Source organism: Mauremys mutica, chromosome 21 (assembly GCF_020497125.1).
Source record: "Mauremys mutica isolate MM-2020 ecotype Southern chromosome 21, ASM2049712v1, whole genome shotgun sequence".
Taxonomy (NCBI): Eukaryota; Metazoa; Chordata; order Testudines; family Geoemydidae; genus Mauremys; species Mauremys mutica.
In genome coordinates, this window is record NC_059092.1 from 14,735,121 (window position 1) to 15,311,836 (window position 576,716).

Sequence of the window (576,716 nt, forward strand, 5' to 3'; positions counted from 1 at the left end):
AAGGAGGCGCACCTGAACTCAGTGGTGAGCGGCAAGCTGCAGGGCGTCTGAAAAGGGAGCCCAGGGAAGAGCGGCTATAAGTCGCAGAGAAGAAGGGCGGCTATAAGTCGCAGAGATAAGCGGCGGCTATAAGTCGCGGAGAAGAAAGGCGGCTATAAGTCGCGAAAGAAGGGCAGAGCAGTTAAAAGGGAGGCTGAGCCCAGGGAAGAGCGGCTATAAGTCGCAGAAAGGGCAGAGCAGTTGCCATGGAAACCGCTGTGGAAGCGGAAGATATGCATCGCGGAGCGGGGCAGGCTGCAGGAGGGAGACCAGGTCTTACCAGTTAATGATGTTGATTTCCAGGACATTGAGCACAGCAAGTGTTGAGATCCTTAAGACTGCCCGGGAGATCATCATGTGGGATTGTTACTTCCCCTACAATTACCAGAGTCCTCTAGACTCCATGCTGTGAAACAAGGAGGAGCTTGGAACTTTGAAATCAAGCTGGAGGTGGGGGTGGAGAAGATCAAGGTCTCTCAGGCAGCTGCAGAACTTTAGTAGGAGTTCTCTTCAAGCATGAACAGCTGCCTTTCCTTCTAAAGAAAACACTATCTCTGTGCCATTGAGTGCATGTTAAAATATATAAGAACTCAGTTTTAATAAGAGAACAGTGTTGCTAAATGGAAAGGTTTTTTGTTTTGTTTTTAAATTTTTAAGACTTGGGAGTTAACTCAGACTGCTTTGCAGCTGCCTTTAAATCAGTATGTGATGTTTTTTATAGAAATTGCCTTACAGATTTGATTCTTATGACACACTCACTACAGAATGTCCAACTTGTTTACTGTTTTTATTTGTGCTTCTCAAGATATTGTTTTGAAAATTGTGCTAGAGAAGCTATATTGGAGAGTCAAAGCTACAATTGCCTTTTAGTTTTTACAATTCTATCACTTGCTTAAGAAATTTTGTGTTGACTGCATAACATTTAGTGTACCATGCAATTATTATTAAGAGTTATGTTTTGTGTTTTTTGTTTTGTCTTGTGATGTCTTCTGGCCAGAATTGTTGTTGTTGTTGTTAAGTGATGTGTTTTTAACAGAGAAGGGGGAATACCCCCCCCCATCCTCAGTGTCAGTTTGATCGCCTGACATCTGAGGAATGCTTTGGTAAAACAGAGAGGGGGGAATCCTGTAAAATTCATATCACTTGTTTGTTGTATTTTGTCTTTGTTTGTTTGGTGTTTTTGTGGTTATATGTTAATGATTGCATGGTTATATAGGTTTTAATTTTTGGCTTGTGAACAGATTATTTAGTGGTCGTGTATTGTGATTTTATTTGAAGGCTCTGAGGCAGATCCTCAGCTGGTGTTATTTTACACCAGCTGAGGACCTGCACTTATTTGTTTTAAACATTATTGTTCTTTAGTTTTTCACCATAATATTTATTATGATAATTTAAACTTCTTGGACAAGACTAAGATAGATTGTGGTGTTATGTTGTTATAAGTTGGAAATGTTTTGTGAATGTTTTTTATCCTCTTTTCCTTTCCCTCTTCTTTATTTTGAATAGAGGGGGGAGATGTGGGATTAGAATGTGAGATACTGAGCTGATTATGCTGGGAGTTGTGTGTGAAGGACTGGCCTTGGGCTTGTTCTCATTGGCCAGCTAATTGTAAATAGGATACAGGTGTGTAGGATAATTACCCTATGGGTTACAGCTGCAGCTGTGTTGATTTGATTAATCAATTAGCCACCATCTTGTATATAAGAGCATGCTGGGGAATGAATAAAGAAGCATATGCATACACACACACGCTGTCTCTCTCTCTCTCTCTCTGCTTGGGCTCTGTTCCTGCTCGAGTGCGATGCAACACTCCCGTGCCCCAATTCTCTACCCCAGCCCTGATCCCCCTCCTGCCCTCCAAACCCCTTGGTCCCAGCCCACAGCACCCTCCCCCACCCTGAACTCATTTCAGGCCCCACCCCAGAGCCCGCACCTCCAGCCAGAGCCCTCACCGCCTCCCACACCCCAACCCCCAATTTCATGAGCATTCATGACCCCTCATACAGTTTCCATACCGAGATGTGGCCCTCAGGCCGAAAAGTTTGCCCACCCCTGCCTTACCTTGATGCAATATGAACTCGTGAAATTACTACTACCACCACCTCCTCCAATGCTTACCCATTTTTGGAGGTCTCCCACTCACAAATTGATCCAGCTGAGCCTTATTTAACTGATAGGATCTCAGCAAATCACAGCAGAAGGTGGGATGCCTGCAACTATAGTTACATGCACAAAACTTTCTCCTTATTAAGATATCACCCACATTGCAAATTACAATTTACCAGAAAGATTCTGGTCCCACATCTTAATAAACAAACAAAAAAAAGTTCCTTTAAGCATGTCCTGCCATAAACAAGCAGAGCAAGCATCTGGTCCTCATTTAAAGAGATGTTCCATCAATCTGAGTAAGAATTTGCAGATCATCCTAATGCAAATATTTCTGGGAAAACAGAAAGCAGCTGTTTATTCTTCTTTATACCTACTAGCAGGAAAATAAAGTCCAGGATGCTTGTATTTCTGCCACAAAGAAAAACATCCTCTTAGCCTCAAAGTTCATTTGGACTTTGGAAATTGTTTAAAATAAACCAGGCTGCAATTTCCCCCTCCGGCTGTATGTTCCTTCGCTCAACAGCAAGGTGCAATTATAGCCTATAAGCAAGGAGACTGGGCCTGAGCCCAGCTAAATATACAGCCTGATAATCCTGGCCTACCTATGGAGGCAAAAGTCATAGGTTCAGTCATTGCCTGGTGTAAATGGACATACTACTACTGTCCTCAATGAAGCTATACTTATTTACACTGGCTGAGGATCTGGTCCATGGAACACAGAGCTAGAAAAATGGTATTAGGTCCATAACCCGCCTACAAAATAGTGCAAGATTGTTCCCTACTGTACATGTGATAATGTTTTGCTCAGTCTAGTTTTAAATGCCCCAAGTGATACCCCTTCCAGCATTTTCCTAATGCTACAGCCTAATAACTCTTCACTTTCCAGGGGCCACCTGTTCACTGAGCTAAAAGGGGCATGATTTTCAAAATAGCAGCACAGAAATACACGGGGCAAGGGGAAGACCAGAAGGGCACAAGTTGACTTAGAAAAAAGGTAGTATCAGATTGTCAGGCAAATTCAAAATGTGCACAACTGCATATCTAATTTGCAAGTGCAGTGAGAGCTATGAAATGAGCAATTTGGATAACTTTTAATGAAAAGTCACCTACTTATCACATTGTAGGTATTGTTATCCAGTTCACCTGTTAGCTGTGGTAAGGGTGCACTAAAACTTGTCTGAAAACCTATCCATTTTCAAAACTGAAATTTGCAGCTGCTTAGTCTGTGCTATGTTACATTAAATACAAATTAACAATGGCAGAGCTCTTTCCCTTTGGAAAAATACTGTAACATATCTATTTAATGACATTTAGGTTCAAGCAATGGACAATGGTGTTAACCTAGTAGAGTCAAATCAGAGCTGTTCCCTCGTCATCTCCAGCCAGAAGGGTATATAGGCAAGATATTATATCCATGGAAAATTTGAAGCAATTCCCCAAAGAATGCAGAATTTCTGTTACAATCTTAATACAAGTGTTGCACTCACACAACATATCGGAGAATTTCATACCAGCTCCAATGACATTACATCAGACGAGGAAGCATTTTGTGACTCCTCGTCAGCATTTCCAGTTTCCACAGCAAGCGCCTCCAGGCTAAGAAAAGTAAATGGAGCGACAAAAGGTTTTTTGGTTTATGCTAGGGCCAAGTCTGCAATTCGGATGCCAAAAAGCACTAACAGAGGGTCCTCAGGAACCTGGCACTCCAACTCTTGTGAAACACAGGCCAAACACTTGTTCCAAAAAGGCTATAGAGCAATCAGCCAGATTCTCCCTTGGTGTTATTCTCCTGACTTCAGTGGAGTTATATTTGTTGTACAGTTGAACTGGGGTTTGAGTTGCAGAAGTGCTGAGCACTCACAGCTACAACTGAAGTCAATGGAAGCTGTGCTTTGAACATAAGAACTTCTTTATAATACTCAGTATTCTGAAAAATCAGGACTTAAGCACCTCAAACTGGGCATCTAAAAATAGTAGACACTTCTGACCTTAATATAGCACAGTTCTCCATCTGTAAAATGGAAATAACACCACTCCTTCGCTTCACAGAGGTGTTGTGGAAGTAAATTCATTAATGTTTGTGAAGTGCTCAGATATATGGGGATAAGCCCCCCAAAAAAGCCCATGTGGAAATTAATATTTCTGTTTTCAGAGCAGGTTTTGAATAGTGTTAACTAAATAAAGCCTGGGGCCACACATCAAACAATAAGACTAAAACAAACTATTGAATATCTGCTTACTCAATGACCACTGTCCCTCCCATGCATTGACTGAGCCAGAGGTCCTGTGGAAAAACAGTATGCAATAATGTAATTAAAGATAATATCATAATGCATATGCACAAAGGGACTAAATACCAGTTGCATGAGCAACCTTTAGTCTCACAGGATTCAGCGTAGCAGCCCTGTTAGTCTGGATCTGCAAAAAGAACAGGAGTACTTGTGGCACCTTAGAGACTAACAAATTTAACTGAGCATAAGCTTTCATGGGCTACAGCCCACTTCTTCGGGCAAGTTTTGAGGGCTTGACTTTGTAACATTGTTTTAGCATTTTTTTCCAGCTTATATCTACACCTTGCCCTTACTGCTGTGAAAAGCCTTCCCAACCTGACCCCAAGTTTAAACACACGCAGTGACGCCTGTCTGAGCCTGAAACAGCAGCTGCCAGAGAGATGACTGGCCGCCCGCTTATCTCCAAGGAACAAGATGAATTCTGAAGCCCAAGGAGTAACGTTGACACGGTGAAACTCCCCACACCTTTCTCCCAGCCCCGCTCTGCCAACACACGCCTTTGCCTTTGGGTTGGGTCTCTCACTTCCCCATCGGCCTCTCCTCCTCCTGCCCCGATTGGTCCCTCCCCTTGCACTCGCCTCCCTTCTGGCTCCCCCACTCTCCCTGCAGTTGGTTGCTCCCGCCTGCCCTCTGGCTCCTCCCGGCTCTCTCGCCTCCACGTTTGTTCCCCTCGCCCCATCTCACCCCTCGGGATGTTCTTTCGCCCCGCCATCCCTCGGGTTTGCCTCTCCCTTCCCCCTCATTCTGTCTTGGTTGAGCTCGTCTTTCCCTCCAGGGGGAGAGAATGGTCTCTCCCACTCCTAGCTCCTCCCTTCCCCCCGCAGGACGCGTGCTGCGCTCCATACTTGGCGATACCTAGCGAACCGCCTTCTGATTGGTTAGGAGGCGGCGCTGGGCGGGGCCCAACGGCAGTGACCCGGATGTGCACTCCTAGGCAACGGGCACGGCGGAAGTGGCAGGGCCGCGGCCTGGCTCAGAGAGAAACCGGACGGGACCGGGAGCCGCCGCCAGCGCCACCACCCCTAGAGCCCAGCCCAGCGGAGCCATCATGGTAAGAGGGGCTCGGAGCTGAGGGCCGCCGGAGCGGGGCTGTGCCCCCACGCTTGCCCTGGGACCCAGCTCCCCGTGCTCCCTTCCCCTGGGGACTCGGGGGCTGTCGCCCTTCGCTCGGCTCTGTCCCCCGGCCCCCGGGGGCATGTCCCTCCCCTGGTTGTCGCATGGTCCCCTCGCTCCCCGTGCAGCTGGGGCTCCTTCCTTCTCCCCGGCGGCCTGGGCCCGTTGCGCTTCCCGCTCCCGGGCGGAGCGGGTATGGCTTCCCTGGGCCCCGCAGCACCTCCTGGGCTCTTGGCAGGAGGTGCTGCGGGGTGGGAAGTGAGGGCGGATTTCGTGGCTGGAGAGTAGCGTGGGAAGGGTTGGGACAGGGTTGGATAGTGACTTGGGGAGGGTCTGGGAACGGGGGGCTCCAGGGCCTGCATGATGTAGAGAGAGGCAGGATGGCTCCAAGGGGAGGAGGGTGGAAGCAGGGAGGTCTGATTTCAGGGCTGGAGAGTGCTGAGGGGAGGGAAGGGGTGTTCTGCTAGTGTGATTTGGTGGTGAGGGAAAGATGCGTTAGCAGGTGCCTTGAGGGCTGCCTGGTGCTGCAAGGGGAGAGGCTTGGAGGAGGAAGGAAAGGCTCCATGAGCTGAATGGTGCGTGACAGATGATGGACTGGGGACTGTGCACTCATGGTGGTATGTGGTGTCTGATACAGGGAGTGATTCTCCTCTGTAAACCCTTGACCTGAACTCCAGAAAGTTAGAAGGGTGATGTCAGCTACAATGGTGAGAATGAGAGTCTTGTTGATGTTTGTAACAGACGAATGAGCTACTGGAGCTCTTTACAGCTGTTGTGAACTACTGCACAGCTTAATTTCTGAATGCAAAGATTTCAGAAGTCAACAGGGCATGTGTTTCTTAAAATATTTACTTAGCTTGTTTTACAACTCACTGTCCATTTCTGTTATCACATTTTCAAATGAATGTATACTGTTTAGTTCTTTACAGCTTTTCAGGACTGGTACTCTGATCCTGTGTTTTAAATGTGTCTTTTTACAGAAGAACAAATGTAACTATGCAGCTGTAACTTTTAAAATTAGCTATTGTGATTATATAGTAGCAACCCTTAACAAAGGTGGCTGGCTAAATTGTTACTGCTACTTACAAAACTCAAATTGTCATTTTAAGGCTTGGGCTTCTCAGCAAAACATGCAGACTTCTTTATGAAATTTCAGTCCACTTTAATAATTTTAATACCCGATACTGCGAAAACATATTCAAGGATAAGCTGATCTTTCCTCCTAGGAAAATCTGTACTTAGCACTAAGAATGTGCTAAATACAGGAAAAGTCATCTCACTTGCAAGACCGTATCATGACTGAGAGTTTTGTTTTTTTACATGGATATATAGGTTTGCTCAGTCTTGTATAAGGAGATCTGAGGACTGTTTAGTGAATGGAATAACCTGTTTCTTCAATATCCCAATTTTTGTGATTAAAATGGACAGCAATTTTTACTCTTCGTAGATTCCATTTGCTACTTCAGATATAAACAAACACAAGACTGGCAACAGTGACCAAGCTTCTGATGCAGTAGTCAGATTTGCCTGGACAGTCTCATTTCTGTGTAACACCCCACTTAAAGCAATGCAGCTTATGTCTGAGGGAAGTCCCTGCATTCAGCAGATTGTAAGACTGAGGCACCAAAGTGGTGGTAGAATAGTTTGGATCTTACAGTTGAAGGTGTAAAGAGAATTAATATAGCTGTATGAAGACGGGTTGAGAAGACACCATTGATGTGCCATCCTAAATGTTGTAGAATAATACTTTGTTTTGGGGACTACTTGGATGCAGCATCAGTATCTGAAACCTTCATTGTTGCTTTCAAGAACTTTAAGGAACAATCCTTTATTTTTCTCCAAAGCAGCTGATAAGGACCCTGCACCTGCTGTAAAATTTAAATATTTATTTTGTGTATTACAGTAGTTTTTAGAGGCCCCAACCAAGACTCAGACCACATTGTAAGTCCTCAGTGGATGGAATCCAGTCATGGCTTGCATAATTAAAAGCTTACTTGCCAGACTACATAAATTCCAATGGTAGCATGTGCAAGGTACTTGATAAATTATTCTGATTGTGCTCACAAACATCCTGTTTTTTGTTATCTATACCTAATGCAAAGAAGAGTAAACAAAAAATCTGAGTAACCCCCTCCCCCCAGTTAAGTAAATATCAATTTAAATTGTCTGATGAATCATTGCCTGCACTTGATCTATTATAATTTGTGAGGTAGCTAAAAAGCATGGCCAATGATGCATAGGTATAACGCTGATACCAGGGTACATGTTCTTGGTGTGCTCTTCTAAGTGGCTTAAGATTTTTCAGGGAAAGGACTGTTGTGCAGGCACATTGGTGCTTGACAAATAAATAAGTCTTGGTTTTTAAGTGAGAAAAGAAAATTAAGCCACCGAAGACATTGTTTCCCAAACATTTGAAAGCCGATCTCCAGCCCAATAAGAAAATCAAACCAAGTGACCCCCCCTCTATCAACCCCATCATGTAAGATTGAAGGCCTACTGTTGTAGGCTATGTCTTCCATGTCCTTTGTACCCCATCCTTTGGGAAATATTGACTTATGATTTCGAAAGCACATGAGATCTTCGTAGTCAAATGAAGTGTGTAAATTAACTTATCTTAAATGTATTGAAAATTTGCCTTTGATCAGATTGAGACATTCAGTTTGAAAATCAACTTTTAGTGTTAACAACCCAAGTAAACGTATGGCAAATACTATGTCTTCATAATTCCAATGACATTATGTCCTCTTAAGGAATGCCTTCTTGTTTAGCTTATTCTACAGATCAAACAGCAGAACAATTCATTCTCTAAACTAGGGTAATTCAGGCATAACTTCCTCATATTTGGTATAGACGTACTATGGCATTACACTATTCAGCATCCAGCTGTAAAAGTAAATATACAATGTAATAAGTTTAGGCTCTATTTTTAGAGCATTTAGTACTGTACTTGCACAGAGAAATGCCTCTTTTGGAGGAGGGAGGCATTGCTGTCCTATTAAATTTCTACTTGTACTGTTGTCACCCATGCTTTCTGTCAGTCTGTTTTGCTCTGCAATGAACAGCTGATGAGAGCTGTGAGGACACAGAACTACTGTAGTGGCATCTGGATCTGTTACAAGGTTTGAGCATGCAACATACCAGTCCAATTCAGGTTTGACAGATGCTTGCTTCTGAATATGGTCTAAGCATCTGCAGCTATAGTCTCCTTTTACTCTAGTGCTGTTCTATGTACATAAACCGTAAAACAAAAATAACCTCCTATTCTCCCTTGAATTAGGTTCCATGGGGACCTGAATTTTTCTACCATAGTTACATATGATGATCAGATCATATAAATTTAATTTTAAAGTGATGTGAGTGGAATTTGGTGGTTCTTTAGATCTCTCACTTGCTAGAGAATTAGCACTTTTACTGGACATCTACCACTGTGGAGTATTTTTACAGCATTAATTTTGGGATGCTTAGGCAAATGTCTTGGGGAGTTATGAAAGGCGTTGGTTTTGACCTCATGGTTAAAATGGGCTTCAGACTAATGTGCTAAGCTCTGTTTTCACTTCGATACTTGTTCAAATTGGAGTGCTTAAAAAAATGCATCTTTTTCAGAGAATTTGGGGCAATAGAATTAAAGATGTCTATGCAACTTAATCAAAACTTGCCTGTCACTTCCCCTATCATCTCATGGTTTTGTTGTGTGCATGTGCTCAACTGTGGTAGGTTATCAAACCCAAATATCATATTATACTTGCACCTTTTCAGGTGGCAGGAATGGGTAAGTTTTAAACCAAGGAGCATTCTGATGGGAGAAAGATTTAGGACTCCTCATTGACTGGAGCTAGAGAGTACACAAGCAAGTTTATTAGAAATCTTCTATGTTGAAAGAGAGGAGAACTGGAGGAGGAATGTGATGTGAAGACTCAAGAGGGGAACTTAACCTTATCAGGTAGTGTGGGGAGGAGTAACTAGGAGTGAAAAAGCAGCTTCCTTTTCCCATGTCCCCCGCCAAGGATACTGGGCAGTGAAAAACCCTGTATTTCTGCATTGTGCATAGGGTCCAGGGAGCACAAACGTTTCCAGGCAAAAAGCTTAGTTGTGTAGAAGTTTGAGTGCGCACAATTATAAAAATGTTGCATACTTTATAAAAATAAATGGTAAAACCCTAGAATTTTAATCTGAATTTTTTTAAACACCTAAATGTTTGAAAACACATAAATGCAGTTAATATACCCAAACAACCTAACCTCTGCCCCAGTCATCTAGACAGACTTCTCAAGCTTAACTCTACCTCAGAGTTGGCTGCCTGGAAATTCTCTTGAACATCATTAAACTGAATCCCCGCTATAATAATCTAAAAATGAAGAATCCATGCTAGTGAACTTCCAAAGGTATGATGAAGTCTGAACTATGGTTGGGTTCTCTTTTAATGATGGTAACTGTAACAGGTGAAATATAACTGGTAATAGGTAGTGCTGCTTCTGGTAATTTGGATATTGTGTTAAATCTCAGTTGTAGACTTTGGGTTGCTACTTCATTGAAATGTTTCAGAGTGGAGGCATTCCAGTTCTTGATGTAAGGATTTTTAAAGCCTTTCCTTAGATTTATAGAGGCTCTGGGCCTGGCACAGCTCCCTGCTCAGCTAAGGCCCTAGTCCAGTGAAGTGCGGGCACCGTGACTTTTGTGGGGGCATATGAAATTTTGTTACAACAAACTTTTAAAAAAATAACTTATTAATAGTAAATATTCTTTACATTGAAAAGATTTATTGTATTTACATGATGCTTCCAAATAACTCTGTGACTAGACTGTCACTAGTATAATATTTTTGACCGTCCAAATTGTGGCCAGAACAAAAATTAACTTGAGAATCAGTCACACCACCATATAAGGGTTCCTATGGCCATGCCCTTTTTCTGTGGCTCTAGCCAACCATGGACCTGTCTCCAACTTGAACTAGTAGTGGCACGTGCCACACACACATGATCTCACTTCTGGACTTGTGGAGGGGAGTGAGGGGCCTGCCACCATTCCTTTTTGAACAGGTTGGGGCATTTCTCTTCATGTGCATTGCAGTTTGTATGAAAGGAAGAAGGTCTCTGACTCCACCCATCCCAGCAGAAGATGCTACATGGGCAACACTACTTCAGCAAAGGCCTTTCCAACTCAGACCTTTGGAGGGGTTGTGTGTGTGTGTGTGTGTGTGTGTGTGTGTGTGTGTGTCTTCACTGCAAAGTTGACTAGTTACCAGCCTGTGTGAAAACAAACTACACCACCTCCTGTGCTTGCTAGTCCTGGTTGAAAACACCATTTAAGTGAAAGACTTTTGTATGATGACAAAAAGGGGTTGGGGCAACACCCGAGTAAGAGCTGAGGTTAACTCCGCAGTGGAAATATATCCTTAGTAATCCAGAGCCCACCATTACATTTTTTTTCCCCTCCTGTAAGGATATAATCTTGTTTGTTTAGCTGGTACTTGGCTGTCTTTTCAGCTGACAGAGGTACTCAGTTTGAAACTGATATCCTTCTACGAACTTCCCCAGTTATTTTTGTATTGGTGCATACTAGAATTAAGTGTCCTGTCGTTACTGCAGATGACTGGTGGCTGCAATTTGCTACTCTCCTCTTGCTGTGTTTATGTGGCACAGGCAATAAAAATATTATCTAGACCACTGGCTCTCAACCTTTCCAGACAACTGTATCCCTTTCAGGAGTCAGATTTGTCTTACATACCCCCAAATTTCACCTCACTTAAAAACTACTTGCTTACAAAACCAGACGTAAAAATACAAAAGTGTCATAGCACATTACTACTGAAAAATTGCTTATTTTATTATTTTACCATATAATTATAAAATCAATTGGAATATAAATATTGTACTTACATTTCAGTGTATATAGGGCAGTATAAACAAGTCGTGTGACATTTTAGTTTGTACTGACTTCACTAGTGCTTTTTCTGTGATCTGATGTAAAACTAGGCAGATAACTAGATGAGTTGGAAGACCTCTGTCTAGTACCACTTAGGCAGAGGTGAAACTAAAACAGCTGCTGGCTGTTCTCCTAACAGTGGAGTCAGGGCTTATTCTAAATTTCATTCTTCCACTTCTTTGTGGCATGAATCTCATGGTATGTCAATCTGTGAAGGGCTAGATAAAGCAATTGCTCATTATGAGTTGCAAAGAAGGTTAGGTTGGTAGTCTAGAAACTTGGTTGCCAGTCAGATTATTCTGCTGATTTGTGGGGGTTTTTTTGAGGTGTACGATATTGAGGTCTATCACTGTGGTAAGAAGAGCCAGCAGCCTCCAGAAGTAACTTCTTAAAAAAACAAAACAAAAAAAACCACACCTAGATATAAGGGTAGGTTTTTCTTAGAAATAAAGCATTCTGTGGAGCACTAAAAGCTCTTTACATTTAAATTTGGCAGTTGAACAAGAATACTACTCAAGGTATTGTTTCTAGTTTAGCCTTCAGTTTTGTCCAGTTCTTTCTAGCGTTTGTGTCTTTGGATACCTCTATAGAAGGTCATAACTGAAGTCATGCAAGCATAACAGTGCTTCAGCTAAAGTCCTCTAAAACAGCAGGTTAGTGGGAAATAGTGACACAGCTTGTTTTTAGTTTCTTCTCTTTGAATTGCAAACCCAAGTTGACCTTTGTTCCTACAGCCTGCAATGGAAAACAGGTTCCAAATATGAAATGCAGATGAGATCATTGCCATTCTATTTCTTGTAAAAGCAGCAGATTGACCCTATTCTGTCAGATCGCTTAGCACAGACTTCTGTAGAAATGGAAGCTTTTTCTCGTGGTTCATTAGTATCAAATAACAAGGCCTAAAACTGAAGGATTTTAATGAGAAGCTCCAAGCAGGTATAAAGTAGTGGGTTCTCTCTGGGTATGTCTACCTTGCAGTTAGACTCCCGTGGTTGGCCTATGGCAGCTGACTTGGGCTCACGGGGCTTGGGCTGCAGGTTGCAATGTATACTTTTGGGCTCAGGTTTGAGCTTGGGCTTTAAGACTCTCTGAGTTTGGAGGGTCCCAGAGCTTGGGCTGCAGCCTGAGCTTGGAAGTCAGGGCTGTTTAATTGTAGCACAATGCCCTGCAAGCCTGAGTTAACTGGCATGGGCCAGCCTTGGGATTTTAGTTGTGGTGTAGACATACCCTAAAAGGTCTCATGTCTTCTCAAAGTGCTGTCACTCAGTGTTTGGGCACATGCCTTGTATTCAAGCTTCTCGCAAACTGAGTTGCACAGGAACTGAGTTGCAGAATTGTAAGTTCACACTTACAGACAAGTTTTTGATCTCTTGCATTGAGAGAAGAAAAAGCATAAACTATTTTTCATATACTTAAGCTTTAGGATCAATATTCTGTACTGTTGCAGTAAGATTAAATTGCCTAAAACCCCAGAATACTTTGTTTAGAAAGCATTTACTTCTAAAGGTTTTTTCTTCACTGCAAAAGTGTGTGTGTTACATCAAGAGAGCCACCTCAAGTCAGAAAACATAGCCAGAGGGACATCATCTTCAAACATAATCAGCTTGAAATTTGTGAAAAGTACTTAGGGGAATTTGTGTGCACATAAAGCACCTAGACAATTTGTTTGGTTTTACAATCACTGTATGTAGAAGTTTCCCTTCTTTGCTGCTGTGCGAAAGACCCTCCCCCCCCCCCCCAAAAAAAACAGGAAATGGACTAAACAGGGTGGATGGTGAAGTGTTATTAAATGCACAGGGTACACTTCCTCTAATCTTTGTTTGTAGCGTTAGCAATTGACCAACTTTCACACAAGTGACTGAATACTTACCAAAATATCTTGCAGGATAACTGTTCAAAACCCATGTAGTTAAAGGCAGTCCTTCTAGGTCACATCCTATCGTTAACCTTAAGGCACTACCGAGATCAAATTGTACATCAAGTAGCTGTTTGAAAATTAATGGAAAATCTGTTTTAATTAGAGAGGTAATCCCTCCTAGTTAAACTTGCCAAAAGATGAAATTATGCGAAAAAACCCACAAACTTCCAGTGTTAAGCATGTGGCTCAAAATAATATCTGAAAAATACTTCATGAGTAAGGTTAAGATTTTTGTCATGGTTATTTTTAGTAAAAGTCAGACAGGTTGCAGGCAATAAACAAAAATTCATGAAAGCCTGTGACCTGTTTAGGGGGCGGGCTGGCAGCCTGGAGCCTCCCCCTTCTCGCCACCCATGGGAGAGGGGCAGGCTGACAGCCCAGAGCTCCATGATAACATATCCTTACTCATGAACAGTTTTACAGAGTAAATGCTGGGCCTTCCAGAAGTGCACTTCAGTTCCGTTCTGTTAATGAGAGTTTTGAACAAGAACCTGTTTTGCTTTTAGAGTTTGGGGTAGGAGAAAGCTTGTACTCTGCCTACAATAGCTGAGCCAAACTAGCTAATATAAGCTAATGTCTTCAGAGCCATCAGTACGTTTACAGGCATCTTCAAGATTAGGAATATGAGGCTGTTTGTTGTTTTATGAGGCAGTTTTTGTTTTGTTTAAAATTTTGTGGGAACTTCAGAGTTTATTACAAAAATTAAAGGGTGAAAATAGGTGCAAAAAATTAACTTTGCAGTTTTCTAGGTAAGTGTTGGAGTAAATCACTCTTGCCTCCTGTTTGTTTCGTAAACTTTCTAAAAAACCCAAACCCTTATGTTCTGAAAGGTAGCTGGATAGCATGTTTCATTTTCAACCCATTTTAGCAAGAAAGTAGCTCCCTGGTGGGTGGTCTTTTTTCCCCCCCCCCCAATTGCTGATAGCATGGATAGTTATCTTTTTAAAGCTGATAATATGTATGTGGGCATAGGATTGACAAACAGTATGAGCACCTGTGTTGAATACTTCTGAGCTGATTCCCTACGCTGGAAGAGATGGTGGCTTGGTAACCAGGGCCACATTGATTATCAAGCTGCCCTATCTCCTTTCAGAGTGTATAGCTGGGGCTATGGGTGCCTCCCACCCCCAGAGTCCAGATTAGCTCCCCATTCTGCAAGGAGAGATGACTGTTACTGAGCTGCCATCTCTTTCTGGATCCCAGAGTTGGGTCCTGGGAGTTGTGGCACTCCCAAAATTCAGATGAAAATCAGTAAAACCAAATAATGGCTTTTATAACATCTGAGTTTTTTGGTAAAAACTTCAATAGTTAGAAGTATTGTAGAAGTCATAAATCTGATAAGTATTTCATTACTAAGTCAAAACCAAGCAGTTGGAGAGATTAACTTCCTTTATCAGGAGATGGAAGGAAGTAGTGGGAGGAATCCATGTCTTTGCAACTTATTAAACTCCCCTATTACTGCTCAGGTCAGTTCTTACATTTCCATTGCTTTGATAAAGTTAAGGCTGGTAAGATTTTGTGACACCACTCTAATTTTCAAAGTTTTTGTGTAGTTGTAGTCAGCCACGTCATCAGGTTTTCTAAGCTGTTACAATGAGTGGCAGTAAACTAATATCTAGTGATGCTTTTTGAGCAGACTTTAAGAATAGGGGAGAAGAAAAGAGAAATTCAGTACAATGTACTACTAGAGCTATTTGTCCGAATGCTTCACAAATTCTAATTTGGCAGATACCTTCCAGAACTAATAGGGGGAAAAACATTCTTATTAGCTCTGTTAGTCACACTCCTTGTTTGCAGTAAGAACAGGAGTACTTGTGGCACCTTAAAGACTAACAAATTTATTTTAGCATGAGCTTTCGTGAGCTACAGCTCACTTCTTCGGATGGTCCCAGACAATTGGAAAGACAAAGTGAGAGAAGTAATTTTTCATTGGAGCAACTTCTGTTGGTTAAGGAGAGAAACTTTTGAGCTACACAGAACTCTTCGTTACATCAAGAAGACATAAGGTCTCAACTGGAGCTCTAATACTTAAAGATTAGCTTAAGCCGTGGAACAAGAGGCTTAATATCCCTTCCAGAATTTGTTAGCATTTGCTCTTATAACTCGGTGTTCTTGTTATCCATATAAATGTCCGGACTCTCTGAATTTTGAAGACGAGCTTACCAATGACTTACTGTGGCAATGAGTTCCACAGTCTAATTACCCATGAGTGTCCTTATCAGTGTTGAATTTGCTACCTTTTAATTTCATTGTCCCTTTGTTTTTGTGTTATGAGACAGGGAAAACAGGTGCTCCTGTTTTCCGCCCCCCCCCCACATATTCATCTTACATATTTGTGTTTTGTTAGTGTTCTTGCTAAAGTAAACTATCCCAACCTCTTCATATGAGTTTTTCCAGACCATTCTGAGCCCCATTTAGTTCTGCAATGTCCCTTTTAAATTGGAATGACTAGTACCGTATGCTGTATTCCAGATGAGGTTACACTGTTGATTTATATAAAGGCATTATAGTTTTCCATATTCTTGATCCCATTCCTTATGCATCCTTAACATGTTTGCTTTTTTGGCTGCAGACGTTTTCATTGAGCTGTCTGTAATGACTCCCAGGTTACAAACCAATCTCGTAACACTACCCTCCCCCCCCCCCCCCCAAAAAAAAAGTGTATAAGCTGAAAGTTTGAAAATCCCTGATCTAGATTACACCTCTTTACAACTACTACTTTGCCCCAATAATGGCATGAGGTCAGTCCTATGCATCTGCACACAGCATGTGGGACATCTTCAACAATAGTGGCGTTAAACTGTTTTAGGATATTTTTGGTTTTGATCTAATGCTCTTGCTGGTCAGCCATTCTATACAGAGGCAGCACCAGAAATCTCATTCTGGGGGAGAGACATAAAGGGGTTAGGGATTGTCCGTATTTGAAATGCTACAGCGCTTCAGTGTAGATGCTATTTACGCTGATGGGAGTGGTTCTCCTGTTGGCTTAGGTAATCCACCTCCGTGAGAGGTGATTGTGATGGTTTTCCCCTGTGGGTTGCCACCTGGAACTGGGCTACCACTGAGCCCCCTGGCCCACCAGCCTGGGTTCCCTCTCCCACTATATTGCTGTGACAAGCTGCAAAGCCCTCCAAGCTTGCACTTTCACCAGCATTCACACAGACCACTGAGAGCCTGCATGTAACTGCAGCTAGGTAACCATCAGCCTCCCAGCCTAGGACCCCAGAGCAGTACTGTCCTGCTCCGATCAAATCTGGCCAGTATGTGGGTTTAACACCTTGTCCACCTCTCCCTCAATGGGAAGAGGACCATGCATGCTTGTGGTAACCAAGCTGAGATTTTCTCCAGACACCTTAGTCAAATGCACACTGGTTTGGATTAAAACATAAAGTAAGTTTAACTACAAAAAGATGGATTATAAATGATAGCAAACAGATCAAAGCAGATTACCTGGTAAATAAACACAAATGCAAACTGATCTTAACATACTAGAAAGGTAGGATATGCATTATCACATTCTCACCCTAGGTGATAAACAGGCTGGCAGATTCTCAAGGCACAAACTGCCTTTGCTTTGCAACTTGGGTTTCTCAGGGAAATCCCTTTAGCCTGGGACCATCACTTTCCCCCAGTTTAGTCTTTGTTCCTCAGGTGTTTCCAGGTGTGGTGGTGGTGGGAGAGTGAGGTACTATCATGATGTCCTTTCCCCCTTTTATATCTCCTCCCCCGTTGTTGGAAAGCTCTTTTGCTTTGACCTAGGTCAAACAGTTCCCATTGTGTAGTGCTGTCTTTGAGAGATTTCTGTTGTACACAGTTCTGGGGTAATCCTTGTGTTTGTGTGCATTTCCTCAATAAGACATTAACATTGTTTGGCCTTTTTACTCTTGTACCTGAAAGGCTGCTTGTGCGTGTTTTCAACCTCCCAACATGTTTCAGTAACACATACGTAGCCAAACTTCATAACTTCACATATGATAGAACATAGAATCCAATGAGATATTAATGTCTAGCACAGGGGTCGGCAACCTTTCAGAAGTGGTGTGCCAAGTCTTCATTTATTCATGGTAATTAAGGTTTCGTGTGCCAGTAATACATTTTACAGTTACAGGGGCTGGCGGCAGGGACCCCAGACCAGCAGCGGGCTGAGCCACTCAGCTCACTGCTGGACTAGGGTTCCGTCCACCGTCCCTTGCTAGCCCACGTCCTGGCTGCGAGCCCCTCTCAGCCCGCTGTCTGCCTGGGGTTCCGTCCATCCAGGCCAGCAGCGGGCTGAGCGGGGCTGGCGGCTGGGACCCCAGGCTGCAGCAGCGTGTCACAGTAAATCAGCTAGCGTGCTGCAGGTTGCCGACCCTTGGTCTAGCAGATCATGACTTTTTAGACTACCTCACGTTTTGCACAAAGTATGCCTTATCCTAATGACATGACAGTGTTCAATAAGGGGGTGTTCAATAAGGGTAGCTAGGTAGATGGAAGAATTCTGTCAACATAGCTCTGACTACAGTGGGGGTTAGGTCAGCTTAACTGCGTCATTCAGGGGTGTGAAAAGTTCACACCCCCGAGTGACGTAATGTAGCTGGGTTGATCTAATGTTTAGTGTAGACCAGGCCTTAGAAAGAATGGAGAGAAATACAATAGAGAGAGAGGTGTAATATGAAAATACTATGTTAAGAGGATACTGTTAGGCTTGTGAAGTCAAACCCTCAAAAGTTAGGAAATTAAGGTTGCCTAAATTCGTCCCTCTTGAGCATATGCATTGTGATAGTATGTGATCATGTAAATAAAGACTATATTTCCACATGTGGACTGCACTCATTGAATGAGGAGCAATTCAGTGTTTGTTTTCTTTGTTCAGCATGTGTCTGTCTTATTTACTGTTCACTATTTAAACCCTGCTTCAAAGACGGAACTTCTGATTACTTCATGGGTTTTTCTGTGTTGCTCATCAGTATAGTATCTGAGTGTATCACAAACATTAATTCACTTATCTCACAGGGATCTTGTGAAAATGAGTGGATTTTATCCCCATTTATAGACTGGGCATTCAAATTTTATGTATCTTTTACCTTAATCTGAGGTTTATATAGTCTGACTTTTTTCCAGAATACATTATATTCTGCTGTATAGTGAAGCTCAAACTTAATTATGGCATTACCTAACTCTCGCAATCTATTCTCCCACCCCTTCCGTAGCTGTGGTTCTTGTCCCCTCTACAGTCGAATTAGGTAGCTTTTGAGTATCTCTTGAGACTCTGCAGTTCTAGGGCCCAGCTTTCAGCAGACCAGAGCTGTAATTGCAGTCAAAGTCCTGCTCAGGCTGGAGTCTGCCTAGTGCAAGTAGAATCTTCAGGGAATTCAGTTGTAAAGCTCTCACTAGTACTGAACATGTGCCAATTGCTATTTTTCAGAGGTGTATAACTTAGCCAGATTTGATTGGATTTTCATGGGTATGGCAAAAGGAACCTTCCTGCCACATATCAATTCCCTGCTCCAAAGCACAGAGGCACAAGAGACTCTCAAAGCAAAGGTCACCAGAATTTAACATCGGCAAAACATATTTTCCTCTAATCTTGTTGTCAAATAGCTGAACTACTCTGGCTATAACTTTCATTAAAAAAAAATTCAGCCTGAGGAAGGCAACCACTATGGAGAACTTCAGCCCAACTGGTTAGTTTGGCAAAATTTTATAAACAACTGAAAATGGGGTCTTATAATGGAAAAGTGTCAGGCAGCCTTAATATTGGTGATGCTGCCAGCCCTGGCTATAGTAACTTAAAGCATCTGACAAGTGGTAACAATTTTGTGGTTCCTAGAAGGCAACACTCTAAAAGATAGCTTTGTCAGGAGACTTCCTAAAGCCCACTCTCTTGCAGCCTTTGGTTTCTTTTTATAGATGACAGCTGCTCCGTACCAAAATACTCATAACTAAAACAACTTGTTCTTTTGATAGATACACACCTCATCAGATCTCTCCTAGTTCATACCAAAGCCTAACAAATGTATGACGCATTTGCAGGTGTTCTAAATACCGCTTTTCAAAAAGAACTGTCTCAAGATGGCATTCTGGTCTACATTTGTCTTAAGCTCAGTGTGGCTAATGTCTCTGTTTGAGATTTGGAGAACATATTCTTTAGCAGTTAGCAAAATATTCCATCTTCTGTACAGAAGATACTTCTTTTGTGATCTCCATTTGTTCTCTAGTTGAGTCAAAAGGAGTAACAGATTTAATTTCCAAGGGCTATTGTCCTGGACTGCTGTTAAGGTCTCACAGATGCTGGTAGAGTACTGCACAGTGGAGTAATGTTGGACTGTAAATGGAGTTCTGGCAAACATATCCAGTATTAATTTATATAGCGCTACATTGGTTAAAGTGTGTAGCCAATTGATTGACTACACTTGCAGTTTGATATTAATGTTCAAGAGACTAAATAACCAAGCTCAGCCAAATTTGTCTGAAGACAAAGCAGTACAGGAAAGAAAGTTAATACAGTTAACCCATCCCAGGAAGCAGATTATTTTGCACAGAAGTTGTGCTCCCTGGGTTATGCTCCTAAAACCACTTACATATAGGGTGCCTGTTTGCAAGTTAGATATCACTTTTTACATCATACAAGATTATTTCCCAATGGCCTTGTTTTTCTGGTACCTGATGTACACCTTCTATCTCTTGTTTTCAAACATAGTTCCACACTGGAAGGCACTTCATACATATAGCTAGGGAAAGGATTAATGAACCTTGCCTTACAGGTTTCCTATCCACCTAGGCCAAATACTGAGTTGTACTGTCACAAGGTATTGTGGGATACTTAGCATAAATAAGCAAGAGTAAAGCATAATACAATTTAGCATGATTACCCAATACACACTTCATATCTTGCACATAATACCTATGAATGCGGTGTGTGTGAGATCTAGATGCATTGGGTAACAGCCATATTTTTTCATTATTTGCAGTGTTATTGTAACCATGTTGTCCCAGGATATTAGAAGTTGGTCCAGTGAGAGATACCACCTCACCCACCTTGTTTCTTAAACTTTCATGGCCGCTTAGATATGTTCCCTACCCAAAGAGCTTGCAACTGATAATACATAGGCCAACAACTAAGTGAGAGTGCAAAGGGTTCCTAGAAGAAGTGGGTTTTAATCAGAGATTTGAAGAGATGAGGAGGAGTGCTTGATGGACAGGAAATGAGCAATTGTTCAGTGCACATGGGGCAGCATGAAAAGCAAAAAAGAGTGGGCGAGAGGATTAGGAGGTATAGTGGCCTGTTTATCTTAACTTCTGCCCCCACCCCTACAGATCTACTCCTAGAGAGTGAGATTAAATCACCAATTTTTTAGAAAGTCAATGGGACTGCTTTATGAATACAGTTATTTATCTGGTTAAGTGTGTGGTGGATCAGGGCCTTAACTTTTTTTTTAGTCTTGTTGTTTTTGACTTTACTTATAGCAGTCTTGACTTCATACTAGTAGAAGCATCTAACAAAATCAGCACTTTGTTGCAACTTTAGATTAAACTTTGATTTAGTATAATTTTTTCAAATTTAGTTTTACAAAGCTTTGGCCTGTTTTTAAATCAGTGCATTTAATTAAAAACCCTTAAATCATGCTTTAAAATCAGTAATTCACATTGTTCCATCCTGGGCGAAATCAACACATAACAGTTTATTAAAAGTTCTTAATTTACCTCTTTTGAAAATTGCTGGAACTGTTTGGAAAGGTGTCAGACTGAAGTGTAAGTAGCTAAAAGAATAAAATAGGAAAAGCGGCAATGGAGGGAAGTCGGGGAGAGGACAGGTGGCCAGCCATTTCTCAATATTAATTGATTGCATACAAGCATTAATCTTAATGCTGTATTTATTGGTCAATGAATACTTTTTGCAAAATCTTTCCTGTTTAGAGGACTCTTCTTGGCACCAGATGACAGCAATTAAATTACATTGTCATGTTTAATGGCAAGCTTTATAAATAAACATCCCTTCTGTTATTCCAAAGATAAACATTGGTGCAGAAATCATAGTGATTATGACAAGTCAAGGGAAATAACTCCCCCCCCTCCAAAAAAAAAAAAAAAACCATACTCCCTGTCCATCTGTGACTGTACTGCAGGAATTTAGGTTTGCTTTTCTCCTCTTCCTTTCTGGGTGCTCCTCAGCTCTGACTGGACAGGCAATTGAGACCTCCCATTGAACTTGTATAAATTAAAATATTGGCGAAGATTAGACTGAAGTATTCCCACTCTGAAGTTCATTCCTTAAAGTAGTAGTAAAGAGGCACCAAACACATAATATGCAGTAGATATTGAATACATGTAATCTCTAGGCCTGTTAATAATACTGCTTAAATAGGCAATGTGTCAAGTTAAATAAATGACACTAAAAGAGCCACACACACAGATTTAGCCCCTCACTTCTTAACCTACCTCAGAAAAAGCCTTGGATTCTTAGTGTCCAGGGAATTCCAGAGTCAAATGCCCTCAGACTTTCAAATGTAGGGATTTAGTTTATCCCCAATGAGTTACACTACAAGGAAAGTGGTATCTCCAGATATGTGACTCAAACCACTTATCAAATCAATACAAACAGCTTGAATTTCACCAGGAAATTAATTGGAAGCTGATGCTTTTTCCATACTTGGGACTCCACCAACTGCCTTAGCTGCATTTTTACAAGTGGCTGCTGATGCTGCATATAGAGTGCATTGGAGTAATCCAATCTGAAATTAACCAGATCTGAATAACTGGTGGGAGACACATCTCTTAAAGACTAATCCCTACCTAGCAAAGGTTTGCTTGCTGCACTTAACCTTGAAGAAACCATCAAGGATCCAGTAGAATCCCTAGATAGCAAACTCCAGTGTACCACTGTGAGCATATTTTACTGAGGTTAAATGAAGAAATGGTTATCTTTGGTTGCTGCATTAGACTCTGCCATTATTACTTCTGTTTTATCTGGACTGAACTAGCTCAGACAGCACTGTCAATCTGAAATGGTGAGAGTGAGTGTCATCAGCACACTGATGGCAGTGAAATCTGAACCACCTCCTCTCTTCTTAACAGGAGGGTTAGCAGACTAGTCTCTCACATGAGGGACCTTGGAGCAGGCATGGAATTTACCAATCCTATTCCCTATAGCTCTTCTGAGAAGAATAGGAACTACTTCAGCACCTGGCTTCTCATTGTTCGTATCAATGTGTGTTGCATTTTATGGTGGGTGTGTGTGTGGAATCAAAAGCAACAACCCTCCTAAAAATAACATGAGTACCTGATCTTTATCTGACTGGCTAACACCACTTGTACAATCTATCTCTTTGCCTTCAGCCATTTCATCAGGATATAGATATGGAAATCTCAGTGCTCTAGGTAATGTCAGAACTACTTTTCCATAATCCCATCTTCCTTGAGTGATCAGAGCAGAACAATAATGGAGATTGCTTCTTTAGCAGAGGCCCTTCTGAAGGGAAACATTGACAATCTATCAATAATGGATCGTTTCTCCCAACAAGAGTTTATCAGCCCAGTGGGACACTCACTGGACAGCAGCATGACTTGGACCCAGTGCCCCAAAGTATTTCCTTTATCCTTGGTTCAGTTGAATCCAAAAATTGTACATCAGTTCCACACTTGAAAACAAGCTTCTGCTTGGAACTTGCAGTCCAACAATTTTATTTTTTATCTGAGATCCTTCAAGTGGACATCCAAGATTTGCTCTTTCATCTAGGTTGAGGTCCTACCTATAATATCAATATAGTAGCATATTGCTCTAAATACATACTTGTGACCATGCTCAATAATGTGTCTCTGAGCTGATAATGAAAACCACCTGGGCTATTTTCTCAGGTTGTACAACACCTAGATGAAAAGTCAAGAGCCAGCAGTCTAGTCTGGAGCACTTTCAATTTGGCTTGTCATCTTTCACCTTCCTTCCTATCTAATCAGCCTGAAAACTAGCTGCAACCAAGAATATCCTGAATCCTCATTACTTAATTGTACTTTCAATCCAGAATATACAAGAAAATGTAGATAGATGGGCTGGTGAGAGGAGTTGGGATATGGATAGCACACTTGTAAGTGGTGGTTAAAAATGGCCCTAGATAGTATCTGGCAGAATACTGAATAGATGCCATTAGAGGTAGGGAACAGACTACTGGGGATATGGTAAAGTTAATGGAATTTTAATTCAATGCAGTGCTCTGGTTGAGTACCTTCCCTCCCTAATTGTCTGAAAAGCTTACCTCCATGACATCTTGTTGCCATAGAGCGGACGGAAGCAGGTGGAGAAACTGGGAGTTCTATAGTTTAACAGAAACCACTGAATATTATTGTACAGAGATGGCAGTAAACATTCCTTTGGCTGAAATTCTCTTAACAGCAGTTCTGCTCCAATATGTCATTTTAAAAAGGGAGCAGCAAAGGTGTCTTCTACCTGTGGGCCCTGAGAGTTGGCTAGGATTAAAAAGACAGGCTAGTTGAGATGTAGAGTGTGTTGTTCAACTTTATAAGAACAAAAACAAAACAACAACAAAAACTTCAGTGTTGGCACAACAAAGCTGGAAAATATTAATCAAGAACTCAGATGGGGTGAACAGACTTGAAATCACTTGACTTGCAACTAGAGAACAGGTCTGCAACTTTAAAATAAATAAACCACCTGTTAGTTGAGTGTTCCTGGTCTTTGAAGATAAGTAGAGTTGTCTAACACCTTGTCTTTTTTTCAGAAATGTTGCTTTGGGAACTGATTTATCTACATTGGGGATTAAATGGTGTTGGCTTTTAAAATTGCCTAGGCAGTGTTAGACAAGTCTATGTGGAGAGAGCACTGTAGTCCTTAAAACGATCTTCTGGGCTACTCTTAAATTTGTGAATGGTGAATTGATATTCCATTTAAACCAATTTACTGACATACCAGGTGTATCCAGCTGGAGGGAGACTGTGCAGCCAGATAGTTAACCAGTTTCAATACAGAATGCAGCTGAGTTTGAGTGAAATTCAAGCTATTTCTGTCACTTTCAGATCACCCAAAGATCTCCTAAAGCAGTATTACTCTGTCCCTCAGTTGCTATCATGCCTATACTAGGAGTGTCATATCACAGACACTGTAGGCTGGTTTGGAAAATTTAGTGCAGTGTAAGAAGCCTGTTTTCTAGAAGGGGTTAAATTAGGGAAAGGCTACTACTTAACACTGGTAATAAAATGGTATATCTCCAATTATTACTTATCTCCTAAAACTGGAAGGGACCTCAAAAGGTCATCTAGTCCAGCCCCCTGCCTTCACTAGCAGGACCAATTTTTGCCCCAGATCCCTAAGTGGCCCCCTCAAGGATTGAACTCACAACCCTGGGTTTAGCAGGCCAATGCTCAAACCACTGAGCTATCCCTTATAGCCCAAATAATTGCTTCTCTGATAGCTAGATTGGAGGCTTTTACATGGACAATAGAGGACTGAAACTACTCTGGTTTTGTTTTTGTTTGAATAGACTACGTTATTGTTGAGCATGAACAGAATTAGTCTAACTGGCAGGAGCCATGAATGCAGCATTAAGCAAACCAATGCTGTGCATCCTGTGGAGGTAGCTTTCTTTTTGCCTCTCCACAGGTGGCATGTCAGTGTCTGCAGACCTTAAGCCTTTCAGCTTCTTCAGAAGCATAAGGGCTAGGGTTCCAAGTTTTGTCTGTAAACCTACTTTCTGCATCCGAAGAGGCACAGACCAAAGCTCAACTAATTTGACTTGCAGTAGGCTAGTCTCCAAATCTTGTGAATGCACCTTTTGACTTTCTATACCTGCAGGTAATGGCTTTCACTTGTGGAAGATATAGTAGAACCTCAGAGTTATAAACACCTGAGTTATGAACTGACCAACCACACACCTCATGTGGAACCAGATATATGCAATCTGGCAGCAAAAGACACCCCATAACCCCCCCCCCCAAAAAAGGTACAGAACTATTAAACATAAACTACTGAAGGGGAAATTTTATTTATATATATATATATATATATATATATATATATATATATATATATATATATATATATATATATATTTGACAAGGTAAAGAAACTGTTTCTGTGCTTGTTTCATTTAAATTAAGATGGTTACAAGCACCATTTTCTTCTGCATAATAAAGTTTCAAAGCTGTATTAAGCCAATGTCCAGTTGTAAACTTTTGAAAGAACAGCCATAACATTTTGTTCAGAATTACGAACACCTCTGGAATGGAAGTTGTTTGTAACTCTGAGGTTCTACTGTAGCCATTTGTGCAATTTTCTTTGGAAACATTTGAACAGTCTTCTGCAACTGAAATACTTTCATTTCTTAATGGAACCCACTGAAGTCTACATTCCATACTGCGTGACCACCTAAAAGCTAAACCAGACAATTCATTAAGCTGATTTCTGAGAAGTGCTAAGTTTTGCCATTGATACTCAGGCTTTGAGGGCTGCAGGTGCATGTCTTGGCTCTACAAATATTGGCATTTTTCTCTGATTTAAAACCGTATGTAAATTATAATGCAAATTTGGTATAGTGCTCATGCTTGGCAGGCTGCCAGTGCACATCTTGCTGCAAAGCTTGAACAGCTGTATTAGAGCTGAAGTTTACTCAGGCAGGGTGGTTTGATCTTAGGTAACTCTTGCTGATTCTAGGATACTAGCAACTATTGTATCCTTGCCAAATATCATTAACTGTTGGTCAAATTGCTGTTGAGGGCAAAATCTCTTTGAAAAGAATCAGGGAAACCTATAATGCTTTTTGTGCAGTGTGATCTATGCAATCTGCATCCTCTCTTATGACTGCAGTGTGACTTATTTTTCTGACCCTGTTTTTATATGCACAGGGTCCTAATGGTAGAGTAAATACCAATAAAGACAGGGTGAAGGGTATTTCTGAATGTAGCAATAGGATTTAGCAGGCATTGCAATGAAGTCGCTATCAAAAATGTAACTTCTAATATTGTGAGTCTTGGCAGAGGGCTTCTATTCTGGAAATAAGCCAGGTGAAAGGGGAAGACTGAAAAGAATACCAGATACAGGAGAAGGAAACTAAACAAACATTAAAATAATTCTATAGAAGTCATTAAATTTATTGTTGGCTTTCTCTTCTATAAGATGGCACTTAAAACAGATGCTCAAGAGAAGAGCCTAGATAGCAAAACATCTTTACAGGAAACTTATTAAAGGAGCTTTAATCTAAGCTAATGTTCTCAGTAATGTATTTGAAGTTCCTATGATCGCTAAATCCTTCAGTGATTTGAGTTGTAATAAAACTTCATTTAGAATTTTCCTCAGCACCCCTACTCCTCCACTGGAGTCATTACTTGACATGAGGCAGTTTTCTACTATTTGTACTTCATCCAGGAAATACTTGACTCATTAAGTCCTGCAACCCCGAAGAGATTGGCTCAACCACCGTGAGAGGAGGAGGGGTAGTGACTAATCAACACTCAGGCTATGTCTACACTATGAAATTACTCCGATTTTACAGAAGTCAATTTTTGGGAACAGATTTATATAAAAGTCGAATGCATGCGTCCACACTAAGCACATTAATTTGGCGGTGTGCATCCATATTACCGTGGCAAGTGTCAACATTCCGAGCGGTGCACTGTGGGTAGCTATCCCACAGTTCCCACAGTCCCTGCTGCCCATTGGAATTCTGAATTGAGCTCCCAATGCCTGATGGGGCCAAAAATTTGTCGCAGGTGGTTATGGGTAAATGTCATCAGTCAACTCTCCCTCCATGAAAGCAAGGGTAGACAATCATTTTGCGCCCTTTACCCTGGATTGCCCGAGCAGATGCCGTAGCATGGCAAGCATGGAGCCCATTCAGCTCACCGCAGCAGTTAGGAGCATTGTAAACACCTCGCGCATTATTATGCAGTTTATGCAGAACCAGAACCTGAAAAACCAGGCGAGGAGGCAACGGCAGCGCAGTGATGAGGACATGGACACAGACTTCTCTACCAGGGCCCGCGCTTTGAATGTGGACATCATGGTGTTAATGGGGCAGGTTCATGCTGTGGAACACCGATTCTGGGCCTGGGAAACAACCACAAACTGGTGGGACCGCATAGTGTTGCATGGTTGGGATGATTCCCAGTGGCTCTGAAACTTTTTACTTGTTTTCCCCTGCCCTGAACCGCAAGAATACCAAGATGAGAGCAGCCCTCACAGTTGAGAAGCGAGTGGCAATAGCCCTGTGGAAGCTTGCAATGCCAGACAGCTACCGGTCAGTCGGGAATCAATTTGGAGTGGGCAAATCTACTGTGGGGGTTGCTGTGCTGCAAGTAGCCAATGCAATCACTGAGCTGCTACTATCAAAGGTAGTGACTCTGGGAAATGTGCAGGTCATAGTAGATGGCTTTGTTGCAATGGGATTCCCTAACTGTGGTGGGGCTATAGACAGAACGCATATCCCTGTCTTGGGACCGGACCACCAGGGCAGCCAGTACATAAACCACAAGGAGTACTTTTTCAGTGGTGCTGCAAGCACTGGTGGATCACAAGGGACGTTTCACCAACATCCACGGGGGATGGCCGGGAAAGGTTCATGACGCTCGCGTCTTCAGGAACTCTGGTCTGTTTAAACGGCCTTTGGGATGGAGGAGGGAGGCTTGAAACATTTGCAGCTGCAGGAGGGGGGGAAAAAAAGGGAGAGAAGTATTTAAAAAGACCCATTTTACAGAACAATGGGTATACTATGCCACAGTGAACAACACTATTCACATTTCATAGCACATGTGATTTCGGTACAAGGTCACTTTTTGCATCTTGTATTGAGTGCCTGTGGCTTTGGTGTTGAAGATCAAACACGCTGGGCAACAGAATTTGGCTTGCAGGCGGCCATGGTAAGCCATAGTCTTTTTCAGCTTCTGCAGCCTTCATAACAGCAGCGCCCTCCTTTCCCATACCAAGCAAAGCCTGTTGAGTTTTCCATTTAGGGCTGCAGTTTTTGTGTTAGTTTGGTTGCTGCTGCTGCAAGTTAATTCCCCCCCCTCCAACCATCCTTTTCTCTGGGATGATCGCTTTAACCCGCACCCCGTGGCTGGTATCGGGGAAGATCCCTGCTAGCCAAACGTGAACAGCTCAGCGCCAATGTCCCCTCCCCTTCCCCACTCCCCCCCCCACACACACTTGGCTAACTGCGGGGAGGATTTCTTTTTAGCCACAGGCAAACAGCCCAGTAGGCATGGCCACCTGTGAATGTCCCCTTAATTAAATTCCCATATTTCAACCAGGTTACCATGAACGATATCACTCTCCTGAGGATAACACAGCGAGATAAAGAATGGATGTTGCTTGAATGCCAGCAAACACTGGGACCATACACTGCCAGGGTTTGTCATGCAATTATACCAGATTACTTGCTACTAGCATGGCGTGGTAAAGTGACCTACCATGGAGGATGAAATAAGGCTGCTCTCTCCAGAAACATTCTGCAAAGGCTTTTAGGGTACCTCCAGGAGAGCTTCATGGAGATGTCCCTGGAGGATTTCCGCTCCATCCCCAGACACGTTAACAGACTCTTTCCCAGTAGCTGTACTGGCCACGAATGCATCCCAAGTCCTTAGGGCAAGTTAATCATTAAGAAATGCTTGCTTTTAAACCATGCTTTTATTTACAAAGGTACACTCACCAGAGGTCCCTTCTACGGCCTCATGGTCCAGGATAACACCTTGGGAGGGTATTTCAGTCAGGGTGAGAAGAAAATCCTGGCTGTCAGGGAGAACGGTGTGCTGTGTGCTCTCCTCCTCCTCCTCCTCATCTTCCCCGTCCGCAAAATCCTCGGGCACGGTAACTGAGAATACCCCATCATCTGAGTCCACGGACATGGGTGCGGTAGTAGTGGTGGCCCCCCTTAAAATTGCATGCAGCTCAGCGTAGAAGCGGCATGTCTGCAGCTCTGTCCCGGAGCTTCCGTTTGATTCTTTGGTTTTCTGGTATGCTTGTCTCAGCTCCTTAAGTTTCATGCAGCATTGTGTTGAGTCCCTGTTGTGGCCTCTATCCATCATGGCCTTGGAAATTTTTTCAAATGTTTTGGCATTCTGTCTTTTGGAACGTAGTTCTGATTGCTCTATGGGGAGATGAATCCATGCTGTCAGATCCAGTACTTCCTGTACAGTCCAAGGCAAATTTTAAGAGGAGATGTGACGTTGCAGATTTGGATCAGAAACCATAATTAACATGAATCCTTTCTCTCCACCTGCACTCTACATGTGTCCTGTTTGAAGCTTTTTTCTTCAGACTTCAAAAGGATCAAAGCTTTTCTGTGATAGAAATGCTATTACTTCTCCATAGGAATGTGCATAAATGTAAGACACTTCGACAGCAGGATGTCAATATGTGTAACTATCACTCAGAAACCCTTTGTTTCTAAAGCGGTGACATTAAGAAGGCCAAGCCATTTTCTCTGTGCCTAAGAGGGGAAATGCCATGACAGCATAGGAAACACTGAAAGAAACATTTGCAACAAGCCTGTAACTTTTACAAAGTCTGCTGGTAAAGCATCTAAACTTACGGGGGAATGAACCTTAAATGGTGCATTTTTGGATATATATCTTAGGTAAACAGGTGGACCAACTACAACAGGATTCCTTAACTGCCTTGCTGGGTTACTTTCACTCTTTTTAATCTGGAAAATCAGATCTGTCTACTGAACACATTGTATTCTAATAGTCAGCATTGGGTAACTGATACCATTATGCCTTTGCCCATAACCATTTTTGCTAGCCTGCGCGCGTGCGGGCTGTCTCTCCCTTGAGAAGCCCTGCGCTAAATAAACAACTTGCACATGTCTGTTACAACATAACTTCATTAAAATTCGCTATCAAACAGATGAGTCCAGACCCTTATTTCCAATCCACAAATTGCATGTAGTATTGATGTTACTTTACTCACTATACTCTTATTCCAAAATCCGATCACACTGTAAAATGCTTACTTTAGGCATCACTTCTTTAGTGATGATATTTAGTGTGGCCTCTCCCTAGTTTTCCAGCCTCCTATTAAACAATTCCAGCTGGCAGAGCTGGAACAAGCACTTTCCGTAAGCATTCCCACGATCCTTAAGTAAGGAGCATGACCTTGCAACCATGTGCCACTTTCCTCCCTTGACATGAGAGAGTGGGAGGTAAAGACAATACTTGGTTAGAAGGATCCCCTGCCTGGAGTTGGCTGCTGGAGCTGGGCATTTGTAGGCCATCTAAACAGTATCTTCCTCTAGGGACTGAGAGGTTAGGAGGGGGAAGCAAATTGATTTCTTTAAATGTGAAGAATGGAAGAGAACCAAAGCAGACAACTCTCAACTTGTCAGCTACAGTAGATTCCACTGTTGGGTTGTGAACTTGGACCCATTCGTTACAAAATCTCAATTTAAACTAGAGAAAAGGTGCCCTTTAGCTCAGGGGTTCCCAAACTGTGGGCTACATCCCAAAGGTGAGCTGGGACAGTCCCGGGTAGGCCATCCATGTGCAGAGTTGGGGGAGGGGGCATTGCTTCCCCCACCCCAACCATATACCTTGGCAGAGTGGCGGCCAGTGTTGGCCCCAGCCCAGGACTGTAGGAGCCCAGCACCCTGGTGGGCAGCAGAGGGTGAAGCGCAGAGCCATCAGGCAGTAGGCAGAGAGCAAGGAAAAGGGGCCAGCCCTGAGAGGTGGCAGCTCCCAGGGTGTCTGAAGAGTTCATGGCTGTTCCCGCTCAAAGCCACTGCACTCTGTAATCTGAGGCTGTTGGGCCCACTGGCGTATCAGCCCATGGCCCTCCCAGGGACCAGGGCTCGACAGTGCTGCTGTGTTTCTGCCTGGACAGTGCCGTGATGTCTGGGCTGGCCCACGCACCTGCCTCTGCCCAGCAGCGGTGGTCCCCAAGCCCTTCCCTTGTTCTCGGGCAGGGGGTGCCTGTGATGCACTCCAGGGTGCTGGGTGGGTGACTGGGGCAGGGCTGCCAGATGACGAGCTCAAGGCACTCAGCGGGCTGCTGAGGTGGAGGGTGTCAGTGCAGGCTAGCCGTGGCACCTGCTTGGCCTCTCTTGCTGGCCCTGGTCCCTGCTGAGGCAAGGGGCTGCCCGTGTCCTGTGGGGCCCCACTCCCTGACAGACTCGCATTAATAGTGGGGCACAGCTATTGCAGCTGTACAGGTCGGCCTTGTGGAAATAGTTTGGGACCCTCTTAGCTGCTGATCTTAAGCATCTAGCTTGCTTGGTGAAAGAGTTTACTTTTACCATGGAGAAGTGAATTCTAGGGCTGTAATGTCACAGCAAGACACCTTTTAACAGTGTTTGGAATGGATGTCACTTCCTATTGTGTATAGTTAGATTTTGTAATCTGTGCGACTGTAGAGAAGAGAATTTCTTCGCAAGGCTTTCCTCTGTGTATGGCTTGGATACACTTGCATAATGGAGATGTGAAATGTATATTGTTTCCCTGTTTCTCTGATTCCTTGCTGGAGGGCATTATTGGAAGTTTATCTATTTAGAGACAAATGAAGCTCTCATGTAGTCTTGGGAAAAACATCTTGTGCCTGTGGTGAAGCAGTGACGTGTGGTTGTTGGGTTGTTTTTTTTCTTCCTCTTGTGTGAAGTGTGGATTTGTAAACCACAAAGCCAAAGAACTTTTTCTGCAAAGCAACAAGAACACACACTGCACCATTATTCAACCTTTTGTTTTTCTTCTTTGAAAGATAGTGGGCTGCTCTAGATTACTGGATTTTTCTTGCTATGCTTGCCATCTGAAGAGCAGGGACATGCTCTTTAATACTGAACGGATGGGCAGTGACCACTGTCCATGTGCTTCCCTTCTGTGTGATGTGAGTTCTGTCAACAAATCCTCTTGAAACAGACAAGCATAATGGCTGGAGTTCACAATAAATATCTAACTTATCTCTTACTTGCATAGTTTACAGGCATACCTAATATCAATAACATTTAATGGTCTAGCATTCCAGTCTAGTTACCATATTCTCATTACTCAAAGTGGAAATCAGGCTTTCTGTAGGAAGTACGTGTGTTCAACTCAAATCCCAGAGTTGCTATTTAAAATAAGTAATTTTGTTTGGTTTAACTGATGGTAGGGCCACATTTGCAACTTGTAGACCTAAAGCTGGATACCTGTAACTTAAATAATGGCAGATGAAATCTGAAAATCCCAGCAATAAGAAATAGGAGCATCCTTGGGTCTTCTGCGAGTTTCTGAATCCTTGTCTAGAAATCTGACTTGTCCAGTTAACCCCATAGCAGCCTAGTTTGACTAGACTTGTAGTGCCCTAGCCTTAAGTTCATAATGGAAAGCAAATCTGTTTTATCAGTCTCCCACTTGTCAACTAAGATGGCATAATTCCTCTAATTGGTTAGCTTGGAAACATTCCCTCTTCTCGCAAACTGTACTCGCCATTGGCTTTTAGTGGAACTTGCACACATCAGTTGCTTTTGAAAATGGGACTTAGATTTTTAAGGTAAAATTTTAAAAAGTGCTGATTAGCCTAACGCTGATGTGATGAAATGCTCTTTAGAAGTTAAATTTGCACCTTGCAAAACAATCTGTAACCAGCTTTAATGTCGGCTAAAGAACAGTCATACGCAGCAGGATTGTTGGAGGTTTCTAAACGCGGCACTAAATAGCTAGCTCTTTTTTGATAGTGAATGCTATGGACGGAAGTTTTTGTTGTTTTTTTTATTTGCTGTGCATAGTAACTGTCTGTCAAATTTGGAGCTCCCTTCCTTCCTAGTTGCTAGGGTGCAACTGTAGCAGAGAGGAAAAACTCCTTGGTTCCCTCTAAGGTAGTGCAGGTACTCTAGTACTGTTAACTCAGTTACTTAAATAGTCAAAAGAACAGGAGTACTTGTGGCACCTTTAGAGACTAACAAATTTATTTGAGCATAAGCTTTCATGGGCTACGTAAATAGTCAAGATGCTCTTTGAAAATGGGAACTCTGAGGGTTTGGGGAAAGCATTAGAGAGAACTAAAACTAATAGCAATGTAAGTGACACTGGAAATTATTGGTAAAAATGAAGAACCAGCCTGTTCTACAGTTCAGTGGAATTATGACCTGCTGAACCAAACTATGAGCAAAAGTGGTGTTGCGATTACCTCTGATGCCACTGGATATAGCTTGTACAGTGCTGCAACTTCTACTGATGGGTGCCTGCTAATAAGAAGTGTATCTTTGAGGATATGGTAGGAACAAGGTACAGCTGGTAAACCTACTGTTGCAGAAATGTTCTGAAATAAAGGGCACACTTGAGTGTGGCTGCAGATAAATTATTAATCAAATTAATATTTGGCATTAGTTAAATACAGGAATTGGATAAATTGGAAGGGTCATTTTAATGATGTGGTATTTGGTCGCTTTTGCATTGCACGAGAAAGGGATGATAGTAACCACTTAAAAAAAAAACATTGGAAGTTGCTGGTTTCTTGTAATGAATTGTGCCTCCACTTACACTAAAGAGTAAACACTTCACAGTACAGTATGTGTTTTCATGATTAATCTCCAAGGAAGGGCAGAGGGGAAACACTACAGAGAGAGCTCTGATTTCCGTAACTTGTATATCTAAGAATCCAATCTTAAACCCTATGCTTGGCTTGCATTTCAGTCTAGTACAAATGATGAAATGCTGATCCGACTTGAGACCTAATTTAGGCCATTGGTTTTCTATGTAACTGATGTGTAAGGTGCAATAAACACAACTAGATAATATGGAGGAAAATCATTGATTAACTGTAGAAGATGGACGTTCTGAGAACAAGAGATGTGTTTTTGTGCTGCTGCCTGAAAAAGAATGCCTGGTTGCATCTAGTGTCATTCTGCCCTTATATAAGGAGCAGCCTATGTATTTCTTGTTTGTATTTTTTATTTAGATATTTTGTGAATCCACAGTTTAAATACTGTATATTATGGTGTTACCCAATAAGTCACACAAAGCAGTGTTGGAACACATAAGGCTAACACATCTACTGAAGGAGAGCCACAACCCTGTCAGGGCAGTTAAATTGCAGACCCAACAACAGGAGGTGGGCCTCAAAGTATGCATGTGTATCTGGACTGATGAAGAACCCCTGTGTTTTCATTAGTGAAAGGTGGTAATGAAGGGCTCTAACAAGGCTTTAATCCATTACCTCAAGATGCAGAGGTGTCATAGTATGTTTGTTCTTAATTTGTGCAATGTCTTCTGTATTATCATGCACAGGGGTCAGGGCAAGGCCAATTATTTCCACAGATCACTTCCATATATATGATCTGGGCAACTTTTAGGCTGTTTGGCCTATTTTGACTTAGAATAATATCAAGCAGGCCTTCTTATCTTTTCTGCTTCACCTTCTTGGTCAGTTTTGGTACATTCATGTCTTCTAAAAGAGTAAAAAAACTGGTGTACTAGATGTATTGATGGAACCCTGATAAGTGTCTGCTACACGTGGATCGGAAGCTGTTAGTGAATGGTGGTCAGCTGCGGTTAGCTCGAAGCTTGAACTTATCCCTGATAGGCATTTTAAGCCCTGGCCTAATGTGGTGGCTGAAGTCTTGTTAACTCGCAGTAGCATTAGCTGCCACTTGGAGAAAACCCACGATTAAAAGATCTGAACAGGAAATATCAAAAATAGGCTGGTTTGCATCCTCTTTTGTTTTATGCCATATTCAATAATGCAGAAGTAAGTTCTTATACTGTGGGGAACTCATGCAGTGTAATATGAATTGTTAGTTGTCCGGTATAGCCAGGGATTACTAAAGTCCATTTTAAGTGTGTGTGTGTGTATATATATGTCGTTAAAAGGTGACACACTTTGAAACTGGAGCCAAAGCCTCTAGCCATATGTAGAACAGTATTGTGATGCAAAGCAATTAAAGTGCTTCTCTTTTTTGTTTAGCTGTGATGCATTGTCTGCATTCATAGTCTGAACAAACACTGCTTTTCTGCACTAGTTTGCAAGTGACGAATTTTCTTCTTTCCCCAGAGTGACCAGCAGCTGGATTGTGCCTTGGATTTAATGAGGCGTCTGCCTCCCCAGCAGATAGAGAAAAACCTCAGTGACCTGATTGATTTGGTAAGTGGCATTAATGGGTTAAAACACTACAGAGCATCAATAGGTGGGGCAGGAGAGATGTGGTTTATTATGTCACCATTCGGAAGTGTGGTGGCTTTGTTTGTAGTTCCTTCTCTGCAATCAACTGAATGTATGGCTTTGGCAGTGCATAAGAGGTAGGTCCCAGACCTTGTTGGGAAAGCCACTTCTCGCTCTCTCAGGCCAGTTGGCTTTCCTTAATTTCTTATCAGAAGTGGGTGTTCCTCCTTGAAATTTTTTTTATCATTAGAGAACTTTCTGAAGGGGGCACTAGTTGTGTGCATGCATGTTTAATTCTGGGTGAGTAGGCATTAGCAACACAGAATGCAGCGTCATCACAATTTTAAAGACCATATTCAACCATGTAACTTCTTTGCTATAGTTCATCAAAACTTCATATGATGCACTTCCCATCACTACTTACCAGGATATTTGTATAATGAAGGCAGTCTGAGTAGCATCCGTGCTAGTCCCAAAAGTGTTTTGTGCTGCCACAATTTACAGTGTGACACAAGTGCCTCTTCTGTAGTTAGAGCAGTGATTCTCAAACTTGTGTACTGGTGAATCCTTTCACACAGAAAGCCTCTGAGTGTGAGCGCCCGCCCCCTCCCCCCCCAATAAATTAAAAAGACAATTTTTATATTAAATGCTATTATAAATGCTGGAGGCAAAGTGGAGTTTGGGTGTGGAGGCTGACAGCTTGTGCCCCCCGTGTAATAACCTCATGACCTGAGGGGTGTCAACCCCCAATTTGAGAACCCCTGAGTTAGTGTTGTCAGGTATTCAAATGTCAGTGAATTAATTGGATTACTGGAGGCTGGGTATTCAGCATATGTTGCTGTGAGGACTCCAGTTTTAAACTTCAGAAGAGCATCCCATTCTTTAGGTGGTCTATTTCTGCTGCTGACAAATGCATGCTCAAATGGCTTGAGGGTGAATGTGAGTACTTAGTGGGAATATTCTTCTAACAAACTTGCATGAGTGTTGGGAAGCTTAACTTTTCTAGAGAAAGACTTTAGATCTACTTATGTGTTAGAAATGCAAGTTGTTGATGTGCTGGTATGGTGCATGCTCCAAGGGAATTGCTATAACGCTAGTATATGAAGACTTGGAAACATGGGATTTCTGAAGAGTATCAAAAACTTCAAATGGAAAATGACTCCACACCATGTGGTCTGCAATCCAGTGAATGTTTTAAAACTAGTTTAAACTTTGTGCAAGTGGTCAGGTTTCCCTTCGTCCCCCAAAGTATGTTTCACTTTCCTGGTGAATTACTGTGGATGGAAACACATTCCTTGTGGGGGTGGAAGAAAACATAATTAATCCCTCCCAGACTGTACAGCTACTTGTCCGGTCACTTTCTTTTATCTTGGACTCTACTAGTACAGTCCTTTGTACTTGAAGTAGTAAATCTCCCTGAAAATTCTGGATTTGTGCCCCTCACACACAATCTAATTTGTGGAAAAAGAAATAGATTCAGATTCCCAGACTATGGGTGTATTTCACACATCCTATTTTACTATGATAGCTGGCAAAACGGTTTGTACTTTCTTGAAACATGTAGAACAATCCAAAGATGTTTTCTTTGAGTTTGATATTTTGACCTAGGCTTGCTTGTACTGCAAGCTTTGGGGGGCAGGGCTGTGTAACTCTTGAGACAGCATCTTGCAGACCAAGGCCATGTTACTGTAATATAACATTCAGGTTAAGAGGGGGCGCTTAACATAATCTGTTGGCAAGAAGAGTCCAATCCGAGTACATGTTGACACTGGCACACTTTGAGCCCTGCACCAAGGAGTTCACTTCTCAAAGCTAACATTTCTGCAGATAGTCACAACTTAACTTAAGCCAGTGTTTCTTGCTTTAAAAATCAAGTGTCTGAGCTGCTTCTCATGTCTATGACAGAATAGTTGCTGCTTAAGGTCAGTTGAACCTATTACTTATGTTTGGAGGGCTGCTCCTATGTAGCTGGACAGGTCTGTTATAAAGTATTATCATGACTGGCCCCCAGGTCCTCTTGGATAAGGTAGTATGTCACAGGAACTGTTCAGATTTGTAGTGTCTAAGCAAGTCTTGTAAGTTAGTGCAATTGTATGTGTTCGGGAACTAGGGGTGGTGCAGAAAGGGAAAAGCCCTTGCGACTTGACCAGGATTTTGATATTTGATCTGGTATGTTTTCAGCATATTCCTCCTTCAGCAACCGGAGGTGCCCTCCGGAAATAGAAACTGCAAGAGGGGCTGCAAGCTGTTGAAATGTATATGCTGATCTGGCTTAGACTGAGAACTAGATTGCGGGTCGAGATTGGTCACAGACTAGCTGTGTGCACGACTAGCAAATTCAAGGCTATTTTTAAATATTAAATCTGTCCGAACTGATCACCATCCTAGCCATTATCAGTTTTCTGTTTCCTACCATGAAGCCAATAGTAAGTTTTAATGTGGGCAAGGGTGTTTACTCTAACAGGCTAAATGGAAGAAGGTTCTTGTGGGAGAAACAACTCAGCAGATGAAGGCTGACCCAGATAGGAGAACAGAAAGGAAAAGGTAGGAGTGCAATGTGAAAAGTTCAATGGGACTCGTAGTGTAAATTGTTCAGAATAGCTGTAGTTGAGGCTGCAGAAGTTGGAAAGAAGTTGTGGGTTTAGGGCCTAGACAAGTGATCACATAATGTGGATGTGAAAGTAAAGGACAGATCTTGAAATGCTGGAAGAAGAAATGGCAAGATCTGGATGGACCTAGATGTGTACTGCCAGGTTGTGGACCTGAGCTATTAAGAGGTGATATTGGGGAGGAAGAGAGAAGACTCTTTGGAAGGGAAGTTTAGTAGCTCAGTTTTGATCCAGTTGATGGCAAAGGTTCTTGAGCCAGCTGTCAGACATGGAATGGGATGGAAGGGAATAGCTCAAGAATAGAAATGCTGACTTCAGAGTCATTGGGATTAAAATGGAGGATACAGTCATTTAGTGATGGAGACACCATGGACTGATCCCTGTAGGATCCTTACCAAAAGTGGAAGAGCAGAGGAAGACCCATCAAATGAGAAAAGAAGAATTGAAGATTGGAGACCCAGAAGATGGAGTGCTGCCAGCCACATCTAGACACCAAGATTTTAAGAGGAGATGGTATATTAATTGGTATCAAACTGTAGGGAGATACAGGAGAAGGCCCTGTGTACCTTTTTTGTGCCCCAGAGGTACCTAGAGTTGAGGTTCCTCGCAACCACCTGCGCTTACTGTGAGGGAGTCTTGTCTGCCTGCTGCGGATCACCTCCCTGACTCCACTAGCCTGTGACAATGCAAGCATGCAGGCTTCACTCTGTATAAGTTAGTGATAGGCACATACCAACCCACAAGTCTTCCAAGTGTCCCTCTGGAGTGCCTAGCCCCTGTTTCACTGAACTATGTTCTTCTACTCCCAAAGGAATAGTACACACAAGTTATACAAGATTCAATTCAGGATCACCGCTCCACATAATGTATGACATCTAAATGTATTTATTGTTTTAAAAAAAAAAACAAAAAACAAAACCACATTCTACCAATTGGTTTCCAATATTCTTTCTTCTTATCGGTTACCTATAAAATAATCATAATGTGCTTTGTAGAACCTAAAGTTAACTCTAAGACATTCCCCTGTTTCCTACAGATAGTTTACCCCAAATACTTTGTCAGCACTTTCAGCCAGCATGGCTGAGATCCCCCTTTCCTAAGATCAAGACCACTGCAGCTTGTTTTCACAGAATGAAGGATGCCAAGGCATCTCTCTGCATCCCTGATGTAGGATCATAGAATCATAGAATCTCAGGGTTGGAAGGGACCTCAGGAGGTCATCTAGTCCAACCCCCTGCTCAAAGCAGGACCAAACCCAACTAAATCATCCCAGCCAGGGCTTTGTCAAGCCTGACCTTAAAAACCTCTAAGGAAGGAGATTCCACCACCTCCCTAGGTAACTCATTCCAGTTCTTCACCACCCTACTAGTGAAAAAGTTTTTCCTAATGTCCAACCTAAACCTCCCCCTCTGCAACTTGAGACCATTACTCCTTGTTCTGTCATCTTCTACCACTGAGAACAGTCTAGATCCATCCTCTTTGGAACCCCCTTTCAGGTAGTTGAAAGCAGCTATCAAATCCCCCCCTCATTCTTCTCTTCTGCAGGCTAAACAATCTGTTCCCTCAGCCTCTCCTCATAAGTCATGTGCTCCAGTCCCTAATCATTTTTGTTGCCCTCTGCTGGACTCTCTCCTATTTATCCACATCCTTCTTGTAGTGTGGGGCCCAAAACTGGACACAGTACTCCAAATGAGGCCTCACCAGTGCTGAATAGAGGGGAATGATCACGTCCCTCGATCTGCTGGAAATGCCCCTACTTCTACAACCCAAAATGCCATTAACCTTCTTGGCAACAAGGGCACACTGTTGACTCATATTCGGCTTTTCGTCCACCGTAACCCCTAGGTCCTTTTCTGCAGAACTGCTGCCCAGCCATTCGGTCCCTAGTCTATAGCAGTGCATGGGATTCTTCCGTCCTAAGTGCAGGACTCTGCACTTGTCCTTGTTGAACCTCATCATATTTCTTTTGGCTCAATCCTCTAATTTGTCTAGGTCCCTCTGTATCCTATCCCTACCCTCCAGCGTATCAACCACTCCTCCCAGTTTAGTGTCATCTGCAAACTTGCTAAGGGTGCAGTCCACACCATCCTCCAGATCGTTAATGAAGATATTGAACAAAACCGGCCCCAGCACCGACCCTTGGGGCACTCCACTTGATACCGGCTGCCAACTAGACATGGAACCATTGATCACTACCCGTTGAGCCCAACCATCTAACCAGTTTTCTATCCACCTTACCGTCCATTCATCCAGCCCATACTTCTTTAACTTGCTGGCAAGAATACTGTGGGAGACTGTATGAAAGGCTTTGCTAAAGTCCAGAAATAGCACATTCACTGCTTTCCCCTCATCCACAGAGCCGGTTATCTCATCATAGAAGGCAATTAGGTTAGTCAGGCATGACTTGCCCTTGGTGAATCCATGCTGACTGTTCCTGATCACTTTCTCCTCCTTTAAGTGGTTCAGAATTGATTCCTTGAGGACCTGTTCCATGATTTTTTCCAGGGACTGAGGTGAGACTGACTGGCCTGTAGTTCCCTGGATCTTCCTTCTTCCCTTTTTTAAAGATGGGCACTACATTAGCTTTTTTCCAGTCATCCGGGACCTCCCCCGATCGCCATGATTTTTCAAAGATAATGGCCAATGGCTCTGCAATCTCATCGGCCAACTCCTTTAGCACCCTCGGACGCAGCGCATCCGGCCCCATGGACTTGTGCTCGTCCAGCTTTTCTAAATAGTCCCGAACTACTTCTTTCTCCACAGAGAGCTGGTCACCTCCTCCCCATACCGTGCTGCAGAGTGCAGCTGTCTGGGAGCTGACCTTCTCTGTGAAGACAGAGGCAAAAAAAGCATTGAGTACACTAGCTTTCTCCACATCCTCTGTCACTAGGTTCCCTCCCTCATTCAGCAAGGGGCCCACACTTTCCTTGACTTTCTTCTTGTTGCTAACATACCTGAAGAAACCCTTCTTGTTACTCCTAACATCTCCGGCTAGCTGCAACTCCAAGTGTGATTTGGCCTTCCTAATTTCACTCCTGCATGCCTGAGCAATACTTTTATACTCCTCCCTGGTTATTTGTCCAATCTTCCACTTCTTGTAAGCTGTTTCTTTGTGTTTAAGACGAGCAAGGATTTCACTGTTAAGCCAAGCTGGTCGCCTGCCATATTTACTTTTCTTCCTACACATCGGGATGGTTTGTTCATGCAACCTCAAGGGAATAACAGACCTCTGATCTTCACCTGAAAACAGCTACCCTATCGTAACCGCCTCCTTTTAAATTTCCTTCTGAAGTCTCCAAAAGCTCTTCATTAGCATTTGATTCAGTATCCTAACACTTTTGTTGGAAGATACACAATGATCCACCAGGAAGCTAAACATTGTCCACATCCTGTCTGGAGAAGTTTGTCTTGGGAAACACTACCTATGAGTGACCTGCCTTTAACTACAGGGCTTAGGGAACATAACTTTCAGCATATATTTCCTTGCATATTTTCGATGCATCTTGCAACGATTATGGTGACCATTGTGACATGTGCTTTCAGTAGAGACCTTACATGATCCCCTTTGGTGAATCCAGGGAATCCCTATGCCCCTATGAACCTCCTGCCTTCCTTCTGCCAGTAGGCGTCAAAAGTAAAGATCCTTAAAATCAAACTAAGTTCTTAAGCAGCGTTTTTCTTTGCCTATCTGTAAGTTTCAGTTATTCATGGAAATATTTTTTGTCATTTTATGTGTGTACAGTGAAATTGACATTAACCAGTACTTACAGATAAAAATCTAAACCTTTCAAGTCTTGCTATAAGATTTTAAGAGCAGTTTCAGCAGAGAAGGTTCTTGTGACCTCCAAGACATTGCTTTCCAGAAGTTTCCTAAAGCTAATGCTGAAATGTACTGAATCAAAACTCAAGCACTGTCTTATTAGTAAAGATAAAATAATTCTTGATCTTGCTGCTGCCTCAGACTCAGTATGTTGAATCTAAAGTATAATTGTGAGTTCAGTCTCATTTTAATCTCACAATGAGTAACAGGTCACTAATAGCTGGTAAATTCAGGAAAAAATAGACTACGCCTTCACTTAAGGTTTCCTGAACCTGTGGAATTCAGTCACATTAATTCACTCGTATAGCATGGCTGGCTTTAAAAAAGACTGGATAAATTTCCTGGTGGTAGTTAAATAAGCTAAGATCAAGGTAGTCAAATTGTGTGTCAGGATGTAAGCTATTTATTGCAGGGGTCAGGAGGAATTTTTTTCCCCTGCCCACTCACAGGTATAGCCCTTTGTAATTGGCTGGATTTGCATCACCTGGGTTTTTGGTCATCTCCTGAAGTCTCTTGTCCCTGCTGGAGGCCAAGGGTAGGATATAGACTCATTGGTCTCAATGATCTGACTGCTTTAAATCTTCTTGTGAAGCTTTGAAGAATAAACAGTTAGTAAAACTTGAGCCAGTACAAGAAATATCCAGAACAAGTTGTCTAGGAAACTCCATGGGAAGTCTTGATTTAAATAATTGGTGTGAGACTCTTAATAGCACTGAAAATTGTTGGTTACCTCTAAATGTTTGAATTGCTTTTTGGAAAGTGCTTATTAGTGCTCTACATGCTTTCCATCAGCAACACTCTCTATGGGCTTCTTGTTCATACTGAAAAGGTAATATGAAACAGAGTAGTTTGGACCTTTCCTGTTTAGAATACGAGCTCATGTGATGTGATGTAATATTCCCCCACTAGTGATAGTGCGGTCTCTGCTGGAGACTAAACATGAAGCTGTCTCTGAAATTCATTAGAACACCTCCTCGTCAGGCTAGCAGTGTCAGAGATTGCCATAGGGTAAGGGATCAGCAGAGTGTCACTTGGTCACCACTCCAAAATCCAGAGGTCTGCACTGAAAGTGGATAAAAATCAGTTAAGTATCAGAGGGGGTAGCCGTGTTAGTCTGGATCCGTAAAAAGCAACAAAGAGTCCTGTGGCACCTTAAAGACTAACAGACGTATTGGAGCATATGGGTGAATACCCACTTCGTCAGACGCATGTAATGGGAAATTTCCATTACATGCGTCTGATGAAGTGGGTAATGGGAAATTTCCATTACATGCGTCTGATGAAGTGGGTATTAACCCACGAAAGCTTATGCTCCAATATGTCTGTTAGCCTTTAAGGTGCCACAGGACTCATTGTTGCTTTTTAACAATCAGAAAATTCTTTTTTAAAGGACTGTTTTTAATACCTATATTCTTAAATAATCCTCTTTACATTTTATTTGAAATTATGACACTGTTAAGACTTTAGTTTATTATGTACTAATTTAAATAGGCGGCATCATTGTACCTTCAAATTTTAATGAGTTAAAAGATGCTGTTTAGATACTGAATTGAAGGAAAACATCTTTAACTTTTGAGATCTGGTCAAGTTCTATAATTCAGTAAATGGTTGTGACTTCTAATATCTATTTTAATTCTTTACAGTGGAGTGCTGGTATTTACATTTTTCCTAATGTAATTACTTTCAGTTTTCCTTCAGAAAAGATTTTGCCTTAAATACTGTTTTTCAGTTTAGTTAGTAGGTGCAGAGAGTATTTTCTCTTGACTAGTTGATTCAAATTTCAGAAACTGAATAGGAATTGGAAAAGCAGGAAAGCTTGTTTTTCCTCTTCCAATCTATCAATAAAAGCCAGGTGGGAGAGGATGAGTGCCTTTGAAGTCAAGGGACTGAAACATCAATTCACTAACTACAGTTAGTGCTTCCTTAGTTTAATCATTTTAAAATGCAAAACACATTTTGATGGTTTTTAATGTGTCCAATATATTTAAGGTAATTTTTATTTAATAAACAAAGTGCTATTTGTGCATTTTTAATTGAATTCCAGTTTCCACCCCAATGTGGCCTGCCTCAAATCACCAGTGTAAAAAACAAAACTCCTCTTCCTCTTCCCTCCCCCTGACTTTTCTAACATAAGAAAAAATGTAGAAATGGATTATCTGAATAAATGTATGTTGACTTATATAATTGCTTAAATATAGATAGTGTTGCCTCCTGGCTAGCAAAAAGCACCAAACTTAGTGGCAAGGCAATATTTAGTTGCTAATCAAGATGCTTTAATGGTTATACCAACCAATTTGAATCTTTCTTTAGGAAGATGGATTTTAAGTACAAATGCAAAACAAAATTAAAATTTATTTTAAATCAAGGTTTCCTGCTTGGTGAATTTAACTCTCAGATTTTAATCCTCCCCCTACCCTTGCCTGCACTTAACTTGCATTTATTTCCATATATTTACATTAATTTTGGCCATTTGTACTCCCATGATGCACTTTAATACCAAAATATGCTTCTCCCCAGAAGTGTGGGATTAACAGTGCTACTCATTTCAAAATCATGTCAGGACCCCTCAAAATTGAGACTGTTAGTCTCAATTTATGGTGAGGGGGTGGGTTTTTTTTTTTGCTGCTTTAGATTCTTTAGAGTGCATGTCTTCAACTTTTTCACTGTAACGTTGTAGGGATAGGAACTTCATTTAGTTTTAAATGAAAGCTCAGATTCTCAATCACATGACTCCATGAGTTGGAGCTTTTTTTAAAAAAAATTAAGCTTATGATTAAATGGAAAGAGATGCTGCTGCTGACATGTAATATTATAGCTGTCTCCTTCTGTTTCCATCCTTTTTCTGTCATCTTTCCTATGTTCCCTGCTAAAACCACTTCTGTCCTTCCTGTTCCTACCCAAACTTCTTTTCTGGCCTTTCTTCAGCTCTTTTCCAGTTATCCCAGGTTACTCACAATCTAGAGAGCTCTTCTTTTCCCTCTTCAAGGTCCTGACAATAAAGGGGCTGTGCTCCCCTTTAGCCCAGCTGATACTTATTACTTAGTTCTATTAGCAACTCTTAGGCACCTGCCTGAACAGCCAAGTCACTTCCAGTCTATTTGCCATGGACTGTATGCTTGTATTAATTGTGGATCTCTCTCTCTTTTTAGGACTCTCATACTGAAGCAAACTTGCAAAGCATTGTGCAAACACAAAGCATTTACTATGTTTTTTAAATTGATATTGCATTTTCAGAAAGCTTGCTCACAGCCCACCTTCTCCTGTGATGCCTATGAAAAATTTTCAAAAGGGCCTAAATGATTTGTTGTCCCAAAGCATTCTGAAAAATTTACCCATGATCCTGTGTGCCATCTTGCAGTTGGATTTTGTACAGATCAGTGTCATAGCCAACATACTGCTAACAATATTACAAAACTAAACAGAAGAGAAGGGTCTTACATGCATGCAAAAGTTTCAGTAACCAATGTGGCAAAAACTGACATCTGTAGGTTTATGCTTTGTCTAACTGTTCAGAAATACACCAGTATTAAATTCCCTCATTTCAAATTCTGTCACCTTGACAGAGAGAATCTGTATGCTGCTCATGAAGTATATTAAAAAAAATTAAACAACTCATTGCCAACATGAGCTTGCATAGCCCCTCAAAACTAACTGTATATTACTGCCATCAAGTGTTGTGTTGACTGGGGAAAAGGGTCAGACTTGAACATGAAATAATAAGGTAGGAAGAAGAGTGAAACTTCTTTGGGTCACTGGCCCTCATCAGACCAAATGCTTTTCATTCATTAGCAAAACTGTTTGTGGTTTGCCCTTTTGCCACATCTGTTGTTGCTTTCTCCCACTGCAGAGACTACAATTAGAGTTCATTAAAGACCTTGTCAATCATGAGACTCAAGAAGTCCTGCCTGAAAGAAGCTGTGTATGGTGCTGGTAATGCGCCTTGGCATGGAACACTCTGCTTAGCATTTAATTAGTAATTGTTTGTAAACAGACTACTCGCAGGCTGTCAGAATGCACAAGATAACTTTAAAATCACTTTGAAAAAAGACTAGGGTAGGAAGCTGCTACTTTTTAAGGATCATTAGCTTAAATTAGAACAGTTTTCAAGCAGGCTTAAGCAGGAAGTTAGTGTAACTGAAGCCTTGAAATGTGTACCTGACAGCAATCCATGGGGTATGTTGGTGTTATATTTGTCATTAAACTGTTCAGTGTACACTTAAACTGAAATGGGATGATGATGGACCAAGTGGGACGACCTGAAAACATTAATACAATTCTTATAACAGTATCTGCAATGTATTTACTTTAACTCATAACCTATATTGCCTCAATTCTTTATTCCGGTAGGTTGGTGTTTTTGTTGTTTGTGAGAAAATAACTTGTGCTGTCAACAATTCTTTTCACCTCAATAATAATAATAATAATAATTAGTAAATCCTTAAAGCAAGCATGCCTCTACTTTCTTCCCTCACACCAAATTGGCAGGCAGATTTCTCTAGAAAGGAAAGTAGTAAATGAAACACCTTCTGGATGATAGTTGATTTGTAGCATGAGTATGTTGGATCAAATTATTTGACCTAAAACAGGGTGTTAGATTTGGGTGGGGAAGGGGAAAGAAGCTGGTGATCTTCATGCTTGGTACAGTTTTAGAGTAGCTGGATGGTTATCTTAACATGCTCAGAGTAATAGCTAAAAATATGACAGGGAAGCCTTATGAGGCCTGTCTAAAAGTTGATGATACCCACTGAAATTAAAAGGAGCAGTTGTCACCTTATGAAAAACTATTTCTGAATTATTGTGCTTATGGCAGGAGAACATTCCATGGATACAAACTTGTTTTAAAGTTTCTGTCCTTGCAGGCTGACTATCTGCAGGAGCTTAGTTTCTGCAGACTGCTCATCAGAAGAGTGCTGACATGGTATACTACCTAGTACAGAGTTAATGTACTCTTCCCATAAGGAGGGAAACATGATAAAAGGAAAAATGCGGATCAAGAAGCAGCTTAAATGCTTCATGTATGTTCCAAGATATTTAAAAGATGACGTGTGTTCTGGAATAGCTTAAGCAATTCCAGTGTTGACGAAGAATGCGTGGCTACTTCCATTCTTCAGATCTTGGGTGAACGTGCTCTTAAGGACCCAGGTTATAATTGCAGTGTAAAAATGGGAATCTGATGGAAATGAGGTGCCCCTCTTTAGTCTGGGAGGATTGTTTTTTGACTCGGGTACTTCAGCTCTGTAGATCTTCCAGTCTCTACCAGTTTAAAAGACATCAGAAATGGGTATTAACCTTGATTGCCCCCTTAGCACTGTTACTAGGTTATCTCTGCTTGCTTTAGTGGGGTAACTGACTAGACTTTTGTGGGCTTGCTTTGTCAGGAAGCTAGAGCATTAACCTTCACTACTTCTCAGTATGCTGTCTAATCAGGCTTTCCACTAGTGTCCCCGTGCCTGAAGGATTTTCCTGTTAAATACTTAATCTGGATGTTAACCTGGCTGGATTCTTTACTCTAAGTTGTACATGTATAGACTGAGAAAATTTGGATCCAGGGAAACAAGGATACTACTTGCCTTGTAAAATAGAGGATTTTAATTAAAAGCAATACACTTCTTGGCTGCAGTGGACAAGCAGATTGGCCAAGGGAATTAGTTTTGCTTACAGCCACAACTTCATCAATCTTCCAGGTATGATTACTTTGTCCGTGATCTACCAAAATGAAAAAAATGCTGCTTAAATTCTTTTTTGCTTTGGTTTATAAGAAGGCTTTGCAAGCTGTTTAGACTTTTTTTTTACAGTAGAAAATCAGTCATCCGTCAGTCCCCCCCCCACACCCCCCCCACACCCCCCGCTGTAGAAGAATCTTTAAAATGATGAGGGAAATGACCTAAACAGTGAAAGTTGAGCCTCTGAGGGATTGTCGTGGTGGTGGTGGGGAGCTATATACCACTACAGTTATGTCTGTCTGGACACTCAAGTATGCATGGGGAGTGAGAGGAATACGATTATGCTGGTAAAGTCCCCATGCAGACGAGCCTTCAGATTAGTATGAAATTTTAGTCCATTTAAAACTGTTTTTAAACACCTATAACATCAATTATTCTCCTTTTTAGAGAAGGAAGATCTTTGTTCATCTTCCATCCTTTCAATTAAGATATTGAAAATAACCAAGATGCTCTGAAACATCAGTGAAAGCTTGTGAAAGTGCAAGACCAAAGTTGATATTCCTAATATTTCCAAGGTGGAAAACAGGCAAACTTGACAATTTCGGGTCTTTGATGTATAAAGTAAAAAGGTACAAGCTCAACTGTAAAAAAAAAAAAAAAAAAAAACAACAAAAAAAAAACACCAAGCTAGCTTACTGTAAAGGAGGATGGGTAACAGTCTTTGCCTTGATTTGAAGTAATTGAGTTACCTGCATGATGGAACACCTTTTGAACCGATGGAGATGTATCAGAGATGTGTTTTGAATAGATGGTCCTGCTTGGTTTTAACTAGTCATCTTCTAAAGTTGAAGGCTCGATATCAAGTAGAGGGCATTACCCAAATCTCTACGTTAGCATTCACAGTACTTCAGGCTTTCTCTTCTCCTTAAATGTGAGCCCTGGCAAGCTGTTGCTGCCTCTCAGCCATTCATGTTCCAATGCAGTGGAGCAACAAATTCAACTATATATGCTTAACTCCTATTAGAATAGGGCAGTGGTGGGCACTCGAATACACCGATGTCAAGGTACTTTTTAAAAATACATTGAGCCTCAGGGCAGGTCTACACTAGAAGTGCTACCTCAGCACATCTATGCCGGTGATGGGAGAGCACTCTCCCATCAGCATGACGACTCCACCTCTGTGAGAAGCGGAAGCTACATAGCGCCAGTGTGGACAGCACTTAGGTCGCTGTAACTTGTCACTCTGGGGGGGTCTTTTTCACACCGCTGAGTGATGCAAGTCAGATCAACTTAAGCGGTAGTATAGACCTGCCCATAGTGGCCTGTGGCTCTGTTCTGATTCTCCAGAGATGGCTGGGGAAGCCAAATGGATCCTTATTGACAATAGTGTCCTCAGAAACCAGAGCATATTTAAACCACTTATTTAGGTATTCCCTCACCCCAGCAAGGAAGGGGAAAATAGACTGCTCCATAGGCTCTATAGGCAGTTCCCTAATTTAAACGGCCCCTGAACAGTGTTCACAGTGCTTCTACCACGAATCTTTTTATTCTTTTCAGGGGTAAGCAAGTCTCCTAGTAGACTGAAAGCAGTCTCTGTACAGAGTACTCAGGTAGTATCCAAGAAGGTGGTTTGAAGTCAGAACACTGGCAAATGTTTGGGCTTGTATTCAACTGTAATGTAAGCCTTTCTCCAACCATGAGTGATTCTTTTAGTTTCCAGATTGTCCTTGCCAAATACAAATCAAACAATTGTTGTCGTATTTATGTTGGAACTCTCTGCACTACACGAAGGTTTTATGGATGCCTAAAGTCTCAATAAAACACATTATGGATAGTCACTTGAGATTTTTCATTTATGCTGCAAGATGGATAAGAATTTGAAAAATAGCCTGGACAGAGCACTACTTATTTAATAAGTCTATGGACAACTGATAAATTTTAATAGCTCTAGGGCAAATTAATCTTAACTCACTAAATTAGTGCACATGATCCAGGCTTCAGTTATTTTGAATTGAATCCTTTTTTTTAGGTCTATGGGTGACTTGCTTAAAATAACTTACTTTAAGTGGTGATTTCTTCTATATATGAAAAATTGAGTTCTGACATTGGTCTGTGAAACTTCAAATTGTACACTGCAGAAGGACATTTAATGGCAGTGTTGTGGGGTTGTTTCCCCAGAGCCTATCTTACATAGAGGTAAAAATTAATATTGTAATTCCTCTTAAAAGAGTACTTTTTAGATCCCTTTCAATCAAATAGGCTTCTCCAAAATTGTTTTCTTTGAGATGACTAGTTTGTTCTGAGCCCGAAAACTAAAAGCTTGTCCATGCAAGAAGTTTTTGCAGCTTTCAATGTCAACATAGCTAATGGGGATGCAGCAAAGATGTCTGTGACTGGTGTCACTTATTTCAGTTCCTATGCCAGTATAAGCACACTTACAGCAGTGTAACTTTACATATTCTAGGGCTCTTACTAGCATCTCTGTCAGCGCAAAAAAGCCTTTTCCTGATTCTTAAATTTTACCAGCAGAACAGTATAGACCAACCCTAACTCTCTTGGAAAGATGGTTTTCCAAAAATTTCTTCCAGCTATTAATAATCCAGACAGAAGAAAACTTACTGCTAGCTGTTAAGTTGTTGCAGAGTGAACCAATTTAAGTTAAACTCAAATTTAGCATGTACATAGTCATGAATATTATTTGGCTCAACACCACTTACCTGGAATGCACTTGAAGCAGCTTATCTAAACTTAATTGAACTTCAAAACACCTCTCTGCAATAAAGGGGTTTTAAAATCCACTTAATAGGTGAACTGAGTCACAAATTAAAATTGAGAGAGAGTGCACCAAGATAGCCGCTGGAAAGACTGTCTTGTGCTTTAGCCTCTATACTCTCGCCTATCACTGGCATACATCATCTTTTTAAAGATGTTCAGCCCTGATCTGCTAAATACCTGAAAACAGAACAGTAAATGTGCACAACACGAGTTCCTTTTGTCTTCATAAAGCTAGTCAAAGGTACAATGCTCCATCTTCACAAGTGCACTTTTTATTTTATTTTGACTTTTTTGGCCAGCTGCACAGAAAAAAACGTGAATTCTAGGAGGAGTTTGAATAGTTCTCAAATTCACGTTACAGGAGAAGAGTGAAGAATTTTTAATTTTGGGTAGGACTTGCATAAACTAGGAAAGCAAATTAAAAGGTACTAATGACAGAAGAAAAATGCAGAAAAAGAAGCTAGCACTTGCACTAAAATATCTTTTCATGAGCATTATTATAGACTTGCCAACAGTATGTATCAAAAAGTGTAGAATATTAGTCAGCTACTTAATTGGGCATTTCTCTGGTCTATCTGGTCTAAAGGTTTGGAAATAGATGTACTTTTAAAACTCTTCCATAGCCTCATGCCAGGAAAGCTCTAAAAAAGGGTCCCTTTTAGTAGAGACGCTGTGGTGCTTCCTGGAGATACCTAGGATTGTAAGGATCTCCCTACCATCTGCCCTTAGTGAGATGAAGCCTTGTCTGTGCCTACTGTAGATCAATTCCCCAAATCCACCAGCCTCTAGCAACACAAGCACTGCCTTCCAGGCCTCTGCAGGCCCTGCTCTTTCTTTTCAGGTTAATGATAGGCACACTCCAACCCCCCAGCACTCCAAGCATCCCCCTGGGGTGTCTAGCCTTTGTTTCACTGGATGCTCAGAGAATTCTGATGCACTACTCTCAAAGGAATAGTACATGCTAGTTTACTGGTTACACCTCAGGATTACTACTTTGCTCAACACGCAGCACTTAGATATGTTTATGGTAAAAACAAGTTGTTTATTTAACAGATTTGAGAAGAAGCAGGTAGAATTAATGGAAACAAATGGTTATATACAAAATTAAATCTTAATATGCTTTCTGGACCAAACTGGCTTAGATCCTCAATTCATAAGAGGACAAGCTGTCAGCTGGCTTCTATCTGTGAAGGATGCAGAGTCTGTCCGTCCCTGTCCCTACAGTTAGATTTTTTTTGGACTTTATTATCTTCACTTACAAATAGTACCCTCTGTTGTCAGACGCTACCGGGGTGGTGCTCTGCTCTGTTCAATGTTGATATCAATCGGCTGCGTGCGTGTGTTCCCTCTCTGCCCCAGCTCTGCGCAGATAGCTGACACAGCAGACCCCGAGAGAACCCCCAATGACCACGGACTCTAGTAAGGTACGAAGGCACGTTGGCCAGGTTTATTGTCGAAGAGAAACACAGTCTCCAGCTCCCCGGCATAGAAGTCCAAGGTGCTGCTGAGGTGCAGCTAGCTAGTACTTATGTGCTCCCTGACAATGGACTTGCCTCAGTCAGTGGCGGGACTTTCCACTGCCCCCTAGGCCGGAGAAAGACACTACCCCAGGGATGCATTCTTATACACAGGTACAAACAAGTTACACATCACTTCTGACATATTGAGGTGCAACCCCACTACGTAGCACGGTGCCGCCTCTCACCTTGTACATGTTGGTTCAAACAAAACAACTCTATCCATCATATTATCCTTTTGGCCCTGTCATTGGGATGGGTCAGCCTGTTCCTTGTTATCTGTGTGGAGTGTACAAGTATGCGAATGTTCTGGTATCTGGTGTCCAGTACCTTTTTAGGTATGTCTCTTTTTGCAGCATCAGCCCTTTCCTTGCCAGCTTCTGTGAGCAGGGCCTGCCTCTGGCTCACAGCTTCACTTTGCTTTATGTTAGCAAGGTCTTGACCATTACTTCAGTTCAGGCCTCATACTGGGCCTTTGATAAGGGTTTGTTTCAGGGCCTCATCTTACTACACCCTCTCATAGTTTTTCTTCCTGTAAATTTCCCTCCTTGAAGACTTCACAATCCCTTCATTAGCATCCAGCTCAAACTGTAAGTAGGCATTGATTCTGAAGTATACAACTCAGTCTATATGTAGCAAGACAGGTAAGCAAGCATCTCCTGGCTGAAATAAATGTTTTATCACCTTCTGGTCACTATCCCCAACCCAGACCTTAAGAACATAAGTGTCAGTATATAAATGACTCCTTATATGTTACACATCATGATTCTGATGATCAGTGTGACACAAGCTTTCAGTAGAGAACTCACATGACACCTGTTGAACTATATGAAGATACCAAACCCAGTGGATCCCTGTAAGCTTGGTGCACCCCTGTGGTCTCTGTCAGTTGGCACCAAGAGGGCCCATAGAAGCCCAATACATTAAATCACTCTTCTTTTTATATATAAAGTCACTAACTGCTCCATAAAAACATATCCATTAAATTTGCAAGTTCAGGTATTTGGAAGATCACACCAATGCAGCTCAAAAAGTGCACTCAGACAAATGAAGCACCTCATAGCTGCTTGTGCTTTTGATGCTTTTTTTTTTTTTTAGCGGTATAAAAAAGGTACAGAAATCACCTCTAGAGGACTCCTGTTTTCTAGGCTGCACAGGTTGCAAAGAACATGAGGCCATAGGTGAAGCCTTTTGAGACTCCTTTTAGAAGCCTGGAGTCCTGAACACTAGACAACATGAAACATAATTCAGACAAGCAAGTGAATAGATGGTTACCTGAATGTCTGGAGAGGGCAGAATGTTAAACATTCTGAGACACCTGATGAACCCTTTGAAAAACAGAACTGCATTGCTGACAGCAGAGTGGATTCAAAAGTGAGATCTCTAATGTGGTGCTTTTTCAAAAACTGTTGGCTAGTATGATAAGCAGTGGGCAGTCAACAGCTAGATGTTTCAGTTTAGAACCTCAGCAAATACTTAGTGTTTTGCCTAAAATAAGGGGCTCAGGTACATTGAATAAAATTCTCCTCAGCTGAGAGCCATTTTTTTTTCCTTTCAAGTGGCTGTAAAAGGAAACTCATCTAGTTAGGAGAGATTACTTTGATGGTAATTCAAAACCTGATTTAATATATGTAAATAGTTAAAGGGACACTCTGCTTAAATTAACAGGAGTACTTGTGTACAAATTTATTTGAGCATAAGCTTTCATGGGCTACAGCCCACGTCATGGGATGCATGCAGTGGAAAATACAGTAGGAAGATATAACACAGAGAACATGAAACAATGGGTGTTACCATACACACTATAAGGATGGCTGCTACTCTGAAACTCAGCTTAAATTGTATTGTAACTTTGTTTGCTAATCTTAGATTTAAGTTGTCATTTTAATAATCTAATTTTCTTCAGTCCATTTTCTGTACTCTGTATTTTAAGCTTCAGTAAAAATGAAACCACTTTCACTATTGAATTTCTTAGTACTACAGAGCTTGGGTTGCAAATACTTGAAGGTGTGTGTATATGTTTTTTTTTTTTTTTTAAATAACCTTCACTGGAACTTTAAAGAAACCCATACCTTTTATTTGTTGGGCTTTTATAAAAACCACAATTTTTCATCCAAAATTGAGTTTGTTCCCTTTTTGAAAACTGGAATAGCTGGGGAATAGGTACATCACAATAATGCACTTCAGATTAGTGTGCTTCTGTAAATTATAGTTGTTTTTGTCACTTGTTACTGGTGACGTCAGCCTGATTTGTGACACAAGTAGTTAAGACTTCCTGGAATTCATAGATTCTCATACCTGAAGGGACACCATTGTGGTGATCTAGTCTGACCTTCTGTCTACAGCAGGCCATAAACTTCCCTAAAATTTCTAGGGCATATTTTTTAGAAAAAAATCCAATCTCGATTTAAAAATTGTCAGTGATGGAGACTCGACCATGACCCTGGGCAAGTTGTTCCAAGTAATTACGCTCGCTTAAAAAATCACGCCTTGTTTTCACTCCTAATTTGCCTACCTTCAACTTCCAGCCATTGTATAGTGTTGTACCTTTGTCTGCTATATTGAAGAGCCATTATTAAATATTTGTTTCCCATGAAGATACTTATAGCCTGTAATCATCCCCCCTTACTCTTGTCTTTTTCAGGCTCAAGCGAAATACACCGAGCTCCTTATCACTATAAGGCATGTTTTAAAATCATTCTTAGGGCCCTACCAAATTCACGGCCATGAAAAACACATCACAGACCATGAAATCTGGTCTCTTTGTGTGCTTTTTACCCTATGCTAAACAGATTTCACGGGGGGAGAACAGCGTTTCTCAAATTAGGGGTCCTGACCCAAAAGGGAGTTGCAGGGGGTCACAAAGTTATTTTAGGGCGGTCACAGTATTACCACCCTTACTGCTGCACTGCCTTCAAAGCTGGGTTGCTGGAGACCAGACCTGGGCTCCTGGCCAGCAGCTGCCAAAGGCAGAGCCACCGCCAGCAGCAGCGCAAAAGTAAGGGCCGCAACACCATACCATGCCGACCGTATTTCTGCGCTGCTGCCTTCAGAGCTGGGCGGCCGGAGAGCGGCAGCTGCTGATGAATGGCTTTGCTCTGCAGGTAGCAGCACAGCAGTAAGGGTGGCAATGCCATACTGTGCCATCCTTCCTTCTGCATTGCTGCTGGCAGCAGCTCTGCCTTTAGAGCTGGGCTCCCAGCCAACAGCTGCTGCTCTCCAGCTTGCCCAGCTGTGAAGGCAGCGCTGCCCTCAGCAGCAGCGCAGAAATAAGGATAGCAGTACCACAACTCCCCCTACAATAACCCTGCCACACCTCCCCACACAACTCCTTTTTGAGTCAGGACCCCTACAGTTACAACACCGTGAAATTTCAGATTTAAATATCTGAAATCATGACACTTAGGATTTTTAAAATCCTTTGACCGTGAAATTGACAAAAATGGACTGTGAGGCCATTGGTCAAAATCTAGGTCTGGTTGGGGCCTGCCAGGTGCCAGTCTTCAGCTATTCAGTGGGTTACATGGAATGAGGTGGTGCTTCAACAACTAGCACTATGTTGCCAGTCACAGGAAAAAGGCCAAGGATTTTATGGGTATGAAGGAAAACCTACCATAACTCTTTAAATGTGGTCCCTAAAGATTAGAATTGAGGTCTATTTCCAGTGCTCTGCAAATAACCTAAGTGTGACACTGCCTATGATGAGTCCTTGTGGCACCTTAGAGGCTAACAAATTTATTTGGGCATAAGCTTTCGTGGGCTAGAACCCACTTCATTGGATGCATGAAGTGAAAAATACAGGAGCGGGTAGAAATACATGAAAGGATGGGGGTTGCTGTACCAAGTGTGAGGTCAGTCTAACGAGATAAATCAATTAACAGCAGGATATCAAGGGAGGAAAAATAACTTTTGAAGTGGTAAGAGTGGCATATTACAGACAGTTTATGTACGATGTGCTATGATGTACCTCTTATGGACTGAGCAGTGTTTAATCAGGTCTGTAGGGTTGTCAGACAAGCACCTTTCTATGGTAGTAAATTCATTTTTAGCTATATAGCAGTTTTAAATTTAAAACACAGACCCTTCCAACCCACCTCATATGTATAAAGGTGGGCTGTTGCAAATATAATTTACATCCGAGTCTTCAGCCTCAAAGTCCGTTTGAGTCTCACTTAATAAACAAAGCTTGTGTCGAATTTGTGAGCACAGACATATGATGGATCAAATTAAGGTTTAGCAGCATATGTGGATTTGGGGGAGTGACTTCAGTGGTGGTTTGTAAGCACAAGATGAGTGGAGCCAGGCTTCCTTTTTAAGTTTCCGCAACATCCGTTAAGCTGTGTCTGTGTTCTGCTGGAACAGGAAATTCTAAGGCTGCGGAATGACTCAGTAGAATTATAATGAAATTTTATTAGATGCTGGCCCAAAATGGAAGGAATCCAGTCTGAACTGGGTGGCATGCCAAGCTGATCACTGTTATGAAAGTGCCGGCTAAGTGTTGGCTGTTTTTTGCATTCAAGTGGTTTTCTGATTGATGTTGACAATCTTTTTTCACTTCCATACAGTGACATCAGTCTTATAAGAATTCAAATAAAAATAAGAGCCGTAAAGACTTAAGTGCAATTAAAATGTTCTGTTTTTAAATTTGGGGTTTTTGCTTTTTATTTAAAAAGCTGCATGCATCTTGCATCTCAGCAGACACCTGCATCTTGTAGAGTCTAATTCAAAGGGCAGACAGGTCCAAGTGCATAGTTTACTGGTTTTTTTTTTTTGAAACTCAATCAAGCTGGAGCTATTAGTACTTTTAATGAGCCTTCCTTTCCAGCTCTTGTCCTTGGGCAAAATTAATCAGCCCTTTAACACCACCAAATTTTGCACATACTTTCCAAAATGAGGTTACGGGAGGGTTGGCGCACATTGTAATTTGGTCTTTAAGCATGGACAGGCATGCTATTTATATGCAAATTAACAAAGCATAGCATTAGGATTAGAGTTGTAAACACTGAAATCGGTAAAGACACAAATTAAGGCTCTTGTAGCAACCTAGCCCACCGAGATTGCTAACTTAATATTTTAGATTAATATCTGTTGCTAAATATATCCGTAATACACAAGGGGCAGAATTCTACTGTCACGCAAATCCAACTCTACTAGAAATTGCCTGGGCATATCACAGGACAAACTTGGGGCCCATATATGTAATGTAGGAGTTGGATTATTATTCACTTTAACTCTTGTCTTTCCATCAATTCACAAGCATTCTCTCTTTTTTTTTTTTTAAGTTAGATCATATCTAGATGTAAAATCTGCTCTTGACCTTTTAATCTAGATTATGCAGTTGATTCTGTTGGTCAAGCAGTATATCAGGAAGGAACAATTATTAGGCTGACTGGCTGCTATAGAAGGTATACAATTTCAGCCTGGACACAGGTGATCGCTTGTATTGCTGATATGAAAATGGTTAACTTAATTAAAACTTTGTCCAAATACCTGGCTCACTAACTCAGTGAAGAATACTGTTACACAGAAGACAACAGAATCCTTGTTCAACCAACATGCACTATAATACGGTGGTCTCATTTTCATTCAGTTTCTTTCCTTTATACTACTCATTCATTGTATATCTAATTTAAAAAAAAAAAAAGTAGAGTACCATCACCTCATTCCATGGTACATGCCTGTGAATAGCAATGCCATTTAAGCCCAGTTTGAACAACTAATTTTGGGCCCTGGAGACTTGCCTTTTTGTGGGGTTTTATTATTTACTTTGGGGGTGGTCTCCATACACTAACATGTGAAGGGGCAGTCAGACCTATTTGTAATGCCCATCTGCAGAAGTGAAGATACCTTGGGAGTCTCAAACAGTGCAGAGGAAGCCAAACTTAAATTTGAATAGTGATGATTGGGTCCAGTGTAGGAAGTTAGGATTACATACTCAATTTAGTCCTTGGCAGAACTTCTTTGGTTGTAAATGGGGAAGTTTGCAAAAGATAAAAGGTAAAGTACGACCTGTATGTAGAAACTAAATTTAGTTATTTCATACACTGAAGGGGACAAAGTAACTAATTGGGGAAAATAAGATCACCTTTTGGAAACAGCCACTATTTTTGCCTTTTGATTCTCTGCCTTTTCCCTTTCTCTTGCTCCTACCTCTTCCTTGTGAGCGTCCCATTTTCTTCAGCATCTCCTTCCTTATAGCAATACCAGTTCCCTCCATGTGTGTTTTGATCCCACCTGCTTTCCCATCTATTTAAATGATACTTAGTATAATCAGGTTTTCCTGTTAATAACACAGTAAAATGAATGGAGGGTATAGGTAAGGGGTTCTCATAGCACAGAACCAATGATTCAGGTTGTCTGTAAATTCCAGATGACAGAGTGGTTAACCTTACAGTGCAAGCTGAGTTTCTTTGCAACCATGAGGCTTGGAAACTTTCTATTTAAATGAAAACTTATTCTACACACTCTGAATATGCTCTGTCATGTAAGTGCATGGGGCAGGCTGGGCTGGGTATTTGACCATCTTAAAGTGGGAGGGGAGGAGGAAGAGATTTAATGAAAGGTGCTTTTTTGATATAAAATACTAACCCAAAGATTAAATTATTGCTGTATTTAGGGTGAGCGTGTTACATTTAGCATCTTGTATTGTTAAAGGTACTGCTAGTCTGAACTCTGCAGAAGACTTGTGCCTGTTGAAATACTCCATTCCTGGTACATGTGTTGCTGAAGCATTTAGAGCTACAAATAACTTGTACAGACAGCTTTGGAACACCACTTTCACAATATAAGCAGCTCCACAACATGGAATGTGAAGGCCAATGTGTTAAGTATGCCTGTAACCCAGTCTGAGAAAAGTAGTATAGCAGCTGTTACATAGTTGATGTAATAAATACTATAAAATTACTGCCCCGTTGCGTGACTGGGCCACACTTTAGTCTTGTTAATTGAACAAGAATAATACATTTCCCTTATATAACCCCTTCAGTGAAGTATCTCAGATTTTCTTTAAACATCACTGTATTAAATCTCTCAACTTTCTTCTGGAGGTGAAAAGTGTCATTTTATTCCTAGGGAAACTGAGGCATAAGTTTCCTTGCCTTCTGAAGTCTGTGCCAAAACAAGGGATAGAATCCAGTAAATGCATCATTGCAATTGATTACCCATTACAGCTTGCAGAATAACTCCTACCACAATGCATCTAAGGAAGATGAAAAGATTGCAATTCTTATAAACACTTAAGATATTGTGATTATCTTTAGATGACACAAGCTTGGGTCAGACAATGCAACCTCACGGAAGTCCAGAAATGGTTTGATTTCAACCAGAAAGATGGGAAATGCTGACTAAAAATTGAGCCTCCCTGTCCAGTAGTGCAGGTAGTACTGCCCATAGTCTCCAAAGAGTGGATGACTCTGCCCATGTAGCTCTTAAGTGAAATGCTATCCATAACACTTGACGACTGAATTTTTCTGCCTTTTTCAGGATTTAAATTAGCTTCTTAATATTGCTTAATATTATAAACTTTTTTAAGCCCCCTCAAAGGTCTTTAGGCACTAAAGTAAACCTGACAACATCATTGTGAGGTCGTCATTATCTTATTTGACGTGTGGGTAAACTGAGGGACTTAAAGGAATGCCACCTTTTATCAGTTTATTTGGAGTGAAAAGTAGTTGATTTTGCTGCAATTGTCCCTGAAAGCGCTGCCTTTTTTACAGTTAATAGTTCTATTCAGGTTCTTACACCATGCTCATCGCCATAGTATCTGAGCGCTAACTGAGTGCTTTAGGTGACATGACTAATATCTGTCATGTGTTGGTTTGTTCTTTCATCCTCTATCTGGAGGGAGAAGGGTGTGCAGTGGAGTATCTTGTTTTGGTTAGGGTTTTATTTATATAGTAATTGCTATGTATCTATTAGAGAAAGCAATGTCAAAGAATGCACCTTGCACTTCAGAGTGGAAGGTGGTGGTGTTTGTGATGGCCCTTAATTCCTGGCAAAATTATTTTCCCTTCTTGGTCTGGCCCCAGAGAAAGTTCTGTCTTCTGTACAGTTGAGCTCTAGACCCTTATTGTAGAGCAGCAGTCACCAACCCATCGATCGCCATCTCCACACGTGTAGCAGGACTCCTGCTAAGGCAGACTTCCTGCCTGCCGCGGCCCCACACCACTTCTGGAAGCGGCCAGCATGCCCCCAGGGCAGGGGTCTCTGTGCGCTGCTCCTGCCTGCAAGTACCATCTCCGCAGCTCCCATTGGCTGGGAACAGGGAGTTTTGGGGGTGGTGCCTGCTAAGAGGGGCAGTGTGCAGAGCCACGTGCCCCCCACCCCTCTCCCAGGGGCCGCAGAGGTGCATTGGCCTCTTCCGGGAGTGGTGTGGGGCTGGGGCAGGCAGGAAGCCTGCCTTAGCCTCGCTGTGCCGCTGAGTGGGAGCCGTACGCGGTGAGTGCTGCCTGGCGGGAGCCCTCGCCCTAAGCCTCCTCCTGCACCCCAACCCCCTGCCCTGAGCCTCCTCCCAGAGCCTGCATCCCTGCCCCAGCCCCCCTCCCAGAGCCTGCACCCTGTACCCCCTGCATCTGGAGCTCCCTTCTGCACCCCAACACCCTCCCACAGCTTGCACCCGTCACCCCCTCTTGCCCCAGGCTCAGCCCAGAGCCTCTGCCCGCACCCCTTCACAATCCCTTCCCCCAGCCCGGTGAAAGTGAGTGAGGATGGGGGAGGGGGGGAAGAGAGCAGGGGATGGAGTGGGTGGGACCTTGGGGAAGGGGCGGGGTAGATCCTGGGTTGCCCTTCCATTTAAAAAGTGATCTGGGGCGTAAAAAGGTTGGGGACCACTGTTGTAGAGCATTCCATTGAGCCAGAGGAGAAAAGTTTTTGACCATTGTATTCATCCCAGAGCTTTGGTTAAGGTTGTGCCCTTACGTGGATACAGTTGCACTGCTGTGTTTGTGGTGGTGGTTTCTGGCAGAGGTAAGCCAGATTGCTAAACAGTCTCATGAATACAGAGAAATTGCAGTTACATCTTCTCTTATCCTGATTTTAGCAAGGGGAATCCAGGTGGCTACATAGCAACTATTTTGCAGTGGAATTGACTCAATCTGCTGTGTCCTTTTAAAACTAAGTTCAGTTTTGCCTGTTTGAAGAATAGTAAAGAGACCTCTGCTGGTCTCCTGCTGCACTTGCATTGTAGGGCTTTTTCCAACCCAAAGTGATAGGAACAGAAGTGGATTGGAATTGGAGTTTGGGAAGAATGCCACTCGTTTCCCAATCATGTTTTCATCACTATTACTCATCTAAATGGGCAACAAAATGAACAGTGTGTTTCTAGATTCTTATCTCTAGGGGCTGGGCACTTGGCCATAAAGCAAATCAGAAGATGGAATGTATTCAGCTGGCTAGTTTTAGGAGGTGGAGGGAGTATAGTTCCTGAAGACAAAGGCACTTTGGATCGTATTGTACATGTGTCTGAAATTACTGTGTATTTCACTGAAGAGTTCATCTCGAGTTGCTCTCTGCCTGAATAACCATTGTAAAACTAATAGCTAATGGAGAAGAGGAGGAAGAGACAAAGTAGAACCAGATGGGCGTATGTACACACACACATCATTTCACGTAGTTTGTGGTATGACACTTCTGATTTGTATCTCCTTTGTATGACCAATTCCTTAGAGTATTGGATTGTCCAATTTTGGAAAAATGAAACAGTTTCTTCTAGAAAATGCTCACTTCTTTTTTACTCCTGCGTTTAAACACTTCCTCTTACATTGCAATTTTGAGCCGCTTGTCCCCTAGAAGCAGCTGAGCCTCCTAGCGTGAACCTTTGTATATCCCACATCGCAGGACTTGACCAAGGCACATGACTGCTGAGATTAAATAATCTGCTTGTTTATGGGGTGAGGTGATATAGTGCCATTGAGAGCATGGCAATTTCATAACCTCTAGGTAATTTGTACATGGTGCCCAGTAGAGCTTGTTGGATTTCCTTCCTCCCCTGAATTTCTACAGGCAATTTATTTAAAAAGAAAAATTGAATCCATTTTATGTTTAACTTGGCAAGCTAGATAGATAAATCACCTAACTAAGGCCCCTACACCAAGCGGGCTTACAGCCGATCTTCTGTATCCTACAGTAGCAAGCAGCTGCCGACACTCAGATCTAAAATTTAAGGAAATATCCTTTAAGCCATTTAAATTCATTGGGAAACATTCTCTAATATAATGCTGCTATTCGAACCCTTGACTCAAATGTCAAATATCAAAAGCTAATAGGCAATAATATAGCTAAATAGCTCCCACAACTTTCATACATTAGCTATGTCAAACCACAGATTCTTCGAAGGAGGAAAACAGGTGTTTATTACAGCTGGGATTTTCAAAGCAGCTAGGTTCCCAACTCCCTTGGGTTCCTTTACAAATCCCAGCCTCCTTTTTTACGTGCATCTTTCAAAACTTTTTGAATCCTGTGGTTAACGGTTTGAAAGACATGTAGGTCAGCTAACTTTTACTGAAGTTTTGAGCTAACTGTGTAAAATTCTAGTACCTCTACAAATGGAAAAGCCAAGGTGATATCACATTATACGGGCAATATATCATGATACTGCTAGAGCAAGTCATTCTTATATTATTTTATTTGATTGCACTGCTGTTTTGTTATTCTTAAGGGCATGGAAAGCGTATACTGACACATTAATTTCATTATTTTCCCGTCAGTGCAGCAGCAGCAATGATACTTCCATTTACAATTTCATTTTCTATAGATATCAACATGAGGTTTTTAAGACTTGCTAATATCTTCCCTTCTAATGATTATAATACAGTACTATCATAGCATACTAAAACATTGCAATCTTGGTTTAAAACCACTTTATGAATTTAATGTAGGTGAACCTAACTCCCTATCCCACATATTTATATATGTTTTATATGACAGCCAAGATGGATCTGATTTTTAACCTGTATAATCTCCTGTTACTAATGTGCCTGTCAGCTTTATTTTTTTTAAAGCCATTTGTTTGATAAATGTTTTAAATTTATCCTGTCTGGGATACTTTCAGAAAATTACATGCATTATCAGTTTACATAGTGATTTCATGCCAGCATGAAATTGCATATTTATATTTTAACATTAATGTTCATTTAAGTGTATACATAAGGGAGAAGAAACAATAGCAGAATCTGAAAAAAACAAACACACACTTCAGATCTCTCCAAGCAACCAAAATCTAGTCTATTTTAATTATATATGTGATATCAAACAGTATTTACATCTAAATGTTATACTTTTGTCTGTCTCTTAAACAAATTCTAGAACTCCTTTTTCCCCAGGTGAAATGCAAGATACACCAGTTGTGTTTAATAGTGGCCCTAGGAAGTATTTTGATGATTAGCCATCAGACTGAACATGGCACACTCTAGCATGACAAATAGCTATTCTAAACTGTGTACAGGGGAAATGGAGTTGGTGCACTGAGGAAACTACTCGAGTGGGCAGATACTATTCTAAGTTTGGCAAAGCCTGCAGCAGAGGGAAGGTTGATAGTGCTGGTGTGGCTCGTGTTGCTGCTTTATGGCTAGAGACCAGGGGAAAGAACTTGCTCGCTTACTTGTGCTGAGGCTTACACCAGCTTTGTGCTGCAAAATGTCATTACATCTTCCCTGCGGTATGTCAAAAATTCTTTGCCATGTTCTATTCAGATGAGGATTTGTTCCTTTCTCCAGATAAAGCACAGGGTGGCAGCTGGGATTATGGATCTATTTAAAAGCTACCAGTGTAGCAGATATACCGGTATTTTGATATTTTTATTTTTTTTTAGCATACTAATGTTTGGCAGGCTGCCTGGAAAATATTCTAAACTCAACCCAGAGCTGCATGGACAGCTTATTCTCTTAGCAGCTCTCTGGTTTCCACTCCATTATAAATATTTACCTTTATTCATCAGTTCTCAACAGTCTCTTCACTGGTCTTTGTTGGCAAGAAACTAACACTGAGAATCTATGTATTTAAATTTAGTAGACCGTACTGGTGGCTGGATAATGAAGTCTGAAATTAGGGGGCGGGAGGAGGAGGGGATAGGGTAGAAAAAATCCTAAATGCAACTTTTTGGGGGCAGGTTCAGAATAAATAAATAGATTTTAGAAAACAATTTAGGCTTTTTTTTTTTTTTTTTTAACAGTGTGGAGGTGGGATATTAAGTGGTAAAGTTTAAAACTCTGTCCACAAATCACACAATCTGTAATTAGTAGAGAAACTGGCTCTTTTTAATCTTAATGTTTGCCCCCCTCCTCTTCTTTTATTATTAGGTCCCAAGCCTCTGTGAAGATCTCCTGTCTTCTGTTGACCAGCCGTTGAAGATTGCTCGGGATAAGGTGGTGGGAAAGGACTATCTATTGTGCGACTACAACAGAGATGGAGACTCGTATAGGTGAGCTCATATCCCAAGAATGCAGCTGATCTCATGGAAGGATTGCAGTGCAAATCATTACTAAAAGACAGCGTCACTTTCCCTTCTTCCTCTTGTTTTTGAGCAAAGCTGAGCTGAGATTGACCTCAACTTGCTAATGAAGAGCTTGATTCTGCCACCTTTGTTAGACAATACCTTACTATATAAGTAGCCCCAACAGAACCAGTGGAGTCCTGTAAGGTGGTGGTCAACACAAGTAAGAGTGTCAGAATCAACCCCTAACATCTCCTGCCTCTTTACTCGGCACTAGAAGACCACTGAGTTAATCTTCCAAGAACCTGGAAATATTGCCATTAGTCCGATATCTTGGGGAGGAGTGGGAGAGCCACTACAGACTGTGGTAGGAATGAGACGCATTTTAGCACAGATGATGCACTAGGTTGGTTGCTCCTGAGTCACTGGAATCTATACTATGGCCTTAGTTGATTCACTGAAGTTCATGGGGGCTGGTCACATGTTCAGATATTTTGCTAAATTGGGGTGGATGCAAAGTGGATTCCTCTGGGCTCTGTACTTTTTATCATCCAGTTCTATTTTAGAGGATTAACACCAGAGCTGGCCATCTAAAGGGACACTACTTATGCTGTCTGTAAGTGATATATTGTGGTTTCCAGGGTGGAAAATCTCCAGAGTAGAGGACAGTGGGAAAAATTGATGATGGCATTCAAAACAAAATCTTCTATTTGTACAGCTCTAGGTGAGCCTCCATACTAGAAAGGAAACATTGACTGGCATTTTCAAAGGGGACAAATGTGATTTGGGCACCTAACATTAATAGCTCACTTTGAAAATCCCATCCTAAGTTTTTAGTAGGGGCATACTGCTAAAAAATATCTCTTCCCCATAGCTAATGTGCATTGTGGACTAACTACTTAGATATTCATAATATGCAGAAGAGGGATTTCTTTGAATGATTGTGCAGAAAGCTGTCTTGTTTAGGAGGGTTTGTGATTATGACTTATACCCAGTCCTGTGAACCCATACTGATCCAGGTTCTCCCCTTCAGTTTTTTGATCTTTTTACAGTTGTTCTTTAAATTTTGGCTTAATGCGTTCAGATGAAGATCCTCTACTCTAAAATTCAACCAAGAGTAATGGTGCCAGCACTACAAACCGGTGACTGCAGGGTCACAATGGAAATATTTGCAGAGCCTTAAATTGAAATAGTTTCCTTTTATCCAGTACCTACTTCCTTCTAATGATTGTAATAATAGTGGCGTAGTCCCAAAGATTTCATTAAGAGACTCAGCCTGTGCTCCAGAAAGTTTTGTGAATGTTAAATTGCCTACTGTTTACTCCTCTCTTACATGGGAGTACTAAACCACTATAATGGCCATCATTAATCTTTCTGTCCCAGGTTAGCAAAACAAAGCCCTCTTACCTCTGTCACTGAGTATGTATATATTCCGGGTTGTGATTAGAAAGGTTCCATTCCAAGGTTCTGGCTTCCATTGTTACTTTAAAGTAACAGCTAACATTCTTTAGTAGTGACAACTGAAAATGTTTTCAGTGGTTCAGGCATGCCTTGCTTAAAAAGTAACATGGAGTGGTGGCTTCCACTTACTTGCTTAGAATGGTCCAAGAATTCCATTCCAAGATGAACTTTCGGAAAACAGCCTTTTTTTGATTGGGTGGGGAGGGAAGGGGAATTGACCTTTCCCAAGAATGGACAGTGTATTTAGTGATGGTAAGAGACTTGGAATCACAGGTTTTCTTCCAGTTTTGAGATTGACCTACTTTGAATACATTAATTTGTCTGTTTATATGAGTGGATAAAAAGGTTATGGGATTATAAAAGGATTAAAAAGAATTATAATCAGAGCCATCCCTGGGGTATGGCAAATTGGTGCTTTGGGGGGCCCAGCGGGCCAGTGTGATTGGCTGGTGCGGTCGGTCCTGGAAGTGACAGGTGGGTCCCGGAAGTGACGGATTCATCACTTCTACCCTGGGCCCTGCGCCCCCCTATGGATGGCCCTGATTATAATACTAGGTCTTTCAAAAGCACTTCAAGAGCCATGAAAGATGTGACATACATGCAAAGTATTGTCCTTACTACAGATGATGGACATAGAGAAAATATTGAGGTCATTTTATTCTGGGGGCTGAGGGGTGGAAGTGGGGTTGGGAAATTGCTGAGATGCAAAGTTGTGAAAGTAGCCTTGTCTGAGTTGCAGAGGCTGCATAAATTGTAGTGAATTCTTTAGATGTTCTGTATGACAAGGAGCCAAGAAAGAAAGAATCTTCTAAGGTGAAGTGTTCATTAGAGTTCTACGAGATATTGCTCCAACAGAGATGATTCGCTCAGGCCCACAAAGAGGGTCTAGAAACTTTTTTTGAAAAACTCCAGGATGTTAATTGGTTTCTGTATCCAAGTTGGTCAGTACCCAGAGTATGTTTGCATTTCCTTTGCCCAACAGCTACCCTAAGGAAGCTGGATCAGAAATCCATTTGCTGGATCAGAAAAAAGGCCTTGAGTCAGTTTAAACTTTAGCTATTTATCTAAAAGTCCTTTGTCTGTTGGTCTCTGGAGAATCCACTTTGAACTAATACACTTCCACCCGGATATAATGCGGTCCTCGGGAGCCAAAAATCCCTACCGCATTATAGGTGAAACCCCGTTATATCGGGGTAGCAGTGGCAGGGCTACAGTGGTGATTTAAAGAGCCCGGGGCTTCGGCCACAGGGAGCCTCAGGCCCTTTAAAGCACTGCCCGAGCCCCGCTGCCAGAGCCCCAGGGTTACCGCACTATATACAAACCCATGTTAAATCGGTGGTGGTACATCTGTGGAGGTGTTGCAACCTAAGTGAATTCGCCTAATCACCACCCACTGTTCTTAGCATCTGGAGGAGCTGTGGTCAACCTCTCCATGGAATTACATGCAATCTCTGGCCCACAATGGTGTATAAAATCAGTAAAGTAAAATCTCCCAAAGATGTTGCAGGAAATTGCTACATCTGTCATATGCCACATTTGGCATCTTCTCTGGCAGCCTCAAAGTAAAAAGAGATTAGATCATGGAGACTGCATTTCCCTATTCCCTCCAAGAGGTCCTTCCTCATCAGAGCTGATCCATTTTGGCAGGGCATATGGAAAGCTGGCAATGCGTCTTGTGCTGCATCTGTGCCATGGGTAGAGAACTTCAGTCTTCAAGATGCAGCCAAGCATCTTTCACTAGCCCTAAAATTAAAGGGGCACAGTTCACTTGAAAATGACACTTGTGTGACAATATTGTACCTGCTCCAATTACTTGAAAGACCTGAGATTTTGGTAACTGAAAGGCAATAGAGAAAAGCATTTTTCTCTCTATTATTTTGTGTGTGTTTAATTTGTGCATTTGGCAGTCCTTTCTGCAAGGTCAACTTCATTATTTTCTCTGTATAATTACTCAGCTTCTCTCCCTTGCTGAAAAGATCCCTTTATAAATAACTAAAGTGGAGTAGAAAAGGAATTAAAAATTTATAAATGGATTTTTAGAAAAAACTTGAGACTTTAAAAGTAATTTTAACTAATCAATATTCTACATGAATAAAATTTTAATTAAATATGAAGAGAGAAATTAGAGTCTCTTCTCCTTTTGGTAGCGATAGGGTTAGTGATTTTCTTTTTGGTTTGCTTATACTATTGTGCGTCTACTCTGATAGCAGCTGCACATTCACATAGTCTTGTAGGCACTGATTTGCGTTCTCCTGCAATGACAAAGGTGTCTGGGGGGATATCAACTGGCAGTGGAATCTAGAGCGTGAAGGCAGAGCTTTTTTTGATATAAAACTTCACGGTCTCTGACTTTCTCCACACACTTCCATCCTAAGTATGTTTGATCGTTTTCTTAAATGGAATCCTTATGGGGAGGCTGGTGCCAACAGCACAGTTTGAAACCTGTTAGCTGAAACAAAAAGCATTCTCTCTTAAGGAAATTGGAAGCCTGATTTTTGAAATCTAAGTGCTTTTGTCCATCTGTCTTTCTTCAAATAGCCTCCATTTAAGCTTTTAAAAGTGTTCTGAGTGCTCTTCCACCAAAAACATTTTGGGTAGGGTTATGAATTTTTTTAGATAAAATTACTGCTGGCTCCAGCTGTAATGGGTTGAAAATGCCACGATCTACTAGCCAGAAAAAATGTAAGTTATAGGCTTCTCTTAAAATTCCATCCCTGCAGTCTGCAAAAGAAATCTAATACTTGCATACCCACCTGAAGGAAAACTGGAACACTTGCACAGAGATTACCTGCTTCAGAGGCAAAATGAAGAGAATGTTGAAAGGCAGAACATTAATTTTGTCCTGTCTTTTAAAATTTAAATGAAGCAGAGATGCATGCTGCTTTTTCTTGCTCATATTTATTTGTGAAGTCTGTCAATCCTAGCATATCTTTGTGTAGTTATTTTATCTTTTTTCATCTGGGAAGGTGAGTGAAATTAATAACTTCCACTGCTACTTAGTGATGGTTACTGTTTTGCAAGGGGCTTTGGTCACACACAAATCCTTACTGGGCTGTGTGTAGCACAGGGGTCTGAAAAGGTGAAGCCTCTTTTGAAGAGTGGGACCTTAATATCTATGAAGAATAAACAGAATATTTAGGAATCGGGAAGGAAGGGTTAATGGCCATGAAATAGCTATTCCATTATGTACAAGATTTCATGTTACAGGCTATCATCTGGAGAAAGAAGGTATAATTGATCTATAATAGATTGGGGTGCTTCTCCGTTCTAGGGCTATATTTTATAATCAGGTATAAAGGTGAATACAAGACAGTCCTCATTCTGTGGAATGTGTTGATCCGGTTTAGTCCTTAAGGCTGAGAGTAATGTTACATAGAAATTCCAGGTGCCAAAATCTTGTTTTGCATCAGAGATCTACAAATGTATGATAAACAGTTTTGCTGTCAGCGAAAATGTTATCAGTTTGACATCCACTAATATCTTTGGTGTTACCCAACAAACAGCTGGGATGAAATGCACTGGGGAGTTTGCCATTCCTACAAAACAATTTTCAACCGTGACCCAGAAATGTGGAATACAATGGGTTATTCTGACACAGTGATGGTAGGTGATTTACAATTTGGACAGTTAGTTCTGATCATATTTTGTTTGCAGGGAAATAGACTATGGGCAAATTAATACTGCAGCATAGGAATCTATTGAATATAGACCTTATGAATGATAGCAAGTCAGCCTCTAATATTTCTGTGCTGATGCCTTTTCTTCCTGTTCGTTCCTATTTTTACATAGCCTGTCTCTCTTGTCCATAGGCTTATGTAACATTTGGAAATAAAATGCTTTAGGACTTCTTGTGTATTGGCACTGCTTCTGTTTCTTGGATGAGATGAAAGAGCTGGCACTGGCCTTAGTCAAATTTTTAATTATGAGTATATATAAAATTATGTTGTTGCAGTTGATTGAAGGGGATAAAGAAGTAGAAACATCCATTCAGAGTTATAATCCCTTTATGGGGAAAGGTTTTGAAACATTTTCTTGTATTGGATGACATTGAACAAATCCTGTAGTAGGTGTGGGAGTAAATAATTCTTTAGATTTAGGAGCTTTCTGACCCTCAGCTCTGCAAGAGGAGAGTTAAATTCAGATTATTTTTTAGCAGCATTGGGTAACTCGTGTTTTAGGCAGGTTAAAGAACTCCGTCTAACTGGAGAAATTGTATCTTGTTCAATCATTTGCCATGCTGATACTTTTTGTAGATTAGAACTGAAGTGATACTGTTTCCATATTACAACATAATTAGGTTCAAAGGGAGCAGGTAACAAAAGCCCACCTGTAAGTATGAAAAAGGTGACCTTAAAAGAGGGTTAGATGTTTGGGGGCTGGAAGGGAACATGGAAAAGTAGTAATGGGTCATTGGAGCAACAAGAGGGAAATCAGTGGGGGAATGTGCTCAACATCGTAGATATCTACGCATGCACAAGTGCTGGGTGTATGGGGAATAAACAGAAAACTGGATGTATTAGTACATAAACTATATTATGACTTAATTGGCATCACAGAGACTTGGTGGGATAAGTCTCATGGCTGGAATATTGATATAATGGGGTATAGCTTGTTCAGGAAGGACAGGCAGGGTAAAGGGAGAAGGTGTTTGTGTTTTTACATAAATATATACATTTGTTCTGAGGTTCAGAAGGAGATGGGAGGCAGATGAGTTGAGTCTCTCTCTAAGTAAGGATAAATGGGGTAAGAAATAGGGATGATGTCTATAGTAGACTGCTACCATCACCACCAAATCGGAAGTGAAGGTGGATGAGGCATTTCTAGAATAAATAACAGAAATATCCAAAACACAAGACCTGGCAGTGATGGGGGACTTTACTTTTCTAACAGCTGTCTGGGTAGTTAATAATATGTCAAAACACAAAATTTCCAGTAAGTTCTTGGAATGTATTAGGGACAATTTTTTTGGAGTAAGTAACCAGGGGGGCAGCCATTTTAGACTTGACTCTGACCAACAGGGAGGGCCTGGGAACTAATTGTCCCACTCTACTCAACATGGGTGAGGCTCAACTGGAATAGTGTGTCCAGTTCTGGCCACCAAACTTTGAGAAAGATATAGACAAATTGAAGAGAGTCCAGGGAAGAGCAACAAAAATGATAAAAGGTTTAGAAAACCTGACCGATAAGGATTTAAAAAACTAGGCATGTTTAGTCTTGAGAAAAGACTACTGAGCAGGGGGATTTGGTAAGGGCTGTTAGAGAAGATGGTGATCAGATGTTCTCCATGTCCGATGAAGATAGGGCAAGAAGCAGTGAGTTTATTTGCAGCAAGGGGGATCTTAGATTAAGTATTAGGAAAGACTTTCTAACTCTAAGGGTAGTTAAACTTTGGAATAGGCTTCCAAGGAAGGGTGTGGAATCCCCGTCAATAGAGGTTTTAAAAAAAACATGTTGGACCTACACTTGCCAAGGATGGTTTAGGTTTCTTGGTTCTGACACAGCACAGAGTGCTGGACTTGATGGCTTCTCAAGGTCCCTTCTAGCCCTAAATTTCATAGAATCATAGAATCTCAGGGTTGGAAGGGACCTCAGGAGGTCATCCAGTCCAACCCCCTGCTCAAAGCAGGACCAAACCCAACTTCTATGATTCATAGCTTCCATTTGGATGGACAAGACTCCTTACTTCCTTGGATAATTATAACTTACTAAGGTTAATCCTAGGTTGGTTGGTTCACCACAAAAATTGTTTGATAACTTGATCCAGGAATTTTTATAATGGGGAAGGTTTGTAAGTAGCAGTTTTGCTGATATGTTCATTTTAACTAAATGAACATTGCCCCATAATGAAGGCTGGAGACGCTGGTTGTTTATCAGATCAGTCTGAATTTTGTTCAGTAGTAGTGGAGTGTTTAAAGATATTGTTTAGATTTACTGATATTATCCCTAGACATAAAAAGTCTATAGGTGCCCGTCATAACTGAAAATATTTTATTAGTGTCTGTTTTTGTAAGGGTGCAGTTTTCAGTTAATTTTAAGACCACCCAGCTTCCCAAAAGAAAGGAGTTTGATCTCTTCTCCAAGGTGGAGAGGTTGAGTATGTTAGCAAGTTGTCCAGCAAAAGTAAAACTTCACGTTTCCAATTTTGACTCCTGCAATAGATTAGGTGATGGAAATGGGGATGGCCATGGGTTCAGAGGCCAGTGTTTATAATAGGAGATAGGCAGCCTTGTGTGTTTCCTCTTGCCAGCTTAAAGGGCTCTGAATATATTAGACAATATGGTTGCAGTTGGCATTTGATAAAATTAGATTGATTCATGCACAAAATTTGGATCCCAAACTGAGCACTTCTAAGATTACAAAGAAAAAGACCAAGGAAATGCTTCAGATGGCACATTACAGCAAGAGTTGGAATGGGTGCATCACTTCTGTGCCATTGTATATTGTTGCTACATTAAAGCTAGATTAATCTGTATGTTTAATAAATGTTGGGAATACGGAAGTCAAAATGCTGGGAGACACCACAGTAAGAACATTCTGTATGTGAATGAAGGAGGTGGTATGTTAAGTACATAGTTCCAGGTTTTGTAGCCTGAAGATTAGATGGTTGGGTTTTCGTTTGGAATAACTGTACATTTTGCGTAAATAGTTGGTGTGCTAAGGAAACTTCTTATAAAAACTGAAGGAATAGCCATCAGAACCAGCTTGGATAGGTCAATTGCATATTATATTTTGTTCAGAGCATGGTTGTCCTTTACACTTTGATACTTTCTGCTGATTTGAGGAATGTTTCACTTCCGTTGGAACTTCTGGATGTCAGAACTATGCTTCTCTTCAGAAGTATATAGCAGACAAACTCAGAAATGCTATCTTGTTCAGTAGTTTTACTCAGTATATTTGAGTTTTTAGCAAAGCGTTTGAAGAATGCACACCTACTTCTTTGGATGCCTTTGATAATCCTTTGTAAATAAAGACCCATCAGTTATCCCAGATCAAATCAAATAACCCAGTAATGACTTAAGAAAAATTGATCAACCTCCTCACAAAGTCACCACCAGAGACCCATTTCAATAACCTTCCTTGTTTGAGTCTATAAATGTGTTGGGTTTAAGATTGAGTCAGCCAGCATTTTACCATGTTCACTTCTGCAATAGCTGCTTTCTACATGTTCCTAGGGCTCTGAGGACCTAATTCTCACAGCTGATCTTAGTAAAACATTTGTCTACCTCACAGGTCACCTGACCTCTTTTTCACTCAATAAACAATTGACTTGGAAGCTGGAATATTTGATCCAGTCTGTTATGAAGGGCAAAACAACTGTTGATGGGAAAAGGTGTTCAGTGTCCCTGTTAAGTAATGCATAATTGATTGTTGGAGAGGAGGGGGCTGCAAGGGTACTTCTGGTCAACACAGGTTTTCTGGCCACTGGTTCCCTTTCACCTGGAGGAGTAGCAAAATGTCATATGGAATTGCAGAAACACAACTTAGTTTTCAGGACTTATGTGCTTAAAAAAAGATTGGTGTGGGGAGAGCAGCATTTAGGAACAGAGGCTGCAACTATGAACATAAACAGTATGAATACTGCAGACTGTATGGGATACTTGCAGTTTGCACAGGGTGCAGGTTCTATTTTATTCATTCCTCAGAGGATGCGTGATAGAGGCTGATGTCCTGTCTGCAGCTCTCTGATGCTGTCTGGTTTGAGATTTTAGATCTATATTTGTACTGTCTTATGTGTGCGTCTGTTTCACTTATGAATGCCACAAAAGCCTGCACTTTCAGGGGTGGGAACCCTTGTTTTGTGTTTTAATCTTTCTGACGTGACAGAATTCTCTGTTAAACAAGTAGTACAGTCTTGTAACATTCACTAAAGCATTTGAGTTTTCTTTTTTTAAATGGGAAATTGCTGCCTGAAAAGTCTTCCTGTGGCTGGATATGACACAGTGACTTGACGCTTCCTAGTGTCTCACCTGTTGAGCCAAATCCACAGAGAGGAGTAGGAGGGGAATGAAATGTGGTGGAAGCGAGGCCAGACAGAAACAGACTATTCTTTGTGCTTTGCATTAAAGAGATGTCAAGCTAGACACCTCTTAGAGAAATTAATAACAAATGGTGCTTACGGAAGGAAAAGGCCCTTCTGTATGGACTACACTAAACCTGATGTGTGTTAGCACACTGGAGCATTTTAAAAAGCACCTTTGCAAAGGCTAAGGATACCTTTTTAAACTAGCAATGATTATATGCAGGTTGGTTGTTCACAGGGGAAATGCAAAGGAGAATGTGGGTTTATAAAATGAGAATACTAAAATTCTCAGAGGCAGGCACAAGGCTCCATCAACCCTTAAATACCAAGCATTTCACGAGAGCACACAATCTCTGCCACCTGCAGAAATTCATTAAAAAACCTGCAGTTTTACAAATCCTGTTAATTCTTGCATACTGTTTAAATCAGGGGTCCCCAACCCCCGGTCCGCGGCCCGATACCGGTCCGCGGCCTCTTAGAAACTGGGCCGCGAACCGACCCAGTGGACCTCCCGCAGGCGTGCCTGCGGGAGGTCTACCCGAGCCGCGGGACGAGCGCTCCCTCCGCAGTCATGCCTGCGGGAGGTCCGCTGCTCCCGGGGCTCCGGTAGACCTCCCGCAGGCATGACTGGGGCCGGTCCGCGGGGCGCGCGGCTCCGCTGGCCCCCCCGCCGCCACGCCGGGGGGAGGTCCACCGGCTCCGGTTGAGCTGCCGCAGCCATGCCTGCGGGCGGTCCAGCTGAGCCGCGCGACCAGCGAACCGTCCGCAGTCATGCCTGCGGCAGCTCAACCAGAGCCGGTAGACCTCCCGCAGGCACGCCTGCGGGCGGTCCGGCTGAGCCGCGGGACGAGCGCTCCCGACCGGTCCCTGGTCCTGAAAAGGTTGGGGACCCCTGGTTTAAATGTTTTCCTGATGGTTGCACAAAAGTAGTAGTGTGTTTTATAAAACCAGTTAGTGGAAGAGAATGTGAATTTTATTTGTAGCCTATATAGTATTGGCTCAAATCCTGACAAAGCTCATGGTGTACAAAAACTCCCAGATAAACTACGCAGTCTAACTGGATATCAAATCTTTCAGGTAAGCAGTTTTAATGGCTAAGGCTTCAGTGGCTTCCAGCATTAAGACCCCTCCACCCCTAATTCCAAAGAGCCACTACTGAAAATTACTTATACTTGGGGAAAAAAACCAAAACAAACCAAGCACCAAATATGACTGCACATATACCGGTAACACAAAGATCAGAGGTGATCTATAGGGAAAGTTAGAAGCTATAAACAAGTTTTAGGAATGTGAGGTCCCCTTTCTATCAATGTTCAGAAATGGCTGTTTATGATCCAGTTTTGACAGATTAATAGTTCTTGTTGCAAGTTCAGACATCTGTGGTTTGAGCCTACACTTCTCAAAGCCTTTCAGAGTTGCCTTGATTGTCTAAGTTTCTTTTTTCTCCTCCCCCCCCCCCTTTTTCTTCCTCACAGATCACCATGGAGTAACAAATACGATCCTCCTCTAGAAGACGGTGCCATGCCATCTGCTCGCCTGCGCAAGCTGGAGGTGGAAGCCAACAATGCCTTTGACCAGTACAGAGACTTGTAGGTCAATTCTACCATGTAGAACCCTCTGCTTTCTTTGCTTCGTCATTCACATATCTTGAGTCTAGGAAACACATTCATTAGCAGCCTTTGAGAGTGGCTTGCAGTGTGCATTGGAGGCAGAAGGACACACAAAGGCTTATTGACTGTTGATCTACTTTATCCATTTGTAACATTAGTAAAGTAAGGAGTGATCAAATGTGTCAACTGATACCGAAGCCAAGCTCTGAAGGGGATACAGGGGCAGAATTCTTTCCTGGCACACCTGCATTTCTTTTTCTAACTGCAGTCCTGCCCTGGAATGACCTGTGTTCTTATTTGTCTTGACCAGCTCAGTCTTAAGCCATCTGTTCTTCCTCTTTCTCCCAGCCCTCCAAAACTGAGTCCTCTGGAAAAAAAACAATCCCAACAGCAGAGAGTAAATTTTAAAGAGACTTGAAGTGACTTGTACATCCTCTTGTAAAACAGTATTTGCAGGCATACTGAAATATATTCAGTTGTGTGGGGTTTTTTAACTTCACTGTTAGTGCAATGATCATTCAGTAAGACTTGTATCTTTCCAAACAGTCAGGTGCTACTTTTTCACACCAGTAGAGACAGAATTCCATTAAAAACTTTGAAACCAAGGAGAATACCCTGTTTTCTGGACTCCAGCAGGCTAGACTGGCTAATTCTCCATTACTTTCCATTCCACATGCCTAGAAAGTGGGAATTAACAGATCATATGTAGAAAAACTATTGTCGGGGGACAGTTTAGCACTAGCAAATTGACAGTCTCTCTTTAAGATTTTAGTGGCAACATTTCTAAATCGCTTTCCTTACTGAATAACTTTTTTGAAAGCTGAGGCTGGACTGGGTTTTAACTCCCCTTTCATCATAGGGCTTGATTTATTATCAGATTTAGCAAGGGGTTTGTATAGTCCTTGGTCTCTTAGTCACTGCTGGGATGTAAATAGTAATTCTATTAATTTCACAGTTCACACATATATAGTAGACTGAAATGTAAATGCTGTATTACTGGAGATTTCTAACTGCTATAAAAAGCATGTGAGCAAATCTCAATGGCTTATGCATGTGTTACCAGAAGCTAGTGATAAAAACACAGCCTTAGATGTAGTTTACTTAGACTACTCAGGCACTAACAAATGCAGGCAAAAGGTAAAGATTTTTAGTTCTTGACCACTTCCTTTCTTTTGTTCATCTGACCTGCTATAAATGTTTCTCTAGCAAGATATTAATTCTTGGTGCTTTTTTAAAAGGGTAACCTTCTGTAGAATACCACTGAGATTCTTGTGTGTGTGTTTTGACTTCATGTTTTGTAACATTTTTATCTCTCTCTCTCTTTCACACACACACACAGACACTCCCCCCCCAAAAAAAAGAATGTTAAAGTTGCAAAGTTAAGCACTCAAAAGTTAGGAAATTCCAGAGTTAAGATTGAGCGTGCAACTTAAATTCAGTCCCCATGTGCATTATGACACAATCTTTAATTACGTGATCACAAACTATTTTCCTTTCCCTGTGTCCTTGTCTGATCTCCGTTGTCCCTTCCCCACATTGGCTCTCAGTCCGGTTTTCCCTCACTTTTTGCCCAGCCAGTCCTAGTCTACATCCCTGTCTCCTAAACTCCTGGTCCTAGTCTACTCCCTCTGTTGCTGCCCCACCTTGGTCAAATTCTTGTCCCCTCTGCATTCCAGTCTTCCTGGGTGGCAGCAGGGGAAGCATTGAGAGCACACTCATTGCTCTCATTTCTATTACCCAGGCACCAAAGCGGCCCTCATTGCTACTTGTGCTTCCTGTAATACACTACGTAGGCCAAGACTGTACTCAATTAAAATGCAAGATCATAAAAGTCTGCACTTATGCTGTATCTGGTACCAATGTGGGTACAGTGCTGTTTAGGTAAGTGTGACCTATCGAGCTCTCTCTAGTCATCAAGAGGACTCTGAGAGCAATTTGTGATACCAAAGTCTTTGAATTAATTTTCTGTTGGAATGACATTACACAGAAAATGTATCTCTGCCCCCTGTAGTTTAAGTTTGAAGGGAGGAGAATGTTTTTAGTTATTTTAAACATAGATTATCAAGTCTGAACAGCTCTCATTATTGGATGCTTGCGATTATCCCCACTGATTAGCTGAATCATTTTAGTTAGCTAGTTCCATTGCATATTGCAGTGCTGCTGGTTAAATGCAGTGATACCCAATCATATTCACACTCGGAAAATAATATGATATAACACAGCTGTTACATTTTGACTAGCTAGTACTGGATTTAAGTATACATCAGTGTGTTATGCCAATCATTCATATGGAGAAACTGAGGCCACTCATGCTCTTTAACAGGGAGTATTCAGTATGCTCATGAAATTGGGAATAACTAACCACATTTCTCTTCTTGTATATTTAATATAAAAAAAAAAACTTCAAGAATTTTACTGGACCAGTGTGGTTATAATTTCCCAGTAAAAGCCAGACACCTCCCAGTGCTGTAAAATGTCTTAAACCAGGTTTGGAATTATTGTGTGTGAACCTAGAAAACTGAGTAGGCTGCTAACTGTCCTAGTGCAGTCTTATACTGAAGTGACACAGCCTCTCTTGGAGGGGAGGAAATTCATGCTCTAAAGGAACCACATCTTAGTAACCCTTTTCACTTTGCAGGAAATACACAAAAACACTTCTGAATGATGCTCTAGAAACTCATTTTCACCACTTCAGAATGTCAGTCACATTGAACAGACAGGTTCTTTGTTTAAGTGATACAACTTTTAGCCACGCTGTGTGTGGCAAACTTAAAAAAACCCACACCTCTGAAGGCACCTTGCTGTTGCTTCCATTGTTATGCCTGTCTTCTGCATTGCAGATGGAGAAGGGACCCCCAGAACTTCCTTGATGATAGTGGTGCCTCTGGGGTGGTTAGAGCAGATGCTGAGTGTATTGCAACAGTCATTCAACAGGCTAAGTGTAAACATCTCCCTCTTCCTCCAGTTTAGAGGATGTTTTATATGCAGTACTTGAAAGTGCAGCCTGAAACAGTTGTGCTGTTATGTTTATGCCGGGGGTAACAGACATGTTACCAACAGCTAATATAAAATTTAAACATCAAGTATAATTTCTGCTGTTTAAAATTCTTCTCTCAATTTTTTTTTAATGAGAACTCCAGGCTCTAGTAGATATTCTCTAGGCAGTTAAATGTCTTCCATAGTGAGGGTTCATCTTGGGGTTTGCACAAGCACTTTGCGGCTTTGTTGCTTTATCTTAACTCCAGCACTTTCCTTTGCTGATTAGTTGTAGGTACCTCTTGCTCACAGTTCTCAAGGTAACAAAAGTTGTTTGGTCATTTGCCAGAGCCCCCAATGACAGTAAGATGCTGCAATGCACTTCATCATGGCAGCATAGATCAATTGTGTAGATGACTTAAAACAGCAAAACAATTTATATTGCAAATCCCAGCAGAGATGCTGCTAGCATACCAGGAAGCTGAGGTTAGAACAGGGATCGGCAACCTTTGGCACGCAGCCCCCAGGCCAGTGGTGGCTGCGGGAAGCGGCATGGGCTGAGATGTGCTGGCTGCTGCTTCCCGCAGCTCCCATTGGCCTGGAGTGGCAAACCGTGGCCAGTGGGAGCCGCGATTGGCCGAACCTGCGGACGCGACAGGTAAACAAACCAGCCCGGCCTGCCAGGATGCTTACCCCGGCGAGCCGCGTGCCAAAGGTTGCCGATCCCTGGGTTAGAAGAATCTTGTAGAGCTATTTCTCTGATATTGAATGATATTTTAAAATTGGGAATCACATTGTCTTCTCTTAGGGCTTTCTGAATTTGAATTCTCAATTAGATCGGTCATCTTTAAATAATCTGACTTTGAAGTTGTCTCATTAATAAGCAGTTGTCTGGAATTATTGCTGTCAGACAATGTAATAGGCTTGACTACGGACCAGTCAATCTGGGAAACTGCAGGCAAGAATAATAGGTTGGATAAAAGCAAAGCTCTTCTTGACCAGGCCCAAAGTAATGCTAAGCCCTTGGTTCTCAGAGTTCATTCCATAGGGCAAATGCTTCATTTCCTGGTTTTAAAAGATTTTTGGACAGATTATTCCAATGTCATTTCTTGGGGTGTAAGAGAAATATATCCAGCTCTTGAAGAATTGGGTGCTTTTGTGAGCGGGTTCTATTCCCAACCTGTTTTTTCAAATACAGGCAACATAATGGGGAGAGTCTGAACTCTACTTTCCTGGGGTTTGGTTTTTATTAATTTAAAGTAACAATAATACTGCCTGAAGTTCAGCTCAGACTTTGTTCAGAGAATTGGCTGCTCCCAGGGTTCTCTGCACCAGCACTGCTCAGCCTACACCTTAGACCCTCTAGAATACTGTTCCCACCCCTTATCTGCAGGTGGGGAACAAGTCACCTACATCAATGAACCATCAGAACCTATGTAGCAAGTGGTGATCCTGTTTGGGAATGACTAAGAGGGGGTGCTTCAGGAAAACAGTGTTAGAGCTTTTTATAAATAATCTGTTAGATAATCTATTCATATTTGTTCACTAGTGTCAGAGTCTTAAATTTTGGTCTTCCCTAGACTACTTATTGGCAATTCATTTGATGTCGGCACTTTAATCTGAAAACATGTTGGGTGAAGCTTGTATTACAAAATCATATAGAATTGCTTAGAATAGTAGAATCTTGAGCATTAAGATACTAGTAGGCTACTGAATATTCAGTCTATGTAGCCACTGCAGAATTGTTCATTACCATGTATACCTGGCACCCTGTCCAATCTAGTTTTAAATAATTCCACGGATTGCCCCAAATCACTTGTTGTGAAACAGTCTCCCGGTTTTTCTGTCAGCAAGCCTTCTTATTCCTGTTTAATCCTTCGTAACTGCATATCATTACTTCATTCAGCCATGCTAAACTCTTCTCTCCTTGCCAATTATGACCTTACCCCGTTCCTTCCATTTGATTTTAATTTAAATTCTCACAGGAATCTTCAGACAGTTGGTGGTGGACCTTAATTTCACAAATCTATAAAATCTGGGAGAAACTAAGAGGATGAGGGGGAGAGAACACTTTGCCGGGCAGGTTGGGTTGGGTTAACACTTGTGGAGACCAGAAGTGAATTCAACTTGAGTCTGAAGAAGTAAATTTGGTATTAATTCAATCCCTAGCAGACGCATATCATATATGGTTTTAAGATTATTAGTTGTATTTCACAGAAATGCAGACCTTTTGCCGAAATGGTAACTTTAATTTTGATCTCTTGCTGCCAGATAGAACACTTATACTGCCTAAAGCTAATGCCCCAATATCCTTTTGTTCATTAGTTTATTATTCCCATATGCAATCTAACATTTTACCCAATTCGGTTAAATCCTTGCCTCTCCACTTCCCACACTGAGAAGAATATTCCTTCAAACACGTGGTTGTAATTTATTGCCCTTAACTTAACGGGCATATGTGCAATTGATTGAAATCAAAGCATAATGAGGACCAGTGAGTCTGGATAAATGTAACTATTTTACATTCCATGTTCTTTTGTTTAGGGTTGGAGATAATCAGTGCTTTAAGTAATCTAATCATCCCTTATTGTTAAGAAGAGGCTTCTGAAGTGAATTAAAATAGACTTCCCTGTGGAAAGATGCCTCTTGTCTGGATTTTTTTTAGAAAATGATTTCAGGAAGATGAGTCTTGGCAGCCTGTGGCTAGTTCAGTAACATGGGTAGGGTACCAGATGTCCCGTTTTTAAAGGGACAGTCCTGTTTTGGGGGACTTTTTCTTATATAGGCGCCTATTACCCCACACCCCTGTTCCATTTTTTCACAGTTGCTATCTAGTCACCCTAAACATGGGAGAAGTTTAAACGTTGACATTCCATTTTAGGGAACCTCTTTGGTCTTTCTTGGGTTAAATAGGATTTATTAAGTCCTTGTCTGTGACAACTTGAAAGATCACAAAGTGTTCTCGTAGTCTTAATCATCTCATTTCTGAAAATGAACTGGCTGAGCTAACACTTCATAGCGCCCACGATCCTGTTAAATTGCAGACTTGGTTAGTATCCAAAATTGAGTAAGTTATTCAAGCATTCAGTTTGTATTAACTGTGCTGCTGATGGTACTGCTGCCATAGAGATCTTAGTTCATGGATTTACAGAGGCTCTCAGTATAGTAGACGTGGCCTAAGTGAAGCGTCCATCACTCTTGTCCTTCCAGCTTGAGGAAGAAATGTTACAGCCAAGTTCCCCTATGCATATGACTATACGTAGATATAAGACTTCTAGTAGATGGATTGAGGTGATTGTTGGTCAGAAACAGCAATAAAATCCCATTGACCTAGGTAAACTGATATCTTACCCGAGTCAACAGTGTCAATGTCTCTTTGCCTATAGTTTTTAATCACTTTGTATTGTACAGACTTCATTTGCTGAAGTCAAATAATAGTTCTCCTTGTTGTTTGACCTTGTGCATCAGCTCCTCTCTCTCAATCTCTACACTGGCTTCTCCATCACTGTCACATCATGTTCAAGTTTCTTGTAAACATCTTCAAAACTCTTCCCATTGTTTCTCATACACATTTATCTTATCCCGCATCTCTACACCCACTTTGTTCTACTGTTGGTGCCAGCCTAAATTCCCTCTAAGCTGCGTGGCCTCATGGCTGTGCAGCAGGCTATGAAGGGCCGCGTAGGTGGGGAGAGGCCCTTCTTCCCCGGCCCTAGGTTGTTGCGGCGAGAGAGGGCTGGGGGGAGTCCTTTCTCCCCGCCACAGCCTCGGGGAAGCCTGCACCCCAAATCCCTCATCCCCGGCCCCACCCCAGAGCCATCAGACAGAGCCCTCAACTCCCTCCCTCCTCCACACCTCAACCCTCTGCCCCAGCCCTGAGCCTCCTCCTGCACCCCAAACCCCTCATCCCTGGCTCCACCCCAGAGCCTGCACCCCGAGCCAGAGCCCTCACCCACCCACCCTGAACCTTTTGCCCCAGCGCTGAGCCCCCTCCCATGTTCCGAGCCCTTTGGCCACACATCGCCTCCATATTGGCGCACATAACAAAATTCATTCTGCACATGAATGTAAAAAACTAGAGGGAACATTGCCAGCCCCTGTGAATCTACTTGGTCAGCTTTTCACACATACATGGCTGTGCCTTCTTCCATGTTATCCCTCTATATGAGCTCATTTGCAGTGCCACTACTAAGTTAGTGCTTCCTAAAGGCACTGCTCTGTTGTAAAGCCTATGGGGAGACTTGTTGAATGAAAATACTTAGTGCATTCTGGGTGCTACCAGAAAGAAATACTAATATGCCACCACTTGCAACATTTTTACATGTGTGCTTAACCAGCTGAGTTTCCTATGTAAGTAACAATCCTGATTCCACTAAGGAAATAGAGGATACCATGTGTGTGTTTAGTTTTTACATCAGCCACCAGTACCGTGCATTGGAGGTGGGGGGTACAATCACTGAAGCTCAGATTTCTCCAGCCTGCAGTGTAATTTTCAGCTCTTGAAGTGATTAGGCAGCTGTGAGCTCTTTATGTAAGAGTTCTGTCTGTGTTTAGATGTAAACCTAGTTTGCCCAAACTAAAAACCATGGGAAGCTTTGAAGTAACTTTATTACCATTAGCTCACTGTTCCTCATTAATGGTTACTAGACCTTTGTGATGGCTTTCTCTTCAGGCATGATAGTTACTGTGGCTTTCACAGTGAGGGCTCTGCAGATTGAATCCAGATGGGTTTGTTATGCATCCCAGCACTAAGGAAACCTGAGATTTTCTATCCCACTGCTGGCTGGAGCTTTGCACAATAGGGTGTGACATCAGGATTATGTCACCCATGAGTCTTGCCTCTGGGTTCGACTGATAAGTACAAGATGACATCTCATAAGATGGGCTTAAATCACCAAAATGCTAGTCACTTTAATGTTCAGATGCTTACAGAATTAAAAACAGGACGGTTATGCCAGCAAACTCTTCAGATGTAAGAGAATACAGTTAGGGCTGAATCAGGGTCCCTTCCTTAGCCAGCTCAAAGCCTAATAAGAGACAGCTTTGCACTATTCTATGTAATTATGCAGGCTGGGATGAGTTTTTAAAAGGGGTGAGAGAGGAAAGCAAGATGAGCATATTGGGAAACATCATTCAGTTGCTCTTGATCTGATTCTCTCTTCTGCAGTGCTTCATTTTTGGTGCATCTATATGCAGAATTCCATCTAAAGCCCCTTTGAGCCTTCTGATGCTCATCAGAGTTGTTCTCTGCCTTGGCTTCCCTTGCTGCTGTGTCCTTAGTGTCTTAAAATCTGAACACAAGAACTGGAAGAAACCTATTAGGTCATCCCTGCTGATGCAGCGTTATCCTCACAGCACACGTTCCTAGCATAGGTTTCAATGTCCCAAGCAATGAAAGGAGTTCTGCTACTTCCTCGGGAAACCATTTCATCGTCTCCTACTTCACTATCAGGAAGTCTTTTTTGTAATATTCACACTAAATTTTCTATTTAACTTTCTCCAGTTCTTTCTGGCTATGCTCATTATTGCGCTGAAATCCTTTCTCTGGTATTTCAATCTTCAGTTATTTATGGATTATTTTATATCCTCTTCCCCTCATGCCCCGCCAGTCACCCTTTTAATCAAGATGTGTGCATTTACCTTTAAAGTAAATGAATGCTTCCAGCCTCTCATCACTCTTGGGTTATTTCTCTGAATTGTATCAGTTTCTCTAACAATAGGCTTATTTCTGGTTGGTGTTCAGAACTCCGCTGTTCAGCAGAATCTGTGTACATATTAATGTGTTGATTCTTAATAAGACACTAATGCTGCCTAAGAAGTGACCTAATACCTGTCTGTGCATATGCCATTAGATACTTTCTTAAATCACGGTTATCTGTACTGTATATGCTCTTTGTGAATTCTTGAGCCGCGTGTTCCTGTCCAAACCAATCTGAAATGATTTTTGAAGTAAGAATTTGTAGCACACAATCAAATGCTTTACTGAAATCCACCTAAAATGGCACATACGTTGTCCCTTTTCTAATTTTATGATTGTTACAAAAATTTTGATTCCTCAAGACAAACTTAATTTGCATAAGACCATGCTGCCTGTTAAACATTACAGCTTTACCCTCTGTGGCTGGGATTTAAAAAAGAGCCTCAGGGAGTCTGGGTGCCTGACGTCCATCAGAATTCCAGACTCCTAGGCTCCTTTGAAAAGCCAAGCCTAGATGTTTAGTGACTTACCCCTTAATAATGCTAGGTCGCAACTTTACCATGCTCATCGCCATACATTTGTAGGTGCAGCTGGTTGTTTGATAATTCCAAAGCTCTTGACTACCCCTTCAAGACAATGTTTGGCCAGACAGATGCATCAGAACAAGAGAGTGAGACTGATTAAGGATAAACTTTCTAGCTCATGTAGCTGTTTGTCTTATTGCTGAACATCTGAATCTCAGTTAGAGAATATACATGTATACTCAGAATAGAGCAGTTTATTCTTAAAAGTACAAGGGGAGATTTTCAAAGGCACAGATGTCAGTTAGGTTCCTAACTCCATTTGAAAGTCAAGGTACACTGAGCTACAGGTCTGTACGCAGTAATAAGGAACTAGATGTGAAAGTGGCCCTTGGACTATCTGACAGTTACGATCCAGACTGGGGAGCTCAAGAGCATCACCATCCACATCTACTGACTGGCATGAACCTAGAAAGTGGTGGAGGATACAGTACTTTCAGTTGAGGTTGAGTACTACAATGCCATTTGCATCTCTGAAAACTCTCTCTCTGTCTTAAAAGTGTGCTATGTTTTAATGAATAAGTTGGTATCAGACTGTGAAGTAGGGTTTCGAGGTGCCCGGTTTTCAAACAGAAAGTCTGCTCGGAAAGGGGACCCCTAGCAGTGCCCAACCAGACACCAAAAGTTCGGTTACCATGGGGGAGAGGGGAAGAGATGGCACCGGGCCATCAACCCACATCAGCCCCTGCTCAGCTAGGGCCGCCTCCTATCTGCATCTCGTGCAGGAGTTTGGCTTTCAGCAATTAGAAAGTTGGCAACCCTAGTCAGAAGGCTTAACTCATCAGTGAATAATAGTTCTTCTTATAACCTGACTGGCTAGAGTAAACTTGATGTATGAATTAATATGCCACACAATATCTGTGCCAAGCATGATTTCAGTACATTTAATGCTGCATGCACAAGAAATGGTTTATTTTAGGCCTCCCATCTTTTCTGCCAAATATATTTTAATATTCAGTTTTATGCTTCAAATAAAAATAACATGTTCCCGAGTGGTAAGTGCAAATACAGAGGTGGTTCTGTGTAGATCAGTAAAGGTGAATGACTAGTGGATTTAATGAGGCTCAACTCTAGGTTTATTGCATCTTTCCTTAGAGCAGCAAGGTGACTTGTCCTGCACTTCCTAGAGTCACACCCAGACAGCAGGTGCAGTAGACAGTAGTGCGTCAGAGTTCTGCAGCCTAGTTTGTAAGGGTGTAAATCGTTTGAGAGCCTTCAAGATCTAATTCCTGACAATGTATTGCAGACCTGTAATGCAGGGTATCTTGCTGTAGTTTGTCTGCTGTCTGAAGCTGTTTACCCCTGTACTGTATTTGTGTTAATTTCCCTGAAAGAAGGGAAGCAGGCCCTTACCTGTATTTAGATTTTGGGGCTTCTACCCAAAGCCGTAATTAGACATTTTAGCGCCTGAGGCGAACAAGCATATTTGTGCTCCTTAACGGTTTTTCCATCCTCCCGGCTTTGCGCCTGGACAGCTGCCCTGCTCGCCCCGTCTTGATTACGGCACTGCCTCCACTTGGACCCTTTCTGTAACTATGTACGTCGAGGTGCTGAACTACTTGTTTAAACAAGTCTGGGACTCTACCGTGTACCTCTGCAGTTTGCCTCTTAAGAGACTGACATAATTCTAGTTTATTTTGGAACCGCATGTGTGAGCAATTGTAGTTTGCAGAATGTAAAACTTGTCTGCAACTTCATTATATATGCAGCGGGCTCTCTACAGAATGGCCTGCTGTTGGTCAAGCTGATGGGTATAGGTGAGAGACTTGCAAGCAAGTCTCTGCCTCCTGTGGTTTAATGAGCCTGTTCCGAAACGGGAGATAAACCATGGTGTTAAAAGATGACTCAGTCTTTTGTGTTGGAGGCTAATGGAAGTTTGCTGGTGACTTCTCAAAGTGGTTTTGGTCATGACATTTCAAGCACTAAGTACGGTTGAATGCTTGGGAAAACTAAATGAGGAATGTCACTTTTGACAATCGTAATGTATTGAAAGCCGCAAACTCCAGGATTCTAGGCAGCTTCGGACTTTTAGCTGTTCCATTGTTTTGAATGCTGTTCTCCTAACGTGCAGGCAGCATTATTACTCTTTATAGCTCTCCTTGCAGTTTGTCATCGAGCCGCAGTCCAGATGTGCAGTTAAGTGTAACTGGCATTGAAGTTACACATACCTAATTTTATTGGTATGCTTGCTCATAGGACTGTTGCACCTGTGTGTGCTGGAAAAAATTTCTGTTAAATACCTGTACAGAATCCACAGGCATATTTTGGGATGTGTTCATTAACCTGGACCGAGGACACAAACATCTTTCTTTTTCTAGTATTCAGGGAGCATCCTTAAAGAACTTCATATGGCCACATTCCTGATTGTGTGAGAGATGAGGGAAAAGGAATAAAAGAACTTTGAATTGTCTCTAATTGAGCCAGTAAAACCCATTATTTCCTGCTCACTTCCCCCCATATCAAACTGTCCTGTGCATTCTTATGCCTGTTGTTTTATTGAACAGTATTCTGTATTTTCTTGCTGCTGTAAATGTGGGATGGGGAGAAGGTCAATGGTGAAATTACCTGATGACAAAACTGAACTCTTTCTGTAGCCTTAAAATCTTTTTCCATCCATGAACTAGTAATGTGTAGTCAGTTTGAATAAATGGCTTGACAACACCTCTTTCCTTGCTGAAACTAGCCATTTTCTTTATACTTCTAAAGGAAAAATGCAAGTCAACGTTTGGTTTTGGGTGGGGGAGGTACATGATGAAAATTGTTCTGTTGTGTGTCCTACCAGTCAGTCAAACTTCTACCATCAAATAGGCTCCCCTCCATTGACCTCCCTGTGATATTCAGTCACCCATTAGAACTGCCAGAAAACAGCAGCCCTTTTGGTGGTGATTTTAATGCTTGTAGACGAATGCTCAAAAGCATTTTTGGAAGACAATAGGACTTTTTCCTCTATCAATATCAAGAGACTTAGACTCACTTCTAGGTGCGCTGACCGGCTGTTCCTGTTACACTCTGCAATTGCAAGAAGCGTCTATATAATTATCTAGAAAAAATCAAAGTGAACAGTGTCACTTTACCAAATCCAGTCTAAAGCACCACTTAACATTTTAAAATGGTTTTCATAAACAAATGGTATTGGTACTTGGCATTGGGTTTTGTGGCTTAATGCTGTGCTGCAAGAGTCATGAGCCAGATACAAAAACCCACCCGCTGTCTTTGGCACTAGATTACCCACTGGAAAATGCCCAAGTGTTTTTATGGATGTGACTTGGTTCTAGTGAAATTGAGAGGCATAGCTTGTTTTCATTGCAATGTGATGGAAACTCACTTTCCCAGTGTATAGTCCAAAATTCATACCAAGCCTTGTGGAAAGAGCTTTCCAATGGCACCAAACAACATCATTAATAATCTGGTCTTTAATGGTAAAATAAAAGTGATCAATCTGTCCCTTTTTTTTTAAGGGTGTGCTATTTGGAGAGAATGGAAACTTCCTCCCCAACCCAACTCTCTTGAAGTTATAGCTTTGTTCTGGCCAAGCTTTTACTCTCTAGAGTTCCTTAAACAAGTTTCCATCCTATGTGTCCACCCACCTAAACTTCAAACACTTCATAAAGCTTTGGATCTCTCTTAACTTAAATATTTTTTTATTCTCACATTCATAAAGTAGGTCATTTAAAAAAAAAATTTAGTGTGACATTTTTTGTGTAAAAAGACTTTTTTCCAGGAGTTCTGTGGTTGAAGAGTAATGGACATAAAATCTGTGTACCTGACCATGACATTCAAACTATAAAGGGGTTCCAATGAAAAATGGCATGCTACTCTGAACTTCAGATGGCGAGAGTTATTGATCTAGTGGATCTAATGCCTTTTCAGTAACTCTTGTGCACAGTAAATATTTCCTGAAACATAACTTTAAGTCTCTGAAACAGTTGCAGCAGTCTTTATTGAAGGATGGTTACCCCTTGAAGCCTCCATAACATAGGAGTGTGTCAACCAGCAGTGCAGCGTTCTGATAAAGGGTGGTGGGTGGTTAGCACAACCAAAATGTTTTGTTTTTTGAATTCTCTTACTGCAAAATCTTGCCCTCTCCTCCATGCCAAAGAATAATCTGGAGATATCCAGTCCTTAAACTGAAGAAGACTTGAGTTCCCAGCTATTCTTATTAGCTTTGGAAAAATGTATTCACATTTGGGAAGCCTTGCAAAGCACCAGAAGTTGCGCAGGAAGATAGGAATTGCCATATTGAATCAGACCTGTGGTTCATCTAATCAGTATGCTCTCTCTGACAGTGGCTAGCAACCAGATGCTTCTGAGGAAAATGTACAATAATCTGCCCAACACTGCAGTTACACGTACAACAATCCAGAAAGCTCAGAGGGGCATACGTCAAGAGTAGAAATTAATGTAGACTGTCACCTCGAAGAGGGTTCTAACAGTTCTAGGAGCCTCTTGGTAGATTCCAGTTCTTCACTGTGTTTAGTTCCCTTGAGCTGGTCCTGATTTCCAGTTGACCCATGCATTTCCTTTCTTCATTATAGACGGCATCAGTTTATGCCATACAGCAGAATTTTCCAAGTCAGTTGCCCACCTTTCTGCTTAGTTTTTTATTAAGTGCCTCTGTCTTTTCTGTGTCTGACGAAGCTTTCTTGGACATAGTACTTACAAATGTAGATTTCAATTCCTGCCAATCTGTCCAATTTTCTGTTATTAACCTGTAGCATCATCTTTTTTGGGGGGAGGGCGGGGGGGCGTAAGCTTAAAGAAAAGTTCCCTAAACATGATGTCCAGGGTTTATGTATTTATCAGACATGTCCCACATCAGTATGGGTTATAAAAACTGATTAGGGAGAAATAAAACCTGAAACCTAAAATGTACTCTCCATGTGACTCTGGCTGAAATCTAGTGCTTCTGATCAGTGATATAGACTTTCTTTTCAGGAAAACCAGTGAATTTTTGGAATAATCAAATATTGGTGAAGCATACCGCTAACATTTATCCCTTGAACATGACTGCATTCAATTGTTTGCATTATCATTTGGGTCTCAAGATACCTAAGCTGGCTATGGCAAAGTAACTTTATTGAAATAGCATGTTAGTATTTAAAACAATATTAATACTATATTTGATTCATTAAATATACAAAGACTAGTTAAAGTGTTTCCATGTGTGTGCTGTTAGTTCTGGCGGGAGGTTCTTCAGATGGTTTTATGTGGTTTCAAACAACATTTTAGCACATTCTTAAAATACCCACAAAAGCCTTTATGTAAAATCTCATAAATGTGAGCCACATATAAATTATTTTTTTCTGTTTCATGTCATTAGGATCAAAGTACAGTAGGTAAGAATAAATTTCCAAAAAAACCTTGTTGTAGTCCCTTTCTTAATTAATGTTTCAGGCTCATAGCAAACTCATAAAATGTATACCCTGTCTGTATACCTTTCAGTAATCTCACTGACTGCCAGTTCACCCGCAGTGATTTTTAGTACACGTGCTAAAGGCAGATGTAGTTTCTATTCTCTAGCCAGGGTTGGCTCCAGGCAACAGTGCACCAAGTGCGTGCCTGGGGCGGCAAGCAGTCGTGTGCGGCCTGCTGGTCGTTGTGGGGGCGGCAGTCAGGGAGCCTTCGGCGGTATGCCTGCGGGAGGTCCGCTGGTCCAGCGGATTCAGTGGCAATTTGGTGGCAGCTATGCCAAAGCCGCGGGACCGGCGGACCTCCCGCAGGCGCGTTTCTGAAAGCCGCCTGGCTGCCGTGCTTGGGGCAGCAAAATACATACAGCCGTCCCTGTCTTTAGCCTTTCAGCTCTTCTGCCCTCTTCTCCAAGGAAGCATCGGTCAGGCTGGAACTTCAGTTTTCTGAGGAACTGCAAGGCACACTGATCAATGCAGAAGTTACAATTCATTCCCAGATGCTTCAGGAGAGTGTGAGGGCTTTTTTTTTTGGTAACCCAACAGAGTTCTGGCTTCAGCATGTCTGCTCAGTTGAAAGGCTTTCCCTTTTTAATTTGTGGTAATGTCTCTGGGAGGGATAGCTCAGTGGTTTGAGCATTGGCCTGCTAAACCCAGGGTTGTGAGTTCAATCCTTGAGGGGGCCACTTAGGGATCTGGGGCAAAAATTGGTCCTGCTAGTGAAGGCAGGGGGCTGGACTCAATGACCTTTCAAGGTCCCTTCCAGTTCTAGGAGATTGGTATATCTCCAATTATTACCTATTACTTCTTAGGACAGTACTATATGCTGCTTTGTTACTAAATGCCAAATCTGTGCTTGCTGATCCATAGTGAACGTCCCTCACTGGATTCTAATTGCTGTAGTATTGAATTAACTGTTTATACCTGTCTCCCAGTCTTCAGCATTCTTTGATATGATGGTACATATGTGCAATAAGGAAGAATTTGGGCAGCACTGGTGTCTTTGTGTATGGTGTGGTGGGTTTTTTTTTTGTTTGTTTTTAAGCTTTGATTTGTGTCCTACAGATGCAGAGAGAATCTTTGAGTAGAGTAGGCCACGTTCCTTTACAATAATCTTTGTCTGTTCACACTATTCTGTGGGCACTGACTGGGGAGGACACATTTTACTTCTGGAACTGTCTGTAGCATATCTGGAGATCCAAAATGAACAGCACGTGGAATCAAACCTTAAATGCAGTTGTTAAAACAGGCTTGTGTAAAAGAAAATAGATTTTTGTCATGTTAATAATGGAGTGGGATTTTCCTTTCTTGCTGAAGGGAAACATGAAATCGCTTGTTCATTTAAATTTACATGCTCCTCAAAAGGCAGTTAAAGTTAGGGCTGCAAAACGGTTTAACCTGGATGACATTTTCCTTCCCTTGGCTGCTGAGCCACTATTCCAGTGGGCAGGGCTACCGCTCAAGCAGCCTTCTCAGTTGCGTGATCTGCTCTTGCATTCCTCGAAACATGGATTCTCTGATATTGTGTACACCCATAAGTGTACATGGTGAGCATATGAATGAAGAGCACTCACAAAATGAACTAGATGTCTGTAGCTATATGAGCACTTGTCTCTTGGCTTTTTCAGTTTCCTATACGTGCACCAGATGGACTGAACAGCAGACAATGCATTAGAACCACACTATTATGAACAGTCAGCTTGGTAGTTCACACATTAGGTCCAGTCGTGACTAATAGCTAGCAGTATGAGAGACTAGTTAAACACTAAAGCAGAAACAAAAGCCAAATTAAAACCCTGCTATTAAATGGTGTGACAAATCTTAAGCCTTATGACATGAGAGTTGAATTCTTATAGCTGTGTGCGCCATGGAAACTCCTATAAGTACAAAGTTAAGAGAAGCAGGGACTGAAATTCTTTGCTGTAGTAGTTAAATTACTAATATCTCAGTTTTCTGCATGCTGTGGGAGAATATCCATGCTTTACGTCTCTTCCATAAGGAGAGCTTGAGATTCACTGTAGACACTTGCTAAGTTGGGAAGAAGGAACTGTAATTGTGCTAAAATGCTATAGGATTACAGTTGCAGTCTGCTAAAAGCAAAAAGTAAACCATATGCTCCCCAATCCCTACTATCTCTGTTTACTTTACAGTAGATGTTTCATCCAGCACATGTATAATGTGGTATGAAAGGTGTAAAGCAATTAGATCAGCAAAAGAGCAGGTGTGGGGTTTTACAGAGTTCATAGTTCTCACATTTTTGCAAGAATGTACTTTTTGGCCACTAAAGAAGAGAGATTCAATGTTTTAGGTTTATTCCCTGGGTTATACCAGCTCCCAAGCAGGATACCAGGTGGATTAATATTTAAACCTAGCCAGTGGCCCTCAGTGTATTCTCGGACAATGTGGAGACTGCCTGGAGTGGTATACATAATGCTATATTACACGTCCACCAATGGGACAATTAGCATGAGATGGTCATGTAAGTAACCTAGGCTTTCTGAAAAGGTCTCTGATACCTTAGCGAAAAAGGCAGAAACACACAAGCAAGATGTACAAGTACATAAACAGCTGCAAAGCATTTTCTGGGGCACGACAAAATGTGACCGTGGGCTGTACATCAACTCTCTGGGAGATAGCAGAGGACAGCTTAAAGTACGACAATCTGCATCAGCCTGTGGAGCCATCACATGCCAGACTGGCAGCCATAAACAGCCTTCTAATATTCCCATCAAGAAATCAGATCTCTCCCTTTTCATCGATGGACAAGGTCCGGACAGAAGGAAAATAACAAACACATTATGAAAATGTGCTGAACCAGGCATTTCCGATGACTGACTGTCTGGAGCTATGAGACCTGGCAAAGCACATGGCTGCAGATCCAGGGACAAACACTTCATCCTTCATCACTCAACTTTTGGATGGATCTTTTACATTTTATGGCAGGGGTGTGCTGTGGGACCTGATGGTATTCCACCTGAGCTGCTCCCCAGTGATTATCAGCCGTTAAGTGTGGGCATCAGGCAAAGTACCAGCCTCCTGCGTGAAATCCATGCCTTGCTTAGGGATGCAAAAATGTGTTTTGTGCTGAAATAAGTTCAGGATCTGTCAAGTCTGTGTACTATCTGTGTTGCTGTATGGGTCACAAACCTCTTACAAGCAGACTTGGAGTGGCTAGACACATTCTGTATGCGCTGTCAGGCCCAAATCCTGAACATAAACTGGTTTGACTTGGTGTAAAATGTCATCTCAGAGATCTGGCCTTCCTTCAGTCACTTGTGTTCAAAAGCAGAGGTGCATTCTTTTCAGCCATGTGCTGGGATGTTTTTGTCCATCCCAGCAACACCATACGCTCAGACTGTCCATGGATACCTGGTACAGCCTGCCGGGCCACCCCAGAGATTTGTATTCAGAGAATTGAGCCAGATCTGGAAACTTCACTACACCATGCCTGGTGTGGTGCTATCAATGGCGGTCACTCTGGCTGGCCCAACGGTCCTCTGTAGACTGTTTGACTGGCCCTTCGTTTCTAAGAACTTCGGTTTCAGTCTAACTCTGATAGCAATAAATCAAAATGTCACCTTTCTTCGCACAAACTTCAGACTGTAGCATAAAGTGACCTATCTGTTCCCTTTTGTCTTAATTAGCAGACTTTGCTATAAAAAACTCCCAGACACTCTCACTATAAAATACAGCCCTTACTTTCAGCTTGGTTTGTAGCTTGCTCTGTAACAGCTGTTGCAGTTAATTGGAATCGGAGGATTAGTTTGCTCAAGTTGGATAGATATCCATAAATAGCTGTTTCTCACTAACCCATGTAAGGCTTTTATTTTCCTTAAGAGAAAAGTACAATCGTTTTTATTAAAATGAATTATGTAAAATTACGAAAACTTAAGTTCTTGGGTATCTAGTAGGCGCTCAACAGCAGTCTAAAAATGTTCTGGAATCTGGGAACTTTTGCTTATCTGGGATCTTTTACTGGCTCTCTTCTTGCAGGTATTTTGAAGGTGGAGTCTCCTCTGTCTACCTCTGGGATCTGGATCATGGCTTTGCTGGTGTGATCCTTATTAAGAAAGCTGGAGATGGATCAAAGAAGATTAAGGGATGCTGGGATTCCATTCATGTGGTGGAAGTTCAGGTACATCCTGTGGGGCAGCTGATATTCCTAAATGAAAACAAAAGCCAGTTAATTCCAGACAATAAAGGCGTACAGGTGCTCTGCTGAACAATGCAATGTGATGTTGGGGCTGTGTAAACCTTTCCTCTATTCATTTTTGAAAAGTCCCTGAAGCAATTTGGATGAAGATAAGTCAGGGCTGTAATCAAAAGGATCCCAGAAAGACTGAAAATATGTTCTTTTCTGTGCATGTAACCATGAGCTTTTTAAATTTAAAGGTCTGCAGATAAATATCACTAATTAAGTAATAAAAGTGGGGCATTGGGGAGTAAATTTCTTGAACTAGATTTGCCTTTAGAAAAGTGTTTTGTGAGCGAGCATTTTAAAATATAAAACATTGGCTTCAGTCTGGCCATTCAGCTATGCTTTTCAGTCCTGTGGCTGCTGATGTGACCTCCCCCATGCTTTGCCAGCTTTTAGGTTTTATGTTTTAACTTGTCTCTCCATCTTCTTTTCCTCTTCTTCCCTTTCAGGAAAAGTCCAGTGGTCGCACTGCCCATTACAAGTTGACCTCCACGGTGATGCTGTGGCTGCAAACTAACAAAACTGGTTCCGGTACCATGAACCTCGGAGGAAGCCTTACCAGACAGGTACTACAATATACTAGCATTTGAGGATATGTCTGCGAAGGGATAAAAGACGCACAGCATGGCCACAGCTGACTCAGGCTCATGGGACTTGGGCTGAGGGGCTAGAAATTGCTGTTAGACGGTCAAGTTCAGGCTGGAGCCTGAGCTCTGGGACTCTCCATCCTCATAGGGTCCCCGGCCCAAATGTCTCTACAGCTATTTTTCTTCGGCCCTGGAACCCAAGCCTGGTGAGAAGAGTCAGCTGACCCAGGCCAGCCACAGCTTTTTTTTTTTATCCCTCTGTAGACACACCCAGAGTCTTACAAGCTCAAGGCATGGCCTTTATTATTTGTATTGCAATAGCACCCAAAAGCCCCAATCAGGATGAGAGGCCCCATTGTCCTGGGAATTCTCCTGCCATCGCAATTCATTAAGACAAGTAACACTTTTCAATACTTATCCTGTTACCATATGAAGCTTCTCTTGATGGTGGTAACGTTCTTAACAAAAATCATAAATTCAGTAGGAATTTGGGTTTCCTTGTCAGTCTTTTAATGTTGTGTTTGAAGTGGCCTTGCTGAATTTTCACAGCTTCTACTTGCATGCTTTTCTGATTAATATTCTTTAGGTTAGATCTTGCATAATTACAGATGGACTTGTTCATTTTGTTCATGCCTGCCCTTACAAGATCAGGCGCATTATAAAAATGTCTCTATCTAAAGCCAACCTGGCCCGTGAGATTAATCCTGTATCTTGCATGTTCTGTAGGATTATTTTGTTTGTTGATTATAATAATTTTCTTTGCATTTTTCCTAAGACTTCAAACATGCAGTACTTACAGAAGTATTTGGCTGCTGCTGTACCTGAATGTTGTAAAACAAATCCTGTTGATCCCTCCCTTTAATTGTTGGTTCCTCACACCAGCATTTTAATTGCATTGCCTTTGCAGAAAAAGGTCAATCTTTTGAGAGTAGGGTGCCCAATTTATCTCCATAGTCATAGTCGAAGGCACATTTTATGGGCAGTAGTGGTTAATTGAAATACTGGTGGTAGTCAGCAATTCAGCTCCACAATGAGAATTTCTAAAACACACATTGCCTGTGATAAGGCAGACAATGCATACTCTGAAATGAACAGAACAATTCATATTGCAGTGAGTGTCTGTGCCAGGTGTAAAGGGGGGAAGGGGCATGTATCCACATAGCAGAACTGAAGCACTGTGTTGCTATTGGAAGCACCAAAAATTTGCCATAGACCTGCATTATTTTTCTCTGTTGATGTTGCAGAAGAAACCGATGGGAAAGCAAAACTATGCATCTGGAGACAGTTGTGCATTACGTACTGTATAAAATGTTTATAGTGATTATACCTGGGTTTTGGTGACTGGGATAAATAATTATCACTAGGCCTTCCTAATACTTTCAATCTTAGCTGTGAAATGGAGACCAAGGATTTGACTGTGGCCATGGCCTTGCACTGCATGATAACTCATGCCAAGGAAAACAGTAGCCTGTTGAGTGCTTGTCCTCAGTACACCTTGGCCTGCACTTACTAGGCTTTGTTTGGTTGGACTTTCACTCTCTGAGCTTTAATGAGGAAATTCATGCTTCTGTCGTCATTTTAACAGCAGATCATGTAATTCATATGTGATGCATTAAAGCAGAGGCCTGCTTCCAATGTAAGTAACTATAAAAAAGCCACTAGGGAAATGATGCACTACCTCTGCACAAACAATGGAAAACTCTGAAACTCAAATTAGCTTCAGGTCTGAGATTTTTTACTCTACAAATGCCATAGTGGCTTTATATATGTAAAATAGCGCTGTCAGAATCCAGTGCAAATGGATAATCAGCAAATATTTAGGCTCTTCTGAAGAGCTACCATGCTGTGTGTGCAGGAGTTCTGAGGTAGTCGTATGTCTGTCTGTCTACAGTATCGTGCGTAAGCAGTTTGCTTTAAGGTGGCTGGAATTGTCAGCTAGAGTACTTTTTTCTCTTCATGCTTTAAACCCTGTGTATCCCATCACCTAAGGGGGTATCTTATGCCTAGCAACAGCACTATATATTTTTCCTTGGTAGGCTTTTTATGCAGTCTACCATAAAGTTCAACATGTAAAATCATGTTTTTAATCAAATCAGGTCCTTAATGTCAATGGAAAGATCCAATTTTCAAGACCCTGTATTTTAGGGTCACCAGTATAGTTTTAAAATAACTTTAGCTATTTAGTTGTTTTGGTTAACTCTCCATTTAAATTAGTACTATATTGACCACCTTGAGGCCTGAAACAAGAATAGCAGATCTGTCCTTGTTCCACTGCAACCTTCTAAGTGTTCACTAGCTCCAAAATACACTGTCTTGTGATTTGATGCCAGAGAAGTTTTTGATGCCTCAAAAGGGAATTCTGCCGAGAGTCATAGTTTGAAACCAGTTTGGTCTCCTTGTCACAAATTGTGTACTTTCCACCAGTGACTAACTTGGAGGAAGAAGCGAGTGCAAAGGAACAGCTAATGTAATGCCTCCAAATTTACCCGCTCTGTCAGCTACAAATAGCTGGGCAAGTCTCACATTGAAATGTTATGGTGCTGTGCTATGGGAACCATGTGCAGTTTGGAATGGAAACACTTGCTCCTCACTAATTCCCATTCCTGTTGTCTGTACTGTGCCTGAGGTTACTCCTTGATGTAGCCAATTCAGCATTACTGTTATGTGCCTCGACAGTGGGGTCAGGGAGTTTTCTTTCTCGAGTCTCACATGGTACTCTCTTCTGCAGTCATTTCCCATTGGCAGAGTATTGTTGCCCAGCATAAGAACTATATAAATCCTGCTCTGGACTTCTTCCTTGCTTTTGTTGTTGTTATTGCCTTCATCTAGACACTCTCTTGTGTTTCTTTAGAATAGTGGTTCTCTGTGTTTCTGCTATAGAATCCTATTGCTATCCAGACAGCTTATGTATTTGAAGGGTCACAGTTAGGTTATTCCTGAAAAATGTATATTCTAGTTTGAGAATAACTTTATTTTTCAAATTCTTTTATTATGAGTGACTCTACCCAAGTCATTTCCTGAGTGCCCTAATCCAACGTTTAGAATAATCTGGATGTTATACTCTGGCAAAATTATTTTGGCGATAAATATGTGACCCATTGTGAATTTAGTGGCACTGTAACTTCACTGTGAAATGTATTTGCATGCCATTCACTGCGAGGCATACCTGTTCTTATCCATTCAAACAAGAATCCTTGACAGCTCTAAAGGTTTTGCTGTTTAAGTACATGTTGCAATTCTGCACCTTTCCATATGCCACAACAGTACTTTTTTGCATTTATGAACTGTCTGGTTTTTCTTTAAAGTTGGTTTGATGCTTCTCAAACCAAAAAATGAAATATTTTGTTTCAAACAACTTTTGTTCTGAAATTTAAATTATTATTATTTTTTTTTACTGTAAGAAGATTGAAATTGAAACAATGTTTTGATTGACTTGATCAGAAACTTTTTGGGCTTTTCCGGTTTGTGATATTTTTTTGAGATTTTTACTTTTTTCCTGATTCAAGATGGGAAAAATTATTGAAATAATAAGTTACTATAGGAATAAGAAGACAATTTCCTGCATAGCTCTATACTGTTCCATGATCCACTGATTATAATTTTCAGGTGGAAGGTTAGAAGGGAATTAAAAGTATACACGACTTCTTATCAGATGCTTCATAAAGAAATCTGTGCAGAACAGCCCTTCTACTTATGTATCTGCTTATGCAAGGGAAGTATAGACACCCTCTGATTCATTGCAGAACTAGACTTCTGTTGGACTGAAAGGAGAAAAGATAAACTTTTGTCACCAGAGTTCTCCCACAAATGGCATGAAATGTCAGCATGAAAACTTTATTTTTGCAGTTGCCTAAACCAGGATGCAGTCCCAGGCACTTTATGTTCTGAAGACAAGCTTGGACGCAGTTCAAGAGAACTCCAAATTGAGGCAGTGCAGGCCAGGACGGAGGAAGTAACTTCCAGCTTCACATCCGACATTGGCAGGCTTCAGTAAATATGAGGGCTGAGGTTGCAACTCAGAAAGGGACAGAGTGAATCGGTCTCTTATATGCAGTCTGCATTGACTGGGAACAACAGAAGGAAGTAGTGCGCAGCTGAAAGTGAAACAGGCCATCTTTAACTTACAGATAAAGGTGCAGCTCCTACAGGGAACAGAAAAAATACCAGCTGTATTTAGGTCAAATGCTGTCCTCCAGTGGATACAAGTAAACCCCAGACATGTTCAGGTCTGATGCTGGGTAGATGGTGTGTGTTATATCAGTTTCTGACAGACATGATGGCTTTGCCTTTTTTTACACATTGGAAATGCTTGCAGAGTATGATAGGCAATTTTTTGGGGGGTGGGGGGAACTGAGGTGTGATTTCAGTGGTCTCCACTTTTATTCAAGATAAGAGCAACTTGCTCAAACCTGCTCCAGTTTATGCAAAGTAGGTGTAGCCTTCAGGCTCCTGGCAAATAGTCAAAATAGCCTTTGGTTGGGCAAAGCTTTGATGCTCCCAGCTTAGAGGTAAGACTAACAGGTGCCTTTCTGAGACTCTTATTATGCACAAAGAACCTGTGTGTGTTTTGTTAAGTGAGGTTGAACATTGCAAGGAAGTGCTAGTTTGCTGAGAAGGAAGCTGGCTCACAAGCTATAGTTTATCCACATCTGGAGGTGTGGGAAGGGAAGAATATAAATCTGTGGGGGAAATGTAGCCTGGGATTTCAGATTAAAGCACTGCAGATGTGTGTGTTGATTTTCAGATTTGAAATACGTAAATAGCGAAGGTGGAACACTTGCACTGCTGGATGAAAGCTGGTCTGTTGCAAGCTGAGCTTTCCCTGTGTTCAGGAATAAGTGCCCTGTGATATATCGCTGTGCAATAAAACACCAGCACAGACGTTCTGCCATTTATCATAATAGGAAAATCCTCCCAAGCTTGGGCTTTGCAATTAGGCAAGCCATATATTTTAATCAAATAGAGCTTTCATGTAAAGGCCTATCCCACTGATTTCCAGATGTTGTAGAACGAAGTGAGAAGTAGGGGAATGTATTTCCACCAGAGAGATCTTAAAACTTGTGGTAGTCACAGACCTTGTGCTCCCCGTTAGCAGATGCCCGGTTTCCTAAATGTGCTGTCTCTGGAGCAGGGAATCGAACCGGTATTTATTTTGGTTCAGTTCAGGTTTGAGTTCAGTTGCATTCTGTGTATTTGGGTTTAATTTCAATTCAAGCCACCCAAAAAACCAATTCAGTAACCGGTTTGAACTGGTTCAAAACCTATTTCAGTCTTCTTGGAAGTAAATTTAAAAAAAGAGAGAGTTGAAACTTAAAGTTGAAACTATTTTGATTTTTGGCCATTTGTTTATTTTTATCTTTAACTTTACATGAGTTTTCCTAGTATTTTTCTGTTGTCAAATAAACACGATTATTTTTCTATGAGGGATTTATTTGAGCGAACTAGACAGCTTCCAGTGTTCGCTCTTTCATATTGGATGTTTGCAGTGAATGGATAAATTTGAGTTTGGGGAATGGGCCCTGCCTCAAGTGGAACATCTGGAGGGAGAAGCTGCCTGGGGATGGGTGGGAGAAGGGTTGTGGACCCATTTCCTTGGGCTTGGAGAGGTATTCCGGGACCAGGGAGCATTCCATCTCTTCTCTCTCTGTGAGGCGCCTCAGAGCTTTCTTCTATCCAGCAATAAAAGACCCACAGCACAAAGTTTCAGAGCCCAGGTCATCTGGCTTAGGCTTGCGGGGCTAAAAATAGCTGTGTAGACATGCAGGCTCCACTGGAGCCTCCCACCTCCTCAGGTTTCAGAGCCCAGGCTCCAGCCTGGACCCAAATGTCCACACTCCTGTTTTTAGCCCTGCAATCTGAGCCAGCTGACTTGGGCTCTGGGACTCACTGTGGGTTTTTCATTGCTGTATGGACGTACCAAGAGGTGATGGTTCAACTGCTGTACCCTCTGGCTGCCTCATGTGGTGTGCAGGCAGCTCCTAAGCTTCCCCTCTCCCTATTCATGGGCTGGTCTCCTTCTGTTCTTCTTTGAGTGTTTGTTCATGTCGATTCCAATCAGGTGTGCGCACGTGCACAGTAGCCGGAAGATTTTTCCCATAGCAGCATCCATCGGGTCGGTCCAGGCGCCCCCTGGAGTTGTGCCTTCATGGCGCTCAATATAGAGCCCTGCTGACCTTCCACCCCCTCTGTTCCTTCGTATGCCAGTGACGGTGTCTGGAACTTCCCACAGCCCTTGTGTTAGCAAGCGCATTCAACTCCAGTTGTTTGTATATCGTTAGTTTATCTTAGCATTTAATAGTTAGTAGTTAGAGTTGTTGGGGGTTTCTACCCTTCTTCTGACTCCCTGAAGCCATGGTATGTTGCGGTCCCCGGGGTTTAACAACTGTGTGGTCTGCATGAAGCGCATGCCAAAGAGCGATCCACACTCCTCCTGTTTACAGTGCCTAGGGGAGGGTCACCAAAAGTATTGCTGTAAGATCTGCTGCGAGTTCCACCCTAGAACCCTTAAAGAGAGGGAGCAGCTGCTTAAAGTGATCCTCGTGGAGGCAGCTCTACGTCCCCGTTCGGACCCTGGCTCGGGACCTGGCTCCTAGCACTCGTTCATCAAGGCGGAGCGCTGCGGTGTTGTCATCGAGTTTGGTGCCAAGAAGGGACTCGTCCTGGGACGCTCGGCACCAGGACGGTGCCGCAGAAGAAATAGAAGCTTGCCAGTCGGTCACCCCAGGCTAAATCTAAGGAAGTGAGACCCCAGGCGGGCCACAGCTCGAGATCCCCCATTAGGGTCACGTCGACTCCTGCCCAGGCGAAGCAGTTGAGTCCGGGCCGCTCATGTTCACTGGTCCCTACCGGCCAGCAGCTACCACTTCCTTTGATGCTGGAAGCTTTTGAAGCTGCTCGGGATCTGCTGCACCTTACAGCGCCCCCCTAGTAGGGAGCGACCTCTGACGGTCCCACCCCACCCCCAGGTGCAGTCAGGAGGGAAGCTGGCAATGATGTCCAGGCATTCCCCTTCTCCATGTCCTTTGGCACCGGCCCACTTGGACAGAGAGCTTAGTCACTCCAGGCATGGCCACCTCAGTGGCAGAATCCATCACATTGGCCATTCTGGACCCCCTGGGCCTTTTACAAGAGCCAGGGAGGGATCCAAGGGCACTGCTTCGCAGAGTCTTCGGTGACCTCAGCCACATTAGTCCCACCGTCACCTGCGCAGCTCACCTCGGCGCCTGCCCACACGCCAACGCCATCGGCTGCGGCACCATTGCCGGCACCAGCGACTCTTTTGATCTCGGCGCCGACAGCAATTTCAGGTCATGACAGACAATACAACAGCAGTGTTCTATGTCAACAAATGGCGGGGTATACATTCCTCTCCCCTGTGCCAGGAAGCCCTCATGCCGTGGGACTTCTGTGTAGAACATTCAATACACCTGCACACGTCGTACCTTCCTGGGTTCCAGAACGAGCTGGCAGATCACCTCAGCAGGTCGTTTCACAGCCACGAGTGGTCCCTTCGCCCAGACGTCGCGATTTCAATCTTCCAGAGCTGGGGCTTTCCCCAGATAGACCTATTCGCCACATGACGCAACAGGAAGTGCCAGCAGTTCTGATCCTTCCAAAATCACAGTCCAGGCTCCAGCGCAGATGTGTTCCTCTTCCCGTGGGGAGGTTGTCTCCTAGACACCTGTCCGCCCATACCGCTCGTTCATGAGGTACTCGTCAAGATCCGGAGAGAACAAGCTCATGTCATATTGATAGCACCAGCCTGGCCCCATCAGCACAAGTACACCTCTCTCCTAGACATGGAACCCCCAATTACCCTTCCGCTCTTCCTGGACCTTCTGACACAAGATCACAGTCGTCTTGAGCATCCGAACCTTGAGTCACTTCACCTCACGGCTTCTCCATGGTTGGACCTGATGGAGCTTTCCTGTTCAGACCAAGTAAGACAGGTCCTCCTTGACAGCAGAAAACCCTCTACGAGAGCCACATACCTTGCAAAGGGGAAGAGATTTTCAGTCTGGTTGGCTCAGCACCATTTGTCCCCGATGCTAGCCTCAGTGTCACTTATTCTGAATTACCTCCTCCTTCTGAAGCAGCATGGGCTTTGGTTGTCATCAATGAGGGTGCACTTAGCCACCATCTCGGCCTTCCACCTGGGCACAGAGGGTCACTCTGTGTTTGATAACCCTATGGTCAGCAGGTTCTTAAAAGGGCTCGACAGGCTATACCCTAGCGTCCGTCAGCCTGTCCCTGCTTGGGACCTCAACCGGGTTCTCTGTAGGCTCATGGGCCCCCCTTTGAACCATTAGTCATATGCTCCCTACTCTTCCTCTCTTACAAGGTGGTGTTCCTGGTAGTGATAACCTCGGCCAGGAGGGATCTGAGCTCAGGGCCCTAAAATCAGAGCTTCCCTACACCGTGTTCTGTAAGGACAAAGTTCAGCTCAGGCCTCAACCTGCTTTTCTCCCGAAGATTGTGTCGCAGTTCCGCATCAACCAGGACATCTTTCTCCCGGTGTTCTACCCTAAGCCGCATTCCAGCAGCAGGGAGCAGAGGCTCCACTCTCTGGATGTCCGCAGGGTGCTGGCCTTTTACATCAAGAGAACAAAACTGTCCAGAAAATCGGTCCAGTTATTCGTGTCAGTGGTGGACAGAATGGAAGGTCAGCCTGTGTTGTCACAACGCATCTCGTCACGGATCGCATCCTGTATTCATGAGTGCTACAACCTGGCAGGTGTTCCCGCACCCCCAATCGCTGCGCAGTCCACCAGGGCGCAGGCTTCATCAACAGTGTTCCTGGCTCAGGTTCCCACTCAGGAAATCTGCAGGGCGGTGATGTGGTCCTCCATCCATACTTTCGCCCTGCACTATGCGACTACCCAGCAGGCCAGAGACGATGCAGCCTTCGGATGAGCAGTGCTCCAATCAGTGGAAGACTCCGACCCCCACCTCCTGAATTTGGGCTTGAGTCACCCGATTGGAATCGACATGAACAAGCACTTAAAGAAGTAAAAACGGTTATTCACCTTCTTGTAACTGTTGTTCTTCGAGATGTATTGTTCATGTCCGTTCCAATACCCACCGGTCTACCCCTCTGTCGGAGTAGCCAGCAAGGAGGAACTGATGGGGTGGCGAGTCAACAGGGCTCTATACTAAGAGCCATGAAGCCGCGACTCCAGGGAGCGTCCGGACCAACCCAACGGATGCTGCTAGGAAAAAATCTTCTGGCTACCCTGCACGTGCACACACCTGATTGGAATGGACATGAACAACATGTCTTGAAGAACAACAGTTTCGAGAAGGTGAATAACCATTTTTTCTCCTTGTACAGAGGCAGGCCTTGCTGGTAGCAATCTCATGCATGTTGTTTTATAATGAAAATAAGATCACAGTAGTGTGTGGTGTTTGTTTTTTGTTTTTTATAAATGTTCAACTTAAAAAATGCTGAACCTTTATTCTAACAAGTAACACATGTGTAGACGAGTGTGGTGCAGAACTGGTTTACCATCACAAGATGGGTAGTTTAAGGCTTTGAATATACAATTCTGGGAAAGAGGAAGGGCATATTTAGGCTGCACTGCTTGAATAGGTACTTTGAAGGCCAGGCACAAACAGAAATCTTCAGTGGAGTTCTGCAAAACTGGCAGTATTGGGATAGGTGAAGTTTACACCCTCAATTTTACTTTGGGGCATCTGCTTTGAATTTAGAATCAAACTTAGTGGAAACTGCCAAGTTTTCCCTCACTTGGTGTCCAAACATTTTGACATTTTTCCCACCTCAATCTCATTCTCTGCCTGCTGGCCCCGGCTTGTGAACCTTTGGGCAAAACTGGTCATTTTCAATTCCCTTAGAGAAATTTGCATCGCTCCATTCCACAACAGCTGTATGCATTGATTGGGCTTCTTCAGAGTGACATGGATTAATTTTCTTCAAATCTTTTCTACTATTCTCAGGGACGCTCATGATGGACCAAAATACTTATCCAACTTACATTTCTCTTTCATCTTATCTTCTTTTCCTGCAAATAACCTTGCAAAAAGTCCAGACAGCTGCTGTATTCTGCATGTGAGACGTCCCAAGTCTCCAACTAGCTATCCAGAGCTTAATCTACCCAGAAGACCGAACTTCCCTCAGAGTTGGACTTGCAGCAGATGGCTCGGGAAATGAGGCAAGGAAGCTAGTGTGCATCTCAGATGGGAGAGGAGTGACTGAGACATGTAGATGGGACTTGGCTCATTCTGGAATATTAACTTTTTTTGACTGAGCTCATTGGCAGATGGGGAGTGACAGTGGGAAGATGAGCTGCTTGTTAACATCAACTTACAGAATGGAATTTCCCCTCCAAAGTAAATTAACCCCCATTTGTAGCAGCTGTAGGCTTTCTGCTTGAAATCTTACATTAACAGCCCACTGAAGGAGCCTTTAAAAGAAAAAAAAGCTGCTGTTTGTATAACAAGGCTGCGGACTGACTCCGAACTCCCTTAAAACAGCCTCTCATAACATCTGGGCTTCTACAGCACATAAAAATGTTTTCCTTCTGGCAGCAGATTTTATGGAGACGTAATAAAATACGTTTTACAAAAATAATTCTATTTTCAGATTGTGTTTTGCCAGTGAGCGGGGCCTGTCCAGGTGGGGAGGAGATGCAGTGGGGAGCCTGTGGAAGTAAATCAACCATTGCCAGTGCCCCCAGTGTCCCAGATTTGGTCAATTTACTGATGGCTCCCCCAGCCTCACCATAGTGTGTGCTTGTATAGTTCAGATTTATGTTCATCCTCTCCGCGGTCAGATCCTTTTTCTAGGCAACATGTCTCTATGGTATGTAAACAATCTGACTGTGTAATCTAAGGGGAAAATGAAACTTTCTTCTTCCCCCTCTCTCCCGCCTCACCTCTCAGGTTATTTTTTGCCTTCAAGGCTCAAACTTAATTAAATGCACCTCCAGGCTTGTTAGACACTTAACTTGAAAGAAGAAATCTGTCGCTGCTCTAGATTTCCAGACTAGACCTCGAGGAAGGGACAGGAACAGATGGATAAGAGAATTCAGTGGGTTACTGAAACTCTGTGATGAATCCCCTGTCTACAACAACATCTTTGTTTTTATGCCTTCTTGGCACATCTGTATCAGTTGCCTGTCCTAGGATTGATATTCACGGGTTGGCAGCATATCTGCATGTAGCGAGAAGAATTTTCACCTAAGGCAGCAGAGGAGCCAATCTCTTCACTAGCACCACAGGTTTACAGATTACATGGGGCTCGCTGTGGTCTCCAGAGGAATGCTGCCTTAGGCTGCTCTAAGTAGAGGCAGAGCTTGTAAAGGGAACATGGCATTCTAGTGTCAGCTCTAACTTACTCTCAAAGTAAGGGGTTCAAAGTCTGAGTTGGCTCATTGCTGTCCCCTGTTCAGACTTCCCTAAGCAGGTGTTCTACAGTGCATAACTGGGGATTTTACTCATTAAAACAATAGCATCAGTAATGGGGCTGAACTTTGTCTTAGTTGCAGAAACTTCATGTTAAATGGTCAAAGCGTTAACTATATGTGCCTTGCAAAGTAGAACCCTCCATGCCAAGCACTTAGTGTCTAAAACACCTTGGCTCTTTCTAATAAGAGATGAATTTTGGTGGAACTTCCTATTTCTGTGTGCGCCTGCAGTTTGGTAGCAGCTGAAGGCTGGCAGTAACCTAAATTATCACTAATTTTAGCAGACTGCTGTGGTCTTTCCTTCCCAAACCATAGCAGCTTGGGACATCCACAGTATTCCTCCCACTTCTGTTGGAAGATAAATAATTTCCAAAGTGCAGATAACTGGGAAGATCTGAAAATACTGAATTTGCTCCTTATGTGGTTAGAAATAGGGCTGAGATGAAGGAAAAAAAACAGCTTTTTTTACAGGGACAGACCCCAGATGTTAGACTCACAGCTCCATGCAATGTGCATCTCATCAGTAGCTCCATTGTTCTATGAATCCAGACAGCTTCTGTGTTCCCATCAAAGAATAATTGCATGCATTGTGTATCTACTGCAGCCACATCATGGCCAACTCTGCAGTATACATTTATCCCCTTTAGAGATGGTAGGTGAGTGCTGGTGCAAACAGAAAGGGTCTCTCATGGTACTGTACGGTTACTGAGGGTGAAATGGGATTACTGAGAAATGTTTAAAGGAAGCACCAACATGACCCTGTCTCCAGCCTGGGGACGACTTGTTCTTCGTGTGAGATGGTTGCTTGATTGGCTGGTGTACTGGTCACTAATGAGATTTGTACTTTTGGAGTTTCCCATTTGGCTAACAAACCATATGCATTTTATACCTGACCTTATTCTGAAAAAGGCTGCATTTACTCTACAACTCTGGCATTTAACCACATTCTCCCATCCCTGCTGTTAGTATGTGGAACTATCGTGTATCCCTTCCCACCTTGTTTCTCCATTACAACTGGTTCTGTTTCTTTTCTCTCCAGATGGAGAAAGATGAAACTGTGAGCGATTCCTCTCCACACATAGCCAATATTGGACGCTTGGTAGAGGTAAGTACACTGGGACCATCGCAGCTCTAGTAACTTACGTTGTACCAAGGCTAAATTTCCCAGCCATCTTTGCTATCTAATGAGTTAAGGCCGTTTGTGTGCTTCACAATAATTCTTAGCTGTGAAAAGTCTTTCCTGCACAATTCTAGTCACTCCTTCCTTACCGCTCTCCCCCACTCAATACAATAATAACCTTTCTGGAAATGAAATGGCCGTGTCCTTAGTATTAGTAAACACTTTCCCACCTGGAGTCACTTACAGTCATTGGTTTTGACAGAATTACTTAAAGCCATGCCATAGTATACCGAGCTGCTTTTCAGCTGACATGTCAGCACGTAGGAAGTGCTCATTAAGCGCGGCGCTGCAGTTGTTTTTCACAGCACTTGACTTCATTGCACTTGTCAGTCTTATCCTCCTTGTACTAAGAGTCAAGGATAAGATTGCATTAGTTGCTGGAAAAGGGGTGTGGAGCAACACTTGGTGGCTGTTTTACCACACCATATTCTAGAAAGAAACTCTTATCCGCGTTGATTTCAGGCTTCATAGTCACTTACTTTGGAAGGAGGGGAGAAAATCCTTAGTTAAATTAGTGTGCGCATAATACTGTTGCTAAAGACAGCCAGACACTCAAAGCATCAAGGATAAAACACACTTGATTTTGGGCCTTTTGTCAGAGGAGGGGTGGCCCGTGATTCAGGCCAGATTGAAGTATCACTTCCAAACATATTGCAGTTGTACCATTAGCTACCAACTCGGAGAATTCAACTTTTGTTCTATAGAACCTTTGACCTCTTGGGTTCCTTAAATGGCTGACTCAGAACCTGGGAGTTTGTTCTGTTCGGGATTGGAACTAATAAGAGGGGGTGAATGGGCTGTCCTCTTTGCAGTGGGATATAAGCAAGGAGTTGGATCCCTGAACAAAAACTGCCCTCTTGTGGTCCTGGACAGGTATTTTGTGTATATAGCCTTCCACAGTAACCAGGAGCAAAGCGAATCCTCAGACACTAATGTGAGCTGAATCTCCAGCTGTTAGGAGAAGTGGGGCACACAGGCTGACATGCAAACGTAAATAACAGGCTACAGTGGGCCAGCATTGTATCTCAATACAGTCAGCTGAGCCGGTGAAAGGGTACTCATAGGAGAGTTTAGTAACTTCTAATAACCATAGAAACAACGGCAGTGATTAATAGGCTGGCTTCTCCCTTTCTTCTAGGACATGGAAAACAAAATCAGAAGTACGCTGAATGAGATTTATTTTGGAAAAACAAAGGACATCGTTAATGGGCTGAGGTAATGGACCATCCACAGCTGGCTCTTAGAGCTCACTTAGCCCCTCTCCTTCCCCCAGCAGCCCCTGCAGTATTGTCCCACAGTCAAACAGGGTCTGGCATTCCTTTGCTAGAACTTCCCCTTTCCATATCTCCAGTTAGTCACCTCATTGTGTTTTGGAAACATTCACTAGTAGTGGTGTATTTGGAGAACACGTCTCTTACACCTTTTGACTACAGGAATTTGCAGCACTTTAACCCCTTGTTCCCAGTTCAGGAAGAGCATAGCACAATTAGGTACTATAGCTTGATGAGATTATTTTTAATGGGCAGCTTAATCATTCAGATGGGAGAAGGTTGTATGTGCTGGGTAACTCAATTTTGACTCGTAGAGCTAAACTTATTCTTACAAATAATTCTCAAATGCCAAACAATCATAAGGAACTGGCGATTCTATGAAAACAGAGCTTGTAGGTTTTTTTTAAAATGTGCCACCACTTTTCTTCCCCGCTCCCTCAGGCTGGAATGTAGCTTACTAGAGCAGACCAAGTGAATGAGCCGAGTCTGCTGTGTATTTCTGCAGGGAAGTTGTGTGAGGCTTTGAATCTTGATCATGTCCAATCAGGAACTTGGCAACTGGGTGGGTGTTTTTTAACTCTTGAGGGGGGAAAGTGCAGAACGGAGAGGGTGTTGGATGCTAATTAAACTCTTCTACCCCGTAAATTGGACTTCCCAGCATAGTGCAATAATGCAAAAAACACAATAGACGAATATGCAAACCCTGCAGTTCCCATGCATACTGATGTATGAAAGCACCAGCAGGTCTGCCCTGCAATGGTAGAATTATGGTGCTGATAAAACACTTCTGCTGCCTTCCTAATGGCAGTTTGGCTGAAGTGAGACCTGGTACTTGACAGACCTGGTTGAAAATTGTCCCTCACTTTTATTGCGGTGTGTGAGGAATTGGCCAGGCAGCTGCCATTAACATCACATGGAAATATGTAATTGATTATTTTTTCCTATGTGAACCTTGTTGAGAATACCTGTAGTTGAATCTATGTTCTCCAGTACCACAGTCTAAAAGAGCTACTATTTTGTGTGTCAATGAGGTAATCTGGAACCGTTATCACCCAGAGTATCTGGGTCTGTCTTTTCCTTCTCACCTTCCCTGTTTCCTCTGACTTGTGTATTTACACTTGTTCTTCCTGAACTCGTTCCTAGTGGCTTCCGGGATGCCAGCTGTCTGTTACTAGGTTCTTCTGACTGTTCTTTTCCCTACTCTGCTTCACTCATTTCTGAACTACTCTCTGTAGATCTATTGATGCTATCCCCGACAACCAAAAGTATAAGCAGTTGCAGAGGGAGCTTTCTCAAGTGTTGACCCAGCGTCAGATCTACATCCAGCCTGATAACTAAACCAATCCAGGTACCCCTGCCTGTGAGGTGTGACAATCAGCACTAAACTAGGACTCACCCTGCCGAGAACAGGCTGTCTTACCTATGCATGACAACCGAAACCAGAACTAACCCCTAACTCCTGCAGACTGATGACCAACTTTTAATGGGTTTCACCCTAGGGCTATTTCTTCATAGAACCAATGAATGCCTTGATCTTTATTTCCACTGTGTGGCGTTCTGTGCACTGTAATGTGGGGGGATTTGCCAGTTTTGTTTTGCACTCTGTCTTGGGTGGGGGCAATTATACAGTAGATGGCCATGTACCCAAAAGTGGTGTTAGTTTGTATTCGTTGTTTTTACCCAAAACCGTTTGGCTCCATTACAATTGCACCATCACTTTTTTTTTTGTTACAGCAGCTGTACAGATCTTATAGAATACTCATTCCCTGTAATTTTACAGTACTCCTTTCCCTCTTAATAGAAGGAAGGTTTTGGAAGTAAATAGCTGTCCTTTCAATTGTAAATGATGAAATATAAAGGGCCCTTTGGTCTTGGTACTTCCAAGGCCAGTAGCAACCATGCTGATTCCCCCTTCCCTCCAAATCCTCTTTTTGCCTTGTATATCTGAGTCTTTCTTGGAGCTTGAAAATTCAGCTCCATTCACCCTACTGAAATGTTTCTAGTCTCCATTTCCCTGGTCCATGCCCAGCCTGTTATAAAGGGGTTTGCTCATATACTGTAGGTTGCTCTTGGAGTTTTGATTGCTTAGGATGCATGACAGTGACTAACCTTGGGCCAGTTTAACCTTCCACTCCAATTCCTAATGAGTTACAGATGCCTTCTTAAACATGTTAAGCTGACGGAGGGGAAAATGAGCACTGTTTGTTGATGATGGCCCAGAACCATTACTTTAACCTGTGACAAATGCAAATATAAAATGTATATATTAAAGCAACTGAATTCTCCAGAGACGAGAGGATGGAAATACTTTCTAACAACATTAGAAAAATAACTCTCTGATACAAAAAATGGACTTCATTTTCAGAAATGAGCGCCCAGGAATAACGTAGCCCTGACCACAGGAGAGGATGTAAAATATAGAATATATGGAGAGGAGTCTACTAAATTGGATTCTAATGGCTTCCCTAAGGTGTTAGCATCTCTTTAAAAGGCCAATGTCATTGTTCTGTTATCTGATCAGTTATAAGATCCCTTTTTAACTAGGGATCTTTATTGTACCTTGCTGAAACAGCTGAAAGATTCTTTAGCCATGAAAATATTAATAAGCAAAATCAAGATTCTTTAAATGTGTGGCTTTTTTCTATAACCATTTACTAAGAAAGCCCGGGGTATATTTTGCCTGCAATACCCTTATCACATCTATTCTACTTCAGCTGCTTTGGTTACAGTTGACGATGACTGTAGATAAAGAATAAACTGGAGATGCAAATAAGTGCCTGAACAGAAATCTCTGGACATACAGCACCCCTAGTAAAGAACTGGGATAAAGGAATAGTGTGTGTAAAGCAGAATTGTCTCATCATGTAGCACTTTCTCATGAAGTGCTAGCAGATATTGGAAATACCTCATCGGTTACAGATCTATAGCTTCAGCTCAAAAATAAAGATTTTTAAAAGCTAAACTGCTGTAATACCAGTGGCTCTCAACCTCTCCCATACAGCAAGCCCTTGAGATCTGCTCACCATCCTCTTGGAGTTCGCAATTCCATGTTGACAACTGCTCTAGTGGTCTGCTTTGTTGCAGCTGCTAACTCCTTAAGAAGGAAAATACTCTGCTCTTCCCCCAATCCCCAGAGCAGCAGCAGAGATGCCATTAAACATTCCTGCTTAGGGCACCAGTGACAACATAAGCCCCAAGAATTCCTTGATGGAATTTTTTTTATATGATGTGTTCTGCTAGACGCCCATGATGGGGGTTTGTAGCTAGTGGGCCTCCATTCGATAATGAAAGAGTACTTTCCTTCCAACAGCTACATTTTTATCTGTTTAAACTTAAAGCAAAAGCTGCCTGAATGCCTAGGTGAACCTAAAGCTTTGTGTCTCGAAGCACATGGACATACATAAGATATTCATTATCTTGGTAATTTTATTCCATAAAGCAGCTTTTGCAAGCCAGAGTTAAAACAACTCTTATTTGAACTCTGCTCTAAGAAAGAAATAAACTTTTTGGTCTTTCTGTAAAGCAGCTTCTGCTCTTCCCATGACTAAATACATTGGTAAGGACGGTATGACTTGGCTGCTGCCACATACTGAGATATTCATTACCTGGACTACTTGTTAAGTCCTGCAAACAGGTCCATTGCAGAGTTGGCATAGAATAACTGCTGGATTATCTACCTTAACATCATGATCACTTTGAGATTGAACACACTGTCTGAGGGACAACTAGCTGTTCCCAAGCTCTAGTGTAAAGAATTGGGATTCTTCCCCTCCCCCCAAGAATTGGAGGTAGTGGAACATCAGAGGAAGTATATCTGTGGTGACTCCATGTTAGTGAATTTTGCTATACTTGTGGAAAAGTGTTCACTTTACCTTCTGTCCTCCGTATTTGCAACCGGCAAATAGAGGTTGTTTCCTCTAAGCCTGAATCATTGTGCTGCTATTGCCTCAAATCCCAGAAGAATACCTGTTAAAAATCACTGCTTTCAAATGTCCCACTTTAATTTGTTTCCTTCCTCCCAACAGGTCTGTGCAGACTTTTGCAGACAAATCAAAACAAGATGCTCTTAAAAATGACCTGGTGGAGGCTTTGAAGAAAAAGCAGCAAAGTTAAAATACTCTTCTTGCTAACAAGACATGCCATGCACTCATTAGATTCCTTTCTTAGAAAATTCATTTTCTCCCCAGCCCCCCCTTTTTGGTTACGTCACATCACAGTTTGCATCCAGTACTATCCATACATCGCCATCTCCCCATGAATAAAGCTGTACAAACTTTTTCAGTCTCTGAAGCTTACTTTGCACCACATTTTACTATCGAGACCTTAGGATATATTTCTGTAGAAGTCATGCATTTCCCCCCCCCCTCTTTTCCCATTTATATGCATCAACACCAATCATTCTGTTTCTTTTCCTCCCCTCCCCCTGCCTTTTGTTACATTGGTGTAAAAAATGTAAAACAAAATTTATTAAATACTGTGGTGTGTGAAAGAGGAAAAACTGGAAAAACGTATTCCACGTATGTGTGGGGATTGGGCATGGGGGACGGCTGGTGGGAGGGAGGGAAGAGAGGGTGTTCCTCAGTGTTGTACTATACTGATTAACCAGACTTGCAAGGAAACATTGATTTGGTGACCTGCTGAAAGTTCTGCTCTTCTATAGCCTCTTTCCAAGGCACCTTTCTGTCAATTTTTATGGAATGCAAAAGGGGTTTTTGTTTTGATTTTGTTTTTTGTAAAGCTTAAATTGAATCTACATCTTATACTTGAGCCTCCATACTAAAAACAAAAAAACCCACAAAATAAAAAAAAAAAATCCTGGGAAAGCAGCGTGCATCCAGTGTCCTTTTTATTTCTTATTCCTTCCTTTCTCATTGCTTAGCATTTATGCTCATGATGCATTCTTCTATGGGAGTAGGGAGCAGCTGTCCCATCTACACACAGATGTTTGTAATTCAAACAGCCACTATACTGTATGGCCACAGAAAGCAAGTGAGCTCTCCTTGTCTCACACCACGATCAGCTGAAACTTATTTGGTTGAAGGGAGACTATTTGATGTACTTTGCTAGTCACAGCATTAGCTTGCCATACTTTCAAGATGTTGGCATGAGGCTGTTGTCACCCTGCTGCATTCTGGGATTGGAGCTTCAGGCATATAGCAAATGTGGAACAGATGTATTCTGAGAAGAATTAGAATATCTGGCATCATTGTGTATGTTGAACATAGTTGAGGTAAAACCTGTTTGTTAAAGCACTCGGGGAGAAGAGAGGTCTAACCAACACATGGCAATGTTAAATGGGGCCAATTCTAAGCAATGGTACTAGTGAAAAGCTGTTGTTTGGCCACTTCGTTTCCACCTAGACACCTTTTTAACTTATGTAAGTGAATTTAGTGTTTGTGGAAGGAGAAAGACGTACCTCTGTGACCAAAAATCTACTGATTCACACCAAGAATGTCTTTCAAGTGGCAGAAGGAAGGCTTTTCTCTTGGAGGAACCACGTCCAGAAGACCGTCAGCTTCCATGTCCCTTCAGTCTATGCCTGTCTGCTGAGAAAACCAGCAAGGGTTCATAGTGGACAGAGAGCCACCCACTACACCACAAAATGACTGAGCCTAATTCTTCTCAGAATACATCTGTTCCACATTTGCTATATGCCTGAAGCTCCAATCCCAGAATGCCCACCAACATGTCTCATCACTGGTTTCTCACAATATTTACTTGCTACTAGGTTGAAGGAGGGACATGAAAGGCCAGGATGTCAGATACCAGGTTGTTTGGTAGGAATAGGGAAGTGCATCTCACCCTCATGGTCAGCTCAGGCTTTGACTAACCGTCATTTGGGAAATCTGATCCAGAGGACTGCTCATGGAAGAAAGTAAAAGGCTTTAATTTTTTGTAAAGAAAAGTGACATTTGTCCCATGTTTCAGTTTTCCCCCAGAAAGCACCACTCCTAGGAAGATGGTGGCATGACTGCCCTTCATAACTCAGCTCCTAATAGCTATCAACAGAAGCTGGGAGTGGACAACAAGCGGATCACTTTGATTGCCTGTTCTGTTCATTCCTTCTGAAGCATCTTGCATTGGCCACTGTTGAAGACAGGATGCTGGGCTAGATGGACCATTGGTCTGACCCAGTGTGGCTGTCCTCATGTTATCACACTTTACTTCTAGTAGCTTAAGTTAATGCTGTAAGGGAGCTGCCAGTGTTTCCCTTTACTAGGTTGATTATGAACACGTTAGAAATTTGTTCAACTGTCTGCCAAGTGAATGAGAGAAATCTTAGACTTCATCTGTCTCACCCCAGAACTGAGAACAATCTGGCCTGACCTACATATACTCTCCATATCCTCAGCTGGCAACCAGCTTTCATTGGTGACCCATGATGGTGGGTAACACCTGCCAATCCCCCACCCTATCATCTGCTCACCCTTGCTCTGGGCTATATTAGCTAGCCTATCTCCTTCACCTTCCTTTCTTCCTGCAGTGCCAATATTATACTGGAGAGCACCTCTTACTTTAATACTGACCTCAGTCCAACTCTGGTTTTGTGCTTGACATTGGATTAGGACAGCTGGATTCAGTTCTCAACTCTGCCATGGACTCCATGTGTGATATTAGGCAAGTCACTTGATCTTTGCCTCTTGTTCCTCACCTGTAAAGCAAGGATACTTCTCTACCTCACTGGGGATGGTGTAAGGAGAAACTCATTTATATGTGCAAGGTGCTCAGATACACCCGTAGTGGGAGAGATTTGAAGTCATTATAAGTAGCCAATAATCTGTCCAACTCTCTCCTGTGGTCATTAACTCGCAGAGGTGACCTATAAGGTGGTATTCTTCTTGGGAATGTAAACTGTCTTCTCAGTGGGAGAACACTTCAACCTCTCTTACCACTCAGTGACAGACTTGAAGGAAGGTGGCAATTTTGCAACAAAAAAACCCATCCAAAACAGACTCCAAAGAGAGACTGCTGAACTCAAATTAATATGCAAATTAGATAGTTAACTTAGGTTTAAACAGACTGGGAATGGTTGGGTCATTACACTAATTGAATCTATTTCCCTATGTTAAGTTCTCCTCACACCTTCTATGGGTCATCTCAATTATCACTTCAAAGGTTTTTTTTTCTCCTGCTGATGATAGCTCATCTCAATTGATTGGACTCTTCCAGTTGGTATGGGTACTTCCACCTTTTCATGTTCTCTGTATGTATAAATATCTCCTGTCTGTGTGTTCCATTCTATGCATCCGAAGAAGTGAGATGTAGCTCATGAAATCTTATGCTGAAATAAATTTGTTAGTCTCTAAGGTGCCACAAGTACTCCTGTTCTTTTTGCGGATACAGACTAACATGGCTGTTACTCTGAAACCTGTCTTCTCAGTCTCTTTGGTTCAGAGGAATATAGAGTTGAAGCAGCTGGCTGGCCATAGTCAATCTTCAGTTTAAGCTTTAGTGCAACTATGGCAAGGTGCTGGAGTTTAGACAAGCTTTCCCACCAGTCTGAGTTGAAAAGGGGCCTGATCTGAGTTTTTAGTTAGCATGTTCAAAGCTGCTTAAAATGTGTCTCCATAGGTTATCTGCTCTTGTGCTTACTCTTTGTTTATAGTAGATGCTGATTAATTCCCATAAAATACAATGAGAGGGAGAAGGGAGCAACTGCCTGATGGGCTGTCAGCATCTGGCCTACAGAATTATCCTCTGGATGAACCTATGTGAATGTGAAATGAAAATGTAGGCATTAATATTGACTGAAGTACTTTTTTTACTCTAATTATGCTGTTCCAATGTGACTTATTTAACATTCAGACATCTGCATGTGATTAAAGCCCCGTGCCTGAGTGTTTACCCATGGGGCCATCTGATGTCTCTAATTCAGGTCATATGAAAGGACTGGAGCCAAGGAGTAAATGTACATACTCTCTCTTTAAAGTCTGCAACCTCAAGGGCAACATTTGAGTTTGTTGTTGCCATTTGGTTCTGTAATATGGAACTTCTGAGGTTAGAGCTAAGTTTGTAATAACTCCTAAAGTTTGAAAATAATATGTCAACTTAGGCTGGGGAGCAGCATTGTTCCTCATTGATTCTAATTCTACCTGTTCTAAAGCTTCTCTCACAAGCCCTCTATACCTGTTTAACTACAGGTGAGACTATTATACAGTAGAGGGATTATACTGCTAACAATACAAGCCTGCTCTCCACCTAGACTTAACAGAACTATGTTAGTGAGGGATATAATTTTTTTTAAATCAGTTGTTAGTGATACATCACCTACTGTGAATGTAGTTAATGGTACAGCTTATTCTCCTACAGGAAAATAAGCTGTAGTCTTATAAGCACTTTTCTACTGCCATAAGTGTATCCACACTAGGGTGGCTGCACTGCTTTAACTGTACCTGTGTAGTTACATAAATCCTACTAGTGTAGACTAAGGCATTGTCTACATACAGTCAAATGAGAGATACACACTACCTCAGGGGTCAGCAACCTTTCAGAAGGGGTGTGTCGAGACTTCATTTATTCACTCTAATTTAAGGTTTTGTGTGCTGATAATACATTAATGTTTTTAGAAGGTCTCTTTCTATAAGTCTATAATATATAACTAAACTATTGTTGTATGTAAAGTAAATAAGGTTTTTAAAATGTTTAAGAAGCTTCGTTTAAAATTAAATTAAAATGCAGAGCTCCTCGGACCAATGGCCAGGACCTGGGCAGTGTGAGTGCCACTGAAAATCAGCTCGCATGCTGCCTTTGGCGCACACATGCCAGAGGTTGCCTACCCCTGCACTACCTATTCAGAAGCAGCATTGTCTAATGGGTAATGTAGGGGACTGGAAACTTAAGTTCCATTCCTAGCTTGCTCTCTGACAGTAAATCTAAATCCATCCTTGTTTAAAAGGCAAACCCATAAATTAGTAATTACTAGGGTGAAAAATCTTAATCTCTCTCTTCAGGAAAGTAGTTGGAGAGAATACCTGGACAAATCAGGTTAGTAGAAGCCAGTATGGAATCAAGCAGGGGAGAGTAATTTAACTACTCCTTGTTCTCTGAAAAACATTCCTACGAGGGCATTTCCCTTAAATTGGGGCTTTGAGAGACATGTAATTTCTTTCTCTCAGAGCCCTGGCCCAAGTTCAATAATCATGCACTACAATTAAGTTATCCTCCTGGCCTCTTCCATATTTTAAGAGCAGCAGTTAAACACTGCCAAAGGGATTAGTATGTAGGTACAGGCTGTGTTCTTTCCTTAGGTTAGAAAGAACTTTTCTGTGAGCTGCTTCTCCGCATGTGAGGGGAAGGTTTGTAGCAGCTGTAGAATCCTGATTACCAAGAGTTACTTGGTGACTAGATGAGGGAGCTGTGTGGGGTTATACAGCCCTCATGGCTGCACCAGTGCTACTGATTACATAGAGCAATGGCCCCAAATACAAAGCTAGATGGTGGAAAGCTTGACTATCCTGCTGTCAAGTAGCTGTTAATATAAAAAAAAACAAAACCAAGCTGTCCTCCCTCCCTTTAGTAGCAAAGGACTAATAATTTAGTGCTACTGTAAGCCAGTATGTTAATTCCTTGGTACATTTTATAATGAAAAGTACAGGACTATGAACCAGGTTAAGCCAAATGGAGGAGGAGGATGGAAAAACTGAACTCTTGTTGCATTCACCTGCTTGCTGGAGCCTGTGCTTGAGCTGTACTGTGAACAGAATCACTACAGCCTGATTTCCTGCTCTAGGAACTGTGCCTGCTGTGCACCAGCCAGCAGTTTAAAAAACAACAACACACAAACCTTACCTTCCCCCCTCTTCCTACAAAAGTTAGGATTTGAAGATCCCCTCACCTTCTCTGGCAGGGAAGCTTTAAAAGGTAGGTGCTCCCTTTCCCCTTCTTCCATCAAATCCAGGAATACAGTGCCCATTTCCTATAGCAGCTCAATAACAGTTTCACAGGCTTATTGAACTATTTATACAAGCAAGGGCTGGTTGCTATAACACTAGCAAACAGACTCACTCCCTCTGCAGCTTTACAACAGATGTGGACAATATACAGTGAGACTAGTCTGCCTCTTGTACACTAAAGCACACTTGGCCTTTAGTGGCAGTCAGTGCTGGCCTCAGGGCAAGAGGCATCAATAGCCACCAACCGGCCCATTGTTGCACCCATGTGGAGTGCAATGAGCTAGGCTGGTTTGAAGTAGTAGGGATCTAAGGTATGGCTACACTGCAGCTGGAGCATACCTCCTAGTCTGGGTGAACAGACATGCTAACACTGGTCAAGCTAGCACACCAAAGAATGTGGACAGTGGGGCAAGGGCTAGCCACCCAAGCTTGGGCCTACAGTATTGAGGAGGCAGATCATAGCCCAACATCCCCCCTGCTTTTAAAAATAAAACAAAAAACCTAGCTCAAGAGGCAGTAGGGCCTCTAGCAAGGCTGGGAGGCAAACTCCCACCTCTAATGGAAGCAGCTGCAACAGCTCTCTGACTCCATAGACAACACTTGCCTCTGTTTTTACAAGGCTTCTGCAGTGTGGCGTAAGATGGAATTGGGGTACAAGCTCTTTCGCTCACAAGCACAGACCAGCTACTTTGACACAGATGTAGGGCTAGGTTGGGATGTTCTGCTTGGATTTTGGCCACTGCTGCCTGGAGCAAAGCTCTTATCTCTAAGCTGTAGAAAAGTCCAGGGTAAGTAAATATTCACATTTTACAAATGCCTAAGGCACAAAGAAGGTCACAGTAAGAGCTAGAATAGAATACAGGAGGCCTAGCTCCTCATCACTTGTGCTTGTCACACTGCCAGTCAGTACCCCATCCTGCCCCTTAAGTTCTGCATTTAACAAAAACCAGCAAGGGAGGTTAATCATGGCTGTAGCTTCCCCCTTCCCATTCTGGTTCTGTCAGACAGCTACTTGAACTGTTTCTAGAACACTTGTTGCTGCATCTTGGGAAGGGCACAGCTCCTCCTGCGGTGGTGTCTGACTCCACTGCAAAGGGAGCTCTCCATATAGCTTTTATGGAATTATAACAGCACAAAAAGCTTTTTATCTCCTGTCTCCACCTTTACAAATCAGTTTTCCTATGGGACAGGAGCACCCTTTGCAACTCAGGAAGCATAAAACCCAGTGAAGGATTATTACAGCAGCACTGTCTGTGTCTGGCCTCAGACCGAGAATATTTGCAAGTGCTTTCACCAACAATTCCGCTTTCAAGGGGGTGTGAAATGAAAAGAGGTAGTGTCTTGTTTAGACCAAAGTAGAAGGTTAAGTCTCTCTCTCAGCCACACAACACGCTAGAATGGGGGAAAAGAGTAGCTTCCTCCTAGAGATCGAGTTTGAGAATCACCTCTGACTTAGTCTCATTGCCTGGAGAGCTGCCACAGCCCACTCAGCTACATGATGGTTCAGTAGGGATATATAGTCTAGGCCAGGGGCTTTCACAACAAATTTTTTGGTGGCCTCAGAATATGGCCACCAACTCTTGCTGATGGCTGCGCTGACAATTTTTCCTAAAATAATTAGCTTTAGGAAAAGCAAATATGCACATATACTTGTCCATAGTGTAATTTATGTAGTTTTTTTCCCCCCAAACTCAGTAATAAAAATGTACATTTGTCTATTCTTTACTGGACCTAAACAGAATAGAAACAAATACAGTGCTTTGCATGTTGGGTTGTTTTTTTTTTATTTTTAAAGACTTGCTAGCCATAAGTCTGCTGCTGTGAAAAGTGGTATTTGTACATTTGTTAATATCACTTTTCACAGCAGACTTACTCAGCCCCAGCAAGCCCTAGGACAAATTAAACCCTTGAAGGGGGAGATGGGCAGGGAGGCAATGGGACCCAGGGCCAAGGATGAAGGAGGTGAGCCTGGGGTTGGAGCCTGGAATCAGAGCCTGCCACTGCATGGATGAAGTCTGAAGCCTGCTCCCTGGAAAAAAAAAAAGTGGGAAATACACCAGCTGCCTGCATGACCAGTGTTTTCTTTGGGGGGGAACCCAGCCCCTATTGGCAGCCCTGGGAGATGGGCCACTGTTCCCCCCCCACCCCAGGAGACTGTGGCCACAAGAAAAGCCGCTGGTGGCCATATGTGAGAAATACTGGTGTAGGCCCATCCTGCTCGAAGGCATCTGCTGCCTAGAGCAGTTCTCAGTGGACAGCTAATACTGAAAACGGGTAGGTGGGGGATATATGGTCCATCTTACTTGGCAGACAGCTGCCAGCATATCTGGTTTAGAAATGAAGGGAAAAAAAGCTTACCTCTAGAGCAAGAATGGATGTGAAATAAACTTACAGCCAGGACCCAATGAAAGTTCACAAGGGGGAAGTGAATGGCCCTGGGTAGGGGGTAGTCACACCGCAAGACCATTTAAAAGAGTAATTGTACAAATGGGAGAGAATGGAGACAAGCCAAAACTGAAGTGTCTTTGGGAGTCAAGAAAATAAAAACCAAGGGAGGCGTGTTGGACCAAGATTTATTTTTCTAGAAAGTTGGCTGCCAAAATATTTAGATAAAATATTTATACACACGTGTATTAAAATGCTTCTCCCCAACCCCACCACTGGCTTCACTCCCAGCCTCAGCTGCCAGAAGAAAAATGTGCAACGTTATTCACATAGGCAAAGGGAGCCACTGTGGATAAACCGTTAAAGGTGAAGTGAAATGGCAGCCGCTCACAGCATCTGTGTTCATTGGCTTAAAACAGGAAGGGAGACAGCCTCATCTCCCCTCCATCCCCTAGAGATCTTTCATTCTTGCTAGTAATGTCTGATGCAGAGTGACTCAGGGCAGCCTTCTGGAGGGGAGGAAGGAAAGTAGAATCAAATTCAGCTAGTTTTTAGAACTGACTATGATCCAGGTACCGAAGTGTCACAGTATTTCATCCCTTTTGAGTCATCACTACAAGCAGGTGAGATCTACCAGGAAAGTCCTCTGCCAGGTGGCCAAGCACTTTCTGCAGGAAGCATCATACCACACGCTGGCTTACATCCTCTTTGGGCAACTCCTGTTAACAGAAAACAGGTCTAGGAACCTGATGGCAACTGGCTGTGCCCTCATTTGAAGCCAGAGTTCTCACTAGTATCCCATTCTTGCTTGGGCACAGTTCCTTTGTCAGCTGTCAAGGGGTTCATCTTGCTTGCCAAGCAAGGCCTCTCTCTCATCAGAAGTGCGAGGTCTTCTCTTCCGATAGGCAAGGAACTGGAAGGAGATCTGAGGAGGTGTTAAGTCTTATTTCCTTTATAGCCAGGGTTAGATAGGAGAAATGAGGTCGCTCTGCCTAGGGAGAAAGCCTTTAGTGCCGGGGGGGAAATAGAGGCCGGTTGGTACTTACAATGGTAACCATAGAAAGATGGAGATAATCATGGTTACCTCATTTGTAAAGCTCTTTGAGATCTACAGATAAGGACTATGTATTATTTTATTGCATTAGGGTAGTGACCAGAGGCCCCAAATGAGGATCAGGGACCCTTCATGCTAGGAACTATACTAAGCATGTATTGTTCCAACATTATTGTAAGAGATCACTGTAACACAGGGGGAAAGACTGGAGCTGCAAAGCACAGGTTGGCTGTGTAACAGCATCAGCAAAAATCTGCCTCTGAACAGCCCTGCCCACCCACCATCCCAGAAGAGACCAGCTTTTTAATGTTTTTTTGTGCAGAGCATTAGAAATAACACCACAGAAGCTTGGCGGGGTAGGCCAGAGAGCATTACCCGAAGAGGATACAATCACATCAAGAGACAGGACCCCCAGGCTGCCAATCAGCCAGGGGAGGTGATGAATGATGTAGTTGCCTTCAGCTTGCCCTGGATCTGGGTTCTTCAGAAGCACACTTATTCCATACAGCGAGTTCCCCAGCATCACCAAAGCGAAAAGATAGTATGACACCCCTTCGGTAGATTTCCTCTTGAACTGGAAAAGGAAGCCATATTAGAAGGGGCTGGAGAATAAAGACTTCCCTGCTAGCAGAAATACGCTAGATATTCCAGGCATGGATTCCCAGGGGATATGCAAAGGGAGGAGGATCTAGAAGATGACTAAGCCTATTGAGTGCTGGTATCCACTGTCTGAAGGACAAGCTTCTTAGACAGTGTTGGCATGCGTAGGGTCACTTGACCATGCTCTGCTGTGTCCCTAGTAGATGCTTCAAGAAGAGCAGGGAAAATTAAAGTGGGAATTGTATCCCAAAGAATTGGCCAGCAGCTGCATCCCTTGTTCATCACCTCTCCCCACAAAGATACCCACCAGAACAGGAGACCTAAAAGATAGAGTGGGCTCAATACCAGTAGTCTTCCAGCTCCAGTTGTAAAAATATTAAGCAAAATTAGAGTCCCACCTTCACCATGGGATATTTACATTTTAATCAGAAGGGGAGAAACAGCTGCTGCATGGAAGTCAAGAGGTTTAGTCAATCAGGACCCAATGTGAAAAATACAGAGACATGGCCCCTGGGAAGGTTCTATAAACAGCTGGTTAGTAGTCTGGAACCCTCTGCCTCTTGCATCAGCAGCCCTTCGGGATAAAGGACACTCCCCTACTCCCAGCTCTGGAATCTCAGCAGGAAGGGCGCTCCTTTCACCTTCCTCAGGGGAAGAGAGCCCCAGCGGCGGGTTGGATCCCATCCCCACCTCCAGTGGGGCACTTACATTAGTGTAGATCTGGGGCACTCGGGAGAACAGATACAACAAGGAGGAGATAGCGCCCACAGTGAAGCCAATGATTTCCTTCTTGGTGAAAGGCTGCAGGGCAAGACATAAAACACCGAACGGTTATGCATTGTACAAGGCACAGGCAGAACTGTACCCTGGGATTTACAGGCATCTGGTAGCAAAGTGAGGTCACGTGACTGACCAAACCCAGTATGCCTTGTTGTCTTTCCACCTGGTCAATAGTTCTTTTGAGTTGCCTGGCTAGCTATTGGCTGAAACTGTCACATGACAAGGTTGCCAGCTCTCCCTCTCTGTGGGACATTCCCATTTCAAACTGATTATTCATCTTTCCCACAAGTCCTCATCCTCCTCCCTGCCCCATATATCGAGAGGGGCTCACCTCACATCCAGCTGCATCCACTGTGGCAGACAGAAGAGTCCTCCCTTTAAATGTCACTGTTTCAACTGTGGAGCCAGCTCTGCCCAGCAAGGATGTTGCTGACACCGTTCCCAGAAAAATGAAGGCAAAGGCTGCGTTAATTGGAGCAGAGTCTGGAAAGAGAAAGCAGAGGTAAGTTACAAAGTGCCACCAAAGAACAGGAGCAAGTGTGTCCATGACACTACGCAACGCAACCTGGATTCCAGTTAAATCTGCATCCCATCACCTCCAGAAAAACCAGGGCCATCCCACAGAAGAGGGAGGCATCAGTTCCACAGTGGCAGGTTCAGATGTCTCTTGAAGGCAAGCCTTCCATAACCAAGTTCCATTCCTCACATGTTGAGGCTGGGGAAGGGCTAGGCAATGCACATGGCAGATATTTAAACACATCACAGGTTAGCAGCGCCTGACTTCAGTGCAGATATTTGATTAATCAAAAGTTAAAGAGTAAATGTCCCTCCTTTTGCCATTACAAGACCTCCTGGTGAGGAAAAAAAAATTGTAGAATAAAAAGGAATTAAAAAAAAAATCTACATTGTTTCATTGTGGGTATGTCTGCAGTGGAGCCAGAAGACGTAGCTTCCAGCTTGATGAGAGAGACCCTCACGCTAGCTCTGATTGAGCCAGCATGCTAGAAACTACAGTGCAGTCCTGGCAGCAGAACAGGCTAGCCACCCCAACTATGATCCTGTCTGAAAGCCTAGGCAAACAGCGCATAGCCCCTCCTGCCTCTCCTACAGCTCCATTTAATAGTGTGCCAGTGTGGGATACGTCTGTCTAAGCAGGAAGTCAGGCCTCCAGCTCCACTGTAGGCACTCTGTTTCAAGCCTGTGGTTGTATAGTTAGTGCCAAGTAACTTCAGAGAGATTAAAAAACCACATTTGCTATCTCATGGCGATAAGTCCAATTCATTAACTATGAAAAAGGAAATCATTCTGGGCTTAAGAGTCTTAAAAGGAACATTGCCAAGACTAAAAAAACCCTTTAAGGTTTTTCTGTCTTCATACCACTCGAGCACATACTTAAGGCACCGATTCTGCACAGCTCTTGTGAAACAGACAAGTCTAGCAGCACTTTTCTTTCTGCCTCTCCTGCTTTATCACAGTGCTGTCACGTTAGGTTCACAGCTTTTCAGGAGAAGATTTTAAAAGGAGACAAGATTTGAGCAAACTGGAGAGAGTCTAAAGCATGGTACCCTGAACGGGACACAGTACTCCAGCTGAGGCCTCACCACTGCCAAGCAGAGTGGTACATTACCTCCCCCGTCTTACATACAACACCTGTTAATACACCCCAGAATGATAGCAGCCTTTTTTGCAGTTGCACCACATATTGACTCAAATTCAATTTGAGATCCAGTATAACTCCAGATCCTTTTCAGCAGCAGTACTACTACCTAGCCAGTTATTCCCCATTTTGCAGTAATACGTTATGATTTTTTCTTCCTAAATGAAGTACATCTTGTTGATTTCAGACCAAAATTTGTCAAGGTCATTTTGAATTCTAAACTTGTCCTCCGAAGTGCTTGCAACTCCTCCCAGCGTTGTGTCATGTGCACATTTTATAGCACAGTCTCCACTCCATTATCCAAGTCATTCATGACAATATTGACTAATGCCAGACCTAGGACTGTCCCTCGCAGGACCCCACGAGATTCACCCTCCCAGTTTGACACCAAACCATGGATAAGTGGCACCTTTCAACCAGCTCTGCACCCACCTTCTAGTAATTTCATCTAGACCACGTTTCCCTAGTTTTCTTAGGAGAACATCATGTGGGACTATCAAAAGCCTTACTAGACATCAAGATAGCTCACATCCACTGCTCCTCCCGCCACCATCCACTAGGCCAATAACCTTGTCAAAGAAGGAAGTTAGGTTAGTGTGGCATATTTGTTCTTGACAAATCTGTGCTGGCTATTCCTTACAATTCCATTATCCTCTAGGTGCTTACAAACGGATTGTTTATTGGTTCCACTATCCTTCCAGTTATTGACGTTCGGCTGACTGGTCTACAATTCCCCAGGTTCTCTTTGTTCCCCTTTTAAAAAGGCAGATGCCATGTTTGCCCTTCGAGCTCTTTTGAGAGCTCATGGATGGGTAAGGGTCCAAAGAGAAGGGACACCAATGCTTCAGCTAGTTCCTTAAGTACCTAGGATGAATTTCATCAGGCCCTGCAGACTTGAATGCATCTAACTTACCTTAATATTATTCTTTAGCCTGTTCTTTCCCTATTTTGGCTTGTGTTCCTTCCCCTTTGTTGTTAATATTAATTGCGTTGAGTATCTAAATCACCATTAATCTTTTTAGCGAAGACAAACAAAATAGGCATTAGACTCTTCAGCCTTCCTGAGGTCATTAGTTATTAGCTCTCCTTCCACACTAAATAGAAGGCCTACAGTTTCCTGCGTCTTCCTCCTGCTCCTACTGTATTTATAGAACCTCTTCTTGCCTTTTCCGTCCTTTGCTAGGTGTAACTCATTTTGTGCCGTAGCCTGATTTTTGTCCCTGCTTGCTTGTGCAGTGGTTCTCAAACTTTTGTATTGGTGACCCCTTTCACACAGCAAGCCCCTGAGTGTGACCCACTTTATAAAGTAAAACACTTTTATATTTAAACGCTATTATAAATGCTGGAGGCAAAGTGGGGCTTGGGGTGGAGGCGGACAGCTTGTGACCCCCCATGATATAACTCACGACTCGCTGAGGGGTCCCGACCCCCAGTTTGAGAACCCCATGTCTAGTTCTATTGTAAACAAGTCCTATGGAGAAGTTCTACTTGTGCTCAAACACTGAGAATACTTATCAAAACACAGGGTAGTGTTTGGGGATTAGCGGAGGACCCAAAGCACAGCTGATGGCCATTAATACTGCAGGAAATGCCCTAGGCCAGTGGTTCTCAAGTAGGGGGCCTGGGGCCTCCTGTGGAGCCACGAGCATGTTTCAGGGGGTCCGCCAAGCAGGGCCAGCATTAGACTCCCTGGGTCCCAGGGCAGAAAGACGAGGTCCCACTGTATGGGGCTGAAGCCCAGGGTCCTGAGCCCTGCCACCTGCAGTGGAAGCCAAAGCCTGAGCAATGTAGCTTTGAGGGGCCCCTGTGGCATGGGGCCATGGACAGTTTCCCTGCTTGGTACCCCCTAATGCCGGCCCTGGCTTTTATATGCAGAAAAACAGTTGTTGTGACACAGGTGGACTGTGGAGTTTCTATAGCATGTTGGGAGGGGCCTGAGAAAGAAAACGGTTGAGAACCCCTGCCCTAGGCCAGGGGTTCTCAGCCTATTTACCACTGTGGGTTGCATGGGCAGCTCTCTGTGTGTTAAGTGGGATGGGCGCACGCGCACACACAATGGCCCTGATGATATCACATGGGCCACAGCTGTGTGCTGACTGGGCCACAAGCGGCCTGCGGGCATCCAGTTGAGAACTACTGCCCTAGGCCAGTAGAGCTTTTGTTTATGCTTAGAGGCAGATTAAGGAAGCTCCAGGATGCCACGAGATCAGACTCTTTACCAGGATAAACAGCAGCTCAGAAACAGCCAGAGCTCCAGCTCCACGGGGATTTCCAGGTTTACAGGCTAGGCTGCAAGCCTTGAACCCAGTAAACGGTTTCACTTGCTAGTCTAGTTGCCAGTCATTTTTTTTTTTTTTTACTAGTTTACAGTATTCCTGTCTCAATACATTAGTGTTTAGGGGATTTTAATCTGGCTCCAGCCTGGAGCCCTTTGGGAATGTTTTGGCTTCTTAATCTCATGAGAGAAAAGTCAGATGCTTGCCCCAGCGAGAAAGAGGGCCCTCCTATTGCTAACAGTTGTAATAGTGTAGCTTCATGGTACTGCTACCCTGAGGTGTCCTTCGGCCACCGTACCCCTGCTGTGCTCTCATGGCTGAACAGGAAAGATGTTTGAGCCCAGCAGGCTGCTGCCCGAGCTCCTCCCACCGCCATCATTATTCCTGCCGCTGCAGGAGGAAGCAGCTTTCAAAAGTTAAATTTTGCAAATGCAAGTGTTGCCGGATTGCGTTGGTAACCATCAACTCACAGCCTCTGCTCTGGTTCCTGACTTTGTAGTAGAGGTAGAGAGACAACATGACCAGGTCTGCCAGCACGTAGTAAATGGCAGTGTAGACCTGCAGGAGGAAACACAATCGTCAGTCATATGACAGAACTGTCTCTCTTAGCGCATCACAGATGGATCCCCGGACTATTCAGCTGAGCAGCTTTCCTCAGTCTGATTCTAGAGGACCAGCTAACGGCAGCTGCAAGGCCCTCCCTTGATCCAGCCAGAGGCATTGCACAGTAGCTCGTATCGTCTCCACAGGCCACATCCAGACTGAGGGAAGCTACAACATAATAGGTATAATCCTGGTCTCTTACACAGCACTTGTCATCAGTAGAACTCAAAGCACTTTATAAAGGAGGTCAGTATCACTATCCCCCTCTGTAAAATGGGGATAATGTAGATCTCTGGGGCTGCACTTTCACCACCCTGATCTAGCAGGAGAAAAGATGCCCTGCCCTGGATTTTCTCCAACTAGCTTTGCCTCCTGTAAGAAAATGAGTCAGAGACACAGACTATGCATGACACTGGGACATCTCTTGGTCTTACAGAGCAAAACCTCCTTCCTTCAGGCCAGAACCATGACCTAGACAACCTCTAGAAACTCAGGGGCTTCTCCTTGGTTCAGTGCATCCTTCGGAAAGTCCATAGGGCAAGAGACATTTCTTGCCCATGTGCTCAAGAAATTAATTTGAAAGTAAGTCAGTTGATCTTAGCTGCCTGTAACGCTGGATAGAGGAAGATGCTGGCAGAGCTTAGACCCAGAGTCCCAGACTGCACACCAGCCTCTATGCTGGGTCAAATCTGCTCTATCAATCAGAAGGCAATCTTTACTGATCAGCCAGGGAGAAGGGTACAATGCAAAAGCCCTTAGCCAGACACGCCGGCATGTTGGAGAGTTTTGGCTCCAGATCCCAACTGCATGGCTCAGGCCCATCTCTAGTTACTGTAACAATCTTGCCCTATAAAAACGGGGTAGAACAGCAAGCAAAATCATGGTCATTCTTTTAATAAGTGTCCTAACTCCACTCCACAGAGACCTGGCTAGGGAGACACTGTCATACCACTGAGCCACCCACACAGAGAATCCGGACACTAATCCTCCCCTCCACTCCCACAGAGAATCCGGACACTAATCCTTGCCAGCCAGACTCAAATCACAGAGGAAAAACCTAAATCATTACCTGTAGTGGCAACTGATTGGCCAGGATAGAGCCTATTAGATTTAAGGAATCTCCTCCTAGCCACCCCAGCAGGAAGTATATGGAGAGAGCCTGGTCCATATTACCTGTTTTACAGGCCTGGTAATATTGGCTGTAGAAAAAAAGAAAGAGAGAGAGAGAGAGAGAGAGTGTCAGATCTACACAATCAATTCATCAGTACCCCTGTGAAGTAGAGGCCAGAGGTTCCTTAAACACGGGACCCCCCGATGACCTGGATGCTATGTTAGTTTTTAAACTCAGCAGAGGAGTACAAACCAGCACCAGGCTAAGGGCTTATCCACCCAGGGAAATTTATCAGCAAAACTATTGCAGTACAGCTTTACGGTACAGTTCTGCTGGTAAGTTTCCTTATGTAAACAAGCCCGAAGGCACTGACCCACCTGTGGGTTGACCAGGAAGAGGAGCTGCAAGGAGACCTTTCAGTGGGTTCCCTCCCCCCACTGCCACAGCCCACATTACAGGAAGTCACATACATCAAGAATGAAACCCCACATCGTTGGAGGTACTAGTACTGCTATTTTTTTTCTCTTGTGCCCCTAATCAGGACCTTGTCGAGGCTGTGGAAAGCTGGCTCTGCTGATCTCCCAACCAGAGGCATGTCAATGAGAGCTACTCTAACCCCAGAGGGCACAACTATTAATGAGGGCTGACACGGGAAGGGAAGGAGGGTATGGAGAGTCTCTTAGATCAACTGGCTTAATCCAAAAGTTCACTCTTTCCACTCCAAGTTAAATACCATCACCTTTGTGCTGTGGGAAATCCAGAGCAGAACCACCTTAGTCACATAGGCCATGACTGCTGCCTGCCACCCTGCTGTCTACCAGGCAGCAACAGCAGCGCTCTCAGAGCTCAGGCTTATCTGGGGTGGTGCAAGTCACACAGGAGAAGGATTGGCAGAGTTGTGTGTGGGGATGCTTGCAAACCACCTGCCTGCACTGTGCATAGTGTTATCCACCTCTCACTTTCACGAGGGAAATGTTCGGTCTAATGGTTAGAACAGCAGCCTGACAGCTAGGACTCTGCTTCTATTCTTGGTTTTGCCACCAGTTCGTTGTACGATCTTGAACAAGTCTCGGTGCCTCAGTTTACCAAGCCAGGCACAACACTGCGACTCTGGGTCTGATCGAATTTCAAAGCCAGCATGTAGAGAAGGGACCGGGGGCTACACCTCCATGGCCACTCCCCCTTTGAGTCAGCATGGGGAGCAGGTTTACCATACTTTGCAGTAGGAGGAAGTACAAGGTGCCACAGCTTCCCATCACAGGCAACCTTGTCAAAAAGCAGGTTGCCCTGCATTAGCCTATTGTGAGATGAAGAGCTATTGTTCACTGCCAGCAAAAAGACTGTTCAGCCTGACTCTCAGTATCTGGCACTTCACCGCAGAGGATAAGACTGCATCAGCTGATGATCCCAATCCCCTACCTCCAGCAGCAGCCACAGCTGATTTGCAGTTCAAACCCCCTGCTGGAACCCTCCTGGGCTGGCCCTGAGGATACACTGGTTCCTATTAAGCTGCCCCACAGCACGTAGGAAAGGCTTCTATCAGAATCCCCAAGGAGGAGGAGCCGGGCAATGCACATCAGACAAGAGTATGGTTCCTGCTCACTCTTCTCTAGGTAACAGATCAGCTCAGTAGGTCTGGCTGACAATCTGCTGATTCAGCCAAATCCCCATGGGTTGAAGAGTTCATTTGGCAATGGGAACTGGAAGTCACTCAAGGCAGGCATCCCAGGTTGTGTGGCTGCAAGGGGGTGCGGAAAGGGGAAGTGAAAGAAACCCCAATGTGCAAAAGGCAGGTTTTCAGGCCCACCTTAGAAGACAGCCTGTCCCCACCCCCTCCTTAAATCTACCCAGACAGGAATATTAAAGTCAGATAACAGGCTCTACTGTGAAAGTGTCAGCAAGAACTTTCCCCTCCACTAGGCAGCCCCAGGTGTTAAGCAGCCCTGCTAGTTTCCAGTGCAGCTTTGTTCACCCTTTAGCTGGGTTGATGGGCTGTTCACCTCTAACAAGAAATCCCTGCCCTGCCCCCGTTCCCCAAAAGCCCCTCAATGGGCTGAACCTCTATTTTTAAAATGGGATCCACAAGCCAATGCCAGAAGTGCCTTCTTCTGGCTGACTCTGGAGCAGCAGGTAACTTAACATTCCCTGAGCTGGGCTAATATAGCCCCTGTCACCCCAAACTTCCTACAACCCCTGTGAAATGCAGCTAGGTACGTATGCAGCACACTGGGCAACAAGGGGAAAGGGGCGGGACACTGGGGCAAACTCCCACTTATACGAGAAGAGCCCTGAGCTCTTCAATGTCTAGTTGGTTTGTTTAGAAGCAGCAGGGATCATTAGGATAGAGGCATCCCAGTTTCTGTCTCCCACCCCCTCAAAACAGGTTGTCACCCTCTATTTGTGCAAAGGGCTTTAGAGATGGAAAATGCTAGATCACTTTATTGTGAGTCTAAGCTGTGGTGTGTTATGCACAGATCCCTGCTTCGCCCAGTAGTTTATTCTGATTGAAGTTATTGATTTGAAGTAACATGCTAGGCACTTTCCAAACATTGCCGAGAGCTAAGTTCCTTATAAGCTGCGTGACCGCACAGCAGCCTATTTAGTGCTATGCAGGGACTCAGGGAACCTGCCCGGGCAGGACCTGCCGCAGCCAGGGGAGGGGTGACCCAGCCCCAGCCTGGACCTGTTGCAGCCGGGGGAGGGGCGCCTATCCCACGGCCCCAGCCCAAGAGCTGCTGCTTCAAGGATAGGTGCTTCTCCCCATCCCCCAGGTGCTGATGTGGGGAGAGTGAGCTGGGGGGAGGGGGGAGAAGGTGGGGAGTCCTCACTCCCTGCCATAGCCCCAGAGCACCCTCTTGCACCCCAAACCCCTCATCCCTGGCTCCACCCCAGAGCCTGCACCCCCAGCCGGACCCCCCCGGAACCATCTGCCCCAGTCCTGAGTCCCTCATCCCCGGCCCCACCCTGGAGCCCTCACCCCCAACTCTGAGCCCCTCATCCCAAGCCCCACCCCAGAGTCTGCACCCCCACCTGGAGTCCTCACACCTCTGCCCCAGCCCTGAGCCACCTCCCACACTCCAAACCCCTTGGCCCCACCCCCAGCACATGAATTTGGTCCCACCTCGCCTCCATACTGGTGCACATAACAAAATTCATTCTGCACATGTGCAGGAAAAATTAGAAGGAACACTGACCAAGGGTGCTCCCTGCTCTGAATCCGCTCACTATCGGAGGTTGGGGGAAAAGGAAATAAGCAATGTATATAGCAGTGAACTTGATTCACTATATGCAGTCTGACCAAAGCAGATCTTTAATAGAGACTTGGATGTTGGCATGGCAGAGCCTAGATGGGATTCCCTGCAGGTCGTCCAATAGCTTCGCTGTCACTGTCCAAACAACTCACTTCTCTCTGTGCCACGCTGTCTCTATTGGTCTGGAGCAGACACCAGTGCTCCTGGGAGGGTTATGCCCTGTTGACTCATGGCTCAGTTCATGCTTTGAGGAGCATCTATCACTTTCTGAGTCTCCACACTTCATTCCACTGTGTAACAGCAATGGAAAGACTTGGGCTAAGTTGCCCTATGCCAAGTCTAACTGCTGCTGCCTCCCTAGGCAGCTTTTGTCCTGAATAAGATGTTAGGTGTCCTGCTCACAGAGTGCGGATTGGCACCCACCCACTGGGTCAGGTTTTGCAGCCAAAGAACAGGCCTTGGGCAGGGAGAGTACAACTTTAAAATGGTTTGGGAGGTGAATGGATTCCACTGAGGGCAGTTTTTAGCCCAGGATGCTGGCACCACCCCAAGATCTGACCTGACCTCCTCCAAGCCCCTGAAAGAGTGACAGATGGCCTGGGACAGGGCTGCACCAGTGCTATAGGGGCCAGGAACAACGTCGTCTCTCTAAGACAGGGGGACCTACATTTGGAGAAGAGGGGATGAAGTCTACATGCTGGGACAGAGTGATCAGATACCATTGTGCTGGGTTTTCTCCAAGGTGCCGATGGCATTTCCCCCACGTCCCAGCTTTTGAGGGGATGGGAGGGGAGGCTTAGGAGGTGAAAATGGATAGGGGGTGTTGATAGTCCCTGATGTATTAATTGGCAACAGTAGCATCTCACCCATTATGGATTTGGGTTTTGTAAGCCGGTTCATTGTCCAGGTGCCTAGCACACATGGGGAGATATTTGGCTGGATCTTCAAAACATAAGTGCATGCTAGCTCTGCCCTACCTAGCACCTGCCACAGACTCTTCAGAGAAAGGCTAGAATGGACGGGAGAAAACACAAAGCACACTACATGTGAAAGCAGTGAGAAGAGTTTCTCCTGCAAGTGGGCAGAAAACTCCCCCCTGAAAAACAGGAACTAAACTATTGTGGGAGACAGAACCATCAACTCCTTCCTGGAAATCCTGCCTTACGTGGGCAGAGAATGAGAGCTTGCTTTCTATGAGCCACTAGCTATTATTTAGCTTAGTCAATCACTACCCACCCTGGTCCATTAGGGCTAAGCAGGTAGTTTATCATGGACATTGTAGCTGGGAGCTGATGGCCAGAGACTGGGTTTAACCAGCTAGCAAGGTAGTGACACATGCCTTCTAGTTACAGCGAGCACCCAGCCTTGACCCACTTCCAAATCTGACTGTTGTATCTTTTATAGGGGTGTCTAGGACAGCAGGAGTGATACAGACATGCTCAATTGTATGCAGATGGATTGCATTCCTAAGCTTAAGGATGAGTCACTTCCTGGTTTAGGAACAGTCATCATGGGTTAGCGCTAATATGGCAGTCCAGCCATACCCACACCCACACCTTCCCATTCCATGTGGGCTGTGGCCAAAACTCATCTTCCAACTGCTGAGCTCAGCCTCTCCAGACTGCTTTCCTCAGAGGTTCTTGTGTACAGGTGATCTGCATGTCAATCTGATGTGTGGGGGTGTGGGGAACGACCCTGCTGATCTGCTATATGCTAACTTGCTAACCACAATTTATGCATAAGCAGAACTACCTCTAATTGTGAAACAACCTTACTGTATATTTAGAAATGGAAAAAGCTCTCAGAGCATCTACATTTTCCTTGCGTCATCCAATCTACAGTCTGTCCTTTTAATGATTTTGCATAACACTTTGGGCGCCTTCAGGATCAAGCTATACACATAAAGAAATCACTTCAACCACCGAGATGCACCTACCTTGGGGATTGAATGCTACAGCTGTTTAACAGCACACAGCAGCACTAGCAACGAACAATGCCTTGTTTTGTGTGGATGACGAGGCTGAAGCTGAACACTGAACTACTATTCCTTCTCCACTAGCCCTCTCCCCATTTTAAACCCAGCCCTTTAAAGCCAAGGCCAGTCAAGTCCTTCACTAGGGCAAGTGAAGTCGCTGTGCTCAAGATCTCCAGTGAAGGCTCTTGGCTTTATGTTTTGGAAGCCATCACAAATGGAGAAGGAAAACCACCAGCCAGATCTAGAATTCCCTCCACTGGGCATCCAGCATAAGAGTTTTACTTACGGGAAGGAAGCTCCTGCAAAGCAGCAGATGGAAACCAGACCCAACGCAATACTGGTCAAGTCCCGGATATCCTGGGCACACTCACTGAACACATCCCACACCCATTGGGAGCCATTGGGACAGTCTGAGAAATTCCCTCCTAGGGAACCTTGCCAAAGCTGAGAGTCCATAGCAACGTCAACAAGGGGCCAGCCCTGGAGGGAGGAGGCTGCAGCAGTCAGACAGCAGGAGAGAGATCTTTATCCAGAGCCAGACACTGAACCTGTTGGAATAAATGGGGAGAAGGAAAGAGCCTGTATTATTATCAAAAACAAGGGACCAGATGGCTCCTTTGAGCTCTAGTTCGTTGGTTTAAAGCTGGCTCACCTTGCAATTAAACAGTTACTATCTAATGGGCCTTTAGTGGTTAGGTAATCACAGACTGAATTCCTTTATCAGCAGACCAGTCTCCAGAACTGTCAAGCCAGCACTAAGTTCACTATAAACAAACGTAAGGGCTACGTGGCATGTCTTTCCAGTAGCACACGGGATTATGACACACATCCCCTCGCTCAGCTTGTGCTTCTCACCAAAGCAAATGCTCAAGAGTGGGCCTTTAAGACAGATTTTTAGGAGAGTCAGGTGACTGTAGGAAGTAGATCTGGCCCCGGTCACCTGGATTCATCAGTAATGACTGATTAAGAGATGCAGCAAGAGGGCCCCTTTGCAGCTACAGAATATTTATTTCTTCCTCCTACTCCCTATGACCTCATTTATTTTCCTTCCAAAGGAAGGAGTCAGTGCAGAGAAAAGAAAAAGCAAAGGGCTGGGTTTGGGGGTTTTTTTGTTTTTGTTTTTAAGAAAAACTGAATCAGATACCTGCTCATCTGTCAGGCTGGCCTGGCTGACTGGCTGTGCAGAAACTCATGCTAGAGAGTCATCATCAAACTCCCACAAATCAGATCACCTGAACTGCCTTCTCTTTATTGAAATATTAGCTCTGATCCTCTTCTCACTGTGGGCTCTGAAAGGAGTAACCCCACTGAAGCCAGCTGAGTTAGAGCAGGATAAGCAAGAAGAGAATTGGGCCCACCGTTTGGACATCCACTGGCTCTGCAGAGACACAGTGCTGGCATTGGCGTGACACCAGCAATGGTATGGACAGGGGCAAGATCTGCCTATGGAAAACTCAGGCCGTTTGTCAGTAAAGAGGAAGCCTCCAGTCACGCTGTGTTTTGGGAACAGACAAGTGGATAATGGAGAGTTTGAACTAGAACCAGAGATGTTTCCCTCTTCTCCCCTACCCTCCCATGCCAGTTTGTTCCCTCTGAAAGGCCCCGTCTCCCCCTGCATCTCTTCACTGCACTGTAAGAGGGAGAAGACCCCAGACAGAATGCCACCACAGTGCCAGGCCAGATGGAAGGGTGAGAACCTCCAACTTGATTAAAATTCCCCACTGAGGTCCACTGATTTAGCCATGGCTGGGAGAAAACTACTGGCTGTTCAATAAGTCACATCATTCCAGCCTTGGCTGAGGTATATGCCTCAACAGGAAGAGAGTGTTGCATAGCATGGAGCAGGAGCACCTGTAGTTCTGAACTGAAGTTCAAATTCACTGCTGGCCATAGCATCCCCTGAGAGCAGCATATGCAAGAAGTCACCCAGAGGACATGTGTAACCAAACTGGGGACAATTCACAAGCTAGGGACAACAGGAAAAGCTATAGCTCAGTGGTTTGAGCATTGGCTGGCTAAACTCAGAGTTGTGAGTTCAATCCTTGAAGAGGCGATTTGGGGCAAAAATCTGTCTGGGGATTTGTCCTGATTTGAGCAGGGGGTTGGACTAGATGAACTCCTCAGGTCCCTTCCAACCCTGATATTCTATGATGTTGGGAGGAATGGGGGGCAGGGGTGCTGGTAAGTGAACGTCAGTTAGCTAAGAGGGAGGGAGTTTGGGTGCGGGAGGGGACGCGGCAGCAGGTTGGGGTGCAGGGTGCCAGATCCATGGGGTGCTCACCTCGAGCAGCTCCCCGCAAGCAGCTATCTGTCCTGGCTGCTCCTAGGTGGAGGCATGGCAGGCGGCTCGGCCCACTGCCTCTACCTGCAGGTGATGCCCCTGCAGCTCCCATTGGCTGTGGTTCCCAGCCAATAGGAGCCACAGAGCTAGCACTCGGGGCAGCGCATGGAGCCACTTACTGTGCCTCTGCCTAGGAGCAGCTGGGACAGGTGGGGCTTGCGGGGAGCTGCCCAAGATGAGCGCCCCCTTTTACACTCCAACCTGCTGCCCCAAATCCCCTCCTGCACCCAAACTCCCTCCCTAGAGCCTACAGTCCACACCCCGTCCCGTGTGTCAACCTGCTGGCCCCACACCAACCGGACGATAAACCGGAATGTCAATGACAATCAGAAATGCTGGTTTATAGAGCTTTCCGGTTGGTGAAGTGCTGGATAAAACAGCTTTTACTGTATATTGGTACCACATACTCTGTGGAGAGCTGGTTCCTACTGTGCATCAGATATCACAGAAATTGCTCCTGCACCCCAAAAGCAACAGGGGAAGGTGAAAATTTCACAACTAGGGATTCGGAGACATTTCCGTTGGAACGCTTTTCTTCCACTAACTCCCCAGCATCTTAGTGCATGTAGCTAGCCTACATGAATAAGCGCCGATCTCCACCGACTAGAGGGGATAGCAGGTTCTGACAATGGAGAGAGCTAGGCTTATTCTCTCCCTCCAGGTTTATGCCAGAAGCAGGGCTCTCCCCTTCCTCTTCTGAGAGAGAACTGAAATGTTTTCAGTCTTTTGAGAGCAATCTACAGCCGTGCGAGCTACTGAGATGCCCCTGAAGCTTTAGCTACACATCACTCAAGGAGGACAGAGACAATGATTTCTCTAGCCAAAATACCTGCGTGAAAGGATCTTTGTTCAGAGTGTAGAAATTTAACTCATGTCCAGACATGAGGTCAGGTGAAGTTGGTGCCAATACATTTGTGCATCGTCAACTCTACTCAGCGGCAGATGCTGGTCAGAAGAGTTTCCATTTCTTATTACCACTACGCCCAAGCCAAGTGGGGCTCTGTTACAGACCCGCAAAGTTGTTCCTTGAAGTACAGCAGCTGAAACTTGCACTTTGGCTACCCTTTGTAAGCCTGGATGACTAACCACAAGGTCTCCATTTCATACACAGCTGAGGTACCTCACCAGCTCATTTAGCGTGGTGTTTGTAATGCTATACAAAAAACACACACACACACAAAAGTCTTAATTATACCCCATGAGCAGGAGATCGCATAACAGCTGATCATTATGTGCCAACAGTGACCCACTTAATAATGATACCTTACTCTGCTTCCATCAGAAGAGCTCAAAGCACTTTACAAAAATAAATTAAACCTAAAAAATACCTCTGAGACTGGTATTCCCATTTTACAGATGGGAAAACTGAAACAAAGTCTCAGGGGCTTGTTCAAAGCCGGTCAGTCACAGAAGCCAGATCTCTTAGGTCCCAGGCCTACACTTGATCTATCAAGCTGACATTCGGTTGTAAGAGGAAAAAAAAATAGTAACTGCGAAGGGAAGGTATCAACTGGTACTGACAGAAGTATGCTGCCTACACTGCCACAGTTCAATCACTTCTCCATTTGAGCATAGCTCTTTGGGGTCTAATCAGACTCGGATCTCATCTAGACTGCAAGGGCAGCCTCTGCACTGGCACAATACTTCCCCTCCCAACATACAATCATACCTGAAGCTTCAACAGCATCACGTCTCTGATGAATCAGAACCACCCAATAAGCTCCCAAACCACAAGCACCTCGCAGTGACAGGAAAAAGTAGCCTTAAAGCAAAATGAAACATAGCAATTGATTGTATTTCTAGGTTAATCTTTCGTTAAATAAAATTCTGGTGTAGATGAAGGAGCAGGGAAGGGCAAAGAGGGGTTATGAAATACTAATACATTGGGAAAGGAGGTTCAAATCATTCTGGCCTTCCCATAATGGTGGAAATCTCTTCTCCTGTTCCTTCTGAGCTGTCTTCTCCCATCTACAATTGTGCCATGTGCTTCCAGGAACACTAGGTATTTCCTAGTAAAGCAGGTCCAGGGCAGAAATACCAGTGCAAGAGAGTCTGCAGATAGGCAAAATGTGCCCAACTGGAGTTTTGCACAAAGGGACGGAGGGCTCATCACCCATCCCATTTCCCAGTCACCACAGGCCCACAAATGTCAGTTTAGGGGCCTATGAGAAACAGCATTATGTTGGGATATGGGTTGATAGCAGCTCAGTTCTCTCCACAGGAGATTGTTCCCCCATCACGGGTGAGAAGGAGACACTTTTCCCGTGTTAACAGTAGTTTCTATTTATTTGGTTTTCCAGGACTTTCCATTGAATTAAACATTTCAGGATCAGCTTTCTGAGCTAAAGCCCAGTACAGGACATTTGAAAACAACCCACAACACCAATTTTAACTGGACTTGAGGGCAGCTGGATATCACATGATGTCCAGGGGTTAAAGTATGGAGGAGCGGGGTGGGAGATCGGCTCAAACAGTGCAGTCTCTCCCTGGCTTGGGATAGCAATGCTCCCTCACAGCTGCTTCTCCTTCTCTCTGCCTAGTGTGGTGAAAGCTCTCCCTCCCTCCCTCACTTCAATCTACTGTGACTCCGCATTGCCAGGTGCCAATGCCAACTCGACCCTGTCACAGGGGATGAGACCATCCAGTGAACCCTGGAAAGGGGGTGAAGAGAGACAAAGGGGCTCCTCACTGGGAAACGTCTGATTGTCCTTTTGAGTTTCCTCCTGATCAGTATGTAACAGGCAGCACAGTCCAGCAGACAAGGCATCTTGTCCCTGTGCACGGTCAATGACTGACCTTGAGCCAACCACGTCCCGTGCCTCAGTTTCCCCCATATGTAGCATGGGGATAATGACACTGCCACTGCCCCCCAAAGCAGTCGGAGGCAGAAGCGGGCAGGGTTATTACCGGAACTTGTGCTCGCTGAGGTCGGGAGCCGGGCGGGGAAGGAAAGGGAGAAATGCAAACTACAGCTTCCCTGGGGCTGCGGCGGGGACCGGAGCGCGGGCGCCACAGGGAGCCGGACGCCGCCGCGGGGGCAGGGCCGTTGTGGGGCAAGATTTAGGGGCTGCGCAGCGTCTCCCACCGCCCCCGAGACCCCAGCGTCGCCCCCCCCCAGCCTCCGACCTCATCCCTAGGCACCCCGGGCCCCCGTACGGCTGCAGTGCCCCCCCCGCCGCTCTCCTGGGCCCCCCGGGCCCCCCTTCGGCCCCCCCGGGGGCCCTCGGAAATACACCCCCCGCCGCCGCTCTCCAGCCGCACCCCGAGCCCCCCTCCATGCCCCCCGGGGGCCCTCGGAAATACCCCCCCCTCGCCTCGATCTTCTCACCGCTACGGCTCCGGGCTTCTCCGGCGGCTGGAGGCCGGGGCCAGAGGCGCTGCCGGCCCGCACACGCCTGTCCCGGGCCGCGGCTCCCGTCCCGCGCCGGCCCCAGGCGCTTTGTCGGGCTCGGTCACGTGACCCGCCGGCTTCCCTTCCCGCAATCCCGGGCCGGCGCCCAGCGCCCCCGCCCGCCGGCCGGCCCCTCCCCGCCCGGCCCGGCCCCGCCCCGCAGGGATCCCCGGCACACGGGGCCCGTCCGGGGCAGTAATTGGGCCACCCCCCTGGGCAGGGCCCCCATGTGCAATTACCCCCCAAAATACCTGTGCCCCCCGGAGCAATAACCCGCACCCCCAGGGCACGTAGATCCCCTCCTGGGACAATAGCGTCCATCCTCCAAGCCACGTTTAGTCCCCCCTTTAGACCCACGTAAAAAAAAAACTGGCAGATTTAATTATTTTTCTGGCAACTGGCAAATCCATAAAACAAAACAAACCAGTGAGGCTGGTCAGTTGCGGCCAGGTGGTAACCTGCCTCCAGGGGGCAATAACCCACATCCCCACCAGGGCACATATCCCTGCCCCTAGGGCGAGAGCTCCACCATTGCCAGCACACAATGCACCCGGGGGCAGGTGCAGGGCCGGGTTTAGGAAGTGCGGGGCCCAATTCGAACAGTTTTGACGGGGCCCCGGCAGGGATGACTTAAAAAAAAAAAATACCTTAAAAAAAACCACCTTTCATTTCTTACATGTATTATTTACATGTATTATTTACTTTCCATGACTAGATACATAATAACAAAATTATATATTACATACATTACATAATATTGTATATGGCTCTTTTCTTACTCCCACTTGGGTACTTTCTACAAATATCTCTTGATCTCTTGCCCATATTGATAGAAGTCATCACATTCTAAAAGAATATTAATTATAGATTTTCACTTTCATATTAGGAAAATAATTTATGTTTTGATAGTTGTACAACTGATTTTCTTCAATAATGTTTATTTTATGCCCCCTTCTTCCCCCCAGCACCGCCCGGCCCCATGGAAACACTGCCCCCACCAGCGCCGCTCACCTCGCAGAAAAACCCTCCTTCCTCAGCGCCACCCCATCAAAACAGCTGTGGGCCAAAGAGGAAGGTTTGAGGGGGAGGTGGGAGAAACAGCACACATAGGCAAAAAGAAGTATTCCATTCTATGCATCCGAAGAAGTAGGCTGTAGCCCATGAAAGCTCATGCTGAAATAAATTTTTCAGGTGAAAGGTGCCACAATTACTCCTGTTCTTTTTGCGGATACAGACTAACACGGCTGCTACTCTGAAACCTGGCACACATAGGGTGACCAGATCACAGCAGTAAAATAGGACCCGCCTCCTCCCAGCTCGGCCCCACCATCACACCCCTCCTCACCCCTTAGTCCCCCACTGACTTGCTGCGTCCCTCCTAGTCCGTCCCCCACCCACCAATCGCCTCCTTTCACTTTCTCCCTCCCCTGCCAGAAACCTCCATACCCGCCCCTAAACCCTCTGCTGGCTCACTGCTCACCTCTGTGCCCACCTGCCACTTGCCCACCCACTCACCCCCGACTCGCCGCTGCACCCCGCCCCCCCCAGTATATAGCCTTATTCAAAGACCCAGGGGTCACTATATTACCGCACACAGCAGTCAATCAATGCAGTTGTAGATAAATCTCTGCATTATGCATTTTTGTATAACTTTTACATGACTTTGTATTGAACCTTAGTAATATGTTATAGCAGGCCCCAAAGGTAGTATAATTAAGGTAAAAGAAAAATGTCTTTTTGCTAGAAGTAGAATAAGATCTTCCTCCCCCCCTTGGTAATCAGTCGCCCTGTGGAGTGAATGAGGTGGGACTGAGGAAGGCAGCACCTCCAGACAGCTGCAATCCTTGGAGAGGGGCTGGGAGCCAGACCAAGGAGCTTTGCCCAGGGCTGAGTGGGACGGAGTTTGGGTGCTGGGTGCAGGCTCCGGACTGGGGTGCAGGAAGGGTGGAGGGGTGCAGGCTCTGGGAGGGCATGCGGAGGGGTGGGTGCAGGCTTTGGGACAGAGTTTGGGGGCTGGAGGGTGGTGTTGGGGGGAGCGGACTGCCATGTAGCTTCCTTCCTCCCCTGTTGTCCCTCACCATAGCCTCAGTGGGCGATGGAGCTGCCCCTTGCCCAGTGTTTGCAGGAGTAGTGGCTGGGGGGAAACCCAGTCAAACTCTGGTTTTACTCTTTCACTGATGGGTCACTTAAACCCCTTACAAACTCCTTCCCGCCTCTCTCACTCCCCTTTTCTACTGGGCTTGTTTGATCTTTTTGGTGGAGCCAGATGAAAACCACAAACCCCAGTGAGAGCAACAGGCTGGAAGACTAGACTGAACCCACCACCCAGCCTAGTCCATCCCAGAGCCCAGGACTGAGGGCAAATGTCCCCTCACCCCCAGGCCACCGGCTTCCACTCCTGGCCTCTCCCAGCGCTGCCAATGATTCTGTGTGGCTGCATCGGGTGGGATTTCAAGCAGACCCCTCAACCCCCCGCTAAATTCACCCCTGTTTTGCGACCACTCTGCACCAAGAGCACCTACCTTCCCTGCCCTAAAGCTGCTGGATGGCTAGAAAGCTGAGCTGGGCATTTGATTGATCTAGAATATTATCATGCCCCCCCCCCAAACCTTAATATCCACAAAGCTTTGGGGGGGGCTATTCCACCCCAAGCTGATCTATTTCATTGTTGCAGGGCAAATGAAGGAGCCATGGTTTAATGGAAATATTCAGCCCCTACAGCGGTCTTGCAGCAGGGAAAGCAGAGTTGATGGGAAGGGAACTGGTTTGGATAGGAGCCTCCGTCCTCCTCCTTTGCAAATAATTTGGAGAGGGGAATCTGATCACTCAGTGCCTCAGTTTCCCCTCCTGCGGGGGAAGGGGGGAAAGGGAGTTAAAAGTCTCAGCCTGCCGTGTTGCAGACCTTTTGCATTCTCCCCTCTTGATGTATTTGGTTTCCTCCTCCAAACCTGCCTCGCTCTCACCTGGAGTTCACAGCACTAAGTACCGGCTCGGGGCTTTTTTCCTGGGTTACATGATCCCAACTTTAGTTTTGAAACAGACACAGGCAGGCACAAGCTCACCCTCAAACAGCAACACCACATAAACCACAAAACCAGCCCAATATTACAAACCTCTGGGGAATCGCAGGGTCAAACACTCACCGCTGGAAGCCCCAGCAGCTGCTCAGGTGAGTGAGGTCCACTGCAGAGATTCCTGTCTCCCACCGGGCCAGAAGCTCCCTCCTGGTCTCCTCCAGGTGAGTGCTGGGGGTGGGAGAGGGGGAGGGGAAGTAAGGCTGAAAAGCACATGTGCCTTCTCCCCCGTCCCGACCTGCAAGTACAGCCAGGGGCCGCCTCTGCCTCAGCCGGCCAGCGTCTCTAGTTGCCTAGCAACAGCTGCTGCTTCCGGGAGATGCAGAGCTTTGCTTCCGGGAGAGACGCTGCACCGCGGGGCCCTCTCAGGGGCGGGGCCCAATTCGGGGGAATCGGGCAAATCGGCTTAAGGCCGGCCCTGCGCAGGTGTAATACACTCCCCGTCCCCAGGCCTAGGCCCACAAACCTGCCGGAGAACAGTAACAGCCCAGGAACTCATCCCTTTTCCCTCCCCCCTGCTACCTGGGGAAAGCCTAGTTCTCTTCTCTCCCCCCCCCCCGCCCCCAGTGTCCTAAAAGGGTTCCCTTTGGGGCTGAAAGGATTTTAATTGCACACCCTGGGGGCCTTGTCTGCGTGCATGGAGGTTTTTCTTTAATTCTTGCCCATTTGCTCTAGCACAGGGGTTCTCAAACTGGGGGTCGGGACCCTTCAGGAGGTCACGAGGGTCTTACATGGGGAGTTGCGAGCTGTCAGCCTCCACCCCAAACCCGCTTTGCCTCCAGCATTTATAATGGTGTTAAATATATAAAGAGTGGTTTTAATTTATTGGGAGGGGGGTGTATCACACTCAGGGGCTTGCTATGTGAAAGGAGTCACTGACACAAAAGTTGGAGGACCACTGCTCTAGCAGCAGTGCAGCTCTACCAACGATAGGAGCAGTGAGAGCACTAGGCCCTTATGCTTTTTACCATGTGTCATCTAGACCTGCTCTGAGCAGGGGGACCAAACCTATTAACTAGCCATAAATATGAAACGTGATAGGGGTGGGGGTCATCAGACAGGTCCAAGGACAACACCCTGGCGAGGAGCCCTGCCCCACCACCTCTAAGTGCTGGGAGGGGAAAGGTGCACGGTTTACTACCAGGGTGCTGTCCCTGGACCCAGCTGGGGCTCTTTTTGTTGTATCAGCCACTGGCTTACAGGTGTCTGAAAAATGTGAAGTGCCATCCCCTGGCAGCTGACAGAGAAAAAACTTTTGGTTTCCTCATCCCAGCCCCCATTGAGGTGCTTGCAGCGGTTCACGCCTCTCTCCTTTGTTTCAGGCTGCCTGCAGACTCAGGCAAACATCACAGCATGTGTTCACACTCACTTTATATTGGGGACGTTTCCTTTGCAACCACCAGGGACAGAGACTTTTTAAGAAACGGAGCTATTGGGAACACAAGATAGAAGCCACTGACCAGGGGAACGTGTCGGTTCACAGTGAGCCGGCCCCGCTCCTTTCTGTCGCTCGGGTGGGAATTTGGAGACGGTCCCTAGCGCCCGCCGGCGCAGTGAGACCTTTCCCCTCGTTCCCTAGGGCGGGCCCAGAGGCGCATGCGCAGTAGGATGCTCCTGGCGCTGCGGCGGTTTGAGGGCGCAGTCCGGCCGCTCCGCCGCCTTCGCTCCGCCATGGCCCAGTCGGCGCGGTCCCCGGGCGGCCCGGCCCAGCGCCCCGCCTCGGTGCTGGGCACCATGGAGTTCGGGCGCCGCACGGACCAGGAGGCGAGCGGGGCGCTGCTGCGGGCCTTCCTGGAGCGCGGGCACCGGGAGCTGGACACGGCCCATATGTACGGGGGGGGCGCGTCCGAGCGCATCCTGGGGGCGCTGCTGGCGGGCGGCGGCGGGCCCGCAGGTACGGGGGGGCGGGGCGCGGGGCAGAGGGCGGGGGGAGCTGGGGGCCCGGGGGGCGGGGCGCGGGGGAGGGGGGGCAGAGGGCGTCAGAGGGCGGGGGGAGCTGGGGGCCCGGGGGAGGGGGTCAGAGGGCGGGGGGAGCTGGGGGCACGGGGGGCGGGGCCCGGGGAGGGGGTCAGAGGGCGGGGGGAGCTGGGGGCCCGGGGGGGCGGGGCCCGGGGGAGGGGGTCAGAGGGCGGGGGGAGCTGGGGGCACGGGGGGGGGTGGGGCCCGGGGGAGGGGATCAGAGGGCGGGGGGAGCTGGGGCCCGGGGGAGGGGGGAGCTGGGGGCACAGGGGGCGGGGCACGGGGGAGGGGGTCAGAGGAAAGTTTATGCCCAAATAAATCTGTTAGTCTTTAAGGTGCCCCCGGACTCCTTGTTGTTTTAGTCAGAGCATTGGGAACTGCCAAATGCCTAGGCCTGTCTCTGTGCACATACCATCTCCCTCCTTCATCCCACTCCTTGGCCCCTCCGCCAGAGGGCACAGCACTGACTGGCGTTTATGCAGCTGCACACCTGGGGGAACCCCAAAGCACTCAGTGTTGTCAGGCTCCCCAGACTGGAGCCAGGTGTCACTCTCCTGGTTACTTGTTTGATTCCCCTTTCCCTTATGTGTGGGTGTTATTTTGCCCTTTGCACTCAGGAGTCTCGTGCTCGGTGTGCTCTGCGTGAGGTAGTGACAGAGTTCACTTTGAAGGTCTTATAAAAACTCTCTCTCTCCAAGCAACTGCTCATCTGTGTTACTGGAACACGTCCATGTTTGCAGGGAAAAATCTCTTTAAAATCTAATCACCACTGATGCTGTTTACTTTATGCATTTGTCTTGGACAAGATTTAGGTGCCTAACTTTGCGCAGCCATATTGGGGTACAGAATAGTGGTCGTTATTATACAGTATCTGTATTCCAGTAGTACGGAGGGGCCACATTTAGAATCATTGTACTAGATGCTGTACATATACACATGAAGACATAGTCCCTATTCTGGAGAGTGTACAATCTAAAACTACAGATTAATTTTGTGCTCCATTGTGGAGAAGCAGGGATCCATTGAACTGACTCTGAAATAAATGAGCTATGCCCTATACATCAAGTGAACAGGGGTAAGGGGAAAACAATTGTTACAGCCACTGTGACCACCCAGCCCTTCGAAGAAGAATAATGAGAGAACTTGTGCAGATTGCTGGATTGGGCTTCTAGGATTTTACCCTTTCCCTTATGTAGCTATTTAGATAAACATTAGCAATTCTGTAACCCTATTAATTTGGCTTTCCCTTTGTGTACTGCAGTTTGCAGATGTTACCAGTCTTGCCTGGGGCTTCTGTAAGCTTGTACCATGTTATGCATGAATTTTAAGTGGTTTGTGCCTGCTCCTTATCCCCATCCTTCCTTCACCCAGGTTACTAAAGATAAAATACAAAATTGGTTATTTTCAATCTGGTTCTGTCTCTGTTTTAGTGAAGATAGCAACCAAAGCCAATCCATTGGAGGGGAAGACTCTGAAGCCTGAGAGTGTCAGGTCTCAGCTGGAGACATCCCTTGAGAGGTTACAGATGAAGAGTGTAGACTTGTTCTATCTCCATTTACCTGACCACGACACTCCTGTGGAACAGACACTACATGCCTGCAATGAGCTATACAAGGAGGTAAAGGCAGAGGCCCAAACCTGTGACTTTGTTCACTTGCCTTTTGTTTTGTGTTATCTAGGTTTACTTGTGTCTTCTCCTGCTTTCCATTGCAGGGGGGTAGTGTGAGTACAGTGGTGAGGGGGCAGAATCGCACAAGGCAGGGAGGAGAAAAAGCAGTGGCCTGTGTAAGGTCTAAACAGCTGGTACCATATAGTATCTCCAGGTGATTCATTTAGTACTATAAATAAGATCTCATACGTTCTAACAAGCTTTAGGATTTCTGATCTCTGCCTCCTGCTGTAAATTGGTCCTGTGCTATGTTTTGCATTAACAGGTAAGGAAATGAGTTTTTAAAGGGTGTAAATCCAACTCTTCTAATTCAAACAAAACAAGGGAAACATTTTTATTCTTTTTGGGTCTTGTAACTCATCCCCATTTGGAGAAGGGAGTGATCAAAAAAGGAATCTAATTTGGGGACTAAAACCAGTTGACACTCCGTTTCACTATGTTAATCTTAACTGTGTGTAAATACACTCTGCAAGAGACTGGGATTAAATACTCTCTGTATTCCTCTACAGGGAAAGTTTAAGGAGCTTGGTCTGTCGAACTATGCAGCTTGGGAGGTGGCAGAAATCTATACCATCTGCAAGTACAACAGCTGGGTGCTTCCAACTGTGTATCAGGTGAGGGTGGCAGATTTAATATGGTCTAGCAGACTTCTGCAGCTCTAGTCCCTCTTTACCCAACCTGGAGCTAGAGGGGCCTGTTCAGGTGGGGACTACTCCTCCAGGATGATGTCGTGAAGCTTCACCCACTGAGGGCAGTTCCTGGGAAAATTGGAGTTGTAGAGTCCCACTGAGTAGTTTGGAAAGCCCAAGCAAGTCAAAATTCACAAACTTTAACTTTTATTCGTGTTGCAAGAGTCCTGGGAACCTGTCGCTTTATTGTGGTAGGTTCTAGGAGTCCCTGTCTCAGACCGGGACCATATTGTGCTAGTTACTGTACAAACACTGAACAAAAAGATGTTTCATTTAGTCTGGTAAGACCTTTTTGGACAAGTGCAATTAGAAAGCAAAGTGAGGTCACTGCTCAGACGTAGTTAAGAGTATACGTGTCTGTCATTTGTTCCAGCAATTTCCTGGATGTGAAACTGACAATAATGTAATGTTTATCAGTACCATACACTGATCCAGGAAATCTGTTCTTTAGCAGGCACCAATCTATTGTGACCTGGGGACTGTCTGTTCTGACTCCTTCCATATGACACAAAATGTATCCATGGAGTGGGAGGAAAAGGGCTATTCTAGCTCCACTGGAATTTTGCACTTTTGATTTGAATGCAATGCAACTACATCATTGACTCCCATTTAGTTCCATCAGTGCATATGCAATGATGGTTAAATAACTGCTGCAAAGGAACTTGCTGCTGGGCCACACATTTCTTCAGGATGTTTGGAAGGGGTTAACATGGGCAGATGCCTGTCTAACAGCCCTGTTAATGCCATGAGCACAGATCCAGAGCACTTGGTTTCATCTCTGAATAGTTGTAGACAAGGCAAAGTAAAAGGAAAAGCAGAACCACATTTTTCTGAATGTTAGTTAATTTGCCTTGCAGACATGTGGCTTTGAAGTTGTCACTACTAAATCAGGTCCAGTTGGTTGTGGGAAGTTAAAATCTGCGTGTAGCTTTGATGCCGCAGTTCACTCAGGCACCCATGGTGATCAGTGGCAGGGCAGGGCAGTGACGGGCACGTCAGGAGTGTAGGTAAATGGTGCCAACGGTGTTGACAATCCACTAGGAACGGGACTGAGCCACTTCATATAGGTGGCCAAATATCCATCAGATGGCAACACGTCTTGATCGTTATTAGCCTTCTGGATTCTCACCATCGGATAGGGAGCTCTTCCTCTTGCATTAGCACCCCATAAGCTAGCCAGGCCCTACTCTGAAGTTCTAAGTGCTCTTTTTTGTTATAGGGCATGTACAATGCAACCACTCGCCAAGTGGAAACCGAGCTGTTGCCGTGCCTTAGACACTATGGAATGCGGTTCTATGCCTACAATCCTTTGGCTGGTATGAGCTGGGCAAGGCTGAGGAGGAAGGGTCTGCTAAAGGGGGAGGGGCAGGGCAGGGAACTGAACCAAACAGAACAAAAATAGGTTGGATATTGGCCTGCCTCCCTCCACTTCAGCCAAACTGCCACCACTAACAGTGGGCTTAGACATGAATAACAATGGTGGTGTTGGGGTGAGTGGGTGGCTTAGGGGACAAATAATGAGCTCTAGAGCCCTCCACCTGTAAGTGAGTTGCTCTCCATCCATTTCCTAGTTTACCTGTAGGTCTGTGTCCCTGTATGCCACTCTTACAAACAGTCCCTGTGTCAGCAGAGATGAAGGATTGAATGGGGCCATGAAAACTGATCCTTTGCAGGCCAAGGCAGAGGCTACCCATGCTGTGTTCATCAGTTTTCAGGGCTGCCAAGCTGACACCGTTCCCCAACACTAGAGTCACAAGAGATATTTACATGTAGTAAAATGACAGCTGTAATGACTCAAGCGTCTTGATGCCCTCTTGTCTTACTAGGGCAGAGGGCCCCTTCTCTACAAAGGGCTCATTCTGCTGGTCAGAGCTGAATAGGTGGAGTGTTTACACCCTACATTTCACTTCTTGCCCTGTACCATCCTGGGGTTTATGCCTGGGCTGCAGGAGAGGCCTTGCATTCAGAGCTGTCGGAGGTCATGGGGTATACAAAGCTACAGTACTTTTTGCAGGCTGTACAATTCCATCCACCACAAAATCCCGACCACTAACAATAGCATGTCATTGAACCCCTGCAGGAGGGCTGCTGACAGGGAAGTACAAGTATGAAGATAAAGACATGGGCCAACCGACTGGCAGGTTTTTTGGAAATGATTGGGCCCAGGCGTACAGGGACAGGTAAGTTTCCAGATGGTAGAATGGCAGAGAGACGGAGCTCTCCTGAGGGTAGAACAGTGGTTCTCAACCCGGGGCCCACTGAGGGGCTGCGAGCTGGTTTCAGGCGGTCCGCCAAGCAGGGCTGGCATTAGACTTGTTGGGGCCCAGGGCAGAAAGATGAAGACCTGCCATATGGGGCTGAAGCCTGGGGGCCTAAGCCCTGCCATCTGGGGCTGACGCCGAAGCCTGAGCAACTAAGCTTTGCATGGCTCCCTGTGGCATGGGGCCCCCGGCAATTGCCCCGATTGCTAGCACCTAATGCCGGCCTTGGCTTTTATATGCTGAAAAACAGTTGTTGTGGCACAGGTGGGCTGTGGAGTTTTTATCGCATGTGTGTGGGGGCGCTCAAAGAAAAAGGTTGAGAATCCCTGGGCTAGAATGTTACCTTTGATTCAGCCTAGATGAATCCCCAAGCGAAGATGCAGGAGAAGATACAAATGACCAAAGTCTGTTCAGTGATTATGCCCACAGGCAGGTGATCTCCCCCAGTTATTGCTGAGCAACTCTCTCACTGTCCCTGTGCAGTGGTGCTTTGGCGCTTCCCTGCAGCGCTCGGGTGGTGGGAATTTGTTAACTAGAGGGATGGTTTAATGATCATAAAGAGAACAAGTGTGGTGGCTTTATTACAGCAGAGGACTGGGTGCGGGGGCTTTCTATAGTCTAGTTCAGGGGTTCTCAACCTTTTTCTTTGAGCCCGCCCCCCCCCAAACATGCTATAAACTCCATAGTCCACCTGTGCCACAATAACGGTTTTTCTGCATATAAAAGCCAGGGCCGGTGTCGGGGAAGAAAGCAGGGCAGCTGCCTGGGCCCCATGCTACAGGAGCCCCCATGAAGCCACATTGCTCAGGCTTCGGCCCTGGGTGGCAGGGCCCTGGGCTTCAGCCCCATGCAGCGGGGCTTTGGCTTTCTGCCGAGGGCCCCAGTGAGTCTAATGCCCCTACTTGGCGGACCCCCTGAAACCTGCTCACAGTCCTCTAGGGGGCCCCAGGTCCCTGGTTGAGAACTACTGGTCTATTTCCAGCTTTGCCACTGACTTGTTCTGTGGCCTTGCAAAAATCATTTAAATAGCTGTCTCCTCGTTTGTGAAATGGGGGATACTGACCTCCCATACAGGAGGCTGAAACTGAATGTTTGCAAAGTGCTTTCAGCTCTTGATGAAAGGCCTACAAGAAGAACAAAAGGTAGTCAGGTTTTTCTAGCTAGCCATCTAACATCTAGTGCATCCTTAGTACACTAATGGGCTGGTATCTGGAAAGGATGCAGGGGCATGAGCTGGCCGCTGTAAACTTGTTTGCTGTATCTACACAATCTATTATACTAGCTAGCTAAAAAAAAAATTTAAATTCTACACCAGTGAAATATAAGTTCTTGAGTCCGAAGCCTCAACAGGCAACATTATGCTTGTTAAACAGTGACTGCAGCATCCCTGATCTCTAGGGGAGGTTGCCTTTTGGATCACCCAAAACCCGTTTGGGTAGCATAGGCCATAAGGGCTGCATTGGGTACATGCAACAGTCCAGGCACTGGTCTTGGACCTGTTGCAGGTAGGAATGCCCCTTTGTTCTCTTGCCTGCAGTATGGATCCATGTCTGAGTCATGAGAAGCCAGAGATAGTTGAGTTAGTAAAATGAATGCTCCATTAATGTCTCCTTTGCTGCAGATACTGGAAGAAGCACCATTTCCAAGCCATTGCCCTGGTAGAGAAAGCATTAGGGGAGGCTTATGGCTCTAACCCCCCCAGCCTAACTTCAGCTGCTTTACGCTGGATGTACAATCACTCCAAGCTTCAGGTAATTGCTTGACTTTAACATAGACAGTTGGTATGTCCAAAGAACTGGAACTCTGCAACTGGATTTCTTTGGTTTTTCCAGTTGCAGTACATCCGCAGTGAAATCTGTCTTTTAATCCACTCAGACCCTACTGCTCTGTTCTTTTTGGAACATTACTTTGGTCTTTCAATGCCAAGCTGTTGCACACAGCAGAGTACAGGAGTGAATCAGCTGTACACTTCCTTTTGTATTTTGTCTCCAAGGCCTGAAGGAAAGTGGAAGATGTTAAATGCCAGTTGCTCTAGTTTTAACTTTTCTCAGCCAGCCACTTCCTCATGAGGTGATACACTGGCTTTTCATATGGCCAGGAAATTAATGGTTATGTTCTCTTCCTCTCCCAAAACATCCCTCTGGCCACCCACAGAGCATGAATTGGCAGCCTTTGAGGGGTTGGCAAGACTTGGAGGCAGTGACAGCACACTGAGTTCTGGCCTTGTTAACAGGACTGCAGTTACGACATATTTCCCCAAATATCCAGTAGTTGCCAAAGAGCAACATTCAGCTGAAAGACAAACAGAGCTGAAGTCTGATGTTTGTTACAAGATGGGAGGCAAGTTGGTTTTCCTATAAGGTAACTCCTCCCTTTCCACTGCAGGGTGCCCTTGGAGATGCAGTGATCATTGGGATGTCCAACATGGATCAGCTGCAGCAGAACCTCACATGCAGTGAAGAGGGCCCTCTGCTCCCAGCTGTGGTGGAAGCATTTGATAAAGCCTGGCATCTAGTAGCACATGACTGTCCCAACTACTTCCGGTAGAAAATGGGGGTAGCAAATTTAATGTGGGGATGGTAACCAAGTATCCTGGCATCTGAGACCTAACTCCTCCCATAGTGTTTCAGAGGAAACTTCACTCTTGGATCAGGGCTTCCAGGTAGTGAATGTATTGGGGTCACATTGGGGTTTCCTTGCACTAGAGTTGAAGCTCTTCCTACAATCACAAGCCTCACTGTTTCTATGCTGACTTAATGGTAGTTGCACATGGTGTCCAAGCCATAAGGTGTCTGGTTTTTCCTTAAACAAAACTAAAAGCCATAATTGCCATGAGAATGTCCCTTAATAGGGCAGCTCCTATTTTCACTTGAGCACACAAAATAGTGTTGTGATTTGGTGATGTAATTTGTATAAGGAACTGGCCCTGTCATAGGGCCACTTGAAGTCTCCAAGTAGGAATGTGGGTATTTGTCTTCAATCAGCTGTCAGAATAAAGCATTTTCTAACTCAGGCCCTGCCTATTTAATTGAATTTTGGGTTTTGTTTTGAATTTCTGCTTAAAGCTGTTTTAATAACAGCCAAACCCAATCACAGTAGCAGTTACAAGGACAGTTGTGCTTAAAGCGATGGAGTTCCATTAGGAAGGGTGCAGGTTCCAATTTTGCTTGTGCTGTTCACTTATGAAGGGACTTTAGCCCAGTTACTTGCTCTCTTTCTAAGGCAAGAGCTGTGAAAACAAGCCTCACTAAAGCTGTGAGAGGAACTTTGAAGTGTAAACTAGGCCTTCTGAAACTGTCTTAAGCCATCAGGATTTCAGCCCAGGTGCAGGCTTCCTAAAACAGGTTTTGTTAAATAGTAGGACTGCAGGAATAACCTTAATGTAGTTTGGCTCAAGAATGGGAACTATCCTGCCCATTATTTAACTGTTTAAATAGCAGTTTGTTTACTCCAGTCTAACTACACAACTTCCTCAATTCTGTTGAAGACAACCCACTTGAACAGTGGACATCATACACAAGACCAGTCCTAGGGTTGCTAATTTTGGTTGGGTATTCCTGGAGGTTTCATCACATGACAGTCTTTAATTGAAGATTCATCTTTAATTCCTGGAGGCTCCTGAACAATCCTGGAGGGCTGACAACCCTAGTCTTACCTCTGGTGGAATTTTCCATAGGCAGAGGGGAGGAACCTAAAATTGTGGTTCAGTCTAGACCAGTGGTGGTCAGCGGGTAGATTTTGATCAACTGGTGGATCATGGAGCCTTTGACAGTTGATCTCAGTCTAGGGTTGTCAAACCGGGAGGTTGGCTGTTAACAGTCCTGCAGTGGGGCTAATGCAGGCTCCTTGCCTGCCCTGGCCCTATGCTGCTCCTGAGAGGGGGCGGGGAGGGAGGTTTCTGCACACTGCCCTTGCCTACAGGCACTGCTGCCTGCAGCTCCCATTGGCTGGGGATGGGGAACCATGGCCAATGGGAGCAGTGGGGGTGGTGCCTGCAGACAGGGGCAGCATGCTGAGCCACCTCCCCTGAGGAGCTACTGCTGGACCTGCTGGCCAAACTTCTCCTGCACTCCAACCCCCTGCCTTTGCCCTCAGGCTCCCCCCCACCCAAACTCCCTCCCAGAGCCTGCAGCCCTGCTTGCACCCCAGGCTCCTGCCTGAGCCCCCTCCTGCACCCCAACCCCCTGCCCCAGGCTCAGTCTGGAATCCCTCCCACACTCTGAACCCCTTGGCCCCAGCCTCGTGAAAGTAAGGGTGGGGGAGAGTGAGCAACAGAAGGAGGGGGGATGGAGTGAGCAGGGAATGGTGTTTGTGCGATTACTGTTATTTCTTCATTTTCTCTGAGGTAGATCCTGGGTTGCACTTAAATTCAAAAAGTGATCTTGTGCTTAAAAAGGTTGGAGATCTAGACTCTTGCAAGTGCTGAATTACAACTGGTCATGTGACTGCTTTACCACCCCAGTGCCCCCTTCTGTCTTGGTCATGTAGTTGCAACCTCAGTTCTGCATCCTAAAGTCTTAACTACAGGATTTTGCCTGCTTCTGTAGATTGAGTATTGTACACACGTACTCCTCACTGCCACAGCAGCTCTACTTCAGAGGTTAGTTACACCAACATTTAAAGAATAACTTTTAAGACTCTTTCCCCTTTCTAAGGGAATGAGTAGTTTTTTAGCCTTGCAGGTGCTGGACCAAGAATCAGTTACAGGAAAATCACAGGTATTCTATGCTAGAAGTTGGAGTGGAGAATTCTTCTATTTCAGTGGTTTTCAACCTGTAGTCCACAGACCTCTGGAGTTTTCAGACTATATCTAGGGGTTCTGGTTGGCATTACCATAGAACAGTAGTTTTCAACCTGTAGTCCGCAGACCCCTGGGGGGCTGCAGAGTGCCTAAGATTTCAAAAGGGGTCTGCATGTGAAAAGAAGTTGAAAACTGCTGCTCTGTTACCATTCCACACTGAGAAATATGCCATGCCTGAGGGAAGCTGCAGTAGTTCTGGTGATGCACTGTTAAACAGGCTCAGTGAAGACAGAAGGAACTTACTAAAAGATGGCAGAGGCATCCTTTGGCTTCAGGGGTAATTTAGTCAGTATCTGCTCTCAAAGGAGGAGGGGTAGCTCAGTGGTTTGAGCACTGGCCTACTAAACCCAGGGTTGTAAGTTCAATCCTTGAGGGTGCCACTTAGGGATCTGGGGCAAAATCAGTACTTGGTCCTGCTAGTAAAGGCAGGGGCCTGGACTCAATGACCTTTTGAGGTCTCTTCCAGCTCTGAGAGAGGGTCTCTTAGCTGTAGAATTAAGACAAAACCCAGCATCCTAGGCCCTATTAATTAGCACCTTCTCCTTTACAGAAGAACTGTTTAAATGCAACTTGGCTCCATACAACAGTCATTTCTAATGCAAAGTGAGCAGTTCAAAAGCAATTTTCTCTAGAGAGAAAGGATGATGGGGCAGTGAAGTAGATTTGCAGAGATATGGCTCAAGTTTGAACAATAAGCACAGAGTGGAAAGGGTTACACTTCCTACATGAAACTTTAGGCTGCTCTCAGGTTCTGCACATTTTCTCCTGGCCCAGGGATGCTCAAAGAGGCAGTCAGAGGCGGCACAAGCAAGAATCCAAAATTTCTACTTAATTTTATATATAAACCATTTGCATCATCTTTGATAAATAGCAAGTCTGTAGGTTGATCAACTTTGTCCTGCTGCACCTGAGGGAGAGTACCCATGGACTTTAGTGGACTATTCTTGAAATAGAACAGACTGTCTCTAATGTCCTATAGGGGGTCTTTCAGTTAATTGCCATTGTCTTCTTCTTCGTCGTCCTCCTCCTCCATCTCTGAGGTTTCTTCTGTCTCTTTCACCAACTGCTGGAAGTCTCCTGTCTCAGAATGCCACATGCACTTGATGGTCACTTTAAACTCTGCCATCTCATAGCCAAAGAGTTTCTGAAAGGGAGACAGGAACTTGTCACTCATACTGCTAAGCCTCCACATTAAGTAACACCTTTCAACTGGATTATGACACAACTGGGGATATAAGCAAGAATCAAAGGGTGCATATTAATATAAGGATAAGTTCAACTTGAGGTAGACCAAAAGCATGAAGCTATTTTAATGCAGACTTTTCCCTTCAAGCTCGATTAGATGGATCCCTTCCTCAGTCCATGCCACTCCTGGGCAGCTATGATTTTACTGCTGGTTTCAAAATGCACAGTATAAAACTAGAACGCAAAGGCAGGATTCATATCTCAACATGCAAGACATTTAATTCTTTTAGCAATACCTGGTCTATCATTCATCATTCTAGTAATTTCTCCGTGTGATCTTGGAATTAAACAATACCTGTCTCAGCACAGGGTATTTCTCAAGTGCTCAGCTGGACTCCATCTGCATCTCGGGCTATTCTTCCAGCTGGTCATTAATCCCCAGTCAAGTATTATTGCTTAGCAGCCAAAACAGCTCTTAAGGATGCGTATTACAACCCTAATCAACAGCAGCTATGCGTTATTGTTAATAGCCAGAACTGGATTCATTTGATTTGAGTACATATGGTCTCTCACACTGAATTCAATCTACTGGCCACACTGATTTGTAATTTCATGAAAGATCCACAGGACTTGTTACTGGATGGAAATAGTGGCTGCCTGTGAACTATAGCTGCATAACTGCTGCTAATACATTACTCACCAAGACACGAGCCTGTTCAGGGGTCAGAACATCCCCTTCCTTGCAGACTTCATAATCAGAAAGCAGAGTCACGACTCCTGCAGGAACAGGGAGGAAGAAGGGGATCCAGGCAGGGGGATGAATACCACATGAGGTTAGAGCACACTGGAGCTGCTGTGGTAATCAGAGCTCCCAGCCTGGTTCTCTATTGCTGACAGCATAGAGTAATGAAGCTTCAACTCAGCAGGACAATAAATTGGTTTGATTTTTACATAGGCAGACAGTTCAGTGAGGAAATGTAATATAATGTAAGGCATGTATCAGTTGTTGAAATTAATATGCAGTGTAAACCCACTTCAGCGACTATTCTCTTAGCAGGTGTTTGCTTCATACCTGTCCTCTCCCAAATGCTGAGTCCCCACGGCTCCCCCATTTTCATGCAATTACTAGTTCAGGCTGCTTCCTTCCTCCCAATTCCTTTGACAGAAACAGGAGACTTCACACAACCGCCTGTGGCTTTACCAAGGCATATAATAAAGTAAATAAATTACATTTTCCATGAGAAATCCTTGTGACTTGCAGGTCAAGCCCAGCTGACTGATTTGAAAAACCCAGGCATGTAGGAGATGGGGCCTTCATCTGGTGCTCGGCTTCTCCTGACCAGCTCAGAGACAAGAATATTACGATATAGAATAAACAATTCCAGTGCCAACCATAGGAGGAGGAAGGGGGTTTTAATATTAGATGTTCCCTGCTGAACATATGCTCTGACTTCTGCATCCATCATCTAACATTCTCCCTGCCAGGCCTTTCTGCATATATGCTGACCAAGAGGTTACTAACGTTTATTAAATAAAAGCCAGTAAGTCTGGAATAATTTTAGTGGCAGAAAGTTAATTATGATCATATGCCCCAGCCAGCTCACATACCTTTCTTCAAAGCCGTTGGCAATCCCAGCTGCCGTAATTGAGGCTCCATGGAGTGGGGAAACTGCTCCAGGGGCCCTGTGTCCAGGCTTACCGTGAATGTTGCCTTGTTACCTGCACGGGCAAAGTCCACCTCTTTGAACTGAGAGAACCATCTGGGGGAGGGGGGGGGGGAGGAAACAAGAGTATTACTTATTTAAGAAACCTCCAGCTACAGAATAAACCTCACTTGGGATGGGTCAGCCTTAGAACTCATCTATCCTACTCCAAGAGGTGCGGACATTGTGAAATCAGCATCTGTGGCTTTTGTACTACTGCTCATCACTGCAGTATCCAAACACCTTCCATGCACAACAGATCAGCAGTAATAAGGCCCAGAGTAATTTTTTTTTTTTTGGCGGGGGAGAGTCTTGGGGAGGGTGGGGGATATGGGGGAAAAGAGCGAGTGAGGTTGTAAATGTTCTGTTGATGGTGGAAAAGATCTACGTGTAAGCAGGGTTGCAGTTTTTTCTGCTATCTCGTTAAAGAAATGCATCCTTTTCAAGCTAGGTTTACAATTCCCTCCTCCCCCCCAGCAGAATTCCTCTAGTTAGCCTGGGTCCCCAGGCCGGATGACAGGCCAGCTTCCCAAGAGATGTTCTACTGCTTCCACACGCTCTCTCCTGCACAGGCCAGCAATACCAGAAGGTGATTTGTACTTGTGTCCCTGTGTGTAGGTAACTCTTGGGGATTCTGGAAAGCTTTGCAGCTGTTTGAGCCCACGCTAATTTTACAGGTAAGTGCAAGTTATTTTAGAGCAGGGATTGGCAACCTTTGGCACACAGCCAGCCAGGGTAAGCCCCCTGGGAGGCCGGGCCGGTTTGTTTACCTGCCGCATCCACAGGTTTGGCCGATCGCGGCTCCCACCGGCCGCGGCTTTCCGCTCCAGGCCAATGGGGGCTGTGGGAAACTGCACGGGCCGAGGGATGTGTTGGCCACTGCTTCCCACAGCCCCCACTGGCCTGGAGCGGCAAACTGTGGCCAGTGGAAGCTGCGATCGGCCGAACCTACGGACGCGGCAGGTAAACAAACTGGCCTGGCCCGCCAGGAGGCTTGGCATGCAGCCTGTCAGGATAAAGCTTGATGATCCTTGTGTTAGAGCATGAGATTCAGAAAAGGAAAAGTCCAGTCGCTGTGTTTGTGGGGTGGTGGGCTGGAGATTGCTTAAGCAGTTGCTCACCCTGTGGCATTAGATTTTACTCTTATGGACACTACCCAGTTCAAATGGACAAGTGTAGTTCAACATCTCCAAGAAAGCAGCCATGTGCGTCAGAGTGTAGCACCTCCCATTCTCTTTTCAATCATGGCATAACCTGCGGTAACTTTCCCCTGCCTTTTCCACCGTGAGCCTTTCCCATCGCAACTCCAAAGGGAGGTATGCATTGAAGCATTTTAAGCTGAACATTGCCATGAGACCAGCATCAAAGAGAGCAAGAGACCTGTTGCCAATAGTGGCTTCTATTTCAGTACAGAAGAAGAGGCTCAGTCAACTTCAATTCTTTCTCAGTCAAGATGCAACACTGGTGGCCAGTGTGCCCCTTTGTTACCCCCACAGATACTTACTCGTTCACTTCTTCTTTGGTGCGATTGGTGAACAGGAGACCCACTTCACCTTTTAGGTGTTTGCTGACCTGGAAGATAAGCAATATGTGGAATTCAGCAGTGCGCTTAACCCGGGCTGTGCTGAAGCCTCCTAATAGCAAGGAGCTTACTGAGGAAGCCCAGATAATTCAGAGGACTCAACCCTCAGATTTGCAGATCTTGACTAATCAGCCCCAATGTGTCTTGCAGCCCTTTGGTGCTGTGAAGAAGACTAAATTAAGGAGGACCAGATGTAGATGGCAAGTCTATTTCAGGAGACTTTTCCTCCTGACATGAAACCTGTTCTGTGGCTGAAGGAAGCAGTGGCTTGGCAGGACATTCCAGATGTAAACTCTGGAGAAAGGAGTTTAGATTGTGGGAGGTGGGAAAGGGTATGAATCACTGGCCTAAGAAAAAATTAAGATCAAGATTCTCAGATGTTTCATGAGGAAAAGTTGGGGAAACCCCATTTGAAAAGTCACTATGATCTAGTCATAGAATTGCTGAAGAAGAAAAAGGAGTTAAACAGAATTTTTGGACTCCTGTGAGGGCTCTTAGCATCTGAGTTTAGTTTTTCAAACTGTAGTAAGAATTCCATAGGGTTGAGGCTCCAAATTATTTTTAAAGCTTGGATGGATGAATTCAGACTATTCACACACTGACTGCAGTCCTCCTTCAGTGAGAGGGTAAAAAGATTTGAAGACATCTGCTAGTGGAGGTCCTTCGAGCTCTCCCAACAATTCTGCCTCCACAGCAAGAAGATTAAGCAGCAATGGCTGAGAGATGCCACTTGTACCTGCAACCCAGACCTTCAGGACTGAGTTGCTATAGTACTAACAAGGAATGTCCCCAATTAGGTATCTTGTGAGCAAGGCACGGTGATTTTATCCCTCACCCCACAACACGCTGGAAGGAGGAGAGGTAAATGCTGCAACATCCTTGTGCACCCTTCCTTTGGTGAACTGATTAAAAAGACAAATTTCTTACTGTAGTGGAAGAACTTACGGTGAACAAAGCTACACTGATGTGACGCTAACCACCACCAGAGTCAAAAGGCTGCCCACACTGGAAATGGGACTGTTGTCAAAGGCAACTTGCCTAAAGAGCTACGTATCAGCGAAGGACCGGCTTTATCATCATCATTGTGGTAGTGCTTAGGCGCCCCAGTCGTGGACCAGGACCCCTTTGTGCTAGCAGAAAAATGGTCCCTGCCCCCAAAGAGCTGACAATTTAAGTCAGGGGTCTCAAACTCAGTTTACCTTAGGGCCAGTGCCAGTCCTCAAATCCTCCCAGCGGGCCAATAACGTCACTGAAGATGGTGTTCACGCCACCTCCCAGCCTGTTTCCCACCATTTTCCCTTGGCCGCATGCTGCCCCGACTGACTCTGCCTGGCAACTAATGATGCTGCCTCCATGGCTGACTAGTGATGGTATCTCTGTCCCTCTTCCCCACCCAATGGGAGCTGCGGGGGCGGCGCCTGCAGTGGCAGCATGGCTGTATGGGTCTCTCCTCTGCCAGCAACAGCAGGGATAGAGAATCGCTTGCAGGGAGCAGAGCTGCCCAAGGTGAATGACACGTTGCCGAGTGCAACTCCTGGGAGGGTCCCAGGAGCAGCAGGATGGAGCAACATTCGGGGGAAGGGCATGTGAATCTCTCCTGCCCGCTTCCCCGCCCCCTCTTTCCCCAAGCTGGCAGCCTTGAGGGCCAAATAAAATAACTTTTTAAAAAGTTTCCATGGGCTGCAGTGGGGAGGTTCTCGGGCCGGGACTTTGAGACCCCTGATCTAAGTATCTGAATCCCATTTACTGCAGATGGAAGAGTATTGATCCATTCTGGCTCTCCAAAGCAATTCTTTATTTTCTCTTGAGATTTACAGAAAATAAGGCTTACTTCCAAAACATGCAAAAGCTATGGAAACCAGAACATACCTGGTGTAAGTTCTCTTTGTACTCATCAGCTGGCCCCCGTCCCAGTGCCACCATCATAACTTTGTTTTTCCCAAAGAAAATCCTATTGGAAAAGAAGGAAAAGAATCCATCATGATGGGCTCAGTACATCTGCAGAGTTGAATCAGGGATGAAGATGGGTTCTCAATCGGGGAGTCGCAGCTTCTCCCTTTTTAAGGGTTGGGGAAGGGGATCCTGAAACTTCTCTCTTGTAACCTAAGAATTAGGAAAGTTACTGTTCTGCCCCAAACAGGAGAGGGAAGGAAGGTGAGAGTCACTGCATCACTTTAGCTCTGCGTGCCAGTGCCTGAAAGATGCAGCTGCCATGGAACACTGCCGTTGTTTAAATCCTAGGGTTAACCCCAGCACTACAGCCAAGAGCCCCAAGCTACTTCCTGGAAACTCTCCTCTTGAGGGGTGGAAGAGAAGAAAATTCATAGAGCTCTTCTAGCAGCTTACCTCCCCCTCCCACAGAACTACGTACAGTAATCTAAGGTATGTATACACCTATAACACAATATTCATGATCGCTAGCCCTGAGGGGAAGCCATCTCGGAGACTACTGCTCACCTGCTGTGCTTCCAGGCACTTCTGATATCCTTCAGCTTGTTGTTTCTCATGTTGACGACAGAGAAGATAAAGAGATATTTGTAGGTGTCCACACATTTCCGCAACTATAGGAGAACATGATGTTGAGCAGTTATAGCAAACATCAGAGAAATCCCCATTGCATACCAATGCGTTTCTGCAACAGCTTAAACACAGAAGATGGGATGGAAGGATTGTTCAAAAATTCTATTCATGGCAACATCTCTAGCACCCCAGCAATATCAGGCACTCCATAGAACTAACAACTATGATTTTGATGTGAGATTCTCCATTTGAACTAATCAATTGTAAAACTTTTTTTTTTACATTAAAATAAGCTATATATTATGCAACAAACAGGATTTGCTAAACTCTCTCTTTCTCCAACCCGTAGCCAGTCAGCCATAGCGATTGTTCACCATTTGGTCTGTTCCGACGCAACCGCGAAGGATTGACGGCCTGAGAGTCCAAAATCAGAACAGACTTGATGAACCCATGTAATAGGAGGTCTGCCTCTGGGCCGCCTCCACCCCTCAGTTGGTGGAATTTTATCCTGGATGTTACAAGCCACCTGGAGTACAGCGTTTGCTGGAACATCTTGTGGCATCCTTGCGACATGCCCAAAAAGCATAAGGTGCCACCTGCGGACAACGGCCCCGGTAGTCTGTAGACCCAAACGACCATAAACATCTGCATTACAGATGAAGTCATTCCACTTTATGCCCAATATATGATGTTGACATTGTGTGGAAAGCCTGCAGCTTTGCCCAGTCCGCGTGGCATAGCGTCCATGTTTCACAGCCGTACAACAGTATGGGAAGGATACAGCTCGAATAAATCCTGAACTTGGTTGTCATACTAAGATGATGTTAATTCCATATCCATTGTAAACGGCCCATGGCAGTTGCTGCGATGCCAATCTGATGGGGAACCTCGGTGTGAGAACTGGAGGAGCTGGTAAGTATAGAACCCAGATTGCAAAAGCTGGAAACTGATTTGACAGTTTCATTGTTCAAAGAGCTTGGAGTCGCAGGTGGACCTGGTCTTAGATTTTGCAGTTTTGTCTTTGACCATGAAACATGGAGACCAATCTTAGCTAACTCCTCCTCCACATGCTGGAGTGCCTCACAAAACCTGTTGGGACTCTGTATTAAAAGAACAACGTCATCAGCGTAGTCAAGGTCTGTGAGCGAGACACCACCGATCTCAATGCCTGTGGACCTGACAGAATGCTGCATTATGAAATCCATTGCCTGGCAAAAGAGAGCAGGGGCCAGAAATGAAAACCCTGCCTAACACCAGATACTGATTTAAAAGGCAGTGACATCCGGTTCCCCAGACAAACATGGGCAGTGGTTCCATTATGAAGCTCTCTAATCAAGTCCATCAAGGTGTTAGGGACACCTATACCCTTTAAGGCCTTCCATAACATGACATGGTCTACTGAATCAAATGCAGCCTTAAGATCAATATACGCTACGTGTACGTGCTTCCTGAACTCGCGATGTATTTCTGACAATAAATGAGGGGCCAAAATGGTGTCTAATGTGGACCCGTTCCTCGTAAAGCCTGACTGTTGGGGACAATGCTTCCAATGCAGCAAAGGCTCCAGGCGTGCCAGCAAAACATGCGCAGACACCTTCCCTGGAACAGAGAGCAAGGTGATCGGCTTGTAGCTCTTACATTCATCGCGTGGTCCTTGCCCTTGTGGAGTTAGATCACAATGCCGTCCTTCCAGGTGGTTGGCAAGGTTCCAGTTCTCCACACCAGACAAAAGATGGCCAGAAGTGATTCAGCTACAGGATCAATAGCCATGATTAGCTATTAGCAGCTCTGAGGGGATGCCATCTGCACTGTCTGCATGTCCATTTTTCAGTTCAGAGATGGCACACTTCACTTCATCCATTGTTCGTGCATTGGTACAAATGTCTGGATCCAGAACTGCAGTGACTGCCAGATCATCCAGCTCTGAACAAGTGGCAACACTTGTTCAGGACACTGTTCCATCCAGCGTGAGAATGTCATCATCTGATTTACATGGATGGCCTTGGCTGTTGTTCAGGATGCTGTTTGTAGTGACTACCTTGACCGCTAAAGTGCATTACGTAACTCAACCATTAAGCCCACTGTCCTGCCCCTGGTAGAAGCCAATACCTGAAGAGACCAAGATGCCTCAGTAACGTAGTTGGTCAATTGTATGACCCAGTACACAGACAGCACGACAAATTCTTTTATGACCCTTGTGGCACTCAGCTTAAGCCCTGAGGAAGTTTTACTGTATGCCCTGTAACTTTTTTTTTTATAAGAAAATTAACAGATCTTTAATGAATTCACCTGACACAACAGTTGACCATTCTCAAAGTGCGTCTTTTCTATATTTCTGGGGTGTAGTTCAATTGCCTGTGTGTGTCTCAGTTTCCCCACATCTGGAAAGCAGGTAGTGAGACTTAGTGTGTGTAAAGTATATTAAGAGCCTCACAGGAGGAGATTCTACAGAAGGGAAAGAGCATATCTGTTTTTCTCCGATATAGAATGGAAAACTAAATGCAACATCTTATGACGTATGTTCTTACTTACCTCTTCTATTAAGCTCTGTTTGACTTCTAAGCCTTTCTTTGTGGTTTTTGTTAGGGAAACTGAAAGGAAGAAGAAGAGCGTCAGCATTATTGATAACTTGGGCACTGGTTATTTAAAGTACAATTAAAAAGCACAGAAATGTGGCTGCCAAATACACTCTGGACATCAGCTTTAATGAACTCGAAGACTTTTCACTCATTTCTAGAAGACCATGTGCAACCTTCTAGCACTGCTGCTTTGCTGGGCACACCCGCATGGTTGTAGGATCACAGTTTCCTTTACTGATTAAAACCATGAGCTACAGACCATCATTTAAGTAAAACATTTCAAGGATTCATATTGCACTGACGTGCAACAGGCACATCACCAGATACTTGCATCATCCCTGGTAGGAGACAAGAAACTCATGAATAGAAAGTAAACATCTTTACTGAGGCTGCCATTTGGTTCTATAATTCCCATACCAACTAACACAGCCTATTCTGCCTAATGTCTGCACACAACTCCCCCACCCCCAAGGTCAGTAACAATGAGGAGTCTGGTGGCACCTTAAAGACTAACAGATTTATTTGGGCATACGTTTTCATGGGTAAAAAACCCACTTCTTCAGATGAATGGAGTGAAAATTGCAGATACAGGCATAAATATATACTGGCACATGAAGAGAAGAGTTACCTTACAAATGGAGAACCAGTGTTGACAAGGCCAATTCAGTCAGGGTGGATGTGGTCCACTCCCAATAATTGATGAGGTGTCGTCAATACCAAGAGAGGGAAAATTGCTTTTGTAGTGAAGGTAACTCCCTTCTCTTCATGTGCCAATATATATTTATGCCTGTATCTGCAATCTTCACTCCATCCATCTGAAGTGGGATTTTTTTTACCCATGAAAGCTTATGCCCAAATAAATGTATCTTGAAGGTGCCACCGGACTCCTCACTGGTTTTGTGGCTACGGACTAACTACCCCCTGATACTCATACCTCAGTGGGTCAGTAGCCAAATTAACAATCAACATTACCCAAAAGAGCCACAGTAGTCTGAATCCGTTGTTTTGTGTATATATATCTATATTATTCTCACAGCAAACTGACTGACCAAGTATTCTACAATGGGTTTAAAAACATAGTAAAAGCATCCTGAGTGGTTGTTAGTTAGATCGCAGTGTTTTTATATCACGTGCTGGACGGAGCCGCAGGAGACCCATTCAAGAGCCCCTTGCGGCTCCCACGCCGCAGTATCATGGTGTTACAGCAGCCAGGGACCCACTGAGGGAGGAACAGACCCCACCGGGGGCTCCACCTCAGCGGGGCACGGAAGCTGCCAGCGAAACATGAGTGGCCCTGCCCGGCCCCAGAGCCTCCCGCCTGCACAGGAGCCCCGGCGCCGGGCGGGGAGGGCAGAAAGGGCCCCCAGCCCAGTCTCAGGGAGGGGAAGGGGCAGGTGGTGAGCTGAACTGGGCAGGTAGGGCAGAAAGGGCCCCCAGGCTTGGGGGGGGCTCCCTGGGTGGCGGGGGAGAGAGTGCCCCCAGCCCAGGCTCGGGGAGGGGGCAGGCGGTGAGATGAGCTGGGGGGGTCCCAGGCTCGGGGGGGAAGGGCTGGGCGGGGAGGGCAGAGAGGGCCCCCAGCCCAGGCTCGGGGAGGGGAGGGGAGGGGGCAGGCGGTGAGATGAGCTGGGGGGGTCCCAGGCTCGGGGGGGGAAGGGCTGGGCGGGGGGGGGGGGCAGAGAGGGCCCCCAGCCCAGGTTCGGGGAGGGGGCAGGCGGTGAGCTGAGCGGGGGGGGTCCCTGGGCGGGAAAGGAGGAATGGCGGGGGGGGTCACTCACCCTTCTTGTCCCGCTTGGACTTAGGCATGGCTCGCACGTTGCGGCCCCAGCTGAGCGCGCCAAGGCCCCTACGCGCCGCGAGGGCTGCCGGGATAGGAAGCCTCTGGAGGTGCCCGAGGAGGTGCCTGACCGCAGCGGCCCTCGCTGGGGTAATCCCTCCCCCACAGCCGGCCCCGCGCGCCCCTTTCCGCGAGGAGGCTGCCCCCTACGCCGCCGTTATTCCAGCACAAACAGCCGACCCTGCCCGGGAGAGGATTTTTCCCCACTCAGGCGCTCAGAGGCAGCCCTGGGGGCGAGGCCCCGCCTCGCGGCGGGTCTGTGGGGCCGGCGCGCTGCCTGTCGGGATAGGCTCGGACCATGACGGCCGGTGCTTGGCCGCTGCTGCTGCTCCTGGCTCCCCTGGCGGCCGCGGTCTACGAGGATCAAGTGGGCAAGTTCGACTGGTGGGTGCTGGGGCCACATCCGGGTATTTAACCCCCCCCGCCCGCTGGGGTGGGGGCCTGGGCATCCCCCCCCCGCCCCCTTGGGCTGGGCAACCCCCCCCCGTCTCCTGGGGTGGGGGTCTGGGGATCTCCCTCCCACACACTATCCTCTGGGTCTGGGCATCCCCCCCCGTCCCTTGGGGTGGGGGTCTGGGGATCTTCCCCCCCCCATCACTCCGTCCCCTGGGGTGGAGTTCCCACCGTCCCCTGGGTTTGGGCATCCCCCCACTGTCCTCTGGGGTAGGGGGCTGGGAATCCCCCCCGACCCTGGGGGGGGGGGGGGCTGGGCAGCTCCCCTCCCCCTACTGTTGTCTCGGGCAACGGGGGCTGTGTCCGGGTGAGCCGGGGGAGAAGCAAGTCCTGAGCATTGCCCTATTTTAGCCTGAGTCCGACCCAGTTGCCACACTGGGTTTGACGGGTGCAGAACTGCTGCAGCTTTTGAGCTGAGCTTTGCGAGGTGAGCAGGAGCCTGCTCTGAGCTGAGCTCTGCCCCTGGCCCCGAGCTGGCTTGCCTGTGTCACTGTCATGGGCGCTGGTATCTCTGGGGGAGAATGCATCCCCCAACCTTGCCATGGCCGTGTAAGAGCCCCAGCCATAGAAACATCTGTAGGGAACAGGCCTGCGCTGGCCATCGGAAAGGTGCATTAGCTGACCAGGTATTAGTCCTCCTGTCTAGGATTTAGAGCCCTTTGCCTCAGGAAGCTGCTCCCTGTCTCCCTTTTCTCTAAAGGATAGCTGAGGATGTTGATTTCTGCTTCTCATTTCACTGGGGAGGAAGAAAATGACCTTTGCACAGCAGTGGTTTTCAACCTAAAGACAAAGGGATATAGGAATTGCCATATTGCCTCACATTCAAGGTCCATCTAGTTCAAAGTCTTGTCTCTGACGGTAGCCAGATTTGTAGGAAGGAGTAAGAACCGTGCAGCAGGCAGACATGAACCTTGAGGCTTAACATCCCTTCCAGAATGATACAAAACTACTTAAGATAGCTAAGTCCCAAGCAGACTGTGAAGAGCTACAAAAGGATCTCTGGGTGACTGGGCAACAAAATGGCAGATGAAATTCAATGTTGATAAATGCAAAGTGATGCACATTGGAAAACATAATCCCAGCTGTATATATAAAATGATGGGGTCTAAATTAGTAGTTACCACTCAAGAAAGATCTTGGAGTCGTTGTGAATAGTTATCTGAAAACATCCACTCAATGTGCAGCGGCAGTCAAAAAAGCTAACAATGTTGGGAATCAGTAAGAAAGGGGTAGATAATAAGACAGAAAATATCATATTGCCTCTGTATAAATCCCTGGCATGCCCATATGTTGAATACTGTGTGGAGATGTGGTTGCCCCATCTCAAAAAAAGATATATTGGAATTGAAAAAGTATCAGAAAAGGGGAACAAAAATGATTACGGCTATGGAATGGCTGCCATATGAGGAGAGATTAATAAGACTGGGACTTTTCAGCTTGGAATATAAGGGGGATATAATAGAGGTCTATAAAATCATGATGGGTGTGGAGAAAGTAAATAAGGAAGTGTTATTTACTCCTTCTCACAACACAAGAACTAGGGGTCACCAAATGAAATTACTAGGCAGCAGATTTAAAACAAATAAAAGGAAATATTTTTTCACATGACACACAGTCAACCTGTGGAACTTTTTGCCAGAGGATGTTGTGAAGGCCAAGACTGTAACAGGGTTAAAAAAAAAACTAGATAAGTTAACGGAGGCTAGGTCCATCAGTGGCTATTAGCCAAGATGGGCAGGGATGGTGTCCCTAGCCTCTGTTTGCCAGAAGCTGGAAATGGGTGACAGGGGATGGATCACTTGATAATCATGTGTTCTGTTCATTCCCTCTGGGGCACCTGGCATTGGCTACTGTCAGAAGACAGGATACTGGGCTAGATGGATCTTTGGTCTGACCCAGTATGGCCTTTCTTATGTTCTTAATGTTTGTTTTCATTAATTATGATGACTCTGGGTATTCTTGATATCCATATAAATACCCAGTCCCATTTTGGATATAGTAAAGATGGGCTCTTGCAGGTTGTCAGAGATATTTATTTATTTCCAGTCTCTTTCAAAGTGCTCATTTCACATCCATGGTGTCCTAAAACACGTTCTCCAGCAAAGTTATCCAATTCTGATGTGACCTACTGAGTAAAGCAATGGATGGGGATTCAGGAGACCTGGGTTTTAATTCTGGCTGTCACTGGCCTGCTGAATGATCTTGAGTAAATCATGTAATCTATCAGGTGTCTCAGTTTCCTCATCTGTAAAGTGGGGATAAGGATGTTTATGTCCTTCGGGCTTTGAGGTCTACTGATGCAAAGTGCTGTATAAAAGTTTATTATTATTATTATTATTATTAATAAACTTTTATTACATGTCTGTTCTCAGTTGCGTGTTTGTGGGTTAGATGGTAGAAATCCGTTAATGCTACCCAATATGCAGAGAGCTCAGGGAAGAATTTAATATGGCCCCAAAAGAGCTGTGAAGACCAGTGACTTCCTCTGTGCAAGGGGCCATCTTAATAGAAGCAGCACATGGCAGCTCTTTTCATTGATGATAATACATTGTTTGCTTTGGTAGTATTTACTGAAGATGCACGAATGAGACTGGTTATACTGCAGTGCAACAGTTCATCTTTTTCGTTTCTTGTCAATGAACGTAGAATATTAGACACTTTGTTTTCTTTGTGTGAATTTCCTAGAAGCAGATTTGACATTGAGCACCAAAATATCACAAAATTCCTTTCTTGCTCATTCAGACTCAATTTCTCTCTTCATTTACAGTGATCCCCCTCTCCCCCCCAAAAAAGGAGGATTATAGTAGTGTTGTGGTTGCCCTCTGTCAGTCCTTAATAGTTGCAGCTAGTGCCACCATATCGTTTGTGTTCTGTCCACCTGTGTTAATTTTAATCACCCTTTCCCTATTTTTCAGTAGGTTAAGTGGAAAGTGTTCTTTTTTCACACTTTCTTTGATTTTCCTGTTCCTTAGGAGGCAGCAGTATGTGGGAAAACTCAAGTTTTCTTCCTTGGAAGCTTCACAGGGCTCCAAGAAGCTTATTGTGGCTACTGAGAAGAATGTGATGGCTGCTTTGAATTCCAGGAATGGAGAAATCTGTGAGTGAACTGTTGTTTTATGACTCGAGATCTGCCATTTGTGTGGGAACTAATGCACACGGGACCAAAATTAAACCCTGGCATACATTAAAAGTCACTCCTGCTTACACCAAGGCTAACTTTCGGCCCATAGTCCATTTTAAGGGTTGCGGGGTGGTTAACTAGACATGACTTTATTTTCCCTGGAGACAATGAATTTTTAAAATAGACTTATCAATTTTATTTAATTTTGTTCAGGCTTAGTGGCTTCATTTCCTACTTTCAAGTATAAACTTGTTAGGTGCTGGCATGACTAGTCTGTTCTTGACCAATACAGTGGGACCAAGAACTGACTGGGGCATGAAGACTGAATTCCTCTCTCATCCCTAGAGGAGGTCCTGCTGGATAAGAGTTGAGGCACATTGGAAGGGCCGTTTTGGGGAAGCTTGCATTGGCACTATCTACTTGGCCTGTGGTTAGACAGAGGATGTCAGTCTGTGGCACTGCCAGTTGATACCTTTCTTCAGCATGAAATACCTCAGGGGAAAAAGTCATTCCCACTTTACTCCTTGTTCCTTTCAGTGTGGCGTCATGTGGACAAGGGGACTCCTGAAGGAGCAGTAGATGCCATGCTGATTCATGGACAGGGTAAGCAAAGCATTTAGCCTTTCCTGTGTGATGAGTGTTCATTCCCATTACAGACATCCAGCCAGGTTTGGACAGAGGGCTAAATTTGCTAGAGCTAATAGTCATGGTGAGCTTGTAGTGGATACAGGTGCAGTGTTAAAGATTGTGTCGTTTACTCCTTGGCCTGTCCTCTTCTAGACACATGAGGATAATTTCCTGCTTATCTGCTCTGTTTAATTTACCGCTTGGTGCTATCAGGATCACGGCTACACAAAGATTTTTTTGTGACTGTGCATGACATTAGGAATTCTGGACTCCTAGTGCTAAGAGTACAAGTGGACCATAAAACGTGAAATCCTTTGCACATTATACAAATAAAATGACCTTCCTGACTCTGAAGCAGACCAGGTGTCTTCTGGGCAGTGGTTGATATGTAATGTTCTATCCATAACAATGGAAGAGCAAATAAACTGGAGGATGAGCAGGGAATTGAATAAAGAAACCAATATAAAAATATTTGATTTGTTATTCTCTCCTCCCGGCCAGATGCCATCACATTGTCTAATGGCGGGCACATTTTGCGTTCCTGGGAGACAAACATTGGAGGGCTGAACTGGGAGACATCACTGGACACTGGCAGGTGGGAAATCTTCAGCGGGCTGTCTCTCTGTACCCTTTGGAGAGGGGAATTTGCCTTCCTTGTGTGTAGTCGTATTTTAGGGACAATGTCAATTACAGTAACTCCTCATTTAATGTAGTTATGTTCCTGAAAAATTCTACTTTAAGCGAAACGATGTTAAGCGGATCCAATTTCCCCATAAGAATTAATGTAAATAGGGGGGTTAGGTTCCAGGGAAATGTTTTTCACCAGAGAAGACTATATTTTATATATATACACACATACACAGTATAAGTTTTAAACAAACAATTGAATACTGTACACAGCTATGATGATTGTGAAGCTTGCTTGCGGTGGTGAAGTCAGAGGGTGGGATATTTCCTAGGAGCAGAATGGTAAATGATGAACTAGCACTTGGCTTAGCCCTCAAGGGTTAACACGTTGTTAATGTAGCCTCACACTCTACAAGGCAGCACGAATGGAGGGAGGGGAGATAGCGTGGCAGAGAGAGACAAAGACACACGCGGATTGCCCCTTTAAGCAGGCTGACCCCACTCTAAGTACATTGCCTTTTTAAGTAGATCAGCACGTTGAGACAGCAGCTGCTGCCAGCAAGCTCCCTCTGTCCTGAGCCCTGTCCGTGTCTCTGTGGAAAAGTCGGGGGAGGGAGGGGGGACACCCTGACATTAGCCCCTTGGCACAGCAAGCAGGAGGCTCCTGGGAGCAGCTCCGAGGCAGAGGGCAGGAGCACACATGGCAGTGGGGAGGGGCAGCTGAACTGCCCAGCAATTGGTAGCCTGCTGGGCGGCTGCCGCACTGGGAACTTAGGGGAGTGGGGAGCTGATGGGGGGGATGCCATTCCACCCTGGTTCCAAGCCCCCCACTAGCTCCAACGCTGCTCTTTCTGCAAGCAGTGGTCAAAGCAGGTGGCTGCCAAACAACATTATAAGGGAGCATTGCGCAACTTTAAAACGAGCATGTTCTCTAATTGATCAGCAACGTAACAATGAAGCAGCGTTAACCAGGGCAACTTTAAGTGAGGAGTTACTGTAGCTATGAGGGTCATAAAGTAACCCTTGTGGGAATATTGTAGAGGTGCTGAATTTTGCAGTCGTTTATCACACATAGGACTAATGCTATATCCTATAACCATGCAAAATTCTCACTTGCTTAAAGTGAATTGTGGGTTACATTTTGTATCTGGGCTGATTAATGTTCATGACTATTTTGCAATGCTGAAGTGTGTGTGTGTGGGGGTGTTGTACATAGCCTACATTTATTGGAGGTGGAAGATTGAAATCCGTTACTTATGCATAAGCTTCCCTCGTCTGTGTGCACCATTCTGGACCCGGAGATGCCACTTTGGCTTGATGGGATGGTTGGTCTTCAGTCCCATCCTTGCCCTCACCACAGAGATCAGCAGTTAGAGATCCAGTCAGTGCCAACTGTTATGGTGGTTCGGTCGCACAATATTAACTCTATCTAGGTAAGAGTAGCTATTTTTAAGAAAAATGTGTGTGTTGTGCCAGCTACCAGGGTGGAGAAGAGCAGGGCTGTTTGTCTATAATTCTAGTGTTGCTATGACTCCACAAGCTGGGTAAAGTCTCTGAAAGTATTATCATCTCACCCTCTGTCTCTGACCTGTGCTTAGTTTCCAGATGGCTAGTTTGGTGGGTTTCCAGGACACAGTGAAATATTTGGCTGTCCTGAAGAAGGCTGCCCTTTCTCTTCATTACCTCTCCAACGGCCACCAGAAATGGGTGGAGCATTTACCAGAAAGGTACAAATCCAAACCAAGGATAGATCACGGACTCTCAAACTTGTCTTAAGGGGGAGGGACCCTTTTGCTTCTGTTGTGCATAGTATCTCTTGGGGCGGGGGTTGCATCCATTTCCTGCACATATGAGAATATAGACTCCTTGGGAGGGGGACCTTGCACTGCACAGTATGAAGAGAAAATATGAGCGATAATTAGGGGGAGGGAGGGAAGAGGGTCTTCCTGTGCATAAAGACAGGAGCACATCCATTTCTGTTTACTGATTTTAGTGCAGGCAAATTACAGACCAACTGACACCATTGTGATTTATGCACTGTATGGTAGTAACATGGACTTGATCACATGGTATCTTAGGGCTTGTCTACACTTCAAAGTCAATTCAGATTAAGATAGGGTGTGAATTTAAAGAGTAGTAGCTATTCCTGAGTGAGTCCATGTGTAGACAAACCTTTAGGTTCATGGAACAAAATAGGTCAGGAGATGACATCTCTTACGGAGAAAAAGCAATCTATGAATAAACTAAGCATGTTAACCTGAACAAACCAGTTTGTGCTATTAGTAGCAGCTTCCAGTCAGAAAACAGGGGCCCACCCAGGTGTGGGAGTCCTCTTGTAATACACAAGAATGTTCTAATGTGATTGACTTCTGAAGGAAGATTAAAACTACTAAATAGTTACAACTAGGCTAAACAGTGATCGCTAAATGAGACCTGACCATGTTCCAGTGACTGAGGCCAGTGGGAGAGGGAGGATGGAACTAGGATACCTGAAGGGAGGAGGTGGAGTTGATAGGGGAAAAACTTTCTAGTGGTGAATCTGTGAAATAGCCTCCCAAGAGAAGTGGAGGAAGTCCTGTTGCCTGAGACACCTACTATCCTGCCCTGGCCTGAGAAGGCTAAAGGGAAGATGGACAAAATGACCCAATAAGTTGTCTTCATCAATACTGTCTCTGGGTTTTCAATGTGTTTAACTGCAGGAGACGATGGCTGAAGGGGAGGAGTCCCAAAAACATTTATTTGTGTTGATCGGCAAAAATTCTCCTGTTGGAGATGCACCCGGTCTTTCCTTGGGAGACCCATGATGACAGTGAATAGGCTTCTAGAGCAGGGGGCTTTAGAAGTAGCTCTGGGCAGCTATTGGAGAAGGTGATTTATTGCTACTTCTCCTCTTGCAGTGAGAGTACCCACTACCAGCTGGTGTATTCGTATGGAACCGGGGTAGTACGTGCACTTGGAGTTGCTCCTCGAAGCCATTTGAACATTGTAACCTTCAGCGTAGAAGATGGCGAAATTACAAAACAGGTAGAACTGGTACATTGATGCATGGTGTCAGCTCGTCACCAGGTTGGCTCTAGTGTGGATCCAATTTAACAAAAGCTCCCACCTGGGTAAATGTAATGTGATGTCTAGGGAAGTTAATTGCATTGCTGGCCCATAGGTCAAAATGTCATCCTGTCTCCATGGGATGTCTCATGGGCCTGGAAGGAGATTTCACAACTGCATCTCCCAGACACAGGGCTTGCAGAACACAGTAAAATTGAGATCAACCTGGGTAATCTCAGGATGGATGGCAGTTTACCCAGGGTTACAAAATCCTGGCTTTATGGGTATCCCAAGGGGAAGAGCCACTGTTCATAGATAAAGGGGATTCTCCTGCTTTTCACACAGGCCTTTGTTAGTGTGACTAAGTTTAGAAGTGAAATGTAACATTAAGCCTTTGATATCACACACTGGCTGATACAGGCCCCTGGCAAACGGACACAATCAAGCTCTTTCTGGAATTTCTTTGTGGGGCTTTCCAGCTGCCTCTCTCCCTTTATTGCCCTGCAGCTAAGAGTGGCAGCCCCCTGGATGAAGAGCCTAAGTGGTGCCTGTTGTGTGGTGGGTGAGGCAGTGCTGGTGTGTGCGGACTCTGACACACAGTCGCTCTATGCTTTATCCCTGGAGACCGAGCAGGAAATGAAGCAGATCCCACTGCAGGTAAGTGATCCTGAAATAGTCTCACATGTAACTGGACATCTGGACTAATGTGGAGGAGGGAAGGGGAGATCACATCGCTTCCATGTAATGGTTGCTTATGGGGTGATGATTTCAGCTCTTTAAATCTTGTTTTTTGTCGTATCATGGGAAGTAGTCCATCCTGCATCCCAGACCTCCGCACGATGGCTTCATGTTCAATCAGATATGGACTAACCCTTCATAAAGGTTATATTGTTAGTGAGGAAAGGGATTGTTTGATCAAATTGCATAGTAAGTTTCCATCTTGCCATGTTTGCTTGTTCCTCTTCTCAGGGCCTTGACCTAGAATTTGCTGATGGTTTCCAGCCCAGGATTTTACCCACTCAGCCCAATCCTGCCAGTGCGTCACGGGCTCAGTTCTTCCTGCAGCTGGCTCCAAGTCACTTCACACTGCTGCAGTACAGAAACGGGCTGCTAAGCCTCGTCCGGGACTTCCAGCAGGTAAACAGAATGAACACAGCTGCAGATCTCTGAAAAGAAGAGATGAACTACAGCAGAAATTCAGTGAATTGACTGTTTGGCTCTCTCCATCCACCAGTAAAACCAGAACCTTCATAAAGCATGCACTAAGCATTATGAACAAGCAGCTGAAGCTCAGGTTTCAATCATACTTTCTATAGAATTGGTTGAATCTATGTGTGGTAGCAGTTAAACTATTTAACATCAGTTCAGTAGGATCCAGTTTCTGACATTTCTCACCAAGGTGTGAGTTTACTAAAGCAGATTCTGTGCTGAGGCAAGAGTTGGTTTGCTGCTAGAAAGCACCTAAGTGACCAGTGGGTCTAGTACATTTAATACTGCTGGTGGTAGTTCTAGTGGACCCAGAAGTACATGAAATGACCATTTCAGATTCAGTGCAGTATTGTCTACAAGAGACTGGCCAATTGGGGATGGGCTCAGTGATCTAATAGGTTTCTAGAAATTAGCGATGGAAAAGATCACCTTTTCCCCATTAGGTTCTTGTCTTCCTTTCTTTGATGGTAGCTTTCCATCTCTTATGCTCCTGACTTTCATCTGTAATGTTATTACTGTTATGAGTGGGGAAACCTGTTAGTTCTCAACTCCGAAGACTCAGGCAGAGCATGCTAGTGTGAAAATCACCTCAGTGGCAATGTCTGGAATTTTGCCAGGCTTCTGACTGGTCAATGATAAAATGCTAAAGGTTACTGGACCCCAGCGTGAACATCTCTTCAGTGGTTGTACCAGAGGTTGCTTCTCTTCCTTGTAGCGAAACTTACCAGAGTCCTTCAGTCTGTCAGAATTGCTTGTCATGCTGAAAATGAACTGACCTGTTGGAATTCGGCTGAAATTGTTCTAAACCAAATGAGAATTAAGTCCTTTGCACAAACATGTTCTTATTCCCCCCCTCCACCCCCCTCTGTTTTTCAGGCAACTTTGGTGAACTTTGCAACAACTGGGGAGAAGACTGTGGCTTCTGTCCTGACCTGCAGGAATGAAGTGGTTAGTCAGTTGCACAATGGAAATTTCAGATTTGCTTCTAGTTCTAAAAACTTGTGGGGTTTTTTTAGTTAGTTAGTTTGTGTTGCTTTTTTACTGTTATAAAGATTTTGAGGGGCCACCAAAGAGCAGTGTTCTACCACTGTCAGACTGAATGTACCACCTGGACTTAAACACCTTAGGACACAAGATTCAGTCTTCATGGAAGTCAATGGTAAAACGTCTGTTGACGTCAATGGGGCTGAGATTTCATCTGTTGTGACTATCAGTATGCAAGCATCTGTAGAGCTGCTGAGTATCGAGCCGTGGTGCAATGAATATACAGAGCGAGATGACTCTTAAGGATTGTCTACACTACGCGACAAAGCACATTAGAGAGAGAGTGCGCCAAAGTGCTACACGCTAACTACCCTGTGCAGTCCTTACTGGCATGACCTAAAAGGTACCTAGGTTTGAGTTAACATAGTCACTACTACGTTAACGCAAACGAAATACTTTTTAGTTTGCACCAGCAGGGTCTACATGGGCAGTTGGAACACAGCACATTAGAGTGCTCTGCAAATCACATCCCTCTAATGCGCTTTACCACCCTGTGTAGACAAGCCCTTAGCGAAATAAATACCTTAGTGTTGGGAAGGAAAGTCTACTGACTAGCTGATACTGTGATGGGTGACTAGACGCTATCATTTTAAAAATCAAAATCCTACCTTTTGCACTGTTTTAATAACCAAATGCCCTCACCCATTTCTCACTAAGACCAGAGATTATTAAAAATGGAAGAATTAAAACAAAATCCATTTTCTTTTTGGAACCGATGCTATTTGGTCTTCATTTTTCAAGCTGAGAGGAATGAAAGATCCTAGTCAGTTTCAACTCTGTTTAGTCAATTTCCCATTCACTTTCATTTTCAGGTTCTCCTGTGCTTAGCACTAGGTGATGAGATAAAGTGGGGGAAAAGCACTCCACAGACTCTGCTGACAGCCTTACGGTAGCTGGGTATTCCTGCCAAAAGCATGGATTAAGCAATATTGATTATTGGCTTCAGAGCTAATACCCTGCTGTAATGAATATGGTCATTTCAGCCTCTCTGAGCTAGTGGAGCAGACTGCTTGTCTGCAGAGACAGTTAAACAGCACTACTTCAGGTCTCATTTGGAAAGTTATCATCACAACCCAAAGGGCTAGAAACATAAAACAAGAAAACTTCCATTCTGAAGAAACTGATAGTGGCATCAGATTGCTCCATGATACAGCTTCCCTCCATGCGTGCACCATCTCCTCCCTCCCTACCCACCATCCCTTTAGCATGGTGCAAAATCTGTGTTGCAAATGCTACAGGGGAGTTTTAAAAATCCATTGGGATAGAGAGGGGAAAAAATCATGACATATTTTAATTGGTTAGGTTTTGTATAAGGTATTTTCACACAACCTGCATTTTGGGCCATGTTTGACCTGACAGTTTCCATGTACAGGAGAACTTCAGAGTTACAAACACTAGAGTTACGAACTGACCGGCCAACCACACCCCTCATTTGGAACCGGAAATATGCAATCAGGCAGCAGCAGAAACAAACAAACAAAAAAGCAAATACAGTACAGTATTGTGTTAAATGTAAATTACTAAAACAAAGAGAAATTTTAAAAAATTGACAAGGTAAGGAAACTGCGTCTGTGCTTGTTTCATTTAAATTAAGATGGTTAATACCATCATTTTTCTTTTTGCATAGTAAAGTTTTTCAAAGTTGTATTAAGTCAATGTTCAGTTGTAAACTTTAGAAAGAACAACCATAACTTTTTGTCCAGAGTTGCATACAACCTCCATTCCCCAGGTGTTTGTAAAGTCTTGTGAGAGGAAGTACCCAGCTAACCACTTCGTTTTTCAATACCACTTATTTGCCTAAGTTTGCAGCTGCTGAGCAGGGAGGCAGAACTTGTTCCTGTTAGACACTTAATGTTCTTATGTTTTCCATGCCTTTGTCATGCTCACCGGTTCTCTTTCTATTCCCATGTTCATTGCAGAAATCTAGAACTTCTGATAAGGCAGACAGCACTTTCGGACGTTCCCATAGACAGGTATGGAAAGGAGCTTGTTGTCAGGAATTGTAGGCAGTCTTTGCAATTAACAGGCTATTCCCTTCTCTTGGGTTTGGAAGGCTGAATGGTGGAGTGGGACAGACTATTACTCCGGAGAATCATATTTTTGCATGAAACTTTATCCAAAAGCATCTTAAAACTATTCAGTTCATGAAACTGTAGGGAACTGGATGAACATGCTACCCTCTCACAGCATTACGAAGAAACAGATCTTCCATTTAGACACCCATTTCCCCACCTTAAAATGGAAAACTGCTTTTTGAACGTCAGTTTATTTCAGAAACAGTGCCTCTATGTAGTTAGGAGAGAGAGCTGCCTGGTATTTGAAACAGGGCATTGGGAGCCAGGACTCCTAATTTCTATTCCCAGATCTACCATTGACTTTCTGTGTGATCTTGTGAAAGTTGTGTAGTCTCCGTGCCTCAGTTTACCCTGCAGTTTAATGTGTGCTTATACTATCTACCCTGCAGGGGTGCTGGCACTCAAATAATTGTTTGTAAAGTGCTTTGAGATCTTCAGAAGAAAGGCATCATAGACCCCTGCTGTGTTCTGTCCAAATGGGCTCAGAATTACAGTAGTTACTCTATGGAAGTACGTGCAGATGGAAATGTCACCTAGAATTGTTTTCTGTCCCAAACTGGTGTGCTGTTTGCGTTCTGTTAAGCAGCTGTTGTGTTGTGCTTCAGAAATGCCTGCGTGTCTGTGGTGGGTGAATTGATCCTTGTAAATAGTTTATTGTATACAGCACTTTGGAATCGTTTGTGATGAAAAGCGCAGTGTAAGTAGATTGTGTCTTTGTCAGCTTGTCTTTTATAATGCTCTAGGAATTCTTAGCCTGCCCCAACAACACCTACAATATTAACCTGTATTTGGTTGAGACTGGGCAAAGACTGCTGGATACCACGATTACCTTCAGCTTAGAGCAGAGCGGTGCCAGGCCCGAGCAGGTAAGTTAGCAGCCTCTCTCCTGTCGTTGAAAGTGGTCAGAGATGGCTGCATGGAGTTTCTCTTTACATCAGGCTTGGCTGTATCTTGAGGCTTATCAAACCTTTTGCTGCAGCCAAACAGACAAGCCCCTGATTTAAGGTTGGGTAGGATACTAGTTTGGGAGTCAAGGAGATTTGGCTTCTACGTCCCTCTACCACAAAGTGCTGTTTGACCGTGGCCAAGTCGCTTCACCTTTCTGCATCTGTTTCCCCAGCTGTAAAAGGGGGTTAGTGAAATTTACCCACTTTCGTAAAACACAAGATCTATAGATGAAAAGTGCTTCACTTATGACAGCCTTTTCTGACTGGCAGGGCTGGTCAGAGCTCTTTGGGTGATCTGAAGGGGTTGCTGGTAGTGAGAAGACCACCACATGTACCCATGAGGTTTTTGATTCAGATATGGTGGCATTGTGTATCCCTGGTTTTATAGAGCTTGGCTGTAAGGGCAGGGCAAGGGTGGATTGGGCAGATGGGTGGGACCTCATATAGCAGGGGAGGGCTTGACATCATAGAATAGTGGTCCCCAACATTCTCGTCTGGCGGGTGCCAGACGAAGGACTGTGGCAGTGGTGGAGCATCCGCCGAAATGCCGCTGAATTTCTGCGGCATTTTGGCGGCGACGCTTCTTGATGATGTCACTTGTCGGGAAGCGGCGTCATCGAGAGGTGTCACTGCCGAAATGCTGCAGAAGTTTGGGGGCGCTGCCTCTTGATGACGCTGCTTGTCAGCAGCGAGAGGCGTCGCCCGTCATAGAATAATATTGCCAAGCACAAAATAGCTGCTGCATTTGCCAATGTGATCTTGGCACTGCTGATGTCTAACTCAGTGCTTTAAAATACCTGAAGTATGAGAGTTGCTGTATGAAACCAGACTCTGGTCTGCCTCTAGGTTTGTGAGAAGTGTATCCCTGAAGGTAGCACCTCATCTTTTTGTTGCTTTAGAATAGTGGTACTCAACCTATTTACCATTCTGGGCTGCATACGCAGCTCTCTGTGTTATGTGGGTCGCATCCACACAATATATATACTACCTGTCTGGCCCTGAGGATGTCACATGGGCCGTAGTGTGTGCTGATTGGGCCGCATGTGGCCTGCGTGTTGAGAACCACTGCTTTAGGAGCTTAAATGTAACAGTGATCTTAAATCCTTTCCTCTTCTCACCTTGAATTGCATCTTGCTTGTCTAGGCCAGGAGGTTATAATCCTGATCATCTCCTCTTTCCTCGTCTCCCTTTTCCAGCTCTATATCCAGGTCTTTTTGAAGAAAGATGACTCTGTGGGTTACCGAGCGCTGGTGCAAACAGAAGATCACACGCTCATGTTCCTCCAGCAACCAGGTAAATTGGAACCAGATTGACTGGTTACCCCTGTGTATAGTGTATCCTCTCTTGGCACCTTCAGTAGTGCACATTCAGGGGCAATTGTGTCCAGCCAAGCAGATTCTTTCCTGAGCTAAATCCCATAGAGAAGCGAGAAGACCAGGAATACCCTCACCCCCACAACTTGAATTTTCCTTCACTGCCAGAGCTGAGAATCTGATCCTGCAATGTGCTTTGTTGAAACAACAGCCTGTTGGCTTTAGTGAGGCTCTGCAGGGTTTCAGAGTTCTGCCCACACAGAACTTATTGCAGAACAGGGACCTGTAGCAGTTGTTCCTTGATGCCTTTTGGAAAAGAAGGGAAATTCCTCAGACAAAATATGATGTTAAACTTTAGGGTGGAGTTAAGAGTCCATTTCTGTTGCTTGAGTCTTTGAGGCCTTGCAAGAATGTTTTTTGTTTTAAACTTTTGCTTTTGATGACTCCAACCCTTTTGCAAGCCCTTCAATGCTCAAGTCATGGGTGTGTTCTTTCAACACTGTCTCTTGTTTAATAAAGTGAGGGGGGGTTGTTAGTGATTAAACACCAATGTGTTCATTATTGTAGTAGACAGTAAATATCGATATCCAAATTGCTTCAGAAATGTGGCATGTTGCGATTTATTAAGCAGCTGTTTACTTTTGTGAAGACCAGACAGAAGATCCTTCAGTCCCAAGTGTTAGGGGTATAGCTCTCAATCCATTTAAAGGGACTGGATTTGTAAGATCTTCCTGTCTCCCGATTGCTCTCAGGAACAAACGCAGCACAGATCAGGAAATTAACTTGCTCTTTTCTTTGAATCAGCCTAGGTTGCCTTTTCTTTGTATCTCTCTAGGAAAAGTTCTGTGGAGCAGGGAGGAGTCGTTGGCGGAAGTGGTAAGCTTGGAGATGGTGGATCTACCTCTGACGGGTGCCCAGGCAGAGTTGGAAGGGGAATTCGGAAAGAAAGCAGGTAATAGCCAGGACCTCACTCAGGGTTCCCTCTAATTTTTCCCACCCATGTGTGGAATGAATTTTGTTATGTGCACCAATATGGAGGTGAGGTGTGACACGTCACCTTCATATCCGTGCACATAACAAAATTTGTGTGGTGGAGGTGGGGCCGAGAGGTTCAGAGTGTGGGAGGGAGCTCGGGTTGGGGTGCAGGCTCTGGGGTGGGGCTGGAGCTCAGGGGCTCTGGGCTGGTGAAGGAGATGAAGGGTGTGGGCTCTGGGGTGGGGCCAGGGCTCAGGGCTGGTGAGGGGTGCTGCTCTGGGTTGGGGTCGGGGATAAGGGTTTTGGGGTGTAGGATGGTGCTCCAGGGCTATGGCGGGGAGAGAGGACTCCCCCAGCAGCCCACTCCTCGCAGCAGCACCTAACCAAACATTGCCTGAGTTGGTGTGAGGATTTGGACCAATTAGCACTGGCCACAGCCAGGTTTGGGCCGTCCCTTCCCTGGCCGTGGCAGGTCTGGGACTGGGGCCGGAGGAGGGGCACCCCTCTCCTGGCTGCAGCAGGTCCCAGCTGGGCGGGTTCTCTGAGTGCCTGCGCAGTGCTAAATAGGCTGCTGCGCGGCCGCGCAGCTTACAGGGAACTTAGGCCCCACTACGTATAGAGTTGAGCTTCTGCAGGGGTCTAGTTTTATGTTTATTTGTTTTTCATGCTTGTATAATTTCAGTAGCCCTCTCCCCAAAGCTGTGAGCTCTCACCCCAGATTCCTTGTGCAGACAGTATGACCAAAACGAACTAAAATAAACTTGACTCCCAGGTTCTGGGGTCGTCTCTCTAACTTTTGCATCCTCCTTCTAAAACTAGACCACACATAAAAGCTCTACTAATAGATCTTCCATATCCCTCTGGGGATAACAGACACAGAGCGATAGGGAAATTACAGCTGGCTTCCCCACTCTTACCAAAATGCTTCTGTTCGATTATCCTGTATTGTCTTACCCTGAAGACTGAAATATAATTGCCTTTATTGTCTTTCTTGCCATCCGGATCCAGCCATTCAAGGTAACCCAAAGAATCACATGCAGTTCCTTTCCTCTCTTGTGACACCCTTTGCTGGTGGATCTTTGTCCTCCCTGTTTGGTTTCTTTCTCGGAGAAAAGGTGGATTAAGCATAGGACATGGCTCCTAACAGGAATTAATTCAGACTTCAGTTGCCAAGATTTGGGTGCTTCTCCGTAATGATGGCTCCTCTGTTATGCGATACGTGAAAGCAGGAGGCGTAAGATGAAGTACACTCGTTGGTTTTAGTTGGGCACTTGCTGGAGTGATAGGGAAGAGACTCTGCACACGGTAGTGTTGCAGCTTGCAGGAAAGCTGGATGTGAGGCGAGCAGAGTGCCTGCTGAACTGAGATAGGGCACTGTGTATTTAGGGGTTTGGTAGGCAAAGGAGCTTCTATGATGGTAATGGGATATAATATGATCCAGGTGTCATGAAAGATGAGGCAGAATTTTCTTAACTAATATATACATGTGTGGCAGCACGTGACTTTTACAGACTGAGGCAGTGGTCTGATTTGCTGTGCTGTGTGTATGTTTCCCCTGCTGTGCACCACTGCTTGTTGCGCTAACCGTTGTCACTGACTTGTTTGCAGACGGCTTGCTGGGGATGTTTCTGAAGCGCCTCTCCTCCCAGCTCATCCTGCTGCAGGCCTGGACTGCCCATCTCTGGAAGATGTTCTATGACGCCAGGAAGCCACGGAGCCAGATTAAGAATGAGATCAATATCGACAACTTGGCAAGAGATGAGTTCAACCTCCAGAAAATGATGGTGATGGTCACTGCTGCAGGAAAGGTGAGGAGGGCAGGGACTAGAAGCCATTCCTGGAAATGGAGCATACCGTCCTGGCAATGGTGAGGGGGGATTCAGTGCTGAGTGCAGTGAGAAAGGTGTCAGGAGGGAGGAGGGAATCCAAAGCGGAATGCAACATGTAGATGTGAAAGACAGGCTGTTACATACATTGGCTTTTCTTTTCGTCTCTTTGCTTCAGCTCTTTGGTATTGAAAGCAGCTCTGGCACCATCCTATGGAAGCAATACCTACAGAACGTGAAGCCTGGCTCCTCCTTTAAACTGATGGTGCAGAGAACAACGGCCCACTTCCCGCACCCCCCACAGTGTACGCTGCTCGTTAAGGACAAGGTGAGTTCCTTACACACACACACCCACCACCACCACCCTCGGATTGGTTTTACCTCCCTGTAGTGAAAAATCCACAGTGTTAATAATTTTCAGATTTGCTTTTTAAATGCTTTAAACGACGACAAAAATCAAAAGATCATTCACCTAATTGCTTTGTCCACTACATGAAGTAGAAAGTCAGGGCCTGTGTATGCTAGTTAAATAGGAAAGGCTTTCCCTCTGCTGGTCACACGACAGTATATACTCCACAGAAAATAAAAACACTCTTACTTATTTTGGTGACATTCTGGACAGGTCATGGTAGGATCTCGTTAGAATTTTATACATCTTATGTGAACGCTATGGGATCAGCAGAGATGAGGTGATTTGAGTGCACAGCATATTCATCTGTAGGGTAAGGAGCACAGTGAAGGGAGAAAGGAGGTGTAGACATTAAATCCAAATACACCTCTACCCCGATATAACGCTGTCCTCGGGAGCCAAGAAATCTTACCGTGTTATAGGTGAAACTGTGTTATATTGAACTTGCTTTGATCTGCCGGAGTGTGCAGCCCCCTCCCCCTTCCCCCCCCAGCGCTGCTTTACCGCGTTGTATCCGAATTAGTGTTATATCGGGTCACGTTATATCGGGGTAGAGGTGTATAAACCAAGCCAGCAGGTAACTTCATATGCTAGAAGATCAACCACCCTTCTCTGAGTTTGCCCTAACTAGTTTCCCATCCTGTTGTCTGTTCCAGGAGACCAAAATGAGCTCTCTCTATGTCTTTAACCCCATCTTTGGGAAGTGGAGTCAGGTGGCTCCCCCTGTTCTGAAGCGTCCAGTTCTTCAGTCTTTGCTTCTGCCCATCATGGATCAAGATTATGCCAAAGTGCTACTTCTGATTGATGATGAATACAAGGTAATTTTGTTCCTAGGGCAAAACAGTCTCCATCTGCAGGATAAATATCTCCCCGTCAAGGCAAGAAATAAGAACGTTGTCAAGTCATAGTCCGCAAAGGGAATGAGACTGACTTCAAGGGACTTCATCAAGATAAAACGCACATTTAAAGCCACTTCCATCTCTTTGTCACTAATAACCCCATTAGATTAACACAGAAACTTTAAAATCTAACTTGCTCTTTGTTGTTCTTGCGCTTTGTTACCTCTTCCATTTCATTCCGCTTGTACCGTGAAACCAAAGTCGTCGCCTGCACTCTTGGCTCTAGACAGTGGAACTCTCCTGGCTCTTGTGCACTAGGCGCCATTTGTTTTATTTGGTCCCCTAATACTGCAGGCGAGAGCTGCATCCCAAACCGGACTATTTTCATTCCAATTGAAAGAGAGTCACAAGAACCTATTCAGTCTGGTTCGCATTTGAACCCCCCCATGGTTTTTAAAACAAACGCTAAATTTTCAATCCGCACTAAATTGATTCTACCCCTCTTTTTGGCCTCCCAGTGTAGAGGTAAAATATAGCAAGTCGCTGGCTTACAGACCAGGGAGCTGTGTTTCAAGCACAGGCCACAGTCCCCTCCCCAGTGCAGATTCCTATTGCACACTCCCTATGGACCTCTTTATGTGGATTGTAAATGGCTTATATTTTTGCCTGGCAAGAATATAAGTCACTTATTGAACAGGGAAGGGCAGTGTTAGCGTCCCTATTACCCAGGGTGCCTCTGCCCTTGTTTAGCCAAATTCATCCGTAATTCAAGCCATTTAAATCAGTGGAATTTACATCTCTAGTAAATTGGGCCCAGTAAGGTTAACTGGACTAGCTTACTTACAAATGTGAGACTAAAAATTGATAACTAATGTCTTTGTTTAAACTCTTCTTTATCTTCCCAGGTTACAGCTTTCCCAGCAACTAAAAACATCCTCCGCCAGTTAGAGGAAATCGCCCACTCCATCTTTTTTTATATAGTGGATGCTGAACAGGGCAAACTCTCTGGTTTCCGGCTGCTAAAGGTACAGAAGATGCTCTGTGCTATGTAAGAAGTGACACGTTCATCCCACAGAGTGTATGTATGGTGGATCTTTGCTGTCATGGTATGGGAGTTTGGTTTGATGTATAAGAAGTACAGCTGAGTATAGACTTCTGCCAGTTCTCAAAAGCTTCCTAAAATCTTTGTAAACTCATAGTTATAAGTAGTCTTTACTGAAGAATCCAGACAGGTCTCCATCCTGCAGTTTGGTGAGAATCCATCAGAGGGAGCAGTTCTCCCATATTTCCCGGTTCAGATGCACTTTGGAGCTGAGACGAGATGAGAGCACAGTAGTTCAAGTAATCCTTCCCACCCAGCTCCCCAAGACTCTATTGCCTATTCTGAGAACTAGTTTGGGTGCCCTAGACAATGGGCAGAGAAAGCATGTGCTCTTCCTCTAGTAAAAAGTGTTCCCCTGTTCCGTTGATCCTCTAAATCAGTGGTTCTCAACTGGGGGTCTGTGGCCTCCTGGGGCTCCATGAGCCCTTCCATGGGGCCCCCACCACTGAAACACTGAGCTCCGGGGCCCCCCATGGGGCTGAAGCCCTGGTGCTCCCACCCAGTGCACCACTCTGTTCTAGGGGGAATCTATCTATGTCCTGTAAATGGAGATTGTTTCTTTCAGAGGGTCAGGAAACCTTATTTTGCATCTTGACTCCGCTGTAGGATCTGACAACAGAGGAGAGCTGGCAGATGACCATCCCAACTGAAGTGCAGAGAATCGTGATTGTGAAGGGGAAGAGATCAAATGAGCATGTACACTCCCAAGGCCGTGTGATGGGTGATCGCAGTGTCCTCTATAAGGTACTGCAGACCTTGTTAGCTGAGCTTTGGTGGCTGTGAGCTGTATGCTAAGGTTTCCATGGAACTTGGCATGGAAGCATCAGGGAGCTGATACCCACCTCCTGGGCTTGTAGACACTAAGCGTGTTTTAAAAGCAACACTTAAACTGGTTGGAAAATGCTTTTGCCAGCTGTGCTGTCGTTTTGAGCTTTATAGAGCAGCCCATATATTAGCAACAAAGGTAGCAAGTCTAACTTGCTATTTATTATCTTCCTGATCCTTTTTTTTAGACCAATGCTGAGGTCAAGAGAAAGGGGGAGAAGGGGTGGGGAAAAATAATGAGTCTTAATGTCCATCCTGGGATGCATCCACACTTGTCCAGGCCTTTTACCAGAAGGAACTAATCCTGGATTTGCTATGGTCCTGTTCTCCCTCTCATGCTTCCCAATGGTCCTCCTCCATCAAACAATTCTAGCCAGGCAGTGGTGTTGTGAGCTTCCAGCTGAGAGATTGGTTTGGAAGTGGACTGGAGATTAATGACCCTAGGTAAGCAGAGACCAAGTGATTTACAGAACCATTGAGCGTGGTCTGCAGGAGGATGTCGCTGGCTGCTGCATTCTTCCAGAACTGCATCCCAGCAAGAACAGGTGGAGCATCCCAAGCTGGAGGAGCTGACTGTCCGGGTGGGCGATATTGCAAGTGAAGTATTGCATATCAATGCACCTGCCTTTGGGGACGATTTTAAAACAAGTGTCTGATAAAACTTTTGTTCTTTTCTCTTCTGATTGGGGAGCACAGCTTTGTAAGTCAAAGCCCATTTCTAGCACTGCTGGTCCTGAGTCCTGACCCAAGAGGGGACAATTGGTGCCAAGTTTCTGCATACACATCAGTCTCTCTAAACGTTACTGGAAGACAGGAGAAGCTGAATTTTGGCAGAGGAAATTTTCCTCTATAAATGTTTTCAGACAGCTATTAAAGACCAGGGGGGTATCATGACAGGTGCGACTGATTATAAATCTATCCTCATGGTTTGTGCTGTTAACAGACATCTTGTTGCCTCCATCTTTGGCTACAAAGGTCTGGGATAATCTGCACAGATTGCCCCTGGCACAATAGTATAAACTAGGGGCTTCCCCACATTTCTTTCCTTGTCCTTGTTATAGTCTTTGAACCCTAACTTGCTGGCAGTGGTAACGGAGAGCACGGATACCCACCATGAACGCACCTTCATTGGAATCTATCTGATTGATGGAGTCACAGGCCGGATCATCCACTCTTCTGTGCAGAAGAAAGCAAAGGGACCCGTCCACATTGTCCATTCAGAGAACTGGGTGGTGGTAAGGAAAAGTTATTGCTTGTAATCCTTTAGCTTTGAGATCTGGAGGCAACCGCCTACGCTGCCTAGGGAACGCTCCCCGACTCCACGCCAGTGACTGTCCAGCTACCCTCCGTGTCAATTGACTTGTGCTGTGCCCTCCTGAACAGTGTCTTCCTCTCTTGTCTCAGTACCAGTACTGGAATACTAAGGCACGCCGGAATGAGTTCACTGTGCTAGAGCTGTACGAAGGGACGGAGCAGTATAACGCCACAGCCTTCAGTTCCCTTGACCGCCCACTGTTGCCGCAGGTCCTCCAGCAGTCATATATCTTCCCATCTGCCATCAGTGCCATGGAGGCCACCATCACTGAACGTGGCATCACCAGCCGTCACTTGCTCAGTAAGAACTGGGTTAGGGCAGGGTGGAGGGATTGGGTTACATGTGTGTCAAATTTTGTATTAAAGAAAAGGTCACTACAGTATCTAGGGCAATTAGCCATGATGGTCCCTGGGGCTGCGTTAGAGAAAAGTATATTTTTAAAGTTAGCCTGTGATTTGAAGAAATAGTGCAGCTACAGCCCTTCCCTTGACGTAAATCATGGTGCATGCTACTGTCTTCTGTGTGCATTCAGACATTGCTGCTGTCTGCATGGGCGGTGCCTTCACTTGTCACTCATGAGCTGCCTTTAGAGCAGCGGTAGGCAACCTATGGCACGTGTGCCGAAGACGGCATGAGAGCTGATTTTCAGTGGCACTCACACTGCCCGGGTCCTGGCCACCGGTCTGGGGGGCTCTGCATTTTAATTTAATTTTAAATGAAGTTTCTTAAACATTTTAAAAACCTTATTTACTTTACATACAACAATAGTTTAGTTATATATTATAGATTTATAGAAAGAGACTTCTAAAAACATTAAAATGTATTACCAGCATGCGAAACCTTCAATTAGAGTGAATAAATGAAGACTCGGCACAGCACATCTGAAAGGTTGCTGACCCCTGCTTTAGAGCAACAACAGTATTCAGCCTAGCCCTCTGCTTGCTTCCACACTCCCTCCCTCATCACTGACTAGTGGACTCGGCAAGCTCTCTCTGGCATGCCTCAGGACTACTGGATTAGCCATCAGAGAGTGCGGTCAGAAATGGTCACTTCTAAGAGATGATTTTTTTTTTTTAATGTGCAGTTGGGCTTCCCTCTGGGGCAATTCTCTCCCTTCCAAAGGCTCTGCTGGATCCTCGACGCCCAGAGATCCCTACAGAACAAAGCAGGTGAGCAAAATGCTGCGGCAGTAATCCCCGTTCCCAGGCACCTGCCAAAAGGGGGAAGACTGAGTGTTTTAATGCTTTAGTCTGGAGTAGATTAATATATCAGTTCTGTCTGGCCAGATTCCAAGTAATTCTTACTCTAATTTTAGAGAGGCTGTTGTCTTCATTGCCAATTGGACTGCTTTACTGCCAGTCCAGGTGTGAATAAATTAGTCTGTAACACGGTAGTCCAGAGGGCTGTCAAAAAGCACCTGTTAGCATCATACTAGTGACTAGTATTCTACATAATTATCTATGGTTTTTAGAGTGATACTTTAACTGATTTATTCCTATGGCCTTGAACCTGGTTGGTTGGTCTCTCAGACTTTAGAAGGAGGTGGACACTACCCTAATTACAGCATGTGTCTCCCTCTTCCTAATAGCCTTTACTAAGCACTATGTGTGAATGACTACATTATCTGTATAAAGATTCTAATGTTGTATCACCAGACTTGAGTTCCAGATAACAGGCTGCTTAGGGATTTACCCACTGTGCTGTGTTTGGTTGGGTTTCAATATCTCTCTCAAATGTCTTTTAGGGAAGAAAATTTGATTCCATATTCCCCAGATGTCCAGATCCATGCTGAGAGGTTCATCAACTACAATCAAACCATATCCCGAATGAGAGGGATTTACACTGCCCCCTCTGGCTTAGAGTCCACGTGCCTGGTGAGTCTAGGTTAGGGTTTCTTTTTGTAAAGCATGATGCAGGATACAGCAGTATGCCATCACACCCCCTTTCAGGGAAGGTACGTAACTTCAAGCCTTGTTATAAGTCATTGCTTAATGGTTTCCTGAACTGTGCTTTGCTTGATCAGAACTATAGGGATGAGCCTCTTATTAGAGGGCTAAGATTTTATCATGAATGTTTTTAGTAAGAGTTAGGGACAGGTCACAGGCAATGAAGACCTGTCTCTAACTTTACTAAAAATATCCATGATAAAATGGGAAGGGATTGGGCAGCTGCGGGGTGGCTGGGAGCTCTGGGGGGCTCCCACCACTCAGGGGCTCAGAGCGCTAGGGTCCACCTGCCCCTCCTCGCGCCTGTGGAGCTGCAGGGGACCCCTGCTTCCCCACTGCGGCAGCTGGGGAGCTGTGGGGGCACACTGCCTCAGGCAGCAGGGGTACCTTACCACTCCCTGCTGCTGCGGGAGGCGGTGAGACCCTGCAGCTCCCAGCTGGTGGGGCTGAAGTCACAGAGGTCTCTGGAAGTCACGGAAAGTGGAGCCTTATCTTTTATTAACGTATTTGGATTTCTGTGTGAAGCTGCTGTAACAACTGGTGGTCTCACTTCTTTAGGTTGTTGCGTATGGCCTGGACATCTTCCAAACCAGAGTCTACCCATCCAAGCAGTTTGATGTTCTGAAAGACGACTATGACTATGTGCTGATAAGTAGTGTTCTTTTTGGACTGGTTTTTGCCACTATGATTACAAAGAGACTTGCTCAGGTGAAGCTGCTGAACCGTGCATGGCGGTAAGCACGTGGGTGAAGGGAACACTGAGGGCACCGGTGAGGCTGGAGAACAGGCTGGCTGGGATTCTGAGTAGCTGATCATCTGCTGGTGTGCACGCCACAACTGGGTTTAATTATATGTTCCAAATTGTACTGTTGTGATGGAGGCAAGTATTTATAGCACATTTCTGCTGGAAACATTGAAGGGAGGAGCTGCCAGTGGAAGAAAAATATGCTTCACCTGGGAAGAATTCTATCCAATGGCAAGGAACTAATGAGACTACAAAGGAACAGCCATCTGTCCAGGACTTCACTGAATCAGTGTGAAAAAACCTTCTACAGTTGTTTTTTTTTTTTTCCTTCAAAGTGCTAAGATCACATCACTTTCCATGAGAAACCTTCCCTACCTTTAGCTAAGATTGATATCAAAATACTAAGGATGTATTTCTCCCCCACTTCTGGGGTGCACTTTGAGACCAGTTGATGGCTTACCTCTTCCCTACCCCAACCATTCCTGAAATCTTGGAGGAGAACCCTAGATGCACCACAGCTCTGACTGGAAAGCTAGGCTTTGTAAATGCGAGCTACTGTACATGGGGGGCGTGGGAAGAGGGGATGTTCATAAGTTAGCCAAGAGAATATTAACAAAATAATGCATGCAAATTCAGGACTGATTGATCAAACCTTTTAAGTAAATTATAGCAATGGGGAAGGAGTTCAGGGAAAGATGATGCTTACTAAGGTCTCCATGTCCTTTATTTATTGTGACTGCACTGTATGTTCCTTTTCTGCTTTTTAATCTTTCAAATGGTTGCACAACACAGACCTCATCAATTGGATATTTCTGGGCAAGTTTTTCTCTGGTAAAAAAGTAAATATTTCAAAGGGTTTAGCAAACCTGAGAGATGCTGTGAAGTTGCATCTAAAAACATCCCACCTTTTATGCTATTTTGCCAAACAGCTAAGCGATAACTTAAATCACAATATTTTTTAACCTAGTTTCAGGAGTAAAGAAGCCTGCAATTTGTTTTCCCTCCATGTATCAAGGATGTTCATGCTTGGTATGTAGTAATATTCAGTATCTAATTTTAAATTGGAATATGTTTTTACAATTATTTGTAACTCGTTGGGACATTAAGTGCTAACATTGGTTCTGAACCTCCTGTGTACTGAAATGGTTGCAACTTGGCACATGGCAACAAAGCCCTTTGCTTCTTGGAAGCCTTATTGATTTATGTTTGGCCGAGATGTGATTGGATAACCAGATGCTATAACAAACTAGATCTTGTTTTTAACTGTGAAACTGGTCCACAGTTCTTTTGTGTGGAAGAGTGCAGGCAGAAAGGATGAGGAATATGAGGTCATTTCTGCGGAGAGCAGGTTATCTAAATAAAAGTAATTTGATCAGTATCTATAAGCATGTTTGAATTTTCTGTTAGATCTTTTTGATTGGTATCTGTAGTTTAGTTGTAGGTTAAGCATTTCTCCTTTTTTCCATTCAAAAAATGCAAAGACACTTGTTAAATCACTTAAATGTAAACAAGAGGTAGGTGGTGATGGCCTCTACCCCGCTGCACATAATATCAGTGTCTACCAGGTAAGTCTGGACATAGGTAGTGGGACGTAGCTCTCTTTTGAGTGCTGCATAAAGAAAAAACATGAAAACAAAAAAAATACAAATTATCCTCTAACTTTTTAAAACTTTTAAAAACTTGCAACTAATTAATATTCCAGATCTCTTACCTTTCATCTGAGAATCTCATTACTTTAAGGATTAATAAATTAGAGGTAACAGTACACCCACAAAACAGCTAATTAGCCTTACCAATTTTAAAGAAGGCAGAACTGAGGCTCAGAGACTTTGTGAATAGTGTGAGGCACCTAGCATGTTACTAGCTGTGTGAGAGTAGAATCCAGCAGTCCTGACTCAGTGGTACATGCTTAAACCAGTAGGAGTACTCTTGCCCCATGAAAACAATGTAAAAATAAATGTGCTTAGTTCTGAAGAATGCAAAAGAAACCATAATGCCTGCCACAAAGACGTTTACAGTCTAGGAGTCAGAAGAAAACTACAGTTGGTGAGGACACAGCTTATCACATATCCTCTGAATACAAACGAAAGGTTTGCTGTTATAGTTCAGATCAGTTTGTATTACTGCAATGCCTAGGAATACCATTGTATGAGGCACCGTTCAGAGAAGCATTAATGAGGACAATCCCTACCCCAGAGAGCAGGGCTATGTGGTGAAGGGCCTTAATGGCAAAGACAAGGAGCTAGTATGTCTTTACCTTTTACTCCCCTTTTGTTTGGTTTCTAATTGCTCAGAAAATAGCTTCTTTATACCTGTTTTACAAATGCTAAGTTGGAGGAACTGCCCATCCTGACTTTTGTTAACAGCACCCATCTCTGTGTGACATCACAAGTGGCAGACGCTTAACCTTTTCCCAACTGTTACACCTTAAATAACCCCATACAGAGCTGTGCTACGCCCTTTGACTAGATTGTGTGCCAAATGACAAACGCGGTAGAGTGAAAGTGAACCGGGAGGGAGTTACAGGTGCTTGGGTTGAGACGCTTGGAGGAGGGGTGCATGTGCACCAGTGCCTGGCACTGACCCGGCAGCAGTGAGCTGACAGCCCGTCCCAGGACAGTATGGGGCACTGGCTTCAATACCAAGCTCTGGCCTGGCTTCTCCTGCCCCGGCCACCTTGACCCGTTTACGGGCTGCTGCTGCTGCTGCTGTCGCCACCTCCTCCCTGTCCTTGGCACCTGGACAGCTGAGTGTGGGAGCACGAGTTTATCCACCTGCTGCACATGCGCAGTTGCGGTCACGAAAATAGTCTCCTGCGCATGTGCCCAAATGTTGCTGACTCATCTGCGCACGCGCCTCAACAAAGCGCCTCTCGCGACAAGCCGCAGCGTCTGTACACGTCATAGGGCTGAGCCGCGGTACCGTGCGTCCCGCGCAGGCCAGGGAGGGGGGCTTAGGTCACTTCCCGTCCCTGCCGAAGTGTTTCCTGTCTCTCTTCCCCTTCCCCCGCCCCTCACCCAACCGAGGAGGCGGCAACAAGATGGCGGCGTCGGGTGGCGGAGCGGAGACCCCGGGGGAGCCGGGTTGGGAGGTGGCGGTGCGGCCGCTGCTCTCCGCCTCCTACTCGGCCTTCGAGATGAGGGAGCTGCCGCAGCTGCTGGCCTCGGTCATCGAGAGGTGGGGCCGGGGCCGGGGCCGGGGCAGCGGGGGGGGGGGTCGGAGAGGGCCCCCAGCACCGCGCCTGCCCCTCCCGCCCCCGCCCTGCCTGGTGCTGACCCTCCCCGTTCTTCCCGTGCCCCCGCCGGATTGGGGGGCGGATCCGGCCGAGCCCCTCTAGCGCTGCCTGCCCAGTCTGAGCAGAGCCCCGAGCCTGCAGCCAGGCGCCGCTCCCGGGCCTCGGCGGCAGCTCCGCGCTTTCCCGAGCGGCCCCAGGCTGAAACTGACCAGGCTCGGTGTCCTGCCGCTGCGGGCAGGCGACAGCAATGGATCCTCTGGGAGACCTGGGCAGGGCTAGACTGGCGGGCGCTCGCAGCACCAGTGGGCACGGGGAAGGTGTCAGCTCTTTCCCTATTCCTGACAGGGATGGGGTGGGGCTTAAATGCATCCAACAGCCGCTAGCCCGTGGCTACTATGGAAAATGGAACCCCAAGCAGTGTCCAGGGGACAACACCCTGGTAGGATCACTAGCATCCTGCCTCTTCCCAACTTCTGAGAGTCTGGGCTCCTCAGATTGCTGCTCACAAGTGGGGATAGGGTCATATCCCTTTTCTCCATTTTCTGTAGCTATTTGGTGTCTTGTAAAAAAGATGAGCTCTGCCTTTTCCTTGGCAGTTATACCCTTCACATATTTTTAGACTGTTGTTCTGTCTTCATATTTCTCTGGTTAAAAATGTGTTATGATTTTATATGCTGCATAATGCAAACTATTGAGGTCCTTGGACAATGGCGTACTAGATCTTCATCTCATTTAGATGAAATGGGTTTGGATTTAGGTTCTGTCACTGAAACTATTTTTAACAAATACAGAGGGTGGAAGTTTTACTCAAAGGCAAGATTCTTTCTGATCTGGTCTGTCTTTCCCAGAAGCTGGAGGTGTCTCATTTTGAGTGCATAGTGTATTTGCCATGGGGAGTATTTTCTAAAGTTATTAATGCATGACTGATGGTTTATTAAATAGTTCTTGTATAGCATAAACGTTAAGTATGAATACCACCACATATATTTATCTGTAACTGAAAATAAACTCACAATTTCCTGTTTGGAAGCAAAAAAAACCCAACCAAACAAAAACAATCCCAAACTTGACACATTAGAAAAACAGTTACAATACAACATTGTTTTGCCAAATCAGACAAAATACCCCAAACAGTAGACACCTAGAGCAGGAAGGTTTTTCATGTATGTATATGATGGTTCACCTAGAAACCTGCATATGTGTTTATGCAATTCAAGAACCTTCCTGCAAATCCTGCTTTTGAAGGCTTCCCTAGCATGGCCTTTCTCTTGTGGATCTCAGCTGTCGAGTAGGCAAATTGATCACTGCCTTAATAAAATACATATTTTAATAATGTTGATCGTTGTATCGATGGCTGTCTTTGATCCTTTATGTCCTTTCTTCAATAATGAAAATATTGGCCTGATTTATGGATTCACATCATCATTATTGTGAGAACTGTTCTTGGAGGGCCTAATCTGATGTGTTGAGTGCCCTCCAGACCCACTGAAGCTTATGGGAGTTGAGGGCACTCTTTGCTTTGTAAGATTGGACCTCCTGTTTCAGACTGTGGCTCCACTGTGGTGCTGCATAAACCTATAGATTTGAGGACCCTTAACTGAGGAAGAAAACAGAAAATAATGCATATGATTATATTTTAAACCAGGCTCAACTTTTAAACATGGTAGAAGTTATTTTCAAAAAGATACTGTTGAATTTTCTAATGGGCGTATCAGCGGGTGTAATTCATGACATCCATGAGGTGCACAGTTATCATGATAAGCATAATGTAATGCAGTCCGAATAAATAAAGAGTGCATGTATTTAAACACTTTGAAATAACTTTTAAAAATAGGACATGATCTATTTTTCTGAGAACTGCGGCTTTTGGTTCTTAGGTTTAGGCATTAACAATTTAATGGAGGAGTTTTCATAATGACATATGTTTGGCAGCTAGTAAGTTTTCGCCCTCTTGCTTAAATATTGTAAAATTAACTTTGAATTATGAAATTAATGATGTGAAATTGCACCATCAACTTGGAATCCAGTGTGTGTATACAAAAAAGAGTTTCTTTGGGTCAAATGGGATGGACTTGGGGGAGATGTTCACACATTAAGACAACTTTTTTTTGCGTCAGTCTGTTCCCCTTCAAGAGGGAGGCCTTAGTGATAACTATTGTGCGTAAAGGGTCTGATCCTGAACCACTAAAGTCAACAGACACTGACTCGAATCCAAACAGCACAATGGGGCCCTGCTCATGATTAGAGTCTCTGGGTGCTACTGGAATATAAACCAAGATTACAATCTTTGTGTATATATGTTTCTCTCAGAGGGTTTTGGTTGTGTGTGAAATAAACATTCTTTAGCATGATGAAATCTTAATATTATTTAACAAACATTTGTGCCCCAACGTAAGTTACACAGTTGAATATTTTTGCTGTGCTTCATTATTTACAAAAACAGTCCTGATGATAATATCAATGACTTATTGACTATGTGACTGCTCTTTTCATAATAAAAAACCAGATCTCTCATCTTCAAATCAAAATGTGCTACATTTCATTTCCCTGCATTCTAGTTCCTCTACCCTTGGCCTCAGGTAACCCTGGGGGGATTAGTATATCACACAATTTGCTTTACACAACAGAGTAGTAATAGCTGAGAGTAGCTGCCAAATTGTTGGATCCCCAGATTGTTCTTTCTTGCTTCTCTTTAAAATACATCGCATATGGATGTTGCTGCTAATTTACGGTTGTGCACAAAGAGGTGGAAGAGCAAAACCTACTAGTGAATCGGAACACGTGAGAATATGAACGTTGAAGAGGTCTATTTTCAAGCCTCTAGATTCTTTGGATTTATGGTGAAGCAGTCTGATTCCTAAATTACAGGAACAAATTGTACTGAGAACTTCCAAATTATTAAAAACTAAGTAAAATACTGGCAAGAGGTAGGAAGGGGTGAACCTTAGAAAATCAGTGGGTTTTTTTGTTTTGTTTTTTGATAACTGAATATCATCAAATGAAGCCCCTAGAATCTTACTGGCTGCTCCTGCCTATGTAAAAGTTAAAGAAAATAGTTTTGAATTCTGAGCTACAGACCCTAAGAGAGGGAATGTAGCACAGTTTACTCTATTTCTGATAAGTTTCACAATAAGATGGCAAAATGTGACTGGAAAATAGAAAAGGGGTAAAGACTGGTCATTAACTGATCACTGCACAGGTCAGCAGGGAATTGTTCCTTGTATCCTCCTGGATGTTTAAGATTACACCAGTGTGCAGGTAACGTAAGGGCGTGATGTATTTTGCCAAACCTGGGGGTTCATTGTTTCGATCTGGTATGGCAAAGTGTTTGTTCCTAAGTGGCTAACTGACATTAAGAACTTCCTAAAAATAAATAGCTGCAGAGTACTGATAAATAATAAATGTGGTGCTGTGGAAATCACTGGAGCATATAACCAAGCATGTAGACAGGATGAAAGAGTATTAAACTTCTTCTCATGTTTCCAGGGATTTAAGACAAAGCTGTAGGAATACTTATAGATTCACTTTGGAAGTGGGGAGACTTTCTGTTTCAAATACCTAAATTCTAGGGACGCAGAAAACTAAAATAGGGATTCTTCAGCTGACTGTTGGGAGAGGCAGATCATCCAATGAGATTAGAGTCAGGAAACTGCAAAGGTATCTTCCACTTGTTTTCCATAAATTTATTGTAATAGGTTGAGAGTTTTTCCTCCACTCAGACCTTATTCCAATGTTTCCCTCACTGTCTCTATTTGATTTATTACATATCTGATATGGGGGATTAGGGAAATCGTTCTTTGTCAGTTTCTTATTGTTGCATGGTCTGCCACTGAACACCGTCATGGAACCCAACAGGGGTCCACAAACACTGTCATGAAAATGTTAGCGGAGCGCTGGGGCACTTTAACTGCTCTTGGATCTTTGTCTGCTTTCAAAGCAGTGGTAACTCGGACAGGATAAAGTCAATCACGCAGTCAGACTGCAGGCAGGCACAGAGATTGAAGAAAAACAATGTACTGAGAGGAAGGATAGTCTTGTGGTTAAGACACTGGACTGCGACTCAGGTGACCTAGGTTCAATTCTGCCTCTTCTGCAGACTCAGTATTATCATGGACAGGTCACTAGAAACTCTTCTAGCTGCTTCCCCTGCCTCTGCTGAATTTAGGTAGATTCCACCCTCTGTATTTGTTAAAAATAGATTCAGTGACAGAACCTAAATTGAACTGAAGTATCTCATTTGTTACTGCAAAGTGTCTTCTGTAGGCCGTCAAACCACATCACCACATTTTTCTATGACCAATAGGCAAGTCTTTCAGCCTAAATTACTAGTTCAGATCTAGTCGGTACTGAATGACAATTACTACCGTCTGATGGCTTGTGTGATATGATTCATTAGCTAGTGGACAGATATCCACATCACGCAGTGTCACCACAATAGGCACCACTACGTCAATCACAGGAAAAATTGAGGATTGAATTAGCTCTTAAGACACAGCTACCTTCTCATTCCAAGGGGGCCTGTCCATGCGCATCAGTGGGGCATCAGAATTCTCTTCTCAGATCCACAGTTGATTTTGACCTTGGTATTTTCCTCTTCACTGTTTATGCAGAAGTCCATATGGGTGAGGTCAGAGAGCTCCTTGGGAAGAGCAGAGATGCTGCATTGCTCAGAGAAAAACAGTTTTATTCCACACGTTTTATTTTGAATATATATGTGGAATTTAAATCCTCTTGCCTTCCATGTATTAATAAATACATCACGTTTTCAAAGCACTCAAACATTCACTATTATTTTATACATCTGACTTACTTTCCTGCTATGTGTTCTTTTTGCAGTGAATCTGAAATCCTGCACCATGACAAACAATATGAGCCCTTCTACTCCTCCTTTGTGGCGCTCTCCACTCATTACATCACTACAGTGTGTGGCCTAAGTAAGTGTTCAGCATGTCCTATTTCCTGTCTAGTGACTGGGATATAATTCTTTGGGTACTTGCTTCAAGTCCGTTTTCTGAATTGGATGTTAATGAAGAGTTTGTGGGTCTGGCACTTGCCAGCTGTCGTTCCGGCAGCCTGTTTACGAGTGTGGGGGAAGCACAGACCTAAGGATCTAGGCATTGTAAGTGAAATCTAATACAAAACTAATGGTGAACTCTTTGCTTTATGATCTTTCTCATTATTTATTGAAGCCTTTTAGTGTCATTGTAATGCAAAATGACAAATACACCTCTACCCCGTTATAACGCCACCCGATATAACACGGTTAAGCAGTGCTCCGGGGGGGTGGAGCTCCGGGCTCTGGCGGATCAAATCAAGTTCAATATAACATGGTTTCACCTATAATGTGGTAAGATGTTTGGGCTCCCGTGGTCAGCGTTCTATCGAGGTAGAGGTGTACTATTATAGTATCCCTTGTGTCTGTGGTGGCCCTTACACCAGTATAGATAATTATTCTTGCTTTACAGATGTTCCTTGTATGTTATTGTCTAATAAAGAAATAGACTAAACTTAACATACTGTATTGAGAGAAGATTACTCTGCAAGTGGTTCTGTTGAAGTTACTGGGGCTAACTGTGGAGTGAGATGCTATTTATAAGAGTGTTGGGATCAAACCCTCTCTTCTCTCTCCTGCGTACTGTTTTCTTCGGTAGCGTTAAGAATATATTGCAGTGGTTTAACTCTCAGAAGGTGGGGTTAAATGATACAAGCCTTTTACTTTTGTAGTCCCCAGGAACCAGCTGCAGTCCGTGGCAGCTGCTTGTAAAGTTCTGATCGAATTCTCACTCCTGCGACTTGAAAATCCAGATGAGGCGTGTGCAGTTTCACAGGTGAGTCAAAGGGTGGATTTTGAGACTGGAAGCAGAACTGTATCAGAGAAAGGGTACACGGCTTCTTCCTTCTTAGTGTCTGCTCCAGTGTAATTCTGGGACCTGTTGCAAGATGCAAAGTTATTCTAGAAATATTTAAGATTTAGTGCCCTAGGAGAGTAACACTTGTAACACCATCTTGTTGCCGCATCCTCAGTTGGGGAAAGGTTGTGGGGGAACAGGAAAAAGGAGAGACAGGAAACGCTTCTGCAGGGATGGAAAGTGACCTAATTCACCTTCCCTTGCCCGCCTGCCACACATGGTACTCGTAACCTACTGGATCTTCTTTGTTAATGCCTTCTTTTTCCAGAATTCCTGTGTGCAGGCATTAAGATGAGCGTTGCCTCCAGATCTGTGATTAAATAGAACTCCGAACATCCATTCTGATTTTCTTTTTTCTCTGCTTTGCTTTAATATTGTGATCTTGAGAGATGCTTCTGCATTGCCAACTCATTTGTTCTACTTGTGTAAGAAACAAACTCTTCTCTGGTCATGTGTTCCCCTCCTAGGGGGAGAGTTTCTCTTCCACAAAAAGACAACAGGTTGCCAAGTTTCACAATCAATTAAAACCCTAAAGGTAAATTGGCTTCTGAGGCTCAGACACATTGTGATCACTTACCGGTTCTGAGCCTGAGTGCACTATCAGAAAGATTTCAGAGTAGCAGCCGTGTTAGTCTGTATCCGCAAAAAAAACAGGAGTACTTGTGGCACCTTAAAGACTAACAAATTTATTTTAGCATGAGCTTTCGTGAGCTAAAGCTCACTTCTTCGGATGCATCCGAAGAAGTGAGCTTTAGCTCACGAAAGCTCATGCTAAAATAAATTGGTTGGTCTTTAAGGTGCCACAAGTACTCCTGTTTTTTTATTGGAAAGATTGCTTCTCCAAGTGCTGTTCCGTAGCAAGGAGAGGATTCAAGTCCCGGATGCTGTCTCATCTGCTCTTCATTCCCTTCCATGCCCCTAGATGAGAGATCAGCCTTGGCCTGTGAGGAGAACATAAGAACGGTCATACTGGGTCAGACCAAAGGGTCCATCTACCCCAGTGTCCTGTCTTCTGACAGGGGCCAATGCCACGTGCCCCAGAGGGAATCAGTGTTAAGGGAAAAATAGGGAACAAAAGCATTTGGATTTGATTTGGTGTCCTTCTTTTTGTAGAAACACCTGATTCTGCTGATAAAGGGGCTCTGCACTGGCTGCAGCCGCCTCGACAGAACTGAAATTATTACTTTCACAGCAATGATGAAATCAGCCAAGCTGCCTCAGACCATCAAAACCCTCTCTGATGGTAAGTGCTTCAATGTAATCTTAGCACATTCTTGTTGTTTCAATGCAGTAGTTCCCTTAGGTATACAAAGCACTGCACTCTTCCTACCCTTGACATGTGGAATGACCCTCTTCATCTGCCTCTGCAGTGGAGGATCAGAAAGAGTTGGCCTCTCCAGTGAACCCTGAACTGCGACAGAAAGAGGTGCAGATGAACTTCCTGAATCAACTGACATCAGTTTTTAACCCTAGAGTGACAGCATCACCATCTCTTGTTCCAGACACCCAGGTGAACAAACAGCCTTAGAATAGAAGTGCCACGTTCCTGATACTATTGTGTGAGCATAGGAATGGGCAGAAGGCTATAGGAGATGAACAGGGAACTTTTAATATATATACTCAGATGAAGCTCTTCTGCACTGGTTAAATCTTATTTGCATGTGGGTGAGTGGCAATGAGGTGGAGGAAAGTATGGTAAATTTGGTGGTGGTTGACTTATCACAGTATGGAAAGCTAACATCTTTGTAGGTGTGGCTCCTTGTTGAGTTGTGTTGTAGATCAGTCTCGCTCCCATAAAGAGACCTGCAGTAACAGCCCATTTTCAGATGCTGGTTGTCCTGTATTTCAGGAGTTCTCCGTGGCCCAACTGTGCCACAACTGGTTTTCTGCATATAAAAGCCAGGGCCGGTATTAGGGGGTAGCAATCATGGCAATTGCCTGGGGACCCACGCCAAAGCTACATTGCTCAGGCTTCAGCCCCAGGGGGTGGGGCTCGGGGCCCTGGACTTCAACCCCATGTGCTGGGGCTTTGGCTTCCTGCCCTGGGCCCCAGCGTGTCTAATGCTGGCCGTCCTTGGCGGACCCCCTGAAACCTGCTCACGGCCCCTCGGGGCCCTGAACCCCTGGTTGAGAACCGCTGCTGTATTTAACGTTTACTTGTTTATTAGGTGGAAGGAGAAAGTGATAATCAGACATCCACAGATCAAGCCTCTGCGGCGAAGACCAAAAGTATATTCATTGCTCAGAATGTAGCCAGCCTGCAAGAGCTTGGTAAGAATGAGCTTTTAATTTAAAAAAAAAAAAAAAAGTGTTCTTGGAAGGTCCCAGAATGTGATCCCTGGAGCCTGAAGTCCTCTACTGCAGAGATGCAACATAGGTAATGATAGTGCAAGCCTGCCCTATATCACACCCTGCCATCCCTAACCTGAAGGAACTAGCTCTATGGGCGGAGGTTGAGTTCATCCTCCATGAGTGCTTTGTATTGAGATTGCCAATAAAGATGGCGGCTGTGATGTGGATACTTGTTTGCTAGGAACAGGATGAAGATGATAATTTCACTTACATGCAAATAACAATGATACATAGAAAAAGGCAGTGTACAATGACAAGGGGTGGCAGACTGACTGGGCATGAGTGATGGGGTTGAGAGTCGCTGCTGCATAAATTAGGTCTAATGTACCGCACAAGATGAGCATGAGACCTTCCATGTAGCCACACAAACATTTTCTGTTACTTTTTTGGCTGCTATCCTGTGGTGTATTTAAACAAGATTTTAAATTGTGTGTCTATCCTAGTTACCTAATCTGTGGTGCCATCCCTATATTTCCTCACAATTGCAACTGCATTCATTTTAAAGATAATGCCACAAGTGAAATACAGGGGAAATTTTATCCCCACTGATTTAAGCCAGTGACTCATCCACTCTGTCACCTTAATTCTAGTTTTAAAGCCACCCAGTGGAACAACAAAGGTAAAACAATGGCTCATTTTTTCTCTGATTTATGTCTGATAGGTGGCTCTGAAAAGTTGCTGCGAGTGTGTCTGAACCTCCCTTACTTTTTGCGATACATAAATCGATTTCAGGATGCAGTGTCGGCCAACTCGTTTTTCATTATGCCAGCAACTGTAGCAGATGCCACTGCAGTCCGCAATGGGTAAGCGATTTCAATTTTTCTTCCTTCGTTAATATTGGGTGTGCTATATGAGAGAGTGTGAATGTACAAGGGATTCAGTATTGGCCACTGTCTCTCTTCTATTAGACATTTGATGCCAGAAAGTCCTCTCCAGAGTGTACTGTGCTTTTCTTAATTCATTTCAATGATTGTTATAGGTTTCATTCGCTAGTAATAGATGTGACCATGGCACTGGATACTTTGTCTCTCCCTGTGTTGGAGCCCCTGACTCCCACACGGCTGCAGGATGTGACTGTTCTTGCCCTCAGCTGCCTTTATGCAGGTGAGTTAATGTCCTTTAGCAGCATCACGTTTCTAGAGATCAAAAGTCTTTTCTCTCTCCTCGGAGCCCTAAGTAGCTCTGAATTTCCCCTGCTTTGTAACCTGCACCTTTGAGACCCAAACAATGACCTCTTCCCTTCATGCTGAGGGAGGACTGAACAGGACACTCTGTGAAGGCTGACCTTGATTGGATGGAGCAAGAGGTATGCTGAATTGCCAGGGGTTTGCCTCTGTAACGCAGTGCTCCCAGCCCATAGCACTAGGAACCAAGTGTGTCCTTTCCTTCTTGTAAATCTGAAGGCTGACTTGGCAGCATTGTGTTCAAGTTAAGCAGTAAATTGTTGTAATGTCACCAAAATGTCCATGGACAGCGCTAATGCAGAGTTGCTTTGACTGAGGAGGCATTGGTTAGTGTTGGCAGTCCTTGCAAACCTGACCTTGGGGATGCACAGGTTCAGTAATGAAACACTTCCTTAGTTGTCATCTTTTACCTTTTCTGCTTTGCTTTGTTATTCAGGACGTAGAATATTTCCCAGAGTTTATCCTTTAGATTTGCTAGTTATACCCAGAATTCAGCCCTGTCTCCCAAGTGTGTGTAAATACCCCAGAATTATGAAAATGTGTAATCAGTGTGTAAAGTTTTCTCTGTTAATAATTTCTGCTATATCAGATTCCCTCCTGAGTATTAGGTTGTATGTAACTTTGTTGTTTTAGGGTAACTGAAAATATTCTCTCTTCTTCCAACTGGAATGGTGAATATTCCTGGCCTAGTCAACTCCATGTGTGGTTTCTGCACTGCTGACTGTAGTGTAAGTGAACAGGAATATAGATTTCCAAGATCAGCTCTTAACTGTAATGTGGTCCTTTGCCCTTTTCTTTCATCAGGTGTGAGTGTGGCAACATGCATGGCAATCCTACACGTGGGCAGCACCCAGCAGGTACGAACTGGATCCACAAGTTCTAAAGAAGATGATTACGAAAATGATGCTGCCACCATTGTACAGAAATGTGTAAGTTGATGGTGTGGAATGCAACTGCTTAAGGGAAAGAAGTTGTCTTGTTTTCACTTTATTTTTGTCAACGACGCAAAGGACCAGGGGAAACTCCGTTTAGGTCTTTCACATGGAAGTGCCTAACAATTCTAATTGTTTGAGCTTCTCTTGGTTCCTGGCACTGGACTTGCTGACACCTGAAGAAAGATTGATACCAATATAAGCTAGTAATATCTGAGAGTTTGGAGTGGGGAGGTTTACTGCGGAGTGGAACCGAGCAAGCTTCAGAGAAGGGTGTTTGAGTAATGCGTGGAATGGTTTAGTGACTTGTCTAATAGAGCGCTACAAGATTACGAGGATTTTTGGTTTTACTTACAGCTTGAAATATATGAAATGATTGGTCAAGCCATCAGCAACTCGCGCCGTGCAGGGGGAGAGGTAATAATCCCATCCCATCGGGAACCTTTTTCTTTGTTATAACTTCGTGGTGGTGCCTTTGGTCAGTTGGATTTACATGGTTGTCTCTGGGTTTTTTTCACTGTTCGAATGCTAGCACTATCAGAATTTCCAGCTGCTTGGGGCCTGGTGTTTGCTCAACAGCCTCTTCCTCATCTCGAACCTCAACCCCACTGCCCTGGCCGATAAGGGAAAGGAGAAAGACCCATTGGCTGCTCTTCGAGTCAGAGACATTATTGCTCGTACCAAAGAGGGAGTTGGGTCTCCCAAGTTGGGACCTGGGAAAGGGTATGTGAATACCTGCTCTAAGTTAATCAGTTTAAGCACATCACTATGATATTGTTCTGTTACACTGTGGCTGTTACCTCTGAGTCTGGTTGTCTCCTTGAAGAGACTTCCTGCCCCCACCCACCCCACCTTCATAATCAACCCGTTCATATTTCTTCAGTTTTTTTCCCTTTCAGTTTAAACTGAGTGAGATGACTGAGAAATTGGTCCGTTAATTTTTCACAAATTATATTGTGCCTCTTTTTTAGATAGTACTTAGTAAGAGGAGTGGTTTGTTTTAAATCTGTAACGGAGTATGAAGATTCCACTTTAGGCTTAGCACCAGGTACTTTTGGGGGGAGGGAATATATATCTTGTGTTGGACTGGATGAGGCATTGTGAACCATGGGGTGAGCAGAGCCTAGATTTCTGTCTAGTAGGGTTTGGCACCCTTTAGTGAGCTTCCTCTCCTCCAATCAATTCATGACTCTACAGTAGCAGATGCAGTTGTGGGGTGGTAGGAATGCGTAAGCCTTGCCTTCAAATGGAAGAATATTTTCAAGTGAATTATTGTTTTCACTTGAACTAAATGCTAAAATCCCCTATTCCCCTTATTGTACAAATTTAAATTGTATACACTTGGTCTGGCTGGTATCGCAAATGAGACATAAATGTAATGGATATAAGCATCCAGCAATGTTGTTGATACTCTAACCATTCAGAATATATGATACTGTCTGGTTTAAAGACCTCAGAGGTGACAAAGTGATGTAAAATGGAGGGATTGAGTTGGTAATTCTATAGGAACTGCCAAAGAAGACAAGTCGATAGCATTAGAATAGTGATTAAAATATTAATATTAAGACCTTTTCTTTTTCTGCAGACATCAGGGGTTTGGTGTTCTGTCAGTGGTGTTAGCAAATCATGCCATCAAACTCTTAACATCCCTCTTTCAAGATCTGCAGGTGGAGGCACTACACAAGGTGAGAAGGTGGCACACTGATTTTCTTAAATAGTCTTCTTCATTGGAACATGCTTTGAACCGTCCTTTGATGCTGTCCCCTAGGGATGGGAGACTGATGGTCCCCCAGCAGTGCTGAACGTCATGGCTCAGAGCACATCAATTCAGAGGATTCAACGTCTGATTGATTCCGTACCACTCACTAATCTGCTGCTGACTTTGCTCTCCACTTCTTATAGAAAGGTAGGAGATGGCACTTTGATAGTTCTGTCGTGGAACTTCTCTCAGTTAAACAGCGAGAGCTGCGAGACAGAGTTCCTCTTGCAGGTATCAATCTACATGCTAAGTAGAAGAACTTAGAACTGTGTTAACTTGTGACATTTATAAGTAATCAACAAGGAATTGGATGTCTCCCATTTTATAGAATAGGAGAGGATGTGACTATGACAGACTCTCTTCTCAGATGGTCCCAGTGAACTAAATATTTATTCATGACCATTCTCTCCCGGGAGAGAAAATAAGGGTCCTGTGTACAGAAGGGGGAGTCTTCATGTTTAGACTGATATGTGAAATGTACCTTGGAGTCTTTGTGTGGGCACTGCGTTAGCCGCCCCAGAAAATGATGGATGTAACTTAGAAGAAAGTCTTGTTAGAAATGCCAGTATGCAATTTGAGCAGAACTATAGTAGAAGGGTATGAAAAAATAAATGCCGAGGATTTGAAAGCAAGTCTGTTCTCATCTATTGTACCTTCAAGTTTTGATCTTGTGGTTTAACTTGTTCTGCTGTTCTTTTAAGGCTTGCATCTTGCAACGTCAGAGAAAGGGTTCCGTGAGCAGTGACGCGAGTGCCTCTACTGATTCTAATACCTACTATGAGGATGACTTCAGCAGCACTGAAGAGGACAGCAGCCAGGGTAATGGTTTTCAGCAAGCATCTTAACGCTAGATCTTACGCTTTTTATTTTTCAACATCCTGGAAGCCCGTGCACGAACCTTTTATCTCCCAGGACTGGATTACACTGCGGTGCTTAAGAATTAAACTCATTTGTTAGGATCAGTGAGCAAAAAGAAATACCAGCTATGCTTTGTAGGTACTGAAGTCAGCTCCCCTCAGCGTTACGGGGTTGGCAGTATCTGCCCCAAGTGGGACTTTGGGGAAGACCGAGAATTCTCCCCCCTCATAAGTGAGTCCCTGCTGAATGAGGATAGAGCTCACTGCCTCGTGACTGAAAGGGACGGTGAAGTTGTAGGGCTCCTGGTATTGCCGTTAGTGAACTAGCTTGTAGAAGCAATATCATTTTGCATCTGTATCATTGTTTTCCATGTGCTCTTTATTAGATGATGACAGCGAACCCATCCTTGGGCAATGGTTTGAAGAAACGATTTCTCCAAGTAAAGAGAAAGTGGCCCCCCCGCCGCCACCTCCCCCACCTCCCCTGGAGAGCTCCCCTAGAGTGAAAAGCCCCAACAAACAGACTACTGGGGAGAATGGGAACATCCTGGCCAGCCGCAAGGACCCAGAATTGGTATGCTATGATCTCCGTGATTAATTATGTAATTAGTGAGATGTAGCACTGAACAGTGGCCAAAGAGGCTTGTTAGTCTGGCACTTAGCAGTTTAAATCCAGGCATTTTATTATATTGCTGATTGAGAGTCACTGGCAAGCGGGAGTAGACGGTGAATGGCCGTGGGTCTGATTGCCAAAGATCTTGGCTTCAGAAGGAGCTGTTTGCATTACTCTATCTGGAGATATGTATTAATAATTGCTATTGTCCAAGGAGAGAATAATTAAGATATCGATTTAGGTTGGAGGGGGTGAGGGAATATGAGGGCAAAATTATAAATGGAAATGTTAACAACACTTTGTCAGACAAACAATTCCTTTGGGTAATGGTGAAAATTAATGCTGCTGTTGAGAAAGATAATGGATTTGCAAGCTCTTTAGACAGCTATATGAAATGATACCAGCTGAATGAGAGAACCACTCATCCCAGTGGGCTTGTGTTGAAGACTAGAAACTGTGTAATGGCAGACAAGCAGAGCAACTGTAAAGCAGTCCAATTGAAATGAGAAGAGAGAAGTAAATCTGAACTCTAATTATTGGCTTGTAATGGAGGAAGAGTGTAGCTGGGTGGTGAATTATCTAGCATATCTAGCAATGAGTTTTTTGTTTAGTGTTTTTTTAACCCCTGTTGGGTTTTGGTGTTTCTAAGATAAATGCATATCTGTTTCTTCCTTCTAGTTTTTAAGCCTGGCTTCCAATATTCTGAACTTCATTACTTCCTCCATGCTGAACTCCAGGAACAACTTCATTCGCAACTACCTGAGTGTGTCTCTTTCAGAGCAGCACATGGCCACGCTGGCTAGCATCATCAAGGAAGTGGACAAAGATGGGCTGAAGGGTGAGTGAGCAGAACTTCTTTACTCTGGGAACGTCTAGGATGGGGGGGTTCTACTTAACATGGGTTTTCTTTGTCCAGTGTTGGGATCATGATTCTCCAAGTAGAGCTGTAGTAGTAACTGACCTAATCTCTTTTGTGTTTCAGGCACATCAGATGAGGAATTTGCTGCTGCATTGTATCACTTCAACCATTCGTTGGTGACTTCGGACCTACAGTCCCCTACCTTACAGGTTAGGATGTAAAATTAATGCATTTGTGTCTGGTGTTGAATTCACATGGACAATACGTTCTGTGTTAGTACATCAGTGCTTCTGACTACAGAGCCCCTTTCGAACACCAAGCAGTGGGATATTGTGGGGCTGGCAGAGGAGATGCTTCCTGAGGCGATGCTTTTTCTACAGAGTAGTCCCCAGAATGAAAACAGTTGGAGAGCAGCAGCCTGCCTCAAGACTCATTTGTAAGGGGCTTTGAATTAGTTTGCTGAACTCCAGAGATGTTTAAAGGGAAAACTGAATAATTCTCCATGTCTAGGATGCTGTTAGTGTTGAAGAATTGTTTCTGAATGTGCATTTTACTGTAGGAATTTCCTGCTTGGCTTGTTATGATTGATCTGTTTTGCTTTCATATACTAACCGTGTAGCCTCTAGGTTCCTTTGTCAGGACATGTACTGACCAAGCTTAATGCTATAAGAAGAGGGTTTGTAAATCTGTTTCAGTAGCGTATCAAATCCCTATGCCTTTTGTTGACTATTTTCCCTCTATAGTTTAAATACAGTAATTTTTTGAAGTCGTTACTCTTTTTTAAATCTACATTTTTGACATGTGAACAGGGAGTGAGCATAACTGCACTCAGTAGGAGTGGAGTGTTGAAGTGGGGATCACCTCTCCGGTTCTGGTTAGAATTTACTGGAGACATGGCACTTCAGAGAGTGGGGTGGAAAATAGAACTTAAACACCCTGGCAAATAAAGAGGTAGTGCATGAAGGGCCTTCCAGAGACTGTATTGCCACTAGTTAACCTCTTGCATTGGTGCTTAGCATACTTAATAGGTGCAATTAGAGTTTAAAGAGCTTCAGATCAGTGGTTTCAGGTGAAGTCTCTCCTTTCACATGTCCATATGTTCCTGTTTTTGGGGCACAATAAAAGGTATCGGTCCATTCTCCTTTGGTGATATTTTTGTTTTTTTTCCGCTCCCCACATTCCCCCCAGTCCCAAGGATACCTGAGTTTTAGCTTTTGACAATGAAATAGGATCCATGATTGTCAGGCAGAGTAACTATAGACTGCAAGTCTGTCTACCATTCTGCCAAAGCACCATCTCTTGTGCCAGTATTGGGTCTCATAAGTGAGCAGGACTCATGCTATTTTTTCCTAGACTTTTTTATGTAACAAAAGTCCCCTATGGTGTAGATGGAGGCTTTAAAAAAATAAATAAATAAATAAAAGCCCCTCAGCGTAACTTCACTTGGTACCTATGCCATATTTTACTTAGTACATGTACCAAATGTAACTTTTCAGAGGTGAAATACCATTGCATTAACCCTATATATATATACACTTAGAGCCCTACCATTTATTATCACCTTTGGTTTGTTGAAGTCTTTTAGTTACTTAAAGCAACGTGTAAGGCTTTCCTCTCAACTGTGTATCTGTTGTCTTGTGCCAGAACACTCTTCTACAGCAGCTGGGAATAGCCCCTTTCTCTGAAGGACCATGGCCTCTGTACATCCATCCTCAGAGTCTGTCTGTGCTGTCTCGGCTTCTTCTTATCTGGCAGCACAAAGCCAGTGCTCAAGGAGACCCTGATGTCCCAGAATGCCTTAAAGTTTGGGAGAGGTAAGAAAATGTTATATATATCATGACTAAAAATAAGTGACGTGCTCTCTCCCATGACCGCTAATTTCCTAGGAGATGATATTTTCTTCTGGACAGATGAATCCAATGACCAGACATTTTGTCCTAAAAAAAAAATAGGAAAATCCTACAGAGGAAGGATGTAAAGCTTGGAAGAGGGGGGAGATTCAGCTCCTGGATGAAAATAGGGAGTGGGAACACTTTGATAAAAGTATCAAGACCTGGATGAGTAGAATGGCTCCAGCAGCACTGATTTTTAAAAAGAAAAGGCAATAATCACATTATTTTGGTGCCTCATACCAAGCCCATCATTGTGGTATGTGAGCTCCTTTCTGCCAAGCCTTGACTCCTATGTACTTGTTTTTAAATGTGAAACTGTACAATAGTCTGGTGTGGTTTGGCTGACTTACAGCCTTTCCTGCTGGGGCACACGCACATCTTTCTCTTTTTTAGCTTGTTATATTTCTCTTCAAAAGTTCTTTGCTGTTTGTGTTTATATAGGGCATAAAGTCTCTTCCACAGTCTCACTTTAATGCATCCTTCAGTGGAGTTATGGTTAATTTGTGAAATCGCAATATTCGCATAGTAAGGCTGAGGTCATAAACAAGACTCTAGTTGCATTGCTTGATCAAGTAGAAAGAAATCATGATTAAAATGTGCATCTTAATCAGCTAGCTTGCTTCAGTGAAAGTCTCCTTGCAATAGTGTGATCTATGGATCACTCTTTAGAAGAACAAACTTCTTACTGACCCTCTTTCCTGTTGCTGGCAGATTTGTGGGCACACTGAAACAAAATGCTCTGCAGGGAACTCTTCCTAATAACACAGAAGATCTGAATGTTGAGCACCTCCAGCTGCTATTGCTTATTTTCCACAACTTCTCAGAGAAAGGCCGGAGGTCTGTCTTGACCCTTTGTATCCAGACCATCCTGGAACTGACTGTGAACATGGACTCCCAGCTGCGGTCTGTGCCCCTTATCCTGGCTCGCCTTCTACTGGTGTTCGACTACCTGCTTCATCAGTATTCCAAAGTTCCTGTATACCTGTTTGAGCAAGTAAGGGATTGAGGATGCATGTTTCCAATGTTTAATCAAATAATCGCTCAGCAGTGACCTAAACCAGGCAGTCTCCTTGTTGTATTCCCGTTCCTGTGTGTCTCCCTTTTGGCATTTCCAGTAACTCCTTGTTCTGATTTCACTAACAGCATGCAAGGTTACATTCAGTTAGTGACACAACTGGAGCTGTTAATTTCCAGCAGCTCATTTGGGTGGTGTGTTATGTGGCTTTGTACTCAGGCATAACTGCTGTTATAAGTGAATACACGCTGGGCAGCACCGGTTACTAGTAAGGCAAAGCCCAGAGCAGTAAACCTGCTTTCTTTCTAATAAGAATAGAGGCCTAAAAGTGCCTTTTTACTATTGCATGTATTCTCAAATACCCTTCAGGTAAAGTTCTTTGAGTTTAGCTCATCTCTATTGCTTTGTTTAAGTCTTTGACACTGGCGCCTCATTAATCTGGAACAATGTTTTGCAAACTATTCTCTGGAGTAGCTCCTTAGTATCTTGACAGTAGTCTTACTTCACTGGCTGAAAAGTATGAAACAGTCTCCAGCTGTGTGCTCAGTGCTATCTCTGACTCCTCACAAGTTGGGAAAAGTTCATGTGTTTTAGTGCAGGGGGTTGTATATTTTTCTTATAACCAGTGTGCTGTGTTTTTTACATAGGTACAGTATAACCTGCTAACCCAACCCTTTGGCTGGGTGAGTGGATCCCAGGATAGTAGTAGAAGAATCTCTGTCCCTCTCTATCATGGATTTAAAGAAGTGGAAGAAAACTGGACCAAACACTGCTCATCAGGTCAGAAGGGAAGTTGTTCAGTAAAATTTTACTCCTAGCCGTGGGGTTATAGTTGCATAATGAGTGCTCCAGCATGTGGTGCTGCAGAGCAAAGTCAAAGAAGTCCCTTTCAGCAACTTTGGAGTGTGGTTTAAGACACGTTAGACTAAATACCAGGCTTGTTATGAATAAATTACTTGTAATTTTACACAGAAGGGGAGATGGAGGAAACCTGCAGACCTCTAGCATTGCCCAGACATTGCTTATTGAACAAAACATGCCTTACTCATGTGCTGTATAGATTTAGGAATTTTATAATCTTTATTTTAAAACTGGAAACAGTACTCAATCGCTAGACATGCATCAATCACTTAATCTGTGCACCCTTTTATGGTTATATATGTAACATATAGACAGTCTTGGTTTTTAGCAGATTTTTACTTTCTAAGTGTCTTGTCTTTTGAGGGGAAAAAAATGACCAATGATGATATGCCAGCAGTATTGTTAATCTCTTCAATTGTTAAAATTTAACTTTGAATTATACCTTTGGTATCTGTGTCCCAGATGCAGTTCCACAGCCCAGATTCTACTGCATCCTGTCACCAGAAGCATCGGAAGATGACCTGAACCGCCTAGATAACATGGTACCTGGAATTTCGTTAAAGACTTTCTCTGAGCCTGAATTACATTAGGGAAACCAGCGTAGAAAATGACCAGCACTGTAACTGAGATATGAGACACAAGCTGCCCAGGGATTTAATTTAGTACTGCATTAAAACAGAACTGTGTGTGCTAGCTGAATAGATGTTAGTATAAGACAATAAACGAAGGGTTTGAGTACTTTATAGTTAAGCAGCGTACAAATCCTAACTTGAAAGCAGATATTTGGTGAAATAATCCCAGCTCACCTAGCCCATATAGTCTTGCAGTGATTTGCCCAGAGGGATATGTAAAGTCCACCTGTGCTGCATAGAAGTAAATTGTGGCTGAAAAGAGCTGAGAACTTTTCTGTCTCTGTAGTAGCTTGATTCTGTCAGATGTGCCAATACCAAGAGCTCCTTCATATTCAAGTTACCTCTCAGTGCTGCTTATAGAAATGTGTCTGGCTGTGGGGTTGTCTCCACATCAGTTTGCTCCATGTTCTTTCTGGCTCTCTTACACTCACTGTCTTTGCTCACTAGAGCTCTTATTTCTGGAGCTCAAAAGAGAAGATAACATTGTTGGATGGGGCAGTTTACCATGTACACCAAGGTTCCTGTTTGTACATCCAAAATGTGTTCCTTTCTTGCACACATTTAAAGTGTCTTTAAGACTCTGCCTGGGAAAAGCAGCAATTGACACACCTGTCCTCCGGGGTTATTTTGCTGGGAGTGCGTGTGGTATTTTTAGTATATTTGGGAGAAGATCTGAACTGGCTGTGGATGGGAAGCTGTGCAACCAAGGAGGAAACAATTCTGACTTGGCTTTTTCAATAGGTTTGTGAGGTCCTGTTCTCTAGGACAATGAAGTACGATGAGCTTTATGCAGCCCTGACCTCACTGCTTGCAGCTGGATCCCAGTTTGATACCCTCAGGAGGAAGGAAAACAAAAACGTCACTGCACTGGTAAGGGCATATGTATGTGTTGCTATAACATTCTCCCTGCTGAGAAGAGAGTTGGCTCCATGCCGCTGCATTTTATACAGAGTCTGGGCAATAGTTACTGGATTTTGGAGCTTTACATTTCCTGGTAAATAGGTGTCTTATATTTTGTCAATGTAAGCTGATAGGCCAACTCCTTACCAGACAGTGCATCAAGTAACGTAGTCCCAGTGGTGGCAGAAATTCAGTCCCTTCCTTCATGGAGGAGTTTATTCAAACCAAAACAGATTAATTAGGTCCTGCCACCTGGCTTGTCTTACAGTCTGTGCCTTGTAAAGCTTCTGCGCCTCCCCATGCGGCAGATCTCTTGCTTCATTTGTGTCAAGATTCCCCTTCCAGATCCTTTCTCCTGATTCTGGGTCGCCTGCAGTGGCCTTCCTAGTCCCTGCAGGTCTCACTCCCTTAACTGAGCTGCTTGCTGAGCTTTTATCTGAAGACCAGGTGACCTGCAGGCTATCATCTGATCCCTGACCTCAAACCCATCACCTGGATGGCAGCTAATTAGTTATAGGTAGGGTTAAGCCCACCTCCCTTTAAGGGCCATCCCATCCTGACGGTCAATAACAAGATGCACTCCTGTGTCTGGCTTATAATTTAGTGTCTGCTTCAAGCTTTTCCAGCTACTTAAAGGAATAATTTGGACCTTTTGTCTTTTGGCCTGAAGTGCATTCATTGGATTTATTGTGGACGTAGTAGAATGGGGAAGAACTTGAGTGATTTTTGTTTGTGTTGGTAAAGCAGGAAGCTAGTTGGTGACACTTGAAATGTAACGTTTTAGATGAATATTTCAGTTTTCACTTCAGCTGAAAAATATTAAATTGTGCAAAATGTCCTAGGTTTGAGAAAGTCAAGCTGCTGGCTGTGAGATGGTTCATAAAGTTGGTCCTTCCCTGGTTTTGTTTAGTGGTAAATGATAATACATAGTGCTGAGTTTCTTTTAAGACATGTAATGAGCTTCTGGATCATCATACCTCCCAAATGTATTCATAAGGTCTGGCTTGAATGTGATTAGATGAGAATTTTATGCCCCTTGACAGGGAATTAGGTCAGATAAGAAAAGTTGTGCCACACAACCAGCATGAAATGGAAGTATAGTCCACTCACTCTTGTCTCTGGGACGCTACCTCCACGTGCAGACACATTGAGGAGCCCTTGATAGGATCACAGCTGAAGCAGGTTGATTGTAAATGTTTGCTTCCTGATTTATCCTCCACTGTCTTTGTTTAGGAGGCCTGTGCGCTTCAATACTATTTCTTGATACTGTGGCGGATATTGGGGATTTTGCCTCCATCCAAAAACTACTTGAATCAGCTGGCCATGAACACACCAGAGATGAGTGAATGTGATATCCTGCACACTTTGCGCTGGTCTTCCCGCTTACGTATCAGCTCCTATGTCAGCTGGATCAAGGTACAGCCCTCTCTTTAGAATTTACAGTGTAGGGTTTTTGACACATTATTGGTATTTAACACAACAGCACGAATTCCAGAGCTGTAATGATCTGTCAGGAGTAAGAAATTAAATTGTAGCAATATGTGTCAGAGCTTGAAGAGGAGGGAAATATAAACTGTGCTAGGTGTATCAAAAGTAGTTTTCATCTCCCCAAGTGAAGCTGAGGGAATCAAAATAGTTCTTAGTCTTGTTTTATAGCTTCTTTTTATCATATTAAACAACATTAGCGGCTGTTTCTAAAATGGACAGTGCTCATTTTAATCTCTGCCTGGTTCACTGCATATGGGAATTGTAATGTTTGCATGGTGACAGGAAATGGGGTTTAAAAAAACAACCCACAAGTATCATAGCATGGTGGTGGTTCATAAATTGGTAAATTCCACAGCCCTTCTATATTCCCTTAAATGTGATGCTGAATCTTTCTCTGCAATACATACAGGATCACCTTATCAGACAGGGCATGAAAGCTGAACATGCTGCTTCTCTCATTGAATTGGCATCTACCAAGTGCAGCTCAGTGAAATATGATGTGGAAATAGCAGAGGAGTACTTTGCTAGGCAGGTAAGTTGGTATGAATACTGGATACATATAAGCAAGTGTGGAGCACTGATCTGTGTGGCGCATTGCTGTTATAAATGTTATCATTCTGTTTTAAGATTTCCTCTTTCTGTGGGATCGACTGTACCACAATTCTCCAGCTGCATGAGGTTCCCAGCTTGCAGTCCATTTATACCCTTGATGCTGCAATTTCCAAGATCCAAGTTTCTCTAGATGAGCATTTTTCCAAGCTAGCTGCAGAAACCGACCCACACAAATCATCTGAGATAACCAAGAATCTGCTGCCTGCTACGCTACAGCTTATTGACACTTATGCTACATTCACCAGGTACGCTGCTGACAGCCCCTCTAGAGGGCTATTGTTTTCTTTTCTGTACTTGGCTCTTCATTTTGTGTTAGCTCCCTATCCCTGTAGTGTTCCTTGTTTTTATAGTCCAGAATAATGGCTCTGTTTTATATCACATAGAACGTACCACGTTAAATCAGTAGACTTCTAAAATCCATAGATTTTATTATTCTATTTCAAGTAATCTAATACCTGATCTTTCAAGACTTTCTGACAAGCTGCAAAACAGCTTTCTCTCTGAAGTTGAAACCTCTCCCTAACATCCTGAAAGAGAGAGAGCGAGCGAGCAGCAATGGGTTATTTCAGTGAGTTATTCTTGTGACTGTCAGGATGACTTGGAAGTGAGGTGGTTTAATTGTTCAGTGAGAGTCCAAAGCCTTTTAAACTGCCTTTGGCTCCTGTGCAGAAGAAAGTGAAAGTAAAGCAGCTCCCCCCCGCTCCCCCTATTTCTCCCTGAGCAGCCACTTCTATTGGTAAGTAACTTAAAGGAGCTTAAAAGACCAGAACTCATGGAATGGTATTGTAGGATTTATGGGATAACAATTCAGAGGGTTGGTTCTTGAAGTTTGCCTTCCCGTCTGTCACTGTATTGGCATATTAGTTCTGAAATGCAAAGCTGCCCACTGAAATGAGTCCTTTCCACCCCCAACACAGATCTTACTTACTGCAGAGCCTCTCTGAAGAGGGGTCCACTGAGAACAAACCTTCTGAAGAGAAGCTTCGGGGATATGCTGCTGTCCTGGCTATTGGATCTAGCCGCTGCAAATCAAATACTCTGGGTAAGGCTCTTGTGGAGTTTAGCCATGTTCCAAGATTTGTTTAAGGGAGACTTTTTTGATACAATATTGTAAAGGTTCAGCTCCAAAGCTGTGCTGGCAAAAGGTTCACTCCCCCAACCATCACCTCACAGACTGGGGTATTGATTCTGTGTAGTTCAGTCAGGTACTTGCACCTGTGGATTCAAAAGCAGTAGTAGTGCAGCAGTCTGGGGGGAAATCATGAAAACAATAACTAGATTAAGTCCAGCCAGCATTAAAATGGCTTTGCAGCTGTGTTGGCACTCTGCTGGCATAGCTGTCTTTTGAATTTCCCTGGATTCTCACTGCTTGAATGTGTTCACTTATGGAATACGCGGTATACCGTGTAGCAAGTGAAACTTTCAGAATTCCTCACAGGAGGGATTGTTGTTGGTTAACCACTTGATTAAAGCATTTTGACAAGTTAATACTGTTGAAATAACATCTTTTCACTGGAGGAACTGTCTGTTGTATGACTGAGTTGCCCGAGGCTGTGGAGGGTAATGCCGGGTTTATTTTCTTAAGACCAACGTGACTTGCAGTAGAAGAATGTTAAACCGGCTTCACCACCAGAATTATAGTTCAGACAAACCTAGCTATCCAGTTTCCCATCAAAGTGAACTTACCTAATTCAGTTGGAAACATTCTGTTTTGTTTTGTTTTTATACAGGGCCTTACTGCTTTCCAGCTTCCCTGTCAGCCCCTGTGAAATTCCTTATTTTTACTGTCTCATTTGGTTGCAGGCCCAACACTTGTACAGAACTTGCCATCAGCAGTGCAGGCTTTGTGTGAATCCTGGAACAACATTCATACTAATGAGTTCCCAAACATTGGATCATGGGTGAGTCCAGTCCTGTGTAAGGGTCCTGAAATAGCCCTAACTATGTAACTTGGTGGGAAAGTTGTCTACTATATTTTTTTTTTGTTCAACTTTCATTAAACTGTAACAGCTAAACATCTGGCAGTAGGGAAATAGTCTCTCTCATGCTAGACATGAATCATCTGCTATTGCAAAGGTATCCAAATTTTGCACAACCAAGAGCTGCAAATTTTCCTACAAAGGGAGCAGGTTTACAGCATCCTTCCCTTTCAATGTAGAGATTTGGCCAGTGGAAATTAACAAGTTCCATTCACCATCAGAACAGCCCTGCTGCTTAGTTCAATATGGAGGATTGCATGTTGGTGCATGAAGTCTATCTGGGTCACACATCCATATTAAGATGATGGTGACCATAGGCTGCACTGTCAGCTTCTGCAGACTGCAGTTCTACCACCCTGCAGCTATTAGGGCAACAATGTGGAAGTTTTAAAAACCCAAAAGGTGAACTTCAGCCAGAAGACTGCATGACACACTTCGTTAATTCATATATGCTAATTTTTTAGGCACCAAATTGTGCTTTCTGTGCTATGTATTCATCCTGACTGAACATGTGTTCTGGTTCTTTTTAGCGCAATGCCTTTGCGAATGACACAATCCCAGCAGAGAGCTACATCAGTGCTGTTCAGGCTGCCCATCTGGGCACACTCTGTAGTCAGACTCTGCCCCTCGCAGCCTCCTTAAAGCATACCCTCCTCTCCTTGGTCAGACTCACTGGGGACCTCATCGTGTAAGTAAACAGTTGTGTTCCGTCTGGTTTTGCCTGTTCTTTTGAACATGACTTGCAACTGACCATTCCTGTTTATGGGAAAAAAAGTTGGGTAAAGGACACTGTCTTTCTGAATTTGAGACCAGGGACTGTATGAGTGAAAAATAACCACCCACTCAGCATTGGATCTCTAGAAGCCAGATTTCTCCCTAGAGGGAATTCTTAGCCTCTTGTTCTTGCAGAATGGGGGCACAGAATAAACACATGTCCCATGAAATGGGGAGAACAATGGAAGCAGTGTGGATTGCTTTTTAGGTTGTGATCACCAGGTGTGTCCTCTTAGAAATAATGCTAGAAAGGAAAACAGAAACAGTTCTTCTGTGGTGACTTTTATTCTCCAGGTATCCCAAAGCACAGAACAGGGTTCTGATACTGCACCAATGTCTGGGACATACTAAACGATGCAGTGACTACCTAGGAAAACATTGCAGATACCTGTATACCATAGGGCAGGGGTCGGCAACCTTTCAGAAGTGTTGTGCCGAGTCTTCATTTATTCACTCTAATTTAAGGTTTTGCGTGCCAGTAACACATTTTAACATTTTTAGAAGATCTTTCTGTAAGTCTATAATATATAACTAAACTATTGTTGTATGTAAAGTAAATAAGGTTTTAAAAATGTTTAAGAAGCTTTATTTAAAATTAAATTCAAAATGCAGAGCCCCTGGACGGGTGGCCAGGACCCGGGCAGTGTGAGTGCCACTGAAAATCAGCTTGCGTGCTGCCTTCGGCACCCGTGCCATAGGTTGCCTACCCCTGCCATAGGGGCTCAAATATAGTTTTGGCAAGGAGAACTGTTTTGTTAAGAGAGAATAGCCAGGACAACTGAATTGTACCCAACTATTTGAAAAGGGCTTTGAACCTAACATTTACCTAGTCTTCCATCTAGATCAGTCTCCCAGTTCTGTGCCTGCTAAACTATTTCATGGTGTAGATATTTTACTGGTGTACTAATGGAAATGTTTTTGCTGTTTCTCTTCTCCCTTCAAGCTGGTCAGATGAACTGAACCCACCACAGGTTATTCATACCTTGTTGCCCCTTCTGTTGGAGACCAGCATGGAGAGTGTGGCAGAGATCAGCAGCAACTCCCTAGAAAGGATCCTGGGCCCTGCGGAGTCTGATGAATTCCTGGCTCGTGTCTATGAGAAGTTGATCACAGGGTGTTATAACATACTGGCTAATCACTCCGACCCCAATAGGTATCAAATCACATACGATGTATCCCTTCATCGTGTGACCTGCCAAGCCTGATGGACAGGATTATCCTGATCCATTTGTTCATCAGTGTTTTTATTTGTGCTGTGGAAAGGCCACATACCAGCTTATTCTTTTCTGTACTATGCTGCTATAGTTAAATACAACAACCCACAGTTCCTTTAAAGATTACTGGCGCTTTGTGAATCCATGAAGTTGCACCTCTGTCTCTTTTCCAGTAACCGTCTGAATCATCCTCTTCCCAAAGAGGTGGATGGGGCGAGTGTGTCAGTGCCCTCTGCAAAGTTAACTGTTTGCTAGTTTGTTCTGATGCAGAGACCGTCACTTGGTCATGGTCTGCAGCCTATTTAGTCTGTACTTTTAACTGTTTGCAGGATTTCTTAACCCTTTCTGTGTCCTGCAGACCCAAGACCGTTACATATAATTCTTCAATACACACTTCCTTTGTATGGGAGTTCTTATATTTTTTTGTTGTTTACTACATTACTCTCAAAGGTCTCCTGAACCATGTCCCAAGGTTCTTCCTTGGCTAAGGCTTTTCTATTAAATCCTCCTCCCCAGAGGAGATTATAAACTGTTTAATGTAGTGCTCCATTCTGAGAGCCTACTTTCTTATCTGGATGTTTTCCAATGCCCTGGCTAGGGCCTCCCTACATCCATCTGTGCCTTGTTAGTACCCAGAGTCTTAGATTGCAACACCAAATGTGACAGTAAGACATCTTGGAGTTGAGCCCACCTAAGGTGGGAAACTGAGGCATGATCAGTTTAGGCTTAATCAATTTTTTACTTTATTTATAAATTTTCAAACCATTTTCACATATAGTTTCTGATCCTATATTTGACAGATAATAAACAGATAAGATTGAGCAGGGAGTGCACCTTTCTTTATACTTAATCTTTGATCCACAGTGGCCTAGATGAGTCAATTTTGGAGGAGTGTTTGCAGCATCTGGAGAAGCAGCTGGAGAGCAGCCAGGCCCGGAAAGCCATGGAGGAATTCTTCTCAGAGAGGTGAGGTGATGGAATATTGCATTCTAAGGACTTGTTTTCTCCCCTGTTAATCCTTATCTTGCCGCACTTAGCATTTGTGGAATGCTGTTGCTTCTGTACAGGAAAGTGCAAAGTTCATATAATCTGCACAAGGAACATGTTGCCCTTTGGAGAGATGAAGGGTTTTGTAAGTGTGAAAAGATTCCCATGTGAGAGAGAGAGAGCTGTTCTACTTTGACACTGCAGATAAAATGTTCAATTAGTCGTCATTTCAATGACTGGTTGTGCAAGTCTTTGGATACATCTGTTTTGTCAGAGGCAGCATAAAGAACCTCTTGAGACAGGCTGTATTAATTTGCCTGTCAGTTCTACTTGTAAAGTAGCACCTGTTCTCTCAGTGCTACCCAAGGATAGCATTGGCTTGGTCTCCTGCAGGATGCCTTTTTCCTGTCTTGGAGTATGAAGACAGGGTAGTGCGGATGTAAAACAGCAGAGCACAGCAAGCGTGTAGGAAGATATGAACCGGGGGAGAGTTAATTCCAGGAGCAAAGCTGATTGACAACCTTTACATGCTCTCTACTTCGTTTTGTTCAGCCCAAGCTAAAGTAGCATGATGGGGGAGTTGGCTTGGTTGGTGTGCACTATTGGGATGGGAGATAAATGAGAAAAAAGTAAGCAAGAAGATGATGACAAAAGATGTTGAAATCAGCTTTGGCCCTTTTGTGACAGAACCCTGGTTTGTTACCAGATGGCTCATGATCTGTGAGCTCCTGAGGTTTGCATATGCCTCTGAATTTGGAGCTGAGGCTCTGATGGCATTGCTCTTGAAAGCATTGTATATAGCCAGATTGAAAAAGCATGTTAATGTTGTGCTCCTAACCATGAGTTAGTACCTCAGAGTGGAGGAGAGGACAATATGAAAAAGATGTGATTATTTTACCAGCAGGCTGAAATTGCTTCAACCTCACAGCTGCAAGCATTTTTTTAACTAGGCTCTTCTGTTAAGTAGCCTTAATTTTAAGCTGACTGACTACAGCATGACTCCGTGTGGCTCTAATAAACATTGAAGGGAAGTAGTGTTGGCACTTGTTTGATATTTCCCTTTGGAGTGTAATTGCTTTGTTTTTTCATGGACAACCCATTAACATGGTTTTCGTTGCCATTCTTTTCTGGTGAAACTAAGAACGGAATTTTAAGAATGGAAGGTAGCTGCCTGCAGTACTCCATCCTTACTGTGCTGGGTGCAGGGTTTAGAGTTTTGTCTTGTTTAGGTGTCTGTCCATCCGTGTCTCCTCCTCCCCCTGGAAGTACTCTGCAGCATATGAACCCGTTTCTGCCCTGGCATCTAAGATTGATATAAATAACAGTGAGGAAAAGAGATGAGTGCATTTTTGAAAGGTTTGACCTGATGATTTCTTTTCTCTCGCTCAATTAGTGGAGAACTGGTCCAGATCATGATGGCAACAGCCAATGAAAATCTCTCTGCTAAATTCTGTAACAGAGTTCTGAAATTCTTCACCAAACTCTTCCAGCTGAGTAAGTGACTGTTTAATCTCCGCATCAGAACTTTGATGTCCATTTAACATTTGTCTTGTTCTGCATATATTGACCTGCAGTATGAAAATGCTTGAAAGAAAATTTTTGGGGAGATACTGAAGACTACGTGTACTCATTCCCAGTCATCTTTTGTGTTTTGTCGTCTTCTGTCTCCTCCTCCTCTCTAGCTTCAGTTTTCAGTTCTGTCGCTGTCCCTCCCCTGACAGCCGCCCACTGTGCACATTTTTCCTTAACTATTTGCCCTTTCAGTGTGTAGTAAAAGCTTATTCTGAGTTAACTAGTATTTCAGCTATCCCTCTTTTGAAGGTGAATGTTTGCTAAGCAGCCCGTTTAGCTCTCTGGAGGAGCAGGCCCGAGGGGACTGTCTGGCAATATCTTCAATATGCATATGAACAGCTAGAGATGACCACAAGCTGGAAAATTACACAATTCACTTTTATGTCATGCTTGATTTAGTTACCCCCAGTGTCTGAGAGAGAGAATAAGTGTCTGGGGGGAACGAATGGAGGAAAAGAATTAAAATGATGATGATAGTAACAGGGATAGCTGTGGGACTGCCTCCAATTGCATGCACTTTAGGGAATCCAGTGAATTTTGCTTTTAATAATAGAAGGAAAATTGTCGTCAGGCATGTTCAATTTACAGCCACAATATCAACCACTGATAATTCTGTCTCCTAGCTGAGAAGAGCCCAAACCCCAGTCTGTTGCGACTATGTGGCTCATTGGCCCAGTTGGCCTGTGTTGAGCCTGTACGCCTACAGGCCTGGTTAACCAGGATGACCATGTCACCTCCTAAAGATTCAGATCAATTGGATGTTGTTCAAGAGAACAGGCAGCTGCTGCAACTTCTGACAACATATATTGTTCGGGAAAACAGGTAGAGAACAATCTTATGTGACTTGCATTATATTTTATTGATAAAATACATATTCCATAGACACCTTCTAGTCTGTTAAATACTGCTGATCTTTCATGCTGTAAGGCCATTGTCTTGCTATTATTCTCTAGTGTATATTAATGTAGTACTATTTGAAACGGGACTACATTAACATACCCTAGGAAACTTCTAGTGTGTGCCAGCAGGGCCCATATGGGGCAGTTAATGCGCGACACACTAGTGCATGCTAGAATTTGCACCGGTCTGGTGCCGGCTAATATACTGCTTAGATAACCCTCAGAAAAGTTGAGCTTAAACTGGTGTAGATGGGTGATTTAATGCATCTCAAACTTTCTTCTTGTTGATTAGCCAAGTCGGAGAAGGTGTGTGCACTGTTCTGCTGAGTACCCTTATACCAATGGCAACGGAAATGTTGGCCAATGGTGATGGAACAGGCTTCCCTGAGCTCATGGTTGTGATGGCAACTCTGGCCAGTGCTGGGCAAGGTGCTGGACATCTCCAGCTTCACAGCGCCGCAGTTGATTGGCTGGGCAGATGGTAAGAGGAATGAGACCTGTGTTGGTGATTGATTATCTTCATGTGTTGGACTTCTTGGGAGTTTGGTAGTGGAGAGGGGAGAGCGAGTGGGTGCTGTGTGGTTGCCCCATAGTTCAGAATGCCACCTGTTGGAATATGTGGTAGTTGGGATAAGTGCCTTTATGGAGACTTGTATTGGAACTGTGGAGGTCCTTCCCTTTTCCTCTTGATGATTTAGTGGCCACTACCTAAATGATTTGCGTAATGCTGTTGTAAAACTAACAAACTAAATACTTGGGATCATCATCAGTGAGGATTAAATTGATAATTTTTAGGAGCTGGTTTCTATAACCATCTTTTTTTTAACTTTCCTTTATCCTATAGCAAGAAATACCTGTCTCAAAAGAACGTTATAGAAAAAATGAATGCTAATGTCATGCATGGGAAGGTAAGAAGCACAGGCAGTTCTCAGTCCTCAGTGTTTGGTCTGAGCCCTGGTCTGCATCAGAAAAGTTATACTGGTATATATAGTGGATAAGCGTTTGGTACCTTGTAAAATCTAAATCTTCACCTGGGAAATTCTCTGATCTTCCTTTTATACATGGTAGTGAATTTGCTTTTGCTTATAGGCATACACTGTAGATTCAGACCCAAATTAAAGCCTTACACTCTGCCCTTTTCAGACTATATATAATTTTTTTAATGTCTCCCTGAAACTGAAAATTCATACCTCTAATGCAAATACTGCAAGCGGATAAAATCCCAGTATCTTTTCTGGGCATTTTGCTAACAAAGGCAAGGTGTTGAATTTGATATGATTCACCAGTGAACTGAAGATGTCATCTACTCTCCACTGTCCATTCTGTTCTTGTCATCTGGCATGAGGTTGAGACCTACTTGTATTTGGTAGTTTTAGTATCCTACCAGCTCACAAGAACTGGATAGAGTAGCTAGTGCAATATGCATGCCCACAAATCAAAGCCTCTCAGGCCTCTCACCCTTGAGAGACCTTCTTAAACTTTTTAGAGAAAATGTCCTGTCCCCATACTGTAGCAATATGCAAACCACCTTGCAAATCCAAATCAGTTATGTGCTGTGGTAGAATTTCTGAGTGCAACACAAATCCTTACAATCTGTGTCATTAAGAATTGGAGATATTTTCACATTTGTGCTCATTTAAACATAGATGCTGGAGGATTTAATTATTCCTTCTCTTTTGTTGCAGCATGTTACTATACTGGAGTGTACGTGCCACATTGTCTCTTATCTGGCTGATGTCACTAATGCTCTGAGCCAGACCAGCGGCCAAGGACCCAGTCATCTTTCTGTTGATGGAGAGGAACGGGCTATCGAGGTGGATTCAGACTGGGTGGAAGAGCTGGCAGTGGAAGAGGAAGATTCTCAAGCTGAAGACTCAGTAAGTTCTCATAGTGTGATGTTCACAACTAGTAGCTGAAAGCCGATAATGTTGCATGGTTGTGACAGCTGGACTAAGTAATCCATCATCTCCACAGTCTCCCTTATACAACCAATTAAATTGTTGCATGCAAATGGTGAGAGTCACAATAGCCTTCTAGATTTATATGTGCAGCTTCCAGATCAAATGTAGAAAAATATTGTGTTTTGACTTATAAAGAGTATAATTTCATGTTGGACAATCTTAACCTGGGGTCTGAAAGCCCATCTGTGTCCTGTCTCTTAAATCACTGTCAGCAATAAAGATTTTGCAGTTAGAACGTAGCTACATAAGACGGAAGAGAATCCAGCTCATCCTTGTGCAGATAGATTAATTTTTCAGTGTTGACAAAGGTAAAGACTTTTTTTTATCAGTAAAACAAGCAGAGATGAGCTGAGGACAGAGCAGAAATGTTGAGTAAGATGTTGCTGGTCTGATATAGCTGGTTCTCTGACTCTGTTGCATTAATACCCAATTTAATTGGGGTAGCTTTAAGATTAAAGCTGCCATCAGTAATTCATGCCTTTAAATTTAGACCCCAATATCTTAATTTAATTATTGTCCAATATTTCTTGGATGTAAAATGAAGTGATTTTGTTTGGTGCCTGCTGTTTTAGATGATGCTGAAACTCACTGTTTTCAAATGTGATTTTATCAGCGAATGGGTTTCCTTTGTATCAAGTGACTCCAGAGTAGGTAGGTAGATAGATATGTAATACACTGACTAAATGATCTTCCTTCCTAAACAGGATGAAGATTCTCTCTGCAACAAACTGTGCACCTTCACCATCACACAGAAAGAATTCATGAACCAACACTGGTAAGAGCCCTCCAGGTCTTCCTATATACAGAATATCAGCGTGGGCTTATTGGTCATTCAGAATTGGGGAAGAGATGATGTGCTAAATCTGAGGGGCTATAGTTTCTAACCTGTCTGGTTTCTTTTGTACAGGTACCACTGTCACACTTGTAAGATGGTGGATGGGGTTGGTGTTTGCACGGTTTGTGCTAAAGTTTGTCACAAGGACCATGAGATTTCTTACGCCAAATATGGTTCATTCTTCTGTGACTGTGGAGCGAAGGAAGATGGCAGTTGCCTGGTAAAGGATCTTCATGGCTAAATTTAAACTGTCCTGCAACTATTACAGGGTGCCTAAGTTTGGCTTGCAAAGTCTTATATTGCACAATAGTTATTCTGTGATATCAATATATGGGAAGGGTCTACTTTAGAATAAGCTTCATCACTCCCCTGTAATTTGCAGCTTCCTACGTAATGATTTCACCCCCTTCACCAAAAGGATCTCTATTGGCAGATCTCTTAATACTAATTAAGACTTTGAACCTACATAACTAACTTGTGGTTTGTAGGTCAACCTCATGTTGCCCACTTACCAGATCTCTGCTCTTTTGATGTTTCCCACCAGCTGCCAACAATGTTACTTCCTGTCTAATACAACGTCTAAAAGGAAAGTGACATGTAGGGTACAGGGTTATTGCTGTCTGATCTTTCTGAAAATGTACTCTAAGGAATTAATTTTGCTCCAATTGAAATCACTGGGAGTTTTGTCATTGACTTAAATGGAAACTGGATTTGGCCCTCAATATTGCTTTGTCTTTCCCAGGCGTTGGTGAAGAGAACTCCCAGCAGTGGCATCAGCTCTACCATGAAGGAGTCTGCATTCCAGAGTGAGCCCAGAGTGCCTGAGAGTGTCATCCGCCATGCGAGCAACTCCCCTGCTGATAAATCCAAGGTCACCATCAATGATGGAAAGGGCCCTGATGAGGAGAAACCCAAGAAGAGCAGCCTGTGTCGAAATGTTGAGGGCTGTCGAGAGGAATTGCAATCCCAGGTATTGTTGTCACGTTAAAATCTCATTCAGGCATCAGGATCCCTCTGTGTAGTAGTTCTTCAGGATTCTTTGTTCTCCTAGAATAAAGCTGTCTTTACGGCAGCCCGTGCTTCTAACTTAGAGGCTTTTACCATTTTGATTTAGTGTTATGCCAGTACAGTATTAGTGTAGCGAATATGTTCTGTGTTGAGAGTTAACACTGGATTTTTGTGTCTAATGCCCGTAAGAAACAGTCAAGTTTGGTACAGAGTGGTTGTGGAATGGGCTGTACTGGTAGTTATGTTGCACTAATAAAATAATACCAACGGGATCTTATAAGAGGGATAAGGCAAAATGCTGCGTTTATTATAAATACAGAGAAGGAGAGAGAAATCAGGATATGCAGTTCAATATTATTTCACTACTATTCCTTATTCATTCACACACTCATTGATACAAGTTCTGCAAAGTTGTTATAGTTACCAGCCTAAAGGTTGCTCGTGGCAGAGTACTGGCCAGGTAGCCTGCACACAAGGGTGGAGCCGAGTCCTTGTCAAATGCATATCCGATGCTCCTGGAAGGTGGTTGCAGAACCAGATTCAAAGTTTTCAGTCTTTAGAGTCTGTTTTTATAGGATTTTATTCCTATACCAGTCTATGGGAATTGCTTCATCATGCTGTTACTGCATTTGAAGTGTTAATCACTGTTTTCACGTTTGAAATAAGTCCATCATGCAAACGGCACAGCAGTGACGGCTGTCAGGTGTTTATCTCGTTCTTTGATTCTTTCATCCTTGGGATCGTTGGGTGGATTCCGGGGGTCATCCAGTTATCTCCACTCTGCGCATTCTTCGGCCATTCGAGACTGAAGTTGTAATTCTTAGGCTGGCACTTCCCTGACGGTTCATCCTTTTTATTTTAATCAAGCATCCATTCTCTATTTTAACATACATTTATCACTATTATTACTTCACTATCTCTTAACTTCTAACAACTCTCAGGATGTCACAAATCTACTTAAACTTTAACATACATAACAAACAAGTTAAAAGCTCCAAAGAATGGGAAGCTGTGTTCTGTTTTGAAGAACAATTACATTGTTTTTGCAAAGCCTTATCACTCTTTGAGAACAGGCTTTTTGTCTTAGGATGTGATAACACAATTAGCAGTTTGGCCTTGCATGTTTCTCACAGAGAGGGAGAGAGACAGAAATGAAAAAGCAAGAGGCCTGTTCTGTTACCAATATCTTGAAATTTAAGCTGTGGGGAATTCAATCTTGCCCCTTGTCTCTCTTGGCCTCAGACTTGTTATACACACAAACTTTATGGTTCTAATACAGAAATTCCCTCATATGGTCCAACAGTTAGACAACTGAGAATCAAGTAACTTGTCTATTGGGATAACAGTGCTGTAACTGCTTTTCAAAGACTTACCTGGGCTGTGAAATGCTGCTGCTATGGAGGTTTCATGGGTATGTCTTGTGCTTTACTTGCCACATCTGTTTCTTGTAGGCCAACTTCTCCTTTGCTCCGCTGGTGTTGGATATGCTGAGCTTCCTAATGGATGCCATTCAGATCAACTTCCAGCAAGCTTCAGCCATGGGCAGCAGCAGCCGAGCGCAGCAGGCTCTGAACGAGCTGCACACTTTGGACAAGACAGTGGAAATGACAGATCAATTGATGGTATGATTACTGGCTGGTTTGCTGGTTCAAATGCTTGCTTTTGGGCCAAGGGGAGGGATCACTTTTGCCTCAGTTTTTAATAAGGGTAATGAGCAGCTTGGGGGCAGTGGGAGGGTGGCCAATGGGAACAAGGGCATGGAAGTAGAAATTACCACAACCAAGGTGGAAGTCAAACTCAATCAACTTAATAGGACCAAGCTGGGGAGCCTGGATATTCTCCATCCAAGAATATTTAAGGGACTGACACATGAAATTGTCAGCCCAGTAGCAAGGATTTTTAATGAATCTGTAAACATGGAGGTTGCACACTATGACTGGAGAATTGAAAATATAGTGCCTAGGTTTAAGAGAGGGGGAAAAAACGTGATCTGGGAGCTGACCTCAGTTGTATGCAAGGTCTTAGAACAAATTTTTAAAGAGGGAGTAGTTAAGGACATAGAGGTAAATGGTAATTGGGATAAAATACAGCATGGTTGTACAAAAGCTAGATTGTGCCAGACCAACCTGATCTCGTTCTTTGAGAAGGTAACTGATTTTCTAGACAAAGGAAATGCAGTAGATTTAATCTACATGGATTTCAGTAAAGCATTTGATACATTTTCACACAGGAAACTATTTGTTAAATTGGAGATGATGGGGATTAATATGAGTGTAGAAAGATGGATAAGAAACTAGTTCAAGGGGAGGCCAGGTCATCCTGAAAGTAAATTTTCAGGCTGGAGGGAGGTTATTAGTGAAGTAACTTCAGAGATTCCTCAGGGACCGGTCTTGCGACTGATCTTATTTAACATTTTCATTTATGACGTTGGCGCACAAAGTGGGAGTGTGCTAATAAAATTTGCGGATGTCACAAAGTTGGGAGGTATGGCCAAAACAGAGGAGGACCGGAATGTCATACAGGCAGTCACAGGATAACAGGGAAGGTCCACTCATGGATCAGTGACTGGTTAAAAGACGGAAAACAAAGGGTAGGAATAAATAGTCAGTTTTCAGAATGGAGAGAGATAAGTAGTGGAGTCCCCCAGGGGGTTTTACTGGGGCCAGTGCTGTTCAACATTCATCTGGAAAAAGGATAAACAGTGAGGTGACAAAATTTGCAGGTGATGCAAAATTACTCAAGATATTGAAGTCCAAAACAGACTCTGAAGAGTTACAAACGATCGCACAAAACTGGGTGACTGGGCAACAGACTGGTAGATGAAATTCAATATTGATAAGTGCCAAGTAATGCACATTGGAAAACATAATCCCAGCTATACATATACAACGATGGGGTCTAAATTAGCTATCATCACTCAAGAAAGAGATCTTGGAGTCATTGTGAATAGTTCTCTGAAAACATCCGCTCAATGTGCAGCGGCAGTCAAAAAAGAACAGAATGTTGGGAATCATTAAGAAAGGGATTGATAATAAGACAGAAAATATATTGCCTCTACATAAATCCATGGTACGCCCACATCTTGAATATTGCATGCAGATTTGGTTGTCACATCTCTGAAAAGATATATTAGAATTGGAAAAAGTTCAGAAAAGGGCAACAAAAATTATTGGGGGTATGGAACAGCTTCTATATGAGGAGAGAGTAATAAGACTGGGACTTTTCAGCTTGAAAAAGAGATGACTAAGAGGGGATATGATAGAGGTCAATAAAATCATGACTAGTATGGAGAAAGTGTATAAGGAAGTGTTTACCCTTTCACACAACACAAGAACCAGGGGTCACCCAATGAAATTTATAGGCAGCAGGTTTAAAACAAAAGGAAGTACTTCTTCACACAACTTGTGGAACTCATTGCCGGGGGATGTTATAAAGGGTAAAACTGTAATTGGACCCTGGGAGTGGGCGACAGGGGATGGATCACTTGATGATTGCCTGTTCTGTTCATTCCCTCTGAAGCCTCTGGTATTGGCCACTGTCAGAAGACAGGATACTGGGCTCGATAGACCATTGGTCTGACCCGGTATGGCTTCTCTTATGTTTGTAAGATTTGTACAACCTTGAAAACTGGAGTAATAGAAATGGAATGAAACTTAATAGTGCATAATGCAAGTTCATGCACTTAGACAACAAGAACTTGTGCTATAAGCTGGGGATACATCAGTTGGAAGCAACAAAGGATGAGAAAGACCTGTTTGTATTGGTCAATCAGGATGACTATGAGCTGCCAGTGTGATGAGGCCGTGAAAAAGGCTAATGCAATCCTAGGATGCATCAGGTGAGGTATTTTTAGGAGAGAGAGAGAGGGAAGTGTTATCACCATTATACAAGACACTGGTGGGACCTCATCTGGAAAACTGTTTGCAAATCTGGTCTCCCATGTTTAAAAAAAATTAATTCAGACTGGAACAGGTGCAGAGAAGGGCTGCTAGGCTGATCGGCGGAATGGAGAAGCTACCTTATGAGAGGAGACTTAAGGAGCTTGGCTTGTTTAGCCTAACAAAATGAAGAATATGAGGGGAGGAGATTGCTCTTCCTAAATACATCAGAAGGATAAATACCAGGGAAGGAAAGGAGTTATTTAAGTTTAAAGGCCAATGTTGGCTCAAGAACAAATGGATAGAAACTGACCATAGGTAAATATATACTTGAAATTTGATACGGGTTTCTAACCATCAGAGGAGTGAAGTTCTGGAACATCCTTCCAAAGGGAGTAGTGGAGGCGAAAAACCTAGCTTGTTTTAAGATTGCGCTTGGTCAGTTTTTATGGAGGAGATGATATGAGATGGCCTACGATGGCACATGTCCCATCCATGACTGCTATTAGCAAATATCTCCAGCAGCTGGAGATGGGACACTAGAGGGGGAGGGCTCTGAGTTACTATAGAGAATTCTTTCCCGGATGCCTGGCTGGTGAGTCTTATCCACAGGCTCAGGGTTTGGGAAGGAATTTTCCCTGTGTCAGATTGACAGAGACCTTGGGGGGTTTTCACCTTCCTCTGCAGCGTGGGGCATAGGTCACTTGCAGGTTTAAACTAAGGTAAATGGTGGATACTCTATAACTTGAAGTCTTTAAATCAAGATCTGAGGACTTCAGTAACTCAGCCAGCAGTACCTTCATGAAGGTACGGTCACATGGGCCTATTACAGGAGTGGGTGGGCGAGGTTCTGTGGCCTGCAGTTTGCAGTAGGTGATCATGATGGTACCTTCTGGTCTCAAATTCTGTGCATCTAAATGAAACTATTACAATTGTTCAATCTCTGCTATTTGTCTCTACTTCTGCGTGTTCTTTGTGCTCCTCAATGGCTCAGGTCCCAACTCTTGGCTCTCAAGAAGGTGCTTTTGAGAATGTCCGGATGAACTACAGTGGCGACCAGGGGCAGACAATCAGACAGCTGATCAGTGCTCACGTGCTGAGGCGAGTGGCCATGTGCGTGCTGTCCTCCCCACATGGGCGCCGCCAGCATCTAGCTGTGAGCCACGAAAAGGGCAAGGTGAGTGCTGAGAAGGGGATGTGCTCCAATGGTGCAACAACCAAACATGCATTTTAAAGTCAGATGAAAAGATTTAAAATGTTCCATAGTGACTAAAGAATCAAGCAGACTTCCTACAGTCAGACTCACGGACTCTGTAAATGACTAGACTCGTTTGGAAAAACCTCCCTGAGCGATTGTTATTTCTATTGTTTCATATTTTAGGGAACAAAAATCTTGCTTCTTGCTGCAGAGATCCTGAGACAATACATTGATAGAGTCATATAAGAAGCTAGATACTGAGAATTTCTTTTTGGGATATCTAAAAAAGCAGCAAAGATTCTTGTGGCACCTTATAGACTAACAGATGTATTGGAGCATGAGCTTTCGTGGGTGAATACCCACTTCGTCGGATGCATGTAGTGGAAATTTCCAGGGGCAGGTGTATATAAGCAAGCAAGAAGCAGGCTAGATAATGAGGTTAGTTCAATCAGGGAGGATGAGGCCCTCTTCTAGCAGCTGAGGTATGAAAACCAAGAGAGGAGAAACTGGTTTTGTAGTTGGCTAGCCATTCACATTTTTGGGATATCAACATTAGAAAATTGACTTGATTTCATTATTTTGTAGATTACAGTGTTACAACTCTCAGCATTGCTTAAACAAGCAGACTCCAGCAAAAGGAAATTAACCCTTACCCGCCTTGCATCTGCACCAGTTCCCTTTACTGTACTGAGCCTAACAGGAAATCCATGCAAGGAAGACTATCTAGCTGTGTGTGGGCTGAAGGTAAGGGTCTGACAAGCAAGAGAGTTCCTTTACGTCAAACCAAGCTGTGCTCCTCTCTCCGTAGGCGATGGGTTGTAGAGTTATGATTGGCTATCAAAGATCTACAGTCGTTGTGGATGTCACTAATTCTAGTTCTTTAATCACCTGCTACTAGTTTTAGCTCCAGCTTCATTTACTATGTCAATCCTATTTATTACTTTAAACCATTCTTGATAATGCCCAAAAAAACCACTTCCTCAGATGACACTCAGGCCGACTGTCCTTTGTGCTACAGAAACTAAAAAGAGTATTCATGTAAATAAAACTTGACTGAAATGGATGTGCTTAATCTTAATCTGCAGCCACTTCTAGTACTGAGCAATGGGTGATCATTTTGTATTTTTTCAAATCTGTGCACAATTTCTACAATTAAAGAAATATACCACCCAAGAAACCAGTAGTCTCAAATATTTGAAAAAACCCCAGAAGAGGCATAGTTCTCTTGCAAAGTCATTCACTCTAAAAACAGGGACACTTGATTTCTTCCTATATGAATCCATTATTTGTGTTTGGGCCTAGGGAAAGGTCAATGGCAGGAATGATGGCCCTTGAATCTGTTTTTGCAGAAATATATATTTAATACTTTACATCTTTTATTTTCTTGTCCTAGGACTGCCATGTGCTAACATTCAGCAGCTCCGGATCAGTTTCCGATCACTTGGTGCTCCACCCCCAACTAGCAACAGGAAACTTCATCATTAAGGCTGTGTGGCTGCCAGGATCTCAGACAGAACTTGCTATTGTGACTGCAGACTTTGTGAAGGTATGGTCACAGCTTGTGGGTGATCCCTGATTGACTTGGTGCTGTGTATTGCTTTTCATTTCCCGTGGAACTGATATGGGGTTCTGGCGGTCTCCAGAGTCACCAGTGTGTGAGAATAACACAGTGCTCTTAATTTACTAGGAAAATTTGAGTTCTAGGAAGGGCATTACTGTTATCTCTAGTTTTCTAATGTGTATTGCTATTCACCACTGTTAGTAATAGACTGTTCATTGAAACTCAAAAACAAAGGCCCACATTTTCATAAGTGACCTCTTATTTTGGGTGCCCAACTTGAAATATTTAAGATGTTATTTATTCTTTTCCACCTCCCCCCAACAGCACCAACACCTGCAGCTCCCTTTGATTTCAATTGTGAGTGCTGATACTTCTTAAAATCTGGCCTTGATTGTCTAAATTTGGACACTCAAAAGTGAAGGTCATTTTTTAAGACGGGCCAACATTTTCCCCTCTTCCTAACCTGACGAATGCAGAAGAAAGAGGTCATTCATAGATCTGAGGTTATCTTTATCTCCATATTCTGGCACCTGAATAATCTGCCCTCCGGGATCTGCACCGTTGTAGGAATAGTTTCAGTCTGTGTTTATGCTGTATTAGGAAGAGCTGTTCTGTGGGCTCACTGCTAATTCCCTCCCCTCTCCTCCCACAGATCTACGACCTTTCCGTAGATGCTTTGAGCCCAACATTCTATTTCCTTTTGCCAAGCTCCAAGATCAGGGACGTCACATTTCTGTTCAATGAGGAGGGAAAGAACATCATAGTCATCATGTCTTCTGCTGGGTACATCTATACTCAGCTCATGGAGGAGGCAAGCAGTGCCCAGCATGGACCATTCTACGTTACCAATGTGCTTGAAGTCAACCATGAAGACTTGAAGGTAATGGTGGCTTTCCCTACTAACTTTTTCTCTCCCTCTGTTCCTGACGGTAAGAAGCACTAGTTTCCTTTTCTTTCCCTGATCTAGATCAATGAGGTTGCACTTTTTTCTGCAGAGAGAGAGAAATTCTGACACTGATTCTGACACCACTTGGAGGGTGGTGGTTGAGTGGGAAGGTTGAAATTAAACCTGTTGATCCAGTCATCTAGAAAATTGAGCATGTTTTCCATGATTGGATCTGAAGTTATGCCCAGCAGGATTTCACAACAGGAAGATGGCTACGGAGCAGCATTACTGTCAGTACGATGCACTGCTAATGGTGCAGTAGCTAGAATGAATGGGATCATCACCCTTACGCAGGGTCTGCAGAGATGCAAGCCTTGGTTTCTGTTTGGTGTCTACGCTGCTGGGGGCCTGGTGTGCACCACCCAGGCTGGCTAGTTTAAAATATTTCCAACTTCCATTCAGCATCACTACCCCAGTCCACTATGAAATGGGGAAATAGAGGAACTACAAGCCAAGAAGAAAGCGCTTCTGGGAGCTGGAGATGAAGAGGGGTTGGCATGCAACATTCTCTCTCACAGGTGCTGTCTCGTGCACTACCTAGAGCCTGTGGGTGTGCAAGCTCAGTATCTTGTTCAAAGGTGCTTGGAGTATCTCACGGTGTGCAGCTTGGTGGTAATGTCATCGAAGACTGCATTCTCAAAAGCCCTTTGCTGTGTTATGTGATAGGGCGGATGTTGAAATATTGTACTTGTTCAGGAATTTAAAAGCCTGACCACTCTAGAGCTCTGAAGATGTGTGTGTTTAAATACCAGTGTTTTTCCCTTGTCCCTACAGGACAGTAATGGCCAGGTGGCAGGAGGCGGCGTGTCTGTGTATTATTCCCATGTCCTTCAGATGCTTTTCTTCAGTTACTGTCAAGGCAAATCTTTTGCAGCAACAATTAGCAGGGCTACTCTGGAGGTACAGCGGCTTTTCCCGATCAACATAAAGAGGTGGGACTGAGGGGTTGCTCCCCTCCAATTTCTGTTTCTTATTAGCTGCAGTGGCTGTTCCCAGTGAAAGAACCCAGCTCCCACTGCCCAAGGCTTTTTATGTAGAGAACCTTCCTGCAGTTTACATCTTACCATTTTATATGTCACCTCCTGTTTCTACCCTCTCTGCTTGTAGAACAGTGAGACTGAAACCAAACCCAGCTGCTTTTGCAGTGGGATGTATGTTTATTTTGCTCACTAGGATTTCACAGCACAGAGGTGCCTTCGGAGCAATCTTGCTGTCTGAGTGCAGAGCTTCCAATGGTGCAGCAACTGGAACTGATGGGATTATCCACCCTCGCAGAGGCTGAGGAGCAGGAAGCCTTTGTTTCCATTTGGCACCAGTACTGCAGTGGACCCTGAGCATTGTGCATATAAAGTCTTATTTTCAGGCTGCCTTGAGGGAAACCAATCTCTTATGCTATAAAAATGTCAAGAAGAAAGTTCTTCTATCATCTGTTCTGACAATCAGAGCTGGGCATTCAGGCTACAGAGTCTCACTAGCTTAGCATGAGGCAGATACCTTGCATTCTATTTCCATGAATATCAGGTCCCAACATCTCCCTCACTCCAATCAGACCTCGCCTGGTCATTTTGCACAGGGCCTTTCACCACTCTGAGAGTTAGATCTCAGTGAGGATTATGTTCTTGGGGAGCATTTTCCTGTGCTTGTCTGTTTCCTTTGTATTCATCACATGGCCATGGTAGAGCATGGAGCGCACTGTATCCGCTAACACAGATGCTTTGCTCTGAGACCAGTGCTCTTCCATTCTGTCTGCTAGGATGTGGTGACAAGTAATGTGGTGTTTTGCTATCACTCCCCTGCCAGCCTGATAAGAGAGCTCTCTAGTATAAAGTTAAATAGATACTTCAAATCTGGTTCAAGAGTAATTTTCCTGTTTTTATGATAGTGTCACTAGAATTTTATATACCAAATGAATGGGGAAAGATGTTAAAGAACAGGGCTGGGTGTCAGGATTTCTGGGCTCTCCAGGCTGCCACTGACTCAGCTGTGCAACTTTTTGCACTTCAGTTTCCCCATCTGTAAAATGGGAATAATATTGACCTACCTGCCAGGGATTTTCTGAGGTGGTTTAATTAACCAAGTGCTTTGAGATCCTCAGACGGTGATGTTACTTGTCTTGCTAGCTGGAATGAGAATTTTATTTATTTATCTTGATGCCCCTTGCAGCTGTTTCTTGAGGTCATGTGAGCCTGGCCTTTCTCTCTTGCAGTTCAAATGGTGGGAGCAAGACCTCCCCAGCACTGTGCCAATGGTCTGAGGTGATGAACCATCCTGGGTTGGTGTGCTGTGTTCAGCAGACCACAGGTATTCCTCTGGTGGTCATGGTGAAGCCAGATACCTTCCTCATCCAGGAGATTAAAACCTTGCCAGCTAAAGCCAAGGTGAGTGTTCCCTATCTTTTGCCCTTCAAATTGACTTTCCTGTTTCTCTGTTGCTGCCACTTCTTCCAGGTTTCCCTTGCAGTGATGTCTTACAGCAAAGTCATCCTGGTAATAGCCACCAACACTGCACTTGAAAGTATTGTTTCAATACACAAACTGACTTTCTCCAAATCCACCCATGTTTTTAAGGTATTTTCAACCTCTGTTTACTCTTCATTCTCCCCGCAAAGCCATTGAATCTCTTGCTCTATTGTAGCCTCTGTCGGCTTGAGTACCTGCTATCTCTGATGCTTGTGTGACACTTAGCCAACAAGCTTGCTCTCTGAGGCAACAGCTTCTCTGGGCCTTTCATTTGCTGGTGTGTAACCTGTTTCAGATCCAGGACATGGTGGCCATCCGTCACACGGCCTGTAACGAGCAGCAGAGGACCACCATGATCCTTCTGTGTGAGGACGGCAGCTTGAGAATATACATGGCAAATGTGGAGAATACTTCCTATTGGCTCCAGCCCTCCCTCCAGCCTAGCAGTGTCATCAGCATCATGAAGCCAGTTCGCAAACGCAAGGCAGCTGCTATCAGTAAGGCTGCTTTCCTTTCATATCCTAAATCACCAATAAAGAAATTAACAATGGAATAAATACATGGTCTGTCACCTTCTCCCCAGAAATGGGATCCTTTGCAATCCAGATGAAGTCCCAAGCAACTCCATCAAAATTTTCCATTTAACTTCCCCTTCATGAGGACCCTATCTTACATAACTTTTCAAATGTCCTTGCCCATCCTTCAGAAGTAGGATAGCTCTCTTCATAAAGAGGATAGCCAGTGGGGGTCTGGATGGCTAAGGGAGTTAGTAATGGAATAATGGAACCTTTCATTTCTAAATTGCTGGTTTGAATCTAGACTGGGTTGATACTGAGCAGAATTCATTACCACCTAGTGGTGGTTTGAGTCTGTCTTGTCCCTAGTGGACACACATCCACATCACACAGTCACTGCTACAGTGGCCGCTTTGTCGGCTTCTCAAAAAAACAAGGACTGAATGAGCATGCAGATTGGTTTACCCCTTCTTTGCTAGAGGCCAGCATTGAAGTACATTGGTAGGGTAATATGGGGAAGTGCATGCTGCCACTGCCCATGCTGTACCTGTTCTCTAAAGAGAACTTCAGTCTTCAAGACTCCTAATTCAGAACCTTTTGCCAGCACTAGATTAATATTTTTTTAAAAATTCCCTAGTGTCTAATGTGAACCTGTTGTACCAGGGTCACTACTGAAAATAGGATAGCATCACGTAGGCATTTGGCTCTGGTAATCACCTTACTAGTAAACACCGGGGTTGGGTGTTATGGGGCTAGCATGGGATGATTTTAATCTTTCAGCACTAATCTCATTTGTTTGAGCTGCAGATAAGCTGAGTAAGAGGACCTTTCCCTAGGAAAGCTCCTCTTTTCATGGCATGGCATATGCAATGCATAATTAGTTAGAAAGCTAGAGCATTCCCAAGAGATGTGCAGTCAGTTTGCAGTTGGAGCACTCTAGCTTTACCTGTGTGTGTGTGTGTGTGTCTTTTTTTAGCTATTGGTATCCTCTCTTTCAGCGACTCGCACCTCCAGTCAGGTGAACTTTCCCATTGACTTCTTTGAACACAACCAGCAGCTCACAGATGTGGAGTTTGGAGGCAATGATCTCTTGCAGGTTTATAATGCCCAGCAGATAAAGCACCGGCTCAACTCCACTGGCATGTATGTGGCCAACACCAAGGTAAATCAGACGCTTTGGGAGCAGTCTTAGGTATTTACGTAATTTTGTCATAAGGCTCCTGTGCTCTTCATCAGAGCATGAGCAGTTGTTTTATAAAAAGTGTACGTTCTCATTCGAATGACCCTCTGCCAATCCTGGAGACTGCTGAGCTAACCAACCCCATCACGACTGGAGGATGTTTGTATACAAATTTTGGTTGGTCACCCAATCTGAGTCCTCCTAAGAGCCAGCTTGGCATCAAACTTACAGCCAGTCATCTGCCACTAGGAGCTTTAGTTCTGTACCTCAACTGTTGTTCTCTTTCACTATTTTTGTTGTTTTGGGCCTTTTCTTTCCTTGACTGCTATTTTTCTCTCTGGCTCCATTCTTCTCTCCAGCAACAGAGCATCCCTCTTCCCAAATAAGTAGACCTTTGAGCCCCATTTATCTGCTGTTCCACCCAGTCCTTCCCAGCAGGTCCACGGGGTTGCTACTAAAGTTAGGTAGTGTAAGAAGACAATTCCCAGGAAACATTCTGTTCCTGTCATGGTGTAAGCAGGCCACCGGCTTTGCAGTGAGATGGTGCATGGGCCTTCCCATTCCAGGGTGCTCGTGGTTCGAAATACCCATCTTCAGCTTTCCCTTCCTCAGTAATGATTGTCTCCCGCAGCCTGGTGGCTTTACCATTGAGGTCACTAACAACAACAGCACAATGGTGATGACAGGCATGAGGATCCAGATTGGCACTCAAGCAATTGAGCGAGCTCCCTCCTACCTGGAGATCTTTGGCCGCACCATGCAGTTGAACATGACCAGGGCTCGTTGGTTTGATTTTCCTTTCACACGGGAGGAAGCCCTGCAAGCTGACAAAAAATTAACCATCTTCAGTAAGTCTTTGGTCTTGGTTGCATGCTTTAACTACCTGCAAGCAAACTGGGGGTGTCTGGGGGCTGTTGCACTTCAGCTGTTGTTGGGCAGAGGTTCCACCAGGAATTAGTTTTACAGGGACATAGCCATGGTTCTAATAATTCTGGGCTTCTGTAAAGTAGCTATTTCATAGTGGGTCCAGCACCCCCTTGCAGAGGGCACATGCAGCACCTCTAGTTAAGTTACAAGGATTCTGTGCTGAGGTAGCATGGAGGGAAAGACATTAGACAATCAGACAAAGCTACGTTTCAGAACGGATGAGTGCTGGGTAAATTGAACGTAAACTCTCTCTACTTCTTGGTATCAAAGAGAAGGAGCCTCACTTCTGGGAACCTGCAAAATCTCTCTTGCTCATTGCAGTTGGGGCCTCTGTGGATCCTGCTGGAGTCACAATGATGGATGCTGTCAAAATTTATGGCAAGACCAAAGAGCAGTTTGGCTGGCCTGATGAGCCCCCAGAGGATTTCCCAGCTGCCTCAGTGAGCAACGTTTGTCCCCCGAACCTGAATCAAGGAAATGGTACGGGAGACTTGGAGTCTGCTGCCCCTGCTGCTGCCAGTGGGACTGTCCTGGAGAGGTATCTATATATTTCTATACATTTATATATGTATATAGTTTTTATTTGCCTTTTAAAAGTTACTAGTTATACTGGTGCCCTGGATGCACTTGCATAGCATTCTTAGCTGGGAGCTTTTATACTGGTAATGAAGTGTTGCTCATTTTCATATAACGTGACAATTCTGTCATGCCACTAAAGAGTCAATGTGCAACTCTTCCAAAATGGTTTCCTGCTGCTCCTCTCTAATCTCCCATGTGGAGTTGAGGATGGAGCTCCATGCATTCTCCTTCACATTACCAATTGAGTCTGTCTGCAGCAACCTCAACCAGCCTCAGATGGCTTCTGCCTTCTTGCTACCTTTTCTTATTTAAATCTGGGATCCTTTTACAGCCACCAAAGGTCACAAAAGTTAGAGGCTATTTGAACCTAAATTCACTTCTGAAGAGCTGTTTCTTCATTCCTCTTTTTAGTTTCTGTGTGACCTTGCCCTACATATGTTCTCTCTTCTTTCTCTGTAGCAACTACTTGTGTGGCAACTTTCTCATAGGCCAGGGATCCCCAAACTTTTCAGTCTTGCAACCCAGATATTATAATACTAGCTTTTGCATGAGAGCCTGTCCTGGGACTCGTACAATATCCAGGTGCAGGACATACCATGAACAGGAGTTGGGGGTGTATTTGGTGGAGGACAGAGAATTTCTGTTGCTTTCTTTTCTTTTCTTCTACACTCCATTGTCTATCCCCGCCTCAGGGTCTTAGAGTCCACGCAGCAGAGACTATGTGTAGCCAGGGAGCTAGTGGAGACAGAAGGCGGGAAAGTAAAATAAAGATAGATCAGATGACTCAGTGCAGAGAGAAACTAGTATGACTTAAAAACTAGCCAAATTCATTGCTGGTGTAACTTGACTGACTTCACTGGAGATGCACAGGGGTTAAGTGGCTCTTTGGAGGAAATTTTCAAAGGCCATAGGCACTTACGTCCCGTTGACAGTCACCTTTGAAAATCTACCCCATTATCAGTACTTCTTTTTCTTTAGACTAGATCTTTTTCTTTCTTTCTTTTCTCTCCTCTGCTGCCCTATCTCCACCAGGTGTCTCCCTCTGTATGGAAACTTGAGCAGTGGGACTATGTTTTCGTAAAACTTAAAGCTAGACTGGTCAAATAAAGTATTTTTCTTGCATCCACTTTATGCACTATAAAATTCCCAGCTGCCTGGTGACCCCCAAAAAAGGGTTGTGGACCCCTTGTTAGGAACCACTGTTGTAGACAAAAGGCAGTTTCCGATGGAGAAGTTGGGTGTCTAGACTCTAGATCCTTAACCTAGCCTTCAGTAGTGCTTTTAACCAATGTGCTTGGCTTCTCTGTGCTAGATGGCCTCGATCTCCTTTAATTTGTTTTGCTGTTAGGGAAGTGGTGTGCTGCCCAAATAGGAGGAGTCCTGCTTGGAATTACTGTATATATCGCTCTCCCAGCTTCCTGACTCCCCATTTAATTTGCCTTTTGCTTAGAATGTGTTCTAGGTAGTTTTCTGTGAGCTTCACACATTTTTTTTTTCTTTTTCTTTGCTCCCCAAAAGTTCTGAAACTGAGTCCCTAACCATCCTGGACCGGTTAGTATGCCATCCTTTTCTCAGCACGAATGAGTGTGTGTCAGAGACAGAACACATGATGTGGCTTTTGTTGACTGTTTTATTTTTTTTAAGTGACATTGGCTTCTTTACGATCTGGTCATTGCATGGCAGAAGACTTAGCAAAACGTAAAGGCCTGGTGAATTGAGAATTTCGGCTGCATACAGCATAACTGTTGCTTGTTGACACTCCTCAGCTCACTTTGTCCCTTCTTGTGCCTCTTTTTTCCCCCTTCTATTTCCCCACTGGTTTTGTGGGTGTATGAGGAGAAATAAACTGTTCAGCTGTTTAACTGTCAGACAAGTGACCAGACAACTTGCCCAGTCCTTATATTATTTCTTCTACCCGGTTTTTAGTCTTATGTTCTGCTCTCTCTCCTTGTTCTTTATGCTGTCTCTCCTCTTCCCTTTCCCCTCCTGATCTGTGTAGCTTGGCCCCTGTTACTCTGTTCTCTGTTGCTCTCTCCTGCTGTGTGGCGGTGCTCCTTTCGATGCGTCCGTTGAGCATTTCGGGCAGTTTCATTGCGAGGCAGAGAGGAGTGCAACAAGGGAGAATTTGCACAAGTCTGCAAGTCCTGAATCAGACTTTCCCTGTGGGCAAGCATTTTACTAACATGCCTTGCCTAGGGTCAAAAGTGATTGACTGAAGGCTCTTGGATTTGGGTCTCTTTTGTAACTCATGTTTTGGACATACCTAGGTGCATACCTAGTTCAGTTAATTGTACTGCTGGAACATTTGGGATGAAACTCTGAATTGGAAAGAGTACCCTCTGTGAAAATAGCAAGCGAGTACAGATGCTCCCCGGGTTACGCAAACCCGACTTAAGGAAATCCGGACTTACAGGAAAAGTTCCGTAAGCTTTTTTCTTTTCTTTTTGCATAATTGGAGATACGTTCCCGACTTATGCAAAATTCGACTTACGCTAGGCGTTCCGGAACAGAAAGCGTGCGTAAGTCGGGGAGCTTCCGTAGAATCTTGCTCCCTTAGAAAAAGCATAACTGACTTTTCTCATGTGTCATACCAACCCTTGATCTGCAGTCATATACGTCTGTGGGCCATGGTGAATTGGTACTGTCAAGACAATCCAAGTTATCCCTGCCGCAGGCAGCATAAGGAAATGTTTTATCCTCTTTGGTAGAGAAAAGCCCCTGTCTTTCAGCTGTGGATTATTAAAGCAGTCCTAAGTTTGTCTGTGAGCGTGAGCCAGGTTTAACTCTGGTCTGTAACACAATGAAATGATATGCATGGTGCCTGTGGCAGGTTTTATCATGCTTTGATTTTGTACTTGGCATTCGTTAGCTGTTTCTGAGCTACTCGTGACTGTAGCCTGCATAAAGCAAAGTGCTAAGGAGAGAGAAGGGTTGCTGTACTCAAGCCTGCTTTCCTTTCTCCCTTCAGGCTAGTAGTGAGTTCTTTAGAAGCACTGGAAAGCTGCTTTGCTGTAGGACCAGTCAACGAGAAGGCAAGTAACTTTCTGAATACATCTTGAGCTTTCAAAGACAGGGGAGGAGGAGTGAGATCAGCAGCAGCTCCTGCAGCCCTAGGGGCCTGATACCAGAAGAGAGCCGCATCCGTTTTGCTCAGAGCAGAGATCTGAAACTTGAGTTAGTGAAAAGCATTTGAAACTAGTTTTGAATGACAATTGGCATTTGCGTTTATTGCTGGTGGGGATTTTCGTGCTGCACAGTGACCTGGTTTGTGAATACAGCAGGATGGGAGCCCAGCAAACCGAAGAGGAACTTTCTGATGTATAAACTTAAAACGCTGTCTAAATAATAAAGGTAGCCTCATGTCAAAGCAATATTGAATCAAGGAGGAAACCTGCATTCCTGGGAGGGGGAGGTAATGCAAGAAGGATGAAGCAGGAGTGATTGAGAAGTCAGACTTGCATGCCCATAGCACTTTCAGTGGTCAGTTTACTGAAGGCTTTTTGTCTGTCCCTGGGAACAGGAAAAGAGCAAGGCTGCAGCTCAGGAACTGGCTACCATGCTACTCTCAATGCCAGCTCCCTCCAGCGTCCAGCAGCAAACTAAGAGTCTCCTGGCTAGCCTTCACACCAGCCGCTCGGCATACCATAACCACAAGGTAAGCTGTTGGAGGATTTTCCAAGCCTGCTGTAATCACCCAGTGGCATGGCTGACATACGAGGTGCGCCCAAAGGGCATCTCTTCCAGGCAACATGTGCCTGCTGGCTGTCTGCCTTCAGCATCTGCTGCCTGCCTGGCCTTTCTTTCCATCAGAGAGTTTTGTATTCATGACACTTTGAAGATTTGGGTGTGAATCCATATTTTAAATAAAGAGTAACAGTTAATCTGTGGGGAAACACATGGGTATCTTGGGACATGCTGAAGTTAGTCTGCAAATTATGTCCTATAATGATGTCTGCAGGGCAACCAGGTTTGAATCAAATACTGTAGAACAATATCAGGTAAATCATGGTTAGACCTGAAAAATCTAGTCATACCATAAAAATGTAGACTACTGCATTGTCTAACCCAGTAAACTGCTGTGAATCGATACCCTGTTAAGTTATATAGAGAAATGAAAATCCATTCTCCAAGTGGAATGTGTTTGTTGCTGAGTGACTGCTGCTGCTGCTGACACATGTGACAGTGATGGTGGTGAAGAGTTAACAGGGAGTTCGCTTTTTAGTGAAGGCTAAATTGTCCCATCTACTCCCTCCCACACTGGCTCTTCAGACCTTTGCTGCTGCTGTTCCCTTGTTTGTCTTTAATAATCCTTGCTTTGCAGGATCAGGCCTTGCTGAGTAAAGCCATCCAATATTTGAGCTCCTCCAGCAAAGAAGGGAAGGACCTGGACCCTGAAGTGTTTCAGAGGTTGGTGATCACTGCTCGATCCATCGCTATTATGAGGCCAAACAACCTGGTTCATTTCACGGAGTCAAAGTTGCCACAGATGGAAACAGGTGGATAAACCATTGAATTTCTATTTTTGTCTTTCTTGAACTTTCCCTTTGGATAGTTGTATATATTTTATGTAGTTTTGCGTGTACAGCTGCTTTATACAAGGGCTGGTAGTTCCCATATGCATTTTATCCTCCGTGGTTCATGAGTGACCAAAGAGACTTCAGCTCACTGAGATGGAAAGGCTCATGTGTTGTGTATTCTCTCTCCCAGACTTTTGGGGTCTGCCGCCATCTGTTCTATATAGAAGTTGGGTAGTCATTGCGTGGGTATCTGATTCAGAAACATGCCATAGAGTGGTGCTGGTGGCAAGTGTCCCAGACTAGATCCAGCACAAAGGGTTTAAAGAGGTCAGTCGACACTGACAAAAGCCCACTGTTACTGGCCTGGGGGAGACAAAAGTCTGACCATCTCCCGCTCCTCCCCAGACCCTAGCAGCTACTGGGATTGTTGAAGATGGGAGAGTTGGGGCTTTAAATGGGGTCCCCTTAACAATTTTTTTAAAAAATCAAGTAGAAATGGTAGGCACAGGTCTATGAGAATAACCTTCATTAGTCATTTGGTAGCTCTCCTGATCAAGGCATTGGCTGCCTTTCAGCAGTAGTCAATATCAACTTAACTCAGTGGTGTCTTGCTTGCTAACAAACTCTCTTCCCCTCCCCTGCCACTAGTAAGCTTAAGGCTGAACTCTGACAGTGAGAGATGTCCAGAAGACCTTGTATCCCCTGGCAGATAGGTGGGGAGGCAGGGAAGATGCAATTTCTCAGCAAATTGGGTCTCAGGCTATTTAGAGCATTATACGTCAGTTTCGAAAAAGATAGGCACCACTTTAAGCTCATGACGTGAGTTCCAGATTTAAATTAATTTTTCACCTTTTCCCCCATTGCATAAAACAGTGGTATGAGTGTTACAATTTTCCTGACTTTCTGTGACCAAAATCCTGCTTTGTGAGTCTGCGTGGTTCTGATGGTTACTTTTCTCCCTTCACAGAGGGAGGTGAAGAAGGACAGGAAGCCCAGAAACACACTGAAGGAGATGGGTGTAGTTTTATCACCCAGCTGGTCAACCATTTCTGGAAGCTACATGCATCAAAACCCAAAAATGCCTTCCTGGCTCCTGCCTGCTTACCAGGTATATTAAAGCTGAACCTTGTCATTTGCCAAAGTGGAGCTTGTGTATTTTTGAAGCAGCCCATCTGAAATGAAGCTAGTAAAGGGGGAAAAAAAGTTTTAGTATTTGCTTGCATATTTCCCTGTTAAATTATATGAATAAATGCTGATCTAATTCTTTTATATCTTGTACAAATACAAAAGCATAAGAAGTGATGGCTTATATACCTCACCACAAGGATGGAAGTTTGTCGTGGTGGTGGAATGTTTTCCAAGTAATTATGTTTTTATACTTTTAGGGAACTTGTCTGTATAAACTTCTTTTGGTCGTCATGTTTTATTATTTTTTATAATGCCAACAGTGTGCTAGTCTGTTTACAGACAGGTAGGCCCTTCCTGAAGAGCTTAGTCTAAATAGTAATTCACAATCCTACACTCTTGTTCCTACTTAGGTCTGACGCATGTTGAAGCCACAGTCAACGCTCTGGTGGACATTATCCATGGATACTGCACATGTGAACTGGATTGTATCAACACAGCATCCAAGATCTACATGCAAATGTTACTCTGTCCTGTACGTAATCTTGCTCTCATTGTGTGCTGGTTTCTCCTGTACCACTGACAGTGTGAGGACAGTCTAACACAGGCAGGGTGGTACGAGAAGGCTAGTAGTTTGCGTGGTGGAGGCTGTATGATCAAAGCCCTGTGTACTCTGTAGCAACTTCTGCAGTTAACTTCTACAGTCAGGCCCCTAGATTCTGCACCTCTGGATATCCTTTGGCAATCTCAGATACATTATAAAATGGAGGTTCTTGTTGAACTAAATGTAACTATGCATAATGCAATCAATGCAGTATCCCTGGTTTTATTTATTTTTATATTACATTCAATTTGTTTTTATTTTGCCATTGACTTAATTTTATTGAAAACACAACTGACTTTATGGAAACGGGCAGGAAAGAAGCTGAAGTCTTTGGCAGCTGGGGCTTTTGGCTCCTGGAAAGGTGTGAGAGGTGGTTTAAGCACACTAACTGTTTTGGCTATGATCAGCAGTGAAATAGATGAGTGTTGACATTTTAATCAGCACCCGTTATATGTCATAACCAACACCTTTGAAAGGAGTGGGGCAGTTCATAGATGCTCAGAGGAGCTATTGTTTCAGACTCTCTGCAAATTCAGACAGCACTGAGTTGCTTTGATACTCCTTTGATGTTTTTAAGGTTATCTTCGCAACCTTAAGGGCTATAGATGCTTTTTTTATTAATAAATGAAACTTTTAGATGTGGGTACCTGATTTGGGATAAAACTCTAACGCTGGAATCATGAATTACTCAGGGCCCTTTTTATAATATGTCCTTGGTCAACCTGTGAATTCCCAGTTTTCTAAAAGCAGCCATCTGATATCCAACAGTATTGTCCTTTGCATAATATGGGAGAGGGTGTTGGGGCAGGAGAGGGCTGAAAGACACCTGCTAGAGATTTGATACCGGTTCAGCTGCCAGTGTAAAGTTAGTCACTCCTCACATTCCCAGTGATGAAATATAGAGATTGTAAGCTCAAAGTTGGTAGAAAAAAGTACAACGTAATATGTGCATGGGCAGAAAGAATGTTTGACCCAATGCTCAAACCACAAAACTGACTGCTGAGGAAATGTGCTTACGAGCAGGAGGCAGACATATTGTGAAAACATCCTGTGCATTTACAACAAGGAGTAGTGGGACTAGATCACTTGTACTATTGGCATCAGTTGTGCCAGAGATTGGTATTATAAAGGGGTAGAAATTAATGGTAAGGAATAGAGGTGGTAGAGAGGGAGAAAGTATATACTGTATGCTTGTCATGTGGAAGCGTGGGATAGGTGATCATAGTTCCCTTAGGGAACAGTGAAAAGTGTTATAATGGGGAAGACAATAGCTGTGCTATATGTTTGCATGATGACTAATAGAGAGTCAGCTGGGTATTTCTTAGGTGGATTCATAAGGACTGTTAATGTACAGGCAGGGGCGGCTCTAGGAATTTGGCCACCCCAAGCACGGGGGCACGCCGCGGGGGGCGCGCTGGCGGTAGCCGGTCCCGCGGCTCCGGGGGACCTCTTGCAGACGTGCCTGCGGAGGGTCCGCTGGTCCCGCAGCTCTGGTGGAGCATCCGCAGTCATGCCTGCGGGAGGTCCACCGGAGTCGCGGGACCAGCGGACCCCCCTCCGCAGTAGCCGCTCGTCCCGTGGCTCCGGTGGACCTCCCGCAGGCATGACTGCGGAAGGTCCACCGGAGTCGCTTGCCGCCCTCCCGGCAAAATGCTGCCCCAAGCGCGCGCTTGGCGCACTGGGGTCTGGAGCCGGCCCTGTGTACAGGTATAGCATGAGAAGGTTAATGACCAATCGGTTTACATTGCAGGATCCTGCAGTGAGCTTTTCCTGTAAACAAGCTTTAATTCGAGTGCTGAGGCCGAGGAACAAGCGGAGACATGTGACACTGCCATCTTCTCCTCGCAGCAACACCCCCATGGGTACGCATAAACTTCCTCTGTGCTTTTGACTAATCTGAGCCACCTTATGCACAATAGTTCATCTAAGATCATGTGATATGAGCTCACCCTTAGCAAGGGGAAAACCCAGTCCTTTAAAAACAACCCACAAACCTAGGATGACCAGACAGCAAATGTGAAAAATCGGGACGGGGTGGGGGGTAATAGGAGCCTATATAAGAAAAAGACTCAAAAATTAGGACTGTCCCTATAAAATCAGGACATCTGGTCACCCTACATAAACCTGATTTCTCAAATTGGCATCTTGGGTAATGCTGTGTGTAATGCCCCCCCTTAATATATAGTTCCACACTGTTTATCCAGTCCAGACTGCGGTAGTGCAGACTGTATCAACATTTCTGTCTGTACTTCCATTGGTTTAGAAGTTGGCCGTAAACTTTTGCTCCAGGCTCAAATTAGCCAATCAGGTCTCCATCCAAGAGAGAAATATTTTTAGAACTTAATGGCTAGTGGAAGATGCCATAGTAGAGACAGAAGTATCTGATCTATGGCTAAATGGAGGACAATGGAGGTTTCCTTCCCACCATTGTACCTCTGCCCTGTTTTGGAGTAGCCACATCTGTGTAAAGAGTGTGCATTATCTACCCATCCAGTTCTTGGTATGTCTGCTGAGACTAGAACAGTGACCATCCAGACAGCCAATTTATTTCATGCAGCTATGGGTGGGGAACCTTTTTTCTATCGGGGCCATTGACGCACATCAAAAATCAGTTGGGGGCCCACACACAGCTCTCTGCCTGCCCTGGCTCCATGCTGCTCTGCTCCCTGAGGGGCCAGGTGGCTCTGCCTGCACCTGCCGCTCTCATTCACCGTGGTTCACGGCCGATGGGAGCTGCGGAGCTGGCACTGGGGGCGGGGGCAGCATGCGGAGCTTCCCTGATTGCACCTCTGCCTAGGGGCTGCAGGGACATGCTGGCGAGCCAGCGCTCGCAGCTACAACCCCGCGGGGGTGGCACTGAGGCTCAGGGTATCCGGCCGATGTAGGCCAAGAAACAGTGATCTGAACAATTAGTCACTGCCACCTGGATGGGTTTGAACTTGGCGTAAGACTCTTTTCTCCCCTCCCCCATTACCAGTCTCCTGGCCCATCCATGTGGGTTTCCTCTGCCATATGCAAGAATAATATTTTCCCAAAATGTAGGCGGGGGAGAGGGGTGGCACAAGAGGGATTCTAAAAGTTCTCTCTTCTTCCCTCAGCTTTGTGTAGCTCAGAGGTAGGCAACCTATGGCCCGGGTGCCGAAGGCGGCACGCGAGCTGATTTTCAGTGGCACTCACACTGCCCAGGTCCTGACCACCAGTCCAGGGGGCTCTGCATTTTAATTTAATTTTAAATGAAGCTTCTTAAACATTTTTAAAACCTTATTTATTTTACATACAACAATAGTTTAGTTATATATTATAGACTTATAGAAAGAGACTTTCTAAAAAAGTTAAAATGTATGACTGGCACGCGGACCCTTAAATTAGAGTGAATAAATGAAAACTCCGCACATCATTTCTGAAAGGTTGCTGACCCCTGGTGTAGCTCATCCTCTAAAATCTGAAGTTTCCTGAGATGGATTCCTAAGGACTGTTACTATACAGTTAAAGCAGGAGAAGGTTAATGATCAACCTGTTTACAGGAAAAGCTCAGTGCAGGATCCTACAATGTAAACAATTTTTTTTTTCTTCTCTTCCTCTCCAAAAGCTCTGTATTGTGCTGATCATCCTGGCTGAGGAAAGCTGGAAATGGCTTCCTCCAGGATTGGCCAGGGAGTTGCCACAGAGCAACTTGAGTTGTTCCTTTTTAGGATACCCTGCACCTGCAATGACTTAGCTTTTTCATTTTGAGGGTGAAACAAAACCTGAGTGTCTCTAACTCCTGACTTTCTCCAAGCCAGCCTGTTAGTCACTTTATAATTGAGTGACCTAGGAACAGTGGCATGGTGAGAGGGTTTTTTTTTGTATTATAGAGCTTTCCCCTATTCTCCCTCTGTTCCTGGGGGTCCTCTGCATCCCTGAAGACGAATCTTTGCATTCCCTCACCTTGAGGCTTCATCTTTGCCTCCCCTCACAACCGAGGATGACTGTACGAAAGTCCCTATGGAGTCCCATCAGTGTGTTGGTCAGCATTGCTCACTGCTCCACACATTAGTGTGGAGAGAAAGCGATGAGGAAAGGGTGTGTTTGTGAATGGTATTTTTGTGGCCCAGGAGATAAGGACGATGACGACGACGATGACGCGGAAGACAAAATGCAGAGCTCTGGGATAGCAAATGACGAGCATATTCGACAAGAGAGCCAGGAGCAAAGCGAGGTGGATCACGGGGACTTTGAGATGGTGGTGAGCTCAGAGTTTTTTTGTTTGGAGTCTTTTATTTTAAAAAGTACTTGGGTTTAGTTTAATTGCGGTTGTTCAACCCCAAGCACTCCACTGGATGGGGGTGCTCTGGTAGAAGCTCTGTCTGTGTTCCTTCTCCTTAGTCTGAGTCAATGGTGCTGGAGACTTCTGAAAATGTGAATAATGGCAACCCTTCTCCTCTGGAGGCTCTCCTGGCTGGAGCAGAGGGATTCCCACCCATGCTGGACATTCCTCCAGATGCAGATGATGAAACAATGGTGGAGCTAGCCATTGCCCTGAGCCTGCAACAAGACCAGCAAGGTAAGATGTGCATGTTATCTGAGACAGATTGGAATCCCGGTTTCAAAGGGCCTTGGGGATTTAGAAACCAATCTTGCCTTGAATTCCCTATTTGAGAGAGGCACTTAATTCCCTAGGACCCTTTTGGAAAATGTCAGCCTACCTGACTTATTTGAGGCTGCATAAGAATTTGAGGCAAAGTTGGAATTGAACCAAGATCTCCTGACTCCCATACCAGTGCCTTAAAAACGTGATCATCCTTCCACTCCCAAATGACCATTGGGTGCAGTGGATTGGGACTGGAGCAGATGAGACCTATTAAGTCACGAGAGGCAATACTACTCTTAAGGGGTGGGGCAGATGTTGGTTATGTGTATTTTTAGCTTTTGTTCACATACATTTCTATCATTGCCAAGTTATCACAAAGAGCCTTTGTGGAGGAAGGGTTCTCAAAGGAGGGATTTGAATGAGTAGTGGGTGGCCAATTGGCATAGGAGATAGGCAGACTGCATCAAGGATAAGAGCTGGCATGAGAAAAAATACGTAGATGACTGGGGAACAGTTGGCTGAGGGGCTTGTGCAGAGCAAAGCCAGCAAGATGGAATCAAGACATGTGAGGATAAATGTAAACCAGCTTAAAGTTTGTCCATTGTGTGTTACCTTGAAGGTATTCAAAGCGGAAGGCTTAGTCATACTGAAAAATTGTCTACACGATGCCGTAGTCTGCACCAGCTGGCCTGTAAATTCTAATGAGCACCAGCATGGCATGCACTAACTGGCCCATGTGGACTCTCTTCCCTAGGGCGTGTGCCTCTAATGCTATTTCAAAACAGTATTACACTAACCTGCACTTGGGAACTTTCCATGCACACCAGCAGGGTCCACACAGCGCAGTTAGTGCGTGTCACACTAGTACTCATAATTTACACCCTAACTTGTGTGGACTAAGGGACTGTGTAGACAGTTCAGGGATTTATTGACAGTCAGTGTTGTGTGTTCACCTCTCACAGGGAGTAGCAGCAGTGCACTTGGACTACAGAGCCTGGGACTGTCTGGCCAAGCCCCCAGTTCTTCATCTCTTGATGCTGGAACTCTCTCTGACACCACAGCATCAGGTAACTGTTCACAACAAGATATTAAACTCTCTGAGGGCATCTTGAACCCTATAGCAATACTGCCTGCACTGCAGTATCTCCTGCAGGTCACTTGGTGACTGCTTGGCAAAATTACTATCATTGGGTTCTTTGCTTTAAAAATGAACAATCAGCCCCAGAAATCTGGAGTTCAGGAGGAAACTTTTCCAGCAGCCTGCTTCCCAGGTTGCACAGCTAAAATGTAGATTGTCGGTGAAACCCAAGAGATCAGTTAGATTCCATTAGCATTCTGCTTTAGAGCTCTTGTGAATTTTTCACTTCTGGAAGAGCACCTCTGCTCAGTTTGGATACTTACACTTAAAAGGTATAATGGCACAGCAGCACCTCAAATTATTAGGCTTTCCAGATTTTTTATTTTTTTTTTTAATTAGGAAGGTTTAAGGATCATCAACACAGCATATTTCTTTAACTCTTTTTGATCTGTCTCCAACCACAAGGCAACCCTTTCAAGAACCTATTCTCCATTGTTTGTGAACAAAAGCTCATGCACACCCTTTTTTGAGCACTACCACTTGTTCTAACAGATGATAGTTGATACCATTCATTAAGGGTGCAAATAATCCTCACTTGTGCATGTGGATATTGGATTTAAAGCAGTGCCCAAGCAGAGGGATGATTGTACAGTGATGGAAGCTAGTCTGTGGTCCCTGGAGAAAATTTGGCCCACAGTTTCTAACCTAAGAAGCAGAGCAGAATTTGCTTCTAAGCTCAAGTATCGAGAGCAATACTATTATAGTTGGTTTCAGATGCGTTTGATAGTGTTATGTTCCTCCCCTGTTCTGAAAGGTTTTAATCTGAGCGTAATTATAGCAAGAGATTCTTCCTTCATGTACTAGAGCTGCTGAAGTAATTTTCATTTAATAAGCAACCAGATGTAACTCTTCCCAGTGGTTGATAATTCCTTGAATTGGTGGGAACGTTTTCTTTTCTGTAGTTAGACCCCCAGACTTCTCATGACACCTGTCTAGTCAGAGCTGTCCAGCCGACTCAAGAAGTAGTGAGGGACATTTCTATATCCTCTTGATTGGTTACTGAAAATAGACACACAAACCTGGAGTCACTCTTGGCTTTTCTCTTGAGTATGCTCTTTTAGAGTTGTATAAAGACGGTGTTTTTACTTGTAACAGCTCTCGTTACTCTCTTAGCTCCAGCATCTGATGATGAAGGCAGCACAGCGGCAACAGATGGCTCTACTCTTCGGACTTCACCAGCTGACCATGGCGGCAGTGTGGGCTCTGAGAGTGGTGGCAGTGCAGTGGATTCAGTGGCTGGCGAGCACAGTGGTAATAACAGTCAGTGACTTATTTGGCCAGTGCCTACATGTTTTGGGCACTATTTAGATGATTGCACTGTAGTTATTTTATAACAGTATATATGAGAGACAAGAATATTGTTTGACAAAAAGGAGCAATTCTTTAGTGCATGGTAAGGGTATGTGGAGTATCTTAATGTTCATCTCAGTGTGCTTTACAAACTACATATGCAGGATTCATTTAATAAGTTTCCTGTATTGACTCCATGTCATTTAAGCTCTTGCTTTGGGTGAAACCTATATAATAAAAATTGACCATTCACACACACGGTTGCTATGTGGTGTTAAAATAATTTGTACAGAAATAAAGCTCTTTTTTTGGCCTTGGAAGATAGCCACAGTCACCTTTTCGCCCTTCCGGAATCCAAAGAATGATTATTCCAAATGGTCATTCAGCTTTGCAGTTTGCTCTGAGGCATAGTGGAGATGGTGTTCAGTTGTGCTCATGTCACCTTTCCTTCTTCAGTGTCTGGCCGCAGCAGCGCGTATGGTGACACTACAGCTGAGGGCCATCCAGCTGGGCCAGGCAGTGTCAGCTCAAGCACCGGTGCCATCAGTACCACCACAGGGCAGCAGGAAGGGGATGGTTCAGAAGGAGAAGGCGAAGGAGAAGCTGAAGGAGATGTCCACACCAGCAATAGGTATGAAGCTTTATTTTCCTATGGAGAAATAGATCAGAGGGGACCCACTCATGTGCCACTGAAGTTACATTTTCATGGGGGGGGAAATGGGCCTAGGAGATACTATAAATCCATAGAGAATAATGAACAGCTGTGGTAGAGATCAGAGGCCAAAAGTCCATCTCACTGGTCTCCAACAATTATTGTGCATAGAGCAGGCCGTTGTTTGCATCCACGCATGTGTCATTCTGCCTTGTCACCTGTGTGTCCCATGAGAGTTCATCTGGGGAGTTATACTTGCAGGGTTGAACAAGCTGAATGTTAGACACATACATCTAGTGAGCCACTCACTAAAACCTAAATTTTGGTAACATCTGACATTCAGTGGGGAAACATAATGTAGGCTGCCCAGGATGGTGTCTGTCAAGCATGCTCTATACTTAAAAAAAAAAACCCTCAGTCTGCAACAATCTCACTGTAGTTTTTCATTGATTTTTCCCCTTTTTCTTTGACCTGGCAACAGATGATCAACCACTTTCCCAGGGATGCCCTCTGCAGATTGGAATGGACTTGTGACGTATGTCTCTGGTCAGTTTCATTCTGCAGGTAATTGTGCTGGGAAAAGCACTCGAAAGCAGAGTACTAATTTAATTATTTCTCTGATGCCACAGTTGATTTTACCTTTGACATGACTTGCCTGTAAAAGGCCTCTCTGGCATCTGTGATTTGGCCTTTCTAATTTGATCATCTCAAACTTGTCAGGAAGTGAATTTTTGCTGACACAGGGTGTCCCATTTGTAACGCTTTTGGCTTTCACTTTTATTACAGGATGTCTGAAACTTAATTGCTTCATGTGTGATTCTTGATATCTTATTTTCTAGACTGCACATGGTCCGTTTGATGCTTTTGGAGAGGCTGTTGCAGACCTTACCCCAGCTGCGTAATGTTGGAGGAGTCCGTGCCATTCCTTACATGCAGGTAGCTTACTGAGGAAAGATCAAGAGACCCTGTTGTTTCGTGGTTAGCAAATATCTAACAATTTTTCCAACAAAATTCTGCGTACGTTTTCCATCTTCCTCACCCCCCCCCCCACCAAATCATATTACAAGGCCTTTCTCGTTAGATCTTGTTAGACCATTCTTTATACCGTTGAGTCTGATAGGCAGTGTTTTGTCCCCATGAGTTTCTGCTAGATTTACATTCTACAGATCGCTGCTCCCCTTCAGCATTCCTTTTCTCTTATCAATATGGCTAAAACCCTTTCGAGTATCCTTAGTCACTTAGCCCGATTATGGTCTTTGCTGACCATACCAAATGTTGTTAATCAGATGTGATGGTCTAAGCATGATTCATGGAAGAGAGACTATTGGAATCTGGGATTCCTCTGTGGGGTGTTTCACTCTTTCGCAGTGATAGTGGAGCCTGACTTCACTGCCTCTCCAATTTCTGTGTTTCCAGGTTATTCTGATGCTCACAACAGACCTAGATGGTGAAGATGAGAAGGACAAGGGTGCTCTAGATAACCTTCTGTCCCAACTCATCGCAGAATTGGGCATGGATAAAAAGGTAGGGTGGTGTGAGCAAACACTCGCAGCTTGCTAGAGCTTATGGGTTGGGTCCCTTCCCATTAAGGGGCATTTGAGGCAGAGGAGTTGTCCAGGGAGCAATGGGTTTGTTTTAAATAGACTTGTTCAGACATTTTATTTTACTTGCTTTACTTTGTGAGGAGGAAAATGGTATTGGAGTATAACTCTCTGCTGGTAAGGCTGGTATCAGTAAGTCAATATGAAATGTAAATAAATTGTTACCTTTTTATTCAGACTCTTAGACCTGGCTTTGGCAGTGATCAGGAGCATCCAAGTTTTATTCAGTACAAGTGTATACTTTGGGGTCTGTGCTGCCATCAGCACCAGGGGGACTTACACTAACATCCATTGTTGCCAAGGTGTCATTTATAAACAGGTTCCCAGGATCTTAGAGTTGGAATGTAGCTGTGTAAAATGACCGATCTCTCTCTGCAGGATGTGTCTAAGAAGAATGAACGTTCTGCCCTGAATGAAGTTCATTTGGTGGTAATGAGACTGCTTAGTGTGTTCATGTCCAGGACCAAGTCAGGATCCAAATCTTCCATTTGTGAGGTACAATCTGGCACCTTTAAAGTTTCTTTGCAAGGGGGCTATACCTTCAGGAGTTCCCGTCCTTCACCAGGCGAAGAGTGGCTGGGGGGGATTCTCAGGAATGGATATTCTGGAACTAAGGATGACTGGATGTGCGTTGGTGCATCCTTGTGGGGAGTGTACAGTGTTGTCGCAACTTGGCTATCATGGAAAAAGACCCCAGCTGGGATTAGAGGGGAAGCCAGCAGGACAGTGGGACTAGATAAATTTGTTCCAGTGGCAGTAGCTGAGTTAGATTCCATTGTTGATTTGGAGTAAAGGCAGCAGAGAAAGGTATTTCTTAAAATGGCCTAGCAGAGTTAAACCACCTTGGCACTGAAGGAGTTACAGGGGATTTATAATGTGATTATTGGAAAGCAATATGCTGCTGTGTCAACGTAAAAGTCGCTAAGAGGATTCCTTAGATATTTGTTGCTAAAAGGTACAGTAATAAGGCATAAAAACAGTATGTGTGGTGGGAAGGAGATTAATAAAAAAGCATAGAGGTTAAAAATTTAGTCTGAACTGCATCAAATTTTAATGAGCTTATGAGCTGTGGGGTTTGTTTGGATTTACAGGGCTGCTTTAATAGTTTTATTTACAGTAGCTTTTTCTCTAGCCTTTGTTACTGACTTGAGCTTCCCACAGAAATCAAAGCTCATCGTCTTGTAGAATGCAGGTGGAGTAATACCTGGGTGGGGCAGAGCCTCTGAGCGGCATCTGCAGCAGCGACTCTTTCTTCAGCGGCGCCCACCCCCAGCTGGCCAAATCCCAGATAAACAAATAGAAATCCCAATTAAAAAAAACAAACTAGTCTTCTAATCCACAGCTCAGTGGCCTCTGGCACATGTGTCGAGGGGAGATTAGACTTAGGAGGAGATTGTGTTTGTTTTTCTTTACTAAGCGCTTGTTCAAAAGAGTCTCTGTAAATATTTCAGTTGATGATTTTTTTTATTTTATTTTTTTAAAGAAACTCAAACCCCAAACATGAAAACTGCCCGTAAAGTTTCAGCAAAATCTGTTCTCTTACCCCCAGTGTCTGCAAATGGCTGTTTGGTGCTAATGACTTTGTCTGCTTTACTGAAACAGCTGTTTCTTAGGAGTGGAGTAACCTTTTTATTCCCCTGTCAGTCCTCTTCCCTCATTTCCAGTGCCACTGCTGCGGCTTTGCTGAGCTCTGGCGCAGTTGATTACTGTCTGCATGTTCTGAAGTCGCTGTTGGAATACTGGAAAAGCCAGCAGAACGATGAGGAGCCCGTAGCCACCAGCCAGCTGCTGAAACCCCACACTACCTCCTCTCCACCTGACATGGGCCCCTTCTTTCTCCGGCAGTACGTGAAGGTGAGTTCCGCACCATGCCAGCCTCATAACCTGTATCAACATCCAACCGCAGACACGGAGCTCTTCCTTGCCAAAGTGCTGTAGGTGTAGCTAGCATCTGGCCTGCTGTTGTCTGACTCTCCATCGATTCAAAATTTGTCCTCCTGAGTTCTAGAGTCCTTACTGACATCTGGGACTGCTTGATGCTCTCTGCCACTGGAGCCGTGTTTGTTGCGTTCCGGCGCCATGCAATTCTTTGGAGCTGCTGTCATTGTCTGTTGTTTAAACATGAATCTTTCTGAAGGGATGCTACTCTGTGGGGTGAATTCTTTTGCTTGGCAGGCAAAGATCCACAAACCACTGCTGTTTACCATGGCAAGGATGCCTTGCAGTTGTTTGCCCAATTGCAGTCATGATTTACAAACTAAATCCTAGGCTTGTTTAACCACCATGGTGTCTTTATTGTAAACTTCCACTGGGATCAAGGCTTTGATTTATGCATAGGTGCAGTACAGTGGAAGCCTAATTAAATAATCGAATGCTTTCTAGTCTGAAGGACAGAACATTAAAATTCTTAAGGGCAGGGAGACCTGTTGCACCATAACCACTGCATTTTATTACCCTCACCATAGGGGTGTGCTGGTTTTGTGTCCATCTGCCAATCAAGGGTTTTCATTTTAGCTGTAAAGGTGCAATTGAGAATAAATGGAATAGCAATAAAGATCATTCTGATTATGGGTGGGGGGGGAAAAGCAATCCCCCCCCCCAGCTTACCATGCTTGGAAGATGGGAGTGTTCTGTGCTCACGCTCCATATCCTTAGCTAACCCACTGAATTTTTCCACTTCAGGGTCATGCAGCAGATGTTTTTGAGGCCTATACTCAGCTTCTGACAGAGATGGTGCTGCGCTTACCTTATCAAATCAAGAAAATTGCTGACACAAACTCCCGGATCCCACCACCCATCTTTGATCATTCCTGGTTCTACTTCCTGTCTGAGGTAGGTGAAGAATGTACGGTGCTCCTGGAAATGGGATGTAGGATTTATGGGTGGTAAGAAAAGGAAGTAAATAATGGTCTCCTCCCTGGGAGAGCCCTAACTTTGGTGTGACTGATCTGAGATCCTTCTCCCGCTCCCCCACTTAAGAGGGTTAGCTCCTCAATTCTGTGTATGTCTATACTGAACAAGCATCTATGGGAGCGCATGCTCCACAGATAGCGTTGCAATTGCTATCCATAATTCAGCACTGTTTGCTGGTCTAGAATCAAGAGCCTTCTGCTAGATAGTGGTCTAGTGTGAAAATGTGTTGCTAGTACTTCACTGATGTTCTTTAGAACAAATTATGGGTTTGGAGTCTGCATTTATTTCAATGGGCAGCTTAGATTTGTGGGTTCCCCCCACACACGTACACACATACCTATTTCCTCAGGCAGCCACACATCCTCTTACATTTGTCGTAACCTGTAGTGCAGCTGTTAATTCAGTAAGACTTGTTCAGGCCTTTAACCAGAGCTCATAGGTTGCTTGGATAACTATGCCATGGAATGACCCTGCAGGATATCACTTCATAACCATTAGCTCCAATACTACATAGCACTGCTGTGCAACTTCTCTTCTGCCTGACACTTGTTGTGTTGATGGTCCAAGTACCTTAGAATCATAGAATATCAGTGTTGGAAGGGACCTTAGGAGGTATCTAGCCCAACCCCCTGCTCAAAGCAGGACCAATCCCCAGACACATTTTTGCCCCAGATCCCTAAATGGCCTCCTCAAGGATTGAACTTACAACTCAGGGTTTAGCAGGCCAATGCTCAAACCACTGAGCTATCCCTCCCCCCCGAACTGAGAAGCTGCTAAACGCATTTCCATTTCCTCTTTACCTGTGGAAATAATACTCATGTTAGCTTGACCCACCTTGAGATCTTGTGATTGCTGTGATGACATAGGTCAACTATTGATTTCACAGCATTCATGTTGAATGCTTTGTCTAGTACCTGATGATCCAGCAGACTCCGTTTGTACGCCGCCAAGTCCGCAAACTCCTTCTCTTCATCTGTGGATCAAAGGAGAAGTACCGGCAGCTCCGAGACCTGCACACTTTGGATTCTCATGTTCGCGGTATCAAAAAACTCCTGGAAGAACAAGGGATTTATCTGCGGGCAAGTGTGGTCACCGCAAGTTCAGGCTCTGCCCTACAGTATGATACACTGATCAGCCTGGTAAGGAGGATTGTGTTTCAGTGGATAAAATGTGTGTGCATATAGTGAGAGAGGCATGCTGCATTTCAAAATGGTGACATCGGCAGAAGAGTTGACTTGCTGCTAAATCCCATGCTACTCTGCATTTCAGATGGAACACTTGAAGGCTTGTGCAGAGATCGCCACGCAGCGAACAGTGAACTGGCAGAAATTCTGCATTAAAGATGATTGTGAGTTTTTTCCGTGACAGTATTTTAGAGAATGGTGGCAGTTCGTAGTAAGCTTAGAGTTGATCCAGGGTTTGTTCGCTCTGTGCTGAAAGAGAGTGTCTTGTTTTGACATTCAGCACAGGGGAACTGGAAGGGATAAAGAAGAGCTTGGAGTTGCCCAGGATTTGTTTCTAACACTAATTATCAGTGTTTATTGGTAGCTTCTGTTTTGTGGCTAGAGAAAGTAAAAAGAAATGAAGTGCGCTCTAGTGGAAGAGCACTGGACTGGGGAGCGAGAGACATGGCATTGCCATTTTGTGTGTGAGAGAGAGTCAAAGACAGACCGACCTGAGGTGCTGCTCAGGCTCCCCGCCCAGGGCAGGTGGAGGGTCTGCCGCGGCTCCCCACAGCTGCCCACCCGGCTCTTACTATGGCTGGGCTGCAGCTCTGAGAGCCACCCCTGCGGCCGGCTGTGGGGAGCATGGGTCCCTCCACCTGCCCTAGGCAGGGGGCCCAAGCAGCCTCCGGCCCATGTCCCTTTCCCCCAGATCCCCCACCCACTGTCCCTGCCCCACAGACCCCCACACACAGGGCAGGCGGAGGCACCCAGGCTCCCCACAGCTGCCAGCACAGATCTTCCTGACCCGCCTCTGGCCAGGGAAGCGGGGAGGGGGCGGCTGCTCTTGAAGTCGCAGCCCAGCCACGGTAAGAACTGGGTGGGGAGCTGCACTGGACCCTCCACCTGCCCCGTGAGGGAGCCCAAGCAGGGCACCCCCCCTCCATGTTCCTTTTCCTTAGGCTCCCCACCCAGTGTCCCTGCCCCCCAGACCCTCACCCAGGGCAGGAGGAGGGTCCGCGCCACATTCCTCACAGCTGCCCGCCTGGCTCTTAACAGTCAGCCCTTGCATCTATGCTAGCTGCAAAAATGGTCCCACTGATATGAAGCGGACACCCACGGATTTGCAGGGCTCTACTTCTGGGGTGATTTTAACTTACTTTATTCAGACTTAAACTTTTTCCTCTACTTACTCCACAGCTGTTCTCTATTTTCTCCTACAAGTCAGTTTTCTGGTAGACGAGGGAGTGTCACCAGTTCTTCTGCAGCTTCTGTCCTGTGCTTTGTGCGGCAGTAAAGTGCTGTCTGTGGCTTCATCCTCTGGATCATCCAGCACCTCTTCTACGTCAGCTCCAGCAGGCACTGGGCAGCCAGCAACGCAGAGCAAGTCCTCCACCAAAAAGAGCAAGAAGGAAGAAAAGGAAAAAGAGCGAGAAGGTGTGAATCATAGAATGTCAGGGTTGGAAGGGACCTCGGGAGGTATCTAGTCCAACCCCCTGCTCAAAGCAGGACCAATCCCCAGACAGATTTTTGCCCCAGATCCTTAAATCCCTCAAGGATGGAACACACAATCCTGGGTTTAGCCGGCCAACACTCAAACCACTGAGCTATGCCTCCCCCAAGCTGTGCTGCAAGCCGTTCGCCTATTTGTACCACAATCCTGTTCTGCAGGGCTCCTGGTAATAGAAATGCACTTCTCCCCGGCTCTGAGACATGCACGGCTCTTGGCAAGAGCCCCAAGTGTGCAGAGCAGAAGAAACACTTACGGACACATGGCCAATTTTGTTGTAGTTTGCATGTTTATTGGAATGGGTCAGGAATGGAGCCAAGCTTCCTTAAAATTGGTGCTGAAATAAATTTTGAAGTGCTGAGGAGCTCTCAGACCCTTCACAAATGCTTAATAAATTGGCTGGGTCTGTAATTCTAATGGGGATCATAATATATCACAGTTCTTACCATGCAAACTCCCTAAGTGGCACTGGTGAGAGTTGAAGCAGCTGCCGGGGCTGCACACTCAGCCCCTAAGCAGCAGCTGCTACGTGTCTTTGCTCAAACTTTTCCCCACTGATGGTCTACGAATGATTTGGGGGCCCTCTTAGTGCCTATCCCTCACCTCCTGGCTTGTGTGCATGGGAAAATACATTTAAAGTAAGTTCCTGTGAGTATTGAACCTGCAGCTCCAAGTCCCCCAGCTCTCCACTGTGTAACACTCCAGTGCTCTGCATCACGTCATTACCTAGGAAGCCTCCCACTCCACGGGCTCCCTTGTGGTAGGGAGAGCCCTTGGGAGATCCATTCTGGCAGCAGGGTGAGCTGCTGGTATGGACCTTCCTGGGAGTGAAGTACATTTCTAAAACTCCCTGGCAAACCTTTCAGACGTTCACTGCTTTCATTAGTCACAGATGCTAGCTTCCATTTTCTGGAATAAAGAGTGGGGAGGCACACTCAGTCAGAACTACAGTAGAACCTCAGTTACGAATGCCTGGGGAATGGAGATTGTTTGTAACTTTGAAATGTTCGTAACTCTGAACAAAACATTGTGGTTGTTCTTTCCAAAGTTTACAACTGACCATTAACTTAATACAGCTGTGAAACTTTACTCTGCAAAAGAAGAATGTTGCTTTCCCTTTATATATTGATTTTTTTTGTAGTTTACGTTTAACACAACGCTGTACTGTATTTGCAGCAAAGAGTCCTGTGGCACCTTATAGACTAACAGACATATTGGAGCATGAGCTTTCGTGGGTGAATACCCACTTCATCAGATGTATTCACCCACAAAAGCTCATGCTCCAATACGTGTTAGTCTATAAGGTGCCACAGGACTCTCTGCTGCTTTTACAGATCCAGACTAACACGGCTACCCCTCTGATACTGTACTGTATTTGTTTTTTTGTGTCTGCTGCTCCCTGATTGTGTACTTCCAGTTCCAAATGAGGTGTGTAGTTGACTGACTGTTCAGTTTGTAACTATGGTGTTTGTAACTCTTAGGTTCTACTGTAGTCTCAACCCAAAAACTTGTTTTCTGTCAACGAACACCTACAGTTCACACAGTTGTCAGCCGAAGATGTGTGTGTGTGTGTCTCCCTCTCCTTTGCCATGCCATCCATGAAACAGATACATCTGCCACACTTGTGATGCATTTGATCCATCTGGTTTCCTCTGCTCTTTTGACTTGTGCCATTTGCTATTCTCCAGGTGAGAGCGCTGGCAGCCAAGAAGACCAGCTCTGCACGGCTCTGGTGAACCAGCTGAATAAATTTGCTGATAAGGAAACCCTTATTCAGTTCCTGCGCTGCTTCTTGTTGGAGTCCAACTCCTCCTCTGTGCGGTGGCAGGCACACTGCCTGGCACTCCACATCTACAGGTGTGTGTTTAAAGGGTCTATTCAAAGCCACAGTTTTTCTCATAGATGGATCCTTTGTAGCAGATAAAATTCTGTGGTGAATTACAGTGCACAAACTCGTCAATCACTGCTTTCTAGCACTTGAGTTGTGCTCTTGAGTCTGTGTTCAACACTGTGCAAGTCACAAAATAGACTATCCAAAGGAGTTTACGGACTAAGATGGACAGACGACAAAGTTCTTATTTGTCTGAAGTCTTGGAGCTCAGTTGCCCATTCTGCAGGTGTTTTGAGGCCTTCAGGCTGACAGCGTCATCTTGAGGATCTGTTTCCACCATTTTTGCAGTTAACTGCACTTGTGGCTCATTCACTGCCATGGATTTTGATCATAACCCAAAGGGAACGTTCAGTTTCTACTGTGTGGAGTCTGGGCTGTCTGTTCCATTCTGTACAACTTGGAAATCGTGAGAGAATCACTTTCTTTCTTCTAGAGAGGTGCAGACTGTCATTGTTATCAAGTGATGCACATATTGAAATCATGAATTTAATAGGCAGCAGGTTTAAAACAAATAAAAGGAAGTATTTCTTCACACAACGCATAGTCAACCTGTGGAACTCCTTGCCAGAGGACGTTGTGAAGGCCAAGACCATAACAGGGTTCAAAAAAGAACTAGATAAATTCATGGAGGATAGTTCCATCAATGGCTATTAGCCAGGATGGGCAGGAATGCTGCCCCTAGTTCAGGGGTGGGCAAACTTTTTGGCCCGAGGGCTACATCGGGGTTGCAAAATTGTATGCAGGGCTGGGTAGTGAAGGCTGTGCCTCCCCAAACAGCCTGGCACCCGCCCCCTCCCACTTCCTACCCCCTGACTGCCCCTTCAGGACCTCCACCCCATCCAACTGCTCCCTGTCCCCTGACTGCCCCCCCGGGACCTCCTGTCCCTTATCCATCCCCGCCGCTCCCTGCCCCCTTACCATGCTGCTCAGAGCGGCAGGACTGGCTTATTGGAAAGCCTGGGAGGTGCACAGGTGCAAGATGCACTGCCTGCATGGTGGCGTGGCTGCAGGGGAGAGGGGAGAGCAGATGAGGGGCCGGGGGCTGGCTAGCCTCCCCAGCTGGGAGCTTAAGGACCAGGCAGGATGGTCCCGCAGGCCATAGTTTGCCCACCTCTGCCCTAGCCTCTGTTTTCCAGAAGCTGGGAATGAGTGACAGGGGATGTATCACTTGATGTAACACCTGTTCTGTTCATTCCCTCTGGGGCACCTGGCACTGGCCACTGTCGGAAAACAGGAAACTGGGCTAGATGGACCCTTGGTCTGACCCAGTATGGCCACTCTTATGTTCTTATTTATGCATAGGGCAAAATTCTGTGGGCTGAACTCCTTAAGCTTCCTCTATGGTTAGTTGTCACAGGACCATTCAGCAGGATGCTCGACTTAGTTCAGTGGAGAGAAGAGGAGTGATTAAACAACATAGGTGATTTTGTTGTGTGTACTTTGCAGCAGCCTGGACTGACTGACTGGTATATTTCTCGCCTGGGTAACTCCTGTGAGAGCTGGGTACGAAAAGCACATCTAAACTAATCTCCAGAAACTGATTTGATTTGTAATTTGTCCATCAGGAACTCTAACAAGTCTCAGCAAGAGCTGCTGTTAGATCTCATGTGGTCAATATGGCCAGAACTCCCAGCCTATGGACGGAAAGCTGCCCAGTTTGTGGATCTCCTGGGATACTTCTCTCTGAAAACACAACAGACTGAGAAAAAGGTATGATGTCCCTCTGGAACAGCTGAAGTGAGGGCCTCTCCCCCACTTCGTCTTTTTTTTCCTTTCTTTCTAAATGTGTGGCCCTGTCCAAGGGTTAAGAGTAACTTTAATGGTAGAGCTGATCATATTTGCCGTTGAAACATTTTTTGATGGAAAACTTCTGTGTTGAAATTTTCATCAAAACTTCATTTTAATTTCCCCCAAAATGGGTTTTCTTTAAAAAAATAAATAAAACCTGAAAAACAGTTTCTCAGTGAAATCTGAAAAACTGAAGACATTTTTTTGACAAGAGGAAAACAAAAGGTTTTTTTGTTTGTTTTTCACAGAAGAAAATCATTTCCCAACCAGCTCTAATTTACAGGTATCAATCTGCTTCAACCCTAAGAAGTACATTATAGTCATTAGTGTTGACCTAAAAGAAAGGCAAGTGGTATGGTTTCTCAGGGGCCTGTGGTGTCGTGGGCTGCTCTGATAATTGTGCATTTATATGCACAAGAGGTGAGAGCATTCCACAGACATTTGACAGTAATCTGCATCATCACTTCAGTAGAAGGCTAATTTTAGTATCAGTGAAAGTCTGCTTCTCGTGGGTATAGAGCATGCATAGGGAGGGAGGCTGTATGGCCTTTGTGCTGTTAAAAATCATAAACTTGCTTTAAATTGGAAGGTGCAGAAAAGATATTATTTCTTGCCCGAGTCACTTGTTTAACTTATCTCTTCACCAGCTGATGTTGGTCCAATAAAAGGTATTTCTTCCCCGCCTTCTCTCCTTTGTTTAACTGTATTTCAGCTGAAGGAATACTCCCAAAAGGCTGTTGAGATCCTCCGGACCCAAAACCACATCCTTACCAACCATCCTAATTCCAACATTTACAAGTGAGTTCTTCCTGTCTTTCCTCCAGCACATTACAAGAACTTTTCAGCTGCGCTCCACCAGAGAGTGTAAACTTGTTTTGTTAAAATATTGGTGGGGTTGGGCCTCAGCTGAAATCACAGACTTGTTGCAGCTGGTCTTAAGAAAACACTCGAACTAAATCTGTTCTGCTTCTCTGAATGACTTGTGTTTAAAGCAGAGTGAACGCCAAAGTACAGATATTTTTAATGTTTTCTCTATCCAGCACGCTGTCTGGCCTGGTGGAATTTGATGGCTATTATTTGGAGAGTGATCCTTGTCTTGTCTGCAACAATCCAGAAGTTCCGTTCTGTGTAAGTGATCAGTGCTGTTTGTCTTCCCTTCAGACTGTAGAGATCCCAGCCTTTATAGCCATCTAAATTGCTGTATTTCTCCATTCATTGGGATCTGGTTGTGTTGGCTGAGGATTTTAATAGCACTTTTGTTTCTCTTCCCAGTACATCAAGCTGTCTTCCATCAAGGTGGACACACGGTACACCACTACCCAGCAGGTGGTGAAGCTGATTGGCAGCCACACCATTAGCAAAGTGACAGTGAAGATAGGAGATCTGAAAAGGACCAAAATGGTCCGGACTATCAACCTCTATTACAACAACAGGACAGTGCAGGCCATAGTGGAGCTGAAAAACAAGTATGTACTTCTCGGGTTTGGCAGTGGTGTCAGGATATTTTTCTTGGCCAAAATACAAGTTTGATATGGGGCTGATTGTTTCCTGGCATAGGATACGACACTTTCCTGAATTAGAGGACTTCATTTAATCTTCCAGCTCCTCAGCTAAGGCACACGGATCAGGATGTGTACTTGATGAAACTCCCTGGTCCCTTCTGGAGGGTGGGGAGAAGAGAATCAATGACGGCCATGGCTGTAAAACTCCTGTAGCTGTAGGCCTCTGAATGTAATGCCCTCGCTTCTGCCGAGATGAACAGATTCAAGTCATGTTCCTGGCCATTCCACTACTTGGCTGATTTTGTCTGTCTGGCTGCTTGTGTTTGCATTCCCTCTGAGAGTATTATCCGCCTCCGCCTCAGTTGCGCCATTGAGTGGGACTGCAATGGGATCTTTGTTTTCTAAAGCACCAAAGAAACCATCCAAATTCTAGGTTTTTCAAAACCTAGAGTCTGATTTGTGCCTGCAAAATTTGTGCGCGCAGATACAGTTTAAGCAAATAACTTGCTTGTTTTTTGAAGATAAATATTAAAGCCACTGACATGTCATGAAAGCTTCTACTTTGAATGTCTCCATCTCCATCCCTCCAAAGACATTAAAGCCCCTTACCAACACAATGAATTAAACATAGTCACACCACTGATGAGGTAGGGTTACCTCTTTTACAGATGGGGCAACTGCAGTACGAAGAGGTTGAGTGAGTGGCCCGAGGCCACACAATAGTCATTAGTAGAGCTAAAACTAGAACCCAGATCATCTGACTCCCATACCCTGCTTTAACCACCAGACAGTGCTCCTTTTTAACATGTTAGACCGTCTATCCCATTTCTGCTTATATACTTCTTTTCTTCTTGAGACGTTCTCGCCAGAATCGGATCTTTTTGGTTTAGGAATTAATCTATCCTGCTGCTTATTTGAATTTCTAATCCTCAGTGACATCACAAGTGGCTGCCTAGGAGAGGATTATGATGTCACAAAGAGAGGATTCTAACTTCAGGTTGGGAATAAGAAGGAGGAGCAGATGAGATCTTTAGAAATAAATATCCTGTCTTCATACTGATGTCTTTACTAATAAAGAGATGAAAATCCCTAGAAAAAGGGTTTGTAAAATTAGTTTTTTCCATGAGGCATCAACAGCTCTTTAATCCTAAACAGTCTCTTGCTACGAAGAGGATAACAGCTTAAAGTTCATTTCTGGCAACATATAATATCAATATACAAGCTAAGAAAATGAATCTTAGAACTGCTCTCCATTCATGCTGATTAAAGTAGATTTTGAGTTGAGATGGTTGTTTTTGGCTTCTGTGTGTGTGAGTGGGAGGTTACTGTTCTGTTAAATGAATGTTTCTTCCTCTCCTTCCCAGGCCTGCCCGTTGGCACAAAGCCAAAAAGGTACAGCTGACCCCAGGCCAGACAGAGGTGAAGATTGATTTGCCACTGCCCATTGTGGCTTCAAACTTGATGATTGAATTTGCAGATTTCTATGAGAATTACCAGGCCTCCACAGAAACCCTGCAGTGCCCTCGGTGCAGTGCATCTGTCCCAGCCAACCCTGGGGTGTGTGGGAACTGTGGCGAGAATGTGTACCAGTGCCACAAGTGCAGGTGAGTCTATAATTCCTTCAGCCAGAACCAGTAATTGGTAGGGCCTTAGCACTGTGTACCATGTCATGCTTAGCAAACAGCCTCCTGTTGGGTAAAACTGCAGATACCACTGCCTCCCTGTTGGGTAAAACTGCACATTCATGTAGTTTAATCAGAATCATATAGTCCACAAGTATAAAACAGGCTTTCAGGGATATACTGTGAATGTATCCAAATAACAGAAACCAAATATAACATCTAAAAAGCTACGTTTAAAAAAAAAAAAAAGTTGCAAAGTCAAGCCCTCCAAAATTAGGAAATGCCAGAATTAAGGTTGCCCAGGAAATCTTAATTTGGTGCCTTTGTTGACGTGCCTTATGATATAGACTAACGATCACATACTGTTGTTTTTTTCCCCCCACATGACCTGTGTCTCAGTCATTTCGCAGGATGGATGGTGCTCACTGAATGAGCAGCTAGCTACTCAGTGTTTTGTTTTAGCCTCATTGTTCGCAGTCTGGCCACAGGGCTTATTTACTGCCACTGTTCAAACCCTGCTCTGACTATAGAATTATTAATTTCCTTCTCTTTCCCTCAACTCCTTGTCCCGTACCCTCCTCTCCCGGTGGCTTTTTGTCCCGTCTCCTTGTCCAGCCAGTCTGTCTCCCCTCCCAACTCTGAAGGGTCCAAGGTGCTTTGCAGATTCTTTAGAGGGATCCTGTTGGTGTGTATATACTGAAATGCTTCCACCTACTGTATAGAAATATGGCAGGCATATAACAGCTCACAGCCACACTGCACTACCGTACAGCAGGACATGAAGACAAAGTTTTGTTGTTGAAACGCACCCAATGTGCTTCAAGTGGTCAGGTATTTGTGAGGCTACCAACCGGTATTGTGGCAGCGTGGGTGTTTTAATGCCCATCCATCTCATTTGTGCGAGTGTGTGTGCGTGCACACAGAGAAGTTGAAGCCTTCCCCACTGTCATTCAAACACGCACCCCAATAAAACAGTTTTATTGCCCCCTTTAATTCTTCTGATTTGCTTTTCAGATCCATTAATTATGATGAGAAGGATCCTTTCCTCTGCAATGCCTGTGGGTTCTGTAAATACGCTCGCTTTGACTTCATGCTGTATGCCAAGCCTTGCTGTGCAGTGGATCCAATAGAAAATGAAGAGGATCGGAAGAAGGTGAGACTAGTACAAGTAGTTTCCTAACAAAACACAATATCCCTTAGACGTGCCAACAATCTAGTGATGTCAGAGGTGGTATCTCAGCTGGGAGCATTACGGAGGCAGTGTGCTTGGTGCCTGGAAGGGGGGGGGGTACCTTATGTCACTCCTTAGTGGCTAATGCAGGACGTGGCATTGATCATGGAGGTAAGTTTGCTTTGGCACTGAGCCTTGTACAGGATCCCCTTCCCACCTCCAACATTTCAGGGGATGTAAAGCACAGTGTCTCACTTAGAGGTGTCTTCTGCATCAGGCAGGCAACTCTTTAAAAAAGTAGTAAAATGGCTTTCCTTGGCTTGGCAAAGCCACCATCCAGTGCCGTGTATGTAGCATCCATCGGTTCCATGTATGTAGGGCTCTGTGGTGAGAGGGGTGTTTGATTACAGTATTATTATTTGTTGTTCCTATTAGGGTAGTGCCTAGGAGCTCCAGTCATGGACCAGGGCCCTGTTGTGCTAGGTGCTGTACAAGAATAGAACAAAAGAACAGTCTCTGCCCCAAAGCTCTTGCAATCTAAGTATAAGACAAGAGATAACAGAGGGGGAGTACAAGAAAGCAACGAGCCAATATTGGTCATCATGGGAGGCAGTGGTATCTGCACACCAGCATCCTAACGAATGTCAAGGTTTTTGTAGCCATCATGGCAAAGGAGAGTTTAAGGAGGTTTCTCAAGGAAGATAATGAGGTAGCTTCACAGATGTTTATGGGGAGCCCCTCCACCCCTACCCCCACCCAAGGCAGCGTGGGAGGAAGCACAAACAATCCTGGTTCTATACTGTTTTCCACATGCACAGATTAAGTTAGTCTAACTAGATGATGTGTGCTTAGGCTCTGACTTGTGGCCATGATGACTTCCAGGAGCCCATATACCCAAAGCCTTGTAGGTAGCACTGCCTCTAAGTCAGAGACGCTGAGAGGCAGAACTGATGGACGAATCAACAACTGTTTCTGCTGGCGGGTGTAACACTATTTAAAGGTGGAATAAAAATCTTCTCTGAATGTGACATCCATTTTTTTTTACTTTCTTTCTTCCAAGGCAGTAACAAATATCAACACTCTTCTGGATAAGGCTGACAGAGTGTATCATCAGCTGATGGGACACCGACCGCAGCTGGAAAACCTGCTGTGCAAAGTAAACGAGGCTGCTCCCGAAAAGCCACAGGTAATGTGGGATAGACAAATTCCAGTATAAGGCGCAACTGACCTTAGCCAAGACAAGGCTTAATAAGACACTGGCCTTAATGCTGCGTACCAGAAAGCAGCATTATTTCAATCAGGATTGTGATGGAAGGGAATGAAGTGAATGTGTTTCTGCTAGGGCTAGATCGAGTCCTGTGGATCCATAGACTTCGCTCTTAGGCTGCCTTTATCTAACCCATCCTCTTCTACAACTGAAACTGTCATCCTGGTTTCACACTCCAGGCTTACATGAAGCAGCTTGCCAAGCCAGTTGCGTGTCGGTAAACTAGCCAGTACCGTAGTGTGTGGTCTACAGGTACATGAGTCTCTCTGGTATTTTCCGGAGAGTGTCATTGTGTGTGTTTAGTCTTGCCTGTTTTGAAAAATCTTCCTCTTGCCTGATTAGATATTACAAAGTTATTGCAGAGAATGGCAAAGGGGCATCTCCTCTCCAGCAGGTTTTTGTAGTAGAAAGCTTAATGTTTGTATAGTCCTCTCGTGTGACTACTTGTTGCTGTAAACTTGCTGGTTATTTTCCCTGCTTCCTGTGTTTCAGGAGGACTCCGGTAGCAGTGGTGGGATCAGCTCCTCCTCAGCTAGTGTGAACAGGTACATACTACAGCTAGCGCAGGAGTACTGTGGTGACTGCAAGAATTCTTTTGATGAACTCTCCAAGATCATTCAGGTATGAATATTCACTTCGTTGTCAATCTGGGCAACCCAGTGTCCTAAATTGCTTCAAACAATTGATATAAAAAATGCAAAGCGAGCTGTGGCTGTTCTAAATTGACCCCCGGTAGTAACAATAAGGGCTGCACTGCAGAAGAAAGGTAGCAGATTTTCAGTAAACCCATGAGCTACCTTTCCTAAACGCTGAGACAGCTGTTAATTCTCAGGCACTGCAGACCAAACCCTTAAGCAACATAATGCTTGTCATGGGGAGAGCGTTGTCTACTGGTTAGAGGAAGTGCCTGGGAGTCAGGATTCCCCCGTTGTCTTGCTAGTTCTGCCACTGATGTGTGGTGACTTTGTCCAGGTCACCTTGCCTCTCTGCTTTCCCCTTCTGTCAGATGGAGATAAAAATTACCTACCTCATAAGTGCGGTGTGAGGTTTATAAATTACTCGTTTTAAAGTATGTTGAGATCTTTGGATAAAAATGTTTCTGTATGAAATATATTAAGTGACCATAACCTGAGACGTGGATAAATTAAAAAATGATGATCATATGCAGCTTCTCCTTTTTCTTCACCATTTTGCATTTAGTTCCATTGAAATACGACATTTAAAAGTTAGTTTAGGAGGGGTTAAATCCTGCAGTTTTAATTTCTTCTCCTTCTCTTTTGTATGTTTACAGAAGGTTTTTGCTTCTAGAAAGGAGCTCCTGGAATATGATCTCCAGCAGAGAGAGGCAGCAACCAAATCATCCCGAACCACTGTCCAGCCTACATTTACTGCCAGCCAATATCGTGCTTTGTCTGTCTTAGGCTGTGGCCACACATCTTCAACAAAATGCTATGGCTGTGCTTCAGCCGTCACTGAGCACTGCATAACGCTGCTCCGGGCCCTGGCAACCAACTCTGCCATCAGGCACATTCTTGTGTCCCAGGGCCTTATCCGAGAGCTGTTTGATTACAACTTGCGCCGGGGCGCAGCCACGATGCGGGAGGAGGTCCGTCAGCTCATGTGCCTTCTGACCAGGTTAGACTCAGCTCTGCATTTGCTTAGGGCGCTTCATACCTGTTGGTTCCAGTTTTAGTGAGGTAGATGCACTAACGGAAAATCATTTTGAAGTAGCCATATAATTAATGACACTGAGACCTGCTTTAGTTAACCCAGTTTCACCCAAAGACCAGTTGAGCTCTCCCACTGCAATGTTAACTGTGGCTCAATCACTTTGAGCGCGTATTGCCATTGTAAAGGATTTAGAGCTTTTCCATCCAGCTTTTCCGTAAGCACTCCACTTCAAACAAACAGTTCTGAGTTTAACAGCTGAGCTCTGGGAAGCTCTGTACTTGTGGTGGTGTATGAGTTCACACATACTCCTACTTGTAATAAGATTGTTCCTAGTGGTTTTAGTGGACATCCTGAACTCGATTTCTGCCATTTACACTGAATTTCTGTGGGTCAACATTTTCAAAAGTAACCACAGTTTTTGAGTGCCTCAGTTTGAGATGGCGTAAGCGTGTTTTTTAGAAGGCACTCAGTATTTCAGCAGGAGTTTTGGATGCTCAGCACTTCAGAAAATCGGGAACAGGGTCTCCCAAGTTTTGGCATCCTAAATAAATTACTTTGAGAGTTGGACATTAGTATGTCTTTGCCTCAGTTTCCTCCTCTGTAGAAGTTGATTTATAAGTTGTGGTCTTATGTCAGAAAAGTGCTGATTTGGACAGGCTTGCTATAAATTTTAGATGAACCACACTGAAATGAGAGGCGCTTTGTGTATCTGAGAAATGTCTGCAAGCAGCATTTAATAGTATTTACTTTGCTTCTGAAATCAGAGACAATCCAGAGGCCACACAACAAATGAATGACCTAATAATCGGGAAGGTTTCTGCAGCTCTGAAAGGACACTGGGCAAACCCTGATCTGGTGAGGAACTCCAGCATTTTACTATTTCTCCCCTACCCCTCTCCAATGGCCTTTTGATTCTAATAATTGATTTCAGTAAAGTGGCATTCCCAATCAATCCATAGTCGAGGGCATTTCTGTCTTGGTAGGCGCTATGACACAGGCTGGAGTCAAGCATAACATGACGTGATGGTGGGCTAGCTTCCCCGCTCAGCATTGCCAATACATCTCAGTCCTCACTTTTAGCACTCTATCCTGGGCGCCTCTCAAACAGATTACCAGTCATCTCAGATAGAGGCTTTGAGTTGAGATCGCCAAAATTAGTGTACCCCGAACCCCAGCCTCCAGATATTGAAGAAGCACCAAGGACTGTACTCTGTCCCCGAGCCTTTGTAAAGCTTTGTACCTTTTTCCATTGCAGGCTAGCAGCCTCCAGTATGAAATGTTACTGCTAACAGATTCCATCTCTAAGGAGGATAGCTGCTGGGAGCTGCGACTGCGCTGTGGTACGTTCAAACAGCTAATAAGGGAGTTTAATTTAAAAAGCATGAGTTAGGTGACTGAAAATGGGAAATTCCTGATACAGTGTAGTAATCCTAGCACAGATGAGCTGGTAACTGGGGTCAGTAGTGGGGGAGTCAGCTGTGGGCTTTATGGGGGCAGTATATACAACAGGAGAGCTGGGAGGAGAGCATGGAGAGGGTAGAACTAGAGGCAAAGGGAAGTGGGATCTCTTTCCTATCGCGGGCACGTTTCTCTCCATGAGAATGTGATGGCTCAACCCAAGGGTATGAGATCTTGTCTTCTGTTGAAGACTCTTGATTTGTGTATATGGCAGTAGTACCTCTTCCAGGGATTTTCTTAGCCTTACTGCATACTCGTTCATGGCATTAATCCCTGTGTCCTCCTTTCAGCTCTCAGCCTCTTCTTGATGGCAGTGAACATTAAAACTCCTGTAGTTGTTGAGAACATCACCCTAATGTGCCTGCGAATTCTACAGAAACTGATCAAACCGCCTGCTCCAACCAGCAAGAAAAACAAGGTACCTCCCTTGACACTTCGGACTGAGCAAAGAGACAGTTAGCTGACTGAGATCTGAGACACAGTCGTGTGTGTCAGAAAAAAAATACCATATGTACGGGTTTCCTGTTCCTGGTCACTGCTGCTCTAGAAGCACAAGACCACATGCGGTGGAATCCAGTGACGGGGTGGATATATCTAACGGTCTCTCCACTTTCTCCTGCACAGCTTTAAGATGCATAGAAAGAGGGCCCTCAAGGCAATGACTGTTACTTTATACAGGTTCTTACAGCACTTGTACTTGCTTCAAAAAAGCTAGGTAATCTATTGATTTTTATCTCAACTGAACGTTTGTACATGTAGAGCTGTAACAAGTTTAGACCAAAAATTGATCAACTTCTCTGTGTGACCCGTTCACAACTGGAGCATGTGTCACGACCCTGGTGTCTTACTTGGATTGTCCGATATCAGACGTGGGATACGGAACTCCATAGCAGTATCAGCCTTTTACATTAGAATAAAGCATCTTCATTTAAATGATAGGTCATCAGTGTCATGGGCAGAAAGCAGGGGATGTACACAGATAGCTCAGTATCATTTGCACTGAAGTAAAGTGGTCTAAACTTACATAATTGAAACTAGCGTTCTGATTACATCGAACACAAACCTTGCTGCTATAGTTGCCTCTCCTCCTGTGGAGAGCTGTGTTTTACCAATCCATTGTGCAGGCATGTCTGATTGTTCTGCCACAGGAATAGTTCGTCTCAGGAACAAAATTTGCTTTTTGAGGCTGTCACAGACTTGAGGCTTTCCCTTTGCTTCCTAGGACATCCCTGTCGATGCTCTCACCACTGTTAAACCTTACAGCAATGAGATCCATGCTCAGGCTCAGCTCTGGCTCAAGAGGGACCCCAAAGCATCATATGAGGCCTGGAAAAAGTGCCTCCCTGCTCGAGGTAGAGTCCTGTCCTTTTACTTCTCTTTTCTAAATGGAGTGAAATTGTGCAGAGAACATTTGTATGTGGCCAGGTTTGAGTGCTGACCTAGTTAGCGGGTCCTAAAACTGCTGCCTGTCTCCTTCCCTCTTGTTCACAGCTGATATAATCTCTGCTCTTCTACTTCAGCTGCAGAACGGGCAGACTCAGCGCTGCCATCTCCGAGGAGCTGCTAGGCCTGTAGCTCAACCCCTGAGCTGAGAGTGTTCTTGGAATAAAATCAGACATTGGAGGCAATATGGTGTAATGGTGGGAATACAAGGTTGGGCCCCAGGACTGAGTTCTACGTCAGGCTCTGCCACTGACTAACTTTGTGGCCTTCGGCAAGGCACTTAATCTCTCTCTGCCTCAGGCTGTCTATAGAATGGGTTGATACCACCTCCCTTATAGGGCTGTTGTGATGAATAATTGTCTGTACATCATTAATTCTGAAAACTCCATCCCTTCGTAATATAAATTACAAAATCTCAAGGCTCATGTGCTGAGCAGTTCCCAGTTTACCAATGTGATTATCAATGTACAGTATGATTATAATATGCAGGACTCACCTAGTGTAACACATTAATGCAACTTGGGTACTTAAAGGGCCAGCTCTGTGCCTTGGTATCAGCACATTGCAGTAACATGAGAGGAATTGGCGTTCCGGACTCCTTCAGACCTGACACAGGAGTGCTGCAGAGGCAGTGGGCACACTCTCTGGGAACATCGGAGGGAAGTACTACAGAAATCCTCACAGCCAACTCGAGAGCAGTACTGATGAGTTCCCAAGGAAGTCATGTGTTGCATTTCTTGGCCAGAGGGAAGGTTGGCCCAGTGGAGGATTGAAAATGGCAGCGGAAGGGAGCACAGGAGGATTCCCGGTGCTCCTAGAGGGGTTTGGAGGGTTCCAGCAGGAAAAAGAAACAGAACTACATGGAATCCTCTATTTTCTCAAAGCAGGGGGTTGTATTCACAGGGAAAGGGAACTCTTTGAGCTTCTCTGCACAAGGTGTGTTCATAGGGAGTGGGAGCTGACAGTTCCCTTAAGCTGTGTTGATATTGTAGGTACAGAAGCCAATGGGAAAGCTCCCGGCAGAACTGAGCTTCGCCAGCTCTACTTGTCAGAAAAGTATGTTTGGAAATGGAAACAGTTCATGAGCCGCCATGGGAAGAGAACCTGCCCTCTGGATCTCAAACTGGGACATAACAACTGGTTACGACAGGTAAACATCCTGGAGGCATCCAGTACACAACCCAAGAATTGTAGCATTCTTAATCATTGATGGTTTTTATCTCACAGCTCTACAACTGGTTATTGGTAGTGTCTCTTCAAGCAAGCCATGAGGTGTCAAAGGAGCTGTGGTTTGGAGACACTGTGCCCACTGCAACCTTTATGCGAGTGGGGTCGTTGTTGGATAGCTGAAAGAAAAGGGGTGTTGCCCTTTTAAGGGCTCCTTTATAGCAGATTGGGGTTAGGGGGAAAGCTTTCAAGAATGAACAGGAAGGGCAGGAAGCAGCTGGAGCTGGGACAGGACAAGGTCTCTGCATTGCCCTTCCTGCTGACTGAAAGAGTGGGATGGTATTTATACCCCTGCAGACCTGTAGAGGCCCTGCTGACTGACTGGCACACACAACCTCCCCTAGGGCTGGGTCTATGAAAGTGCCATTTAAAAACATAACTCCCAGCTTTCTGCCTTCTTTTAAAACTCTCTGGACCTTTGAGTGACCTTGTGATCACCACTGACTTTTTCCTGTCCAATCACTACATTTTGGTTACCATTTGTTTCAAGAGTCCTGAACTGAACCCATCAGCTGGCATTGAACAGTGCGAGGTAGCTTGTTTTCTGTGTTAGTTCTGTGTGGCTTAGCATTCTGCCTACAGTGATCTCACACCTCACCACATTTTGGAGCAAGAAAGATTCAAATCAAATCTAAAGGCTTGTCTGCAAAAACGCTTTGTTCCCAGCAAGCTTGGGTGTCAATCTACTCTGTACTAGCTTGCTACACAGTAAGTGTCCATGTGGATGCTGCTGCCACGCACCAAAAGTTCTCTTGTGCTCTTTGATTTACACTGCTTTGAAACAGTGTAGATTTTTACACCATAGCTTGCTGCAAAGTAAGTGTTCATGTCGACAATCCCTAGGTCTCTGGCATGGCAATACAGAGCACTACTGCTAGGCCACCAGTTGCCACCATGTTGGTCTCATTTTAGTGACTGTCACTGGTTTACCTATCCACTGCCAATGACATCATGTTTTAATTTCCCCACCTTAGGTACTGTTTACTCCTGCAACCCAAGCTGCCAGGCAGGCTGCATGCACTATTGTGGAAGCTCTGGCTACCATCCCCAGCCGGAAGCAGCAGGTCCTCGATCTCCTTACCAGGTATCTCACAAGGTGCTTAGCTTTGTAGCATCAGAGTGAATCACATAATTTGATTTTTCTGATTCCCACTAGAACTTGCACATCACTCCTTTAAGAATTCTCACCACAATCCCTAGAGTACGTCTCCCCTGGGCATTTACTGCTTTACAGGAGCAGCACTTAACCCTGGTAGAGCTGGTATTGGGGAGAAAAAGCACAAATGGGGAAAGGCAGGCTCCTTACAGCTCTTCTCCTACCTTGTTTCTCTACCATGTATCACAGTTACAAGGTGAACCATGCCTGAGATCCCTTTCAGTTCCTCTCAAGTGCTGCACCCCTTAGGTGACAGGCCCAACTTCCTGATCCTCGCTGTGGGTGGAACCACGTAGTCCAGCCACTCTCGGTCTGGATCCTCTGGGCCATTCCCCATCCATGTTAATGTGACTAGCTCAGCTGCATTGGACACCTGTAAGCCTTCAAAACAAAGCATTATTTGTTCTTTCCCCCAGAGGTACAATGTGCACAGGGCAATGGGTAAAATCAATAAGAGTCTTATGCCGTAATCGATCCTTGCCAGGTTTTATAAGTTCCCCTCAGCTAATCCCCATCTCTGGGAGAAACGGACCATCCTGCTCGCAGCATGCTCTCTCTTTGTGTTCCTTTGTCAGCCTGTCAGCTTCCACTGACACTCTCTGGCCAGCCTCTCTGTCCACTCAAGCACCAACCTTTTCTGATCCTCTAATGGTTTGGTGTGTTCCCTTTGAGCTCTCTCTTCCCAGCCTTGGCAAAACAGCTCTGTCACCAGGGTTGGAGTTGAGGAGTTGCTTCTTCACAGCTATAAACCTGGCTATTGTTTGGAGTATTTATTGGGATGCTCCTTATCTAGGCCATTATTTTACCATTCTTATTTGGTTCCTTTAACAACCCCTTTTGAGCTAAGTCCCTGACAAGTAACCCATCATAAACACACACAGGCATGCACCATATTTATAAAAAAAAAAATTATAGCTATTTCCCAGGGTGCTGCCCCATCCTTAAGTTCTGAGTGCTTCTTGTCACTAGGAAGCAGTTAACTTCTGTTTCCCTGTGTTAGCTACTTGGATGAGCTGAGCATTGCTGGAGAGTGTGCTGCCGAGTACCTGGCTTTGTATCAGAAACTCATCAAGCCCGCCCACTGGAAAGTCTACCTGGCAGCAAGAGGCGTTCTGCCCTACGTTGGCAACCTCATCACTAAGGTACGGATCTGTAAGAAGGAAGCAAAGTAAATAGTACGAGGAAGCTGGTGCCAGCCTTGCCATAGGTGCTGACTCTGTGGGTGCTCACTCTGCACCCACTGGCAGCCAAACTCCCCTCACCCCCCCAAGCGCACTGCATTCCCGCTCCTCCGCCTACCTCCCAGCGCTTCCCCCTCCAGCCGCCACCAAACAGCTGTTTGGGGGTGGGCTGTGAGGGAAGGGGAGGAACGGGGAAAGTGTCATGCTCAGGGGAGGAGGCAGGGCTGGGGTGGCGATTTGGGGAAGGAGTTGGAATGGCGATAGGACAGGGGTGAGAAGGGGCGGGGCTGCATGGAAGGGGTGGAGTGGGGGCAGGTGCAGGGGTGGTCGAGCACTCAGGAGAAAGCAGAGAAGTCAGCACCTGTGAACCTTGCAGCTCCCCTCAAGCCCCACAATGTCAGTCTCCTCACCTGGTTTCTGCGCTCTAAGAGCTGCGCCCATTTGCTTTTGTGCATGATTCCGAATTTCTCTTTCCTCCCCATGGTATCAGTTGGATAAGGTTGGTATTTCTGAGCTGATGCCTATCACTATGGGCAGAAATGGCTTATAGTAATTCTTAACCCCAGCTGCTCCATGCCTCGATGTGAGCTGGCCACGTCCCTTTATTTAAATATTCCACAGGCAACTGTGCCAAGGAGCAAAAATGTCTGGTACATTGACTTGGCAGCAGCTCTGTGCCAAAATACCATGTCCTGGCTGACGGACTGAGAGGCTCAGAGAGCAACTAGTGACCGCAGAGCAGAAGGATTAGGTCTGCTCCAGTTCCTCCAGCATGAACTATGGGCTGTTTGGAGGGAATGTTTTTACGTTACAGTTTTCAATTCGGGTTTCAGCAGCCCTTGATACTCAAGTTTATTGCAGTGAAATCCAATCCTAGACCATAGCAAACACTACTAGAAGTTGAAGAGGCTGAATAAAATGTTACAGGCACAGTTATGTACAATACCCCAGCTGTGCAATGGAACATACCAGGTGCATCCTGACATCACATCATTCGTAATGAACAATGCCAGCACAGCGTGTGCGGTGGTTGACCAACAGAGAGATGGGTAATAGAATGAGATGAGTAAGTGGAAGAGAATAGGAATACAGCTTGGGCACCAGTGGACAGATTGTCGTCTTTCTTTGTTCTGCAGTTCTGGCTTTTACATAGCCAGCCCCAGTCCTCTACTGTGTCCGTTAAAAACATGGTGTTTTTGCTTTGCGTCTGCTGAGCACAGATCAGCCGGTCATTCCTGGCACCTGTAGTTTGCTTTGCTGCTTTGTCATGTAGATGGTGTTTGTTCTTTTTAGGAAATAGCTCGTTTACTCGCCCTGGAAGAAGCCACACTCAGCACTGACCTGCAGCAGGGATATGCCTTGAAAAGCCTCACAGGTACCTAGTTGCACCCCCATATAATGGTCACATATTAAGATCTGCAGCATGGTTCACTGCATTTCAAAAGCATGTAGTGGTGTTTCAAACTGTCCCCCAATGTAGGTGTAAGTGTTAGTACAGTCATTCACCTGCATATCATCAGAGCTGGCTTAAACATAGGAGGCCAGGGGAGTAGCCAAGAGAAAAGAGCCACTGTGGAACTGCCAGTCCCTTCTCAGACACACTCCCTAGGCTGGAGAAAAGAGCCCCCAAACCCACACACAAGTGGAGTTCGGTGAGAAATTTATAAGCCCCACACTTGGGAGATTGATTGCTCCCATCGCTCTCCTCTTTTCTGATCACATTTGGTCTTGCATACAAGCCATCCCTATCCCAAAAATGGGCCCGTCTTTTCACCCTAAATCTTTTGGCTTATATAGGAGTAGGCTGGGTAAGTAACAGAGTGGACACCAGGAGTCACTGCAGGCCATTTCGTTTTCTTGTTCCCTTCGCAGGATAGTTCTAGATTTGCTGGCCATGTGTAATTCATAGCTAAAAAAGCAAATAGAGTCCCCTGGTTCCTGAATCTCTCCTGTTTTTGTAGGCCTTCTCTCTTCCTTTGTGGAAGTGGAGTCCATCAAACGACATTTCAAGAGCCGTCTCGTGGGCACAGTCCTGAATGGCTATCTCTGCCTGAGGAAGCTGGTAGTGCAGAGAACAAAGCTGATTGACGAGACCCAGGACATGCTGCTGGAGATGCTGGAGGATATGACAACAGGTAGAGACAACTGGGTTCCAGGGATCCTGACTATAGGTCACCTGAGAAGACAAGACCTGTCATGCAGCCCCACAAAGGAACAACTTCAAGGACCCCACAACAGGGATTTTCATGACTTTGGCCACCACATCATGTTGGTTTTAAAGCACATCCTACAACATTTCAAAACTATGGCATGATATATACTAGCCATGGGGTTACAAACACTAATGTAGGTCAATGGTTCCATCACCTCCCTCCCTTCATCATGTAATAAACTTAGCAAGCAGAGCCCCTTGCCATTCCTGGCCACACGGAAATTTTAAAGAAAATGCCTGTAAGAGACCTTTATTAATCCCCAGGAATTTCGTGCTTTGTTATGAAAGGATGATTTTCCTGTGGCACTAGCATGCAAAGAGGTTTTCTGGTTACCATGAACCCATAGCGATTTCCCCAGCTATGTTAAACAGATACTTTTCAGAAGAGAGGTAGCCTTGAAGTGTGCTACTTACTGCAAGAGGAGGTGGTGTATATGTTGGGCTAAAAGGAGCCCACTGAAAACTTAGATTAATATGAAACGCTCCCTTCTCTTTGCAGGCACAGAATCTGAAACAAAGGCGTTTATGGCAGTGTGTATTGAAACTGCTAAACGCTACAGCCTTGATGACTACCGGACTCCTGTCTTCATCTTTGAAAGACTTTGCAGTATTATCTATCCTGTAAGTGAGCAGATACCTGCAGTCATTTGCAGGTCTTGTATACATCCTCAGAATGAAACAAGCTTGTCAAAATAGTCAAAGTAGTTGTTTACACTTCAGCAGAACCGATCCCAAAGCTGTGCTGACTCCACTGATTTTTGGTTTGACGTTAACCAGTGTAGAATTGTACTAGTGTGCTGTCCCCATTCTGGGACCCGATACCAGTGCTGGGTTCCTGTGCCATTGCTGAGCAGGTGAGAAGCCTGAGGCTTGACCTTAGTGTGCAGTGGGGAATTTGCTTACAGAAGATGATCTGGTATTATCAGGTCTCCTCCAAAGTCTGTAGGCACAGCAGCGGGAGCTAGTGATTCTACCGTCTTAGAGAAAATCCTGGTAATGGCTATGAGGATAAGAGAGACGTGTTTAGGGAAATCTTCACCCACTCTCCCTTTGCTTTTGCTCTTAAGGAAGAAAATGAAGTGACTGAGTTCTTTGTAACACTGGAGAAAGATCCCCAGCAGGAAGATTTCTTGCAGGGAAGGATGCCAGGGAACCCCTACAGCAGTAATGAGCCGGGCATTGGGCCGCTCATGAGGGACATCAAGAACAAAATCTGTCAGGACTGCGACCTCGTGGCTCTCTTGGAGGATGACAGTGGAATGGAGGTGAGAATGCACAACTGCTGACCGCATGCTGAGAAACATGGGAGCAGGTTTCTGGTCAGGGCTGGTGATCTGCATCAGTGATGTAGTGTGAGCTTGTGCTCAGACTTTTTATTTCCCCTTTCAGCTTCTGGTGAACAATAAGATCATCAGCTTGGATCTGCCTGTGGCTGAGGTCTACAAGAAGGTCTGGTGTCCCACCAATGAGGTATGTGCTTGTGGCCCCCTGCTCTGTGTTTTAAAACAATACCAGATGGGGTCAGCTTTTCCCTCTGGTGCCTGGTTGCTCAAGATCTCTCCAGGCACTCATTTGGGAACTGGAAAGCACCTCTGTTACTCATCCCTGCAATCCTGGTGGCTTAGAAGCACATAACACTGACTCAGCTAAGAATAGTGACTATGTTGTGCTTATGCATTTGCAGAAATCTGAGCTGCCTTCTCAGACAAGGACTCTTCTGACCCTTCCTTTAAAAAACAGCTGCATTTTATGTGACTGCCTTTCAAGGTTCACTTCACACTCCATCTGCACATGGCAGCTTGATTATATGTATCGCCTGGGACACCAGATTGCTCTGTTATTCTGCATTTCAATGTCTGTGCAGAAAGAGTATCTGATATCAATAGTATTTTATACTGCTGTAGTGCCTTTCATTTAAGGATCTCCAAGAGCTTAAGACATTAATTCTCACAATGTGTCTTTGAGGTGATGGCAGGTATTGCCCCATTTTAGTTCTGCAGAAAAAAGACAATGAGTTTAAGGGACTTGCCCAAGCTGTCACAGCAGGAAGGAGTTTGTTCTCTGTTCTATTTCCACTCTGCAGTCAGCCAACTGTGACACCTTGGGCACCTGTCAAGAGGTGTCTGCCTTGTTTGTGAGAGTTTAGTTTAGTGGATAGCACTAAAAAGGAAGCTGTCGGTGTACATCTTGCATGCAGAAAATATGTGCCTTACTGCTCATGCTAATAGCACTGGAGATTATTAAGGCTAACTGAGTTTTTAAAATCTTATTTTATATTTCTTGTTTATGCACAGTTTACTCTTTGCATTTTGCTCACCTTGGACAAGAAAACTTGACTGGTCATTTTCACTTTCTGATCTCAGTGTTTTATCTCACAATACTGCTGTGGCAGATTCAAATAAATCCTGTTTTCTTTGAAATAATACCAGTGCCTAGCTCATATGCAGTATAGTGCTGTTCATTTGGGGCAGCACCTCTGATCAGGCTTGTGAGTAAAAACCTTTGTGGTGCAAAATCAAGCCTGAAGCTAGTTGATGGTCACCTTTTTCCATTAAGAAGCAGCACTGGTTGGGGAAATGAGTTCTGATCTTTATGGTGCATGTGAGCTGCCAAAAAAGCAAGGCTGAATATTCCATGTGCTCCCCTCAGACCTCTTTTATGTAGTCAGCATTTGGAAGTGCTGTTTGTGTGCGACGTTCTTCTGTAGCCAGAGTATTGCTTTCCCAGGATGCACTGCTGGATGAGAAAGGCTGAGTTTGTTCAGCATTACTGTCACTAACAGCTTTCATCTGTCTTCCTTTGTGTGCATCGCTCCACAGCACTTCTGGAGCTCCATCTTGCGTTCCCTAGGAAATAGACAGGCTCACAAGAAGCTAACCTCAGGCCTGTTTTGTTTCCCTTGTCTCTCTCACTAGCTTTTTTTTGTTCATCTGCCATTTTACCAGGGCCCCTGTGGTGTTAATTGCTGGTCTCTAGCATGGCCTTTGAGCAGATCTTCCCCCAGGGTTTTCCCTGTGCTTATGTATTTGCTATGACATTAAGCACTGCTTATTCCACATTAGGCTTAGTGCGCTCTCTGACAGGTTTTTTTTCTCAAGGTCTCCTGTTCCCAAAGCTACGGGTTTTTTCCTTCTTTGTATTCAGAGCTATAGTGTTAAAATGATAAGTTCGGTGATACACACTGAGCCAGTGTTTTCTGGCTGGAAATGCATCCTGCTACCTGACTCCCTTCCCGCAGGAAGGGGGCAGCTAGTCCTTTACGGTGTTTGCACACTTCCCAGTACCCTTTTTTACTTAAAGCTCATCAAAATGCCATTTACTCTTTTCTTCTTCATTTCCCATTGCTCGGAGACTTGTTTGTTTAAAAACACCAGTCTAATTAGCCTCTCTTTCTCCCTGATTTATTGGGCAACACCCCATCCAGTTTATTTACCAGTCTTTTCTAGGGTTGTGCTATGGAATCAGCCGAGAAGGTTGATTATAGAGCAGGTACCCTCTCTGAGGACATACATGTCTCATCACCCCCCTTCTTCTTGGCTGTGTCTTTCACTGATGTGATACCAACGTGCAGCCTGTTACTAAAGGAATCTGTCGTGAAGGCAGGTGATGTAAGGGAGAACTGTTAATTAGACATACAACTTGGTAATGGGCCTTGTTAGGAAACAGAATAGACTAAATGATGGTTTAGTGGGGTTTTATGAGGATGGGGTTTTGGAGAGAGTCTAGAAAAGATAAAAAGTGGAGAAATGAGCCATTGCAAGAATTTCCCTGCATTACCTTCTGTTTTGGGGTGAAAGGAAACTGAGGCTTAAATGTCTGTCATCCCCTCTAAAGGAAACATCATTGGACTACTGGACATTTTCAGAGACACCAGCATAGCAAACATGACACTTGTCTAATTCTTCTCCCCAGGGGGAGCCAATGAGGATCATTTACCGTATGCGAGGGTTGCTAGGAGATGCGACTGAAGAATTCATTGAGTCGCTGGACTCCACTACAGGTAAGGCATTTGTTCCTTAGAAACTGGAATTAGATTTGGAGGGTGGGGCTCACTACAGAAGTGTGGCACCATTAACCTTACAGCACTGAGCTTATTTGACTGACAAACATTTATTTTGCTATATTTACCTCCTGTGCCAGGAATAGATTAAATAATCAACACTGTCTTATAATATCAGTGTGGGTACTTATATAGCCCCCCTCATTGTAGTATCTGAGCACGTCATAAACATGAATGAATTTATCCTCTCAATCCCCGTCTGAGTTCAGAAAGTCCCATTTCCATTTGATAGAGATGCAGAGAGATTAAGCAATTTGCCCAGTATCTCACAGGAGATTTGTGGCACTGTTTGGAATCAAACTCAGTCCAGTGCTTTAATGACAAGACCATCTTTTATCTGACTTCAGACGTGCCTGATATTAGAGTAACTGTTTATATTGACCTTCAGTTCTGAAGTTAGTTGGTACACCGGAGCTTGTGGCCAGCAGCACTTTGGAGTTTTAGACTTCATCTTAGACGTGGAAGGAACTTGTGTGTCAAAATCCTTCTTTAATATTCTTGCTCATGGTAATTTTTCTCCCATTTGGCCCAACTGCTTAACTGTGACCGTAGCTGGCATTGGCAATTGTAGCTTAATCTCCATTTTTACTTCAATGCCTCTCTCCTTATGGGCAGCTGTATAGTCCTGGTGCTGTCGCTGCCTCCCTTCTGTCATAGTCTTTCTTTCCTGTAGATGAAGAGGAGGATGAGGAAGAGGTTTATAAAATGGCCGGTGTGATGGCGCAGTGTGGAGGCCTGGAGTGCATGCTGAACCGACTGACTGGAATCAAGGATTTCAAACAAGGCCGACATCTCTTGACAGTGAGTCTGAGCAACTCATGGCAAAGAGACTGTGTGTGGTAGAGTCAATCCATAAGCAGTCAGGAACGCTCCTCCTTTTAGAATAGCTGCCTACCAACTGCAGTCCTGTACAGCAGCTCACATATTGCAGCAGAGTTTAAATTCACTAATCCATGTCTAGTAAAATTATAGCAGTTTCCTCCTTTCTCCTTGTCCCCTTTTAATCCCCTCTGGTAACACTTCTTCGGAATAAGCCTTTGAAGTCTGTGGGAGTTGAGGGCACTGAGCAGTTTGCGGGATCAGGCCCCAGGTTGTTAGCATGACTGTTTTATGTTTTAGAGAATCTTACTGGAAAATCTTGGGGTTAATGTTTTTGGAGAGGTCCCATCTTGTGCTTTCCAAGGGGTTTTGGAAAGTTAACTAGAATGTTCGGAGCTTTTAAGTTCGCTTACATCCTGCCAGCCCTTTCGTGGATATCTTGTAGGTTACAGTCTCTGTTTCTTTGAAGGTGCTGCTAAAACTGTTCAGCTACTGTGTGAAAGTGAAAGTGAACCGTCAGCAGCTGGTCAAACCTGAGATGAACACTTTGAATGTCATGCTGGGAACTCTGAATCTGGTAAGGAGGAATTCTGGCCTACAGTGGATTTTGGTACCCTTGGCTCACCTTTTGCTGGATGGTAAATCATACCCAAAGCCAACAGTGTAGTTTGATGGTGGCATCAAGAACACAAATTCGGAGTTAGTATAGAGACCGTACCTTTGGGTGATTAGCGGCGTTATCTGGAGAGTAGCATTCCAGGTAACACAACTTTTTATCCACACCTTAGCTGAGATCACATTTGTGTCCTTCCTCAGTAATGAAACAGGATCCTCTTGCACAAATTTACCAGGACTTCTGAAAATTTTTCATCTGCTCAGTTGTATTTAAGATACCCAAAATTTCAGTCATACGTGCTTCATAGCAACCAAAAGAGAGCTTAAATATCCTCTCAGTGCTGGTCTAAGCTAAGGACTATCAGCCCTATTTTCCCTCTGTCATCTATTAGTGATAGCAGTTGGTGCTGTAGTGACTAATGTCATCTTCTGTGCAGGCCCTGGTAGCTGAGCAGGAGAGCAAGGACAGTGGCGGAGCAGCTGTGGCAGAGCAGGTGCTTAGTATCATGGAGATCATATTGGATGAGTCTAATGCAGAACCACTGAGTGAGGACAAGGTGAGTGTTTATTCTGGGTGCCACAGAGAGGGAAATACTGACTGGAATCCAAGGCTTTTAAATGTCTTGTTCAGTGGTTCAGACCTTCCGCGGTCTGTAAAGGAGTCTAAGCTGTGCCATCAAACACGATAATATTTGGCAGATTCCGTGTTGGTAAAGATTGTGTTGGGGACAGAAGGAGGAAGTGCAACATTGAATCAAAAGCATTGTAAGATTCCTACCAGACTCCTTTGCATTGTAAGGGTGCGTTGGGTCAGAGTGGCTGGATCAGCTGACAGGGAAAGAGGTGAATCTGCCTTGTCCTTTCGAGTGCCTTTTTATGAACTCTGAAACCACACTCAGTTTTCTGAATAACTGGCAATGTGAACTATGTGGTTACACCAGAAACACTGAGAAATGGGGCTTCTCTCCCTCCCCTGAGGGTACCATTAGCCCAGTGGATCTGGTAGAACTACTATTGCGTGAGTCAGACCTCCTTTGGGCTAGGGTTAAATTGTTTCGACATGAGAACATTTTAACAGCAGTTGCAGAAAGCCAGGTATTGATTAGATGGGTTGATACAGCTGTTCCATTAGACACCTGGAAATGTGCTAAAAATGCAGTTTCTCCGTGACCACGAGACTTCTACTTTTGCTGTCTTTGTTCTTTATCACGCTGTCTTACTGAGATCCAGAAGCTCTGATTTCCTCCGGATAGGGAACAGTCAGTAAACCACTGGAATAGGAGGATTTTCCTGAAGCCTATAGATTAATCCTGAACATAAATCGTTCTCCTTTTTGCAGGGTAACCTCCTCCTTACCGGTGACAAGGATCAGCTGGTAATGCTGCTGGATCAGATTAACAGCACTTTTGTCCGCTCCAATCCCAGTGTTTTGCAAGGCCTGTTACGCATCATCCCTTATCTGTCCTTTGGGGAAATGGAGAAAATGCAGATCCTGGTTGATCGATTCAAGCCCTACTGTAACTTTGACAAGTACGTTTTGTCATGTCAGCAAAGAGCACCAATTAAATAAAAATTCTTAATAAATCAGCATCCTTGATGCTCCCGTTAGTCTAATGGATATTTGCAGGAGAAGAGGAGTCTGGTTGGCGGGTGGGAGTTCTGAAGAGCTTATCTGGGCTGATGTGTTTTTGTTACTCTGCAGAGTGAACCATTATATCTGCTGGGTTCTTAGGGGAGAGCCCTAAATTCACTGCTGTTTCCTCTTGCCACTCAGGTATGATGAGGAACACAGTGGAGATGATAAAGTTTTCCTGGACTGTTTCTGTAAAATAGCAGCTGGCATAAAGAATAACAGCAACGGGCATCAGCTGAAAGATCTCATCCTCCAGAAAGGGATTACACAGAATGCACTCGACTACATGAAAAAGCATATCCCCAGTGCAAAGAAGTAAGGGTAACTTTGTGGTGTGTTGTGTGGTAACCATGTGTATCCTTATTTCATCATCACCAAATGGAATGGTCTTCCAAGGAGAGGGTCAGGACTTCCATCCCTGGAAAGATTTAGACTCTGAATCCCTGGTGAACGAACTCTTGAGGGGACAGAACTACAGTGGTGGCACATGTGGATTAAATGACCTAAAGTCTCTCTCAGCTCTAAGCGTGGTTACTCAGATGCACCAGTTGGCCTCATTTCCTGGCTGAATCTTATCCACCACCCTGAAACAGAGCGCTCACATTGAGGGTTATCTCATAGGCCTAAAACAAAACCTGAAGCTAACAACTGAATGAGGAGCTGGCTGATAGTGTGTGCAGTGTGGAGGAGGGAGTGTGAATGTCATTTCAGTTACCATATTAAGGTTTTATAAATAAACATCGAAAATTTAAACTAAGTATTTGAGCTCAGACAGGAGGGAACAAAGTAGCCCTTCTGGTTGTAAGTTTGTGATCTGTTTGTGTGGAGGGGATGAGGGAAGGATGGCCATCTTTCCTAGAAGCCTGTATAGTGCAAGCTGGCTGTTGGCTGGAAGCTAGATACCTTTTGGTGCTGCCGATTATCTTTCAGCGGCTGTATGTTTTTGCCTTCTCTCTGTAGTTTGGATGCAGACATATGGAAGAAGTTTTTATCTCGTCCAGCACTTCCTTTCATCCTGAGGCTCCTTCGAGGGCTCGCCACACAACACCCTGCCACACAGGTAAGGAGACAGTCTTGGAAATGGATCAGGAAGCAGGTGGCTGGCATGTATCTGAGAGCTTATATGGTGTCTGTAGCTAGATCAATCTTTTCATAGTAGTACTGTGGTTGAGTTTAGAGAGCAATGTTGTTCTCATACCCAGTTGATCCATTAGTTTAGAAAGAACTATTGGATTAACTATGCCCATTGAAGTAGAGAGAGTCTGACTAAGTACTGTCTGGTTCTCGTAAGCTCAAGATCGTTCTTTTCTGTTAAATTTTCCAGTTCCTTTGAAGTGCAAGGTAGAAGTATAGACTATGGCTGTGGTGGGTTTCCCATGGTCTAGGTATTTTATGGGCTTCACTTCAGTAGCTTATATGACAAACTCCTTTTAGCTCTTGGTTATGCAGTTTTAGGGCATGATACAGGTGCATTGTGGAAGACTGAGACACCAGGCTTGGGCGCCTGTAGCACTGCAGTGAATTACTCCCCTTAAAACGCTTGTAGTGGCCTAAAGCTCTAACTAGTCAATCAGTGACTGCTGCAGGCTGGGTTAGATGAAATAGTTCGGGTCTTGCTCACACTTTTCCTGAAGAAGCTGCTGTATTTTAATCTCTAACAGGTACTAATAGGCACAGACTCTATTACAAACCTGCACAAATTGGAGCAAGTGTCCAGTGACGAAGGTATTGGGACGTTAGCTGAGAACCTGCTGGAGGCACTAAGGGAACATCCAGAGGTGAACAAGAAGATAGATGCAGCCCGAAAGGAGACACGTGCAGAGAAGAAGCGCATGGCCATGGCAATGAGGCAAAAAGCCTTAGGCACTCTGGGAATGACGGTAATGCCTATCCACAGTAATGGATTCCAATGGTCTATGGTGGATGTCGTATTCCTGTCTTGCTAAAAATGCTAGAAGAATTTTTTTTTAGTGCAAGACAAATGTTGAGTGACCAGAGCTCCAGCCACATGGTCTTTGCATGACTTTTGGAAGAGTGAAGGTCATTTACCTGTCTCAGGGTGGGAAATCCTTTAGCCCTCTGAAGTTTGGGAGCTCCAACTATAGCAGTGTTATGCCTGCAAGAGTCCACTGACCATACTTTTGTCACCTAGTGTTCAGTATATAACAGCTTTCCATGCGCTGGTGGCTGCCTTTTGTAATATAGAACTGCAGAAATCTCTGAGGTCCGAAAATATTATAAATCTGACTTAATCTTGATTGGTAACACTCAGTAGCAAGATTATGGGAGCTTCCCAATTCTGCTCAGACGTCTGTGATAGCTGTACAGCTTGAGCAGCATTCTGTGCTCCAGTGTTCTCTGCTTCCGGTAACTAAGATGCTCTGATATTTAGCAAATATAAATTCCTCACTGGTTTTATTCTCCTAGTATGTTTGACTTGTTCTCTCTTTCAGACGAATGAAAAGGGCCAGGTGGTGACAAAGACTGCACTCCTCAAACAGATGGAAGAGCTGATAGAAGAACCAGGACTGACCTGCTGTATCTGCAGGGAAGGATATAAGTTCCAGGTACAGCAGAACCAACAGCAGGAAAGCCCTAATTTGACATGAGGAAAATGACCAGTGTGCGCCCTAGTGCCTGACAGAGACTTGATGCAGTGACACTGTAGGGCCAGGTGATCTCAGGTTTTGTTCCTGGGATCAGTAGTTCTCTGCTGAACTTTGGAAATGAGGCTGGTACTCGTTAAATCTCTTCTCTGGCTTCCCCTCACCATCTGCATGAAACTGAGCTGGTTGTCCCTGTACAGCTTAGCTCCTGTGTGTCTAATTCTGAAAGAAAAAGGGGATGAGATGTTTATTTCCAGTAAGGAGTTAGGCTCCTGAAGATCTCATGTAGGGCCCAGCTTTAGTAACAATCCCTCCTGCACAGGTGCCGTGGAGGGGAATTGTACAAAAAATGCAAATACAAAAAACTCTTTGAAACCATAGCTAACCCCTAGTGAAGGGACCCACCTAGGTCATTCATTTACCTACTTGCAAGTCTTAATAATGGATTTTAATGTTACGTATCTTCTGTGGTTTGCTTCTACTTTCAGTATAAAGTGCAGGTTAGAAGTCTCTGCTCTTAGCTGGAGAGATGTAGGCTCAGCAGAATGTAATCTGCACCCATCTCTTCTGCTAGGAGCATGGTTTGCCAAGAGGCTTCTGTCTCCAATTTATAATGTAGTCCTAACTTCTTAATTGTCTCCATGATTCCCCTTCCCAGGTGGGAAACGTGAATTGGTGAGTAGATGCTTGGGAAAAGCTTGTTTGACCCTAATACCTTCCTATAGATATGGGCCAGTTAACTCTTGAATGAGTGGCAAACCACTCAATGCTTGCAGGTGCAAATATTTCATCTCTAAGGGCCTACGTAACTTGCAATATTGCAAAAATGGCAGATTCCGCAATATTAAGCTTCCAACCACAATTTTGAAAGCAGGATCCCCACCATGGGGGGCTGACAGTTGAAATCCTGGGGCTAAGAGCAGGAGCCTCTGCTGTCAGCCCTGGGCAGTTGACAGCGGGGGCCTCTGCCCCATTCTGTCCCGGACAGCCGACAGCAGAAAATAGCAGAAAAGCAATAATGGACTTTATTACCACAAATAATAAGGTCCATTATTACTTTTCCGTAATTTTCCATGGCTTGCCCGCAACTCATCTGCAATTTTTTGACAATTCAAGTAGGACCTTATTCATCTCTAATAAAGCTTTGGTTTGTTACAGCCTACAAAGGTTCTGGGTATTTACACTTTCACCAAGCGGGTTGCACTTGAAGAGTTTGAGAACAAGCCCCGAAAGCAGCAGGGATACAGCACGGTCTCACATTTCAACATTGTCCATTACGACTGTCATCTTGCAGCTGTGAGGTAAGGTCTGATCAGTCTCTTGGGTCACTGTGCTTGAACTTACCTATCGTGGTGCTTTGTATATGCATTTAATGTCCCTTAAGCATCCAACACAATACAAAATGCAACTCAGCACGAACATGCTTATCCAGAGATCATTGTTCCATCATCCATCCAACAGCTGCTGTCCTCCAACTTTATTATGGCCTCCTTAGTACGGTAATTTCAGACATTAACTAAAATCAGTGCATGGTGCTGTGAAGTTGGAAAGCACTGTTTATAAAGTGTGTTAATGGAACTAAGCAGCTATGGAGTGCCACCCTTTTCATTTACTGCTTAGAGTAATAACAAGGAGTCCACTGGTACCGTAAAGACTAACAGATACCCCCTGATGCTTAGAGTAATGGGAGGCAGCGTGGCCAGTGCTGGATTAGAACCCTGAGGTCTGGGTTCTAGTCCCATTTTAGCCATTGGCCTGCTGGGTGATCTTGGGTGATTCATGTTCCCTTTTTGTGCCTCAGTTTCCCTATCTGTAAAGTGGGGAGAATGATACTGACCTCCTTTGTAAGGCATTTTGAGCTCTATGGATGAAGAGCACTGTATAAGATCCAGGAGAGTGGGGTGCTGGTGGTATCAGACAAAGCTTAAATAATTGTAACCCCTCTGTGCATAACCTCTTTGTCAATACAGACTGGCTCGTGGCCGGGAAGAATGGGAGAGTGCAGCTCTACAAAATGCCAACACCAAGTGCAATGGTCTTCTGCCAGTGTGGGGGCCCCGTGTACCAGAGTCTGCTTTTGCAACCTGCTTAGCAAGGTGAGCATAGAATATTACTCTTAATGGTGGTTTGTATTCAAAATAGATGAGCTGGGGAGTTACTACATGTTAACAAGTTTGACTGTCAGCCCCAAGTGGAGTTTCCAGTGCTACAAACAACTAGGAGCCATTACTGATCACCAGAGTCTACACCACCCCCTGTCTATCGGTGACATTCCAAATTAAAGTACACATGTAACACATCATGCCGTCTTGCACAGACTGGTAAGGTAGAAGCATGAAAAACAAATCCTCCACTAGCTGAGCCCAAAATTATAATCATCATCATAGCAACCCTTAGGGTTAGTAAGCCCTGACTGCTGGCATTGCAGGGTTGGTAGCTGTCTCTGCTAAGAAATGCCGCTGGAGATTTTTGTACCTCTCTCCCAAAAAGAACCCGTCTCCAAGCACTGGTGTGTTAGTGATAGCTGCAATGAAGCTGTACGCAGCTCTCTCACTGAATTACTGAGTGTTTATTGACCTTTGAGTTTTGGCTCTGTTTTTAATCACTCTAAGACTTTGTTTGAATCTCCACTCTGCATTGTATTTTTAAGGAAGTTTAGTACTTGCAATTGGGCTGAATTGCTAGCAGTGGAAAGTAAAGGGAGGATAAAGTAGTTTCATCTTCATGCTGATGAAGTTCTCATCCTCTCTACTGAGATTATTAAGAAAGGGTACCAGTTGTGGTGGTGGTTTAGAGGACAAACCTGATTGACACCAACAAGTCAGTTGCATAGATTGAAAATCATTTACCATCTGACAGCAGTTTGGCAAACACTGCTGAATTCTAACCACTGAGCTTGGCCGGAAGAAGTCCGTATCCTATTACCAATTCCCTAAGCCATCTAGTCCTGTCCTTTGTATTTGTAATGCTGTGTTAGGTATTAGAATCAGTTGTACCTCTAGTCCATGTCAGCCAAGGAACCACATCCCAGGGCCTTGCAGTAGGGAAGCAGTGCTGATGCTTATGCTCAGGAAACCCACACAGAAATGGATTTGCCCAAGAGAGATGAAAGAGCTCCCTTTTCTGTGGTGTTAATCCAAGGGGGATGGTATTTGCATTTTAATTCTGAGCTCTGACTTGTTTGCAGTTTTGGAGTCGAATTTTGACCTGCATTCCCAAATGAGTGAATATATATGCAATATAATCTATTACTGTTTTTCCCCAGACACAACACATACCTCCAGGAGTGCACAGGCCAGCGGGAACCCACCTACCAGCTCAACGTCCATGACATTAAACTACTATTTCTCCGTTTCGCTATGGAGCAGTCATTCAGTGTGGACACCGGAGGAGGAGGAAGGGAGAGCAACATACACCTCATACCATATATAATTCACACTGTGCTTTATGTCCTTAACACGTCAGTATCTCTTTGTGTGTCTTAGCTGTATTTCCTCCTGTTAGTGACAGAGTGACTCTCCAAGGGCAGGTCTCCAAATGATAAATAGATGCACAGCTACCAGTGGAGTCTCCTGCTGGGTATTGCTGTGGGAGGTGGAAGCCTTAACCAGCTTGTTCGGAACAGGGGAAGAGGGAAAGGAGATAAATCTCTTAGCAGTAGCGGTGCAGTTCTGGAGTATTAAATGCTGAACAGTTGCATTCCAAGTTGACACTGGAACAGTGAACAGGAGAAATCTTGATCCTGAACCTAACATGCAGGATGCATTAGTGCTACAGTGCATACTATCTGGTTTACAAGGGAGGTGGTGATGGGAAAGTTTGGAAACCACATAAAAGGTTTAAAAGGAAATTAAGTAAATCCTTCTGGCAGGTTGTTACAGCTGTGTTTCACAGAAAACACAGCAGCTTGTGATCATGTAATTTGGAGACTGATTTAACAAAAGCAAATTCCATTCTGTGTGCAATAATTATCTCTACGTTGGACAAAGTTAAAGGGTTTTCCATTTATTAGAGATTAAAGGGATATTGTCAGGTTGTCATATTTTTGGTGAAAACCCCCCAGCGATTCCCTCACCTGTGTTTGTGAAAAATGTAAATCTACTTAAATTTTTCACCACTTCCCCTCTTTTTACCTCTGATCTTGGATAACAAACTAGTCTGTTTTGCTTCCAAGCTAGTTCTCAAGCACTAGCACTGTGGTTTGAGTTGCTGATACTTTAGTGAAATGTTTATACGTCTACATGGTCTGCTCCATTGGAATTTAAAAACAAAATAGAAACATTTCTATTGATTTTAGTTTATATAAAAGCTTATTTTTACAAAAGTTAAATTCCAAGCCCCGTTTGCGCTGTCAGTATGTCTAACTGCAGACACATGTAGACAGCCAGCATCTAAAGTGTCTCTAAACAAATGGGCTTGAGGTAATATTACATTACAAAGTATGGTGCACAAAAGTAAGGTCCATAGTCGTCCTATTTCACTAGCAAAGAGCAAAAGAGATATTAATTGGATAAGGCATCTTAGAAAACCGGTGTTAGAATCTAAGCCCTTTATTCCAGAGTCACTCCAAATCAAATGCAATGGAATCACAGCCTGTCTATCCCTGGAGCAGTCAACGCTTGGGCAGTGACACAATTTGTGTATTGCTTTTAATATCTTTTTCTCCACACTCCAGTGTGTGGTTTTTTTTCTTCAAATTCCCTTGGGAGAAGACAAATTAAGCTAATTATGTAATCATAGCTCTGCTTGGCAGCATTTGAAAGCCCTGCTGTGTTAGTTTGTATAAGAATGTGTTATACAGCCTGCTGAAATGATTCTTTTAAAGCAGTGTTTAACAGTCCTGCAGTTGCTGACCAACTAAGATCAGCTGTAGAGCGCAGCCAATGAGAAATGGACATACCATGGACAACCTACAGACAATTCATATCTGCTGGGGATACTGATGTATCACTCATTTGATTATAGGGGTTTGTTGTTAATTTCAAAATGCTGGGTAATACCTAGCAGGCAGCCTCCTTCTCATCAAATCAGTTTATTGGGTTGTAGCATTTTATGATCACTGGGTACAGGGCCCACGAATCTCTTAGCTCGGGTTGTCTGTACAGCTGAAGGCTGTGATATAGTTATGTTTTTGATTCCCTCATGAGAGTGGAATACAAAGGAGTGTTCATAAAGTGTATCTTTGTTTCTGATGTTGGTCTGTATCTTACCCTTGATTACTATAGAGAGGGATAAATAGCACAAACTAATACAAAGATCTAGCCATGGAAAAATCTATGGTTTAAGTGGGGTTAAGTGCTGCCTGTGGGATTGGTTATTTTAGCTCTTGTGGCTGGCATCTGATTCTTCCCCCGTGCCCCCAAAAGGGAAGGGATTTTTTTAATAAACATTGCCCTCTAGCGGAGAGAGAGGGTTGCCTTGGGAACCTTTCTGCTGCTTTGTACTGCTGGAGGGAAAAGCTAGTCTGCAACCACTAAGCGTGTGTTTGGGAAATCTGAGACGAAGGAGACGTTCTGGGGGGAAACGGACTCCAGTTAGGAAATAAAATGTTGGTTGGTTGGGTAGTGCTTCTCATACACACACATCTCAAAGTGCTTTATAGAGTACTGAGTTGCACATAGCAGAACACGCTGCCTGGGCTAGTTGTTCACTCTTCCCTTGTATTCCAGAACCCGAGCAACTTCCAGAGAGGAGAAGAACCTTCAGAGTTTTATGGAGCATCCCAAGGAGAAATGGGTGGAGAGTGCCTTTGAGGTGGATGGGCCCCATTACTACACAGTTCTGGCACTACACATCTTGCCCCCAGAGAAGTGGAAAGCCATGCGGGTTGAGATCCTCAGGAGGCTGCTGGTTATTGCACATGCACGTGTGGTGTCACCAGGGGGAGCCAGCAGGTCAGTAATCATCACCGCTTTGCCGCCCTTCCATTCACTCAGACGCTGCCCAGTGAACTTACTGGTGTTACCTTCCTAGTCGTTTGAGCTGCATAGCAACATGTCTGGTGTAGGGCTGTCAATTAATCACAGTTAACTCAAGCAATTAACTCAAAACAAATTAACTTGATTAAAAAAATTAATCACAGTTTTAGCCACACTGCTAAACAGTAATAGAATGCCAATTTTAAATGTATAAATATTTTTGGATGTTTACTATATTTTCAAATATATTGATTTCAATTGCAACACAGAATACAAAGTGTGCAGTTGCTCACTTGATATTTTTTATTACAAATATTTCCACTATAAAAAAAATAAACAAAAGAGATGGTATTTTTCAATTCACCTCATACAAGTACTGTAGTGCAATCTCTTTATTGTGAAAGTGCAGTTTAAACGTAGATTTTTTTTTTTACATAACTGCACTCAAAAACAAAACAATGTAAAACTTTAGAACCTACAAGTCCACTCAGTCCTACTTCTTGTTCAGCCAATTGCTAAGACAAACAAGTTTGTTTACATTTACGGGAGATACTGCTGCCCACTACTTATTTACTGTGTCACCTGAAAGTGAGAACAAGCACTGTAGCTGGCGTTGCAAGGTATTTACAGGCCAGATATGCTAATCGTTGGTATGCCCTTTCATGCTTTGAATTTTTGTTTCTTTTTTTACTATGATTAATTGTGATTAATTTTTTTAATTGTTTGACAGCTCTAGTCTGGTGCTAAACAAAGGAATATTTATTTTTTGGAATAGTCAAGATGAACCTTTTCTAAATATCTTTGTATTTAAATCCATGTGGATGGAGGCAGGCACATATATAATTAAATGCACTCGTTATGATGCATTTATGCACATGGAGTTTCTTCTGCTGTCTTTCCTATGGTCAGAATTGGTCCTGGTATCAATAGGTTAGATTAGTACACACAGATTTTTTCCCAGGGAGATTGCTTTTAATAGTATAACCTGCTTTACATATTCAGTCCCAAAGAATGTATCTGTTTCTAGGATGATCTCAATGAGAGGAGAATCAAGTAGGTGAGAACTGGGAAGTTACAATCAATGAGACAGCATTGTTGCTTTATGCAATAGTGCTGGCTAATTAGTGGGTGGTGTTGGGTGCTGCGGTGGTAACAGTTGGCTGTTTTATCAGAGCAAATCTGCTAAGAAGGCTGTGTGAAGGAATTAAAAGAAGGTTAGAACTCCTCTTTTATTTCCTTCTCTCCTAAAGGAAGCCGTTCAGTTTAACTTGTTGAACTGCAATTTAAGAAGCTGTCATCTGTAGCTCACTTAACTGACATGGTCCAAACCTATAATAACTATAACCAGAACATGAAAGATCAGGTCAGTGAAGCATTCAAGTGATCCTGACAAGTTTAGAAGGCTCAAAAATTGATCTAACTTTTCTCCTGAAACCACACCACAAAAGCAAATTATGCTTCCTTTAACAACCCCCCTACACAACCCCCCCCCCCCCCCCGCAACACACACACACAAGATTAACAATCAAGAATTGAGCAATATTATAACAACAAACGACTGCCCTGGCTTGATGGAAGAAAAATTGTTTGTTTCCAAGGCGGGGCCGAGAGAATTCAAATTGCAATTTCCAAAGGAGTCATTCTAAATAATAATTCATAATTAAGAATAAAATGATTCTATTTTGGGAAATGTCCATTAAGATGACTTATCAATCATTCTTCCAATGGTCTGTCCCATAATCGCATGCCTGGTAAAAGTCATTTAGGTGCAGCAGCACACAACACAGCAGACATCTAAAGAGTGTGTTTGAGTCATTTGAATAGCGTTGAAGCGGTCTTCTAGCCTTGCAAGGACATTAGTCCTCAGTATTGATTTCTTTGTTTCTGTTGTTCATGCTAAACCTACCCTTGATTCATGTCCACTATCCGTTTCCACCACTTCTGCTCTGGAGTTCTTGAAAAGTAGGTTACGGGTATGTCTACACTGCCCACGTTACAGCGCGGCCGCGGCAGTGCTGTGACCCGGGCAGTGTAGACACACTTTATCGCCGGGGGAGAGCTCTCCTGGCGATTTAAAAAAACAAAATACCCGGAACGAGCAGTGGTAGCTTTATCACCGGGAGCGCGGCTCCTGGCAATAAAGCACTGTCTATACTGGCGCTTTTCAGCACTAAAACTTTTGTTGCTCTGGGGGGGGCGGGTGTTTTCACACCCCTGAACAACTACAATTTTAGCACTGAAAGTGGCAGAGTAGGCACAGCCTTAGTGTAGGAGACATTCTCTGGCAGGCTGCCTTCAGCACAACCACCTTACAACTAAGACTGTGTGAAAGCTGCAGGCTTTACAAAAGAGTCTAGAAAAAGCAAAGTCCTGCAGTGAGTTGATATGACTGTCTCATTGGTTTAATGCTGCTGAAAACCCTCGGAGAAAGTAACTTTTTTTTGTCTTTTTCCAGTGTATTTAGTGCACCTGTCAAATATTTCTGAGACTATATACAATACAAGCATCTTGAAATGGGAATAGCAAGAATTCTACATCCATCTACCCTGCCCCAAAGCCTCAGGAAAAGCCTCAATGACAGGACAGCATTCAGGGCAAGGCTTATTCGAGAGCTCTCTCTTCCCCTTAGTTTGAGAGAGAATTTCAGAGTATTCAGCTGATTACGCTCAGCCCCTCAGATAGACAAATCTAGGGACTTTTTGCTTGAGGGTCCTAGCTGACCTTAGCTGTTGGGATGGAACATGGAGATATGGTGGCCTTTAATTCACTAATGTGATTTTTAAGTTAAAACCAGCACCTTACGTTTTATGCTAAACCTAACTGGAAGCCAGTGCAGTTTCTGGAGCATAGTGCGTGTGCTCCATGTGTAGGACGAAGCACAATAAGCAGGCTGCAGCATTCTGCACTAGCTGAAGTTCCTGGGTACTTTTTTAAGAATAACACCATACGCAGCACAATTGAACAATCTAATCTGGAGGGGACAAAGGCAGGTGTAAGGGGCCAGAATGCAGTCTCCTTTCCAAGTGAAGATGGGGAGAAAAGCACTTTGCTGCTGCTGCTGCTGCTGCTGTTTGTGCATCTAGAAGCAACTGAGGATCTAGTAGGGTCCCTTGATTGCAATCCTTACTAACAAAGGTACATGCACCACCCACTCAAGTAAGAGCAAATATCACCTGTGCCGCCTCCTCTGGCTGGTTGTTTCCTCCAGCTGCTCAGGATCACTTTGTTTTGATTACGTTTCAGTCACATATAGGGAAAGCCAACTGGGATCGCTCTGTGGGGCTGATGGAATTCATCCCATTGTGTCTCACTGTTGCATATAGTGAGGGCAAAACCAGAAACCCGCCATATCCTGCATGAGAGCGTTTGCAAGCCCCTTAAGCCATTGCCCAACAATACCATCCATGTCCAGCCAGAGAACAATTAGGAACCGCTCTAACCCATTCCCATCCAGGAGCTACAAGGGTCACAATTTAATTGTCAAAGGTATCAAAGGACCTGATCCTCAGAGGTGATGAGCATGTGCATCTCCTATTGACACCCCAATTGAGGCTCAGAGGTTGCTGATAAAGCTAAAAGAATGAGTACAGACAATGAGGCACTTTTGAAAATTTTTGCCTTTAGTCCAATGCCAGGAAGAGATTCGACTGGTGGACCTCATGTGTTAGGTTATTACTGAACCAAGAGTTTTAGCAAGAAAAACCCTATAAACATATGATTCGCAGTGTGGATCTGTGTGAAATTGGGAGGGGTGGTAGTGGCAGGATCTTTTGAATTTTTTTCCGTGCTCCTGACTCTAACCTTTGTAAAATATTCATGAGAGAAGTGAGGCTTCCAAACTGCTAATGTCCAACTTGCAGCTGGAAATCCATGCGTAGCTGATGAGCCTGAACCAGCTTACGTTAATGCAAATATAGCAGCTATTGTATTGAGTAGCCATTCCAGATGGCAGCTACATAGACTTAACCCACAAGGGCCTTTTAGTTTTCAATTAAAGGAACAGAGTCCCAATTATATCAAAACCATTTAAATAAAAAGAAATTCTGTCTCAACACTATTTGGGAATCCAGAATTAGCCTCACTCTAAGTTGCTCTTCTTCCCGTGGAAATTTAGTCACCTTTACTAATTGGTTTTTCTTTAAATAATTGAGTCTAGCCGCACAAGCAGGCTCCCACCTACAAAGCACATGTTATAAGGAGAGGGAAGGTCTCTGACACACACACGGCTTATAAAACAATCTCAGCGTATGAAGCAAGACCTATACCTTTGGTAGATTTTAGCTGTGTACATAATCTGAGGATGCCTTTTGTCTCTTGCTGATCCACAGCAGTGGCAGATGAACTGGTTGTAAATCTGTACAGTACGGGGAGGGAGATGTCTCTAAACTTTAAAGTGACAAATGGGAAGCAATATGTGATGAAATAAGGCAGATGTACCTATACAAATTATGCAAGAAAATTCCAAATCCATTAGGAGTGTTGGCAATACAACCCACCTTGCCAGGGGCTATTGGTGATTAGTTTAATTTTTCCTCTTAGCTAAGACGATCCCTGTCTTTTCCCCCTTCTTCTCCAGTTACTGGAGTGTTGAAGGCAAGCTTAGGAGGACTCTTGGGACAATACTAGAGAGTCAGAGTCTGGCCAGAGATGGAAATTTCCACATTCACTGGTGGGTTTTTCTGGGGCCAGGGAGTGTGATGTAATTTGACAGAAATGGAAATACTTCTCTGGAGTTTTTCAGCAACACTTTACTACTGAGTACACCCTTGCATGGAATGTGTCTCTTTCTGAGACAGCTAAACAGACACAGTATGGATACAGCTTGAACCCTGTATTTGGCCACCTCCACAGGCTTCCAGATGGCTATCCATCAGTCAAAGTGTTGTTCTAAATGCTCAGTGTCTTTGAAGGACTCAGTTCAACTCTCACTTGTCTGAATGACTTTCTAAAAGTACCTGTAATACCTGCCAGACTACATAACTAGACATTTTTTCTGTGGTCATTTGACAGCACTTTATACACAGTCTCTCTCCCCCGCTGTATGGTAAGTCACTCCATGTGTTCTCAACATGTCTGAATCTTTCACAAGTGACAGGAGAATGCCAAAACTTGGTGGGGGACTCGGGTGCAGCTGTAGCGCTGTAAATATAATACATTGAAAACAATTCATTACAAGTTTCAAGTTAAGTGTCATTTTAACTGGCTTAAAACTGACTAGGGTCAGGCTCCTCTGGTGTTAATACACTGCTCTGAAAAAGACTTGTTTGAGTTTTAAAAAGGTGGCAGCTATTCCAGTCAAAACTACAGCTGAGTGTCAGGCTCTTTATCTGTGTAAAGGATGTGGACTGCCTGCTGATAAGGTTCAAGCACAAGTACCATAATTATTCATCGTATCAGACCACGGAATAAGAGGGGCAGCATGGTTGAGGAGACTGAGCGTTGAACTGGGGACTGGAGATTGATTAATTCTTTTTCCAGCTCTGCCACTGACTTGCTCTGTGGCTTTGGGTGAGTGTTTCTCCCTCGTGCCCGTTTTCCACTTCTGTAAAAGGGAGTGTTGTTGGCATCCCCGCCTCAGAGTTTAGTTACAGCTTGTAAAGCAGTTTACAAGTGCTAAGAATCACAGTGCACAGAGGTCTAAGCCTAGGCCGGCATGGTAATGCAAATGTTTGTTCCACATGCTAAAGCACAGAACAGTGCTTATTCACAAAACCATTTCCCATGTGTATTATTGATAGACTTTTGGCTGTTACAGCATTCATGCTATTCATCAAATGAGTTACAAAGCAGAGTAAAGTGATTAACTCAGAGCTTGATTTCATTTTCTTCCCAGACTGACTGATAAAGCAGTGAAGGAGTATTCAGCATATCGCTCTGGCCTTCTCTTCTGGGCCCTAGTAGATCTCATTTACAACATGTTCAAGGTAAGGTCCGTCTGGAATCAAGGTTGTTGGTTTGTTTGGGTTTTTTTTGTTTTTGTTTTTATGGATGCTGTTAAAATCAGTCTGCTCTGTTCCTTTTGAAGGGTAGACAGGGCTTTAAATCCCTTCTAAATTTCAATCTCTGCTTGCTCATGGGAACAGGAGGGGTGGTACAATGTCTGTCCACTTGTGATCACCCCTCTTCCCAGCTGTTGTCCATCTGAAGTAGTAAGGTCTTATGATTTACAGCCCCCCACCCCCGTTTCTCTTCCTGTTTTTTTGTCTTCTGTTCAGGCATTGTTTCCAAGAGCGTCAATTCTGCACTAGAGCAAATGGTTAGAATAGCCTGTGTTGCTGGGGTGGGAAGGAAGTCCTGGCCTTGGACACTGCTTGGGGTGTCTGACCCTGCTCAGAAGGGAGAGAGAGGGATTAATAAGACACATCTTCCTTTGGAAAGTGTAAAAGCAAAGCCCAGTTAACATGTAGCTCTCTCCCCAAAGAAAGCAGACATTCAATTAGGGTGAAGTGAAGAAGGAAAACTCTCAAGTGCTTTTTAAAACTCTATCCAAGAAGAATAGAAAATCTGAGTATTAGGCACCTTTCCTGTGTGGCATGTTTACAGGAGGCAGGAAATCTCAGCCCAAAGGCAAGGCTTCAGAATGAACTAACGTTTTTAACATGAGGCATCAGTTATTGAACTCTGTGTTTTCTAAAGGTTGTAGGCAGAGTTGTTGTAGCCATGTTGGTCCCGGATACTAGAGAGACTTGGTGGGTGAGGGATCATTTTTTATTGGAGCAGCTTCTGATGGTGAACGAGACAAGCTTTCAAGCTGCACAGAGCTCTTCAGGTCTGGGAAAGGTACTCAGAGTGTCACAGCTCTGTGTGACCATGTGTTTAGCTGTGACACTCTGAGTACCTTTCCCAGACCTGAAGAAGAGCTCTGTGCAGCTCGAAACCTTCTCGTTCACCATCAGAAGTTGGTCCAATCAGAGATGTTCCCACACCCACTTTGTCTGTCTGTTTTCTAACGGATTTATTATTCTACAGGCTAAAACAAACTGACTTGTCCTTTTTCTCCTCCTTGTAGAAGGTGCCTACCAGTAACACAGAGGGAGGCTGGTCCTACTCTCTGGCTGAATTTATCCGACACAATGATATGCCAATACATGAAGCTGCAGACAAGGCCCTGAAAACTTTCCAGGAGGAGTTTATGCCAGTTGAAACCTTTTCTGAATTTTTGGATGTGGCTGGTCAGTGTTAACTTTACCTGTTAAAGGTTGTTTTTGTGTAACTCATGACTGGAAATACGTAATTTATGTAACTTGCTTATAGAAATGTGTGTGAGGGGGGTGGGGGAAATGACGGGACCTTAGAGCACCGGGTGCCTCCTAGGTCACTTTGAAAAGCATTTTTTTTGGCGAGTCGTCTGTTTCTCTCTGCAGTCTGCATTCACCTCTGTAGGTATGTGTGGGTGAAATACACTTGTTTCCTAAACATTCATCTTCTGCCATTTTCCCCATCTGCAAACTGGAGATAAATGAGACTTGTCTTTGTAAAGGGCTTTGAGATCCACCAGTGAAGAATGTTGTAGGATATATATGCTGCTGCTGCTTCCACATCTGAATTTGTAATATGACACAATTATTACAGCAGATGATTCCAGTTTCAAAAGAGGATTGCGGAGGAATTAACAGGAACAGATGAACTTCTAAGCCACAATGTTCCTGTATTCATTTAAACATAAGGACAAATGAAATGTAAAACATAAGCTATAGGAGTGGAATTGTTTAACACAGAGTGGTCTTCCACAAGGCAGCAGCCAGGGCTTTGGACACCTATTCTATTTTAGGTCTTACCCTTCTGTATTAACAGGGGCATCTTGCTGCTGTTTAAGTTGGTTTATATTTTGTGGGATTCTCCCTAGTTTTTATAAATCTGTAAGTATTCGATAGGGTACTGCTGCCACAGGATCCATATCTCCAGGAAACCAGAGAAACTCACCCACTGAGGAGCTACTCTTAATCATTTTATCCTGCCCAACTCCTGTCCTTACTAGTTAGCAGTTGTTATTACTCATCATCCAGCCTCTTAGCAGAAGATACCACTATCCTCAAATAACTTTTTGACTGCACTATCAGTGCTACCGATGCTCCCCATTCTTCTGCATCTGCTTCTAAATGTATGTGTAGTGCCAATATTTCCTGGCATTTCTACATCACTTCTGTAGGTAGGTTGTGAAGTTAAGCATCAAACTGAAGTTGTTGCACCTAAAATGAGACTGTGACTGAAATCCCCATTTTTGATATCAGTGCCAGTCATTGGTGTAACTGCACCATTGCAAACACTTTGTATAGGCAGGATAAACAGCTGTACACTGCAATTTGCCCTGGTAAACTGCACTGTTGCAAATAGCAGCTTTGCTTGTCTACATTAGGGGTTGGCACTGACTGTTCTCTTCAGGCCTTGTGAGTCTGTTAGCCAACTTGATTGACATGGGTCTGCTATTCTCAGATCTCAGCGTGGCATATATTTGCTTTAAAACAGTATTCGGAGTGGCTGGTCTGTGATGAGTTGTAGCTTGTCTGCCTTCTGAATCCAGCGCCAGGTGTCCTGATGGTAAAAGATGCCTGGTGATTCAGAAGAGCAGGCAGCTACTGACTAACTTATCTGTGTGCTATTTTTTCAGGACTATTATCAGAAATCGACGACCCTGACAGCTTCCTCAAGGATCTTTTGAACTCCATTCCCTGAGCACAGAGAAGCAACTTGTGAAGATCAACAGTAGCTTGCCTTCCATTTCTGTGTGTCCCTCCTTGTGCAGTCTTTCCCTCCCCCAAGTAGTGCTGCATTTTTTTATTTTCTACACTTTTTTTTCTTTCTTCTTGCAGTGATTTGGCATTTAGGCTTCTTGTTTTATCTGGTACTTCAGTGCTTCTATATAGAAAGCCTTGTGTATTCCCGGCGATCGAAGGAACTTGTACAGACTGAAGAATCCCAGCCAGTGAATCTTAACACTTTTTAGTGTGCACCTCTTTGAAATTAAATAAATTAAACACAACAGGTCAAAGTGGGTTTGACTAGTAATTTAACCAGGCAGTAACAGCCTAAACACCAGGTTCCCTTTTGTCTTGTATCTCCGAGCTCCTTTGTTACTGCAGTTCACGCGGGTTCAGGGCTGTCTCTCTTTTCAGCCCGTAATGTGGATGAGTTGTAGTGCTCAAGGACTCAGTTTGTGATGCTACATTTACTGACTCATTTTTCGTACAGTATAAAACAGATTTTCTCTTTTTGGGGTGTTCGAGGTCAATGGAATGCAAGGACAGCACGTTATGCTTGATTCCCTCATCGTTATTGTGAAGAGAGGATCGCTTTCACCACTGCAATGATTTCTCTTAACGCCTTGTGTGTTTCTCCTTTCATTGAGCCTACTGGGATTTAATATTATAAATGATTGATGCATGCTTTGTGTACCGAGGTCTTTCTAGATTCCATTCACTCTAGGGCTGTCTTCAAAACAAGAATGCACAGTAGTGGGTTGGGTAATTTACCATACAGGGAGATCTCACCTATACAGGGGATAGAGTGAAGGAAATAGGACATTTTTGCAATTAAAACCTGTTCTTTAGTATCTGATAAAGTTTTGATTCCTTTGAGAACCATGTGGGAATAGACAAAGTAGGCCTGTCAAGATGGCTGCCAATCCTTTTAATGGTATCAGGCGTGCATTCTGTGGTGTGTACCCTAGCTTGAATCCAGGCATCAGTCTCTTTGAACACAGTTATGCATGCTGGTAACGTCCCTTTGCCATCATCTCTGCTGTCGTGTAACCAGCTTCAGTCTGGTTAACCTGGAATCCAATAAAGCTTTCCCCATCATTCTGTCTCTGTATGAACTTGAATTTCAACGGATCAGACTCAGTCCCATACTTTAGCTTTGGGTGACCAGTCAGCAGTAGTTCAGAGACTGAACTACTGAGCAGACCATCTGATGCCGTGATTAGCCTTGGGCATGTATTGATAAGAAGACGGGTGGTGGAACACTGCGTTCTCACCCACCTCCAGGGGAGTTGTCTCTGGGTGCTCAGTCCAGTTCCAGTTGTCGGATTAGATTCATGGGGGCAGGGTTGGAGTACAGAATAGCCAACGGAACAGTGGGGTTGTTTACTAAGAATAAATCAAGGCAAAATATCTCAAGAGAAGTGCAAGGGATAAATTAAGCTCTGTCTATCTATAGATCTTCCTTGCTCTATAATAGCAAGGGTGGAGAATGAAGTATTCTAAGGAAGTCTGTCTCAACATAGCTCCCTGTTAACAAGGCTAGTGCAATGTTCTGTGCAGTTGCGGAGATTAACCGCTGGCGAAGCACTAGACCAGAGATAAGAATCTACTCTTCTTTGCAAAGCACTTACTTGCAAGGACAGACTTCACAGTCTCAAGTCTGCTTTTACTGTCAAATGTAATACAAAATGCTTAAACCCTCAGAGATAGGAGTACAGCTCCAGCACCAGTATGGTTCAGTACTGCTTCAGATGCCCCCCCGGTTATTGCCGTCAGGAGTCGGATGCTGCTAAAGTCCAATTTCTTGCGAAAGGAAAGGACCTTTCACGCCAGCATAATTAAAGAAATTCATGAGACGGTGTTTGAGAGTAACTTGTAGAAAGCAAGACTCAGCTTGTATCAAGAACCCAAATCTGTGCTGCTGTTCACGTCAGCTTCTGCTTTCTGTGATTCTAATGTGCCAGTCGTCATGGCATCTAAGGAACCAGGTGCAAAAATACTGTCAGTGTTACTACTGCCCGCCTCACATTAAAAAGGAGCCTATTTATTAGCTGAGCTCATGGTTAAAATGTAACCGCTACAAAACATTGTTTATCATTTGACAATGCTATGAAGGAAATTAACCACTGCTTGCCATTGCCACATGTCTGGCTGTAATGTTCTCAAAAAGCCATATTTTCCATCCCATTTTTGCCCTCTAGCCATAAATAGAGCCCACCGCCTAATTTCCTGAGCTTCCCATCTGTAAATGGACTAAGGTTTTATTTGTCTGTGTCTTCATTGTATAATGTTTGGCAGACCTTGCCCTGAACAAGGTGTACTCTTCTTGTGGTTTAGCAAAGCTTGGGGGTAAATTGCCAGTGTAAACAGAGTTGGTGCTGTACCTGCTCATTATGTATTTTCACATGGCTCTGTGGTAGACGCATCACGTTTCCTTTTCATCTATGCAGAGTTAGCCCGCCGGGCACTACTGCTGCTTAGAAATAATGCGGCGATCAACAAAAAAAATAAAATCTTCGAAATGTTACCAGCTCCTACCCATTTACATGGCATTTTTCTCTTGTTTTTCCTGCCACGTAACAGTAATGCTTGGGATTAAAGGTTGGTTCTCTCAGTATTGATCTGTGATAGGCCTTGTCGACACACAAACTTGCACTGGTTTAATTAAAGGTGTGTGTTTAAGGTGATATAGTTAAACAAGACCAAAATCCTCTGTTGACCTTTATTTTGGATTATCTTGATGCAGCTTAAATAGGTTATTTTGCAATTTAAAGTAAATCGCAATAAACCACTCAACAAAAAAGTATCTATGTAGGATTTTGCACTGGTTTCATTGTATTTTATTTTTAAACCAGAGCAATTTTTGCCATGTGTATAAATCTCAGTGTCCCAGAGGCAGGATTATGACTTGACAGCAGGCGTAGAATCCAGTCTGTGATGAGACATGTCAAATTGTGGGGAAGTCTACAACTAAGATTGATAATTGGTCTGGTCTTACTTAAATATCTTAGAGGGAGTAACCAGTGTGTTGACCACATCTACAGAGCATAATAAATGGGGAGGGACTGACCACCAGTGAGGAGATAAAAGGAGCTAGAAGATTTAGAAATGTGCAAAAAAAATCAGCTTGGAAAAATTCTAGCTAACACGTGTAAAGAAAACTAATCTGAAAGACAGTGGTGCTAAAAGACTAATTTGCTTTCCACTGTCACCTAAGACATGAGTTTGCAGTGCGTTCCGGCAGCAGTAATGCCCAGTGTAATTTTAGTTACACATGCACCTGACTCAGAGGGCAGGGGCCAGAGCCACTGCTAGGCATAAGCAGACTGTTGCAACTGACTTCACCAAGCCTGTTTATTCTTGATTGATGACTTGGGACAAGACGTGACGACTGTACAAATGTTAAAGGGGGCCAGACACCAAGGAGAGAGAGGAGTTATTTAGGACAGGAAAGAAGGGCTACAGCGAGGAATAACAGGCTGGAACTAAGAGAATTTAGTCAGAATATCAGAGAGGAAATCCTGATAGTGAAATTGAAGGCTATAGAAGAGTTGTGAAGTGGTGGATGCCCCATTGCTTGGGACATCTAAAATGACTGGATAATACATGAGTCAACGTGTAACAGTGAATAATGCTTCACTGACTGACCTGGGATGAATGTGTGACCTATGAGATCTTCATTTCTGCAGCTATGAGATAAGCACTTCCCCAAAACAAAGATCTGAAATGGTTGCAATCAGACAAGCCAAGCAGATTTGCTTATTATTTAACATTCGTAAATAGTGCCTCACAGCGAGAACAAAGACAGTCCCTACTCCATTAACATCAATATTCTCTTCTTTCACACCTGTTCTACTGGGCAAGCCCCGTTCAACTGAATTCACTTGTTGCCTTTGCTGAAGTTGCAACGCTGGATTTTGCAATTGCAGCAAATGATTCTGTGACTCGTATTAAAACCAAACCATGTGAACAATCAAGAACCTGAAAGTTGCTCATTTGAAAAGACCTAGCAACTTGGTTTCCAGCTGCTAACAGAATGTGACTTTTTATTACTTTGTCTTCATTAGCAATTTTAAGTGGAGCCTCTGTTCATATGCCAGCAGTTTGAGAACTCTAAAAACTTCTTGTTTCTTTCCCTCTTGCGCACCCTTGCAGACAAGGAAACTTTAGAAGTCCTGGAGTTTATAATCAGATCATGACAACACTACACTGATGAGGCTGAAATCCATCAGCTCCTCAAAGGCTCTTCCTCCAACAAAGTTTTCAGCCCTTTTGTGAGTAATTGCTCTGGTACGTTTCTGGTAATGCTGCAGGAGATTAACACAGTGTACAGTGTGCCTAGCAATCGCTCTATCTGGATTTTAGCAGGGATCTCGTCGGCCCAAATCCCCTCCTCTCATGTTAGTGTTTGCACTCTGCATTTGCTCCAGTTGTTATAAACAGCTTTGCTACTTCTGTCATGTGATCTCTACTCCAGAATACTAACCTGATGTTTTGCAAAGAAATTGCACCCTCGACTTCTTGACCTTCCCTTAGCTTAATTGTGGCTCCTTGTGGTTCACAATAGTTTCCTTACACTTACCCTGGACAGTGGTCTGGTGTTCTCTTGTCTTCCTGGAGTCAGACGTGCAGATCTGTTCTCTAGGCTCTGCACGCTGAAATCCTCCTTTTTGTTTCTCTGTTGTGCCTACACGTTTTTTAGAAAACTCGCATTGTGGTGACTAGAAGCACACACCTTACTGCCGCTATATCCTCCCTGCCCCGTTGCACGTTAGTATTTCCTCTTAGAAATGTGCATCCTCCAGTTTCATCTCTCTGTTTTGTCTCACAGTCTAGTTGCCTAGAGTATTTTCAAACAAACACTGAAACTGCTATTGCTGAGCATAAACATATACATCGTGAACTTAAATACCTTACAAAGGTTCTGAGTTTCCAGTGCAATAAAGGCAAAGAATTCATCTTTAATGGACAACAAGTTAAGGGGACTTAGGAGATGGGGGTTTAAATCCCAGCTATGCCATACAAACTACCTGCTTGGGCAAGTGGCTGACTCTTTGTGCCTCAGTTTCCCGTCTGTAAAATGGGAAAAATAATCCTCCATTTCTGTCTTATCTGTTTAGAATGTAAGCTCTGTGTGTGCCCAATACCGAGCTCAGCGGGTCCTTTGGCTGGGGCTCTAGGCACTACCATAATACAAACAAAATCCCTTTCATCCATAACCATCATCTCTTCCTCCAGTTCCTCTAGCTAAAGCTGGGTCACTTTCAAAAAGATGCGCCACCAGCAAAAAGACAAGGAGATAAACGTGAGCCAGCACCCTCAGAGCCATGTGAACACACCTCATGTAGTTGCCTAGCATGTACATGTGTTTATATTGGCAGAAACCTCCCACCAGAGCTTTGCTGGACTGTTTGAAGCAGTTTAACAGCACACCTTGTTCACCACAAGATATACCAATTGTTATATAACAAAGCGGCCGGGAGAACAAGCGGCTCAATCGTTTAGGTTTTGGAAGAACACGCAATTATTGTAAACTTGAGGGGAGATACAGGAAGAAATATAGCAGTTGTTTGTCTCAGTTACAATATGGCTTGAAATGATGCAGTCTCCTTGCAATGGCTGATTTTTTCCTTCATTAATGAACCAGATGTTATATCTGCCTCTGTTTTTTTGTTAAGCACTTAGGGTGAGCTTTTCAAAGGAGCCTAAGGGAGTCAGCCACCCAATTTATTGAAATTCAAATTCCCTTAGGCTCCTTTGGAAAGCCCAGATGCAGTTTAGAAAGTTGTTTTGTCTCCACCAAAATAAACTGGCTGCCACCTTCCTCATCCTGAGTCAAAACGCAGTTTGCTCTTCAGTACCTCAAGCTCAGGACTTGCCTGCTCCTACTGTGCTTTGAGTTCTGTTTGTTGGCTGTAACATTGCTCCATTGCCTACACTGAATTATCTGAACCACGTCTCTGCCTTCAGCCACAAAAAAAATGAATGTTACTGTTGTTGTTTTGTGCAGAAAGTGATGTCATCCACAACTGCGGCTGCCAGAATGAACCTCTGTCCATTTTTTCCCCTACCTAGATTCATTTATCTAGATTCTTATACGGACACTTGTCACCATTTTATCTGAGCACTTCTTCCACTATTTGGTGTCTCTATATATCCTATAACATGTATGGTATCTCTACTTATGCTGATGTGTGTGTCTCCCTTCCTCCATTACAACCTGTTCATGGTTATAGCGGCTATTAGCGTTTAATGATCCAAACTGCTACCGTAAAAAGTTATGGCTCTTGTTATGTGAGTAGCTCACAGGGCCAGGGCCCTTCATAGCCAGAATAGCCTGACAGCTCTGCAATCTGTGTGCTAGCATCATCTGATCCCTTACAGAATTCCCTTCCTTTTGTCATCTATTTACTATTCCCATTGGTCTGCAGCAGATTAAAATCCTCAATTATCCCTGTTGTTCGTAATCTTTAATAGGACCTATCTCCTCTTGCACCTCCTAGAATGCTTCAACACCCTGATCTGGAAGGTAAGAGAGATTTGGCTTCTTGCCCTTCCGTTTCTATCACACTTCCTTTAAAATCATCTCTTATCCACCACTTGTGGTTTATTACTACTGTGTTTATACTGCAGTATCGCCCAAAGGCCCTAGTTGGAGCAGGGCACCAATAAGACAAGACAGCCTTTGTCATAAAGGCTTAACAACCCACCATCCTTCTCCTTTCCCTATTATAAAACAATAAAATCATTAAATTCTCTAACACAATTACAGCCACCACCACCACCAGAAGTTCTTGTTGAAATACATATATAATTAGCATCTCCTCATGGGCAAATACAGCTAGTTTCCATATTGTATTAACTAGACTACGGGCATTGATATAAAGACAATTTACACAGTTGTGGAACCTGTTCGCTGTCTTAAGGACATAAGAACAGCCCGTGCCGGGTCAGAGCAATGGTCCATCTATCCCAGTATCCTGTCTTCCAACAGTGGCCAATACCAGGTGCTTCAGAGGGAATGAACAATTATTGAGTGATCCATCTCCTGTTGTCCAGTCCCAGCTTCTGGCAATCAGAGGTGTAGGGACACCCAGAACATGGAGTTGCATCCATGACTATCTTGGCTAAGAGCCATTGATGGAGCTATTCTCCATGAACTTATCTAAATCTTTTTTTGAACTCAGTTATATTTTTGGCCTTCACAATAGTGCTTGGCAATGAGTTCAATGGGTTGACTGTGCATTGTGTGAAGAGGTACTTCCTTATATTAATTTTAAACCAGGTGCCTATTAATTTCATTGGATGACTCCTGGTTTTGTGTTATGTGAAGGGATAAATACTTCCCTATTCACTTTCTCCACGCCATTCATGATTTTATAGATCTCTATTATATCCCCACACACACACCCTTAGTCATTTCTTTTAAAAAATGAACTGTCCCAGTCTTTTTAATCTCTCCTCAATGGAAGCTGTTCCATATCCCTAATCACTTATGTTGCCCTTCTCCAGTTCTAATATAACTTTTTTGAGATGGAGCAACCAGAACTGCACACAGAATTCAAGGTGTGGGCGTGCCATGGATTTATACAGTGACTTGATATTTTTCTGTCTTATCTATCCCTTTCCTAATGGTTCTAACATTGTTTGCTTTTTTGACTGCCGCAGCACATTGAGTGAATGGTTTCAGAGAACGATCCACAATGACTCTAAGATTTAGTTCTTTCTTGAGTGGTAACAGCTAATTTAGAACCCATCATTTTGTATGCATAGTTGGGATTATATTTTCCAATATGCACTACTTTGCACTTAAACACATTTGAATTTCATCTTACTTTGTTGTCCATTCACCCAGTTTTTTTTAGATCCCTTTGTAACTCTTCACAATCAACTTTGAGCTCAACTATCTTGAGTAATTTTGTATTGTCCACAACCTTTGCCACCTCACTGTTTACCCTCCTTTCCAGATCATTTATTAATATGTTGAACAGCAGTACTGATCCTTGGTAGACCCCACTATTTACCGCTTTCCATTATGAAAACTGATCATTATACCTACCCTTTGTCTCCTATCTTTTAACCAGTTACTGATCCATGAGTCGACCTTCCCTGTTATCGTATAACTGCTTACTTTGCTTAAGAGCCTTTGGTGTGAGACCTTGTCAAAGGCTTTCTGAAAGTCCTAGGACACTGTTTTGACTTATTCACATGCTTGTTGACACTCTCAAAGATTCTAATAGATTGGTGAGGCATGATTTCCCTTCACACAAGGCAGGCATAATCCCTTTGACAAAGAACGTAGATGAACCAAATAATTCAAAATGTTTCTTGTTTATCATTTTCTGGTGTCTTCCTGCTGTTGCGTTCATGGGCTGAGGGAGTAATACAATACTTTGCAGTCCAATAGTGGCTTTCAGTGAAGGATCCCAAAGTGCTTAAAAAACAATAACTAAGTCTCATGACCCCTCAGGAGGTAAAATAGATACCTTCCCCATTTTGCAGATGGAAGACACAGTCAGCACGAAGTGAAGTGACTTCCTAAAATCAGCCCCTAAGTCAGTGTCAGAATCAGGAGCAGAACGTCTGACTCCCACTTCTGAATTATGCTCCTCTTGGCGGAAGAGAAAAAACAAACATTTTTGGGGCATCTGATCTGGTCCTCATCTAGTATGGTACAATAGAGCTACTGGCTGTGTAAACTATAGAGAGCTAATGCACCTCAGCTAAACTGCAGCACCCATTGCTACCACCAGACCAAAGTGCGGTGAGTCCAGCCTTTCAGGTTGCTTCCAACTTAGAGTTGTTTGTTTAGAACATCTATCCTAAAAGCCACCGAGTGCAGAGATGAGGTTTCCCAGTTCTTTTCAAGCAAGGTCCAGGCGTATCTGGAAAGACCCTCTCTAGAAAGCCACTGTCTCCAAAATGTATCACGTTTGATACATGCCTGAGTCTAGATTACAAAGTCACATTGGCCTGTACATGCTTCTCTGTGTTGATAGGTAGCCAAGCCTTACAGCCAAAAAGGCACACTATTGCTGTAAGCAAGGATGATTAAGAGAACATGCGGGCAAAGAGAAAACGTGATATTTGGCTTGGAAGTAAGTGTTGAATTATTTGAAAGCATCTTTTATAAATCATATTATATGAAAGTACCACTTTGTCTTACCAAGAATGTACTGGGGAGTAAAACTATTTATCCTCATCTCCTAAATCAGGCCCAACGCACACAATCTCAGTCGAGGTCAGTAGGACAATTTTAAAATGCTTCACTGGCAGATTGTTGGGCAGTATTGACTCCTTGTGCAACCGGAACGTAGCTGAAACCAATGATCCGTATAGCCCAGTATCCTGCCTCAAAGAGGGGCCAGGTTCAGATGCAAGAAACTGCATAATGGATCATTTGGAAATAGTCTTTCCCACAGGAGACGGTTCCTCTTACCTCCTCAGTCAGAGGTTGGTTTGTGTCCTGAAGGATGATGGTTTAGAATAACAAGAACCTCTTTAATAAGGTTTGGAAGAGATGAAACAGAAAATTCACAAGGTGTGTAAACAGATTCAAAGAAAAGGCAATTCATCATGATTTCCCTTTCAAGTCAAATGCCATGTTCTCCGGCTTGCCCTCATTTCTCGACACATGCTCTGTTTGCTCACCCTTGCTTCAGGCGCTAATGTGCACTGCTTGCCACAATAAATTTCAATTACCTATCTGCCCACAGCTTGCTATACCTTGTTAATGTTACCAACTGGTAGCATCTTGCTTTGAAGGCATGTATGGTAAACGTGAGGCATGTTGGAAAATGCTTACAGCTCTGATGAGTAGATAGCCATGAGATTAAACACTGGGAAACACCCAGGATCAAGATTATAAAACCCAGGCAAGCAAGAATGCTGTGTGGAGACTAGGAGCCATCTCCACCATGGATAAGGTCTGCAGAGGGTCAATATTTTGAATCAAAGAATTGGAGCTGTTAGAAGCTCTGACTCTAAGAACCTGTCGTGCTATTGCCTGCTGCTCAGGTAGAATATCAGGAACTAAAACTGCACCCTTTCTTTCATGGTGAAAAGGTCACATCCTCACCACTTGTAATAAACAAACAGCAGAACAATGTTGTTTGTTCTTGTTCAACAGAGTGAGGAAGTGCCTGCTAAATCCACTTAGCTTCCTTTCATTAACGTGTTGGGTTAAACCTAGAGTCCCTTCTTGGTTTCCTAAAGGAAATCAGGGTGTTTGTATTAGAGGCTCGTTAGCTAGATGAACATTTATCCCAAAACGTTAAAATGTGTGGAAATTTCCACACCTCTGTCTGTGAATCTGTCAGCAGATCGAGGGATGTGATCATTCCCCTCTACTCAGCACTGGTGAGGCCTCATTTGGAGTACTGTGTCCAGTTTTGGGCCCCACACTACAAGAAGGATGTGGACAAATTGGAGAGAGTCCAGCGGAGAGCAACAAAAATGATTAGGGGGCTGGAGCACATGACTTATGAGGAGAGGCTGAGGGAACTGGGATTGTTTAGTCTGCAGAAGAGAAGAATGAGGGGGGATTTGATAGCTGCTTTCAACTACCTAAAAGGGGGTTCCAAAGAGGATGGATCTAGACTGTTCTCAGTGGTAGAAGATGACAGAACAAGGAGTAATGGTCTCAAGTTGCAGAGGAGGAGGTTTAGGTTGGACATTAGGAAAAACTTTTTCACTAGTAGGGTGGTGAAGAACTGGAATGGGTTACCTAGGGAGGTAGTGGAATCTCCTTCCTTAGAGGTTTTTAAGGTCAGGCTTGAAAAAGCCCTGTCTGGGATGATTTAGTTGGGTTTGGTCCTGCTTTGAGCAGGGGGTTGGACTAGATGACCTCCTGAGGTCCCTTCCAACCCTGAGATTCTATGATTCTATGAATGGTTCTGGCTTTACCTGGTGTGTCTTTTTAGCTTGGGTTTGACCTAGGAAGGATATCCTCCCAACCCTACTACATCCCTCGCTCCTTCTTGGTCCCCAAGCCTTGTGCATGGTTCGTTTCTGAGCACTCTCTCCCTGAACCGAGTATCTAGGACTTCCTCGTGAGCTCCCTTTCCTCTGTTGTTCTAGGCAAGCATGTAGGCCCCTCTAAGGCTACGTCTACACTACCCGCCGTATCGGCGGGTAGCGATCGATTTTTCAGGGATCGATATATCGCGTCTCATCTAGACGCGATATATCGATCCCCGAACGCGCTTATATCGATTCCGGAACTCCACCACCGCGAACGGCGGTGGCGGCGTCGATATGGAGAGCCCCGGAGATCGATCCCGCGCCGTGAGGATGGGTAAGTTATCGATATAAGATACTTCGACTTCAGCTACGTTATTCACGTAGCTGAAGTTGCGTATCTTATATCGATTTTTCCCCTTAGTGTAGACCAGCCCTAACAGGCCTGGCTCTTTTCCCTATGAAAACCAACCTTCCTTCTGTTCTGAAAATTCCCTGGCTGGCTTTCACCTGACTGTGCACACCCTGGCCCTAGAGAGGGAGATTGGGAAGACAGTGTGCGTAGAAGAGTCCAGATGAAGGGGAAACAAGTGGGAGGAGGATATCTTATGTCATGGGAAATAGGTGCCTCCTTGCAGGAAGTAAGTTTTACATTTTTACATTCATGTCATTGCCAATTGTATTGGTTCTGATAAAGGCCAAGATGATGCTGAGATTTTTAAAGTGACTGGGGGAAAGGTTTGCTCTATACTACCCAGAATATATTGTTTTTTAAAAAACCTCTACTAACTTTTCTCCTATTCTCTTATGCAAAGAGCTATTAACAGCCTGCTGTTCACACAAAAGAGACGCCAAGACATTTACAAAGACAGCACCAAATCCTCAAAGGGAAATTGCTGCCAGATAAAGAATGGGTGAGAGAGAGCATGAGCTAAGGGAACTGGCTTAAGATCTAAGAACAAAATTTGGAATAATAATCCTCCCCAGAACCACAGGGTCAAATTCTGGTGGGGCTGAGTCTGTCATTGCTATTCCACAGTAGACAATCTAAATAACCTACAGGTCTGTACCTAGAGGGGCTCCCAACAGACAGACACCAAGTTCAAGTCAAAATTCAAACAAAAAAAAAATTACCTTTTGGATCCATGGGGCCAGACTCCACTTTGATAATCTACCCTCCCTCCTTCTGTGGATTTCCCTTTAATATCAGCGGGCAGCCACAACCATGGAGAGCTGGATCCTAAACCAAGTCCTGCTCTGTGCTTCTGCAAGGTGAATTTTACCATTATAATGTTGTTGTTTTTTCATATCTGAGCTACAAGAACATGATCCCAAATCAAGTCAATACAAGAGACGCTTGCAGCAGTACTCAGAGAAGCCAGCGATGGAAAAGACCTATTTGTTTGGTCTTGTGTTTTCGACAGCAAAGAGAATTATATAAACGCAAATGAATGGTATTCTATGTCAAAATGTCCTAATATATGCAATCTTCTTAGCTGTTGCCTCTGAGAAAAGGACTCTGTTTTGTTGGGTACCATACGTACACATAGTAAGAGACAGTCCCTGCCCTGCGCAGCTGCCAGTCTAAACAGACAATCCAGATGTTCTCATCTGACAGATCTGGAACTGGGGTACAGAGAGTTTGTGACTTTTACAAGGTCGCAAAGGAAGAGTATAAAAGAGCCAGACAATGAGCACAGGTTTCTTGTGGTTAAAATAATGGTTTAAAATACAATTGCCTCCCATGGGGTTGCAAAAACTGATAGCAGAATTTGGCCTATTACAGATACCCTGGTGTATTTTATTGCTAATTGACATGCAATCAAATTGCATCACAACTAATGCCTCCTTTTAACTCAAATTCCCTTTTGCCTTCCAGGCAAGTGTTTACAGATGGGATGAAAATGAAAATATATCCCTATCTGTTACAGCACTCCTAATGAGGCTTTATGTTAAGCCAGGAAAGGTTAAAATGCTATGTAAACAATAATTGAGCCTCCTGACAGTCCTAGAGATGTGGTCGTGTGAGATCCATTTTATATTGGGACAGTTTAACACCCTTTATAGGAAATGTCCAAGACACCCGAAATAACTAGGTTTCTGGAATGTTTGGTTGCTGAACTCTGCTGACGCTGTCATACCAGAGGAACAGCCGTCTCAGTACTTCAGAGGCACACTGTGCAAGCTACCCCAGCCTTCACACAGCTCCAGCAATTCATCTGACCTACAACCCTGTTCCAGACCAGGCCTTCTATGGAGCACGGACAGCTTATCGTGCCAAGTTGTGTGGTGGTCTTATGAGAGACTTGAACAAACCCACTGAACTCATTTTCAGTCATCATATAAACTACAATACGAACCACAATCTCTTGATTAAAGGTTACTGCATTAATCCAGAGCACTCCCTCGGCCCAGCAGAACTGTGACATCAGTAAAAAGAACAGGAGGACTTGTAGCACCTTAGGGACTAACAAATTTATTTCAGCATAAGCTTTCGTGGGCTACAGCTCACTTCTTCGGATGCATAGAATGGAACACACAGACTGGAGATATTTATACATACAGAGAGCATGAATAGGTGGAAATACGCATACCAACTGGAAGAGGCCAATCAATTGAGATTGGCCTCCTGTTCTTTTTGCGGATACAGACTAACACGGCTGCTACTCTGAAACCTGTGATATCAGTGTTAACTTCTGCTTCCTCAATACTACCACCAGAGGCCTACTCAGATAGCTGTGGTACTAGCAGGAGTGCGGTTACTATTGTGGCCAACCTCCATTAGTGATCTTTTGCCCCTGTACAGGGGACAGAGAAGCAAGTGCCCCTCGGGCTAGAGTGCTGCTAAGTTTGGTTCTGAATGTTGCCGGTTCAATTTTTTCCCAAAGGCAAAACATTTTTTGTATTGCTTGCATATTAATGAGGCTCCCCATCCCCCTGCTTCTGCTACTGAGCAAAGTTCGGGGCAGAAATGTCCCCCAGAGCCTGGACGCAGTGGGGAAGAGAAGGAGGTATGTTTCCCCTAGCCCAGGTGATGCGTGCTAACGTGAGTGAGAGCCAGGATCAGTAAGCTAGACACTGTCCCAGCAACACAGTTAGTACCAAGGCCAGCAGAACGAGCGTGCACAGGAGCAGGAACATAGGGCTGTGCCAGAGACAGTGTGGTCCTTTGGACAGGGGCTGGGAGTCAGGGCACCTGGAGTCTATTCCTTACTCTCCCACTGACCCGTTCCAAGGCCTTGGGAAGGCACTTCATGTCTCTGTACCTCAGTTTTCCCTCTGTCAAATGGAGATGACGATGGCTCTTCTTTGTAAGGGACTATGAAGATGCATGGACGGGAAGCACTAGGTAAGTTATCAAAATACCAAACAGCCCCAAATACTGATGTTTAAATCAACCCCGCCAGCCTCACAGTGAATGCACAAACCGTAGCCGTCACCTTTATTTGTGACATCTTAAAATGTTTCGTATTCTCCTAATGTCTTATTAACATTTTACTAGCGAGGATAATCTGCTGTTCAGCAGTTTTACGCACATGCAGCCACTGTTTCTACAGGACCCAAAGCCAAATGGAATTATAACCTCCCTCCCCCCACAAGATTCCATCATGTTTTTCCTAACACATACGCCACCCTCTCCTCCCTGCCCTTGATGTGGGTCTGAGAACTTCAAGAGACGCCAGGGTGATGTTAGCACATTAAATAAGCATCATCTACAAAAACACACAATAACCCGAAGCACAAAATCTCTTCTCTGGTAAAAGATGTTCTTCCCATTTCTTTTTCCCTAGTGAGCCCTGGGGCTGGAGGGAGGGGAAGTGAGTTATCAATCAGAAATGTTCCTTGTTTCCTAGCTTTCCACTTATACTGGGTGGGGGAGATGATAGAGAATACTTATATAAGCATGCTCCTAAGCCTCTTCCCCACCTCCCTCCGAGCATTAAGGAATTTAAGGAGGTTTCCACACTGCAAGAAAGCAGATCTTCCTTTTGGGAACACCACCACCACCTTAAACCCCATTTATGGGATCTCGGGTGTTTCCTTCCCTAGTAAAATTAAAAGTAATTTTAACTCCTAAATCAAAAGTAGTATTGAGTTTTTATTCAGTCCCTTTTGTGCAGCAGCTCGTAGCCAAAACCAACAGTCCCACATAGCAGGTTCTACCTCATCTCACCAATCCTAAATTCATGATCTGCTCACACAGAAAGCCTGGACATTTAATGCTATTGACTTCACTGCATGATGTTGGAAAAACATCCCAACTGCTAGCAACTAGGCATCAGAACTAATTTAGAATTATTGAGCCAAATTCTGCTATCATGGACACCGGTGTGAATTCAGGGTAATAGGTAATAATTGGAGATATACCAATCTCCTAGAGCTGGAAGGGACCTTGAAAGGTCATCGAGTCCAGCCCCCTGCCTTCACTAGCAGGACCAATTTTTGCCCCAGATCCCTAAGTGGCCCTCTCAAGGATTGAACTCACAACCCTGGGTTTGAGTAGTAACAAAGAGTAACTTTGTTGAGGTCAGTGGAGTTACTATAGATTTACCTCAGAATAACTGAGAGCAGAACTTGGTCCCATTGACTTTAACCTTGTAGAAGAGAATTCTGAGCGGTTTCAGTTTGAGGGAACTCTCATATCCTGCCTGGACTAGTTGTCTCAATTTAAAAAATAAGGTAAACAGATGGCATGAAAGATAAAGTTCACATAAGAAAATTGGAGAGTTCTTAGACTCTCCAAGGTTATAAAGTGGACTAATTATTAGAGAGAATCTGATATTCATGACACAAGAGCTTTACCTCACTTGGCATAACTCCTCCACAAAAAAGACGGTGGCTTTTGTTGCAACAAAGAAAGCAGTGAGAGAACTTAATGACAGCTGCAAGCAGTTTCCATATGGACTTTCAATGGTGACCTTTGTTTATGTTTTGGAGATGTAAGAACATACAAAAGGAACAATGAGGGCAAAATCTTAGATTGGAAGCAATCTGATTTCCTTTAGAAGACATTGTGGTTCCCTTTTCCTATGGCAAGTGCAAAGAGAGTAAAATGCTTCTTTATTGAGAACTGACTAGGCGCTCAGTACTATATAGAACAAAGAAGAGACATGGGCCCTCCCTACATACTGTTTATGTGCAAAAATGAAACTACAACATTAATAAGGCTACACCCAGATAATGCACCAGGAAATCGATGGGTGAGAAAAACACAGGGTGGTGCTGAGGGTTGGTGTGGGATTTACTTAGGCTGACAGGGGAAGGTATTTCCCGGAGAGGGTGCGAGCATGGTATACCAGATCAGAAATGGAGTTCCAGGCACAGGAGGGACCCTGCAGGAGGAAAGGCCAAATAGACATAGTGCTTAAACTGGTACCTGCAACCAGTGGGCTGTCTACATTTAGGACTCCCAACGCTGCTAATACCAGTGGAGCTGAACTGTTGTTAGTAACTGTTGAGAACTAGTACACACTTTCCTAGTGGAGGCCCGGCAAATTCAGCAGCAGCCAGGATCAGTGTATGTTATTCCCTGGCCTGCGGCAGCTTCTCCTCTGGAACTCTAGCCACTGGTCACACTCTCTCTGTGGCCTTGTGTTCAGGTCTCAGAAGTCTTTGTTAGCATGTTTGCACATTACCTCACTCACAGGCTAACTTCAAATCTTAATGCACAGTCCGAATGGTGTTTCCCAAATGAGATGCACTGTCCCCTGGTCTCAATATATATATATATATATATATATATATATGTATATGTGTGTCAGCTTTTCTTTTTCTTCCTAATTTGCAGATGGGTATAGCAAAAGGAACTGGCCCATTTCAAAAGATTCTTTTGATTGTGGGGAAGGAAGAATATTTTTTAAAATATAAATTGCATTAAGTTTTTCATATCAAGGCAAATAAAAATTAGAGGTTGCAACACAGGCTAAAAGGAAATTCATTAAACAAGCCCTAGCAACGTATCTATTTGTTACTGACTAGCAAACAAGAGAGGAGTATAAGCAGCTTCACGGCTGGAGTTATGTTTCTTTATTAATTCAACACAAGGTTGCGAAAATTCCAAACATTCATCCAAATTGCTCTGATCAGCAGGTTTTCCCATCACTAATTTTTTGAATGAAAGGGAGAGTTATTTAACATAAATACAGTGGAGTGATTCTGCCAGCAAAGTTGAGGGAGGAAGGAGACCCCCATAGTGCCATGAGCCCAGAGGCCCCCCCCACAAGTTATAACAATGTTTAGTTCCTACACTGCCCCCCAAAACAAGGCTCCATCCCCCTCCCCCCTCCCCAAACATTCCCTATCTCACCTCTCCTTCCAAATTCCAGTTTCTCTCCCTTTTCCAAGCAAGCTCACCTCATTTTTCCTTCCCACCCAACCACTTCCCACTGAACACCCTTCCCAACCCCCACCCCCAAACTTCCCTTCACTCTCCTCACATCCCTTCCCACCCCACTCCCTGCCCCAAATGACTCCTCTATTTTCCTTAGCCCCACTGCCTCCCTCAGCTCCCCACACACCCCACTTCCTCCCCAAATGACCCCACCTTTTCCCTTAACCCCACCCCTCCCTCAGCTCCCCACACACCCCACTCCCTGCCCCAAATGACACCTCCATTTCCCTTAACCCCACCCCTCCCTCAGCTCCCCACACACCCCGCTCCCTGCCCGAAATGACTCCTCCATTTTCCTTAACCCCACCCCTCCCTCAGCTCCCCACACACCCCGCTCCCTGCCCCAAATGACTCCTCCATTTTCCTTAACCCCACCCCTCCCTCAGCTCCCCACACACCCCACTCCCTGCCCCAAATGACTCCTCCATTTCCCTTAACCCCACCCTTCCCTCAGCTCCCCACACACCCGCCCCAAATGACTCCTTCATTTCCCTTAACCTCACCCCCTCCTGCCCCTCAGTCTCCTTTAGCCCTTCTTCACCTCCCCACGTGCCACCCCCTGCCCCATCCACCCCTCAACCTCCTTTAACCCTCCCCCTCCTCCCCGCTCCTCAATCTCCCTTACCCCTCCCCCAACACAACCTTCATTCATCGCTCCCCAAGTGCTATTTCTCCCCACTGGTGCCCAAAGTCCCCCCTCCTCATACCTGAGTCTCCAGCAGGGGATGGAGCTGCTGCTGGGCAGATCCGCCTCGCCCCGTGGGCTGGGCCCCACCGGCCCTTCACTGCCTGCCTGAGGGCTCCAGGAGCTGGCAATTGGAGCGGTCCCTTGCGGTAAGAGGCTGCATCTGCATCTGCCTCCTCGCTGGTCAGCAGGGATCCTAGAACTCCATTTGCCGTGGAAAAATGCGGAATTTGGGTTTTCACATTTTGTGGGGAAAAACCGCAACATATACAATAAAACCGTGTTTATCCGAGCCTCCATTATCCGGCTCTCCCTGTTAACCGAACAGGGGCTGACAGCCTGAGCCCGGGGCTGCAGGGCTTGGGATATCAGTCCTGCCACATGGGGCTGACAGGCCAAAGCCCCCTAAGCCCTGCCACCCAGGTCTGACAGCACCAGTCCTGCTGTCCGGGCCTGAAGCGCTTTGCCCATTCGCTGGATTATCCGAATTTTAGATGATCCGATCTGGCCCTGGTCCCAATTAGATCAGATAAACAGGGCTCCATTGTATATTGTAGTTTGGGAAATTAAAGTTCAACGTTTCATTTTTATCTTGGAAAAACGTGGATTTTTATGTATTTTTATGGGAGAATTTTGGGGGTTTATCACAGAAAACTAGGATCTCTGCTGATCATCTCCTGCACAGCTGCTGGAGGAGGAGCATGTTGAGCTGCAACCGGCCTGGTGCCTGGCTTCCCCCCAAGTGGGGGGCTGCAAGCTGTAGGGAGGAAAAGTGTTATCCCCTCTCCAAGTGAAATTTGTAGGGGAGCTATCCCCACACTCACTAAAATTACAGCCAAGCTTGTTCATGAATTGTTTGTCTGCGCACTATATACTTTGGTACCTTGCAAAGGCAGAAACCCTCCTGGGGCAGGTTGTCTCCAAGCTCACATCCCTGTTGGCGAAGTCGCTTTTAGGCTCTGAACTGACTTCTTAACTGTCTTCTTTTCTGATGAGATCTCTGAGCGATTCCCTTAAGCCCTATTAGTAAATGGCATTGTCGCTCCAGCTGAATATTTTAGAGACACAAAAATTAAACGTGCTACAACAAATCATATCGGATGGCCAGCCTTGGGCCAGCAGTAGTACACAGGGAGTGGTTTAGGTGTGTGGATTGGATTAAGCAAAGGGAAAATGGGGAGAGCAATAAGGGGTGAGAGCTGACATAAGGGCAGGGTGCAAAGAGCTTGACTATAATGCAGGAAGGAGGGAGGGCGATCGTAGAGGGATATGACATGATTGAAGTGGGAAGCCCAAAAACATTTTAGATGGACTGAAATGGGATGAAATGGGAGACCAGGAAGCGGTTTATTGTTGTATATGTTGAGCTTGAAGCATTTAGATGTTGAAATTTTTTTTATGATGATTAATAATAATTCTTAGCGCAGTCATTTTCAAAGTGCCGTGTACATTAACCAAATAACCCTTGCAACATCCCTCTGAGGTAAATATTATCCCTGCGTAGCAGATTGGGACATGGGAAGATTAAGGACCTAGTGCTGGGGCTCAATTCCTCAGAGGTTTGAAATCACTAAGTGACTTGCCCAAGGCCATGTAGCAAACGAATGGTAGAGTCAGGACTAGAACTCGGGAGCTCATAGTTCCTAGGCCTATATTCAGCCTATTAGTCTTTCACTGCTTTTATGCTTAATTTTAATTACATGTTTTCTCTTCTGGTTTGTCACTGATGGCTTCGCAACCATTGGGTCAGCCACCAAGTCTCAGCGGTTCTCAAACTGTGGGTCAGGACCCCAAAGTGGGTCACAATCCCGTTTTAATGGGGTGGCCAGGGGTGGCATTAGACTTGCTGGGGTGGAAGCCGAAGCCTGAGCCCAAGGGCTTCATCCCTGGATAGTGAGGCATAGATTACAGGCCCCACTTTGGGCTTTGGTGCCCCCGTCTGAGATGGTGGGATTCTGACTTTGGTGGCGCTCGGGTGGGCTCAGGCTTCGATCCCCTGTCCTGGGGTCGTGTAGTAATTTTTGTTGTCAGAAGGGGGTTGCGGTGCAATGAAGTTTGAAACCCCTGCCCTAGGCCATTGATGGGTCTGTGCTCCAGAGAGAGAGAGAGCCAGGGGGATTGGTTATATCTTGGTGGTTTAGTTGTTAGCACTAAACACTCAATAAAAGATAGAATCAACCTCACTATCAAAAGCTTACCTCCCCCCGAGGGTGAAAGATTGATTTGTGAACATACTTTTCCTTCCATAGTATTCCCAGAAAGTATTTGGCAATATGAGTCTAATGCTCTCATTTATTAGTGCCTTCAGATTTGATTGCTTATGTGTATTCAGGATTCCTGCAAATTCAGGACCAAACTGTGCTATCCTTTCTCCGTTTGAGTAGTCCCCTGTTGGACAAGTAATCCTGTAGATTTCAGTGGCTCTGCTCATGGAGTGAGGTATTACTGAACCTAACCAGTGGGACTTTTTGTAGAGTCAGATACTATACAACCTGTGTAAGTGTGACAGAATCCAGCTTTCAGACCTTGAGAGAGACATTTTATTACCTATCTTCTTAGATTTACTAAGATACCTATCAACTTGGTCTAGAACATAAACATCTGAATGTCTCAAGAAACTCTAGAGCAATGTTCCACATATTTAATCTCTTATGAGAAGTAACTCATAACAATCCATGTTTAATCATTTATTTTTAAATGATCATACATGATTAAATCCAACCCAATCCAACTCCTTAATACTTTCCCACATTTGCTGACAAAAACAACATTCTAAACTATTCAGATCACCTTCAAGAATTTTTCTCTAGATTTCCCTGACACACTTTGTTCCTCCCTTGGTTCAGCCTGTTGCTGTTTTGTATGTTGTAAGCAGTTCTGGTGTTATGAGCTCATTGACATAGTATCGCATGCGCTGGCACAATAGAAGAGTCTCCCTGCTATGGGCCATCACCTGTACTGCAGGTTTAGAATAATTGAAGACTGGGTGTGTATCTTTCAGAGCACTCCACCCAAAGACCTCTCCCTGCTAAGAAGCACACCAAGGTATTAGAACATACCAGAGAAGAGCCACGCCAACAGCTGCAGCTAATGGACTCAGTTTGCTGACACAACATTTCAATTCGGCTTTTCTGTGTTACGCATTCTGAGCAGCCAATTTAGCCTAAAATGGGATAAATCCCGTGAACAAGCTTCTGCTAGTTAACAAGTTTGCTGCTTTTGATGTCGAGCCCAAGCAGTCCCGTTTGGCGCAGCCACTGCTTTGTGGTGCAGGAGACAGGGACTTGCGAGTGACCGTAAGCGGGTTCACAAAGCACATCGCAGAAACAAAACATGATCTCCGGGGGTGAGAATGCTGCTATGACAGTACTTTGTACAAGTGCCTCCTGCCAGCTGGAGGAGGGAGGAATTGATTAAATAAGGATTCACAAAGTGGGGGCACGCGGGTCCCTAGAATGAAAGGGTGAGGGATACTTGGTTTCATATGGATCTACTGCAATGGAAAGACCCAAACAATCCAAGACTATCATGTATCTAGTCTAGAAAAGCAGAACTAGAGAGCAATGAATGGCTACAGTATTAGCTCCCACTTCACTTAGCCAAGCACTGGAAGCAAGCGTTCAGAAATCTTGACTGGTGTGGCAGTTCCCAAGAAAGACTTTGACCTATCAGGTCTCTCCAGATTCTTCTGATTATGTCTGAATTAATCACAGGCCTGGTCTACACTACAGAGTTAGGTCAACATAAGCTGCCTTACGTCGACCTAACTCTGTAAGCATCTCCACGACAACACAGCTGCACCAATGTAACTCTCCCACTACACCGACTTAATAACGCCACCTCTGCAAGAGGCGTGGCGCTTAGGTCGAGGTCGTTAGGCTGATGCAGTGTCAGTGTAGACACTGAATTGCTTATATCAACTGCTCCCGCCATTCAGAAGCTGTCCCACAATGCCCCACACTCAGTTGAATTGGTGCAAGTGCTCCTGGTGAGGACATGCACCACCGACACAAGGAGCATAGTGTGGACATGCAAAAGTGATTTCATTACTGTGGTGGCTGTACATTGATGCAGACTTGCCCAGAGAGTGACTTGCCCAAGGTCACACGGGAAGTCTGTGTCAGAACAGGCATTTGAATTTTGGTCTATGTCTCAGGCTAATGCCCAAGCAACTGGACATTTTTTCCTCTCACCAGGATGACCCTCATTCATCATGGGCCATGGAGTTCTGTCAGAGTAAAAGCCAAATGAGAAACTCAGGATTTGGCTCCTTTAAATCAAATCCAGCTTCAAATCAGCTGAAAAATCTGCAAAATAACCCCCCCCCAAACAAAATGCCCAGCTAACGATTGCTGAAATAGGGACCTAAAAGGGAGCTAAAAATACATCTGATCAGCCCACTGAGCTCAAGGATCACCTAGTTCTGGGTTTCAACTGCAGCTGAATGCGTCTCCAAGCTCAACTTTAGTTAAAAAAAATAGTAGGAAAGACAAGGAAGAAATCTGTTGAACTCAGATCAGCCCCAAGACATTAATTATCCAATGGTTACCTGCTCAGCCCTCACATTCATCAGACCAATAGTTTACTTTATTTAGGGTAAGAGAAAAACTTAACAGTGATGAGACTCAAATGATAGAGACATGTGCTCAATTAGAGATCTAACTTCCCACCATTATAAATGAGAAATTGCTCAAGTAATTGCCTGTGTCCCAAACACATACCTGTGCAGTGACCTATATAGCCTCATTGTAACTAATATTGCTGGGGTATTCATCTGTATCCACTCTCTATAAACATAAATAATTGGTTACTAAAGAAACAATTAATATTAAGGAAGACTCTAAGGAAATATTATTGCACAGAAATGTGTCTCAACCACTATAATTAGTGCTGTTGCACACTCAATAACACCTTCTATCTTACCTGCAGAATCCTTTCCTACTGAAGTCACTCAATCATCTGCTTGGGTCTATTCCAGGTGCTTCTGTTTCCAGACTGTTTATCATCGCTTCACACATCTCCAAGGATATAGAGATACCACTGAAATCTAAAGTGCACCAGGAATAAGATTGACCCAGTCTGAGATCAATGCTCTTAGGAATACAGAATCATTTAACAGTTGAAGAGTCACTGATGTATGGCAACATTCTTTTGTTGGGTTTCAGAGTGGCAGCCGTGTTAGTCTGTATCCGCAAAAAGAACAGGAGAACTTGTGGCACCTTAGAGACTAACACATTTATTTGAGCATAAGCTTTCGTGGGTTACAGCCCACTTCATCAGATGCATAGAATGGAACATATAGTAAGAAGATATGTGTGTGTATATATATATATACACACACACAGCGAACATGAAAAGGTGGACGTTGCCCTACCAACTCTAAGAGGCTAATTAATTAAGATGAGCAATTATCAGCAGGAGAAAAAAAATTGTAGTGATAATCAAGATGGCCCATTTCAGACAGTTGACAAAAAGGTGAGAGGATACTTAACATGGAGACCCCCTCACACCTTTTTCCAACTATCTGAAATGGGCCATCTTGATTATCACTACAAAAGTCTTTTTTTCTCCTGCTGATAATTGCTCATCTTAATTAATTAGCCTCTTAGAGTTGGTAGGGCAACTTTCACCTTTTCATGTTCTCTGTATGTATATATATCTTCTTCCTATATGTTCCTTTCTATGCATCTGATGAAGTGGGCTGTAGCACACGAAAGCTTATGCTCAAATAAATTTGTTAGTCTCTAAAGTGCCACAAGTACTCCTGTTATTTTGTTAGACATCTTCTAACTTCATTTTAAATGTGTGGTACCTTCTCTAGTATACTAAGCGAAATGCACAAGGATTTGAAGACTTGTGAGCTGAGGTCTGCATTTCATCCACAGGTCAGTAGTGTATATTCCCTGTGCCCCTATCTGGGTCAGTATTTCCCAAGAGGAAACCAGAGTTAATGGGTGCTCAGCACTTCTTAGGATCAGGTATTCAAAAAGGAATTCAAAAGGAGGAAGAAATCATGTTGGACCCCTCTAAAGAAGCACTTACCTCTTGCTAGATGACTCACTTTTATTAAAGCACCAGCCAAATCTATGATACAGTCATGATCAAATTAATTCTAGAATATTGTTCAAGTTGAAACACAAGCTGGGTTTTGAAAGCCAAGCTGTGTTCTGTCCAGAAGTGCTGGATCCAGGGGTGCAGGGGGGTGCTGCAGCACCCCCTGGCATGGAGTGATTTCCATTCTATACAGGGTTTACAGTTTTGTTCAATGGCTCTCAGCAATCCCACTATACAAATTGTTCCAGTGCCCCTGGTTCTGTCTGGCTTGTGTATTAGAGATTCTGCACATCAAATTCTGCACTCCTTAGGGCCCAATACAGCTCCCGTTAAATTCAGTGGAGCGGCTCTCGTTTAATTCAGTGGGGCTTGATCTGTCCTTTCCATCTGTATAAGCCCTTCATCATCACTAAGAAGGTGGAGGTGTAACTGAGGGCAGAATTCTGAGCACAGAGTTGAATCTTGAGACTGCATGAGCCAGAATCGAATCCTGCTCATGCGCTTCCATAGCTGTGTTTGGTTCTGCAGTGCTAACGTGAGCGAAAACCAAATACTTCCCAAAACAACTTTCCCCCCAGAAAACTGAGCTGATCACGCACTGAACACTCACAGGGAAGGTCTCTGTTAAGTAAGAAGCTGACATTTTTAACACAATAACGTTACCTGTGTAAATTTCACACCTAGACACAATTTGTATTTAATCAGTGGAAAATATAAGGGCAAACCCACTTAAAAATTCATATTTTTGGTGGGAGAAATATCATATATGGGCAAAAAGGAAACCGTAGGAACAAACAAACTAGTCGTACCTGCATACTCCCCATACCACATCCTCCTGGAGATAGTTACCAACACAAAAAACAATTGAGAAATAACCTATTGATGATGGAATTCATTCTTTCTGAATTATCAATAGTAATAGCTTGGCTAAAGGTGCCAAGTATTTTTTTAGTGTGATGATGTGATCTCCACAGGAATTTTTGAGACAGCCTGACTGTATCCCTTATATGGCAAGGAGTGATTATCTTTGTGACTAATCTGCCCTTTCCTTTCCCCACTGAAGCACACCTTGCCTGTTAAATTGTCCTGTAAAGAACACAGAAGCAACCCACTTGTCCTAGTGAAATAACACATTGCTGCTGCAGAGTCTGAGTCACTCATGAAGTCACCATGGCCGTGTTCTGTAACAAGCATATTCTTGTCCATTTTCCCACATGCCCATCAATTTCTTTCCTCATTCTTTGCTCCTTAGTGCCTCCTGCTTTGCATCAGGGGGCAGGTGAAGGCAAGATCCTCGGAGCTATAGGGTCAGGCTGCTGGGATTGGAGGAGGCCTGGATTTAGCAGAATGGCAAGCCACTATGTAGCTTTGGACAAAACATGTCACCTCTGTTTCCTCTTCCACCATTTTTCTGTCTTGCCTATTTAGATTGTAAACCGTTCAAGACCTGCAGGGACTGTCTCTCACTGTCTTTGACCAGTGGCTAGCTCAATGGAGTCCCTGATCTCAGCTGGTACCTCTAGTTGTTACTATATGCAAATAATAATGATACGGCCTGTTCCTGAGAGAGGTGCTGACCACCCTATGGGCAGATGGCGTATGTGTGGATTCAGTGCAAGGAGCCCTCAGAGACCATGTACGGGCTCTGGAGACCAGAGTGGCTGAGCTGGAGGAGCTAAGGGAGGCAGAGAGGGACATAGATGAGACTTTCCGGGACACAGTGGAATGGTCCCACGCCCGGTCTGACAGCCTCTGTGCTGCTGAAGAGGATGAAAGTCTCAGGGAAGGAGAACATCCAACTGAAGCCGAGGAAAACGATCCTATCGTTGGGACCCTTCTACCAGATGATGTCGTGGTATCCTCTCGCACTGAGGGTACCTCTCCTGGGGAGGGAACTCCAGTCATTGGGAAGAGACAGGTAATAGTTATAGGGGATTTGATCATTAGAAACACAGATAACTGGGTTTGCAATGACCGGGAGAACCGCATGGTGACTTGCCAGCCTGGTGCGAAGGTTGTGGATCTCTCAAGACATCTAGATAGACTTATGTGTAGTGCTGGGGAGGAGCTGGTGGTTGTGGTACATGTAGGTACCAATGACAAAGGGAAGGACAGGAGAGAGGTCCTGGAGGCCAAATTTAGGCTGCTAGGTAAGAGATTGAAGTCCAGGACTTCAATGGTAGCATTCTCTGAAACGCTTCCAGTTCCACGCACAGGGCCAGGTAGACAGGCAGAACTGCAGGGTCTCAATGCGTGGATGATATGATGGTGTAGGGAGGAGGGGTTTAGATTTATTAGGAACTGGGGAAACGTTTGAGAAAGGGGAAGGATGGGCTCCACCTAAACTAAAATGGAACCAGATTGCTGGCACTTAAAATTAAAAAGGTCATAGAGCAGTTTTTAAACTAAAGGCCGAGGGAAAGCCAACAGGTGTGGAGGAGCATGTGGTTCAGACAGAGACATCCTAGTAAGGAGGAGAGGACAGATAATGATAAAATACAGGTAAGATCTGATAAGAAACAGTCAAATGAATAAGAGTTCCATTCAATTACATCATGTAATGTCAGAGAGGTAAAAAGTGACAAGTTTTTAAAGTGCTTATATACAAATTCTAGAAGTCTAAATAATAAGATGGGTGAACTAGTGCCTAGTATTAAATGAGGATAGTGATATAATAAGCATCACAGAAACTTGGTGGAATGAGGATAATCAATGGGACACAGTAATTCCAGGGTACAAAATATATTGGAAGGACAGAACAGGTCGTGCTGGTGGGGGAGTGGCAATAGATGTGAAAGAAAGCGGAGAATCAAATGAAGTGAAAATCTTAAATGAACCCAACTGTACCATAGAATCTCTGTGGATAGTAATTCCATGCTCGAATAATAAGACTATAGCAGGAGGGATATATTACTGACTACCAGACCGGGATGGTGATAGTGACTGTGAAATGCTCAGGGAGATTACAGAGGCTATAAAAATAAAAACCCCAATAATAATAGGGGATTTCAACTATCCCCATATTGACCCAGTCATGCCACCTCAGGATGGGATGCAGAGATAAAGCTTCTTGATACCTTAACTGACTGCTTCTTGGAGCAGCTAGTCCTGGAACCCACCAGAGGAGAGGCAACTCTCGATTTAGTCCTAAGTGGAGCACAGGATCTGGTCCAAGAGTTGAATATAGCTGGACCGCTTGGTAATAGTGACCATAATATAATTACATTTAATATCCCTGTGGTGGGGGAAACGCCACAGCAGCCCAACACTGTAGCATTTAATTTCAGAAAGGGGAACTACACAAAAATGAGGAAGTTAGATAAACAGACATTAAAAGGTACAGCACCAAAAGTGAAGACCCTTCAAGCTGCATGGAAACTTTTAAAAGACACCATAATAGAGGTTCAACTTAAAGGTAGACCCCCAAATTAAAAAACATAGTAAGAGAACCAAAAAAGAGCCACCGTGGCTAAACAACAAAGTAAAAGAAGCAGTGAGAGGTAAAAAGGCATCCTGTAAAAAGTGGAAGTTAAATCCTAGTGAGGAAAAAAGAAAGGAGCATAAATGCTGGCAAATGAAGTTTTAAAATATAATTAAGAAGGCCAAAAAAGAATTTGAAGAACAGCTAGCCAAAGACTCAAAAAGTAATTGCAAATTTTTTTTTACATACACTAGAAGCAGGAAGTCTGCTAAACAACCAGTGGGGCCACTGGACGAACGAAATGCTAAAGCAGCACTCAAGGACGATAAGGCCATTGCGGAGAAAGGAAATGAATTATTTGCATAGGTCTTCACAGCTGAGGATCTGAGGGAGATTCCTAAACCTGAGCCATTCTTTTTAGCTGACAAATCCGAGGAATTGTCCTAGATTGAGGTGTCATTAGAGGGAGGTTTTGGAACAAATTGATAAACTAAACAGTAATAAGTCACCAGGACTAGATGGTATCACCCAAGAATTCTGAAGGAACTCAAATGTGAAATTGCAGAATTGCTAACTGTGGTATGTAACCTATAATTTAAATCAGCTTCTGCACCAAACAACTGGAGGATAGCTAATATGATGCCAATTTTTAAAAAGGGATCCAATTATAGGCCGGTAAGCCTGACTCCAGTACCAGGCATTTGTCAGACACATAGATTAACATAATTTGTTGGAAAAACAATGAGGAGTCCGGTGGAAGTTTATGCCCAAATAAATCTGTTAGTCTTTAAGGTGCCACCGGACTCCTTGTTGTTTTTGTGGGTACAGACTAACACAGCTACCCCTCTTATAATTTGTTGGGGAAGAGTCAACATGGTTTTTGTAAAGGGAAATCATGCCTCACCAATCTACTAGAATTCTTTGAGGGGGTCGACAAGCGTGTGGACAAGGGAGATCCAGTGGATATAGTGTAGTTAGATTTTCACAAAGCCTTTGACAAAGTCCCTCACCAAAGGCTCTTAAGCAAAGTAAGCTGTCATAGGATAAGAGGAAAGGTCCTCTCGTGGATCAGCAACTGGTTAAAAGATAGGAAACAAAGGGTAGGAATAAATGGTCAGTTTTCAGAATGGAGTGAGGTAAATAGGTGTCCCCCAGGGGTCTGTACTGGGGCCAGTCCTATTCAACATATTCATAGATGATCTGGAAAAATGGGTAAACAGTGAGGTGGCAAAATTTGCAGATGATACAAAACTACTCAAGATAGTTAAGTGCCAAGCAGATTGTGAAGAGCTAGAAAAGGATCTCACAAAACTGGATAACAGGGCAACAAAATGGCAGATGAAATTCTGTGTTGATAAATGCAAAGTAATGCACATTGGAAAACATCATCCCAACTATACATATAAAATAATGGGGTCTAAATTAGCTATTACCACTCAAGAAAGAGATCTTGGAGTCACTGTGGATAGTTCTCTGAAAACATCCACACAATGTGCAGTGCCAGTCAAAAAAGCTAACAGAATGCTGTGAATAATTAAGAAAGGGATAGATAATAAGACAGAAAATATCATGTTGCCTCTATATAAATCCATGGTACATCCACAGCTTGAATACTGTGTGCAGATGTGGTCGCCCCATCTCAAAAAAGATACATTGTAATTGGAAAAGGTTCAGAAAAGGGCAACAAAAATGATTAGGGGTATGGAATGGCTGCCATATGAGGAGAGATTAATAAAACTGGGACTTTTCAATTTGGGAAAAAAGACGACTAAGGGAGATATGATGGAGGTCTATAAAATCATGACTGGCGTGGAGAAAGTAAATAAGGAAGTGTTATTTACTCCTTCTCATAACACAAGAACTAGGGGGTCACCAAATGAAGTTTATAGGCAGCAGGTTTAAAACAAACCAAAGGGAGTATTTGTTCACACAACGCACAGTCAACCTGTGGCACTCTTTGCCAGAGGATGTTGTGAAGGCCAATACTATAACAGGGTTCAAAAAAGAACTCGATATGTTCATTTAAGATAGGTCCATCAATGGCTATTAGCCAGGATGGACAGGGATAGTGTCCCTAGCCTCTGTTTGCCAGAAGCTGGGGATGGCGACTGGGGATGGATCACTTGATGATTGCCTGTTCTGTTCATTCCCTGTCGGTCACCTGGCATTGGCCACTGTCAGAAGACGGGACACTGGACTAGACGGGCCTTTAGTCTGACCCAGTATGGCCGTTCTTATGAAAGGAAGAGGGAACAAAAAGAAAAGTTGCCATAAGAGGGTTTTTTTTTTAATTAGTCCATGACATCACCCCACAAGCAGTGAAATGATTAGTTAACACCACTGGGAACCAAAAGGACAGAAGAGGAGCATGACTCACTGAGTCTTTGTTTCTAGAGGGGCAACACTCTTCTAAGCCTCAGACGTCTTTTGTGAGTTCCTATATCCAGTGCGATTGTCAGAATTTCCTGGATGCAATTGAGGCACCCAGGAAAGTGAACCATGCCCATTGGCAGGTTCTGATAGACCAGACTCTCATTTTTAGGAGCTGATTTTTATGCTAACTTCCAGATGCATGTACAGTACACAGAATATCACAGGCAGGTTTGAGTTGTGATTTCTTCGGAGGCCGCTTCTTCATGGTATTACACTACATGTAATACCATGACAGTTGTGATCAGTTGAGACACCCAAACTGCTGGGCTCAGGGTTAAATGGGAGGAACTTTTCAGTGCACTGGCATTTATTTCTACCACATTCCCTTGATCTGGCAGAGCCTGGACTTGTTGCCTTTCAAGGCCTGTGTTCTCTCCCAGGCTTTCTCTTGAGAGGGTGAGATGACTGATCTACGGACTGGATTTGGGAGGGAGAACCTAATTTGTGGTGGAGGTGACATATTTGCAGCTGTGGGATGGAGCAGTGGGGGAACATTTCTGAGAGGGTGAACCGGAGAGTTTTATGGATGTTAATCCAATGGGATTTTTGTCTGTGTCTTTAGCACCTAGAGCTTTAGGAATTGAAATAAATAAATATGCTGCAGTACTGTGATATATAATTACATACACTTAAAGGAGTGTCCATTAGTAATTACTACAGGACTCCTGGGCTCTGTTTCCAGCTCGGCCACTTTGTAATTTTAAGCAAGTCACTTTCCTCACTGGGTGCCTCAGTTTCCTCAGCTGTATAATTAGTGTAATTATCTCCTGTTCCCTACAGAGGGTGACAAGAGCTTTGATTATCATTTCTAAAGTGTTTCTGGTGTGCTGGATAAACATGAAGTATTATATGTCATTATTAGTGGCCTGCAAAGCTGTTTGAAAGAACCCTCACGATGTCCTGTGAAGTAGGTAAAGATTAGCTCCATTTTACAGCTGGAGAAACTGAGGTACAGAAAGGGAAAGTGGCCCACTAAAGATAAAGCAGCAAGCCAGTGGCAACATCAGATATAGGACGGGGGGGATCTGATTGTCCATTGCACTGCACCTTGTGCCGCCACGACCAGGGCAAAGTGAGTTAAAATATCATCACTCTGTGGTGTAGGGTGAGTCCTGAGCGACAGTCCCTGTTGGAACCACTGGACAACTTCCTTCTTTGGACAAAACAACTGTAGTATGACTGGCTTTGTATTAATTCTTATTATTTTATTTTTATTTACTTTTTAGATAAGCACAGGTACAGCTAGATAGTTATTTAAAAGCAAAACTCTTTCCTATTTATTTTCCTCTCGCTCCAGTTAAATAAATGCTACTCCGAACACCATTATTTAAATCTGCTATTGTCAGGGAGTGGAGATCCTTATAACTGAAAGAATTAATGGAATCCCTATAGGAATGTCCTCGGCAGTAATGGGGTATTCCGTGAGCTGCTAATTCTGCACTGCAAAGAGCTTTTAGAGAATAGCCCCTTGCTAACTGTGGCTGCTTGACAGAAATTCTGTGGCAGCGAGTTAGGTCTGTGGTTGCGCAAATCCTTATGGAACAAAGCTTTCTGTTTCTCGGAAGAATCTGAACCTAATCCTAATGAATTGTTCCTAGGGTCATTAATTCAAAATGATTCACTTTCAGGAGACAAAATGAAACAGTAGCCCAGTTAGCAGCCGCTTAATACTACCCTCTTACTGAATGGGCTTAATTGTCTCTCTGCCTCCAAGACCCTTTGAATTGAACTTGCCAGATAAAGAGCGGTTTGGGAACCGAGTCCAATTTGTGAGCCGCATCTTACATGAACACTGTTACTGTTTGGGGAAGGCATCCCACCCTCCTGCTGAATGGTTCTACGGTACATCCTGTGATTGTCCACGTACTGGGCTGTCGTCTGTTACAAGACGTGACATTATGCAGGAAGAACGGCCTGAGCGAAAGTCCACTAAAGTCAATGGAAAGATATTGAGCGACTCAATGGGCTTAGGATCCAGCCCCAGTCCATCTGTTCACCCGGATTCTACAGTGATGGTTGCTTCATAAATGTGCCTAATAAACAGTAATAGCGCACGAAATCTCACAGGACAGGTACCAAAGATCACCATTAATTACATTGATTACATACATTTTGCCACCCTCCCAAACATGGGGACATTCTTGCTGTCTAACGGTTTCCTGACTCCTTGAAAAAAATGCCAATTTTCAATAGGAATTTCCTAGGTTGTTCATAGGGGTGTTTTGCTGACTACATTTTCTTCTGAGATCACTCCTCTCTCTCTAGTACCGTGTACACCACAGTCTCCACAGATAGCATAGAGGAGACCTGGGAGGAAGTTGGGAGGTAGCTATGTATTTCTCAAAGGGTCAAATTCAGCCCTTAGATATGCAGAAAGGCTAAAACTCCTTCTTCTGTAATGAAAGCTTAGATTCTGGGGAATTACCCAGATCATGAGAAAAGCCTCAATCTTCCAAATTAATGGGTTTTGATTGTCCCTGCTAATAACCCGAAACTTATCACTTGCAGCTTTACTAAAGCCTCACATTTTGTAACAATTGTAGCAAATTTACAGTGCAATATATGCTGAGGATGGAAAATTTCCCTGGTGAGCTATTCCCTTTGCTTGTTGTCCCCTAACATGTATTCTCATCCTGAAATACCTCAGAGGCATGACGACAAGAAGCTCCCATGGTGTCTCCTGCATTCACACAAATTGGCAACTGAAGAGCACCCGGAAGTACTAGATATTAGAGCCCAGATCATGGGGAAAATGCACAGGCCACAAGTCAGTCAGAAGCTTTGGAGATTTTGCTACCCCGTGGTGGTGGTGTTGCCTCCCCATCGAACGGAGAGGAACCTCTGAACCTGCAAATCTTCTAATATTTATTTCCTGATCTTTGAATGTCTATGGAGGACCAAGACATTAATGAGGAAGCCTCATATGTCTGTGCTATCCCTTAGGACCTCAGTATGGTTTCTTCAGACTTCCCACTTATGCCTGGGACAATCATCCCCGATTTCACATCACAGCGTGGAAGTTCACTAACATAATGCCAACAGGGTCAGCATGATCTTACAGGGGCAAAATCCCCACAAGTTTGATGTTGCTATGGAGAGTGGCTCTTCTCCAGCTTCATTCACACAGCCATGTCCTCCGGCAACCACAGGGCCGCGAACTCCTGGAATTTGCATCAACTGACTTCAATGAGTTTAGAGAGCAGAGCTGGGGGCTGTCACATTGGCTCAACCCTCCTCCCTCCAACAAAATGTTGACTGTAGCAATGGATTTTTGGCTCCTTTCAACCCCCCTATGGAGGAGATCATCAGCCCTAGATTATAACACAGAAAATAACCATATGCATAAAAAAATCAAATACAAAGGTAATTTAGTTTGATGGGTTCACTGCTACTCAACATCATTAGTTCTAGGTAAGGGTAGTTTAAATATCAAATGGTGAAAGGTGTTTTATTGTAGCCTCAAAAATGAACAAGACTTCAACATACATCAACTGGGTTTTATGTTTGATGAGAGATAATCATGTGAAAGTGTGTCTTTGAGCCATCTCTTTAACACAGCGCCTCCACCCAGCGCAATTAGATCCACAAAATGTCACATTTTTTTTCCAGAGCATGAGACCAGCTGCAGAGAAAACATGGAATAATAACAATAACAACGCTGCACTCCTAGAACGCCTTCCTGTTGAGGATCTGAAAGTGCTTTACAAACAGTCATTGGTTGAGCCACAGAATTTAAATAACTTCCACTGTAATAAATAAAGAAGCCGTCTCAAATTTTGGTTTGTAAAACAACCTGTTTGCAAATCCTAGCCCCACTGAAATCAATGGGAACACTCCCATTGATTTCATTAGGGCCAGGATTTCTTATGAATCCCACTTCAGTGTTCGATGCACTAAGCCATGCTGCCTTCCCTGTGTATTGTGAGGTTGTGCACTGTGAGAGCTGTATGAGTTTGGAAGGGACTCGAATCCTTCTCCCCACTTGCAAGGTCATAGAGCAGCCATGGAGCCCTTCCCCAATGTTGCAGCAACCCCTCAATTCTACAGCTGCTGTGCCCCTACCATTTCTGCAAGGGCTGGATAGCAGATCTGTTTAGAGGTGACCTAGTGTTGGCCCCAGCTGCGGTGTGTTAAAATTGTAGGCTGTCACTTTAAATTCCTGGGGGGTTGCCTGGTCCTGCTTGCCAGTTAGGGGCTCTGTATGGAAGCTGTGATCCGGTCCTTGCAGCAGTCAGTCAGAGTAAGGTGGGGTGAGTTGTGGCTCTGATCTAAGGGCCAATCTTCTCTCTCTGTTCTTGTGTGTTGTCATTCTGAATTCTAAGAAATAAAGTAGTGTTAGGGCACAACTTTCCAGCAAGAGCATTTTATAGTTTTATCTAACTTCTTGCTGCATATGCTGTGAAACATACCACCACTTGCCTCTGTGCCCCCTCCATGCTAAATGCAAGAGAGCTGCAAGGAGTGCTAGTCTGCAGTACATCAGGAAGGAGGAAACTGATGCATTTGAGCAGGTTCCCCACATGCTGTACTACTTCTCATGCAGCAGAATCACAGCAATCAGTGCCTTCAATGAGCTACAGGATTTAGTCGTTTAGTGGCAAATTCTGCACTTGCTCATGCAATCCCAGTGATTTCTGTGGGGTCCTGATTTCACTGGGAGCTTTCCCTGCGTGAGAGTTGCAGGAATGGGCTTTAGTGTGTAAATACTGCTTTGTGTAGGGTCCATTGTCATGTCACTATGTGGCAGACAGCACTAGGCTTACTGAAAAATCAGTAAAATGCTTGTGAAATAAGGGGACAAGAAAGAAAAAAATATTTTAAGATGATAAACTTATCCCATCTAATGCTCTTTTACATTACACATAAGAGAACTCATGTGACTACTAATGCCTATACAGCACTATGTAATTTTTGCCTATTAGGCAGATTTAGCATATCCACCCTAAATCATTATTTACGCAAACAGACAGAACAAGTCTTATTTTATGACAAATGTTTGCACGCCTAAGGTGCATTGTGAGGCATGAGGCAAAACTGCATGTGTGTGAGTGTGTCTGTCCACCTGAGAGGATGTGTTCTATTTTGAAACCTCTCACCCAGCATGTCTTCTTGTCAACATGATACGTGGTTTGATTTCTCAAAAAAGTATTTTGTTTAAGAGTTTTTGAAAGTGTAATATTTGAAACATACCTCTCCTATCACATAAAGAAACTATATTTTATATACGTAGTTCTTTAGTGCAATATTTTTCATAAACAGGAAGCTGAATAAAAATATTAATATTGCCACCAAATTTTTCTTAAATGAAGTAAAAATAAATAGGTAAACCAAGCTAAAAATCTGCTTTTATTTACAATGGAGTAAATCTGGATTAAGATTGCAACTCTGTTAAAGTTAATGAAGTAAATCCAAATTGACACCCGTGAGAGATCAAAACCTGGCTCCCAAGGTTTTTATTTTCCTGTAAAGTGTCATGCACACCTATGGTACTACATGTATAATACAATTAAACAATATCCCTCTGATTTTTGAGCAGCTCAGATGATCATGTGGAAATAACAGATCTGCAGCAGTAGGGAATGTTTATTTAATAATAACATAATTGTAACAGTATAATATCAATATTAGTTTGCAAATAAGGCTTCACTCTCAAAGTATTATACAAATATTAACTAAATATGTAATTATATAATCTAATCTTAATTAAATAATTGTAATAAGTCTAACACTTAAATAGAGCAGTATGATAAAGCTTTCATAGACCACAGTCCTATTATGTGACTTATGTAAACCAACCCTTCCCGGGTGAAATGCTGAATGCCTTCTGACCACTGGCAACTCCCAATGTGGCCTATTTGCAGCATGAAGCATTTTTTCTGGCCTCAGAGGCAAAAGGTCCCATTAACTTTATTGGGAACAGGATCATGTCAATGGCCTATTTGAAAGCAAACATGCCGTTCCTATTGTTAATCTAGGCAGGTGTGCCCTAATGTCTACTCCAAAATTGGATCCGGAAGGCAATGCCACAAACCAGCAAATACTAAATTAAAGCAATAAATAGCAATTCAGTGTGTATTATTAGAATATATTGGTGTCTGATAATTCCAAACACTCCTCCTATTTCAAAATTGTAACAATGAAGTACCGTAAAAAAATTAATGTCCTGTTAAGCATTCTTATAGCATAAGACCAAGCACAAGGGAACTGTAAAGGAGACAATTACTAATACAACTGCATGTTGGCACTGCAGAAGGCAAATAATGGGGGAAATGTTTATTTCATAAGCAAGGCCAGTTTTTGCAGCTAGAAGAATAGGCTGCCTGGATTTTAATTATGCACTAGGCAGAATCAAAGCCTAGTTCTTGAAGCTCTGTTTACATCTGCCAGGGAAACTCTAGCTGTTTCTAGTGAACCTTACAAGCAGGGCAGGAAAACACAAGGAAAACAAGAGGCTTTTCATGGCCCTGAATCCCATGCAGGCTTCACAATACCTAGGTTGCTCAACCCCCTCTCTCATATTTAATTGGTGACTGAGGCAGTTTGGTTCAATGGCTCTCAGCATCCCCACTGTACAAATTGTTCCAGCATCCCTGATCCCCCTAGGATTCACATCAGCAACCTTTTAGTGGGAGGAACTTAGTGGCCTGATCCCCACTTCCACATGGGGTGGAGATGTACCCCTAGCCAACTCTAAGGGCAGGCCCGGTAGGTAGGTAGGGAAACCCTAGTAACACCTTTCTGGCCAGGAGTGGCAGTTGTCCTCAGCATGCTAGATGTCTCCTGGGGCAGGGGTGTTTGATGGTTCCTCACACATGGCTTGGATGGCTTCCTCAATGGATCTCGGGCTTTACTGGGATCAAGGACGTGGCCGGTGTTGCCCGCAGCTGTTCAGAAGCAGAACCAATGGGCATGCCACGCTCTAGACCCTCCTCTTTAAAGCAGGTGCTGGTTGCCCCTTGTGAACCCCAACCAGCTGTGTACCCTGGCCAGGGGCAGCCTAGGCTGCGGGTTACAGGGCAGATTCCCCCCACGATCACGGGGGGAACCCGGCTCAGGGCATCACGCTGCAGGAAGCACCAGCTGGGACTTCCCGCCGCAGGCAGCGCTGGGCCGCGCCCCCGGGGAAGGGAAGTGGGAGGGAGTTAGCGCGTGCACATGAAAAGGCACGGGGAGGGGAGGAGCCATGACGGGTGGGCGGCGCGCCCCCGGGGAAGGGAAGTGGGAGGGAGTTAGCGCGTGCACATGAAAAGGCACGGGGAGGGGAGGAGCCATGACGGGTGGGCGGGGCTACAACTCTAGGGGCGGGGCCGTTTCGGAAACGATGGCGTTGGCCGGGGCGCGCGGCGGCTCGGGGTGGGCGGGGCCAGTTGGGCGTTGCGTACTTGGCGGAAAGGGGGCGGGGCCGAGCCTGCAGCCCGTCGCCGGGAGGGGAGGGGGCGTGTCTCGCGCGGGTGCCGATGCCGAGTCCCGCCCCGCGTCGCCGGCCTCAGTCAGTCAGTCAGGGGCCGGGCAGCGGCGCTGGATGCGGCAGTGGCGGCTGGCGCAGGAGCGAGCAGCCGAGGCCGGGCGCCCCCCTCGCTCGGAGGCAGCCGGACTGCGGGAGGGAACCGACCCTGGGCGGGTTTTTACCTCAGACACAGCCCCCCTCCCCCCCCGCCTCACCGCCACTTCCGGTTGAATTCCCCCCTCGAGCCGCCCCCCGCTGCTGACCGGCTCCCAGCCCCCGGCTCCCCCCCGCCGCCGCTGCGAGGCCGCCCGGCCGGGAGCAGGATGATGAACTCGCTCCTCTTCGGGGAGATGGCGCGAGCCTTCTCCGCCGGCCCGGCCCCCGGCGCCTTGGGCCCCGGCAGCCCCGCGGCGGCGGCGGCCTCCCCGCCGGTGACCGCGGCGCTGCGGAACGACCTGGGCTCCAACATCCACCTGCTGAAGGGGCTGAACGTGCGGTTCCGCTGCTTCCTGGCCAAGGTGCACGAGCTGGAGCGGCGCAACCGGCTGCTGGAGAAGCAGCTGCAGGCGCAGCAGAGCGAGCGCGACCGCCGCTTCCGCTACAAGACCTTCTCCCGGGACCAGGCCGTGCAGACGGACGCGGGGCCCCCGGCTGCCGGCCCGGGCGCCCTGCCGCCCGGCCCCGCCGCCGCCGCCCCCCCGCCGCCGCAGCACTACGGCCGCCTGCCGGGCACCATCTGGAGCTACACCCAGGTGCGCCGCACCGGCGGCGGCGGCCTGGAGACCCTGCAGGGGCCCGGCGTCTCCTGGGTCCACCCGGACGGCGTCGGGGTGCAGATCGACACCATCACCCCCGAGATCCGGGCCCTCTACAACGTGCTGGCCAAAGTCAAGCGGGAGAGGGACGAGTACAAGAGAAAGTGAGTCGGGGGGCGAGGCCTGAGAGGAGCATGGGAGGGAGGAGATGAAATCGGGAAATGTCTGGCTCCCCCCTGTCCAACTCGCTTGTTTTTTTGCATGGGGGAGTTGATGGAAGGAGAAGGTTTGGGGACCCCTCCGGGCAGCCGTCCCAGGGTGAGGAGGGGGTAGCCAGGCTGAGGCATCTGAGACCCATGCGGGAGCGTGGCTTCCCTTCCCCCAGACTTCCTGTCCATGGAGAGGCGGCCGATGGATTTGGAAAACTCGGGGGATCCTCCTCGAGAGAATCTGTCCCTCCCACCAACCTGGTTGACCCTCCTGGGGGAGGGAGGGAGGTGGGTGATATTCGGAAAACCTGGTGGCCCTTTGCAGGTTGAGGGCCCACTTTCAAGCATTCTGTACATTCCTGTCTCAAAAGGAGCATTGCAAGCTTAACAGATTATTTTTTTTAAAACCGTCCTCGGAGAGGGAAGCGATCTACTATTAATGTTTGTTTACAGAATTAGCCCTAAATTTAGCTTGGGAGATGAGAACCGGTTAATCATTTTCACAGTCAGTTTCACTTTCTGGCTCTTGTGAATGAGCTCAGTGCTGCAATACTTGGGTTGCAAACACTGCAGGGAAAGGTTTGCATCCAAACAAAAGCTGTTTCATTGAAATGTTTAAAAAAAAACCACCAGACACATACAGCTTGAAACATTTACATTCATCTTAAATTTTTGTTAAGCCGTGGGAGATTTTTATGCAAAATTAAACCTGTCTAAATACACTAGACATACAGAGACCAGTCTATGTGCGCTGAGGGTGGGAGGCCAGTAAAAGCTAGGATCCTGGAGACAGATTTCTATATGCAGTGAGTGCCCAGGGAATCCTGGAAGAGAGACCTGGGCAACAGCTGCTAAATTCTGTTGCCTTTTTGGTTTAAATGGGGTCTGCCTCTGGCAGTTTGATTTTGTAGGAGGGCAAATTCAGACAACCCTTTTGTGAAACAGTCTGGGCCATGTGGCATACAGCACATTCTGATTGCAATGCTCTGCATGGATGAGAACATTGTGTTCCTTATAAGCTGTTAGTTTGTCACATTTATGGTTATGTACTTGCGAATTACTTGTCTAAAAACACCTTTACATTTGGAAGGTGAATGATACATGAATGTATCTTTTGGGGTTGCTCTAGTTTGTCCCTATGTGTCATGTTGAAGCTGGAAAATGGCTAAAATATATTTTCCTCTATTTTAAATGTGTTGGCTTAAATTGGAAATGACACAGTAAAATCACTTGTAGATGTGTGATAGATGCAATCTTTCTTTGACTACTTTTAAAAATACCCTTCCACTCCTGATATTTCCTTGTATCTAGCTGTGTGAACCATGAAAATAAGTTAATCTGGGAAATCATAGTTCCAACTGGTTTCTATTAAGTGGCTTTCAGTAGTATGACTACTGTGGGGTGGGAACACAAATACAATGCTGAAAAGTAGTTGATGGCTTTTATTCCAGGGACATCTCTCATTTGGCAAAGCAACTTTTTTTTCCCTTAAGGGCTCATATCTGAGTAACCCAGTCTTATCTATTCGATTCTCAACTCCCAATAAATCGTACCAGTTATACTGGTTATGTGATGTGGATGTCTGTACACTATGAAACTACCCTCCTGTTTGATAACATTTTTAAACCGGGCCTGGTAATAGGCTTTTAGAAATGTCAATGGAAGCTTAGTGCTGTGACAAGAGTTGATGTCAAAATTTGATTTGATTAAAGGGAAGTTGGGCTGTATTTTTTGTCTGCAGTAGTTGTCACGTTATGCCATGGGCTTGTTTTGTTTTCATTCTCTGTACTAAGAAGCTGGATAAGAAAGTTATCCCTGGTGTGTAGGTTGTGTCATCAGTGTCTAGTGCTATTTTCCTTTTTTTTAAATAGAATCATAGAATATCAGGGTTGAAAGGGACCTCAGGAGGTATCTAGTCCAACCTCTGGATGAACGGTGATTTCTTCTGGAGGAAAAGGCTAAGGTATAGTCTGCGCATAGTTTTGCACTGCTTTAACTTTGTGTTTAGAAATTGATGAAGTTAAAGTGTGGATGTAGTTATACTTGTATAAAAGTGCTTATACCAATACAGCTGCTTGTGATCTAATCACCTTTATACCAGCATAACTGCATCCACACTAGCGGGTCTTACTGCTTTAACTAGATCTGTTTCTAAACTGAGGAAGTCAAAGCAGTACAAAAATTGTGTAGATAAGTGCTAAGTGTGTACGATTGTGTTAACATCCTGTGTCCCCTTGGAAAGGCTTTTTTTGTAACATGTCAGAATGAAAAGCTTAAAAAGGCAACAATCTGGCTGAAAGTAATAAAATATCAAACTTGCATTTTTAATGTTTTGTTCAAAATGTGTATGTCCATTACTAAGTAACTGATTATTACAATTCTTGTTTGCCTTTCTCGCCCCCCCCCCCGCTGCCCACTGTCCTTGTCTGTTTATGCCCTGCACTAGTCAGACTTAGATTTTATGTGACCTGCTCTTTGGTGGTGGTTGCCTTTTTCTTGTGAGACATCAAGCCAATTTTGTGTGATTTAGAAAAATATTTATACTGTTTACTCTTTCACTCAGCTCTAGCAGTAATAATAGATTTCAGTTTTTTTTTTTACTTTTCCATGCACTACCACAGTATGGAAATGCTTGCATTGCAAACACCATAGGGACTTCTTACTTCCCAAACTATCTTTTTTTTTTTTTTTAAATGAAAACACTTAGAATCATAGAAGTGTAGTACAGGAAGGGACCTCAAGAGGTCATTTGGTCCAGTCTTCTGCACTCAGGGCAGGACTATTTTTAATAAAAAGTTGGCTGCCCAGATGGGTTAGAATCTTGTCCTCTCAGATTAAGAGCCTGATGCTCTGCCTGCTGAGCTAGCTGTCGTTGCCAAGACTTCTGTTGTGTGGTTTTTCTTTTTTGTTTTGTTTTTTTGGTGTGTAAAATCACATTTTGGTTTTAAAGTGCCTGATAGTGCCCCCTGATGACTGAATTACTCCTAGCACAGTGGAGAACAAATAAAGAAGCCAGTGATTTTTGTTTCTATCACTTTTGGAAAAAACATCGTCAGAAAAGAGTTAAACATGTGCATAAGTCTCTGTGCCTCTAGATCTTACTCTGCAAAGATATAAGAGGAATCTGGCTAGCTTGCTTACTGTTAACTTGGAAAACAGACCTGTGTGCAATACTTTTTCTCTTTTGAAAGGCTACTATCTTGAGGTGGCAAGATGGAGAATCATTACATGGGTGCTCTAAACTACTGTTAGCAAACTTCAGTTTCCTTGGAGGAAGAGAACTCATATTATAGTTACCAGATGTGTTACAGTGCTCTTAGATGCTTTCCTCTTAGGTCAAGATGGTAAATATCTTGAAAAGGGGTGTCTTGCACCAATGACAATGGTTGATTCTAAGCTTTTTTGAAGGGATCTGTTGTCTTACAGGCTGTAAGATACTGCTTTCCTATGCAGAATGTGATTCTGAAAGTAGGATTCAGTGTGTTAATACATTTTTATCCAAAGCAGTATATTTATGCTCTGGTGGCTGTGACCATCTAATCAGTCTGGGCACAATTGTCAAACACTTCTTACTTTGCAGAAGAACTGAATAGGTGGTGAATATGAATTCTGAGATTCAGAAATAAATTCACCTGCAGTTTCTTATAGCATATTTGCCTTTCCCGTAGGGAGTACTTTGGAAAATCTCTTTTGAAGTGACTTACTATTCATGTTGTTGGTAAGATATTTAAATTTTGGTCTATGCTCTTTTTAACTTGGAGAGCTAAATGCACTGGCGGATTTGTGATTAACATGCTAATATTCCAGGAGCGAGCTTAACCATAAGAACATCAGAATGGTCATACGTGGTCAGACCAATGGTCCCTCTGGTCCGGTATCCTGTCTTCCAACAGTGGCCAATGCCAGATGCTTTAAAAGAAATTAACAGAACAGGGTAATCATTGAGTGATTCATCCCCTGTTGTCCACTCCCAGCATCTGAAAGCATGGAGTTGCCACTGACCATCTTGGCTAATAGCCATTGATGGACATATCTTCCATGAGTTAATCTAATTCTTTTTTGAATCTTGTTATAGTTTTGGACTTCTTAGCATCCCCCTGGCAATGATTCCACAGGTTGACTGTGTTGTGTGAAGAAGTACTTCCTTATGTTTGTTTTTAAACCTGCTGCCTGTTCATTTCACTGGGTGACTCCTGCTTCTTGAGTTCTGTGAAGGGGTAAATAACACTTCCCAAGTTCACTTTCTCTACACCATTCATGATTTTATAGTCCTCTACCATATCCTCCCATGTTCTAAGATGAACAATCCCAGTCTTTTTAATTCCTCCTCAGATGGAAGCTGTTCCATATCCCTAATAATTTTAGTTACCCTTCTCTGCATCTTTTCCAGTTCTAATATATCTTGTTTGAGATGGGGTGACCAGAATTTCACCCGGTATTCAAGGTGTGAGCATACCAGAGATTTATATAGTAACATTATATTTGCAGTCTTATTTGTCCCTTTCCTAGCAGTTCCTAACATTGTTACCTTTTTGACTGTCGCTGCACATTGAGTGGATGTTTTCAGAGAACTATCCACGATGATTCCAAAAACTTTCTTGAGTGGTAACAGCTAATTTAGACCCTATCATTTTGTAAATATAGCTGGGATTATGGTTTCCAGTGTGCATTACTTCATGCTTATCAAAGTTCTGCCATTTTGTTGCCCAGTCACCTTGCTTCTGAAAATTCTCAAGGAGATATTGTGAAGGAACAATAAGTTTGTAAAGCATATTTGCTGGTGATCTTCCTTTTTTTAACTACAAAACAAGTAAAATTAATCCTACTGATAACAAATACACATTTCAAAGTAGCAATTGTAAAAAAGTATCAGCCCTTAAGTATACATCTTATAGGAAAACACACTGATACCAAGATGAGTGACAGATGACTACATTACTGAGTTGTGCAAATACCATTGCTAGTAGTCATGTTTTGTTTGTTTTTGTTATGCAATGGTTATACAGTCTCTGTACCAAGCAACCAATTCACATAAGGCTTCTGAGTTTTGGTGACAAAAATATTGTCCCCTGTTGAAATAGTTGACTGTTTGCAATAAGCTCCATGACTGGATTGCAAGGTGTTGCTAGCACAATTTCCTCTTGAACGGCAATGTCTTGTAGTTCATGTGTAGCCTGTTTAATGCTATTAGGAAAAAAAATCATGTTCAAAATATTTTTTTTAAATTTAAACTTCCTTCTGCACAAATATGAAAATCATGCCATAGTCACAAGCTGAAAAACACAGCAGTCAGATTGAGAGCAGCTTTTGGTAAAGAGGAGGTAAAACTGTCTTAAAAAATCTGAAGGTCATCAAAGATTCTTTATCAGATGAGGCTCCACAAGCAATTTTTGAAATTACAAATGGCTTCCCTCTAAAAACAGACTACATAATTCCCCACGCCTTTTTTCCACCCACGAAAGTCTAGATTTTCTTGGAAGTGCAGCAGCAGCTTATTGTGATATAACGTTGAAACATATATAACCTTTAGCTAATATTTTATGGTCAGTAGAATGTTGTGATTTGTTTTAAAATAACAAATGTGAGTAAAATCTGGAGCAGAAATGAGCAAAAGTTCCCATGAGGAATCAGCTGACTAAGAAATAGGCTGTGTAGAACTAATTATTTTTTCCCTGCTACTATTTTATTCAAGGATACATGAAAACAGCCACTTCACTAAACCTTTTTCTGTTTATCACTCTGAATTATTAATTTCTGGATAATCAATAAAAGTAGATTCTAGATCTGCTCAGAAGTCCTTTGGTCAGTTTTTGACATCTGATAACAACACTTTAACTCCTTTTCTGTTGCTATTTGAAAGACCTATATGCAAGGAGGAGAAACTAGCCCTAGGGTAACTTAGATTGACTGTATACAAAGTATCACTTTTCCAGTCTTTCATTAGGTGTTATCTTAAATGTTACTTAACATTAGAAATAAAACTGTTCATGCATGTGTCCTTTATCATAGGAAGAAAAACTTAGGAGACACGAGAAGAAAAACATCTTCAACATTTTCTTTGAGAGACAGTGGATCTATAGATGTTATATAAATGTGATTTTAAAGAATATATATGTATTGGATCAATACAGCCATTTTGCATATGTATAACCATTTGCCTGGTTACACAAAGGATGATCAGCAGGTTTAATTGCAGTGATAAGATTGCTGTAGAGCTGCAAGGGAGCTCTGGCTGCTCTGATCAGCATAGCTTGTTATAAGAAGAATCCTGTTTCAGAAGAATGGTTAATGATGCAAAACTGTAAACAATGTTGTCATAGTTTAGTCTAGTTATTGTGTTACATAATTGCCGCCTTAGTATGTTAACACTCTAGGATTCTTGTTAGGTTTTAGAAAGTGAAGTAGTATAGCTGGGATCTAATCAATGCGATTCAAAGAGATGAGCTTAACCACATACCCACACATTGAAATGTATTCTCCTGGACGTAGGAGAACTTTTCTTGACTGTTTGAAGAGGCAGTGTTATAAATCAAGGCTAAACATAGGAGGGTGACACCCCAGTTTATGAAATATACCAAAATGTACTCTGCACGGAATTTAGTTTCTAATATGGTATAAAAGGCAAAAATGCACACGTTGAGATTTGTTTTTTTTATTTTGAACTAGGTAACAGTTCAGCTTCTCACCTTCTTAAGCTCTGAGGTGGGTGTGGGTGTGTGTGGGCAGATCTCCCATTAAGATCTGGGTGGATTGCTGTGTATTGTGACTGTCCAAATATTCCTGTATGTGGCCAACAAGTCTGCTGAGTTTGTGAAAACCCTCCTGCAGTCATTCCATATTCTTCTGTTCGAATAGCTTGGGGACCACTGGTATTAGACCTTAAAGGGGAGCCAACTTATGATCGCATTATATGCGATTTTGCGTTATGGCGGGGCGTGTTATTGCGAGGTTTGACTGTACTTGTTTTTCCTCAGAATGGTCTTTTCATTTTAAAGATTAATAATCTCTTGTTCTTCAACTGGACTTTATCTCAAATTTGCTGCAGCTGGACAGAGTTTTCCATTGTCAAAGGCAAAGTATGTCAGAACAAACCTAGATCTGTGGGTTTTTTTGTTTTGTTTTTAACTTAATAAAATCATGCTTAGGACAAACTCTGTAGGAATGTCTAAGTAAACTTTAACTTGAAAATCAATGGTAATATGATGCAAATATTTTTATTGGGTCTCCATGTATTATAACATGGCTTCTGAGGTGAACAGAAGAATTTCTTTAAGGTACTAGATTTTTCTCCCCTCCATGTTTCAGTTTGTTACAGAGCTAGTAATGCTTTCTACCTGTAAATTAATGTTCTTCCCTCTAATTTGTAATTCCAGTATATTTCTGCTCTCCTTTATACAGTTTAAAAGGGCCAGTTGGCTTTTCAGTAAAAGTGCTTAGTAGAGATTTTATTACCAGTGGGACAAACCAAATTCAGGTACACCTCTACCTCACTATAACACTGTCCTCGGGAGCCAAAAAACCTTACTGCGTTACAGGTGAAACCGCGTTATGTCGAACTTGCTTTGATCCTCCAGAGTGCGCAGCCCCCCCCGCCCCCTGGAGCGCTGCTTTACCGTGTTATATCAGCATTCGTGTTATATCGAGTCGTGTTATATTGGGGTAGAGGTGTACTTCTTACCCACCCTTGTTGAAGGAAAATTCTGAAGTAAAAGCTCATGCTTCTGAAACTGAATGTTAGTGTTAAAGGAATTCTAGTTGTTAGCAGCAAGGGATAATTTCTGCTTGAGGAAGGGAGAAAATTATCTGATTAATGCTAAAAACAATAGCTGTGCTATAGACTACATTAATGATTATTACTAGAAATTAGAGAAGCAGGTTTTTTTTGGTTCCATAACTCTTTTCAGCCTTTTTTCATTTGTGGACCCCTAAACAAATTTAAATGGACCCTCAAGAGTCTGTGGGTTGAAACACTCAGACTACAAAAGTCAGTGGTTAAGAAATGTATTTCTCTGAATTGTGCTACTGTGCTATCCTTAATGTTGATGTTGTATCATAGTCCCGTGTTTGTGATTAATTTGATTTTTTTTTTTGGAAAAATCTGTATCAAATCTTTCAGATTCTGGATTCTAATACAAGTAGAAATTAGGGTAATTGGCCAAGGAGTGAGGGTGCTCATGCTTTTGGGAAGAAGGCAAGGTACTGTTCCCCTTCAGTTCTTCCTTATTTATATTGCAGTAGAGCCACAAAGACCCAGTCGGGGTTGGGTCCCTTGCCCTGAAGAGTTTACTCATGTGTCTTGTTTAAATTTGATTGTCCTCCCTCAAATTTGACCTAGTTTATTACAAGGGTGACAGTAACAATACTATATAGTTACATAGGCGAACAGTGTGAACTCTGAATCACACTACTTAAAATTCCCTATTGCATTACAACTTCTCTATGCCCCTTGAATGTTTGCCCCCTTGAAAAAGTCAGGCTGGGTTTGCAGTTTATTGTCCCCAACTACCCCTTTATCTATTACTATTGGTTCTTTTTAAATTATTGTTTAAGTGTAAGCTAGCTTTACAACTCAGATAACTGTCCCTTCTCTGGGGTGTCTATCCCATAAAGGGATAGGAGGGGATAGGGGGTTCGAGTTCTCCACTCTTTGTTGCTATTGAGTAGGTCCCTGCAGCTGTCAGGTACAAAAAAGAAAAGTAAATTGATGAATTATGGAGATATGCTTGGCCACTGTGGTCTGGGGTTATGGAGGTGCTCTCTGGAGTCCTTGTTATATCGTGCCTCTGGGAGATGAAAGGGGTACCGCTCTCCAACACAGCTGGCTGTGTGAGGTGTGGCAGCTGGGATATTGTTCCATAGAAGGGGTTCATCTTCCCTCACCATGATGCCCCCCTCTGAGGAAGTGGACAAAGAAAGTTCTAGCTGGGCTCTGCACTGGTGCCTGGCTTCCATTCTCCCTGTTAATGAGGTGCTTTGAGCTTTTCGGAGCTGTGCTTTCCCTGTCACCCCATGAGGCTAGGACAGGGGTGGACTTCTGGGGCTCTGAAATATTCCGGTTAGGGTGGTTGAGGGAGACTTCCATGCCTTTCAAAGGATGGCTACATCCATGGAAAATACTGCCGTACTTGCCCTCTAATTTATAGCTTTTAATACACCTTTTCAATATTTTGTGAGTCCATATGAAAGTAAGCTCAGGTCTTCCAAAGGCTGAAAAAACAGATTCTGAAGTACACTTGATAGAGCAAAAAGAAGCTCTTTTAAAAATCTTAAATCCAAATTGTCTCTGAAGACGTGCAATTTAGGAGTCAAGCAAAAACAAAACCTAGGAACAAGCTATTTCTAGCTATTCATTATATGTAATCATAGGTTTAAATTGCTGTATAGTAATGCATTTCAAGTGCTTGGCTCTCTGTAGCTAAGGAAAGAATGGGACTGGTGCAGAGCTCAGCAGCTGCTTTTTTGTGGTTCAGATTTTTGTGGTGATACTCTGCCAGGATTTTGCATTGGCTTCCTGCATATATATATATATATATATATATATATATATAATTTTTTTTTTTGTCCTGTTGACTGCTTGCTGAAATCTTCTCAGGGTTCTGTTTTAAAGCTTTTGTGTGTCTAGACAACACTAAATTCAAAGGGGTGGAGAAACCAATTTTTTCTATTAATACAATAATTGGAGATGTTTATTACCCATTGGGTTAAAATCTAAATTGTGTGTGCTAAAATTGGGGCCATTAACTGAAGCCATTTTGCAGCTTGGAATTCCATTAAAGTGTTCCCCCAGACTTGCCTCCTTTGCTTAGTAAAAGATTATCTAACACTGTTCTGTGAACTTAGTTTGTGGTAACAAACAGATCAGCCAGCTTCAAATGGGATTTGGCTCAGTAAGCAGGGCAAAGAACCAGCATATCCCAAGGCTGTGCTTGTAACAGTCGGTTCTCAGACGAACTTGGTTCTTCCCTCAAACAACTGCTCTGATATGAGAGGGAGAAAAGGATCTGTCACTCAGAATCCCCACTCTCACATGCGCTATATATAATATTCTTAAGATTTTAGCATCAATTAAGTCTCATCCTCTTCTGTGTATCTGACAATTTGTATAGAAGCCTCTTTATTTGTGACTTGTGAAGTTTAAGGAAAAAACCTCTTCTTTTTAACCTCAGTTTGACTAGCAGAACAATGTAAGATTATTATTATTATTATAATGTATGGTGGCATGTCAGATGAGCACATGACAGTTTCACAATATATCTGAACTCTACTGCCTTGTTTGGGATCCATGGGTGAAAGTGATTGGCTAGTGACCCAGAAATCAGTATTCATGTCCGCTCTGGAGAAGTGCTATAGGAAGGAGTGTGGGGTTTCTTCCCAAAATGAAGGGAGGGATAATGCTTGGGCCGCTTTTCAGGCTGAACTTTATACTGGTTTTCTTGTTGCACCTGGCTCTGTCATCAAATGCCAGTGTCTAGAAATCCAGTGGTTTATCAGATTTTCAGCTTGTTTACGCATGCACATATTCAGATTTTGTGTGCAAGCAGATAGAATCTTCTGGAATGTTGTGTTGGAGGACTAGGTGTGCTATTTTCTGCTATGGAGAGTAGTCTCTTCAGAAGCAAGATCCTCCAATTTGTAACTGCAGCAGAGTCCTGTGGCACCTTATAGACTAACAGACGTTTTGGAGCATGAGCTTTCGTGGGTGAATACCCACTTCGTCGGAAGCATGTGCATGTGGGTATTCACCCACGAAAGCTCATGCTCCAAAATGTCTGTTAGTCTATAAGGTGCCACAGGACTCTTTGCTGCTTTTACAGATCCAGACTAACACGGCAACCTCTCTGATACTTGACAATTTGTAACTGTGTGTTTTCACAATCATGACATTAATATGGCATCTGGTTAAAATAATTTTTGATAAAATTACTCTTATATCTGGCTGTAATATTGAAAATGTGTTTAAGTCTCTCTATTTGCCTTGTATGTATTCATTGAGTTGTTGATCCATATACAAAACATTACATCAATCCTGCCCCTGGGTCTACTTCTCTAATAAGAACATAAAAAGGCCCGAAAGAATGGTGCTCTGTGCCCATTAATGATGTGTCCTGCTTGTTAGTGACCACAGAACTCCAATCTAGTTGAATTGTTACTGTGTGAAGTTGAATCACAGATGATGCATGTCTTGAGTCTTTTTGTTTGGGCACTTCCACCCCTGCATAATTCATAACCATGTGACTGACAATGACTGGACACAGAACTCTAAATCTGAAACATCCTGCTGGAGTTCACGTATCCAACGCGCACCAGCGATTACTGCTTGGAAAAGGGTTCAAATTAACACAGTCTAGTGAAGGAAAAATTAGTTGCATCTGTTAGGGTGGATGTTTCTATTTAAAGTTTTATGAACTAGAGCTTGAAAATAAGCATTTGGGTTTGAATCAAACTTCTGGTTAGATTGATGAAACCCAGTACTCTTTTGTGGATTAGAGTTCTCTCCAAAAGCAGTCTTTCCAGCCTTGGCTTCTATCATCCTGGAAATTTCCAAGGTATATTGTCTTAATAAAGGGGCCAGATACATGGGATCTAACACAGTTTGCATCATTACTGTTCGTAATGTGGTTCCAAATTTAGTTAGTCTTTAATCTGATGGAACATCAGTGGAGTTGCTTTGGATATGTATTAAAATTATAACTGAAAGTAAAGCTTGGCATTATGGACAGTCTGAAAAATGTAATTTCATTTTCTCTTTGGATGTTACACAGACAAGATAAATAATTTTTGGATCCCCAATTTAAATTTTCTCAGATAGGAGTTCAACGTGCAGAGTTATTGTAAACTATCAAACATAACTTGGGATGCAGCTAGTCCCAGTATTTTGTAAAATGCAAGTTGTATGTTGATGCTTGTTGTATTAGCATAGAATAGTTTTCATTAAGGTTTTTAATGTACATTGTTTATAGTCATAACTGAAGGTTAACACTGTTTCTCACACCTAAAGTATCATTAAACAGAGAAGTTGGATCCAAGACAATTTCATCCCACTCAGGCCTTATGTTAAACTCAAAACAGATGTCTCTCTATTACAAATGGGGCATAATTGTTAAAATAGTCTTTTAAAATATTCAAGATCTCGCGTTTCTTTTCTTTTTAAAAAGAGAGGAAATAATTGTCTTCTCCATAACAGGTGTTAAATCACCTGCTCAATTTTGTTCTCAACTGTAGATGCCAAATCTTGGGAAATCAAATTGTCAGTGCTTAGTATTTTTACTGATTGGCAGCGTAGTGCAATTTCAGTGAATCATATCTGTACATGATATTGAGCAGCTGTTGGCATACTTGGTTGGTTTCAAAAACTAACTACTGGCACAAATGCAATCACAGAGAGCTACTCATATACGCAGAACCTCTTAATTTTTTTTATTTGGGTGGAGGGAAAGGAAGTATTGGCCTGTTGACAGTATCCTGGAGGAGTCAGGCAACCTGGGCTTTATTCTTGGCTCTGCTGCTGCATCTGTGTGATAATGGGTAAATCACTTAACTTCTCTGTTTCCTCATTTGTAGAATGGGGATAATACTTAAAAGCACTTCTTATAAAAGAAGGTGAGATTCTTAAATGAAAAGCAGTTAAGTACAAGTATACCTTTACCCCGATATAATGCTGTCCTTGGGAGTCAAAAAATCTTACCGTGTTATAGGTGAAACCGCATTATATCGAACTTGCTTTGATCCTCTGGAGTGCGCAGCCCCCCCCCGCCCCGGAGCACTACTTTACCGTGTTATATCTGAACTTGTGTTATATCGGGCTGCGTTATATCAGGATAGAGGTGTATTATAATACACAGTAAAACATCCTTTCTGCTAATCTGTATTCTTATCCACCGTGCAACAGCTGCTAGTTGTCAGTGACTGTTGAGCTCTTATTAGAGGGGCACAGGTACACTGGAAGTTAAATCCCATTTTCAGGGATGCTGCTTGGGATTTGTCCTTTTAAAGAGGTATGTTTTGTGGCTGAAATAAGCTAGTTGTCTCCCTAATTAGTACTGAAATGTAACAAACTCCCAATGGTCCTATCTTAATATGCAGATACAAAAATTCTGCTCCATAAGCTCCTCTGCTTCTCTTTCCTCTTTCTTGGTTCTGGATTAGTCTATCCCTTTGTACAGCGTATTGTGGGAAGTTTTTAGTTAATAAATTCCATGTAGTTATTAAAACTTGATACAGCCTCTTCCACCTTTTGTTTTATTTAGTTAACACATACAAGATTATTTCCCTGAGATTCCAAGATCACCACAAGATATTGTAAGGGTAGGCTCCTGCTGCTATAAAATAAGTGCACATGTGCAGAATTAGCTGTATATTGGTGCAACTGCTGTAGAGAGATTCACCTTTTCAGTTCTGGTTTCAAATACAGAAGTTGGCTTTATTTCCAAGAAAAGCATGAAGCATTTATTGTGTTACTCTCTCCCCCATTGCCCCAAACTGACTAGCAGCTTTAGCTGATTGGATAGGATGTATTCCCTGTGCCATGCTTCTGTGGCTTTCCTGCTCACTGGACTCTGATTTTGTATGGGTTTTGGACACATGACTCAAAGCATAGGATGCTTGTAACTGTGTGTTATTCTAAAGACAAGGAAGGAAGTGAGGTGATTTTTCTCAGTCACTGTTCTCCTTGTCTGTCTGTGCATTAAAACAAAAAGAATCCCAGATTGTAACCCTTGCAGTGTTGCATTTGTCTTCCTTAGGGTTGGAGCTTTAGTTGAACTCAGTTAATATCACACTAATATCTGGGTGTTCTTGATAACTTTAGTAATAGAAATGCATAATTCTTGCACATGTACTTCACACACTTGTTCCTCTCAACAGATTACATTTATTGATGAGCACTTTTGGCTTTAGTCAGTGTGTGCATGGAACAGCATAATGGGGTTAATATAATTTAGGTCAGTGGTTCTCAGACTTTTGTATTGGTGACCCATTTCACATAGCAATCCTCTGTGTGTGAATCCCCCTCCCCTTACAAATTAAAAACACTTTTTAATATATTTAACACCGTTATAAATGCTGGAGGCAAAGCGGGGTTCGGAGTGGAGGCTGACAGCTTGCGACCCCCTGTGTAATAACCTCGTGGCCCCCTGAGGGGTCCCGACCCCCAGTTTGAGAACCCCAATTTAGGTATTTGGTACTGGAAAAGAGCAGACTATACAAACATTTTCCAGTGTAAGAGGCTTTTGCAAGCCTAACTGTCTTAAATGTGTTTGTTTCTGGTAGGGGTGACCTGTCCCCTTCATCAGTATGTTTAGTGCAGAGATGTGGAAAACTTGTCTGGAATCTGTGATTTGCAGTATTTCTGGCTGCCATAGAATTAGAGATACTGTATTTGTTAAACTTGCTTTCACCATGTTGGAAACTTGAAAAATCAGCAATGTTTATTTGCAGCTACAATTTCTAGCAACAAGCAAACTGCAGCTCTCCCCACCAGAGAATAGTCAGGACCGCTCATGTAACCTAATGTTGCTAGCTTCTTTAACAGGAAGATATCTCTATGCAGTATTCCAGTTGTGAGACATTGATTACTTGCTCCTAATTCTGCTGTTGTATCTTCAATTAGTAGATACTGGATGTTTGTAAATGAAGTGTTGTGAGGTTAATCTGGAATTTATAAAATTGCGGCAGAAAAAACAACCACGAGGATAGACATGTTCATTGGGACTGACTTGCATCTGTACAAATATGCTGAAATCCTAAACCTTGATTTGGGGGCTCAAAGACCTAATTTTCCTGTCTCTCTCCTTGTATTTCCCAACTGTTTACACTTCAGTAGTCTTATTATGGTTTTAAGTCTCTTCTGCAATCATTGTCTCGTCAGCAGCCAAACTTCAGTGCAAAGTACCCTTATTTTCCCAAGAGCTCCTTGCAGCAATCAGGTGGTGAGGAATTGGTAAGATTCAGTGTTGAAATGATCTATTGAGATCGTGATAAATGGAGTGTTTTTAAATGAGTGCTGTAAAAATGCAGGAAATATTAATTAATTGGATATAAACTGGACACTAGGAAGTTTAGACTTGAAATTAGACGAAGGTTTCTAACCATTAGAGGAGTGAAATTCTGGAACAGCCTTCCAAGGGGAGTAGTGTGGGCAAAAGACATATCTGGCTTTAAGACTAAGCTTGATAAGTTTATGGAGGGGATGGTATGATGGAGTAGCCTAATTTTGGCAATTAATTTGGCAACTGATCTTTGATTATCAGCAGATAAGTATGCCCGGTAGTCTGTGATGGGATGTTAGATGGGGTGGGATCTGAGTTACTACAGAGAATTCTTTCCTGGGTGTTGGCTGGTGAGTCTTCCCACATGCTCAGGGTTTAACTGATTGCCATATTTGGGGTCGGGAAGGAATTTTCCTTCAGGGCAGATTGGCAGAGGCCCTGGAAGTTTTTTGCCTTCCTCTGCAGCATGGGGCATGGGTCACTTGCTGGAGGATTCTCTGCAGCTTGAGGTCTTCAAACCACAATTTGAGGACTTCAGTAACTCAGACATAGGTTAGGGGTTTGTTACAGGAGTGGGTGGGTGAGATTCCGTGGCCTGCATTGTGCAGAAGGTCAGACTAGATGATCATAATGGTCCCTTCTTACCTTAAAGTCTGAGTCTAATTGCATTTTAAAAATTGCAGAATACCTTTATCATGCAAAACAAAACAAAAAATTAGTATTTATTATTTCCTTACCTCAACCTGGAAGCCTACCAGCTTTACTGGCTATTCATGAGTCTCCTATATTGTTAGTGACACACAGTTGCAATGAGAAAACTGAGTGATTCCTTAGGATATCTTGAAAAATGATAGATTGGTGAGGAGGTAATTTATCATGTGAAAGAGATTTAGGCCCTTATTGTTCTCCAGGAAGTGTCAGGTTAGTATCCTGCTTCCCTGCGCGGTCTCTGTTGCTTATTTCCTTTTCAGATACCTCCGTTGTAGTCCTCCAATTAGATTTCATATTGGAATGGGAACTTTCTCCCTGCGCTATAGAAAAACCACCTCCACAAGGGTCTCCCAGCGCTGCTGCAGTATCTACACTGGCACTTTACAGTGCTGAAACTTGCAGCGCTGGGGCGGGGGGATTCACACCCCTGAGCGAGAAAGTTGCAGCGCTTGTAAAGTGCCAGTGTAGACAAGCCCTTGCTGTTCCTTGCAAAAAAATTTGAGTCCACATGCGGGAATGTTGTCTGTCAGTCATTTTTGGTGCATCCTTGCCCAAGCACTTTACAACAGTGGTGGTACCAGCTTATTTTGAGATCCTAAAGGAACTCTGCTACATAGTACCTAGCATTGTTGTGAGCAGGGTCTTTTAGATAACTTCAAATGCAGGGCACTCAATTGAGGGAGAGTTAGGGGAACTGAATTATTGAAACTGCACTCTTAACCAAGATGTGGATAAACCTTTGTAAGATCCAGCAAAACAGATATAGTGAAGCTAAACAACATCATCCCCGGTGGAACAACTAATGCTTTTGTAAAATAGCTGGAGTTGGCATTGATGAGAATGCAAGGTGTTATAAGAGATTGTAACAAAGTTTTATAGTGCTTTTCATCGTAGTATAACAGGGCCCGGGTGTCTTGGTATCTCAGTTTGAGTTATTGTCCATCAGAACTCCATACCTCAAGACTAGCTGTCACAGAAACAATGACCTTTAGGATATCTCAGACTTGTGTGTGGGAAATGTTGAATTGGAATCAAATAAGATGTCACTTAGCTTTTGTACATTCTTAAATAAAGGAAGTGAGATAGCAAAGCATATTTAAAAACACAATATTTGTAGTGAAAGCAAAACCCTCTTATTTGGAGGTGAATGGATGATAAAGCACTATCTATCTTAATGGCTGTGAAGACTCTCTTCTCAGTTTTTATTCCTATAGTAAAAAAATTTAACCCTAAATCAGACTCTTTAAACTACTATGCTTCCCTTTGGTATTTGAGGAAAAGCCACGATCTTTGAAAGTTAACTCCCATGGACAAGTTGAGAGCTTAGAATGATTTTCCTTGAAATTCAACAAACTTTTAAGCAAAAGTGTTCTTAGGGCAGGTCATTAGTTTAGTTTAGTTTTTAATTCTAGTCTAGGCTGATAAGATTTTCAGCTCCTATCTGATTGTGGCCTACTTAAGAGGACTGCTGAAAGACTCTTTCCTAGTGGGTATCTGCATAATGATGGAATTGTAGATATTCAAGTCACAACTGGCATTGTTTGTTAATCTTACTACCCCTAAGGTAGTACTTGAGTCACAGAAGCTCATGCGATCTCTTATTTCTGAACAGTTCCTGGAGCACCATGGTGACCCTCCCCCTGGAGTTGCATACAGTCCCTAGCCTACATTGATACATAAACCATTCATAAACTTAATACAGTATGGTCCCCAAAGATATTGAATGGGATTGGAATATCTGTCACAATTGCATCTTCTGTTTGTTGTTTTGTCACTGATAAACTGAGCATGGAAATATTCACTGTTTAACTCATGTAAGCATCTTAATTTTTATTCACTTCTAATTTGTTTAAATATTTCAGAAAATTTAAAAATGTGCTGTTTTTTTCTGCTCTATTCTATTAAGCTGTAGCCCATAGTTTTCCCAGCAATGATGAGGGTACCAGAGATGAGCTGTCAAAGTGAATCACGTGGCATTACCAGGGCACTATGATAATAGCCTACTGTATTCCACAGTACATACTAATCAAGCAAAAACAGCGAGGAGTCCTTGTAGCACCTTAGAGACTAACAAATTTATTTGGGCGTAAGCTTTTGTGGGTTAAAACCCACTTCATCAGATGCATGGAGTGGAAAATACAGTAGCAGCTTCCTTTCTGCCTATGCTGGGCCTCTAAAAGCTTGTTTCAAGTGACCTTTCAGTGTAGGAGGTCTTAATTCAGAAATTCTCACACATTAACACTTGCAGGCAGATCATTTCCATATGTTGGATGCTCCAAGGGATTTCAGATGTCGGGTGTTCATCTGCACAAATACTAATGGCGAAATAGTTTAGAAACACTGGGCTAAGTTTCTCATCTTTGAATAATATTAGAGGCCTGGAAATTGACTGAGCAATATGCATGTGTTCCAAAACACTTCACTTGTGCTCCTCGGTTTCTCCAAATACATAATGTTTGTACATGCACAGTGTGATATCTATCAAAATATTTAAATTTGATATTAAAGCTATTTATTTAGGATTCTGAAGCACTTAGAGGAGAGGAAAGTGATCAGGAACAGTCAGCATGGATTCACCAAGGGCAAGTCATGCCTGACTAACCTAATTGCCTTCCATGAGGAGATAACTGGGTCTGTGGATGAGGGGAAAGCAGTGGACGTAATATTCCTTGACTTTAGCAAAGCTTTTGATACGGTCTCCCACAATATTCTTGCCAGCAATTTAAAGAAGTATGGGCTGGATGAATGGACTATAAGGTGGATAGAAAGCTGGCTAGATCGTCGGGCTCAATGGGTAGTGATCAATGGCTCCATGTCTAGTTGGCAGCCAGTTTCAAGCGGAATGCCAAAAGGGTCGGTCCTGGGGCTGGTTTTCTTCAATATCTTTATTAATGATCTGGAGGATGGCATGGACTGCACTCTCAGCAAGCTTGCAGATGACACTAAACTGGGAGAAGAGGATACGCTGGAGGGTAGGGATGGGATAGGATACAGAAGGACCTAGACAAATTAGACGATTGGGCCAAAAGAAACCTGATGAGGTTCAACAAGGACAAGTGCATAGTCCTGCACTTAGGACGGAAGAATCCCATGCACTGCTACAGACTAGGGACCGAATGGCTAGGCAGCAGTTCTGCAGAAAAGTACCTAGGGGTTACAGTGGACAAGAAGTTGGATATGAGTTGACAGTGTGCCTTCGTTGCCAAGAAGGCTAACGGCATTTTGGGCTGTATAAGTAGGGGCATTGCCAGCAGATCGAGGAACGTGATCATTCCCCTCTATTCGACATTGGTGAGGCTTCATCTGGAGTATTGTGTCTAGTTTTGGGCCCCACACTACAAGAAAGATGTGGAAAAATTGGAGAGAGTCCAGTGGAGGGCAACAAAAATGATTAGGGGGCTGGAGCATATGACTATGAGGAGAGGCTGAGGGAACTGGGATTGTTTAGTCTGCAGAAGAGAAGACTGAGGGAGGATTGGTTTCAACTACCTGAAAAGGGGTTCCAAAGAAGATGGATCTAGACTGTTCTCAGTGGTACCAGATGACAGAACAGGGAGTAATGGTCTCAAGTTGCAGTGGGGGAGGTTTAGGTTGGATTTTAGGAAAAACTGTTTCACTAGGAAGGTGTTGAAGCATTGGAATGGGTTACCTAGGGAGGTGGTGGAATCTCCTTCCTTAGGGGGCTTTTAAGGTCTGGCTTGACAAAGCCCTGGCTGGGATGATTTAGTTGGGAATTGGTCCTGCTTTGAGCAGGGGGTTGGACTAGATGACCTCCTGAGGTCTCTTCCAACCCTGATATTCTATGATTCTATTTTCCTAAGAAGGTTAACAAACCCATCTGGATCGATGGCCTGCTCTGTCTGAAAGAATCCAGCCAACAGGTCACTATTCATTCAAACTTGAGAGACTTCAGTACTATTAGTACTGCTAATAATTCCAGCATGTCCCTTAATGTCCAGGCTGGCAGCGTTACTATTTTGTGCTGAGAAGTAAATACAGCATCTTACAGAAAGTAATATCAAGCTATATTACAGAAAAAGGTTTTGGGTGCACAGATCTGCAATGTCTTGCATTGCATTAGGAGGTGGGGTGGAGGAAATCACATGTAGCTAATAATTTATGACTACTGTACTTAAACGTTTATAGTTATCAGTAAAAGCAGCAAAGAATCCTGTGGCACCTTATAGACTAACAGACGTTTTGCAGCATGAGCTTTCGTGGGTGAATACCCACTTCTTCGGATGCAAGTGGTGGAAATTTCCTGGGGCAGGTATATATAAGCAAGCAAGAAACAAGCTAGAGATAACGAGGTTAGATCAATCAGGGAGGATGAGGCCCTGTTCTAGCAGTTGAAGTGTGAAAACCAAGGGAGGAGAAACTGGTTCTGTAATTGGCAAGCCATTCACAGTCTTTGTTTGTTCTCCTACAGGTTTTTGTATATTGCCATTCCTAATGTCTGAGAATATGCCCAGCAACCTCCCAACCTGAAGCATATTCTCACCAGCAACTGCACACCGCACCATAGTAACTCTAGCTCAGGAACCAATCCATGCAACAAACCTCGATGCCAACTCTGCCCACATATCTACACCAGCAACACCATCACAGGACCTAACCAGATCAGCCACACCATCACCGGTTCATTCACCTGCACTTCCACCAATGTAATATATGCCATCATATGCCAGCAATGCCCCTCTGCTATGTACATTGGCCAAACTGGACAGTCTCTAAGGAAAAGGATAAATGGACACAAATCAGACATTAGGAATGGCAATATACAAAAACCTGTAGGAGAACACTTCAACCTCCCTGGCCACACAATAGCAGATCTTAAGGTGGCCATCCTACAGCAAAAAAACTTTAGGACCAGACTTCAAAGAGAAACTGCTGAGCTCCAGTTCATCTGCAAATTTGACACCATCAGCTCAGGACTAAACAAAGACTGTGAATGGCTTGCCAATTACAGAACCAGTTTCTCCTCCCTTGGTTTTCACAGTTCAACTGCTAGAACAGGGCCTCATCCTCCCTGATTGATCTAACCTCGTTATCTCTAGCTTGTTTCTTGCTTGCTTATATATACCTGCCCCAGGAAATTTCCACCACTTGCATCCGAAGAAGTGGGTATTCACCCACGAAAGCTCATGCTGCAAAACGTCTGTTAGTCTATAAGGTGCCACAGGATTCTTTGCTGCTTTTACAGAACCAGACTAACACGGCTACCCCTCTGATAGTTATCAGTGATATAGTTTCAGTACCCACAGTTGGACAGTGTCTTATCACCAGGATTTACACTTTATTAATCAAAACTCTTATTTTACTGACATGAAACAAATAATTTTCATATGAACAGCACAATTGTTTAGGTGTGGAGAGGAATTACTTTAGAAAAAATTGCCATAGATCTCTTTAAAATAGAGGCCCTCCTCCTTCATATTCCGCTGCACTAGTTGATCTCAGACATAACTATATTGAAATGAACAGATGTCACAGCATTACATATAACATTTGGTTAAGTGCTATATACAGAGAACTCTTGCCATCTGGTCTACTCAAAACAACGGTTGGTGTCTTGGCTTCCCACTGATTTGAGACATGTACATATATTCCTTAGCATACCGTACTTAAAATGAACTCACCTAGCTTTGTCTCTGTTTTGCTACAGAGAATCCTGTGAAGTGGTAGGAAGAGGGGGACAGGAAAGAAATTCAATACACTCTGAGTAGCTTTCCCAGACCTGAAGAACTCTGTGTAAGCTCAAAAGCTTATCTCTTTTTTTACCAACAGAAGTAGATTCGATAAAAGATAATACTTCACATACCTTCTTTCTCTAATACACCAGTAAATGAGTCTAGTAAAATCTGTTTGCAGAGGTTCTGTGTTCTTTTATAAGAATAATTAAGAACAATTATTCCCAATACATACGTTATAAAATTTTGAGAAAATAAAAGCTTTCCCGGAGAACAAGACTTTGCTTTAAGTCAGTTGGTAGTTGAGGCATTTACAGTCATGATCTGAATGCAAGTTGACATAGAATCCCTGAACTAAGTAGCTGTTAAAAAATAAAGGAGACTAGGATCTGTGAATTTGGTCTCTTGCTAAAACTAGAGGCCAGCAATATAGACTGCTTGACGGCTTCATAAGTTACCCATTACTACAGTATGGTCCTCAGCCAACATAAGGGATTGATTTCATGACCTTCATTCTAGAAAGCACTATTGTTTCAAATTAAATTGCTATTGCTTTTGTCTCCTGCTGTGAGAATCTATCATAGATGCTAACAATCATGAATTTGTTGGTAAATTAAGACTTTTCAGTTTTCTCAGCTGACTTTGTCACAAAGCTGAATATAACTTGACTTATTTCAGATATCAGTCTTAAACTTGAACAGTGCAAACTCCTTTTCAGCAAGTTCTCTCTCCACTTCTTTTTTTCTTTAAAAAATTGTCAAAAATATTGCTGAGACCCTGTAGCACATACAACAAACCGGCTGTCCTACGTTGTACCAAAAAGCCTTCTTGAGTAAGCAGTTACATCTTAAATGACTGGATTCACTTCCCTCTTGTGCTGGAAGAATCCAGGTTCCTTTCTGTATGGAAAGGGACAGATCATCCCTGATGTTACTTCATTGGATTACCATAAAGATCCTTTGTTTTCATACCTGAATATCTGTTACACCTATTAAAGCTATTGGAAAGAGCATATCATGCATGAGACATTCATGTAGTTTAAAATAGCTTGAAATAATTTAATTAGTTATGAACCTTACCCATAAGCCATTGATGGGTGTTTTTTGCTTGTTAAAAGCATCAATATTTTATTTTAAAGAATGCACCCAAGACTTTTACTTCTATGTGACATTAAAGCTCTGATAACCTTTGACATTGCTCTCCATATGCTTTATGGAAGTATGCTTATGAATATGATGTAACTGGAATATGCTTTATGCAAAAAGTCTCTTGTAAGGTGGTATAACAAAGGTTATAAACTACTGAATATGTTCCTCTTATTTGTATGCATGTATCATTCTTGTATCTGAAGCTAGAAATATGAAGTATAACGCTGAGGTCCTACTGTAATTATGGAAAAAGTGGGCCATTAATAGTGGTTTAGAATCTTGACGGCTCCCATTGACTAGGACAAGGTGGTTGTCAATGGTTTATTTACCTGCAAGCCTTCCTGTGTATGTGTGGGCCAACCCAGGAAGAACAGAGTCTAGGGGTTCTTACATTGACGTGACCATGTCACATGACACTGGAATCTATCTTAAATCTGGTACTTTTCCATTCAGAAGGAGGGGTGGGGACCCAGAGAGACAAAAGATTCCCACCTTGTGCCAAAGCTATAAAAGGAGGTGGAGCAGGACAAAGGGGGCTGCCAGTCATAAGAACTCCCCTGCTTACCACCTGAGATGTCAACTAGACTTAACAAGTACTGTACCGGGGAGAGGATTGGGCCCAGACTAGGAAGGAGTCTAGTCTGTGAAAGAAACTTATTGAAACATCTGAGGGTGAGATTATCTGTAATCAGTTTCTTAATGTATTAGGCTTAGACTTGCGTGTTTTGCTTTATTTTGCTTGGTGACTTTGTTCTGTCTGTTACTTGAAACCACTTAAATCCTACTTTTTATACTTAATAAAATCACTTTTGATTATTGATAAACCCAGAGTAAGGGATTAATACCTGGGAGAGCAAACAGCTGTGCATCTCTCTCTCTGTGTTATAGAGGGTGGACAATTTACGAATTTGCCCTGTATAAGCTTTATACAGAGTAAAGCTGTTTTGTTTTGGGGTTTGGAACCCATTGGGAACTGGGTGTCTGGGTGCTGAAGATTGAAAACAGCTCAGCAGGTTACCTGTTAAGTCTGCAGCTTTGGGGGCATGGACCAGACCCTGGGTCTGTGTTACAGCAGGCTAGTGTGCCTATCTGAACAAGAGAGTGTTCTAGAGTCCCAAGCTGGCAGGGAAAACGGCTCTGAGGTAATTTTCAGCATATCAGGTGACAGTCCCAAGGGAGTCTCTGTGACTGAACCCGTCACAACCTTATGCTAGGGTTCTTCTCAGGAACAAGCTGTTGGCAGAAGCAAAACCTGATAGCTTCACTGGAAGAGATTTTTATTGTTCCAGTGACAAGGTTTGGAAGCATTTTTCCACGTAAATTTAATCACAATACATATTTGCCCAATGTTTTACAAAGTGGTAAGTTTATATTTAACAGCTCATGCCCAAGGAATTCCTGGTGTTCAAAGGTCTGCATTGTAGTATAAACAGAGCACGTGTCTCAAACATGCTTTTATATTGGTCTTTAGTAGGTGGTTTTTGTTTGCTTTTTTACACCACAGTAAACTCCTTACCACACAACATCCTGTGTCTTATCTACTGAGCATACTCCACAACAGCCCTCTGGACTCATTATGTGTTAAAACAAGGCCAGATGATTTCTAAAACCTGATAGACTGAGAAATTGCATGGTTTAAGTATGGAGAAAGCCCTTATTGCCAGTACTTGTTAACATTTCCACCAAAAATAGGATGTCCTTTCTTCGCTCACATGGGAACAAAATGCAGAGGGTTCTGCTCTGTTCTGAGTTGCTATAATTTGCTACAACCTCCTGTTCAGTCTTTCAATGGAGAGCACCAATGCGTGTTTAGTGCTGCATGTCCAAACTGAATATGGACTAGTAAAATTGACTTAAAAAAGAAGTATCAACAGATACTGGTGAATCTGAGCAAAGGGAAATGGGTCCTGAATGAGCAAAAGAATCTCTTAATGATTGCTTCCCATTTAGAAAAGGTATATCTGCATTTGTACCAAAACACATTTACTGGGTTTTAGCTCTGAGGATATAAATTAATCTGTCTCTTTTTAACACAGAAACCAATTACACATGAATGCTGGCCACAATAGTCTGATGTTTTGGGAATATGTTGTTGAGATGACCAATTCCTTGGCTAACAGGTTTGTTGTTTGGGTGGGAAAGATGCAGTTGAGAAGTTGTAAGCCACAGATAACAGCACAGCATTCTTGAATGAAGTTATGTTAGAGCCCAGGCTTCATGGAATCAGACATTCAAATATGGGTCAGTTTCCTGTCCTGCGGATCTTGCAATATAAGTAGGGGTGTAATAACAGAGACAGCACTCTGAGGTGTAATATTACACTTCAATCTTATTTTAACAAAATACATAACAAAAGACTTAGTGTGGCTTTGTAAACAACAAATACTTGTGGTGTTTTGACAAAATGCATCTTTTGTTGCAATATCCTTGAGTCCTCCATATTGTTTGCTAATTGCTAATTCAGACTTACCTGCGATGTATGTCCCTAGTCACTGCAATGAGTTGGTGGGATTCTGGTGTTCATCTTATACACAGGTTCTTCCCCTGACCTGCCTACAAATATGGGGTTCAGTATGGGGCAGGATTTGTGTTACAAGGGAACTAGGATGCTGCAAACTCTTAAAGGGGCGGGGGGAAGAATGTATACACTTCCATGTTAGAAAATTTGACCAAGAGATCTTGATCTTTCCACCTGCTGAAGTACATTCTCCTCATAAGCAGGGGCATCCTCTATCTTTCTCTGACCAAACATGAGATTTGAAACTGGATTCTTTGTATGGCAGCATGGATGCTACTCCTGGGGCAATATGCCAATTAGAATGAAATCAGTGCATCATAACCACAATTATAAACCATGATGGCAATATCTAGATATCACTGGATAGATGTGGGGAGACTAGATTAATGGGCATGTTACTACAGACCCAAACATGAGATTACTATGAGTAATCTCAAACAATTAAATTGGTTGGGCTTGAGCATGCAAAAACATCAAATCTCATGCCAACATTAGTGAATGGTGGGGCACGCCCTGCCTGTCAGAATACACCTAAACAAAATATGGGCGTCAAACCACAAAAGAACAAGTGATGTTGCCACGAGAGCAAAAAAAAGTGTCTCTAACCCGTGATTGCAGAACATCTAAGGTATAATTAACTGAGCCTGGCATAGAATGCACATATTTTCCCATCTTTGTCCTTACAGGTAGGGCACATCACAGAGGACGCATCTTAGATGCTTCACATACAAAGGATGAGCAGTACTAGGTGTGTCTCACATACCCAAATGAAATATTGACATCTTTGAGTTTTAGTTTTTTTGTGTGTCTTTGTATGCTTCCTGTCCTGTGAAATGGTTTGACACTTAAACACTTAAGTTAGGGTTAACCGGCTTTTGCAGCCAGTATTTCCATTGGTAGCATATTGATAGTGTTCAGGTGAATTCTCGTGCTTCGAAGAGATGTTCTTTTGTGTGTTCCCATGTACCATGACAACAAGAAAGCATAGCAATAATCAAGCTCAAGCAAGCCTCCTGTGTGGTACCCGATAGAGATGGAAAGATGGAGGGAAAACCTCAAGAGTACCATAGGAAGAGTTTCTTTTGTCTTCACAACATCTACAGCAGTATTTCTTTGCTACATTTTTTCATATCTAAGAAATATTTTTTCTTTGAAATTCTTTTGATAAAATAGGAATCCTCATTTAATGGTGTATAAAGAGTACTTTATTATCTTTTTTGGCAGTTAAGGAGTTGCTAATGTGGTTCAGACATAAGCCAGAAGTTATCAACATGCTGAGCTCTTTTGACAGTCTGGCTCTAAATGGCAATTTCCCCCACCACTCAGAATCATACCTAAACTTTAAATGCTCACACTGGTAAAGAGATGGTGCAAGATCATGTTGCTTAGCCTTGGTGATGGAGCGGGAAGCTGGTTTAGTTGTGAATTGTCTGTCAATAAGAATTCAGGATAGATGTCTCAGTTGAGTTCCAATGACTGTTATGAGTAGTGGAAGCTTAAAGAAATTTAAACCTGGGTACTATCAAATTTCCTTGTAATCTCCACTCATTTTCTTTTGAATAGCAACTCATCTAAGTGTTGATGATCTCCTGTGTACTGTTCCATTTTCTAAGGAAACATGGGAGTTTGAAATGTGATTCAGCTGTACTACAAAAGCAGTGTTAGTCCTTGCAAGGCTATTCAGCATCCTTCTATCTTGTTAGTTCAAGGTCTCATACGCTAGCTACTTTCTCTCTTTAAAAGGTACACAGTTCTTCCCTTTGTGCCAAGCTATGTAAAATACGTAATCACATGATTGCAGAGGCAGTTTGAGGCCTGAAACTGCAGTGATTGAATACAGTTGGAATGTAATGTTGCATCTGGAAAAATGGAAATGTATCCTGAGTTTTATCTTGACTGGCCTTTCATGTTCTAATAACTATAATATAAGCCTGTAAATCTGTGAACCTAGAAGGTAGTCATAACATTTAAATAGTCAGTGCTGAAATTGCCCTTTCTGAATTTTATTTTTAAAAACAATCCTAGTAACCTTGGTGTAGGCTAGCAAAAGCCTTTTCTTAGTCTGTACATTCAGGCTGGCAATATCTGCCTCTCCAGCTCTGAAAGCTACTTTGGCTGCATCTGGAAATTGTAGGAGTTGATGTTTGAGCCCAGAAATAGCTATATCAGAGACTAGTAGAAGCAGCTGTCTAGTTAATATCCTGCAGCACAAATATGAGGACTGCTGTTTTCAGCCTGGTAGCCTGTACAGTCACTTTCCTTCTGTGCATTATTGTTCTGGTAATTCCTGTCACCTCTATTTCTTCAGAGCGGCAAACATCACTGCTCCAATGGGAAGAGCTGATCTGGTTTCCCATTATAGTCCTGCCAGGAAACTACAGGCCTTCATTTATGCTGCAGGGGTGATGCTGATTAAGCAGGCTGGCTTCCTCTCTCCTTGGAGGAGAGGGAAGGAAGCAACATATGTGTTGAAGTGCTACAGAAGCATCTTCATAGGTCTCTAACAGCAGCACCACTTACATGCAGAGCTTATCAGAGGTTGCTTAGAAGCAGAGGATTTTTAAGGGCATCTGAAACCTGCTGTGGTTGACTTGCAGGTCAGCTCCTGGAAGAAAAATTGAGTGGGCAGAAATTGGCTAGCCTAAAATTCTGTAGTCTTGCTTAGTACATGTTTCATATGTCTGTGCCAATGCACAGTAGTTAGCATCTTCCCAAGGGTATGCTGTCTTTTTCTTTGTTTATTGCAATACTCGAATGTACAGTAGCAGCAATTGCCTTTAAAATACTTGTGTTACTGCAAATACAGGATGATAGTGTCAAAAAACAATCTATTTAATTTGCTTGGAAGCATTAAGGGAAGATTGAGTCTTCAATTCAATCCTCATTCTTCTCTCCCCACTCCTTCCGTTTTTCTCCCTCTTCCCCCAAAAAACAAGTCTCCAGAGGTTTGTGTTAAGCGTGGTGGGGAAAATGAAGACTGATTTTTTTTTGTTTTGTTTTTTCTCCAGATGTCAACCTGGTGACTTCATTTTTCCAGGTGTTACATGAGACAAGTCAGCCTGGCAGTAGGGAATGCATTCTGAAACTGAGAACAAGTTGACTTTATTGATCAGTGATTTATGATGGGGACCCTGATTTATTATCAGTCTAATGTAATTCCTGGCTTACTTTCAGAAGAAAACTTAATTTTAGATTAAAATTACCACCATATTTAAAAGGCCCAGTTTCTTTTTCCATTGGAGAAATGAAGAAATATATGCTGAGAACATAATTTAAATCTATTATTTAAAAGATGGCACCCTTCTTCCACTCTCCACAAAAATTATCTTTGCTTTCTACTTAAAGGAACTGGGGCTTTATGCTTCTTTTCTATGAAATGCAGTTAAATTATGGCATAAGGATGGAAAAACTAAACCAGTGGAACTGAATGGAATGATGGAAGTTAATGCTATTACCACATAGGCTGTGCATAGATTCCAAATGATAATTTTGACAGTTTTCCAGAGTGACTGAAGTGTTTGGGATGGAAGCTGAAACATTTTGCTTGCTTTTTACTTACAACTAGTAAAAATATATGGATGTAATATTTACTAAAATTTTTCCCACAGAGCTGTGTTGTGTGTTTGGGCATGGATGCAAATAATGGGTTAAATCTCTTCACCTAAATAGAATTAGTATTCAACATTTCAGCATTTAAGTAATAAATTTCAGAGCTCTCTTGAGATGGCGCACTGCAGTTTTCCTAATATCTAGTTACACTATCTTGCATTCACAACTGACAGCGTGCTGGCAGCAATGCAGTATGAATGACTAAAACCATATGACACATCCTCAATGTAGCAGAAGGGGACCATATTGTATGTAGTGAATTTAATATTAAGCAGTCAGTTACAGTCCAGAAGGTGAGATGGCCAAATGAGGTGTGAAAAATAAGGATGCTACTTGTACATGTGACTAGCAGCCTAAATGCAGATAGGACATTGGAAATGAAAGCTAAAATATTTGTGGCAAATACAGATTTCAGCCTAAATATTTCAGGTTGTTTGGCAGTAAATAATTGGCAGAGAAAAGACACTGGTAATATTTTTCCGTACCACTTTAGCATTCAGTTACATATTGGAGAGTTGACGTAATGCTACCATGCCAAGTATCTCTGCCCTGCAGTGGCAGGGGAATAGTAAATGCGGTCAGCCTGTCATATTGTAATGCACTAGTGCAGGGCCTAGTCAATGCTGCTGCTACTGTATTAGGATATGATAAATTCAGGTGCCGCTGGTCATGGATTAAGACCGAGAATTGCAGCACACCCACAGCTGCCTTTGTTCTTCCCTGCTGAAATGATCCTTTGGCATTCAACTGCATTTGAAATGCAAACTTATTGCAGTCTGTGAGGGGTGGGGTATTGGGACTTATGATACACTCTGTGAATTTAGAATTGTTTAATGTCACAATCGTCCCATAAAATCCAGTCACTTTACTAGGTTTCTTTTATAAACTTGAAAATATGGTGAAATTATTCCTATTGGAAGATTTAACACTGTGCTGGCAAGATTATGAAATTGACCCAGAAAATGCACTCTTTCCTCTCCTTTCAACATTCTTAATCCTATCATATTTGGATTAAAATAAATATTTTTGGGGGGTAGACCTCCGTATCTGTGACTTGCATCTTCTAATTTAGCTGTAAAACTATTTGAGTGTGAACAAAAATAACATGCCTTGTTATAATTAGAGATTATAGGAGTGCTTTTAATTGTCATTTGGTAGACTGTATTTACTGGATTAGTGCAGGCAAATTTCTTAATGGCAGTGATCAGTCATACTCTGTAACTAGCCTTTCAAATTCCCAGGCTCTGTCAGGGTATTTGTTGAGTGAAAGGTCTGCGCAGATTTTGTGACCTGCTGCATTCCAAAAGTTTACATAACGGAAACTTTCTGTTGGCTGTTTAGCTGACTGAGTCAGTGGACCCTGGTTCCTTTTAAGTGCTGGTACCAGAAGCCAAGCTTCTGTTAAACTATAAAAAGAAGCTTTATTCTAAATTGGAGAATCCCTTGTTGCCTGATGAAGCTACTGTTTCTTGGGGTTCAATTGGCTTTAGTGAGCTGGGAATGCGTCAGTTTTTTCCCCCAGAGATAAAGCTTTGGCTTTTATTAAACTTCAGTGAATGAGTGTCTGTAGGAATGTTTCTCTTCGAGAATAGTTGCACAAGCTTGGCCTAAGAAAGGTGATGGACAACAATCTTGTACATGTTAAAATCCACTGAAGAAACCTTGTTGCCATCCTCTTTAGAATTTACCTTGCATAATTCTACAATACTTTGTTCACCACATATAGCTTTCCATGTGTGAAGGGAAGATGATTGCCAGATATTTTCACACTAATCCAATGATGGATTCATAACTCAACAATGTTAAACTAAAGTGTCAATTATAAATTGCAAGGATTAAATCTATTACCATACTTTGGCATATATTCTTAAAGAGGCACGGTCTTTAATAATTTTTTTAAATGCCTTAATGTTTATAAATAGCACATCAAAATAGGATGTATCATAGAGCATTTGAAAGTTTAGTAGGTACTCCTGTTTAAAAATAAATTCTTAATTTAAAAAGACTGTTCAAAGAGCATAACGTAATAACATTTAATAAAACTGATCACAAATTTTTTTTAACTCATTTCTCGTTGATAGATGGAAATATAATCAGTGTTTAGTTAATTTCAATTCCTGGTTCTTCTAGTTAGTCCAGTGTTAGAGTAAGGGTTGCATATATTGCAAGGAAGGTATAGCAAATCATGTAATGCTGCAGATATGCATTATGGGTTTTTTGGAGAAGATGGGATTCTATTTCTGGACTGATGGGTATTGGTCACTGATGGAGCAACTGTTTCTCCTGGCCTGTGTTCCTGTCAGTATTGGACCAGACTTGTTTGCTGGTAACCTGGAAGAAAGAACATAAAACCATGAACCTTAAGACTTAAGAAAATTGAGGAGGATAATTCAGAGTGATTTGAATAGAATAGGAACACAATGTAGATGAGTGGCAAGGATAAATGAGAGAACCTGGAAATTCTGATGGTAATCCTGTTGGTGGAGTACTTACCACCAATACCATACTTCTGCTATATGATAAATATGGGAAATCTATTGGTGGCCATCAAGAATGATACAGGGGCTTAAAGGAGAATAATCTTAATCAAAAGAGATGGAAGATGAGGGGAAATCTTGGAAAAGAAATGAGGGGAACATTGAAGTCCAGAACACTCAAATGGGAGACAGGTGCTAAAAAGCTATCTAACTCCGTTCATACCTCCTTTTGGTTTATGGTGGACATCAGCTCAAAGGACAGTGAATATTAAGCTAGCACCAATAAACCTTTTAAAAAGAAGTGAAACAGCCCCACAAGATTTTCTTCAAAAATCTGCTAATGGAAAGGGTTGGATCTGGGCCTGATGACAGACTTCTTGGCATCCTTCCTTTCTTCTATTTCAGTGGTTCTGCTCTATTTTTTCTTGCTGACCTCCCTCGCGTCTCATGTTCAATTATTTTTGTCAGACATGTCGGCAAACAGCAGTATTTTCAGACTTATGAACTGCTGCTTTTATTGAACAGGCCTGAAGTTTCACAGATTAGATCTATAAATGTACATGTAGAAATATTCATTTTGTATATATTTACGCTCAATGTCACTCATCCTAAATTGGTCCTATTCACTGGCATTAATGCCTATTTAAAATATTAGCTGGTAAGAGGTAGCTTAAGCAGCTTAGTCTATTTTTGCCTAAGTTGGTCCATGATTTTAGCATTTTCCACATGTGGTAATGTTGTTAAACAATCTTCATCTCCTCTTCTCTCCTGGTGGACCAAATGCTCTGTTGTTGCTTACCAGCTCCCCATTTCCTGTGCTTGGGGACTAGAGTTTTGAGTCATAAGCATGAGGTGCACTGATGAGATGGAATGTGTAAAAATCATTCGGGACTGTCCCTCCTTAAGGGCTGGTCCACACTAAGAAGGGGGGGGTCGAATTAGGGTACGCAAATTCAGCTACGTGAATAACGTAGCTGAATTCGAAGTACCCTAGTTCGACCTACTCACCCGTCCAGACGCGGCGGGGTCGAACTCCGCGGCGTCGACTCCACCACCCCCGTTTGCAGTGGTGGAGTACCGGAGTCGACCGCGGCACTTCCGGAGTTCGAACTATCGCGTCTAGATCAGACGCGATAGTTCGAACTCCGTGAAGTCGAACTCACCGCGTCGACGGGGAAGGTAAGTGTAAACCTACCCTAAGATAGTGTTTTTAGAAATAGTGTGTGCCCTGCAGTCTGAGACTGAGGGAAAGTTTTACCCTCCCTTAATGCCATCCTGGTTCCCACTATGGTTGTGCCTTTTGCATGTATGTGCCAGTAACAAGGCATATATGTCATGCATTCATACAGCATTCAAGGACACCCGTGCAGGATAGATACTCTGCTTGGAACTGTGCTTCTATGATACAACCGGAATAAATATAGGCATTTGAAGATATTGTCATGAAGAAGGCTTATAATTAGTCCCTGGAGTTTATAGAGCTAAATACCAGAAGTAGCAAATTTGCTAACTTGTCTAGATTTTCAACCTATTGCCGCTTCAGTGGAAGTTTCCCATTTTTATATGTGTCGACATGCTACAGTCAAAGAATGAAAATAGTGTTAGCAGGTAAACTAATTTAAACTCTAATTGGCAGTTTGAGTATGTGTGCGCACATGTGGCTGAGACTAAAGGAAACTTTCCACTTGACACCTACAATAACTATCTAATCTTTTTATTACAAATGGTAAGGTAAGATCTTTGTGGCTGGAATAAACTCAATCAGAAATGTTGATCTAATCTCTGTCTGCAAATCTTTTTTCTTTCAGATGGGAGGAGGAACTGGCAAAGCGAATGAGTCTGGAGTCTATGGTGGAAACCCTGCAAGAGGTGGGTTTTGAGTGGCATCTGGACTTTCTTAGTACTGACCACCATTCGTCCAACTCTTGAGCTAGAATACGTCATAGTATAGGTTTTCCACCTTTAATCTGGTAATTTAAAATTAATATTTTGTTTGGATTAATTACTCTTTGATCCTAAGAGTCTTGAGCCCTTGTAGTTATGGCAGCTGAATTACCTCCTGCTGGATAGAGCTGTTAAATATTTGAAACCTTAGGCTGCTTGATGTTGAATTTTAGGACTGAAGCAGGAGGAGTGCCTTGATTCACCTAGTTCAGTCTTCAAGCAATGCATCTTTATTCTTCAGTGTATGCAATAAATGGGATGTTAATCCTGTATCAGTTCTTTTGCAGAAGGCAATCTCTTAATTTAATGAAGGTAAAGAGTTGCTTCTTTGGAGCGTTCAGCTACAGTAGTTCAAGCTGTTAGCCTCTCATCATCATGAGAACCCTTCTTAATAGAACAAAACCAATCCCTGAATTGGGGTTCTCTTAACATCAGAAGTTCCTAGTGTTCAGATTGAAGTAGGGGAAAATATGCTGATATGATGCAACCCCTGGACCACACTCCATCTAAATATTCTCCTCTCCTTCACTCCCACTATGCTCTTGGTTGAGCAGCAAGGTAGGCCAGTGCTGAAACTCACCCATGCTCCCTCCACCACTTGCATTTGTAGCAGAGTAGCAGTGGGGCTATTGAGGTTGGTACAGGGCAGGTTTTCAAGGCTACCAGCTATTTTCCACCTTTGTGAAGCTTAGCAGTTAAGTAAATACTTGCAGATATTTAGCTCTTTCCTTATTTTCTCTCTCATAGGAGGCTCAAGAAGCTGAAGCTGTCCAGGAAGAGTTAAATGAAAAGATTGAGCGGCTGAAAGCAGAGCTTGTTGTCTTTAAGGGTCTGATGAGTGATGTAAGTACCCTGGGAAGTAGAGTGGCCCATCCCCACCTGCTTTTGTGAAATCTATCTGTCATGCAAATGGCTTCATTCATAAAAAGGTTATGGTTTTAATGAGTGCTGCTTTGTAGTTAGTATTATGGCTGCCTTTATGATCTAATGCATCAGACAGATCACCCCCTCCCCCCCGCCCCTGCTTCCTGTCTGGTCTGTGTAGAGATGCATTAAACTTGCTGCTTAGCCCATAACCCTGACTTCCCATTCCCTTCTCACCAGCTAGCAACGAACTCATTCAAATTTGCAGCCTTTGAAATGATGCATTGGAGAATCCACATGCTATTAGGGTAAAAGTTCAATCATTATGCAGCCATTGGTACTCTTCTAATACAGGGTGATTTTGTTTTGAGTCCTACAAGCCGTTATTGTCAGAAAGGAAATCTAAAATGGCAGTCCCAATTCTACCTTTGTGAAAGGCTCTTATCGAGACTATCCTAGTTTCTGTGTCATTGGTTCCAGGATATGGCTTTGTCTGCAGTGCTGCTGTCTCATTTAGAAAACTTATAAACTGTGTATATCTCTGGAGTTCTACCATTGTCCTCTTTGAGTCTACAATTTCCCCCAAAGCTGTGGGATCTGGTATTGTCATGACTGGCAGTTTTGAGAACTTTATCTTACAGTCTGGCTATAGTCATAGCATATTGTCTGACTGTCAATGCATAGGGTGTGTAGGGCTAGTGTGCAAATATAGGTGAGAGGAAAATGCGTAAGTAAGATGAAAGAGCAGGATTTTAAGGTTCACCTGGCTTCTCTTTTACTGAAGAGTTGCTGATGCCAGCAGTGTAGCTAAGATCATTCATGATGCATATCTAGTCTGTCATTTTATAAGAATTTTATCTCTTCCCCCCCTCCATCCCCTCCCCAGTCTGATGCAAACTTGCAGAACCTGCTCCCTGAAGTTGCATCCATTCTCTCAGGGCTGCTAGGCCTACTCCTCCTAAAAAAATTCAGCCGTTCACTGGCCCCCTCTTTGGGTGGTTTATCAAAAATAGAAATACTTGCTGGGTTAAATACAGTCTGAAGGAGAGCAATTTAGAGAGACAAGGTAGGTGAGGTAATATATTTTATTGGCCCAACATCTGTTGGTGAAAGACAAGCTTACGCCAGAGCTCTTCTTCATGTCTGGGGAAGTTACTTGGAATGTGAGCTATTTGTTACAGCTGCATCCTTCCACTGTAATTTTCTACTGTGCATGCTGAGGGAGGTAGTGAATACAACATCCTGTCGTATTTGAAGTACAAGTGCTTCCTCCAGGCTTTCTGAACTCTGCAAAGTGGAGCTAAACAGAGTGGTAGAGAAGGCCACAAAGCTGTGTGGAAAGCCATAACTGTTTTTGCATAGTTACCCAATGATATTCAGGGGGTTTATTAACTAAATGACTTGGAGGTTACGTTTTTTTGTCCTGTTGACAAACTGCACAGATATAAATACTCCTTTATCAAAACTTCTGTCAAATGTTTTCATGTTTGTGTAGACTTTTTTCTGAATACAAACACTTTGTTTTTAATCAATCTTCTCTAGTCTACTTACTTTTCGTGTGGAGAAAGATAACCCCGGATGGAGGAAATTAAAAACAAAACAAACCTTTCTGATTTAGTTAGCGAAAGTAGTGCTTACAGAGTAATACACGTCTCTGACTGGTGTTTTCCCAAATAGCCTGCTTTCGCATAGTATCACTTGCATTCAGGCCAGTCCTTCCCAACACAGCATAGTTTTTTCTAGCACAGAAACTCTACAGTTGTAAATGGAGAAAATCTCCTCAGTCATGCAGCAACATTGCCAATGGGGAAGGAGGAGTAGCTACTTACAAATATATATAACTTCTGTCTAATGTGCAGCACGATATGATGCAGTGGCACACAGTTCTCTGCTGGGACAGAAGACAGATTAATGTGGGTATTACTTTTACTCTGTACTACACTCACATGGACTTCTATAGACCTAGCCCTGTTTTAACTTTTTTGATGATATATATGAAGTTGGTGCACAATTTTTTCAGAGCAGAATCTGACTAACTTTTCTTTACAATGAAGTGCTAACTTCCTATCTGAAGTGGGCAAAAGTGATGAAGTATCAAATCCCCCATCTTGTTCTTTGCTTGCTTAACAGGTTTAAGTCTTTTTCCCTCCATTTCATAGCTTCACAGAGTCCATAAGGGTTGACTTTTGCTGGGTCTAGGAGTCTCTCTGCTGTGGGAATGAGTATCTTAGTAGCTAGTGTTCATTCTCAAACACTTGTATTTATTGGAATCAGATTTGAAAGTGTTAATTCCAGTAGTTGTCTAATCTAGACTATCCTTGTGCTGCCTTTCCCTGGAGAACAGGCTCAATGTGATGTAAGAATGGTGTGCTCTGGGTTTATAGAGATACAGTGGGTATCTCTTCTCTCCTGAACTGTAACGCTAGAAGATAATCCACTACTGTCCTTCCTGCAGCCCATGACAGACCTGGACACAAAGATCCAAGAAAAGGCCATGAAGGTGGACATGGACATCTGCCGTCGAATCGATATTACAGCTAAGCTGTGCGATGTAGCACAGCAGCGCAACTCTGAAGACGTTTCCAAGATATTCCAGGTGATTAGGCCCTGAATTTTCTGTAGGGCAGGACAAGATGGCAGTATGAGGGGAGGGGAAAGCAAGGGAATATTGGGGGGTTTAGTTCAGGTTCAAACTTCATCTAACATTCTCAACTTCTTTTGAAATTTCTCCCCAGTAGACTTCTTTTCTTCCTGAATCTATCTCCAGTTGTAGTAATGATCCACATATTAAGACTTGAGAGTTTATAGAAAACCTTCCAAAGAGAGCTCAGAATGTCCTCTGAAAAATACTCTTAAAGTTTGGGGTAGTTTACAAGTAACTGTACAAAAAAGCATCCTGGGATTCCATGTTCGTCTAAATGGTTCCATCAGATTTGCTCTCTTCAAGTAAGAGGATTTTAACTTCATGCAGTATACTTGCATCCTGTGATCTCCAAGTTGAGCTCTTATTTTTGGCTCATACGCCATGATGAGAAATAAATAAATTCTGTGACTGATGGTTAGTTAACTACAATTACTCTGATATGTGAGGATGAATAGAATACAGTTTACTTTCCCATAGCTATATTGGCTGTGTAATACTAACAGTGGAAAAAGAGTAATTTATTTTGCTCCAAAAGTAGGCAGTTATAGCTCAAAAAACAGAGCTACTGAGTGATCGAGTGCCTTTAGCACAGTCTTTTTTTATCATAACTGCATTTTAAATTGATGACTGGCCCTTCCAACTTACCTCAACTTCCCTTTCTGCCTTCAAATAAATAGGTCTGACTTTTTTAATCTTTCTAGTTCAGTAGCTAGTTAGGGCTGCACTGTACAAACTTTTTTTTTTTAAAAAAAAAGAAAAGTCCTTGCCCTTTTCTTGAGCCTTTCACATGGATATGTCTTAAATGTGACGAACAATAAACTCTCCTCTATTCCGAATCAACTTTTTAATATGTCTTATAAAATGCTTAGCTAAGGTAAATGTGAGTTTTCATTAGCTTGTTTTTTTTTTTTTTGGGTGGGGGGTAATCTGGACAGAAATTGATTCAAATTTCCTACTTGATAGGGGGAGAGAATTGCAGCTCCCTTGTGTTCATCACTATTCCATTTTTCTAAAGAAATCTTGTCTTTTAACTTTGATAAGTGGTAAAATTGTGCTACTGCTCTAAATTGAGTACACAGTTTTGATCAAGTATGCAGTGGTTAAAATCATCAGCACAAAGAGCAACACCGGCAAATTAGTGAAAATTAAAGAGGAGATTTGGCATTTATTTTGTGCTTTAAATGTGTTAGAGACTATATCACACCATCTGTAAATACTCATGAATATTTGTGCTGAAGTCCCACGGGACAAAAGAATGATCCTTCACTTTGCAGGGTTAGCTTTTGGGTCTCTTTGCACATCTATCAACTGCATTTATTTCAGTTTGTTCAAATATTTTCACAGTTCAGTTCCCACATATCTCTTGTACTGTCAAAGTGATGACTAGCAATCTGTGCTTGTGATAGTGGGGTGGGAATAGCAAAGGAATCAAGATTACCTTTGAGTGTTGTGTACTTTCTGTGAGTGTTCAGCTCTGAAAACACCAGGCTTGTGATGGTAGTGGCAAGAAAGGGAGAGACTGTCATTGCTCTCAAGCCTGCTGCCTGGGCATTCTTGCCAGCTTATGCTTGGTCCCTGTATCGTTCTAGCCTTCGCATGCTCTTCTGTAGCCCATATAATGTTGCCAGCGAGTACATCCTGTACGTAGAGCTCTGGCAGTCTGCAGCTTGCTTTGCTCTGTGCCATTTTGAACTGCTTCCTTTTGCTCTACGTTCACCACTTCTTAACAGATGCGATTCCTGTCCTTAATGCGTTCAGTCACTCGTGCACCTGAATCACTGGGTACTAATGAACCATTATCTTCCACCCAACCTAACACCTCTCCTTTCTTATCTCTGCACCCTTCGGTGCAGCACCTCAGTTGAACCTTCCAGTCACTGCCCTTCTCTCCGATTAAGGTGGCTTCCAAAAAGAGAGAACGCAAGCTAACATCTGACGAAGACCTCTCTGAGCAGGATGGAGACAACAGCAGATTATCAGATGACGAAGTCAGCTGTTCTCTGAACATTACAGATGAAATGAAGCGAATGTTTAATCAGCTGTGAGTATTCTGTAGAGTATGATGTCTTTATTGTGGGACTTTCAGGTCAACTGAAATGCCAAATTCAGATTTTTGTTGTTGCAATCCAAGACCACAGTGTGTTTCCACAAACTTTCTAAACCTCCAGTAGAAATAGTTTTTCACCAAATATTCAGCATTAGTTGAACTCAAACTGCAGAATTTTGGTAGTGCATAAGACTCAGTGAAATTTAGATATAAACAAAAGTGTAGCTGAACAGTTTATTTTCACTGTCCCCACCGAGTAGAATGCAGAAAGCAAGTAGCAATAAATGGTGAAATTAGACTTCTAAACTTTTATTTAATAATCACCCTGCTTGTAGCTAATGTGTAGCATGCTCAAGAATGAAACTCTGCCCTTATTTATATGGTCTGGCATAAATGTTAAGGATTTCCAGAGTTGTGAGATTTTTTTTTTCCTGCATCTTTGTCTGAGTGGAGTGTGAGAATGTGAGATTTGAATAGATGTAATTGTTTTTCCATAACTTGTTTGCTAAATGCACAGTTCATGCTATGAATACAGAATTTCTGCAGGAAGGTTTGGAATTAACTTTAGCCAACAGTCATGGTGATCCTGTCTAGGAACTCCAACATCAGAATACCTAGTTATGGATGTTAAGGACACTAATGCTGGAACAATTTTGCTCATGACTGGTGTGTTCTTGTGGATTAGAATTAGTAGGGCAAATTCCTGCTTTAAACACTCCCTCTCCTCCCCCCCCCCCCCAAAAAAAAGTTGGGATGGTGGTAGCAGAGCTCTCTGCTACCACCATCAAAAACTCCAGAACGATCTTGCTGCTGCAGGACAAGGTAGTTCAGGAAGTCTGGGGGCTATGAGCTCTGCAGTGCTCCTTATTGCCTCTCCAGAGAGGATTGGCATGTGCTTCTCTAGCATCTGCCACCAACTGTGGCAAGCATGCTCTGGGGGCTTTGTCGTGTGCTCCCCGCACCACCCAGTCAGCTGTTTCATGGTGTGCAGGAGGCTCTGGGAGAGAGTGGGAGGAGCGAGGGCACTACAAGCTGAGGGGATGGGGCGGGAAGGGGTGGCTCTCTTCTCCTTGTCAACGTTCAGCCAACTGCAGTTCTTTCATAGTGTAATAGAAATGCATTTTAGGTTTCTTTACTTCTTTCATTGCTGAAATTCAGTGTGCTTAACTGCAAACCAACAGATTATTTTTGTGGAGTTTTTTAGTATTTAGCATTTACAGTATTATACTGAAAACACGATACAAACACTAATTCCAACACTAGTTTAAAAAACAAGGAACTTAAGATTTGATTTGTATGGTGAAGTCCTCTTAACAGGGCTGGCTCCAGACCCCAGTGCGCCAAGCGCGCGCTTGGGGCGGCATTTTGCCGGGAGCGCGGCAGGCGGCTCCGGTGGACCTCCCGCAGTCATGCCTGCGGATGCTCCATCGGAGCTGCGGGACCAGCGGACTCTCCGCAGGCACGTCTGCAAGAGGTCCCCCGGAGCTGCGGGACCGGTGACTGGCAGCGCGCCCCCTGCAGCATGCCGCCGTGCTTGGGGCAGCCAAATTCCTAGAGCCGCCCCTGCCTCTTAATACTGTCTCTCTAATACTCTCTTAATTATCAAATAAATATTCCAAGTCCACAACACACACACTTTACAAAACTTTCTATTGGGGGGACTCATTTGTGACATCATTCTGAGGATCCTTGGGTATGACACTAACCCCTCTTCATTTTGTCTTTCTTATCTCTTCCCACGCAGCCAGTCATGCTGCTGGTGTGTGTTTTGCTTTCCTTTTTCCTTTCAACGAATTACTGACACAAGCTTTGCAGTAATTTATGGCTTAATTATTAAAATGCAACAGGCTTCTACAGTGGTTGTTTTTATAAACATGATTTAATAAGAAAAAACTCTTGTATCAGCAGCAGCACCTAGAAATCCTGTCATTAACTTCAAATGTCGTTGATCTAAATAACACTGGTCATAGGTTCATCTAAGTGACCTGTGATAAACAAAGGTATTTCAAACTTGCATCCCCTTGGGTTTTGTGATGATGGATTTGTGGGTGGGAGGTGCGGGGGATATACACCACCAAATCTGACTCATACCAACACCAGACATGAAAATAATTTGTTTTTTTTGAGCAGTAATTAATGAGGCGGATCATTAAAGCACTGTTAGTGAAAGGTCCCGAGTATTCAAATAAAGCTAATAACTATCTTTGAACAATAAATACAGCTAAAACAGGCAGCAGTTTAAATTGGGTGGTTTTTTTCTTTTCAAACAGTGAGCTCTTAGAGTGAAAAGAACTATGATTGAACAGACTGTGAAGGGCGGGTGCATTAAACTGGAAGTTTTAAAAATAAGCAAGGCTGGTCATCAGTAGACGTACATTCCTTGCCTGTCCTCTTGCCAAGTTCTTTAACTTTTTCATAAGATACAGAGTTGGACTCCACTTCCGGCTTGATGTGATCATCTTAAAAGGAAATGAACTCAGGAAACAAAAATATGTCTAAGCCTGAAATAAGAGAGCGACTATAGAACAAGAAGCCCTTTTTTCAGGCTCTGCTTTAACAAGGAAAAGAAACAAAGTAGCTAGAGTAGAATTTCCATTCTGCTGCTGTTCAAGTGTCTCAAGTCTCTTCCTATAACTTTAATTTACTTAGTAACTGCCCAAATTAAAGGGACTCTGTCAAATTAAAAATGATTGCAGGCTATTTTTAACCTATGTTAATGAAACTATTACTCAAAATGGAATTTAAATGAGAAAATAAACAGGATTTTTTACTCGTGCGCTTTTGTGCCACTGTTTGGCGAATGAAAATCAGTGGAGTCTATTTAACTTGTTCACAGTTGGTCTCTTTTTTGGAACTGCAACATTTGGTTTGCAAGTGCTGCAGGCGGAATGTTTGTGTAAAAACTTTCCAGTTGACACTTTTTAAAAAAAAATCCCTGGGAACCATTCTGTTGGCCTTTGCTTTTGGGAACATTTAAAACTACATTTTCAGTAAAACTTGATTTACTCCTACGTAACAGAATAGTTTACAGCATTCTTGTGGTTTAGCAACTGTTCAGTGCTGAAATAGCAAACTTAAAGCACCATCTAGAGGCCAAAACTGGAATTGTCTGTTTAAAGTAGAATGAATGTTGACAAGATTCCAGTACTCTGTTGCAGGTGGGGAAAAGCCCAGGTATGAGAACCTTGCAGACAGAGCAGCAAGCCTGTTTTTAATAGCCTTTAGATTTTTCAGCTGTTGCATTGCTGTTTCTCTTCCTTTCCTCCTATAGCTTTAATGTAGTGTTTTAAGCCTGTTCTTTTGGAGGTATTTCCAAGACTGTGGAAAGACATGGTTTGAAATTTCTACCCTTTTTTTCTTTTTACCGCTCTTTTAACAGGCGTGAGACATTTGATTTTGATGATGACTGTGACAGTTTAACATGGGAGGAGAATGAAGACACCCTGCTTCTCTGGGAAGACTTCACAAACTGCAATCCTTCAATTGACCTGCAAGGAGAAGTGAGCTGAGTTCTGTTTTTCACTTGTTTCCCATTTATTTCCTTCAGGGAATGGCATACTGCAGTTTATCATGTATAGCCACTCTCAGCCTTTGGATCTTTGGCTGGTGATCCAGTTTGCCATGAAAACTTGCTTTTTCAGATCCTCTAACAGTTTTGGCTTGCTTTCTGATACTGATCTACCCTCCATCAATCTTGTCTGTTTGCTCCCTCAAAACTTAAATATAACGTTAAAAATAAAATACAAGGCAAAAGGAACTAAAAAGATACTTTTTAAAACTAATGCATCTCATGATCTATTGCTTTAAATCTTATCCTTCCCATACTCTCACTTGCTCATCATCCCTTGAAGTCTTTTAAGTACCTTTGGCTGTAAGCGCCTCCACTTAGGGGCCGTTATCTCACTTTCTGTGTAAAGTGCTATGTACATCTGTGGCTCTGTGTAAATATCTTTTTAGAAAATATGTATAGAATAGTATCCACATGCCACAGATGTGATGAGCTTGAAGACCTTGGCCATCCAGGTATTTTTATAAAATGTCTGTTATATGTAGTCCATAGAAAGCCAAAAGACTTGAATTACTGGGCTGGATAAGGTCTCAGGGATCTTCTGAAACAATGGACCCTGTGCTTCTGTCTCCCCTTTTGATAAGGCCACCTGGCAAGAATCTCCTAGAGTTTGCTGTTAATAAACAGCTGCTTTCAATATCTTAGTCTGTTTGAAATAAATCTGATTGCTACAAGCTTCCTCTTTTAGAAAATGTTGAGTGTTTAAGACAGGCTTTGAGAGATAAGATTTAAACGGGGATCCTGGAGGTGTATACACTTACTCCATTACTGAATAGCATGACAGCTCTGGGTGAGTAGGAATTCTGCCTCCCCCCACCCCATCACCAGTAGAATATAAAGATGCTGAGGCAGCTGTCTCCTGAATATTGTCTTGTGTTGACTGCCAGGAGTGTGTTAATTTACATCTTTCCATTTGTGTATCATATGGCACATGCTGAAACTGCAGAGATTACTTAAAAGAGCTAAGACTGCAGAATACTGCATATTTAGCTATATGTCTTCTGGTGAGCCGGGAGAGTGCCAGAATGATAAAGTAATGGAGCTGTGTGCTGGAATTAGTGACAGATTATTTGCATATAGCCATGTGTGCATGTATAAGCTCAGTTATCAGTGGCATATTACAGAACTCAGACCTTCTGTGGTGTAACTCTAAAGGTTTTAAGAGGCTTAAATCCTTCTGAATGAATATTACACAAGGAAAGGGTAGATTTGCCTTGTAGATGGAGATTCTGAATTAAGACGGACTGGTTGAGTATGTGCCTGGGCTTTAATATCATAGTGGCTTGCCTGAGTCTCCCCCAGTAGAGTTTTTATTCCACACCCCAGCCACCTTCATTTGTGGCCGCCTTCCTTAAAACCCTTTTGCATGGAAAAAAAGAAAATGGGATAACTCTGGTAAATCATAGGCCCACTAGCCTGACATCGATCCCAGGCAAACTCATGGAAAGGCTGATATGGATGCAATATTTCAAGAATTAAAGGATGGTAGAGTAATTAATGCCAATCATCATAGTTTTATGGAAAATAGGTTTCGTCAAACAAAATTTAACTGTGATGGTTTACTTAGCCTTCTGTAGGGCATTTGATTTAGTCCCTTTTGACATTGATTTAAAAAAAAGGGGGGGGGCATTATACTGAAATCAATGTTCATATTAAATGGATTAAACTGGTTAATTGATGGGTCTCAAAGTAATTATAAATGTGTAATTGTTATCGAGTGGGATTGTTTCTGGAATGTCCAATAGCAATCTGTTCATTGTGCAATGTTTTATATTTTTATCAATGTTCTGGAAGAAAATTGCAGATAATACAGCTTGGAGTGGTAAATAATGATGGGAACAGGTCAGTTGTACAGACTGATTTGAACTGCTTGGTGAGGTGGGCTCCTTTGAACAATGTGTTAATAGTCAGACCATTACTGGACTTGACTGTGTCCATTTCTGGTGTCAACACTTCAAAAAGAATGTAGAAAAACTGGAAAGGGTTATTAAAGAGCTAAAAGAATGATTCAAGGTCTGAAAAATATGCCCTTTTGTGAGAAACTTACGAAGCTCCATTTAGTTCATCCAAGAGAAGATTAAGAGTAACTTGATAATGGTCTTCCTATATGAGGAAGAGATTTTTTTTGATGCTAGATGGCTTTCTAATCTAGCAGAAACAGTATAATGGAATTAAATGCTTGGAAGCTAAAACTAGACAAATTAAGTGTGAGGAGAACTAACCATTAGCACAGCTTACCTAGAGATGTGATATACTCAGTCATTTAAAGTGTTTGTTTAGAGGCTAGATGTTTTCTTAAACAAACCTCTCTCAAACAGAAGTTATGGGCTTGGTACAGAAATTTGCTGGCTGAGATTCTCTGGCCTGTATTATGCAGGTCATCAGATGAGATGATCAAAATTGTCTCTTTTGGTTTTAAAATCTGTTAATCCTTCTTTGTACAGCACCTAGCACAACGGCGTCCTGGTCCAGGACTATGGCTCATAGATGCTATGGAAATACAATACTGCATAATAATCTTTCATCTTTTTGTGCCAATCTTTTCATTTGTGGAGCCTTCCTCAATTCATGAATCAGACTACTTCCTGTTCACTCAAACAAAAAAAAACAACAAAAAAAAACGCCCCATGTAAGCCTTCCAGTAATCTACCAAAATATCTCCAGTATATCATGGTTGGTTTGTCTGGCACTGGCTACACTGTTAGTGTTTATTCAGTGGAAACTCTTTGGAGCTGTGGATGTCTCTCTTGTCTGTACAGTGCCAAAATCACGGAGACTCAAGTAAATAACTTAATCTATAAGCCAGATTTCCAAAGCAGTATTCCTTGTTTACAAATAAAGTAACACTTGTGAAAAAATATTTCAAATCATAATTAAGGCTAAGATTTTGTCTTGGCTACGGGCAATAAAGTAAAATTCATGGACGCTCATGACCTGTCCCTGACTTTTTTACTAAAAATATCCATGATAAAATGGGAAAGGACTGGGCAGCTGCAGGGGCTCAGAGCTCCAGAGTCCCCCAGTCCCCACGAGTGGCTGGGGAGCTGCTGGGGATCCCCCTGTCCTCTGTAGCTGGTGGGAAGCTGCAGGGTATCCCTGCTGCCCATGGCAGCTGAGAGCTCGAGGGTCCACTGCCTGAGGCAGCAGGGGTACCTCACAGCTCTCTGCCACTGTGGGAGGCAGCGGGACCCTGCAGCTCCCAACCGCCAGAGCTCAAGTCATGGAGGTCTTTAGTCACGGAGTCACTAAAAGCCAGATTTTTAGTTCTTTAGGCGCCTAGTGGGATTTTCAAAAGTATTTAAGCACCCACACCCATTGAAATTAATGAGTTTTGGATGCTGAGGGGGGTTTGGAAATCCCACTAGTGCCTAAACACCTTGAAAAATGTGACTTTCTATGGGACAAACCCTGAAGCTGTTATCCACAAGCAGTCATGGTGGATTAAGGGTGGGGTAGGGAGCTAGTTGTGTAACTAAAAGGCTACATGATTGGGACCTAAATGAGCTATTCCATAAACCGTTTTAGTCTGTCCTCACTAACTGGCCTGTAATATTCTTCTGTAGCAGGAGGAGAATCTGGGAAACTTGATCCATGAAACAGAATCTTTCTTCAAAACAAGAGACCAAGAATATCAGGAAACAATAGGACAGATCGAGGTGAGAAAGTGCCCTGTGAAAGAAAAATACTCTGCATAAGGATTTATTCACCAGCTTAAAAAACTGTTATGAACTTCAGTATTGTGGGTACACTCCCTGGCCCAAATTGTGGGCTCTCTTGCAAACCACTGAAGATGATGGATTGTATATATGTAACTGCGGAACTTGACCCTCGGCATCATACGCAGTAGGGCACATCCTTCCTCCATAGCGCAATAACCTACTTGAGACTACTATATAGAGTGAATGTAATGTTGTAACTAGTGGTTAAAGGACAGCTCAGATGGGTATAAATAAAAATACATGGAGATTTTGCTAGTTTTCTACAACATCCTTTCTGTGTCTCTTTGGGAAACCCCTCTAGTTGCTAAGGAATGATTTCAGAGAATGCCAGGCTGCACTAGTATAGCTTCTCAAGATTTTTATGGTATAAATAGCATCTCACAGGCAGTTTGCAAGTTTAAGGAATCGCTGTTCATTGAAAAACAGGATGCAAACAATTAGTAGCCGAGAGCTGTTGAAAGCAGCAAAACTAAACAGGATTGCAGTATTGGGCAGAAGCTGATAAATATGGTAACCTCAGATAAGATGGAAAGCAAAGATGCCCTGTGGACCTCCTGAATGTGTAAGGAATAGGTTACTGGAGTGCTTGCATGACCTTCAGCATGGCAACAACCTGTAAAACTGGACAGGACGGGGATTTAGCAAGTCTCCTTGTTATATGCTGACCACTGTCTCTTGTTCTGGACAGCTGGAGCTAGCCACAGCCAAGAGTGACATGAATCGCCACCTCCATGAATACATGGAAATGTGCAGCATGAAGAGGGGCCTGGATGTACAGATGGAAACCTGTCGTAGACTTATCAAAGGCTCGGCTGACAGGTAAATAGGATGTTCCTTGGTTCTCTGCTGTTCTCTAACGTCCTCCTGCAAACACGTTGCCTAACAGTACATTAAAAAGCAGTTAAGGAAAATACTTCCTGTTGGTGCTTTCTTCAGATGGAAAGGAAGTTTTATGCACCTTCCAAAGAGGCTTGATACTCGCTGTTGTGTTGGAAGACTTGTATGTCATTTGCTCTCTCAGCTTCCGCATCCCCATCAGTAAAACGGGGCTAGTGATACTCACCTTTGTACAACACTGAGATTCTATGGATGAGAAGTGCTAGATATCACTATTAATACTAATTAGAAAATGTAAGTCCAGATAGTGACATAGGACACTTTTTTACCTCATTTGAGGATGGAAAGGGACCCTTTTTTTTCTTAAAATGAACAGAGAGAGCAGTGTTTAACAGCATCACTTGCTGAACTTTATCTAAATCTTTCTCTACATTTCTCTGCAGAAATTCTCCATCTCCCAGCTCTGTAGCCAGCAGTGACTCAGGAAACACAGACGAGATTCAAGATGAGTTTGACAGAGAGGCGGACGTGGAGCCTATGGTCAGCTGATACATAATCTGAGCATTCCAGTGAAAGGGAAAATACAGAAAGGAAAAAAAAAAAAGGTGGAAAAAATAGAATACTGACCGAACAGACTAAAAGGCCCTGGCACAGGGTTCCTGAGGACTCATTCCGATACGCATCCCCACCCCACCTGAGGATTGGTGCTGTACATTTCTACTGTTCTACCAATTACAAATGCAGAATTCTGTAAGAAAACATGGTGTTTTAATGGTGCCTTTGCCCCAAGCTGAGCCACTTTGACTCTAATGGAATATTAATAGCAGGTGTTTTTTATAAGAAAAATAAAAAGGGGGGGGCGGGGAATCTGGCTGCAGCAGAGAATGATGCTGCAAATGTTTTGGGTGTTTCAGTAGGCTTATGACTTACTGAAGGGCTGCACTGATTGGCAGAAGGAACACTGTGGCAAAATGAGCATGGACCACAACACAATTACAGTATGACGACCATAGTTCTCTGGCAAAAAATAAAATAAAAATGTAAACACCTCCAAATGTAGCTGTTAACGCCATTTAAAAATAGCAGTGGGTTAGAGGCAGACTTTAGGCTCATGCAATTATAAGGTATCCAAAGGAATCTCTTTATGCCATCTGTCTGGGTGGAGGGACCTTTGGAGTCTGCACAAGCTTTTTGGCTGAGTCTAGAATCACAAGAAGCAGTTCTCAGCTCGGTGGCAAAGCAGATGGACAGGGTACACTGGGGTGGGAATATCACCGTTAAACTACTATGCAAAAAAAAAAAAAGCTTGCCTTATTTATACGGAATGTTTGGTCCCTGCTGGGCTAGAGTTATCTCTTGGTGGAAGGAAAGCTAAAAACAGTTGCACATGTTAGTTATCTGTAGAGCTTCCTTTGTGGAGGAATGCCTGTTACAATGCCTTTGTTTCCTGGGATGGGATTAGGAGGGGGATCAGCCCTTCAGTTCCTGAATTTTTTCACAATACTTTTTTTTTTAACCATAATAGTTGCAGGTCTTACTTTACTGTCTGGGAGATAAGCAGCATAAAATGCAGTTTCATGAGCAGCGTGGTTGAAGCATCAGGGTAAACTGACACACCGTGCTGTAGATGTAGGCTTGAGATGTGACATCATTACAGACCACTATTCTTTGGAAAAGCTGAAAATCAGAAAATACTGTAATCCTTTTTAGGGCACAGTAAAAACGAATCCTAAACTACTGCTGCTCTGGAATTAGGAAATAACAGCCATGTGCTTTCTCTGTGAGAAAGCAAGTAGACCTAGGCCTTACGTGTCTGTTCCTCTGTATTTTAAACCAGAGAAAGCAGCATCAAAAGTCTAATTTATTTACTTTCTATTCAGGGAGCTGGTGGCATGAGATGGGCTGTTCTTGGTTATAATTAGGAATTGTCACAACTGAGCCAAGAGAAAAGGGGAATGGAAATCTCTGACTTTAAGCAAGCAGAAAACAGTACCAGATTGTTTTGCAGGCCACTGTTGAAGACATAATAGCTCTTAAAAGTAACTGTGTAGCTAGTGACCATTTTAAGATTTAGAGACTAAATTTCAAATTATCTCCCCCTCCCCCCCATGAAACTCCTCCCACAGCGGGTTTAAAAATACTGAGAGTGGGAGTGGTTTTCTTCCCATATAGATTGGACAGAGAAATGTCAGGTTTTAGCATCCTCTCAATGTTAAGTGGTGCTAAGATGGCTGTTCTGTACTCATCAACTTGAAATAAAATCAGGGGGATGGCATTGTGAGCAAACAATCTAGTACACATCAGAGTGCTGCTTTCTCCATAACAGAGCACAAGCCTCACTAAAGTAGTGTCTGTATTAGGCAGAGGATGCCTTTTTGAATTTTGCACAACTTGCTTCACTTTGGGGGCAGTGTAACCCTGACAGATCCTTGCTTGTAGAGAAGCTTCGTGTAAAGTATCATCTTATTGACTCTGGTTCCATGCACTGCTGCCTGTAGTTCTTTCATCGCTCTTCCTGTTGAGTGTCCTGTAGCTGACTTCTTAGACCCAGACTGAATTGTGTGGGCCATCTGAAACATATGCCCCCCCCCATATCTTTCCAGGTGGAAAGAACTACTGTGATGAGACCCTTCTGGATCCACAATGTGAGTTTAAATTACTCCCGTCCATGAAAAGAACTGTAATGCAGGGACACACTATTAATTTTACTTTTCTTGCAGTTTGAAACATTCAAGCCACTTGTGCATAATCTCTTGTTAGGAGCTCTTTTATCAATCATACTGTACCTCAGTGGCCTTTTTAAAATGTTTCATTACATGTGTAATTTTCTGTTTAGGTCTTTTTTTAAAAGAAACCTGTATTCCAAAGTGCTCATTCCTAGCATCTCTTATCTAGCCAAAGCAGTAAGTTATGTTCACTAGGAGTGGGGTTTGTAGGGTGGAATGAAAAATACATGTCAGTCATGCCCTTTTGATAAGGGAGTGGGACTCCATGTTTTCAGTTAAAGTATTTTTAAGGTTACCAAGCCTCTTTGAACCTCAGCTGCTAAATACATTAGGTTTCTCAAAAGGTTGAGAGACCATCTGCCAAAGCTGAATGTTTGTAGTTAGTACTCTAGTGATTTTGGAGGAAACTTTGTTTATAACAGGAGTTTGCTCCTGTAGTGAGACAGTCTTCCTAGAGACTTCCAGTCAGCTGTCCTCTGATTATGAAAACCTCTTTTGTAGTGGAGAAGTGGAACAGTTTAAACAGCCGTCCTACTTAGCTGCTGCTGCTTTCTTTGTAAAATGCAGTGCTCTGCAAGGAGACTGGGTCAATGTTGTACCTTTAATGGTTGGCATGTCGAGGCAGGGAAAGAGAAGAGAGTATCCTGCGTTAATAGAGTGAACCGCTTGAGGAAGCAAAACTTAGTTGTTGATACAAGTAATCTGTAACCTACAGTTCATCTCATAGCCATAATTATGAGGACCATCTGTAATGAGGTTGCATTGTTTGCAAGTGTAGGAGGTGGGGATACCTGTATAGTAAAGAATAAGAAATAATGTGTATGATGATGAAATGTGTATGATGGTATTAGCAATGACTGTGGTGGTTGTTGTGTTTGTCTGTTTTTTCTATAACCATATGTAATCCATTTTTTAAATTTATCTTCATACTTGGGTTTGGGGTTATATTTTAGTCAAGGCCGTGGACTTGATAGCTAGCAGGGTCAGCCCCTTGGTAGTTATTGAGTTGATCCCATGGTCATTTTCCCATGAGGTTTTTTTGTTTAGTTTTGTTTCAAATGATGCTGCTGATTTAGCTGACAGTGGTCCCATTTTGTCTGTATTTAACACATCTGTAGTGACCAGATCAAAAGCTTGCCAGAAGAAAAATTGTGAAAATGCTGGAAATCATTTTGATGACCTCTTTTTTTTTTCCTTTGTAAAGCTGTAAATACTTTTTTTAATTTTCTATTCTTAACGCAGTGTCATATTGACACTTTTTTAGACTTGTAATCAGTAAATCCTCATTGTTTTTTCCTCATATTTTTAAAGAGGATTTCAAGAAAGCAAACTTTTTTTGCTTATTAGCAGTGTAATAAGGTAGATCAAATTCCTAAAATGGATTTGTATAAAAACAGTGTTTTCAGTGAATAAATCTCAGTGCTTTTGTGGATGCATGTTCTTCAAAAAGTCCAAAGAATCATATGGTACAAACATTTTTCAAGGATTTAATAAATACCACACTAAGTCAGGCAAGAAACAAGGAATGAAAACATTTTTTTAAAGTATGGGTTGGAAAAACATTAAATGTAACTCAGAGAAATGTGTAATCTAGTTATAAATATATTTTCTGGATTTTTGTTTTTTTAAACGTGCAAACAGAAGTCAGCAAATACAGGTCTTCCTCTGTAAAGTATTCTTTGATGGGACTCCAAATTCTCAACACTTTCAAGTATCAGCATGAGAAACAAATGTAACAGGTGTGGCTGGCTGTGAAACACTCCTCCCATCTCTTCCTCATAGCAAGAAAAACATATGTTGCGAACGTTACTGTAACTGCAGAATTATTTTTCCCCATCTTCACTGATTCCAATGCCTTCAACTAGAGGGTGACCATGGATTGGCATCATTTCTGCTAACCACAAATGATACTGCAGATGCATTTTTTACACTTTTAAAATTTGACCTAGAATAAGATTTTGTATTTTACCCTCTAGCAGGGTAGAATATATTTGGACTGCAATTCAGACTTGAGGGGCCTGATTGCTAATTTCCTTCCCCCAGTATAAACGGGGAGTAACTCCATGGAATTATACCAGTTGGAGATCAGAATCTTTCTGAATGTAGGAAGGCTTTTTAGAACTGTTGCAATTTCAATATGGTAAAGGCAATATTAACATAGCAAGTATTTTATCAAAAATTTAAATTCCCATTGTCAGTCCAGACTCAGGGCAGGTCTACATTACAGGGTTAAGTTGACCTAAGTTATGTAACTCCAACTATGTGAATAACGACAAGGAGTCCATTTGGCACCTTAGAGACTAATACATTTATTTGGGCATAAGCTTTTGTGGGCTAGAACCCACTTCATCAGATGCATCTGATGAAGTGGGTTCTAGCCCACAAAAGCTTATGCCTAGATAACTTTGTTTAGTCTCTGAGGTGCCACAAGGATGCCTCATTGTTTTTGCTGATACAGACTACCACTCTGATACGTGAATAACGTAGCTGGAGTCGATGTACCTTAGGTTGACTTATTGCGATGCCTACGCTGCATTGGTTCGACGGGAGAAACTCTTCTGTTGACTTACCTTATGCTTCTTGTTCTGGTGGAGTACCAGAGGTGATAGGAGAGTGATCGGCAGTCGATTTAGTCAGTCTTCACTAGACCCGCTAAATCGACCCTCGGTGGATCTACACCCACTGGTAAGTGGAGACAGGCCCTTAGGATGAGTGATGGCATTGGTGGCATAGGAGTGCTTACAGCCATACCAGGAACACCCATAAACCTGTTGAAATGAAGCAGATATTTGCTTATGTTTTCCTTATTTCTATACTGTGGGAAGATCATATTGATGGAAGAATGTTTGTACCTGGAACATGTAGTGAAGAACATCTTAATAATGAAGGACGTCTGACTGTGCTTCATTTTTGTGAATGCTACATCTTTGAGCAGCATAATGTTTGAAAGGGAATGCTGCTGACTAAACTCTTAATGCTTATAATGGTGGAAAACTTTAAAAAGGTCTTTCACCTAAGCTGTTCTGTTGGGATTTAAACTCTGCTTGAATAATAATACTGACCAAGGATCCAAGGTAATACTCAGATCATTTCTTCCACATTTTGTTTCTAGATGTTCATTTAAAGGTGCTGGTGCACTAGCACAAAGATGCAGTATTTGGATTGCAGACACAGTAAAGGCATACTTGAAAAGTTTTCCTTTGAAATTATATAAAAATCACTGAAACATTTGTTGGCATTACGTTTTGTCAGATCTCATTTTCACAAAACCTAAATTTTAGACAAACTTTGGCCTAATAGTTTTTTATACCAGAGGCGTGGGGCACTAACAGAGAATACCAAGATCCCAAATCATTAAGCAAATTGTACACATGTAGGTTTGTACCAAATACCATTTTTAAAAGTGTACTTGAAAGACTTACCTGTCAAGCTTTGAACTTAGCTTCTTATTTGAGCTTAAATTTTCCTTTTAAAATGTCTTCATATGCATTTGTGCATAGCTTTGGGGTCTTGATCTTTTGTATTTAAAGCAGCCTTTCAAAAAGCTCATCTTTTGAAGTAGCAGAGATTTTGAGAGGCTGGATGAAGTTGGATGCTGATGAAGCCCTCAACTCTTTAAAAGAGCATGTCAGGTCTCCTTATCTGTGACTTGTGGCATTCCAATAATGAAGCACTTTCACAAACAAGATATGGTCTTAAATCTGAATAGGTCTGTCTTTTCAGGCAGGCAGTGATGCTAACATCAGAAAAACTGCTTAAGAAATAGTTACGTGTTTGACTTCATTGCAGTTCTTGTCCAAATGTTTTGAAACTGACAGTCCAAATCATTCCCATGGTGGAACATACATGTACCCATGCTGCAAATCTGGGCCATGTTTAGTTTGTTGGCTGCCTGAAGTGACAACCCATACAAAGATTTAATCTTAAATCTTGTTCTAGAAATAAATGTTTAAGATGGTTAAAAGCTTGGGCACTTAACCACACTTCCTTTATAATACGGTTTCACTGAAAGGAATATACAAAGTCATCTGTCCCTAGGATTAAAATATTTTTTAGCTAAATTTTGCCAAAAATGGTATTTATTTTTTAAAGTGTTTAAATGGGAGACATTAATTAACTCCTTTCCATGCCATGTCACTTTGTGTCTGTTAGGGTTTTTTTGGATCATGTAAGAGTTTTATTTTAATACTCATTAAAACAGACTACTGTTCAGAGTGGAAATGAAACTGTTTACTGTATTGTAAATATTGTGCTTTATATTCTGTATATTAGCTTATTTTAAAGGGAAAAAATGACTTGAGTGATGATGCTATTTGATCTCCAGTAAGGAAAGATCCAAGGATGAACCAATTCCTAAGCTTGCTCCAGAAGGGCCATGGTTTCTTGCCCTGAGTTCAGATTTAAGTGGATTGCCCCTCTGTTTGGGAGTCTGTCCTTCAGTTTGAAAGCAGACCAGTTGGTTTATAAACTGTCCACAATTCTTGAATTATCCATTTTGGAAGGAGTACTGGAAACATGCGCAGCAAGAACCCGAAGCATTTGAATTTGAGGTAATCCACTGGAACTCACAATTCCCCTATTAGTGCCAAAAACTAGCGACTGTAGATCTGATCTAGCTGCCTGTGTACTGTTTTTTCTTGTTCTGTCTTGAAAGGGCAAAAGTCCAAGCACCTACCCGCCTCCATTCTCAGCCATCCTGTGCTGTGGTACTGCTCTTCCGAGAAGCATTGTGATATTGGTTCATCTTTGTGCTCTTGATTTATAAACATTCTAACTATGAATGTTGATTTCCAAGTCACGTACCAAATGGGCTTCTCTGTGAAAAGAGGCTGTTCTGAAGCTCGTTGATGAAAACGGGTTATGGTATTTGTCTGGTTACGAGGAAAAACCCCTTAAAATAAATGCCAAACTTCCTGGTTGTCTGTTTTGTGTGCATCAGTTCTTGTTTTCCAACACTGTTCTTCCATAACACCTGACATAAATGCAGTAAACATTTCCCTGGAATAGAAACTCATCAGCATTGAGTCACTCATCCAGCCCTCCAACCTTCAAAGGAAAGGGCCCCTCAATGTTCTTAATGGTCCCCTTCCCCATTTTCTAAAATCTAGACACATCAACTAACCTGAGAAGCATAAGCTAGCAGCATTTTATACAGGTAAGACTAAATACTAACTCATGCTCACAGATCAAATCCAAAGGGGCAAAGCAGATAGGGCTGTCATACTGAGCTAAGCCATTCAAATAGACTTGGGTTTAGGTACAGTATATTTACCATTCAGTGATGTGTGAGCAAAAAATGCTATAAAATGTTTGCTAAACAGTTCAGTTCTCTGAAGGTGAAAGGTTTCTCATACAGCCCTTCAATGTTTTGCACTTCATAGCAATTCAACAGCTTCAAAGCTCCTTGCAACTATTAGTTTTCCCAACAGCCCTGTAATGAAGGTGATACATCAGTGTTACCTATGGGGAAAATGAGGCAGGAATTGTGTGATCTTGGCTAATGATCCCAAACAGTGGCAAAGCTAGGATTAGGCCGCAGGAGCTCTGATTGCCCGTCCCATGCACTGAGCTTTTAATTTAGAATGTCTTTATGCTGAAATGAAGAATAATGCTTTGTCTTGTCACTTTATATCAGACAATGTAGGCTTCATGCAGTGCAGGACTATGGCAGCCTCTGCTATGAATAGGGCCCTACCCCATTCATGGTCCGTTTTGGTCAATTTCATGGTCATAGGATTTTTAAAATAGTAAATTTCATGATTTCAGCTATTTAAATCTGAAATTTAACAGTATTGTATTTGTAGAAGCCCTGAACCAAAAAAGAGTTGGGGGTGGTGGTGGTGGGGGTCCGCAAGGCTATTGTAGGGGGGGTTGCGATACTGCAACCCTTCTGTGCTGCTGTTGGTGGCAGTGGCGGTGCTGCCTTCAGAGCTGGAGAGCAGAGCCACCGCCAGCAGCAGCATCGAGTGGTGTGATATGGTATTGCCAGCCTGTCTTCTGCACTACTGCTGGTGGGGTGCTGCCTTTAGTGCTGAATGCCTGGCCACCAGCCACCACTCTCCAGCCACCCAGCACTGAAGATAGTGCAGAAATAAGGGTGGCCCCCCTAAAATAACTTTGTGACCCCCCACAACTCCCTTTTAGGTCAGAACCCCCAATTTGAGAAACACTGGTCTCCCTCATGAAATCTGTATAGTATAGGGTAAAAGCACACACAAGAAAAGATTTCATGCTGGGAGACCAGATTTCATGGTCTGTGATGTTTTTCCTGGCTGTGAATTTGGTAGGGCCCCAACTATGAATGAGAAACTTTTATTAACATTTGCATAGTGGCAGAAAAAGGAACATGACTGCCCACAACTGGCTGATATGTCTAAATACCTTTCTCTCTTACGTATGTTCTTCCCTTCTACACCAAGCTCACCAAAGGACATTGGTCCAAGGTTGGAGATAACTTGCATCTTATACTGTCCTAGAAAATAGTCTCTGAATTTTAAATACTCTCGGAACTAAACAAAAATCCCACTGACTTAAACAACAGAGCCTTGGTTTTGAAGTACTTCGACTACATTCCTCCTGGTGGCTCTGCTGCTGTTTACTGCTGGAAGTTGGCAAGACTGAACTTTACTTTTTGGAAACGTCCTCAAGTTTCTAAAAGACAACAGACCTATCTAAAAGAGTGGGCAAGATCCTCTTCACCCCTTGAAACTATATGGATCGTGCTAGTGCAGGGGTCGGCAACCTTTCAGAAGTGCTGTGCCGAGTCTTCATTTATTCACTCTAATTTAAGGTTTCGCGTGCCAGTAACACATTTTAACGTTTTTAGAAGGTCTCTTTCTACAAGTCTATAATATATAACTAAACTATTGTTGTATGTAAAGTAAATAAGGCTTTTAAAATGTTTAAGAAGCTTCATTTAAAACTAAATTAAAATGCAGAGCCCCCCGGACTGCTGGCCAGGATCTGGGCAGCTCGTGTGCCGCCTTTGGCACCTGTGCCATAGGTTGCCTACCCCTGTGCTAGTGCATGAAAATTAAGCCACCTGTGTTCTGTGGAATGTAACTGAGCCTGCTCTAGGACAAGATTTCTACCTTGGGTCAAAAGTCCATCCCTATGCTTCAAAATTACGTAAACTGATGAATTACACAAAGCTCTAGTTTGTAAGTAGGACATTTGTTTAAATAAACAAACCTTTATAAATTGTTCCAACTATCTACCACAAGCTCTCCATCCTCCCTCTTCCCCCCCCCCCTTTTTTTTTGCTTTGCTCATGGCCCCTGCTCATTCAAAACAGACAACAGTAGCACTGATGGTGAATTATTTCACTTCTCCATTGTTTCCTCTACTCTCGTGTGGATTAAGAGCAATAGCAAAGATTGCAGGAAAACTCAGAGCTCCCTTGTTTTCACATGCATGTCTCAATTTTAAGTGTCCATGAAGGGGAGGGAATACTTCAAAGCCAAGTCTGTACCTTAACAGTAAAGGAGTACCAAGATTGTATTTAGATTTATAACAAACTGCTCTAGGTTCCTTCACAGTTACAAAAAACAATCAAACTGAAATCAGCAGCTGACCCTAGCTAAAAAAAGAAAGTCTTCAGCAGACCCCTCCTTCTCCCCACAAAACCTCAATGAAAAAACAGGCCTTGTGGTAAGCCCAGGAGACATTGCTTTGTTTCACCTTTTTTTGAGGGGGAGATGAGCAGGGGCTTGTCAACATTCCTCTGTCAGAGGAAGAGATTTTTCTCATTCTTTGGCGTGTGGCCAGTTGAGAGCTGCTCTCTAAACTTTAGACAGTGCTCCCCTTAAACATGAAACAAACAGGGTAACTTCCTCTGCTGCCTGCCTTTGTATTTACACAGGAACTAATGATGTACATTGTTAACTGGGCTTTCTAGACTCAGAAGCCAAGATTTTCCAAATGACTAGTGATTGTGGCTGCCTGGCTTGAGACATGTCAAAAGGGCCTGATTTTCAAAGGGTGAAGGCTTAGCATGTCTTAAAAATCACCCCCCTTTCTGACATCTCAAGATAGGTTCCCAAAACGAGTAGTTCCTTTTGAAAAACTTTGCACTTTTTTTTTTTAACTGTGTAGCTTATTTGCCCTCTTCACAGATTTCAGGAAGGTTAGTGGGTGGATCTCAAATAGGCCTTGCAGTTCTGCTGCCATGCTGGGCTGTGTATTTTTTGTTTCACAGCCCATCCTGAAGCCCCTGTGAGTCACATCTCACTTACGCTCCTTGTGTGAAGAGATTTCCCCTTCAGCTCATCCAGCTGAGCCCTGTGTTTTTGGAGTGGGAGGACAGGGGTTCCCCTGCAACAGAGTTCTGAGTGGCTTTGGAGCACAAATATCAGGGGGTAGCCATGTTAGTCTGTATCCACAAAAACAACAAGGAGTCCAGTGGCACCTGAAAGACTAACAGATTTATTTGGGCATAAGCTTTTGAGGGTAAAAGACCTCACTTCCTTCAGATCCATGGATTTGTTCCAATAGCTGGATAATGATTCAAACTGTGGGCTAGGAAGCATTTGTCCTGGAGCAACATCCGCCTGTTTATATTCTCCAGACAGAGGATACAGTTTTCATATAAATGTTTGAAGAGCCGATCCTGGTGCTGTGCCTAGGTAACTCATGGGAACCTGGGGGTGTCCCCATGTGACTAGTTTGGTCAGTTTCTAGTTACCAGGCATAGTTCTCATTTCCATACATAAATTAATTTTATTCTCTAATTCTTGCCCCCCCTCCCCCCATGGGGACCCTCTGGAGGGGGGGTGGAGCGGGTACAGGGTGAAGCTGAGAGGCCTGAGCCCTCCCCTCCCCCCACTGGTCTATCCAAACTCTCTCCTTCCCCACCCCCCGGGTGACCCTTTAAAGAACTTTACCGACACCTCCCTCTTTGTATCGTGTTGTAACATGAAGCAGCAGCCGATTGGTCAGGAGGCCCCCAGGTTATGATTTGATTGGCTGATACAGCGCCGCCCTAGGACGGAACGGGACTGCACCATGTGCTGGAGAGGGGGGGAAGGGGTTAGCCGCACAGTATGCGATCCCTGGGGAATGGGCGCGGGGGACGGGGTGGGGACAGCCCCACCCGGCGGCGGCTTGGGGGCGCTCTGCTGGATGCACTAGCCTTGGGAGGGGGGGCAGCTGGGTCCCCTCCCGGGATCTGCAGCCGGTTCCCCCCCCCCGAGATGGTACAGCCCGGCTCAGGGGTCCCCTTGCTCAGCGCGCGCAGCGCTGGGTCCGGCCCGTCGGCTCCGAGTCCGCGCTGCCCCCGAGGCGATGCTGCTGCCCCCGCTGCGGAGAGCGCTGCTGGGCGGCCCGCGCGCTGGGTGAGTGCGGGGCGGGGCGGGGCGCCCCCGCTGCTGGGAGCCGGGGTCCCCGGGAGCTCCGGCCGCCCCCGTCCTCCACGTGCGGCGCGGCCCATGGTCCGCTCCCTGCCGCGGCGTGGGTGAGACCTGGGGCCGCCCCCGTCGGAACCGCCTCTGGGATTTAAACCTCCCGGCAGAGCCGGAGCCGGAGCCGGGGTCTCCCTCCCCCCCCCCCCGCTGCCGCACACCGGCTGCTGGGGGCCTGGGTTACACCCACCTGACCCCCCCCCCCTCTGCCCACCCAGGAGGCGCCTGGTCGGAGCTGCCCCTGGGCCCAGCTTGCTCCAGGTGGGGGGAGTCTGTCAGCAGGTCCGGCTGCTGCCCCCCATGCTCTGCACCAGGGGCCTGACTCCCCCCCGGCTCCTGTACAGCGGGGTGCCCAGAAATCAAGGCGGGGCGGGGGGGAATCCGCTGGGAGGCTCCCCCGGACGCTTCTCTCCGTTAGATTTCCCTGTTCCCACCCGCCCTGCCCCGGCCCTCGGCACGTGCTGCCCTTATCTGCCCGACACCTCCGCTATCTCAGGAGTGAAGGGTTAGTTCGGCTTATCTGCGCTCCCGGAGATAGGAAAATGGCAGCAGGTGGGAGGCAGGAGTCTCCTGGGGAAGCGGCTGTTGGCAGGTCTCAGCGTGTCCTTCTCCTCTTCCCTCCCCCAAGACTGACACGCCCGGTCCTCCCTGTGCCTTTCTCCGGTGCCCCACCCAGTTCAGGGGTGACCTGTGCAGAGCTGTGTCCCCTTTCGGGGTTAAATGGCCCCTCCCGTCTCTGGCTCATGCAGCACCTGTGCCTGGAACACCCCTTCTAAGCAAACTGCTTATTGGCTGCTTTGCTGACATGCGGGTGCCCCCATGGGGGTGGCGAATGCGGTATCACTGCAGGTCTGGTACAAGGCCAGGTTTGCCTGTGTGACTCCGGTTGTATTGCCACAGGTTGTGCTGTAAACATGTTCCCTCTGCAATGTATTTAACTGGCGGCTACAAGCACCAGGATTCATGATGGCAGGAGCAACTTCTTTACCTATTTCCCCCTGCCAGGCAGGATTCCAGTTAGTTTCCTGCTCTGGTACCACTGGCTATGTCTCTGCTACACAGTTAACCCAGGCTCCTGTCTGGGTTTTAGTCTTAACTCCCCTAGTGTCCACACAGGAAAACCTCAGTGCCAGGTTTGGAGGTGCTGTAAGCCTGGCCCAGCTGACTCCTCCGTGGGTGTGAGTTGGAATCCAGGCTCTGCTTTTAACTTGGGCTGGAACCCACCCGCTTTGCAGTAAGTACACAGGTTAAATCACTGGGGTGCTGGGAGTCCTCCAGGGCCTTCCCACAATTCTCCCCAAAGGACAGACAAGGTCTCCCACAATCGACAGGGAAAGAATCCTAGAGCATCTCAGCACACAGAGCCAGGGGCTTTGCCTCTGGACAGACCCAAGCGAGTGCAGAACTGGTAAGGACGCGGTAACGTGGGCAGGGCTTTGCAGTTGGGACGCTCAGACCCATGCTACGCCAACCCAAGCGTTCAGAGCCAGGTGCCAATCTCACAGGTTAACGGTGCAGTATAGACGCAGCCGTTGTGTACTTTGGTCCCATTTGCGGGGGATGAGCAGAGTTCTGACTCTTGATGATTACAACAGAAAGAATATTGAGACTCTAGCTCGGTGGTCCCCAACCTTTTCCGGGTGGCGGGCGCCGGACGATGAGCCACCGAGGACCGTGGCTGGCGGACAAGCATCTGCCGAAATGCTGCCAAGAAGTGGCAACGTCAAGAGGCATCGCTGCCGAAATGCCACTGAAAATCAGCGGCATTTCAGCGGCGATGTCTCTTGGTGACTCCGCTTTTCGGCGGCATTTTGGCGGATGTTTGTCCGTCGGCCAGTACGTGGGTGCACATAGATGCCCTGGCGGGTGCCATGGTACCCACAGGCACTGCATTGGGGACCACTGCTCTAGCTTTATAAAATAAATATATTTTTTAAACACCAAAAGGAATACAGACAGGGAATTGTCCACAGTCTTAACAACATGATGTGTATGATGGTGTCTTTGATTTGATTACATCAGATCTAACAAATACAAATCTCTTCAAAGTAACCCAGCCTCCCTCCTCCTAAAAAATATAGGCATGTCTGAATCCCAGTATCCAGGAGCTTTCAATATGTCATTGCTGTGGGTTTGTAACGTGCAAAGCGTTTTGGCAATTCTCATTCAAATAGTTCCAGAACTTATCCTATTGACTTCCTGAATTTCCTCCTTCATGTGTTTGAATAAAACAGTCTTACAAAAATGATTCAGATTTTTTCTGTAGCTGAAAACATAGTATCTAAAGATCTGAATGGGAGAGTTGTCAGGAATCCAGCATGCCAAAGGCGCAGGTTTTTTGTGGTCATGTCTGTTTTCAAGAATTTCACTCCCTTTGTACAGTGAAAAAATAGGCTGGTTAGTTTTACTTGTTTGTAATTTTCAGTCTCTGTTGCCTCTCCCCAGCCTGCTGTTGCAAGGCCGGGCTACCAGGGAATGTTTTAAACCCAAACAAAATATTACTTCCAGTGGAATTGTAACCAAACATAGAATGTTTCTCTTCCTCCAAGGTTTTGTCACATCTTCTTGAGGTTTGTCACAGCTAAATCAGTCTCTAAGTGAAGCTTTAGAAAGCAAGTGTCCAGCAGCTGAATTGTTGGTGTCTGTGCAGGGTTTTAGTGTCTAACAAACTTCTAGGGTCCTTTCTATTTCCGTTGCAGGGTTGACCTCGGAGGTAGTCGGAGGTAAAGGATTTGCAGCAGTAGCTTCATGTTTCACTTCGTCACATGACATGGGCTGAAGATAATGTTCTTTGCTGCTTCCAGTCTAGAAAGCCTGATATGTGACTGCCTTGATCTGAGCCAGGCTCTGCCTCGGTCAAGACTGAGCACTGCCCACTGCGAACTGTAGCATCAGAGGATCGCAGCTCTGTATTAAAGTGGTCATGGCTACACTTGGTTTACAGGCCAAACTTTGACCATCCCTGTGCTACTTACTGCCGCTAATTCATCTTTTGTGGCCTTTGCTTTCTCCTGGCATCTCCCCAAACCCACTCCTGGGTCAACATCTTTTCTCTCTCCAGTACAAGGGCTTCTCCCCACCCCGCCCTTTGGCTTTTGGTGGGTTGTTTTCTTCTCACTGCCGCTGGGAAATATTGCTGAGGTGGAGAATTTAATGCCAGACTGGGCCTGGGAAATTGCAGCGCCCAGGGTAATGTGCAGCTACCTGTTGAAGCATGCACTGTGCTGACAAAACAAACCTGCCCAGCTTCTGCCCCCTGTACTCTGAACTCTTCTAAAAGCAGGAGTTGCGGTGTAAATTGATCACTCCCATGTGGAAGATGGTGCCTTCTGCAGCAGAGAACCTCCCACTGTGCTGGGATGTTGGTTCAATAGCAACTCCGGTGGAATAAAGTCCCCTATTGAATTGTCAGCACCACTTCCCTCCTGGGAAGTCTCCTGTCTATGGTTTAACTTTATATTTTTCTGGCAGAAACTGTTCTTGCCTCCCCGCATGCATTGTCGTCTTTTGGTTTATCTTGGGTCTTACGTGGGACTAGTTCAGCGGCATTGGAGGTGGCGTAACTCTGTTCTGGTCGGAATTACATTGGTGAAGGGTTGTGTGGGCAGTTGGTGTAACTACACTATTCCAGTTAGTCCTCCCGTTGGCATCCCATGGTGCATCGGTTTGCATAAGAACATAAGAACATAAGAAAGGCCGTACCGGGTCAGACCAAAGGTCCATCTAGCCCAGTATCTGTCTACCGACAGTGGCCAATGCCAGGTGCCCCTGAGGGAGTGAACCTAACAGGCAATGATCAAGTGATCTCTCTCCTGCCATCCATCTCCATCCTCTGACGAACAGAGGCTAGGGACACCATTCTTACCCATCCTGGCTAATAGCCATTTATGGACTTAGCCACCATGAATTTATCCAGTCCCCTTTTAAACATTGTTATAGTCCTAGCCTTCACAACCTCCTCAGGTAAGGAGTTCCACAAGTTGACTGTGCGCTGCGTGAAGAAGAACTTCCTTTTATTTGTTTTAAACCTGCTGCCTATTAAACCTGCTGCCTATTGCGCCTGGCCTGGCCTGCCTGGTTATCTGTGCGCACTCCGCTGCTCCAGGAGTATCCAGCCAGGATGTCCCACCCCTGTTCAGATACCACTGGCACATTCTCAAGAATCTGCAACTCTAGGTCATTGCAGAGGGAGAGGAAGGATGGTCTAGTGGTTAGGGCACTAGCCTGGGATTCAGGAGAGCCAGGATCAATTCCCTTTTCTGGCACAGACTTCCGGTGTGACCTTGGGCAAGTCACTTAGTCTTTTTTTGCCTCAGTTCCCCATCTGTAAAATAAGAATGATAACATTGGCCTCTCTCACAGGGGCGTGGTGAGGATAAGCACTTTAAAGACTGTGAGATGCTCTGATACCGTGGCACTAAGAGACCATATAAGTCCCTAAGATGGATAGAAGGACATGGATCTAGACTCCACATCAGGAGGTCCTGGACTTCCTTGCCTCAGGACGCTAAGTACTGACTAGCCTGACCCTGTCTGGCTTATGCACCAGATCACAGCACAAGGCTGCTGGCAGTACTGATAAGGCAAAGGTGCAATGGACAACGTCACCACTTGGTGGTGCCAACAGAGCCACTCGGGCTGTACTTTACACTGGCAGAAGGGTAATTTTCCTGGGCTCTGAGAAGGCTGCACGCGTTTTATCAATAGGATGGCAATTCAGGGAGTCTCAAGGGGTCGCATTTGTCACTGTGTGAAGCAGATGCCTTCTCTGCCTCCGGGTTACGGAAATGACACCATGTTCTGATGAGAACAAACGGAAAAACCACCCCCAGGATTGTTGTGCTGCTTTGCTGGATGTTCTCGAGGGACGCTGTCTGCTTGAGATCTAAGGCAAAACTGTCAAAAGCGATGTTGGCTTCTAAGTCCTGTTGTCTTTTAATGCGATTTCGGGTTCTCGGGGCTTGAGTCACTTTTGAAAATAGGACTTAGGCCTTGTTTACATTTTTTTAGATCAACCTAGTCATGTGACTCGGGACTGTGAAAATATCACCTCTTGGGTGCTGTAATTAGGTTGACCTAATTCTTCCATCAACCTAGCTACGGCCTCTCAGGGAGGTGGGTTACCTATGCCAGTGGTTCTCAATCAGGGGTACACAGGAGTCTTCCAAGGGGTAAATCAGCCCATCTAGAGATTTACCAAGTTTTACAACAAGCTACATAAAAAGCACTAGTGAAGTCAGTGCAAACTAAAATTTCCTACAGACAACTTGTTTATACTGCTCTGTAGACTAGACACTGAAATGTAAGTACAGTCTTTATATTCCAATCAATTTATTTTATAATTCTCTGGTTAAAAATGAGAAAGTCGGCAATTTTTCAGTAATAGTGTGGCTGGGACACTTCTGTATTTTTATGTCTGATTTTGTCTGCAAAGTCATTTTTAAGCGAGGGAAAACTTGGGGTACGCAAGAGAAATCTGTCTCCTGATCTGTACCATAGTCTGTACCATAGTCTGGAAAGATTGAGCACCACTGAGCCATGCCAGTGGGAGAGCCCCTCCCATCGGCGTAGCTAGTGTCTACATTGGAGCACTGCAGCTGCGCCGTTGTGGCGTTTTAAGCGTAACCGAGCCCTCAGACTGGTGGATTAATGACGACGGAAAAACACCTTCCGTTACTATAGGAAGCGTCGGCAGTGCTTGTTGTGTAGACAGCCGGTGGCACCTAAGTAACTTAGTTTGTTTTGAAAATTCTGCCCTTCGTCAGTTTCAGAAAGCAAGTTTAAAAGTAGTTTCAACTCCCGACACCAGTCCTCTGGCCAAATCTTGTGGCCTTACAATCACATTGTCCCGTTCTTTCAAAATGGCTTTTCTCTCCCGTGTTGCTGCGTGAAAGACCCACACCACCCACGGGAAGCTGACTAGGCAGTGAAACTGACTACCCACAAAGTGCCCTCAAATGTACGTAGTCAACAAACTGGGGAAGAAGAGAGGGAAATTATTATTTATTTATTTGCCACGGTGCCAAGGACCCCAATGTGCTAGGAGCTGTACAATCACAGAACAACAACAACAAACTTCTCCCGACCTCTTTCAGCTCTAGCCACCTTAGTGGTTCCTTGGAGCAAACAAACGTTCAGCGGGAAATGTGATCTTTAAGCCGACTGTCTGGTGTAGTGTGTACCGCTGACGGTAAGGACTGAAACTCGGCAGCAGTGCCTCTGTGGACACCTGTCTCACTTCACCGGCCAGGACAGCCGCGGTATAGATTGAATGAAGATGATTGTGGCTTCTCAGTGTGTCTCTCTCTTTCCCTTCCCAGGCTGCGATGGCAACACCGTATAGCTGTAGAGGTGACCAACGAACCCATTCTGGAGTTCAAGCAGGGCAGCCCAGAACGAGCGGCGCTTCAGAAGGTACTGTCCTGAGTCGCTCATTGCAGCCAGGAAACCAGGGCTCTTCTCCCCTTAGTGCGGCGTGTGATCTTCCAGGCTCACTCTAAAGTGGCTGATTCTTTAGCTGAAGTGGCAGGACACCCTTCCCAACCCCTGGTGGTTACCGTCTTGGGGAGTAGCCTTTCGCCCACCCCACCCTTGTTACCCCTCCCATAACCCTGCAGGTGGCCCCCATAACACAGGGGTGTTCTCAGTCTGAACAGAACTTGGTACTGGAGAAGTCCAAGGTTTCCTTTCCCTGGGACGTGAGCACAGTGCTGGTCTGGCAGGCAGGTTCTAGAGAGACTTGGACGTGGACCTTTGGCAGGGCCGTGGGTAGGACCATCAGGTCACCAGGTTTGAGAGTGTGGTGGGGGAGGAAGGCGGATCAAAGCCATGGCTGGTTGGACACACTTCCCATCCCTGGGGTCTGCCTTCCGTTCAGCAGAGGGGGAGCTGCCAGGCTCTCACCAGTTCCTTTTTGTTCTGACTCATCCAATAGGCGCTAAACGATCTGAAGGGCAAGACGGAGGCCATCCCGTGCGTGGTGGGGGGAGAGGAGGTGTGGACGTCGGACGTCAGGTTCCAGTTGTCGGTGAGTCCCAGTGGGGAGCGCCTGGTTGCTAGATGACCCCTCCACGGCCTGGCAGAGCCCTGGGAACCTGCGAGGAACCTTTCGGACACGACGGGGAAATCCCAGTGTGGGGCAGTTTTATTCCCTTCCTGGAAGACGTTCCCCTCCCCAGGGATTGCTCCAGCTCATTCACATATTTCTCCCTCTGGGGTGTAGTTCTACCTAGTGTCCTTATTAAATGCTGCCTTGTAGCAAACCGGCCCGTTACAGAAATGAGGGCCCTTTCCCTGAGACTTATGAAAGGTCCCATCCTGCCTTAGCCGGGAGCTGGGTAATGGACGGATCTTTGGGGAAGTCCCTCATGGGATTTGCCAGGCTGGCTCAGACCCACAGCACTGAATCCTGTCTCTAACAATGGCTGGTTCCAGCTTAGTAGGAAGGTGTAGGAACCCTGCCGTAGGGAGATAGAGGGATAATGTGCCCCCTCCTTTCCCACCCCCCTTTGTTCTCTTCCTGATCTCTGGGCTACCTCATTCCCCAGAGGAAGCCACCCTTCCTGGGACCAGAAAGTACCACCTGAGAATTACAGTCTAAGCTGTTTCCCCAAACCATCTAGGGGCCAGTGCTGACCATCAGATTGCCAGCAGATCGAGGGAAGTGACTATTCCCCTCTATTTGGCACTGGTGAGGCCACACCTGGAGTATTGCATCTAGTTTTGGGGCCCCCACTACAGAAGGGATGTGGACAAATCGGAGAGAGTTCAGTGGAGGTGATGAAAATGATCGGGGGCTGAGGCACATGACTTACAAGGGGAGGCTGAGGGAACTGGGGTTATTTAGCCTGCAGAAGAGAAGAATGAGGGGGGATTTGATAGCTGCTTTCAACTACCTGAAGGGGGGTTCCAAAGAGGATGGAGCTCGGCTGTTCTCAGTAGTGGCAGATGACAGAACAAGGAGCAATGGTCTCAAGTTGCAGTGGGGGAGGTCTAGGTTGGATATTAGGAAAATCTATTTCGCTAGGAGGGAAGCACTGGAATAGGTTCCCTAGGGAGGTGGTGGAATCTCCTTCCTTAGAGATTTTTAAGGCCCAGCTTGACAGAGCCCTGGCTGGGATGATTTAGTTGGGAATTGGTCCTGCTTTGAGCAGGGGGTTGGACTAGATACCTCCTGAGGTCCCTTCCAACCCTGATATTCTATGATCCTCTGTGGGTGGCGTAGGCCTGGGCTGGTGCACACGATTCGGTCCCTGTCCACACAGGCAGAACCAAAGCATGTTGCACGTGAGTGTCCCCAACGTGTGTCATTGATGCAGGACCCAGGCGTCTGGGTGAACCCAGCAGGTCGCTTTGGAGCAGGGTGGGTCCCTGGGGATGGGGCTGGATACACACTTTCCGTGCCTGGATTTGAGCCCATGTCACCCCGTGTGAATGGGGGACAGTTCTGCACACAGAGGTGTTGCGGGGGGAGGGCAGGGGGAGGGTCTAGAGTTGCGGGGGGCGGCTCTTTACAGCATTAATCACCCCAGGCTCTCCTCCTTTCAGCCGTTCAACCACTCGCACAAGGTGGCCAAGTTCTGCTATGCGGACAAGGTGAGTGCGGCCAATGGTTGTGCCCAGACCTGCCTCCCAGCGTCTGACCTGCAGGGGGCAGGCTTGAGGGCGCGTGGTCATGGGACACCGAGCTGTCCTTTGCCGGTGACAGACTAAACCTAGGGAGGTTTCCCCAGAGCCTGCAGGGGAAAGTGACATTTATCCCCTCTGCTTTATTGCGGCTGAGCTCCTCACATGGGGCAGTGCTGTGGGCCTCTGGCCTGCAGGCTGTGGGTGCTTTAAACAGCATAACCTAGCATAGCGCCTCACGCTGTGTCTGCGCCCTGCACAGACCCCTCCGCCCCTCTCTCGGGTCCTTGCTAGTGCAGCTGGGGGAGAGTGGGGCGCAGCTGCTTAGAGTGATTGTGGGAGTGAAAGCCGGTGCTACAGTCCAGCTGCTGAGTCGAGTCGCTGCAGCAAGCAGGGGAGGCGACTCCGTAGCGGGTCGTCTTCCCTCCGAGCTGGCCCTGAACCAGAGCCCTAGCCGGATGTTAATGAATTGTAAAACCTAGGCCCTCCGTCGCGACCGATCCTTGAATGGGGCGTCCTGGCCAGATCCCAGTGTGGGTTGTTATGGAGGCAGAATGGAAATTTCCCTAGCGGTTTCAGCTGGATCATGGGAATCGTCTCCCCTTCCTGCCCTAAAATGGTTACATGGTATTGGAGAGCTGCTGCCTTCCGTGCCAGAGGTGGCTGCATTACACTAGTGGCCGAAGAGACCCTGATATTTAGTCCTTCCCTTCCTCGCACTGGGATTGCGCAGCTTGGGGGATGTCTGTAGAGTGCTTTGAAATCCCTATCAGAACACACAGTGGGGGTATTTGTTTAGTGTTGTAACCATTAGCAGGGAAAGTGGAAAATCCTCTTGAGTCTGACCTGCCTGCCTGAGCGGTTCTTGACCCCCTGGTGTTCAGAGTCCTGATGAGCCCTGGCATAATCCCAAGCTCACGCCTACGGCCTGCAGCAAAGTCTTTGGGTTATTGCTGGGACCGCATATGCAGCGGAGTTGGGTGGGGCTGTTTCCATCTGAGCCGTGAGGCTGCCGTGGGGCTGGGGGACTGAGATCCCGAGAAGCACTAATCTGTTGGGCTCTGCTCCTCAGGACTTGCTTAACAAAGCCATCAATGCCGCCATGGCCGTGCGGAAGGAGTGGGACCTGAAACCCGTCCAGGAGAGGGCACAGATCTTCTTCAAGGCGGCCGACATGCTGAGCGGCCCGAGGCGAGCGGAAATGCTGGCCAAAACCATGATTGGGCAGGTCAGGCTGCAGCTGGAATGGTCCCCAGAGAACCGGCTGGGACAAACCAGAGTGATTGAAAGGGGCAGGAAGAGCCGGGGAGAAGGGGCGCAAATATGAGAAACGTCTGTGATTCAGTGAGAACTCGGTGTAGCCGGAGTTCTTCCTTTGTGGCTGGAGCCGTGCGTCCGTCCGCTTCTGCGGGGGACGTTGGCCGGCTGTTTCCTAGCAGGACCCTAGAGAGCTGAGCTGCGGGGGGATCTTTCTAATGGAGCGGATGGGCGGGCGCGTCTCTCTGTCCCTTCCCACGGAGCAGGAGGTGGTTGTAATGCCGGGGTAGGGAGAACAGGCTGTTGAGTGGGGTGGAAATACCCAGGAAGCGGGAGGTGAGCAGCTGATCGGGCTCTGGCTCCGCTTTCAGCGCCATGTTAGTGTCGCGTCAGCAGCAAAAACTTTCCGGGCCAACCCGGGTGAGACAGTGGGTGAAAGTCTGGCTAGAGGGAAGGTGACGTCCAGGGTTGGGCTGATCAGGAGCGGCCAGTGAGACCCACAATTAGGGGGTTAAATTCTAGCAGGAACCTGATTTCCCCCTTGGCTTTTGCTGCAAGAAGGGGCTGTATGAATCCTGCAGGGCATCTGGCAGGGCTCTGTCCTGGTGCATCTGCTTCGGAGCGTGGATGGGGGCTTCGAACAAAGGAGCCCCCCACCCTCCAAAGACAAGTTTACCCTCCCCACGAAAACCCTACGGGAGAAGAGAGGCCTTGTTCTGTTCTCTAAATCGCGACGGATTCCTGTTGTGTTGACCCAGCGAGGGAAGCAGACCCCAGAGCCGAAGGCCCTTCGCTGAGCGCCCCCAGCCCTTTAAATCTGCTAGCTTGAGAGCTTCAGTTGGTCCCAGTCACCTCAGCGGCATGTGGGGCCGGGACAGCATGGGGCCCAGGCGGCATACCGGGCTCATAGAGCAGACAGCACTGTGAGAGGCTAGGAGGGGCCGTGCATGGAGGGAAAGAGAATTAACTCATGTATGATGCCTGGCCTGGCATTGCTGAAATGGACCGAGGGATCAGCAAGGGGCCATCGGAGAAGAGATTCGTGGCAAGGAGAGGAAAAGGGATTTCCTGGGCGCTGATGCAGCCGATGCCCTCTTAGCGTTTACAGTGATAGGGTCTGGTCTGTGTTCATTGCACAGGCCGCTGTGTGAAACAGACGTCGTTCTGTGCAGGGCTGGCGACTTACTGGTGAGGGACACCTGGGTTTGATTTCCAGCCCTGATCTGTCGCCCTGGGCTGGGGGGTGGGAGGCAGGTCAGGGCTCTGCCAGGGAGAGGGAAGGGAAAGATACTAACAAACCCAGTCTGAATCTGGGCGTCTGGCTTTCCTGCTGGTCGTCACCCACCCAGGGAGAGCAAGGGGCAGAGGCAGCCTGGGGCAGTGTGGCTTGAAAGAAGCCAAGCCCCTGTGTCCGTCAGCCCCTAGGGAGAAAGCCGGGCGGGAGTGTGTTTCAGGGCTGCCTGAGTGCCACTGATCTCTCCTGTTCCCCTTTCAGGGCAAAACCGTCATGCAGGCGGAAATCGACGCAGCCGCGGAGCTGATCGATTTCTTCCGATTCAATGCCAAGTATGCGCTGGAGCTGGAGAACTCTCAGCCCATCAGCGTCCCCATCAGCACCAACAGCATGGTCTACCGGGGGCTGGAGGTGAGGGGAAGGGTGGGGTGGGGTGGCTCAGACGCATGCATCCAAGGTGTGGGGGGAGCGTGAGAAATCCCGGCTCAGACCAGATGCTCTCCCTGTGCGTCGCGAGCTGCGGTGGGAAGTTTTTCCACGCTCCTGCGGCCTCCCTTGGGTGTGCACGTTACACTGTGTAAATTCTCCCTTTCCCCTCCTGCACGCAGGGCTTTGTGGCAGCTGTTTCGCCCTTTAACTTCACTGCGATTGGTGGGAACCTGGCAGGGGCTCCGGCTTTGATGGTGAGTGTGGCGGAGGGTGCGTGGGTTTTCTTTATGCAACGCTGGGATTAAATGGCTCTTTGCCCAATGAATCGGCCCTGTGTGCTACCCCCAGGGATAGCCGAGCAACCAACGCTCCACAATCAGGAAAGAAATTTGCTTTAATGGAACGCTAAGGCTGCAATTTCAAACACTCCAATGCTAGGAAATGCAAACATCAAGGTGCTCCTAGTAAATTGCACGCCTCCCCCCCCCCATTCCAGTATCCTGTCTCTGACATTACCAGACGCTTCATAGGAGGGGGTAGGAAACCCTGTAATGGAAAACTATGGCATCAGCTGCCTGTAGGGGAAGCTTCTTCCTGACCCCCGCCAGTTAGTGATTATCTCGTGCCCTGAAGCATGAGGGTTTGTTTTTATTCTTATTCACTTTTATTCTTATTCAAGCCTCCCCATATGGATAATGGGTTACATTAAATGCCCCCCCTTCCGCCCAAAAATCTTGCTAAGCTCTTGGCTTCAGTGACATATTGTGGCAGTGAGTTCCCCTGGCTAGCTCTGCATTGTGCAAACATGTATTTCATCTCTTTTAAATCTGTGGCCCTTGACCGTCCCTTTGTTCTTTTATTATTAGAGGAGGTAGGTCGGCGCGCCCAGCTTCCCTTGGCGTGGCTGGGATACAGCCTCTGCCACAGCGGGCATTTATGGGGGGCAGCCTTCGTGCTGTCCCCTCGCCGAGCACGGCCCGGGGAAAGGTTGGCGTGAGTACTCTGCACCCTAATCAGCGTCTGCTGTAGAGCAGCGGTTGCATTACGAGACTGTGAAATTGACTTGTTAATGAGGCTGCTGATTTCACAGTTACACGGGCGCTTGCGTCAGATCAGGCAGATACGTTGGGCTTTGGGTGAGCAGATAGGATTTCTTAGCGCTGAAGTGCAGCGAGCTGATACTTGGTAGCCGCAGCTTGAGTCCTGCCTTGGGAGTGGGCACGAGGCGGGATATACCAGGGTTTTCCTAACGGCCGGATTGTGTGGGGTGGAGGAAGGGCAGAAGAGGGAGTGGGTCGGAACAATGAAACCGCCGCAGTTCTGTGATGCGGGGTTGGCCTGGAATTCCAGCCTTGCTGGGTAGTTCTGCTGTAGCCTCTTGGATATGTTTACAAAAGAAAGGGGGCGGGAGGAAGAGAGAGAAGTATTAGCGTCGAGTGTCTCTCCTGCACTGAGATCTGCCTGACGCAGGGTTGGCGGGGATCAAGGAACGCCTCCCTGATTCCTCCTGGGGCCCCTGCCCATCAGTGTAAATTAGAGCAGCTTAGGGGCTGCTCTGGTTTATGCCAGCTGCGAATTGGTGTGGCACAGATGCGCCTTGCGCTGCCACCTGTGCTTTGGGAGTGAGGGTGAAGTTAGATGGCATAGCTGGCACCGACACCAGAGAGCTCCCTCGTGCTAGCTAATTCTCAGCTGGCCGGATTTCACCACTTTGTGCTGCTTGGCGTGGTCCAAAGAGAAGGAGTGATTCTGGGCCAGGATTTGAAGTGTTTCTGAATGAAACTAACTAAGCCCTAGCCGGCCCTGAACTAGCCAGTGTCTGGGTTCAGCTAACCCAGATTCCCCAGCAAACATGGCCAAAGGCCTACAGAGTCCGGCCTGTATTGGATTTCACAGTGACTGCAACATTTTGCTGAGTGTGGTGTAGTTTCCCCACCACTCGGAGTGGAAGAAAGCAGGAAGAGGAGGGGAGGGGAGGGTTTGTGTCGAGAGGCTCCAGATGGACAAATGTTTACGGCCCCTTCCCCCCCCCTTGCTTTCCGTCTGCTATGACTGTTGTGTCTTGGTTCACGACACCACTGTGCAGCCGTGAGCTTCCACATAGCTCGTCCCTTGCGGTGGCAGGCTCAGCTGGCGGGAGATCTGCACAGGGACGGTGCTGGAGATCAGCAGAGGGTCATGATGGGGTCTGCCGGGTTTCAGTGTGAGCGGGAAGGAGTCTCGAGGCTTCAGCTGAGTCAGGCATTAAGCTCAGCGCTGTTCGAAAGGGAAACTTGAAGCTAAATGCAGGGGATGGGTATCAATCCCATGCACATCAGCGCTGCTGGACCCCCCCGCAAACACAGCTGACCCTCACTGCTCTGCCCCCATCTGCTTCGCTGGCAGACAGGGGCTTTGGTTGGATCGTTGAGCTCTGGAGCCCTGGGGTCAGCAGTGAGGGGGCCCCTCATTGGCTGCTATCTAAGCCCAGGGCCGCCCTCCGTGATCAATTGATTTGTTCCTCCTCCTCTTCCTCCAGGGAAACGTGGTCTTGTGGAAACCCAGCGACGCCGCCATGCTGTCCAACTTCACCATCTACAGGATCCTCCTGGAAGCTGGTCTCCCTCCAAACGTCATTCAGTTCGTCCCAGCTGACGGAGCTGTTTTTGGAGACACGGTCACAAGCTCTGAGCATTTCTGCGGGCTCAGCTTCACGGGCAGCGTGCCGTAAGCGGGCAGGGAAGCTGGCCGAGGGTCGGTGCTTCGGAGAGGTGGTTGGGTCGGGCAGGGTAGGGTCATGCTGCAGCAGCAGCACCTGCTCAGGTGTGATGCAGCAAAATACCAGTGTTTTGCAGGCACTGGAGGTTAGGTCAGGACTGGTTAATGCCCTGCAAGCAAGGTCAGGATTGGGACAATCCAATAGAAAGGACAAAGATCAGCCGTAAGAGGGTCCCATTGTCATCTCCCTACTCCCCATTTTCTCCGACGGTGTAAGCACAAAGTACACTTGACACATTATGGCAGCTGTGGAATGATGTTAATTTCCAGGGCATAATGAAACCTACGTGGACGTTACCAAGGTCCCCGCTTCTCTAGACTCCGAAGACTGTAAATACTTTGCTGTGGGGACTTCCTGCAGGGCTGCTGGTGGACAAATCCAGACTCCCATTTACACTGTGACCAAGGGACAGGGCCCCAGTTAAAAGTGGTGTAGATGGGACCTAACCAAGTCCATGCAGCAAACTTAAAACTCTGGAGTATCCACCGTTCTTTCCCTACAGGGACTGTGTCTACAGGCTGGAATAGGGAGCCAGGAGTTCAGATTCCTGGGTCCTGATCTCATTCTGTGTCAGGGACTCCTGACAAGTTTCTCAACTGAGGCACAGAGAGAGGTTAACTCTCCTCTGTAAATTGGGGGTGATATTTACTTGTCCCGCAGAGCTCCGTTAATTGCTCGCAAGGCCTTTAGAGAGCTCCTTGGGAGAGCGATGCTGTAGGAAAGGGATGTGGTGTTTGTTTCACATTCGCCCTGCCGACAGGCGTTAAAGGGATGTGAATTAGCCCGGTGAAGGACTCCACGGCCAGAAAAAGGGCATTTCAAGCAGGTGCTCCCTTTGTCCGTGTAGATTTGCAAACTCCCACTCGGCTCCCAGCACTTCAGGGTTGAGTTATTCCCGCGAAGGGCTCGGCTAGCCCTGCCCGAAGCGCCGCTCCCAAAGATGACAGACTATTAAAATCCGGGGGCCCCGCTAACCAGCCGAATGACATGGTCTGATGAGCATTGGGCTTTAAAGGTGGGAAGCTCATAAATTAGTATTAGCGGCGCTCTCTCCTGGTGGGAGCGTATTAGCATTTTTATTGTTTTGCAGCTCAGGGGTTTGTCACAGTCAGAACCAAAAAAGAAGGAGGGAAAGAAAAGAACTGGAAGCTCCTGCTAGACTCTGTTTCTCCTTTATTTTCTTCTGTGCCACTTTTCTCTCCCCTCTTTCACTCTCTCTCCATCTCTGCCGTCACCTTGGTGTCTAGGCCCTGGTTCTCAGGTCGTCTCCCCTGCTCTCTCAAGGTCTGAGCCAAAGCCTGTTGGAGTCAATGGGAGTTGTTTCCATTGGGTTCGGTGGGCGTTGGATCAGGCCTCCTGGCTGGAATGGGGAGGTGAAGTTTCTTCAGCTCGTGGATCTGGGTCTCTAGGACAATCTCAAATCTTCCTGGGGCCGGAGAGCTGGAGCTCTAGAGATGCTCGCTCGCTCCAGTGTGCGCTGAGTTACCGCGGTGTGGTGCCAGGGTCTCACTCTCCTCCTCTGCCTTTCAGAACCTTCAAGCACCTTTGGAAGCAGGTGTCGGAGAACCTGGATCGGTACCGCACCTTCCCGCGCCTGGCAGGAGGTAATGCCCAGAGCTGAGCCATGTGGGCCCTGCCAGCTGCAGGGGAACTCCTCAGCAGGAACTGAGCCGCTACCAGGCAGCAAACTAGCCGGGCGTGTGTGGCCGGCTTGCTGTTCACTTCCATGGCTGTGTTGTATTTCAGGTGGTCTCCTCCCAAACACGTGCATTTGAAATGAAACAGGTGTCTGGAGAGAGACCCGGGGAGGTGTGGGCTCCAGCAGGTGCAACAGGGAATTGTGGGTTAGGACTCCTGGGTTCTTTTCCCAGCTCTTGGAGGGAGTGTGGTTTACTGTTCAGAGCAGAGGCCTGAAAGCCAGGGCTCCTGGGTTCTAGTCTCGGGGCACTTCATTTAACTGCTCTGTGCTGTGCTGAGCTTTAAGATGGGGCCAGTCGCCCTTCAGTGCTCAGAGTTTAGGGGAGGGCGGAGGATGGTGATGTGGACACCACAGGGGCCTGCACTCAGGTCCCAGGCACTGCAGGGCAGAGTCCTCGTGTGCCCAGCGACGTGGAGCGGTACAGGTCTGTCTCCTACACGCAGCCTGAAGAGCCAAAGCTGACTCAGTGGGGACCCCATGGATGCTTTCCTTCCCCTGCTCAGGTTAGCTACGGCCTAGCTGACACCCAGTATTCCCCCGGCCATCCTTGTCGGAGCGTGCTCTGCCCCGGCTGAGCTGAACAGGCCGAGGTATTTAGGGAACCCGGTGCCATTTTGAGATCAGCTTGGGGAGGCCTCTTGCAGTGAATCTCCCGGGAAGAGCAGCTGGCCCCAGCGAGCCTGGGGCAGAAATGGCTGGGGCTGCTCTGACAGGATGTGGTGCCCGACTTTCCGCAGGAGGAGTTGGGTAAAGAGCAGAGGACGGGTGGTTGTGGGGCTGTTGGGGCACCTGGGGCAGAGCATGGGGGGCAGGGTGCCGACGGCTGGTTGGTGCTGCTGCAGCTATTGAGGTGGGTGGTTTGTAAGGCTCTTGCTCCATGCTGGGCATGCTCCTTTCTCTGCTCACTCATAGACGCCTACAGCAGATGCTGTACTCCCACATAAACCCATTGCTCACCTCCTGCTTATGGGACGATGGTCCCTTTGCTTTGTACCTAGTGAGGGAGAAAGGGAAGGAGGGTGACCAGATGTCCCGATTTTATAGGTCTTTCGTATACAGGCTCCTATTACCCCCCACCCCGTCCCGATTTTTCACATTTGCTGTCTGGTCACCCTAAAGGGAAGAGACGGGGTGAACCCAAAGGGAGGGAAGGCCAGGACTAAGGGAACAAGGTTCAAACTCCAGTTTTGTCACTGATCTGCGGGGTGACCTAGTGTGAGTCACTGCCTCGGTTTCCCCAGCTGCAAAATGGGTTTGATAATTCTGACCCTCCTCACAGGGCTGCTGGGAGACACTTGGCGGGAGCTGCTGGAGCAGAGCTAGGCAGGTGGTTCCCATGTTGGTGGTGTTTATCCCTCAGATGTGTCTTCGCTTAGAGCCAGCCCTGCGTCCCAACGAGCATGGGGCAGGGTAATTCAGACAGGTGAGCTGGGTAGGCAGACGGCTGGCCTGGCTGATGAGGGTGCAGTGTCTGCTGCCCGCAGCTCGAGTGTTAAGCAGGACTGTGCACGAAGCCAGCTGGAGCTGGCCGTAAGTCGCCTCGTCTGGAAGGGACGAGGCAGTAATGGCTCTTCCCGCCCGGCATGGGTCGGTCTGTGTGTCTCCTCAGAGTGCGGCGGGAAGAACTTCCACTTCGTGCACAGCTCAGCCGACGTGCCCAGCGTGGTGAACGGGACCCTGCGCTCGGCCTTCGAGTACAGCGGCCAGAAATGCTCGGCCTGCTCCCGCCTCTACGCCCCCGACTCGCTGTGGCCCCAGATCAAAGCGAAACTGTTGGAGGAGCACGGGAAGATCAAAGTGGGAGACGTGAGTGGAGCTGCTGGGCTTTGCGGCTCAGCGGGTGGCTGATGGGATTAGAGGCTGCAGTAGCCGGCTGCTAATTCCTATTGAACCGAGCGTTTTATCCACTGGTTCTACCCCCTCATCTTTTTAGTGATTAGAAATTAACTTGTAGCCAGCGCTGCGGAGGGACGATTGTAAGGAACCGTTAACGCCACAGCGTAATTGAAAAAGGCCGGCTGCTCCCTCTTAGGGGTGTGGGGATGTGCGATATTAAAGAAGGGACAAGTGTCACTCGGGGGATTTAGATTCTCTTTCTTCCTCCTCCTGCCTTCCGAGCTACCTGCCTGGCGCTCAGAGGCAGCTGATGGCCTGTGGAGCGAAGAGGCCTGCTCACTCTTTCACCAGCTCCCCTCCTTCCTTCCGCAGCCTGCCCAGGATTTCGCGACCTTTTTCTCAGCTGTGATCGATGACAAGGTAAGACCAGTCCCCTGCCCCAGTCCCCTTGCGGGCTTGACCGCTTGAGTCCCTCCGGAGGGTGGGCCCTGGCTGCTATGGGGTGGCTCTGGCATACGGGTGGGCCTTCTGGCCTATGTGCCATTGCTCCCCGTTGCCCCTTTGGCTTGCCGAACGCTGATCTCCTAAGCCAGCTTTCTTGCTGCTCCTCTAGAAGCCTCGTGTGGTTTCCCTCCTGGGTATTGATTATCCCTTCTCCCTGGGCCGCGTCAGGGGCTGCACTGTCTCCCCTTCCATCGTTCCAGACGGAGCTGAGCCGGCAAGTGCTCTCCTAAGTGTGTGTTCCTAGCCTGTGGGCAGGCGGCTGGCAATACGGGTGGCTTTTTGGCTGCAAATCCCTCATCCACTTCCATTGCAGAGAAGGGGCCTCTGCGGCACAGGGCCTGCCCTCGTTGTAAAGGCTTTGTGCAGCCCCTTGCTGTGCCTGTCTCCCTACTCTGTCCTTGCCCCACGGTGTGGCCAAAGCACTAGCCAAATGAGACTGCAGCTGCTCATCTTCAATACAGAGGTGTGGCTGGGTATGCTACAGGTCCCGGCATGCAACGCTCCACTTTGCTAGTAGTCCTTGGGTCTGTGTCTTCCGGGGCCAGCTGCAAAGTGTACACGGCTTTGGGTTTCTAGCCAAGTCTGGACACCCCCTGCCTTACTGCACGTGCACCTGTCTGAGACTGCCGTCCCCAGTGGCCGTCCTTAGGGACAGTCGTCATGATCTTGCCCAGAAGGGGCCTAAGATTCTAAGTGCAGGGATGCTCGTGGGGCATCTTCCCGGAAGCAAACCCCGGGGCATGCAGCGAGATGCGGACCCAGCGCTGCCTTCTAGGCAGCACTCCAGCAAGTGGCTTCACGCGCTGTAATGGCGCGGCTGCCGCTGCTGGATCCATGGCTAGTGTCGCCGACGGGCAGTGCCCCCTTTCAGACTCCTCCTCGCACTGTGGTTTTCAGTCTTTTGCACGTATTAAGAAGTGGATCCAACACGCCAAGTCGTCGCCCAACCTCAGCATCCTGGCGGGGGGGACATGCGACGACACCGTTGGGTATTTTGTCGAGCCGTGTATCGTGGAGAGCAAAGACCCAAAGGACCCCATCATGGAAGAGGTGAGTATCCCTTTTCTCTCCTGCGGGGGTCGAGGCTGAATGGACAGCGAGACGAGCAGGAGGAGCAGGCATTGCGGAAGCACAGATCGTTGAGAGAGAGAAATCTGGCCATCTAAGCCAGAGATTCCCATCCTCTAGGACTGATCCCTTAGGACTTCCTTCCCTTAATGAGTAACCTGCACTGCTCCTTGGTGCGTGTGTTGCTGCCTCCTGCCTAGACTTGTAGCCCTCCCATGGGCCTTGAGGTGCTCACAAGACTGGGCCTCAGAGCAGCGCAAGCTCCATGATGAGCGTGCAGTTAAACAGGAGGCCACCGGCGCAGCACGGTAACTGGTGCAGGATTGTTCCCCACGCTCTCCGTCCCAGTGCCGTAGCTGCTCGAGTGACGGGGCATCCACAGGTTCCGGGAGGGCCCGGTTGTACGTGCTAGGAAGCCCTTCCTGAGAGCTAGCTGAGTGTCATTCCACCACTCCTCTTGGCTCACCCTAGTGATGGACGGAAACCACCGCAAACAAAGACGAGGGAAAGGCCAGCTGGGCGGGTTCCTCTCAAGCGCCTAAAACTAGAGCCCAGTGAACTAAAGGAGAAGCAGCAGCCTCACCCCGAGCCCGTTCTATGGGCCCGGGGTTAGGGCTGGCTGCTGCCGGGCCTAGCGTTCCTCTCCCACACGCTGCCACTCGCTAATGAAGCTCGGAAGCAGGGGCTTACCGGAGGGCCTTTTTGGGTATGTCTACACTATGAGGAGAGACCAGCGCCAGATGACTCACAGGGTCCCTAGAGTCCCGGCTCCAGCCCAAGCCCAGACGTCTACATAGCAATGAAAGGGCCCCGCAGCCGGAGCCCTGCAAGCCTGAGTTGGCTGGCACAGGCCAGCCGCGGGTGTCTAATTGCTGTGTAGACATAGCCCTTGACAGCCAGCACTGCAGTGTAGCACTGCAGGTGCAGCTGTTTCTTTTCTCTGTCCTCCGGCCTGAAGGGGACGGAAGTGTGTAGGGGAATGGCTCTAACGAACATTCATCCATCCAGGTCGGGAAGGACGGGGCGTTGTGTGGGTGGGAGGCTGGCCCAAGTACAGGCCCCTAAACACCTTAGATAACAGTGAAGGCACACTGCTGTCCTTGGCAGGACCGGGAGGGAACTGCCCGCCAAGCAAGTACTACACTTGAGCAGCCATGGAGCCTCATGGGCTGGGAGATGGTGCTCTGCCTTCCCCCGGCGTCCTTCCCTGCAGGAGTTGATTGTGCTCCTCCTGCTTTCACAGTGCCGGTCATGTCTCCCGTTTCACACCGGCGATTTGTTCGAGCAGCAGGCGCTGCCATCAGTAACAAGCAGCCATTGTGGGCCGCGCTCGCCGGCACGCAGGCTGGGCTGCTCCTGCCCTGACAGCCTTTGTTTTGCTATGCAGGAAATTTTTGGCCCAGTCCTGACTGTGTACGTCTATCCAGAAAAGCAGTACAAGGAAATCCTACAGCTCATAGACACCACGTCCCCCTATGGCCTCACGGGGGCAGTGTTCGCCCAGGATAAGTAAGTGCCTGAATTCTCACCGCACGCGCGCTAGCCGCTCGCTCTCCGCTCTCGTTCTTTCCAGGGTGCACTGGGGGTGGTGGGCGAATAATTTTAACCCTTCGGTTTCTGTCCTGCAGAACCAGCACGTGTATTAGCTCCATTTTCATCACTCTCTTCTGCTGGAAGGAAGTCCTGGGCCAATGCCCCCTTACCCCTTCATGGGTAGGGCTTTGCACAGCATGGGCCAAGTAGTGATTTAGGGCAGGGAGGCTCCTCGGCTGAGCCCCTTTTCCCTAGAGGCTCTGAAGGGTAGTTCAGGGGTTTTCCCTCAAGACAACACTCCTGTGTCCTAGCAGCCCCAGCTGGCTTGTTAGGGCTGGCCCATGGCCATCGGAGCTGGTGAGCTTTAAGTGGTGCGACTCTCTGGGACTGAGTGGTACCGGGGATGGGTTTGGAGCAATGACACATTTCACATCTGAGTTGAGCCCAGCCTAGGGCAGCAGTGGCTAAGAGTTGACCAGCTTTGTTGTCCGCTGCAGCGCAGAGGCCAGGGATTGACCGGGCTCTGCAGGGTACCCCAGGAACCTTCTAGGCCAGAGCAATATTGGCAGGGTGGGTTGCTTTGCCGGGGGTAGATGTTGGGCTGGGACCTCCGGCCAGCACTACGTTCTCTTGCACACGGTATGAGGTCAGGAGGCCCACAGCAGATTGAAAGGCTGATGCCCTGAGCGTGGCCTCCTCCGCTCCCCCATCTCTCCTAGGAACGTCATCCAGGAAGCGAGGACGCTTCTGAGGAATGCAGCTGGCAACTTCTACATTAACGATAAGTCGACTGGTGCAATTGTGGCCCAGCAGCCATTTGGGGGTGCCCGTATCTCAGGTGAGAGAGCCCTGTGCTGGGGCAGATGTTCACGTGAGAGGGGAATAGCTGTCAGTGGGGTGTGAATGTTCCTCTCTGGGAACTAGAGCCAGGCGGTGGGAGTGAGCAGGCCTAGGCTCTGTGCCGCCATCTCCTCAACTGTGGGATGGGGATCTCTCTACGGAACCTCCTGCAGGGCAAAGACTGGAGTCTGCTCCCTACTGGGGAATGACTCCTTCTCCCCTGGCTTTCCTACAGGAACCAACGACAAACCCGGCAGTCCCTACTACCTCCTGCGCTGGACGTCTCCCCAGGCCATCAAGGAGACCCACGTCCCCCTCGGAGAGTGGCAGTACGCGTACATGCAGTGATCGCGGCCCAGCGCCTTCCATGCTGGGAGAACGCCCTCTTACTACTGACTCCCAACGCAGAGCGGAGTTGCCGATCTCATTGCCAAGCTACGGCTCTAATAGTATTTAAAGCATTTTGTTTTTTTCAAACAAAATTTAACAGACTGTTACCCAGCAACAAGAGCAGCCCTTGTGATTTCTCAAGCCTGATGTAGAGGATTAGTCTAAAGCAGGGTTTTTCTGTAGGCTGCAGTTTGTTCACAGTCCTCTAGCAGGAGGAGGCTGCTCATCAAGGTACCTTAGAACAACTAGACTAGAAGAGGAATGCAGCAGCAAGAACCAGATGCCTGCGAAACAGTAGAGGAGAAACGTTCTGGCAAGAATTAGATAACGGGGATTCCTGCTGATCTGTGCTAAACAAATCCATGAAGCTTGCCCTCCCACTCCACATCCCATAGAATCATAGAGGAACATGCCCGTGGAGATGTTCTTGTCCATTTCCCCCCATACATTGGTCTATGCATGATGGTGGTTTTCCATCTAGATCTCAGGGACAGAGCATCTCCTGCTGCAGGTATGAAGCCAGTGCCCAGTCTGCCATTGGAGAGGGAACAAATCATGTTCTTTAAAGGGCTTGGCCATACAAACACTTATTTCTCCGCAAGCTGTGGTGTAAATCTACCCTGTACAAGCCTGCTGGGCACTAAGTGTCTGTGTGGACCTTGCTGCTGCCTGCTAAAAATTCCCTACTGTGCTTTAATCTACTCCAAGTGGGGGTAGATCTAAGCTCTGCAGGAAACTTTTAGTGCATGGTAGATTTACAGCCCAGCTTGCCATAAGCTAAGTGTTTGTGTGGACAAGCCGTGTGTTTTATCATCAAACACTAGGTGATAGAGCGCCTCGCATTAACACTGCTGCTGTAAAACCTTGGCGGAGTTTAGAGGGAAGAGGCATTTAGGGAAAGTTAATGCATGAAAACAGCAACTGAGTTGAGAGTGGGAAGAGCCCTTGTCTTCCAACTCTGTCCAGCCTTTTTTAAAAGCAGCCTGTAACTCCCATGTCCCTCTCTGCCAGAACTGGGACCAGTTTTGCTTTCTCCCCCTGACCTGAGCTTCCTGAAATCATTAAAGTAAGAGCTATGTGACTTGTACTGGAGCAGATAATGGCATTAACAGGATGGCCTTGCCTCTGTTCCTTTCAGAGCTGTATTATTTTCCAAACACTTGTTGTTAGTTTAATGCATGGGCCAGGTTACAAATCATGCTTGTTAGTTAAGAAGCCCTATTCCGGGGAGTAGGGGGAAATGTATGTGAACTCTGGCATGAATCGATCCAGAGAGCTACACCCCTGGACTCTAGCTGCGCACTTTCCCAGAGTTCCTTGCTGTTAAGATCCAAGGCTTTAGTTTGGCTTAGGCGCTGGTGACAGTAGCTCTGTTTTGCATGTCGCACTGAGGGGATGCTGGTATTGTGCCTACCTCCTGGCTATTTTGCTATTAAACCCTTTGATTTAAAAAGTGATTCAGTGCTAGGCACGTGTTTCACATTAGTACGGTCACTAGCTGTGCTAAGCCAAGCCAATGGCAAGGGTTAGCCATACAAATACTATTTTGCAACTGCGTCAGGACTAGGTGCATTAAGACTTTTTAGGTCTGCGATTCAATAGCAGCTATCCAGTTGGGCAAGCTACTCCCTGGTGAGGTTACCTGAATGGATCTAGAGAGCATCTCCTTTTCCCTGGCGTGGGTCTCATGTTACTAACAAGTGCGTGGCAGCAGGAATCTTATCGACTGCTCAGAGGAAAAGCGATCTGATCGCAATGTTGAGAGTCCATTTTGCCTCTGTTGGCCTTAGCCGCTTGCGATGTGTACAGAGAACACCCCTGACTGTATGTTCCTGTACAGCATGGGTGACACATACCCACCTGTTCTGAGGCGCAAAACTGCTCTAAATTGCAAATGCTACTGCAGTCTTATGAGAAGGTTCTTACAACGTGTCCACTGAGCACTCGTATCCAACTTTCCACGTCCTGATTGGACAAGACAGTTAGAATGTTCCTTCAATAGCAAGCTGTTACGGGTGACAGTTCCACAGCCAGAATTGTGAAACTGTAAATGACTGACAGTACGGACGTTACTTGTCTGAGGTGCACAGTCAGTTAAATGTTAACCTCTACTGTGCCTTGGCTAGTACTTAGCTTTCAGGTCAATAACTGCTCACTGCCACTGAAGTCAATATCCACTTATTGCAAAGATCAAATGCTGAATCATGAGACGGAAAAGGCTTGAATGCATTTTAAAAGGTAACTCTTGAAGCAAAGGTTTGTTAATGACTGATTCTACTAGCACTTTTTGGTTCTAACTGTGTAAGCTTGAAGGAGTCCACTGTGTTAGATTAAGTATTTGATTCAAAGAAACACATTTCAGATACTTATTTACCCTTTTATCACTATGTAACATGCTACAAAAGTAATACTAGACAAGATTAATGTGTACCAGTATGCACAATAGCAACAAGGTTTTGCATATTAAAATAAATCAGTAATTTATCCAGTAAATACAAACATTCATGTGATTGATAGCTGAAGCTACTCTATTTTATATAGGTTTGTGAGGGAAGTTTGCATAACGTTGCCGGTGAGAATAAAGTCTCTTCCCCTGATTCTGCATTCAGTGCTTGTCAATACAGTATGGCCTACAGAGGTGTGAACTGTAGCACACGCTAAAGTTTAGTGCTGTAATTACCCCACGTAGATCTTGCTAGCATGAACTAAGAGATAGCCAGTTTGCGTTAGTGTAGGGCTGTTTTAAATGAGACTACACTGCTATGAACTAGGTACCTTTTAGTTCGTGCTAGCAGGGTCTGCTTACAGCACAAAACTTCAATGTGTGCTGCAGTTTGCGACCCTGCAGTCTGCACTGTGGGGTCATGTAGACAAGTCCCTTAGAGTATGTCTACACTGCAGTTAGCTACGCGGGGCTGGCCTGTCAAGAGATGATGTACCAGGCCATGCTAATGCTGGATCTGAGCCAAGATCCAAGCTCAGGGCCTGTTTAATTGTGGTGAAGACTTTTGGGTTTGGCCTGGACCCAATTAAACAATCTCTGACCCCGAACCCCGGGAGCTGAGTCACCAACCACTGGTTTTTAATTGCAGTGTAGATGTACCCTTAGTGCCGAGTGACTTGGGGAATCTGTCCTCTCAGCTAGCCTCGCCAGGTCTTCACTCCCTTCCTTGCAGCTCTCCCTCAAGTGCTCGCTATAGACTCTACTACACCCTACCTCTGCCTGCTTCACGGCTTGTTCCAGCCCTTGTTCCTTGTTAAACTTAGATCAAAACTGCTGCGTTAGCTCAGTAGCCCCCTGCTGTCCTAGCCCTATGGCTCCTAATCCTACCACCTTCCTGTTTCCCTCATTTTATCCCATTCCTTTCCACCTACATATGATGGAATCCGGGATAGGAGATGACCTGGCTTTGTACCTCTTAAAAACCAGTGAGCTTTAAAAGACCAAAAGCTTTTAAGCATGGAATGACCCTCTTGGAATAACAGGTGTTTCCTAGCACAAGGATGAAATAAGCAGGATCAGTGAGTCCAAAAGAACCACCCGATCATGCAAGAAAGCACCTGGGTTTGTTTTTAGTTGCAAACGCCGTCCTGCTTCAAACAACCATGCCCCAGTTTGGAAGCCAGATGAAACTCATCAAGTTAGCTAAAGTGCCACTTCGATTTTTTGGAACCCGCACTCAGACTCAAGTGGTGCAAATCCCATGGATCAAAACCAAAGAGGTCGCTTGCATAAAACCCTGTGGATGCAAATGGAGCCACTGCTGCAATAAGCGGCCTGTCCCCTGTGCAACTCACTCTCCGGCCCAGTGTATTGCCACGGTAGTGATGGAGATGTGCGAAAAACAATTGAGTTTTGTTTTGCTCCTTCCCTACCCTACATGAATGTCTTTCTAATTTTAGAAACTGCTGCTAAGGATCCTTTGCTATGTTTGCCACCCTGTCACACAACAAAGAGAAGTCTTGTTTAATCCTACCCTCCAGTTTGCCCATTAACTCTACCTTGCGTGACCTGTAATGGCAAATCTTCACCTCCAAAAGCTGGGAAGGGAACCAGCATTTTCATACTCATTATAAGGAGCTGGGGCTCCAGTTGGTTGATTTTTTTCTTAGTAATAATTTGAATGCTGTTGTCTACACAAGACCGTGGTCTGTATCCTGTTGATGGCATGTTAGCAAAACAGGTCTTACCTGAAATGCACTGTACAGAGAGCAATGTTGATCAGACAGAAAGCTGAATGAGTGACCAGGTTGTTCATAGTGGAAGGACTTCAGTTTCCTAGGTCAGTGGTCTGGCTGATCCAAACAGCTGTGAGTGTTTGCAGATGATTCACTGGTTGTGCTCGAGTCGGCTCGCTCTTTGCTGTAGCTCAAGTCGGGCTGAATGCTGCAAGATATTTTCAAAGTGAAAGGTCACTGCTGATGTCGTTTCACCTGTATTGTGTTGAGGGATGAGAATAATACTCAGGATCGGACAGGTACTGCTAATAAAAAGACTTGCAAAGCACGGCCGTGACCTGAAGAATTCTTTCCCTTGCCACAAATCTAAGTTTGGCCTGAGGGTTGGGGATTATTTCTGCCTGACCAAACGGCCGCAGGGCCAGCTTTTCAAAAGGTGTTTCAGCACCTAAAGAGGCAGATGGATTGAAAAATCCCACTAGGTGTCGCTCTGCCTTTTTAGGTGCTGAAATATCTTTGAAAATCTGGCCTTCTAAGCGACTGTTCCTGTGAGGTGCTGAGCTCCCTCCACTGCAAGTGCTCCCTGAGTTCAAGTGGATTTCAAAAAGGTAATAGGACACCACCCCACTGCTGTAAACCAGTAACCAGTGCCTGTGGCGTGGGTGTACTGCAGTACTTCTATTAGTAGGTTCAGTTAAACAGCTCCTCTCTGCAATCCACCACTCCCCAAGTGAAAGGCAACAGGCCACCATGCAGCCTTGATAAATTGCCATGGTTACTTTTGATGACATCATCTGTTGTTTCAGAGGGTTTGGAATCACAGAGAGAAAATCCTAGTGTTATTTACTGGGCGAACACAAGAGATGATGTACCAGGCCATGCTAATGTTGGAGCTTAGCCAAGAACCATCAGGGAGCATCTAACAGCTCCTTCTGGTTTTCATGCTCCTGTCAAATCCTTTCAAGTAGCATCTCACCCTTTTAATTCACACATTAGGATGATCGACGTTAATGGCACTGCAATCTCTGCTAACACCTTCTCGGGATCCGGCAGCGGGTTGCTCAGTGCTTACGAGAGAAGCCGATCTGCCTACCGACACGTTCCTCATCTTCCGGGCAAATGGAAGTGCAAGGAGAACTGGGCTAATAATGGATTTATGGTTTTTTGGTTCAGGGGCAAGTCTGAAAAAAAGATACATTTCAGGTCAAACCAAAAAACCCTGAAGTTTTCTGAAATTTTCAGCAAAATCAAAAAGTTTTTTAGAAAAGTTTTGGCTGGACAAAATGCTTCATTTTGATTTTGACTATTTAAAACCTTAATTGCCTTAATTTTTTTTTTTTTGGTCACACAGTAATTTTGTACAAAAAAAATCAAAAGGGTTTGTTTTGAAAATATTGTAACAGACGTTTTAATTTTGGAAGGCTTTTTAATTAAACTGAAAGGGTTTGGTGAAACTGACACAAAGCACTTGGGTGTTGCTGAAGCTAGATGGTTTGCTGAACCCTTTTTTTGGTTTTAAAAAATAAAATAAAAAGTCACCCAATTCTAGGTACATGCAGTAGCTAGTCTCCCCCTTCCCTACATAAACATCACAAGAGATTGGCCTGCTTCTAAAAGGAAGTTCACTCTGTAGGCCTGGGACCTAACTCACCTCCATACTAAACTAGCCTTGACTGGGTGCCCTAGATTGTGCGGATAACAAGCTTAACGACCCCCCCACCCGGTGAAGTCAGTCACCTAAGCAGAAAATTTACCCTAGATTTCTAGATTGATCTTGTGCTCATAAAATGCCTTTTCTCCAACCACGTCCCAAATGCCACTGAATTAAATCCCAACACCTGTGGGAGGCAGGTCTATATCAGCCCATTTTATAGAGGGAGAAACAGGCTCAAATTTTCAAAACTGTTCTCCACGTTGGGGTGACTAATTTGTGGCACCAAGGGCTTGATTTTCAGAGCTGCAGAGCACCCACAGCGCCTGTTGACTTGACTTGACCTTGTGGGGGCTCGATGCGTCTGAAAATCAGATGCAGGGGGCCTCATGGGGGCAGGGCAGGAGGGGGCAACCAAAAAAACTCGCAAAAGCCATCTTTGAAAATTTTGCGCTAAAGTAACTTCCAAGGTCACATGGCATGTCTGTGACAGAGCCACAGGCAGCCAGATAATGGGTCCCAGTCGAGTGCTTCAACTCCAAGATCACCCTTGAAGAATATGAATTACACGTAATGTAACCATACAATAATCTCACTTACCCAGCTCTGCTGTGTGGTTAAATTGGAAGGCTCTCCTCAAAGGGCTTTTAGGATGTGCGTCTCCCTGACAGTAGGTTTGGTCACATTCAGACTGGAATTGTAGTTCATCTGAAAAACAGAATGGCCTTATTTCAGTTCTTGGTGCAAAGGTGTCCACAGCCCAAAGACCATATAGGATTCCCCCCCCCCCCCCGCTGGTAGCCACAAGGGGAAAAGCAAAGACTGAACTGTCCTTTTGTTGTGTGTACAGCACCTAGCGCAATGGTGTCCTGGTGCAAGACTAGGGCTGTAATTATAATACAAGCCACAATAAACTGACATTCTTCTTCTCTGCTCTGCACTGATTAGGCCTCAGCTGGAGTATTGTGTCCAGTTCTGGGCACCACATTTCAGGAAAGATGGGGACAAACTGGAGAAAGTCTAGAGAAGTGCAACAAAAATGATTAAAGGTCTAGAAAACATGAGCTCTGTGAGGGAAGATTGAAAACATTGGGTTTGTTTAGTCTGGAGAAGAGACGACTGAGAGGGGACATGATGATAGTTTTCAAGTACATAAAAGATTGTTACAAGGAGGAGGAAGAAAAATTGTTCTCCTTAACCTCTGAGGATAGGACAAGAAGCAATGGGCTTAAATTGCAGCAAGGGCGGTTTAGGTTGGACATTAGGAAAAACTTCCTAGCTGTCAGGGTGGTGAAGCACTGGAATAAATTGCCTAGGGAGGTTGTGGAATCTCCATCATTGGGGATTTTTTTAAGAGCAGGTTGGACAAACACCTGTCAGGGATGATCTAGGTAATACTTAGTCCTGCCATGATTGCAGGGGACTGGACTAGATGAGCTCGCGAGATCCCTTCTAGTTCTATGATTCCATGAAGATACTGAACTGTCTTTTTTAGTCCTAGAGGTACCGAAGCTAGAATAGCAAAGCACTTTACAGGGAAGGAGCTGGCATTACTGCTGCCTTTGCTCTGCCTGGTCTTCTGTTTGCCAACGGCCTTTGGGCTCCGTGGCTAGTGAGCTCATTTTCTTTCCCCTTTCAGGCAAAAAGGGTGCATCCATTTCACGCTCACACGCCTCTTGCAAGAGAGCGTAAGAGAGATGACTCACCACTGGGGCAGCAACGCAAGGGACTGCAAGTAAACCAAAATGGAACCAGATTCATAGAATCATAGACTATCGGGGTTGGGAGAGACCTCAGGAGGTATCTAGTCCAACCCCCTGCTCAAAGCAGGACCAATCCCCAACTAAATCATCCCAGCCAGGGCTTTGTCAAGCCGGGCCTTGCTGGCAGGTAAAATCAGAAAGGTCATAAAGGAGTTTTGAAACTGAGGGCTGTGGGGGAAAGCCGACAGGTGCAGAGAAGCACACGGTTTGGACAGTGACATCCCATAGGGAAGGATTAAAAGGGATACTCTATATCCTAAAACAAGCGGAGAGTTGAGCAAAACAGACAAACAAAAGGGAGTCCCATTCGTTTACATCACATGAAAGCAGGCACCTAAATATTGACAAATTTTGTAAGTGCTTGTACACAAATGCTATGAGTCTAAATGCTAATATGGGTGCTTTTGAGTGCCTGGCATTAAAGGAGGATGTTGATATAATAGGCACCACAGAAACTTGGTGGAATAATGATAATCAATGGGCCACAGTAATACCAGGGTACAATATATAGGAAAGACAGTAAGATGTGCTGGTGTGGGGGTGGCACTATATGTGAAAGAAAGCACAGTGTCAAATGTAGTAAAAATCTTAAAGGAATCAAACTGTACCCTAGACTCTCTCTGACTAGAAATTCCATGCATACAATATAGCAGTAGAAATATATTACTGACCACCTGATCAGGATGGTGACGGTGACTGTCATAGACTCATAGACTTTAAGGTCAGAAGGGACCATTATGATCATCTAGTCTGACCTCCTGCACAACGCAGGCCACAGAATCTCACCCACCCACTCCTGTAACAAACCCCTAACCTATGTCTGAGTTACTGAAGTCCTCAAATTGTGGTTTGAAGACCTCAAGCTGCAGAGAATCCTCCAGCAAGTGACCCATGCTGCAGAGGAAGGCGAAAAACCTCCAGGGCCTCTGCCACTCTGCCCTGGAGGAAAATTCCTTCCTGACCCCAAATATGGCGATCAGTCAAACCCTGAGCATGTGGGCTGTCAAATGCTCAGGGTGCTTAGCGAGGCTACAAAAACAGAAAATGCAAGAATAAGGGGGAATTTCAACTATCCCCATACTGGCTGGGTATGTCACTTCAGGAAGCGATGCAGAGAGAAGATTTCTGGCCACATTAAATGATGGCTTCTTGGAGCACCTAGTCCTGGAACCCACAAGGGGCGAGGCAATTCCTGATTTAGTCATAAGTGGAGCACAACATCTGGTCCCATTCGGTAATAACACTCATAATGTAATTAAATTTAACATCCTTGCAGGGAAGAAGAAATACCAAAGAAACCCACCACAGTAGCATTTAACTTCAAAAAAGGGAACTACACAAAAATGAGGCAGCTAGTTAAATGGACCTTAAAAGGAACAGTCACAAGAGTGAAATGCCTGGAAGCTGCATGGAAAATATTTAAAAAACCACCATAATAGAGGCTCAAACTAAATAATCTCCCAAAGAGGGGGAAAAAAAGCATATGAGACAGCCCCTGCCCAAATGCCACTGTGGCTAAACAGCAGAGTAAAAGAGGTAGTTAGATACAAAAAGGCATCTTGAAAAAACTGGAAGTCAGAACCTACTGAGGAAAATAGAAAGGAGCACAAATTCTGGCAAGTAAAGTCTAAAAGTATAATTAGACAGGCCAAAAGAAACTTTGAAGAGCAACAAGCAAGCGCGACAAAAACAAACAGCAATTTTTAAAAAAAAATACCTCAAAGGCAGGAAGCTGCCAAACCATCAGTGGGGCCACTGGACAACTGCGTTGCTAAAGAAGCACTCATGGAAAACAAGGCTGTTGCGGAGAAGCTACATTAATGCTTTGCAAGTCTTCACTGAAGAGGATGTCAGGGAGATTCCCACATGGAGCCATTCTCTTTTAGGTGACAACTCTGAGGAACTGTCCCAGATTTAGGTGTCAACAGAAGAGGTTTTGGAACCGGTTGATAAATTGAACAGTAATATGTCACAAGGACCAGAGGATATTCACCCAACCGTTCTGAAGGACCTCAACTATGCAATTGCAGAACTACTAACTGTGGTATATAACCTATTTCTTAAATCAGCCTCTGTACCAGATGACTGGAGGATAGCTAATGTAACACCGAGTTTTAAAAAGGCTCCAGAGGCGATCCTGACAATTATAGGCTGGTAAGCCCAACTTCAGTACCAGGCAAATTGGCTGAAATTATAGTAATGAAAAGACATATCAACTATACAGATGAACATAAAATATTGGGGACCAGTCACCCCGGCTTCTGTAAAGGGATATCATGCCTCTCCAATCTATCAGAATTTTGTGCAGGTGTCAACAAGCATGTGGACAAGGTGATCCAATCAATATAGTGTACTTGAACATTCAGAAAGTCTTTGACAAGATCCCACACCAAAGAGTATTAAGCAAAGTAACCAGTCATGGGATAAGAGGGAGGGTCCCCTCATGGCTCAGTAACTGGTTAACATATAGGAAACAACAGTTAAGAATAAATGATCAATTTTCACATGGAAAGGAAAATAGCAGGGTCCCCGAAGGATCTCTACGGGGACCAGTGCCATTCAACATACTCAAAAATGATCTGGAAAACGGAGTGACCTGTGAGGTGGTAAAATTTGCAGATACAAAATTACTCAAGACTGTTCAGTCCAAAGCTGACTGCGAAGAGTTACAAAATGATCTCACAAAACTGGCTTACCAGGCAAGAAAATGGCAGCTCAAATTCAAAGTTGATAAGTGCTGAGTGCTGCACATTGAAAAACTGTTCCTACAAAATGATGGGGTCTAAATTAGCTGTTGCTTCTCAAGAAAGAAATCTTGGCATCCTAGCTAGCTCGCTGAAAAGATCTGGTCAATGTCAAACAAGCTAACAATGTCAGGAACGATTAGGAAAGGACAAGATAAAACAGACAATATCATAATGATACTATATAAATCCATGAGATGCCCACACCTTGAAGACTGTGCAGGTCTGGTCACCCCATCTCAAAAAAGATATTTTAGAACTGGAACAAGTACAGCAAAGGGCAATAAAAATGATTTGGGATGTGGAACAAACTTCCATCTGAGGAGAGATTAAAAAGACTGGGACTGTTCATCTTAGAAAAGAGCTAACTCAGGGGTGGGGGTGGTGCTAGACATCTATAAAATCATATATGGTATGAAAAAAGTGACTAGGGAAATGTTATTTACCTCTTCACATAATACAGGAACCAGTGTGTGTGTGTGTGGGTGTCACTCAATGAAATTACTAGGCAGCAGATTTAAAACAAACGTAAGGATATGTTGCTTCATATAACGCACAGTCAGCCTGTGGAATTTGTTGCCAAAAGTATAATTGGGTTCAAAAAAGAATTAGCTAAGTTCTGGAGGATAGGTTCATCAATGGCCATTAGCCAAGATGGTCAGGGATGCAATCCTATTCTCCAGGGGCCCTAAACCTCTCACTGCCAGAAGCTGGGACGGATGATAGGGGCTAGATCACTCGCTAACTGCCCGGTTCTGTTCATTCCCTCTGAAGCATCTGGAACTGGCCACAGCTGGACGACAAGCTATTGGACTAGATGGACCATTGGTCTGACTCAGTATGGCCAGTCTTATGTTCTTAAGTAGCTAGCTGGAGAGGAGCATGTGACCCAGGTCATTCAAATACTTCAGGGAGGTGTGCAGGACAATATCCAATCCTAGCTACTTGTGGCTCTGAAGAGGGGTTATACTGTTATATAGTCAGGGGAGATTTCCCATCGTTCTCTAGCTTTGGGCATCTGATGACTTGGGCTTGGCAAACGTGAGGAGGGCTTCAGATGCAAAACAACCAGAAGTGTTCAAGCATTCTAGCGCAGGGCCATGCACACAAGCAATTATTCTCTACTTTGGAAGCCACCACTTACTGCACATTGGATGCAAACTCGTTATCAGTTCATTGAAACCCCTGTCCAAAGGGGTAAAAGATAAGCTTTGGGGGCTGCGTGGTGGACATATGAAGACAGTCTCCCAGTTTTAGGGCCCTCTCCATAAGGAACTAAAGACGCTATAGAAGCAGAGTTCTCAGAGCCACTGAACAGGCAGTCGGAAGAAGCCAGGAAAATATATGTGCCTCTCAAAATTCTCATCTCAGTGCCAAAGATCAAATCCTGCTGACCAGGGAAATTTATGCAAATATCCCACATCGTTTGATGTTTATTCCTGGGCTAGTGGAACATTCTGGTAACACTGAAATAACCTTTGGCTCTTTAGAGTAGTGGGGGGGTTGAGGGGAGCTTTCGGCTAAGAACCCTCTCCTCACCCTACAGCACATGCAGTTATTGACTGAGTTGACCTTTTTAATAGCAGTGCTGCACCCGCTGCCAGCCAGAGACTGGGAATGTCGACGTATGTTTTGATACATGTAGTACGCTTCCCAGACCTGAAGAAGAGCTCTGTGTAAAAGCTTGGAAAAGCGATGACACAATAGAAGTCTAATAAAATCATGACCGATGTGGAGAAAATAAATAAGGCAGTGTTAGTTACTCCTCATAACACAAGAACTAGGGGGTCACCAAATGAAATTACTAGGCAGCAGGTTTAAAACAAACAGAAGGACGTATTTTTTCACACAAGACACAGTCAACCCGTGGAACTCCTTGCCAGAGGATGTTGTGAAGGCCAAGACTATAACAGGGTTTAAAGAAGAACTAGATACATTCATGGAGGATAGGTCCATCAATGGCTATTAGCCAGGATGGGCAGGAATGGTGTCCCTAGCCTCTGTGCGCCAGAAGCTGGGAATGAGCGACAGGAGATGGATCACTTGATGATTCCCTGTTCTGTTCATTCCCTCTGGGGTACTGGCCACTGTTGGAAAACAGGATACTGGGCTAGATGGACCTTTGGTCTGACCCAGTATGGCCGTTCTTATGTAAGCTCAAAAGCTTGCCTCTCTCAGCAACAGACATTGAGCCAATAAGAGAGATTACCGCTCCCACCCGGGCACTCCCATGGAACGTGTAGCCTCATGGAAAGTCATAATCAGGCTGGATTTTGTATAAACCAACCAACCTATATACAGATCAGTTCCGCCAGCACTCGAGGACTATGGCTAGGAATGCAGTGGGAGGGGATAAAAGACTAGAGGCAACATCACAGAGTGGCAGTGAAATATCTTGGGCCAAGAGATATTTTCTCCTGGGTATCAAACTTCAGTACGGAGCAGCTACCTAACACTGTACCAGTGCAGGCAGCCAAACCTACAGCCAGACGGGGAATCTCTGAGGTTGGGAAAATGGCATATACGCCCTCCTGGAGATCTCCTCTCCATAGCTCCGACCCTGGAGTCCAACACAGGTTTTACACTGAGCCCAAGGCTGCACTGCAGGGCTCTGACCGTCTAGCTGAGGCTGGGTGGTTACCCATGTAGTGCAGATGTGATCGATGAAGTTCAGAGTCATGCACGTCACTACTGAGTCGCAGCACCTCGATTTAAGGAATTCCCCATTGGGGCAACTACTGGGGTGGGTGTGGATGGTTCCACTCTCCCCCCCCCTCAGCCCCCCAAAATGTCGTTTGCTCTCTCCCCCTCACACACAGACACACAACATTTTCACTGCTGGTGAAATCTCCCACAAGAGAACGAGTGAGCGTGTGTGTGTGTGTGTGAGGAGAGAGAGAGCATGCACACACATGTGCATGGATATAGCAGCACAAATCTCAGGATTTGGCAGGGCCGCAACAGATCCACATGCATCTAGGGGAGCAATCCCAAAACAAGACGAGCAGGAAGGCCTGAGCATATTACTGACAAACCGAGAGATCCTTCGTTTAGTCCTGACTCTGCTACCGGCTTCACTGCTCTCTGACGCTGCATCTCCTGCGTGTGGTACTTCACCATAGCAGGCTGTTGTACAGGGTGACCAGATGGCCCGATATTCAGGGCTTTATCTTATACAGGCGCCTATAACCCCCACTCCCCATCCCAATTTTTCAAACTGGCTCTGGTCACCCTACTGGTTCAAGGTGGTGTTACTTCATGTTCCTACAGGTCTTTTCACCCCTGCTCCACAAGGGTCGGCCAGCTGAACATTTCACCGACTTGGGATTGAACCAGGGGCCTCCGAGATAAAACGTCGAGTCTCTGCAGTTTGACCAAAGATCCAGGTTCTGCTGCTGTGAACAGTAGGCGAATCACATCCTTGCTCAACTGGGCCCTGAGCTGAACACAGAGAACCGTGGGTTATAATAAATCTTGATCTGGGTACCAGACCACAGATTCAGGGCCCAGTTCTGACACCCTCAATCACATAGGGCTACTCATGAAGTAAAGTATGAATTAGGGCTGCAAAATCAGGCCCTAAATTAGCATCTCCCACTGTTTTAGGACCAGGCATTCAGATGCTGGCCTCCATTTTTGTGAATGCAGTTTAGGACACTTAGATGCCTAAATTCTTAATTGCACTAACAAACCGGGCAGTTTATTATTACTTATCTGCATTATGGTAGCACCTGGAGGGAGTAGGTACTGTATAAACTCATCCTAAGAGACAGCCCCTGTCCTGAAGCGTTTAGTCTAAACAGCCAAGACAAAGAGCACTAGGGGAAACTGAGGCAGTGATTTGCCCAAGATCAGAGGCAGAGCTAGGAACTGAACCTGCGCTGCTGACTCTTAGTCCAGTGCCCTATTAAGCAGGCTGTGCTGCCTCGCCAAACTGCAGGCACAACGCAGCACGCAATAAAAGGAAGGTCTGGCTATGTCTGCACTGAAAATGTAGGCTTTAAAACACAACTGCCTATATGGCCTCATGTCGCTTTCTGCAAACAACAACCTACCTCTTATGGATGTTCCCTACATCTCGTCTATTCCCAGCCTTTGACTTCAAGAACAAATTTTAGCAGCTCATGGTCCTGTTTAACATGCACACAAACAAAATCTGATGCAAATGTGAGCTACAAATACATTTCCATGGTGACGGCACGGGTGCTTTGCATGCACTGGGCAAGGCCGCCCGGGGGGAAGTGGGGCAATTTGCCCCAGGCCCCACAGGTGCCCCCATGAGAATATAGTATTCTAGAGTATTGCGACTTTTTCTTATGGAAGGGGCCCCCAAAATTGCTTTGCCCCAGGCCCCCTGAATCCTCTGGGCGGCCCTGGCAATGGGTAAAAAGGAAAGGGTCAGTTTAGGCTGAAGGCTTTGATTTTATTATTCTTGTCTTACCATAGTGTCTAGGAACGCCAGTCACGGCCCAGGACCACATCCCTGCACAGAACAAGAAAACGAAAGCAAGTTTTTAAAAAGTTGTCTAAAACCAAAGGCGTTCAAAAGCAGTCTGCCGTCAAACCGTGCAATTCTGTGTTTGCCTTAGTTTCACTTTTTCCTCTCCAGGGGGAGAGAGGGCAGGGTTTGGGTCTGTGGGGGTCCAGGTGTAAGCAGGGGAATGGTCCGGCTATTGTGGGGGACTTTCCTAGTTTATACACGACCCCGGTGAAACGGGCTAACGAAAGGATCTGAGGCCTCGCTCCCGCTTCCTTTACCCAGAGGCCTGCCTGACCACAAGGACCTTCCCCTTCCACTCTCCTGGGTGGGTGGCAGAGACCTTGTAACCCTGACAAGGCTGGGCCCAGGATTCCTGGGGGGCTCGACCCCCAACCTTGTCATGGTCACTTAGGACAGGGGCTAGGGTGTCCCCCACTCCAGGGTGCTCTCTCTGCTCTGGACACTTCCCCGACCCACTGATCATGGCCCACAGTTCAAAGCAAATACAATTTATTAAACAGCCACCAATTAAAAAAAATAAGGAAAAAGAAAGGAAAAGGTTAAAGGAAAACTCGTCACTCCGCTCTGTGGCACGGGGCCATCATACCCAGCCGTCTCTGGAACATAAGGGACGTTCAGTCTGTCCCTCACATGTCCCAGGCCTTCTCAGGCCCTGGCTGTGCTGCAAGGATGCTGCCAGTCGGACACTTGCTTGGACACATGCCGTCAGGGGCGGGCAAACTTTTTGGCCCGAGGGTCACATCTGGGAGGGGAAATTGTATGCAGGGCCATGAATGTAGGGCTGGGGCAGGAGGCTGGGGTGTGGGAGGGGGTGCGGTGTGCAGGATGGGGTTCAGGGCAAGGGGTTGGGGTGCAGGAAGGGTGCAGGAGGGAGCTCATGGCAGGAGGCTGGGATGCAGGAGGGATGCAGCAGGGAGCTAAGGGCAGGGGGTTGGGGGCTCGGGGCAGGGGTGCAGGAGGGGGTGCGGAGTGTGGGCGGGAGCTCATGGCAGGAGGCTGGGATGCAGGAGGGATGCAGCAGGGAGCTCAGGGCAGGGGGTTGGGGGCTCGGGGCAGGGGTGCAGGAGGGGGTGCGGAGTGTGGGAGGGGGCTCATGGGAGGAGGTTGGGGTGCAGGAGGGATGCAGCGGGAGCTCAGGGCAGGGGGTTGGGGGCTCGGGGCAGGGGTGCAGGAGGGGGTGCGGAGTGTGGGAGGCGGCTCAGGGCAGGGACTTGGGGTGCAGGAGGGGTTCGGTGTGCAGGTTCCGGCCCGGCACCGCTTACCTCGAGCGGCTCCGGGGTGGCAGCGTTACGCAGCAGGCCTAAGGCAGGCTCCCTGCCTGCCCTGGCCCCGCACCGCTCCTGGAAGCGGCCAGCGTGTCTGGCAGTGGCTCCTGGGGGTGGAGTGGGGCAGGCAGCTCCACCATGTGCTGTCCTCGCCTGTGGGTACCATCCCCGAAACTCCCATTGGCCGCGGTTCCCAACCAGTGGGAGCTGCGGGGGGCAGTGCCTGCAGGCGAGGGCCGTGCATGGAGCCCTCCACCCTGCCCCTCTCCCAGGGGCCGCAGAGACGTCGTAGCACCAGCCGCTTCCGGGAGCGGCGCGGGGCCAGGGCAGGCGGGCGCAGGGCCTTGGCCCTGCGGCGCCATGGGGCTGGCAATCCCGTGGGCCGTAGTTTGCCCTCCCCTGTTCTAGGTGGCAGGGCCCTTCTTCCCAGCATCAGCCCCCACCCCCCAAATCTGGCCTGCCAGGCATCTTGGCTGGGGGCGTCTCCCTAAGCTGGGCCCACTGCCCAGGGTCCCCCCTTGCTAGAGTGACCAGATAGCAAGTGCGAAAAATCAGGGCAGGGGATAATAGGCGGCTACATAAGACAAAGCCCTGAATATCGGGAGTGTCCCTATAAAATCAGGACATCTGGTCACCCTACCCCTTGCTCTCCCCGGCTGCTCCAGCCCCACTCTGCATCGGCGCTGCTGCTGCTCTGCCTCCAGAGCAGCTCCCTGGGCTGCTCTTCTGGCCTCTGGCTGCAGCTCTGCTCCCAGCACTGACCTGCTCCCTGGGCTACTTCTCTGGCTCGTGCTGCTGCTCGCCCTAGCGCAGGCTGCTTCTCTGGTTCTCTCCGGCTCAGGCTGGCGTGGGTGCAGCTCTGCTCCCCAGCTCAGCTCAGTCTCCTGCTCTCTCCTTAGCTCGGCACACATGGAGGATAGGACCCCTGGCCTCCTGACTCTCTCATTAGCCTGCCTGCTTTGTCCATCAGGCTGATCTGGAGTGTTGGCCTCTCCCCACTGCCCCTGGGGACTGCCAATCACAGGGTCCTGATTTCCCATCGACCCTTCCCCTTTCTTTGGTACTGGGAGCTAGCCAACCAACCCCGCCACCCAACTAAATTTTAGTAAGGGGCCAACAGTCCCCTTACACAGGGGTTAGGAGTAAGGGCTTCTACTTATTAGTTGTATAACAACAGCACCCAGAAGTCACCTGGATCAGAAAACAGATAGTTTGTCCTGCAAAACATTTCAAAATATTGGGGGCAGGGGCGGCTCCAGGCCCCAGCACGCCAAGCGGGTGCTTGGGGCGGCATGCCGCGGGGGGGGCTCTGCCGGTCACCGGGAGGGCGGCAGGCGGCTCCGGCGGACCTCCCGCAGGCGTTCCTGCGGAGGGTCCGCTGGTCCCGCGGCTTCGGTGGGAGAAGCCCCCCGCCCCACGCTTGGCGTGCTGGGGCCTGGAGCCGCCCCCGAGTACTGTAAATGTGGACCCTAAATAAATAAATGTCTTCTTCGGATCCCATCCCTGTTAATTGCTGGGGCTTTGTAAACATGTTTTCCTATTCTAAATTTTATATATATATAAATATATATATTTCTTGAAAACAGAGGAAACTGATTACACAGGGGCAGGGAAAATGACTACACACGCCACCGTCTTCCGACATGCAAGCCTCAACCTGTACAGATGTACAGGGAAGCGAAGGGACTTGGCCAGGCTTATACAGTAGGCCAGTGGCTAAATGAAGATCGGAACCCAGATCTCCAGGCCAGTAACCCTATCAATTAGGCTATGCTGCCTCCCACTTGCTGAGGGCCTGCTGGATTTCGGCAGAGCACTGGCAAATGCACAGGCAGAGCAGCCCCTTAACAAACATCAGCATTACAATAATTGCCTTCTAAAAGGCATTTCCTCTTCCAAGCAAGGAGTGTCCCCTCTGATGCACAGCCCTGTTGGCTTTAACTGCCCATGGCAATGCAATAGTCCATGAAAAATGTAAACACACACAAATCCTTTCGGGCTGGCCCCTGAAATGTATGTAAATAAGTCAGCAGAAATTTGTGAAAACGAGCACCAGACCCAGCAACTGGCAGAGCCTGGGCAAGAAACCTACTCTGGGTGCTCACCAGCAGCTGGTTCTGAAGGCACCCTAGAACCATGAGGAGCACAGGGGTGGTAGCGATGTGCGTTTGTGTCTTGCTGACCATGGCAGGCTCAGAGACGCAATATTCCGATTTCCATCTGGCGGGGGATTACCTCCTTGGAGGGCTTTTCTCGCTGCACACTGAAACTATGAGCAGCCCCCATCTCAGTCACTCGGCGGTGCCCACGTGTGAAGAGTAAGTAGGAAACGGGTGGCGCCGGGGCTGGGGAGAGCGATGAAATAGTTTGGGGCTGCACTGCAGCCAGCACTGGTTGGTTCCTGGTGAAGGGGGACAGAAGGAAGGGTTTTTGTGGCTGAGGCACCTGGCTGGGACTCATAAACCTGGGTTCTGTTCCTCACTCTGCCACAGACTTCCTGCGCGTGACCTGGGACAAACCATTTAAGCCAAAACTTTCACGCCTACGTGCTGGACTACAGGCACCTAAACCGGCAGCCCCCTTGTCAGAAGTGGTGAGCTCCCACAGCTCCCATAGGCTTTAATGAGAGCTAGGGGAACTCAGCCCATCAGATAAGGAAGCCATTAGGTGCCCAAAATTAACCACCCATGTTTGAAAGTGGTGGCCCTCAATCTCTATTCAAATATTGTGTGTCACCACAGATGCTTCAAATGAAACAAAACTCACCAGCTGTTTAACAGTTGAAATGGATCTCTCATGATGCTTTGCTAGTCTATTTATCTGACCATCAGGATCACTGCCTCGCTATGCAAACCCTTTTCCATCCCAGTCCTTAAACAAATGGCCCTTGCTCATCCAAGCAGACCCATTCAGGCTAATGGGACTGCACAGGAGGAGGACTGCTCATCATGGGCCAGTGGATAGGCTATCGGGTTGGGAGCCAGGAGACCTCAGTCCCAAGCCTGGCTCTGCCACTGACCTGCTGTGTGACCTTGGGTAAGTCACTTTGTCTCTCTCTGCCTCTGCTTTGAATCCCAGTCATGGTCTGTCTTATCTATTTAAATTGTGAGTTCTTCAGGGCAGAGTCTCTTGTGTACTATGACTACACTCAGTACCCAGCACAATGAACAGAGGCAGAAGGCTGGTTCATGGGAAGTCAGGAGACCAAATCTGCTCCGCCACCGATTCCCTGTGTGACCGTAGGCAAGTCACTCAGGCCTAGAGCCTCGAAAGGTGTTTAGGCATAGCAGTGAAGCTGCAGCAGCCTGGGTTTCAGTGGAGGTTGTACAAGCCTGCCCAGCACCCTGGGTACTTATTCAGATGGCTAGTGTAACCCACACACTTCCTGGGTGTGGTGCTCCCTCCCCTCTAGTGGCACTGAGACCACTTAGAGATTAATGTGCCTCTACTGCATGAGCTAAAAGACACGTGGCTCTTAGCCAAGGCTGTCGCAGACTCATTAATCTCTAAGGGTACGTCTATACTACCCGCCGGATTGGCGGGTAGTAACCGATGTATCGGGGATCGATTTATCGTGTCTCGTTTAGATGCGATAAATCGATCTGCGAATCGACGCCCGTACTCCACCTCGGCAGGAGGAGTAAGCAGCGTCAATGGGGGAGCCGCGGCAGTCGATTCGCCGCCGTGAGGACGGCCAGGTAAGTCGAACTAAGATACTTCGTATCTTAGATCGATCGATCCCCCCCGCCCCCCCAGTGTAGACCAGCCCTAAGTGGTCTCGGTGCCACTAGAGGGGACAGAGCACCATACCCAGGAGGTGTGTGGGTTATACTAGCTACATCAAATCTAGCTGGGTATGCCCTACTGATGCTGCAATCATACCTCTGGTGGCCGTGTATACATAACCTTAGCTTGCAGCCTACTCAGGTGTGCACCTTGCCCGCTGCTGATGGCCAGCATTCCCGAATCAGACACTCCTGAAGCTGTTCATCGGGACTTTTGCCCCCAGGACACATAGCACAGCTGAACTCCTAAGGGACGCTTCCTAAGGTCTTTGCTCAGGCCTGTGCAATTTCTCCTCTCACCTCCCAACTTTTACCCGGGCACATCAGGCCAAAAGGGGAGCCCTCCCCACCACCAAACTGACTTCAAGAGAAGTTTTGCCTGACGAAGGACAGGCCACCAGGCCAGACTGTGCTATTAAGTCACAGGTTCCATGCTGGAGGCAGTGGGGAGCCGCTCGGCCTCAGGAGGGGCAATCACAATGCTTCCCCAGAGCGCCGCAAGTTGCAGCAGGAGCACACAAGCTGTGCCACTTCTTGGATGGGGGCAGCATGTACCCTCCTTTGCAGCCACCCAGCTCCAATCAGAACACTTTTCATTTAGTCTTATGGGGTGAAATGCAAGCACAAGGGCTGTGCACCACCCCAATGGGGCTTAAGTGGTACATAGGCCCTGTTAAGGGCTGAATTTCACTCACATTGCACAGTGCATTTCATCCAAAGATCTCAAAGCCCTTCCCAAGCATGAATCCTTCAGGATCCTCCAATGACACCCATTTTAGCAATGCGATGGGAGGCAGGGCGTGGGATGATGCCCAGAGAAGTTAAGTGCTCAAAGTCACACATTTGCAAAGTCACTCTGGAAATCAGAAGTCCTGGCTTCCAGTCATGTGATCTTAACCGGAAGGTAATCTTGGCCCAGATGGTGGAGAAAAACGCTATTATAATCCTGCCTTTAGTGGCAAGCATAAGACACTAGTAGAGTGTGTGTCACATCTCCCCACTGGTGGCTGGACTGCTAGAGGATAACAGCCTACTACACTAACTAAGGAAGTTACTCCTGTAGTTCAACTGGTAGAGGCCTGTGCTGAGGGGTTGGGGTTCAAAGCCTGATAATAACAAACCCTAACTCTTATATGGAACTTTTCATCAGTAGATCCCACAGCACTTTACAAAGTGATGTCATTATCCCTGTGTTACAAATGGGAAACTGAGGCATGGAGAGGGGAACTGACTTGGCCAAAGTCACCCAGCAGGCCAGTGGCAGAGCTTGGAAAAGAATCCAGGTCCCCTGAGTCTCGCTCCACTGCTCTGTCCAACAGACCACGCTGCTTCCCATAATGATGGCCCATGATGCACCTGGCTCCCATTGACTCCTATAGGAGCGCTATATTCAGGGTAGAATTTGGGGCCCAATCCTGAAGCTAGTGGGAGTTATGCGTGCTCAGCACCTTACTGAGTTGGGCCCAGGGTCCTGAGACTGCAGTGCTATGCAACACTAAGGGAGAGGAGTCCTCTTCGAGCCTCGCTGCATAAGCCCAAAGGCAGACGCGGTCTCTCACTGGATGGGTTCCCGCACCCATCGCTCATCGTTTTACACTCCTCCCAGGTACAAGCTGAAGATAGCAAGCTACAGCCACCTCCGGGCCATGAGGTTCGCCGTGGAGCAGATCAACAATTCCAGTACCCTGCTGCCTGGTGTCTCCCTAGGCTACGAGATGGTCGACGTCTGTTATTTCACCAACTCCATCCACCCCATCTTGTATTTCCTCGCCAACCAGCACTCTGTGGTGCCGCTGCAAAATAACTATACACACTACCAGCCCCGGGTGCTGGCTGTTATTGGCCCAGACTCTTCACACGCAGCTGTTATAGTGGCCCAGGTATTGAGTCTTTTCCTCATGCCACAGGTAAGCTGGTGCCCATGTTAGGGCTGGACAAGCCTTCCAGGGCTTGCCTCACTAATGATTTCATGAACATACCCCCTGTGCTTTGGTCGGAAGCGAGTCAGCCCCCTGTCGCTTCAGCATACTCAAATCAACCTGTGTCACATGCTTCCCAGTGGGTGGCAAGCAAGAGGCATCCCATGTTTTCATTGGGATAATCTGGTCCCTTTATACGTAAATCACACCAGATGTGCAGAGTGCTGCTGCTGGACGGCTCACTTGGGCACCTCCTGGCTTTCTGGAACTCAGACACGCTCCATTTCCGTAGTTAGACCAGCCCCTAATTTGTGCGTGATGACAGCATTAAGTCTGCACTCCAGAGAAAGCCAATCCCTACGTCAATACACCCTATACAAGTCCAACGACGCCAAGGCTGTTATACCGGGTGTAAGTCATGTCTGTATATTCACGTTGTCCCTTCCCTGTTCCTCCCTGCCCCTAGATCTCCTACAGGGCAATCACTAACGAGCTGGACGACCACGAACGCTTCCCCACCGCCTTCCGCACCACTTCCAGCATGGAGCAGCAGATTGTGGCCATGCTGCTCCTGCTGAAGGAGTTCCGGTGGAACTGGATCAACATTCTGTACAGCGACGACGATTACGGGCGGCAGAACCTGAAGCTCCTGCGGGCCAGGGCTACCGAGATCTGCGTGGCATTGCAGGACGTCATCCCAGTGCCCCACAGCAGCCAGCTGCTCCCACTAGAGTTGCAGGGAAAGATCCAGGCCGTTGTCAGCAGGGTCATCCACAGTACGGCCAAGGTGGTCATCGTCCTGTCCTTGGAGCTGACGCTACCGTTCTTCTTCCAAGAAGCTGTCCGCCAGAATGTCACGGATTTGGTGTGGATTGCCGCCGAAGCCTGGGCCATTGAGCTCGCCCTGTACAACATCACTGACCTCTGGAGGGTGGGCACCATCCTAGGGGTGGCAGCAAAAGCATTCTTCATTCCTGGTTTTGATGACTTCAGGATCAGCCCGGCAGAAGGAGCCAATGAGCAGGCGAGTGACCAAACTACATGCAACCAAGCATGCGACCAGTGCCTCAGTGCTGCCCGAGATGCAGACCACAGTATGAGGGCCCAAGGGCAGCGCATAGACTTCAACGTCTACTCTTCTGTCTACGCCGTGGCTCACGCTTTGCACAGGCTGCTGGGCTGCAATACCACAGGATGCCACAAGCGGATGGTTTACCCCTGGCAGGTTGGCCACATGCTTGCATTGAGAAATCCAAGCCATGTTTTAAGGGCGCGGGACCACATGGCTTGGGGCACTGGGAGAGTGCTGGTAGAACCTTTTCCCTCCAGCCCATGTGGCTAGGAACAGAAAGGTGTGAGTCTCTGATGGCTGCTTGGTGGTTTGCATCAGATGGGTCAGATGACCCCAACCCAGTTCCTACAGGGCCGCCCAGAGGATTCAGGGGGCCTGGAGTATCCCGGCACTTCGGCGGCAGGTCCCGGTGTGGAAGGACCCCCCATCACGTCTCTTTGGGGCACTTTGGCGGCGGGTCTCAGAGCGGAAGGACCCCTGCCGCCGAGTTGCTCCCGAAGACCCAGAGCGGAAGAAGCTCTGGGGGCCCGGGCCCCACGAGAGTTTTCTGGGGCCCCCAGAGCGAGTGAAGGACCCCACTCCAGGGGCCCCGAAAAACTCTCGTGGGGACTCCTGTGGGGCCTGGGGCAAATTGCCTCACTTGCCCGCCCCGGGCGACCCTGAGTTCCTAGCAGACAACTGTCCATGTTGCAGAATAGCTTGCCACAGTTCCATGTAGCTGTCCCAGAAGCACAGTCTCCTTGCTTAGCAGGGACAGATAGATCGCGCCTGCATCCAGCTCAATTGTTCAAATGAACTTTTGCAGAATGACAGCAGGTACCGAGTCCCAAACTCACGCTCGGGCAGAGACACAGCAGCAGAGAGTCCACCTCTATGCAGGGCCCCCATCCAAAAGACGGCATCTCTGCGAGACCAGTGCCCACCTCGCACAAACTCCGCACTGGGCGTGTGTGGCAGGGGTCAGCACCGACTCAGAGGAAAAGCACCACTACTGCATTTACCACGACCACTTCCTGCAGGACCTTTTGGAGCGCAGTTCTGTTCTGCAAAGTGGGTGTCAAAACGGCAACATCTTGCTGAACAGACCTGCTCCATGGTCTTCAGAGAGTCAGATCCACTTCCCACAGACCAGAGCGAGGATGGCAGAATCGGCCACTCTCTCCCCTTACTCACCCACCAGTCCCATTGTGATCAATCGGATGCAAGATACTGCTCAGCGTGAACATGGGTGGCAGGGTCTGGCCCTCAGGATTTTTAGATCTCTTGCAAAGCCAACATAGTTCCAGGGGAGCGAGCTGGCTTCTCTTCTGACTCATTCATCAGCCTGGTTGAGTCCCAGTTGCAGAATCTTTAGGGATATGTAAGCCAGAAAAGCCCAGTTTGACTTTCTGATCCAAGGGTCAGCTTGCCATGCTGGGTCTTAGAAGAAAATTTCTGCTGACTGAGAGCATTTGACCTGGAATCACCAAGTAAAATACCCACGGCTGCTCCTTAGGCAGTGTCTCTTTTCAGAGCAGAACCAGACTTTCAGGAAGTGACCTCAATGTATAACTTCAGTGCCTAGTAGTACGTGTGCATTGATCATCTTATCCTTCTCCATTTGCAGCTAGTGCCAGAGGTGAAGCATGTGGACTTCTCTCTGCTCGATACGAGGATCAATTTCAGACAGAAAGACGATACTCCAAACAGCTTCGAGATCATCCAGTGGAAGTGGGACCAACCCAACAACCCTTTTCAGAAAATCGCCTCCTACAGCACAAAGAACCAGAAGCTGCTGTTCACCACCCAGAACATCTCCTGGCACACCCCAAACAACACGGCAAGTTCCCTCCACCCATTATCACACATGTGGGGAAGTCATGGAACTACATGAGCAAAACCCAAGGCAGTAGGGCTTAGTTGATAGAGTACAGAGCTAGACCTGGGTTCTATTCGCCACTGGCATGCTGGGTGATCTCAGCCAAGTCACGTCCCCTCTTTCGTGCCTCAGTTTACCCATCTGTAATACAGAGAGAATGATACTCACCTCCTTTGTCAAGTGCTTTGAACTCTTCGAATGTAAAGTGCTATATAGAAGCTAGGGATTATTGTGCCATAGTTACACACACAAATGGGACTGGAGCACGTAAATCCTGTCACTTGGGCAACACAATGACAGAGGACCAAAAAAGCGGCCAGAATGGGCTGTGTGTGCCAGACTTGTGCATAAACAAACAAGGCCTGAAAGTCTGGTCCTTGGCTTTAATATTCTAAATTGCCTCCTGCCAGAAGAATGTTCCTCCAGCTGTTTGTCTGGTACAACAGCGACATCCGGTGGCTCGTTAGGTTATTCCCAGATGAGTGTTGCCTTTGTGGCTATGCCCATCCCTCTTCTCTATTTAAAGGTGATGCAGTAGTTAGATTGATCCTAGGAATGTTGTGCTTATGGCCATCCCAAGAAATCAATCCCTGGTTCTCTGCCATCGGAACATGGTAAACTTGCTGGTAAAGTTATAGCAGGTATGTATAACTGATGGCTGAATCCCAAGAGGAGCCCAATCTAAACCCTGTTCCCTATTTAAAGGTAAAGCATATTGTTTGGTTGGCTTTATCCTTGCTGTGTATCCCCTTTCCTGTCTATACTGTTACTGAATCAGAATTGAACAGCTTAGTGGTTTGAGCATTAGCCTGCTAAACCCAGGGTTGTGAGTTCAATCCTTAAGGGGGCCATTTAGGAAGCTGAGGTTAAAAAAAAATTGTCTGGGGGATTTGTCCTACTTTGAGTAGGAGACTGGACTAGATGATCTGCTGAGGTTCTATTATGGAACATTTACAAGTTCTTCCAGCTCACCTGGAAGTTGCTATGAGATCGTCGTCATTTTCCTCCGATTCCCTTTTTCCCAGGTCCCCGTTTCAGTCTGTTCCCAGCAGTGTGAGTACGGGCAGCGGAGGAAGCCTGCAAGTGTTAGCAGCTGCTGTTTTGAGTGTGTCGACTGTGAAGAAGGGACTTTCCTCAACAACAACGGTAAGGAAAATGCAACGTACAAGCCTAAACGCACCTTGTTTTCATATCAGTCCGACAGTGCTTGTTCCCAGCAGAAGGTCTGTAGTTTAGTTACTGGGCTTTAGATAGGGGTAGCTGAGTGAGACTCTCTGGCCTGCGCTATCCAGGAAGTCAGACTAGATTATCTAATGGTCCCATCTAGTCCTAGAGTCTAAGAAAGGAATGAATCTCTTACCCAGAAGAGTTGGTTTCAATTCCTGGCCGTGCCACATTTCCAGTGTGCCCTTGGGCAAGTCACTTAGTTCTCTCTGGACGTCAGTCCCATATCTATAATACTGGATAATAAATCCTTCCTTTGTCGTCTTCTTTGGGACTGTAAACTCTTTTGGGCAGGCACTGCCTCCACTGCGAGTTTTTACATCAGCTGGCACAACGAGGCCCCAGTCTCGGCTGACATCTCCATTACTGTAACAATAATCCCCGCAAGGCCCTGCTTTCTCTCACTGATTCAGATTCTCTGCGTGTGGAGGGAGCGGGTGCTGGCATGGAGGTAGAGGGGTAGTCAGAAAAGGGGATGACGAGTCAGAAGACCTGACTTCCATTGTCACTCCTAACAGTGATTCACCGTTTGACAGTAGGCAAGTTACATGGCTTCGCTGTGGCTCAGTTTCCATATCTGTAAAATGGATTTCATAACACCCTACCTCAGTGGTCCCCAACGTGGTGCCTGCGGGTGCCATGGCGCCCGCCAGGGCATTTATGTGTGCCCGCCTGGTGCCCAGCAGGGGAAAGAAGCCATGGACCTGCGCTCGCTGGGGACAGAGAACTAAGGCTTCAGGCGCAGTGTTCTCTGTTCCCGGCAGGTGCAGGACCCGCCTAGTGTCCAGCAGAGGAGACAATCCGGGGCCCCGCTCCCGCTGGGGACAGAGTACTCCGGGGCTACAGGCACCAGTGTTCTCTTTCCTCGCGGCTTTTCTCCGGCTTCTCTCTTGATTCATATATTATGTAATATTAAATATGATTTTTTTTTATTATTTAATGTACAAATACAAAATAAGTCTTGAAAAATTGTTGGTGCCCGCCACACTCTTCTGAAAACATGAATGTGCTACTGGCCACAAAAAAGTTGGAGACCACTGCCCTACCTTATCAGGGAGCTGTGAAGCTTAAATTAATGTTTGCAATGTTATGCGAGATCCTCAAATAGAAGACCTTAGGTGTTACTTATATCTTAAATTTGCATAGCACCGTCTGTCCTGAAGGATTCCAAGAAGCTTGACAAACTTGAGGAACCGTGGCCACTGTTGAAGTGCCGTCACCTCTAGGGTGGAAAACAATAGGGTAACGGTGCACAGCGAAATGACTCCTGCAGGAAGGGGAAAGGAACACTGACTCCAACGTCAAGTTTAGGGGGAATTTTGGGATGTAGAATGCAATTACCCAGATTGGAATTTAGCCAAGACACTAGGGTTAAAATCCCTACACTTGCAAAGAAAAACAAACCTAAACAAACCCATGGGATCACTAAGGGCCGGTAGTGGCTTTACCTCTCATTTGAATGACTTCACCTCCAACAGCATAGTGTACCCCTATGACCAAGCTTACGGCTCTGGTTCACATATTAGTTAGAAAGAAGAGTTTTAGCAACTGTACAACCACCACTACTTTGGGGTTCCCATGGAGGTCTCCCAATCCAGAATTGACCAGGTCTGACCCTGCTTAGCTAGTGAGAGCTGACAAGACAGCGGCCTGAGCTAGTATGGGTGCAAAAGCTTTAGCATCACTCCCATCAGTTATGCTCTTACTAGACATATTGACTATTTACAGACAAGACAGCCCTTGCTAGGGTCTTTTAGAAACACCACATTTTGTTTTGCAGACCTGTACAACTGCCAGCCTTGTCCAGCTGACCAGTGGTCCCGTGCCAGAAGTCAAAAGTGCTACCCAAGGCTTGTGAAATATCTGAAATGGCAAGAAGGCACTGCAGTGGTGTTGCTGCTATTCTCGGTGCTGGGCCTCATAGCCACTGTAGTCATATCTGTCACATTTGCCATTCATTCGCACACACCCGTGGTGAAGTCCGCAGGAGGCAGGATGTGCTTCCTCATGCTGGTGTCTGTGATCATCGGTTTCATCAACGTCCCCATGTACATAGGGGTCCCAACAGAGTTCAAGTGCATGTGCCGGCAAACAGTGTTCAGCCTCTGCTTCAGCGTGTGCATCTCCTGCATCACCGTCAGGTCCTTCCAGATCATCAGCATTTTCAAGATGGCTGCCCGGCTGCCCAAAGTCTACAGCTACTGGATGAAGTACAACGGCCAGTACATTTTTATAACCGTAATTTTAGCTCTGAAAGTCACCATCATTGTGACCAACGTTATCATCCACCCTCCTGCTCCAGTTCCGTTAGCGCTGGAGGACAACCCCTCTATAGTAGAGCTGCAATGCAACAAGAGCTACAAGTTGGCCTTGCTAATGAACAGCAGCCTAGACACGTTTCTCTCTATTCTGTGCTTCTATTTTGCCTACGTGGGCAAGGAGCTTCCCAAGAACTACAACGAAGCCAAGTACATCACGCTGTGCATGACCTGCTATGCTGTTTCCGGGATTGCCATTTTCCTGGTCATGTCTGTGTACAGAGGGGTGCTGGTGACCATCTCCGATGCCGTGGGCGTGGTAGTCAATTTGCTTGGGATCTCCATGGGTTACTTTGGCCCCAAGTGTTATCTGATATTTTTCCATCCAGAACGCAACACGGCTGCTTATTTCCAAACTGCCATCCAGAGCTACACCATGAGACAGGACTAACCAGGTACCTCGTCTTTGTATGGAGACAGTCCCCATAGTGGAAGAAGCCCCAATTCCAACCCGTCTGTGTTGGAGGAGAGTCTTTATCTCTTCAAGAAATGCATCCATGCTTTGTAGATTGTACAACTGTATGAATCTTGCAAATTTCCCTCCTACCCCCTCAAACGAGGCAACATGTACAACAACTAAGGTTGGCCAGAAAACAAGAGTTTTACTTCCTGAAACAACTCGAGGTTTTGACGTTTTTTTTTTTCTGCATCAGAACTAGACCGGTCAAAGTCTTCTGCAAAAAGAGAGTAAGCGACTCACTCCAGACTAGCCAACAGCCCAGGAGTGAGGGCACTCACCTGGGATCTGGGTACAAGGTGTGCGTCCCTGCTCTGAATCAGAGCCTCATTCCCATATCCCAGCTGAATGCCCTCACCACCAGGCTCGGATGTCAAGTCGCTGCCAGTCTCTCCCGTTGTCGCGGTTCCATTTTGTATAAATACTTAAATATTCACTGGGCCAGATACAAAGAGACTGACGCTATAGCCCGGTCATGACGCCGCCCCACCGGATGTAGGACCTAAATTCCATCCTGGACCGGAGAAACCTTCCCAGTGGAACGTCCATCCAAAGGAACACATTTCCACAGAGAGTTTTCCTTTGGCTGCACTGGCCCTTCCCAACGATAAAGTTGTCATGAAGTTCACCCCAGGTCAAGACATTAAGGCCCAGCATTTCCAGAAGTGGCTAGTAATTCTGGGTGCCCCAGTTAGAGGCCTGTGGGGCCTTGTCTTCAAAGCTGCTGAGCACCCTCAGTTACCATTGACTCCATGGACTTGTGGGTTCTCAGCATCCCTAAAATAAACCGGGCCCCCAAAGAGTGCTGAACTGAGCACCGAAACTCAGTGGCCGTTAGTGAAAATTTTGCCTTGAACAACCGAAGCTAGATAGCCGTTTCCATATTCTGAGTTAGTTTCTTCTCGCTGATGAGGCCCAAGTGCATTGCTACGTGATCCTATGCAACTAGACAAGACACTATTAGCTTGGAGCTGGCATAAAAAGCTTTTGAAAGCAGCCTGGCAAAATGTAGGATTAGCAGCTAATTCAAACCAACAAATATGGCTGGAACTTAATGGACTTCCTTGTTCCAGGTGCACGAACCTGATGCTGTTACATTTTTCTGTTTGTTCCTCGACCATAATAAAGGTTTTAAATCTGACTTGATTTGCTTTGATAATGTTGTGATTTCACTAAAGGACTAACGGTTCCAGATTTAGGATTATGATGGCATTTAAAGCTCCTATCTGAGATTGGAGTACCGTTGTGTTAGGCACTGTAAGTCATAGTAAGAGACAGTCCCCCTCCAACAATCTAAATAGGCAAGACAAGCAGTAGGAGAAACTGAGGCACGGAGAGGGGAAGTGACTTGCCTAAGGTCACCCAGCAGGCCAGTGGCCCAGATCTCCTAATTCGCAGCTTGATGTTCTACCCACTACACCACACTGCCTCTCTGCGTACAACCCTGCAATCTCGGGCTCCAAGAGGAGCACACATCACAAACAACCCGGATTCTGGACTGAATCATGGTCCTGTGCTCTCAGAGCTCACAGACTGACAGGAGTTGGAGCTGCTGGGTCTCAGCACATCTCAGGACTAGCCCCTGGGGAAAAAATACGCCTTCCAGCCCAGTTCCCAGACCAAAGCGGTTCGGATCAGTATCCCAAAGCTAATCCAAACAGCATCTCTGAACCTTCTGAGTTCAGGCCATCAGCTCGTTTAAATCTCATTAAGGGATCTGACTTGCATCCCTCCCCCAGCCTGCTCGGAAGCCAGGCAACTCTGAGCACTCAGCTGCTGCCTTTGGCTCATGCCTTTTATGACTTAAGGCCAGAGTGTCAAGTGGATTTTTAGCCTTAACTCTGAATTTCATGGCTTTTGTGACTTTAAATCAGGCCCTTAATGCTATTTAAACAGTTCTCTTTTTGAAGCTGATAAATGCTACTGCATGTGTTTGGGGAAGGTGGGGCGACGAGAAGGAGGGATGGGAATTTCCAATGTTCTGATCAGACAATTGAGATGTTCTCCTGCCTGCTCAGATGCTTCTAACATTCTGCCCAAGATGGGGGAACAGAAATTCTTATACCCCAGGGGAGGGGAGGGTGCAAGGGAAGGACAGCAGGTGCTGCTTTACATAATCCCAATGTACAACACACACAAAATACAGAGGAAACAGGTGAAGGGCATCTCCTTCGCTCATGTTCAGTGCCACACCTGTATGAAACAACAGCAGCCATCAGCCTTCCGCCAACCTAGGTACTTACACTCCCCTCTCCGTCACCTTTGCATCAGAGCACCCTTAATTGCTCATCCTCACGCCTGCATATCTAAGACTTGCTGCTGCCTGGTGATTTTAGGAAGGGGCATTCAGCCTGGCTCTCCCACTCTCCAGGAAAATGGGAAGTGGCAGATTTTTCCATACGATAACGTATAGATCCATCTGCTTTCGGTTAGCAGCTCTGACTGAGGCTAATTGGCAGATCAAACCATGTGATGTACCATGTTAGATAAGTAGTTATAAGAACCCAGATTGAGTATGACACTTCTTGGATGGATCCCAAAGTCATTCCTCCCCCTCCCACCTCCGCCAACCACAGATTGCTCATGGTGCTAATGCAACCCAGATTGAATGCACAGAAGCTGCAGGGGTATTAACAAGTGTCAAAACGCTTTGAACTGTTCTTGGCAAAGGGCCATGCTACATTCTTCACACTGAATGGACCTTCATGTTAAATTTCATTTGCTTGTCTCGGTACCTAAGATTTAAAGTAAAGCAAACGAGAAATCACGAGTAGTGCACACCCAGTAAGATGGGGGCAATACATAGGAGAGATGGAAAAGACACGGCACATTCCACCGTAGAAGACATGAACTTAGAGATCATTTAATTTTTCTACCAAACTGAGGGGATGGTGTTTTTCTGGCTTCCAGAACAGTATTGCCTACGCCGAGCAGGCAAAAGGCATGAATCAGGAACCATCAATCATGAGATTGGTTTACAAATCATGAGATTGTCAAACATTATAAATCTTGGGGTCATTGAATTGCTTTCTGGTTATCGTACCACTAGGGGTCATGTTTTCAAGCTTTTCTCCACAGCCACAAGGGCTAGATTGTGGTGGATTCTCCATTGCTAACAATTTTTAGTTTAAAATTTAGTTTTTCTAGAAGATATGCTGTAGCTCAAACAGGAATTATTATGGGCAAGGTCAGATCAGACGATCACAATGGTAGCTTCTGACCTTGGAATTTATGAATCTAAATGTACTTTAAACAGTGGAGAGTCTCACATAATCACATGACTCCAGGAGCTTCAGCACCAAGAAAAATGCCAAATACCATGAGACTTGCAGTAAAATAACAAGTACTGGCAACACAAAAAAGCATTGATACCTCTAGCAGAGCAGATTTACAGCTCAAGTATCAATGCAGTAATTATACAGACATACACACAAATATTGACTGGCTGCAATGTGAAATATTGTCCCAGGGGCAGGATAGCCCCTGAGACTGTGGCATACAAAGTGCCTGAGAGCACAGCAGACAAACCCCCATTATCTCATTGCCTTGGGATAGCTAAAGCTCTAGGTAAATCAAAAAAATGCACTTCAGAATCAGCAACAGATATGCAGTTCAGAGAATCAGGGTTGAGCTAACTAGGGTTTCGCCGTATTACAAGGAGGGGGATGATCAAACTGGGGTCTCTCTGCACTGTACATCAGGGGGAGTGAGGTCAGCTAATCAGGATCTCTGCACTTCACTGTGTGTGTGTGTGTGTGTGTGTGTGTGTGTGTGTGTGCGCGCAAGAGGTAGGCATGGGAGGTTCAGCTAATTAGGGGGCTCTGCATTGCGCTCTTGTGTTCATGCAGGGGAGGGGAGATTTAGCTAATTGGAGTGCCTCAGGAAATAGTTTGCCCAGAGGTAGCATTTTATGTATGTATGTATGTATGTACTGTGACCAAGACTGCTAGGATTCTCATTAGGATTTCTGGGGCATCCTGCTGTCTCCAACTACCTGTTGGGAAAGAATCTTGGGGCTTTTCCTCGTGGCAGGAGGAGGAGTCTGCAAGGTAGAAGAAGAAGCAGGATCTCACCCCACAAGAGCAGTCTGAACAGAGAAGTCTACATGGCTTGTCCTACACCACAGGAGCAGTCCCGGGGAGGAAGCTCCTGTACCCTTTCCCACCTTGCAACAACTGGGCCTGCTTCCACAAGGCAGCCAGTTTCTTGGCCTGGGTGGGTGAAAGTGGATTGTGTAGCAGGCTCCATTTTGAGCTGCTTGGCCTAACTGCTGCACTTAAGGCAGCCCTGTGACATGTTTGTGATATAGATGGTGGCTAGCTCGCTAAAGCAGGGACTTGTGCGCAGAGGTTGCTGCAGTAGAAGATCTAATCTGTAACCCTGAAGTCTAGGCACTGCTTCTGGTTCTGTGCATGTATCTCCTCCTCTCTGGCTCTAGCAGAGGTGAGATGTAACTCTTGATGATAGTGGGGGGAGGCAGAATTTAAAGGGAGGCCATATGACCACCCCACATGTCAGTTCTGGCCCCTTGCTCACCCATCTAATTACCCACTGCACCTGCCAAAGGTTGACTGACCTTAAGAGTGAGATTTACAGCACCAAAGAGTGAGATTTACAGCACCAAAGAATGACATTTCCCAGGTGGAGTGTTGGGTCATTGCTTAAAAAAGGGACTCACCTTTGGTCCTTGGCAATATCCAATAGTCCAGGTTTTTAATCCAACCAGTATAATCAGAGTTTCACAAGCACGGATGTTAATAATATTATACAAACAGTGAGTGGATTTTTTTTGTGATATAAGGATTGCAAGTTTGTGTCTTAGTAACTTTTTATAGGTACCATACTGTATTTTAATAATCCTGTTGCCTTAGATAAAGGGCCTCAGCTAAATTAATTAATTAATATTTAACCCTCATCGGGACACATTGAAAACTGTACAAGAAACAGAAAATCTTGGACGCAATAAAAAATTAATTCATAAAAACAATCAAAACGTTCTGAAAACATTGCAAACAGAGTTTCTGGCAAAGTACTAGGAATAAATTACTGTACCACCACCAAAAAAAAAAAAGTCAGCAAACAAATTACTGCTGGGAAACCCAAGTGCCCTGAAAGCGTTAATAAATAATAATAATAATTAACAACAGTAATCATAATTATTAAACATATTAGACTTACTTTATCAGTGAGGGGATTTGCCACGGGTACAAAAGGAATTTGTGGCTGTGAAGCCATTGCTCTGCTATTTGTTGTAGTATATTTCACTCCCCAGATGACATGTTATATCTTTTTCTCCTCGATGACCACAGGACAGCACCTGGCAACACAGCGTACGTTTAAAAAAAAAAAAAGAAGAAGCCTTGCCTGCTACCGGGACAATGAAGGGCCATGAATTTGTCCAGTGGGGTTTAAATTTTGAACTGTATTTTGCATAACCAGCTAACTTTAGATCAAGTCCTGCTTGTTTTTTGGGCAAACTCATATTTTTTTGACTGTCAAGTGTTCACACCCATGACCCACCAGAAAACCCCTTGTGTAGCCTCCTCTCTCCTGCCTACAGACTGCAGCCCTGTAGTCTCCATGATGGCCACAGTCCATAAGCTTGGGGCCTAGGATGTATGGTTGTCTCTGGCAGTGCCTGAGTAAAAATAGTTTCAGTCTTTACATATTTTCTCACAAGGAGTGAGATAAGCTTAGAAACGTGTGCGAGAGTGAGCTGGCGTGCTAGGGAGTGAGTCTCACACCCAATGAGTGAGGCTTGACTGGTACCACCTTGCCCCCTACTTCCCTCACAGCTCCTTCCCCACGTCTCCCATCGCCTCCATGCATGGACAGCGCGTGAACCCCCACTTTGGGGAGGCCAGCCCCCAGGCTTGCCCCTTCCACCCGAGGCCCCGCCCCTACCGTGCCCCCCTCGCCCACCGGAGACTGGAGGTCTCCTCCCCAGTAGCCGGAGGAGCACAGCCCCACCCACCCTAGCTGCCCCGAGCCCTGGGTTGCCAGCCAGCCCATCCAAGCCCCACCAGCCAGCCTGAGCACCAGCCTGCCCCAACCCCTGCTTGGACAGACCCCCAGGCTGGCCCAACTCCTGGACCGAGCACTGGTCTGATCCCCAAGTTGGCCTGAGCCACCCCAGGCCCGGCCGCCGCTGCCCCACGCTGGGCTGCTGGCCGACCCGAGCTGCCAGCCGGCGCTGAGCCCCCGCACCTTGGGGGAGAGGGGGCGTGAGGGCGGGGCCTCAGGGTGGAGCATGGACGGGGCCATGGCTAGGGGAGGCTTAGCCTTCCCTGGCCTATTATACCCGCTGCCAGCTCAGTCTCTCTTCCCTACTCCTGGCGCCTCCTAGCCGGGCTCCGCCGGAGTGCAAGGTGCTGGTGCCTTTCCCAGGCATGTCCCCCTCAGCTGTGCTCAGCCCGACTCCCACCCCGGCAGAAATCGGAGGGGGCATGTGACCCCCACATGTCACCTCTGGGCTCTAGCTATTTCTGCCATTAAACCAGCTGCAAGGCACGTAACAGATCTTTTCATGCTGCAGCTGGGTGTTCCCTGTCAACATCTGAATTCCCTTAGCCGAGTCCTGAGCATCACTTCCTAGTCAAACAGGTCAGTCTGTGTTTTAAAGGAAATGATTAGCTGACGACAATGTTATTAGCCCCCTATAGGGGCTGTGTTATCTTTAGCTTGGGCCCAAGCCAACCCCCTGCATATGAATCTCCTGAGTTCTGCAGCCCTGCCTTTCCTTGCTCAGACGTCTCCTGGAGATCCACGTCTTCCAGGAAACCTCTCAGACCACATGCAGCTGCACTGGTTCTGTAAGCTGTCGCACCGCACTGCATCCACCCCAGCCTTTGGGCTGTCAGTCCTCAGGGGCAGGGACTCTGCTGTTCTCTGGGCATATTTACGCTCTGCAGGGCACCAGATACATGTTTCTTGGGTATAAGTAACTACGTGCTGTGGGCAGATCCATCCTGGACCATCGGTAACGACCCAACACGTGATCCACTGGGGGTGAGGTGTAGAAATGTGCTCCCTTCCACAGGCAGGGGCAGTGGATCTGCTCTTTGGGACAACCTCATTCTATGGCACCCATCGTTGTCACAGCATCAACAAAGGTTGCTCTCCCCGTGCCAGAAAGGACGAGTTATCCTCCTTGGCAGTTTATTCCCACTGCAAGCATAAATTCTTGCTGTGCCTGCTCCAGCATGTCCCCATGACTGGAGAGTCATCGTGTATGGCTATAACACACCAAACTGTGCCCCCGCAACTGTATACGTTGGCGGAGTGGTAGCTGGCGATGACCCCTGCCCAGAGCTGGAGGAGCCCAGCGTCCCTGGCGGGCATCAGAGGCTGAAGTGGAGCTGCCAGGCAGAGGACAAGGAGACGGGGCCGGCCTTGAGAGACAGCAGATCTCAGGTCAGCTGGAGGACGCTGGAAGGTTCGCAGCCACCCCCACTCTGAGTTGCCGCACCCCACGATCCGTGGCTGTCGGGCCCCCTGGAGTATCAGCCCTGGTGCTCCTCCAGGGACCTGGGCTCAGCAATGCTGCTCTGTTTCCACCTGGCAATGCCGTGATCGGGCCCATCATAGGTAACGGCCAGGCTCAGCCCAAGGGCCTGCCTCTGCTGGCGCTGGTGCCCCCGAGCCCGTCCCTCATTCTCAGGCAGGGGGTGCCTGTGAGGCACTCCGGGGTGCTGGGTGAGTGACTGGGGCAGGGCTGCCAGGTGACCAACTCAAAGCACTCAGCGGGCTGCTGAGGTGGAGGGTGAGGGCAGGAGCTGGCTGTGGCACCTGCCTGGCCGCTTTGCCCTCTCACTGGCCCTGGTTCCTACTGAGGTGAGTCCCGTGCCCCGCAGGACTGCTGTCCCTGATGGAGCGGGCTGCAGTACCTAGTGCAGCTGCACGGGTGGTCCTCAGGGAAGAAAGGTTGGGGACTCCTGCCTCAGCTAAACACTCAGTCTGAATGCCTAAGCCCCTGTACCGAGTGGTATTCCACCTGCCTCTCCTGCTTCCCCAGACAGTGTCCCCCCAGCTCGATGTGACAGCCTGAGGCTCCCTGGGGAGGAAGTCTCCTCACAGTCACACCTGCCAGAGAGTGTCAAGGCAATTTCTCCCCCCTTCGCACTATGCTGTCAGTGAATGGCTTGGTTTGGGTCCATCTATGGCAGAGGTTTTTCAAATTGTGGGGCAAGCGGCGATGCCAGGCTGTGGGGTATGGGGAAGGAGCGCCACCTCCACTCCCTCAGCGGGCCACCCGGCCTGTGGGTCAGCTCATTTCTGCTCCCGGCAGCCTCCAGAGACCATTGCACGCACCTTCCCCAACCCTGAAAACCCGAGTGGGAAGAGGCAGGTATTGGCCATGCCCTAGCGGTGCAGCCTGGGTGCGAGGTAGAAGCAGCCCACTGCCGAGGAAGCTTTGGCTGCGCCTGCAAGTAATGGGAGTGAGGAGATGACAAATTCCATGAATGGTAAAGGGGTGGGGGGGGGGCGCGACCAGGAAGGTTGGAAGACCACTGATCTGTGGGCATTTACCATGGGTCAGCTGCTTCTGCACAGGTTCATGAACATGCTCTGCCCTCTTCTGGATGGGATATGCCAGGCCTGCTCACCTGTAATAATCAGTTCCTTCTAACAGCCAGAGTCTGGGGGCTTAATCTCGTGTTCTCCAAGTAGAGAGGCATGGTTTTCAGGGTCACACACTGCGTGTCCTATACACGGCTGTCACAACCCCGTAGGGCGCTAAGGCTCCCCCTGTGATGCATTACAAGGTGCAATAGCTCTGGTGGATCAAACAGTGGTTCTGAGATGTTCTCAGGCAGGAGAAGAAGGAGGAACCCTTCCTTGGCTGAGAACAGCTCCAGCAGCCAACTGTGGAGCACACAGGCAGACAGGAATGCCCAGTCCTGTCCTGGCCGATCTGGTGTTTCAGGCTGATAAGGGCCCTGAGGCTACTGGGAGGAGGGGATAGCAGAGAGACTCCCCAGGCCTGTCCCTGGAAGTTAGGGAGGAAGAGGAGAGAGTCATGGAGGGTGTGACAAAAGGAGGAGTGTGGGCCACAGACCTGGGACAGACTTCCTCCATCAGCTTGGTACCTGCAGCACTTCCCTGGGACAGCATTTCAGAGAGCCCAGCTGGGCCCTAGAGGGGTTTGATGGGAGAGGGGAGGGGAGCAAGGGGGTGGAGGAGGGACAGAAGGATGGTGAAGGGGAAGTGATGGAGGGAAGATGGGGAAAAGGTGGCAGAGACTGAGAAAAGAGGGAAGGAGAAAGCAGAGATGGATGATGAAGGGGTAGAGGGAAAGGGGAATGAGGAAAGGAAAGAGAGAGGAGGTTGCAAGGAACATGCCGGGGGTGGGAATCAACAGGGGGAGAAAAATATGAAGCAGAAGAGCGAGAGTGAGAGGAGAGGCAAAGGAGAGAAACAGACAGTCTCTCCCCAGGCTGTGCTGCCACCACTTCAATCCTCAACACCTGGAAACCTAAATGCGGGGAAGTGGTTTGATACCCAGTTTGGGGAACTGTCAAGGACTCCAGCTGCATACAGTGCTGGGATCAGACAGCAGATGGTGCTCTTTACCCCATTCTCCACCGGATCAGGGAAAGGTGGCCTGCAATCCAGCCCTCATTCCGATGGAAACTCGGTTGCCAGACTTTTACCCGAGAGTGGCTCAAGGTGCAAAGTTAGGATCAGAGTCAGCAGGGATTGAATCTGGGGGTGAGGAGGAGTCCCGATTCTAGGGCACGCTGAAATTGCCTGCCTCCCCCATTCTCTTTAAAACACGTGTGTAGTAGCGTTGCCAGACTCGTGTGAATTTATTTATTTATTTGGTGCTTTTCTGGAAGCCCTCGTTCCTGCAGTCACATAAACGCGCCAGCATCTCACCTTTCATTACCAAACCAAACGAGAAAGTTTCTAGCCCTTGTGGCTGTGCAGACAAGCTGTGAAACGTGATCCCCAAAGGGACAAAACCCAGAAGGCAAATAAGAATCCAAGCTTTACTATTTTTCAAATCTTGTCATTTAAAGCCAATCTCATGATTATGTTGGGGCTTGACTCGTGATTTTTTTAACGCTTGAGGTTGGCAACACGAGTATTTAGTCTCCTAATCTATCCACAGGACAGAGCAGAGCAGCCTGGAAGTTTCCTGCACATATCACCCTGCCAATATGCCTCTTTGTGGCAGAGAGGGAGAGTATCTGTGGTCTCTCCGTGGGGGTGGTTTTGGGGATGCAGCCACCTGGTGGTAAGACGATTCAGTCCCAACTCATCTGTGCCACATTTGAACCCAAGGCAAAAGGCAGCACCACTAGTTAACAGTGGCCCAAGTCTCCCAGTCCCCTGCGCATCTAGAACATTGCTGTCTGAAAGAGGGTCTTGCTTCCCTGCTCTGAGTTGGGTCCCTGCTTGCAAAGACCTTGCTAGATGCTGCTGCTGAACCACAAGGGACAGAGGTGGGGAGAGAGATCCAGAGGCTACACCCAGCTTGCATTTAGGGCAGACAGGTTATGGGCTCACGGAGACATGGACTAACTCTGGTCCGATGGGTGGGCAGAAGGTACCCAAAGGATACACATCTCCCCCTGCTTCAAAGCTGTTCTTGGGAGCCTAAGAAACAGAGGCCCAAATTCTCTGCTGATGTCAATTGGCGGAGTTCCATTAAATCAGTGCAGCTGATTACACTGGCTGGGAATTTGCCCCTCAGTTTGCATGTTGAGAGGCTGGGTGACTCACAGGATTGTCAGGGGGTGCAGAGCTTTTCAGCTCCTGGTTGCCAGGCTAAATCCAGCCCAGGCTGGTAATGTCTGATTGTATAGTGTTGCTGTCTGATGGCTCTTTGGTGGCTACCATGAAATAGGTGTGTGTGTGTGGTTCCCAGATGGCACAGTTGATAACTGGCCTCCTTGTTAGCCATGTATACAGAAAGGCTGGGGACAGAATGGGCCATGGAGATTGAATGGCCTTCTCACGCCCAGGGGAAGCCCATCCAGGTTAGGGTTAAGGAACATTGGTGGGGAAGCTTGAATTACATTGTGGTACCTGTTCTGGTGGGCCTTCCACGAGTGCTAAATTCACTTGGTATTTGCATCAAGGGATTTCTGTTTGGGGAATGGCTGCTCCTTTGTATGAGCACCTGTGGTTTCTATTCAGAAAATTCCAGCTGTCTAATCAGAAAGCAGAAAAAAATATCAGGCTACCGGGAGGACCAAGCTCTTGCACAAATACTTTGACCAGCAAGTGGTCGAAACGGCTGATCTGCAAAGCGCTACTCAGGGTGAGATTTGTTCCTCCAAAATGGCTGTTCCTCCAGTAATTACAAAGAGATTAGACAGAATCAAAGCCACTTTGCTACCTTTGCTAACCGTTCCCAATCTGGGACTGGACAGAGCACCTGATTTCCTGATCATTATGGACTCCTGGTCATATGCAGAAAGATGTGCGACACACAGAATCTGGCCATCTACTTCCACTGACACTCCGAGTTCTGAAAGGCACTGACTGCCATGGAGAGGTGGGCAATGCTGGCCATGAACCACCCTCCAGAACGGAGGTCTGAATTTCTCAGAGGGGCCTGCTCTTTGGGCACAGAGGTGGGAAGTCTGTGGGTGTGGATGGGGAAGGGGAACAGGAGAAGAACATACCTACCCCCGTGTTTCTCAGCGTGCCCCAGGGAGGCCTGTCTAGATTTCTGATGCCTCGGAGCCAGCCTGCTTGAGAAGAATAACAGGTGAACGCCGTCTGCTCCGCTGCCAGCAGATTCTGACTTGGAGCCTCTCCTCTTATGGCTCTCTGGGGACACCCCCCATGAGATAAATTATCTGTTATTGTCTAAAGACCTCAAGGTTGGTTCACATGGCAAATAGAGGCTTCTGACAGCCCGGGAAACCACAGCAAAGTTGGCCCAGGGCGGCTTGGGATTAACAGCAAACTTCTCCATCTGCCAAGCCTCTGAATTCCCCCCGGTGCCTTCATCTCAGCCTTTCCTACGCCAGCTGCGCAGTGTTGGCTGCTTCCCCTGTCACGTTAAGGCAGTTTTGCATGGTAGCTGGGGCTCCCAGGGCAGGGGCCGGGGGCAGCCGATCCTAACACTTGGCCAAGCCAAAAGTCTATAGAAGTGAAGAGTGTTTACTTAGTGCTGAGAGGCAGCTGTAGAGGCGATCAGGGCCGCATGGGGAAAGTGAGAGTCGGCCAGGGGCAGCCTTGAGAAGACAACTTCACTGTTGAAGTGAAATGGTGAAGAGGCCAAACTGTCTCCTGGACCCAACTAGCCATTTGAATTCCGGGCTGGTGAAAGGCTATTGCTTAACTGCAGGGGAGAAAGAAGTCCTCCGTTAACCTGCAGGATGGGTACAGCCTGGTCTGCGGTAGTAAGTCTCCCTGCCCCACCAATGCACCTCCATCCTGACTGAGAGCGGCCATGCCTCCATGTACACATAACCCTTGGCCTTTCTGCTGAGAATGCTAAAATGGCAGCTGGTGAGTGCCAACGGCGAAGGCAACTTATGTGACAAGGACACTGCCCACTGGGAACTGGCCTGAGGCCCACCAAATAGCCAAGAGCTTTAAGTTACTCCTAGCCTGGTGACCCACCAGTGACATGACGCGTATCCAGGTCTCAGTATACCAACCCCCCTGGAATGTCCCTGTCTCTATGCCTGGGAGTAAACCTGCCTCAGCTATCGGTGGCGCTGCACCACTGCTCACTGCTAAGTGTCAACACGGGGAAGACAAAGACGTGCCCTGATGGAGGCAATAGGGATATGCCCCAAGGACTGGGCGGAGCTCCCCGTAACATGCACAAAACTAACTCCTCCTCCTCCAACCCTGCCCTTCTGCTGACAAAACTTGACAACAGTTAGGTTGCTGGTGCGCTGAGACCATTGCCTGTGGTGTTGTTCCTTATACTCCCGTCGGTCTGTACCCCTCTTGTCTTATGCTTAGATTGTCAGCTCTTCGGGGCAGGGACCATCTTCTTTTTCTGGGCTTGTACAGTGCCTAACACAAGGGGTTCTGGTCCATGACTAGTGCTTCTAGGTGCTATAGTAATAATAATGATGAGGTTAACCATGGTGCCAGGCCCTGTAAGTGCCGTCAACACTTTGAGCTTAGCCCTGGTGCAGCTACGCTGATGGCTGGCTACAGATGAGGGCATGGGGGCTTTTCCTGAGTGCACGGGTGGCCTTAGATTAACAAACTGGCATCAACACCTGCCTTTGAGCCCAGCTGGACGAAACAGCTAGCAGCCGAGTTTGAGAGGCATTTTCATACCATCCCACAAGCAGGGCTGATGTTTGCACGTCGTCCCGTGGGTGGTTCCGGGGTTCGTAATGCTGGCACTGGGGTGGCAGGGCACCCGGCTGGCCTTCGTGTTCCTACATTGGTTTGCCCCAGTAAATGAGACTAGCACTAAGGAGTTGCATTCATAAGGGCCTCTCTCCAGCTCCTGCTGCTGTCACGCCTACAGTAGACACCAGGGCCGCCGGGGGGGGGGGGGGGCAGGGGGGGGGAAGTGGGGCAATTTGCCCCAGGCTCCAGGACCCACAGGGGCCCCCACGAGAGTTTTTTGGGGCCCCTGGAGCGGGGTCCTTTACTCACTCCGGGGCTCCTGGAAAACTCTCGCGGGGCCCGGGCCCCCGGAGCTTCTTCTGCTCTGGGTCTTCGGGGGCAATTTGGCGGCGGGGGGGGGGGGGGTCCTTCTGCTCCAGGACCTACTGCCAAAGTGCCCCGAAGACCCGTGGTGGGGGGGTCCTTCCGCCCTGGGACCCGCCGCCGAAGTGCCAGGCCTTCAGCGGCAATTCGGCAGCAGGGCCCCCCCGCCGCCGAAGACCCCAGGCCCCCTGAATCCTCTGGGCGGCCCTGGTAGACACATGCAGGCAGAGACATGACTCTGCTGTCTGTCAAGCTCCTGCAACAATACTGATCATGTTGAGACCCAGGTGGCCCTGTGCTCCAAAAGAATCAGCCAGACTATTAGCCCAAAGAGGAAGAATGGCCAGGGGTTAGGACGCCAGCCTAGGATTTTAGAAACTTGGGTTCAGTTGCCTGGTCCATCCAAGACTTCCTGAATGACTCAGGGCTAGCTCCCAGGGGAGTGAGGTGCCTAGATACCATCAGAAATCTGACCCTTAGTCCCTTTGGGCTTCAGTTCCCCATCGGTAAAATAGAAATAACAGCACTGACCTGGTTCATGAGAGTGTTGCAAGGATAAATACAGGAAAGATTGTGAGCTGCTCAGATACACCTCTACGCTGTCCTCGGGAGCCAAAAAAAAAATCTTACTGCGTTATAGGTGAAACGGCGTTACATCGAACTTGCTTTGATCCGCCAGAGCGCGCAGCCCCGCCCCCCTGGAGTGCTGCTTTATCGCGTTATATCCGAATTCGTGTTATATTGGGTCGCGTTATATTGGGGTAGAGGTGTATTTGTAGGTACTTTAGATCGTTAAGACAGATGGATCGTTCCTTAGATTGCAAGGGCAGGGATCATCCTTTCATAATGTGTGTGTACAGCTCCTAGCACAGTGAGCCGTGATCCTGAATTGAAGCCCCTATGTGCTACACCGAAATAATCACGATGAGATTCTTTCCCAAAGGGAATAAAAGGGCTCATTCATTCACTCACTTGTTAATCACCAGCCCCTGGCTCTGAGTAGTAAGCTGCTCATAAATAAATGTAGGATGAATTGTTCTTTGTGTACATGATGGTCAGGCGGTTCCAAAGCCCTTAATGACAAGCTGACCTTTTACAGTGTCTCTTTCACTTCTGGCTTCCCTGTGTATATAACAGAATAACGGTGCTTTGAACACAACGATTAGAATGAAAAATCCCTACCCCTGCGTGTACCACACCCGGGGAGATCCGGGTGCACGCTGCAATTGGGTTCGGAAGTGACACGAGTTTGCTGGCCTCGGGCTAGCTGCTCCGTTTCTAAACCGCCACGGCATCAGGTGCGCTTGGCAGCTTTGGCACAGGAGAATTCTTCTGATAAGAGCAAGGGGATGTTACCACTCGGGTGCGAGGGGCGTTGGCTGCGTTGTGTGGAGAACCCAGGATCAGAACAGTAAGGAGCTGAGGGCAATACATGGCTAGAATGGAAGGCTAGCCCAGGGGTTAGGTCCTGGGGAAAACAGTTCCCTGCTCTGCCCCTGACTTTGTGTGACCTTGGGTAAGTCGCTTAGGAATGGCTACATTGCCATTGCCGTATGCATGGGCTTGCCCAAGCCAGCTTAATACCAGAGGCAGCAAAGCCAGGCTAGTCCCCCGAGTAGTTACCCAGGTTCCTGGGCAGCCTTGTACAGCCCATCCTGCTGCGGCCCCATTGCTAGCGATGCCTGCGCTGGCTCAGGCACGTTTACTCCTGCTGCAGTCGCACTGCCCCATTGCAGTGTCTCTCTACTCCTAGTCTCTCTGCGTCAGTCCCCCCAGCTGTAAAGTGGGGTTCAGCACTTCCCTGCCTTGCAGGGGTGTTGGGAGGATAACTAGATGAAAGGCGCTGACGTGCTCGGCTATTACAGAATCGGGGGCGATAGAAGTACCGAGGCTAGACAGAGAAGCGTGGGTGTAGGCAGCCCAGAGCTAGAATAACATGGTAGGACCGAGGGCCAGGGGCAGAGCTCTGCAAAACTAGTGCCAGACAGAAGCCAAGTCTTTTAATCCCTCACCGGCTCCAAAATTCACTCTGTTCTCCCCCCAAATTAAAAAAAAACAACCACCTTCCCCCTTTCTCTAACCCACTGGCCTTAAACTCCCCCTTCGCTTGGCTTCGCTGCCTTCACTCCTGGGCCTGAGGCAACACGACTATCTGCTCCAATCTGACGCTTAGTCTCAGTATCCAAATGGAAAAGTGCTTTGCAATACAAACTCTTCCCCCCGCCCCACGCGCCTTGCTGCCTCCTCTGCCCCCACCTTCATCTGAGTGTTTAAAATGTATCTAAAGTTTCATCTCGGCTGCTATTTTCCATCCTTCAGCGATAAGGCATCTGTGTGTGTACACAGCACCCAGAAAATTACTTACAACCGTCAGTCTCCTCCATGGCACTTTTTTTTTTTGGTATCAATTATTAATATTATCCTCACAGTTCCCAACCTGCTCCAGTGTTGTTTTCATTTAAGATCGCCCCCCCTCCCGATTTAATTCCCCACCCCCGTGTTGTGGTTGCTGATTTAAGATCACAAACCTGACATTTCAGTGCCTGCTTCACAATGCCAGGAGGGCAATGCTGCCTTGAACAATTGATTCTCTCTGCATAATCTATCAGTACCATCCAAAACATTTAATCAACGCAAGATCAACCCTTCCGGCATCTCTCTCTCCTCTCGGTTTTTTTCCAGCCCATGAAAATAAAAAACCAAAAGATACCCCAAAGTGAAGCCTGTTGCGCAGGATTGAATTGCAGGGCTCTGCATCTTGAGGTTTAAGGCTGAGAAGGGGAGACAGCTGAAATATTTCAGAAACTCTGCTAGGGGTTTACGGGTCAAATGGATCAGCTGACGGGGCCTCGTGGGGTCCCCTTAATGTCAATTGGTGGTTTCTTTTTCTGGAGTCACTTCCCCCACCCGACTCTTCTGTGCAGGAAACTCCACCTTTTGGATGAATCCAGGCTGTGTTATTAGTCTTAATCCGTCTCAGGTTGGGCTGCCCTTTTTGAATCGGGAGTGAGAACTGGACTAGGGCAGGATCCAGCTCTCAATGGTCACACTACCTTTGACTTCAGTGGGGCAGGATTGAGAGCCTAGTGAGTCTGATCTGGATAGCACATGTATCTATCATAATATCTGAGCATCTCCCAGTCTTTAAGGGATTTAGCCTCATAACCCTGTGAGGTGGAGCTCTACCTGACAGCCAAGTGCTATGATGTTTATTATACAGTTGGAGAGCTGAGACACTCAGAGGCTAAGTGACTTGCCCAAGGTCACACAGGAAGTCTGTGGCAGAGCAGGGACTTAAAGCCAGGTCTCCCAAGTCCTGGACTGGTTCCCTCGCCACCTTGCTCTCCCCCTCTTTGCTGGTGGAATCACCCCAACCTGCACCCCCACAGCAGCTCCTCGGGGTGTGGCCACAGGCTAAAATGGCTCATCCAGATGGGATGGTTTCCTGTGCAGCCCGGGGCAGTTCACAGTTGAGAAGCTCCACTGACATGTTTTGTCACTTTCAGTCTTCAGTTTACACTTTTAAAATGGATAATAATGAATTAACAAAACCAATTAAGATTTCATCGTGCCCTCAGTGGACCCTTTTAATTGATTCCTCTCCTCCCTCCTCCCCAAGCAACTTCCTAAAGTCTAGATAATTCTGCTCTAACGTGCCTGACAACCACTGCTGAGGCACCAGTGGATAGAAGCACTTAGCAGAATCCCTCACCCCCACAAAATGGATGACATGGGCGTGATTTTCCTCACACTCTGGTGTAAAGCGGGAGGAGCGCCACTGAAAATGGAGGAGTCAAACGGATGTAAGGTCAGAGTTGGGCCCAGTGTGGTTATAACAATCTCACTGCCCTTGGGCCACCAGCGGAGTTTGACCCCAGGCCGTATGAGCCTTTATAGAAACCTGCCAAGCTGTCAGCCATAGTAGATGATTATCCTCTTAGTGGACCAGACACCAGAGAGGGACAAAGACTCATTCTCCTAGTATAGATTACACATGATCCTGTGTTGCCACAGCTGGTCTGAACCGGGATCCTAGCCATCTAGAGGTAGCAGCTGAACTAAACCCAACTCTCCTAGTCACGTCAGTAGGCTCTGGGTTAAGCTCATCTCAGGTGGAAGATGCTCTTGCAGAACTTACAGCTAAGAGAAGGTGAACGTTGGATTTTATTTCTTAGCCAGGGCTGCGTTCCCAGACTTTCACGTGGACAGCTCTGAGCTTCAAGTCTGATGGCTGCTTCAGAAGCTCTGTGGTTACCTGGCTTCCCGTCCAGGCGCCTCCACGTTCCATGCGAAACTAATTTGGAACATATGCCCCTAAATAAAAACCCGAACTGGATATAGGCTGATCTGGTTATTGTGCCATGATATGCTCAACCTAGCCTGCCTTCTTCAGCACAAAGTAATGTGGAGTGCTACCCTAGAGATACTCCCCCTCCTTTTGGATCTCACACATCATATAACATGCAGAGGACGTGTATGTGTCCATATTTAAACATAATAAAGCTATTAGAGTCAGCCCCGCTCCATGATTTGTAAAATCTATACAGATATGACGTGAACATTAACAAATCTATGACCCGTAGCACATCCTGGTTGTCAATATCCTGCACATTATGGCCCATCTGAAATTCACGGCACTAGAAGGCTCAGTCCCCAACTACTTGTGCTAAAGGAGAATCTTCATTAACTATAGCGGGGCTATGACACACAATAGAATCGTCTGAGTCTACGCCACAGTGGGCAGTGACACACACGCAAGTTCATTACAAAAGATACACCTCGCCCCCTCCCCACCTCTGGAGGAAGCTGGTAACATCTGAAAATGGGCAGGTGAAACTGACGCACACTTGGTGCTCTCTAGCACAGGGAGTGTCTCTTTGACTATGTCAGTACATCACCTGGTACAATGGGGCCCAATCCTTGGTTGAAGCCCCTGGGGATTACTGGAGTACAGATAATAAAGGCTCTCAGAGCCAGCTCACAGCTGCAGGTGACAAGCAGACAGTATCTGCCCTGAGGAAGCAGGGTCGTGCCTTGTCTGTTCTGAAGAACATGGGGGCTCTTTGCTCCTGATTTTGGTTAGGGACAGGGGCCCAGAAATCAAGACTCGCTGGATCTGCTGCCCAGCACCAAACAATCACCGTGCAGCCATCGCAATGCTCTGGGGGAGACCAGCTATTTTCCAGTTGGCGTTAGCTCTCAAAAGAGATGCCAAACGCCTGCCACGCTGGATCGACGGGGAATTTCCAGAGAGAGGCAGGGGAAAGATGCATTTTAGTGACGCTTCGCAGCCCAGCCTGCGTCTGCCCCCACTACAACCGCGCCGTGAACCGGCCCTGGGAGGGCACTACCCTGTCTGGTCCCTTGTGAGTTTCCACTGGGGGCGAAGGAGAAATTCCTCAGGATGTTTCGCTCCTGGCAAAGCCTGAAAAATAAGACTCAATTGAGAGCTGGGCCTCTGGGTGCCTGAGGGGATTGTGCGTGGGCCTTTCCCCACAGGTTGCTGGTCTGAATCTGGGCCATCTCAGTGCTGGGGGGCGGTTTGGCCGGCTACATGGCATGAGTTTGGGGGGTCCCAGGCTAGTTCCTAGCGCACAAATCTCCAGCTGCGTAAAATGCCACCATCACAACTGGCTTCTCGTCTGCAGGGGCAGGGCCGGGCCAAGGACGTGACTAGGCCACAGAAACCAAATGAGCCTCTCAGGTGGCCCCTTATGACTGTGGCTGGTGAGGCGGTGGAGGAGAAGCCGCTGTCTTGCTACCTGTGCTGTGCACAGAGGATTTCAGGTCCTGTGCCAGCTCCGAGTGAAAAATCGCTATGGAACCACGGCTGCATGGGCGAAAGGACGCACTAGCTGCCCCGAGTACCTCTCTAGAGTCTTGGGCGGGATTGTCCTGGAGGCAGCTACAGTGCCCAGGCAGCCGGCACTACACTGCTATTTTGCGTGTGCTAGCTCAATCCGAGCTGGCGCAGGTACGTCGAGCCGAGCTGGAAATCACATCCACTGTAGATGTACATTGTGGCAGAGCTCTGGCCTTACTCCTGTGGGTCCTGCGCTTCCAGGCGGTTTATGCCAGCCTCAGTGGCTCACTGGGACCCTCCACGTAGCCCTTCTCTCTCTAGGGCCAGGGTCACAGTCTACTGAGCCCTTTTCATCATAGGCCTGCAAGGAGGTGGGTGAGAGAACTCCCACACTCTCTGTTGTCCCTGGGGGCTTATTTCAGAACAGTTTAGCCTCCTGTCCTGACAGGGACCTGACTTCCCCTCCCAGGAGATGTTCCTGTAGTGGTGGGTTGGGGGGAACCCAGGCCCATCCTCTACTCCGGGTTCCGGCCCAGGGACCCTGATGGTAGCAGCTGTTGGCAGCCAACCTTTCACTGCCAGAGTTGCTACATTTCCCTGGGCCACTTCCCCACAGCTCTCCTGCTTCTCCCTTACCTTAGGGCTCCCTTAACAATGGTTTGAGGGTGTCTTCATTAACCAGCCCTTCAGCCTCACTTCCTCTCCTCTGGCTCCCTGGCTCTCCCCTGCCTGACTGGAGTGAGCCCTTTTTATAGTATCAGTGGGGCCTTAATTAGAGCCAGGTGTTCTCATTAGCCTGGAGCAGCCCCTGCTCTGGTCAGTCAGGAAACAGAAAACTGTGAATCCAGTGGCCAGTATATTTGCCTTCTGCTATTCTGCTGTACCCAACTGGCCTGGGCCTATCACAACATATATATATACACACACACACACACACGCTCCCCCATACACTGATTTTGCTCCAGGGTAACCCTGTTAAAAATCAGTGATTGGCACCAGTGTAAACAAGGGGGAATAGGGCCTGCAGCTCCTGAATTGTCAGGCAGCACCTTTCACCCGTACTAAACTCACATGCATGCACGTTCAAAGGCTACAGGGCGTGCAAGGCCGTGGGCTTGATTCTCCACTGCCTTGCACCTATTGTCATCATTTACACTCAGGCCAAGAGTGTGCTCGCAGGCTGTAGGCCACTGCTCAGGGTGGTGGAGCATTACACCCATTTGGCACACGCAGGGCCTGGATCTCCATTGCACCGTGCACAGGTGTAAATGGCTACACACTGTGCGAGGCAGGGGAGTATCAGGCCCTCCGTCCCTTTTCACATGTCTCCTTGCCTGACCGCTGGGTCATAAACCCTTCTGCTCTCTTTCTAAGCATGCCTTGCCTTCTGGCCCACTTCTGGGGATCTTGCCACCTCCTGCCTTATTCCTGAGGATTGAAACCAGTTCTGAACATCTAGGGCCTTTAGGATTTTTGGCTCGTCATGGGGTTCTCTCAGTAAGAGTGACCTATTTCTTATCAGGCAGTGAACCACAGTCCGAATCTCTCTCTCCTGCTTTGACCTTCTGCTACTTGTTCCAGTGAAGAATCCCATCATGGAGTTCCCATCACTGGGGGTTCTAGAGAATAAGGACGATCGGTGAACCCTGGACAGCTGAGGAAAGGGCCACTGGATTTTGTAGGCTAGGAAGGAGGGCACTCCCCTGGAAAGGTGGGAAATGTAAGCGATTGTGGAATGTCAATTTCATGAAGCCAACTTTGGAGCTGCCTGCGTGCATCAACCCAAATGTAAAACTACTGCTCTGCACTGCCGGACTGCAGCTGTTCCTGCCACCTGCGGAGTGCGCTGCTGACAGACTAAATGCTCGGCCATAGCGGGCTCAGCCAGAGAAGGAGCTTGTAAAACAATAAGAATAATGATTAGGACTTTGTGATTAGTTACAAAAACATGATTTAATGGAGACAGTGGAACAAAATACAAACAGGGAGAGCATGACATTCCCCCCCCCTCGGGACGCTGATATTATGACCAGCGGTATGATATGATAGAATGCACCCCAAAACTCGCACGGCCAGAGTTTGAGATCAAGCTTATCCAGCACAGCCAGGCAGAGAGCTACAGCCTGTGTAGAGCAGCGGTTCTTAACCTTTACTGCAGCCTGCACCCCTTCGGTTCTCAAAATATGTTCTCGCCCCCCCTTAAACCTAAAAAATATGTTCTCGCACCCATTAAACCTAGATATATTTTTTGTTTGTATATTACAGTAATTGTTAAAAAATGTATAATGTTAATAAATACATAGGGTTGACGAGTAGTTGTACTTATGTTCTAAGCACAGGTACATAAGAATGTCCGACTGGGTCAGACCCAAAGGTCCCTCTAGCCCAGTGTCCTGTCTACCAACAGTGGCCAATGCCAGGTGCCCCAGAGGGAGTGAACCTAACAGGCAATGATCAAGTGATCTCTCTCCTGCTATCCAGCTCCACCCTCTGACAAACAGAGGTTAGGGACACCATTCCTTACCCATCGTGGCTAATAGCCATTAATGGACTTAACCTCCATGAATGTATCCAGTTCTCTTTTAAACATTGTTATAGTCCCAGCCTTCACAACCTCCTCAGGCAAGGAGTTCCACAAGTTGACTGTGCGCTGCGTGAAGAAGAACTTCCTTTTATTCGTTTTAAACCTGCTGCCTATTAATTTCATTTGATGACCCCTAGTTCTTGTATTATGGGAATAAGTAAATCACTTTTCCTTATCCACTTTCTCCACATCACTCATGATTTTATAGACCTCTATCATATCCCCCCTTAGTCTCCTCTTTTCCAAGCTGAAAAGTCCTAGCCTCTTTAATCTCTCTTCATATGGGACCCTCTCCAAACTACTAATCATTTTAGTTGCCTTTTTCTGAACCTTTTCTAGTGCCAGTATATCCTTTTTGAGATGAGGCGACCACATCTGTACACGGTATTCAAGATATGGGCATACCATCAATTTATATAAGGGCAATAATATATTCTCCGTCTTATTCTCTAGCCCCTTTTTAATGATTTAAATGACTTAATGCTTAAGTTTTTGCTTTCGATGATTTACCTTCTAAAAAAATCTGGCATGTCTTGCACCCCCAGAAAGGGCATTTTGCACCCCCAGGGGGTGCGTGCACCCCAGGTTAAGAACCACTGCTCTAGAGGTAAGAATTTAAGGTACTTATACAGCCCCCGTCACCCCAATATGTGAGCACCTCACAATCTATAATGCATTTATCTTCACAACCTCCTGTGTGGTAGGGAAGTGCTATTATCCTCCTTGTACCCATGAGGAACTGAGGCAGAGAGAGATTGAGTTGGTGACTGATCCTGCTTTGAGCAGGGGGTTGGACTAGATACCTCCTGAAGTCCCTTCCAACTCTGAGATTCTATGATTCTACAGCCCAGATCCCAAAAGTGACTTGCCCAGGGGAAGTTTGTGTCAGAGCAGGGAACTGAATCGGATTGCCTGGCTAGTGTTCTAACCACTAGACCATCCTCCCTCAGGTGGGGCAATTCCTGTATTGCCACCTCTCCCTGTCTGTCTGACCCACGGGACAAATGTGTACATCCCAGCGTTGCAATGCTTGCCTTGAAACCTCATGAAGCTTCCTCAGCAAGTCAGTGCGGTGCGTGGTAACGGCTCAGGGTGACAATGTGGGGGAATGGTGCAGCTCCCGAAAAGGATATTTGGGGACTTTCCTGATAACCTGTGTTTATTGTGAGCGGTGTTCTCAAGACATGGACTTGTTCCAGCTTAGTAAGGGTGATCCTAGAAATAACAGGGGTAAATCCTGAGCACCTCACCTACGCAAATTCCCACTGGAGTCAATGGGCCTTGCTCTGAGTTAGAATGGAGTACAACTCTGAATAAAGAAGTGTACCAAAGCAGCGAGCGTCGGCTGGGTCTGATCTCCAGAGCGGCCGAGCACTCACAAACTCCACTGCAGCTAAGAGGAGCAGGGGCTGCTCAACGCCTGTGAACATGAGACCCTAAAAAAGAGGAGAAACTTTAACGCCAAGTAAACCAGAGAAGCGACTACACACAACACACTCAGACTGCTAGTAGTGTGGGCTGAGACTGAAGAAGGCAGAAGAGGCAGGTCCCTTCTGTTCCTCTTCAGAAGGACTCAGAATCCCAGAAACTGATGTACAGTGCCCAGCTACGTGTCCCTGGATTATTTTTTCACCAACGAATTAGAGTTTGGTAGCTCAATCTAGTTGCTTAACAAAGCAATCAATAGTAAAAATATTTTGCCCTTGCCTAGCGCCTTTCACTTGAGCACGTGAAAGTGCTTTGCAAACAGTGCCCTGTTAACCCTCATAGCGCCTCCCTAAAATAGGTGAGGGATCTATAGCGATTGGGTTTTCCAGGGCAGCCCCCTCTGGGGTGAGCTGCTGCACATGTTGAACAGCGCACCGCAAGGCTTGCTTCTACTGTGCACTTCCTGTACGGGGCCCCTTTTCAGGGAAAGAGATCAAAGTGCTTGGCAAAGATGGGCAACTATTGTTAAACCTATTTGACAGATGGGGAAACTGAGGCACGGAAGGGTTAACGTCACGGGCTCAAGGTGCGTCGGTGGGAATAGAAACCAGCAATCTGGATTCCAAGTCTCCGGCTCTAACCCTTGGATGGTGACACCTTCCTGCTTCACATAGGCTAAGATAGGAAGTGAACAATATTTGCAGGGTGACTTCAGGGAGGCAGGATGTGATTACCTGAGCTGGAATTTGGCCAGGATAAAAGCCACAGAATCTACTGAAAGCACCATGAGATTTTTAGTGCCCACCTGCTGTGAGGATCTGAGTCTCAGCCTTAAGACCACACCGCCAATGGCGCAACCATCTCTCAACACCATGGTTCACCATTGGCTCAGTACCAATTCACAGCATGGTGGCTGAAGGCAGAGGAAGTTTGGACACTGGATCTGTACTTCTCCTGCTCCCGGGTGAGCTCTCTCTTGCCTGGGCAGATGGCTGCAGGGATCAGGGTATCGAGGGCCATCTGCCCACTTACATCACCGCTCCCCCATCCTTGAGGGCCACAGGGCTTGAATCACCTGCTTCTCTGCACTTGAATAAACTTCTTTCTGCCCTGTTCATGTCTCAACGCAGAGGCGTGGGATTCCGGATCGTGCGGGGGCGCGGTGTGGGACAGGAGTTTGGGAGCCAGGTCACATGACTGAGTAAACACACACCGCAAATCCCAAGGAAAGGGAGAAAAAGTGCCAAAGTGACGTACGTCCCTGAAGAATGCGTTCCTACCCTTCCCCTTGGAGTCTCCCCCCTTCACCCTAATCCTGCGGTGGCAACAGGATGGCTGGAGACAGCTGTGCATGTTCCCATCGGCCCCCTGACATCACAAACCTGCTATGAAGGCCCGAGAATGAGCTACACTGGCAGAGGCTGCGCGTCTCCTATTTTTCCATCGAAGGAGGAGGCCTGGGGGGGGCTATCGTATGCAAGGCGCCTTAACCCTGTGTTTGCCGAATGGCTCTCAAGCGCATCAGGTGGTATTTAAGCCCAGCGGCTGGAGAATAAAGAAAAGCTGATTTGAAATCTACAAGCCAGGCTGGTTGCTGCCTGGGAGCCTATTGCAGCTGGAGAGAAAGGCCCTGCTTTGAGTGGGGTGCGGGTCTATAACAATGGACCGGGCTGCACGCTTGGGCCGTCACGTTTATAAAATATGGACTGAAATTCCCCAATGTGTCACCCACGCCCAGTGCTGTGACCTCTGTTACCCGAAAACCAGCTCCCGGTGCTTTCTATCAACACCAGGCGCTGCTGGGTGATGCCTGGAAGCAGCGCTGCATTCGCTGTTTGTGGCTATTGGGGGGCGGGTTTGGACCGGAAGAGGGTTGTGTGTGAGCCCGTCTCATAAAAATCATTCTGAGGTCTCCAGTGACACCCCCGCCCCCTGCAAATGGACTTGTACTTGTTTTCTAAAGGGGGAGGGGGGAACTGCCCACAAATACCAACCATAAATAAAAACTGGCTTTTTATTCAGACAACCCCAAACCCTCCCACCACAGACTGAAGACAATGCAACAGCCAAACACAGGAAACACCCCGGAGACACCTTCCAGCCCTGCAGCTGGAAAGAAAAGCCCCGAAGCACCAAACGGACTCAGGAACCCAGAGAGGAAGGAAGATGTTTTTATTCAAGGCCTGGACTCTGGGTGTTTGCTTTTTAATCCCAGCTCTGCCACATACTCCCTGCATGGCCTTGGCCTGAACGTCTCTGTGCCTGAGTTCCCCACCTGTGAAATGGGAATAAGAGTCCCTTCCTTTGCTTGGCCTGTCTGTTTAGACTGAAAACTCTCTGGGGTAGATGCTCTCTCGTGCTTCAGGTTTACACAGTGCCTAATGCAATGGGGCAATGATCTCAGCTGGGGCGCCTAAGTGCCACCGTCGTCATTAAAAAAGTTGTTCCAAAACACAAACAGTGAGAATAAAAATATTCTCTGCAGGGTGCCAGTCTTGCTTCTGATCCCACTTACACAGATGTAAATCCAGACCAACTCTGTTGACTCAAGTCAGGATCTGTCCCCCTGGAATTCAAGTCCCACACCACTTGGGGAACAGAACACAGCAAAGGGAAGGTGTTGCCAGTGCAGGCGTCTTTCCAGGTGAGACGTTACACCTACAATCCCCTAATGGATGTGACACCAGAGATCAACGTTAAAGGTACCAGGGGAAGTGGAAAAGGGGGCGGGGCGGCTTGGTTGTTTAACCTTAACTTTGTAATTTCATAAACTGGAACCCTCATATTAAATTTCCAGCCTGTTTCAAGTGTAGATCTGATTGATTTCTAACTGATCTTTAAGTCATTTCCCAAAGAGATTATATCTGCTCAACCTCATTTCCAGTTTAACCGAGGTTCTTTGCCCAGGAATTGTACAGTTCATTGGGTGAGGAAAGTACTATGTAAAACCATAGAGCCAAATTCACTCCCACACTACCATTACTGACCAGATCACGGCCTAACAAATATAAGCACACACATGCGAACAACTTCCAGTCTCCTTTTAAAAACCAGCCTCAAATAGGACACGATAATCAGGCAGACATTTCAGAGGTCTCTCCTCTGGGCAGTGAGATATTAGAAAGCTTGCTCAGTTTCCTTGTCCTGGCTTCTCAAGCATGTTGGATTCTGGATAACACTGCAGCACAGGCAAAGTCAGATGGTTTAACAGGGCTCCTCCTGCAATCCTTAATGCTAAGCTGTTTTCAGGGAAAAACTGAAGGGGACACACTGGGAATTTTTTTCATCTGAGTAGCTTCACCAGTTCAACCCCCTAGGAATACACTCTGCCCCCTACTCTGGCTCCCATATGCCACCTGGGTGGCGTATAGGGACTTACAGAGAATGTGGCCAACACACGCTCTAGTACATACTGCTATGGAGATTCTGCGCAGCTCAAGATGGTGGAGCAGCCCTTAGGTGTCCTCAGAAGGTTGCCATAAATTAGAGCCTGGGGATAGCAGCCCTGGGGCTGCTCTAATTTACACAGCAGCTGTATTTGAGACCCTGAGAGCAGCCAGAATCCTGAGGTGGAAAGGTGGCTTACACCTTCTGAACCTGCAGCACGGAATCTCAGTCCTTGCGTGGATGTGCTACACTGGTGTAAATAGAGACTTGAATTAGTACCTCTTGCCCTGGTTTTCAAACAGTGCGGCACTGCTACTGCAGCAATGTGCACCAGTATCAGTGCAAAAACCCCAAACCAATCTAGTGCAGATACACTCAAAGCCTCACCCTTAATGAAGTAGAAAAATATAGCACCACTAGATTCATCCCATACAAACAGGAGCATAATCTAGTGCTTTGATGAGGGGAGAAGAAATCAGGACTCCTGGGTTCTATTCCCATCTCTGTTGCTGACTTGATATGTGCCATTGGGACAGCGGTTAATAAACAGCAATAATAGTATTAAGAACATAACGTCGGTCCATCTAGGCCAGGATCCTATCTCAAAAGCAGTCAGCGCCAGACACTTCAGAGGAAGGTGGAATATGTTTTCTGATGGATAATCATGGCATAACTTGCTCACGGGGAAAGTTTCGTACTAATCCTAATCAGTTAATGGTTGGTGAACTAACTCATTTATATTCTATACAGTCCCATTTATACCCGGGCACTGCAAAATGCTTTAGAGATTACTCAGTAGTTTAAATCAAATCAACGATTCATAGATACCAAGGCCAGGTGGGACCATTCTGATCACTTGATCACTTTCTGTATGACACAGGCCGTAGAACTGCCTCAGAATAATTCCTACAACAGATCTTTGTCTAGAAGATCCATTCTTGATGTAAAAACTCCCAGTGATGGAGAATTGGGAACACCACAGAAACATCCACTGGAGTTCAAGTGGCACGTAACTCACTGGGAAGTTTAATGACACCCCTGCTCTGTCCAGTCACCTGAAAAGGGCATTTCTTCCCACCATAGACAGCATTGTTTCCCTGACTCTCCCTTTCCTGAAGCAGACAAGGAGGTACAATGCACCGGGGGTTAAAGGGACAGTACTTGTGTTTTAAGAAAGAAGCTGGAGTTCCTGTTGGTGCTAGTCATACACACGGGCATTTCTGAAGAGTGGTGGTACATCTTTAAATCCGGGCTGGAATGCCAACACATTGTGCATTGGTGGTGGTTATGCAACGCTACATCCAGTTGTATCACTGGGAAAATGCAAAGTGGAGCTTGTTGCTCTGCTTGGTAAAATAAACGCCTGCCATATCGAGGGGTCAGCTGGAAGCTCCTTGGTAGGCAGGTGATACGGCTGAAATGATTGGAAGCAGGGTGGGGGTGGGGTTAGGGATAGACCTATTCATATGGCGTTCCCTGGCTAGCCCCTTAACGCAGAGGTTTCTCCTCTCTGGTAATGAGCACTCAGGTCCACGCATGCCCGTACCATAGGCAGAATGGAATCATGCCAGTGCATCCAAACCATACGCTTTCTGACTCTCTGGGTTGCTCTCCACAATTGGACTCCATGTGCCTTCGCATTGCTTCTAGTGCCACCGCCCAAGGCCAGACAGAGCAAGTGAACGGTTTGGATGCACTGGCATGATTTCCACCAAATCCTACTGCGGTGGGGGTTTTCCCCTCCTCTCTTGACCTCCCTCCGCTGCTGATTCGTTAGTGGTGCAATGGCGACAGATCCTGGGTCGCCACTGGGCTGCAAGGGCGGATAGGATGTCAGCTGTCTGAGCCCTTGAGAATCTGATCTTTCTGGGTCTATCTGCCTGATGTTTACTTTGGGACCATCAATCAGCGCATGAGACACGATCATATTTTATAGCCAGAGTTGCTTGTGAAACCCAAGCCCTGCAGCAGCCCCGGGTTCTGCCGGCTTGGCAGAGAAAGGCAAAACATGGACACTCCCTTAACCCTTTGTGACGGTCCCTTCCAGCTAGAATTCTTTAGTAGCTTCAGCCATTTTCTTTGCACCATTCCTGCCCTGTCCGAACCTCAGCTTTTTCAGAGGCAGGACACCTGTGGTGAGAGAGAGGAATAGGATGTGTTGGAAAGATGTGGCCTGGGGTATATCCACACCCATCCGGTGAGCCCACCTGAAATATACCCAGAGTATTCCATGCTAGCTTTGAGTATTCCTTGTAGAGACTTCACTCATCGTCTTCCTCCTGAGTGCTTTGCTTCATCCTTTACAGGACCCATTCCAGTGCTTCGCCATTCTCCTAGTGAAATAGTTTTTCCTAATATCCAACCTAGACTTCCCCCACTGCAACTTGAGACCATTGCTCCTTGTTCTGTCATCTGCCACCACTGAGAACAGCAGAGCTCCAGACTCTTTGGAACCCTCCTTCAGGTAGTTGAAGGCTGCTATCAAATCCCCCCTCATTCTTCTCTTCTGCAGATTAAACACCCCAGTTCCCTCAGCCTCTCCTCATAAGTCATGTGCTCCAGCCCCCTGATCATTTCCATTGCCCTCCACTGGACTCTCTCCAATGTATCCACATCCTTTCTATAGTGGGGCCCAAAACTGGACGCAATACTCCAGATGTGGCCTCACCAGTGCCGAATAGAGGGAAATAATCACTTCCCTCGATCTGCTGGCAATGCTCCTACTAATGCAGCCCAATATGCCCTTAGCCTTCTTGGCAACAAGGACACACTGCTGACTCATATCCAGCTTCTCATCCACTGTAATCCCCAGGTCCTTTTCTGCAGAACTGCTGCTTAGCCAGTCGGTTCCCAGCCTGTAGCAGTGCCTGAGATCCTTCTGTCCTAAGTGCAGGACTCTGCACTTGTCCTTGTTGAACCTCATCAGATTTCTTTTGGCCCAATCTTCCAATTTGTATAGGTCACTCTATACCCTCCAGTGTATCTACTTCTCCCCCCGGTTTAGCGTCATCTGTGAGCTTGCTGAGGGTGCAATCCATCCCATCATTCAGATAATTGATAAAGATGTTGAACAAAACCGGCCCCAGGACCAACCCCTGGGGCACTCCACTTGATACCAGCTGCCAACTAGACATCGAGCCATTGAGAGCCCAATGATCTTATGTTCTTATGATCTAGCCAGCGTTCTATCCACCTTATAGTCCAGTCATCCAGCCCATACTTCTTTAACTTGCTGGCAAGAATACTGTGGGAGACTATCAAAAGCTTTGCTAAAGTCAAGGGATAGAATATATCGAGAATATAGTCGAGGTTCAGAATCGATCATTATTCCGATTCTTTCACAGAAAGCCTTTAACGGCTCTGGCCACTTGACCCAGCTCCGGCTTCAGAAAGTTTATCCTCATGTTTTGATGCAGTTGTTTTCCTTCTCCCCAAGAAGCATGTACAGTCCAGCCTTTCCCATATAGAGAGACCGCTCACCCCACTGCGAGATGGCCTGCTCTGGAAATTGTGCTGGGGTCTCTGGTTACAGTTGTCCAAGAACAAAGCGGCGCTCTCGAAAGGGAGAGGATCTTCCCGGCAGGGGGAAGGAGGGCGCCTCTTTGAGACGAGGGACACTCAGGAGGCCCCGGTGACACTTTTACAGCCCGCTGTGCCAGGCTGATGGATTGCTGCTGGGAAATCAAATGTCTGAGGCTTGATACAGCTGTAAGTGGTACTGAGAGACCACAGTTCGCGCAGGATGGGAAGGGGTCCAGAGGATGAGGAGTCCCAACAACCTGAATGGGCCGGGCAGGGAGGGGAGACTTTTCCAAGGTGTTGGATGTGGATGGAATTTGTTCTTTTTTATTTTAAGTTTCGTGGTCCTGGCAGATGCTCCAGTAGCAGCTCTGGAAAGGGAAGCCCTTTATGGGCAGACAAGGGATCAGCACACGTTTCCCATGCATTCTTCCACCCTGTATCTCTGCCTGGCCCTGCAAGGTCTTTCACTGCTTGGTCTCTTGGCTGGGATGTTCAACAAGGGGGCACCAATCCCCCGCCGGCTTCTGTATGGTGAGCTCTCCCAGGGCATCCGGCATATAGGTCGTCCACGGAAACGTTACAAGGACACCATCAAAGCCAATCTGCAGTACAGCAGGATCAAACCCAGGGACCTTGAGGACGCCGCCAGCGACAGAACACAGTGGCGTGCAACAGTCAGAAATACCTGCATCGCCTTTGAGGCAGGCCGCTGCCGGCGTCTACAAGAGGCACGCGAACGACATCACAGAGCATCAGCAGCGCACAGTCCACTGACCGCGAACTTCCCATGCACCATCTGCCGCAAAATGTGCACCTCTAGAATTGGCTTGTACAGCCATCAGAGGGCACACCATGAGACCAACACTAGATGATCTGCTCAGATTTGTCATCATCGGATCGATGGACTACCAAGACACCAAGAAACTGTGTAGGCAGACACTGGGCGCCCTAGTAATACAACCAGGGGGGTTATCCAGCCTTTAGAGAAAGATAGTAGTGGCGATCACTGACTCTTTCATTGCCTGGGATAAATTATATTTAGGGCTGAGCTACTGGGCACTAGCCTTTACACATTTAAAGAGCTCATTGGAGCCAGCATCTGTCTATGGGCTCACCCAAGAGAAGGACCCACTGAAGCAAAGGTAGACGAGGGGATACATCTAGGAAGCTGCAGGTTGGAGGACTGTAGTGCCACATGGAAAACAATGGAATTCCTCCAGAGTAAGGGGTTACTCCGAGGTAAGTAAGAACTTTCAACATGGACTTCAGTATTTATGAAATAATTGAAAATAAAAAGTAACCCAGTGCATTTCTATCAAAAGTCTTTGTACGTCTTTAGCCTTGGCATGCACCAGGTATCCCAGTCTCTGAGTTCCAGGAATGAGATTAGTGGTGAACCCAAATCAGGACTCTACATAAGCCCTGCTGCTCTAATTCCTGGCTTCTTAAGCGATTCCTTAGTTCCCCTTGACATCTTTAAGAGCATCAGTCCAATCTGAGGACCCTCCATCCATGCTCCCATTCAGCCAGACCACCACCTACACATCCCATGTATTGGAGGGTATGTGTGTGCAGGGCCATTATGCCAACTCTGTTCCACACATGGACTCCTCCTAGATTGGGGCAATTCCCCAGTGGCTGGATCAGCTGGCCTCACAGCCCTTGTGCTCCCAGGGGCTGGAGGGCAAAGCAGAATCAGGCCCATTCACTTCAGTGGGGAAGTCCTGAGGAGCAGCCGGGCACCTGCACCTTCCAGTGCAATGGTGGGGAAGCAGAGATGTTCGCCCGCACACCTGTGAGGAACGGAGCAAGGACCTCACCGCTGCACATTACACACCCACGAAGAATATCCTTCCAACTGCCCTTTGTCGGTGTTGTCTACTTCGGCTGTAAGCGCTTCAGAGCAGGGACCGTCTCTTACTGTGTCTCGACAGCACTGGGCACAATGGGGCCCTGCTCTCAGCAGGAGGCTCCTGTGGGTAGCAGAATACGCTTGGTAATCCCCTCTCTCTTTAAGACCTGCCACTCCCCTTATCCTTCTTTCTTTTCACCCATCCCTCGTCTCCCCTCCATTTCCTTTTCTTTCTCCAGCCTCACCCCCATTCTTTTCTTGTCCAATCCACCCCTCTCTTCTCCCTTCTTTCTCTCCTTCCTTTTGCCACCCACCTCCCTTCCCTCCCCGCTGTACATTTCCCAGCTGAGCCTATGGTCAGAGTGTGACTAAAAGCAGCGGGTATGTTGTGGGCACATTGCACAAACATGGGATTTCTGCTCCTCCCCGGGGAACACAGCTGGGAGTCAACAATAAGTAACTATGCTGCTTTCACCCACCTCCTCATGATTCATTTCTAGCAGCTGGCCGGCTTTCCAAGTCTCTACAGGCTGAACATCAGCCTGGGCATCTGCCCCTTATCTTCAGGGATGTCCTTCAGCTGAGCTACCAAACAACTGGGCTGAGAAACCCCTCGCTCCTTCTGGCTAATTTATCTCTCAGGCTGCACCCAGAACTAGCATCAGCCTCTGGCCAGAGGGAGAGCTGTTGCATCCTTGAGTCGGGAAGCCACCTGGTTTATCACTCAGGAGTCTAAGCCTGGGAAGTGTCAAACGTACCCGAGCAGTCTGGAATTTGTCTTGCCTCATCGGCTAAAACATCCGTCTGTGGCTCAATCAATGGAGGCCTAGACGGTGCCACAAGGATAGAGCCCATCATAAGGGGTGGCACAAAACCCCCTGGAGAAACCGAGGGGGCACGGTTCCATCCCTGGGTGATCGTGGGCGTGTGTGCTAATTTACTGCAGCAAATTGTATCGCCCCTTCCCTTTAACAGTGGAGTCTCGCTCGTATTGCTGCCTTATAATGTACTGGCTCTGCGTAGGCACGTGCGAGGTTATTCTCCGGTGGCCCAGGAAGGGTTAAGGACTTGCTGATTCCACCAGCCGCGGAGGAGTTTTTTAGCTCAAGTGGTTAGGGCCAGTTTGGGGGGGCTGGAAGACCAGGGTTCTATGCCCAGCGTTCCAGCTGTGTGTAGTCATCTGTTGACTGCAGCTCCTGGAGTTGTTACAGCATGAGAGAGCGGCTTAGGCAGAGGGTCAGGAGTTCAGGCTCCTGAGGCCAGATTCTGTTCTCATTTACACTGATGTAAATCCAGAGCCACTCTATTAAAGGCTATAGTTACGCTGCATTTACACCAGTATAAATGAGCAAAGAACATGGCCTGCCCCAGGTCTCAGTTTCTGCACCTGCGAAATGGGGTAAAGCAATCGTTACCAGCCTGCGTTGAGGATTAACCGGTCATTCATTAACAGAATTATTTAATTCCTTACAAAGCAGAATCCTGGGGCCGTGGGGTGCCCAGGTGTGCTGCATAATTCTCTCCACACATCTCAAGAGGCTGAAGGCACTCCGCTTCCTGCTTCCAACTTCACAGACCCGCCTGCAGAGCACAAGTGCTTCTGTAGACAATCTGTATATATCAATCCATATGACTTCTGTAGTCACAATGAGACCCGGCTGGCAAATGGTGGATTATAAATGAATACGTCTATTGAAGGACTAAATTGAATGCACACCAAGGAGATGAGCTGAAGTGGTTTCCATGCTATCAAAAATAGGAACCTGCTGATTAAATCAGGCCTTATTTCCATTGGCTTTAGCATCTTGTTTGAAGGTTCAGGGATTGCAAGGTTACAGTTTATCACACCTTTAAGGCCTGCCAGGCATGCAATCCCAGAGGGGAAAATTCAGCAGACTGTGCCAGGTGAAAAGCATTCCCTAGCAAACAGGGTACTGGACTGTCTGTCTGGGGACATGGGTTCTATTCCTGGCTCTTGGGGCATTTACACTGGTTTTAAACAAGTATAACTTCAGTGGAGTTACTCCTGGGGTACCTCAATACACTGAGACTTATATGAACTCTGGGTGTCTCTCACCATCTGGCAAAGAATCTGGTCTGCATTGGTGTACTGACCAAGAATGGATTTGGAGTACATCCTCCAGGAGATGAACTTTAACGGACTTGCTTAGGGCGTTAGGGACTCTCACTAGTGGTTAGAGTAGGAAACTCAGGGTTTCACTCTCCTCTCTCACCCCTGTACCTTCAGTGAAGTTACTCCCAGTTTACGTCAGAGTGAGGAAGAGGAGTCAGCTCCGCGGCTGTCTCCCACTGGATAGATACAGACAGAGCTCCCTGGCCTGTTGGGAGGATTTGGGGCCAGATTCTCAGCGGCTGTAAATTAGCAAATTTCTGCTGAAGTCGATGGAGCTGTGCTGATTGACACCAGCTGAGGATCTGGCCCGTGGACATCAGTGAAGCTGCCCTCCTTTTGCATTAGCTGAAGATTTGACCTTTACTCTTCAGTGGGCCACACAGGACTCCAAGCCTGGTTTTTAACCAGAAACCTCCGCCAGCCTAGAATGTCCTTTGCACCAAATGTGGCACCTTAGCCGCACTGATTTACTACCCTCCGTGCTCCAGGGATGGCGATAATTCCTTGGTAACACCTGCGTTTATGGGCCTTGCAGTCACTCAGCCTCCCCCTGTTCGTCAACTCCTTTTAACTGCAGCCGATAACTTGTGGGGGCTCTGATCCCCCCCCCCCAGGGTTGGCAATGTGGTGAGCAGCTGCACATGTAGAAAGTCTCATCTTTCTAGTCAAGCCAGGGAGAATCCTTCCCTAACCTCTCAACCTCTCGTTTTCATTACAAACACTAAGACTTTGGCAGCACTTCAGACTTTCTCTCCTTTCCCGGCCTAGGATGGGAGCCAGCTGCAATGCCTTCTCGCAGCCTGGGAAAATACTTCAGGACTCAACTTTTCCCTGAGACCCCTGAAACCTGAGCGGCTGGCTCCTTCCCTCTCCCCCTTGCCCCAAATCGCTTCTCCCCCCTTGTCTCTGCCCTTCATTTTCCCCTCCCTTTTCTCACCCAACTCTCATCTCGCTTCTCTCCCTCGCTTTTAAAAACGAAGCAGCCTGATTAACTCGCGGGAGGGCCAGACGGCATCGCTCTTACCCAGGCCTAACTCTGCGAGGATCCCCACTGGTTTCAACGAGGGGTCAGGTACTAGGGGTGGCACGTTCTAGCCAAAGTGTGTGTGAGGGAGACACAGGGTGTCAGTAGTAAATATTAACCCCATCCCCTTCATCTACGACAGTCATTCTCAACCTAGCCCGTCCTGGGACCCCCTTTTCCTTTAGCAATGTAGGAAAGGCAGGTTGGCCACAAACCCCTTTCGGCTGGCAATCCCCAGATCTAAGACGCTCCAAGTTCTTCACAACCTTTAATGAATCAAGCCTATCGATCTAGTTCAGGCCTATATCGACATGGTCCCACCCCTGTAGTAACTGAGCACTCATAGTCTTTAAAGAGTTTATCCTCAGCACTCCTGTAAAGTAGGGCTGGGCTATCATACCTATTGTACAGATGGGGAACTGAGGCCCGGGGAGGCTAAGTGGCTTGCCCAAGGTCACACAGGAAGTCCATGGCAGACCTGAAGCAAAGTCCCCTAAGTGCTAGGTTAGTGTACTAACCACTGGACCATCCTTCCAAGCCCTCCTCCAAATGATAGGACGTATTATTATCCCTATTTCACTGATGAGGAAACTGAGTCACTGAGAGGTCACAATGCATCACCAGTCAGGGCCGGCTTTAACAAGTGCGGGGCCCGATTCGTACTCACCTGGCGGTGCTCTGGATCTTCGGCGGCACTTCGGCAGCGGGTCCTTCACTCGCTCCGGGTCTTCCACGGCACTCAAGGAGCCGCTGCCGAAATGCTGCTGAAGACTCCTGGAGCGCCACCGGGTGAGTAAAAATGAAAAAGGCGCCAGCGCAGGGGCCTCTTAGGTGCCGGTGCAGGGCCCTCTTAAGCATGGGGCTCAATTCGGGGGAATCAGGCGAATCCGGCCTAAAGCCGGCCCTGTCAGCAGAAGAGATAAGGAGAGAACCCAGATGTCCTGACTCCCCATCCTCTGCTGCAGCCACTAGACCGTCTGATTTGAAAGAAATAGTGAAAAGACACCCAGTTGTGTCCCTCAACATTCTTCTCCAGGTGTTTGATTTGTCCTGCTTCATTGCCCTTGCTTAAACTGCCATGGACTGCGAGCACAGGCAGAGCACAAAACTTTTGCAGCAGAACCTCCTGAAAACCATGTGAAACTTTGGCTCTTCCGGAGCGGGCTGAATGTGAGAATCGCCCCACCTGAATTTTTGTGGCCAGTGACCCATTTCTCAACTCAGATCGCAATGTTTTGCTGCCTCCGGATGGGCAGACATAGTTTGAAACTGAGTTTTGTGGTTTCATGATGAACATCTGGTCGCACTCACATGATAGGTATTTTTGAATGAGCAAACCCTTGAATGAGCAAACCTTTGGGAGCCTATGTGCACTGTAAAGCCCTTCGAAGCAGCTGTCACCAGCTTCATTTGGAGCGTTGCCATCCCCACACTGTGTTCGAAGAGAATGCTGATGCTGTTTCGAAAGCACTGGGCCTCATTCTCCATTGCCCTGCACCGTGTGTGGTTATTTACACCAGTGCAAAATGCTACCGGATCCTCCTAGCAGAATTTTAACACCTACTTTACACGAGTGTAAATGCTGGCATGAGGTGCAGGGCATTGGAGATTCAGGCCTTGAGGTAGAGATAGGAAGAGAACCCAGATGTTGATTAAACCGCCATGACTGTGAGCACAGGTGGAGGGCGAGACATGGGTGACAGCATGTTGGGCTCATTTGAGCAGGCACTCAGATATCAAGGAGAGGAGCATAGAATAACTGTCTACCTCGGCCGTTCTCAAATGTTTCTATATCGTGACCTTATGCTACAACAGAATCATAGAAATGTAGGGCTGGCAGGGACCTCGACGGGTCATCTAGTCCAGTCCTCTTCAGTGAGGCAGGACTAAGAATTATCTAGACCATCTCAGGTGTTCGTCCTTGGAGGTTTTTAAGAACAGGTTAGAGCAGGGGTAGGCAACCTATGGCATGCATGCCGAAGGTGGCACGTGAGCTGATTTTCAGTGGCACTCACACTTCCCAGGTCCTGGCCACCGGTCCGGGGGGCTCTGCATTTTAATTTAATTTTAAATGAAGCTTCTTAAACATTTTAAAATCCTTATTTACTTTGCATACAACAATAGTTTAGTTATATATTATAGGCTTATCGAAAGAGACCTTCTAAAAACATTAAAATGTATGACTGGCACGCGAAACCTTAAATTAGAGTGAATAAATGAAAACTTGGCACACCACTTCTGAAAGGTTGCCGACCCCTGGGTTAGACAGAGAGTCCACAACCTCCCTAGGTAATTTATTCCAATGCTTAACTATCCTTACAGTTAGGAAGGTTTTCCTAACATCTAACCTAAATCTCCCTTGCTGCAATTTAAGCCCATTGCTTCTTGTCCTGTCTTCAGTGATTAAGGAGAACAATTTATCTTCCTCCTCTTATAACAACCCTTTATGTACTTAAAGACTGTTATGTTCCCCTTCAGTCTTCTCTTCTCCAGACTAAATAAACACTTTTTTTTTCAATTTTTCCTCATAGATCATAGTTTCTAGCCCTTTAATCATTTTTGTTGCTCTCCTCTGGATTTTCTCCATGCAGTGAAGTGACATTGCATTGTCTTTTGTGACAGGACAGAAGAAAGTTTTGGGAACCCCTTTGCCATAAAGAAAGGGGAAGAAGATGGGGGTCTAGGCAGACAGAGACAGTAGCTAGGTGGAGCAGTTTGTACATGAACTAAGCCCGAACATTAAGCGAGCACCCAACCAAGGTAATGGTTTGCCTTGATTTGTACTGCAGATTTGTGATTTTTCACAAATGTTTTTCAGGTTTCCTGCAAAACAGTTTCCCAGAGTACAAGTAGTTCCTTCGTTTCCATGTTTCCCAAGCAGCCGAAGATTAGCCAAACCATTTTGAACAGGTCTGTTTCCATCTCTAGTGCTACCCTTGAGGTCCTGTCTTCACTGAAATTCCTACCAGAGTGGGGAAATTGATTTACAGCATGATAGTCCCTCAAACCAGTTATGATGATCTCTTGCAGGGTAGTTGGGATTAAACTATATTTTAGCCATGGTCCTGAACAGTACAACTCTGTAAAAGGCTAAGGATGCAACAAGTCGAATGCTTTGCACAACCAAACCATATTTCAGCTGGATCCAGAAACGACTGTTTGTAATTGTGACGGGCATCTTACAGACTGAGATCTGCCTGTATAGAAACCCATCTTTTCCTGTTATCCTGGGTCTATCCAAAAATATCCCTCTTCCTCCTGGTCTCTCTCTCTCTTTCTCTTCTTTCAGCTGAGAAACACGACTGTTTTAGCCACAAGGAGTTTGATTTCTTATTGGAACAGACCAATGGTCCATCTAGCCAGTAGCCTGTCTCCAGCAATGGACAGCAGTAGATGCTTTGAAGGCACATCTGTGATTTGCATCAAAGTCACGGGCATGGCATGATTTAGATTAGAGATTGGCCAAACCAGATTTTCAAATTTCAGGGGTAATAAGATAGCTCAGATGTGAGTCCTTGGACCCTGACCTACCTCTATGGTTTTAATGCCAGGTCTGATCTAAAACCAGAAGGGCCCTGATTTCTGATTCTGGTTCAAATGCAAATGAAACAGCAGGACAATAGCCAATATCACAGGAGAATGGCTCAGTAGGACAGCAATCTGGCCAGAACAACGACTCTGTTGGGGTTTCCAACATTTGGGATCAAAACTTTGCAGGACGAGCTTGGAAGTTTTTGGAGCCAGTGAATCCAAACGTCAAGGTTCAGCCAGTACTTACTCAGCACGTGCGCACCACTGCCTGAGCCCACCTCTGCTGTCACTGAGAAACCAGCCATCGGCCCAAATTCACTTGAAGTTGGGCCCGGTTTTGCACCAATGGTTCATGAACTTTTCAGTGAACCTGGTCCGATTCTTCCCCTCTGCAGAGAAATTGGGTAAGTTTCACGTGGTTCCACATTTTGTACAGCTCTCGGTAAATGAGGGCTGATTTCCTTTCTGTTACACCGAGGGCAGTTGCATCCCCAAAACATGCAAGAGCCCTGTGTAGGCATTTACCTTTTCATGGCTGATATGGCCCAACAAGGATTTGTTGTGGGCCATTATTTCTAGGGTACAAGACTCCCAAGAACCTCACCAAGCAGTGGCCAGCAGCAGACAGAATGCCAAGGTCCAACAAGCATGGAACATATATGAGAATCTCAGCTGGACAAGAGTTAGTTGGCTGGATCTGTTGTATCTGACCCCTACCCCACTCCCCAATTCCTGCTGTTTTCCATTACTCTGGAATCTTCTTTCTCTTTAATCTTCCTCTGAATATCTTCCAGCATTATCTTTAGCAGAACTGCCAGGGCGCTGCGGAAGGGTGGAGGTGGTACAGCTTTTGTGAGGTTGGCATTCCTCCCTGCTGACCTCCCCCTCACTGTTTGGTAAGAGGAAGCCTCCCCCATGTCCTTGGCACATCACTTGGATCTAAGCTCCCTTGCATGGGAAAGGCACATCTGGCCGTTGAGAAGAATCCAAACTCCTGGACTCTCTCCGCTGACCCCAGCTGGCAGGGCTCAAGCAAGTCCTGGCACTGAGACACCAGGGGGATTTACTGTAACGTTTCCTTCCATTCCACTCCTTGCCCCAGCCAGATGTTTGCCAAGAAGACATCTCAGGAAAGGTGGGAGAGAGGAGAGGAGGTGAGCCGATGGAGACTATTTAGATTGTGATCTCAAGGGGCTCTCTCAGTTGCCAGGAGGGGAAGGGTGAATGAAAGGGAGAAATCGGACCTGAGCTGAATGAATGGAGAAAGAGGTGGCCAAGAGAGCTGAGCCCATATATGGGAAACGACCTTTGCAAATTAATTCTTTCTCGGGGCAGGGGGGAGACATGGGAAGATGGATATAGATGCCTGGTGTCACGGAGTGTGGGGGAGTCAGGGCCCTGCACCCCTCTTCCTGGGATTCACCGGGACTCTCAGCCAGCCAGTAAAATGGAAGGTTTATTGGACAATAGGAACGCAGGCTACAGCAGAGCTTGTAGCCACAACCAGGACCACTCAATCAAGTCCTTCTGCGGGTTCAGGGAGCTTAGACCCCAGCTTGGGGTTCCCTGCGATGCACCACCCAGCCCAAACTGAAACTAAAAAGTTCCTCTAGCCACTTTCTCCCACCCCCTCTGCTCCTCCTCTCCTTTGTTCAGTCTCCCAGGCAGAAGGTGTCATTTCTCCCAACCCCCCTCCTGGCTCAGGTTACAGCTCAGGTAGAAGAAGAAGTGGGCTGTAGCCCACGAAAGCTTATGCTCAAATAAATGTGTTAGTCTCTAAGGTGCCACAAGTTCTTTTTGCGGATACAGACTAACACGGCTGCTACCCTGAAAACAGCTCAGGTAGCTTCCTTCTCATCCCCAAGGTAACTCCCCTGCAACATTCCCAGGTCAAATCCACCCTGCTCCGTCACACCTGGCCTTGCTGAACTTTGGTATATGTGTCCCTGACCCTGTGCGGGGCTACAAAGAGACCCGTCTTTCGCAAGGAGGCAGAGGGGAGCTCCCACCTACTTTGTGACACTGGAGAAAACGGCCCTGTTCCCAGGGAGGCACAGGGGAACTGGGTCCCTGGTTGAGCTCCAGAGAGATTTCTTTCACAGAGGGGAAACTGGGTAGACGAGCGTGGTTCTGGGCTGGATGGATCTATGCATCATGGCAGCCCAGCTCCGAGCCATCACGCTGGGAGGCAGTATCAGGGCAACGGCAATGCCACATCGCGGTAGGGCGGGTCGTGGCCCTGCAAACAAATTCCCTGCAACAGGTAAGTGTCCCTCTGGCATCTGGCCTCCTCTGGCAAGCTCAGGGGCATGGCAGAGATGGGCTCAAGCAACTCGGTCGGATTCGGTTCAGTTCTGAACTCCTCCCTCCCAGCTTAGTTTGGCTCATTATGAAGAGAAGGCCAGATGGGTGCATGAATTTCAACCCTTCCCCCACCCCCTCTAAGGAGCAGAAACTTGTCTTAAAGGAAACGGTAACACAGAAACAAAGGCTGGAAAAGAAGAAGAGAAAACCCGCAGGCCCAGGCAAGAGAGAGACAAGACCGTAGCCTCCTCGGACCCAGCCCAGCCCCTGACCCTCTATAAGGCATCAGGCCCCAGAGCCATCTTGAAACCTGACAGCAGTAATGAAGGCTGAAGGCTGAAAGGCCCTTCGTTAATTCGGGCCTAATCACCACAATAGGAGGAGGCAGCTTCTAACAGCTGTGAAATGCTACAGGGATCAGAGCCGCGGCTCTCTCTCGCCAGCTCTCTGCCTCGCTCCCACTGTCTTTCTGGCCCTGGATTTTTTTTATTTATTTATTTTTGCTGGGGAGGTGAGGTTGCAGGGATGTAACCTGATCACTCGAGAAAGCTGACATGGGGTGTCCTATACCTTGCACTTTTGACGTGTTCAAAAGCCAACTGGCCCAATTCATTTCCCCAGCCCCCTCACCCTTCTCCACCAGCCTTCCTGTTAAGGAGGTGTGAAAAATGTAGTAGGAAGCTGTGAAGGCCAAGGGCCTGATCTCTGCTCAGGAGAGGTGATCTGGAGAAGGTTTCTGTTCCTCTTCACACATGCTGGCTAATTGAATTTACACTAGAGCACCAGAAGTCGATAACCTACAGCACGGATGTTTCTCATGTGCTACTGAACATGACAATAACTTCTGAGAAAAGTATTCCATTTCCCCGGGACAGGCGGAGAGGAAGGAGGCAGGTCTTGTGGTCTGGGGATGCAAGGGGAAGGCAGACTGCTGGGAGGTTGCTCACAGTGGTATGAAGAACAGACCAAACCACAAAGGACCCATCTTGCACTGCAGATTTTGGCCTTGTCTACACTTTGGCCAAGGTTTTCAAATGTAACTAATGATTCTGGGTGCCTCACATTTTTGGATACACAGCTTGAGATGCCTTAAAGGAGGGTGATATTCAGAAAGTGGGTGCTTAGTAAGGAGGGCACCCCAGATCCCTAGTCACTTTTGAAAATCATGATCCAAACTTTTAACCGGTTCATGACACTGTTACCACTCAAGAGAGAGATCTTGGAGTCATCATGGATAGTTCTCTGAAAACATCTGCTCAAGTTGCAGTGGCAGTCGTAAAAGCGAACAGAATATTAGGAACCATTATGAAAGGGCTAGGATAAGACAGAAAATACCATAATGCTGCTAGATAAATCCATGATACACCCACACCTTGAATACGATGTGCAGTTCTGGTCACCCCATCTCAAAAAAAGAGATATTAGAATTAGAAGAGGTACAGAGAAGGGCAACAAAAATGATTAGGGAGTGTGGAACAGCTTTTGTATGTGGAGAGATTAAAAAATGTGAAGATTAAAAAGCGTGAGGACTGTTCATCTTAGAAAAGAGACGACTAAGGGGGGATATGCTAGAGGTCTATAAAATCATGACTGGTGTGGAGAAAGTGAATATGGAAGTGTTATTTACTCCTGCACATAACACAAGAATGAGGGGTCACCCAATGAAATTACTTGGCAGCAGGTTCAAAACAAACAAAAGGAAATACTTCACACAACACACAGTCAAACTTGTGGAACTCATTGCCAGGGGATGTTGTAAAGGCCAAAAGTATAACTGGGTTAAAAAAGAACTAGATAGGTTCATGGAGGATAGGTCCATCAGTGGCTATTAGCCAAGAGGGCCAGGGGTCGCTCTGGGTGTCACTAAACCTCTGACTGCCAGACTCTGGGAATGGACAACACTGGATGGATCCACCCCCCTTCACTGTCCCAGTATAAACAAGAAGGAGTCCAGTGGCACCTTAAAGACTAACAGATTGATTAGGGAATAAGCTTTCTTGGGTAAAAAACCCACTTCTTCAGAAGAAGTAGTTTTTTTAACCCAAGAAAGATGCATCTGAAGAAGTGGGTTTTTTACCCATTAAAGCTTATGCCCTAATCAATCTGTTAGTCTTTAAGGTGCCACCAGACTCCTTGTTGTTTTTGTGGATACAGACTAACATGGCTACCCCTCTGATACTTGTCCCAGTATAGTCAATCTGGCTGATTATCCTCCTCTCAGTTCTACGGGCAGTGGGACATTGCCACCTGTTCTGCGGGTGCTGCTGTGTGTGCATATCCTCTGTGCAATCTTTCCAAGGATGTGCAAAACAGCTTAAGTAGCCCAGCAGGTGTGGATGCACAAACTGTGACTTGTGGTTGTGTTGTGCAACACTCCCCTGCAGTGTGGGCACAACTTTACTGCGTGTGCTGTAACCAGCTCAGAGGAGCAGGCTGTAACACGGCTACAAAAACACCAGCAACCACACATCACTGAACAAAAACATTAACCCAGGAACCTACCCTTGCAACAAAGCCCGATGCCAGCTCTGTCCACATATCTATTCAAGTGACATCATCATAGGACTTAATCACATCAGCCACGCCATCAGGGGTTCATTCACCTGCACATCTACCAATGTGATATATGCCATCATGTGCCAGCAATGCCCCTCTGCCATGTACATTGGCCAACCCGGACAGTCTCTATGCAAAAGAATTAATGGACACAAGTCTGACATCAGGAATCATAACGCTCAAAAACCAGTAGGAGAACACTTTAACCTTTCTGGTCATTCAATGACAGACCTGCGGGTGGCAATTTTGCAACAGAAAAGCTTCAAAAACAGACTCCAACAAGAAACTGCTGAGCTGGATACAATCAACTTAGGTTTAAATAGGGACTGGGAATGGCTGAGCCATTACAAACATTGAATCTATCTCCCCTTGTAAGTATTCTCACACTTCTTATCAAACTGTCTGTACTGGGCTATCTTGATTATCACTTCAAAAGTTCTTTTTTCCCCCCCTTACTTAATTGGCATGCTCTCTGTATGTGTATATATATCTCCTCACTATATGTTCCACTCCATGCATCCGAAGAAGTGGGCTGTAGCTCACGAAAGCTTATGCTCAAATAAATTTGTTAGTCTCTAGGGTGCCACAAGTCCTCCTGTTCTTTTTGCGGATACAGACTAACACGGCTGCTACTCTGAAACTCTCTGACTTAAGAGTGTTCAGTTTGTAACATGGTCGACTCCGCACATGGTTCCTACCTCTGCAGGTGGTACTGTGCTCTGACCCTGCGCCACTATGGCCATGCTATACCCAGGTTTCTTGCCCTCCTTGCTATGCTTGTGTTAGGTGGGTGGTTTGGCCACTTCTTTTACCTCCCAGCTGTGTGTGTGTGGAAGGACATCCCAAAACGCCTTGCCCCATCTGAAAAACACTCACAGGCTTCTGCTGCTGTCACCTGCCCAGATTTTCCCAGAATGCACTCCTCAAACACGACTGGCCAGCATGATGGCGTGAAAAGGCCAACATGGCATGACCAAGGGTTGTGCCAGGAAAACTACTTGGATGGATGTAGTGATCTATGTTAATTGCAGCTGTGTCAGAGACCAGATCCTGCAGCAGACTGGGGTTCAAGCATCCAGAAAGCAATGGTGATAGGCAACCAGGGCTGGGGTTCAGAGAAACACCTGAGAATTCAGCTGTGTCTCTACCCTAGCTGCACCTCTTGAATTGGCTAAGCTGGGCTGAGAATTTGGTGAGATCCCCTCTGTCGCCTCCCCTGAGACTTCACCTTGCAGCCACTCTTCCAGCTGGCAGTTGCTGAAAGGATCGTTGTCAATACACTCTCCTCCACTGCCTGAGTGCTCTGCTTCTGTGGAGAAGGAGGGGTGGTGGCTTAGAAAAGCAAAGCTGGCACTCTTCTTTTGATATGGAGATGTACTATTTCATAGAACTAGAATGGACCTTGAAAGGTCATGGAGTCTAGTCCCCTACCTTCATAGCAGGACCAAGTACACTCCCTGACAGATTTTTGCCCCAAATCCCTAACTGGCCCCCTCAAGGATGGAGCTCATAACCCTGGGCTTAGCAGACCAATGCTCAAACCACTAAGCTACCCCTCCCCCCTGGAAATGCATGGGAAAGGCATAACCACAGTAAGGTAACCATGCCCTACAACGAACCTGAAATGGGCATCTGGTCAAGCATTTCTCTGGCCTCCAAGCCCACAGACATGACCCATTTCCACGTGTGTTGACCAAGTTGTATGGCAGGTAGGCACATGACCACCATTAATGCCAGTGGGATCATGTTCTTATGTTCTGTGTGGCTAGCTCCCATGAAACGCTGAAACTTTAGGAAAAAAAAACAGGAGTACTTGTGGCACCTTAAAGACTAACAAATTTATTGTAGCATGAGCTTTCGTGAGCTAAAGCTCACCGAAGTGAGCTTTAGCTCACGAAAGCTCATGCTACAATAAATTTGTTAGTCTTTAAGGTGGCACAAGTACTCCTGTTTTTTTTGCGGATACAGACTAACACGGCTGCTACTCTGAAACCTGAAACTTTAGGGATCTCTGTTCCTAGCTGGGGCAGTTCAGGAGCCTGATTCTCCACTCGCACTAATTTCACCCTAGGGTAACTCCCCAGTGAAGTCACTCCTGATTTGCACTGGTGTAAGCAAGCTTAGAATCAGACCTTAGATCTGCTCTGTTCCCAAGAAGGGGGCGTTGCTCTCCTCACATCGTCACTCGGATAGGGCTGTTTATGTGTGCGCTTTCAAAGCTCTGTGCACCTGGTGTGGAGAATATGGACTAGGATATGATGGGGGAAGATGACAAACAAAGCAGAACAGTGCATCTGACGGCCTGTGAATTAATCAGAGAGCGGGGCCAGCGGGCCGGGCGAACAAGCATTGGAATTGTGTCTCTAACCTTGATTAAATTAGAAAGCTCTCCAACTAATACGAACCCCCCTCCACAAACAACTAGGAACAGGGCTAATGAAGTGGATAAGAAGCAAGTTGACAAGTGACGGGGGTTGGCTAGCGAAAGGGAGGAAGTTAGCGGCAGGAAGGGAGAGAAGGTGGAACAGAGAGAGAGGGAGAGAAACACACAGGAATGGGGAGGAGAAGGGACAGAGGCAAACAGAGAGGGACTGAGGGATGAAATATAAAACAGAACCTTTCCCCGAATAACCACCACAAATTCACATATGACTTTACAGACTCAGGACTAAGCCACATGTTAAATTATACATGAATGCCTCAGGCAGCTTTAAAATAGCTATAAAAATGTCAGTAGAAAACGTTTCCCACAGCATTAAAAAAAAAAGACACTGGACGCTTTCGGCTTACCAATGAAACCACCGCTAAACCAGTGGACGACATAATCCAATCCCTTCTTACTGGAGAAGAGCACATCTAAGGTCAGATAACAGCAACAGGGCTGGAGTCCGCTCTCACCAGTGTCATTCCATTAACTCCTGATTTACACCAGTTTTCGTGAGATCGGAATCAGGCCCAATAGACTACACTGAGCAAAAAGCCGAATAGAAACCTGCTGCCTACCGTTCTGCATACAAGTGTTATGTGTTCACAAGAAGACTCCTAATGCTGGCTTCAGTGAACAATGGAAATTCCCTCTGCTGATCACTATGTAAAAGGAATAATCCATTTCTGGTGCCATGTCAATCAAAACACCATACAGTCCATCCATCAACCAGGACCAAATTCTGCCCTGATGTTCCTGTTTACATTTCCATTGGCTTAACTGGAGTTGCACCAGCTTACTGTAAGACCATGGCATCAGAAATAGAGATCTGGCAAGCACACAACTCCGATGTAAACATCACTCCCTGGTTTCAACAGCATTAACTTCCTCTCGCCCTTGATCCAATCCCATCTCTTAGTCGGTCTCTCTGACCTGGTATTCTGAGATGGTTTGCTATCAGTTTAAACTTAACCCAGTCAAAATTGAGCTCCTCTTCATCTCTCCCATGTGGAACACTTGAAAATGCGAATTATTTTTTCATGGTTCTGGTTTTTTTTAAACTTTCCTCTGAAAAAATGTAATTTTTCCCCCCAATGAAAAATTGAAACCAAAACCCAATATTTTGTTCCCATTTTAAAAAAATATCTGGGTTCAGTAAAGTAGAGGTCTAAACAATAAACACTGATCCAGAAAATGGAATTTTTAACCAAAAGGTATGTAGGTGTTCTTTTGCTTTTAAACACTGAAAACCAGACTTTTTTTGTAATTCTCTTTTTTTCCTCCCACCCCATGGAAAACTGGAAAATTTCAACTAAAAATGGTCAAAAAAACTCATTTTGATCAGAAAGTCATTTTTCTTTAAAAAACAAGTTTATGAAAATGTTTTGATCAGTTCCACTACCAAGCCCTGTCCATTTCCCCTTTCTCTGTCTCCAACTCTCCCCCGCATCTTCTCCATCACTCAGGCCCATAATCCAGGAATCATTTTCGGCTCCTCCATTCCCTTTGTACCTCACATCCAAGGTCATGTCCAAATCCTACCACTTCTTCCACAACATCTCCCAGACCTGATCTTTGCTGTGTTATCTTTTCATCCAGGATAACATGATCTCTGGCTTCCCTGAAGCCCACATACCCCCCATCCATCAGTCAGAACCCTACCACATATCAGAGTAGCTGGAAAACCACATGCCATCTTTATTAAAATGTGAACGAGTTGAGAATGGAGGGCCAGATCTTCAGCTGGTGTAGATCAGCATCACTCCAGTATCAATAGAACTATCCTGAATTATACCAGTTGATGACCTGGCCTGGAGTTTCCTCTTCCCTCCCACCCATGCTTCTTATTCACCCCTTCAAACTATAGTCAGCTTTGGACGACCCTCTGTCTGGAAACCAAGCAGAGCCTCACTGATCTGGGCAACAGAAGTCTCCACTGCTCCTGACCCTCCATACTGGACACTTGGGTCTCCTTGTGGTAGCAAGTCATAATTCCACCATCACCTCCTCCCTGTAACTTGTCCACTTCCCAATGCAGATATTAGATGGGACTGGAAGACTCATAGGAAGGAACATAGAGTTTGGGGGCTCTTGGCTTTAGGTCACCCCATCATTACAATTGGATGGCTGCCTGCGTGAAATAAGATGCTGGTTCTCAGTTCACTTCTTGGAGGAATGGTGTCCACCCCACACCACCAGATCTGGCCCTGTTATTGACAGTCTCAGTCCAGAGACCAAGGACATGGAAACGGCTTTATTGTCTCACACTAAATGTGACTCTCTGTGGGAGGCGCATTGGCAAGGCACTGCCATGTGAGGGAAGCTTACCCTGACATTATCTGCGCTTTACCCTTTCTCCAGCGCGAAAACGAACTGCATATTTCTTTGTGTCCCATTTTTTCAGAGGCAGCTTATGTTTGATGAGCCCAGATTCCTGACTGGAAGCTTCTCAGACCTGAGGAAGATGAGGGGATTTAAAACAAAAACTCCACCTTGCCAAAGGCTCAGGAGCGGGTCTCTTGCAGAACTGGATTGGCCAGGTGACGACTACCAACATTCTTCTGGCATCCGGATGGTGCCAACTCGAATGGCAGAAGAATTTTGCTTAGTTACCGATGGATTCCGACCCCTGCCGTTAGAACTGCCAGGTTAGTTTCAAGTTGCAGACCTCTTCGAACCCTTCTGCTGCTGCTGCATTAGAAAGAGTAGGAGTTTTCTTTCCTTCTTTTTCTCTTCCTTTCCTTCCTCCAGTGCACGGCGAACCAGGAGGCAAAGCAAGTAGGTTCGCATCCCTCCCCACCTCTGCTATGCCAGTGAATTTCCAATTTTCAGCTAATATCAAGGTCATGACAGAAAGCGCAGAGGCCCTGGTAGGACATAATGGCAGAAGAATTGTAAATGTTGCTTTTAGTGAATGCCGAATGAGGAAGGGCCGGGGAGGGGAAATTTTCCATTCAGCTCTTGGCCTCTGAATAAGCGAATACATTTTCTCTTCTAGTGTGTCGCATTAGATTTCCAGAGGTGCTCGGCGCCAGGTACATGTCATTAGTAACAGTTTGCGTGGTAATGAATCCTTTTATTTCTCTTCCACACAGCTCATGAATACATAAAGAGGCTGGTTTCAGTCGCATCTGGTTCAGCTGCAGGAGCCTCACGTAACTTAATTTTGTGTCTTCTCTAATACTGTAGCAACCCCAGCTGAGGCCAGCTTTAAAGGGGCCGTGTGGCTTTTTAAACCTAAGTAGAGCTAGACTCAGACACTCGGTTTGCTTTGAGTTCGGTCTTTACTTTGTTACACTCTTTTATGAGGGATCAAACTAGAGATGGGACATTGTGCGTTTTCACTAAGAGGAATGGGATACACTTTGGTTTGACCATCAACTGTTGGTCTGGATGTGAGAATCACGGGGTTAAATTCTGTGGCTGAGTCAAGGATGAGGTCAGACTAGAGATTATAATAGTCCCTTCTGGAACCCCTTCCAATGTAGGCACAGGACAGCTCAGTCGCAAGTTATGGGCTTGTGTGAAGGGGCTCCACTCGCTGCAAGTGAGCCCCCTTGTGGCTAGGTCTGGGAATTAGCTCTCGCCTTGCGTGGTTGCTCATAGTGTGGCTCCACCGCTCTCCCCGAGACTCAGGGGTGATCCCTCTTTGTGACTCCACCCTCTGTCCAGGTCACTCTATAGTCTTCCACTTCTGGGGTATCAAAGCCCCACCGGACGAGCTGTCTGGGCGACATCTCCATTCCATTTCTAGATCCTGCGCCGCTTCCCAGTGGCTGGTAGGGGAACCCAGGCCCACCCACTACTCCATGTTCCAGCCCAGGCTCCCAATGGCTAGCAATCCACTCTGCTCAGTCTCAGTTGCTGTTTCCCTGGGCTCCTTCCAACTCTGCCCTCTATCTCCTGGTTTACTACTGGAGCTTCCTCTGCTTCCCATGGCTACTTCACCCATCTCGAACTCTTGATGGACTTCCTAGACCAGGACAGGATTCCAGGACTTACTCTCCCCCTGGACTTCCTCCTGGTCCCTGATCAACTCTCTTCCCCTGTAGAGAGTGACTGCAGGCCCCTTCCCAGCAGCCTCCTCCTGTGCTCACTTCCTGGCTTTATACTCCTCTCCAGCTTGGCTTCCTCCGACATTAGGCCTTATCAGTCTCTAGTTCCCCTGCAGGTGCAGCGTATCAGGTTACCTGCCTCCTTCTAGCACACATTAACTCTCTCAGGGCTTGTGTGGGGTGGACAAACTATCACAGCTTGATACAGGAATTACTGGGTGATCTTCTACGGCCTCTGGAAAGCAAGAGGTCAAACCAGATGATCTTAGTGGGTTCTTTTGACCTTTAAAATCCATCAATCTATGAAAATCAAAAGAGGGAATGACTCTTGTAAGTTCCAGATGGAAGAGGTCACTAGAGCCCATTTTAAAGGAATATTGAAAGAACACATTTTGTGTCCTTCTGCAAGCCAGACATACAGGGCAGACCCTCACCTGGTGCACATTGGAGTGGTTCCATTGGCTTCAGTTGGAGCTACACTGATTTATGCCAACTAGGATTTGGTCCATGGCTCTGACATAAAAAGCTAAGGGCATCCCCTCTCTGACTAGCAACGGGAAGACCTCTCTTCAGAAATGAGTCATGACGCCCCCTTTAGAAATAACGTGCACCGACTTTGAGAAGTATATTACGTGGACCCTGGTAAAAGTCAACCAATCAATGGGCTATAAAACAATAATACTACCTTAGATGTATAAAGCAACCTTTCACCCTGGGGGGTCCCAGAGAGCTTTAAAAACTCCTCAGCCTCCACAGTAATACAGCCGCTTCAGGGGTCGAATGAAGAGCAACACTATTCAACAGTGCAGGATGAGCAGGTAAGAGGAATCCCACTGCCTGGGGAATGTATGGCAGGATTCGTTAGGCCCAGATTTTCAGAAGTCCTCAGCACCTACAATCAAGGGCAGATTTACAAACCAGTTCAGCTCCCATTTAGGCACCTAAATAAGTGGACATTGGAGCTAACAAGCTCTTAAGAAAAAGTGCCACGGGAGTTGTAGTGAGCCCAAGTGCTTAGGATCTTGGGTTGTCGTTGCATCTGGAAGACAGGACGTAGGGCCCCCAAAAGACATAGATTTGGTACGGAGAGAGGGAAGAGCATTGCCTCCTGAATGATCGCTACTGTTTGCAGTAGCACCTGGGCATCTATAGAGGATTCCTATCCAAGAACTGACCAAGATCAGCCCTGTACCAACTGGGAGTGGTGGTGGAATAAATCCTTTAATCTGCTCAGTCCCTTTTCTTCTGCAGCTAGAGTAAAGAAGAAATGACCCGAGAAGGCTCAGAAGTTCTAAGAAGTTTTCATATGCCTGTCTCTTTTCTGCAGACTCCCAACCCAGTGTCCCTTATAACGACCCTGGACCTCCCGTGAAAGGCTCAATTCTACTCTCAGAGACAAGGGAAAATTTTGCTGTTGAATTAAACAGGAGCAGGGCCAGGACACTTATAAGAAAGAACTTTAAGCTTTAAAACTGTTTGGGTGCTGCAGCCCTATTTCCTCTCCTGCTAAGCCGATGCATTTACAAGCCTGGGACGGTTTACAGTTCTGAAGTGTAAGGGTTGCTGTGCACTATTTTGGGTGCTTCTGATGCATCTTTACAGTGCTATCCTCAAACCGGGTGTTCTGGTCCCATTTCCACAGTGCTAGGATTACTGGCCCCTGTGCTCTCTATAAGCCTCCTTCTATGTATTCCTGGGGAACCGCAGCATTTAAAACTCTCCAAACAGTTGAGCAAACAATTGGATGACAACTGCAGAGCTGTCATTTGTGTGTGTGTGAGTTGGGGGGCGGGAGGGCATTTAAATCTCCCTGTCCATTTCTTTAAAAAGAAAAAAGGCATCATGTGAATTTGGTGCTAGTGAAATTTAGGTACCGGACTGAGAGCTCCTGAGAAGGGAAGGCCTCTCTATTCTCTTCTTCCATCTGTGTAGCTCCTTGTGTAGGTCTCACTACAAAAGCCACATTAGCTGCTGCTGCAACCACTGTGGACATCAAGATTACAGATGCAGTTTGGTCCATTTTCCTTTATTGTAAATCATATGTTGAGGGGCAACCATTTTTTCCCCAATGTTGCAACAACTTCCTTGCCTCCATCCATCCATCCATCCAATAAATGTTACAAGTATCACATTGTACACTGGAGACCACCCTGTGACCCGTAGACTGTTCTCAACTTGGTTGCTAGTTTTCCATTCTTGTCCTTGGGCTGTCCCAGTGTTCCAATGAGGCTCCTTCATTGCAGGTGAAATTCCTGTGACAGATCATGCTACATGGGATAGCAATGGATGCAAGGAGGTGCCCAGTGCACATGGTTATGGTAGGTGGTAGCAAAATGGATACTTCAGACAGTACATTAGAGCTGGTCAGAAACCAGAATTTTCCTGTTCAGTGGGAAATCCCATTTCAAAATTTTCCTTCTGAACCGGAACAAGTCAAAATTCTGAAATTTCTTGTGGAATAGAAATTCTGAAAAATTTATATTCAGAACCATTCAAATGTTTTGTTCTCACAATTTTGAAATGTTATAATAGATCATATTTAACATCTAAAATATAATGTAATATAACATAATATTTTAATGTAACAGTTGGGAATTGAAATGATAAAGTTGAAACTTAACTTTTACCATAGCAAAATGAAACAAAGAGAAAACAATTTGTTTAGACATTTTTCCAATGAAATTTTTTTGTTGAAACTGACATGTTCCCTCAAACTATTGCGATTTTGATGAAACTGCATTTGCCAATGGAAAACTGTTACGCTGACATTTTTTAAAATCAGCTTTACTGTAAATCCTGAGCGGTGCTGAACAGTGACCTTCGTGCGAGGGGTGAGTATTCCCAGGATCGGGCCCGTCCACAGTATTTGTGACAGGCATAAACTTTCCAGCAGAGTTTCATTTCTATCTTGTGAAAAGGAGCCAGAACCAGACTCTCAGAGCCAAGTACACTGAACCTTTAGGGCTGTTTTCAAAAATCTGTATCCCAACTTTGTGGGGTAGGTGCAGCTGTCTATGAAAGCAGAGCTTGCTATGCAGGTCAGATACTCAAACATTGGGATGGTCCTGCAGTTTTCAGGAAGGCGGACATGAGACTCCTACCCCGTCAGACCAAGAAAGGGGAGTTTGGTGCATTGCTGCCTTCGCAGAATTCCCGTAGATGTGAAATGTGGCAGCCGGCTGACACCAGCCTCCCCAGCAGTGGCTGCATTTCTTTCTGTATGTAGTTAGCAAAGTATTTGGGCCTCCTTTAGGTTGAAAGGCAAGTGAAAATACATATGTAAACTATTCTTATGCTTCTTATTACAGGCTCAGGAGATTTGTAGCTTTTGATTTGCCAAGAACGCGACACTCCGGCGACCCATTCGTTTGCAGCTTTAGTTAAAAGAAGAAACTTCCAGTGCATAAGGCAGGTAAAATGCAGGACTGTGCAAAGCTGATAAAGGAACAAATCTGAGCACTGAGCCAACCCACATTCCATAAAAGGGTTGAACTCTCATACAGGAATACTTGCTCATTCAGGGAATAGAGCCATCACGAGGAACTATTTGCTTTGTGCGCTAAACAGGTTTCTGCTGGAGATTTTCCTATAACTAATTTCATAATTCCACTCTCTGATAAGAACAGGAAGAGTTCAGCTAGCCCTGAATAGCTGATCTTAATCCCCACCTTCCTGCTTTGTATTTTTTTTCCTCTAGACTCCTTCAATCCTCTCCTTCTTTAAGAGAAAAATCATGTCTCTTGAACTCATTTATGCTCTTTGCTTCAATTGCCTTCTCGGGTAACTTATGCCATATGTTTATTACCTTTTGCATGGAATAGTTTTGCTCAACTTCCCTCATTTATTCCTGGCTGATGTTAATCAGTTACAGTCACAGAAATGGGTCAGCAGTAGGGGGTGCAGCAGAATTTGGATCGGAACTGTCCAACATACTAAGTACTGGGTGGCGGGAATAGGTCCGGCTAAGATATAAATTGCACCCCTCCAATAGCCAAATGGAGGTTCTGAAACTGGATAAAGTTGTGAGTTTTTACAAGTCTTCCCTTATTTACACCCATGCAACCCCACTGCAGGCAATGGTATTGCACACGAATAGCTGAAGGTTGAATGGTTTCAGAGCAGCAGCCGTGTTAGTCTGTATCCGCAAAAAGAACAGGAGCACTTGTGGCACCTTAGAGACTAACAAATTTATTTGAGCATAAGCTTTCGTGGGCTACAGCCCACTTCATGGGATGCATGCAGTGGAAAATACAGTAGGAAGATATATATACACAGAGAACATGAAACAATGAGTGTTACCATACACACTCTAACGAGAGCGATCAGTTAAGGTGAGCTATTACCGGCAGGAGAGAAAAAAACTTTTTGTAGTGGCAATCAAAATGGTCTATTTGCAGCAGTTGACAAGTTGTGAGGAACAGTATATGTGTGTGTGTGGGGAAATAAACATGGGGAAATAGTTTTACTTTGTGTAATGACCCATCCACTCCCAGTCTTTATTCAAGCCAAATTGAATGGTGTCCATTTTACAAATTAATTCCAATTCAGCAGTCTCCCCTTGGAGTCTGTTTTTGAAGTTTTTTTTGTTGTAATATTGCAACTTTTAGATCCGTAATCAAGTGACCAGGGAGATTGAAGTGTTCACCGACTGGTTTTTGAATGTTATAGTTCTTGACATCTGATTGTGTCCATTTATTCTTTTACGTAGAGACTGTCCGGTTTGGCCAATGTGCATGGCAGAGGGACATTGCTGGCACATGACACCAGTTGGGTCAGATTGTCATCTGTTACGCCTATAGAAATCCATGGTGTCTCCATTGGAATCAGTTGAATTACTCCTGATTTACACCTGTGCACTTTGAGCTCAAAAACCTGCCCCTTCATGTTTTGGCAGCAGGTATTCCAGATGACAGTGGAAGGGGCTGATGAAGTCAGGTGCAGCTGAGGTGTACTAGCTCCTGATAAACTAATTCTGAGGAGTGAAATGAGACCCAGACCCAAGTCTGGATAAATTGGAGATTCCCAATTCAATTCAATTCTGTCTGGTATGGGGGGGGCAAGAGGAGAGATGGAACTGAAGCCACACAAATTTACTTCAGTTTGTGACCTCCGCTTGAACTCATGCTCCAGCAAGAGAGGAAACAGTCTAAAGCAGCAGAAAATCTGCTCAAACCTTTGCCCCCTCCGGAAGACCTGATCCAAATGCTACCTCCAGTGCAATTGGTGGCACCATAACTGACTGCACTCCTATGAGCCCTACAGACATTCACATCCTTGAAAGCTGGTCAAACTTGTTTTTTAGAAACTTCTTTTTCCTGACCAAAAATGATTTCTCAATAAAATGATTTTTTTGGGGGAAAAAAATCGATTTTCATCCACATTTTGGGGGGTTTAATCAAAAAAAGAAACCTTTTTTTGTTTTACATTTTCATCTGTTGAAAAGCAAACATTTGCAGTATTAAACCGAAATATTTTGGCTTTGGGTTTTTTGACAAACACCTGAAAAACATCAAAGAAAACGTTGGAGGAAAATGAGAAATGTTTTGCAGGGAGGAAAAAAACAACCACCACCACCTTTGACCCCTTCTAGTATTTTTTGCTCTAATAACTGTCTGGCAGGGAAGTCAAAATTGAGAATTCTCCACCAAGAAACTCACATTACTCCCCAACACACAGAATGATCATGTTGTGCTCCTCTACGGAAGATTTCCTCTAAGAATCGCAGAGCACTTTATGAAGTTTAACTAACTGAGCTTCACAGAACCCCACTGAGATAGGTAAAAGACATAGGGAACGCTTAATCTATTGCTGAAATGAAGCCACCTTTGAAGTGGAATAAGAACACCCTCTCCTACCCGCCTCACCCGACACTCAGTAGGTTAGAACAGGAAGTGAATAATACTACTGCATCCAACAGAAACTGCTATTAAATCTTGAACGACCATTGGTCAGAGTCTCAGTTTTTACTCATATGAGTCAACGGTGTAATGCTGTTGCAAAAAAAGCAAACACCATTCTAGGATGTATTAGCAGGAATATTTTAAGCAAGACACGAGAAGTAATTCTTCCACTCTACTCCACACTGACTAGGCCTCAGCTGGAGTATTGTGTCCAGTTCTGGGTGCCACGTTTCAGGAAAGATGTGGACAAATTGGAGAAAGTCCAGAGAAGAGCAACAAAAATGATTAAAGGGATAGAAAACATGACCTATGAGGGAAGATTGAAAAAATTGGGTTTGTTTAGTCTGGAGAAGAGAAGACTGAGAGAGGACATGATAACAGGTTTCAAGTATGTAAAAGGTTGTTACAAAGATGAAGGAGAAAAATTGTCTTCTTAGCCTCTGAGGATAGGACAAGAAGCAATGGGTTTAAATTGCAGCAAGGGCGGTTTAGGTTGGACAGTAGGAAAAGTTTCCTAACTGTCAGGGTGGTTAAGCACTGGATTAAATTGCCTAGGGAGGTTGTGGAATCTCCATCATTGGGGATTTTGTAAGAGCAGATTGGACAAACACCTGTCAGGGATGGTCTAGATAATACTTAGTCCTGCCAGGAGTGCAGGGGACTGGACTAGATGACCTCGCGAGGTCCCTTCCAGTCCTACGATTCATCTGAAAGGCAGTGCCTCTTAGCAGCACAGAAGGGCATTGTTTCCTCACTGACTCAGAAGCCAGTCCTCCTGCTGTGCTGAATCACCATCATTTCTTCCTTCTGCACCACAGTTATTCTTGGAGGTCTCCCATTCCCCAAAATGATCCAGCCTTACCCTGCTTAGCTTGTGAGAGCTACTAGGATAGACCCACACCGTGGTTCAATTTAATAGCTGACAAGCCCTCTGCCCCGCCCCCTATTGCTAGGGACTAATGTTGCTCCATCCTATGTTCTTTGCCCTTATGCCCTTGGGCACACCTTGAATCTCAGCTTGTCACGTCCAAGATACGGTCTAGTGAGGGTTGCCAACCCTCCAGGATTGTCCTAGAGTCTCGAAGAATGAAAGATTATGTCATGTGATGATGAAACCTCCAGGAATACATCCAGCCAAAGTTGGCAACCCTAGGTCTAGCTCACTCTCTTTGCAGTTTCGTGGGACTCCTGGGGCCAGAGTTAGTTCCCTGCATCTGAACTCTGAAATACAGCGCCGTGCCTGAGTGTGTGTAACTTGTAAGAAGCATTCACTGGCAGCAAGGTGTAAATGAAGCTAGGCGCAGACCTAGTGTCAGCCAGGATGGAGGGAGCTAAATTTGCATGCCACACCCACTTAGCATCAGCACAACCTGAGACTAGTCTTGAGAGGATCCATATACTCAGGGTGGGGGTAACCGGAGTGAGCAGGGAATGAACCCGGGAAGCCACGCTGGTTAGAACGCTCACCGCCTTGCGAATCAGGTCCGTTGCAGCTGTCCCAAATCGAGTAGTTGCAAATTTGACATTTACAAGGTATTTCCAATTCTGGCAAGATACTTTTAATGCATTTTCTAGTAAATGACTAAAATGTGTGTTTCTCTGCTATGGGGCCCCATAGATTCATAGATTCTAGGACCTCGAGAGGTCATCCAGTCCAGTCCCCATGCTGGTTTTAGACTGTTTGTGAGACCCTATATGGGGTTCCTTTGCGAAGTGTCTTCAGCAGCAGGAAGGGAGGCTGTCTGCCTCTCACAGGTGCTGCCTGCTGGGCTAGCAAACAGGGGCAGCTCTATGTATTTTGCTGCCCCAAGCATGGCAGTCAGGTCGCCTTCGGCGGCACGCCTGCAGGAGGTCCACTGGTAAGGTGGATTTGGCAGCATGCCTGCAGGAGGGCCACTGGTAAGGCAGATTTGGCGGCATGCCTGCGGGAGGTCTGCTGGTCCTGCACCTTTGGCGTACCTGCTGCTGAATTGCCGCCAAAGCCACGGGACAGGCGGACCTCCCGCAGGCGCGCCGCCGAAGGCAGCCTGAGTGCCACCCCCACAGCGACCGGCAGGGCGCCCCCCGTGCCTTGCCGCCCCAAGCACGCACTTGGAGCGCTGGTGCCTGGAGCCGCCCCTGCTAGCAAACTATGGGTAAGGCCCTACCAAATTCACGGTCTGTTCTGGTCAATTTCACGGTCATAGGATTTTTAAAATAATGAATTTCACGATTTCAGCTATTTAAATCTGAAACTTCACGGTGTTGTCATTGTAGGGGTCCTGACCCAAAAAGGAGTTGGGGGGAGGTGGCAAGGTTATCGTGTGTGTGTGTCAGGGGGGTTGCGGTACTGCTACCCTTACTTCTGTGCTGCTGCTGGTGGCACCGCTGCCTTCAGAGCTGGGCAGCTGGAGAGCGGAGGCTGCTGGCCGGGAGCCCAGCTCTGAAGGCAGAGCCGCCGCCAGCAGCAATGCAGAAGGAAGGAGTCCATGGTCTGGTATTGCCACCCTTACTGCTGTGCTGCTGCCTGCGGAGCTGGGCCCTCAGTCAGCAGCTGCCACTTTCCAACCACCCGGCTGTGAAGGCAGCAGCACAGAAGTAAGAGGGGAATGGTATGCTATTGCCACTCTTACTTCTGCACTGCTGCTGACGGGGCGCTGCCTTCAGAGCTGGGTGCCCGGCCAACAGCCACCACTCTCCAACCGCCCAGCTCTGAAGGCAGCGCAGATGTAAGGGTGGCAATACCACAACACCCTTTAAATTAACCTTGCGACCCCCCCTGCCACTCCCTTTTGGGTCAGGACCCCCAGTTTGAGAAACGCTGGTCTCCCCTGGTATAGGCTAGGGTAAAAAGCCCACAAAAGACCAGCTTTCACGGTCCGTGATGCGTTTTTCATGGCTGTGACATTGGTAGGGCCCTAACGATGGGTCTCTGCAGGCAGGCGGGGCAGGACTCCTTTCCTATTGATTGCCTTGTTCTGGATCTTACACATAGCAGGGTCTGCCCCACGGAATCCTTGCTTGATTTCACAGCCTTGAATGTGACTGTTGTGGGGCCATTTTAAAGCCCATTATGGCCCAATGTGTTTGATATCCCAGCCCCCTTCCTTCTTTCTTTGGAACCCTTCCACCCCAAGGAAGAAGCTGATATGCGGTTCGATGTACCCACAGTTAGCAGCACTAGCATGAATTGCGGGGGAGGGTCTAAATGAAGAGGGTCTGGTGCCCACTTGCAAAATTTTGGTGCAAGTACTTTACTGACGGGAATCGGTGTCTAAATTTAGCACAGAAGCTCTTTAGTCCACCTTCCCACACACTGAATGACACTGAATGGCTGACCCAGGCTCGGAGCTTTCTTAGAAAAAAAACAAAACAAAAAAACGAACCACCCAACGCTTCTGCCTCACCTGCTTTGGGGAAAACCCCTTGAAAACGTACACCGAGCTGGACCAAATTTCTCTTCTCAACTATGAAACATTCGAATAGGCTTTCCCTCTCCCGCTGGCTAACGTGGCGGGTAGATGTGTCTGGAGAGAGGATGGAGAAATAGGAATTGAAACAAAGTTCTTTTGTTGGGTGGAGGTGCTGCTCCCCAGCTGTAGGGGAGGCAGGCGCTGCTGTATGAGGGCTTTGCCTGCATTAAAGTTTCTGTGTGTGTGTGTTTGTGGGTGTGTGTGTGGGGGATTGACAACGTGGTCTCTCCTTTGGATGACCTTGATGCTACTCTGGTGGAAGGAGTGGGATGGAAAAGTGGGACACCGTGGATACCACTATATATAGATTTTAAAATGCATGCGTTGATTCGGAGGACTCAACAAGGCAACAAACGTACGATAACAAAAATAACTATCACTGAGTCACAAGAAGGATAGAGACAGGACTGACAGAGAGGATTCTGAGTGGGGCTATAACTAAGCTCAGCACAGAATTAATTTGGGTGATTGGCACTCGGGTCTGAGTGCACAGGTTAGTCCTGGGACAACGCCCGAGTAAGAGCAATGATTAACTCTGCAGTAAAGACGGGACCTAGGAGTGTGTGTATGTGAACAGGTGTCTTTAAGCCCCCTCTGAGCCCCTTGGATCCCAGCTCACTCTCTAGTACAACTCGTCTTCCTGGCAGAGTTAACGCCTGTTCACACACAAAACCCTCTCACCCGAGTTAAGTGATACTTTACACCCAGGCTTGCTGATCCCTCCTGGGCTGTTTACACTGAGGCCTGTAACCTGCCCACTCTGCAGTGAGGATGCAGGCTAAGCTGCTTGAGAGCAGATAGTCCTCCAACGCCTTCCCACAATTCAGCTTTGTGTGCCCAGAAGGAGAGACAAGTTCTCCCACAATTCACTTCAAAAGAATCAAAGCCGCTCGGTGCACTGCAGCGCTAAGACCGGCGTTATTCCACCACCCCATGGCGCCACCGTTTCAGCACACGAGAACCTTCGCCAACACACTCCGTTTCAGTTCAGCAAGACTGTCAACCTCAGTGCACACACCAAACAACCGAAAAATCACAACCTTAACTCTGACCTGCCAGAGTTGGTATTTTGGTGTATAACGTATTGCGAACATAACCTATGAGAGACAATGATTATTATTCAACAACAGCACTGGAAAGTTGGAGGTAAGGGTGAGTTTTGCAGTGTGATTTTCACTTTGAAACTAAAATGACACACCGTACATATTTACTGTAAAATCTCCAGATACTTCACAGGCAACAATTAGACCTCGGCCAAACACCTGCGATATGGATGAAGGATTGTTACAAGCCATCTATAAAAAGGACTAACTGAGAAGCAGAGATAAGACTTGATTCTGCTGAGTGCTCTAACCCTGAGCTAGCAAAGCACTGAAATCCCTGGGTTTACACGTGTGCTTAAATTTAAGCATAAGTTTAAGTACATTGCTGCATTGGGGCCAGGGTGCTCAGCACCACGCAGGATTGAGCTCATAAAGAAGTTCCGAACAGTAGTTTCAAGTTTGTGCATCTAAAGTTAGGCCCCTAAATCCACAGGCACCTACTGGAAATAGGTTTCAGACTAGATGAGGAGATTGCTGGGAGCTCTGGGTTTTTGGGACTGCTGAACATCAGACCACTTTGAGGTCTAAATACAGATTCAGGTGGCTAACTTTAGCCATCCAAGTTGAAAATTCGAGCTGAAGTAACTTGCCTAATTTATACTCGGGCCGTGCTGGGAAGCTCAGGATTCCAGACCCTTGTCTAACCATTAAACAACGTTTCCTCCAGTAAAGAGCATTATCCATAGCTGAGAGTGCTCAGAATACATAGACCAGGCTTAGGCAGGATGCAGACAGGCCGGGGAGCAGATCAGCTGGCTGCAAGCTGCCCCTCTCTTGGGATCACCAAACTTATCACTTTCACGCTGCAGGGAGGCAGCAAGTGCTTCTTTTACATCTCTTCCCCCCCGCCACGTTCCCCTACTCTCCTCTCCCCTCTCCTCCACCTACTTCTGCAAAGTTTCACTTTTCTTCTTTTTTCTCGTGTGCGAGCCTGTGTCATAATTTCTCTGATTCGCCTTGTATCTCCAGCCGCAAAACGAGGACATCATGGAAAAATAATTAAAAAATAAAAGAGGAGAATAAAAAAAAATCATTTTAAGGGAGGAAAGGGGAGGGGGGGAATCTGCAAAGTTAGTAGATAACCAGCAGATGTGATTTTTGCAGATAAGCGTAGTAATTTAGATAAATCTGGAGGCTTTAGAGCCCTTCGCTTGCGTTCTCTTTCTTTCTTTCTGTAAGATTTCTTTTTTTTCAATTTTATCTCGCAACTCGAGGGGAGGGAGAACGAGAAGGGGGGGGAAGCTTAATCTTTGGGTAGTTTTTCTTTTCTGTTTAATGTGTTTTCCCCCAGAAGGTGGGATAATGCGAGCCGCGCTCACACACACATACACACACAGAAGCCGGGGCTATGTTTTTTAAAAGCGGCGGACAAAAATCAAAATATTTGAAAATGTATTTCATGGTAATTATGTCATATTTCATGGACTGATGCCACTACTGAAAGAGAGCCTGAATGCCTTAATTTGTATAGAAATTGTAATCATTTGTTCATTTCAAGGTGAAAATTGCATTTTTTAATTTAAATTGTATCCTGCGTGATAGTCTATTATCTAGTAAAATTGTCTCCATGTCTGAATGCCTTATATGCAGCTGCAATGCTTGTTACAAATCCAGTTATATTCATAAAAGCTTGGTCGACGTCTCGGGAAATGTGAACAATTTCTTGTGGGTTTCTTCTTTTTTTTCCTTTTTCCCCTCCCTTCTCTTCCTCCCCCTCCTTCAGTTCCTTATTTTGCTTTTTGTTGAAATAAACCCATATCTGCTATTAATAATAATTAGCCTGGATGTATAGGAAAGACAATCAGAAGTGGGCTGGGGATACCATGGGTGCCACGTTTGTATCATTTTTGGTGGTGCCCAGAACGGGCCCAAGCAGAGCCGTCCTGGACCCAGGCCCCGCGCTTTGGGAGGCCCTGTGATTCAGGGGGGCTTAGCGGAGGGCCTGGCTCCGGCAGCAGCGAGCAACCTGGCCCCAGCCCACCCCTGCTACTCCCCCTCCCTGCCCCCATTCCAGCCCTTCCTCCAAGCCCCCGCCCCGCCTCTTTTCGGCTTTCACCCTCTCCCCCAATCAACGCCAGGAGCTGCCAAGGTGGAGTGGAGCGGGGCGGCCGAGGGCCAGGCCGCCTTGGACCTGTGTTCCCCTGAAGTGCGGGGCCCCCAAAGCATGGTAAGCCCAAACATTGGTGGAGCCAGGCCCACGTTCCTAAATATAGGTGGAGCACGGGCACCACGGGCCCATATAACTCGCCGCCTATGGGAGATGCGTAGGAAGCCTTCCCTGTTCCTGCTTTTTTACGTGAACCATTTTGAGGTTGCGTTGGGTGGGAACAAGAGGCAAAAGGAAAAAAAAAAAGGAGCTCTCTTTCCACAGATGAGGAAGGCCCCGGTCCTGCAATGAGTTAACGGTCAAGATTCTGGGGAGTGGCTCTTGGAAATTGAGTGCACACAGTCTCAGCGCAAGGGGGAGGGGGACATGGCGGCTTTCGGCCAGTGTTGTACCCTGGGGAGTCTGGGCCAGCGGGGGACTAGTGTGGCCCCCAAGGCAATTTTAGGGGACCCCAGTGGCTGCTCTAAGTTATGACAGTCCTGCCTGGGGTGCAGGTGGGCAGCCAACAGTGCATATTAGAACCACCCGTGATCCCCATCATAACTCTGCAGGGACGCTCCTTCTGCCCCCCCCCCCCACAGGGCCGCCCCCCAGCATTTCCCCTGTGCTGCGGATTCTGAGGGAGGTGGGGGTTGTGTGGGGTCACTCTGGCCATGCTATGTAGTGTCCACTCTGGGGGAATTTTCCCTCAGTAAGCCGTGAGGATCCCCTCCCCCTCATTCTCCCTCCATTGGCTGCAGTGGCTTGTGAGGGCTCTAGACAGGTGTGGGGCCACTCATCCATCCCAATCTGCACCTTCTTTCCCATGATTTCAAAACACACGCACAAACGTTATTTATTCGGGTGTCACTGTCCCCACTCTGAGGTCAGTATTAATTATCCCCATTTTAATGAGAAGGAAACTGAACCTGAGAAGTTGAGTGTTTTATCCAAGGTCCCACAGGCAAAGCGATGAAAACCAGGTCCCCTAACTCCTTATATTATACTCCAAGATCTAGACACTCTGTAGTGCTCAATACCTTGACTGTTTAGAAGGGAAGTCAAATAGAGTATCTACATCATACTTATTCTCAGTAGAGGACCAGTCAATTTTCCATAGGAAACTGTCCACCTCTTTCTCCTCCTCTTCCTCAATCACATCGACCTTTCTCAGGCAGGTAAAGATGGATGGGTCACCTCCCTCTCACACCTCACATGGTCCCAAGGTCACTCCACGGGAAATCCCACCTCTCCAAAAGGCGGTACGCTTCCACAGACAGTTCCTAACCCCACCCTAGCCCGGAAGGTGAGAGACCATGTCTGGAAACCAAATCAGATTCTCATGTGATTAACCAGAGGGCTATATAATGTGGCCTTACTAACAAGGTCCTGTTTCCCTGCTCCACCATTGTGATCTTGGACAATTCACCCTCCCTGTGTGAGAGTTCAGTAAAATGGAGTGGAATACCTCCATCACGGGGGTGTGGTGGGGATTAAAGTTTCCATACTGCTTTGAATTCCTCAGAAAGGGACATAGGGATTGCCACACTGTATCAGACCCAGGTATCCAATCTCTGATGGTGGCCAGCACCCAGCTGCATCAGGGGAAGTTGCAAGAAATCTTGCATCAACAGCTATGGGATAACCTGCTTTGAGGAGGCTTCCTTCTTAACCCCCACTAGTTAGGAGTTGGATTAAGGATGTTATGTGTTATAGATATGCAGGATAAGATTCTCAGCTGGTGTAAGATCAACCCAGCAAATTGACTTCTTCGGGGCTAAGCTGATTTATGCCAGCCAAGAATCTGGTCCATAAAGTACAGAATATTAATTACATTAAATGTCAGAAAATGAGACCCACATGAAAATCCTTTTAAAGTCATTTAATTCTCTTTTCATGTACCTCTCCCTGCTCAGAATGCCCTGATTTTATGCAGGTCCACACAGTCTATTGTAATAAACTTTTCTATACCTATTCAGAAAAGAAATTGATCATGAAATGTAACGCTGAAGGCTTCCAAGCTAAATTTGACCACACAGGAACTGTATGATAGCTACTGAGGTCAGTGACAATAGGACTAAACACAGGTCACGAGGCGTGACAGACATCGGAGGCAGGTGCATGTACCCTGATAGTTAAATTATTGGGTGGGGGTGTGCCATTCTGGCTAGCAGTGTAGTTCATAGAGTCAATGCTACAGGATACATTAAGATTCACTCCAGACAGACTTGGGTTTGTGTGTGTTAGGAGTTGTATTTTGTATTTTCATGCCCTATGTGGCAACATATGGCAACTTCCAAGTTCATCGGGGAGGCTCAGCAGATAATATATAGATAAAACACACACAGCTAAACGTACGAACCAAATCCTGTCTTTAAGAGAAAATTACGGAGTGATGTGCGTTGCTTTTGCAAGTGAAGTTGTAGAAGTGACTAGAACCAGGTATCATGCACACAGGCCTTGAGCTCCCACAGCTTTGTCATCACATCTAAATCCTGATTGGCAACACCTCCTGCTATCCCAGCCACAATTTGCTACCTTGCTACACCGTGTCCGCTCGAAACAAGCCATCGAAGCTCGTTCCGCGAGGGACTCAAGTAGGACTTGAACTTGGCTGTGCTGTGAGGAAAAGGCGATGGCTTACATTTTCAAAAGTGGCAATGATTCCGAACGCTCGGCATGAGGCCCTTAAAAGGGACCTGATGACCAGAGGGTGGGTGCACAGCACTTCCGGAAAAGTCTGGGCCTTTCTGGAGGTCTCAAACTGGGCACCCCAAAAATCAAAATACTCAAAATCACTAGTATCACAGATCTGGTCAGGTGCCCCCTGCTGGCACCCCACCAGATTGCTGTGAGGGAATCCCAGCCTCTGGAGTCAAAATAGAGTCCATGAACTGCCCCAGTCTTCAGGTTCCTAGGCATACTGTTGGAGTGCAGACCTTCTATATAATATTCCCTCCTGAGAGTTGCAACACATCCCAGATGCTGATCCCAGAAGCCCCAGTACTGACTCCTCCTCTCACTTAAAAACACCCTCTCCAAGAATCCCACCAAAGGCTCACCCTTACAGTTTAGCTTTCTCAGGAGATAGATGTAACGCAACACACACAAACACTTTGCACAGAGTTCTACACAGCTCTTGCGCTCTACTTAATCCCAATGAGAAATACACAGATCCGTGCAAGAATAATAAACCCTACATATATTTCCCCTCGCTCTAACTCACCCTTTCCTTGGCTCTTTTGTGTTCAGGTAGGCAGGGTCAACCTGCCTCATTTGGCTCCGGCAGCAGCTTCCTTCATCTTAAGCTGGTGAAAAATGGCCAGAGAGTGAATGGAAGAAGAGCAGCATCTGCCCTTTCTAACCTTCCTGTCTCCTGTGTCAGGTGACTCCCTGATCAGCACTAACAGGTGACCACAAAGCCCTACCAGGTGACTTCATTGAGAGGTTACCACTCCCCTGACAAACCACTTCTCCTTCTTGGAAGCCAGTCTATCACCAAGGGTGAGTAAATATCAACGGTCCAGCCCTTCAATAAACTACCCCCTTTTGCTAGTCCTTTGCCACCTCCTTTGGAACTTCAGTCCTACATGGAGTCAAAAGCACAGAGAGAAGGCAAGTAGCTTCCACCTTCAAAATGGAGCTTGCCGCTTGGTAAAGGTACATACAGAGTGTTCAGAATCTCACACCGAATTCATAAATTGTACAAGACAGACTCCCCAAATCACCACAACCAGTCACTTCCAAAAATCTTGGTGCAATGTTGTCAAAAATTTATAATGATGGATTCACAGCATACCTTTCAAATGTATCCCTTTGGGGCTTAATCCCAAAGTCAAATACCTTCCCGTACATTTCTTATCCTCTGAACTTTGTTTTTTCAAAAGTATATAGACATCAGAAATAAAGAATCATGGAATTCAAGTTATAGAAACAGTAATTTAAAGAATGTTGGGTTCCCTGCATGAATAACCTTTGTATCCCTCATTTTGACCCAGTCATATATAGCATCCCACATTTCGGCTTCGGTCCATTGAGAGGTAGACTGCTGGGCTCTGACACTTAAGTATGTGTGTCTGTCTGTAAGTCACGGATTTTCAAAAGGCATTTAGGAGCCTAATTCCTATACATTTTAATGGGAGGTAGGCAGTTAAGAACCTACCCTTAAGGATCTGGGCCTTAACCAGCATTTGACCATTTGTAAAATGGCCTTAAAAACCTTACTTTGCAGGGATGTTCTGAAAATTGTTTGCTAAATTTCAGAGGGGTAGATGTGTTAGTCTGTATCTGCAAAAACAACGAGGAGTCCTTGTGGCACCTTAGAGACTAACGAATTTATTTGGGCATAAGCTTTCGTGGGCCATAACCCACTTCATCAGATGCATGGAGTGGAAAATACAGTAGGGACGTATAAATACACAGCACATGAAAAGATGGGAGTTGCCTTACCGAGTGGGGCGGGGGATGTCAGTGCTAACAAAGCCAATGTTTGCTAAGTGATTCGCTATGAAAGGAGAAAAATAAAGTGGGTGAAAACATTTTGCTGAAATGTTTTGTTTTGATTAAAAATGGCTTTTTGAAGGAAGTAAACATTTCCCGGGGTATATTTCCTTTCTTTTTAAATGTTCATTTTAAAAAAAATGAAACAAAATAGAAAATGTTCTTTTCGTTTTGTTTCACTTGAAAGATGTTTGATTTCAAATGGGCAAAAAGCGAAATACTTTTTGGTTTTCAGTTTTTGGGTGTTTTCCTCTGTGTCTCCTTCCTCCTCTCCCCCTGAAGGAACCAAACACCGCAAAGCAAGAACGCCTGAAAACATTTCATTTTTTTGTTTCAGTTTTTTTGGTCAGAATTCCACAACATTTTCATGGGAAATTTGGAAAAAATATTTCCCCTGCATTTCCTGCAGAGAAACAATTACTTTCTTTTTTACCAACTCTAGAGAAAAGAACGAATTAAGCTGCCATGCCCCTCCCTCCCCCAGCATTTTCCAGCATAGATGTGTGCATACGTGCTAAATTTCTGCTTATTTGGGGCTCTATTCCGCTACCCTTACTCACATTGCATAATAACTTGTTCCACGAGAAGTTCAGCTGAAATATAATGGGGCATGAAGAAAGGAGATTGCAGTAGCCAGGCCAGGAGACGGATTACAGCCTGTGCAAGCAGTTTAGCTGTTGGGACAGAAAGAGGGATGTTAGGAACATGGAGGGCAAGGTGACTGGAGCTGCCTCCGTCTGCATGTGGGAGGAGGTAAAGGTGACGCAGAGGTTATGTTGGAGGCTGGTGCTGTTGTTGTTCCAGGCAGGTCACAGTATCGTTTTGCACCTTTCCAGAATACCCCAAAGTCCAAAATAAACAAAAGACCCACAAATTCTTCTGTCCCGCCTGGGCTCAGCTCTTCGTTCTCCCCTGTTCCCTTACAAGGACCCTGCCTCTCAGGGCCATCTCCCCAGATACCCAGCATGTCCTCCCTGCAGACTAGATCCTTTGCCCAATATCCATCCTGGCCATCTGGCAGGGGGTTGGACTTCTTCCAGACCTGCCATGGGAGGCTCTTTCACCCTCAGAGGGAACCTCCCTCCTGCAGCTTTCCCCTCAGTTCTCTCTCTATTGTCCTGCAGTCCTTCATTTACAGGAACCGCCCAATCCGGTTCCCCCCACCCCTTCCCAATAGGTGGGGTTTATATACCCCATACATGGACCTAAATCTCATTTACACTCAGGCCACTTTACCTAGTCTGGTAGTAAATGAGACTCTGGCCTCGGCCCAGCGCCTCAAAGCTATTTCAGCGCCTAACCCCTCTTGATTTCCATGGGAGTTAGGCACCTAAATACCTTTGAGGATCTGGGCCCTAGTGAATGTGAGATCCTGACGAACCACCCAGTCTGTAGGGTTGCCAACTTTCTAATCCCACAAAACTGAACACCCTTGCCCTGTCCCTGCCCCACCCCTTATCTAAGGCCCTGCCCCACTCACTCCATCCCCCTCCCTCCGTCACTCACTCTCCCTCATCATCACTCACTTTCTCTGGGCTGGGGAGGAGGTTGGGGGTGAGGGCTCCGGCTGGGGGTGCAGGCTCCAGGGTAGGGCCAGAAATGAGGGGTTCAGGGTGCAGGAGGGGGCTCAGGGCTGGAGGAAGGGATTGGCATGTGGGAGGGGGTGCGGGCTCTGGATGGGGGTGTGGGCTCTGGGGTAGGGCCAGGGATAAAGGGTTTGGGGTGTAGAAGGGGGCTCTGGGCTGGGGTCAAAGGGTTTGGAGTGTAGGAGCAGGCTCAGGGCTGGGGCAGGGGGTTGGGGAATGGGAGAGGGTTTGGGCTCTGGCTGGGGGTGCGGGCTCTGGGGTGGGGCTGGGGATGAGGGGTTTGGGGTGCAGGCGGGGGCTCAGGGCTGGGACAGGGGGTTGGGGTGCAATAGGGAGTGCAGGCTCCGGAAGGGAGTTTAGGTGCAGGACGGGGCTCAGGGGGCTGAGGTGTGGGAAGAGGTTCAGGGTGTGGGCTCCGGGAGGAGGCTCAGGGCTGGGGTAGGGGGTTGGGGTGTGGGCTCTGGCCAGGTAGTGCTTACCTAAGGCGGCTCCTGGTCGGCAGTGCAGCAGGGCTAAGACAGGCTCCCTGCCTGCCCTGGCTCTGCGTGGCACCTGGAAGCGGCCGGCATGTCCAGCTCCTAGGCAGAGGCACTCCTAGGCAGCTCTGCATACTGCCTCCGCCTGCAAGTATTGCCCCTGCAGCTCCTATTGGCCATGGTTCCCAGCCAATGGGAGCTGTGGAGCCAGCGCTCGGGGTGGGGGCAGCGCTGATCACACCTGCACCTAGGTGCTGCAGGGACATGCCGGACGCTTCTGGGAGCTGCGCGGAGCCAGGGGAGGCAAGGACTCTGCCTTAGTCCCGCTCCACTGCCGACCAGACTTTTAGTGGCCCCGTCAGCGATGCTGATTGGAGCTGCCAGGGCCCCTCTTTCACCGGGCGTTCTGGTCGAAAACCAGACGCCTGGCAACCCTACCAACCTGAGATGCCTGAGCGACGGGTGACGGAACTACAGGAGGTGAGTGAAAAGTGGAGCACAGTGAGGGGGTAACACAGTGGTTAGCGCGTTTGTTAGAAATGGAGCCGATTGAAGACCTTGGAAGGGGTGGGAGTTGAGCCCCAGGGGCCTCAAGCAGGAACAATTGTTTAGGAAAACACCTGCTGTTTGAGGCAATCGGGTCCATTCCAAGAGCCCAAGATCCCTCCTTTCACAGGGTTTATGAGCCCCTCAGGATAAGCCTGGCCTGGCTGAGATGACTGAGTGGCATCCGCAAAGCAGGGAGGTTACCCTAATCCAGTGGCTCTCAACCTTCCCAGGTGACTGTACCCCTTCCAGGGGTCTGATCTGTCTTGCGTGCCCCCAAGTTACACCTCACTTAAAACTACTTGCTTATAAAAACACAGACGTGTCCCAGCACACTACTACCGACAGACTGCTTACTGGCTCATTTTCACCATATAATTATAAAATAAATACGCTGGAATATAAAGATTGTGTTTACTTTTCAGTGTATAGTATGTGGAACAGAATGAACAAGTCATTGTATGACATTTTAGTTTGTCCTGACTTTGCTAGTGCTTTTTATGTAATCTGGTGTAAAACGAGGCCCAGATCTGGATGAGTGGCTGTACCCCCTGAAAGACCTGTGAGTACCCCCAGGGTTACACGTACCCCTGGTTGCAAACCACTGCCCTAATCCAGCACAACTCTCAAGGTGCAAGTGAAGGTGGGTAGTACCCTGGGTAGTCATATCTGGCCTATCTTAAATCTGGCTAGCCTGGGTAACAAGAGTGATATAGATGTGGCCACGCCGGTTTCAGCAGGGGCCAGCCACCCAAATACGTACACAGGTGCCCCGGTGGACCAAAACTTTGACTGCTAGCCTGTGCCACCACAGCTCCGCTCCTGAACTTTGACTGCTAGCTGGAGTAAAGCTACCACAGATAGGCTTCCACATGCCACAATCACACCTTCTCTTGCAGTGTAGACACACCCTCAGCAGATGGGTGCGGTGGAGAGCAACCGCCAACTATTTTATAACCCAGGGTGGTGGGGAAGAAAGAAAAGTTGGTTGGAACAATACCCCAGTGGACTATGTAGGCTGCTCCCCGTGTATTCGTCTGTGGGTGTATGCTAGTCCAAATGGTAACGAGATGAGGTTGTGACTATAAAGCGACCCTGGACATGGCAGTTCCTACACTGCAGGTGCAGCATATTTGCAAAAGTTGGCAGCTGCTGTCAAACTGACTCACATTTGACTGAGCATCGGCTTATCAGCAGATTATAGCCAATGACAGCTCAGAGCCATCATTGACCATTGATACTGGCATAAGGCGCTCTCTCAGTAAGAAAAGCTCCCTCACGGGATAGCTTGTGCCCTTGATGTCTTTCAGAGGGTAATGGATCGAATCTTGCCAGGTCTGGCAAATATCCTCTTCCACTTAGATAACGGTTGGAGTCGTTAGGCGAAAGGAAGAAGAGCGCTTGGGACAGTGGGGGGCAGCGTTGAAACACTAGCAGTGGCAGGGCCCGAGGCAACACACATCTAAGCACGACCATTGTCAGAGCCAAGACACGGCCGCAAGGGACCGCGAGGCGGCACAAGGACTTCGCCCTTCCACAGCGGCACAGGGCAAAGTCTTTGCATTATAAAAGGGCATATGCAATTGGAGGCCATGTTCTCCATTTCTACAGTTACTGTGTAATAATCATCATCTCTTGTTTCTATGGAGCCTTCCATTCAAAGAGCTTTCCGAATGCAAACTCAGCAAGCGATCACTTCAGTCCCCACTGAAGTGCAGCCATCTCTGGGGTGAAACACGACAGCTGTTACAGCAGCACACAGACACACAGACACATTGGGGCAGGGAGAGAAGACCAATCATGTCAAATCTGCAGAAGCAGGATGTAATTTACCCTGGAACTTGGCAAGGAGGTCAGGGGTGATTCCCGCCCGTACATAAACTTCTGGGGGATCATTAATAGCCGCAGCTTTCAGAACCTCAATTTTACATCCTATCACAAAACCAACAGATCTGATAGATAGCACAATGCCCCTAACATTAGGGTAGACGATTGATTTAGAGGGAAGAGTGCCCCCTATTAGACCAACACTATTTACTGCAGTGCCTAGGTTTCTCTTGGAGGTCTCTCATCCAAGCGCTGTCTCAGACCCGCCCTGCCTAGCTCATTGGAGCTAACGGGAATACAAGATGGCATAGCTGCAACACATTCAAGCCTTGTCAGAGCTGCCTGCCATTGCAAGGCACCCGATGGAGCCGTTAGTGAAAAAAGAGCGCTGCCCAGAACAAGGGGGTGGCATTATTTAGAAATAGCTCAGATTCCTCTTGATTCTGTCCCTCGGCTCAGGAGGTTTTGGTGCAATGCTCGGTGCCTTCCAATCATCTGACGTATCCTAGTGGGCTCAGGGTGAAACCTCTCATGCAACGTCTGCCGAAGAAGGACAAAGCTCAGGGACTGCTGCTGAGCTCTCCCCAGTCATGTTATGAATGCAGCATAAAAGGGGAAGATATTCAAAGGCACAACAGGAAATTATGTACCCAATCGACTTTCATCATTTGTACCTTTGAAAATTTCCCCCTATGCACCTAGGTAGGTAGGAAAAGTATTAGAATGGGAGGCGGAGCCACTTGCCCAAGTCCAGAGCAGAATGTCAGACAGGTGCTAGATGTTGGATGCCAAGATAAACACTGAAGAAAGCTGCTCTCCTCATAGAATCATAGAATAATAGAATCTCAGGGTTGGAAGGGACCTCAGGAGGTATCTAGTCCAACCTCCTGCTCAAAGCAGGACCAAACCCAACTAAATCATCCCAGCCAGGGCTTTGTCAAGCCTACCCTTAAAAACCTCTAAGGAAGGAGATTCCACCACCTCCCTAGGTAACCCATTCCAGTTCTTCACCACCCTACTAGTGAAAAAGTTTTTCCTAATATCCAACCTAAACCTCCCCCTCTGCAACTTGAGACCATTACTCCTTGTTCTGTCATCTTCTACCACTGAGAACAGTCTAGATCCATCCTCTTTGGAACCCCCTTTCAGGTAGTTGAAAGCAGCTATCAAATCCCCCCTCATTCTTCTCTTCTGCAGGCTAAACAATCCCAGTTCCCTCAGCCTCTCCTCATAAGTCATGTGCTCCAGCCCCCTAATCATTTTTGTTGCCCTCCGCTGGACTCTCTCCAATTTATCCACATCCTTCTTGTAGTGTGGGGCCCAAAACTGGACACAGTACTCCAGATGAGGCCTCACCAGTGCTGAATAGAGGGGAATGATCACATCCCTCGATCTGCTGGAAATGCCCCTACTTATACAACCCAAAATGCCATTAGCCTTCTTGGCAACAAGGGCACACTGTTGACTCATATTCAGCTTTTCGTCCACGGTAACCCCTAGGTCCTGACCAAGTGAAGCCCCTCTGCAGAGAACACTGTGCCTCCCTGGGCCGACGGGCACAGTCCTGACCAGGCAAGCCCCACAGACAACAACAATATGTTACAGGATGCTCATCACCAGCGTGCCTGGGCATATTGCAGCCATTCTGGACAATCACTGGGGTTCTGATTTACTGCCCACTCCATGGGCCACTCCCTTGCCACACCCCTCTGCGACAGCTTGGACAAAAGTGTGGGGGTTAATTCTAGGAAGTTTGCAACTTTGCTCAAAATGACCTGTGGTTGGCATCAAGCACCACGTGACTAAAGCTGGTCCCGAGTTAACCCTCCAGATCCAAACACCCTCGAGCTTTGGGGGAGGCAAAATCGAAAGTTACTGGCTCAGGCCCAGCTCTGCCCAATGTGGTTTTACAACATCTTGCTTAGATAGATGCAGACAAGGTGTCGCCAAAATAGAAGAAGGGCAGGAAAATCTGACCTTTCATCTCTGGTTGTCGGCTCGCCTGCTCTTCCTCTCCACCTTCCTCAGTCATAGCAAAGGGCAGGATTTATACTCTAGTTCGGTGGTTCCCAACCTTTCCTACTGGAGAGGGGATAGCTCAGGGTGCAGGGAGGGGGTAGTTAGGGGCTGTGTGCAGAGAGGGGGTAGCTCAGGGTGCAGGGAGGGGGTAGATTGGGGCTGTGTGCGGAGAGGGGGTAGCTCAGGGTGCAGGGAGGGGGTAGTTTGGGGCTGTGTGCGGAGAGGGGGTAGCTCAGGGTGCAGGGAGGGGGTAGTTTGGGGCTGTGTGCAGAGAGGGGGTAGCTCAGGGTGCAGGGAGGGGGGCGGTTGGGGCTGTGTGCAGAGAGGGGGTAGCTCAGGGTGCAGGGAGGGGGTAGTTTGGGGCTGTGTGCAGAGAGGGGGGGTAGCTCAAGGTGCAAGGAGGGGGTAGATTGGGGCTGTGTGCAGAGAGGGGGTAGCTCAGGGTGCAGGGAGGGGGTAGTTAGGGGCTGTGTGCTGAGAGGGGGTAGCTCAGGGTGCAGGGAGGGGGTAGATTGGGGCTGTGTGCGGAGAGGGGGTAGCTCAGGGTGCAGGGAGGGGGTAGTTAGGGGCTGAGTGCGTAGAGGCGGAAGCTCAGGGTGCAGGGAGGTGGTAGTTAGGGGCAGTGTGCGTAGAGAGGGAAGCTCTGGGTGCAGGGAGGGGTAGTTTGGGGCTGTGTGCAGAGAGGGGGTAGCTCAGGGTGCAGGGAGGGGGTAGTTTGGGGCTGTGTGCAGAGAGGGGGTAGCTCAGGGTGCAGGGAGGGGGTAGTTTGGGGCTGTGTGGAGAGGGGGGGTAGCTCAGGGTGCAGGAGGGGTAGTTTGGGGCTGTGTGCAGAGAGGGGGGGTAGCTCAGGGTGCAGGGAGGGGGTAGTTTGGGGCTGTGTGCAGAGAGGGGGTAGCTCAGGGTGCAGGGAGGGGGTAGTTTGGGGCTGTGTGCAGAGAGGGGGGGTAGCTCAGGGTGCAGGGAGGGGGTAGTTTGGGGCTGTGTGCAGAGAGGGGGTAGCTCAGGGTGCAGGGAGGGGGTAGTTTGGGGCTGTGTGCGGGCAGGGGGGGTAGCTCAGGGTGCAGGGAGGGGGTAGTTTGGGGCTGTGTGCAGAGAGGGGGGTTAGCTCCAGGGTGTAGGGAGGGGGTAGGTTGGGGCTGTGTGCGGGCAGGGGGGGTAGCTCAGGGTGCAGGGAGGGGGTAGTTTGGGGCTGTGTGCAGAGAGGGGGTAGCTCAGGGTGCAGGGTGGGGGGAGTGAGGGGCTGTGTGCGGAGAGGGGGTAGCTCAGGGTGAAGGGAGGGGGTAATTAGGGGCTGTGTGCAGAGAGGGGGTAGCTCAGGGTGCAGGGAGGGGGTAGTTAGGGGCTGTGTGCAGAGAGGGGGTAGCTCAGGGTGCAGGGAGGGGGTAGTTTGGGGCTGTGTGCAGAGAGGGGGTAGCTCAGGGTGCAGGGAGGGGGTAGTTAGGGGCTGTGTGCAGAGAGGGGGTAGCTCAGGGTGCAGGGAGGGGGTAGTTTGGGGCTGTGTGCGGAGAGGGGGTAGCTCAGGGTGCAGGGGGGGTAGTTTGGGGCGGTGTGCAGAGAGGGGGTAGCTCAGGGTGCGGGGTGGGTAGTGTGGGGCTGTGTGCAGAGCGGGGGTAGCTCAGGGTGCGGGAGGGGGTAGTTTGGGGCTGTGTGCGGAGAGGGGGTAGCTCAGGGTGCAGGGAGGGGGTAGTTTGGGGCTGTGTGCAGAGAGGGGGTAGCTCAGGGTGCAGGGAGGGGGTAGTTTGGGGCTGTGTGCAGAGAGGGGGTAGCTCAGGGTGCAGGGAGGGGGTAGTTAGGGGCTGTGTGCAGAGAGGGGGTAGCTCAGGGTGCAGGGAGGGGGTAGTTTGGGGCTGTGTGCGGAGAGCAGGGCCGGCTCCAGGCACCAGCCAAGCAAGCTCGTGCTTGGGGCGGCAGACTCTAAGGAGCGGCATTCCGTCAAAAGGGGTGGCCTTTTGCCCTAAGTTGGTTTGTTTTTGTTTGTCTGCTGCTCTGGCTGCCCTGTAGGGGGTGGCGGCGCGGAGGAGGGGAGCCCTGCGCGCTCTGTCTGCCCCAGCCGGTGCCAGGGCTGCAGCGAGCCTGGCAGCCCACGTCCTTCACTCCCCGCCGACCAGAGCGGCGCAGAGCCCTCCCGGCAGGCGGCGTGGCGGGAGGGGCTGAGTGGCGAGCGCCCTGGCTGCCTGGCTGAAGGAAGCCCTGGCTGCCCCCCTTCTCTCTCTCTCTCCCCCCCTCCGCTCCCGGAGGGCAGGGGGGCACCCACGCCACGCCCAGGGCACGTCTTCAGCGCAGGGAGTCCCACTAGCCGAAAGTTTGCACCCTGGCTCCGGCCGCCCTGCAGGTTTTTTCTTTTTCGCTTGGGGCGGCAAAAAAGCCAGAGCCAGCCCTGGCGGAGAGGGGGTAGCTCAGGGTGCAGGCAGGGGCTGAGTCCAACGGGGTGCTGCTATAGGGCCCGGCCGTGCTCTCTCCCTAGTTGGCACAATGCGGGCAGCTCTGCTCCTTGTGGCCGTGTGCGCGCCGGGCCGGGCCATGCCGTCCTGCACAGACACCGTGGGCACCAGCAGCCAGTGGTTCGCGGGCACCAAGGACAACATACCTGAGCCTGGAGGGTGTGGCGGCCTTTACCCAGCCCAGGTGTGGAAACTGACCTGGACACACAGAGCATCTGGTGTCACCGCTCTTTAAAATTCCACCCCCGCGAACATTCCTCCGAGCCCTCATAGGGGATGTGGCTGGCCTGAGCCCCTTCGGGGGTGTGGGGGGGCACAGGGAGGCAGCAGGGCCAATGGGAAGGCAGAAATCTGCCCCCCCATGTGTCGCCTCTGTGACGTATTCAGTTTAGGGAGGCAATGCCCCCATACCCTCTCCATCTCTGCCTATGCAGTTGGGGGCGGATGCCCCCCGCTGCCCTCCCTAAATGGGCCCCCTACTGCCAGCCCCTATCAGTTCTGTCCTCACCCTCCACCGGTTCACCTCCCACCTCACCGCAGTTCAGCCCCACCCCTATTCCAGGGCTTCCACACCGGTGAAGGGCCACAACTCTTACCTCAGGGCTCCTGCGAGTGGGCTCCCCAGGCTTCTCTGCCTGCAAGATCTACCCCTGCTGAGTGCCTCCAGGATCACCCTCTTGGGTTTGGCCTGTCCCTGGCTGAACTGGTTCTTCCCCCTACCCTGCCCGAGCCTTCTTCCTGGCAGGTTCCCCGGGTTTGGCCCATGCTGTGACCTCTTGTCTGCACCAGCTCTTTCCCCCCAAGCGGCTTCCAGCTACTGCTCTCAGGGTATTCATGCAGCTGTCTACAGAGACCCTGCTGCTACTTCCTGCTGTCCCCTTCTTCTTCCTCTCCCCTACCTGCTCCCTGGCTCTTTAAAATGGCCAGGTGCCCTCCTATTGGGAGGCAGCTAATGAGTCATAGGTGAACTGGACTGGGTCCCTTTGTGACAGGACAGTTGTCCAAAATGAGAAGTTAGTTCATCCTTTGCACCCATTCACAAATCGTTTCCTCTGCTGAGAGACAACTGACAAAGAAGCCAATTGTAGTAGTTTTTGTGATGTTGGCCAGTGGAAACTGGACTAAAACAATCTCATTTCACAGACATAGTGCAAGAGTCATCAGATGATAATGACTTTTGCCCTCTATCTTCTGTATTTGATTTAGAGGTGAATTGCTCCATTCCCAATTGCCAGTCCCATGAGCCACTTATTCCATCATTTGTGATTCCCTATTAGAAACTTGAAAATACTTTCCTCCCATTGATTTTGTATTTTTCCATTTGGCAAACTCCGGTTTCTTGACTGGCACTGAAATTAAAATGGTGGCTTTTGTTCAACGACGTATTCAACTCACATACTGCCTTGCCAAGCCAAAAGCATTTGCGCAAAAAGCATTGGTTACGTCTAGGCCTGGTTGCAAAATAATTTTTTCCCCCTTTGAAAATTTCGATGCAAATGAAAATTGTTGATAAAACTTTTTGTGGAATTTTAAAGAATTTTTTTGTCGAATAACAAACAAACAAATACACAAGCAAGCCAACAGCCTTGAAAATAAAAATTGTGGCTGCCAGCAAAAAATGTATAATTTTCAACAAAAAACAATTTTGGGTGAAAATTTCTGATTCAAACAAAAAGCCATTTTCCATTAAAAAGCAACACAAAATGAAAACCAAAAAGCTAAAAAAGAATAACAAAAAAACCTTCTAATGGATTTTTTTTTACTCTAGTTAACTATTTAGAGCAGGGGTAGTCAACCTATGGCATATGCATGCCGAAGGCAGCACGCGAGCTGATTTTCAGTGGCACTCACACTGCCGGGTCCTGGCCACCGGTCCGGGGGGCTCTGCATTTTAATTTAATTTTAAATGAAGATTCTTAAATGTTTAAAAAACCTTATTTACTTTACATACAACAATAGTTTAGTTCTATATTACAGACTTATAGAAAGAGACCTTCTAAAAACGTTAAAATGTATTAGTGGCACGTGGAACCTTAAATTAGAGTGAATAAATGAAGACTCGGCACAGCACTTCTGAAAGGTTGCCGACCCCTGCTTTAGAGTCTTATGTTGTGCCCATTACCATGGTATCTGAGCCCCCGCTGGCTCTGAGAAGTGTGTGGGTTAATGAACCCACTGCTGCTGAGGAGAAGTTAAATCAATGTGTTGTCGGTCCTATGAAAACAACCACTTTGTGAAAATGCATGTCTTTGCATTTCCTAATGTGTGTTAATTTGATTAAATTAGGCATTTAGGGCCGGATTTGCCCCTCACTTTCAAATGACCCTATTATTATACCAAGCACCCATAAAACCCCAAGGTCTTTGTCATGCAGCTCCCATTTGATTGTGTGTGACACACTGCGAAGTGAATTAAATAATTTCTCCAAAGACACTTTTAATTCTTTTTTTTTCTTTTAATGTATAACAGTTATGCCTGAGTTACAGAGAGACACCTACAGGCAGCAGGTAGTTAAAGCAAATACCAGTTTCTCTTTCTATTCTACTACTCCATATAGCTGAATAAATTATGGTGCGATTATATATATACACACACACACGCACGCACACCCACGCACGCGCACACACACACACACACGCATACACATGGAGCAAAATGGCTATGAGTCAAACACAGAAGCAACATATCCGCAGTTACAAGGAATAAGGAATGTTCTATAGTGCTATGTAGATATTCCCCAGATGGGTATATGGAGGTGTTAGGGGTGATGGGGTTAAAAGCATTAAATACACAAAGTCTCTGAACAACAGGGGCTAATCTGCTGAACTGCAGAACATGGTGAGATAGTGACCAGCATGGTCTCGGAATGGTGCCGGTGGGTGGGGAGATAAAGCAAATCCGTTACTTCTTTTCCCACAAGGATCGTGTTCACAGGACTGGAAAAAAATCATCCTGGGAGAACGTCCATTGAATGTGTCCTTCAGTTGGTTCGTTTTTATTAAGCGCGGGATTTGTCTGGGTTCCCAGGTGTCCCTGCATCCCCATGGTTGGAATGTCTGCTCATTCGCATTTCATTTCACTTCAAGTGACTCTGGCCAGGCGTTCTCCAGGCTCCTGTGAGTCCGATGCTTGCCCGTTGCCAAGAGCCGCAGCTCCACCCTTCCTAGCGTTTCGCCTTTAGCGCATCTCTCCCTCCATTTTGCTTCCCCACCTCATCCCCCCAGTTTGTCTTTTTTTCAGCAGAACGGAGGTTGGCAATCCATAAAACAAAACAAAACAAAATCTTTTGACTTTCATACATTAACGTACCTTCAAAAAAGTAAAACACAAAAAAAAACCCCACCCCCCACCCACAAAAACAAGCCCATCCCACCCCAAAGATTCTGGAATGTATTTTGAAAACACACGATATGCAAATTTCTACGGTTTGCCCCGGTTTTTTTTTAAACTAGCATAGCACCTCACTGTGTTTTTAGTATATAAAAAAACGCAACTTTCTATAAACATACAGCACATGACCAGATATCCAACTAATATACATAAGTGCGAACTCAGGGAGAGGGTCAGAGGATAGCTATTCGCATGGGGCGTTTTTTCATATTCCTCTAAGAACTCTATTTACAACAGCAGCCAGGATGTTCGTGGACTTTCTGGTGAAGGTAATTGGTAAACAGATTTCTATAACGCTGCCTCTTTTTAAGACTCTTTATCTTAGGCTCCTGCACTCTGGCTCTTAGCTTAACTGAAGTTGTCTGTTAACAACATACCCACTACTAGAACCTGCTGTATGGTGTTGAGGGCCACCTTACGGACTGGGAGCTGTTGTGTGTCTGTTGCTTTTGTATATATGCCCACACAAGTATACAAGAAAACAAGGTGGGGAAAAGAGGAAATGCACCTTTTTGTGGGCGGGATCAGTGGTCAACCGTTTCTTGTTACAAGGTGGGTCTTTCCTGCTGGTTGTATCATGTGGCAGGTGACGAGAAAGCAGTTTAGTCAAAAATGGCTTTAATTAGTTGAAGTATAAAATGGCTTTCGGGACTTGGCATATTACTAGAGCTTTTTAATTGGCCTTCAGTGATAACAATGCTCAGTTAATGCAGGGGGCTAACATTTTCCCTCTGAACATTAGATTTCCTAACAGAACCAAGACATGCCAGGCTGCAGATTTCTAGGGCATGACAGCCCTTCTTGGGTGCTTATGGGCACTCAGCCGTCAATATTTTTTGCTGATTAATGCAGCTCATGGCATACAGCAATATCCCACAATGCACATGTTCTACGGCTGCAGCAGTACTTACTGGTGTCTGTTCAAAAACCGCAGGTAACCATGAGGTACTAGAGCAGATTTAAATGGCTGTTTCAGTCACGAGCTATCTCATGGAAACACCCTAACATCTGCTTCGAGCTTCCAGATGTTCCTTTGATTCTCCAGTTTAGATGTGGTTGGGGTAATAATGTTGTTATAGTTACTGGGAGGGACAGTCAAGCCAGTAGTGGGATTCAAAAGTTGCTCTTCCTCATTTCAGATCCAAACCAAAAGCACATAACTCTCCATTTTCCTTTTCTATCACACTAGCTTTGGGCAACACCTCTTGTCTATCATTTCGCCAGTTCGCCAGTAACCTCTAAGAAACCAGTATTCTTGTCCTCATCAACTCCCATTTTATATGCAGTATTTAGTCTTGGAAATGGCATTGTGAAACGCAAGAGCTAGGAAGTTCTATGATCCCGGGAAATTCTCCCATAGTTGAGGGGAGGTTCTGGAATCACAGATCTATTTGTTGCAGAGTTGGACAAGCAAAGGAGGGATTTGGATTCTCTGTACAAGTCACTGCAGAGGAGTCTATGTGTGCAATTGTCAGCATCCCAGCTACTGAACAGCAGTGTGTGTGTATAACTAAGAGAGATGAACCTTGTGTGTTAAAATGCTTTCAGGAGCTCAGAACAACAAAGCCCAGTGAAGCAGTGGGCTGGATGAAAAGCCATGGATGGTGTCTGATGAAATACAGAGCAACACATGAAGCAAAAATCTGCTTTGACTAAGACCTGGCAATTTGCCCATGTGGGCTGCCATGTCCACGGGAGTTGGCAACTTTGTGGTTAACAATTAAATGCAGCCAAGGGCCAGGCACCAGAAAGCCTGAAACTGCCCTGAAGATGTTGCTTCAGGTGTAAAGACAAGGACTGATGGTTTGAGGGAAATGCAAAAACGAAGAAGCTGAAGGATACAGGAAAGAAATCTGCCCCCTCACCCGCCCTTTAATCACACTGGGAGGCAGAAACTAGGTCCCCCCTACATCTCTCAACTCCACTGAGGGTATGTCCAATATAGGCACCAGAAAGTTGTACCTGACCGACCCGGCATGCAGCATCTGCTGCCAATCCATTGAACGTTGGACCTTACAAGTTGTCACTGGCTGGCACAAGTTCATTTAAAGGAGGGGAGCAGGATGGGTTGTTTCAATGGCAGCTTTCCCCATCCTCTTCAGGGTGATGAGTAAACAGTAAGTGTGTTCTTGGAGGTGAGCCATTTAAATGCAATCAGAGAGTGAAGGAAATCTAAATGTTTAGGGACCTGCTATAGCAATTTATCGGGATGAGTGAAGAGTGTTACAAATAAAAAAATAAATGGCAGAAACCCCATGTGGTTTGTGACTCATATATAACTTGTTATTCCCGGCTGGGTTTATCTGAACATTGAGTTGAGCAGGATCATGGGTTGATACAGAGGAAAGAGTGCTGTATGCTACAGAAAAGAGGGAGGCAAATCTGAACCAAAAAAAAATAAATCTGAGGCCTAGAGAGAATGCAGCTCCAAAATAAAGAACAGAGAAATATGAAGAGAAGGGACCAAGAGATCAGCCTGTCCAGAAAAGCACCAGATGATGGCGAAAAGGACGAGTTACTTAAGGTAAGAGACAAGTACTTATCCTGGTAGGTTGCGAAACAAAGAGGTGTGTGCATAAGGACACAAGAGTCTTTCCTCTGCCGTACAGTACAGCACAAATAGGTGCATTCTGTGGGTTTATGCCTCCCTCTCTCTCTGGCCAGTTGGAGACAGACTGTCGTGGTCACATTCCCACAGCCCTGTCTCCCCAGTGCGTGACGCCCACTCCAGTTTTGTGTGGCACTGTGCCTTAGCTAATGCACCTCCTCCGTCCCAGCGACTAACTTGTCACTCAGCCCTTCGCTTGAGGGGAGACCTCCCTGACAGGCACCTTCAGAACAAGTCTCATTTCATTTCAGTCATGTTCTAAGCAGCAGAAGGACCCAGTTCTGAAAGCTGAAGTGTCTCCAGCTAGGCCAGACACAGGCTCAGCTACAGCACCGTTGGGCAGCGCACCTCCATTGACATACATACACAGCCACTCTCCCTCACGGCCAGGATCAAACTCGCTGAGCGAAGGAAGGTCATTGTTCAGTTCTCACTCTGCACAATCAGACACCACCTGGCCTAAACAGTGTCCATGCCAGCCCTCCACACGCACATGCGCCAACATTTCTTACTGAATCTCCTGCTGCTATGGGATGCAAGTGGTTTTCAGTCAGCCCCACGCCATCCTGTCAGGATCTAGTTGGTCCCTAAGAGGAAAACTGAGTGTTGCTCACACCTGCCCCCAACTTCTCCTAACCCCGCTCAGCAATTTACATTTACACTTTCCAAAGGTCCCAGGTTGGAGCATTTATAGCATCCATCGAATCCCACCTTTGCTGAGCAACATCCCTGCCTGCTTCTTCCTTGCTATGGGATCCTATCAGCAGTGTGGGAGGTGGACAGGTTTGCTGTAACTTTCATTTGTTTTTTAAACACCTTCTTATATTTGGTCCAAAGGTCTTTTGGTCCCAAACGGCATCACCCTTAGTGATCAGCTTGGTTACTCCTTCTACACAATGTCCACCAAGTTACTACAATAAAAAAGAGGGGGAAAATAAAAAAAATATATTTTACAATGGAAAAAGAAATTCAGCGTTGACTGTGCCAACTACCGAGATCAATGGAAAGTCAGTAAGTGTGGGCAGTATGCCAAGCTGACCAGGTGGGCTGGAGGGAGGGCATGAACGTTAGGGTTAGTAAATGTATCCAACCCATTGTCTCTGGCCACAGAAGGAGTCACGGTTAAAGAGGCTGGGTTGGCGTCTTAGAAGAGTGCTCGGCAAGGAACTGGATAGATGGAGAGCCCTCCCCCCCTCTTTCCCGTCTCCTTCACAGCTTGAGTTGGTGCCGGGTGGTGGGGATTTGGAAAGGAGTGGTGTCCGGGCAGAGGTGGAACCCTGGAAGGCTGCTGGTGGTGTTTTCTGCGGTGGTACCAGGTTGCTGGAGTGGGTTGTTGGCACAGATGGGCTTTTCAGTAAGCCTGGCCTGTCTCTACTGGTAGGAGGCCCAGCACGGCTGAATGTTCTCCCAGCTTCATCCTGCGCTGTGTAGACAGGCTCACATTCTTGGCCAAATAGTCGACAGCAGCTGGGGGGCGGGTGGGGGGGGAAAGGAAGGGAAAAAAAACACAGCATGAGGATTGGGATTTGCGGGGCATGAGGCATTTTACGTCCATTAAAAAGAGGATAATAAACAATCCCTGCCACAAGGGGAATCGCCGACAGACAGGCCCAGCCATGGGGGGAGTTGCAGACGCATGAGCCCGGCCATAGGGGGGTGCAGGAGGTGTTGTGGACACACGTGCCCCACCACGGGGAGCAGTCAGACAGGCCCTGCCACAGGGAGGAGTCACAGACACATGGGCATCACCACAGAGGGAGATGGAGATGTGCATGCCCTGCTGTGGAGAAGGCTGCGTCACAGACACAAGGGGGTCCTCCATGGTGGTTGGGGGAGAGAGACAGTCCCCGCCATTAAGTTAGTCCCAGACAGACCTGACCACTGAGGGAATTGCAGACAGGTGGCCCCTGCCACGGGGAGCACTCCCTGACAGGCCCTGTCACAGAGAGAATTGCAGACAGGCTGGCCCCACTGTGGGGGTAGTTGCAGACACACAGGCCCCCACCATGGGAGGGGAGTCACAGACAGATAGGCCCAGGACCTGCTAGGGCGGCCTGACAGAAGAGAAAGCCCTGCTGGAGCTAAATACCGAGGTTGCATTCACAGAACTTTGCACACACATTGCTATAGATTCACTCGTCTTCCCCAAACCTAGTGAAAATGTCTGGAAAAACACAAGAATTCCCCATCTCCTATAGACAAGGGCATGTCCTGGGTAGCTGCCTAAGGATGAAGGCTGAAGAGAATGACAGCTGGTAGGAGCGCTGGGTGAGCGCAGAGATCTTCCTGCTCAACTCCCTGTGTTCCCTCACAGCCACAGAGCCCACCACTGATCTGAGTTACGCTGGTGTAAATTATTTCACTGGTTTCAATGGGGCTAGCCCAGTGTGAGTGAGATTAGAATCTGACCCAGACACTGTAGGTTGATACGTCTCTGATAGTTTCACTCCTCGCCTCCTTCCTCCCCTTCTGGGAGAAGCCTCTGCGGATCATCATCATGGAAGACACATTGGCAACTCCCGAGGTAATCCAGGGACTCTCCGTATCCCAAGTTGTGACCAAGTTCCAGCTCAACAGACCGCCCCATGGACTGAAGGGGAAGAGGGACAGGGCAGGATGGTGACACCGCTCATTAGCAGAGCTTCAGTCAAAGTCTCTCCCTCTCACTAGCTATAATGCCTCAAATTAGATTAATAAGGAGCTGGCAGGAGATGTGCCATCGGTGCCAATGAGTAAACAAATTTCAGCCATCAACATCTTGTCAGATGCCTGCCCCAAAGGGGGTCCCTTCCAGACACAAATTCTTATTAGACTTGTCATATCTATTAGAATTCCTTTCACGCTTCTGCGTTCCATCACCGGCATCATTAGCATGGCTCCGGCCTCTGGGAACTGCAAGGACCACATTAATCTGGCACCCCTGCTCCACACCGGCTGGGACAGAACGTGCTGTGCGTTGCCTCTGTGCATGAGTGTTCATGGCTTGGGCCACGTGAGCGGCAAATGGACTCGGGCACAGGATAAAGTTACATTGAGGTGTGAAGGGCAGCATAAGGCCTATGAGGGAGTACAGTCCCCGAGGTGGCCTACCAGCACTGGAGTCTGATGGGACCACAAGACTGGGAAATGGGGTGTGGATTGGGGTGCATGGAAGATCCCGGAAGAATGAGATTCCCATGTCCCTAGTTTGCTCGGTCCTAAGGCTTAGCCCTGTAAATTTGTGCTGTGGTGCATGTGTCTTAGGTGGGTGTGTACACGTGAGACGGGCTAGTAGACCACATTCGTTCCTGACACATTGCCCATACAATTAAGAGTGCTCTGTGTGTGTGTGTGTGTGTGTGTGTGTGTGTGTGTGTGTGTGTGCTGGTTTTGTGCATCCATCCTCATGTATACCCCCCCCCCACGCTGACATTTGTGCAAGGCATGGGCTCCGACACGTACTTGCCGAGGGAGGAAAAGCAGGGTGAGCTGGGAATATTAATTCTCCTGGGAAATTAGTACTTTCTGAAGGTTGGCCAGAAGTTGCTCGTCCTGTTTTGGTCATCACTTGGTGTTAGAAATGTGGTGGTATTATTATTAAAAACCAACCAACTAACCAACCAACAAAAGCCACCCGTCAATCCCTTTCTACACCTCTGGGAAGGGTTCACGGGAAGTGGGTCATTCCCTGCCAAAAATCAGAGCTGGTTTAATACAGAGTGGAAATCAAAACAAAAAGAAATGCACAGGTGTGTGTACGAGTGGGACTGTGCGTGTATGCCTGGTGCTGAATACCCACAGTTCTCATTGACTCTACCAGGTATCGCATGTGCTCAGCGTCTCTTAGATAGACAGATAGATCGTGTTCCCTATGGACCTGATCCAAACCCTGTTGAAGTCAATGGGCTTTTGAGCAGGCCCTGCACAGGGATCATGTATATATAGGGAAACTGAAGCTTAAAATGCATCTCATCTTAACACACATAACGTTGGTTTGTGGCCACACTTGCCATCCAGCATCCCATTGAAAGGGAACAGTTGGGCTTCACTGGCTCAGTTCCCAGCAATGGGAAGAAGTGGTGGAGGTTGTGTGTGTGTGTGTGTGTGTGTTAAAAGCTTCTCACCCTACCTTCACCTCGGCAACAGGAAGGGACCCTTTGTGGCTGGCTACCTGAATGTCTCTGGGGAGCGCGGCACATCTGGTCTAACTCTGTCAATCGTACGAGATTTGCTGCTGGGCACAGAACGTTTGGGAGCCCGGGTTCTGATTGAAATAAACCGGAAAACGGTCCCACTGCAAACCGAGCCCGGCGGATTGCACCGTAAGCTCAAAACCAGACTTTGAAATGGGATGAAAGTCTAAACACTCTGCAGAAAAGAGGGAGACACGAGACAGAAACAAAAAAGGGGAGACAAATAAAAGAATATCAAGGGATTTGAGCGGACGGTTTCATAAACCCAGAGAGCCCCCAATAAGAATTCCGGCAGCAAAACAAGACAAGCGTTTCTTTCTCTTCTCTTCTCCTTTTTGATCTTTCCCTTGTCTTTTCTCAACTCCTTCTTTTTATTTTTAAAATGTATCCCCCCCACCCCACCTTTTTTTTTTTTTTTTTACACACATGGGGTGTGACTAACGTCCTGCCTGAAGGGATCTTTATTGGAAATACATGGTATTGGAATTTGTTTAAGATTTTTATCAATAGCACGTGTGTCCAGCCTCGCATCCAGAAGTGAGGGGAAGGTCAAGGGGTCGCAGATCAAGCTCCCTAAAAACAAAAAGAGGAGGGGCGAGGGGGAAGCTGCTATTGATCCTGTCTGCCGCCACAGCCGGTTCTCATTTAGCCATAGAAGTTAAAGACATTAAAGGGCTGTGACGGAGAGGGGAATAAAAAGCCACGGCCGAATGGAAGGAAAGGTCACCGAGGACAAGCCATGGGCAAGCTGGAGAGCTAGGGAGGAAGAGGATGCACCTTTAACCCATTGCGGGTCGCTCTCTCACAACACACACTTATTATTAGTTTAACACCGGCAGGTGAGCCCTCTGCCAGGGTCTCTAGTGTTTCTGTGACCCAGCCGTTCTAGAGGTGAAACCGACCCTCCCAACCGCTGTCTTTTGAGCCTGATCTGTAGCCCATGGAAAGACTCCATTTGATTTCAGTGAGCCTTGGCTCAGGCGGCAGATCTTTGACACCAGCCTCGCCTCAGGGGCAAGCCGGGATGCTCAGGATGCCTTACGCAGGCTTTGCTGCCGAGATGAGCCAGTCCCCCAGCCCTCAAATCTTGGCGGCTCAAATAAGTCACAGCTGGGTTCGGGTCCAGATCTAAATTTCACAACAGTTTTGAGTGTGTTCACACCCAGGATTCTGACTCTGGCCTATCTCTAACTTTCCTAGAACCAAACCTGGCTGACAAGGTTTTGCCAAACCAAGCAATCCCCACTGTTGGCCAGCGGTAGTAGCAGAAGTCACAGATTCCCATACCAAACCCTTTGCCTCTCTCTCTCTCTTTCACACACACACACACACACACACACACACACACACACACACACACACCCTTCCAGCATTTTTCTTGACTGAAGCAACAAGTGAGGTTTGATGGGCCAGGCCTGCGTTGGTCACAAGGAAAATGGTGGGCTGGAGACATAAAAGGCCCAGTGGCTGTGAGGCATTGGAACTGGCACCACGCTTGGAATGGTCACTTCAATTCCACCAGGGCTGGGACTCCTGGTTATGATGTCGCCTATGAAACACACACATGCCTGGCAATTTCCCCCCGTCAGCACTGATTTCAAAAGACCTCTGTATCAGCCACTGGGTGGCCATTTCCCATGCTATCCTGAGTCAATATTTCTGGAAGGAGACTCCCAGAAGGGACATTTCAGGAGAATCTGGGGACAGGTAGTGTGGTTGTAACATTTTCACAGTCAGCAATTTCTGAATGTTGGGAAAGGCATGTTACCTCCATTCATCCAACCACTCATCCTCGTCCTTGAGGTCAAATTGATGCCATAGCAACAATAATTCCTATGCAAATTTGGAAGCGGGTGGTTGCATTAAAAGCACCCGAAATTCCAGAACCTGTACCTGCTGACGGGGTGTCTAATTCATAATGAAAAGGCTAGAGAAACTCTCTCTCTTTCATTTTTGTTTCTTTGCTGCTTGGATTCTGTTCCCAATAGGGCTGCATGTGCAGTAGCAAAGTGGCCACGACCCCACCTCCGTGTGTTTGGCATGAGTCTCTTCTGCTTGAGGAAGCCCCAAAGGTGAGAGGGTTTGTCACCTTAAGTATCTATCTGATGGAACCCTTGGTAGTTTAAAGAGATGGTGGGGGTGTTGGCAGCTGGGTCAGAACTGAGTAAAGGGGACTGTGAATTGTTTGACTGGGATGGTTTTGGCAGCTGAGGAGCCGTGGTGTGCATCACATGCGTTTTTCTAATGATTGATTCAAGCTGTATTGATATCCGCCCTATATTTTTATTGACAGGTTGGGTTGGTGGGCTAATGCCTGTGCAGCTGAGCTCGGTCCCTTGGCTAGGGATGTCACGTCTACATCTCCTTGGACAGAAGCAGGGTCACCATGATGTAGGGCCTCTGAGGGTGCAGGAGTAGGAGATGGGGAAGCAGAGGGATTCCGGAGGTACCCCTCCTTCTCTTACAATATACATATTCCTATTTAATATCTTTCATTCAGACTTTTCCAATAGATGGCAAGTGAGTGGGGGACCCTGTACAGAGCACGGAAAGAGCGGGACAGTGTCTGTTTGCTTAGTCCCTAAAGAATGATTCTCTGTACAGACGACATCCATGGGAATCCATTCCTGAGTGCAGAGCCAACACCCCATCTGACTGCTGGTTCCAATACCCCAACTCCCCCCGCACCTAACTCTGCTTAAGTCCAGCCGACTCTCTGGTGGGCTCGATACTCACTTTGTCCATACTGTCCATACTGGTAGCTGGCCACGGGGTCCACGCTATAACCGGTGGTGCTGTAGGTGGGAGGGCAGTAGGACTGCGAGGTGGGGAGGCTGTCAACAGACTTGATGGAGTCGCTCCGCTGGCTGCAGCTGGCGGAGATGGAGTTGGTGGTATCCAAACCACCATGGAGGGGAGAGATGGAGAAATCAGCCTGGGGCTGTGGCGGAACGCCACTCGGGTTGCTTAGGATGCTCATCACCTGGGGAAGCAAAGGGGGAAAGCATTGTCGATGGGCACACGAACAGAGCATGCTTAGACCCAGCAGGATCTGCCGCCAAGTGGCCTTGTGACAGCCAATATCTATGGTGGCTTTTAAGTCAGTTTACGTTTGCCAAATGGTGCCAGATTGAAGACCCTGGAGGATAAAGTCAAATAAAGATAGAATAAAGGTCATCAGATTTCTGCCATCTTGGGCTCCCATCTGAACCAGATCTGAATAGTAAGCTCCCACTTTTGGATCCAACCTGGAAGAGCAGGTTTTGATCTGGGGATGTGAATTCACCCACCCCCTATTCAAAAGCACAGGTAAAGGAAAGGGGGTTACATTGCTGGTAGTAGCTCAGCCCATCTCAAAATTAAGGCTGCACCTAAATGATCTTCCCACTTTGGGACTGTAACCACAGTTGGTTCATTTTGCAGAGAAAATGCCTGTTAGAAGAGAGGGGTTTGTAAAGCAGGATGGAGTGAGTCAGTTTGCCTACAGGGCTGGGAACCGGGCCCCTGATCCTACAAACCCTTGTGCACCTGCTTCACTTTACTACCACAGGCAGCCCTATTGAAATCAGTGTGGTTCCTCGCGGTTGTAGCGTGTGTAAGTGTTTGCAGGCCGGGAGCTGAGGACCAGGAGCCGAGGGGAGGAGAGGCGTCTTTGACACATCTGGGCTGATCCCGTCACCCGTCACCGGGTAAGTGCAGGCTTGCGGCGTTTGTGCTGGCAGCTCGCCCGGGGTGGGGGGCGGGCAGCGGTCACCTCGGGAGCCAGCGTGGAGCTCGAAAGCAGAAATGTCGAAAATCTCCACATTTAGCATAACCTTATTGACATCAATTAAAGTGGCAAATTGAAAATATTTGCAGCCCAGCGAGAGGCAGAACAAGCCCTTTATCCCCTGCCGGTGGCCTGGGGAGCTATTGTGCAGAGGGTTCATTCTTCGGAATGACACAAGAGGGGATTCCATAGAACAGCTATTTCCCTCTCTACTCAACCCCATCGCCCTCCTCCCCTCCCTCGCTAAGGCAGGAGCTTATCCTGAATGATGGGGGGGGGGTGGATTGACATTTGCTTTTTCACCCTCCCCCTTCCCCGGAAGGACTCAGGAGTCCAGCAACGACCCTTTCCCTAGATGGAGTGTCACCTCCCGACTCGGGCAGGCTGAGCCCCTTCTCGGGGATTTGTCTGAGCGTTGGATTCACAGATCGGCAATGGCTGGCCCCCTGGGGAGAAGGAGGTGATGGGGGATTGGAGAGGGTGTCATCTTATCAGCTGGAAAATCAGTATAACCCCCATGCCTGCGGTCTACTGGGCTGGGGGTTCAGAGTTCCTCCTCTTCCTCGCACATTATTTCAGCCCCAGGCTTTGAGAGGAAGGGCATCACAAAGCCAGCAGCAGTAACTGCTCTCTCTGCTAAAGCCCTGCACATACTATACGGAGCTGTCCATAGATGTATCATCGAGGACGTCATCGTCTTTTCCCACAACATTTTTGGAAAGGGATGTGAACCCTCCTGCGCCATGGCTTACGCCAGCCTGTAGCTATTGGGGATTGGCAAGGAAATTTCTCTGGGAGCAGGTTAGCCCGTAACTGCTACTGCAGGGTTTCTTGCACCTTTCTCTGAACCAGCTGATACTGGGGACAGGTTGCTGGACGAGACAGATCAGTGGCCTAACCCAGAATTGCAAGTCCTATATTCTTGGGCCATCCCTCTGGCTCCAGACGCATACTGCAGCCTTTGATTCCAGGTACACTACAGAAAAGGGGGCTCTTCACCCTGGGATCCCAGGGGTTTCCATCATCTTTGTCCCAAGGAGGATAGCACAGGCCCCTGGAACTCTAACAGGCTCAGCTGGGAGCTCAGCTGATTTCAGATGACAGGATGGACTAATGCAGTGGTGTCAAACTCCTGTGGTGGAAAGGGCCAAATTCCACTTTAAGTCCTGGCCCGGATGCCCAATGGGATCAGCGGTAGCATCTGGCCTTTAAGTGCTAACTAAACTTTGAGTTACTGTTGGATCCCTCGGTAGAAAAATAAGTCTCCCTTTGGGCCACTACTATTTCTGCCCTTCCCTTGTCTTCTTTCCCCACCCTCCTTTCTCCCCTTCTTCCTTGTCTCTGTGTCTCTCCTCTGCTCTTCCCTCTATGTTTCCTTACAGCAACACCTGTTTCCAACCTCCTGGAGCGTCTCTCCTACCCCATCCCACATTCCCCCTGCTGAAATGATCAGCTCTGCAGTAGTTCATCTTGATGTTCAAGTGTGCTCGTTTGAATTTGACGGTCTAATGAGCTTTACCGGGGACTGGGGATTTTACACCTCTCTGAGCCATTGTTTCAGGCTCTCTGAAGACTCAGGAAGGCAACACTGCACTGGTTCTCCTTCAGTTCATATTTGGAAGTGTTCTTCACCATCACGAAGGTCAGAAACCGGCTTTTCCACTTTAAACAGATGCTGAGATTCTGCTTTAAGTGGAATTTGAATGGGACATGCAAGTCACATAAATACATCAGGCGGGCTGGATGAGGCTGGCAGGCTGCCTGTTTGACACCCCTGGTCTAGTGTAACCTGATTTCATATGGTACGGCAGGAGCTTCATGACTAGGTGAATTGGCTCAGAAGGAACTGATCATCAATGGCTATTTATTATTATACATATATCTAGGGCACCTGCCCCAGGCATATGTGGGGCCAGTCTGAGATATTAAATTCAATTCATGGCTAGGATCAGGTGCACAAATGGCTGGTGTTAATTATTTTTGGAAAGCATTAGCTCAGTTAACTGAAGGCTAAGCTATCACCTCCTCTCTCCTCCTGCTCTCCTTAGTGAGCTGTCCAGGCCTCGCAGTGCTGTACGGCTGAAGATTTGGTCCTAGTATAAACCCAGAGATGTTGCGTGTAGAAATCATGTGGAACTGAGCGGTTTTCTTTCACTTTGAGGTTGAGGGATTCTATGAGCTTTCAAAACCATAAGGTGACGCTCAGGCGGCGCCTCACTTGCACTCTGGCAGCGTAAAAGGGCCTCAGCGTGGGTGCCAGTTACATCTACACTCCTTTCAGGGCCGTGACGAGACGGAGTGAGGTGAAGTGGTCTTAGTGTAAATGAGACTCAGGCCCACAGTATCCCAACCTGTGAGAGTTGAAACCGGAGAAAAGTGAGGGTGACCAGATGTCCCGATTTCATAGGGACAGTCCCGATATTTGGGCCTTTTTCTTACCCCCCAGCCCCTGTCCTGATTTTTCACACTTGCTGTCTGGTCACCCTAAGAAAAGCCGGCACAAATCCCTGCAAAAAACCCACAGCCAAGTTTCATACAGCTGAAGCCAAGACTCCTGCGCTCAGTTCCCAGCTCTGCCCCTGACTCTCTGTGACACCTTGGGAAAGCCACTTAACTTCTCTACAGTTTCCCCGTTGCAAAATGGGATTGATACTATCTCACAAGGGTGTCGAGATCCTGAATTCATACATGCCTGTAAAGAGCTCTGAGATCCTAGGACATAAGATGCTGTGGGACAGAAGTGCAATTACTGTTGTTATATTAGAAGCCAAGAGGATCCCAACATATCAGCACCCAGAGGAGACTGTGGCATCATTGTGAAGCTCTGTGCCCCATGCACTACAGACCCAGGTACTCTTAGGCAAACAACATCGGCCAAGAAGACAGCAGTGTGTTCTAGACGGATGCTCCCACATGGATCTAAGGGTAGAAGGGGGGTGGTGCGTTTCAGGTAGTGGGCTGGTACCAACAGCTCTATCAGAGTCACGGTGTGAGCTTGGACAGATCTCTCAAACTCTCCGTTCCGGGGTTCCCCATCTGTGAAATGCTTTTTTTTGGGCTGTCTTGTCTATTTAGCCTGTGAGCTTGTTGGGGCAGGGATTGTCTCGTCCTATGTGTTTGTACAACCCTAGTACATTGGGGGTCCTTATCTCATCTTGTAACAGAAATAACGAGAGGTGGACCCTGGATTCTTACACCCCAGCTGACATCAGCCATCCACCGTTGACCACCCTCCACAAGAGGGGGGTGGAGAAGAGGTCTCCGGCTTGGGGGCAGGCCAGCACTATCTGGCATTTCACGCCGACGGGTGCAACTCATTTTCCAGCAACCTTTTGAACTTGGGGAAGTTGAGGGCAGATGGAGTAATCCCCTTCTTAAGAATGCAAAGTCCTTTTCCCTTTCCTTCCTTGACCTTCCTTCCCTATAATTTATTACTTCTTGGTGCATTACCATCACTAACTAAAAATCAATACCCACTCCACATCTGTAAGGTTTTATCTGGAGGGAAATCTGTTACCTGTCAATCATGGCAATGGACAGCGTTGCCTTTTCCTCCCTCTTGTCAATCCCTCCCCCCCCAATCTCCTTTTCCTTTTCTGCTGCCCCAAATCAGTCACAGGCTTGGCGTGAGCTTGCACTCCATGGTGCTTTGGCCTCATTTCCACCTTTTTAGGAGCCTGCTTGTGATGGGGGAAAGGAGGATCTCAGTGTGTTGGGGGGTCACTGAGGATAAGGTAAAATGGAGCCTCCTGGATGAAATAATAGACCCCTCCTTTCCCGCCACTGCCCCCCCCCCATCGTCTCTACAGTTCCCCCCCGGGACGTTTCATCACTCTCTCCTGTACTTTAAAAGAAGGGGAGTTTAAAAAATGTAATTAATTCCCTCCATTTCTGAGCTGGCCCTCAGGGCCTCTGGCCGTGGAAACTGTAGCCGGGGAAATGTGCACCCTTTATGATAAACGAAGGCGGCTTTGGAAAGTGCTGTGCAATTAGGAGCCTCAATCTCTGCAATCGGGGCTCCAGATTTGGAGGTTTGGGTGGGGGGTGTTGTGTGTCGTGGGGGAGGAGTTTGAGAGGCAGCGATGGGGCGATATTTTTTTATATACCAAAGGGAGCGGGGGCGGGAAGGGGAGAGAATATTATGTAAGTTTCAGGCTCTGTAGAAATGTGAAGAAAGACAACCCCCAAATATCCCCTCCCTAAAGTTAACTCTAGGGACCCCTGCAGCACCCTGAGGCTGGAGTCGCTGCTTTTGGCCGTGTCTTGTTTTCACTGATATTCTCCCTCTCACTCCAGCTGCTCATTGCCAGGCTGGGGAAGGGCCAGGTTGGCAGGGCCAGTCCTCGCCCACCTTACTCGGTGTGGAAAGGGAGTACAAGCTTAGGGTGCTCCCACCCTGTGAACCTTGAGCCAAATCCCCGTCTGCTTCCTTCCCAACACAAAAGTGCCTTTATGGCAACTCCACACACAAAATCCCCGCCCGAGCTTCTAAGGCGCTAGAAAATGGGTCAGAGAAGCACAACGTGGAAATCTGGCAGCTGCACGATGACTGACCTTTCCTTCGGGAGGCAGTGCACTGGGGCGCACCGCCACAAACTTTTAAACAAGCAGGATCAGGATCCACCATCCCTCACTCTGGAGAGGAGACTGGCCGCAATGAATATGAAGGGGACTCCTCATTGAGGCTGCTTGATACAGACAGACTCTGTGGTTCTCTCTAGTTCTCATCCTGGCTAACAGCTTGCGCTGGCTAGTGTCATTACACAGGGTCTGGGGAAAGCAGCCATGAAAGGGGCTGCAGATATCCTGCAGGCAATCACTCCATCTAGTTCTGCACTTTGTCTCTGGCAATGGCCAATATGACACTGGCAGACCAGGTGCCAGCTCATGCTAAAGCCTCAGGCCAATTCACTTCTGAATTCGCCTAGATCAAAGCGATTGTTGAATGTATCAGAGTGTATTTGGTGTTTAAACTTCAGGAAAAATAATGGGATGTTACTTGCATTGTTTTCATGTATCTGTATCCTGTAGCAAATATTTACATTGGGTAGATCCCTGAAACAAAATAACCCATCAAAGGAGAAAGAAGCCTTGTAGAATGCAAATGAAGAACTCGAACAGAAAAGAGCTCATTTCAAAGCGAGTGGCCACCGTGGGTGATGGTTGGAGGTCAAACACTCGAAACGCATTCCTCACTCTATGCCATCAAAGGAAAAGCCCATGTGGGTAGTGACCCTGTCAGCTTGTTTTCTGTGAGAAGACGCTAGATGCATGGACTCAAGGAAAGATCCTTCCTCTCTGGACTGTTTGGACTCTTACAGGGAAGTGTACCAGATGCAAGGCGGAGCTCCCCAGAGGCAATCTGGGTACCCTGAAAAGACTTTTGGAAGACGGGCAGTTTATCGCATCACTGCCACCACTTGGAGTTTCAAACTGAGACTCACCTAGGCATTTATTTTACCTGCTTTAACCTCTCAATAACTCTCATTTCCTTTTCTTAGCTAATAAACCTTTAGCTAGTTTACTCTAGAATTGGCTGCTAGCGTAAGATCTGACGTACTAATTGATCTGGGGGAAATGACTGGTCTCTTGGGGCTGGCAGCAACCTGATGTGGTGTGATTTTTGGATGGAGTGACCTTTTATCACAAAATCCAGTTTGTCTGGGTGGCAAGATAGGCTGGAGAATCTAAGGGGACTGCCTGTGACTCTGTTATAAGACCAGTATAGCGCTCCAGGAGTTCACATTTGTTTCTGGCTAATTATGAACATGCCACCAGTTTGGGGTGTCTGCCCTGGTTTTTGATAGTCTGCTCTGAAGTAGGCACTCACAGCGTGAGCTGCTCCAGAGAGCGTGACCGCCCACTTTTGATATTGCAGAACAAGGCAAGAAATTCCTCCCATAATGCACCTGAACAGTGGGGGAGAAAGAGGTTAACATCAATTCCTTCCTGACCCCAGAAGATAATCAGCTTATACCCTGAAGCATGAGGTTCGATTGCCGCATCATAGTCTTATGTTGCCTCGCTACAAACGTTAATGATGGTCAGAAAATTATCCAGCCCCCTTCAAAAATCTCACCATTGTGAAAATTATATCCACGGTGTGCAGGGAGGGTCAAAACAGGTGGCTGGGTGCCAGCAGTTCTGGATTCCGTTTCCAGGTCTGCCACTGACTCCCTGTATGCCCTTACCTAAGCTATGTGGGAGAGGTAGTGTGACCTAATGGTTAACACACAGGCTTGGAAGCCAGGAGACTCGGCTTCTATTCCCAACTCTCTCATTGGTTCACTATGTGATGCTTGGGCAAGCCACTTAACTTCTCTTGGCCTTTTACAAGGGAGGATAATAATAGATCCAGGGGTGAAATTTGCGGTATCAGTGCACGTTATTGCTGTTGTTATCACAAAGGTGGGACTCCAGTGGGCAGCTCTGAGGCCCCTGCTCTCCCTGAAGCGTGGTGCCATGGTTTGTAACATTACTCCCAGAAGAACAAACACCAGAATGTGGCACTCAGGGGGCAGAAAAACGATTGAGGGCTTGGATTGCCAACTCACTGCTGCTACAATACCTCTCCCAGGCACAGAGACATCTGGAACCAACTTGTGCACATTCAAATGGTGACACCAACCAGCAGCAGGTCAGTATGTAAGTAGGAGCGTACTCGCTGCCGGGAGAAGGATGTCTCCTCATTAGTCACAAGGTGGCTGATCATACCCCATCCATGAATCTTGTACTTCCTCAGCTGACTTACTTCATGATTATCTAAGTGTGAGGTTTCTGATAAGCAGATTGCTAGACGGATATAATGTGAAGGCTAAACTGGTGTGACACCAAGACTAAATGAGCAAGATACCAGGACTAGAGAGAAAAGATACCCGTGGTGCCGGGTTTGAAGAACCAGTGGCAGACAATTGCACCATATGATCATTCCTTCAAGAGCTGATGAAGTAAATCCTTATTGGTTGTGAGCATAGACGGGGTCATTTTTTTGATACCCAGGGGAAGGGGAGCAGGGAAGGTTGATATAATTTTAGGGGCATTTATAGAGGCATCACATCATGTAGCAGGACAATGACGTTACATTTACCTCTGGACACCTCATTACCAGAAAGATATGAACAAATTGTAAGGAGTTCAGAGAAGAGCAGCAAAAAATGATCAGGAGGCTGGAAGGATTGGTTCTGGAGAGAAGGAGAACAGAGCTTAAGGCTAATAGTTTCTCAAGTGATTCTGAGTGCCTCAGTTGTTGGGTGTCCATCTTCAGACATTTTAAGGCATCCAAAATCCATGGCTACTTAAGAAAATGTTGGCCTCAATATGCATAGCTTGGCTAAATTGTGAATAAAGGAAGGCTTTGCCACTTTTGGAAGCCAGAATACTGGGCTAGATGGACCATTGGTCTGACCCAGTGTGGTCATTCTTACAGGTAGAATAGGTTTATTTCAAACCCACATTAAACAGTAGCTTAAGGGAAAGGTTACTGTAGGACTGGTGAAAGATTTGGGAGGAGATAAATAACTAAATAAATATGGAGACCCAAAGGTCTTCACGTTGGAGGAAGTTGACTATAACCAAATGTGCCCATGGGTAGACAAATACGATGATTATCTTGTAATCATTAACACTTTACTTACAAAACCAAGCACTCAATTTTGAACTTCTAAAAATCCCCAGGCTCAGATGAGTGGTATCCCGGCATACTGAAGGAACTCTGTGAAGAGTATGGTAACCCATCAGGTGTACAAATTGAATATATCCTTGCAGTCAGGCATGGTAGCAGAGGACTGGATCAGGGCTCATATTCGCCACAACTTGAGAAAGATCTGATCAAAGTGATCATAGGCCATTTGGTCTAACTTCAGCAAATAGAGTCAGTCCATTGCCCAGTGGAATCAGTGGGAATCAGAATGGGTCCACATACATTATCTTAAAAGAGTGAGTTTTATTTCTGGAGATTTATGTTATATAAAATGCAATCAAGCTTTTAAATGAGATTTTAAATGACTGGGGTGAAATCCTGGCCCCAATAAAGTCAATGAAAGTTTCAGCTCTAACCTCAGTGAGGCAAGATTTCACGCCTGGAATCTATTACGTTATAAAAGATAGCTTGGTGGAATGGACTCTATCTAGCTAGATATTTATCATGAAACCATCAGCATGGGATCTGAGCATTAGAGCATGATGTTTAGGACTGAAGAGAACGGGAACCAATGTAGTCTGACAAAAATTGGATAGTTCTTGATCAACAAGAGGCCAGTAAGGCACCTGATAAGGGAATGGTTAAAATATTATCTATCCAGAGTTTATTATAACTTGGGATGAAGCACTGCACCAGTGTTTGATTCCTATACTAGTTAACATGTTTCTGAAACTCAGATATCTAGATTGGATAAATATCTACTGAATGGACAGAAGCCAAAGCTGGTTATTGCAAATGGCACTGGATTGCAGTGATGTCTCTAGAGGGGGAATCTCAGTTGCCTTCAGATAACAAACCTTTGCTTTTATAGCGTTTTCCATTTGCAGATTTCAAAGTGCTTTCCACAGAAGGGCAAGTATCATTCTGATGCAAAAACGTGCACAGAGAGGTCATGCTCAAGGTCATGGTGTGAGTCACTGACAGAGCCAGGGCCAGAACACAAGATTCCCGACTCCTGCTTCAGTGCTAGGATACTAGACTATGCTGTCTCCTTTTTCAGCGTTCTCCTAAGTGGCTTACTGTGGACCTGTGCATGTGGAGTGGTGTAATTTGCCAGCTAGCAATAAAATTAGAAATACCATTAACACCGTCAGTGACTGAAAACATCTTCAGGATTCTTTAAATATATAAGGGGAGTGGTTTAGGGAACAGTTGATGAAATGGACATGAGTGGTTTTATTTTTGGATCTAAAAATCCTAAGATGACCTATTCACTGATGGATGAAGAATTGGCACGTACTGACAATGGAAGGGACTTATGGATTCCCATTGGGAATGATGTGGAGTTGAGAATACGATGATCCCTTGCAGCAAAGAAAGCCAGTAAGGTTCTAGGCAGCAGCACAGGAGTATTAGAAGAAACAAGGCAATGGGAAGTTATTACCTGATTGTTCAAGGCTATCATGAGGTTCCACCTGGAGAACTGCTCTTGGTTTGGGCACCCTGCTTCTGTAGAGATGTACAAATTATGGAGACGGTCCAGAGAAAAGTTGCTAAACTATTCAAAGGTGGGTCTTAGCTATTACTTGAGCCTGAACAGTTTGGAAAAGAGAATGGAGATCTTCTTTCAGAGCAAGTCCCTAAGAAAGTAAGAAGGTCTATGGGGAATCTTCTCTTGCATCTTAAGAGTAATTTCCCAGGGCATTGTTACATGTGGGGCTTGAACCCAAAACCTCTGGATCTAGAAGCATGAGTCTCTATCCCTTGAGCAAAAGGACCAAATCCATTGTATCAGAAGTAGTAGCAGACTCAACAACAGAGAGCCACATTATGTTAGAACAGGTTGCGTAAGGTAAAGGGGGATCCCAGTTATGTGCATATGGATTTATGGTAACTAATCAGACATGGACACACTTCCTGTGGAGACGGAAGAAACCCAGGCCAAGAGATTCAAAAGTGACTAGAGATTTTGGCACCCAACTTGAGATACCTGAAATCACCCTCCTTCTGAAAATCAAAACTCCTTTCTTTAAGGTGTTTCAGGTTAAGCCATCCACAGTCACTAGTCACTTCTGAAAATCTTGGCCCCAAGATTAGTGAAATGCGTACAAATAGTGCCCCACACCAATGGGTCAATTAATGTGTGTACACCCCTGCCCAGGAAGCATTCTCAAAAGACAGAACAAAGATAACAGGCCTGACTCTCCTCTCCCGCTGGTTTTACATCAATGTAACCCCACTGACTGGAGCAGAGTTACATTTACATGGGTGTAAGTGAGAGGAGAATCTAGCTCAGTCGTATCTCAGGATAAAAATGGGATTCACTGATAGATAGCAGAGGTTCTTGATCACATGCATAGATCTGAACAGACTGATAAATTTAGGATTGGGATGGAATTTCCCCTATGGAATAGGAGCAGAATTTTTCCCTCTATTTGCAGAGCCCTGTGCGGATACAAAATTTGTATCCGCATCTGCTCCGCAATCCGCAAGCACAGTCCGCAGATATAAGTGCATATCTGCACGTTTTCAGGGCTCTATTCATCTGAAGCTCTGAGCATAGATCTTGTTAAACTGTTCATCACCAAATTATGAGACAGATCCTGGAGATGTGCTAGCTTATACCAACAGAGGATCTGCCCCATCAACTTCAGTGGAGCTACATTGATTTACACCAGCTGCAGATCTGGCCCGGTATCTGTTATGAATTTATTTCCCCTTTTGGTTCGTGAATTGCTCAATGAACTACTCCTGATTTCCTTCAGACACGTTCCCTGTCTGTAACGGGGTCACCGAATAGCTTTTTCAGGGTATGAGTTGTTTGTGAAGTTAGTTATTTGCGTTGTGTGGTTGGTTACCTAAGTCACATGGTGACTTTTTGTGCTCCTTGATTGGATGGCTAAAACATTTTAAACAGAGGAATAACAAATAAGTAAGGTGAGTGGTTCGGTTCTCAAACTGTGGCTTGCCAGAGAGCTGGCTGATCACATGGGGCTGGTTCCGCCTCCTCCTTTCCAGCTGCTAGATTGCATTAAAAGAAGCTAAACAGACATTAAACACTCCCCTGATGTTACTTCCCCCCCAAAACAATTTCCATGTAAAATACCACATGGGTGGAGTGGGAGGGGAGTTGTCCATGATGGGACACCTCCATGTGGTGCAACTATGAAAAAGTCTGAGATCCCCTGAGTTAGGCAAACAGGTTAGGCACTTTATCCACAAAATGATTAATTATAAATGTAATTGTTTCCAGGTTCTGACTGGGAGACAGCTGTCTGGAGAACAGTCTTGCTCATGGCATTTCAGCACTCACAGGGTCACCGGGGATGCAAAAGCTGAGAGGAACGACGAGGAAAAGCAAGAACCCCCAAATATTTCAGAATCTTCAACAGGGTTTAGTTTGGGTTTGGCTTTAGAGATGTGCAAAGGTTTGGGGATCACCTTGTTCTTATTTTCTGCACCTGTTTGTCCATCCTGGGCTGATCTCTGGAACGCTGGTGGGAGAAGGGTCTGGATAGTAAGGGGTTGGCAAGAGATTTACAATACCAAGAAACAAAAAAGGTTGCCCACTAAATCTGTTGCAGTGCATCGGCCTGATGTGAATAATGGCTGGACGTGGAGCTCAAACAGGATAGCTAAGTCCCGGCAAATTAAACCTGTTTCATAAACTTTCTTCTGTCATTCAACCCCTGAGAACTCTCTCTTATCATCAGCTCCATACCAGAGATTAACAAAACCAAACCAAAATTCACAGAAGTGTCTCCTCTCTTCTCCCTTCCTTGCCATTTTTCCCTCTCTCTCTCTATTTTTTTTTTCAATTCTCAGCTAAACTGATATGTGCTCACTCACTATCACAACCCCCCGCGGACACTGCTAATAGAGTGTGGGTGCTGACTTGCTGCTTCCAAACAAGATTTCCTGAGATCCTTTGAGTCCTCCGCACACCTCCCATCTCTGCTTCTCTCTCTCTTTTTTTAGGAGTGTGGAGGGAGGCATCTATAAATGTGAAAGGAAGATGCACTACAAAGAGTCCCCCGAGTGGCATATCCCAGCCTCAGGCAAAGCTGCCTGGTGCACTGATAGCCCTGCGTATCTGCTCTAGAACGCCCCTCTCCCCCCTCTGATCAATCAGGGGCTGTAATCAGTTAAGGCCCAGCTTAACTGCACTGTAAGATACACTAGTTAAGTCAAGCCAATGCCTCCAGGGTCCCCATCGTAAATACGGAGAGGTCATGGGGAGATGAAATAACCCTGATAAGTTCAGCCACTGCCATGCTAGCTAGACTCAAACCAAACATTTAATAACTCGGGCTGGCAAAAGAATATAAGAAAGGGAAAATTAGCAGCATCTCATCCTGCTTGGCTGCCTGTTCATTTGCTCTCTTGCTTCCCAGCTTGCTTGGGGCTTTTTGCATTTTAAAGGTAGGCCGGCTCCTTTTCAGCTCATTCCCCCTATCAAACTTGAAGCAACTTGAGAGAATTTTAGGTTCTTGGGAACCTGCAGCAGGGATGAGTTTTAAAGTCAAGTGTCTTCCCTCCACTCCTGCAGGACAAGCCATGAATTCAGTGGAAGTGGCTTTTCGCAGCCCCACAATTGGTTTCTATGGTCCGCTCTGCTGCATGAGGCAGAAACAAAGATTTCAGGGAGAGATTTTCAAAGTCCCTCTGGTGATCTACGCTCCTTGTCCACCTCTAAATTAAAAAACATGCTCAGAGCTCAAACGTTCTCAGAATATTCAAAACAATGGGGCTGTGTCACTTTGCACCACCTGCGGATCTGACCCTAGACTTTCACTGGGATAAGGATACTACTGTAGGTACATAGGAGAATGATGATCTTAATTGAGATCTTAGTCTTGTATGTCTAGTTTTCTTTTTATCTCATAGTCCTTCTCCCCATCCAGTTCCAGTTAGAAAGTGGAGTTTTTTCCTTCTCTCTGACTGGGTGAATAGTTACTAGAATGGGCTGGAGAAAAGAACCTTGAAATTGAGCTCCTGTGCATTTATTTATTATTTAATGCGCTCAGCATTGTACCAGGCAAAAAATACAGACAGTCTCAGATCTGAAGAGCTTAAGATCAAATGATGCTTTAAATATTAGGAGGGCTTGGATTCAGCTTTGGATCTTCAATCCACCCTTATGTTTTTGGTTCCAGGCTGGAAATGGGGGAAGAACTGTTTTCCAGTTACAGTTCTGATGCAACTGAAACCTCATGGGATTTCAGCCCAAGATGGCAGAAATCTAGTGAGAACAGATGATTTCCACTCTTCAAGATATCAGAAATCTGGCAAGATTTTGACACAGTGGAATCCTGACCCAAACTCTATATCTGACTGGATCTTAAATTCCAAATCGCAGACTAAATCTAATACAGATCTGGATCAAAACGCCACTGCATTGGCCTGTCTCTAAGATTTCTATTGCAGATAGGAATGAATGACTACAATATACTAAAATCCCCATTGACTCCCAGACAACCCTACAAAGTCCAAAAACTCAAAAAGGTTTCAGGGCTTCAGCTGAGATAAGCATCCACTGTTTCTCTGAACCATCCAAACCTCTTGAGTGTAGTTGGGCTGGAAATCTCATGAGAACAGGCTTTTTTTTTTTTTTTTTTTTTTTTAAAGCTTACTAGCGCTTCTTGCCTCAGATGGAGGTGAGAATACCATGGGAAGCACCTTCCTTTGATATTTTGGCATTTTCACTCCCTTCTGGGAAAAGGAAGCACAAAATGAAAAGGGGAAGAAATAATTAAAAACAAAAAAAGTTGAGCAAAGTTTTACAAAATGAAATGCAAACCGAGTTCAGTTCATGTTTTAGGAGAAGCTGCGGCTCAGTTGGCTTTTTATCTGAATTCGTCATATTTCCCTAATTAGTGCTAAAAATATCACCAAAGAATAACAATACTGTCAATGGAAAAAATCCTGGAGTCTTTACGTAAGTCTTTGGTTATAAGACTTCAGACCCATTCAGCAGTTCATCTCTCTTCAGGAAAGCACTAAGCACGTGCTTAACTTTTAGGCACATGCTTAACTGACGTCAATGGGCTTACACACGTGCTTAAATGCTTTCTTGCAGAATAGGGATGGACACGAGCATGTGCTAACATGGTTGGCTGAATTGGGGCTTTGGTTCCGTACTATGAAAAAGACACCATCAGTTTATCAAAATCACAGTGCCAGATTCTCTGTTGGTGTAAACGTGCTTTAATGGGACTGAGCCAGGTGACACCAGCAGAGAATATAATCCACACACAGTAAAACCTCACTAACTTGCAAACGCCTCTGAATTTTGTGAATTAGCAAGTAAAAGAACAGGCACAATTTAAAAAGCCAGGGTAAGACATCACAGGGTCCTTTTCTCATTTGTGTCAATGGTGGTTCAGTTTGGGTTATTTCTGATGATATTCCATAGGATATTAGTATTTTAAGCAATAATACTGAGAGTTTTCCAGAGTATACTGCCTTATTTTAAATCTTGAGATCACAGAAATATGAGATCTCACAACCATGGCTGTTATTAAATCTTTGCAGAGGGATAGGCAGAGACCATCGATTTTTGTGTGTGGATTATAAAGTGTACCTTTGAGAGAATTTCAAATGAGTGAAGCACCGTATATATTTTTAAAATTCCCTCCCTCTCTTACTAACATCTCAGATGGTTAAAAATGGAATAATGTGAAGCATTTCATTTGCCTTTTAGGTTGTTTGCTTACTTTATGTGTTTCACTCCATTTGGACAATGAACATCACCTCATCAGTTTAATGACCTAGGTAGTTTCACCTTCATGCACTTAAATCTAGTCTATCTTGGAGAATTTTACAACAACATTCCCATTGGTGCTACCGTTAAATCAATAATAGTGCTGGTGGGAACCCTAGTTTGAAAACACTGAAGGCTCATTGATACCAGAACTCCCAGAGGGGATTTTTTTGTTAGTGAAGGCACAGCCTAAAAGTGTTGGGTTGTAAACAATGCAAGGAATTGTTCAAATCAAACCAAAACTAAGCAAATAACCCCCCGCTCATTTTCATTACAATTTCTAGTCATTTCCTTGAGCCCTTTTTTGTTACTATTGCTATTACTGCAGCATGTAGAAGTTCCAGTCGATACCGCAGCCCAGCTAACAAGAGCGCTGAAGTTAAAGCAGTACAACGCCCCTGGCGTATATGCAGATAGGCCCGTATAAAGGTGCTCATGCTGTGATAGCTATCCCCATATGGGAGGGGGAATTAGCTACAAGACACCTTTATCCTGATAGAACTGTGTCTACGCTGGAGGACTAGTATAGCTCTTTCACTAAAAAAAAACAAAAACACCCCCCCCAACACTTGTTTTGTTACAAAATGTGTGTGTAGACCAGACCCTAATCTGACCTGGATGGCACAAACCCAGGACCCTCATGCAATAAACTCAGCATCAAGCCCGGAACGTCTGTCAGAGCTACAGCATGTCTTGTTGAAAGGCATCTTGACGTAAAGACCTCAAGTGATGGCGAATCCACCATAGAGTCAGAGATTCATAGACTTAAGGTCAGAAGGGACCATTATGATCATCTAGTCTGACCTCCTGCACAACTCAGGCCACAGAATCTCACCCACCCACTCCTGTAACAAACCACTAACCTGTGTCTGAGTTTCATGTCCCTGCATAAGCTTGGGCCTGCTCCCTTCCATCCTAACTGTACTGCGAAGTGATCTGACTGATCTGTCACACCCTGCGTTACTCCGGCGAAGTTTAAGGCTCCTCGCGCGTGCGGAAGTTTGAAAGCACACACGCTTCTGCTGATCCAGAGATAAATGGAGGGAAGGGGATTAGAAGCGACTTAGTGGAGGAGAGGGAAGACTCAGGAAGGGCTGATTATTTTAAAGATAAGACTATTTAAAGATAATGATTGCATAAATTTAATTAATGCATTTTCATGCCGCAAATGGCCGTTTTGTAATTAATGTATCTGGCCTCGCTAAGCATGGGAGATCACATCTTCCAATCCCCCCCTCCCTTCCGATTCCCCCCCTCCGCCTCCCATTTAATGAAAGACAGAAAGCAGATGACAGAAACAATTTGTCAGCCAGTGCGGGTGTCAGATGCCTAATTGGCCGCGCTGAGTTAGTGGAAAGTAAGGGGGGCGGTTGTTTCTTCTTGGGGCCTCCAATGCTTCGGGGTGGGTGCATGTGTTGGCGGGGGAGAGGGGAGAGAGTGTTCCTCATTAATTGATGGAGATTAGGACACAGATTGGCTGTGGCAGGGACTGGGCAGTGACAAGGAGGGGACAGGAAAGGCTGATTAACACCCGTGCAAACAAGCTGCCATATCTCACAATACGTTAAGTCCCAGCAACATTGACAACATCAATGCTGATCACTCGTTCTCTCTCTGCTTCCCTCTCTCGCCCACCTGATCCCTGGTCCCCCTCACCGCGACTGCTGGTGCTGGGCCTCGTGAGGTCGAGGTTGGTGAACGGATCCATGCTGCGCTGTAGTTCATGGCCCATGGACGGGTGAGCCAGATTCTGACATATTACTCAGAGCCAGACTGCACCCTCTGGGTCTGCCCATGGAGGCTACCCCGGGCTCTGTGGCCTCTACTGACCACCCCACCCTGCTCTGGATCCCCTGGAGGGAGACTTGATAGTGGGGAAGGAAATGGCTGAGGACACACCCATGGCGAGAGGCACTGGCCACGTGCTACGGGAATCCGAGGGGAAATCATGACAATGGCTGTCTGCACTAGCCTACGGGTCACCCCGATTTCTCAGCAGCCCCCTGTGCACAAGTCCTGGTTATGCGTCATTCTCAAATATTCTTCAAGACTCTTGTATGGAGACTCATCAGGGTCCTCTTACTCACCTTTGAAACACATTGTATGGCCTATCCCAAGTATTCTACAACCATGTCAGCTCCCCCTCCCCCCCAAAAATCATGAGATTGGTGGTAAAAATCATGAGATTTTTTTTAAAAAGACCCTTGGAATTCATTTTATTTGCATCCTGGTTTCTGAGCCTCTAGGATGTGTTCTGGACACTAGTCATAAAGCCTTCAGCCAACCATATTCACCCTCACTCTGCCATTACATGATGAGAAAAGCCACCTACCTCTTCTAGTCTGACACATTCAAACCAACTTGAAATCTTTCCGAATTATGGCAGAGATTTTCAAAAAACTCTTCAGGAGTCAGATGAGTAAATCCCATGGGAATTCAATGGGATCAGAATCCCATAGACACTGAAAACCCCACTCACTTCCTTCCAGTCCAAGAAATGCCCTTGAGTAACCAACTGCAGCCCATACACACAGACACCCCTGCTGTCAGCCTGGACAGAACTCAGAGCTGCAGCACGAAGGACAACTGCCTCCTACCACTTGAGCTAAAGATGAACTCTTCCGGCTGTAAACGGTGGGCTGGTTTTAGTCTCTGATATAGCTTTACTGCCACAAAAGAGTTTTACCCTCACCAATCCACGGGGCGCTGCAGCATTTAAGGGATTGAGCGCCTAACCCACCCAGAACACTCAACCCAAATCTCACAGCTGAGCCAGCATTACAACAAGAACAGGTTACAATTCTGCAGCCCTTTTTGGTGGCCCCCATCCCTGTGGTATCTGAGCAAGTCACAAACGTTAATGAAATTTAAATTTATCCTCATGGCACCCTGGGAAGTAGGGAAGGACTAACAGGCCCATTTTACAGAAGAGGCACAGAGAAGCTAAGTGACCTGCCCAAGGTCACACAGGAAATTTGTGGCGGAGCAGCAGGGATTTGAGCCCAAATCCTAGGTTAGTGCTCTAACCACTGGATCATCCTGCCATTCACACTGAATGAGCATTAAATGAGTAATGAGGTGAGCCTCACAACAGTGCTGCCATATAATAATATAATAATAAAATAATAATAATAATAATAATAATAATACATCTACTCTTATATAGAGCTCTCATCCAAAGATCTAAGAGTTCTTTATAGATAGATGGACAAACTGAAGAACAGAACGTGGATGGACATGAAGAAGCAGCAGCCAGGAATAGACATGTCCAAATTTCTGGCTCCCATTTACTTCCTCTTATCACACTTAGACATGCAATCTATGAAAACTCACATGTTACTAAGAACCAGTTTTATATTAAGGCTCCATTTATAAGTGGTGTATAAGGGGTTAATATGTGAGGAATAGATGTTACAGACAGAGCTGGTCAACATTTTCTTCTAGATGAAAACCGGACTTTAAAATAAATGATTTTTTGGTGATATATTTTAGTTTCCTTTGAAAGGTTCACCTTTTTTAATGAAATGATTGTCCAATTAATTGGTAGGGTTTTCTAGAAAAGGGAAAAGAGGAGAGAAAGGCAGAAAAAAAATGAAAATCAAAAAGGGAAACATTTTTGGTTTCCAGATGCTGAAAGAAAATTAAATTTTCAATTTGAAACAAAACAAAAACTTTTGGTTTGAAACTAAATGAAAAAAAAATTGTTTCACTCAATAAAAAAATTGGAAAAGTCCTGAAAAACTTGAAATGAAATGAAACTTTTTTCATTTTTTTTTCTTGTAATCGAAAAGAGTTACCTTTTTCAAACCCAGAACAAAAAGAGTTTACTATCTAAGCTCATCAGCAGAAGGTATTATACGGTTAATCAGTCCTGGTTATAAACAACCTACTGACCTAAAACATCTGCTCAATGTTTATTAATAGAGCAGGGGTAGAAAATGGAATTTTTCACTGCAAAAAATTTAGTTTTTGAACAAGAAAGTCAAAATGTTCCACAGAAAGCAGACAATTTCAGTGAAAAATTGCATTTCATTGAAAACCTCATTTTCCATTGAAAAAGTTTAGATCTGCATGTGCAGAGAGGTGGACCTAGCAGGTGGGTACTTTCCATGCATCACCCCTTTATCAAACCCAGAGGGGTCCCTACCTATGTTAATATTGACAGAGCCCTTCACTGATCTCCCTCCTTCCATCAAAGGAAGGCCCAGGCAGCACATCTCCAAGAGAACCCAGGAAAGAAGGGGGCACCCGTGGAAATCTCATTAGAATCTTTGCATTGCTCTCTCTTGGTGTCTGCAGGGGGACCAGCAGCGCAGGAACCAGCAGGCTGATAGCCCGTTACGGTTCCCAAACTGAATGGCCAAGTAAGAATAGGGTGACCAGACAGCAAGTGTGAAAAATCAGGTTGGGGTGGGGGGTAATAGGCGCCTATATAAGACAAAGCCCCAAATATCGGGACTGTCCCTATAAAATCGGGACATCTGGTCACCCTAAGTAGAATCAGTTGGGAATGTATATCTGGAATTTCCACTCTGGGAGGGATCGCCTTGGCCTGTCATGCATCCCTGAGATTTGGGGGATTTGCCTGTTCCAGTGAAAACCCTCCTCCCCTATCCTCAGAGCTCAAACCCAGAGGAAACAGAACCAGGAAAAACCCATCAGGTTCCTATGTCCACCCCTCTGCAAGGGCAAAGCAGTCGGAGACGGGTTATCAAATGGATGCTACACTCAGGGCCTGATCCTGCCTTCCTTGAGGACCACCAAGTTCAGTGCGGGTGAGCCGGTAAGGCAGAAGAAACCCTCAAGGCCAAGTGTTAAGATGGGCACAAATTTTCAAAAGTGGCCTCTGATTTGGAGAAGCTCCATGTGTAGATTCCCAGCCCTGAGACACGGGGAGCTGTGAGTGCGCCCAGCTGCTGAAAATCAGGCCTAGGGTGCCTGAGGTAAAAAATGGTTGCAGCCAGAATTTGGGCCCAATTATATAGCTGTATAATAGACACTGATCAAATGCTTCGGATGTAGACTAAATAAGTATGAAGCAGATCTCTTCCAACGCAGATGCTTCAACGCTGGGATCCGCATAAAATGCTTCCTTTCCATCCAGCTTACAAACCCTCACAAAGAGCTTGTGGGTCAGCTCAGTGCCTGGCAGTAGTGGAGTCATGCCAGGGAGGGATGCGACTTTCTGTATATAAAATAAATAGCAGTCGATGACAAGCACCACATTGGCTGAGGATGAAGAAGCCTGTATCTGTCACATCACTGCTAAGTGAGTAAATTTTAGTGCACAATTGATAGTTATTAGATGATATACAATAACTGTCTCATTAAATCAGAGTTTGAGCGCCGGTTGGGAGTCTTAATTTAAAGTGCCACTGGTTGCAAGTTATTGAAATCAGATGGATTGGGCAGGGAGAAGGGGAAGGAAATAGGGCCTATGGAGGTGTAAAATAGCTACAGATTATAACCCACACACCCCAGGATTTTCTTATTTCCATGCTGCCATGGGACCTGGTGAAAATATTCGTTCTCCAACTGCAGTCGTTTTTCTGTCTCTTTCCTACCCCTCTCCGCCCGCACTTTAAATCGCTACCTAATAAACGGTTGGGCACCTTTCTCTGTGTTTTAAATGCAGCGTCAAAAGCAAAGGTTAATGCCTGAGATTGCATTCCAATTGAAAACGCGGCCACCGGTAAATTTGGTTTGTTTAGAGTGGAAATGCTTGAACTGCTGTGGACGGGTGGCGGGGTGCAGGAGCACGCGAGAAGGGGGGGGACTCCCCCACCCCCGTGCCTCTCCTGGACAAAATTTAATTCCAAAGTTTAATGAGTTGCGAAGGGCGCTGGATTAGAAAGGCCGGCTTGCGCACTGCCAAAGCTGAAGCGCCGTGTTACTGGCTGCTGCAGCGAGAGGGAAAAAAAGGGACAGGGGTGGGGGGAGAGAGAGGGAGCGAGAGAAACCAACAACTCTGAAAACGTCAGGGAACAGAGCAAGTGAAAAATGTCAGGGCAAATTGCTCTTGACAGTGTTAATATCTGCACCTCATAGCAATAATTACATGTAAATAAATAGTGAAATAGCTCTCAGCTGGAGTCTGCACTCCGAGTGCAGATGCTGCTAACAGCCAGCTGGGGACCTTTCGCTCTTCGGCTGCTTATTCCCCCTACCCCTCCTTCTTCCCTCCCCCAAGCTCATCCAGGCTGGAGCTGAGGGCACGATCGCCTTCGTCTGAAGAATGCTCTTTGCTGCCTCTTTCTCTCCTGCACTGAATGTACCCCATCTTTACGCTGTCCTTTGCCACAGGGTTGCGTGTGTGTGTGTGTGTGTGTGTTATGGTGTTGTTTTCAGTGTCACAGAGTCATAAAGTCCAAGGCCAGAAGGGACCAGCAGATTGTCAGGTCTGGCCTCCCGTATATCACAGGCCACCAACCCCACCCGGCACCCGTACACTAAACCCAACAACTGAAACGATACCAGAGAATAGGAGAGACCGAGATGCACCAGTGCCCGAGGCCCCCGCAATCCTGGCAAGTGACCCGCACCCACCCGCTGCAGAGGAAGACGAAAACACCTCAAGGTCACTGCCAATCTGACCTGGAGGGAAATTCCTTCCTGACCCTGCAGATGATGATTAGCCAGGACCAGCCAGCTAAGCACCTGAATGCTCAGTGCCACCTCAGAACCCTGGCCCTCTCTGTCCAGTGTCCCACGTCCAGCCACCCCTTCCTTCAATGCAAGTGAAGGCGGCTCCCCGGTGGGCCCACCTGCAAATGGACCCAAAGGGTAGTTAACTCACTGCCTGGATCTCCTGTTCAGCATTAGGGCCCTCTGCAAATTTGAAAGATGCTCCTGCTCTCTTCCAATTGCCAGGCAGAGATGGGAGGTATCTTCTCCAAGCACTGAGATTACATCTTTCCTACTACTGAAGCGGTCCATCTTTTAAAAGCGTGTAGGAAAGTGTCTGTCTGTGAGCTGGCATCAAGGGAGAGCAGATGCTTGGTTTAGCAGGGGACCATTGGGGTACAGAGTTTAAGCCAACAAGGAAGGTGTTTTTCTCTGGCTTCCATTATTCTGAGTATCATCCACCTTGCCTGAGAAACCACATCGCCCATTGTTTCTCGGAGTCAGACTGAATTTGGGGGAGCCCCTTCTCTTTTCAAACCAGTTACCACGGCACCCCTCAGCCCTGCAGCCTCCACAGGGCATAGGACAAACAGCATCCTTCCCTCCCAGACACGGGAATTCCAAGCTCCACCAGGCTGAACAAGGAGATTTCAGCTTGTCCGTGGGAGGAATTTCACCTCCGCCTTTTGGCAAGTGGAAACGGTGGGTGTGATCCTTTCATTTTTTCCCCTGTATGCCCAACCACCATCACCGAGAAACCTATCATTTCGACTGCAGATGGCTGGACCTGACTGCCCTCCGTGTGTCCCATCAGTGCTGCGTTCTAGAGGCAGAGGGGTCATTGCAGAAAGATACAAAGGTCTCCATGCCCAGGAAGCCCCCATCCCGCCGGCTCCAATGAAGGCATCATCTTCGAGTCACTGAGTTTCCCATGTGAACTGACAGAGATCACGTTCGGGTTCCCACTCAAGAGAGGCAATATGGTCTCGCGATTAGAGCACTGGCCTAGGCCACAGAAAACCTGGGTTCAAGACTTCCTAGGTTGGACAAGTCTCTCTGTGTTTCTCTTTGGTAAAACAGGGATATCTGGACTGTTCTACTTCCCCAGGGGGAGGAGAAATACATTAAGGATTGTGAAGGGCTCAGATAGCACAGTAATGGGGCCATATAAGTGCTTTAGACAGAGACGAGTGCTACATTTTAGCCTCAGCCTACTCCCACTTAGCCAGTTCGTCGACATACCCCCTTGGTCAGGGGAGCCAAATACTTGTACGCTGAGGGCTTGCGTCCCAGCTCCCCAGGAGCCCAAGGGCTGCATGTAACATGCCATGCAGAAATAAACAGGCTTGGCCATAGTACTTGCTTGCATCTGAATTGGCCTTGCTGGGCGAATAGAAATTGCGTGTGGATGGGCACAACTGGCCATCAGGCCTGCCATTGATATTACTGGCCTGCACAAGGAGGGGGCAACCACAGGCTGCACTTTAGGGTCACCCCCCCCCCTATTTAAATTAAGAGGCTCTTTCTGAACTATATCACCTCCTTCAAAGCCAGGAAATGATCCCTGCAGCAAAGCCTGGCAACACGTGCAGAGATACCTCACCTCTCAGTCTCGCTAGCACCCTGGTCCTGCAGCATGAGCCGCTACCTCTTGAGCTAAATGAGTAACTCCAGTAGCTGCTGAGTGAAGAGCTTATCCTTGCTGGGCTGAGCCACCAGAAGGCGGCACGATCTCACCTGCTAGGCCGATGTCTGACACAGACACAGCTGATTAGCCACTTCCTAATCACCATCGCCTCTGGGCTAAACCAGATCTAGGGCGAGACCAGAGCCAGAGCAGGGAGACTCAAAAACCCCAACCCTTTGCCGCAGACAGGAGAGGTTCCTGTCGAACTCCTGCCTTATACAAGGGAAAAAGCTGCGAGGACTTTCCTTTTGGCTAATGAAATTCACAACATCATCCCACACTGCACTCAGCAGCAAACACAGCTCCATTATTTGGAAAACAAATATGTTCTTTAGAGCTTCCTGGTTGTCAAACACCTTTTTGTTTAGCTCAACAACTAATCCACTTATCGGAGGATAAAGCTGCCAGTGAATCACCAGTATGATAAAAGCATGCACAAAATTAGCAAAAATTTGCCTATGGCTCCTGCACATTTAACAAACACCAGCTCAGAGAAAAATTATTCCTATTTTTTTTTTATATAACTGAGATCCCCAGGAGAGATTCTGTCAGATAGCAGCTTTTTATTTTGCTTGCAGTTTTTTTTCCCTCTCTCTCCGTATAACCCAAACACTGAAGCTGGAAGATGATGGGAGATAATATCGGATCCACAGTGAAACTGACAGCATTTGAATAAGCAAGGAATGCAACCGGGGCAAGATTTTAATAAGTTTTTTTTTTTTTAAAAGAACTCGCACAAACCAGAAAGAACTGAGTGCATCGGGTGCTTCCTTAGTGCTCAGGATTGCTGGATGTGTCCCCATTGGTGAGGTCATGAAACATGCAGGGGTCAAGACATGTCCTTGTCTATTACCTTTCATCTGAGGAACTCAAAATGTTTTACAGACAGTCATGATTTCAGCCTTGCAACGCTCTTGTGAGATGAATCAGTGCTATTATCCCCATTTTACAGGTGGGGAAACTGAGGCACTGAGGATTTTTTTTAGTGACTTGCACAAGGTCATGCAGGGAAATCAGTGGCAGAGGAGACAGCTCTCATGGCTCTCAGTTCTATACTACAACCACTAAACCATATTTCCTCTAACTCATCTTGAGCCCAACTATTTAAACCCCGAAAGGGATCTTGCTTCTCTCTAGCGGATAAATTGGTGTGGGATGCTCTCTGATGCTTATCTAGCTCTGCAAACCTTGTGAGTCTCTACAGCTTGGCTGGAAGTCCTCTGAGAAACGACTTTTTCATGAGATTTCCAGCATTTCTGGAAACCCGTAGCAGGGCCACCCAGATGATTCAGGGGGCCTTGGGTCTTTGGTGGCAGGGATCCTTCTGCTCTGGGTCTTCGGGGCACTTCGGCAGAGGGTCCCGGAGTGAGTGAAGCCCCCGCTGCCAAATTGCCGCCAAAGACACAGAGCGGAAGAAGCTCTGGGTCTTCGGGGCAGCGGGTCCTTCACTCGCTCCGTGTGTGTGCCGCAGCACTGAAGGACCTGCCACCGAAAACTCTTGTGGGGCCCCTGCGGGGTCCGGGGCCTGGGGCAAATTGCCCCACTTGCCCCCCCCGGGCGGCCTGACCTGTAGAGGGAAAACTCCTTAGAGATGAGCCCAAGCTCCCATGGAGTCCAGATCCAGATCTGCACATCCCCAAATGTTGGGAGTGTTAAGAACATAAAAGCTGCCAGGGCGTCAGATCAATGGGCCATCTAGCCCAGTATCCTGTCTTCGACAGTGGTCCGTGCCAGAGCTTCAGGGTTGTGTACAGAACAGGGTAATTATGGAGTGAGACCACCTGTCTTCCAGTCCCAGCTTCTGGTAGTCAGAGGTTTTGGGCTGTCCTGAGCATGGGGTAGCCTCCCTGGCCATCTTGGTTAATAGCCATCTGTTGGACCTATCCTCCATTAACTTATCCAGTTCTTTTTTTAATCTAGAGTGTTCAGATTTGTGGTTCTGGTTTATTTGCAGCGTTAGCATCGGATCCTGCAACTGGCTCCGCTGAAGTCAATGGGGCCCTGCACTGGCATTGGTATCCACCTGCATCCACGATCCATTCGCAGGATTGGAGCCATGGGCCTGCATCTGGAGTCTGGATCTGGTTTTCTTGTCTAACTTTCTCCACAGTCATGGGGACTCAGAGCCAGCATTATGGATCCAGACCCATCACTCAAAGAACCTCTCGGAACGTTTCAGCATTTGAAAAAAAGTTGGGTCCCAGTCTCCTTGTAGAAATGGGAGAAGGTTCGAGTTGGGGGGATGTTTGATGGGGGTGGGGGAAGGCATAGCGTAGTCAGCAATCCATTCTGTGACCGTTTAGTCTGGGCCAGGGCTTAGGAAGGTCCAGGCAAACACCAGGCACCTACCAGGCAGCACAGGTTGGGTCAGGCTGGGAGCCGGACAACACCAAGGAGTCTGTCTGTATCCTGCAGCCTCAATAAAGAATCCCCACCACATTTGTTACATTGCAGTCCACTTCTTGATCACGAGAGACACCACACGAGGACTGATATTCCTTCCGGGCTGGTTTTTGCCCATCGCTAACTGGCAACCAAGACAATCGCTCTTCAAACTCAAGGACCAGAGGCCAGAAGAAAGGCCTCACCATCAAAGTACCATCCTGCCTTAAACATCACTGAATTCCTCCCAACCTTTTTGGAGAAGACACGGTCCCTGCCTTAAGGAGCTTACAAGCCACTGCAGAGTCCTATCTCAGAAGAGCTCCTACCAGCCCAAGTGGACAGGATGCCGCCTTGATAAAACTGCTGCCCACGGATGCTAAGGATCTTGGTTTAAGCCTCAGTGGGATGCTTGCACAGCCTGTGGATGGGGAGACTAGATAAAGCCGCACCAGTGTCTGGGCGCCATTGGTGGCTAACAAGATATCGGTGTGGAAGCCCTCTCCTTTGTCATCACAGATGGGGGCTGGTGGGAGAGGCAGATGGCTCAGAGTGGAGAAGCCGTCACAGGGATGACCTTAGGGGGTTTAAAATCCCAGTTTGGACCATCTCTTTATTTAAATGTAGCCTGAATGGAAGGAGCTCTGTAGGGGAGAATCTGAAATGATTCCATTAGTCCAATGCATTAAATAGGTGCCATTCCAGGAAGCTGGCTGGATAAAGCCCAGTGCATTCAAATATCACTTTTTTGCTTTCTTTCTTTGCCGTGGCGAGGGCAAGGCAGGAGCACATGACGATGGGAACATTTAGGGGAGCTGGGAATTAATCAAGAGGCACACACCTGTCAGGCTGGAATCTGGAACTAAACGGAACCACTTGCTAGTGGGTGACCTTTCACCCCCCCGACAAGCCTGCAGCTCTCGAGCTGTTTGAGAAGCCATCTCACTGTGGTTGTGGTTCCGAGACCCCGGATGAAATACAGCAAGAAGGGAAAGCAAGAAAACAGCAGGGAGGGGAGCTGAAACCACTTTCTAAGAAGCAGGGTGGGGGGAAAGAGGCCAGGGGCTGGGTGGGGGGTACAGGGGCAGTCCTCAGAGAAGGCTGGGAGAACATAGTCTGGAGGTTGACCTAATGACATAGAGATGCTGGGAAAAACCACAGAAGATATTTGGTCAGCCAACAGGGAAAAAGCAAGATGGAGCTGAAGGCCGATGTTGAGGTAACCAAGGTGGGATTTTCAAAAGCACCCATGTGATTTAGGGTCCCAAGTCCCACTGACTTTCTATAGTTCTCCTGTGTCGCTTAGGCCAAAACTCTGCAGCGACTGAGGTTCAAATGGCAACCGGCAAGGTAATGTTAACCCTGCCAGCCAGCCAGGCAGAATCATGGATAGGTGGCTAGAGGAGCCGGAGGCATTCTCAGCTCTAAATGCTAAGACTAGATGTGGCGTGTTGGCCCTTTAAAAAGTACGGGATCTATTTTAATCTGGTGTAAACTGGCATAGCCACGTTGTGGTGCCGATCTCGACGCCAGGCACCGTGGGGACTCGGATGTCAGAATACCCGGGATCCTCAGGCTTTCCAGCTTGGGATTCTTTGAGGTAGGGTCCACCAAAGGCAATGTAATTCCCCTTCCTGCACCTGGGCTGGAGGCAGTGTACCGTTAAGGAGGTAGTGGCTCAGCTTGGCATGTGCCGTAAAGCTGAGTGGGGAAAATCAAGTGACCCGATTCTGACTCATTAATTATTGTTGATTATTTGACTCTAGGCATCTCTTGGGCACCCATCATCATAGCCCTGGCTGCCTTGCAAATGGATGAAGCGAGCTTTGCAAACCTCCCGCCCCAGTGAGATAAGTGCTTGCTGTTATCACCCACAGGAAATCGGAGGCACGCAGAGATTAAGTTCATCAAGCAAAAATTTCAGATGTGCCTGGTGATTTAGGAGCCTAAATCCCATTGACTTTCAATTGGGTGTAGGCTCCTGAATCATTTAGGCACTTTAGAAAATTTTGCCCATCTTCAAACTGGGGCTCCTCAGATTAGGCACTGAGAGACATACTTAGGTACCTACACCATCGACCTGATTTCCAGAGGTGCTTAGTAGCCAAGTCTCCTATAGACATCACTGGGAGTTGGAGTGGGCTCAGTGACTTGCTGAAGATCACAGAGCCCAGATTCCTGATCTTCTCGCAACCAGGCCCAGATCCTGAGCTGGTGTAAATGGGTGTAGCTCTATTAATGTCAAGGGAGCCATGCTGATTTACACAAGCTGAGGATCTGGCCCTGTAGTGCCCAGTGTTTTGTCCATGGGAACAGCGTTTGCTATGAACCGGGACTGAATAGATTAGATTAATTGGAGATAGACCCATCTCCTAGAACTGGAAGGGACCTTGAAAGGTCATCGAGTCCAGCCCCCTGCCTTCACTAGCAGGACCAACTTTTGCCCCAGATCCCTAAGTGGCCCCCTCAAGGATTGAACTCCCAACCCTGGGTTTAGCAGGCCAACGCTCAAACCACTGAGCTACGATGTTGCTTCTGGGTCCCACCAGATGTGACAACATCCCATAATAGAAGCCAAGATGTCCAGCCCAGTTTTGCTAATCCAAGAGCTAACGCAAATGTTTCAAATAAGCATCTGAACTCCTGGGTACTCATCCAAAATGAATCTCTCCATTTTTTTGAGGTTCACTCTGACTTCGAAGGAAGTTGAAGGCATCAAGCACCTAAATTACTTAGGAGCCTGGGTCCCATCTACAGAAGAGTCTGATGCATTTACGAGCCTAAATTCCACTGACTTCCAACGAGACTTAGGCTTCTAAAGTGCTTACGTCATTTTTGAAACAGGCTAGATTTTTAAACGTATTTAAAAGTTAGTGGGATTTTCAAAAGTTAGTGGGATTTTCAAAAGCATCTAGGCCCAGATTTTTTAAAGGATTTAGGTGTTGCTGCGCTCAGCGTTGCAATGCCTACCTGATTTAGGATCCTAAATCTAATGTTCAAATTTAGGATTTAGGCACTTAGTAGTCTAAATGCCATTGACAGTCAGTGGTCGCCTGTGTCCCTCTGTGCCTAGAAATCTGACTGACCAAATGCTCGCGGAAAGTGGCTACAAAAGAAACATGAACTGGGATGGAGCAAATTCCTTAAAAAACATGATTATTTGCAGCATTTTGGGTTTTTTTTGGCCATAATCACCCAGGCGTCCTGGTTCTTGACCCTGTGTGCTTGACCACAGTTACCCATTGTTGTATTCATGGCAATCGCCTCTACTTGTGAGAGTGTTACAGACACCATGCGCTGACTAGCTAGATTTCATTAGTTCCTACTTTTTGCCTACGGCAGTTACAGGTAAACTGTGGAGTGGATTTTTGTGCCCACCTAGAACAGATCCTGGCCACTTCCCCTGGCAAAGGCACCAGTTTTGATCGGGGTGTGAAGTTACCCAGTCAAAGACGCTGTCTAATCCTCCTCGGCACAAGCAGCGGCGTGACGGTGCTATTATTGGCATGCAATGCCGAGAGATTCATTATATCCAATGGAACTGCACTCCCGACTGAGCCGCTGAATCCGGCATTGGCTTTTGGGGTCAGGGAGACCCCATGTGGCTCCTAATTCGAGCCTGGATTTGTGCTCAGCTGCACACTTTAATCATTAATTAAAGGTTTGCCATCATCCTCAAGCAGCTGTGAGTGTCCTCCAGGTCGATCCCCAAGCAACACTCTGCTGATCCGTAGTAGCATATTGGAAAGTTCATTGGACGGGTTACCTCAAATATGAGCCCCTTCTTATCCCCCCAACACACAAGCTAACTATTTCCCATCAGAAAGAGTTCATAAACTCAGGGATTGCTGGTTGACCCCTCTCCGCTCTCACTTCTTCTTCCCCTTTCCTGCAATTTAGCCAAAGAAATATTTTTCCTTTCTTTTTTCTCATTCTTTCCTTATTTTTTTTTTGAATGAAAAATGTTATTTGGTGCCTCCTGAGCCTCTCTAGCTGGGCTCGGCGTCCGTATCAGCTGGAGGAGCTTAGAGCCTCGTCTCCTCGGATTTAGACTGAAATTTTGATTTTCTGCCGCGCTCAGATAATGTGGAAATCCCGTTCCCCGATATTTACTGTTTATCAGCGAAGTGCAGTGCGGTTCTGGGGAGGGGGGGAAGGGAATCTCGCTCTCTCTTTCTTTTGCGCTACCTCTGTGCGTCCTCTTGTGTCCCCTTGCTTCCCTTTCTCTCCCAGCCGTCCCTACTATTCCCGCATATTAATGGCGTTTGACTTTAGAGCGGCCGGCACAACAATAGCCTCATTATTTCAACCAGAGAAAAGAAGGAGAAACTCTTTCCAGAGGCTCCACCCCGCCCCATAATGAGCTCCGAATTCCAGTGCCTGCCGTCCCCTTTCACCTGCAGCAGCGAACCAGAAGACCACAATCCCCAGCTGCCTGGACTGTCTTCCCATGGCCATGGATGATGATGCTCAGAGGATCACGACCTCTCCAGGCCCAGGGGCTGTGAGATCTCCTCCTTGTCTCGTGGGGTTTACTGCCTGGCTAGCGCAGATCCAACTCCTTTGCGGTGTGTTTAAACTTGGGGATAGGGCAGCGTGATCTGCCCTTGCCAACTAAACAAGGGATTGCCTCTTCTCCCTCCACCCCCTATGTTCCTCTTGCCGCTTTGCAGCCACAGTCAATTTATCCTCTTTCATCTGCCCAAATCAGCCCTGCCTGGCCACGTCCCACTGCGAAGGTCCAGCTAAGTTCCACCACGCATGGGCTGTCCCCGCTCCTAAATCCCATTGCTCTGAGGTGAGGGATTGTCTTGACTGACAGGGAGATTGGATCTGCTCCCATCTGTGGGCCTGATCCGAGGGGAGCCTGGCGCCTTTGGTTAGGGTTGCCCATTTTGGTTGGACGCATTCCTGGAGGTTTCATCACGTGACATAATCTTTCATTAAAGACGAAGCTGTAATGCCTGGAGATGCCAGGACAATCCTGGAGGGTTGGCGACCCTAGCTTTGGCTGCCTGGTGCTTCGCAGAGCCAGGCCCGGCCTTTGCATTGGCGTTTGCTTGTGGCCTGAATCTGATCAAATTCCCTCCCCCGGCGCCTTCCTGCTTCCTCAACCATGAATAAAAGATGGCGGCATTTCCTCAAAACGCAGAGTAGCGTCGGCGATGCACCGAGCTGAGCCCTGCCAAACTCATTCCACTGAGCAGCCCGGAGGAGTAAGGGGAGACAAAAAGGCTCTCGGGCCTTCTGGGTAAGAAGCATCAACTGTGCATACAAACCCGGGACTCCTCAGCAGCAGGGGAACAGCTTTGAGGGCCACTTAGCGCCTGGCAGGCCGTAATGCCCTGCTAATAATGAGCAGGCCTGCTGCCGATCCCTAAAAGGATTGGTTATTGTCAGATAATGCAAAGGTTCTCCCCCTCCTACCCTTTGAATGCAGGCATCTCCCTGTGGTTAGGATAGAACAGAATAACCCACTGATGTTATTGCCACCTGCAAATTCGCTGGGCTTTCTCTGCAGCACGTAATTAAACTCAGCGCCGGGGTAACCGACATCCTCCATCGCAGCGTATTAGAAAGGAGGGGAAGAAAATGGGGGGGGGCGGTAGAAAGAGGAGAAGACGGGAAACACGATAAACCCCAGCCAGGCGCTCTCTGTATCGCTGTTCTCTGTGCAGCTTGGCTGCTGCCTGGCTCTTCTGGTTTAAAGTGACTCTGCTTCTTATGGAAACGGAGAGGAGGTATTAAAAAAAAAAAACCCCACAAGACACAGAGAGCTTCCTTATCTCAGGGAGACAGTTGTCAGGAATCACTTTGACTGAGTCGTTTTGTCTCCATGCTTTTTTTGCTGTCAAGCAGGCCTCAGGACATGGATCAAAGGAGAGGCGCCGAGCGCACGCTGAAACTTCTCATCCCTTCTCGGTACAGACACTGGAGTGGCAGACAGCTCTCCTCGACATCAAATGGAAGGAGAGGAGAGGGAGGAAAGAGAGAAGGGAGAGGGAGAGAGGAGGAGTGGAAGAGAGGAAGGAGCAGAAGAAGGGTTTTCTCAGTGTGGGGTTTTCTCAGTGCCACATTGGATCCCACGGGTGGGAAAGCATCAGCCTGGGCACCTGGCCCCACTCTCTCCCTCTCCCCTACACGGTCTCACTGTCTGGGGCACCTCTGAGGGGTTTATCCAGGTCGCTCTATATAAAGCCATTGGAGGGTTAAAGAGGCGGGAGGGGCTGTTTTAAGAGAACTGCGTCAAGCCGGGCAGTTGGCAGAGTGGGCAAACAGCGAGCCTGGCACCTTTGTGGGGGTGGATTTCCAGCCGGCGTGGAGGGGGAGCTGTCCGCTCTCCGGCAGACTGACTGTGGGAGATATGGGGGTGGGTTTTCTCGCCTCATGCCCTTTTCCCTGCTCTGAGCTGCACCAAGGAGCCGGAACCCTGCCTGGATGGGGGCATATGGTCCATGAGGAGCATCCTTTTGCTGTGTGTGTGCAGCACCTAGCACAATGGGGCCTGGTCCGTGCCTGGGCGCTACGGTAACACAAAAAAAGACATAATAATAGTGATAGCAAGAAAGGCATTTTCCTGAGCCGGGCTTGGGAATCTGGAGGTGAGACTCGACCAGACAAGACCTGAACCATTCTGCGCTTTGCTTCCATGGCTGCATCGTACCAGCTTTCACAGCGCTCCTCGGGCGTTATCCCAGGGGGGGGGTCCTAGAAACACCAGACGCAGGGGGAGCAGGGATGAGGGTCACGGACACGGCCCAGCCCTTGCCACTGAAATGGACTCTGTGGGAGAGGCCCCTTCCATCATCCCAGCAGGTGAGCCCTACTCGGTGCGTGCGAGGAAGGGGAGCCAGCCATCCTCACTCGCTGCCTCCCAGAGCCGGATGGGGACCAGCGTCTTTACCGCAAAACATCTAGTCCCTTTGGGCGCCGCGCTGTTCCCTGGCTTGGTGGGCTTGCCGTGGCTCTGGGGCAAACTCTGGCGATGGCCGTTCCCTGCCAGCAACAAACCCCTGGCGTAGACCTTGTATATTTCCTTGCAAATTCCCAGGAGTATCCCGTGGATTTTCCTATTGCGGCTGAGCAAGATTAGATCCTTCCTCCACCGCCCCTTCGCTGTGTGGCTTATGATCTCCTTTCAGGTGCTTATTCCCTGCAATCAGATCCCCCTCATCTCCCAACTGGATAGGCTTAAGGACTGACTCCAGCTTATCACGGGAGCTAAGACCATCCACACCTTTGATCACCTTGCTAGTTGCCCACCCCAAGCCCTGCTAGAATTTCGGATCTTCAGCCCCTGCTGTAAATTGATCTCTTGCATGCCTGTCTGATGCGGGGGCAGAAAGCATCTTTCAGGAGGAAGCTGGGGCTGCATGCACGCTGCTTCCCTTAGGCCCATCGCTGTGCCAATGTCGATGCCAGGTGGCGAGGTCCTGGACAGCTCATCCCCGCAGCTCTGCAATATAGGGCCAGAAAGGCTGGGCCAACCGGCCCCATAGTGGGCAAGGGCTGAGCACGGCAGCGCTACCTTGCGTGTGTGTGTTACAGAGGGGAGGGCACAACCCAAAGCTGACACGACACAAGCCTCCCTCTAAATCGCTCACCCACAGCCCCTCCCCTAACGCAACCCTGCCCCTGTATATTCCCCCCAGGGGACGAAGGCAACACTCATGTCTCTCTGCAACACTCCAAAGGCTGATGTCACACGCAACCTCCCCCCCCCATAGCACACCCACCCCACCCACCCTACCTGTGCGACTCGCTAAACCATTGTTGCAGGAGGAGGCGCTCAACGTCCATGACAAATATGCTTCCCTGCGATGGCCAGTGGCAAGGCTCTGGCTGATGCAGTGGGGAGGGCTGGCGCCGCAGCAAAGGAAAGTGCTTCTTCCGACCCCCTTCCATTAGCAACCCTCACCCAGCACCTTTATTAACTCCGCCAATGCTGGGCCTCGGCGACACACCAGCGCTCCGGGGAAAGCGAGGCTCCGGGCTCATTGCACAGGGACGGTGAAGGGGCACAGCTGATGCTTTACGAGGTGGGGGGTACTTGGGTGGGAGGGGAAGCTACTGATTCACTGACACTTGCAAGGTACAGTCTGGGCTGTGCCCACCTCTGCTGCCCAGTAGGACTGGCTCTGTGCCTGGTCCCTGGCCAATGCAAGAAAGCTGCACCGTAGCATTTCGGGCCTGATCCAAAGGGGTGCTGAGTATCTGCAGCACCCAAGGAAATGAACGCGCCGTGCACACGCATCTACGTGTAAACCCCTGAGCATCAGGCCCTGCTCATGCAAAGATAAGGAGCAGAGCTGGGCTTAAAACGGACTCCACTGGAAGCAAGCTGCCAGCATGATTCTCTCTTTTTTCTCAAGGACTATTGAAACTGGAACATGCATGTACATGTGCCTGTGTCCCCTCTCCCCCATGCACGCTGGTATACACACGTGTGCACCCAGGAACGCACACCCACATACAT

At 45.5% G+C, this 576,716-nt stretch overlaps 10 protein-coding genes across 19 annotated transcripts in view; 7 read left to right on the forward strand and 3 right to left on the reverse strand.

Moving 5' to 3' along the window:
- The first annotated feature begins 5,345 nt into the window (after positions 1–5,345).
- On the forward strand, positions 5,346–113,487 carry CAPZB (capping actin protein of muscle Z-line subunit beta). Of its 2 annotated transcripts, XM_044996160.1 has the most exons (10): positions 5,346–5,490; positions 35,333–35,422; positions 64,118–64,239; positions 75,208–75,321; positions 93,996–94,137; positions 94,650–94,766; positions 107,250–107,315; positions 108,529–108,605; positions 109,897–110,009; positions 112,687–113,487. In XM_044996160.1, the coding sequence occupies exons 1-9, from the start codon at positions 5,488–5,490 to the stop codon at positions 109,997–109,999; spliced, it is 834 nt and encodes a 277-aa protein (XP_044852095.1). In that variant the 5' UTR covers positions 5,346–5,487; the 3' UTR covers positions 110,000–110,009; positions 112,687–113,487. The 2 variants fall into 2 exon arrangements, with proteins under 2 accessions (XP_044852095.1, XP_044852096.1); XM_044996161.1 differs by lacking the exon at positions 109,897–110,009.
- Positions 113,488–121,110: 7,623 nt separating this feature from the next.
- SLC66A1 (solute carrier family 66 member 1) lies at positions 121,111–140,057 on the reverse strand. Its single transcript, XM_044996379.1, has 9 exons — positions 139,916–140,057; positions 138,257–138,349; positions 134,533–134,794; positions 128,979–129,108; positions 127,777–127,864; positions 123,705–123,856; positions 123,302–123,394; positions 122,382–122,567; positions 121,111–121,864 (listed from the first exon to the last, which is right to left on the reverse strand). Exons 3-9 carry the CDS (start codon positions 134,700–134,702, stop codon positions 121,766–121,768), a joined length of 918 nt encoding a protein of 305 aa, XP_044852314.1. The 5' UTR covers positions 134,703–134,794; positions 138,257–138,349; positions 139,916–140,057; the 3' UTR covers positions 121,111–121,765.
- A 4,576-nt stretch (positions 140,058–144,633) lies between these two features.
- On the forward strand, positions 144,634–152,663 carry AKR7A2 (aldo-keto reductase family 7 member A2). Its single transcript, XM_044995833.1, has 7 exons — positions 144,634–144,946; positions 146,442–146,629; positions 147,190–147,294; positions 148,589–148,685; positions 149,450–149,549; positions 151,252–151,381; positions 152,016–152,663. Exons 1-7 carry the CDS (start codon positions 144,649–144,651, stop codon positions 152,175–152,177), a joined length of 1,080 nt encoding a protein of 359 aa, XP_044851768.1. The 5' UTR covers positions 144,634–144,648; the 3' UTR covers positions 152,178–152,663.
- Positions 152,664–155,247: 2,584 nt separating this feature from the next.
- On the reverse strand, positions 155,248–165,910 carry MRTO4 (MRT4 homolog, ribosome maturation factor). Its single transcript, XM_044995836.1, has 8 exons — positions 165,776–165,910; positions 163,954–164,012; positions 161,359–161,462; positions 160,771–160,852; positions 158,824–158,891; positions 157,225–157,376; positions 156,317–156,393; positions 155,248–155,575 (listed from the first exon to the last, which is right to left on the reverse strand). The coding sequence occupies exons 1-8, from the start codon at positions 165,801–165,803 to the stop codon at positions 155,423–155,425; spliced, it is 723 nt and encodes a 240-aa protein (XP_044851771.1). The 5' UTR covers positions 165,804–165,910; the 3' UTR covers positions 155,248–155,422.
- Positions 165,911–166,095: 185 nt separating this feature from the next.
- EMC1 (ER membrane protein complex subunit 1) lies at positions 166,096–191,659 on the forward strand. 2 transcript variants are annotated; one of them, XM_044995834.1, is made up of 24 exons: positions 166,096–166,218; positions 169,260–169,384; positions 169,946–170,011; positions 170,537–170,630; positions 172,261–172,389; positions 173,560–173,686; positions 174,215–174,364; positions 174,677–174,844; positions 175,793–175,864; positions 177,880–177,933; positions 178,779–178,901; positions 180,179–180,275; positions 181,131–181,247; positions 182,279–182,287; positions 182,879–183,078; positions 183,275–183,424; positions 184,162–184,323; positions 185,250–185,369; positions 186,053–186,190; positions 187,333–187,506; positions 187,676–187,886; positions 188,671–188,755; positions 189,331–189,460; positions 190,091–191,659. In XM_044995834.1, the coding sequence occupies exons 1-24, from the start codon at positions 166,133–166,135 to the stop codon at positions 190,268–190,270; spliced, it is 2,967 nt and encodes a 988-aa protein (XP_044851769.1). In that variant the 5' UTR covers positions 166,096–166,132; the 3' UTR covers positions 190,271–191,659. The 2 variants fall into 2 exon arrangements, with proteins under 2 accessions (XP_044851769.1, XP_044851770.1); XM_044995835.1 differs by lacking the exon at positions 182,279–182,287.
- A 1,641-nt stretch (positions 191,660–193,300) lies between these two features.
- Positions 193,301–305,161, forward strand: UBR4 (ubiquitin protein ligase E3 component n-recognin 4). 7 transcript variants are annotated; one of them, XM_044996083.1, is made up of 107 exons: positions 193,301–193,454; positions 198,349–198,446; positions 199,237–199,340; positions 200,535–200,664; positions 200,792–200,931; positions 201,590–201,692; positions 202,435–202,576; positions 202,753–202,877; positions 203,762–203,886; positions 204,247–204,306; positions 204,422–204,612; positions 205,475–205,574; positions 205,658–205,795; positions 206,350–206,467; positions 206,892–207,079; positions 207,797–207,956; positions 208,101–208,186; positions 209,622–209,791; positions 210,581–210,863; positions 211,532–211,664; positions 212,208–212,287; positions 213,119–213,247; positions 214,511–214,693; positions 215,175–215,297; positions 215,393–215,622; positions 216,295–216,419; positions 217,181–217,278; positions 217,887–218,044; positions 219,074–219,283; positions 220,209–220,310; positions 221,725–221,825; positions 222,527–222,725; positions 223,095–223,283; positions 223,647–223,710; positions 224,488–224,679; positions 225,468–225,538; positions 225,671–225,818; positions 226,341–226,568; positions 228,058–228,228; positions 231,479–231,661; positions 232,268–232,426; positions 233,076–233,228; positions 233,896–234,123; positions 234,964–235,121; positions 236,396–236,567; positions 236,944–237,145; positions 238,162–238,325; positions 238,975–239,191; positions 239,592–239,808; positions 241,368–241,400; positions 242,818–242,881; positions 243,370–243,504; positions 244,171–244,345; positions 245,334–245,474; positions 245,905–246,026; positions 247,846–247,957; positions 250,190–250,320; positions 250,461–250,638; positions 251,628–251,732; positions 252,917–253,063; positions 253,550–253,724; positions 254,585–254,681; positions 255,162–255,269; positions 255,725–255,841; positions 256,991–257,200; positions 258,029–258,178; positions 259,171–259,398; positions 259,529–259,607; positions 260,623–260,859; positions 262,621–262,789; positions 264,389–264,533; positions 265,324–265,409; positions 265,652–265,739; positions 265,884–266,077; positions 267,478–267,717; positions 268,750–268,888; positions 269,967–270,092; positions 270,666–270,794; positions 271,465–271,808; positions 272,609–272,699; positions 273,100–273,184; positions 273,593–273,720; positions 274,525–274,654; positions 275,738–275,895; positions 276,947–277,056; positions 278,129–278,270; positions 279,603–279,684; positions 280,271–280,444; positions 281,021–281,142; positions 281,589–281,786; positions 281,911–281,991; positions 284,434–284,521; positions 285,255–285,382; positions 285,870–285,977; positions 286,453–286,572; positions 287,355–287,545; positions 287,790–287,963; positions 288,609–288,708; positions 289,310–289,528; positions 290,102–290,215; positions 291,413–291,555; positions 292,225–292,350; positions 293,520–293,714; positions 295,924–296,148; positions 302,006–302,096; positions 303,182–303,344; positions 304,781–305,161. In XM_044996083.1, exons 1-107 carry the CDS (start codon positions 193,318–193,320, stop codon positions 304,843–304,845), a joined length of 15,540 nt encoding a protein of 5,179 aa, XP_044852018.1. In that variant the 5' UTR covers positions 193,301–193,317; the 3' UTR covers positions 304,846–305,161. The 7 variants fall into 7 exon arrangements, with proteins under 7 accessions (XP_044852018.1, XP_044852021.1, XP_044852020.1 ...); XM_044996086.1 differs by having other exon boundaries at positions 252,917–253,054; XM_044996085.1 differs by having other exon boundaries at positions 252,923–253,063.
- A 37,348-nt stretch (positions 305,162–342,509) lies between these two features.
- IFFO2 (intermediate filament family orphan 2) lies at positions 342,510–395,055 on the forward strand. Its single transcript, XM_044995838.1, has 9 exons — positions 342,510–343,180; positions 376,174–376,234; positions 377,057–377,152; positions 379,629–379,769; positions 381,716–381,858; positions 385,244–385,364; positions 388,996–389,088; positions 389,840–389,970; positions 390,432–395,055. The coding sequence occupies exons 1-9, from the start codon at positions 342,585–342,587 to the stop codon at positions 390,535–390,537; spliced, it is 1,488 nt and encodes a 495-aa protein (XP_044851773.1). The 5' UTR covers positions 342,510–342,584; the 3' UTR covers positions 390,538–395,055.
- Positions 395,056–401,914: 6,859 nt separating this feature from the next.
- Positions 401,915–426,501, forward strand: ALDH4A1 (aldehyde dehydrogenase 4 family member A1). Its single transcript, XM_044995964.1, has 15 exons — positions 401,915–402,046; positions 408,433–408,526; positions 409,047–409,139; positions 410,660–410,707; positions 411,810–411,965; positions 413,490–413,639; positions 413,837–413,911; positions 416,176–416,363; positions 417,946–418,019; positions 419,724–419,920; positions 420,323–420,370; positions 421,352–421,504; positions 422,910–423,031; positions 423,775–423,893; positions 424,131–426,501. Exons 1-15 carry the CDS (start codon positions 401,997–401,999, stop codon positions 424,241–424,243), a joined length of 1,680 nt encoding a protein of 559 aa, XP_044851899.1. The 5' UTR covers positions 401,915–401,996; the 3' UTR covers positions 424,244–426,501.
- A 16,047-nt stretch (positions 426,502–442,548) lies between these two features.
- TAS1R2 (taste 1 receptor member 2) lies at positions 442,549–452,955 on the forward strand. The gene is made up of 7 exons (XM_044996625.1): positions 442,549–442,706; positions 445,780–446,080; positions 446,559–447,317; positions 448,771–448,983; positions 450,048–450,168; positions 450,681–450,683; positions 452,027–452,955. Exons 1-7 carry the CDS (start codon positions 442,549–442,551, stop codon positions 452,953–452,955), a joined length of 2,484 nt encoding a protein of 827 aa, XP_044852560.1.
- A 78,905-nt stretch (positions 452,956–531,860) lies between these two features.
- PAX7 (paired box 7) overlaps positions 531,861–576,716 on the reverse strand; it is a 151,907-nt gene continuing 107,051 nt past the window's right edge. The window contains exons 8-10 of one of the 2 annotated variants that reach the window (XM_044996553.1): positions 552,229–552,293; positions 542,113–542,359; positions 531,861–536,671 (exon numbers count right to left, since the gene is read on the reverse strand). In XM_044996553.1, coding sequence (XP_044852488.1) covers positions 536,556–536,671; positions 542,113–542,359; positions 552,229–552,293 — 428 coding nt within the window. In that variant the 3' untranslated portion in view covers positions 531,861–536,555. The remainder of the gene's footprint in view (positions 536,672–542,112; positions 542,360–552,228; positions 552,294–576,716) is intronic. The other variant, XM_044996554.1, reaches the window with a different exon arrangement.

Bases quoted from the DNA above. Each gene is read 5' to 3' on its own strand.
- SLC66A1 (XM_044996379.1), bottom strand. From the start codon at position 134,702: ATGGACTCTCAGCTTTGGCAAGGTTCCCTAGGAGGGAATTTCTCAGAC. The intron at 123,857-127,776 runs GTGAGTTGATGG...TTCTCTTTCCAG, and splicing joins CAGGAACCAGAGCAGAGGCT to ACTCTGCTCCAATTAACGCA. The intron at 123,395-123,704 runs GTGAGCCCCTCT...CTTGCCCTGCAG, and splicing joins TGGATGCAGCTGGATGTGAG to CCTTTCACCAAGAAGGAAAT.
- ALDH4A1 (XM_044995964.1), top strand. From the start codon at position 401,997: ATGCTGCTGCCCCCGCTGCGGAGAGCGCTGCTGGGCGGCCCGCGCGCT. The intron at 413,640-413,836 runs GTGAGGGGAAGG...TCCTGCACGCAG, and splicing joins TGGTCTACCGGGGGCTGGAG to GGCTTTGTGGCAGCTGTTTC. The intron at 413,912-416,175 runs GTGAGTGTGGCG...CTCTTCCTCCAG, and splicing joins CAGGGGCTCCGGCTTTGATG to GGAAACGTGGTCTTGTGGAA.
- TAS1R2 (XM_044996625.1), top strand. From the start codon at position 442,549: ATGTGCGTTTGTGTCTTGCTGACCATGGCAGGCTCAGAGACGCAATAT. The intron at 446,081-446,558 runs GTAAGCTGGTGC...CCCTGCCCCTAG, and splicing joins GTCTTTTCCTCATGCCACAG to ATCTCCTACAGGGCAATCAC. The intron at 447,318-448,770 runs GTTGGCCACATG...CTCCATTTGCAG, and splicing joins GGATGGTTTACCCCTGGCAG to CTAGTGCCAGAGGTGAAGCA.
- IFFO2 (XM_044995838.1), top strand. From the start codon at position 342,585: ATGATGAACTCGCTCCTCTTCGGGGAGATGGCGCGAGCCTTCTCCGCC. The intron at 389,089-389,839 runs GTGAGAAAGTGC...TGTTCTGGACAG, and splicing joins AAACAATAGGACAGATCGAG to CTGGAGCTAGCCACAGCCAA. The intron at 389,971-390,431 runs GTAAATAGGATG...ATTTCTCTGCAG, and splicing joins ATCAAAGGCTCGGCTGACAG to AAATTCTCCATCTCCCAGCT.
- UBR4 (XM_044996083.1), top strand. From the start codon at position 193,318: ATGGCGGCGTCGGGTGGCGGAGCGGAGACCCCGGGGGAGCCGGGTTGG. The intron at 237,146-238,161 runs GTAAGGCTGCTT...CCTCTCTTTCAG, and splicing joins ACGCAAGGCAGCTGCTATCA to CGACTCGCACCTCCAGTCAG. The intron at 291,556-292,224 runs GTAAGGTCTGAT...TTGTCAATACAG, and splicing joins TGTCATCTTGCAGCTGTGAG to ACTGGCTCGTGGCCGGGAAG.
- MRTO4 (XM_044995836.1), bottom strand. From the start codon at position 165,803: ATGCCTAAGTCCAAGCGGGACAAGAAGG. The intron at 161,463-163,953 runs GTAAGTAAGAAC...GTTCTCCTATAG, and splicing joins AACAGAGCTTAATAGAAGAG to TTGCGGAAATGTGTGGACAC. The intron at 156,394-157,224 runs GTATGTGAGCTG...CTGTTCCTGCAG, and splicing joins GCCAACGGCTTTGAAGAAAG to GAGTCGTGACTCTGCTTTCT.
- AKR7A2 (XM_044995833.1), top strand. From the start codon at position 144,649: ATGCGCAGTAGGATGCTCCTGGCGCTGCGGCGGTTTGAGGGCGCAGTC. The intron at 147,295-148,588 runs GTGAGGGTGGCA...TTTTTGTTATAG, and splicing joins TGCTTCCAACTGTGTATCAG to GGCATGTACAATGCAACCAC. The intron at 149,550-151,251 runs GTAAGTTTCCAG...CCTTTGCTGCAG, and splicing joins GCCCAGGCGTACAGGGACAG to ATACTGGAAGAAGCACCATT.
- EMC1 (XM_044995834.1), top strand. From the start codon at position 166,133: ATGACGGCCGGTGCTTGGCCGCTGCTGCTGCTCCTGGCTCCCCTGGCG. The intron at 166,219-169,259 runs GTGGGTGCTGGG...CCTGTTCCTTAG, and splicing joins CAAGTGGGCAAGTTCGACTG to GAGGCAGCAGTATGTGGGAA. The intron at 184,324-185,249 runs GTAATTTTGTTC...TTATCTTCCCAG, and splicing joins TGATTGATGATGAATACAAG to GTTACAGCTTTCCCAGCAAC.
- CAPZB (XM_044996160.1), top strand. The intron at 35,423-64,117 runs GTAAGTGGCATT...TTTTATTATTAG, and splicing joins TCAGTGACCTGATTGATTTG to GTCCCAAGCCTCTGTGAAGA. The intron at 64,240-75,207 runs GTGAGCTCATAT...TCTTCCTCACAG, and splicing joins AGAGATGGAGACTCGTATAG to ATCACCATGGAGTAACAAAT.